Here is a 459,439-nt window from a genome sequence, read left to right as displayed (position 1 = left end):
ATCTGAGAAATTTTACAAATGCACCCAAAAAATTAGACCGAGCGTCGCTGACCATGTAGTCGTCTATTGGGGTCATTCTCTAGTTAAAGCTTGTCAAAAACGTGAAACTACTATGGCTCGTAATTATTCTAGAGTCGGTATTCGAGACCAAATCGTTCCAAAATGCCTTGTTTTGGATCAAACTTGGGTTATCGATTTTCGACAAGCGTCTTGGTCGGAAAATGGGCGGAATGGAAATGCCTTGCCATGAGAAGTCCAAAGGTGGTGTCGGTTTCCTCCAACAGTGGTCAAATTGTCCGGATCAGATGACTTTCTTCGCGATGGCCACAGACTTTTGAACATGATTTCGACAGTTACGGTGGGACGAAACTCATTGTGGTTGGTCGGGTTTAGTTCATGGTGGCTTAGACTTCAATTTGATGGTAGTGGTTATTGGATTGGTGCTCGTACGACAGCGACACCATGGTTGGCGGTGGGTAAATCATGAGGAAGAAGAAAGAGATGGTGAGGGGGGTGGGGTGTGAGGAGCTAAGGTCTTAAAAAAGACAAAGTCAAAGTAAAATCAACAAATCGGCGTATACTTAGCAAAATTTAGATGTGACTAAAGCTCCCCCTAATACAAAAGGCCCCGCGTAAATATCACCAAGCCCAATCCACAGCAGATCAAGACTAATAATAATTCAAGAAGAAAGATTATGGGCTTATAGACGCCATAGGTATGGGCTAAATTTGTATGGGCTTAATGGCATATGGGCCACTACCGGTCCATGTAAGAAAAAGCTGGTGAGCCCTCAGCCCATAATATAGGGAAACAAAGAAGCTTATACGTTGGCTGTGTTCCCGCGCAATGCGAGCTTTACTCTTCGTAGACATGGAGGACAACGTAGCAGGTCCCGTGAAATCCCTAGCGGGTTTTCTGATTCGTCGTTACCCGTCTCAGCTCCGATCCATCACTCTCGCCTCTAATTCGAACATTCATCACCCTCTCTATGTCGAGTATTCTCCAATTCTTTGATTTATTTTTTCCCCCAATTTTACTTCTCTGTTGGCAGTAATCACTCTCTCTTTCTCTTTTGCCCTAGTTTTGCAGAGCTCATGGACGACGATCCTCCTCTTGCGAACCTTGTCTTCTCCCAGCCCTCTGAGTACCTTCGCCATTTCGACGATGCTGCACTCTGGGCCCATGTAATGCTTTTTTTTTTTCCCTTCACTCAATTTATATCTCTCTGTACGCATTACGTTCTTGCTCGTGTGTTGCCTTAATTTCTGTTAAATGCTCCTTGAACTGATTCAATTTTGGGGGCATATGTAGAAAATTGTATTGAGGGATGTCAATAATAGGGAAAAGGGGACGGAGAAGGAATTCATTCATGTCCGTATCAATATCAGTGGTTCTCCACTTGAATGCTCTGGTTCGATTCTTTTTTTTTCGTCCTTAATTCTTTTTCTTTTCGCTGTACTTGGCGACTTAGTATTTCTTTACAATCATTTATTGGTTTATGTGATTGTGCGTGGTGTAGAGACATTTCCAAGTATTGGGCGTGTGAGAGTGAGGCACCGAGGGATTCTTCTGACCATCAAAGGGACTGTAATTCGGTCAGGAGCAATAAAGATGTATGAAGGAGAGAGAACTTACCAATGCCACAAATGCTCGCACATGTGAGAGTTCTCCTTCCCTTTCTTTTATTTATTTATTTATTTTTGGCCTTTTAGTTATCCACAAAAAATTTATATCTGCTCTAATTTGTATCAGCATAAGTTTTGTCAAACTCTGAACTAAATCACATGAGGTTTATGAAATGGGATTTTCTGAGATTGGGTTAAGCTTAATTTTTAACTTTGGCATTTTCCAAGTTGATTCTAGTGGAGTTCCGGCATTCCAATCCTTGCCTTGTAGAAAATGAGGCCTGGTGGTTGAATGCCAACGTGATCCACTTCCGGTTCACCTTTTTGTAAAACTGAACATTTCCGGTATGCACTTTTGAGCTCCTTGATACGAGTCCATATATAAATATGTCCATTTATAGTTTTTCTTTGATGTTTACAATTAGCCGTTGCTATAAGTTATTTATGTGCTTTCATATGCAACAGGTACTGCATTCGGATTTAAGATTAGTTTATTTTGATTGGGGTGGGGGACTTATGCAAATGATATTGTCAGCTAAATTGAAATTGCTTCTGTGTAGGTTCCCAATTTATCCTGAGTTGGAAAGCAGAAATTCTGTAACGTTACCATCAATTTGCCCTTCCCAGGTTATTGTTGTACTCTATCCCAAAAAATTTTCTTTTAAGATTTTCCTGAAGGGTTTTGAGGTAGGTCTTTGAAAGACTTCGGGAACAACCTCAAAACCCTTCTGGGTCAGAGAGTTGGTTGTATGTATAATTTGTTTGAAGCATTCTTTAAATTATATTCCAAGCTGTTTAAAATCATCTGAATTTGCAGGTCACTTATTTCACAATAGTATTCTCAATTCTAGTTGCATTAATTAAAAAAAAATTTGGGTTAAAATATGATGTTAAACCTTATTTGTGACTTATTTTCTTTTGTTTATGATTTTAAAGATGCATTTTCCTATTTGTTTTAATTTATGTTTTGGAGTGAGGAACTAGTTGGCTCTTGAGTATATGTAGTGTTGTATAGATATCTTCTGTTGTGGCATATTTGGAGCTCTAACTATTTATTGGATCACTAAATCTTTTTTTTCCAATGACAGAGGCTTAAACCTTGTGGAGGCACAAAATTCACATATGTAGAAAACACAATAATATGCCATGATTATCAGGAGATCAAAATTCAAGAAAGCACACAGGTGTTAGGTGTTGGGGTGATCCCACGTTCAATTCCAGTCATTCTGATGGATGATCTTGTCGACATTGTTAAGGCTGGAGGTGTTTCATTATTCTCTTTATTTGCTTGCAGACAAAATATTCTTGTTGCCTTATGGGAAACTTCAGAGTGAACTTGGACTTTGTTCTGTATTTATTGTTTGCTAACATGATACAAAGAATGTTTGGTAAATAAATTGATATTTTTCTTCTGACATCTCTTTTATTTACATGGATTTGATTAGCTATTTAATTATGTCTCTGTGATCTGGCCTGGTCTTAGCAAACAATATAAGGGCATCATGTTTTATCAAAAAATCTTTGGTAAAACAATACTCCTATTGTAGCTGCAAAACTGGTGAACTTTAAATGAATGTGCTGCCTCTGGCTACCGATACTGCTGGATTTTTGGAGATCTGATTAAGCAGTTTCTCCCCATATAAAAATAAAAGATTGTTTCTGCAGTTTGAATGCGACAAAATATACTTCTTTGTCTAATGGTTGCAAAAGAAGTTACAGGCAAAAGATGCATGGAGAACTCAGATCTGCTCCTGAAAAATCTTCAACCTAAAAGATATCGTGTTTGTATTTTTGCCTACTTCATAGGCGTATTAGTATTTGTAGCACAAGAGAATCTAGAGGAGTAAACATTGTTAGCTTTTTACAAAGTTAATGTCTTCGGATGATCCGTATTGGAATTTAAGTTTCTCATTTTACAATTATACTTGTGGATAAAGTTTCTTTCCATGACTATAATTGCGCGTAACATACTTGAGCATTCTTTTTTGAACACATGATACTTTTCTGCCCATACTTATAATTGCTTGTGGCCTAAGTCCATATTATTTATTTTATATGCTTTAAGGGTAATTTCTTGTTGGTGCAGATGATGTCATTGTCTCTGGAATATTAACTGCAAGGTGGTCTCCTGATTTAAAAGATGTTCGCTGCAACCTTGATCCGATATTAATTGCTAATCATGTGAGGTAAATGGAAACTTCCTTTTTAATGGTTCTTAATAGAAGGAACTCATGTTGGGCGCATTCAAGATACTTTTTTGTTAAATGTCCTCATGGAAGAAGAAAGAAGTATTGCCCAGTTTGATTTTCTTAGAATTTTCAGGAGGACCAATGAGCTGAAATCAGATATTGATATCCCGGATGAGATTATTATGAAATTCAAGCAGTTCTGGTCAAACTTCAGAGACACCCCATTGAAAGGTCTGGAAACTTATCAGTTACACTTGCTTATTTCTATGATATTGTATAGCATGTGAAGTCATTCTTGTCAAACATGTAGTTGAAGTAAGTTCAGAGTATAGTATATATTCTTATTATTCAATGGATAGTTTAATTTTGCCCTTTTGCATTGACCCAGGCAGAAACTCCATTCTACGGGGTATTTGCCCTCAAGTCTTTGGACTCTTCACTGTGAAGCTTGCAGGTATCTCGTATTTAATATCCAACCTCAATATTTTCTCAAGAAAAAGATTATGTGAACATTCTAAGAATACGTATAAAGTTATTATTTTTTCTCTTTCTATCTTATCTTAGTTTTTGCATCCATCATCAGTTTGTAATTAATCCCATTTACTTTTCTTCCAAAAATTTAGTTGCATTAACACTGATTGGGGGTGTCAAACACGTTGATGTTTCTGGGACAAAGGTTCGGGGAGAGTCTCATTTGCTTCTGATTGGTGATCCAGGTATATTATATTCTATTTTTTTATGATTAGGAAGACTTATTACTTAACCTTAAGCCCACTTGAAGCACAATTTAAGTTTTTCATGCTGCAGTTGTGTTTGCTCGATTCTTGAGGCCCTGATGCCACTTTGTTATACCATAATGCTTAAGAAATGTTAAAAATTAGCAATGAAGGGATTGTAACTCTTTGCTGTTACATTTATGGGTTCATGAATTTCTTTTAATTTTTATGCATGCAATTCAATACAGCGGCACACTAGTTAGAGTATGCATTTTTATAGTCGCTTAGAACTGGTCTAAATATTTTCTTACATTTCATCTCTTTTTTCATTTGATTATTCCCCAAACAGGCTAAATCTTGGTCCCCTCCCTTCCCTTCTCATCCATTTCAATTGAAAATAATCTTGTTTAGTTCCCAATTTTCTGTTTTGATTTTTACTATATTGGGAGTGGATGTTGCATGCATATGTGTGTTTATGAGTGTGTATGTGTTCAACTCAATAGAGTCTGGTTTTGATAGTTTCATAGACAGCTGGTTTCGTTGCCTTAAAATTTGGTGTACTTCCCATTGTAACCATGTTCTTGCAGCTATAAGGCTAGCCATTGTGTATATCTGGTGTGCACCTGCTTGGTGCCTTTATAAAAAATTTCTATTGAAAAAAGTCCGTATGTGTGTGTGTGTTTTTTATGCGTGCTTCTGTGTATGCATTAGAAGAGTCAAGAGAAAGGTGAAGAGTGGGTATGGAATAATTGCTGACAAAGAAACTGAAGAGAGAGGATGGGGAGATATGAGATAACTGATGTCTTTTGACTAATAATTACTTTTGAGGTAATGGAGGACATTTTTTTCCTTGCACAGCAGAAACACATGAATGGCCCTGTAGTAAGTGACAAAAAGAAATATCGCACATATTATATGCGTATGTATAGTCAATGGGTGTGTGCATGGACACGTGTAAAGAAACACACATGGAGACTTCACAGGTACATGTATATATGCAAACGTACATATGATAACATCTATCAAGTATCAATATGTTGCATACATCTAAAAAAATTTCAAGCTATTCAGCAATGAGGATAAGTGTGACATGAGGATAAAACAATGAACCAAACTTTACAGGTACAGGAAAATCTCAATTCTTAAAATTTGCTGCAAAACTTAGCAACAGATCTGTTATCACTACGGGGCTTGGGAGCACTAGTGCTGGATTGACTGTCACTGCCGTCAAAGATGGAGGTACTTCTTCTGTATTATTTTTGAAGGGTGGACTTTCTTTTTCCTAGTTTCCTCTTTTCTATATTTACATAAGACATCACTGTAACAGGTAGCATTATCTTCTCATTTTTTTATCAAGAAAAAACACGCATTTGTATTATGAAGGTTCTTGCTAAGTGTTCTTTCTTCATTCCAAAATCATTTTTCGTTATTATATTTTTATAATTGGTGTAAACTAATGTTAACTATCAAAGCTCATTCGTGAAAGAATCTAGGTAACACAAGAGGGGGGGTGAATTGTTTTACCGTTAAAAATATGTCAAATTTGAGTTTAAACTTACTGATTTCAGATTACTTTAAATCTTATAGAAACTTGATATTAGTGAATATAAGCTTGAGGTCTAGGTTAGTTCAAGTAGGAATCAAGTACTAGAATTAAATACAACAAACACACACACAAATAAACAAGTAAAGAGTAGGGTAAGAGAGTGCAAACAGATTTATAGTGGTTCGGCTACGTATAGTCCTACATCCACTCCTCAAGGCTCCTCCTTGAGAGTTTGAATCCACTATGATTTGCTTGTTGAAGAGCCAAGCCTCTCTCTTTACACCAGCTGTTGTTTAAAGTGCCAACTTCACTTTACAATGGCTGTTTTGGCTTACCAAGTGCCAGCCTCACTTTCTTGTGATTTTGTAAGCTAACCACCAGCACTTAGACTCTTAATTGTGTGTACAAAGTGACTCTATAATGATCAAGGAGTGTACGATGAAGCTTGAGTATTTTCTGAGTAAGAATGAAGGCTTGAATGCTTGTAAAACTCTCAGAGAATTGGAATCAAGTTCTGTGTAGTTCTATGGAGTATATAGAAGCATTTATATGCACTAGAATTCCTAAACATGACCGTTGCATGGAGCTAGACCTTTTTGACTTTTAAGGCTTTGTGATCTTGAAAGATTTCAGCTCCCATTTGCAGCTATATTTCACTTCTTGTCTTCTCCATTTATTTCTTCATCTCTTCAATAATTCCAACTTCTTTTACAGCCAACTTTGACTTCTTATCTCTTTCACCTACTTCATTGCTTTTCTTTTCAACAATTGCAGCCATCTTTAACTTTTTGCAGTAACTTGAACATGTGATGTTTGTAGGTGCTAGGAAAGTCTTCATAATTTAATTTTCAGCATGCTTTGCTAGCTGCCATTTCAAATCAGTTGCTAATCTTTCTTTTCTGCACTCATTCATTGAATTTCAGCAAGCTTTGACTTTATAGGATGACAGCTTGTGATATGCTAACTTGTGTAAGAGTAGCAAAGGCCAAAACAACAAGACAATTCATAGTGAAATCTGGAACCTGAAACTTAGTGACTTGTAAGCTTGATTAAAAGCTTCATGTGTTGATCTTTGTTAGCCTTGCAAATTAAAGCATTAAAGGATAGAAACAAGTTCAGAATATAATTAAGAATGCATAGCAAACATGGAACACATATTTTGATCAACATATAGAATGCACACTTCATCATTAAAACTCATATCATAACATTCTCCCCCTTTTTGATGATGCCAAAATATGTATGACTTAAATCAGATTTAAGTCTTGATGTTTGTCAATGTTTCTCCCCCTTTTTGGAATAATCAAAAAGAATAATATTGAATGCTCCCCCTGAAATGATGCATGGTAGAAACTAAGATGTTTGAGTTAATCCTAGTTCATGTCTTAAGAATTTAAATCTCTCAGAATTCAAGGGCTTTGTAAAAATGTCAGCAAGTTGGTGAGTAGTGTCAATGTATTCTATGCTAACATTACCCTTTATGACATGGTCCCTAATAAAATGGTGCCTAACATCTATGTGTTTGGCTTTGGAATGATGCACAGGGTTGTTTGATAGATTGATTGAACTTGTGTTATCACACATAATTGGGATTTTTGAATATGTGAGTCCAAAATCACTTAGTTGTTGTCTTATCCATAATAGTTGACTACAACAGCCCGCTAAAGCTACATATTCTGCCTCTGTGGTTGATAGAGCCACACTATATTGCTTTTTAGAATACCAGGAAACTAACATTCTTCCTAGAAATTGACATGTGCCAGAGGTACTTTTCCTATCAATTATGCTGCCTGCATAATCAGCATCAGAGAAACCAAACAAATCAAAGTTTGATTCTCTAGAATACCATAGTCCTAAAGTAGGGGTACCATTTAAGTATCTAAAAATTCTTTTGACAGCTTTTAGATGTGATTCCTTAGGATTTGATTGAAATCTAGCACACAAACATACACTAAACATGATATCTGGTCTACTAGCAGTTAAATATAGCAAAGATCCAATCATGGATCTATAGAGTTTTGAATTTACCTCATTGCCTTCTGAGTCTATGTCAAGTTTAGTAGTAGTTGCCATAGGAGTTGGAGAAGGTTTAGATTTGTCCATTCCAAATTTGATCTGAAGATCCTTTATGTATTTGGTTTGATTGATGTGTGTTCCCTTAGGCGTTTGTTTCACTTGTAAGCCAAGAAAATAGGTAAGTTCACCCATCATGCTCATCTCAAACTCCCCCTGCATTCTTGCAGCAAATTCCTTGCACATACACTCATTAGTAGCTCCAAAAATCACATCATCAACATATATTTGTACTAGTAGTATATCTTGATCTTTAATCTTAATAAACAAAGTGTTATCAATTTTCCCACGGCTAAAACCACATTGAATTAAGAAGCTGGACAGCTTCTCATACCAGGCTCTAGGAGCTTGTTTTAATCCATAAAGAGCTTTATTTAATTTGAAAACATAATCTGGATGTTTCAAGTCTTCAAACCCTGGTGGTTGTTTAACATACACTTCTTCATTAATTTTTCCATTCAAGAAAGCACTTTTAACATCCATTTGAAATAATTTTATTCCTTTGTAACATGCAAATGCAATTAATAGTCTTATGGCTTCCATTCTAGCTACGGGTGCATAAGTTTCACCAAAATCAATGCCTTCTTGTTGATTATAACCTTGTGCAACTAACCTGGCTTTATTCCTTGTAACTACACCACTTTCATCCATTTTATTTCTATAAATCCATCTAGTACCTATGATTGATTTATTTTCTGGTTTTGGAACTAGTTCCCATACATTACATTTTTGAAATTGATCTAATTCTTCCTGCATGGCAATAACCCAATCATTGTCATCTATAGCTTCACTTATATTCCTAGGTTCAATCTTAGAAATGAGTGCAACAAAATTGAAAACATTAAGAGATGATAATCTGGAATTTCTGGTCTGAATTCCTTCATGTACATCACCAATTATTTCTTTTGGTGAATGATATGTTGTGTACCTTGGTTTCTTTGGATCCACTACTATGGTTGGTATTGAAGTTGTGCTTTCGTGAGTTTCATACTCATTTTTCTCTTCTTGTTTCTTTGTTCCAAAAATGTCAACTTCCTCTTCAGAGTCATCTTCCTTCTCTGGAGAAATTGTACCAGCTTTTTCCTTGTTTGTTAATTCTGCAATTTCTGTTACTATATCCACATTTTTCTCACAAGAAGGTGTTAGAGTAGATAATTCATCAAATTTAACATGTATTGCTTCTTCAACACATTTAGTTCTTTTATTAAACACCCTATAGGCTTTACTAACCAGTGAGTAGCCTAGAAAGATACCTAAATCAGATTTGGAATCAAATTTGTCTAGATTATCCTTGGTATTTAGAATAAAACATTTACATCCAAAAACTTTAAAATAATCAACTCTAGGAGGTCTTCCATTCCACAACTCATAAGGGGTTTTCTTAAGAATAGGTCTTATTGTTAACCTATTTGAGACATAACAAGCTGTATTTATTGCTTCAGCCCAAAAATACTTAGGTGAATTGTTTTCAAGCATCATAGTTCTTCCAATTTCTTGTAAAGTTCTATTTTTCCTTTCCACCACACCATTTTGCTGTGGTGTTCTAGAAACTGAAAAATTATGTGAAATACCTTGTTCATCACAATATTTTACAAATTCATTGTTCTCAAACTCACCTCCATGGTCACTTCTTATTCTAGATATGCAACAACTCTTTTCATTTTGCAATTTCTTTACTAGTTTTGAAAATTCAGTTAAGGCCTCATTTTTATGTGCTAAAAATAGAACCCATGTAAATCTTGTATAGTCATCAACTAGAACAAAAGCATAAGATTTTCCACCAAGACTTTTTACTCTACTAGGACCAAAAAGGTCCAAATGCAATAGTTGTAATGGCCTTGAAGTAGAAACTACATCTTTAGGTTTAAAAGAGCTTTTCACTTGCTTGCCTCTTGTGCAAGTATCACAGACACCATTATTGACAAAATTCAGATTTGGAACTCCTTTAACTAGCCCTCTTTTAGTCAATTTAGCTAAGGTGCTCATACCTATATGTCCAAGTCTTCTATGCCAATTTTCAATTACTAATTCAGATGCAACTAAGCATTTTACAGAACTTGCATGTAACATTTCCAAGTCAATTTTATAAACGTTACCTTTTCTGAAACCAGTTAAAGCTGTGACATTTTCAGCACTTGTTATAAGACATTTTTTCTTAGAAAAACACACATTAAGATCTCTATCTGTTAATTGACTAATACTTAATAGATTGTAAGATAAACCATCTACCAAGAGCACATTTTCAATGCAAAAAGAAGAGAGATTACCTATAGACCCTATACCTAGGATCTTACCCTTTGCATTGTCTCCAAAAGTTACATATCCTCCATCTTCTTTCTTTGTGAAGGACGAAAACAATTTTGGATTTCCAGTCATATGTCTAGAACACCCGCTGTCCAGAAACCATTCACAAGCTTTAAGGCTTGATTTTAGACAAACCTGCAGAAAATTTGTGTTTATTTAGGTACCCACACTTTGTGGGGTCCTTGGTGGTTAGTATCAACAACATATGTTCCTTTAGGAACCCAAATTTGGACAATTTTTTTATTTGTAGTTCTTGACCTGAATCTGGAATTTTTAATTATTGAGCTGGTAGAGGCATTAAAATCAAATTTGCTTCTTTCTAATAATGTTTCCTTCAATTTAGTAGGATTGTATCCTATCCCTGTTTTATCTAGATATGGTTTTTGCATAGATAGGATGTTATCAAGCTTGTCTGAACTAGCATAAAATTTTTTAAAAGACTCTTCTAAGCATTTGTTCTTTTCTTTTAGACATCTAAGTTCTTCTAGCAAATCTGAATTATCAGGCATAGTAATGTCCTTAAAATTTTTCAGCTCCTCTAGTTCTATGTTTAAGTTGTTAAGCTTGCTTTGTAATTTACTTATTTCTTCTAGACATGCTTTCTCTTTATCTTTCAAGCTAGTATTTTCCTTTTTCAAGTTCTTGTTTACAAAGATAAGTTTTTCATTTTGATTGCACATTTCCTGGAAAGATTTAAATAATTCATCAATAGAAATATCTTCATAATCAGAGTCCAAATCAGATTCACTAACCTCTGCAGAAGAATGAGCTTCTTCCTTAGCAACTAGGCAAAAGTTTGCCCTGATATCTTCATTATCAGATTGGTCCGACTCTGAAGAATCTAGATCCCAAGTAGATTTAAGTGCTTTCTTATCTTCTTTCTTCTTATCTATGTAGTGTGCTCTTTTCCTCCTTGGACATTCATTTTTAACATGTCCTGTTTTGCCACAATTAAAGCAAACAACTTCATCAATTGTTTTACCTTTTTCATTTCTTTTGCTTCTGTTAGGAAACTTCTTCCTGTACTTCATAAATTTTTTGAAATTTTTAACCAGCAAAGCTGTATCAACATCACTATCATCTTCACTATCTTCATGGGAACTATGTACAGCAAGTGCAGTAGTTCTTTTCTTGCTGTCCTCTTCTTCCTCTACTTCTCTATCCTTCAATTTTAGCTCATGAGTCATTAGAGAACCAATGAGTTCCTCAAGAGGTAATGTCTTCAAGTTCTTTGATTCTTGAATTGCTGTCACCTTGGCATCCCACTTTTTAGGTAGAGATCTTAGGATCTTTTGAACTTGATCTGCATCTGAAAACACTTTACCAAGAGCAGTTAAATCATTTACTAAACCAGTAAGCCTTCCATACATATCAGATATTGACTCATGAGGTTCCATTTTGAATAACTCATACTTATGAACAAGAATATTTATTTTAGAGTCTTTAACTTGACTTGTCCCTTCATGCTTAACTTCTAATTTCTTCCATATATCTCTAGCTGTTACACATGTAGAAATATGATTATATTCTTGTCTACTTAGTCCACAGTGTAATATGTTTTTAGCTTTTGCATTATAGGACACTAACTTCTTGTCATTTTCACTCCATTCACTTCTAGGTTTATCAATCTTTGATTCTTCTTCACCTTTCTTGATCTGTTTTGTTGGTTTATATGGTCCATTTGCTACAATTTCCCATAACTCAATGTCATTTGATTGTAGAAAAATCTCCATTCTATTTTTCCAAAAAGCATAGTCTTTTCCTTTAAAGAATGGTGGTTTATTAATTGACATTCCAAACTCTTCAGCCATCTAATTCTCTAGAATGTTAGTTCTTATGAGAATTTAAAACCTTGCTTCGATACCAATTGAAAGAATCTAGGTAACACAAGAGGGGGGGTGAATTGTTTTACCGTTAAAAATATGTCAAATTTGAGTTTAAACTTACTGATTTCAGATTACTTTAAATCTTATAGAAACTTGATATTAGTGAATATAAGCTTGAGGTCTAGGTTAGTTCAAGTAGGAATCAAGTACTAGAATTAAATACAACAAACACACACACAAATAAACAAGTAAAGAGTAGGGTAAGAGAGTGCAAACAGATTTATAGTGGTTCGGCTACGTATAGTCCTACATCCACTCCTCAAGGCTCCTCCTTGAGAGTTTGAATCCACTATGATTTGCTTGTTGAAGAGCCAAGCCTCTCTCTTTACACCAGCTGTTGTTTAAAGTGCCAACTTCACTTTACAATGGCTGTTTTGGCTTACCAAGTGCCAGCCTCACTTTCTTGTGATTTTGTAAGCTAACCACCAGCACTTAGACTCTTAATTGTGTGTACAAAGTGACTCTATAATGATCAAGGAGTGTACGATGAAGCTTGAGTATTTTCTGAGTAAGAATGAAGGCTTGAATGCTTGTAAAACTCTCAGAGAATTGGAATCAAGTTCTGTGTAGTTCTATGGAGTATATAGAAGCATTTATATGCACTAGAATTCCTAAACATGACCGTTGCATGGAGCTAGACCTTTTTGACTTTTAAGGCTTTGTGATCTTGAAAGATTTCAGCTCCCATTTGCAGCTATATTTCACTTCTTGTCTTCTCCATTTATTTCTTCATCTCTTCAATAATTCCAACTTCTTTTACAGCCAACTTTGACTTCTTATCTCTTTCACCTACTTCATTGCTTTTCTTTTCAACAATTGCAGCCATCTTTAACTTTTTGCAGTAACTTGAACATGTGATGTTTGTAGGTGCTAGGAAAGTCTTCATAATTTAATTTTCAGCATGCTTTGCTAGCTGCCATTTCAAATCAGTTGCTAATCTTTCTTTTCTGCACTCATTCATTGAATTTCAGCAAGCTTTGACTTTATAGGATGACAGCTTGTGATATGCTAACTTGTGTAAGAGTAGCAAAGGCCAAAACAACAAGACAATTCATAGTGAAATCTGGAACCTGAAACTTAGTGACTTGTAAGCTTGATTAAAAGCTTCATGTGTTGATCTTTGTTAGCCTTGCAAATTAAAGCATTAAAGGATAGAAACAAGTTCAGAATATAATTAAGAATGCATAGCAAACATGGAACACATATTTTGATCAACATATAGAATGCACACTTCATCATTAAAACTCATATCATAACAATTCGAAGTCACATGCTACATAGCCATAATCATCATCATCATTTTGGGGTCGGATACTTGAAGCCATAAGAACAATCAGTTGCAGATATTCCTTCACTTTTGTTTTCCGTCTAAAGCTACTCTCTCCACTAATCCTTCAATGTCATGTCCTTTTTTCATCACTTCAATTCATGTAATTTTTCGCATCCTTCTGCTTTTAATATCTCCTTCTTTCGTTTCTGACTTGTCACACCAAAGTACCTTCATCTGTGCCATAAACTTCTCCAAACCTTCCTAGATGATTTTCTATCTTATTTTTGATGGAAGCCCCTCGGCTTAAATTGAATATTCTTATTTCTTATCTTATCCTTCCTTGTGTTGCCAAATATGCATCATAACTTTCTCATTTCTGGTACATCAATATTTAGAATAAAGGAAAGCAAAAAAGGGACCCTTAGAAATGGTATGCATGCAACTTCAAATAGGGGAAGGGGGAGAGAGAGAGAGAGAGAGAGAGAACTGCAGGTGCCTTTTTTTTAAGTTTTTGTATATTATGGATTTATGGTGTTTGTCCTAGTTTGTAACAAATTAACTTGGAATCCATTTGAAGTGTTGCATTGTTAGAGAAGTCTTTGGGCTAGCTGGACTCTTTTCTTAGAAGTTTTTTCATGTGTCATCTTCATAATTCTTGGCAGAAAGCATGCCAGAAGAAAGTTATTGGACTGAAGGTGTTTAGTTCAGTTTTCAAATATATTTTGTGAAAAATATGAAAAATATCTATAAGTTCCACTTAGTTTATTTGGATACCTCTGCCCTTCACCTAATATCTTGTTTCATACTTGAGGACCTTCACCTAGACATTTATTATCTCTTGTTGAGCTCTTATTCTTTGTGAAATACTCAACGTCAAATATGGATTGCTAGGGGAATGGATGTTGGAAGCTGGGGCACTTGTACTTGCAGATGGAGGGCTTTGTTGCATCGATGAATTTGATAGGTATTTTTTTTTTTGATAAGGTGATAGGTAATTATATATACTGTATGAACCTTTTCTGCACAAGCTTCCGTAATCAAACTGCCTTTACTGTGCTATAATTTGACCTTATGTTGGTTAAGAGCAATCATGGTCATCATCATGGTGGAGAAGAAGGGTATGTTGGGGCTAGCATTACCGTTGTCACCATCAACATTGATTTCCTATGTGATTGAATTAGTACTATATTAGTAAACCACGGAAACCCTTGAAATCCTGTATCTGGCTTCAGAACAATCATTGTCTTCATCATCAACATCCTAAAAATGAAAAAATAATCTCAATTACATTTCGAAACTTTTCTGAGTATTTTTTAATGTACATCAACAAAATCTCAAGAATTGTTTTGAGTATTGGCTAGACAAGTAGTTTGCCCTTATGGTGTCTTGGCTGGCTTTTAACTCCCCAAGGCAGATGAGTAGGTCAGATTGTTTGCAATGCCGTTTTCAATCTGTGAAAATTAAACCAGTGAACTCAAGGAAGTTTTGAGGTTTTATTGTACATGGATTTTGGTATCAAACTAAACTTTTTGTTTGATAGCATGAGGGAGCATGACAGGGCCACCATACATGAAGCAATGGAGCAACAGACCATAAGTGTCGCTAAGGTAATTCCTTTTTGTCCCTAGAGATGATAAGATTACATGAATATTCATTTTTAAAGCGTCTTTCTGCAATTCTGCCTTGAGTTTGCACTAAAAGCTGAAAGTTTCATTCAAAATGTTCGTAGGGAAAAATGGTTCCCTTAAAATGTATGAAACAATCAATTATGAGCAGTCTTTAGTGTTATTTTCACAGTGCGAATGCACATCATACTGTTACTCTGTGGCTGAATTAAGAGTCTTATCTTAGTAAACTTATTAACTATGGTGAGGTTCACATTATATAGTAATTGTCCACGATTCAGAGCGCATTTGCACATGCTCTTAAAAATGTTAAATCTAGCTGAATTAAGATTGCTTTTTGGTAAATACATTATCTATGGGTAGGGTAACAATTTAATGATTGCCCACAATTCATAACAAACTTGGCTCACTGAGTATTTAGCTCCCTGAGATTAACTGTGGTAAATTACACAATTAAAGAATTTGATTTATGAAATTTTTCCTTACAGATGGGTATTAATCTATGAGATTACAGAGTGATTGGATGGTACATCTGTTTTAGAACTCGAAATTGAAGTTGATGAAAAAGAGATGAGAAAAAGGGAAAGTAGAAAAATAATTAAAAAATTGAGATTATTAGGTAATTCAAGTATCCTTGGCGTTAAGAGCATGTTCAACCCTATTACTTATTTTTGGGTACACCCCTATTTTAAGTTAAAAGCAATTTTAGGTTACCAGTTTTCTAACACCCTTCCAACCAAATACCGGTTGGAAGGTAAAAAAAATGAAAAAGGGTTACCTAAAATAAATTTTTACTTGTTTTAGGTAACCCATTGGACATGCTCTTATGCAATGTAAAGCATTGAGAAAGAAAGGAGAGTGATATGTTGTTGAGAGAGAAAAGTGACAAACAAAGCGAGAGACTTCGCCCCACTCTCACATTCATTACGATTAGTTCTTGGTCAATTAATGACAATGCTAATCCCAGCCTTAAACTAAACTGCATATGTCTGAACAATATTCATGCTTGTTTAGAGTTTTTTTAAGTTGACTTTTGGATACGCAATGGACTGGCTCTCATTATAATTATCAGGCACTGCTTTGGGATGGACTTGGCGTACTAGCTTTCAGCTCACTGATTTAGCTTTCCAATGCATATCTTTCATATCTACATCACTTATCTCTTTAGGTGTTGGGCCTGCTGTTGTTGGCGGGCATCAACCAGAGATTTAGCTAATGCATTTACCTAGCTTTTGGTATCCTGCATCCTGATTCACAGAAGTTCACCGAGCTGGTGACTGTATTATACTGCATGGATGTCTCATTGTGGTTATTCTACTTCATGCCTTGGTATTTTCATTTACTTTGATAAAGATTCTTAATAAGTCCAGTTATTTAATTATTTTTCTTCCTTGACTTCTATTGTATCATACTGTTTAAGGTTCTTCAGGTGTGGATTATTACTCAACTGATTTTACTTCTTTGCTATTATTTTTTCAGGCTGGTCTTGTGACTACTCTTAGCACTAGGACAATTGTCTTTGGCGCAACAAACCCTAAAGGGCATTATGACCCTGAGCAGTGTATCACTTCCATTTATCATATATAAATTTGATTTAACAATCCAAAACATCATCATCTGATTTTGGGAATTATTATTCATCTCTACACTTGAATAATCTTCTCATGACGGCTCCTCATGTTGAAGGTAAACAAAATATTAATCATGCATGTTGTTCTTAAGTATTTATCATAGTCGAGATTTTGGTCTTTCCTAACAGCATTCAAGATACTGATTTGTGATCATGTGCACATGAATTTTTTTCATGCATACATATTAGTTGGATGGGTATCTGAACTGCATCATCATGATCTTCCTTAAACTTATTTAGCTCTCTCTGTCAACACAACACTCTCTGGTCCCTTATTGAGCAGATTTGATATAGTCCTTGTCCTTTTAGATACTAAGAATCCTGAATGGGATGCAGTTGTCTCATCTCACATTCTTTCTGAGGTAGGGTGCTCCTAAATTTATGTTGGGTATTTCTTTTTGAGTAAATAAGCATAACTAGGAATCCAAATCTTGATTTGAGAAATATAAAAAAATATGCAGAGAGAACAAGATAAAGGGGAACGTGATGAAGATCTACAACATGTCTGGCCACTTCCTATGCTTCGTAGGTACAACTATTTTTGGTCATTAAGAAATTATTTATTTTCCTGATAATTTCTCAATTTCTTATCGGATCTAATTGATTGTCATTTTACCTCGTCCAAAAAGTAGGGTAGATGGTGCATTTAAGATGAATTGGGTTTTTTTTTGATGACTCGATTTGCAAATAAATAGGTTTCAATCATAGATAGATCTTTTTGCATCTTGGAGTTTTAGGCAATTTTAATTATTGGTAAAATTTCTGGTGGCCCAGTAGAAAATATTGATTCGAAAAAGGTCACGTAAGAAATGCATGGCTATTTTAGCTTCCTAGAGCATCTTACAGGTACATACACTTTGTAAAAGGATTCTTCAGACCATTCCTGACAAAGGAAGCTGAAAAAGTTATTTCTAGCTACTATCAGCTCCAAAGAAGATCTGCAACTCAAAATGCAGGTTTTTACCACCAGTAAATCCCATTTGCTATGTTAGTGTTTTCATTTTGCTTTTGCTTTTAAATCTAACCGTTTTTAGAATGCAGCAAGAACCACCGTGCGCATGCTGGAAAGTTTGATACGCTTAGCGCAAGGTAGTTTACTGTCAGTGTTGATTATCATTCCAACATCAATTCCTGCATTATCTAATTTAGATGGTGGCTCTCTCATTGTTGCAGCACATGCAAGACTGATGTTCAGAAATGAGGTCACTCAATTAGATGCCATAATGGCAATTTTATGCATTGAATCATCAATGACAACCTCAGGCATTGTAGACAGTGTTGGAAATACCCTGCACTCCAATTTCATGGAAAATCCTGACTTGGAATGTATCCTTGCCGGTTACTTTTGCACATGCATTATTGTCCCCACATAAAACATTATCAAAAGTTTAGGCTCATGCACCTACAAAGTTATCCTGAAAGTATTTGCAAAATATGTTAAATCCTTGTACCTAAAGTAGGTCTAGATCCTGAAGGTAAAGCTTCCGTTAAAATTCTGAACCCACATGAGTGGTTAATTTGAAATGCATCAATGTTCATTTGCCAACTACAAAAGTATAGAAGTTTCTCGAGTTTGCATAAAACAAATTGGCACTTGAATGCTGATATATATTGGTTATTCATTTAAGGCAATAGCATCAGTATGCATAAACCATGTTGCTGTGAACTGATTTTATGAGATGAGTGACCTTTTGTTCTCTTGACTGAATGGCGGAAGATGCCAAGCAGGAAAAATTAATCCTTGAGAAGCTGAAATCAATTGACGAATTTGTTGACATTAACAGCGCATAAGGATTGGGCATATGACAATGTGTGAAAGGAGAATGCGTCTTTGATTGAGAATCTGACAACTATTTATAAACTGTAAGTAGAGTATTTTTCTTGTTGCTAATATGTGTAAAATGTTTCTTGACCTGGAATATTCTGCTGTGATGTCATTTATTACTATATAGTTTTTAATCTTGTGGGTGGTGTTATTTATAGAAAAAATGGTTATTAGCAAACAAATTATTTACATTGTTTGGTGGATCAACCTTGCATCTTTATCATTCATTTATATATGTGATACCACAAAAATTTTCTGTGCAATGCCACTAAGAAAAACACAGAAGAAGTTCTTTGCTTTTGTGTAATTATGTTGTTGTCATACTATCTATATAAAAGGGAACAACAGTCAAGGGATTGTATTTCCTGACATTGTTTAGTTTCATGACATTGTTTTGATAATATTGCATAATAACCTCATTTGGAATTCGATCAGACATTTTTTTCTCAATATATGTAATTAGACAATTCTTGAGCCATTCATCCCTATTTGATTTTGCTATCACTGCTTTACCATCTTCATAGTTGAAAATCTTTACGGTTATAGTTGTCATAGGTAAAGTCAATGTTAGTGTTATTAGTCTATACACAAACGGATACATCAAGTTATATGTTGTTGAAATAATTTTGTAGACTTGTTGCAACCATTATCTCTACAAGACCAACAATCCTATGAATCCCTATAAATATTGTTGGGATTTAGTATGGAGCCTATTTTGTGCGTGGTGACTTGGCTTGATGACCCGATTCGAGAAGATTGTTGCGGATCTTAAAAGTAGATGTTCGGGAAGCTTACTTTGTGGAGTGGAGGTGAGGGCCAATAGGTCCGAATCGGAGCAACTTGTTCTTTTTGGGATCTGGGAGCTTGCCCTTGGGAAAAAAATTTCGGGGTCCTCAATGTAATTTTCGACTCAGTTGATTAAATAGGGTCAGGGTATATAAGTGTGATTGTAACCCTGCAGTTGTATTCTTTCCCTAAAATGGTGAAAAATTCTATGCAACTCCGAGGACGTAGGCACAATTGGCCGAACCTCATAAATCTTGGTGTCTTGTTTCGATTGCTTTAATTTTCGCTTATTCTCTGTTGTTGATACCGTTTTCAACAAATACATCGTTACTTCGCATATCAAAAAGCCACATGCCCATGCTAACAACTTACGAGTTTACTAGCAACTTAAACCAATACGTAATTAACTATCAATAGCTTGTTCCACCAAAACCTGAGTTGCTAAATAAAACATACCTGCAAAGATTAAACCCTAGTTTCTCAATTTCTCCGCCTGCAAACACTTTGTCCACAAGCTATGGGAAAGCCAACTAAAGAGTTATCATCATGTATAGCCTCTTTTGACTTACACTAAACTACAAGTCTACAACCCCCTTTGAATCATCAAACATCCCCCTGTTAACATTTTTGGGTCTTGGAGGAAACCCATGTTTATGGACTGTAACACATTGGATGGAAGCCAATTTTCCCAAAAAGCTATATAGCTCATGAGTTGGGTTGCATCCATTGTCAAGACACTTGAACCAAACATCAACTTGGCCAAAGTGGGATTGATCACATGCTAGGTATAACTGGAAAAACATTGTCAATGTTGCTGCATAACCCACCAAGCTAAGAGAGCAGGAGATACTCAATTGACTGACAAGTATACAAGACCTGCTTTCACATTATATATATGCTGCTTCATTCATCTTATATCTTTTTTTCACTAACATTTATCATGGAATTCTAGTTATTCTTACCTTCATTTTCTCTTCAAGGGAACCATCCATCCGGTCAGGTAGGAGACAGCAATGGCCAGAATAAAGCTGGTTATACCTCCAATTTTAAATGGCAACCCTGCAAGGATCTTTCCTTCGCTGGGAGGCTCATCAGTGTTGTCACTTTCAGGCTCTACAGGGGTCTGCATTGAACGACATGAAGCAAGATCTCCACCACAGAGACCATTGTTTTCCTCGAAGCTGGAGGTCGGAAAAGTCATGAATTGACCTCCTGTTGGGATTTCCCCATACAGTTGATTATATGCCACACTGAACTTAGATAGGAAACTGAGCTGCACCAAGGACTGAGGTATTTCTCCTGATAGTTTGTTGCGGGACAAATCCAAACTTTCCAAACTTGACATCCCTGATAAAGTTCCTGGAATGGGACCTGAAAGATGATTTCTTCCCAGATTCAAAGTATGAAGCCGCTTCAAATTGCCAAAACTCGGCCAAATTTGTCCGTTGAGCATGTTAATACTCAGGTCCAGAGATGGTGGTAAGCTCCAAACTCTTTTGTACTGCAAAGTAGAATCATCTTTGCGGAATTGAAAAAGTGGGATATCTTGGGGTAATGCTTCAAATGAGATATCCATGTCAACAAGGCTATATAGTTCAGTCAAGCTTTCTGGGATCTCTCCAGTTAACGAATTGTTCGATAAATCTAAGTAGAAGAGATTTTTGAACTTGCCTGTCCAAAAAGGGATTTGCCCCTCCAAATGGTTCCATGACAAATCCAATAACTGCAACTTGTTGCAACCTCTCAGCCACACAGGGATTGAACCTCTGAGTCCACAAAAAGGAATAATGAGCGCCTTGACGTTTCTAAACTGCAAGTTAACACTTTCAGGCATTTGTTCATTCTTAAAGTTCATGCTAAGAATCAATGTGGTTAAGTTGTTGCAATGTTGCAGGATTGCTAGGGCTGCTGAGATATTACTGAGTCCAGTTTCTGACAGTGAAAGAAAACTGAGATTTTCGAGATTCTTGAAGGAAAAGGGTAGCACACCATTGAGATTATTGCGCGCAAGGTTCAAAGTTGTCAATTTCTGGCAAGAAAAAAAACTTGAAGGGATTGGACCATGGAACTTATTACTGCCAAGATTAAGGAAGTTGAGATGGATCATGGCAGAACAATTGAGATTTATCGAACCATTTAGGGTGTTATTGCGCAAGTCAAGCCTGAAGAGTGATGCAGAGTTCACAAGTGAAGTAGGCAATAAGCCAGTGAAGTCATTTGAACCAGCTGAGAACTGCTCCAGCTTTCCAAGTCTTCCAAATACATCTGGAATATTTCCTGAAAACAAATTAAAGGAGATATCCAGTTCAACAAGGTTAGAGAGATTACCAACGCCATCATTGAGTGGACCAGAAAACCAGTTATTTTGGAGATGCAACACTTGAAGATTTTGCAGCTTGAAGAGACTGTCAGGAAAGCTTCCCGATAGGTTATTGTTGTCCAGATAAAGATGATGCAAATCACTGCAGTTCTGTATACTTGATCCAGTAAATTGGTTCTGCGAAAGGTCAAGAACTTGGAGTCCAGGTGAAGCTTTACAAAGTGTTGCATCGACAGAGCCAACAAAGTCATTCTTTGAAACGTTCAGATACCAAATGGAAGGCAAGTCACAACTTGATGGGATATGACCTCTAAAATAATTGGAACTCAAGTCGAGGACCTCCAAATTCGGAAGATGAAACAATTCAGTTGGCAGGGAACCATGGAGAAAATTGTGAGATAGATTTAAGATTCTTAGCTGGTTCAAGCTTGTTATGGACTCACAGATAGTTCCAGTGAGTCTTCTACTCCCTAGTTCTAACCCAACAACCCTTCTACTTGAAGTAGTGGTATTATCACAAATGACACCACTCCAAGAACAACAATCAGAACTTGACATGTTCCAACCACTGATCTCTGAATCCAAACAACTGGAGAAACCATTCAAGGCTCTCAGGTCACTTGAATTGCATGTCAAGCTATGAGATAAAAGGATTGATGATTGGAAACTGAGCATTAAAAGAGTGCAAGCAATGTAAAGGTCTGTGAAGTCCATGGTACTGCAAAAGCAAAAGTGCAAAGAAGAAGCAGTGAAGGGGGATGCGATCAAGCCATTTTCATTTAATTAGTTATTTCCTTTCCTGGTTAATTCATGCCCTTTTTTCTATTTCTTTTTTCAGGGGAAAAAAAAAATCAATCTCTTTGACTTGTCTTCATCTTACTAGGCCAGCTGACAAAATAAAATAATCCCTTTACCTTGGGGGAAAGATTTTTCAAAGTTGCTGACAACTAACATATGTTATGTTTGTCGTCTTCATGCATTTGACAAGTAGTTTAACATGGAGGTGTCCCTATTCTTTACCACATATTCTCTTCTGAATAGCATTCTCAAGGGTGGTCACCATCTTGCCATAAATTAGAATTTTCTTGGGACCTTAAGAAGTTGGAGAAAACCCATTCTTCCACAACCTGGTAGTTTAGCTGGGTTGGTATTGACTTGTTCCCCAAAAACTATATGCCTTAAATATGAAGACCATTTTAGCTGTGTCTGTTTTGACTTATCCTCCAGAAATTGTGCCTAAAATACTCCACCAATACTCAACTCCATGCACAGGAAAAAATTACACTTTAACAACTCAAATCAAGCAATCTATATATTTTAGTTTTGACCAATATAAAGGACAAACCAGCCATGCAATGATAAAGTTGTTCACTACAACCAGAAGAACACATGTTCAGATCCCATTCACGGCACAAATACACCAACTTAATAACACCCTGTATATATTTATATAGCAAGATGACACCCACTTATTTAGTGTTGAAGTCCTAGAATCTTGGGATTTAATAGCATCTTTCTCTTCTATTTATTTTAGGAGATAAAGCTGTTGACATTAAGATAATTTAGATATTTAAGTTTAAATTTAGATAATTATGAAATTCCTTCATTTAAGGAAGATCTTGTTTTAGTCCAGTAATTTGTGTTCACCCACTTGTTCATTTTTATCTTCTTTTTTTCTTGAAAATTTTCAAAAGATCAATAGTTTGTGTTCAAATGTCGTGATGAAAAGGTTAAAGTTCTATGATTGACCACAATGGCTGGATGAAAACTAACCTGAAATTGGGATTGAACGAGGTAAGCACCAAGCTTCCCCGAAGAAGAGTCACTGGGCTTACTCCCCGCTGACATCAACAATGACTTGATAATCGGCAAGAAAACCCCACCGGACCTTGCAGTGGTACTCGGCATTGCCGATGCAATCAGGGCCTCGCCATAAGACAACCAGAGAGGACTCTTCCCCAGCCACTTCACGAAACACATGGCAATTCTGACTCCAAGCCCTGTCTTCACAAAGCGACGAGGAAAAAGAAAGAAATGACAATCAACCAAATGACCTCGTTAATGAAGGCACTGAAAGCAGTCGAGAAGGTTAGCGTTCTGGTCACAATTGAAGTTTTTGGCGCCAAAAAAGCCCACACCCCTACTTCAGAGGGCTCAAGACGATCCCAGCAATCGTTGACAAGAAAACTGAGAGCAATTGCCATGCTTGCGGAGTACCTCGACGAGTTTGGGGACAAAGAATCAGACAATGAGCCCAATAAATTGCAATTGAGATGATGAAGGGAATAACTTCAGCTCCTTGAGGTGAAGGCGATGTTGGAGCGGTGATTTTTGGTGGTGGAGGAGAAGAGCAGGAGCCGCGGATTGGGAAGTTTTCTGGCGAGTGGAGAGAAGAGAAGGGGGCTGGGGATGACGCGCGAAGAGAATGAAAATTGGGCTGTGCTAGGATCTACGGGCTGTGTAGCCCAGGGAAATGCTGGGCTTGGACTCTAAGCAGAAGCCCATTTTATTAGTTGTTAATGGGCCATAATGCACACCCAAGCCCATAATTTGCATGGAGCAGCAATAGGATTAACTTGTGAGACCAAAATGATAAATATCCCACCAGTTCGTATCCCAGTTATTCCAACTGTTAAGATTGATGCACAGGGATCCAAATGAATTTTTAGGCTCCACAAGTCTCACATGATGCATATAAAAATCGTGTGCATACAATTCAACAATTGAGATAATTGAAATACCAATTGTTGGATCTCTATCATTATTGCTTGTGAAATGATAATTGTAAAACCAAACTTGTCAAATTAGTCCAAAGCTTTATGCTCTAAAACACACATAATTAAATGGATCTACCCATTATGAATAAATTAGTGTTAATCTCATCTACCTAAAGTTCAAATATTCTTTTGCCTAACCAAGATTATCTGGTATACATTACCACAGTGTTAAGTAAGAAAATAAAACAGTAGTGATTACTGATTCTCCACACAAAGTAATAAAGAAAACTTTTCCTTCTCAGCTTCAGGCAGACTTGACTAGTTTCACACTATTATTTCTTCTCAATAGAGATGCCCATGCTTTTTGGAGCATATTATGTCCATCACAATATTAAGTGGCCTAACATCTATGGACTCTAAAAAAAGCTTGTGATTCCTTTTGGTCCTTTTGAACATGAACTCAACTTTTCAAGCAAAAGGTATATGCGGGGGTGCAGGGCCTCAAACTTAGTAACGTTAAGACGTCATTAATCAATCAATGAGAGGTGACTCGGTTGACAATCGATTGGGTTAGGCATATGTGTGTCTAAGGTTTTCATTAAACTAAGACTCGGTTAAAGGAATCGAATTATTCAAAATTGGAGTACACATATCCAATTAATTGTTGATAACCCTAGTCTTGATCAAGAAAAAGGAGGGGTTATCAGAATACATTCTGGAATCAATTAACAAATTAAAAACCTCTCAAGTCACCTTCATTTAGTTCCTTGTACAATTATTCCTCTACAGCAGCTCTTATTTGAGTCTATCCTCTCCCACCATTTTTTTCACTCCACTTTTTTGACAATTTCTTCACACCAGAATGTTAAACTTTCATGGCAATCTTTATATATATAGAGACAGTGTAAAAGAGAGAGATCAAGTACTTAAAAGGCTGCTTTCATGGCTAACTCTTGGTGCTACCCTGATATATATCTTTGGCTTCAAAACCTCCCAATAATCACACAATGGAACTCAAATTCCATGTCAATATGCATATGTTCTTCATCCAATCCACCTCTCAATCTCTCTGTGAACAAAAACGTTCAGTCATCGTCCACCATCTCCTTCTCTATAGTAGCGGATTTCACTGTCCCCATCTTTCTTTGGTCCTCAAAACCAATCAAAATCGACACCAAATCATTGAAACTCCTCGAAAATTATTCGATTTCGAGTCTCTTAATCAATATCATTGAGGATGTACTAAGCTATAGCTCAAAAACATGCACTTCTCTCCCCAGAATCCCAAAACTGGATTCCATATCCAATTTTGGAGATGTCTTCAATCAAGCATTTCTTACACTCACATTCTTGATATGCACGTATGAAGCCCCTGAGAGTATTAGGGTAGCTTGTCTTAACAACATTAAGAATCAACTGACAAATTGTCAATTAAGAGGAGCATCAAAGTCGTTGATGAAGTATTTGGGGTCCAACATTGAAGAGAAATGGATGAGGTCTTTAAATCTTGCTATCACTAACTGGATTGTGGAGCTTAAAGCAACAAATCAAACACCCAGGTCTTCATCAGCTATGTTTTCTTATGCAGTTTCGAGGCTCGGGTTATGGAAAGTTCAGCTTTACTGTCCTGTAATGGCAATGGACATTGAGAGCTCAAGCAGTTCGGCCGATGATAGACTTCTTTTCTCTCTCAAATACCATCAACTTGAAGGTGTCATTCAGTTGAACCACAAAGTCACTGTTCATGAGACGTGGATTGATGTCATGGTGAAGATAGATAATATAAGGTATGATTCAATTGCATACTCACAATTATGCCTGATTTCTTCATGGATTTTGAATTGAACCCGATATGTTCCGAGTTCTCAACAGGTGTGATGTTATTGAACTGGTGAATAGAACTCTCATGGCAGAAAGAGGAGTTGGGGTTGAAGAAAAACACTTCCCATCAAGAATATCATTGCGGCTCACTCCAGTGCTTCAATCCAACATTTTCAGTGTCTCCGTAAGCAAATCTTCGGACAACCCGCGAAGAGAGGTTGGCACAGAGAAAAGCATTGAGGCATCTTTTGATCCTCCAAACACTTACATAGGATTCAATGTAAGCATATGCATAGATTCTTTGAACAACAAGGGAAAGACCGTTTTTAGTAATAATTTTACAATCCTATCACAGGTATCTGCAGGAGAGACCATGACAATGAGCTTGAAGCCATGGAAGTTTGAGGAGTCTGTGAATGGCTATAGTGGGATGCTGAATTGGTTTCTTCATGATAGTGTAGATGGAAGAGAGGTTTTCTCCACAAAACCTTCAAAGATGTCTCTGCGCAACCCTAAAGCTTGGTTCAAAGACAGGTACTCTAGTGCTTATAGGCCTTTTACCAGACAAGGTGGGGTGGTGTTTGCTGGTGATGAGTATGGAGAACGTGTGCATTGGAAGGTTGATAAGAGCGTTATAGGAATGAAAATGGAGTGGGAGATTAAAGGGTGGATCTGGTTAACGTATTTGCCAAATAAATACAGGACATTCTACAATGAGACTCGAAAGCTCGAATTCAAGGAAATCCTCTATCTCACAATCGCTTAAGTACTTTCAATGCATGTCACTCTCTTATGAGCTATCCTGCACAAGCTAAATGTACCGTTTAGATGACCCTACAAGGACTAACTTGATCAACCTCTTCATATCGATGAATCTACTCTGCGTGATGCCTCGCTTAATCATGGAGTGCTCTAATTCGGGGCATAGTTGTAGTGTATGCCTGTGCTACTCACTAATATAGTGAAAAGTTTATGTGTCTGATGAATATACTCGTCACATCGTCAGGATTAATACCATCTAGTTGCTTTCTTTTAAATATCTGGATTGCTTCCTTGCCATGCCTTCCATTACCTGAAATCAATAACTGTCCAAGAAAACACATTTCTGAGTGGCATTTCACAGAAAAGTTGTGTGGCCTCATCTATCTCCCCACACTCTTGAGATACATATCCACAATCAATCTGCCCTGATTGGATTTTAATAGTATATGCATGCATTTGCCTGGCTTAATCCACTAGAGAAAAATCAGCAAACGCGCCAGTCATGCTCGACAGGACAACCCATCTACTGCTATCCCTAAGCTACCTAGAAAAGTTCATGGCCTCTCCCAAGTGTTCTTCTTGAGAATAACCTAGTATCAAGACACTCCAGGATATCACGTTCTTTTGTTCAATCCAACCAACCAGCTTCAAAAAAGTTCCCACATTTTCACAAAAAGATCAATAGAACTCACCAGGCACCTCTATATGTTCTTGCATTTCCCAAAACAATAGTATGGCTTTCCCACCATAACCTGTTGCTGCATATCCCGCGGTGATCATGGTATTCCAACTTATAAGGTTTCTACTAGCTGTAATAGAACACATTCGATTCGGACATCCTCAAATATTCTTCCACATTTGAGTAGAATTCAATATTAGAAATGCCTACCGCAAGAGTCTTTTCAATTCCAGCTTGCACTCACAGTCCACAGATGCCATGAATCAGCATTTGACATCACAAAAAAAAAAAAGCATTACTCCGCATGCTTTAAGTTTAGCAGAGAGATTGAATTCGTTTGGTTTAACACAATGCAGCACCAAAACCCATACAAATGAGCCGCCCAAGAAACCGCATTTGTGTCAAGCATTCTATCAAACACTTCACATGCCATGTCCATCTTTCCAAATATACACAAGATCATTGCTTAAAATAAATCACGACCAAATCTCATTGTCACTAAAACTCCTCCCGGAACAATCGACACATTTTGTGAATCGACCACAATAACTTTGTACATTAGCAATGAAAATGACATCCTCTCCTCTCGAAAGACTTTCACTTTTCTCTGCTGTCTCTCATTTTTATCCTGTTTGGTGTTGACTGTTAAGATGGTAATTTCATGGGGTGGTACCGAAGAAATTTCTAAGGAATTTCTAAACTTGTTAGTTTTATGGGTTTTGGACGAATTTTTTGTGGAAATAACGTCACACATAGATTTATATCACAATATAACACCCGCTTGTACTTATTTCGTAAAATGAGATTTGACATCATTCTGAGTAGCATCATTCGTAATTGATTTTGACAATGATATTATCAGGAGTAACGTTGTTTCACAACGAAACAACAGTTTAATGATGTTATCTTTATTTTTTTGAAGACAACATCATTAGATTATTTATATATATAATGATCCCACTTCCAATAATGTCATTGTCAAAATTAAGTAGAAATGACGTTACTCGGAGTATCGTGAAATGACATTTTGTAAAATCATCGTACATGTTGTTGAAACATACATGAAACACCACTTGTAGAAAAGAAAAACTAAATCATCTTCAATTAGTATTTGTTGTGTGAATTTGTAGATGCAGTCAAAGTCAAAGAAAACTTGCGTCTTTTAATTAGTCATATATAATAATCATGTTCTTAATTCCCAGATTATTTGTTGTGCCCCACGCATTATCTTCACGTGCGGATCACGTGCTAGTTATGGTCCCCCATGCATATATGCCATGTTGTGTCAAAAGGAAATTGTTCAATTATAAATTATTTTTTATACTATAATATAATATATGTTCAACAACTATATAAAAAGTGAATTATTTTACAATAAAATATGAATTTTAAGTAACTGTTCCAAATAAAAGCTGTGAAAGATATGCAATAATAAGCTCATAAACTATATAATTTATTTTGGATGGCTAGTGTTGTTTTAATCTTGAGATCCACAACTACTATAAGATATTATATATTCTTAAAAATAAAGATCACCAGGGATTGCTTTAGTCGGGGACAAGTACTTGGACTTATTTTAAGGCATACAGTCTCTTGAAGATCACACTTGTAACAAATTTTAAATTCATTTTTTTTATAAACGATAACGATACTTTACAATTTTTTTTTTTGAATATTCAAGTTTGCCTTTAAATCATCAGACTTGTGTACAGAGAAGTTTTCCACCTGAACAAAATAAGTTGGATCAAAAGCTAGTACGTGGCTACAAAGATATTGTTCATAGTGAGAATCGAACTTAGCACTTCCCGAGTTTATATGGCTTGATCCCAGAAAAGATTTAAAATATGTTTTGAGTGGCAACCCTATTTTTTAGTTTAAGATTTTTAAAAAAAAATAATTAGCCTCATTTAATTAAAAAAAAATCTTTGACTTTATTGATAATGTCAATAATTATAACCAGTCAAAAATCAAAATTTGCTGGATCATTGTTGTAGATTTCAATGTTCATTTCAAGTTTTCAACTCTCAAAAATAGTTGCGTGCAAGTTATTAATATGTTTTATTAAAAGGATTTAATAATAGGTGTCATAGAAATAATGAAATTTAAAGTGATGAAATTTAAATTTCATTTCTGAAAAAAAAAACACATTTAATTTAGTTAAGTATTTGAAAAATCAATCTTGACACATGATTGAATGGGCGCAATCACAACCCCCTATACTTGGGGCTCACCCACTTGGTATTTTTTTTTAAGGAAAGTCATTATCCTATATGTGCATTGGATAAACACATGATTTCATGTAATAATTTATAAACAAGGAGTATTAGGAAATACATGATATTTCCATGCAAGGATATAATAGCTTGTGGGAACAAGGGGCTCCAATTTTTTACTACAATTGAAACTACAATGCTCTATAAAATTATGTTAAATTATGAATTAAAATATGTTTTTTTGAGTATTTCGATGTTCATAATGTTGGAATATAATATATTTTGAAAAAAAATATATAAATTATAATTCCTAAACTCTAAATACTAATTCCTAATTTCTAAGCTTTAATGTCATTTTGAAACAAAAAAAAAACAATGTTCTAACATGATTTTGGGAGAGAATTATAGTTACAATTACAATAAAAATTGGAGCCCCTTCCAACTCCGGATATGGTAGAATCCAACTCACAACCTTCTAACAGTTTATAAGAGGAAAAATTCTCTGCTAAACAATTAGGTGGAGTTGATTACTTCACCCACCTAGTTATAGTCCTCTTGCAAAGAGCCTAAATAAAATTATTTATAATATTTGGGTTTAATTATCGAAAACTCTATATATCCTTAACAATTTCTTCTATAACCAGTCATAACAGTATTACATTATCTAATTACATTGACTTTCGTTATTACATTGTCTAATTACATTAAATTTCATTATTACATTCGTTATTATATGTTATGACTGAATTTGTTAGAAATAAATAGCGCCTCCGTCTATTATTTTCCGAAACAATCGCATCACGGGCAGGCAGTTGCAAGATTAAAAATTGTACACAATCACGTGACCAAAGCATTCTTTTCCAACTTTGATTCTCTTGATCCGCGTAAGCGGGTCAAACCAATAGGAGATTTGGATACAATTCAGAATTCAGAGGGGTCCTCTGATGCCTTCAAGTTTCCATTTTTATTACATCGTCAATTCTCACGCCTTCCAGTGGCCTTCCTCAACTTCGCATGGCTGACAATAATAATATTATAAATATGCAAGAGAAAGACCATTCCGCTTCAGCATTCAAGAATTCAAATCAGATTTCTAAGCTTAACGGAAATGGCCGCCATCAATACCTCCTGTCCCTCAACAACAACAAGAGCAACAGCAGCAGCAGCAGCTCTCTCTTGCCGACGGTAATTTCATTTGCCCGAAGTAATAGATACATTGAGAATATTCATTTGGGTTTTGAATGTCATCGGGATTTCTTTGCAATTTTTTTGATCTGTAAATTTTCCTTCGAGTTTGACTTTCTGGGTGTCGATTATTTATGTTGATATATCGTCAAACAGCTCATCTGTATGGTTTATTCAAGTTAGATAGGGCGAGCCTTTGTGATTACTGTTGGTTCATGGTTGGTAGGATTTTGTTTGTGTATTGTAACAAGGGGGAGAGATGGGTTTTCCCTTCTAGTTTGGAACCAGCTTTGATTGTTTAAATATTCAGAATCTAAGACATGTAACCAGTGATATCCTTGTAATCCTGTGAATTATAAGCAATAAGCCAATAACCCACTTTTTTGAGATTAAGATGAATAAAACTGAGAGAGGCAGGGTTTGTTGGGGGGGGAGGGGAACTAAAGTTTTTATGCTATATATGTTTTTGGTGGCCATAAGTTTGAAAGCTCAGCTATTTGTGCATAGCTAAAAGTTGTGCGCTGACTGATATGAATTGTGGCTCATATTCTTCTTCTGCCTTTTCTCATCAATAAATTAGAGCTGGTTCATATGCTGAGAATTATTGGTTTGAACTTCAGATTTTCGGCCTTCTACTATTCCAAGGGTAGATGGGTTAGCTGATACTTTGTTTCTCTGGCATTATTAGGTAGAAAGATACTTCCTTTTTCTTTCACAAAAGTGAGAAGGTTTTCTTTTATTATCATGTTTTTTACATCTCAAAAATCACTTCAAATTTGTATTCTCTATACAATAGTAATTTTGACTTTTGGATTTTCATAGCCCGAATGTAGGTTTTAATTACTTGATTATCCTATTGATGTGTTGTTCGTAGGACATGTTTAGGAAATTTGCTTACTTGTGTTGCTATGTTCTGGTATTCTTATTACACTTCATTAATGATTTTCCCAGACAAGCTAACTAAACCAGCTACGACTTGCTTCTAAGTTTGAGTAACGTTCTAAGCTGGAATTTTCTACTTCTTCTGTTTTGGTTGTGTGAAGATATTGCTGAAATTTATCTTTATGCAGAGCCAAAAACTTGAACTTCCTGCATGGATTACGTGATGTAAATTCAATTTTTGGAAGTGGATATGCATCAAAGTCGAGCTTCATCCAGCTGGCTAGCAAATTACCATTTTGTGCAAAGGATTTTGGAAAAACTAAAGCAGTGTCGAAAACTGGGGATGACCTGCTGTCCTATTCGAATGAAAATGGCCATGCAGCAACAAGTGAACCTGGGGTACAGCTACAGCCTGATGCAACAGCAGCATTTGGATTACTCACAGCAGATACAGCTCCCACAAGTTTTCCCATTGTTAATGATGACTTGGATCATCCCACAAAAGGCTTTTCTTCTATCCCTGAGGCCATTGAAGACATTCGCCATGGAAAGGTTGTCTGTTTTCTGACGTTTTTCATGCTATTGTATATTGTGATATTGAAAGTCAATCTTTCTCTTCATGATTTTAGTTATTTCAACTTATGATTTCATTTATGTCACAGATGGTGATAGTAGTAGATGATGAGGACAGAGAAAATGAAGGAGATCTGATAATGGCAGCAGAACTTGCTACTCCAGAAGCCATGGCTTTTATTGTGAAGCATGGAACTGGGATTATTTGTGTGAGCATGAAATCGGAAGATCTGGAAAGATTGAAACTTCCCTTGATGGTAACCGAGAAGGAAAATGATGAGAGTCTCTCTACTGCGTTTACCATAACAGTGGTAGGTTCCTTTCGGTCTTGGAATACATATGCTCATGGGGCTTTTCTTCTATGTGCTCACTTCTATTATTTGAATGACATTTGTGTTCATAGAATCATTGCTGTTATCATCATCAAGTTTGTGTAGTGATTTGAAATTTCGTTACTTAGTTATTTTAATAAAAGTCATCGTTCGTAACTAATTTAATTTATAAATATAAAATTCTCGAAAATTGAGCCGAGAATTCAAATGCTAAATGTGTGAAGTATCTATTGAAAATGATAGTAAGCAATAAGCCTATATATGTATGTGTGTGTATGCACCCTAAGACACAAACATCTATATACGATTCAATTGCCTTTATTGCTACCATTTTGCTTTCATTATTCTATTATTGTATGTTTTATAATATTTTTTGTCTTGTATGTAAATTACCTTTGTAGGATGCAAAACATGGTACAACCACAGGGGTGTCTGCGCAAGACAGGGCAACAACAGTGTTGGGTCTTGCTTCACAAGATTCAAAAGCTGAGGATTTCAACCGTCCAGGGCATATTTTTCCATTGAGGTACAGGGAGGGTGGCGTTTTGAAAAGAGCTGGACATACAGAAGCTTCTGTTGATCTTGCCGTACTAGCTGGTTTAAAGCCTGTTGGGGTTCTGTGTGAAATTGTGGATGATGATGGCTCCATGGCTAGGTTACCAAAGCTTCGTGAATTTGCTCAAAGAGAGAACTTGAAGATTATATCAATTGCAGATTTGATCAGGTAAAACATGCCTTATTTTTAAAGAGATTAAGATTAGCATCATGGGCATCCAAATTTTCCTTCTGTATAGCATAGAGGAGAGATTTAGTTTTTTATTGAAGTTGTCTTTCCATGATTGATGTATTGATTTTTACTCCAACTGCCTTTGAAGTAAGCAGAATAATTTGTCAAGAATAAAAAATGTGGTCCCTGTGATTAAAATGCCAAAAGCTGAAGAACATGTAGGAGAATCGATTTATGTTGTCTTCCGATTAGATGTCTATGCATTGCATTTGGCTGATAAAACATAAATTTAATGGTGGTCCTATTGCAAATTAACTGGCAGGTATAGGAGGAAGACAGATAAATTAGTAGATTTTGCTGGTAATGCAAGGATACCTACAATGTGGGGCCCATTCACAGCGTACTGCTATCGATCAATCTTAGATGGGATTGAGCATATTGTAATGGTTAAGGTAAGCTGTGTTTGTTATTCGAATCTTTCTGTTTTTCTTTTTTCGTTTGTCCTACTACTGGAGTCTGGAAGTAATGCTTCATAAAATTCAATGGTAGACTGAATCTTTATATTTTCAGTAACGGGTTATCGTGTTAAACAGGGTGATGTTGGAGATGGGCAAGATATTCTTGTGAGGGTACATTCAGAGTGCCTTACAGGAGACATTTTTGGATCCAAAAGATGTGACTGTGGGAGCCAGCTTGCACTTGCAATGAAGAAAATTGAGGCTGCAGGAAGGGGTGTGGTGGTATATCTCCGTGGGCATGAAGGAAGAGGAATTGGTTTGGGCCATAAGCTCCGTGCTTATACCCTCCAGGATGCTGGGCGTGATACGGTAGAAGCAAATGAGGAGTTGGGATTGCCCGTAGATTCACGAGAATATGGCATTGGTGCTCAGGTACCTATCATATTGCAGAATCATTATTTTGGTTATTTGGAAAGTGCTATAAATGATATTATTTAGGTATACTTATATATGCATACGACGTACTTAATACTTCGTTAAAACCTCCAAGTCATTGAATGAATTGGAATGATTTTATATGTACGGCAACCAGTCATTGAAATAATGGAACGATTTATTGGGCATAGAGGGTTGTGAGCTAAAGGGTGTGCCATATAATGGAACAATTTATTGGGGATGGAGGGTTGAGCTGAAGGGCGTGCCATCAGGTTTCAGATTAAGGCACCATGATAACCATCCCGCTGATAGGCTACATATTAGTTGCAGTTTAGAGCTTTACCATACAATTCAAGAAACCTCACCGCATCTAATTTGCTGGGTTTTTTTTCATTGCAGATGCTAAGGGACTTGGGAGTTCGAACAATGAAGTTGATGACAAACAATCCTTCAAAATATATTGGGCTCAAGGGTTATGGTTTAGAAATTGTAAGCAGAGTCCCACTTGTGACTCCTATCACCAAGGAAAACCAGAGATACCTGGAGACAAAACGTGCTAAAATGGGGCATGTCTATGGATTAGAATTTGATGGTCGCTTCAGTAATCTCATCGGTCAAGCGAGTGTTAACACTCCATCAGGTGCTGTCTAACTGAACGCAAATGACATTCATTCGTTTGTTTTCTTACAATTAATTTGCGGGTAAGAACTGCAAATTCTGAAAATTCATCCTCCTTGTGGGTTGTCTTGTTTGTGGCCCTTGACGGCTGTTTACAAATTAGTGTATTATGCATCACTAATAACATTCTGAGAATAATAATAGCCTTTTACATTCCCTGTCCTTTTGTGATTGATAAAAAAAAGTCGATGGAAAAGGCTTTAGCTTCTTAGAAAGAAACTACTCCAGATTTGGGATTAATAATAATAACATTGTTAGTTTATGAACTAAGCTTGCATGGTTGTAAACAATCCTTACCAACAAGAGGTGATTCAGTTGACAATTGGTTGGGTTAAATATATGTGTACCTAACGTTCGATTCTAACGAGAAGCATATTTACGAGGAACATATTTCTTAGTGATATTTCAAAAAAACAAGAGTTGTAAACAATCCATCTGCGTTTCTTTTTCAATTATGAGAGGTCGAACTCTGTTAAAGCCAAGCTTGAAGTCCAATTCTGTAAAACCTGGACAAAGAACGTTCGATTCTAACGAGAAGCATATTTACGAGGAACATATTTCTTAGTGATATTTCAAAAAAACAAGAGTTGTAAACAATCCATCTGCGTTTCTTTTTCAATTATGAGAGGTCGAACTCTGTTAAAGCCAAGCTTGAAGTCCAATTCTGTAAAACCTGGACAAAGCAATCAATGGAACCAAAGAACAGCGAACTTTCCCGATTGCTAGCTTTGATATTGAACTGATCTTTCATTCTTCAATGTCGTATACAAATGCAAGAGATTTATTCGATCGAGACCGGGAAGAGAGTTTATACCTCCAACAGGCTCCCTATTTTAAATCACACAATCAAATGGGTATAGTCAAACTGTTGAGAGCATAATCTTTGCCTCAGCAAGTGCCCAATAATGATCTTTTTATTCCCAATATTCCGCAGTACAAAAATTACACCACGCTCCAAAACAAGAAACCATACAACACATTACCAGTCTGGTGTACAAATTTAACAAAAATTCGAAAGAGTTCTTCTTGCTTCAAGTAGCACGGATTTATTGCCTTGTCACTTCACTTTTGAAAATAGCTTCGGTGCAACCTAATAATACAGCGTAACTTTCAGCATACGATATTTTATAATTCCATATGAGGTCTCGAGGATTAATGTATAACACTTACGCATTTGTCGACACAAGACCAATAATCAAAATACTGTCCAGTGCAATGCTTGGTCCCGGACTCATCTCCTCGGATCCTCTTGATGCAGGCCTGAGACGAAATAAGAATTTTTAAATAAACTGAAAGTACTGGAAATGCTACTCAATGCATGAATTATACATAATACTTCAAACATTTCTTTTTATGACAACTTAATGATTTGAAAATATCCAAGTAGAACAATACATGGAGGGAGCTGCTAACTCCAAATCTTAAAGAACAAAGGAAATATGTATTTATTAAGTGCATGAAGCACATTGCTTTTCTAATAGAAGTGATAGTGAAGCCAAATCATGGTAACAGGTATAATGAAAGGTAATGCAGAACTCATGAATATATATATATATATATATACATATATATATATAGAGAAAGAAAGAGGGAGGGAGGGAGGGAGGGGGAAAGATGCAAGCCCTCATATAATTGCAAAATATAGAGAACAAATTTTGGCACCAGAACAACCACAATATATATTCAAAATAAAATCCAAAGCTAAGTGCCTCACTCTGCAGTGAAACTGTGAAAGGCTATGACTTAGCCACACTTATACCCATAATCCATCACTCTTCAGTCTAGAAAAATGGGAAATTGAAAATAAAAATATATAGGAAAGAAAAAATAAAGCTACTGCGACTCCCATCGACGACGTAGTTCCCATCCAGTGGTTGTTCAGAATTTCATGGTTTCAATAAAAGTGCTCTATAGGAGTTCACCTTGGACAAAATATAGGAATACAAAAGTTGGCCAAAGTCGATAAAAAAAGGACCACCAAGAGATTCTAAGGAAATGTCAATCGGGAGCCTAATGGTTCTGTTCCAAGGAAAGGGGTCTTTGCCAAGGTTACCACATGTCTCAGACTCTCGGTATAAATTTCTTCCTCATTATTACAGCTTTCTCGCGCCTTCTAGACAGTGCTATTACTGAAGGTTTCAATTCATTTGGGATGCAGGTAGGAGAGGGTTTCACATTTTGCAGATGATCTCCTTATCAAACGTAGAGGAGAATCAGGTTTTCTGAATTATATGAAGCCAGCAAGTAAACAGCTAATCCATGGGTCTTTGAACCTGAAACATTTTCTTATGGTGCAAAATACCTGTCGAACATTGATGAGACCCTTAAAAATGCAAATGCCTACTTCAATTGTTAAGTAATTAAGGCGTAGCAGGTTGAAATTCTTAAACATTTTCTTGGCTCTCTTGAAAACACGGTGAAGAACTAGAATACCACTACAATCTGGTAGGATGAAGATGTGAGAGGAAAGAAAACTGGAACAGAAGAGTGTTAAATGACAGAGCGTAACAATGTAGATGGAGTTTCATACAGGGTTAGTTCATCTTGCGCCGCTATATCTTATACCCAAAACTGCAAAGGAACCGACATATAAGTTGTGAGTCAGTTAGAGTGGTCACTATTAGAACATAATTTCTCTTTTCTATTATGAAAAATTAATGTAAAATATAAGAAATAAAATGCCAATAGTGAGTGGTCACCAATGGCACATAATCAGAAGCCAACATCTGCAATATTAATCAGACCCTGTCTTCTCTATCCATTCGTCTTTTCTCACTGTAGCACATGACAAGTGAATCCAAATGCAGCAAACAGGTAATTTGAAAAGTCAACAAGAAAATGCTTCAAAAGTCAAATTATTTATCCCAATGCAGCATGGCGGATAATCAAAATTGCCTCTTGACAAGAGAGGTTCAAAGATATTGTATTCTCAACAAGCTGTAGCATTGAATTATGACAAGAATAATGAATTCTCGCAGCAATAATATTAATACATGCTGTTTCAAAAGATAACTCAATAGTTAAACTAACTAGATTAATCAATGTTTTCAGTGGACAAACCGACAAACAATGAAACTGATCTCGATACATTGTCTCTGTATTATATGTGGTGTACCGTGCAGAAAGTATAGCAATGCTAATGTACAATAGAGATTTTAAAGAAAAATTCTATCTTACTTTCCCATATTTGTCAAGTCAAATTCAATAAATTCTACTACAAGTACAAACCTGATATTCAAGCAATGGTTTCACACACTTAGGCTTGCAGGCCTCTTCAAGATACTTCTTCGGATCAACAGGTTCCTCGTCTGCCCTAAATTCAGAAAGGGGAAGATTTATAATTAAAAAACCTCAAAGAAAGAGAAGCTCCAGATTTGTGAAAATAAAATACAATAATACATTACATCATGAAAAGCATTACTGATGTACCAAATAAAATTTTCATGATTCTATAATAATATTCATCAAATTTAAGAAGACGTGAATAGCTGATTAAAGAAAAGGAAGGAAAGAGGCACAATGAAGTAGTAGTTATCAAATATCTTAAGCCAATTATCCCAAAAGATTAAAGCTGATTGGATCAACTAGAAGAGTGCATATGGCGTCTTGAGTAATGAAAAAAAAATACTCTTGAAGCCAAAGGGTGGAATGTGTATAGGTCCGCATGACTCGGAACGAACTAGTGAAATGCGACGAAGAGTTGGGTTGTCAAGTGAAAACATGCACAAGAAGTCCATGCAGAAGGAATAATACGGTTTTGCACAATGCTTGGCAATACAATACAAACAATAGGATAAAAATAAAAGCATGAAATCTACGGTAGCGTACTGAAAAGAGACAAGGGAGGCAGTAAAAGACTTGTATAGAAGTGATAAACAAGAACATGAATATGTTCATGCTGGTACAGGAAGGATTCCAACAAAAAAATTTAATGGATTTATGTACCTGACCCAAAACTGCTTGGGAATAAGGCTTTGATAATGATGCTGGTGCTGATGATTTGTTCTCCCATATTTTCAACACTGTTAAATTTTTATTTCGATAATTGCTAAATGGTAGTGGTATTTTGCTTACTTCGCCAAGCATATAATTTTTTTTCCTCTTATTGTATGTGTTTCCTCTATATCTTTGTATGTTATGAATATTTGATACTTAAATTTCCCATGAGAAGATAAGTGTCCCATAGAAATTAAGGTTTAGAAGTTATCCTACAATTAGATACAAGTATGCAATTGATTTACTTCTCCATTTGTACATTTAGGTTTTTACATTTCTTGGGTTCTACCACAGTCTGGTTGTTAGCGGTGTATAGAATATGCAAACGAAGATGATTGGAAGCAGGCAGAGATTTACAAGAAACATATTTGTTAATGCACCAGAGTAAACTCTAAAATACGCCCTTATAATGAGAAAACAGACATGAAAACAAAGAAGTAAACAGATGCTCACATTGCACTCCCCGAGACGGGTCAAACAACAAAAGCGCGTAGCAGCTTGCAGGGTAAACCTGGGAAAATTCCATAAAAACAGCCATATCAAGTTTTCATCTCAAAATTCAGGTAAGATCCAAACTAAAAATAAAATAATATCCTCACTCCACTTCGACTGAAATCACAAATATCTAAAGCATAAAACCCTAATCAATTCCCATATTTTCGCTTTTAAGTCGACTCAAATCGAAATCAAAGCAATTGTTTCAAGAAAACTTAAAGGCTTGATGAGCGGCAACGATTGCTAGAGATCACCAAAAAAAGTTGTTCAAGAAACCGTGGACATGAGACGAATTGATACTTCTAAAGTATACACTACGATTGTGCAATTGGAGAGTGAGAGAAGTAGATCGGGATCACGTTACCTTGAAGAAGACTATCAAAGACCCGAAATTAAGGTTTCTGGTAGCTTCCTGTTCCTGCCAATAAAAAAGAAGAGGTCTGCCGATTTATGTGATGTTCCCTGAATATTATTTTCACCCGCAGGTGACCTATCTATGCTCACCCCCGTTATTCTAAGCTAATGGGTATGGGTATGGGTCCACGTCCGTTTGGTATATAATTTTGAAAATAATATCATATATGCAATAGTATATAGGATATCTGGAATACTCTAATAGTGTTTAGTTGTAGGTAGCATATACGTTGTTAGCATCGTTATGACAATTACGTGTAGAGTATTATATTTTTAACTTGTAACAGATTGAAATAAATAAGAAAAAATTTATTTATCATTAATAAAAATATTTAATTAATTTAATAAATTAAATTACGAACACGAACTAGTTGCATATTTCTGTAAAATGGGTCCCTGTAATTTCTATGCTTCTGTGGCTTGGTGGGTATCGGATACAGTGAGGGGTTGGGAGAAGGCGACAGACGGTAAGGAATACCAATGATGAATCGTCGTGGAAATGCGTTTAGAGGAAGATTGTTCAATGAACATCTGATTGCGCATATGATGAGCTGTCGGAGGAAGACTTGAGATCCAGCCAACCCTGCTGCCGTTGTCTTGATGTCGAAGAAGAGAGACGCGAAGGTAGATTAGCTGTATGAGACTTACCCTAGTATAAGGGTATTAGTGTCACTTCCACGTTTAAAAGCAAGGTTGTAATAGGTATGTGCAAAGAAATATCAAAAAATTGTCCAAAATTGAACCATTTGAGAGTGGTCTTAAAATGGTATCAGAATTGTCTGGGAATTCCCACCTTTATGCTACTAAGATGTAAACTTATAAAAGATGGATGTAAACTTATAGAATTAAAATAGGTAGTGTAAACTTAGTAGTTTATGTAGCATAAATAAAATTTTTCTTGCACTTAACCCTCATTGTTTATAAGCTTAAAATTGTTTGATTTCGGGATTTTTTTTCTAGTTTTCTAAGATTGTTTATTTTCCATTTCTCATGTTGGATATGAATTTGATATTTGGTGGAGAGGATTGAGATGCTGGAAGAGGATCTGAGGAGCCGATAGCTCAGGTACTCTCAATTTATCGAGTTTCATGATTGAACTTCTATATTTAATAAAATGCCATGAACAAAGTTATTGAACATCAGAGTTGGTTGATGCTTCATACATCATACTATAGCAACATTTAATATTTCTAGTAGATTTTAGGCAGAATTTGTACCATGGAGTTGTGTCAATGCAAACTAAGTGAGGTTTTTGTTTTTTTGATAAAAAGGAATGATTGACATTGAGTGATGAGAATTAATTTAAAAAAACAAAAATGTAAAGGACAAAAGAAAAAATTAAAATATATTGAAAAACTTTAAGACCCATAATGGGGATTTAATGTTTCATGAAAGTGGTTTGATGTTGTTTCAGCTTCACTAAGGTCATGTATTATTAATTATGAGAGACTTTTGATATTACTCAATTAATGAAATTCCTTTGTAGTATTTAGTTTGAAAACATTTTGTATGTTTTTGGCATTAATTATCATCATTTTGTGAGAATTTTTTTGTGTTTTTATCATTATTTTTGTGTGTTTTTATCATTTTATGTGTTTTTTATGTATTTTGTGTGTTTTTGTAGTATTTAATTGATGTATTGTGCATGTTTAGAGTTTGGTCAGGTTTAGTAGTCTGTTTGGATTGCAATATACACAACATGAGAGGTTTTTCTCACGCTACATTGTTCTAATGTGTAAGTAAATTCAGCCCATTTGGTATTGGAACATATAAGTGGTGACAGGAAAACATGATAGAATTCAGTGAGTTGTTGAAGGTCAAAGTGATTATAGGCATAAATCTACCAGTCATACATAACATTTTAAAAATATAAATTCAAAAATCTTATTCTAAAAATATAATTTCAAAAATATTACTTATGCTACATTGTATTTCTCGATATTGAATGCCACTTTATAGAGAATGTTGTACCAACCATACAATATTATCTCATAAACATGCTTTGGTGACCTATAACACTTTGTAGATACTAACGACACAAATAAAAATTGATAAACTCTTAACATACTTATTTCTTATGAATCAAATTTCTTACACCCTATTAGAAAATTTTTTTTCTTAGCAAACTAAAAAACATGTATTGTACATATTTTATCTTCATCTTCATCTCACAAACATCTCTATTTTCTACAATTAAAACTCTACTCTACTGCTCTTCATGTTAACAAAGTATTGAAAAATTCTTACACATCTCTATTTTCCTATCAAAATATGTGCAGCGCGAAGCGCGGGCATGCAACTAGTATATATATATATTTGAGACGGAGAAAATATAGTTGCCAAATTTCATATGACCCCACAGAGTCATCCAACAAGAAACCCAAACCCACGTACTCTTCTTTATCCGGCCCATTAAGAACCAATGCCCATACCAAGGCCCGCACGGACACTCAAAGCCTACTAAACTCGGACCCACCAATCACGTGACCTCCCACAGTGGCATGACACCGCATCTGACAGTGATGACAAACGTCATGTCTAATCTCAACTTTATTGTTTGCAGGACGTCATTACCAAACGGGCTCTCTCACATCACAGACACAATTACTGTGGAGGCGCCAAGCCATCCCTCGAATATTCTATCTATGGCAGCACATGTGATTCAATTCACACCTACACTCTTGGATTTGACAGGTAACGTATCTTCAGGTACGGTCTTTTAACCCTATGAGATCAGTTCATTTATGGTTGCTCATTTCGATCCTCCACTTCATTACCAACATGTGTCCAACCCCCATCATTTCACAACACATGCCCTAACACTCCCATCTTGTTTTTTGCCTACCAACCCTGACATATCGGCTACACTTGACTTTTGTACGCATACATCCTGGGTTTTATCAAAAAGGACACGGGTTGGTGACACAACTTTCGAGGGAAACCTCACTCTCATATAAATATCCTTGGAGAAGGGGAAGGGGGACCATTACAAGCTAGTGAGTAGTGACACACTTTTCCAACCTCTCACCAAATACCTTTCCTTCGCCGGTCTCCCATCTCCAGCCACTCTGGTCATCTCAGTCACTGACTTGATTGTCGGAGCCTCTACAATCGGCATCCCCCAATATGGTCTTAGAGATCTCACAATCGTTCTTGTTGTAAAGCTTGCAAGATTCAAAGGTGTAAACGAACCTCCACATAATCAGAATTGATTTTTCAATGATTGTAGAAATCGCTCCTACTGGAAATGGATTCGAACCTTGGTCACCAGAGTGATACACACCATCTTTTTCATTCCAACCAGTGGTTCGGGTGTGAAAAATTGTTATATTGAAATAGCATTGAACATCTAAATCTCTTGAAATATATATGGCTTCGTTAAAATGACGAACCATTGTCATGTAAAATTCATGATTGAATCATATGGACTTTTATTTTGGTGTCAGTTGTAATTGATAACTATACAGTCTTGCTGTACTCTTGGTGTTTCATGTCATGGGTGAAGTTATTGGGCTCTGATGATTTAATTGGTTTTTAATTCCATTAACTGCTTGATGCGTGACCAAGGCATTGTTTGTGAAAATTAATGCAGAATTTGGTTACTGATTTGGTATTGTATTTTAAAGAGAAGTAGATATTTATGAAAACACAAATGATGGTTGTTTGTATAAAGTGCAGATTTTAACCAAGGTTTTTGGGACCGTCAAACAAGATTTGACAGATGCACAAATAAACAGGTTGATAACCTATTCACTTGTAAAGCAGTTTGAGAATCCATAAAGAAGGGCATAAACCTGATTTAATATAATTTTTGGGCAATGAAAGATGTCTAATTTTCATTTTGATCACCCAATATTCAACTGTTTTAGAATGATCACTCAAAGTTATAATATTATGTTTTATTATAATCATTTTTTGTGACCCTATTAAAATATTTGAACATTATGAATAGTAAAATAATTTTGAGTGATTATTTTGAAACGTTTTAAAATTTTCAATTACTCATTTAGAACATTTCATCTTTCGGTAACCATGTGGTATGGGTGGTATAGAGAAATTGTCTTCTGCAGGTCATACACGCGCCTTTCCATTTACAACCACCATTGATACGTTGAGATTACCTCCTATGAGGGATTAACGCGTTGATTTTTCTTTCCCGCATTAGTGGTCCCACCATAGCTGCTTCATACACACGCCTTTCCATATTCCGACCGTTATGAGATGCATCATGGTGTACATCCAACGGTTAAATTTTCTTTAATAATTCAAATTCTTGGTTTCGTGTACGATCAAGATTAATTTACTACAACTGTACCTTAATGATTAAGTCAGGAAAAAGAACCGAGTCTAAGTGGGACGCGTTCTGGTCAATGATTCAAAGAAGATCCAACGGTGGAAAATAAGGAAGAAGATCAAAGAATCTGTAGGCTTTCACCATAAATAAGCACTCGGCACTCTCCATTCTCCAAAGCTTCTCATCTTCTCATACCGTCTTCTCTCTTGCTCTCTTCCCCTGTTTTTCCTGATAATTTTAGCTTCCATATTGTCTACAATGGCGAACTCAAGCGGCGTCGTTTTGTTCACGCTATTGGCTTTGTTGTTTGGCTCCACCATCGCACAGTCTCCAACAACATCTCCATCGCCTTCTCCCCAGGCTCCACGACCAGTCCTTGCCCCTGCTCCGACTCCTACTCCTACTACAACTTCTCCGTCGCCTTCTCCAGTGACGACACCACCAGCATCTGCGCCTGCTCCCTCGAGTACTCCACCAACATCTGCTCCATCTCCCACCACCGTGAACTCCCCACCTTCTTCTACTCCGGCCACACCTCCATCGATCTCCGAGACACCATCTGAAGCTCCTGCACCGGCTGAAAACGCTGCTGTATCGAACAGATTTGCAGTAGCTGGATCTGTAGCTTTCGGTGTCCTAGCTTCCGTTTTGGTCATGTAGAATTTGATTCTTGTTTTGTGTTCGAGCATTCTTTTGTTGATTTTCTGGGTTAATGAATATTTTTTATTTTTTCCACAAAATTTATTTATTGAATATATAGTTGGATCGATTTGATATTGGGTGCGTCATTTTCTCTGTTGATTTATATTATACTACTACATATCAATACTCACCAAATCAATCAAAATCAAAGAACCATCCGGGAATATTTTAGTTGGGGAAGGATGAATCCAGCCGAGGGGCCAAGATTCGACTCCTACACATTTACGTTTGTGATTTACCAAGTTAGATGGGATGGTTTAAATATCCAATCACACCAACAGCAGGGGTGGTGGCGCAGTTGGCTAGCGCGTAGGTCTCATAGCTTCTGAGTTATCCTGAGGTCGAGAGTTCGAGCCTCTCTCACCCCAATAATTTTGAATCCATCTTTTACTAATCAATAAAAAGAAGCTGTAAATATTCAAAATTTACTACATATAATCAAAAATAAGTGTGATTATCTATTGAAAATAGCTGGGGAAAAAGGGAGAGAAAAAGATACCTTGCCCCATTGTGTGGATCAAAGAGTGGTGACAAGAGAACAATTTCAATATTTATTGCTCTTTCTGGGCAATAGCGACATTCATTTTCATTCCCATATTACTACCATCCATCTAATTTCCTTCTCTAGCTCTTAGATTGCCTTGGTTTATATGACTTGGTAAACTCTTTCAGTGACCAAAAGTTACATTACCTCAGCGTTGAATAGGATTGTTGATCATCAATTTGACTGTTTGAAAAGACAAAGACAAAAATCTGCACTGGATGTGTATATTGAAACAATTTTCATCTTTGGATCTTACGTTAGAACATTTGGAGATCGAGTTATGGAATTAGACGTGATAAACTCTTTCAGTGACCAAAAATTACATTATCCTAATATTTGAGAGCATCCATCCTATTTGAAAATAATTGAATTGATTTGCCAAAAGTGTTGGAGAACAGAGGAAAAAAATGGAGAAAACTAAAAAAGTTTTGCAAACCATGATGAATTGAGAGCCAGTCAAGGAACAACAAAGCACAAGAAAGCCTTATTAACGTATCAAAATCACTTTGTCTGGAGCATCGGTCCCACCAACGACCATTCCGTCCTCGGACCGTTATCAGAACTTTTAGAACTCTCTCACAGATCGCTTCCACGCACAAATATCCCCATCCACGTGTACGTCCACGATTTCATTAACAACTGTACTCTATCTTCTAGGGTCCCACAATCCAGCTCCGAGAAACACTCGTACCGTGTCTCTCCCTCACCGCTAATCATGCCATCACGTTCTAAAATCTATTTCAAATCTCACCGTCCATTCCAATGGCTTGTAATCCAACGGTGCTTACATGTGTATATATACATAGAAGCCCCTCACGTACTTCACACGCAAAGATTAATTGACAAACAAACAAGTCCTCTTCGCTGTTTCTTCTTCACTTGCCTTTGTGATGGAGGAGAACAAGGTTGCTATGCTGGTCATGGTGGTGCTATTGCTGCTTGTCCAAACAATGGCACAATCTCCAACACAGTCTCCGGCCAAATCTCCGGTAGCTACTCCACCATCTTCAGCATCAGCACCTGCTCCTAAAAGCACAACAATGCCAACTGTGCCTGCGCCATCTCCAGTTAAAGTAAGCTCTCCGCCGTCTCCTCCTACTCCATCCGCTTCTTCTCCGGCTCCAGTACCGACTACTCCATCCGCCATTGCATTGCCGCCGTCTGAAGCTCCCGGACCAGCAATCAACGGTGCCCTTTCAAACCGATTCAGTACCTTCGCAGCTGGATCGCTTGCGGTTGGTGTCTTGATTGCCGGTTTTGCGCTCTAGTGTTGTTGATTTACAAATGTCATTGTCGATTTCATCACTAAACAGTCTAGAGTGACTTTGGTTTAACTTTATTTAAATTTCGTTTTGTTGTGTCTTGTTCATCTTTAGATTTTGTAATATTTGACCACTGTGGAACCATTGATTGCAGTTTGATCTTGATCTATCAGTCAATTTGTTTACATATTCTACACTAGTTTCTTTTCTTGCATGTTTTGAACCGATCCCTCACCTCTTCAACGCTTGTGAATATCCTTGCCAAGCATAGATTGTGTAGCACCTGGCTCGAGTGGATGGGCCACAACGCTCTGACTTGGTGGTGTTGGGCGAATTAATGAGTGACGAGGGGGTTCAGTGCTCTAAACCCCACATTACCCATGGAAAGAAATAATTAAGTGCATAATATAATAAATCAAATGTCCTAACTTAGGTCTTAGGAGAACAAATCCGTGCAAGTTAGTGTGGATTGGCCAAAGCGGGACAATATTCACTAGGCTCATGGAGGGCGGGCTGTTACAACAAATTGAATATGTAGATTTTATTGATTTATGTATAAATAAAATTCTTCTTCACGGTGACTTTCTCGGTCCAAGTTCTCTTCTTGATCAATTGAAATTGCAATTACCAGCAGAGGACTTGCCATCTTTTTGCACAGAAACTTTCTCAGCAAACTTGTTGATGAGAGGTTCAACTATATTCTCCAAGGCATCCAAGTCCCGCTCCACCGCGTCGACCTTGTGCATGAAATCTTCGGTGACATGAGCATCGTGTGCAGTTTTTTCCGAAATGCGTTCTAAAAACAAAGCAGCTTGTTTTAATCTTGCACTGTCAGGGAGGTTCTCTGCCACATCTCCTGATAACTTCTCTGCCGCAATCGCGACCTTTTCTACTACCTCTGCTACTTTTTCTACCTCTTCAACTACCATCTCAGTTTCTCCTACAAAATCATTCGAGTTCTTGCAATTGATCAACATGTTTAGCAGCACTGATAGATACAGATCTATAAATCTATTTATCTATATAGTATATAGTACCTTGTATTTGCCGGATTTTCTGCAATTTTTGACTCCAGAAAGGTAGCAAGAACGATAATAGAGAGCCGAAGATCATTTTCGCCCTGTATGTATTACGTATACAGAACAAGAAGGGTGAATTAAGAACAACTATAGCTTCCAAATCATGTATAATTTCTTCTTGAAGTGCATAATTAAATTCATACCACATAGCAGTGAGTGAGACAGCGGCTTAGTGAGGCAGTCAGCAAGCTGATCATGAGACGGAACATAGCGAACTTGAAGTGATTTAGACAGCACTTTGTCCCTGATGAAATGTACATCAATTTCGATATGTTTGGTGCGAGCATGATAGATAGGATTTGCAGCCAGAGCACCAGCACTGATATTGTCACACCAAATCACTGGAGTAGCTGGTAAGGGAAAGGAAAATTCCCGCAAGAGAGATTGAATCCATACAATCTCACAAGCCACATTAGCTAAAGACCGATACTCAGACTCAGTGCTCGACCGCGCAACAACGTGCTGTTTCTTGGACGACCATGAGACAAGTGTGTCACCAAGAAAGACACAGTGACCAGCTACAGATTTTCTATCTTCAGGACAGGATGCCCAATCAGCATCAGAGAACCCAGTTAAGGTCAACCTGTCACAAGGTTTAATATGTAGCCCTAAACTTCTGGTGCCTTTGAGATACCGTAGAATTCGTTTGACTCCCTGCCAGTGAGTAGTTGTCGGCTGCTGAAGAAATTGACTGAGTTTGTTTACTACAAAGGATATATCAGGTCTAGTGTGAGTTAAATACTGCAATGCTCCTAATGTACTGCGATATAGTGAGGGATTGCTCATAGGAGTGCCAGTTGAGGAGAGGAAGTGTTTACCAACAGCAGCTGGTGTAGGGCATGGTTTGGTGTTCTCAAGACCAGTTTTCTGCAGGAGATCATCAATATATCGAGTTTGTGTAAAGTACATGCCAGTGTCATTTCTTGCAACTTCAATGCCCAGAAAGTGGTGAAGAGAACCCATGTCTTTGAGTGCAAACTTAGTGTGAAGTTGCTGCACAAATTTCTGTAGAGCCGTTGAATTGTTTCCAGTGACAATTATGTCATCCACATATATCAAGACCATGATGACCAGAGTTTTCTTCTTGAAGAAAAAGAGAGATGTGTCACATTTGGAATTCTGAAACTCCCATTGTAGTAGGGTTCTCCGAAGTTTTTCATACCAAGCTCGTGGAGCCTGTTTAAGCCCGTATAAAGCTCTATGAAGTTTGCATACATGGTTGGGAGACCGAGCATCAATAAAACCTTCAGGTTGTTGCATGTACACTGTCTCCTGCAGAGTACCATTTAGAAACGCATTGTTGATGTCGAGCTGTCTGATGGCCCAATTCCTTGAAACTGCAATTGTAAGAACAATTCTAATGGTGGAGGCTTTGACTACAGGACTGAAAGTTTCTGTGTAATCCACCCCTGGAGTTTGATGAAAACCCTTGGCCACTAATCTTGCTTTGCACCGTTGGAAGCTACCATCGGGGTTGAGTTTCACCTTGTACACCCATTTGTTTCCGACAAGATTATAGGTAGATGAGAAAGGTACTAACTCCCAAGTTTTATTCCGTTGAAGAGCTCTGAACTCTTCAGTCATAGCTGTATTCCAAAGATCTGACTTTAGTGCCTCTGTTGTGGTCCGTGGCTCAACTGGGATATTGCTTGCAATGGTTGTAGTAAGCAGCTGATATTCAGCTGGAAACTTTCGTGGTTTGTGAATACCAGACCGTGCCCTGGTTTGTATCTGATGTACTGGAGGCTCCTCACTGGCAGTGGGGAGAGGTAGAGACTCACTAACAGTATTTTGTGAACTTTCTGCTAGACTGTCTTTCTCTGTTGGATCAGCTGTATCCGTAGGTGAAATACTCTCTGCTGTTGGAGGAGTAGTTGTGGAATTTTCTTCAAAAGATTGTGATGTTTTGGAACTAATAGGTGTGTGTGATGCTCCATGATCCACTTGCAGAGAAGTATCTACACCTACTTGCCACGGAGAGGAGAGTGAGTTTGAAGTTGGGGATTGAGGTGGAGGAGAGCAAGGAGACAGCCAGTGAGTAGTGGTGACAATATTTTCAGATGGAAGGGTTTTGGTGTTGAGAAAACCAGTTTGAAATGGGAATTCAGATTCATTGAAGACAACATGCCTGGAGATGTAGATTCTCCCTGTAGAGCTCATACATTTGAACCCCTTGTGAGAGTCACTATATCCCAGAAAAACACATTTAGTAGAATGATATTGAAACTTGTGGTTTTGGTAGGGTCTCAAACAGGGAAAACATGCACAACCAAAGATTTTGAAGGATTGGTACAGTGGAAGTTTACCTCCTATTTTCTCTATGGGTGTAAGATTTTTTAGGACAGGAGTGGGAAGCCGATTGATGAGAAAAATGGCAGTTTGAAAGGCATCCCACCAAAACTTGAGAGGCAGATGAGCTTGAGCTAAGAGAGTTAAACCAGTTTCAGTGATGTGTCTGTGTTTTCTCTCGGCTCTGCCATTTTGAGCTGAAGTGTGAGGACATGGGTGTCGAAATTCAATTCCATGTTGTTGGACAAAGGCAGCAAAACTCCGATATTCACCCCCCATGTCAGACTGGAGACATTTTATTTTTCTATCAAACTTATTTTCAACAAATGTTTTGAAAGTGAGAAAGATATTGTAGGCTTCTGACTTAAATTTCATGGGAAATATCCAAGTGAATCGACTGTAGTCATCAAGAAAGTGCATGTAATATTGGTATCCAGAGTTGGATTTGACGGGTGCAGGTCCCCATAGATCCGTATAGACAATATCAAGAATATGAGAAGCATGGGCATTGGAAGATTTGAATGGAAGTAAGTGAGACTTGCCATACTGGCAGGCATCACAAAAGGGTAAAGCAGAACTAGATTGAAAATTTTCATTGAGATTTTGCAGTACAAGAGACATGACTTTGATAGAGGGATGGCCTAATCTCCTATGCCAAACCTCTTTGGAAGACGCTACGTGGTTAGAGTGCGCAGACTCAACCTTTTTGGAATTGAAAAAGGCAGAAATACATGGAAATTTTCGAGAGTCAGTTGAAGGTGAGGAAAGGCTGATGGCTTTAGTCGAACATTGATTAAGAGATGATGGCAAGACAAGCTGGTAGAGACCATCTCTAAGCTTCCCATGGAGCAGCACCACTCCTGTTAGCTTGTCCTTAACAAAACAACCAAAAGAATCAAATTCAACAATTACATTATTATGAGTAGTAAGCTGTGAAACACTGAGGAGATTTTTTTTAATAGCAGGGACATGCAGTATATTGTGAAGATTTAAGTCTCTGTTGTGTCTAGTGGGTAATTGTGAGGAACCCGTGTGAGTGATTTGAAGTTTGTGACCATTACCAACAATAAGACTTTCGTTACCATGAAAGACATCCCTGTTAGAGATATTGCTGGAGTCTCCAGTCACATGATTGCTGGCTCCACTGTCAGCATACCAAGCAGGATCAGAAATTGTCTCTGGAGTGGCAACATATGCAGAAGGTTGCCCAGTTCTGTTTTGCTCTTGACGGGGTCTGTTTGGGTCAGGAGGAGTGCCCATGTAGGTGTTGTCAAATCTAAAATAGCAAAAAGGTGCGGTATGCCCAGGTTTGCTACAGACTTGGCAAACTGGTCTACCTCCTCCTGATCTTCCACCGCGGCCACCTCGTCCACCAAACCTTCCTACTGATCTGCCAGAACCTCTGCTATGGTGCTGGTTGTTGTTGTTACCTGGATTGAACGGTGAACGCGGACTACGGTGGTGGTTATTGTTCCTAGTGCTTGCAAAGTTAGCACTGGCTTGGCTGATATTCAGGTTCGACAATCCGCTGTTTAATTGTTCCAGTCGTCTTTCATAGCTAAGTAAGGTGGACTGCAGTTCGGTCCAGCTTACTTGAGCCCTTTCATTCAGTTGGCAGACGACCGGATTGTATTCCATCGAGTCCAAACCTGCAAGAACTTGTGAAACGAGATCATCATTATCCACGGGTTTACCAGCTAGAGCTAGGTTGTCAGCAAGTTTTCTCATTGCCTTCAGATAATCGCCCATTGACAGGCCTCCCTTCTGTAGTCGTTGAAATTCCTTTTTGAAGAACACAACATTAGACCGTGTTTGTATTGCAAATAGTGATTTCAGAGCGTCCCATAAATCCTTTGAGGTTTCATGACCCAAAACCTCTGAGGCAACATCAACATCCAGAGAGTTATAGATCCAGCCGAGTAGCATCTGGTCTTGGAATATCCAGTTCTCATGATCTGGGTTTGACCAGACTTCAGGCTCTGCTGAGCCCAGAACAGCGGTTTTAACATGTTCTTGTGGGCATGGCTTGGATCCCGTGATGAAACCTTCTAGTCTGTTTCCTTTGATGACAGGTAGAACCATGCTTTTCCACAACAAGTAGTTTTCGTGATTTAACTTCACTGAGCAGTACGAACCTAGTGGATTTCCTGACTGGTTCTTTGCCACACCTTGGCTGTAGTGTGACATGCTGCTTTCTGCCGTCTTCAAGACAGAGGAGATTGAACCCTTTTCTGGGTTGGTTCCGTGAGGTGGTGTCGTCTGTTTGTTGGCCGAGAGATCATCGGTAGTGACGTCTGTCATCGTGGCTCCGATACCAAGTGAGAGATTTAGAGAAAATTTATCCTTTTTTATTTCAATACCTTGACGGCAGAATAGACAATACTGAGTATATATACTAGAGTACAATGTAACCCTAAAAGTGGCACTTGTACAAAGACAATATTGTACATCAATAAACGACAGCGTATTATGTAACATCCTTAACAATAGCAAAATTAAATCTTGGAGGAGGAGGAGGAGGTGGTGGTGGTGGTGCAACATTATTGTTACTCTCGTCCTTCCTCACCCTGCAACAACCACCATAGGCCAAACCAGTGTCAGTTGATAATTCAATGAGTGATTAATAATCCATGAAAACGAGGGAAAGGATCGATACATCACAAATTGGTATCTGGTTCTCTCCATGTTTCTTTGTTAGCAGAGTTGATCAATTGCAACCCAGAATGATGAAATGAATAACCACGACGGGTCTTGGCCGCAGCGAAACCTTGACAATATCCGGGAGAAACATATGACCTGGTGCTAGAGCTGGACGACGACCTATAAAACTTCAAAAGCTCAACAAAACTTTGAAAACTATACGAACCCAAGGAACCTCTTGTAGACATATTTGATGAATTGAATTTTACTAATCTTGTTTTCTCAAGATTATCGATATCTATCAATATCTATGCTTGTATATATGTAAGATGAGCAGTATTTAATAAGCCAATCCTCAGACTTGCATTCACAAAGCATGTGTTAATTAGAGTGGCATTTGCTTGCAGGGTAAGCAGTTCGAAACTGCCAGAGAGAAGAAAAAATGAGACCAACACGGCAAGGGACAATAGAGTGTTTTTTGGGCATATTTGTTATTTTGGCACTTCACCCAAACCAAATATTGACCAGAAAGCATGTTTGTGGAGTTGTACTTTCTTGCAAGCTAACTCAACTCTTCCAGTTCTTTTAAGGCTACATAAAGAGAACTTAATGGGGCATTCGGTTGATGTTTTGAGGAGGAATTATTGTGAGATTAGTATATTATTTTGTTTGGTTGAGTTTTGGATGATGGAATCTCAAACTCATTCTATCTTCTATTATCCCTTGTGGAGAATAGCTATTCTCACAAAAATGGTGAGAATGACTATTCTCCATAAGGAAGAATGAGTTTTGATGTCCCGTAAGTATTTTTTTATGGGATGGGGAGGCTCGTATTCGAGACATTTATGAAATACCACACACATGAGTTATCTGGGTTGTCAAGAAAACTTAAGTTTGTAGTGACTTGTAGGAACTCTGTTTACTTTTGTTAAGAGTAATTAATATAAACCGGTCAACAGCAAGGAATAGAAACTACATGGCCACCACTAGTCGGCATAATCTCATCAAGTTTTCCTAAAATTTGGTAAAGCTAATTTATAAGGTGTTATAACTGATCATAAACTTGATGGGAGCAAGGAACCATAACCAGAACTCAATTCTGCTGTCATAAATTTTTCTGTCTTGTACTTTCGGGTAAGGTGTCTGCGCAGTTAACTAGAAATTTCTAACTGTAAAAAGTATTACTAACAGTCAATCGAGGAATCTAACCGTTGAGGGGTAGTTTTGGAATCTCAAACTATTTAACATATACTTTAGTTTGAGACAAGACAGTATTGCCCCTCATCATTCATCATTCTCAAATATTGTCAGTTTTCTCCACGTCCATAATCCATGGCTGCAACAACTCCATTATTGGCTCCCAAAGCTTCACAACCATGTCTTACTCAACCACCCAACAAAATTACAAGTATCAAAACCCTAGCTGAATCACCTGGTCTTACTACCATCCCTTCAAAATACATCTACTCTTGCAATTTTAGTGATCAAGTGGCTTCTGACCATGAATATACAATCCCTGTCATAGATTATTCTCTTCTCATTTCTGCTAATCCCAATCAACGGTCCCAAGTCATCTATGAACTGGGCAAGGCCTGTGAGGAGTGGGGGTTCTTCATGGTATGCAGAATTATTCTTAAAAAGAGAAAACTTGTCTTAATTGGGTGGTTTTCTTTTATCATTTTTTGTTGTTATTGAGCTTGATTAGTCAATAATGCCAGGTGATCAACCATGGAGTGCCAGAGAGCTTGGTGAAGAGGATGATTGATGTGGTTGGAGGGTTTTTCAACCTGACAGAGGGAGATAAACTGGAGTTCACTGATAAGGGTGTGTTTGATCCAATCAGGTGTGGCACCAGCTTTAATGCTTCCATGGACACAGTCTTGTCTTGGAAAGATTTTCTCAAGGTTTTTGTTCATCCTGAGTTTCACTCACCCAACAATCCCCCAGAGTTCAGGTATGGTTCCTTACTTTAATTTTCCCCTTTCCATTACAACCCTAGAATCATTTGTTTATTAAGCATTCTGACAGTGTTTCTCAAGGATATAAATTCAATTTCTTTTGATTTTCAAAAAATTATATTTGTTTTCTTAGTTTTAGATTAGATGTAAGTATCTGACTTGTAGGTATGAGCATTCCTATGAATGTTGTATTTAGTATGGTTATGAGATGAAATGTGCAGACTTTTACTTTAGTAGTGAAAGTTGAATCTATATCAACAAACTGAAAGGCTGAAGAGTTTCTCATAACTTTGCCATTGCAGAGGAATATCATCGGATTATGTGAAAAAAGTCCGAGGAATAGCAAGGGAGTTGCTCAGAGGGATATCAGAGAGCTTAGGGCTTGAAAAGAATTACATAGACGAGACCTTGAAATTGGAATCAGGTCTTCAAGTCATTGCAGCAAATTTCTATCCTCCTTGTCCACAACCTGCACTTGCAATGGGCATGGTCCCGCATTCTGACCACGGCCTCTTAACCCTCTTAATACAGAACGGAATTGACGGCCTTCAAGTGAAACACAAAGACAAGTGGTTCAATGTGAATGCCATTCCCAACTCTCTCCTTGTTAACACTGGCGATCATCTTGAGGTTCATTATATTAATTTTGCAGTATTACTTTTGTTACTTTATTGTTTTTCCTCCTGGATTGCTTTATTACCTTTCGTTTCCTGTGTTTCTGAGTTATATTTTATAGGTTTAGAGACGTAGAGTCGGTTAAAGCTATAAGTTTTTGTATAATAATTGAAACAATTGCTGCCAACCAAAAGCTGATATTTGTTTATCAATGAATGTAGTTAAAAACATATGTTGAGACTTGAGAGTTTGTTCCTTATAACCACTTCCCTTCTGAGTTTCTTGTGACTGCTAAATTGCTAAAGCACATTACCGCTTTTATCTCCTCGTTTGGATATTTAATTTTGGGATGTGCAACCTTAAGTATTTTGCTCATTGTTCATGCAAGATTCTGAGTAATGGGAAGTACAAGAGTGTTCTACATCGAGCAGTTGTGCACGATAAAACTACGAGGATATCTGTTGCCATGGCACATGGACCATGTCTTGATGCAGTTGTTACCCCAGCACCAAAGTTGCTAGCCGATGCAGAAAATCATCAGCCAGCGTACATTGGGATTAAATATAAGGATTACTTGCAACTGCAGCAGAGCAGCAATCTGGATGGGAAATCTAACTTGGATTGTCTACGAGTTTGATTAGGATATTGCAATGATGGCAGGTATAAGAGCATACCAAAGGACTGCTTCTGTACGCTGATCTTGCTGCATTGCAAATGCTAATGTAAGTCCATGTTATCTTAATAAGATCTTTGGACATGGTTTGCAAATTATTGTTTTGAGTTGTATGCATAATGGGTCTAAAGGTGCTAAACTCTCAAGTATGAATAGATATAATGATTAGCAGTATCGTACATACGTTAAGCTTTACTGGAAATGTGAACTTCTTTTTATTGTTTTTGGCACTTTGAATAAAGGGGAGGCGCGGTTTTCTTCTTTTTCCCCAATTGACTAGATTATGCGTAATGTACTTCAATGACTAGTTTGTAAATATATGCATAAATACTATATCAAGTTTTCCTGCTCCATGGATAGCTTAGTCCATTTATTAATGGAAACTTTTCAATTTCATTTATAAAATGAAAAAGAAAAATAAGCTTCCGACTGATGAGAAGAATGCCTAGTACATAAATAAGATATCTAGATATGAAACACTATCAGAGTAAAATGCCATTGATCTAATGTCAGAATTTTCTCAGAAGTCGTTGGTCGACTGGTATCTGTTTGTGGGGGGGGGGGGGGCAAATTTGTAGTCCAATGCAAAGTAGGAGGTTTTCCGCTCTAGAATTAAGCAAAACAATGGAGGAAATGTAGTTCTCTTACCGATTTTGGACCTCTCGATAATTTATTTAAGGTTTTTTTATATTCATTAACATGGTTTCCATTCCTTTTCTTCAATCCTTAACAGAAGATGTATGCTGCTGAATACTTGTGTAGTAGCGTAATATGACTTGTGTTGATGTTCTGGTGTTGTTTTTGACTGTGAACAGCATTGTTTGATTGCTCGCACCGTTTCACAGGGAACTTGTTTTCGGGATTTATTTTTTAAATTTTCAATGTGAAAAACATATTATTGCTGATAAGAAACGAGGAATCTTTAGTTTCTGAAGACAAATGGTTTCTAAGCTTTAACCCTTGTAAGAGAGGCTTCCCAATGCCTTTCCTTTCTCTTTTAGAATGAACTTATGTAATTTCCCAGTTGCAGTTCTTGGCAAATCCTGGAAAATGACAAGTCTTGGGAGCTATATATATAATGCGGCAAGCGATCCCAGCAGAAGTTGATTAATTCTTGAGCATCAACATAAAATCCCTCTTTCAACTTCACAAATGCACAAGGTGTTTATCCCCAATGATCATCTGGGCAGCCAACGATTGCAGCCACGAGAACTGCTGGGTGACCATACAGAACTGCTTCACTCCAACCGAATGCTTCACCGCAAGATCTTCACTTCGAAACCTGCCTCCCCGGAATGCTTGTTCTGTTGCTTTTATGTCTTTCAAGTATCCACTGATTACTGGGTTTCCCCTGAACATAATTTCCCCTAATGACTTATCATCAACAGTTACAGTTTGTATGGTTTCTGGATCTTTTACATCAACGTCTTTCAAACCAAGATGCTGCATCCCCTGTCTGGCTTTGAGCTTTCCTATCTCCTCTAAAGGAAGAGAATCCCATTCAGGTTTCCAAATACGACATGTTCATATAATTGAGATTTGAGTCACATTGTGCTCGGGATAGATTGTCGAAAATCCCCTTCGCAGTGACTTTTCTAAGGCAGTATCAAGTGACTGGTACTGCCATTGGAACTGCAAAATGTAGTTCATACATTGCTGGCTCATTGCAACCTGCTTGGCATGAATGAATGACTTGAGACATTAAAAACAAGCTTCCCCAGGAATCGAACTCGCGACTTCCCCAGGAGAAGAAGCAAGCTTGTTGAGACACCTTTGATGGGTTTTGACTCCAAGTATACTTGACAGAGCCTTTAACACCCGTCGTTCATATCTCTTGCACAGTTGCCCTAGGTCCGGTTTCCGCAACCCCAAAGCCTTGTTCTTTTCTTGCGAAAATCAGCAAGAGAAAATGAAAGAAAATCCTTCGACTATGTGGGTTCTTTCTCTCCCTCTAACCCTACATCCACCAATGGTAATCTCAATGCTCCAAGGTATTCTTCTAATTCGTTTCCTTAAATTTTATACTCCTGTTACATGAATTCATTTTTCCATTTTTTTTCTTTGATTGTTAATTTATGCAATGTAAATGGACGTAGATAGAGAGAAGGCAGCATCACAATCTTTGCTCTCTCGATCGCCCTGGCCGGCAACAATTCCATATGCTATTGTTCGGAATTTTTACTGGTCCCGTCCATGTGATAAAAAATCGTGCATCTATAAACCGTTAAATGCATCTATATACCGTTAAATACTTGGAGTTGACTTTGACCAATGTCACGTGTCAATTAAATACGTGAACAGATTTAGAATACCGACGGGACAGTAAACAATCCCCTATTGTTCCGGTGTTAGTGATGGAGTTAATTAAACTTTTCATCACTAAAACATGATCTTTGTTTCAACTCAGTTATCAAATTTCAGATTATTTCAACTTAATCACTTGAAGGTTCAGATTTGTTTCAACTTCATCACTCAGACAAATTTCACTAAATCTGATCGATCAAACTGCCTACATGACATGTTGATCGTTATAACCCATCAAATATGATGACGTGGCATAACAAATTGTTGACCAAGCTAAACATGACATTAGTCAAAAACCAAAAAAGCACCCAAATTTGCACAGACTTTTATGAACCCAAAAAAACCTAACTCTTTCTTCGAAAACCCAACACTTTCCTCTTTAAAGAATTCTTTCGCCAACCTAAAAAAACCTTACACTTTCTTCTTAAAACGGGGTTGGGTTAGGACGACCAAAGAAACCCTAATCCCCCTGTACAAGTGACATAGAATTGGGGGCAAATCAGTCTCAGTCTCACTTGACCTTTGTAGGAGCTGGCGTGGTGCTTTGGTTCTTTCTCCATTCCAACAATGTCCCTCCTTCTCACACCCTCTCGTACCTACCTCAAATCGACTCCGTGACCCGCCACATTGTGTCTGATCCCCGCCAAACCTCTGCATATGCTGGGCTTATTTGTTTTCGTTTTTCTTTCATTCCAAGTGACATTTGCCATTCCACACACATCATTGTTGGACCTAATGGTCAACTCGTCATGTAGGCAGTTTAACTGACCGAATTTGGTGAACTCTGCCCGAATGATAAAGTTGAAACAAATTTGAACTTCTGGTGAATGGTGACCGAGTTGGAACAATCCCAGTCATTGGTTATTTCCAGGCTTTAGGTACTGCTCCTTTCTTTAATTTTATACCTTAAAAGAGAAGCATAGTTGAATGATTCTACATCAACAAACTGAAAAGCTGAAGAGTTACGTTGCTTCTAACTCATTGCAGAGAAATTTCATTCGATTACGCGAAAAGAGTCCGAGAACTAGCAAGAGAGTTAGTGAGAGGGATATCAGAGAGCTTAGTGCTCGAAAAGAATTTGCAATCAGGTCTACAACTCATTGCAGCAAATTTTTATCCACCACCTTGTCCTCAACCTGAACTTGCAATGGGCTTGGTACCCTCATTCCCAACTCTTTTCTTGTTAACACTGGCGATCATCTTGAGGTGGAATTCACTTACTTCCTTTGCAGCTTGCAGTATTGATTTTGCCCAAGTTACTTTGTTTGTTTTTTTTTATCCTTCAGGATTGCTTCTTTTCTCTTTACTTTGATTTATGAATTTGGGATGTTCAACAACCAAGTATTTTGTTCATTGTTCTTGCAAGATCCTGAGTAACGGGAAGTACAAAAGTGTTCTACATCGAGCAGTTGTGAATGAGAAAGCTACAAGGATATCTGTTCCCACAGCCTATGGATCATGTCTTGATGCATTTGTTAGTCCAGCAGCAAAGTTGATGTACATAAGACATGATGTGTTTTATTGTTATATATATATTGTGTGTCTCTCTCTTCTCTGTGTTAATAAAGTATGACACCTCTTTACCTGTTCTCAGTTGCTCTATTGAAATTAAGGCTAGAATTAGTGGGTAAATGATAGAAAATGAAAATTTAGTGCCACTTTTGACATTTTTTTTTATATTTTTAATGTCATGTCAGCAATTTAATTGATGAATGTTCATGATCAACTCAACATTAAGATGAATGTTTATGATCAACTGATATGCCTTACCGAGCAGTCGAGAAGTTGGACCAATTTTGCACGTCATTACCCGTGTTTTTTTTTATTTTTTTTATTTTTTAAGAAAAAATCCATTTTATATTTTCATGTGATTTTCTGTTCTTTCTATTTTCCAAAAGTGGATAACTGAACATGTTTTTGGGATTGTTCTCTGTTTGTTGAAAAATAAAAACATGAAAACAGTTATACCAAATAGACCCTAAGAGTTTAATCTACTTGAGTAGTCGGGTTGGTGGTAAGCCGGCCATGATTATGGTAAAAACAAAATCGGAGAAAATCGAAAAACCGGCTGATTTTATTTTATTTTTAAAAATAATACATATGCAGTAAAAATCAACAAACTCACAATTGACCTTACAAACACAAATGGTTGTGACTATTATAAAAAATACTAGGTACACACTCATCGTTGTCCTTGATAGAGAAGCTAAGGTCATTATTTGTTCTGCCTGTTTGGCACAGCAGAAGTGGCAGTGGATCCGCTAACGGATCCGCTTCCGCCTTCCGCTGTGCAGCCAGCGGATCCGCTGGTGCAAAAGGAGCTTCTTTTGCGTTTCCGCTGTGCTGCAGCTTTTTGGCGTGGGTCCCATGCCAAAAAGCTACAGTTTTTTTTTTCTTTTTAATTTTTTATTATTTAATGATTTAAATATAAGTATATTTTAATAAAAAATATAAATTAATTAAAAATACAATAAATGTAACAAAATTTATTTGATTAAATAAAAAATAAAATAAACGTAAGTTTAATTAATTTGATTAATTAAAAAATACTTAAAATTAATTTTAAATATTTAATTTAATTTGATTAACTAAATTAATACTTAAAATTAATTTTAATAAGAATTATATTTATTAGATTAATTTTGATAAAAAAATAAAAATTAATATTATAGTACTTTATTTCAACAATTTTTCCGCTAGCGTCAGTTTTTAGTTCACCAAACACTTCACAGCATATTTCACAGCTTAAAGCTCAGCATATTTTTCACAGCATTTCCGTTAGCATTGAAAATCAAGATTTCCGCTGTGCCAAACGGAGTCGTTGTTTCCAAGGAAATCCATGCGAGCTTCTTGAGAACGATGAGGACACACGAATGACGTCGGGAGGATTCTGGAGATCAAGAATCGGATACCAGAGATAGGTTGCAATTCAGGTTTGGAGTGGGGTGTATTAATCTTAAACTTAGAAAAATAAATGGTCAAAGGTAAATTGATCAAAATTAGGGTGTAATTGATAAAAATTGAGTTTTTTTTTGGTTTTTTAGCATCCGTACATTTTTTTATTGAGTATTTGTCCCCCGTTTGTAATTTATTAAGGAACTAGCACCTTGCCGCTGTTACAAACAACAACACCTATTTGTCTTTAGTGGTGCCGTTGTTACAAACAACGGCTTCTATTTGTTTTTAGTGGTGTCGCTGTTACAAACCGCGACACCTTTTTGTTTTAATAAAAGCCGCTTCTTTAAACAACGACTTCAATTCAATTACGAAGGACTTGTTTTTATCAACGGCGACACACTAATGCCGCTATTGCAAACCGTGACACACATTTAAAATAAAATCGTGCAGCCAGTGACATTAGGACTTCATTTTAAACATAATCATTTAGCAGCCGAGCCGCACACCCACACTCCATCGTTGACTGCTAGTTCCAACCTCCCCACCGCTATCGTCGATCGCTACTCCACCTCCGGACGTCCATCTCCGCACTTCCAGCTCTACCTCGGTAATATGATGAAGTACGACAATTTTAAGTTGTATGCATGCTCTAGAGAGCTATGGTTTTCCTGCTTTTGCTTGTGCAATTTGGTTCTAAGTAGTACTAATGATCCCTACCCCTACCCTTTTAGCATGAACTCCATGGTTCATCTTATGATATTTGAAATTACTGTCAATTTTATGGCATGGTACGTCCCGTGAGAATCTTCAAGTGGTGGGCTTCCTTCGCGATGATGGTTTTGTGTTTGACGTCTTCTGATTTACTGCGGATTGAAAAGTGTAGAGTGTGGACCTCCATTTGAAAGGGCCTGTGCCCTCCCAATACACGCACAGCATGAAGCCATCAAAAACCACATAACAGTGGAGGTGGCGAAATTTTGTCCGATTCGAATGATTGAATTTGTCCAATCTGTTCACAATTGAGACATTGCTTGGGATTCCTTGATGCCTCCGTGGTGAACAGCGACATCATCTTGGATTCTCGAAAGCCGCTACTGCCAAAAGCGGCACCCTTATGCTGCTATTGGGATATGGGGTGTCGTTGTTCAGATCTCACTGAACAGCGACACCTGTCCTGTCCACTAAGCCTATGTTTGTAACAACGGCACCACTAAAAACAAATAGGTGTCGTTGTTAGCCGCTGTTTGTAACAGCGGTAAGGTGCTAGTTTCTTAATAAATTATAAAAGGGAGACAAATATCTAATAAAAAAATGTACGAATGTTAAAACCAAAAAAAACTCACAAAAATTGGGGTGTAAATAAAATTGACCGTTAAAAAAACACGAAAAGGTAAACAATATATCCATGTCTCTTCCGGGCGATAAAATCTGTTAATTGGATTGGATTGAGAAAGAAACATCTCTCCATATATGGAAATCAGTGACCTAACAAATATTTATATATAATGGGATATGCGTTGTTTTTTCTGCAACAACCAAATCAGTGACTCTCTGTTTGCCTTGTCTTGACTTTTGGCTGTCTGCATCGTCACATACTGTGCTCACACTTTTTTGAGGTAAGTTTTTTTTTTTTTTTTTTTAATCCAAGTGTTGTTTGGTTTTGCTAATGATGTGGGGGGTTATTTGATTTTATCTGGGTAAGGCTACATTCTGAGATTCTTGAATGACTATTTGTGTTTTTCATGAGGTAAGGAATCAATGGAACTGTGAGAAAAGGACAGGACGGTTTGGGTGGCGGCACTACCACCCCTTGACGATATGAACCGCACAAGTCTGAATATTTTTTTTTTCATCTTTTGGGTTTCTCTTATGGAGGACCATCCAATTTGCTGGGTGTAATCATGCCCTCTCCACTCTGAATTGGCTTTTTAGGTTATATAAATAGTTGCTTTTGTGGGTGTAATTATATGTTCGTATATCATCCTATTCTGGTTGGGTTGATGTTAGCCTTTCAGGTCTTCTTCAATTACGGTGAGCGGCTATCTTGGAAATCTCCGGGGATATATTCAATTCATGCCCTGAATGAGGTTAGTTTTGATAACAATTTAGTGTAATTAATAGTTTTGTATTGCGTAATTGATTATTACTATCATAGAATGCTTCCTACATTAGAGTGACAGACAATGTCATTTGAATATTTTCTCGAGTGGTTATTGATTGAGCCTAGAGTAAACCAGTCAATGTGATCAGTACGCCAATCCGGTTGCGTTGCAGGGAAAAAAAATTGAATTACTATGTTCTTTGTTTAGCAGTTCTTTTCAAGTGTCATTAGATATTTCAAGAACAAGTTTATGTAGTTTTCCTTTAGGCATTTTTTTTATAAGACTGGTAAGATTTCATCAGTTGTTAGAAGAATGCAAACTGCTCTTTGACATCTAGAGCAATGGATATGCTATCACTTCTTGACATTTAGTCGGAAAAGCGGAGAGAAAGACACCTTGATTTAGTTGACGCATTTTGCAGCAATAAAACAAAACACCTGGCAGCACCATAGCTTTATACCTTGTGAATAAATTGCTGACTGCAGAAGCGGTTGTAGAGCACCAGCAAGCCTTGTTTCAGTACTAGTCTCCTTGCCATTTCAGCATCTTTATCTTTGCAAACCTTGATAACCGGCAACAGGCAATTTAACTTCCAGGATTCTTGACACGCAGCCTGAATTATTATAGGCACCGTCCTTTAACAGTTCATTTCAAGGATATTTTCCTCATTTAGTTTTACAGAAGCACTGGAGACTAGATATTTTGTATTGGTGGAACCACAATTAGTCTAAGTGGTTGGTCTTGCATGATCAACATGAGGACGTAAATTCAAATCCCTCTTCCCCCAAAGAATTTGACTGTAGGAAAAAGAAGATATCTTGTATTATTCAAGGCGACAAAGTTCAATCTAAAGGGAGGTTAGAATCGGTTGATGCCACAATTCCACTTCTCCATTCAGTAAGACTCCTTTAACCATCAATCATCATTGATTTTTGCCACAAAACTAGACTTCAATCTCATAGCAGTATAATCCATAAGCAACTATCTTTTTTTTTTTGTTGGTTTGAAGTTAACATTTAAGTGCACATTATTTGATTACCTGGTGGATGGAGGAGATGCTCAAGAAAGGACGGTAATAAGATTTCTAGCGTTGAAGTTTTTCCTGTAGCTTTGGTGATGCCTTTTTAATTACATGACTAACTTATGTGTCCAATGTGTTTAATTCTGCAGAATTCGTGATATATTAGGACGCGTTAATGTTTCAATTTTTTTATTTACAGTTCTTCTGAGAGGGTAGACAATAGTTTCGCAAGGATGGAAACTGCTACCATTAACAACCAGGTACCATACGAAGAGCAGAAGATGAGCAAAACCCTGAAGAGATCCCTGCTCTTACTGAACTGCATATTATTGGGAATCGGCAATTGCTGTGCTCCACTGATGTCGCGGCTCTACTTCTTGAAAGGTGGTAAAGGAGTTTGGTTATCAAGCTTTCTGGAAACTGCTGGTTGGCCATTTATATTATTTCCTCTCTTTGTTTCCTACGTGTATCGCCGAAGCAAGGAAGGTCCAGGGACCAAGATATTTTATATACAACCCCGCTTGTTCCTGCCTTGTTCCATTCTTGGTATTCTCACCGGCTTGGATGATTATCTATATGCGTTTGGTGTTGCTCGCATTCCTGTCTCTACCTCAGCTCTTTTGATTTCTACGCAATTGGCCTTCACTGCTGGGTTTGCCTTTCTCTTGGTCAGGCAAAAATTTACTTCTTTTGGGATCAATGCGATTTTCTTGATGACACTTGGAGGAATAGTGCTAGCACTTCATACTAGTGGCGATCGCCCTAATAATGAGTCCAAAACACAGTATTTCATGGGGTTTTTTACGACACTTGGAGCTTCAGCTCTTTATGGATTTGTGCTACCAGCAATTGAGCTAACATATAAGAAAGCAAAGCAGACGATTACTTATACTTTAGTTATGGAGATGCAGTTGATTATGTCATTCTTCGCCACTGCATTCTGTGCTGTCGGGCTGCTTGCAAACCATGAATTCCCGGTCTGTTCCTCTCTCACTATATTACCGCACTACATGCATTCATGCACACAAATCCACATAGGCTGAGGTTGGAGACTTGGAGTTGCTTACTTTTACATAGTTGTGCACACGTCTTTCTGCAAAGCAGTGTGAAATCTATACGGGTAGAAATGAGCAACACCAAACTCAAATCTCAGGCTATATTCAAACACATTGTGTACAATTGCTTAGCATTCCAGTTTCCTTTGAATCTGTTAACCTAACGAGTCAAGTGATTGCACAGCATTGGACTTTTTTTTTTTCTGGTTTGTCCGGTTCACATGGATGATGATGAAAAAAACTCTGCTTTCTTGTTAATTGATGTAGAAAATTCCAAGGGAAGCAAAGGTGTTCCAGCTGGGGGAAGCAAGTTATTATGGGGTGATCATAGGCTGCGCGTTGTTATGGCAATGTTTCTTCATGGGTGCAGTTGGTGTCATTTCCTGTGCATCCTCGCTACTCTCTGGTGTTCTAATTGCTGCTTTGCTGCCTGTAACAGAGATTTTAGCTGTGTTGATATTCAGTGAAAAATTTCAGGTAGAAAAAGGGATTGCTCTTGCTTTATCTGTGTGGGGCTTCATTTCTTACTTCTACGGCGAGGTCGAAGAGAAGAAGAAGAAGAATCGTTCTCCAGAATGAACCGCTGGGAATACATTCATTCTGCATTAGCCTTATGGGGATAGACAGACAATTAAAAGAGTCGCTTCACCCCTTTCGTTGAGCTGTACTCATAATTGTTACGCAATAAGGTCATCAAAATTAAACTTGAAAGGATCAATCCATATTTTTTGAACGAATTAATTTATATAAAATATTCTTATACAATTTTTTTTATATCAAAAACATTTGTAATAATTCGTGAATAATTAATTAATTTATTTATATAATACCTATGACATATGGTATCTACTGTGCATAAAAAATATCCAAAAATAAATTTTATTGCCTCATTGGAAAATTAAATAAATTATATTTCTTCCGGGGTAGCATCAGGCTTATCATCAGACCCCAAAATCAGGGCAGTCCAACGCAGACAACAAAGAAGTTTCAGAGCTCGGCGAGCAGTCCTTGATCATGGCTTCGCGTTCTCTGTTCCTCACTCTCAGGCGGTAATTGAACTTTCACCCTTGATTGCTCTCCCTTTATACCCTCCGTTTTCCGTTTGGATAGCGAGAAAACTCAGGAAAAAAAAACCTGAAATGTAATTGAAAAAAGGAACTAACTTTGAACATGAACTTTCTCCATGTTCAGCTATCAGATAGTCTGGAATAGCTACTTTGTTCCTAAACTAATACTCTTTTGCATCCCAGGATATGCAGAATCAGCAACACCAGCGACACTAACAACATTCAGTATCTATCGGCCTTTGAGGGAGGGACTGTGCGTAGATGTCTTTCTACGGATGCAGGGAGGAGCGAAATCGAGGATGAGGAAGCAATTTTTATGGAGAAAGATGATTTGAGAAGCAGAATCTTCAGGTTGAGGCTACCTAAGCGAAGCGCCAGCAATGTGATCCAGAGATGGGTCAGCGAAGGGAAGCCAGTGACGATCTTCGAGCTCCGTCAGATATCCAAGGATCTCCGGAAGTCTCAGCGTTACAAGCACGCTCTCGAGGTTTGGTTTCAGTTGAACCCTCTTGTTCAATTTCTGTTTTGTGCCCGGAGAATTTCCGTTTTCTGTGTTTGGTTTTTCAGGCAATGGTGGAATGGAATACCTTGCTATGGCTCAAGCTTTGTAATTGTTCATCACACTTTGCTGATAGTCTGATTTATGCCTAAAAATAGATTAGGCCTAATGGTTCAAAAAGTACTTATATGGCTAAAGAATCACATATTCTTGATAAAAACCAGAACTTGAGTAAAAGAGAAGTTATTAGACATTAATTATTAGGGTAGATATTTGTGCCTTGGGAATCCCGCTGTCCATCTCTTGCTTTGCTTCGAAGAATTTCTCCTTTAAAATAGTATACTGGTAATTGGTTTCAAGGGTGAGGTCTAGGTGTCCAGCATCATGGTGGTGTTCTCTTTGAATGTGTCCCTTACCAAGCTAATGCTTCTTAAGGGGTTATTTAAATAAACCTGTTGTGTCAATCCAAACCACGTGGAGGAAGCTTTCCTTGCACATCAGTGGCTTACCTCAAGTGTCCTATACCGGTGAATTCAACACCAGGTTTTGATAATGAAGGCCAAGCGTATAATTGATAGCGTTTGTGTGGTATGTTGAATATTGGGGCACATGACGATGATCCTTACTGAAACCTGTTAGCATTTATAAATACATTTTTTCATGAGTTCCCCGGTTCTCATGTGGTTTGGTCTCAACCTGAGTGGCCTAATACTGGGAAGATGTCTTTGAAAAGACTCCTGGAATCTTGGCACTGATCTCATACCCTAGGATATGTGCATGTTGTCTGAGTGAGTATGAATAGAATACCGATATTTGGCTGTTTATCATCATGTATGCATTCATTTCTTCATTTGAATACTTCTTAGATGATTGAAAAAGTGCAAACCGTTATATCAGATTTCTGTGTAAAACTTGCCAAATTTTATGCATAGTTTCTTTTGCTCAGTGTTCAAAGTCTTTCTTAAATCTTCCTCAATTAATTTGTTCAATTCAATGTTCTAGATTTGGTTAGATTCAGTTTTGTAATTGGTACAAGCTTGCAGATATCAGAGTGGATGGTTTCTCATGAAGAATTCGAGGTGTCAGATTCAGATTATGCAGTCCGTATTGACTTGATGACGAAAGTTTTTGGTATTGATGCTGCTGAACGCTACTTTGAAGGTCTACCCCTCACAGCAAAAACCAGTGAAACCTACACAGCTCTTCTCCACTCGTATGCCAGGGCAAAACTGACAGAAAAGGCTGAGGAGCTTTATGAGAGAATTAAGGGTTTAGACATTTCCTTTAGTGCTCTTACATACAATGAGATGATGACTTTATATATGTCAATGGGGCAGGTGGAGAAGGTTCCTTCAGTTGTTGAAGAGCTGAAACGGCAGAAGGTTGCCCCAGATATGTTCACCTACAATCTATGGATAAGTTCATGTGCTGCAACTTTGAACATTGATGAAGTGAGAAGGATTCTAGATGAAATGAGTAATGACTCTGGTTCTGATGAAAGTTGGGCAAGATACATCAACCTAGCCAATATATATGTCACTGCAGGTCATCTTGTGAATGCAGAGTCCAACACTATGATTGGAGCTGGAGCTGAGAAAAGTATCACCCAAAGAGAATGGATATCATATGACTTCCTTATTATTTTGTACACAGGATTAGGAAACAAGGATAAGATTGATCAGATATGGCAGTCCTTGAGAATGACTAAACAGAAGATGACTAGCAGAAACTTCATTTGTATTCTTTCTTCATATTTGATTCTTGGTCATATGAAAGAAGTGGAAGATGTTATTGATCAATGGAATCAATCTACTACAACTGAGTTTGAGATATCAGCCTGTAATAGGCTTTTGGATGCTTTTAGAGCCATTGGGTTGACAGAAGAAGCCAACAACTTCCACATGATTCTGATTCAGAGGAACTACATCCCAGACAGTGAATTGAAGACAGACCATGCCATACTGTGACAAAGAAACTAGTGAGTGAGAACACTTAGACTGTGTTTGGGTGCCCTCCAGAGAAAATAATAACATTTGGAATTTTGCAGTTGCAGGGCTTGCAGCACTTGTTGGCTAATTTGAAACATCTAGCTAATCTGTTATGGTGTTATTGATGCTCTTCAACTTCGAAGGCTGCTTTCTTGAGACTTGAACTCCACCTTTTCTCAAGGTTTTGATTTCTTTATGTGATCTCAACTGAAATTGTTCGGCCACGCACTTCCTTAGTGGTCAAATGCTGATTTTACAGTTTTGAAAAAGATGAAGACAATGCCTAACTTAGATTCTATGGAAAGAAATAACTGCTTGTTTTTCTGCTTTATGGTATATTTTATTGATTCTGAGAGTGGTCAAGGAGACAAGGAATGCCTTTACGCCTCGTCTGCTTATGCTTAGCCTTAATAAATGGCTGGGGTTGTAATGGCTTTTACTTGCCAAACAGAAGTTGTGTTGTGGTTTCCCCAAGCAATGAATCTGCTGTCAACATTCAATTTTTTTTCCTCCCTATTCCTCCTATGTCGAGATGCGTGTATGATAGAGATTTCTATTAATCTTGCTTTTATTATGCTATAAGCATGAGCAGGGGTGCTTTCCCATTTTAAAATGCCAAGAATACTGAGATTTGAATTCTTATTTGACTTTGGATGCCTCTTTGCTTGAAGTTGAAGAAGCCTTTGAGTAGGATCCCAAAGCTCACTGTTTTGAAGTTTTAACTTGACACTTATTTCAGAAGTAACCTAGACTTTCATATTGTGTTCTCCTCTTATGGTGCATGTGACATATGCAGATAAAGCTCAAGTTTTTATTATTAACTTCTTTTGAGTTAGGCATAAACTATGATAAATCCAGACACAGGATTGACTCTGAACATACATATATGTATACAGAAACAGCTCAAGTATAGGGCCCTGAAATCCTGTAATACTTAAATTTTTTTTTCCTGAAATTTTTCTTGGGGTTGTGATTTGCGTGAAGATCTGATTTCCTCGTGATAATTCCTCACTTTCCATGTGAGAGAGGTGGTCAATTGGCTCATTATCATAGGCTCTGAGCCACCCTTCTCTGTTGATCATCACCAACCATGACCAAATCACCTCCAGAGAGAATTAGACCCGGTAGCCCCATTACTCATCAGAAATACATCAAGAAAACCACCATCTCCCTCTCCTCTTGCTTCTCTCCTAAACTCTCTATCCTCCTCTTAACCACCTGTGCAATCCTCTTCTTTCTCTACCAAATCCAATCTCTCCACTCTTCTTCTCCTGCCTTTCCACCTTCATGGTCTCTCATCCACACTCTCTCCAACTCCACCTGCTCACAGAACAGCCATCAAGACCCCCTCCTCCGATCAATGACAGAAAAGCTCCGAGAATCTGTCACATTCCTCCCGCTCAAAGACCTCCGTTACGCAGACAAAGCACATCAGGGTCACACATGGTTCATGAGCTCCATGTATGACACTCACATGGAAGGTGAGGTTCAATACCAGCAGTTCCCATCTGAAGACTCAAAAAGTCGGTTACTATGCCTCAAAGGGCGCGACAACCATGATGGTTCATGGAACTACTACGCGCTAGCCTGGCCTGATACCCTCCCTGTCAATGCTACTCTCATGAAGGGATTAACATTTGTGTCATACAATCACTACAACTATGAAAACATCTGGCATGGGTTATCTGCTATGGTTCCATTTGTTGCTTGGCACGCGAGAAACAACTGCGCTCTGCCTTCCAGGTGGGTTTTGTACCACTGGGGGGAGCTCCGGCACAGAATGGGGACATGGTTAAGGACCTTAATGGAGGCAACCTTCGATCGAACGCCATATATAGAGACATTTGAGGGTATTGAGGACAATGATGAGCCAGTTTGCTTTGAGAAGGCTGTGGTGATGAGACACAATGAAGGAGGGATGTCAAGGGATAGAAGAATTGAAGTCTATGATATTATGAGATGCAAAGCTAGGGTGTACTGCAATGTAAGCAAGGAGGAGGATCATGCTGAGAAGGGGAAGACAGTGATTGGGATGACACTGTTTATGAGGACAGGGCCGAGATCGTTCAAGAACGAGACGGCAGTGACTGAGATCTTTGGAAGAGAGTGTGCTAAGGTAGAGGGTTGCCGGTTGATGATGGCTTACTCCAACAATCTCACATTCTGCGATCAGGTTTGTCTGAAATATTGACCACATTGAGTTCAAGAATAATTTACACTAATTAGCTAATATATGGTGAATAATTAACATGTCATATGAAAAAATAAATTCTATGTAGGTGAAGATAATGAGCTTGACAGACATTCTAATATCCCCACATGGTGCACAACTCACAAATATGTTCCTGATGGACAAGAACAGCAGTGTCATGGAGTTCTTCCCTAAAGGATGGCTTAAACTGGCTGGTGTAGGCCAATACGTCTACCATTGGATCGCTAGCTGGTCCGGTATGATACATGAAGGGGCGTGGCGAGACCCGGATGGGGAAACCTGCCCCTACCCAGATTCTGATCCCCGGTGCATGTCAATATACAAAAGTGGCAGAATTGGATTCAATGAGACTTATTTTAGTGAATGGGCAAGAGATGTACTCAATGAGGTTAAAGCAAGAAAGCTGGAGGCTGCACCAGCTCAGCATAGTGCTTCTGCTGCTACCATTCCTAATATTGGTTGTGGTTGTAGCTAAATTATTACTCTTTTGAAACACTACTTTCAGCTTACTAAATACTTTTTTAACCTTAAATTTCTTCTTAATTTGCGCTATAAATGCGGCTTAAAACCATTGTCTACAGTTCTTTATTTAGAATAACAACTTATTTACAGCTGTTAATTTGTTATATATATGTGTATGTGGGTATATCTATATACACCAACTAATTTACTCATTCTTAGATTAGAAAGCAAAGAGGCTGGCCTGGTAACTGCTCATCTACGTCCTTTAGCGCGTCTATGCCTCACCAAAAGTTTTGGGTCGGCTACACCAGTCTATGAGAACATCACTGGGAATCTGATAAGAACCAGCCTTCCAACACATTATATCAAGGGCCCAACCCCCACCCACGCATGGGCTGGGCTGTTCCCAGAGGCCCAACAGGCCCCCAAGCCAAATACCCTGGGCCCAATCCCCTTTAGCAAACCCTTGGTACAATGTGAAGGCCACTTAGTCACCTATAAATTGCATCCTCATGCCCACATCTTCCGATGTGGTACTTATCAGAATCCAAAAGCCTCAGCGATAGTCTCGCTTAGACTCATGTTCATAAGTTTGACAAAGTTTTATGCTGGCTGCCAACCGACCGCAACCCTCCTCCTTTATTCGGGCTTGGGACCGGCTATAAAATAATGGAACGGGAAAATTTTTGTTGGTTAAGGAAAAATAACAATCACTTTTATAGAACAGAAGCTTTCATGTCAAAAAATAATGTCAAAATGAACAAAGAGTGGAACAAATTCTATCTACTAACTGAGATTCCCTAGCATCCAATTTCATCAGCTAAAGAAAACATAACCATTTGTTATTCTGAATCAAAAAGACAAAACTGATACTAAGTTGTGCTCATCTTTGTTTTTGCGAAATGTATACAAGTCCAGAGTTATCAAAAAAAGACAGTGCAAGGTGGCGCGACCAGAGCTCATACATTATCATATGGAAGACATCATATCTTTTTGAAGGTGAGTTCCACTGGAAGTGCCTTTGAACCTGACAACATAAGAAAAACAAAAAAGCAAGCTCAGCATAGACACAAACTTTGGCATGCTTGAAAAGTCCTTTTCCTTTTATTTCCGTAGCTAAAATGCTACAACATACTTATTCACCTTGAGTATGTTGTTACGCAGTTCACTGAATTTCGAATCCGATATGGCTTCAAGGATTTGCTTAACCTGATGAGCCTTATCCTTATTGATTATTACTGAAAATTTTGTCCAATCAAGGATGTCGTTGAAAGGCAATTCATAGCTGTCATACAAGATCACTGCAGAAAGGAAGCCTATAGGTGTCAGTAATGAGGAAGTTCAGCAATAGGAAGAACAGAACTCAATTATGGCGAAAATTAGAAATTGTTCCACTTAAGAGGAGCCCTCTTACCAGGAACACATCCGTATTGGATTGAGTCTGTTATGCAGATTCTGGTGAGATGAGATGAGCCATCACAAATGCAATACTGGGACATTTTGAATTTCTCTTGGTCAGCATGATTGTCCGTAGCACCTGCACTTTTGCGACAAGCCCAGAACGCGAGTGTTGTCGTGCAATATACGCAAGGTAAATGTTGTGTAGACCATATTCTAGCGATACGGATGCACTGTGCAGTAAGGGTACTCGTTAATTAGGTACAATGCAGACATTTTTTCCTGGCAAAAAAAAAAAAAAGAAAAAAGAATTGCATATACTAATTCAATCAAGAAGATGTGAAAAGTGTTTGATCAAATAGAGGTACCTGTGGTGTAAGTCATTACCACCCACTGGAGAAACATATGGCAGTCTTATCTGGGGGAGGGTTATATGGTGGTGCTTGCGGTGTATGTCATGTCCGGAATCATAACTTGCTGAACACAAGGCTGCTATTGAATCATTCAGTGGAACTCTTTCAGATAGTCTTGCCCCAGTGTCATGGCAAGTCACAAAAAAGTGATCGAGACCTTTAGTTCGATTCCAGTAAGGGTACTCGTTAATTAGGTACCAAACATAATTCTCACCATTAGCGTAAACTCCCTGCATACAAGGAGGACGAAAGTTAGAGATCAATCCATGCAGCATTATATCTCTGAAAAGGAGATTGATATTCATTTCTTTCATCTTGATATTTTTTTCAAATTGCTCCCTCTCTTAAGTCTCAAGTTTCGTAGTTTCAACCATTCTTGAGCAGAAAAATAAAGGAAGGAAACCTTGTTTTTCATCTTGGCATTTTGTCAAATATGAGGTCTTCATAACTCACGACCCCTAAATCTTCTTCTGTGGATATTTAATTTTTCACATGCTTCTACAATAACGGCGATTACACTGTAATTCTTACATCTGATACAGGAATTACTACAGAAATGTTTCAAGAAGCAACATCCCCAGTTGTATAAAAACACAATCCAAAGAAGAGTGGTAAGGATCAGATACATTAATTTCTTTAACTATCACAAAAAATCGCTTCTTGTAACAAAAGAAATCGTACCTTGCCAAGAATTTGGAACCAAGTAAGGGGAATGAAAAACATGTTGGCCTCGCTTTCATCACATGTAGCAAATCTGTCAGCGACTAAGAGACTGTAGTGGAAGAACAATTCACTGGAAAACATCCCGTGAATGTTCCTCTCATTATAATAAAAAATCTCTTCGTCTTTCTTTGGGTACACGAAGATCTTGAAATGCTCCTCCATTAGAGCGTAATTATGCAAGAAGACGTCTGGGTACAGGAAGACTTCGTCAAAAATTTCAGAATCTTGAACTGGGTTGATCAGCTTCTTTGATCAGAAAGAGAATTGGAATCAATTGATGAATGAATGAACATGAAAGAAAGTGAAATAGAGAAATAAAAAGTGAAGGCGCCTGATCATCAGTGGAGGCAATGCGAGGCGGACGAGAAGGGTAGAAGCGAATTGCAAACATAGGGATTAGAACAGCAACAGCGAGGATGATGAATTGCAGATGGAACCCCATTTTCTCGGGAAAATGAGTTTTGCAGAGGGGAGAAATACAGAGGAAGCGAGTCAAAGCAGGTCATCAGCGAGAGTGTGTGTGTTGCGGAGGGCCAAATGACGGTTTTTGTTAGTTATTTCTGGTAGTTGTGCCACGTCATCGTATATCGCAATATTACTCGGAAAGAAAGGGGAAAAAAAACCCTAAGGTGTATTAAAACGCAGTCGTTTTCATGCGTAGCTAAACATCTCGTCTCGTTCGACGCCCGCCTTATGCACAAATTTGAAAGTACCAGAACCTCTGCCACTGAGCTCTCCCTCCATGGTCGCATCGTGGCTTTGGTTCGCTCACTCGTTGCGATCTCTGCCTACACGACGGTGAGGACTCCGATTTCTTCTATTCTTGATGTTTGATTATGGAACTTCAGTTTTAGATAAACATCAGTATATTCCATTTATTCTGCTAGTCAATTTTGTAATTTCGAGCGTGTATTGTCTGGGTTTGAAATCAATTCTCGACTTCTCGTGGTTCTGGTTTATTTGTGTTTAAATGATTATTTGAAGTGGTACAAGTAATTTAAATGAAAATGAATGTTTCTTCTTTCTTGTGATAGTTGAAGAAAACTAGCTACAGTTTCTGGATTTATTGGTTTATGATATTTGGGGAAATTTTATTTTATTTTTCCAGATTTTTGTAGGAATTACGTTATATATCTATTCTTTGCATCATTAGGGTTTGTAGTGTATGTCCTGATGTTATCATTTAGGGTTTATTGATCATTTAGGCACTGTACATGTGCTCACAAAGTAGTAACACTCAGCATACATCAGAGAAACACCGACTAATCCCACTGTAGTCCAGGATTAAGTTCAAAATTTAACCACCACACACCCTTACTGGAATTGAACTCAAGCTGCTTATCACATTTCTTGACTTGCCGCACCAATGTTGGAAATTGATGTTTTCCACTGATTTCTCTTAAGTCGGAGAATGTCATCCAACAGATCGTTAAACTCTTCATATCATGCTAAGAGAAATTTCCTTGCATATTGAAAGTGCTTCAGAGAAGAACAAAACATGATAGGCAAGGCAGTCCATTAGATAAAACTAAAGGACATGTGGCATGTGAAGACAAATTCCATACACCTAAGTATGTCATCTGCAATGGGGTATTGGGGTATCTCAAGGATGGCAAACCAGTATAACAGTTGCTAAGAAAATTATTTTGCATATGTTTCAGGACTTCACTTGAGAATTCTTCGGAGAATGAGGCAGAGTAGGCAAGGGGGTTCATTATATGAAGCCAAATTCCATAGTCCTAAAGACTGAATCTGCAATTGAATATTTCACGTCAATAGAATATGTGTGACAGACTCTATCCATTATGTGTTCCTGGTAAGAGGATTTCTCGTATACTAGTTGAGGAGAGCCATTTCTGATTTTTTCTCCCCAGAAATTTAGTTCTGCTTTTCATATAATTGAATATTCTTATTACTGATTTACTTGCTGTATACATGCACATGCATCTGCTATTGTTCAATCAGTCTCTTGTAGGCTTCTAATAGAGCTCTTTGGTGATATGATCACAGAAATTTTATCTAATAACCAGAGAGGAGAATGATTGTCGGGTTAACTAAATTCTTGGAGACATAACTGATGAGAAATTCCTAGAAATGCATAACAACACAGTCAAGGTATGTTGTTCTTAAATTTTTATTTTATCAGTCAAAGAGTCCTTGTTCGGGTCAAATGCCTTTGTTCCTGCTTCACATACCATAATTGATGAGAAATTCCTAGAAAAATTAGTTAGTTTAGTACGATATATATTTACAGGCTGTATTAGTTATCTTCACTTGAAATTCACATACCATTATTACTGACTTGGATTATATCAAATTTATCTTTTTCTATAATTACATAATGAAATCATTTTTAACAAAGATTTATTGATTTTACTATATTTGCAGGCTGTATTACCATTTACCAGTATGACTTGAATTCTAAATTTATTATAAAATCCTATGATGATATATATGTATATTTTTCTTATCTATTACTTGGATCCTAATTAATGCATAGATCTTATCCACTAATATCTAATTAATCAACTACAGACTATAATCCCATTATTGTTTGGATTAGTAACTATATGTTTATAAATACCTATCTCCCCATGCCAGCATCAAAAATTATTTTGTAGGCTTGTTTTCTCTTTCGATCATAATTTTCCTGTTTTTCCCAAACCAACTTTTCTTTCTTTCTTTCTTGTTCTTGCTCTCGCAAGTCAATTAAGCATGGTTGATTACAGTGATTTTAGTGAAGTCATTCATGTTGGGTATCGATTCTGTCCAACACCACAAGAGTTGATCACTTGCCATCCCAAAGGTGATAAACAAAACGTCACAACCATACTCTCCCATAAAAGATTGTGATGTTTATTATGAAGAGCACATATGGAGGAAGGAGTGTGGAGAATATAATGGAGTTTTTCCTCGAAATACTCGTTATTACTTCACCAACTTGAAGTCCATGACATTGAATGGAAGACGCAAGAATAGGGAAACTCCTTGCAGTGTTTGGAAGTCAGAGAAAGATGCAAAGATTATAGCAAGTGAAAACAAACTACACATTGGGTCTGTTCGTAGCTTTTCGTACAAGCTAAAGAAGGAGAACGAGAACATGAAGGGGATCAAAGGGAGGAGCTGGAGTATGCAGGAGTATCGTCTTGATGGCGAACACATAAAAGTTGCAGCGAGCTCCACTCTTGTGTTGTGCGAAGTCAGGGAGATTAAAAGGACAAAGAAGAATAATGAGGCTGATGAAGAACATGATCAATAGTAGTCCTAGCTAGTAATAGTACTACTGTTAATTTGCTAATTTGCAACCGTTAATTTTTTATGTTCTGTAGATGACCTTAATTCAATTATTTGTTAAAATATATACTCAAATGATCTTAGCTCAGTTACCGACATAGGTTTTTGCCCTTCGGGGTGCTGTGTTGGTGTGTGTGTCTTATTGTTGCATGTGTGTGGTTTTCGAAAAAAATGATCTTAAATTAACTAATATTCCTCATTAACTCCATGAAATATCTGAAAGTACATATAGGATTATGAATACATAAAAGTATATTTTATTCTCACATGTATGAAAATAGAAGACAAATGAAAATAAAAAAACCCCAATACCTATATGGTCCCTAGAGACACAAGAACTAATAGAAACTGAAAATACATACATATATTATATATAGCGCACACATAAATTGTACCAACAAATGTCCAATTCAACAAACTGGCAATAGCAAAGAGCCACTCTAGTTGTTGCTGGGTGGCGGAGACAGGAATGGAATGGATGGAATAGTGGTTGGGATTGTTGGGATAGAGGGAATGCTTGGCAATGGAGGCAATGTTGTTGGCAATGAGGGTTGTGGCAAGTTTGGCATTGTGGGTTGTGGCAGATTTGGGATGCTAGGCAATGGTGGCAGTGTTGTAGGCAATGTCGGTTGTGGTAGATTTGGGATTGTTGGCAAATTTGGCAATGTGGGTTGTGGCAGGTTTGGGATGCTAGGCAATGGAGGCAGTGTTGTAGGCAAATTTGGGATTGTGGGTTGTGGCAGATTTGGCAGATTTGGAATCTGTAAAAGATGACGAGCAGCAAAGCCGACGTCCATGCCGGAGAAACTTAGAGCAACAAAGAAAGCCAACATGAAACAATTGCCAGCAGACATTGCTAATGAATTGATTAGCCAAGGAGTGTAAGTTGAGTTCTTCAATCTGGTATTGGGTGGATAAAATGAGGAGCCTCTACTTGGGTTTATATAGGAAAGTAATGCAGGTGTGAGAGTTGTGGTTGTGTGTTGGTTGAGAAAATGTGAAGGATTGAAGCCCTTCAGTTTGTATATATGTTGTTCGTTTACCTCCTTCTATCTGTATCTTGTTGAAAATGGGGATTGGTTGTCTTAGTTGGTCCAACAAGATTAATACATGATGTCAATAGTCCCTTGAGAATCCACAAGAAACCCACAATTTGAAGAAACTCCAAGCACCCCATGTGAGATTCTTCCTTCTCTTTTCTTCTTTTTTTTTAAATAGAAAGATAATATTATTAAACTGGGCAAAATCTAGGGTGTAATACCCCTACAATATCATCCCGTAAAAAGGAAATAGTTACAACAGAAGGATAAGAAAAGGAATGAACTCCCAGGCCAAGTCGAACCCAAGGTTGGCTAAACTATTCGCACAGAAATTAGCCTCACATGAATGGCCCAATCTTAACAAAAGAAGATTTTTCCTTTTATTGCACACTAAAACTCGCTCACTCACTGCTTCTCATGCTTTGTTGTTCTGCTGCTGCTGCTATTCATTCGTTCATTTTCTCTGCTACTTTTCCTAAGAAAATCCTCCCCCAGCTTCTCTGGGATTTCGAACTGAATCTGACCCTTCCAGATTCTCCAGGCAGATTAAGCTTATTATCAAGTGATATAAGTAAGCAAGTCAAAAGTGGTAGGGGGACCACTGGACCAAACAATATTTCACATGAAACAGCTGCATCATCAATGAACCAAGTCACAACATGTCTCCCTCCATTAGTTTGTGCGCTCTACAGTTCTACTGTTGCATTCATGAATGACACCTTTAACAGTCATGCTCTGTGAAACATATTACACTCTAATGGCAAGCAACAAGACCCCACAAAAGGTGAACCAAACATGTCAACCATTCCATAAATGTAATACAATCCCTACAAATTGCTGCGTTTGACAGTTTACACCTGTTAAACATATTGTTTTTTGGCTTGAATGCATTGCATTCGAACAAAAAGATATTTAACCCAACAGTACATTACGATATCACCATGCTGCGGTGAGTTCCAAGTTGAAACGGTAGGGAGGAACTGCTTCCACTCTTACGCTAGGGATGATAGGGATGATAAAACTCTGTCCGATCCATATTAAAAAAAGTTTGAACATAATTATAGTCAGAAATCTGAGTCCAAACAAAAATCTTTTGTCCGATTTAAAACAAGATCCGAGTCCAAACACATAAATCGAACAAGATTTACTTACCTGAACCCTAACCCGGATTAAATTATTGTCCGATTTACTTGTCCAGATTTAAACGAATATAGGTTTGGTTAATTAAGTACTTCTGAAATTCAATCCGAGTTGGGATCCGAACATGTAAATATTTCTTAAAAACGTAATGTTATCCGACCCGAAACCAAATTTTTGCCACCCCTACTCATCGCGAAGCAATTGACTGTATTTTCGACATCAAAACACAAGATTTTTTTTCTTCTTATTTTGCCCTCAATAAATTTTATTATTCTACATTTTATAAAAAAAAAATTCATCAAAAATTGATATTAATTAAAAATATTCAATTATTCCCTCACCTCGCCACTGTAATTTTAATGACGCACCAAACATTTTTTTTTATCAACGCAATGCACCTCACCACACTTTCGAAGCTCGTTTCATCTCCCCATAGGAGGTGGAAACACAACACACTCCCAAACATAACCATTAATATACATGTAAGGTATATTTTTGCCCCCACAATATCCTCACAATAACACAAATGACAAAAACAGAACGAAGAGGGAAAAAAGAAAAGAGATGCTAAAATTTTTTATATTATTAAAAGACTCGTACAAACGTTCAATAGGGATAGTAGTACCACACAACAGAAACAACAAAAAGAAAAGAGACCAATCACTACTTATTATCACACCACCATCATAATCACTCCTATCTTTTTCTTTTTGGTCTTGAATGCTCATAATTCATGTACTGCTACGGTAGAGAAAGACAAAACTTGCATAGAAGTAGTAGAAGTAGCACACCACTCCATAATCACAATACATACACACTTGCATGCACCTTCACTGAACGAGGGCTAGATTCACATGCCACAGCATACAGTACAAGTACCACAGATCCAATGGAAACATGGGTGTGAGAGCAAGCCAGCTTAGCTTATCTTACACTTGATTTGGATCAAATGGTGGACCCAAACACTCAATCATGTAAACACTGTACAGCCCCATAAACTTTCTCCACACTTTAGAGAGATTAATACCAGCATGATGTGAGTGAGGATAAAGTGACGACAAAGGCATAAAATCAACAAGTAGATAAAAAAGAGAGTTGAAGGTGGGACATGGTTACCTAACGCGCATGCACTAAATCCATGGATGTTCTCACCACTTCCAGTGGAAAGAGGGCCCTCATTTCCAGCACAGCTTAGCACTGACAAACCCTCCTCATGCCTTCAATTACTTTGTGACTTCATCAAATCTTTATGACCTTTAATCCCGCAAAAAGTAAAAAAGATGGATCATTTCTTGTCAACAAACAAAACCCATATTTCCCCTTCACTTCCTGCCCCCTCTTATGATGTGCAGCTCTTAAGGGCAAAAACAGAAAATTTATAAGCGAGCCTAAATGACAAAAGCCCCAGCTCAGTGCTTTCAAACTCATCAATTATACACGCAAAGAATTCTTGCTTTTCCTGCCACCTTTTCATTCTCCATTCCTACCCTTTAACCAACATACTACCATGCAAAGAGGGAGTGAAACTCAATCGTTCAAACCTAGGGTTTTGGCTTTAACCTTCAAGGACTTCAAATAATCTATTGCTTTGTCAAGTACCAAAGATGGGTCATTGCCCTTTGCTCCAGGAATTATGATCTCAAGAATTTCCATGGTTGCGCGAATTTTATCCTTTCTAGATGGTTTGTTCCCCAAAATGGAAACCATTTCTGCACCTTGAGTTTGGCCTATAGCATGGCAAGATTCCGCATCATTGTCATACACGTGAGACCCTTCATCTTTTACTGAACTAGCGGTATCCATTAGTGATGATCTCTTGTACCAACCATCAACCAGTTTCTGCCTTTTGTTTGAATCATCAGTGCTAGCAACTTCCTCTAGTATTTCCTCACCTCTACTTCGCTTCTCATATTTATCCCCAACTGTAGTAGGGGAGTGACCGGTACTTGCTACTTCATCTTCATCATCATAATTATCGGTATCATCTGAATAAAGCAATGCATTAATTTCTTCAGTGTCTTCATGCATCTCACTTCCTTCACTTTCATGATTCTCATAAGATGTTCCGTGTAAAACTGGATTCACTGGATGGACTTCATTCAACTGAACTGCCTCTGCTTCATACTGTGATTTATACCCAGAAGCAAGTTTTGCAGCTACTGTCATTCGATCATGGACAGGTGGGAAAACAGAGCTGTAAAACAACCTCGTACCACTTGCAGACTGATCAAAAACAAGAAATTGCTTCTGGGGGGATCCAGTGATACCATTTACAGCAGCCTTTTTGCCCTGATCAGAAGAAAACACTGATTGGTTTTCTTTGAGATAGATATTTGCAGAAGGCGAAGCCTGGAAGCTAGGAGGATAACAATGAAGCAAACTATGTGCTTCATTTGCTTGTTCTGTCCTCAGAGAAGAAAAAAGGGGAACTGCGGCCCCTGGTGATTCCTTGTTTGTAGAAAGCATACAAGCACCACGGTTTGTATTTGCACGAATGCATTCTTGTTGCCTGGATTCAAAAGGGGTGGTCATGAAGTTTAAATCAGGCAACCGCCAATCAGAATTTTGTGGGTAATGCCAAAATTTTTTGAACTTAACCATTCAACCACAAAAGCACCTGTACATGTGGGAAAATAAATAAATACTCCACAAAAAATGGAAATGAACTAACATCATATAAGCTAAAATGATCATTACATGTTATCCATACCAAATTTGATTGATTGTGCTTCGATCTGCTGGGCTCAACAACTTGCTGCTTGTTTCAGGAATAGAAATACAAATGGAAAAATCGGAATACCACTTCAATATTATAACGCGGATGAGGAATCAAACTACGTGACAGGTTTAAGCAGATGACGGAAGTATTCAGCCTGTAAAAAGTCACACAAATATCAATATGTATGAATTATGTCCATCATTGTTACAAATACCTGAGGACATTACGATCCAAGCACATACAAATTTTAAAATTAATCTTTATATTTGTGCAGAAATCAACGATTGAACAACATTAAAAAAAAAAAAAAGAATCTGTGAAATGGAATTTCACTAACCTGGCAATCCTGCAAAGGTTGATAGCATGCGATAACTCTAACTATAATTCTCGGTTTTCCAGCAATTCCATTCTCATATTTTAATGCCCGGAATCTTGTTTGGCCCGCTGCTTGGCACACCATAACTACTGTTGTCCCTTCAATACTAAATCTAAATACAGGTCAGAGACACAAAGAAAATACCAAGTGATGAAGCACAAGAAAAGAACCAAGCTTGATATAATGATAGGAAGAAGTGATTAGTATTGGATACAAGAGGATTGAAGAAAGATGAAATTTTTTCCCGGAGAAGAAAGATGGTACTAGGGTCTAGTAAATGGAGAGAAACTACTTTTTCCTGACACTAGCTAATCCTATATATACCACAATGAAGGATGGGAGAGTGAGTGGATCCCATGGGTAGCTAAGAGGAACAATAAGAAAAAAAAAAGGAAGATTAAGACTTGGAGAAAGACGAAATCTACAGGATAACCCTGCAATACATGTTCAGGTGCACAACTTCGCGAAATACATCAACTGATTTACTAAACCAGGGCATGTTGTTTCCTTCTCTGAGCTATTTTCGCTAGTGTTAACTGCAAGTATGAATGTCCTGCAAAATATACACGTAATAACATGTATTCAGCAAAATTGAATGATATGTGACCAGAATGAAAAGCAATTACGAGGGACTAGCCATCTGAAACAAAACAATTGAGAATCAAATAATAAGATCTTGAAAAGAACACATAGTATCCACTAGACAAAAAGACATGGGAAGGTAAATATCAAACTTAGACATAGTCCTAGTTTTCCCCAAGAACTTAACTACAATGCCAATAAACAGTTCAATAATGCATCACAGAGAATCTTTTTTTTTTTTAAATCTTTCTACGCTTTCTCAGCTACCATACAAATAATGAAAGAAGGATCACACGAAGAAGAGAACCCAAAAGCTGAAAGTACGATCGGAAAGACAAAATGAAATGAAGTTTCTATTTTTTCCTTCGAAGTCTCCATAGAAAAATACTACAAACAAAAGAAAACCATGGCAAAACAGAAAAATCTACAAAGAACCAGATGATAGAACATAATTGATCTTTTTTGCTCTCTATATCCAAGTTTCAACAATAAGAAGAAATTCAAGTTAAAATAAACGGAGCAAATCAAAATCCATGTCCGATTAAACCAAATTCCATCGATACCTTCCCTAAAATTTCACAGCAACAAAGAGAATGAAAGAAAAGAAAAGAAAACAACACCCCCAGCTAACAAGAAAATCATGTAGAAATTGAAGAACACTTACAGTGAATGATCAAACTCGTCCGTCTAGTTGATCCAAAACGAATATTTGAAACACAGAGAGAGTGTGTGGAGAGAGACAGTGATTATGCTGAGTGCTGCAGTTTAGGGCTTTGGAGATTAAATAGAGACTTTCATGACCATTTTGCCCTTTAGTAATTACTCAATGAACTGGGTTGAACACTAGATAATTTGGTCAATTACTAGCCAAACTGTTGGTAAAGTCTACCCGTGCCCGACAGCTACTGAATTACTGGACCCGAATTAAATGAGTGGGGGTAAACCCGATAAGCTCGTGGGTACGGGTATAAAAAGTTTAGAATTACTCTAACGGGTTCAGATACGGTTCTGTTTCTGTGTATCTGTCTGTCTCACTCTCATACAAGTTTATTATACCCGATGGGTATTGGAATACCCAATCCAAATGAATCGGGTTCAGATTAAATCTGATCAATTTTTTATACCCGATCAAGTTTACTCTTTGAACATCTGATATATGAATCTAAATTCGGACAGTCAAGCTGGCGTGTACAAAAATTTCTCACCTGATGACAAGTCAATACCCAGCATATGATGACAAAGATATTGCTTTCTAATGCATACGATTTAACCTAGAAAAATTTACTATTAACCTATCACCAAATCGTTAGCTAATTATGAAACTACAAATAAATGTGAAAAATGGCTACACATTTTTTCAAAGAAAAATGTATAATGACCAAAACAAGCCTCAAGAGCATGTGTCAATAACAATCATAACAATAATAATGATTTAATGAAAATATTGTTAATAAATAATCCCCTATTAGACATAACATGTCAGATTTACTCATTAACCAACCATTTATTTAGCACTCAATAAATAACCAAGTTTTGCAAGTTTTTTTTTCAGGACTTTTGGACTAAATTGTGGAAGATGAAGGTTCCCAACCTTGTTCACCGTGGAATTGAATTGAGGTTGATCCATCATTAGATATGTTTGGAAGGTATATTTGGGATACCCTTCTATATCATGAATTGGTGTGCTAGGATAGGAATAGGATATGAAGAGCCTCATAAATATTCCACTTGACTCTAATGTCTTTTCATCTACTAAATTACTGGTAAATGACTATAATGTTGTCTCAGGGTGACGAGTCCATCAACATGTCCGCCATGGGTACCAACAATAGTTGGCCAGTGGCAGCCCCCCCTTTTGGGCATCTAAAAGTCAATGTAGATGGCTCGTGGAAGCTAGGGAAGGATCAAAGACCATAATGGTCATGTCCTAGTTGCTAATATATATGATGATAGTATGTATGATGCGAGTATATTCTGTTGGTGGTCCAACAACCGGTGAAAGTTATGACTTTCAAGTTTGGAATCAGGTTAGTACACGACTTTGGTTTCAGGAACTTTATTCTGGAAGGAGATGCTCTAGAGATAGTCCAATCAATTAACAATAATAGAATCTCCCTATCCGTCCTCAGTTGTTGAGTTTGGAATGTCGAGTGCAATACACACCAAGAAATAACAATAAATTGGCTGACGCTTTAAGCTCTCTTAGTGTAAATTATAAGTTAGTCTATGTTCTTTTGGAGGAGGTTACATCCTCCAGTCGTTTTATGTAGTTGATTGAATGTAACCTTTTTAAGTCAATGGAGTTTTTTTAAAATAAAAAAAAAAAGTTAGGTAATGGTGAAAATAAAATAAATGTGAAACTACACAATTTTTTTTAGGGAAAAAAAATGTGTAATGACCAAAACAAAGGCTAAAAAGCATGTGTCAATAATCATAACAATAATAATGATTAAAACGGTAAGGAAAAAATATTGTTAATAAATAATCCCATATTAGACATAACATGTGAGATTTACTTATTATTAACCAACCACTTAGCACTCAATAACCAAGTTTTGCAAATTTTCATTGAACCAACCCCCTCTACAAAAAGAATATGAGCTCACAAGATTTTCAAGCTTCTAATTATAAGTAATCATAATCTTAATAATACCCTCAAACCCCCCGTGCAACAAAAGCCGCCCTTCAAGTATTTTAACAATAAGCATAATATGTATGTATAGCCATAATTTAAATAATTTTTAAAAAATTATTGAAAGCGTGGTGTGGTACAATGTTGATTATTTTTTTTAACCGACACACACATCATATGAGTTTCTTGGACCTAAACTCAGACCGTCAAGTCCGTGCGCACAGAAATTTCTCACATGATGACAGCGTAAATTGGGCCACAGGCCAACGCATGCCACAAGGGTGTTACTCCCAGTAGAAATCGAACTGAGGACCTCTCGATTCATACGATTTGATCCCAAAAAAATTTATCAACTAAGTTATCACAGTGTTTTAAAATACCGAATGAACCGGTCGGTTGACCGGAAACCAGAGGGGTCACCGGTACGATTTAATAAAATATCGGTAAAATATCAATTTGGTCAAATCCCTATTCAACCGGCCGGTTTTCGGTATAAATATCGGTTGTCGGTTTGAAAAAATTCAAAACTGAGAAATTTTTGATAAAAAAAATGAAAAAAAAAGAAGTATTTTTTTTAAAAAAAGAGTAAAAGTTGAAACTAATTGAGATTTAAATGGTTATGTTGAACTTGAACTTTTATAATTTATATAGTTATGTTGTACTTTTTTATAAGAATGTTTGTTAATTGAAAATTACATTTGGTAATATTATGTTTAATTTGAGATTGAGAGTGTTATTATTGTGGTTATTACTTTATTTGGATTGATTTTAATTTATAATATTTTTCTAATTTTTCTAGTAATTTTACAGATTTTTATAATTTATTATTAATTATCAAAAATTTTAATTAATCAATCAAACCGGTCGACCGGTAAACAGGTTTTCGGTGGCCGACCGACACGATCCGAAATCCGGTTTTTAAAACATTGAGTTATCACCCAAGTGATTCAATGTTGATTAATGTGGAGGGAACAATAATCATATGATCCAATTAAATAAATAAATGGCATCCATGATTAAGGTCCTGCCTTTGGGGGGCAAAACAAAATGCACAACATGAATCTAAATTATCTAATTGCCGGGATTAAAGGATTTCCCCCTGGATTTTCGGGTAATAAAATACAAATCAAATCGTTTCAACAAAGGTTTTTGAGTGGCATTGACTTTAAAAGCATTTGCATCATATCACTTGACAACTACTTGCATTTTCATTTTGCTTTACTTTTAACCAATATATAGAGGTTTAGTTGTTGCTTTCTTTCATCGTTTTTATTTATTTTTTTTTGTAAGTATTAATTAATGTTATGCACTTACTTTGGTAGTGTCAAGTGTGGTTTTAAGTGGCAATGAGCCATTGGTTGAGTGGCAATGACTTTGCATGTCCCTGACTGAGGTCATGGGTTCTAGTCTCACCTCCTCCGAATATTTACAAGGAATTGTGTGGGCTTAGTCTGCACCTGCGTGGGCTTGATTTGTGTCTCCTTTGTGGGGCCTGTTGACACTCATACTTTCATAGGCTTGATCTGGTGATGTGTCGTATATTGTAATTGTACTTGTATCAAAAAAAAAGTGTGGTTTTAAGTTGAAAGAGTTTAGTGGGATTAGTTAGGGATAACCCAATTGGGTGCACTGGTTGTGATGTTTGAAAGTGTTATTATTGGGGGGTAGTGCTAAGATAATTAGTGGCGTGAATCTTTTAGGCATAAAGCACCATAAGCAATTGACGGGAGTGGTATAAAATGCAAAAGTAAGCACCAACCTCGAGGGATTTAGTGTAGATAAGTTATAATTTAGGGATTTCTTGGTCAGGGCAACAGTTAAAGATTCACCAATGCGTGATGAATATTATCTCATTTAAAAAAAAAAATAACTTTTTTTAACTTAGAATATAGAATCCAATATAGCTTTTTTTAACTTAGAATATAGAATCCAATATAGCTTTCTAATACTCCAAAGTAGGAGTGACAACTCTGTTTTGTCCGAATGACCGAATATGTCCGATATTGACTAAATTAAGTTTAGACATAAGTTATATGTCTAAAATCTAGGTCTAAACAAAAAATTTTTGTGTTTTTAGAATCGAATCTAAACATATAAATCTTGTCTGATTTACTTGTCCAAACCCTGACCTGAATGAGATTATTGTTCGATTTATTTATCCAAATGTAAACCCATCAGAGCATGATCAATTAAATACGCCCAAAATCCAATCCATGTTAAGGTCCAGACATATAAATATTTCGTAAACACATGCTATTATCCGACTCGGAATCGATTTTTTGTCACCCGTACTCCAAAGCACCTTTATATCATTTATCCAATGCCTAAGGGCACTAGATAGCATTCCAATAACTTATAAGCAGATTGTTGTTGAAGACCAACTACAAAGATATATGTACATAACCAGGATGAACCAGTTTCCGAGTTGCTTGATAAAGAACAACAATCCTGCAACTTGCCCAATACTTGAAGAAAAATCTAAGCATCCGGGATTTCATGATCAAGAAGAAATAAATTTTGAACAAGTCATCAACAGTAACTATGATTTCAACCCAACCACAGAGTTCTCCAATTTCTTAGTAAACACAACTCCATCTAGTGAGAATTAACACCATCATTGTTATTGGGATAGCCCAACATAGTTGCAAGTTCGAACCATAAAACAATGGCGGCCGAAATTAGCTTCAACTTTAGTTCTAAATGGTCTTGTGTATAGTCCTCAAATACCCAAACAAGAACCAGAACCTCCAATACAACCTTTGCTATAAAGCCGAATGGTTTAGCAAGCGTGGGATACTTAATAAACATGCGGAGATCACATAAACAAGCACAATGCAGAGCTCCAAATTTAAGAATGATGTGCGCATATATACTAACTACCAACAACCTTTGCCGTGAACACAAGTCACGGCAAAATCAGGGTTGCAACGGAATATCATAAACATTTGGCTCTGCCGGGTGATAACCACTCAATAAACATGGGAAGATACATAAACAAAGCATGGCAAATACTTGCATTAACATAGCATATTTAAATATGTTTGCTAAAAGTCATAGTAAACATCAGCCATACTAACAGGATATACTTGTGTCAATGGCCACAGACTTATTCAGTACTCATATGCTCCTTTCAGACAATTGCTGCCTCCTCCCAGGCAGTTATTTTGCATTAAGGACCTCAATCTCAAACACGAGTTCTGAGTTGGGTTGTATTCCCCATGCTGGAAATCCACCAGGACCATAAGCATAATCTGGAGAGCACTGCAAATTCATCGAAAAGGATCACTTTATTTACAGGATCTAACTATTTTATGATTGCACAACATGCCAGAACGCAATTAAATCAGTATCCAGAAAGTATGTAGTATTCAGGAACATCCAGTTGATGGAATTCACAAAGGAATAACAGTTTTCACAACCAAACAGCTACTATTTATGCAAGTATACCAAATGCTTATAAGGGCGACAAGGATTCAGGATGCCAAACAAAAAGCAAAAGAAAGATAGATTACTAATTCAAGCAATTCTCAGGGTTAGGATAGGAAACCACCATTATAGTAAAACGAGAACCATCAAGCAGTTCAAGAAGCACTGCCAAGCAAAAGAAAGATAGATTACTAATTCGAGCAATTCTCAAGGTTAGGATAGGAAACCACCATTAGTAAAACAAGAACCATCAAGCAATTCAAGAAGCACTGTCAGTTGCTCAAAAAAATGTCACGTAAGTTCAAAAGCACCACCAGTTAAACAAATCGTAGATAGATAGATAGATAGATGATTGGAGGGGGGGGGGGGAGGGGGGGGGAGAGGGAGAGAGGAAAAAAGTTTTTACTAACTATTTAGGTTACCAAAAAGAAGTATAGACATCCTTTTAGTATTTCTCTAGACACATAGCTAATTATTGTGGTCTATGATTCACAATCTACTGAAAAATTTAACAAGTTTATAGTGATGTAAATGGAAATACCAACAAAAATTTAGACTATAGCTTATGACATCCAATGACAAAACCTAAACTGTGACAAATGAGGGTACAAGATTTGAAAAATGGGATCTGGTGTTCTGGCAAGCTTGTTATTAATCGTCCACCGACATATTCCGGTTACTCTACCCACTTCATTCGTTGACGCAAATTATACACTGAACCACATAATCAGCCTTTATCATTCCATGGGATGCAAAAAGATAATATACTTAAAATGGTTAAAGCAACATTGGAAATAATTTTGTGTGTGTTGGACGGGTTGGGGGAGGAGGGGAGTGTTGAACTGTACCCGTAGATGAGCAACTTCACCCACTTGCATGCCAAGTACACCTTCGTCCCATCCTACATAATATGTTGAACAGCTCATGTTAGTTATCCATATTGGTATACCCCGTGCTAGAACATAGCATGTGTGAAGATATGTCTAATGTCTCTGCACATCTGTTTGAGTAGGTGTAATTTTATGTTTGTATCTCAGTTTGCAGTTACTTGTTTGCACCTCTATGGTGCTTCAATAAAGTTTGTTATCATTTGAAAAGAAAAAAAGAGAGTAACAGTACAAGATAATTAAGCAGCAACGGCATCACATATACAGATCACAACAGATGTGAAAATCATCAACACAGTAATATCATACGATAAAAAAGTACTAAATTCACAATCTCCTAAGGATAATATATGACGTGCTTGAAAAAAATTAAGTCGGCATTCCCAGAACATAACCCTTGTGCATATAACAGATAATTACTCACACCATGCCAGAGCAAAAGGTAAAAGTAAATGCTAGTGTCAACATTAAGAGCCTATGGAGAGTTGTCTAAATATGTTCTAACAAGTCTAAGCTACAATTTTTTCTGTAGCAAGAACACAACCAGAGAGAAAAAAGTGATCTTATGTCTTCTAGCTTCTGATATTCTCATTCATCTCTTTCTAGGACAAGGATAAGAGTTTCAGTGATATTATCAAAAGAAGTCTCTGGAAGTCGTACTTCCAAGTATACTAGACAATTCTAAACAAATAAAATAAGCTTGGTCAATACTGACAGAATTATTGACCAAGTTTAAACACGTGCAGTACTTAACAAATAAACTACACAACATCATAACTATAAAAACACTATCATGAACATATTCAGCTAACCAGAAAGAGCATTACAAGTCTTCGGCATTCTCAACAGTTAGAATATTAGAATTACAACCATTAGCCAATAACATATAAATGAGATTCCTCTTCCGGTAACTATTGGCCACATCATATACTACAATAACCCGGCCCAGAATGATATTTGTTTAAAAAATGTAAATGTTTCTTCTTTTTATTTATAAATTTTTCTAAACAAAATTACTACAATGGTGAAAAATAGTAGAACTACAAATGCCATTATGTTACCTTTTATTACACGGCCCTTGCCTATCTCAAACGAAAAAGGCTGCTGCCCAGGATCCTTTGTGCTGAATAAAACAAACCAGAATGAGGAAAGAAAATCAATTTTAAGAAGGATAAACAAGATAGAATGCAAGCAACTAAACAAGTTAAAACATAATGTCAAACCCTCACCTCCAGAACTTCTGCGAAAGATCACCATTTTTCCCTGCAGAAAACAGACGTACATTTTAGGGAAAACACAAACATCCATATGCAACTCTTCTCCATATGTAGTGATGATGATGCTAGTGATAGTGATGATGATGGCAAAAAGTAAATGAGTCTCATACAGACATGCACAAGACACTGGCAATAGAGGCAAAAAAGTAAATGAGTCTCATGCACAAGACACTGGCAATAGAGGCAGGACCCGGGAAGGTATACGCAGCCAAACATAACGAGAGAGGAGGTTTGATTTGAATCCATAACCTCTAGGTTGCCGTAACCTACTTTAACACGAGGCCAAGGTTTCAGCCTTAACAGTAGCTAGCACAAAGCCGGCGCGATGCTGCAGGTGCAGTAGTTTATGTATTTTAACATAATTTGGTATAGTAATTAATAGTCATATGCATAATCTATTTTGACTATCTACAATAAATTTGAACAGAAAGGTTGTCACTGATTTCAGGAACTCACAGCATTTATCGTGAATTGGACATATTGGAAGTAATCGATTTAGTAATTCTCTTAGTGGTCTATGTAATAACATTTTTATTTGCATAAGGAATTTAGCAGATTTTTTTGGATGATAATCAAACGTATGAAACAATTGTTAACAGCCTCAACAATAGTTCCTAGAATCGGAGCAAAGAAATTGAGGAATCTCCAATAAACTTTTGTATGGAAGAAAATGATGCTTTCATTAATTATCCCACAAATCAGGATGAAACCTACACTGGGAAAGTTCCCTCATTTTGAAGGAAACACTGCTCCAATTATAATTTCTCTCAAATATTATGAGAATCAGATTAGAAATTTCTAAGGCTTGATCTATTGAAGGATCGAATTGCAGACAAAGATTCAGATCTGTCATAATTTGGCTTTCTCATCCAACATAAATTAGTGCACACCATGCCCTGCCTAACACCAGAAATAGAAATTCTACAGCCATTCCTCCACAATTCATCCATGTTCCTACTGATTTCGTAAACTTGACATCCAAAGGAACCAGTATTGTCATGTCAGGTCAGACAATCAAGATGACTATCTACAGTCCAGAGTAAACAAATGCAAATAAAATTTTGACAAACTGAATTGCGCTTCCACCAAACAGTTCAACCAAATAAAATCCAACAGGGAAGGTCGGTCAACACAATCAGATCAGTCGACAGAAAAATGATGAGAGGCAGAGAGAAGAAGCGACGAAAGTGCTAACCATAACCAGTGCAGTGCACGGTGACGGTCTGACCGACGGCTGGTTTAGGACCGGTTCCGGGACGAAGAAGTTGCTTCTGGATTCCCATGACTAACTGACTATTGTTCGGTGGTGTGCTTCTCTGCTCGGCAGCTTCACTTTAATTAGGGCTTTTTGATCCTTGTCATCGGCTCTCCCTAATTGCTACGCCATTTAAGTATTTAACTATCCATCTCGCGATATCTCGTTCGTGCTCGTTTCGTCACCTCTGGATATTTCTTGAAACTCCACCTATTCCAATTGATGAAAAATTAGGGATGCAAGTCGTCATGATAATGATGATTACAGGGCCCAATTAGTAATATAATGATAATTGTATTCAAATTACATGACATCTTTTCGTTTAATTTAACTTTTTCTAAAAAATATTTTTAAGGATAATGATTGAGATTAGAGGTCATCATTTGATCCGCGGGTCTAGACCCGACCCAACTCAAAATTATATCGGGCCTAAGCAACCCGACCCGATGCCTCAGGCGGACCTAGGCTCCATTTATGGGGCTCTGTCCGAAGCCCGACCCAAACACGACTAAGCACCAAACATTATATATATATATATATGTATATATGTATAATATATCTACATATATTATAAATATACATATATATATATATGTATATAATACATATATATGAACATATGCCGACAGCAGACGGTGCACCTTTCAACTTTCCTGCTCAAGAACACCTTTCAAACGTTAACAAAAGAAAGAGCTACAGGATGTATTAAGAATGCTTCACAAATTGGGAAGTTCGGGTCACAAATATCCTGAGAATACTCCCACTATTAATTTACAACTGAAACAGACAAAGCTTCAAGAAAATCAATGCAGAACGCTTCTAGGAAAATATTTCCATCACATCCTGTGTGTTTTGAGTCGAAAACATGAGTCATTCTCAAGTTGCAAATCAAAATTTCTGCTACTTAATTTACAGTAAAAAAAACCAATCCTCCACCCATCTCCAATTTTCAAACCGGATAAATTACGTCGGATGTCCATTAAACGAAATCTCCCATGCACAGAGCTTCAATTTTTTATGAAAAAAGTGCGCACAGAGACGCACACAGAGAGGTGAGGGCTAGAGTGGAATGCAAATCAATTTTTTTTTCCCTTTTCAAATCAATTTGCTAAGAGCATAGCTAAATAAAGCCATCAATACATTGTTACAACCTTGAAGCAAGGAAATGAAGAATTTGCTCCAGCAAATTTGGGCTTATGATTATTCCCGTGGTAATCCCTCCTTATCGATCCCTAATACTGGCTTCGGCTTCAAGCAAGCCCTCATGATGCTCTTCCAACAAGCCGTCACAGAGTTCCAAAAGCTGATCTGCAAGGGGAGGAATACCAGGGTTCCGCCCATCATTGTATTTATGGGCATTGTATGTTATTTGAGACACATCATGTCTAAAATCCCCCACGCTTTTGTATTCCATTCTTCTGACCTTTTCCTTTATCGTTGCCAAATCCATGGGGCGATCTATAATGTCCAGGTAATCGGGAGCCTCCTTCTTCGATACAGGTTTTAAGAATAAATACGATACATCCAACCTACCCTTCAGAGCTTCTACAATGAGCTCCAAGATGTTTGCCAAACCAACCTATTGAAAAACAAACACACACATTCAGTATAGCTGAAAGCCCTGTAGCTTTTATACATAGTTTCTGTATGTCATCTTCCTCTAAGATTCTGACATATCAGATCAATTTATGCGCACCAAATATGGCGCTATACAATGGCCTTTCCAGATTCAAGATAAATTTCCCAATATATGGTAAAAAAAGAGCAAACAATTCCCGTACACAAGGCTCCCGCAGTGGGCAGGGTTGAGGACAAACATGACGCACGCAAACCCTACCCCCACATAATATGTGGAGAGACTGTTTCTGGGAATTAAACTTGTGACCTCTATGTATCATAACATAAATTAGATTTACATCACAGGCCAATCTAATCCCAAGTTATAACCAGCTTGGCTTTCCAATCCTATAAAAAATGAAAAATGACCAAAATTCCATGCAATGCCTGAGTGGGATTGTCCACCAGGCATTCAAATGTAGCTGCTGCACAGCTAAAAGGAAACATGTCATATGCATGATTTAAACCAGTATCAAAGAATGGTCGGAACAAATGAGCAGAGTGCATACCTCTCCCCCTCTATGTCGCTTTGTTGGTGGGGCATATTCTACGCCATACCTTCCCGATGCACCAACAGGCCTCCTTTTTGTGCTCCGGTCTCTTTCTGACACCCTTCTATAATTTCTTCTTGCCCCATAGTCCTCCAAATACTCATCACTAATTTCGGGCCTTCTCTTTTTCTTTTTCTTAGCTTTCTGACGTTCTTCCTCCTCTCTCTCTTTTCTGATGGCTTCTTCGTATCTTTTCAATTCAAATAGCCCTTCTTGTTCATTTAGCATCCTCATTTCTTTCTCATAGAGCCGCCTTGCTCTCTCTTCATTCATTATCTCTGCATTTCTCCTCTTTTCTTCCTCTTCCCACAATCTTTTCTCCTCTCTAGCTTTTCTCTTTGCCAACTCATCAGTTAAATGGATGCTCTCCTGCTTTCCACGCTTATCGAAACTTGACAGTTCAACTATTCTTTTAGTTTTCCTGTACTCAAGACCAGAGCTCCCATCCTGGCCAACCTGGTCCAGATCAATAATCTCTTTTGGGCGTTTGATTATGATTTTCTTGTGAGGTTGTTCTCGGTCCTTTTCAGCAGGTGGACGAATTACAATAGTACGCTTATGCAATTCAGCCTGATCTCTATCGGTATTTATTGGTGGCTTTATAACAATTGAGGGCTTATGATATTCAACTTGGCCTTTATCTGTATCCACTGGAGGTCGTATCACAATAGAGGGCTTGTGCTGTTCAACTTTGTCCACTTCAGGTTTTAATTTGTTGGAAAGGATTAATTTATTAACCTTAGCAACTGATTTGCTCCCTGTTTCAACATCCGAACTGACTGGTCGATCGTAACCTTCTGCTCCTCCAGGGGCAACCGTATCAGAGAGCTTGTCCATGGATCCACATGTGAACTTCAAAGGGACAACTTTTGTCTTCACTCTTTTATTTTCACCGTCAGGAACTTCGGGCAGAGCAACTTTCGTTACACTTTTCGGTGTGATCTTTTTCTTCGGAACTTTCTGCTGGGACTTACTCGAGGGATCCAGAGAATTGGGTTTTGCAGAACTCTTTTCAAAGTCTGTAGCATCTAGTTGTGTTTCAGGATCTTCTCCATACCTGGGGCAGTTTTTGTTGGTCTTCATATGTCCAAGCTGGTTCATCAAAAGTTGAACAATCACAACTAATAGAAAAGTTAATGGAAGATCACAAAAATACAAAGTAGCTTGCAAGTTACATACCTGACCACAAGCTCCACAAAAAAAACTCTCCCTCGATGATTTCTTCTCCTTGAACATCTATTTTGTGAGGGCAATAAATCAAACTGGAAGAGTTTAGAGAAAGGAAAGAGTAATGAAAAAGCTTCAACCTTCCAAACTTTAAGAAGAATATAAAAGATACAGTCCAATAAGGCATGCAAAGCATATACACACTAAAGGCAAGTATAAAGTAAATTGCACCAATGAACTCAATATTTCCTATTTATTTTTGGTTGATAGTTAAGAGGATGGAACTCAATTTAAAATCCGACCATGCATCGTATAAGCAATGTGCCAAAAACTTTTTCATTGTCAAAATGCAATGTTTTTAAATGCAACTTTATCTGCAACTACAAAATGAGCACAAGCATGTAAAATGTTCCAAGTACCACTACATCAATGTTTTTAAAAAATTTTATTGCACGTCATGACCAATTCTTTCAAATATATAATCATTCTTGAAATAAGCTACTTTACTGCATGCCTAGCGAAGGACCAAAGGATTTATACAATAATTCTGAGAACTTCTATGGACACTGCAGTTTCAAGAAGATTTATGCCAAGGCACCTAACTAGGGCATACCAACAGATGCATGAAATTGGGAAAAGAAACAAAATACTTGTGATATTTCTATCGGATGTTATGTCTATGAAAATTTAGGAGTTCCAAATATCCCACAACCAATACAAGAAGACTAACGAAAATAATAGAAGCAAAGAATGAACGATAAAAGAGCTCACTTGCCTTACTCCCATCCCCCAAAATTTTGACTTTTGCTCTGATTTGGCCTGGTAGTGAAGCATCATTCTTCTTAATTGCTTTCACCTTTTCAAACATGTTTCTTTTGACAGAGAAATTTTCTGCCTGCAATAAAATTAAGCACAATTAATATGACCTAGACTCAGTTTTACAAGCAGTAAACAATTTCCAGTGATGCTAGTGGCAGCCCAATTTCAAGTTTGGAGGTGCGAGTTTAGTTTTTGTTATGATGAAGTTATCACATAACTCTGCATGCGCTTGCAGCCGGTCCCAAGCCAGGATAAAAGAGGAGAGGTGTGGTATGTGGCAGCTAGTGTGAAACTTTGTCAAATTGTCAAACCGATGAACATAAGTTAAAATGAGAAATTCGTTGGAGCGTTCCCTGCTCGCGACTGGTTGCATCGAAACCAAGGTGTAGTGATAGATGAGCAACGGCATGCAAAGGCGTCCCCCGCAAGAGATGCGCTGTATAGGTGCCCGGATGTGGTGAGACATAGGCAAGGGTTCCCCGCTATGGACGGGTGGGGGTAAAAAGAAGCTAGTCCATGATTATAGGATTAAGATAGACACTTGGAACATAAGGTCACTTACAGGCAGATTAGCTGAACTAGTTGACACCATGATAGACATATGGTTAACACAATGTATCTATAGGAGACTAAATGGCTGGGTAAAAATCTAGAGAGATTGAAAACACAGATCATAAAGTATGGTACACTGAAAATCTTGAATAGATAGAAATAGAAATAGTGTAGGTCGAGCAATAGTCTAATAGATAATGAACTAAAAGAAAATGTTGAAGATATAAAAGAAAAGGTGATAGGATCTTAATGGCTAAATTGGTGTTAGGGAAGGAGATAATTAATGTCATAAGTGCTTAACCCCCGCAGATAGGATTAGATGAAAATACCAAGAAATAATTTTGGGAGGACCTAGATGAAATTATTCAGAACATTCCAAGGAGGGAGAAAATATTTCAAGGAGGAGACATAAATGGACAAGTAGGAAAAGATAGTGAAAACTACGATAATATATATGGAGGATACGAGTTCGGGGATAGAAAAGAGACTGGAGAAACTATTTTAGAGTTTGTCCTATCATATGACTTGTGTCTAGTAAATACCTGATTGAAGAAGAGAGAATCATATTTAATTATCTTTAGAAGTGGACATAATCCTGGTAAGATAGATTTCATTATTATGTGAAAGATAGATAAAAGACTTTGTAAGGACTGTAACATGATTCTGGGAAGTGTATAACCACACAACATATAATGGTAGTGGTGGACAAATGCTTTAAGAAATGGCCTAGAAGAAGTAGAGTACCAAGAGAGGATAAAATTATGTTGTGCATGTGTTGGACCATCGGATTGTCCAACCCACACATGAGGGGGAGTTTTAGAATATGGTATACATGATGTGAAATGCTTATTGGGTTGAATGACAAAGTAACTAATGTTAACAAAGAGAAATCATGGTCAAAGTTATGTGTGATGCTACAATACATGAGAAATCATGGCCACCCTCAGCTCCCTGGATCTGCCAATGAGTGATTCTACAATACTATACGGTAGTAATCATGGTCAGTCCAAAACTCAGTAGGACATCTGGAGAGTATTATTTAGTTCATAACAATTACCTCTGAATCACTATTGATGTTCAGTTCTCCCGCAAAGGATCCATTAGGATGTGCAGTACTACTGATTTGCTTCGCCATTGGATTGTTTTTCTTGCTCCGCTGTGCAATGTCAAAACCACCACTGGGTTTTTTACCAGGTGCAGATCCTGCTTTGTCTCCTACAACTCGTTTTTTTTTCTTCTTCTTCTGATCAACATCGTCATCTGCAGGATAATCATGGTCAAATATTTATCACAAAATGCTGTCAGTCAACACCAGCCTGGCCAGACATGCTGTTAATAACAGAAGCTCATTAAATATTTATCACAAAATAGTCATTGTCAGATATCTATCACAAAATGCTTCAACTAAACGCCGTGGTCACCAGATATGCACAGAAGCTCTTAAATGTGTATCTTGCCTAATACAAAAGAAATGAAGCAAGCCAACAAAGATACGATAAAAGATATGCAAGCACGGGCCCACCAATTCACATACTTCATTCTTAAAAATCATTCAGAAGAAGACTCCCAGGAATTTATTATTAAACACATAAGATACCCACTAATTGCAAAGCAGTCTTAGTGACAGATTATTCCTTAGAATTTCCAAAGTTAAATGAATTAAGAAAATGAAATGATAATCTAATTCGGAACAACTACAATGTGCAGCAAGCAGCTTTTCATTTACTAACAGTGTAAAAAAATTAAAATATAAAATGGTACCATCCATGAGCAACCAAAACAACTCAGCTGCTTCAGCTGCTTCATCTTCAATTTCCTCTTCCACCTGAGCTTGGAATGGACGCCTTCTCATTTTCAGTCCCTTAACACCATCTAATTTTTCATGTTTGGATTCATTGTTACCCTCTTCCCCTTCTTCATATTCTTCTGCATCAAGTAAGTTTTCAAGGTCCCCAGCAAAGGAATCTAGATCACTATTGGCTTCAGATTCACTTTCATTATCATCACCATCGATGGCTGAAAGGGATTGAATTTGTCGGTCCCAAACCTCTTGACACTTTTCTCGAGTCTGTTGCTGCAGCTGAAGAAAGGACATCCTTTGCCCACGTGCGTACTTGCTAATAGTTGTTGGATCAACCCTGACCCCTGCCGCAGCTTGTTCACTTGAAAGTCTGCGTATCATAGCAATGCGATGCCACCTAGTCAGTTTCTCGATATGTTCATCAGGGACGTTGAATTTCAGAAGAACCTGAAAAGGCCACAAAATAGTATAAATATAGGAAAACTGTTCATTTAAACAAACAAATTAAAGGAAGGCAAATGTTCAAGCAGGACAAGGGCTGGCGAATCTTGTCTTATTTCACCTCACCATCAGTGACTAATACTTAAAACTGTCAAGATTGATACCATACTGCTTGGCTTTAATTCAAAATTTCTAAAAAGTAGGACCCGGAAGTTTCCCACCAAAGATCCCTGATAACATACTGCAAGGATTATAATCTTCTTAGAAAAAAGCATCCTCTTACTGAATGTAACAGGCAAGACACTCAAGGCACGTTTACCCTAAATAACACACGTGCCAGGTAGTTATATAAGTTGTAACTTGTAAATCAATAAGATGACTTTTTGCAATCAAGCTTCATGAAATTAAACACAAACGAGCGTCTATACAAAATCTTGTTCTCTCAGGGAAGACAAATAGTAATTTAATTGAAAATGAAACCTACCATACCTCTCGTGCAGCCTCCATGCTCAATCTACGGAGATCAGCATCTGTTCCGGTAACAGTGGAACCTCCTCGTCCAGCAGCTGCCTTTTTTTTCGTCATTGCATTTGACATTGGTGCCTTTGGAGCAGTACGAACATAGCTGAATCCTAGGCCCCGGCCAGAGGGGTCACCAACACCACTAATTTCAAGACGCTCAAGATTTTCTCTGTCCTGAAAAAAAAAAAATTAAAAATACAGCAAGAGCAAAATCAACATAGGGATCACAAAAAAAAATTTGGGGATTTACAAAATTGCTCCATTCATTTCCCAGTCAGATAAGTCCAAAAATACCATATAAGTTACTAAAGCAAAAAAATGCAGTTTCTGCTACAAGAACATTGACATACATAAACATCAAAAAATTGAGAAACAATGGCCATTCCAACACAAAAGAAAGACAATATGTACTAAAAAATCAGTAAAAAATGTTACCTGGTTTGTACAGGCGACGAAATTGCTGCTTAGACTCCATGGAGTAATCTGTAGTTCCCTCTCGATGTGTGATGCAGCAGCCAGAGCTATTGCTTCATCAGGAAGTTGACTCATTGCAGATGAAATACCAGCAGTATTTGTTAGCCTGGTAATTCCCAAATGTTTTAGCCGATACAAACCGGCTTGCATACTCTCGTAGGCACACACCTAAACCCATACAGGGTAGAAAAGTAGATAAAAAGGAAAATTACTTACAGATTCTGTAAAGTCAAATTAAATGCATTCAAATTTACACCATCCGACGCAGTTGCACTAAATTATAACATTAAGACCTCCTTGGCAATTGTAACCGGTTAAAGAAGCCGGTTTAACTTAGCAATTTAACATGAAACTTTTGTTTCAACATCGGTGTATTTTTACATAAATACACAAAGGATATACAAGTTATGGGAAGTACGAAAAAAGTACATCAATCTAACTTTGATTTTTAGTAATCTTGCAAAACATCTTTCTCTAAAATGGTCAACCAAGCATAGTAAAGCTGTGTAGCCAAAAGGAATTGTCAGTTATCTCCTGCCTCGTCTTCCACTCTAATGGGTTTGACTCAATATACAACAGAACTTATATCTAAAGTCATATGTTAAGATCAGTTACTTTGTCATTCAATCTAATAAGTTAACTCGTTGGTTTGGGGCATTTCACATCATTTAAATTATATTATAACACCATAGAGCAATCAGGGACAGCAATTAATTAGTACTCCAAAACTTAACATTGATAATGTAAAGATGAACTTGGCGAAAATTTTAGGTATCGCCAATCATTTGAAGTAAATATTAAATAACTCATTGAAGAAAGAAATAGAGACAATCAGAAGGATTGAATGCTTTTAGAAACAACTCGAACCATCTGTACTTTTATTAAATATTGGTCTTTCATATATTTTTATTTTCAATTACTTCTGGACAATGGAAACAAATATTTTCTGGAATTGATAAATGACATGGATAGCTATACGATAAGTGGGGAAAGCAACTTTGGTTGGAACATACAAGTTACAAATATCGAAGGAGAAACCCACCAAGTTATGGATTCATATATGGATTAAGACTACTACGATTGTGATGAAGATATCATTTTCAGATAATTTAGTCAATAGTTTTTTTTTTTTTGAAATAATGATGATATTATTAGATATATTTGGTGCTGGAGGAAGGATAATTCAAGTGATCTCTGATTACTTACATTTTCTGGTGACACCAACTTCTTCAGCTCCTCCTCTGACGGGATGTGGAAATCTCGCTTCTTCGACCAAAAAAACTTCCCATTTGTATCCCTCTTTTACATGTTGCACAAGCAAGTAACGTGATCAGGTTAACAAAGACTGAGCAGTACAGCTCATACATAAGATAGAGGAAGAACACAAAGTGCATTCTCAAAGCACTATGCTAATAGTTGAGGTTTCCCTAATAATTACTACAATAGCTACTCGTTGAAGTGAATCCAAGTGAGAGTATACCCGCAAAATGGCACATTCCTTCAGCTTCTTCCGCAAAATGGCATCGGACAAATTAGGAAATTGTACAGACAACTCATCGGTACGAATGCAAGGAAGCAAGCCACGCTTTTCAGCAGCACGAAATTCACGATAGACATAAACCAACAACCTGTTTGTCATGTATGTTTGAACACCCTTCGTTCCGGGAGACATAACCTCCATGAGGGGCTCCTGTGAAGAACAATTAATTATATCAAATTACTAGAAACTAACCAAGTTCTACTTCCAGTGTCGAGAATATGTTGATCATAGAAAAATTAATTCACGGAGTTGGACAGGAATACACAGGTGATAGATAAACTATGATGTGAAATAAATACATAGCATAGCATAAAACGGGGTGATGCAACTTGTTGCCACTAAAAGATTTGACAAAGTTCCACTCAATCACCCAAAGATCAAACTTTACAATCAACTCACTCAATGTTTTAAATCGTTTCAGTCTAGTCACTCGGTTAGAGTTCTCAATTATTCAAACAGTCAACTTGCTGAGGTTGCGTTAAAAAGTCAAATAATTATTTTTGTTATGGTGCTGTTGATACTGTATGTATCCATTGAAAGTCAAATGGTTACACTGAAGCACACAGGAAGCATACAAAGAAGCACCAGAAGGGGACAATACAATAAACGCAAGGAAAAAGAATAAACTAGCAAGTATATATCAATAAGACATCTCTTGAAGGAAAAAAGGGCAACCTTCGGGAGAGTGGCATCTAGAAGATTACAATTATAACAAACCTGTTGTCCAACTACTGCAATCCTATCGATCCGTCTTATTGAAAGCTTTCCCTTTGCCGATCGAACCAACAAAAAGTCAGTCGCAGGCACCTTGTGGGGGAAAATTGGTGCTTTATACATGTTTGTTTCAATAGATGATTGACTGCAACCAGCTTTTATATCTCCAAGAAATGGGGACTTGTCTGCAGGCTCTAATGACAAAATATTTCCCAGGCTGCTATTTCCATTGTGCAAGAAGGTGCCACTTTGATCACTTGGACCAGATTTTTGATAATAAGTACACAAATTCGCACCCATTCCAGCATTGCTCAACAGTAAAGGTCTTTCCTCACAATACCTGCAAAAATAGAGAACAGAAGAAATTCAGTTTTCGTAGAAACCAAAAAGAATAACAAAAGCTTAAGCTCCAGAGTCTAGGCCCAATTACTTGTATTATAAACCATTCAATCACTTCAATTTTTTGCAATGCGGGACTTTTGTGTGGGTATGTTCCAACATAAACAATCCTTGCATATACACAATTAGATGCAATGAATGACGCATAATCAAAGCTTATGCATCAAAAATTGGTTGCAAGATACAGTGGAACTACGAATCTGCAAAATTAGAGAACAGTAACAAGATCATTGGAACAATTTCTGAGAATTCCAGCTTAGTTGAGTATGTTTAACAGTGAATTCATGATTTGTTCTAAATGCTAAATATTTCTCTCCTTTCAAGTTCGGCACCTAACAGTAGGCTCCCCCCAGGTACTCTACTATTATGCCATTTCTAAATGTAACAACTACAAACACCAACTAGTGTTATGTGGTTAAACTCTCAGTTGGGATCGCTTTACATTCCTTGAATAAATTTTAATCCATGCTTGGTGTAAGAATGAAATCTATTTGGTTAGTAGTGTGGCCACTTTTAAATGTATTCTTTTCTTAAGCAAATGTTAAATTGTTGGATTGGATAAAGGCAAGGATGTGGCAAGAATTCACATCATTATGTATTGAAGAAGCAACTGCAAGATCACAGAACTAGATTAGAAAAATTGTGCAATAATGCAAAAGGTTCAGCCAAAAGCACGAGGAACACTTAATAGACCAAGAAATATGTAAATTAGCCAACATTTATTGGAGAAATCATGAAACAAATATAACGAAAGCAAGCAATGACACATCAAGTCATAAATGAAGAATATTACATAATGGTTGAAACCCTTTAAAAGGGAAAACAAAAAAGTCCAAACCAAAGGGGAAAAAACACAAATAACAACTATTAGCACAAAAAACGAGGAAAATAAATAACTTACTCCATCAGGAAGACGTGACCATCTTTTACAGAAAGGTCAGACTTCTTCTTAAATGCCCCCGGAGGACGCAAAGACTTATTTGAAGCTGGAGTCTTCTGTGCCCTTGGAAGCAAATGTATTCTTGTGCGCACAAGATGAAGCAAAGAGTTTGGTTGAACATTTTGACCAACAAGAGATTTATTGTCCTCAAGCTCTTTTCCTAAATAAAATGTTTTCACTGATTCTGATGGCTTGAAATCTAAAAAAAAAAAAAAGGAAGTTCAAAGTAAGTCATCGCTCTTTAGTCTTCACAAAAAGTTCAGAACTTCAGATTGTAAAGCAATACTAGATCAAATAAAGCATATGGGTTAAATTTGAGTAAAATGGAAATTACAAACCTAGCTTTTTTGAAGCCTTAGCTTTAACAGAAGACATTGTTTCCTCAGCATCCACATGAAGTTTGCTTCCTTTGCCTCCTAAGCTCTTTAGTATGATTTTCATAGGTCCCTGTGTTGGCAACTTGCCTTGTTCTTTGACAGCCACCTCCTTGTCATGAGGATACCATAAGGCTTTTGGCCGGTGAAAGTATGCCAAATCTTTACTGTAAAATATAGGACATACTCATCAAATGGTTTGAAAAGAGTAGAACACAAACTCAACTAGTAGTATCGATGCAACAAAAGCCAGAATGGATCACATGCAAATACAAAAATGTTCGATTATTGAAATGTGGGAAGGTGAGAACTAAAAACTTGCAGACTTTATCACTTCTGTTCTTTGGAAAGCAAAATCCAGTGCCTTTATACACTGTACACAGCGGTGACTCTGAACAGCAGTTTTTACAATTAAATAGTTCATAGCAAAAGAAAAATTATCACTAATGCAACCTAATAGCCTTCTCCAAAAAAGGTATTGATTTAATTCGCCAACAGTAACAACTGAGCTACTAAAATGAGTAATCTGGGCCCACCCAGATCTCAAAAGAGAGTACAGAACAAGGAGGGTCTCAACTTCCAGGAAACGCTTGACATCGAAAAGGGATACACAATTTTATACTGTGCTCAAGCTATTCTATGCCTCAGACAGACTCTTAACACTAATTATTCAGCCCAAAATCAAAGGAGAAGGGATTAGACAGCAATTTTTTTCCGGACACGAGATTGAAGGGAATTAAATGGGAGAGAGAAATTCAGGCTAAAGAAACAATTTGTAAAGGTTTTATTTGCAACAACATTTTTATGTTGGTCACACTCCCCATGTCCCAAAACCTCCTTCGGACTTCTAGTTTCAATGAAGTAATGAACATTAGTATGTTCTTCTTCTTCTGCTGCTTTCTTTTGTTTTCTTTTTCTGAGCAGCCTAGACATTCATTCATAACTATGTTCAACGGAATGAAAGAAACCCAAATCCTCCAAAGTTCAAACTAATGAATGAAACTTAAACCAAATTATTTTGCATCAGTTTGCCTGCTAAAAACTAAAGGAAACTGCATGTTAGAGGAGAAAAGACGAGCACAAACATAGTTAATTCCACAGCCAGCATTGATAAAAATGATCAACAACACTATTTAGTACTTCTACTAGTATGTCATCCTTACTTGCTCAACTTCAGTTTCATTGTCTGCAGCTTAATTGCCGGTGCTGAATGATAGACTTTGATACCATGAACAATCCGCTTGTTGGCATTAGACTGTAGCTGCTGTGGAATCTTCCTGTTTTTATAAAACCTGTCATTAGCAATATTGAACTGCCAGCCAGATGAGTATCCAAGACCCTGTAGCCCAGGAGATTTCGAACGGCTGGGTCTCATGGATTGAGCTAGGATCATTGCGCCTGCATGGAGCTGAAGATGTTTACTATCGTTGTTATCCAAAATTTCAAAAAGCATCTGCTCATCCTGAAGATCAAGAATTAATTTAGGCTTGACTTTAACTTCATGCGGCTCCCATATTATATCATTCACCCAAGATCCATCCATCATATCCGTGTTTTGCAATGTAAGTTTTCTAGAAAATCTTAAAGCATCATTGTGAAGCTCTTCAGCAGCAGCAGCCCTTTGGTCATTGACATCATCAAAATTACTTGAATCCAACCGAGATTCTAATCTCAAAAGCTGCGGATGGCATCCTCTTTCAGAGAGTGGAAGGTTTGTTACTACAGAAGAATTGTTGGAGCCAAAGGACTCCAGTAACAGAGGAGTAGTATGCAGACAAAGGCTACGATCTTCCTGATCAGCATCCATAGAGAGCTTAGCAAGAAAATTTTCTGCCCCAGTACTTCGTTCAGTTCCTCTAGAAAAATAACCTTCTGATTCTGCTCCAGGGATATCACAACTGCTTACACAATTTTCAGTTGACGAAGAGGAATCATCCCACACAATCCTATCTTCCCAATCCTCCTGATCAAGAGGATAGAATCTAGGGCATGACGGTGACTGCCATCCGCCATAAAATGTAAATGTTAAATCCTCTTTCATTGGCTCCGCACAGATATAAGAGTTCTTTCGTCGCTCATCACCTTGTACAGACTTTGGGGCCGCTCCTCGTAGAGCACCAAATTTAGCTTCTTCTGAGCCATCATCATTTTCTGTTGTATAGTGTTGAATTAGATGCGCCTGTTTTATCAAGGAAATTCCTTGACCAAAGGCCTTCAGACATGCCTCTTCATCCTCTTCAGCAATGTCCGAGATATCCATAGACTGATACTTCTCTGGGCAAGCAAGGATGAGAAAAGTAAAAAGTTGACACATGATCCACATAAATGAGGATTATTTAAACCAATTGGACAACACAAAAAGAAGGAGCCAAGGCAGGGGCAAAGAAGGTACCATCGAACTCCTACCCACATACCTCTATAGAAGAAATGCTTATGGTCACTTTTCTCCCCTTTCTTCAAAGGCTGATGAATACCAAATATTTCAGAGAATCGTAAAATCACCATCCCATCTTCTACACACAAAATAGGCAATGGCGTAGAACATTTTCCATCTAATGGTCCTTCTGAAGCATCATCTACTTCCTGCTTATTTTACATAACAATACATCAATAATGATCCAAACAGAAAACAGCTTTAAGCACAATGAAGTTTAAAGCTAGCAGCCAAGTTTAAGCCAAATTAAATCCAAAGGTAAATCATATTAAAATCACGATTTCAAAGATGCAACCCAAGGACACACTAAATGCCTAAATTTAATTTGTTTGCTCAAACAGAAAGTAAACATAACTTTTTCACCCAAACATCACATTATTAATTTGTGAGTTTCCAAGATGTCACACAAGTGACTGTAATTCATCATGTCATTTTCTTGGCAGAAACTGTTGTTACACAAACAGAGTAACTACTTAAATATGTAATGTCTTCTATCAAAACCAGAATCAGAAAACTCCCTTTATTATCCACCAATATGAATACTAGCATTTTTAAATCATTGAATACGCCACTTAGAAGTTTTTATAAAAAAAAATAAAAAGGAAATAAAAATGTGACAGCTTAAGCAAAAGAAAGAAACATAGAACTAGAACCATGAAGAAGGATTCAGAAGGACCTTATGAACATCTTCAAAATCTTCCAAAACGACTGCCATAACCTCATTATCAAGCAAGCCAAGATTTACATCATTATTGGGAAAGACTTCTCCTTTTGAAAGTACTTCAAGATGCTCACCCTGCTCATCTGATAGGCATTGCCAAATTGAATCAGACAAATACAGGAAAGCTAGATAAAATACCATGATAGTCTGATTACTCAGCTTTCAAGCACCATCTTCAAGGAGACCTTTTCCTAATCAAATTATCAAAATTACTTTGTTTATGTGCCTCAAGACTATGGTTTGTATACAGACATATCTTATACGAGTTTGACTTGTCTTAGAAAGTAAGAAAGAGACTTGAAACAGAAAGGATACTCGATAACAGCCCAGAGGGCGTACCCGCACTCAGCCAATACACAATCAAATATGATCTCACAATTTTTTTCTAAAATATTTTCTCCTTTTCCCTGTGGGCTAACGAGGGGTGATGGAGTCGGGCAATCAAGAGAGAAGGCAGTCAACCAGCTTATGTCTATGCAATATTCCTCTCTCTTAAGATTAGTTACTTTGTCATTCAATCCAATAAGTTAACTTGTTGGGTTGGGGCATTTCACATCACCTATATATTCCTCTGTTAAGATTATAAGTTAATTTGTTGGGTTGGGACGTTTCACATCACTTATACATATTCTAACACTCTCAAAATGTTAAATCAAACTTCAAAATGACATTCTAATCCATTAAGATTCTAGAATAATCATTCATGTCATTAACATGCTGCAATTTTAGCTTTATTTAAGTATTTTATGTTAAATAGGTCATGGATCTCCTTATAAGTCAATGGATTACTGGAAGCCTTGATTTGTACCCTTCATTCGATTCTTATTGCTCAGAAAGTCCATGCAATCAATTCTTTGTTCCACATTTCATCATAATCATAATTCTCATCAAATCAATTTTCCCCGTATTGCATTAGACTTTGAGACTCTGATAATAGAATTTTATGATATCTTTAACCATCACTTCTAATCCAATTGACAGCTCCCATCACATTCGCCTTTCCTTCAGCATAGATTAATGAAGTCTAGGGCAAATTTCAAGCAATCTTGCTACAAGTATATCTTGGTCTTTGAAATGGAGATTTTACATTTTCCAAATGTTATACGGAAAGGATTTTTAATGTCAGCAGTAAATTAGATTTAAAAAGGTGGTTTATGGTCGTAGAACAACAGGAAAAAAAATGTGGACAGTCGGCAACTTACAGGAATTTCCTCTGGCAGGAAAATTATATGTTTCCAGGGTGCTTTTAGATAAATTCTTTGGGAAAAAAAAACCAGCATGCAAGATGTTAAAGTTTAGAGGGGTATGGTAAAGTTTGCAATAAAAAGAGGGAAACAAAGGGCCTGTCTAAACCATTGCAGCTTTGCAGTTATTTTTTTCTCACGGAAAAAAAAACACACACACACACAAGAAAAAAACATGTTGGGGTGTAATCTCTTTCATTTCAAAAAATGGCAATTGTTTCAAAATATATTTTACTACTCACATAGAACCTCCACAAAAACATACATTTCTAGAGGTTAAATGCCTAAATATAAATTGAAACAAATCAACTTTTTCCCTAAACCCTAAATCAACTTGTTCCTTTTGCCATTGTAATTTCAAGAAAGCAAATGTGAAGCAGATTGATTCCCTTTTGCTTCCATCGAATCCTAAATAAGCAAATTCAAAGTCCATATGGTATTTAAATATAACAATTGGCTAAATATGGGCAAAGATTCATTGAAAGAGTAATTCAATTCTCTTCCCATAGTGCATGCAACTATGCAAGTAACAAATTACCGAAAAAACACATAATGCATAAGCTTCATATCCTTTCTTCCTCTATTCTTTACTTTTTATTTTTCCCTTTTCCCATTGGAGGACTAGAGGGTGGGAGGTAGGAAGAACGCATTATGTGAGTTGTGATTCAGCAAGTAAGCAGGTACAGAAAATTCTCAAAATTTATGATACTTAAAGCCAACAAAGAAATATATCAAAATTATATTTCATTGGTATAAACGTGGGATCAATGGCAACAATTAATGATCTTTAAACTACAATTATTAGACCCCATGTGGAACGACCAATTAAGGCAGAAAAATTCAAATCTAATTTATATGAAAGAATGTTGAGAGGGTTTTGGATACAACAAAACCATATCATTTTGGCAACAAATAGAATGGAGTTATGAAGAGTACATAATTAGAATTTGAGAGAGAAACAGAGAGAGAAGGGCAGGGATGATGAATATATCAGAATGGAAATTTCAGCAACAAATGAAAACATAAAATCAAGAATCCGAATTCAAATAGCAAACCTGATGAAGAGGTTGTTTGGACTTGAACCTTTTCATCCATAACTTCAGCATCCTTTTCAAATTCCTCATCGTCGTCATAATTTTCATCATCAAATACAGAAATTGTAGGCTTCAAAGTAGCTTGAGAAACTACAGAACCAAAATACTCCTTTTTCGGCAACAAAAAGTCTTCCTCACTTGCAGCCTGAATCTCTGGCCCATCGTATTCCTCCTCAATATCTTCATAATCAACCGCATTCTCAGCTTTCTCGTCATAATCTAGAAGAAGATAGCATTAAAAAAAATCAGAATATTTTACCAAAAAATAAGGAAATCCTGTTGGCATCCAATGTAACTGAAGTCCTAGAACCAATATGACAGACTACTACAGCAATGAAGAAAATTTTGTAAAAGAAAAATAGGAGCTCTGGTACACAAAAAGTATACAAGCAACAAAGACCAGGAAAGAGGGATATGGAAGCATCACATATATTACATGTCAAAAAAGCCTTCAAAGATTCAAAATTCAAAAGTATCAGTGAGATTCTTGCAAGACAAATAGTTTTGCCAGAAAGTTAAAGTTACCAGTATCATGACTTGTATGCCTAGTCATATTTGATTCTGTATTTCCAAAAATGTTCTATGCCTTTCCTTCTAAATGATCCAGAAGACAGTGTATTGCAGCCATCCAAGTTTTCCTTCTATGTTTGCCGGGAAACCAGCTTACCAACATAGAAGCAAGTTTCTCACATTCTGTGGCATCACCTGACAGACCCTTGGAAGAAGAGATCAGTCTGCAATAGAGCTGTTGCCAAAGAGCGATTGATTAAGAGATGGTGGACATCCTCTCCCTCATTCTTACACATAATTCACCACTCATATGAATCAGACCTCTTTTTATTATCAATATCGCCTCAAGAATAGCTTCCCCTGTCATAACCAGCTTGGGAAAGAAAAAATAAGCCACTCTAACAGGGATACTAGCCTCCCAAACAACCTCCAAAGGAAAATCCACTTCTTCTACATTGGCGAGAGCTGAATAAATGTCTTTAATATGAACAGATCGCCTTTTTTTTTTTTTTTAAAGTATGTAGACCAAAGAGGAGTCCAAACTTAAGGTACCGCATTACCAAATTGTCACTTTTATCATGCACTGCTCCGCTGATGCTTCTTTAACAACAGCAATAGCATCTAGACTTGTACATCTTTCCATTAAAGTTTTTATCTCTACTCCAATACCGTTCGAAGTTTTATCCTACTCTCATCACCTACTTTGCATTTTATGTACTTGGAGAATACATCTAAGCCTTTAAGAATTTCCTCCCAAACACCTATCCACGGGGAACATTAACATCATCCAACTGCCAAGTACTGGAGCAATATCTATATGTAGTCACAATCACCTTCTTTAACATCATTATTTCAGGTAGAAAATTACCAGTCACTTGGTCATCACTTATCTGTTTCCAGCATATTTTTTGGACAAGGTTACAAAACAGTCATTTTTGTCCTCTCCATTGTGCCATTATAACTGCCTCATATGTCTATCTAAGCTCTAAACTGCTAAGCACCGCATTTTGAATAAATACAAGGTATGGAACTGAGAGTGTGCTTCATGAGAGTGAGGTTCCCACACTTAGATAGCTTCTCTCTCCACCCAACTAACCCATCTTATCAAACCTTTCAATCTCTTGTCCCAAATAAAATGTTCTTGTACTCAGCCCCAGATTTTCACCCCAGAACAGCAACCAGATCAAGAGATTAACTTTTATCCTTGAATTCAAAAATGAAGAGGGTGCATCTTAAATGAGACAGTGGAAGTTCCTCCCAAAGAATTTGATGTTTTCGAAGCACAAATAAAAGATGAGTGGCAACTTTGCCAGTTCCTCCCTAGTTCCCACTTCCCAGTCACATGCTGGAAAGCTTTTCCAATCATCTAGCTCTCTTAGAAGGCAAGGAGTGTTGTCACACTAGCAACCTTCAAGAAACTCATTTGCCATGACGCTGCATCGATGATTTTCCTACCCTCGACAAAAGCCTACATTAAGGCTTTTCTTAAACTTCCCATGTTCACAAAGTTCTTCAATGATGCTCACATCCCTTTTTACTACTTCCCAGCAATATTTAGACGAAACCACAGTGAAACGATCTGGAGCTGGGGTTGTGTCCCCATCACAACCTCTTAAGGCTTTGAGCACCTCTTCTTAAAGTGCGTTTCAAGCATGTCAGTATCAACTGCTCCTATCCCCCTCCAATGTGACTTCTCACTTCTGGCATAAAGTTTTTTATAAAATTGCTGAATTCCTTCTTTGATATCCCCATCTTAATAAGGAGTGTCGCCATCAATGGTGATGCACCCTGTGTGAGTTATTATCCGGGGTGCTTTTGCCATCTTGTAGAAGAAATCTGTACTTTTATACCCTGCTTCAGCTATGAAACTCGAACCACTGGTCCATAAACACCTGAGAGACCCCAACAAAGCTGTCTTCCAAAAACTTCAATTGCAATAAAAATTGTCTAACACTATGCTGTCCTATCTAAACGAGTACGCCTCCAGAAGTGCCTTGTAACATCCACAGCAACCCAATTACAAAATCAGTTACCCCATAAACTCACAACCACTTTCTCCTTCAAAGCTACCATCTTAGTCTCTTGAAAATAGACAATGATAAGATTCCACTTCCTCAAACAATATTTAATTATTTCCCTTTCATCAGGGTCATTAAAACCCCTTACATTCCACGACATCAGCTACATTGAGAATAAAAATTCGAAGAAACAAAGATACGTCTTGAGAACATTGAAAACGAACAGCTAAAGTAAAACTACCACATACCACACAAAAAATGGATTTACAAAAGATGAAATGCAAAAAAAAAAAATATTGATCAGTTGAAAGAAACAAAAGTACTGACAGAAACATCAAAAACAACATGGCATAGTTTTCCCTAGTAGACAACATCACCTTGTTCAGCAGCATCCACTGATGTTTGTGGTGATTTCACAGACATCTGAAAGTTGGAAACAAAATCCATTAGATTAAAAGTAAAAGAAAATATCAGTAATCCCCTCAAATACAAAGACCATAAGAAAGTAGTATCAATGAAAACTAGAAATGAAACACATGTTATCGTACGTCTATTTCTGTCAGAGAATGACCCAACTTATCGGCCAGTGCAGCAAGATGCTCCTTTGCATCCTGAAACAACAACAAAAATAGGATTGACCAAGGCAAATTTTTGAATCGAGTTGACAGCATACAAACAAAAAATATATATCAAAAAACCATTGACTAAAAAGTCAAGAACATCAAGTTTGCCAAGAAAGTGCACATTTCACAACCCAAGAGACATTAAAAAAAATGAAGGTAACTGAAAAAATCAGTGCGAAGAACCAACCAATTCATTCTATAGCGCAGAAGAACAACCAATTCATTCTATAGCGCATGAACCTAAACATTAACTTCAGCTTTCTTGATACCCCCAAGCAGGGAATGCTCAGGGTCCTACTAAGCCTTCATGAAAAAAAAATCAGAAAGTAGCTTACAAAACAAATTTAACCATATCCAAACTGTGCGAAAGCAACACAAATACAAGATTTGCCAAGAATTTATTATCACAGAGATAAGTACGCTTACCAAACAAATTTAGCCATATCCAAACTGTACGAAAGTAACACATACAAGATTTGCCATGAATTTATCACTCAGAGATAAGTACATAAGAGAGTGCGAACAAAAAAAGAGCCTATACGTATTCAACCTGTGTATGTCACTATTGATCTTTCAAACAACGAACAATTATAAGAAGCAAAATCACCTCATCAAGATAGTCAGCATCAAGATCGCCAGAGTTATCCACATTTCCAAACATAAATCCCAGGAATTTGTTACCACCACCAGCCTCTTCATATTCCTCTTCATCATCTGAAATATCAAACAAAACACCAACGCCTCAGCACCAAAAGCAGATCACTGTAATCAGAACTATTAATAGCTAGTTATACCCCTTAGAATCCTCACAACTCCAAAAGGAAAAAAAAAATAATAATAATAATAAATGCAGTGGCACCAATTGAATAATAGTGAAAAGAACAAGCTCAAATCTCTATGACAACCAGAAAATACAAAAGAAGGTAGCCAACTTTACTCCACATGTATAACACCAGCAAATAATATCTTCTCCCCTCCTAGTCATATTCCCATATGGGCATTGGACAACAGCAAGAAAAATAAATGTAAGAATTTCTTAACTAAACCACCAGAATAGCACAAAACATGTATTCCAATGTTAAATAGCCAACTTACCTTCATCACGGCCATCCTGGGAACTGCTACCAAATTCATAGCCCATGTTGACTAGCAGCTCTGCACTGCAATTAAAACGAATATTAAACCCCACAAAATAGCCAATCAATAGAAAAACTAATAAGAAGCAAAGAAAATAATACTGCTAAGTAAAACAGAAATATCATTTTGTTTTTTAAAAAAACACAAATCAAGACTAAGCAAAGAAGCCACCCTAAACCACCAATCTACATTTTTTTTCTCCAGATAACTGCAGTGATTCCCACACCCACCCCCAACAAAGAACTGAAGCGTTCGAAATATTTTTAAATTTTCACTTAAGTAGAAACCGTACACCCCCAACATCTGTACCGAATCGTTCCAATACCATAAAATTCGAAAACCAGACTAAATTAGAAAAAAAAAATACAAATTTCACCCTAGAACGACAAACCAAAGAAAAATCTCCCAAGAAACTGGTCCTCAGATGTTTTTTTCCCACATGGGTAATTCTAAAATTTTTAAAATTTTGAAAACCCAATTGCTCAAGATTGAAGAGTACGAACCTGGATTGTTCAAACGATTCTGGGTTTCTTCATTCGAATTACGAATTGCTGAAATCGAGCTGCTTTGTGTGTGGGCTGGTTGGCAGAGGCGAAACAGAAATAGAGATAGGAAGGAAGAAAAAAGAAAGAAAGAAAGAGAAGGTTATTGCTTGAATTAGATTGGCGCGAGAGGATGATCTGCTCCTCTGATCAATCAAACTGTGGAGTTTCAGACTCGTCTGGTTCTTATTTATAGTAGAAGGAATCAACCGACCAATGTGGCAACACACGACTCCAGTTTATATAGACCGGCTATTGCAATTGCAAACCAAGAGGGGGATCACCTACCAATCACAAAGTCGCGAATAATATTAACGAAAATGACCAATAATTTTATTCCTCTCTTTTATGAGTTTATCCCTAATTTATTTTTTTAATATATATTCTATTTTTTTTAAAACACAGTATAAAATTCATTGTTTTAATTCTCAATCTATTCTTTTGAAATTACATTGAAAAAAACAATGGAATTGAGATCACCCGATAAAACTCATCGACAATAAATTTTGTTATAAAGAGTTTTATACGATGATTCCGAATATGTAATTTTTTTAAAAATCTAACATAAGTCGAAACATTTTAAATTTCGTCGCTACCACTATATGGATTATCTAACACTACTGTAATATTAATGGGCTTTTGTTCGTTTTTATTTTTCTTAAAATTTTGTTTATTTCTCTAAGAAAATTTGTGATCAGATCACCATAATTTTAACCTTTTTTTTTCCTGAAAACATGTTTTTGTAGTCTTTCCATTAAAATATTTCACGTCTTTTTATTTGGTGCCATATTAATTAATTAAATCTTATCGTCAAACTTATATACTTGAATCCATCTAAATTTTCAAATTTTAATAAACCTGAATTTTGTTTCATTAAATTTTTTAAAAATTTTGTATTTGTCTTGATGTACTGTTTTAAATATCAAAAGAAATTGATTACTAACATCTTTTACCAATTTAGAACTTTACTTATGGCAATTTGGTTATACTGAGGAGACGAGAGATGAACCAACCTCCCGAGTATATGGGGTCGGATTTAGAAAAATTTATATAATAGAAAAATATTCAAAAATATTTAGAGGTCATGCCACAAGGCTAGCAAATCGGCCAAGCACACAAAGCAAGGCCCGGCCTGGACAAGTCTAAACCAAGCTTGGGGACAATTATAGTGGAGTAAAATAATTTCTAAGAGCCAATGGGGAAAGTCATGTGTCGTGCAAATAATGAGTAGAACATGGGATCAATTGCATGATCCCACGTCCAAACTAGGGGTCGGCCTGGACCACACGACCAAGGTAGGAGGTCGACCGAAATAAGGGCTTAGACGGACTAGTCCAAATCCTGAGATCATGGAGAAAATCTCGCTATTAATTATTAAAGGAATAATAAATCTCTTGATTTAAGGAGAAATGACATGCTATAAATAGTAGATGGAAATTCCAGGTATGGGACTCTTTTCCATTTTATAAAAATATTCTCACTTGTTACGATATTCCAACTTGAGCGTCAGAACGTCCTTAGTCACCACCATAGTTGTCATACCTCCTAACCTTCTTGTTGTAGGTGATCAAGATTTAGAGAGAAACTTCTATTTTGGATTGAAGAATTGAAGCTCAGAGCCACCAAATTACATAAGGGACCAGAATCTTGTTCCACACATACCATGTACTCCTCAATTTCTAAGGCTAACTCACCTATCACTAAGCGGGGTAACGATGAGATAAGGCCTAAGGTGAATAAATAAGATAAGAAAAGGTGAGTGGGTGTGGATAACTAGGTAAACCCCATTTTATTTGGATCATAACTTTTAGTTTTAGATTTCATATGTTCCAATTAATGTGAACATTAATAAACGTAAAAGATAAGTGAGGTCAAAATGAAAATTTTGTGCGGTCAAAATTAAAATTAAAATTATATATATATTTATATATGAAAAAAAAAATTAGTGGGGTCGGTGAGAAAAAAAAAATTCTTTTTTGTTCCTTCCTTTCCTTCTTTACTGTCATGAGAGAACTATGACCTTTGGCCATGAACTTTTAGCTGTTCATCAAGATTTTGTATCAATACAATGCTGGCTATCAATCACCTTCATTCATTCTTTTGTCACCAAAGGGGAAAAAATAGTTGGTGAAGTTGGAAGTCCTCGTAGTATACTCATCTAAGAGCACTACCTCACTCCATGTAAGAGGGACTCCATTTAACTCACGATAACGATGGGTAAGCCCAGTAAGGCCTGTTGCTAGAGTGGGTTGGTGACCTGAGGTTTGAATTTGGCCTAACTGTCACAAAGTGGCATGCTGAGCTAGGGGTTCCCTCTAGGGGCAGAGATAGAAGGGTAGAGTGGGGTCAAGTAACCCCACTCAATTTTTTTAAAAAAATTAATATATGTAATACTGTGTCGTTTTGATTTTTTTTGAAGAAGAGAAATATAACCTAGTAACTCTATTAGACTATCTCTATCTCATCGAGTATAACCTAGTAACTCTATCAGACTATCTCTATCTCATCGAGTCTTCTCTAATTTCCCTCTCAAAGAAAAGTTGTCAGCACTATGCAATACGCACTTCGCACGCGGGCAGTCAGGCGACGGGCGCATCACGACGACACTGCTCAGTTACCTCAGTAGTCAGTATGCTCTTACACTTGATAGTTGACAACTATTCTCTTCTTCAATCTTGATTAACTCTATGTTCTGCAACAACACCGCTAGCACAGGCGCACTGTGCACAGCTTATTCGCTTTCGAATTTCAATCACGATTATCTTCAAAGGTTTGTCCTTTTTTGTTGAATACTTGAATTGTTGTTATAGAAAATTAGAAATATAGAATGCAATTTTTGTCCTACTGAGCCATACATATTGTGCGAGTTTACATATTGTGCGAGTGTACGACTTTTTACCAGGAAACATGCTTTTGATTTTTGTCCTATTTGAGCCATGCTTGAATTATTGATTCAGAAATATAGAATAATGTGAATTGTTAATGGGATTTAAATCAACCTAGAGAATAAAATAATGTGAATTGTTATAGAAATAAAATAATGTAATTGTTTATCATTATAGAAAGTGTGACCCTAGTGACAATGCATCTCAACTTCGCCACTGGTTCCTTCGCATATCAAAAAAAAAAGGACTTCATTTAATGTTGGACGTTTTGTTAGGTGAATTCTTAATGAAAAATTGTTATTCACTCATAAGAAGTTTTGGGATAAGTGAAAATCAGCCGCTTAAATAAAGACTCGAACAATGATGATCAAAAGTTTCAACCGATCGAAGCTTGGAATAAGTGAAAATGGGTTATTAACAAAAAATAAATACATACATAGCAACTCAAAGCTTTAAGCTATATGCTAATTCAAATCGTTTGTCGAATGAATCTGATGAGAATCTCACATCGAAAGATGATAGATTTGGAGTCTAGCTTATAAGGGAGGACAAACCTCCTATTATCAACCTGAGTTTTCAATAGAGAGTTATGTTCAAACTTGTGATGCTAGACTTGGGCCCCCATCTTGTGTGGCGAGGTATTCATCAGGATCGTAGTACACTAAAAATCTCATTGACCAACAAGTTAATGGGACCTGTTTTGCAACATGGAACCTAATGAAAATTTTTCCAATGACATTACATTCAGTCCTTTCATATTTTATACACATTTATTTTGAGCACCATCTTCTTAGGACTTCTTCCAATAGCAATTTCAAATCTAGACTACAAGGGTGTGGTCTGGTCTCTCGTCGGATAAGAAAGGCAATTTCAATCTACCACAATTTTGGTACAATTCCAATACAGGGTTTTTAGTGTATAACTATGGATTGAGTTCCTTAGTAAAAATAAAATAAAATTTCCTCTGCTTTTCCTTTCCAATTCACCATTTGAAGGTGTTTGGTAAAAGAGCCAAAAATCACAGTTTGATTTTTTTGGGCAAAAATCACAGTTTGAATTAGAAGAAGCGGATGGCATGTAGAACCAATTAGGACGAACTAAGAGTTGGACAACCAGAAAAAAGAAGTGAGTATCTACTTATCTAATGGACTTTCTCCAAATCATCCATCTGTATTTTATTGGTGAGAAGTTGAACTACCAACTCATCCTTTGAACTCCTGTTCTCCCCTTCCCACAACTATATTGCTCATGACATCTTAAACACAAGACACAACTTCTCGCAAACAAGATCCATTCTTTCTGAAATTAATAGTTCTGAACATCTGCTTCAACTATGGCCTTTCGTCGCTTCTCGTCCTTTATCTTTCCACTTGTTTGTCTCACTCTCTCAGTGATTAGCAGCAGCGGAGATGGAGCGCGCCAGCTCCTGGAGACAAAACTGCCTGAGATACCTCAACTCCCAAAGCCTGAAATACCTGAGCTTCCACCATTGCCTAAAGTTGAACTTCCACCATTACCTCATATTCCAACTCTGCCTGAATTTCCAAAGCCTGAAGTTCCAAAAATGCCTGAGCTACCTCCTTTTCCCCATCTGCCTGAAGTTCCAAAAATACCAGAGGTGCCTCCTTTTCCCCATCTGCCTGAAGTTCCAAAAATACCAGAGGTGCCTCCTTTTCCCCATCTGCCTGAGTTGCCTAAACCTACACTTCCTGAAATTCCACCTCTTCCCAAGGTACCCTCTCTTGACCATCCTTGAATCCTTCTTCAATGGAATTGAACTCTTGGATATGCAATACGTAGACCACGTCGTGTGAGATTCGTCTTGTGTCTATATATTGTCCAGCGAGTACTTAATATGTGATTCATGTTGTTGAGATTAATATTGTATCAGTGTTTCTGTTGGAGTGTGTATTTGTATCTTCAATTATGGTTATTGAAGTTACTATAGATATGCAAATGATTATTCGTCGATGGCATTGTTTTCATAATCAGAATAAAAAATATGCGATTAAAACTATTAGTCTGTGTGTGTCGTGAAAAGAGGCGCTAGACAAGTAAAGAGCTTATAAGAGTCTGAAAATCCCACATCGTTTAATGACAACAATACGAGGCCACAAACAAAGATAAAATAGACAGGGAGCATGTGAACTAAACCAAGCAGTCGTGCAGTGCACACAAAGCGAATTATTCTTTCGCCTTTTACTAAAGAATACCGTGTGTGCGCTGCGAACAACGACATACGTCACTTTTTGGAGGGTCCACTCGATATGTGTTGGATGGACCCTTAAATTCTAGTTCAATCTTTGACGTTGGTTTTATCGGCCAAATGATAATTAATCAATCCATATAGTCGGGTTGATAATATCATCCAATTTGACGTTGGTCTTATCGGTCAAATGATAATTAATCAATCCATATAGTCGGGTTGATAATATCATCCAATCTATGTAAATTGGTCCATATAGTTGGACCGATAATATAACCTAGATGTGTTGGATTATAGTTTTAAAATACCTTAAAGGTTGGCTAATAATTATTTGCCCACTGACTATTTAAAAGAAATTAATATAAAAATATAAATATTGAGTATTAACTATATTATTAGTAATTTAGTTAAGCTGTTACGTACTTAAATTTAATAACTTAATAGTAAATACTATTAAACTATTTTAGTGTTTTATATTATGTACTACAAACTAATTAATGGCTAAAATATACTTTTCGTCCCTTAATTATATGCGATGTTTCTTTTTTTTTTACCACAAACCAACTAATGGCTAAAAGCCCTTGATTATTAGTTCGAAGAGAGACGAAGAAAGCCCTAGAATATTAGTTGGAAGAGAGACGAAGAAAGGTCAGCATTGAGAGAATCGTGGCTGTTGGGAGAGGAGCATCTAACCCTAAGTTAAACACTGGTTGAGAGAGGATGAGTTGAAGTGATTAAGTGGGACTCATATTTTTACCAGATCAGCCTACCAACTAAGCATTGGGATAACTGGGACACATATAACTGGGATTCGTAGCTTTTTTGCTTCAAGATATTAGAACAATCTAAAAGGATCTCAACTCTGCAACTTAACTAGGTAATTCTTGCCAAAACAAATTTCTGGCAATGTGGGCTTAGGCAATTCAGGCAGTTTTGGCACTTCAAGCTTCGACAATTCAGGCACTTTAGGCACTTCAACCTTGGCAAATGGTGGCAGCTCAGGAATTTCAGGCTTAGGGAGCTCAGGTAACTTAGGCAATGGTTGCAGCTCAGGTAACTTGGGCAATATTTGTCATCAAGAGCTGGCGTGCTACGTTGTAAACATTGTCGCTGCTGATAAGTGACAAATAGAAATGGTATGATAGAGGAATTGAAGCGATGGTAGGTCTTGGTTGAAGCTTTGAGAACAGCTGAGTGTAATAAACTCATAATTGTGAAAGATTTATGCTTGTGCTTAAGTACTTTATCATGTTTAGGTTCAGTTTTATAGCAGTTGGAAGTGGAGCATAGATAAGTTTGAAGAGTGAGTTGGTCACAGGCTTCATGTTGGTAGTTCAACTTCCAACAAACAACTGATGAGTTGGTCAAAGACTTCATGTCAAAGAACGTTTGTTTTGGGCCAACTTTGTTCAATGCCTTAATCAAGCCACTTTAATGAGTTTGGGCCTCTAATCCCTATCAAGTTTTAAGTAAAGGTGGCAAAACTCTGTTTGGTTTGGATGACCGAATTTGTTCCATCAGGATTAAACCAAGTTCGAACATAAGTTATATGTCCAAAATCCGACTTCAAATACAAAATTTTTATCCGCTTTAAAATTGGATATAGGTCCAAACACAGAAACCTTGTCCAATTTCCTTGTCTGGATCATAACCCGAATTAGATTATTATTTGATTTACTCGTTCGGATTTAAATCAATTTGGATTTGGTTTATTTAAGTACTTCAATAATCCAATCTAGATTTATTAACCAATATAGATTAGAGTTTAGACATATAAATATTTCATAAACTATCCCACCTAAAATTGAGAATTTCCCCATCAAATTCCCACTCTTGTTGGAACATGTTGAAGAAGAGTAGACAAAATATTAAACTAGAATTTAAGGGTCCAACCCATATTGAGTGGACCCTCCAAAAAATGACGTATGCCAATTCCCACTCTTGTTGGAACATGAGTAGACAAAAGATGAAACTAGAATTTAAGGGTCCAAGACAAAAGATTAAACTAGAAAATGACGTATGCCAATTCCCACTCTTGTTGGAACACGAGTAGACAAAAGTGGACAAAAGATTAAACTAGAATTTAAGGGTCCAACCCATATTGAGTGTACCCTCCAAAAAATGACGTATACCGTTATTTGCGAAGCACACACGGTATTCTTTAGTAAAAGGCGAAAGAATAGTTCACTTTGTGTGCATCGCACGGCTGTGTGATTTTTTTATATTGCTCACTCATTTTTTTTTTATCTTCATTTGTGGCCCTCACATTGTTCTCATTTAGCGATGTGGGATTTCAGACTCTCTACACCTTACAAGCTCTTTACTTGTCTTTGTGACGCCTCTTTCAAATTTCAACACACACATACTAATCGTTTTAATGCGCATGTGTCTGATTCTGATTATCAAAACAATGCCCTATACGAAAAATCATTTGCATATGTAATACTGATACACATTTATATCTATCAAACTCAAGTACGTAACACCATCTTCTATATATATATATATATATATATAATAATTTCGATAACATCAATAACCATGAGTGAAATACAACGAGTACACACTCCAACAGAAACAGTACTGATACAATATCAAACTCCAACAGAAACAGTACTGATACAATATCAATCTCAACAACATGAATCACATATATATATATTATGTACTCCCTGGACAATATATAGACGCGAGACGAACAACAATGTCTACTGCATATCCAAGAATTCAATCCTATTGAAGAAGGATTCAAGGATGGTCAACAGAGGGTACCTTGGGAAGAGGTGGAATTTGAGGAAGTGTAGGTTTAGGCAACTCAGGCAGATGGGGAAAAGGAGGCACCTCTGGTATTTTTGGAACTTCAGGCAGATGGGGAAAAGGAGGCACCTCTGGTATTTTTGGAACTTCAGGCTTTGGAAATTCAGGCAGAGTTGGAATATGAGGTAATGGTGGAAGTTCAACTTTAGGCAGTGGTGGAAGCTCAGGTATTTCAAGCTTAGGGAGTTGAGGTATCTCAGGCAGTTTTGTCTCCAGGAGCTGGCGTGCTCCATCTCCGCTGCTGCTAATCACTGAGAGAGTGACACAAATAAGTGGAAAGATAAAGGACGAGAAGCAACGATAGGCCATAGTTGAAGCAGATTTTCGGAACTATTTCAGAAAGAATGGATCGTGTTTGCGAAGAAGTTGTGTCTTGTGTTTAAGATGTCATGAGCAATGGCCTTTTTATAGTTATGGGAAGTGGAGAACAGAAGCTTCAAGGATGAGGTTATGGTTCAACTTCTCACCAACAAAAATACAGATGAATGATTTGGAGAAAGTCATTAGATAAGTAGATACTCACTCCTTTTTTCTGGTTGTCCAACTCTTAGTTTGTCCTAATTGGTTCTACATGCCATCTGTTTCTTCTGATACATGTCAACAGATGTTGTCTTTAGTTTTCTTCAACATTTTAATGGTAATCCTTCAACAGAACCAGCATCTACTAGCAAAATAAGTTGACAAAACTCTTATCTACCATAAATATATTTTAATAGTAACTGAGAATTTCCCAATCTAACCTACCCACCGAACAACTGGACCAGCTCAATGGTAATCCTTCAATGCTTGAACAACAGAGAGGAGGAAGAGAAAAAATGGCAAGCGCATATGCATGAAGCATACAACTTATGAATGAAAATGAGAAAATCACCATGATTACACTTCAGGTGTTATTACTTTAAACAGCCAAGCAATGTTGAATTATTTCTCCCACAACATTAGCAAAACATTTCTCTGTAAAATGATACTCTCACAACAAGAAGGTTGGTTAGTCCCTGAAGTTGTGGATCTTCTAGGGCTGGTATTGTTATAATCTGGGATTTTTACATCGTAAGACAGATAGCAAGCACCTCCTCAAGAAATAACAGTAGCTTTCTTCACATCCCAAAGTGAAATTTTTACTGAAGAAAAGAAATATATTACAAGCAAACAATGGTACATTACAATCTGTGGCAACAACAACCTTAATCCTATGTATTTGGACTCCTTCTAACACAGATTCTTTATTATCCCCGAATTTTCAAGGAATAACTTTAGTTTCCCAGTGTTTTTATACAACAGTAAAGTACATACAGCTAGAAAATCGAGAGGAAAAAAAGTATAGATTGTACGAAGAGACACTGAAAATTTAGCTCCAAAATGATCTATTTCTGAATGCAAGCTGGCCGCTTTTCTCCTTCAGATTGCTTCCCTGATAATCTAGTGTCCATTTCTCAAACGTGCAGTCAACAAAGTCATAGTAGCCACCATGGATGGTCAGTTCTCCCTCATTCACCTTTTCCTCGATCCATGGGTAAGTGAGCAGGTTTGAAAGAGAAAAATTCACCGATTCCTACAAAAGAAAGGTTGTAGCGGGAATAATCAATCAGGATAAGAACCATACCATAAAAGCCTAATATGTGTTACATTTTCAGAGGATGTTCACTGTTTTGGCTGACCAAACCCAGTAAATTGATATCTGTAACAAATTGTCACAGGCACAAAAGACCAAACGTTCCATTTGTGACAGAAACCTAATGGAAAACAAGCAAGATGATTCAGGATGGCTACCCACTCTATCAAAGTTCCGTTGAGGCAATAAATTACACATTTCAGAAAGCATCATGACGTAAAAAGATATGCTGCCCTCACTTAGCCGTTATTCATGCACAAGCATTCACATATTGCTTCCAAATCTGATAGAACTTTATGTCGAAACTTTATCAATTCAAGCACCCCTTCTTTTAATGAGGGAATAAAAGAGAGAAAGAAAGGAAGGAAGCATTGGAATCTCCCTGACGATTACTTAAAACATCTTTCTCAAAGTTTTTTAAAATTTTCCCATCCGTGTCAATCTTAGCAGTTGATTCTCAATCTCATACAGCTCAAAAACACAATAGTGAATGTTTGAACATTTTTTTGTCGGATCATTTAGTCTTATAATTTCTACAATGAGATTAATCACCTTCTCGCAATGTTTGCACTGCTGATCAAAACCAAGTTTAGAAGCAGCAGCCTTTGTGCTTATCCTTGCATTCTTCCCTACACCAACCCAACTTCCAATGAAGCTACTGCAAAGAAATAAAACAGTTGAATGAGATTCTATTTGAACTCTCTTTCTTTCTTACTTTTTGATGATATATGATGATCATAGGAAAATAAAGAATGTTTTGCCATAACAGAACCTTGATTCTACATCATCATGCATGCTCATAAGGGCACGGATGCCTCCACAGCAACTGTGGCCAATAACTAAGATGTTTTCTACCTGCAAAAAGAATAAGTAAATCTCTTGAGACAAAGACACTATTAAGGGGGACCATCCAGATGAGAAACCGTGACTTACAAGTGACTTTGTTGTACATACACTGGGCCAAATGTTACCGGTCATTTTTCAATATGATTATTCATGATTGTCATATATTAATATACATATACATTTCCGAAAAGTTCAATATGAGAAAAATTTATCATCATCCCAATCAAGTAGAACATTACACTATAAAATTGGCTTCAAAGAGACACGGAAAGAAAAGCAATTGAGTTTTTAGACATAGAAAACTTACTTTAATAGAATTTACAGCAAATTCTAATGCGGCATTTGTTTCTGAGGGTCCTCCCTGCAAAAAAAAAAATGGTAAGAAGTGTGGCTTAAGCTACTCTGTGGATATGCCTAACCACAGAAAAGTACACATGAATCTATGACTAATTTGGGGAAAAGGATAATGTACCTCGTACGGGGGCACCAAATTTGCAACATTGCGGACCACAAATGCTTCTCCAGGCTGGAATCCCAAAATGTTTGAAGGACAAACCCTCGAGTCCGCACAAGCAATGACCAAAAACTGTTTTCAAATTATAAGATATCACTTCCCTTGGTTCAGAAACCATATAGAACTAGAAAAGGCCAAATATAAGGCAATCAAAACATTTCTAGCATATGCACAAGAAAAAGGAAAAAAATAGTAACAACTAAACTTGAAAAGAGCATTATTACCTTTGGCGCTTGACCCTTAGAGAGATTTTCAAAGTGCTTCAAGTTCCTCCTGTTTCGAAATTGAATGTCAAATTAAGGGAAAAAAAAAAAACAGATGTTCTTCAAAGCTAAACCACGCTAGGAAATAGTCAGTCACTGCTTACAAGTAATTATTCTTTTTGAAACTTAGAAATCGTTCTTTAATCTCGTCAAACAATAAGCTTTTGCTTTCAGTTTTTGCTACGTCATTCAGTTGGTCGCTCTGAAATTCCTTGGTCAGTTCTGGAGGTCCATTTGAAGCCCTCAATTTCAAATCCGGGTGGCCCCTGAAAAGAACGAAGTCAATTAAATAGTCCTGGCAATTTCCTAGTGCAATGAAAGGCATCTAATGAAACGAAAATGAAGGCACGCTTATCTCTTGGGGTCAATCCTGAAGGTGGAAAGGAATGGCAGACATTGTCTTAAAATGTACAACTTCCCCTAGAAATAAATCACCCAATGCTGAAAATTAGCAGATTACATCTCCGAGAAGTAAAACTAAACTCAGAATTCTTGGTAAACCGCTAAACCACTGCGATAATTTCATCAAGTTCATACACAGAGGAGAATTTTAAAGCAAAACAGAACGATTGTTGTTTGGTGTAAATAACTAATGAATATTATAATTATTGCAATTGCATTAACTCCAGGATCTGAATTACAATCCCCAAAAGAACACTTTGTTCTTTCTTCTTGTGCAGGAAGCTATAACCTTAAATTTCCAGTAAACTAACAAACGAAATCTTGGCAATCATCAGCTATGTAATCCTACACATTAAAGGGAAAATAAAAACGGAATTATAAACGCAAACACCCAACTCACTTAAAAGTAGACCACAATCTGAAACGGGTATGCTCAATTCTGCCTAGTCTCTCCTTAGAACAAAAGATCTGCAACAAAAAGGTAAAGAAAACATCATTAAATCAAGATTTGTTCCATTAACACGCACAAATTCAAAGAAAAATTACCGCCTGTGGTGTCAAAGAAGTTGTGGGAAGATCCGCGGAAGAAATGGTTGGTCGATTGAGGGAAGAGGAGAGCAAGGGGTCCTTCGAAACAGAAGCCGGTGCAAGAAACGCCATTCGCCAAAAGAAAGACTGGGGATCCGAAGGCTCTGAATCAAGAAACGAAGGCCGCCAGTCAGAAAGTATGTCAGAGAAATGAGAAGAGAAGGGGTGTTAAATAAGTGGGTGTGGTTGGATCCATCGGACAACACATGGCTGTCCTGTCTCCAAGAATGACGGAGAAACCCAGGTAAGGGCAAAGTGTCCCTTCATTTCAGTTGCCAACTAAGCAACCCAACTTTTGCCCCGCTACAGAGTCAAGACAGATAGAGAACAATAAAATCCCCCCATGACTGGCCCCACATAGATTGATAATCTCAAAGAACATGTTATTAGTTTATTACTTATTAGCTGAAAAATTAGCGGATGATAAAATCTGCTGGTAAAACAGTAAAACTAATTGAGTCGTACACATGAAATTTTATATGTGAAATATAAATGAGTTCACGAATTAATTTGAATCTTGTACGTCCAACTCAACAGTTGAGTAATAAACGAGATAAGCTGAGATAAACGGGATATTAATTGTTAAAATCTTTATCATTTTCCAATTAGACCTTTCTTGTACTTAAGTATCATTTAGTGAGACGGCTTAAAAAAAAAAGTTGTACGAGTCCAATGTATCCACAAGAACCGATAAACTCAAAACTCAAAACTCAAAACATCAAAGTTGGTATTTTTAACCGCCGCATGTCCAAGTCACTCGAAGGTCGAGCATGGAATTGTAAATTGAGGTAATTAATGAAAGTAAATCAAGAAATTGAGGGAAACATATATAATGAGGCCCGAGTCGCGTTACGAACTTAGGGTCTGATTGATGGGCTCGATTCTCATCTAATCAAGCCCAATAATAGGCCCACCCAACAAGCCCAGTAACAGAATTAAATGGAGACAGAAACAAAAGCAGCTTTATGTTATTACAGAACATATGAGTTGTCATAGTATCCAAATCACTTCCCATTTCTTTTCACATTTCAATTAAAGCAGAAGTTCATCCTATTAAAGCAGTACAAACTACAAACAATGAATATAGAGCACAGACTAGAAAGTCAAGCATAATAACAGGAAAAAAGAAACTGGAGCATCAATTACCTGTGTTTCATCTTACTAGTTACTATTTGTCTCCAACACAGCTTACCACTTTAAGGAGAATCAGAGGAGAGAACCTCACCTTGAGCCCTGATCAATGAGAATGAAGCCAATGCATGCTCACTGCTCACATTACATATAGATATAAGCTGGTGTCTGAATTCTCTTTTCCTTTTTTTATTAGGAAGAGCAGGGGCTAAGAAACAATCAAGAACACAGGCATTGCTAGGACCCCAAACCAATTGCATTAACAAAAAGCAAGTGCAAATTGTCCCAGATCAGATATTCCAACAGTTGGATAATGATTTGACGCAGTGCGTAATGGATATTGACGAATTAGCAACTATCAGTCAGACTGGATTCAGTCTACCACTATTTCCATACAGATCAGATCATAGGTTCAGTATGCAGGGTTCTGAATAGTAGCACAGAAGAACGTATGCATATACATGTACTATTTGTTAAATGAATGCTATCATATCCTATCTACAACATAGAAAACACATTCAGAGAAGGAAAGAAAAAATAATATTGAATTATCTCAATCATATCAGCAGCAGAAATGACAGCAATGATCCATAAATGTTTTGAGCCATAGGACCACAAGCCCATGAGCTGAAATGCTGAATGCATGAAGATTCAGGAGGATTTCATCTACTGCAAAACTGGACAAGCGAATCTTAATGGCATTGGTCTCAAGATTCAAAGACAATACAATAGTAGAAGAGATGGATGATCGATCCCAATAGCTTGGCTAGTGAAGATTAATGTCTCAAAGCAACTGACAATAAGAACTTTCCTGGTACCAAGAATGACTTCTTAAATTTAAAATCTCAAAGATCAAAATTCTGCTGAATTCGAACTGCGCGCAACTTAAGGGACAATATAGCACCCGGATTTGAATACAAACTGAGGATCATTTCACAAGTTCTCAAAAGGGGTCGAGCTGCAGCCAGTCAAAGGAAACATAACAGCAGGGTGATTGAAATTACGTTAGCTGACTCTTTCCACAGACTCTGGTGTAAGAGACATCAGACATGGGAAATATAGTCACAAAACACTCGTCATTCAAAATAAAAATGCCAACAAAATGCTCTTCACAACGAAGCATTTTATGCTCTAATGCTCATACGTGAACTTAAAATGAAAAGGTTGTCAAGAAGTACAATGACAGGTTAAATTGGATTGCAATAGGTATATTGCCCATAGAAGAGAAAAAGCAAGCCAAAAGAAAAATTCAACTATCGCACCTTGAATGCAAAGGATTAGGCTGCAACAGAAGTTAATAAGCAAATTCCAGCAACAAAAACCAGTTTATCCAATGTAAACCTTATTCTATATCATGTAGGGAAAAATTCAACCTAAATGTTATTTCTTTTGAATATATAAAATTGTATTAAAGGACACCAAGGGGGTGCACCCAAGCACAAGCAGAAAAACTAAACGATAATGGATAACAAGTCTATTATAGCATTGCGTCAAATAAACAAGATTCATCGTAAGCAATAATTACTAAGCCAAGTTGATAGAGGACAGATGGAAAGCCATGTAGATAGAGTATAGAACCATCTATCTTCACCGTGAAACAGCTTTCTTTCCCTTCGAAGGCCCCTCAAGTTTCTCTCTTTCCAAACAATCCAGCAGATGACAAGCACGGATAGTGGAGATAGATTTTCTGTCATTATTATTCAGGTGCTAACTCAGAGGGCAGAACCTAATAGCTCGTTTACTTATAGTTCTTAGTTCGCAAAAGGCTTTTCACATATGGTGGGGCAACCCGACATGGCGACATCATATCCAAACTTGTCACCAGTAATTTCCATTATGAAATAGTAAACGTTTTGACATGGCAGACATCCAAAACACAAATAATCAAAAAGGAAGGTGCAGAGTGTATTATGCTATCAAAAGCTTTATGAGTTTTTTTTCTTCAACAAATCAACAAGGCAGCAATTATCCCCTTGCACCACGGAAAAAAAATGTCCCACAAAAAGGAAAGAAGAATGTATGATATTCTAACCTTCTTTCATCCCTTACTCACATTCTCTTAAACTAATGAGAGTTAGAAAGGAATTATTCTCTGAGAAATGCCCCTGTTAGGCTGTTAAAATGTTGAGATTATGAGGATGAAAAAGTGCTCCTTTGCTGTTTGTCTCATGCAGAATCACAACCAATAATAGTAATTCTGTAAGAATGTGTTCTAAAACCTACAACTTCAACCTCAAACAAATGCTTTAGGAACACAAGTACATTATTTTTTTTTGGCACACACTTCAACCATCACCATTTTTAAAACCCACACTCTCCTCCAAGCCAAAAAGAGTTAACTTAACAGCTACTAAAAAAACATCTAAAAAGATACAACAAAAAGTCATTGGAGCCATAAACGAGATTTCATTGCAGATGAAGGCAGCTTTGTAACATACAGAAGCTCTACATGGTCAACACTGGAAGCATACAATGAACTACAGAAAAGCAAAATACAACAACAAGATGATGAAGAGGTCTTACTTCACTAACCAGCTCTAACCTTGTCATCGGCCACAACGTTGAGTATCGGCAAACTACTCAGGAACTCGTCAAGACCCTCAAAAAACCCACTACCAATATTATCCTCCTCGCCATTACCTGCCACATTTCCTTCCCTCACGACAGGCGCAGGATCCTCCACCTCATTACTGAACTCCACATTTAAATCCAACTTCCCCAGCTCCTTTGCCCCCTTCGCAGTCTGCTTCTTGCGACTCGACTCTCCCTCTACATTTCCTCTCTTTGCCCTACCACTCTGTACTCTCTTTGTGCTTCTATTACTGGCAGGACTTTTGGCAGTCGTGTTTTTGGATCTCTTTGTCAGTCTCTCATCCTCCCATTCATCGTCATCGTCATACTCTTCATCCTCACTAACGTCCGAAAGCTCTACATACACATCCTCATCGTCATAGGTAAACCTAGGCGCAGTTTTCTTTCCCTTTCTAGCATTTTTGCATCCCTGCGGTGATGGACAAGCAAACATTGGCGAAAAGGGTGACCAATTAGCGAACCCATTGGCGCCTTTAGCATTTCCTGAGAAACCTAAGGGGAAAACCGCCCAACAGCAGAAATGCGTTTGGTTCTCCGTCAGCAGCGGTGAAGGTATAGTCTCCGCGTGGAACGCTCTGCGGCAATTCTGACACCTAAGCGTACACTCCTCGTAAATTTTTGGGTACTCGTAGAGTATATAACAGTATCGGCAAGCTGTCCAGAATCTATCTCCCACATACTCATCCGACTGAATCGTCCGCCGAGTTGATTGACTCGGACGAGTCGACGCAGTCTCATTGCTGGCCGTGGCGGCGGTGGTGGTGGCGATACTTGCGGGGGTGGTAGTGGGGGTGGTAGTGACGGGGGTGATAGTGGGGGTGGTAGTGGCGTGGGTGATAGCGGGGGTGGTAGTGGCGTGGGTGATAGCGTGGGTGGAAGCGGGGGCGGTAGTGGCGGGGGTGATAGCGTGGGTGGTAGCGGGGGTGGTAGTGACGTGGGTGATAGCGGGGGAGGTAGTGGGGGTGGCCATGGTTAAACTCGGTTCTGGTTCTGTTACAACCCTACCATCCTTATTTCTCGGGCTTGTTCGTACTGGTTTCGGAGGCGTTTGTTTCTGCTGATTTTGACCTAACTCGCCCAACTGTAACTCGGTATCATAGAGCGACTTCCTATTCGGATTGGAGAGCACCAACCACGCATCTGAGACGAGCCTGAAAGCCTGGTCAACGAGAGGAAGGCGAGTTCTCTGAGGGTCGAGAAGGAGGGCGAGTTTACGATACTGAGTAGCGATGAGCTCCATATTCTGAGTCAAGGAGTCGAGTTGGAGAATTGCATACCAGTCTGGGTAGCGTCCGGCGCTGATTCGAGGAGCAGCGCAAAGAATAGTGTCGGCCACGGCAATGATCCGGTCGCATAGATCGAGTCTGGGATCGAATTCCCGGGCCCGAATAGCAAAGGACTTGGCGCTATGTAGATCGCCGGAAGCAAGTACCTTCTCGGCTGCGGCAAGCCAGCGTGCAGCCTCTCCGCTGCTGTCGTTGCCGGCGCTTCTATAAGGCTGCATGTCTGTCTCAGTCGGAGGCTGGCTCTCTCCCTCTCTGTGAAAAATTTCTTTATCGAGATAGGGAAAGAGGGCAGGGGAGTGGATAGTGACGTAGTTCAGATGGACGAAATAGGGCACGGCCTTTTGACGAAATAACATGACGTCGGGTTGATCTTGGCGGGGTAGTTCAGGTATTTCCTGATTTGGTATTCCCGGCCACCGCAGAGTCTCGAGTACTAGAACGACAGCAGATGCTTTCGGGTTTGGGTCACGTGGAGAGTCAGAGTACTTGTCTGGAGGATACTTTGGTCATTTTGAATCAAGCATGTGTAAATTATTAAATTTGTAGATTAGAAAACGAGGCAAACAGAGCGAGCAGTAATTTGAATGGGCCGCGGCTTGGGCTAGAGTAACAACATTTGTTTGGGAGTATAATGATTATTTATGGATCCCATGCGTATTGAAGTTGGGCCTAGGCCCTAGGCCTCGTAATATTTATCTCATACTCACCTCATACTTATTGAATTAGCAATCAAATGCCCCGTTAGTGTTACTGTTTAGTCATCTGTCCAACTCAAAAGTCTCTTCATTATTGGGCTATATTATGTTTGGTTGCACCATTCTAGTCGGAACCGAAACACATAATTCCCATTCCTAGCAAATTCCTGCATTTGGTACGAAACAAAACGACGGAACATAATGGTGAATTCCATTCGTCTCCGGAACTATAGGTTCATGTCTCTCCCTAAGGAACTGTGTATTCCGACCTGAATGGAAACTTGTTTGAAGAGTTCAATTACAATGTTATTCCTCTCCTCTCTCCATTTGCATCATGCGCCTCTCCTCTCTCCCATTTTTATTCATGTTCTCATTCTCGTTCTCATTCCCGGTTATGTTCCCACGACTAACCAAACATAGCGTTATTGAAAAGTTGTGAAACATGATGTCAAGTTTGCAGGCCAATGTACAGGGAACGAATGATTTCTTTATATGTTATGTTTGGTTGAACGTGGGAACAATTAACGGAAACATGAATGAAAACGTGAACATGAATGGGAACAAAATTTTCTTGTATTCCAATATTTGGTTAGCTAAAGAATTCCCCTAAGGAACATTTTTTTTCCCTTATATTGCAATTCAGTAGGAAATGATAATAATAAGAATAATTATTAAATCACTAAATTATGCCTCATATATATTGAAACTCGTCATGCATAGACTCTTATCAATTAACAATCCACTTATTATCACATTTGAACATAGATGCATATTTTTTTTATGCATCAAACATATTCACAAAAATCAAACAACAATAAAAATAAAAGCAATCATAATCTAAATGGTTGACAAAGCTTCCATAAAAATAACCATAAAACATGGTTAACAAAACAACCATTAATTTAAAAGTATCACTACGATGAAATACCACACACAATCACACACACATGTCCAAAAAAAAAAAGCTAAATATTCATAAGACGGCCCACATAAAGTCACAACATGAGCAACCACAATGGTGGTTTTTTGATGGAGCATGGATAATGCATGGGATTTTATGTTTTGTTGATGTGACTATATTGGAGAATGCATTTTGTTAATATGGATTTGCCAACAAAACATATTGGTACAATGGTGTAAATTTTCTGATTTGATTTTTATGGAATAGAGGCGAGACCCGATATTGTTTTTTTGTGTAAAAATGTGTATGTATATGTGTGAAGTGGGTCCCAATTGGAATAAAGTGGGCCAACAAGAAGGCGTTGGCATGTCCATTCTTGCAAAGTTGGCCCAATATTTTTGGGACATGAAATCATCACCATTGTAACCCACTTTTTTACTTGGCCTAATAAAAGAGTTTGGGCCATCAAAGAGCAACCATTGTGGTTGCTTAACAATGCGACTCCTAACAAATGGTTCTCTCTATTCTATTGACAAACTAAAGAACATTGACACCAACGTCTTATTGTCTCCCATCGTAATTCTTGCAGTGAAGCGTTCATGGGGTGATAACCCCTCCAAAGAACCTATCCCTTTTCTACACAAAACTCTTAGTCTTTGTGATAAGCTCTCTTACTAGTGTTTCCATTAAATCCATTCAACTCAGTATTGTTTCCTTGTGATTTAACTTTGGACTTTCGAATATATTACTTGACGACCGCCCCACACTTGTGGTTGTTTCTTTGTCACTTTTTGATGCAGGTCAAGTTCTTGGCGTAGTTATGCTCATGGTTGGCATGTTGGCGTAGTTATGCCCTTAGAGTAGGGTTATATATTGTCTCTTAGAACACTATTCACGAATCTGTTGGTCGCTACAACCCGTCCGGATGAGTAAGTTGGTTGTCTGGACGTCCTTCTTCATTCTGGATTCATTTGCATTGGTTAATCTTCATATGCCCGAACATGATTTGATGTTGTTTGGACAAGCGTATATGCTGGTCACCTGGCAATTGTGATAATTGTTTCAAAAATAACCACTTTGTTACTGTTTCCTACAAAACTAATGGGGAACGCTTATAAGAGTAAAATTATGCTCAAACATAAACAAAGACGTTGACTAAATACTAAAAGACACTACATTAGAACCTCAATTTTGAGGTTCAATAAACTAACAACCATTATAGAATTCTGAAATATAATAAGTCACAATTAAAAATATTTTCAAACATCCAAAATAACATACACATGGAATAGTTTTGAAATCTACGGACGATATTAGTTTTCAATTGGATGAAAAAAGGGTTGCACGGTATATCAGTAAGACTCACCGCAGTTAATTCTCTCCCTTCTCTCTTAGAAATCACAAAAGCAGAATACCCAAGAAAAACACGAAACGAGACACATACGACGCATACTCGCAGAGGCAGAGAGTTAGGATGGGAGAAGAGAAGGTGAAGAGCGAAGCATTGCAGATTATCGGAGCATTTCAAGTGCTTCCGAGATTGGTTGTCTTCGATCTCGATTATACTCTCTGGCCTTTCTACTGGTACTTCATCTTCCTCTTCTTTTCTATTGTTTATATACTCTATGCTTCGTTCATTACGCGTGTTTATGTATTTCGTTATATGTATACATTGATTCTAATTGGAGGAATAGAAAGTTTGTGCAATATAAGGTGGATTGGAGATTAGGGCAGCAAGAGCGATTCATGTAGAAAAGTAAATCCATTTCAATGGTCAATTCAATTGTATAATTAAATGTTACTGTAAATTTTTGTGGTCAAGTGAAATACTGAGGGTTGTGGTAGACATAATTGAATCCGGGTGGGTTTGGTAGATGGCTTTGTTTTTCATTGATTTCGATTTTGATTACTGAAGCTTCCTTGTTTAATTTTTTCTGGGTTTTTGTTTTACTTGACATTCATATATGCACATTGAATTCAATTCGCTGATTTAAAATGATATGTGAAAATTTTGAACCACAAGTTAATAGCTGCTGCAAGAGCTGCTCTCATGGTAAAAATAAAAGGGCCGTCCTTCAAGGCTCTTTTTTTTTTTCCCCTTTTTTATTTAATTTTTATTGTTGTAAGTTTAAGAGGTATCAATGAGGAGACTTGTGTGAAAATAGTTTCTATTTTATTTTTCATGTTCATATTTTGCATTTATTTGTATGTAGACTCATCAATGGTTCATTGCAGTAACCATTGACATTGTATCTCCTTCTTCTTGCTTCATTTTCAGTTCTAGAAAATATTAATACATTTTTGTTTTGTTGTACATGCTTGTACAATTTGTTAATTGTTATCAAATATCAAATCTTCATCTGATTTTCTTTCAGTGAGTGTCGCTCAAAATGTGAAATGCCCTCTCTATATCCTCATGCTAAAGGCATACTACACGCACTCAAGGATAAAGGGATTGATGTAGCCGTTGCTTCTAGATCACCAACTGCAGACATAGCAAAGGCATTTCTTGACAAACTGAATCTCACTTCTATGTTTGTGGTCCGGGTGAGTTAGCAAGTATCCTTTTGTTTATCTGCCTCTTTCCACATAGTTCAGTCATCAATGCACTGTTACTTTTAATATTTGATTTTTTTTTCTCACGATACCTTGATTCATTTGAAATAAGGAGTGCTCTGATTGTATAAGTTCATCGGGTTGATATTTAAAATAGCTGTATTTGTCTTGCTCATTTATTCTCCAAATAATTCTAAATCATAGTCATAGGCAATCAGCATAGACAACTTTTGTGTCAATATCGTCAAATTATCCCAACCCTTGATCCCATGAATTGTTCTTGAGATATCTGCATATTCAGGTGGCTGTTTCTTAGTTTCAATGGGACAGAATTATTTCCCTCCTGAGCAGCTGTCTCATTATTTTGAATCTTTGTCATCAGGAGATTTTCTCCAGTTGGACACACAAGACTGAACATTTCCAGAAAATTCACACAAGGACTGGGGTACCTTTCAACTCAATGCTCTTTTTTGATGATGAAGATAGGAACATCCAAGCAGTAAGATTCACATTTAACACTCTGTTAATCAAAGTTATCAGTTTTGAAATTCATTGAAGAAGTATTTCATTTCAAGTAAATTGTCTAGATTTTTTTTTTCTCGTAAATATTATGCGACAAATCTGCTGAAAATTGTAATTTTAACTTACAGGTTTCTAAGATGGGAGTAACAAGCATCTTTGTGGGTAATGGTGTCAATCTTGGAGCATTGAGAGAGGGCCTCACTAAATTCTCGCAAAACGTCAATACGTCTGAAAAGAACAAGCTGAGATGGCTAAAGTTCTCCCAAAATTCGAATTCGTCCAAGAACGAGGACAAGGAATGAGTCTCGAGTCAAAAACCTCATGCATGAAATTGATTTTAGTACGGTATTTTTTTGGAAAACTCAGATATGTTGTATTTTCATATTGTATCTTCTGTATTACAATACCTCACCGCTGGTAGAGGGAGCCAGATCTGGCAACCATGCCTAAAACATCGATGCAACGTTGAGAATTACCATGATCAATGGCATAAATTGGTTTCATTTTTGATCAATAGTAGCACGCTGGTCATTTTCCTTGCATATGATAACCAATACAAAAACCATGTTAAGAGCCTTGGGACGGCCCCTAATGAACCCTTGTGGTGTACCATCTTCTGGCTTGGCTGTTTAATGTATTAGCCATCCAGCTTCAACAAAGTTTTGTCGACCATTTTTAAAAGCATCTGAATGCATTTTCAAATAGTATGCGAGACAATTCTCCAGCGACTGTAATTTGCCTATTTGGCTATTTCAAGATGAAGGATTCAGAGTTTCCAGAGTAACAGGTGCTAGAAAGATGAATTTCTGTACAGTCAATTGTTACTCTTAAGCAACAATCATTCAAGTTCTGACGAAGTGTAAATGTCTCTCAGCAAGCAAGTGTTTCTTGTCAACATGCTTTATTGAAGTCATTTTGCCCTGTTTCGTTTTTGCTCAACTACTGGAAGGATCTTGATGGTGTCGACGCTAAGTGCCTCAAACTCTCTCTTGCATAAGCAATTGTTCAAGTTCTCCCCTTCGCCGCTCCAATTCCTGTTTTCACAATAAGTTCCAATAGCTAATAAAGGCGCATGGAAGAAGCCAAGAACTGAAAGCTATATGGAAATTGTTTTAGCAAGGGCAATTTATGAAAAATGATAAAATATGACAAGAACATAGAGACTAGGCATCTCCACGAAAGGTATGAAGCAAATCCGGGAAAAAAAGAAAAAAAGAAATTCATTCCAGAGCATGTATGGTTTTAATCGAGTGATCAATCAGCAAAAAACAATCTGAGGCGCATTCAAGACAGACAGCGTGCAAATGGAATTTAGTTATTCAAAAAACCAACTTTGTTTTTACCGCCCTTGATTTTTAGGCAGGTCAGAAGTGCTAATTTGCAAATGCTACACTCTCCATAAGACAGTGCAAAAAATATTGGTTATGTATCCATATTATGAGAAATAATAGACCATAGATTCATGCCATGTCCGAAGCTTAGTATGCAACAACAGATATAAATCAGCAAAAACCATGGAACAGTGGGAAGGAAATAAAAGTCACATTCAGACACACAGCAGCATCTATCACTTCAAGACTAGGACAATAGAGACCAACAGCTTACCTCCAGATCCTTGAATGCTTGCTCCCTTGTAGTTTCTTTCTGCTGGCGTTTACGTTTAAGAAAGCCAATGCAAAGGATTCCCTGAAAAGTCGACGATGCAATTAAAATGAAATTTGTTCATATGACAAAAGATGAAGACATGTTGAGTTTAGTCAACCCAACTAAATTTTAACACAGAGCAAGAAAATTAATACACATAAGAAAGCTCAACTGATAAAATCCGAACCTATAAAGCAAAAGAAACTTATGAATAATTATACTCCAGGCCAACACCTTTTTGAACTTCAGCCACAAAAATATCATTATGAACTCTGAGTCAAGTGTGTAACGTTTTGACTTAGCTGAGAAATTTTCATACAGACATCCACACGTAGTTTAATAGGGTGAGTCATGTTTCAGCCACAAAGTGGCTCCATTAAAACGTATTTGTCATAGGTCAGTCTCTGCACAATGTAAGGGAAAGGCTTATAAAGGTGACATACATGATGAGCCTTCCATGGACCATTTTGAATCCAGCAGAATCAAAGTGTATATGTAAAAGTGATGAGTCTCTGTACCGATATTCAGGCTGGTAACCCACATCATAAACCAAATTGACATAAAGGAAAATAAGTGGAGGTCACCATTTGTTTCAAAGAAAATCAAGCTTTTGGAAAATCCATATTTTCCTTGAGGGAAAAATAGTTAGTTTTTCAACATATGTTTTATGGAAATATGTAAAGGAAAGCTCCTTAAAACAAACACTGGAAAATTATGAATTTTCCTAAAACTTGATTTTCCTTGGAACAAACGAAGCATAACTTAAGGGCAAAGCGCATCAAGTTAGGACTTAGGAGCATACTGCTGGTTTTCAATACGGCAATACCTTACGAAATAATGTATTTTCACGCCTACAATCCTTCTTAACAAGAAAAAAGTATGAATTAAAATTAAAATGTTTGTCACTTAGTCCATGGGCAATTGACGCTTTTCCATCATCTTACCGAAATAATATAGACAACACCACAAGCAAGGAGCATATAGCTTGCTATATTTTGAAGAAGAACGAGATCCCTCTGCTTCGCAGAATAGTCAGGGAAGGCTCTTGTCATTACTGCAACACTGGAGGCAAAAAGGATCAATCTAAAATTTGAATGCAATTATACAGTCATTGCATACCTAAAGTAGGTTCCTCTAAAAGTTGTGACATGTTCATGCACTCACACAAACTCGGTGACTAACATCTAATGGAGATATCATTAACATTGCAATCATCCTTCTTGAGGTTTTTGAATTTCAGAGCTTAAAAGAAACAAGTTTCTATTTATCAACATCCCAAGTCAATGAAACGTTCTTCATTTTTTTCTAGTCAAGGGTCATAAAACTTTCTAATCTAATTTGGGACAAAGACAGCCTCATACGGTGGTAGAGTTATAGGAACACAATGAGAAAGTACTAAAACATACAAAATTTGCAGCATGCCCCTTCCAGCCCAGTACTCCAATACCTGTGAAATGTTGGTAGAAATTAAGACAAGAAATGAGAACAAGAATCTTAATAGCAATGATACTATCATGAGATGTGGAAATAACAGAAGCGCCAAAAAATCATTGTTAGAACCTCAAGTTAAATGAGATGAAGTAGAATATTTAGTAGGTGAATATGAAGATAAATGATATATATATATCATGAGTAACAATTTTCAATATAGCTATCCAAGGTGGCGATGGTTCCACTTGAAAATTGAAAATAAGAAAACCCTCTAATATGTTATGGACAAGCACAACTGTAGAGATGTTTATTTGACCCAAAAGGTTAAGAAAATCCAACAACCAGTCTACCAGACTTCTAGAAGAAAAGGATATCAAAAAGAGCATACATGGGAATAATAAGAAAGCAGATGGATTACAAAAAAATACTGGGCAATAATATAGATATAAAGAGGACTAAGAAGGAAAAAAAGAGCTGTTCCTTTGTGAAAAGTGGAAATTCTATGCAGGCACCGAGAAGGCACCTACCAGGAAGAAGATAGCAGGTAAAAAAAGACAACTACAGGGAAGAAAAAAAAAAAAAAGAAGAGAAAAGGAACAAGAACAACAAATATTGTCAGCTAAGCCCATGGACCCAAAGAATACTCCAAATAGCTTTTATCTAAGGATAAATTGTTGTTTGTTAGCTATTTTTCAGCAAGGTTAAATCACACAACACCTGTATATCCATATGTGAAAGAGCACAACTATGTAAATTTTACCATGGAAACACCGAATGAACTGAAATCAGCCACCTGAGAAATGTTACACGACAGTCTTCAAGCGATGCAAATTATTTTGTAATAGAAGTTGAATTAATTTTGTTTAAAAAACATATATTTTGAGCTGTTAAGTACTTTTCTACCTCTGTTCTCAGATTCTCAAACATGACAACATATTTTCACCACTAATTTTATTTGATCAATTTCGTAGGTAGCCACGAGAAGGTTTCGAAAAAAGCATTTTTCATTTCAACAAATAATTCCATACCCTGCAATTCTAAGTCTAGAAATTTGCACCGCTGCCTACTTTGAAATTCTAAGAGCTTCCTCGTTCCTTAACAATAAAAGGGTTAGAATCGCCTTATTCACTATACCTGACTGTTTAAGCTTCCAACTAAGAATATCCGCATCTTCTTTGAGCTAAAGTCAACACCTAACAGTCATATGTCAACAAATTCAAATCTGCTTCTTGCTCAGCTTGCATTCTATATTCTAAGCTTTAAATCTAAAATAACCAGAGTTGGAGACACCAAATTTAGAAGGCCATTATTATACTTACAGCTACGAATTACATTAATTCACCGTTCAGTCGCAAATCCACAACTATATTAATAACTTTTGTGTTCAAAAATCTAAAAACGATCAAGTAATGGAATATATAACTTAACTGCAAGTTGCTCTCATAAGAGAAGAAAACGAACCTTCCAAAACTTGACAATGAATCCCCACTCTGTCTCCGCGAGCACCACAAATAACGCAAGCACCACCGCATAACATCGAAATATCCCGTTGAATATCTAAAAAAACTCACCGTATCACATCAACACGAAGAACACGCTTATGCATACATGTCTAGGCATACAATCTTTGATTTGATAACCAAAAATACTGATATACATACATCAGATCCGTCTTTGAAGGAACGAATTGCAGATAGAACATTGACAGCAATGCAGAGGATGGCGGTGACGGAGGTAATGACGCTGAAGCACCTACAAACAACGAGGAATGGGTCGGGCACCGCTCGGATTCTGGTGCGAGATGAAGCTCTCTCCGTGACCTCCGCCGTTTCTCCGTTTCTCGACATCTTCGCGAATTTTCTATGCCTCCCTCGGAAATCAAGCATACGAAAACATATACTGAAGAGAGAGTATTTCGTTCATGTCGCCGGATATTCGAAAACCAGGAAGTTCGTTCTGTTTCTTAATTGAAAGCGGGATTCTTTCACCTGCTGTTCAAGGAACTCTAGTGGCTCACACGTGGCAGTCTTCCTTCACTCTTAGTGACACGTGCCAGTATTTGAATATTACAATAATGGTTGTCCAAATCCCGATTTTGATCGTATGATGGTACGATCTTAGGTAACCAAAACGATTTGAATCGATATAAAATCTCAAAATTGATAAGATCTATCGATCTTACCCGATCTTATCGATCTTACGATTTTACGATCTTATCGATCTTAACCTTAATATGGACTTATGAGTTATGATCTAGTACTAATGTACTTATATTTCTAATCCTAATTTTTGTTGAAAAATTGGTTCTAATATATTAAAATGATATAATCTTGCACAATTATTGTGCTTGCTTTTCATAATTCTCTAGAGGTCTTATAAAATCTTACAATTTCACGATCCGATTTTGCATTCCTTCCACTGATCTTATGTAAGATTCTGATTTTGACAATCTTGATTACAATGTTTAGGATTTAGTGTTTAATATTTAGGGTTTAATATTTTTTTCCGAAATTAACTATATCATAACATTAAGAATATCAAAATACTTAATCGTATATTTTAATTCATCATTTAACATACTTTTAGAAGATAATTGAAGCTTCCTTGTCCCCTATTTCGCGTGGTTGGAGCAGAAATGAAGAATAGACGATTGCTTAGAAACATTATTTGGAAAAGTGGAAAACAAGTCCGACCTCTTTATATCTCACTATAATGGATGATTGTGTGATAATCTGTCTCACCCATATTTCAATATATTGAAGGATATGAGAATGGGAGATCGCCTGGTTTGGGATTTGTGGATCTTGAGGTTTAGGGTTCTATTCTCACTAGGGGGTTAGCCCCTCTAACATGGTTTAGTGTGTGTGTGACATGTGGACCTTAAAAAAAATATATATATATATTGAGGGATATTTAATTACTGCTATCTCGTTCTTGGACGGTCGTCATTAATCATTCATTAGAAGGAATTTTTTTTTTAAATGTATTTTTTTTTGAGAATAATATATTTTTAAATATTTATTGGGATATTAAGTTTTACTTTATTTATTTTGTCCTTTCACCATGTGCCGTTGGTCCGAGTCTGGGAATTTCCGAATTTCTGAACCACTTGGAACTATCCTGGCTATCTCGTATCCTCTCATAGCAGCCACAACAACTCATCCAAATCTTTCACTCTTCCGTAATTTTCCTTCAATACGACAACAGTCTTATCTTTCTCTCTCGCTCTCCCCCTCGCTCTGGCTCTGTCATCCATGGCTTCTATGGCTACTCATCCCACGCACAATCTCACCTTTACCAACCCCAAACTCCCCGCAAAGAGGCCATTCTACACTTCTTCATGCTCGCCATTCCCGACTAATCCTCATTCATTCTCTAGGGTTCCCGATTCTACCATCTGTCGCTGCCAGAGCTCTGGCTCTAACTCTCCCTCCGATAATTCCTCTTCCAGTCAGTGGAGATGGGACGCCGCGCTCCAAGACGTATTCAGGACTGCAATCAGGCGCTTAGATTCTTTTATGAATTCGTCTATAAGAGATTCCGGAGGTTCTGATAGCGTTGCTCAGAGGCAGAGAGGTGAAGAGGACGAAGGTGAGGAAGAATGGAATTGGGATCGCTGGAAAAGGCACTTCGATGAAATTGTCGAGCAGGAGCGTCTCGTTTCAGTTTTGAAGGTAATCCTGAGATATGTTTGAAAATAGTAGACTTTTAGACGAAATCTTCACGATGTATCTGTATCTGTTGTGGGTGTCGAGGTTGCGTTTGTTTATCGAGCGGCTCTTTGTTTCTTGTAGAGAGCTAATATTTCTCGTTTCATCTCTAACGCTATCTTGAATTATTGAGTAGATTAGATGCACAAGGGGACAAGTTTGATTGAGTCAAATCTTCTTAATGTCATATTGAACAAGAAGCAGTAAAACGAATGAACTTTGTTGAAAAAGGAAATCTTTAATTTTGAAAACGAGTTGTACAAAATGGCATTCAAATAATCAATCTCTATTCTTAACCTATGCCTATGATCAAAATTTTAGTGTCAATGAATCCTTCATTTCTTTCAGCCTTGGATTCTAGAGTTCGTTGGTTAAATTATTTCTGTGATTTTGGTCATTAAGTCAATCGTTATGTTTCTCTTTTCTCAACAGTCGCAGCTAAGTCAGGCCATACATAAAGAGGATTATGAAGATGCTGGTAGGCTCAAAGTTGCTATCGCAGCTGCAGCTACAAATGACACTGTTGGCAGAGCGATATCATGTCTGAATGTATAATATTTGATTTGAAACTCATTTTTCTTTCATTATGTGTACTGTGCTGCCATTTGATTAACCCGTTTCTTTCATGTGCTTCAGAGAGCTGTTGCAGAGGAGCGATATGGTGATGCAGCTTTTTTGCGAGACTATGCTGGGGCTGGGTTGGTATGTATTTTAAATATTTTATCTTTTTTCAGATAATAAGATGCAGTTTTTCCCCCTTACTTTTCTGTTTGTGGATTTCTAAATATGATAGTTCACATGGTGGAGTAATGGTCCTTTTGCACTTGTTGATCACTGCTTTTTTACTTTACCAAGACACTATCATCCAGAGTTAGAGCTCAATTATTGCCCCTTTTCTATGTTTAGATTTTCTTTTATCTGTAGATTAACCTTGACCTATGGTATGTCTACTTTGCGTTTGTTTGTGACGGGACAATGGTGGTTAGATTATGCATCTTGTTTCTTGGGTTGCACTATTCTTTTGTTCTAGTTGTTTTCATTTTATGACTTTTGTTATGGTTGATTTTTATGTCATCCAAGAAGTTTAGTAGTTCCAGATCACAAATTCCACCAAACAATACCATGTCGTGAATTTTGTTTTGTTTCATTGTGTTAAATTATTTTCTTCTGGAATTTGGGTTATACATGTTTATGTCACTTGTTTGGGTGAAATATGGTCAAATGTGCTTTTATTCTTCTTAGTTGTCGGGTAAGTAAAGCAGTCTCCTCAGATGATCCATTTGAACTAATTCACTGACAAGATACAAATACTTCGATCTTGAAATCACCATTTCTTTTGGATCTGATTAAATACTTTTCCCCTATATACTGGCTTCAGGTGGGATGGTGGACTGGGATATCAGAAGATTTAGATGATCCACATGGGCTTATAATACGCATAACTGCAGAGCATGGAAGATATGTGGCTAGGAGTTATAGTCCTCGGTAATCACTTACTCGCTTAAAAATGTTTTACATGAACGTCAGCTATAGAGGGGCCACATATTGTTTGTTTGGTTTGAATATGTGATGTCCATTGGATGTCCTCTTTTCCCGCAACCAAAAAGCAAATAGAACTATTGTTTTCTTCCAGTTCCATTTTTGAATTTTCACTTTCTCTTGTTCTTTTTCCCCCCTTTGATAATTTGATAAAGGATTGCCTGTGGACTCTCTTGTTGATTTAGCAGAGGACGTGGGGGGAGTGGGGCTACTTGGACGTTTATTACTGCAGCAGATTGATAGCACTCCATTCCATTGCATTGCTGGGAATAAACTTTGTGTTCATTTTAGTTCTTTAATCGTTTTTGAATGACTATTTTATGTTCATCTTATTTGTTAATTATGCAGTAAAACGAACTTCAGATGTCATGAATAGTTGAGAGCATCACCCTAGGTTGAGAATGGAGGCCCTCTAAAAGATGATGGACACAAACAACTAGGATGGAAATTTTTTTTGGTATAAGTTATATAGTAAAAAGAACTTCAGATGTTATGAATTTCTGAGAGAATATCGAGAATGGATGCCTCATAAATAATGATGGACATGAGGAACTAGGATATAAATTTCTTTCATTCAAAATAACAAAAAAAAATCTATTGAAATTATGATCAGTTGTTTAAATTTGTGGGGAACATCAGTTGTTCAAATTTATGGGGAAAATATGTAATTGCTCTCTCAAACACCTTACTTTGTTTGCAATCAAAATTTTTTTTTTGAATGGAAAATTTTTTATTCAAGCACCAAGGGGGTGCTTCCCAAACAGATTACAAGGGGGATATATTCAGATTATCAAAAATACTCCCAGGGAAAGAAGAGCCCCAAAACCTTAAACACTCAAACCAGCTGCCTATGAATGAGTCTATAGAGGATTCCTGGTTGTTGAAAATTCTGCTATTCCTTTCCAGCCAAAGCATCCACATTATAGACATTGGTATCAATTGAATGAACTTTCTATGCTGTTTGTCCCTGCGTGTAGCCATCCAAGCCATCAATTCCTTGTCCATTGAAGCACTAGGCACCCAAGAAAGGCCCAACATCCTCAGAGCGTTGGTCCAAATTTTGGCAGACCATGGACAGTGCAATAGGAGATGGCTGATTGATTCCATATCTGCTTTACAGAGGCAGCATCGGGTCACCAGCATAAAACCTCTCCTTTGCAGATTGTCCAAAGTTAGAATTCTACCCCAGACGACCTCCCAGCAGAAAAGAACACATCTAAGGGGGGGGGGCCCTAGACTTCCATAGCCACAGGCAAGGAAAATGAGAGAATCCCAGATGCAGCTTATCTTTTAGAAGTTCCTTGTAAAAGGAACTCATAGAGAATTTGCAATCAAAGTGTTAGAAATTAGGCAAGTCTCGATGCAACTTAAAATATGCTACAATCTGTGGAACTACATCAAATCAGTTCTCACTTCTCACTGGAATTTGGTACCTTTTTTTTGTGTTATGCATCCTAAGTGAAAGACGTGCATTTGACTTTTAAATTAATCATAGGTAGATGTTGCAATTGGCATTCTACCATATATGTTTAGTGATATAGATGCATCTCTCTCTTGCCCGAATCTTAGCATTTCTAAGATACCACTGAAGCTTATTGCCCAGTGGCAATCCATTGTTTTCTTTCCGAGGAAATATGCCTTCGTTGGGCTGGGGACGGTTGTGGGCACGAACCAGGCCCATCCCTGAAATGGTTATACATTTTCTATTTCAAATTCAGGCACTGATAAATCCTTGATATATCATATTTGTCTTACAAGTTACAACCAGCTGGACCGATTAGGATAGAATATTCATCGTTACACCTCAAAGACAGACTCAGGTGGACTGTGGACATCTCAAGGCATCTCATTGGGGTGCCTAGTTGTATTGTTCTTTAATATGGTTGTGCATGATGCAAGATTTCTCAACATCTCTTAAGGTCTATCATTGACTGGCATTTTGTTTCCAGGCAGCTTGCTACAACTGCAGTGGGTGCACCCTTGTTCGAGATTTTTCTTACAACGAATAACAAAGGTGAATACAAGCAGCAGGTACCTTGATTTAACTGTCTCATGTCTGTTATACGGTTTGTAACATGAGTCGGGTATTTCTTCTTGTTCTAGTGCAGGCAGAGTATTCTGGTATGCACTAGATGTTGAGATTGATTCTGATATCAAACAGTATCTTCGAAGTAGACTTATAGTGTCAAGATAAGAGACTAGCTTTTCTTCATTATAATGCACTTTTTTACGGATGCTTCAGGGTGAGTGAAATGCTGAGAGATATTAAATTACAAGAGATGCCTTTGATAAGTTAAAGTGGTGCAGATATTAGGTGCCCCTTTTTATCAGCCACAGTGAGAGAGTACGTGTCTCGTTAAGTTTTGAAACTGAAATGTCATCTATTCCAGGAAATGTGATAAGTGATATCTCACTTTTTTGCAAGCAATTTTTCGCTGCATGTCAGATATGAAAGCATAATCAAACTTTTCTATGCTTTAGAACTTTAAGCCTGTTATGGGCTGTTTTCAATGAGATTTTATCATACAACTTTTCTTATATCTTATAATTTCTGAACATAAGTTGCAAATAAATTAAACAGTTTGAAACTTGATGCCAAGGCAATTGTCTCCCTGCTACGCTGCAAATGTGTCTTTAGCGCTTAAGAGGCATCTTTCTACATGTGCTTCTGTGTTGTCACTGTATGTCCTTGCTCTAACATAAACAATGTATATATTTATGTGCTAAGAGATGTATTCATATTTGGTTGTTTCGATCCATATCTGCTTCTGTTAATGCATTTTTTCTTTTAGCTTTAACACCTTGTATGGAATTATTGCATCCGTAAGTGATAGGACCTTATTGTAGTAGAAATGACTTGTATATCGTGATGAGATGGGACTCACTGGGTTTTTCTAGGCTGTTTACCTAAAACGAAGTGCCGCTGTCCAAAATTATTCACCAGTGTCCTCTAAAGCTCCTGGATCCTCCAGTCGATTGGATTCATCTTCCCTAACTGAAGATAAAAGTGATCTACTTGTTGTGAGCACTGAAGATGAGGATGATCCTGATTCTGATGGTGATTCTGATGCAGCTGAGGGACTGCCCGGTTTTCAGAATATTTTGCGAGATATGATTCCTGGTGTGAAGGTCAAGGTTTTGAACGTGACTGCACCTGGGAAGGTCGACAGAGATTTTATATCTAAGGTGATTGAGCAGATAGTGGAGGATGAAGATGAGGATAAGGATATGGAGATAGAAAGCGCCGATGAAGAAGAAGAGGAGGAAGAAGAAAATTTTCATGATGGCAAACTAGATAAAAACAAGGATGAGATGGATGTGAGCCGTGGAATTCTTAATAATGAAGGGCAGAATGAATTAGCAGTTAAAGTTGTTGTTAGCGATATCGCACAGAAACTTTCAGGTGTGGTGCCAGCTAAATCACTTCGAGTACCTGCTGAACTGAAGAAAAAGGGGCATTCATCATTTTGTTTCTCAATAGAAAAAGATGTCATCCAACAAGATTCTGAGACAAAGCGGTCAACTTCATTTCGTAGAAGAGCTGGACTTCATGGTCAACGTAGCATAGACAATGTTATGTTTGATCTGGCTAAATTTGCTGGCAGGGAGAAGATACCCTTGAAGGTTTGTTAAACATTTTTTTCAATGGCATATGTTTATTTATTCTTTTTGTGATAGGATAAGATCAACAATGGTTTAAAGATTCCATGAAGAATGATTAATTAGCAATCTATTCTCATTTACGTAGGTCCTTAAAGATGTTGGCCAGTTACTAAATCTCACACTAAGTCAGGCTCAAAATCGTCAACCACTGTCTGGGTCTACTACTTTTCATCGCATCGAGACACCTGCATCGCAAGACCCTTTAAACGGTGATTTTACATAGATCTGTTCATTGTTCAATTGTGATGAGATGCCATGCGTTTGGCTGTCTTAGTACTTTGCCTTATTAACCATCTTAGGCTTGTTTATCCCTTCATTCAGTACAGTAAAGCCATCTTAGAATGAAACAATTGAAAGTATTGCTATTTCATCAGGGCTCTATATTGGTGCACACGGACTTTACACAACTGAAGTTATTCATGTACAACGAAAGTTTGGCCAGTGGCAAGAGAATAGTTACACCGAGAAGCCTTCTAATATTGAATTTTATGAATATGTGGAAGCCATAAAATTAACCGGAGATCCTTATGTTCCTGCTGGCCAGGTGATGTTTTTTCTTTAATGGTATTCACTTTCACGTTTCTCTGAATAACATATACAACACCTTGGTTTTGTTAGTTTTGTGGTTTCATACATTTCAATATTGTATAAATTTTCATCTTTTGTCCTGATATGAATTCTTTGCATGAACCAAATTAAGTTAGGTACCTTTTCTTGCCAATCTGGCTAATGGTTTTTCAGTAATAGCTTGTTATCCCTTCTTTATAACCAGACTGATTGTTTTAAGGAAATCATCATATATTCCATTTGGGCTTTTACTGGATGCCATCATTTTCTAATTTTTGTTTTCTTCTAAAGCTAAACTTGGTCCATCATTCTTGTTGTACCTGAGCTATGTTTGACATGTTGGCACTTGCCTATCCATATCTGGTCTGCCTTCGCTAACCAAAAGTTGTTTATCTTTTAATTTGTAGGTGGCGTTTCGTGCTAAGGTTGGAAAAAGTTATCAACTTCCTCATAAAGGGATTATTCCTGAAGAATTTGGAGTGGTATGTTGTCGGCTTGTGATTTAGAGTTTTCTATAGGTTTGCTTGTTCTTTTTGTTTATTTGCATTTGCCCTCTGACGAAAAATCACAAAAAATGCGTGCCTTAAAATATTTTAACATGCCCATGATTCAGATTGCACGATATAAAGGACAAGGGAGGCTTGCCGAGCCAGGGTTCCACAATCCTAGATGGGTTGATGGTGAACTTGTGATTCTTGATGGAAAGGTTCTAGTTGTCCCTATTTATCTGCTTGACTTGTTTTTCCACATGACCTTACCATTTTACGAACATATACCTTACATTATAGCTTGTTCTTTTAGGATACTTGTTTTCCAACTCACTTTGATTAGTTTTTGTGCAGTACATTAAAGGAGGGCCTGTTATTGGATTTGTATATTGGGCCCCCGAATATCATTTCTTGGTGTTCTTCAATCGCCTGAGGCTTCAGCAATAGATTCTCGATGTATATAATCTTGGAATTTGTTCTTCTTTGTAGGGTATGTTCTTCCCTGTCTAGCGCTTATTAAACTGCTTTACTGATTGAGCATGAGTCTGGAATATAAATTTGTCTTAAAGTGATCCTATACCTTGTCATAGAGAACTGGAGTGTATCCTTTTCTTGTGTGTTTTGCTAAATTCGCCTGTTTTCCAACTTCCTCTTCTCTTTTTGGTTCTTCTGATGGGTGCAATTGAGAGACACCGTCCGTTCTTTGTTTCTTTTACAGTCTTTAGTTTGAACAGGGTATACCGTTCCATGACAATTCAAAGGCAATGATTTCCGATGAAAGCTTACATGCTTTTACTTTTCCAGTTCTGCTCCATGTCATTTCACATGAATAATATCTAATGAAAGTTTAGTTGTTCTGTTTTTTCTTCAGGTGCAGACTCTTGCCAAACCGCTGACTCTCACGTTGTATGTTATTGAAGGGCTCTAGAGTGATTGCGTTATATTTCTCATGTTCCCTCTGCTAAACACTATGCTTTGTAAGCATATTTAATCTTAGGATAAATATCCCTGAAACCCTTAAACTTATCAAAAAGGGCCAATCAGCCCTCAAACTTTTTTTCATGTCAAATCAGTCCTTAAGATATCAAGAATGGACCAAACAAGCCCTTTTTACTCCTTCCATTAAAACGGCGCTGACATGCCCGTTAAATGTATCTCATGTTTTTTTTTTTTTTTATAATTATTGAGGTGGCATACATGTGGCATCAATCAATGAAATGGTGACACATCTGAAAGAGGAGAATCATCTTCTCCGGTGACAACACTCCATCTCCGGCGACTTTTGGATCTACAAAATGGGTCGATCATTTGAATCTGCACCATTACTTTTTGGATCTGCCCAATGAAACCCTTTTGGGTTAATCATTAACTCATCTCCCAAACTCTCACACAAAAAAAATGTTCTTATTCACGATCTCCCAAATCATTTACCCAAGAACCGTCGCCATTTCTTTCTTGTTGCACAACTATACCACCAAAATCGATAGCAACAATTGGAAAAAACTCTCAATTTCAGTTAAAATAAATAAAGAAAAAAGGTGAAATATGCTTCTTGGTCATTTCAAACACGAGAGAGTGGAGAAGCAGAGATAAAGAAAGAGAGGGAGCAGCGTCGACCCAAGGCAGGGAGGATCCAAGGCCGGTCGTCTGAGTGCGATTTACCAAACACCATGCTTTGTAAGCATATTTAATCTTATTAAGCTTGGGATGTCCTCTCCATAAATATATGTGATAATCGTTGCTGCTTTACTTGTCAGTTTTGACTTAAGTTATAATGTGATCTATAATTTCACGACGAAGAGTTTCAGCTTTTATCGGTTTAGAGTAAACCCTAGTGTTGTCGATGAATGCGAAGCACCAACTCATAGATGGTCTTTGTAATTATTGTAGTTTTTACTTCAATAATTTGCAATGAAAAGGAGGAGGTATCTTTAGCAATTTTACTGCAGACATCACTGTTTTTATATGTTCCATTTTGTTTGAGTTTATTCTGCAATTTTGCTTTCTTGCTTGAAGTTCATGACGTAATCTTCAATTGAACCCATGTACCCTGAAATTAATCCAAAACCACAATCAAATGATTATATGAATCAAGTACAAAATATACACAAAAGGGCTCAAGAATTACAAAATTTCATGCATTAACACTGCAGAAACCATTGATAATTCTCAAGAACAAGACTTTTTATGTAGAGAAGAATGGGTTAATAAATATTCATACTGGATTGATTAAACCTGGGCTGTCTCCACCAGATGTTGTGTTTTGGGTTCTCGGCCCAAAAATAGAAGTCAGTCCACATTTCAGTTCTTTTATTTAGTTTTATGCCTCATCTTCGTTTCTTATTTCACAGGCCAGGCCGTAATCAAAACAGAGCTATCCTCTTTGTGATTTTGCGACCATTTTACTCAAAATCAGCTACAATGGTTCCACTTACTGCTATCTTGTAAGCGTCCTTTCGTTTCGCAGATTCTGTCGTCATACATATACCATGCTATCAACACCCACAATACCAACGCACCCAACTACTCCATTTTATCCTCTCAAACTCCTTCATTATTCCCAGCCAAAGTCCCAAGCTATCCAGCAAAGAAACCCAATTCTTGTTGGACGCGACTTTGGAAAGTCGAGAATGGCTTCCCTTGGTGGGTTCGGCGTAAAATCACAAATAGGTAGCAGTTCCTCAACTGTTGACGGTGTTACGCTTATAGAGTATATGGGTAAGCGAGGAATAGGCTTGGGGGATGATCTGGTAGTGCTGTTAGAACATATACAGTATGCTTGTAAGAGAATTGCTGCTCTCGTGGCTTCTCCTTTCGGTTCCAGTCTTGGCAAACAGACTACTCTCGGTGGCGGTGGGGGAACCGGCAGGGATGCTCCGAAGCCACTCGATATCGTCTCAGTATGTTTGCTCCTAATTGAATTTCAATAAAATCGTCAGTCAGTATTAAGTTTCATTATTTGGTTTTTATGCTTGTTAAGATTGACTAATATTGTGTTAGAAATGCCGGAGGGCATATATCATAGCTTCAATTGAAATGCATAGAAGCTTGAAAATTAAATGTCTTAGTTTTTCATGAGGCTGAATTTGGGGGAAAAGCATAAAACTATAAAAGAATGAAAACCACCACCACCACTACTCTTAAGCATTGGACCTTGCGATTTAGTTGCCTATAAAATAACAAAGGTTATTGTCAGACATTAGTATTTCCTGCTTTGAGAATGGGCTTATGATGATTATGGAAATTGAAACCCTATATATTCTTTATTTGCTTTATTGTGGTGGGAGAGGGCATAGAACTGTAAACATTGTTTTTCTTTCTTGACAACTGCCTTCTTATAACAGTTAAAATACGGAGTTGGATGAATGCATATTTTGTTTCATGTGAGGCCAGCAAACAGAATAAACCATCAGTGCATTACGTATTATCTCTTTTTCTACTTGGGTCAGAGCTCGGTTTTGACCCTTGCAAATGATGGTAGATACATACTTGAATTGAGTCTTTTTTGATATCTTGTTCAAATGAGTTTATGAATTGATATCATATGGTAATGTTGCTCCTTATCTTTCCTTGCTGATCTTGTATGCTGCTTCATATGTTTCTTCTTGTCTTTTATCCTAATATTTCATTAGAGAGAATTTGTGCAACTTCTACCATGTAAGAAATATGACTAAAATTGTCCTGATGTGCAGAATGAGATCATCCTCTCATCACTTCGGAATTCGGGAAAAGTTGCTAGCATGGCTTCGGAAGAGGACGATGCTCCAGTTTGGATAAGTGATGATGGCCCATTTGTGGTGGTTTTGGATCCCCTCGATGGTTCTAGAAATATTGATGCCTCCATTCCCACAGGAACTATATTTGGGGTTTATAGCCGGCTTGTGGAGCTGGATCATCTTCCGCGAGAGGAGAAGGCTGCACTTAATTCATTGCAGACTGGAACTAGTCTTGTTGCTGCTGGATATGTGCTCTATTCATCAGCCACAATTCTCTGTATCAGCTTTGGTTCTGGGACTCATGCTTTTACATTGGATCGTTCAACCGGAGATTTCATTTTGTCTCATCCAAGCATTGAAATCCCTCCTCGGGGTAACATACTTGCATTTTGATACTTCAGCATAATATATGTGAGTGATTAATCAAGTTATAAAGTAGACTCATGTAAAGGCATTTTAAATTGGTAAATATTTGGAAGTTACTAATGCCTACTTTATAAAAAGGGAATCCTTATTTAATTTACAACTTAACAGAAATCTCATAAAACAAAAGAAATAGAAAGGAAACAAAAAAAGGGAAGAAACAAGACTAACTTTTGTGCAACTTAACAAAAAGGGAATCCTTATTTAATGTACAACTCAACAACTATTGAATGCTTCTTCCCCATGGTCATATTTTAGTCACCCTTCATTGCTTGTAGGACTTGGATTGTACGTATCTTGACTTCCGTTCTTGTGCTTATGTAGGATTCAAACTGGTAACTCTGTGTTCTTTGTTTTGGTCACCATGATACTGTTTAAAGTCCCTTTATGATTAAAGATTATTGTACAAAAGCTTTTAGATACAATTTGTAATAGATTTTTACTATCGCAGGGCAAATCTACTCCGTAAATGATGCACGATACTTTGATTGGCCTGAGGGGTTAAGGCGATACATTGACACAGTGAGACAAGGGAAAGGCAGATACCCAAAGAAGTACTCGGCCAGGTATATATGCTCTCTTGTAGCTGATTTCCACCGGACCCTGTTGTACGGTGGAGTAGCAATGAATCCAAGGGACCATCTTCGCCTAGTTTACGAGGCAAATCCTCTAAGTTTTCTGGTGGAGCAGGCTGGTGGCAAAGGCTCTGATGGTAAATGTAGAATTCTTTCAATTCAACCAGATAAGCTTCATCAAAGGCTTCCTTTATTTCTAGGGAGCTCAGAGGATATAGAAGAGTTGGAAAGTTACGGAGATGTTCAGCAGAAAGTGAATCCTGGGTATGAAGTTTGATGCTAGAGTGATTCCCGTCTAATGTTGTGATTTGAATCCACATTTGTCGGTTTTCTGCCGGCTGGATATGTCCATTGACAACTTGAAGTTAGATGACAAGGCTATATGTATTTATTTATAGGTTCTAAAACCCTTTTAGTCCAGCAAGACCCTTCTCATTCTCATATCAGTCGTGGTTTCAGAAATAGGATAAAAAGTGAGTGAAAGACTGGAAGGTTGATATGAGATGTCTTTTGTACTTGAATCTATTTGTTTTATCATGAATAGAATGTGATTCCTGTGTACACTCAATGTGTACGTAGTTCCTATCGCAGAAATAAAATTATTCGAAGGACGTTTACAAGGCAAGGGTTTTATCTATGCGATAAAATTTGGCAGATTTAACAAATTGATAAGCAGTATGTGATCTGAAAAGATGATTTGCTGGATCCTGAAAACTTGTTACGGGAGCTGATTTGGTGAAGACAAGAAGGGATCCTGCTTTCTGGACCTGCTGCTGACTTCTTGTACTTGCACACCAATTGGCCTTTTGATTATCTCAGAAATGCTCAGATTTATGACTACCATCTTGTCTTCTTTAACTGGAAAAGATGGCAATGAGCCTTTGTCTTTCATAGCTGGCTGAAAGAGTGGTTCCAGTCAAAGCTGCCTACTGTCCAGGTACCCCCCTGCCCTTTCATGAAGTAATCTCAATTCTCATGCACTGATAAAAATTGTAGCTAGTGACAGCATTCAAACATTTTTGTGTTCTCTAATTGCTTGCGATTAAAAGCTTTGAAGTTGCTTTCGATTAAAAGCTTTGAAGTTGCTTTCGATTAAAAGCTTTATAGTGTTTGTTTATAGAGAAATATAGAATCCAACGTTTCTAAATTACAATGCTTATCGTATATGCACTAGTGCAGTCGACATTCCAACGTGTCTGAATTCAAGTCTTCGTTATCATATCAGAGGAGTCACTCAATTTCCCATCGACGAAAAGAGGGAATGATGATGCGGAAAATTGTGATGAGAGAAAGTAGAGAGGAAAATTGTGCAAGATTGTAAGGGTCTTTTTTTTATTGATATTTAATGCATTAAATAATTCAGGATAGCATTGTAAGGGTCATTTCATTTTCTTTTCTCTTTTTAATTCGTATTTAACCCATAGATTTGAAAGAACTGTTTCGAATTGCAAGATTGTAAAGAACTGCTTCGAATTGTAAGATTGTAAGAGATCATTTTCCTTTTCTTTTAAATTGATATTTAATGCATTGAATAATGGATCCTTTTTTTTTTAATTTGATAATAATACATGTGTCAAACTCCTATAAAACTTATTTGATGACATGACAACAATAGAAGTATTTTGATAGTCTTCTGTCTCTTGCTTTTGTCGTTTAGATTAACATCACATGAATTTTAAGTCATTTTTCCGTAAGGCAAACCTCAAGTTAGCATTCTTGTGTTCTCTAACTACACACAATCCATTTAGTGAAGAGGTCCGATTTGGCGCAACATATTATCAAAACCTTTGGACTAATAACAAGTCTTGACGCACATGCATTTTCATCATCCACAGCCCTAATACTCCTGATCCCAACAACTGAATTTTTGATATTTAGTGTCCTGTGCATAAGACACCAAACACTTATATAAAAAAATATATATATGTATATATATAGCTTATAAAAAAATACATATATATAATGTATCGGTCATTGATCGAGCTTCGAACTTGGCCCGAATTTAGTCCATGGGGTCGGGTTTCAGACCGAACCCAATCCAACAACTAAGGTTCAGACCCGCCAATAAATATTTTTGGATTGCTAAGCCCGACGTTCTTTAGGACTTGGGCCGAGCTTTGACCCGTAGGCTCAGGTCGGGCCTCGACCGTGGGGGCATGGTGACCCCTAGCCACCTATATCCTTCTCGGAGAAAAAGAAAAAAGAAAAAAAAAAAAACAAAAAACCTATACATGTAGAGAGAGGAAGTCAAGATTACAAACGAAACAGAGTCTGAGTTTTATGTGACATGGGAAGCACCTATCTCTCTCCTCCAGCGAAGCGAGCGATGCCTGACCCCAATTCCTATAGCGTCTCCGACGGATCCTCAACCTTTAACAAGCGGACAAAGCCGGCATCGCGGTCGCTTATGGTGCCCCAGGGCCACGTCTTGCTGCGTCTGCTCTCCCACGCCTCGCGCGTCGGTGGTGTGATTGGGAAGTCAGGGAATGTAATTAAGCAGTTACAGCAGACTACGGGAGCCAAGATCCGCATCGAGGAGGCCCCGCAGGAGTGCCCTGACCGAGTTATCTCCATTGTTGCGGACAGTACATTATCCACTAAATTGACTCTTAACAGCGTTGACGAGATTATTGACTATAGTAATGGTAGTGGAGAGGATGGGGTGGTGGAGGTGGAGGTGGAAGTTTCTAGCGCGCAGGAGGCCTTGGTGAGGGTATTCGATAGAATACTGGAGGTAGCTGCGGAGACTGATGGGGCAGGGATGAGCATGGGGATTGTGTCGTGCAGGTTGTTGGCTGAGGCTTGCCAGGTGGGTTCGGTCATAGGGAAGGGAGGGAAGGTTGTAGAGAAAATAAGGAAGGATTGCGGCTGCAAGATTAGGGTTTTTACAGACAATATGCCAACTTGTGCTGGGCCAGCTGACGAGGTGATCGAGGTGAGGCTTTATGTTCCTTGAGCAAGTTTAATACTTTAATTTAACTCTATGACTATAACTGATCCTAGGGTGGTGAGGATTTTAGGTTTTTGAATCTTTTTGGTCCTTAAGTGGTGAGCTCTAGGATTCTCTGTTTCTTACACTACTTGTATAGCTGCATTGGTATTGTGGAGCAATTTGCAGGTTGTGTTCTTATTTCTTAAATTAGTTGGATTTTTCGTAAAAAACACTTCTTGTCTGCCTTGTAGTATACATTGAGGATTAAGTGCATGTTCTGTAGTATACATTTGGTTTGAGGACGGTTTACGTGGTTGAATAGGTTCTTATCCCAACGTAAACTGCAGAAAACACGGCCACCTGTGGAGCTTATTGGAGAGAATAGTTTTATGTATATTTTATCGTTTGAGTTTTTTCTTTTTATGGTGTCTAGGGATGGTAAATCTTTAGGTGAATTAGAAATCATACTTGTGGAGTAAAGACTTTCGTCGTTGAAACTTACTAGTTACATACTTACATTTAAGACCAGGATAAGTGCTCATATACTAGTCGCACAAGGATACCGCAGTGGGCGGGGTTGAGGACATGTAAGATGTACGCAGACCTTACCTTCAAATATATATTTTATTTTATTATTTCGGGAAATGCAATGTTCTTGGAATGGATTGTTTTTGTTTAGATGTTTAGTTTGTCTTATCTATAGAGTTTGTAGAGTTTGAAAAGTATTTAGTTTTGTTTTCTGGCATGAATTGTTCTCACAATATGCAGTTATGCTAAGTATTTAGGTTTTCAAAAGATACAACCGCTTGTTATGTGCTACTTCAAGCTTCTTATGTTTACCTCTTAGGCACACTAGAGTTGGGAACTTTTTATTCGGATGATTTCTAGTGCAGATTGTTTTTTGTAGTGGATATGCTGCCTGTGCTTTGTATGTCTCTGTCATGTGCATTGTGCTGGTACTTTTTACTGGTAGTATTTTTTGCAAAGAAGCACGAACCATCATGTACTGATTTTTCCTTATAATAATAGTATATCTTGCAAAGAAGCACAAAGCATCATGTACTGATTTGTTCTGATATCATGTTGTATATGTTGTGGTGATGACATAGGACAGCAATATAAATTTTCGTATTTTATGCTTCTCGAGAGTTTAATCTGGTATGTTAAAGGCAGCTGCTCAGCACAGGTTTATAGATTTAGGGTTGCTATTGTTTTGAAGTTCAATATTTTTCTTGGGCTATGAACATTAAGTAGTGAATACTAAAAAAATAGAAAATTGGAGTTTTTTGGCTATTAGGCTTTAATTAGGTTTCGGTGTTAGCCTGCTTTTGAAAACAAGATGTTGGGATTTGAATGAGCAGAAATCAGTTCTGGAATTACTCATGGGTTCCATGGCATCACCTAAGGAGTGATTGGAGCATACCAATCGAATGGAGTCTTTACTGGAAAATTCTCTTGAGCGCGGAATTGGCCGTTTTAAATGAACAAGTGGTTGTTAATAAAATGTGGGATTCCCTTCTCTTTTTATTTTTCTGTTTACTTGAGCAGGATGAAATGAACTTTTATGTCCGATTTTGAAAGGGAGGATATGCTACAGGATCTTATCCTGTATTTCTGACAGTGTCTCACTTGTTTTTATTTCCAATGATTTTGATGCATTTCGAAATCAAGAAATTTCTACTGGAGCAGGACTGGTCTTGGTATGAATTCTTCCTGAAAGTGCCATCAAATTCTTGCGAAAAGCCATCCTCTTCATAAATTTTGATTATTTGGCGGTCAAGGAACATAATAATAATTTTTGAAGGAAAAAAAACTAGCTTGCAAGCGTTGAAATACACATGGTTGTACTCGTTATGGACTTTTGAGGTTTATTGGAGTCCAGTTGGTTGTGAAATCAGTTGAAGACGAATTGAATTCATCGACAGCTATGTTCTTGAACAAGGCAAGGAAGTCTTATTTATATGGTCCTTTGGTCAATTGCTTCTTCTTGATAGTCTGGCAAGAAAGAAACAGCAGTGTTTCTTGAAGCACTGAGACTCTCATGGGAATGATTTACATAGTTGGCCTAACAGTATATGATTTTGCTTCTATTGTGATAGCGAATCCAGTGTGTGTACCTTATTAGAATCATTTGATACGACTTCAAATTTGTGAGTTGTATATTGTTTCTTGTTTTCCTCTTTATCTTCCTCTTGGGTGGCACCCCCTTGGGTGCTTTGTGAGGAAATTCTTTTTCATTCAGAAAACAAAAACTCTTAGCTTTTGCTTGAGTGCACAGAACTACAATGTTGCAACTGTACGCTCTTTATGCTTAAATCTTAAATCTATGGAATTTCGTTTTAGCAAGATAGTACACATTCAACATTATATGGCTAAATCAAAAGTAAAAGAAAACTTCCTGTGCCCTTGTGTATCAGAATTGCTTAATATCCTGATCAGCATAGTCAAGTAGACAAGACGGTTATAGTGTTTCACTTCCCAATTTTTATGCTGATGTGAATCAGTATTTTGTTTTCATGTTGGGACATGGACAGATTGTTCCACCTTGTCCACAGCAAGTGTTTTTGAGGTGGAAAACTTACTTTCCACAACTGCACTTATGGTTATTCTTCTGTGGATTGTAGGGTTTCAGACAATAATATATGGTGAATTTATCTATTCATGCTTCCATTTGGGGGTGGGGGAAGGGGATGGGATTTTTAGAGTTCAACCGTGAAGTATTCAAGTATAGTGAATAAAGATGAATTCGTAGAGGAGGTAGTTTAACATTATTTTAATTAAAATACATCAGGAGGAGATGCTAGTATAGTTAACTTTATTTCCCTTATGATGATACTTTGCGTTATTTGACTTTTAGGGGAAAAAATTACCTTTGATCTTTATAAAAGTAGTTTAGTATTGTGCAGATTGAAGGGGATGTTCTTGCTGTAAAGAGAGGTCTTGTTGCTGTCTCTAGCCGTCTTCAGGATTGCCAACCAGCTGACAAGAAAAAAGTAACTGGTAGCAAACCTCTAGAAACAGTTCTACGAGAGACTTTACCTGATCTGCATCCGGATCGTCTTTCAAACAGGAATTCAATGCTGCCTACAATGCCGAGCAGCACAATTAGTTATGCTTCTAGAGCACATTCGTTGGCAGTAGAATCTGATAGGATCACCACCCTGGAGACGAAAGCACAACAGAAGGAAGTGACATTTAAAATTCTTTGCTCCAATGATAGGGTTGGGGGTATTATTGGAAAGGGGGGCACCATTATCAAAGCTCTACAGAGTGAGACTGGTGCTTCTATTAGTATTGGACCTACCATGGCTAACTGCGATGAACGATTAATCACTGTTACAGCTAACGAGGTTTGTTACTTTAATCTTTCCATACCATTTTGTGTGTTTCCATCAGGATGTCTCTCATATTAATTTCTCTTAGATTGGCTTCATTCTATGTAGAATCCAGAATTACGCTACTCGTCGGCACAAAGGGCTGTTGTACTCATATTCTCTACGTCTATGGAAGCTGGGTCTGACAAGATGCAGGATTCAAGCTCGAGTAAGGGTTCACCTATTAATGCACGAGTAGTTGTTCCATCAAGTCTAGTTGGTTGTTTGTTAGGCAAAGGTGGCACCATAATTTCAGAGATGCGGAAGGTTACTGGAGCGGGCATCAAAATATTGGGGCACGGCCAAGTCCCAAAGTGCGCAGCAGATGGTGATCAAGTAGTACAGGTGCGATTTTTTTGTAATCTTTCTTTCTTTGGTAAATGTTATTAAGTGCAAGGATACCAATTTAACTTTCACTTTCTTTTCTGTGGATGGGATAGCTATTGGGGGCTGCGAATTATGAGATATATACTCAATTTTTGGAGCAGCTGTTTTGATGTTAATAAGAGCCTGACTAAAATTCTGTGGCAGAGTACTGAAGTCAAAAAGGGAATAAGCTGTGTACATCTTTAATTTTCAAAACGTGTACACAGTTTAACACTTTTACTTTATTTTTTCAAAAACTAGAAAATGCTCTATTGCTTTTCTGTTTTAGCATGAGTAAATTTCCAGAACCCTCTAGTGCTTATGCTGCATAATAAACTTGCCATTTCTGTTTGTGTAGCTATAATAAACTTCCCATTTCTGTTTGTGTAGCTAATTATATCTATAAAATAACATGTGTATGTGAATGACATTACATCCAGCTTTATGCAACTTAAACCATGTGTTTACACGCATTGTAAGTTATACACATAGTTTAAGTTGTTCTTTCCTCATGTCTTTGACTAAATGCACTTTCATGGTTGAAGAACGCTAAGAAATTTTTTTTCGAATTTTCATTTTAAGCTAACAATTGAATTCTTTATCTCAGAAGCTCTAGACAGATTATGTATCTTCATATTTGAAAGATTTAAAAGGGCTTTCAATGACGAGGAAACTTGCCTGGGTGTTGTTATGGAAGTTTCCACTGTTACATAACGAAGAGTTCGAAGTACTGGTTTTCAAACTCTTCGTTATGTAACAGTGGAAACTTGCTGGAAATTATACTTATGTGTTGCTCGTTTTGGGTCACACCTCATTGGTGCCCCCATAATAAAATTTCTTTTAACAATAAAAAATTGTTCATGTGGAGAAACAGACTTTTGTACGGCTCCCTACTTTCCATATACTCTTTGATCAAATTGCTCTACCAGATGGTATTTCAAAGAATAATATGAGTGGGTTTAACCTCAAAATTTCATAAGATTATGCCATTAGCACAAGGACATTGAGACATCCCTTCCACCAAGAGATGATGTGGTTTTAACCTCAAAATATTGTCCATATACCCATATCTACGTCTGATTTTCATACATCAGCAGATGTCTGCATGGCATACAGGAGAACATTTTTCAATTTGGTAAAGGGTGTTTCAAAAATCATAGTTTTATACTAATATGACATTTGGGAGCTGGTACGACCCAATGATTATATCATGTAACTACCAAATTGGACATAATGATATATGAACAGAAGCACAGTTTAGATTTATGCGATAGCATTTGTGGTATTTGTTTTTGGTACTTTGACATGCATACAGTGCAGATTTTTATGATGCTTTGTTCTGGGCACTGTATCATGTGACATGTGATGGGAATTTTTTTTGATCCAGATGGGATTTATTGATTTACTTTATTCTTTTAGTAAAGGCCCAAATTGGGAGGGGAGGGGGATCGTTTCTCTTCGGCTGAGCTGGAGATCATCCCCATCCTGATGGGATTTATTTATTTATTTATTTACTTAGATGTTTGACAGATTTCAGGAGAATTTCTGAAGGTGAGGGATGCACTATATCAAGTCACTGGCAGACTGCGAGATAACCTTTTCTCCAGCACTCTGTCTGTAGCCGGAACAAGGAGCAGTTCGTCTGTATTGTCTGAGACCAGTCCCTATGGAAGATTGGGGGATCATTCCCCTGTTGGATTACACTCATTAGTTGGAGCTTCTTATAGTGTTAGTCAACATGCTAGTCTGTCAAGGAGTTTAGATTCTCCCCCTCCTGGGTTGCACAGATCAGCCGGTGTTTCACATTATCATAGCCTACATACTCCTCTACAACGGAGTGTTGACAACTTTTCCCATAGTTCAGATTGCCCTCCTTCACAAAGGTTATGGCCGTCACAGGTAAACATCTCTTGCTCCTGTACATGGTGCATGCACATCCATGAAGAGCACTCTAATGTGCGTCATTATATATATGGGCATACATGTGCACAATTGTGGGAGCATTATTAGGCTGCTTTATCCAATTCATACTATGGGTTGATTGCAGAAAATAGGTGGAGTAAATGCAAGGGGAATGACGGATGTTGGCAGAGGATTGACGTCTTTCAAAGGTGGCTTAGCACTTGGCAGGTTGGTTACACTTTAATGTGTGATATAATAAAAATGGACTCTTTTGAATATGGCCCTATTAAAAAGTGCTTTACTAACCCTAATCAAAATGGAGTCACATCATAGATTCATAGAACATTTTTCTGTGCAATTTGCAATACCTGATCATCAAACTCTGGCATGAGCCACCATTTCCTGTGCGGGACCTGTCTATTGGTGAGCACCAAAGATTTCCATATCTAACTTGGTCATATGGAACTGGTTACTAAGCCTTAGTAACTTACACAAGGAGTCGGCCAGCCCTTGTATTTGGGATGTGATTTTCATTCCATTGCTCTCTTGGCACCATTCAAAGCAGGTGGCGACTTGTATTCTGTTGGTGATTTTCATTCGTTCGTTCTTTTGCAGAGGAAGCAAATCTGCTATTGTGACAAATACAACTGTGGAAATTATTGTTCCTAATGATGTTATTGGCGCCGTTTATGGGGAGAATGGAACCAACCTGGCTCGTCTAAGAGAGGTATGCAAAGGATTTTTTAATGGATTTCAGTGCAAATTTTTGGAATCACTCGACTACCTTTGGTTTTCTGTATATCGTATACGGCTTATGCTTTTGGTGTTCCTTCAATCAGATTTCAGGTGCCAAGGTTATAGTTCATGAACCTCGTTTAGGATCAACTGACAGGATAATTGTCATATCCGGGACACCTAATCAAACGCAGGCTGCTCAGAGTCTACTCCAAGCATTTATCCTCACTGGATCATCATAACAAAAAATCTCTCAGCGCCACATTTTCCCTGCTGGTGCTTGTTTTGGTTGCATTTTTAACCTTTAATCGTGTACACTAGTCCGGGCCTTCGATTCCACCCGCTGTTTTTGTTCGTGAATATATGTAATTGTCAATATTCATCAGCACTCTCGTATTCCAGAGGAGCCGGGTTCGCTTTGCTTTTAGTTTTGTTTTTCTTCTATCTGCTAGTGGCAAAGTTGCTGAACTCGGAACCCTGTCTAGTATCATGCTCAATCCTTGGCATTTGGAAGTCAAAATATGAAGTTACTCGGAGCTAGCAAATTGGCTCATTTGATGTAGTTCGGAGATTATTCTATCAAATGAATCTTAAAATTGAGAAGAGTTGTGGTTTCATTCTCCCACTTTTTCTTAAAAAAACCCGCTTTAATCTTTATACTTTTGTTTGTATCTTCACATTACCTAAGAAAATCTAAAGAATAGCGTAAAATTTTTGGTGACAAGTACTGAATTGTGGCATAATTTATGTGCTCAAGAGGCCTAAGCATCATGGTTTTGTGACAACTTTTTTCCCCTGCCAAGTCCTAACTACTACACCATGTAGTCTATTGGGGTCTTTGGGCACATAAGCCAAACAACAAACAGCTTATTTCATGTTTTTCAGAGCTTATAAGTTGGTATTTAACTTTAGAAAAATAAGCGCTACCAAATAGGGCCAATGTATGTTTTTTGTCCCCCCTTAGAAAAAGTTAGGAGGTAGATGCAAATTGAAAGCAAAGAAGGTCTCTTCAATACAACAAGGTGGACAGTGCTACTTGATTAATGGCAAAATGCAGGTAGCAAGCAGGAGCACAATCTTTTAACTCTTAGCAACCGAGTCTGTTGTCGCTGCAGCTGATGATGATGGGGGTGTTGGCTTAAGAATAATTTCAACATTATCGTGGACTCCTTGAAGCAGTAGCTCACCATCATAACTAACCAACTTGCGCTTCTTCGCAGCTCTTAATGTCCCAACCAGTGCTTCAAAAATGTTTGCACATCTGTCGTCATTGAACAACACCCCAAATGTCACCTTCAAAGCAGAAGTGAGACACTCTGATTAGCAAATCCTTGCTTGGACATAAAATGACTTAAGTAGTCCATTCAAGAAATACAGGATTTCATTACATCCTCTGTTTTACCTGATCCATAAAATGTTTAATAATTATCCAATTAGTGTATTGGAGTTGAGAAGAACCATAAATATCTCATGACTAAGCGGAAACCATGGACAGCCTCTTGATCAGCTGCAACACCCAACCACCCAAGCAAGAAGAAGCCATTTCCACACAGAAGAGTCTTGTATGTCGAGTACCTTCAACACCATTGACTTCTCTTCATCTAACTTATTTATTTTATACAGGCTATTTTTCTCACTAGTCTGAAAACATACACAGGTTGTACTCGGATAAACGAAAGAAGAGAAAAGGAAGACTCAAGGACTGGAATAGCTAGCTACTCAGTAGTTAATCTACTTATGGAAGGATGAAATAAACTTTCCAATTTGATATCAGGGTGGGAATGGAACTTTAGGAACCCCTAGAGGCACCAAGTCTGTGACTTTAGACAGGAATTTCTAAATTCATACCAGCTAAGGGTACCCTTCTCTGCTAATGTGATTGCCTAATTAAGGTTGATATCCAAGCACCAACCAACATTGAAAGCTTAAAAACCCCAAATCAAGTCCAATCATATGATCCTTGAGGACAAAACATGTTAACGATGATCAAGCTCAATCCGCCTGCCAGAAATTGAAGTTTTATCGGGATTCGACTTTGTTGATTAAGGCTAAAGATCTGATTTTTTTTTTCAGCAGTATTTTCGATTACAAAGCGAAGATCGTCTAAGATCCGCAAATGACATGCTCTAAAAATGGAAATTCAGACCTACCTACCAGAAATTGAAGTTTTACCTGGATTTTATTTTGATGATTAACCTTAAAGATCTGATTTCTTTCAGCAATCTATTCGATAACAAAGCGAATATCATCTCAGATCCGCAAATGACATGCTCGAATAATGGAAATTCAGATCTGAGCAAAACCTATCCAATCTAAACCTACCAATGCTGCAATGCAAACATAGATAAGAGAAACGAAGAGAAAAGAGGCGAACCTTGTAAGAACCATCGGGTTGGACCTTGCCAAGTCTTTTGATTTCTTCTTGGAGCCGCTGGACCTCTTCCTCAACGTTCATGGCTTCTCAGTCACTCTTTTTTCCAAACCTCAAAGCAAGCAGGCTATTTTATCCAATATTTCGTGGGCCCTACAAGCATAGAGTAATTAATGTTTTACCAAATAATTATAATAATAATGTATTACAAAAAAAAAAACCTATTATATTAATTTCAGTTGGTTGTTCCATGTATTTTCAAAACCAGTCCAAACAAGTCTGAAGTCTTTCTTTTTTTGCATACATATATTTGGACTATCTGCACACACATTTTTTTTTTTAAATATTTATATTTATCAAATAATTCTTATAAGAAATTACTTTAAAACCTATTTAATTTTTATACTTATATGCTTTTCTTAATACAATTAAATTGAATTAAACTTTGTTCTTGTAAAAATGTTAGGAATCCTAGTAAAGGATCTCAATTATCCCGATAGTGAATCTTGTCTATTAATTGATGTAAGTGTAGGAGCCCATAAAACTTGATGATTAAATGAGAGAGTGACACAACCTTTATTGGAATAATTTGGATCTCTATCATTTCTGTTGTTCTTGCAACGCTGATCACCTCCTCCGCCGGTACTTATTCATCGCATGCACCAGCAAAACCAGAATTGTCTTCTTCATTGTACATTAAACGCGGTTTCTTCACAACTTCACGAGTTTTCTCTCCTCTTTTTTTTTTTTTTTTTTTTTTTTTTATCTTACCATTTTCCTGAATACCAAACACTGCGCTGAGTGCTCGGAGCATCAAGTCATAAACTGGACGCGCAGTCGATGCTCGAAGTGAAATTTTGTTCAGGAAAAATTGAACTTGATCTCGAAACTCTAAAGGCTTGAACCAAGTCTCCTATCACTCTAGAGCACGCACCAGCCACTCCTACCATTTTTAGTATACAAAAATAGAGCATGAGATAGATGAAGTCGGGTTTGTGTACAATTCAAAGAAGATTTCTGTATACCAATCAAAGAAAGATTGAAAAATGGAACAAAGAAAGAAGCAGAAGAAATCATTCATCGTATCTTTTAATATTTTATGTACCGCTAATGTTCCAAAGCATTATCGTCTATAAACAGATTTTACCTGCTCATTATATGGGTGGGGAAGAAGGTTTTAATGATTCGGGGGTGGGTTTGTTGAGATGATCAAAGATTTGTGGATGGGGAAGAGGGTAATTTTAGAAATTAAATGTTGGAAAACTTTAGGCATACCCCTATATGTTTACTAAACATACCCTGATTTACATTGACTTTGCATTGATTTTGAGATTTTTTAAGTTTTGGCTCATAACACCCCCACCACAACCTCCTCAAAAAACAGAGTGCATAAGAGGTCACCATTGTTCATTGTCACTTGACAAGTGGAGGAGCCCATCACGGAGCCACCGATTCCTAAATGACAACGTGTCTGTGGTAGAGGATCTACGGGACCAAAGCTTGGCTCGAGCGTGCGAGGACTCGGGAAGCCGAGCTCAGCCACCGCCTTGACGAGATGAAGTGTACTCAATACGTGAGCCGCATCTTCTCCTTGTCGTTCTAGGTTTTTTGTTAGTTCAACTTTACTTCTAACTATTAAAAGGCACTCAATGGGTATTGAATCTGTGTTGGGCACTGAAGTTGGTGTTCAATTTCACTTTGGAGTTACCTATTGAAGTTTGTGTTGGGCACTGAAGTCTGTGTTCAATTTCACATTGGAGTTACCGACTGAAGTCTATGTTGGGCACTGAATCTCAATCATATTGATAAATAATGCTCGTACTAATCTATTTATTGGAATTGTTTTCCTTGAGAACTAAGAGGGTAAATGCATTTTTTTTGTTCCGAAATTGTTGTTTTAGTATTTTGACTGCTTAGAGTGAAGCACTACTATTGAAATTTACATTTGAGCTATAGATTTTGAGAAATCATTGCAAGGATATCGTCACTTGTTGAGTGTTTTGTTGGTTTGGAAAAAGCTTCGATGATAATGTTTAGCAATGTCATATTGCCATGTGCTATGTGTATGATGTAGAACTTAGGAGTTATTTTGCATTGTACTCAACACTAAAATGGTGAGACAGAGGTTTACTTTCACTTACTCATAGAACAAATCTTGCTAGTTCATGATGCATGAGGTGTTTGATATTAAATAAATGGTTATTGAATGGGCAAGGATAAATGGTTATTGATGTATTTTGTTGTGGAAATCCTAGTTCTATAACTCATATCCCCCTCTATCCCCTATTTTTTTGCTTTGTGTTATGTCTTGGGATGCATTTGTAAAACGTATCATATATTTATGTATTTTTGATGTATTTATAAAAATTTAAAATTTTTAGAGATACATTTAACAAGGGGTGTGACTAAAGTTTTCCTTAAATGTTATGTGACTCATAAGGTTAATTTGAAAAAGAAATAAAGTTGAGTTGGGCCATAAACTACAGCCCAGCCCGTTAGGAACTTTTGGGCCGGGCCTAGCACGGATTGTTGACCTTGTTCAACGGGCTGTCTCAGCTGTTCCTAGCCAAAGGGCCCGGGCCCGTATTACACCTCTAGTGCAGTTTGTTTAGTGAATTGATATTACCCTCGTGAGTGTTGAGTCTAGCATCGATATTCACCACAACATTAGGTATAAGTGGTAGAACCAATGTCACTAAGTGGTCTATTTTTTCACATTAGTATCATTAGTCAAAAAATTGTTCAAATATGTAATCACAGTGGCTTCTTTTTATTCCATTCTATCCAAATGACAATATTCGTAGTAGCATCAATGAAAAAAAAAATCATTAATGACACTACTAATTTTTTTTAAATGATCTAAATTCAACACTCCATTTCAAAATAGCAAACGTTAAACTTATAATAGTTTAGAAATTTACAAATCTTAACAGAGGGATTAAAAGCCGAAGACGTCGAATCAACAACGAGCAAAACCGAGATATATTCGAATAATCCTGTCTTAGGATAAACCTAGAAAAACTAAATAAAAACACAAAATAAAAACAACACGCATGGATTGGATAAACTATTGATATTTAGTAATAGGGTTAAGTGTTATTATAGACTTATAGTAAAAAATTGTCATCAAGTAACAAAATGCATATTTAAATTTAAATTGGGGAAAAAAAAAACTCGAATTTGGACACCCAGAATATTTTTGACGATTATTAATCTAAGAAACACAAAATCATTTTGTAAAGAGGCTGAGGTACAGAGGCAGAACGAAATCTTGACATTTCCGATACAGATAAAGAAAGAAGTTGTTGTTCGCCTGTGATGTTTTGAATGATAAATGGAGATGCTCAAGGCGCAGCCACTGAAAGAGTGGTCGTACAGAGAGCCGGTGCCTATGTACGCGGGCGATTCCGACGAGGTCAGTGGAGGCAGCATTGAAGCCGCCATGGACACTGTGGAAGATTTTCAGGAAAGTTCGAGGAGGAGCCAAGGGAATGGGAGTCTGGTCCAGCCCACTCGGACCAGTGAGGTTACTCTCGCGTTCGAGGGCGAAGTCTATGTGTTTCCTGCTGTGACGCCCCAAAAGGTTAGGGTTTTGGTTTTTTATTAACTTTTCTGTGTTATCTTAGGCCTGCTTGTTTTGAATTTCTCAATTAAAGGTGCTATTATCATAGTTTATTTGTCATTTTCAATTTTTGACATGAAATTTTTGCAAATCAGCAACGAACATGGAGTTTTGAGTTAAGGTAGGTAATTGTTGTGCTCTGGGTTTATCTATCGGTAATGAAGGATGAGATGGGTTTCTGAAATAATGGTTGCCTAAGAGTGTAAGAGGATGTTTGATCAGAGTCTATTGAATTTTACAGTGGGAGATTTTTGTTGGATTGTAACTTGTAATTTATAAAAACCTAGCAATTGAAGAGATTATTTTCTTATCCTTGTGGTTTCATGATTTTTCTGATGGAAGTGTCTAAATGTTGAAATACAATGCAAGCTTTAATTGCTTGACATGCTTAGTGTGCTGTGAGATGGTTTTGTTTTCTTGATTGAGTCCTTTTTACAGTGGAACACCCACCCATTCCAGCCTGAGTTTTTTTTACATGTTTTACGCTTTTTTTAGTTCCTGTACAGTTTGCGTTCAATTACTTATTTTTTTGAATGGGAGTTCAATTAATAATTATCTATAGACTTTGATTCAATGGCCTGTTTTACCCTCTATTTAGTTAGTCCTGTACTGTTTGACAATTAAGTATTTTATGAATGAGAGTTCAATTAATTATTATCATTAGCCTTCGATTGAATGGCTCTTTGACTCAAAAGGCTGGTCTCCCATATTCTCAATTTTTTTTTCCTCGTACAATCTGACCTAGAACCTGGCACAATTGAGTTACTGGTTCTGTGACATGTATATGCGAAGCTTTCAGTCTATGTGAAACAAAGAAATAGAAAGAAACTGTTTTATCCTCGTTTTTGTTCATTGCAATATTGCATTTGCAATGCCATATTGGCCATTGGTTGGCTGTGGACAGTTTCCCTTTCAACATTTTTAATTTGGAACTTTGCTAGAAAGCTTTGCTTACTTATAAGAACTAAGAAAGAATTGTTTCATAAATGTTTGAGTTTGGGGCTGATGAGGTCAAGAAATGGAAATCGGATATTTAGGGCTCTGAATTGAAGATCATCCATGGTGGGGAGATTTAAAGAACGCACTCTTTCAAGCACTGAAGAGCACTGAAGACAACGAAAGAAACATACTTGTGATTAAGAATAATTGCTTCAAAAACTAGTTTGCAGTACACAATTTACAGTAGAGAAGAAAACCTTAGTGGTTTGATTCTTTGAAACTGAATTGTTGCAATTCCACTTGTGCAAAATTCATTTGCAAGACAAATTGTACGAAGTCTGATAACATCATTCCCACCTTTGGGTTGGCATGTTGCCTACAGAGTATATACAATAGTTTCAAAACTAATCCCTATTGGAGTAGCTACTTAGTGCCTACTATGCTACCGCAAGCTGGGCTTTTATAACGGAATATTGATGTAAAAATCCAATATGATTTTCTTTCAATAGGCTCTTATTTTGTGCACTTTAGCCATGTTCTGGTAAAGACGATTGTGATACTTTTTATTTGCTCAATTTAAAAAAAAGGTAAACAACACCCGTACGCAAGGCTCGCTCAATGGGCGGGGTTGGGGACAAACAAGATGTACGTATACTTTATCCCCACATAATATGTTGAGAGATTGTTTCCAAGAATTGAACCTTGGACCTCCAGGTTACACCCTTGCAACTCTACCACTGGGCCACATGTTCTCATGTTTTCATGTATGTGGGAGTCTTGTGCACTGGTGTTGTTTCATTTGCTTGATGTCTTCTATCAATCGTGTTGTAGTTGTACGTCTCTTCGATATGATGCACTAACGCAGAGTTTGTATTAGTATCTTTATACTAAGGAATTGTTAACTGTAAGTTTCTATTAGGTTTTGCTGTAAACAAAATTTGCCAGATTGTTTTGCTTTTTTAAAAAATTTCATTCAAAAGTAATGTATGGCCTTGTTTCCTTTTCTATTACATGACTTGATGACAAACCCATACTATGCAATGTGACTTTTTCTTTCCGATTGTCTGGGTTTACATTTCTGCCTTCCAATGTTAGTATCTTGTTTGCTTCCTTCCCTCCTTAACTTGCATATAAAAAGGTTTTAAGTGCATTGAAATCTATATTTCTGCTACGTGTCATCCTCGGAATCCCACTGGATGGAACATTTATTGGATTTTGCATCCAAATTTTCTGGAATATACATATAACAGGTGCAAGCAGTGCTGTTACTGCTGGGAGGGCCTGATATACCTGTTAAAGAGCCTAGTTCTGAGTTTCTGCTACAACAAAGAGACATGGTATATCATTGCATCATTGCCATTGTTGTCTTTAGAATTTGTTTTTGTTGGTTGCTTTTTAAATCATTTACTATTATGACCCAGGGTATAGCTGGTATCTCGGAAGAATCAAAACTTTCACGAAGAGTTGCTTCCCTGGTTAGGTTCCGTGAAAAGCGAAAAGAAAGATGTTTTGAAAAGAAAATTCGATACACTTGTCGGAGAGAAGTTGCTCAAAGGTAAGGTGTAAAATCTGTGGGTATTTCGTTCAGAGGATGAAAATATAAACTCTTTTCCTAATGGCATGATTTTAATCTAATAAATAGATATGACTTTCTCGATTTTTTTTTCAATATTCTGCAATGTTTGGTGTCACTTAATTGCAATGATGTAGTGCCGACAATGATGAAGTTATATTAGAGCTTTTGCAGAACCCTTAATTCCATGTTTCTAACTTCCTTTTCGTTTTGATTCCCTATGAGTCTCTCTCAAGCACGTTCCGGGTAAATCATAGAGAAGAATTAACTGAGAGGGGTTATTTGCGGTTTACTTATTCAAGCAATGAACTCTTCTATTTCTCTCTATTTCTTTCTTCCCCTCTCGTAAGCGCATGTGCTTGCTCACTCAATATCTCACATAAAGACATATGGAGTGTTAACTTAATAATATTTATGCCTATCTGATAGTTCCCTTGATCTGATTGTTTCATGGATGCCTCATGCCTGGATATCCAATGACCTGTATATGTGCACGTCTTGTTTGTGGATGTGTGTATTTCTAGAACTCATATTTTAATGGTGGCTAATGTTGATCGTAGAGGCTTTTGTTCTAAAATTTTGATATTAAATTCAATATTCTTCTATTTCATGACAGGATGCAGCGGAAAAATGGACAGTTCGCATCATTGAAGGAGCCTTATGACGTGGAGTCTGCAAACTTTGAACAAAGCAATGGCACTAACCCTGAATCAGCGTGAGTTTTAAACTCATTATTTACTTGTTTTGATGGTTAAAAGTCTTGAACTCATTATTCGTTAGTTTTGTAATTTTGTTTTTATTTGCTCTTTGTCAGCATGCGAAGTTGTCAGCATTGTGGGATCAGTGAGAAAGCCACTCCAGCTATGCGTCGGGGGCCAGCTGGTCCAAGGTCGCTCTGCAATGCTTGTGGCCTAATGTGGGCGAACAAAGTAAGTATGTTCTCGGCCAAGTGCTGGATTTTTTGGTATTCTTCAGTGTATCTTGTTGGATCATAGTCTTCTTTGGTGCATAGTTGGCTTAATTTGGGGGGAAAGGGGTAATTTGCATTATATGTGATGCTGATGTTCCTTGTCAGCACTGATCTAGGCATGAAATATATATTGGTTGTTTTTGAAAGGAGACTATGTATGTTGTTAAGATTTTCTTTGAGTTAACATTACTTCCAAGCCTCATTCTAGGTTGTTTGTCTTTGGCATTCCTTTCTATTGAAAATATTAAGCTGTATATGGACATGGTTAAGGCATTTGTGTTGAAAATGGATTGGCCACACCCTAATGATCTTTGGGGATCTGATATATCCACTACCATGTTTCTCCTCCAAGCATTTACATGCAAAAGCCAGCTTACCTAGTGCTTGCTTCTACTAGTGTTTACTCACAGAAGCCCTCATTGAGAATGAAGACGTAGTAGAATGACCCCAGTAGCTATCAATGACAATCCATATCTGGCCACCGGTTGTTTGTCAGGATATATTTTTTTCTTCTATCACATGCATCACGTGGCATTCAAATTCATAGAGGCAATTTGCCCACTTCAACAATGTCTTCATTTTTTTCCCAGAAGAAACCTACCATATTTCCAGTATCAGGATATTTCTGAAATTGGTGGTGGTTTATTTTATTTTCTACTCCTTTGTATATCATTTTTGTGCCATGTTAGCACTATCTCTTAGTTCTGATATCTTTTTGGCTATCAAGTTGAACATCTTCTACTTGCGGGACTAAAATCAACCCCTATTTGTATGTAGTTTGAATTTTTTTTCCCTGTCTATTTATGTTTTTGTTTATATCGGGGTGCTCATATAGTTGTGTACCTGTATTTGTCAATGTCTATCTGCATAAACAAATGCTGACAATTATACTTATCTTTTCGTGTAACTCACTGTATTCCATGATGTTTGATTTCAAGGGAACTTTGAGAGATCTTACAAAAGGTGGGAGAAATGCTTCTTTTGATCAAAATGAGCCGGTATGTGCATTCAGTAGAACATACTCTTTAACTAACTAAAGCATTTCAATCTGAAATTGAACAAGTGCCCTTAGCTGCTAATTGTTGTGATTCTAGTCTGAGTCAATTTTAATTGTTGAATGTTAATGTGGACTAATTGTATGCTAAATTGTGTCCACATGCAGCATTTTTATGAAATCAGTTTCATCAGTTTGAAATAATAATATTTTGTATTTATTTCATAGTGACATAATTCATCAAATTTTCAGGTAACTCCAGCTGATATTAAGCCTTCAACCATGGAGACAGAAAATATATATGCCAACCATGATGGGCAGGTATGATTTATTAAGATAGTGAAGATTCATTATAAAGATTCACATACAAAAAAAAAAGCAATTTTGTTGGCTGAAATTTGATCACTGCATTCATCTCCTTGCTGTTGATATCTTATGACCTGCTAATGCTATATGCAAGTGCTGCCTTATGAAACATTTGTGTCTACTGTAATGCACTCGATCATTATTGTGAATTTTTCTTTTGTGGAATGATTTGTTGGACTCTTCATTAGGGAAGTCCAGAAGACATGAAGCCTGAACCTTTGGGTTCTGGGATTCCTGGAAGCCAAAATGAACAGGTATATGGAAATCTGGAACTGGGAGAGTCTAATTTCTTGTTTCAATGTATCTTTTTGTCTTTTTTTTTTCAATATGAAAACTTCATCACTTTGACTGTGGATCTTTTTTTTTTTTTTTTTAGTGGAAAAGCCAATTTTATTACAATGCACCAAGAAGGTGCCAAAAGAACACTATTGCTGTATCATGTCACACAGTTTCTCTTAAGTTACTATTGTTCTCCACCACAACTTGATGCAAAAATATAGCTTAAGCCTTGCATTTTCAAATTAGAGAAAGAAGATTCCCTCCTTCAAAAGCCCTATTATTTCTTTCCAGCCATATTGTCCAGTAGGTAGCTGGAGAAACAAATCAAGCTATTCCGAGGCTATGTAATTATTTGCTAGTGTGTGGGTCTTGCAACTTGAACATAATTATTATTGGGAATCTAGAAACCATTAACTATCTTTGCTGTCTGAAACTTGAGAGAATGGGCTGAAGTAGAACTATATTCAATTTGTGAGTGGGTGGAAGTGGTAAGTGTAAAAGCATTCATTCCTTTTGGAGCCATTTTGCCATCTTTAAGAATTGCTAAAAAAGTTTTGGCAAACCCTTGGCTTATTGGTAAAGTTGCTTCATTGCAACCTCGTAGTCATGAGATCAATTTCTAGGAACAACCTCTCTACTACGGTTGAGTGAGACTGCATACATATTGTCCTTCCCTAACCCCACCTCCATGGCGGGAGTTACCTTTTCTAAATGCCATTTGCATTTTGGCACAGTTGGATACTTGGATTGGTATCTGGATCTTTGCAGTGGGGGCCTTGTTATTATATGAGATAAAGATTACAAAGTGTAACAGGATTCTTGTATGTTTTTTTTTTTTCCAAATGCACACTAACATGATTCTTGTATGTTAAGTACTTAATTTGTAACATGCCAATATGCCATTATGTATCTAAAATCTATATCCTTCATGGAGCTTGAAACCTGAATTGGTTATCTTTGAAGGAATTAATAACAGCACAAAATTTATGTTGTTAATATTTGAAATGATAACAGGAAATTAGCAATTGTTCGTATGAGTAGAAAGTGAAAAGAATTAAGAATGCTGGATGGATTCTCTATGATGAAGCCTTGAGTGCTCTAGTTATACACCTTTACATGAACCTCACTCGTGCATTGATTACAGTTTAGCATTTGATGTGCTTTTCCTATACTTATAGATTTTTGCTTTTGTCGGTTGTTGAGATTTAGAACAATTAGGCTATTCTTTCTTTTACTTAATTTATATATCTAGTATGTATCGTAATTGGCTAAGAATAATGTGTAAAACTGTCATGCTGTTACATTTTTAGTTGATCACATGTGTGTGTGTTTGTATTCTTTATTTAATTTTGCAATTTCTTTAAACTACGGTAGCTCCACGGGGGCTGTAATCAATTGCAAGTCCTGCTAGAAGAAGCATCAAGTCGAGGGCAAAGTTTTTATTCCTTCCCATGCTTTACGTTCTCAGATTGTCTCATCTCATGTGCAGGACTTATTAGACATTGATGATGCTATCACTGATCCACTTTCCATCCAAGTAGAAAATTCATCAGTCAATCTTGATGATGAGGTATATTGACTGCTCCATTGTGTGTGCATTTACTTGGTTATTTCTCATTATAACAAAACAGAAGCAACTGGCAGGAGTAGAATGATCTGATCTGTGATTGGTTAGGTGATATTTAGTACAGACCATTGTGATGAATTTTTGTGGTAGAATAAAAAAAAAATTTCTGATAAAAAAAATTATGGTTACAAATGCTATTGGTTTTATCAGATTTTACAGGAAACTCTGGATGAGCTTGCCAATGCTTCAGGTTCAGGATTTGAGATCCCCGTGCATTTTGATGAGCATGTAGTGGATTTTTGACGGCTTTGGTATGAGGGGAGAGCATGCGCTTCAGCTGGTTTTAAAAGCTGTTATCTTTAGATTCCCCTGCAAAGAAGTTCCTGAATCCTGAAGACAAATATTCAGGCCAGCGTCGATGACTCCAACGTTGGGCAAGATTTGTCTGGTGACCTGATATCATGTCATCATCCAGTTGTGAAGTAAAAGATGAATTTACTAACATTAGATATCAAGAGATGCTTCATGTTTTTAGTCACAGAATATACTTGTGCCTGCATGGATATTGCCTTCTACCTAGTTCAGTTTATAGAATGTGTATAATCTCATCACCCTTTATTTAAGCAATGTGTTAGCTTCTGTTTGCACTGGAAAGTAAGAGTGGATAAAAAGGTTTAGTGCTTGGTATTTATAGACAATGGTTGCTAGATATCTCTACATTTTTGTGAGTATATATATATATACTCCATAGTCCCTACCATAGACACACCTAGATTTGACAAAGGATTGTGCATAAGTTTGAGCATATCTGAAAGAGCTACAGTGGATTTGGCAATTTCATGTACGTAGACCTGATTTCTACTGGGAATGTGATGCAAGAAATTAAAGGGACATATCTAGTGGATTTTTTTTTGTTGCATGATTGATAACATGAACGGTAAAAGAAAGCAAAGAAAAAAAGAAGTCCAACACAAAATTTTATGTGGTTCGGCAATTTTGCGTACATTCATGGGAGGGAGAGTTTTTCTTTATTATTTTTGCTAAGTTTGATTAGGGTTACATCAAATTTTGTTTCTCTAGTCTTCTTCCGTAATCCATGACAACATTCCTCAACCAACACTCTTGAAACATCTTTAAACAGGTCTTTGTGTGAAATTTTGATTGGAATCATCCATCTCTCTTCTTCTTCGTGATTGGAATCATCCATTTATTTTCTTCTTTTTGACTAGAATCATCGATCGATCTCTTAACTTCAACGTGTGTGTTGTCTTGCAATCTTCATCAGCTGATCAAAGGTGCTGGTTGTACAGCAAGAAATCTTGAGAGGACCATCAACCTTTGGATCAAAGTAGCCTCCAATGCCATCGTCATGATCTTGCATGAGCAGCTCTCGAAACACCGGGAACGACAAGTACTTGACTGGAACCTCATACCTCTTGGCCTCCTCCCCCACGTAGACAGCCACGCAGCCTTTTCGAGCTCTTCTTCGAACCTTGTCAGATGAAGAACCAGTAGTCTTGGAGAAGAAACGCATGATCCACCTTCTTGAATAATGCATGATTCTTCAATTGCTTCAACAGAGAGTAAACTCAAAATCTTCGAGCAGTTGTGAAATAAGGAAACAGTACGTGAGAGAGAGTGAATAGATTTAATGGACTGAAAAAGCAAGCCATGAGAGATGAATTTAAAGGGTAGGTTTTTCATTAATCATAATCCTAATAGGATATGAAAATCCAATATTGTTGGAGATCGACTTCATGTGTAACAGATTAATAATCCTGGTTTGCTTATGATTGTCTAGACTAATTATAGTACACAACTAACCCACCTATAACACTAGTCATTAGCCACAAGTCTGGATTACTCTGCATGCAATTTTGCATCTTTCACATGCATGGTCTCCTGTGCTTCTTTTTGTTTGATTAATTAATGGAAGAAACTAAAACTATATATATATATATATTAATCTTATGTATATAAATACCAAGGAAAAACCCTCTGTGCCATCTTCTAGGTTATCTCACATGTATCGTAAGGACAAGCAAATCACAAATGTAATGAAAAACAACAAACAGAAAAGTCATAACTAATATATAGATTAACATTCTCCAATCTCCATAATGGGGTTTATATGGAAAACGTCTTTACCTGGAACAAATCCACAGTAGCTTGAGTCTGCTATGCAGGTACTGATTTGGGTTCCACCGTGACAGATGCAATACTTAGACCTAAAGTTCTATCAGTTTTTTTCAAACATAAGAATTCATGGGTCCTCCCCATAAACAAAAGTATTGTTCTGCCATAAAAGAAATTGATTCTTAAATAAAGCAACAGAGATAACCACAGTTTACCTTTATATTGGAGAGTTTAGAAGCTACAAGAATTAAAGACAAGTCAGATGAACATTCAGATAGGTTTTACAGGTAGTAAAATTATGCAGAACGCATATTAAGGCGACAAGAAGTTGCCAAGCTTCCCTGCAATACTGTCCGGAGGATGAATTTTGGCTAACAGAAGAACACAAGAGAGCTTATAAAGACGCAACAAACAAGTTCTGTAAGTGAATTCCTGATCCAGATAACCCATATAAAGATTACAAGCCAATCATATGCATCGAGCATTGTTCAATAGAATGATTCCTACAAGAAAAATATTCAAAACCTAGCTATTCAAAGGTATGCAATATAGAGCAGATACTCTTACCTGTTCTGTGAGTCATGATTCCTACAATCTTCACAATGATATGGTACAACGTGAGGTATCTTAATCTAATAAGATAAGTCACATCTCGATCTTACCAGTTAAAAAGAATTACATATCTTGGGATCAGATTCATGGACACAGACAGACCTGATTTCTACTGGGCATGTATTGCAAGAAATTAAAGAGACATATCTCGGGAGTTATTGGTTGCATGCATGATTGATCACATGAACAGTAAAAAGAAAGCAAAGAAAAAAAAAGAATCCAACGCGAGATTTTACGTGGTTCGGCAATTTGCCTACATCCACGGGAGGGAGAGAGTCTTTATTATTTTCACTGCTAATCTCAAGCGATTAGGTTTACAACAAATTTTCTTTTCTTTAGTCTTGTTCCGTAATCCATGAAAATATTCTTCAATCAACAGTCTTCAAACATCTTTAAACAGAGGCCGCGCTGTTCATATGCCTTGACAAGCATCAATCTTTGTGTAATATTTTGATTGGAATCATCCATCTCTTTTCTTCCTTTTTGATTGGAATAATCCATCTCTTTTCTTCTTTATGACTGGAATCATCCATCTCTTTTCATCTCTTTTCTTCCTTTTAACTGGAATCATCGATCTCTTTTCTTTTCTTTTCTTTTGATTGGAATCATCCATCTGTTTTCTTCTTTTTGGTTGGAATCGTCGGCCTCTTAACTTGAACGTGTGTTTTGTGCAGAAATCTTCAACAGTTGATCGAAGGTGGTGGTTGTGCAGCATGAAATCTTGAGGGGACCATCATTCTTGGAATCGAAGTAGCCGCCATCGTCATGTTCTTGAATCAGCAGCTCTCGAAACACAGGGAACGACAAGTACTTGACTGGAACCTCGTACCGCTTGGCCTCTTCTCCCACATAGATAGCCACGCAGCCTTTTCTTGATCTTCTAACCTTGTCAGACGAAGAACCAGTACTCTTCTTGAAGAAACGCATGATGAGCTTTGTTGAATGCATGATTGCTTCAGTTGCAGAGCAGATGAAAATCTTCGAGCAGTAGAGAGTAGCGAAATAAGGAAACAGTACGTGAGACAGAGTGAATAGTAATTGACAAAACAAGCCAGGAGAAATCAATTTATAGGGTAGGTTTTAGATTAATCCTAATCCTAGTCTTAATCCTAATCTCAATCCTATTAGGGATATGAAAAATTAATAATGTTGGAGACTGCGTAACAAATGAATAAGCCTAGTGTGATTATGATGAATAAGCCTAATGTGCTTATGATTTTATTTTATATATGCTAATTATGAAAGTCCATGAGCTTGTAAGGCTCAACGGTCGGATAAATATAACTCTCCATCCCTCAATTATACACGTGGTTTCATTTTCGTCTTTAAACTATTTTTCCTCCTAATTTCGTCCGTCAACTATTAATATCTCGTTCTTCCCTCAAAATGTTTCGGCGTCGGAAAAATCTTATGTGACATATCACTTTGTATAACTTTTACATAGTGCAGTCCCACGTTAGACATACACAAAATTTTGCATCCCTCATCTACACACATAGTTTCATTTTCGTCCCATATCTATTCACATGGTTTCATTTTTGTCATTTTCTATTTTTTTTTCTCAATTCCGTCCCTCAATGGGTTTCTTCCCACCCTCCAACACCTCCCCCCCCCCCCCCCACACACACATTTTCTGCAACAAAAGTTGGTTCATAAAAAATTGTTTCAATAGCTAAAAAATGTCAAAATATTTTTCCGTACTCCTCTAATCACAATTCCTTTCGGGACTTGTAATAAGCCCACGTAGACATTGAGTAATTTAAGGTATTTTGATGTATTATGTTTCATGGTTAGTGTGTACGAAATATATATTACACATGAGGTTGTCCAAATACAAGTTTAAATGACTGAGTAGCAACTCTATATAGGTTCAAATTAGTTCGCTAGTGAAATATACAGTGTATACAATCATAATTAAAACTCCTCTAGGATACATCATATGACTTATTCCAACCTACACTAGGATGGTTAGCCTAAAAATCCATAAAAAAAACACCCACCGTAAGAGAGGAGAGCCAATCGCAATGTCATGAAGGGTGTAGTGGTGGGATCTAGGATTTTTCTAGTTTATTTTACGATTTTTTTTTAATGAGCCAACACCAATGTAGTCGAGCTCTACATTTTCTTAGAAAACTAATGAAAACAGCATAACCCTATGCAGTCTACCATGAGTCTTGAGGTGATTTCAGTCTGGATTTGAACATATTTTTTTGTATCCCTTGAATAATGTTTCATGTTATTTCAAGTCTATTTGCTTGTCAGAAGATTATGGATATGCAACCACTCCCTTTCATGCACTGAACCTGTCGTGTTTATATGCTTGAGAGGGTAATGCCCTGTTTACATAATAACAAAAATGGATCAAAAAGAGACAATTGTAGTTATAAATAAACTAAAAAGATAGATGATATGAGCAGCAGAAGACTGTTCTTTACCCCAAATGGCCAAATTAAGACCAGATTGAAGTGAAAATACATGTTGGTAATCAAGGAGTCGATAGATACGGTAGGACTGCAACCCAATTTCCTCAAGGAATGGGCAACTGTAAGTCTCACAAATCCACAGGCTGACGATTTAAATCCTAATAGGGTGAGAACAGGAAGTGCAGAAAGAACCACAGCAAAATACCAAAATGAACGCATATTCTAGCTAGTTCTTAGCAAAACAAACTGTGACAAATTGGACTCGAAGTGGCTAAAGGAAAGAGTAAACTGGTTTCAGCAACAGATTCAAAACCAATAAAACTAAACTAAAAGCGACTGTTGTTCCATTGTAATAGCATTCCAATTTAGGTAATTCTTCAACGCGCCAAAAAGTACCAACTAAACAATATAGGAGACAATCAAATAAGGTAATCTAGGATGCAAAGATCAAACTGCATTCATATAGACTTCACGACACTATAAAGAGGATGCAAGTACATCCACACCTAATTACACCAGAAGAGAAGCTCCAAAAAAGGTTCTCCAAGGCAAATATCCTTTCGGATCACAATATTATACATTTTCCTGCCTCAAACTTCATGCAACTACCATAGCAAAAATGTGGCAACAGCAACATGAATCACATTCAACATAAATTCCAGCCAAACCCTTAGAGCAATATATTAGGCACAGGCCACAGGGTGTAAATTAATAGTACTGTTTAGTCCACTACAATCTCTATATAAAAACTAGCGGTAGAACCTGTTCATCACCGTCTCAAAAAAGCTCAGATAGTTCACCACTCAAAGAAGACCCTAAGAAAAGCAATGTGTAAAAGTATTTAAGAATTTCAGACACGCCAATATACGAAACTGCAAATCATCTCAAGGATATGCGAAAGGATGCAAATCTATGACTGGTGTTTGACCGAAGCACTTGAAAAAGTATGTAACTCAACAACACAAACATCCAATTTCATACCAGTATAACCAGTACTTGCTCATGAAACCTGGATTTGAAGGAGAATCATCAGTCAAAATGTCGGGGTCAAATGACAATTCCACATCATATGAGTTCAGTCCCAGATATTATACAAATGAAGAAAATGGAACTTCAAATCCAACCAAACAAAATTCAAGGCAACTCAAATTTTCAAATAACTTGCAATGCTGAGCAGATAATACTTATCACCAAGTTCAAGCTTACTAAGACATAAATATGAAACATCCATATTTAACAAGGAGCTGAAAGTACCCAATACCTTGAATCCCAAATTAGCCAAATTTACAACATATAATGATAAATCACACTCAAATGATACCTGATTTTAATATACATTTTAACCTCTAGCCTTGAGTTCTGCAAGCCTCCTTGACAAGTCGTCCTCATCGACCTTCTCCTGCGCCTTGGTTGGCACGGCATGTGCAGCCGGTTGTGGCAGCCCTACAGACACCTCCAATCCATAGTCATCTGCTACCTGCTGCATCAAGCTATTGACCTCACCTTCAGGGGTGGACAGAGAGGTAGAACCAGCCATCGAACTCTCCATAAATTCCGCCTGCACCTCCATGTTGACAAACTGCTTCTCAAACTGATCCATAGTCTCAGACATCTTCTGCAAATTACCCGAGGTAAGGGAGGACTCGAGCGACTTGACGATGTTGGTCATGGACTTGTTGATGGTGGTCATCTTGGCCTGGGTATCGAGCCTTGCGACAACAGCATCGAGACGTGAGGAGAGGCGGAGGTAATTCATCTGCTCCGTGCGTTTACGGATGGCGTTCTCGGCGTAGATTCTGGCACCGTCCATGTTGCCCTTCTCAATCGCCTTCTTCACCTTCAATTTCTCAGCCTTCTCCTCTTTCTCGCACTTCCTCGCCTGCCTCTGCAGCGATTTGGATGTGAATTTGAGATCCATGATCTGGTTCAGAAGCTTCTCCGTGTTTCCCATTACCGATCTTCTCGAAAATCTTAAATCTAGGGTTTCAGATCGAGAGAACAAAAAGAGGGAAGAACCTAAAGCTAAAGGCTTTGTGTTTGAAGACGATGCAATATGATCGCTGACTCCTGAAATAATTCTTGTGCGTTAAGATGTGTGGGCCGTGTTGGCCCAATTCTCGAAAGAGCCCAAAGTCGGCTTTTTTTTTTTAATACATAGATGGAGAGATTCAAACTCGAGATGATATCACACACATAAATGTCACACGAGCCTACTTGTGGTTCTCAAGTCCACATTTAGTTAGCTTTGTTTCTCTTCTTTTATTATTGGGTCAACCCATCTCCTTTTTGGGTTGGGTAATTGGGTTTGTCAGGACATATTTTCCACAATAATAGGCTTGATCCAGCACCATGAGATGACGGGGTCTTTCGACAGCCACAAATGGGCCCAAACACAATCAAGCCCAATTTAAGAGCAAAAACCATGGTGTGGTTTTGTTGGGCTAACAGAATATATTGGGGGATGTGTTTTGTTGATATGGTTGAATATTTTACTGATGTGGTTAAGCTAATAAAATGTATTGGTACAATGGTGTAAATTTACTGACTTGATTTTTGATGTAATAGAGATGAGCCTTCGTATTGATTTTTGTGTAGTTGTGAGTGTGAGTTGAAGTGGACCCCAAATGAAACCAACAAGTAGACAATCCAAATACCATGCCCTCTTGCTTGGGTCATTAGAAAAGAGACAACAAAATATCATCGTTGTAGGTCAAATGTAATCCATGTCCTAACAAATTTATGAATTTTATCATTCATGGCTCAATAAAAACTCACCATTGTGAGTGCTCTTACCTTCCATTAATGATTCTAAACTATAAACTAAAAGTTTGAATATACCAAGTAGTGTAACAAATGACAACATATACAAGTGGTGTTTTTTTATACATTTGATAGGGGAGGATAATCGAACCCTAGACATTAGGTTTTAATGTTTCAGGGATGTTGAATCCGGCCAATTTGTGCCTTGTGAAGAATCTGAATATTCCGCATGATTTTGTACTACCAAAATTCAGTTTGTTTGATGGCACTGGAGTTCCATTGGATCATCTAACGATGTATTGTCGACGTATGCAGCCATATGCAAGCAATGAGAAAGTGTTGATGCATTATTTCCAAGATAGTCTGATTGGGGCAGCTCAAAGGTGGTTCAATACCCTTAATCCCTCATCAGTAGCTTCGTGGGAGGATTTGGCTGAAGTGTTTATGAAGCAATATAAGCACAATGAAGAGAAGATCCCTACCATTTATGATCTGCAGAATACAACAATGAAGAGTGGGGAAAGCTTCAGGGAGTTTGCTCATCGATGGAGGGATTTGGCAGCCTAAACCCTAAACCCTAAGCACATCTACCGGGGAGACTCCTTTCTCTTTGGTGTATGGTATGGAAGCAGTTTTGCCTATCGAAGTGGAGATTCCATCCCTTCGAGTAGTTCTGGAGGCAGGTTTGGAAGAATCAGAATGGACTCGAACGAGATATGAGCAGTTGAATTTGATAGAAGAACGAAGATTAAGAGCAATTTGCAAAGGGCAATTGTATCAAAGAAGATTGATGAAAGCACATAATAAGAAAGTTCGGCCTCGCAGCTTCAGGGGGGGAGAGTTAGTGTTGAAGATGATTTTGCCACCTCAAAAGGATCACCGAGGGAAGTGGACACCGAATTATGAGGGACCATATGTGGTGAAAAAAGCTTTTGAAGGAGGAGCATTAATATTGACAAGAATGGATGGAGAAGAATTGCCTAATCCGGTGAATGCAGACGCCATCAAAAAGTATTACCCCTAGCAAAAAAAAAAAAAAAAAAAAAAAAAAAAAAAACTAGCTAGATTGAAAACCCGAAAGGGCGATCTAGGCAAAAATTAGAGTAAAAAGCTCGCTAGATTGAAAACCCGAAAGGGCGGTCTAGGCAAAAATTAGAGCAATAAAAATCCCGCTGGAGTGAAAATCCCCCGTGGGCGCTTCAGGCAAAAATTAGGGAAAAAAGAAAAGTCTCTACTATAGTGAAAACCCTTCATGGGAGCTTCAAATAATATTGAGATCAGAAGGGTGTGGTGAAAGCAACTAAGGGGAATGAGGCAGAGGCCTTTCGAGGATTTGAGATGAATATAAGGAAATACAATGAATGACAGATGGCGAGGCTGTACACAGGTGAATTGGCTATGTTCAGGGGTATGCATGATGAGGCTGCGAAGGAGACGAGTGATATGGAAGTAGTCAGATTCAATAATTGCAAAATGGGGGCACACAAAACTGGGGCAGTTTTGTGCGGAATCGGAATTATTTCATTCATATCTTGCAAAGATTTCTGCTATTTCCTTTGTTTCTAACCTTCTGGAATCATATACGTACCTCGTCAGTTTCTCTTGTTATCTATCCATTTTAATAAAATGCTCTGAGGTCATTCATTTCTGAGTTCCTAATTCATTGATTGTTTTCATCAAAATTTTGATTGCTTGCGCAAAATTCTCATATAGTACAAGCATCGCCATGCTATTGAATTTATTTGAAATTGAGTAAAGCAATAAAAGAATTATGACAAGTGCATTAGGATATTGTTCTTCACAGGGACTTGAAAGATTTTGGTGTTCTTGGCTATGACGGAGCTAAAGGAAATTAAATGACGCTAAAAGGCATGGGGGAGTCGGAGAGATTGTGGTGTTCTTAACTCTAGGAGGGCTAAAAGAAATTAAATGGCGTTAAAAGGCATTAGTGGAGGCCAGAGAGATTTTGTTTAGCATTAAAGATACGTCGGATTTGATGGAAATAAGATGTAAACAGTAAATCGATGGGAAGATCAGACAAAAGAGAATGAAAGATACAAGAATAAGGGTAACATGGCAGATTGAAGATAGGATGGAATCAAAAGATGCAGTCTTCTCATGAGGGATAATGGCAGGATGATAGGGGTGATGGTGCTGACGACAATTAACCGAAGTCGAATTTTCAAAATGAAAAAATAAAATACAATTTCTCTTCATACATTCATACACTCATGGATATTTTCTTGCATAAAGTTCACACAAACATTTGGCCAAGCCGGGAATGGCCTCGTGATCCCGTGCCCTTTATTTTTCTGCACCAACATTTGGCCAAGCCGGGAATGGCCTCGTGATCCCGTGCCCTTTATTCTAGGTGTGAGAATGCATTATCATCTAAACTGGAGGTCGTTCCAAACAACATAACATGTGTAGGCCCAGGCAGTAAGCAATAATAAAAGCATCAAAGGAATCATGTACTCCCCTTCCATAAAGTTTTATACAGAACCAATCAGCCCAAGTTATTCAGACAAAAGGATCCTCTTACATCATTTAACATCATTTCCACGCTAGAAGTTAAGACCACAGTTGATACTACTTAATAATGATCAAATATGATGATCACTACTCCACATTTACAGCCTCATCAACTCAATTATGTTACTCCCATAATATTAAAACACCATGGAAACCAATAACAGATTGCTCAATGACCGAACCTGTAGAAACTTAAAATGTTCTTAACCATCTTAACATTCCTGTTTCCAAAGATTCTCACCTTTGCATTTCAGGAATGTCCGCCACCTGCAACTTATTAAGCTCTGAAATCCGGGACAAGTGCTGCTTCCCTTTGAAGTGAGAATGCATATTTTTCATGCAACTGCATTCTATATTGCAGATAAAGCACCATAATTCAGGTGATCTAGTCGAAACACCATCAAGCTTCACATTATTTGGCTTCATTTGCATCTTATGCTTTGTACTGCTAGCTACATTCTTCTCTGGTTTGACTTTGGGCACGCTAGATTTTTTTTCCACCGGTGCAGGAGGAACCTTCATTTTCGAGTTCTGGTTCTTTAACTTCTCAAATGCAGCCTTGTGTCGCCTCCCTTGAAGGTGTAAATTAAGGGTATGTTCACTCTTGGTTGTCACCTGACATACTGCACAAGTCCACTCCTTTTGAACGTTTTCTGGATCCGGACCATCCGGTACCTCAACCCCCATTGATGTTGCAAATGGCACTTCTTTGATTTCCACTGATGCATGTGTACTGATGTTGTCTGCTTCAGCAGATTTAACCTTTGTTTGAAAAGCCTGCAAAAACAGTTATTTTAGAACATTAATATCATCTTCCAATCTACATGCAAATTGTCAACAAAATATGCATGCATGAAAGCTCGTAGCCCAAAAAGAAAGGGGTGAAAATTCCCAAATCATGCAGTTCATAGACCGTGGAACAAGTTATAGATTTATGAGAAAAGAAGGGCCAGCTGTAACTAATGCCAAGAAAACATTTTAACTGTTGAAACACAATAGATATATATAATCTATGTTATGTCAATGAAGAATGGAAAAAATATGGACCCAAGGCAAGCTAACTAAGCTCTCTTATGTCCTTTCAGGCTTTGACCCAATTAATAACATGCTATATTATATCGAATACAAATATAGGATACTGCACTAGATACACACATTTGCCATTTCGACAGGGCAGGAAGGGGTTTTATTATAGAGTTTAGATTATAATTGGTTCAGATGGGTAGATTATCTAGTGTAGGTTCTCTATATGTCAAGAAAAAGACAGAAATCCTATTAAGGGAAAAATGGAAAATTGCAGGAAAAAAAATCTGTCCCAAACTTGCACATAACTATTTTACTACCATTGCATATCAATCCCATCCATCTCACAATATTCTTTTTTCACTAAAACTATTTTTTGGCAAAAAGTTTATATTTCTTCACAATTTTATGTGAGCGACCATAAAAATATGAGTCAAATTTACCGGGTTGGCTACATCAGCTTTTTTATCTTCTGTTGCTTCTAGAGATTTAATATCTTTCTGCAGAACAACTTCTTTGAACTTTGACTGCATTAAGAAAAATGTGCAAGGATCAGTTCATCAATTATGTAGATAATACTGCTCATTTTTTTTTCATTTCGTTGAACATGCCAATATCTAACTGGCCATAAAAATGAGTCAAATTTACCGGCTTGGCTACATCAACTTTTTTATCTTCTGTTGCTTCTACAGATTTAACATCTTTCTGCGTAACATCTTCTTTGAACTTTGACTGCATTAAGAAAAATGTGCAAGGATCAGTTCATCAATTATAGTAGATAAGACTGCTCATTTTTTTTTTTTTCATTTCATTGAACATGCCATATCTAACTGGCCGTAAAAATATGAGTCAAATTTACCGGCTTGGCTACATCAGCTTTTTTATGTTCTGTTGCTTCTACAGATTTAATATCTTTCTGCGTAACATCTTCTTTGAACTTTGACTGCATTAAGAAAAATGTGAAAGGATCAATTCATCAATTATAGTATATAATACTGCTCATTTTTTCATTTCATTGAACATGCCATATCTAGCTGGCCTTCAGTATTAAATTATGATGACATCACATTTCCCAAAATCACATTAAACAAGAAGAAAATAAAAAAGAAAACTGTTATCCTGTGGCGGCGGTGATAATCAAAACTATCTTTATGATGTTTCAACCTTGCAAACATATTCTAACTTACAAACCTAACTAAAGAGAAAATGGTTCTAAATATCTGCATTTCATGACGCCAAACCGTAGCTGCTCAACTTCTTTGCATTACAATTTTTGTAATGCAATAAGGCAAACAACTCTCTGCACAAGATTTCTACAGTGGGCAAAGTCGAGAACAGGAACGATGTACGCAAACCTTACCCCACATGATATATGAAGAGACAGTTTACAGGAATTGAACATGTAACCTCTAGGTTACATACCTGCAACTAAATGAAGAAATATTATCAACCTCAGCACAATAGTAAAGTTGTTTCATTGCAACCTCGGTATTGCTTTGAAATCACGGAAAAAAATCTCTCACAATGCAGTAAAAGTATGTGTACATCAACCCTCCCCGGATACTTTTGAGGTCCAAAACATAGAATCCCATAGCTAGTCACTAAATTGAGTTATTGTTTCAGCCAATTCACTTTTGGTAATAAAAAAATCTGAATGCCAAAATGCATGAGAAAAGCTGATATGCTTGCTTGATAAGTACATTTGCATGTGTATATTGACATTTATTACTTCCTTATCCTAAGGTGTTGAAGTCCTATTACCAAAAGGAAACATACCTTGCTAGCAATAAGGTTCTCTAGGGCGTCAGGTCCGTTTTCTTTTACAAATTTCTCCATCTCATCTATAAACTTGTCTCTCCTTTCGGAGAAATCCTTTCTTTCAAAAGAGATTTCCTTCAGCTTCTTCAACTGCTTGATGACAGTCTGCATCTCCATAGAGAGGCATGGACGAACAACGTGCATATAGACATAATAAGAACCATCAAAGTGAGGTATCACCAGCCAGCAGACAATCATTAGCTTAATGTAAAGCCATAATGGTATCCTGACAGATACAAACAACAAAAATAAGAGCCAAAAAGGACAAAGAAATAAAAAGATGAATCACATGATAGCTCTTTGTTTCTCCATAAAAGTACCCAACCAACTTAGATCAGATCAATTCTGAAACTTCTTTTTGGAATCATCCTAAAGGTATAGGAAGGGAAAACAAATCACGTTTTTCGTTACTATGCACCCCCTTCGAAGGAACGTACAGGGTTTCATGAAACCCAAAATGATTTAAGATGTCTAGATGCATCTTGAATCCCCCTGGACACTTAAGGGTAGATATAAAGCATAATGTTTAAGTATCTATTGATCGTTAAGCAGAAAAAATCCAAGTGGTAGCACAGCTTGTTTTAGAATGGAAATCATTAGTTCATAACTTCAATGAAATTGGATTGCAGTACAATCAACATAAGATGCATTAGAAACCAATAAAGAGCAAAACATACCAAAGCTACTAACAGAGTAATTAAGATGCAGAGAAGCAAAATTACCATTCAAGTAGCTTGACAAAAGCATGCTCAAAAATGGATAACAAAGAAAACATAATCCAATAGGTGACCAACTTCCTCGTCTCCAAGTCTGATTTGGTCTCAATAGCCATAATGGAAGCACGCCTGTTATATTTTGGCAAGCATTGCAATTATCACAATCCCAAATTACTCCAATTATTTTAAGAGCGATGTTGAATGACTTATCTATGGAGAAAGAATGACTTACAAGGGATATCCCAAAGCGAGAAGAGGCCTGCAGAGCGGTAGCAGGGAAAATAAAATTAAACCCACAAAAATTGGGAGAAAAAACCATTAAAATAGAGTGAAACTGCTAAAATTACCATGCAAGAAGATCAAAGCATCTTATGGCCAAGTTGAAGATACCCACAAAGCCCATACTGAATTAACCAACTCTAATGTGTGCTCTTGATCATAATCAACTCATCTGGTCTTTTTTTAAGTAGGAAGAAGCCGCATAGAAAGAAAGAATAAGGTGAAGCGACAAATAATAAGTAAAGAAACTCGAAAGCAACTTCCTTTGGGAAGGTAAAGGTGAAGCAGTGTTTTTATTCCATTCCTCGAATTTGACGCGAAAATACCATGACGCCCTTTACTCCTCTTTAAATTTGCACAATCTACCAATCATGTTCGAAACTTCTACTATAAGTTGTCTTAAATTATATTTTGGTCCCTAAATGGTTACAAATTACAATAATCAGTAATTTTAATTTTGTCTCATAACTTATTATTCATTTCATAATGTTTATAAAAGTTCAATTTCTTTTTTGAATCTATTAATTAATTAAATAAAAAACAACAAGAGAAAAAAAATCAAAAGCTTCGATAAACCAATGTTTTAAATATCGATACTGAATTATACCAGTTAGGCGACTGATAGGCGATCTAACCGGTCGAGCAGTAATAAGATAATATATATATAGAAATTTTCTTATGCGAGCGTAAAATGCGGACCACTTTTTATGGATATACTTTACGAACCACATGTTCCAAATCAACCGTGAAAAAGTGATTCGCATTTTATATCACGTAGAAGAATTCATATATATATATTTATATTTATATATTACAGAGGTTATGGGTAACAAAAAATCATCTTGCTTGCCGCTTTATTATTCTTCACTTGAGTTCAAATCTCACTAATAGTATTTTTAACATATTTTTCTAACTCATACAACACACATCAAAAAATTAAAAGAATTTTACAACCATGACTATTATAATTACAATCTAAGGTCCGTAATCATTATTAAAAAAAATCAACTTGACTACTTTTGGACAAAAATAATTAAATTTTGTTGATCGGAATTTTGATCAACACGATTCAATTGGGTACGATACCTTGTTTTAATCGATTGAAACAGTATCTGTCTGTTTGGCAAAGCGGATCCGCTTACGACACCGTTGTGTGGATCCGCTCTGCCAAACGACAAAGAGTGTGTAGCGTATCCGCTATCAAAATGACAGCGGATCCGCTAGCATCAAATAAGCTCCACATAGGAGCTTGTTTGACGCCAACGCTAACAATTTTGACATTTTTTTTTTATTGTGGGCCCCATTGTATTATGATTCTTTTACTTTTTACATAAAATAATAGTGGGTCCCAAAGTTTTAATAATATATATTTAATGCATTATTTAGTTTTAAAAACAATTTTCATGCTTAGAAAACAATTTTCATGCTTAAAAATTTCTCATATAAGATATAATTTTAAATGTAATGATAAAAAAATTTAAATAATTTCTACTAAACTTATTTATTTTATTAATTAACATTTTCATTTTTGATATAAAAAATTTCTAATATACTAAAATTAATTTTAATAATAAATTATATTTATTAGATTAATTTTAATTAAAAAATGATTAAAAATTTATTATTAGATTTAAGATAATATTTTTAGTCAACAGTTTTTCCGCTAGCGGCAGTTTTTAGTTCACCAAACACCTCACAACATATTTTATAGTTTTAAGCTCAGTATTTTTTCTATAGCATTTCCGCTAGCATTGAAAATCAAAGTATTATATGTCGGTTGGTATTTAAAACACTGTTTTTAACATAAATTAATTAAATATAAGAATTAATTAATTTAGACTTTTATTCAAAAGGAATTAGGCAAAAAAATTAGAAAAATATAACATTTGGTCCCCCTCAACTATACCCCTAGTTTTACTTTCATTCGGAAACGTTTTTACTCTTAACTTCATCCTTAAACTATTAAAAGATTATATTTCGTCCATCAAGTGAGAAAGTAGCCAGAAAAATCCAACATGACATATATTTAGCATATCAAAGTAATCATAGTTGGTAAACTTTGACAAATGTGAACGATATTATCTCTAAACTATTAGGGTCCGTTTGGTAGATCGTATAGGATAGTATAATATTACTATCCAATGTATAATTTAATCATTGGATAAGTTGATGTATAATTTAATCCTATCCAGTGTTTGGAAAAAATCTGATATTAGCCATGTATAGTATAATTATTATACAATACGATGTTTGGTTTGTTGTTAGACAAAATGATAGTATAAGATTTATGATAATTTGTCTAGATTACCCCCAATTAAAACAATAATTTTTTATTAAGAGATTTTGCCAAACATCCATGAAATGCTTTCAGTATACACTAACTTGGAAAAAAAAAAGATCATAACAAGCTCAAGAAAATTTATTTGCAAATGCTTTAAGTACGGCTCAATTTCTCATGAAAACATCTTGACTATGGTAGCTCTCCCCCAACGTTGGTATGTATAGTTTTAGGGTTTACTTTTTCTCTCTTCCTATATAAAGTGAGGGTGAAGGTCTTTTTTGTCTTTTGACATGTTATCTCTTATACTAAGCGCTCCGTATAAAATAAAAACGAGTTGGAGGCGTTTTAATATTATACGGTCTGCATCGTATAAGAGCCACTTTTGCATAAAATTATACTATCCAGAGATTTTTAAAAAACATCCAAACACCCGATAACTTCATTAAAGGATAATTTTATACTATACGGAGTCTTATCCGACGTACCAAACGGAGCCTTAATGTCTTGCATTTTTAGTGCTTAACTTGTGCAACAAAATCGTTTAGGGTTTTAAAAAGTTAGGTATTTGGGGATTTTGTGAGATGATAGGCGTAAAATTTAAACCAAGTGAGATGACATATGTAAAAATTAAGTCAACTAGATGCAAAAAAAGTTTAAGGCCAAAAATGAAATCAAATGTATGTATAGTTGAGGGACCAAATCTATATGTTTGCCAAATTAATCATGTACACAAAGTTTCATACAAAACCAATCATGCCAAGTTATACAGACAAAAGGATTCTCTTACATCATTTAACATCATCTAGCCTAGAAGTTGGCAATTGAAATATTGAGCATCATTAAAAGTCATGTGCAAGTCACATGACTTCTTAATACCAGTGAGATACAACAACTAAAGCCCAAAAAAAACAACAATAACAAGAATAAGGGAAGGCTTGGACTAAACCAACAGGGCTCTCTTCTTGGATGCTCCTGCATCAACCTCCCCATGCGAGAAAGAACTGGACTCTGGTGAAAAGATTCTGGCAACTTCAACATGTATCTTCGGGTCCAAACGCTCAAGTTCTTTTTCCGCAATCCACGTGCTTTCAGTGGCTGGTTTTCCTGACCACTTCACTAGGAAGCTCCTGTACTGCTTGCCCCTTCGTGACGTAACTTCCTTGACACCTAAAACTTCTTCAATGACATCCGGCTTGAGCTTTGGGAGATGCTCAATTTGTTCTGCTGCTTCGTTATTATCGGTCATGGCATCAAATGAATACAAGTCAGCAACGTTGAAAATTGGGCTGATCATCTGTAAGTTCTCTGGGAGGTCAATCAAGTAAGCATTTGAGCTAATCTTTCGTAGCACTTTGCAAGGTCCAAACTTGCTAGCCTTCAGCTTGTGGTAGGTGCCTTTAGGAAACTGCTCTCGTCTTAAATACACAAGTACCTGGTCACCTTCATCAAACTCTTTGACTCTCCGATGTTTATTTGCTGCAGTAGCATAGGCTTCTTCATTGCTGGACTTTAGAGCTGCCAACTGCAACAAATGCCAAGACAACATTTTAACTGTTTGAAAAAAATAGACATATAATCTATGTTATGTCGATGAAGAAGGTTAGCTTGCTAACTAAGCTTTCTTATGTCCTTTGACCTAATTACATGGTATATTTATATCAAATACAAATATAGCATACTGCATTAGATTTACACATTCACCATTTCAACAGGGCAGGAAGTGGTTTTAATAGAGAGTTTAGATTATAATTGGTTCTGATGGGTAGATAAGATTATCTAGTGCAAGTTCTCTATATGTCAAGAAAAGACAGAAATTATTACAGGAAGTTGCAGTAAAGAAAATCTGCCCCAAACTTGCACATAACTATTTTACTATCAGTGGTTCAGTGCATATCTATCCCATCCATCTCACAAAATTCTTTTTCCGAAAAAACCATTTTTGGCGAGAAGTTCATATTTCTTCACAATTTGATGTGAACGACCATAAACATATGAGTCAAACTTACCGGCTTGGCTACATCAGGTTTTTTATCTTCTGTTTCTTCTACAGATTTAATATCTTTCTGCGTAACTTCTTCTTTGAACTTCGACTGCATTAAGAAAAAGGTGCAAGGATCAGTACATCAATTATAGTAGATAATACTGCTCATTTTTCTCGTTTCACTGAACATGCCATATCTAACCTCCCTTCAGTATTAAATTATGATAACATCACATTTCCCATAATCACATTAATCACATTAAACAGGAAGTGAAAAAAAAAATTATTGTTACCCTGTGGTGGCGGCGGCAGTGATAATCAATACTATCTGTACGATGTTTCAACCTTGGCAACAAATTCTAACTTATAAACCTAACTAAAGAGAAATTGATTCTTAATATCTCAATTTCATGACAGAACCGTAACTGCTCAACTTCTTCGCAGTGCAATTTTTGTAATGCAATAAGGCAAACAACTCTCATGCACAATACTCCTGCAATAGGTGGGATCGGAGACAATCAGGATGTACGCAGACCTCACTTCCACATAATATATGGACAATTTTTTTCAGGAATTGAATGTGTGACCTCTACGTTGCATCTTGCGACTAAATGGAGAAATATTATCAACCTTGGCACAGTAGTAAAATTGTTTCATTGCAACCCAGGTATTGGTTTGAAATCACAGAAATAGTCTCTAACAATGCAGCAAAAGGTTGTGTAAATCACGGAAATAGTCTTTCATAGAATCCCATAGCTAGTCACTAAATTGAGTTATTGTTTTATCCAATTCACTTTTGGTAATAAAGAAAATCTGAATGACGAAGTGCATGAGAAAAGCTGATATATGCTGCTTGATAAGTAAATCTGCTTGATAAGTAAGCTGATTCTTCCTTATCCTATTAGCAAAAGGAAACACACCTTGCTAGCAATAAGGTTCTCTAGGGCCTCTGGTCCGTTTTCTTTTACAAATTTCTCCATCTCATCTATAAAATTGTCTCTCTTTAAGGAGAAATCCTTCCTTTCAAAAGAGATTTCCTTCAGCTTCTTCAACTGCTTGATGACGGTCTTCATCTTCATAGAGAGGCATGGACGAACAACGTGGATATAGACGTAATAAGAACCGTCAAAGTGAGGTATCACCAACCAGCAGACAATAATTAGCTTAATGTAAAGCCATAATGGTATCCTGACAGAAACAAACAACAAAAATAAGAGCCAAAAAGGACAAAGAAATAAAAAGACGAATCACATATATAGCTCTTTGTTTCTCAATAAAAGTACCCAATTAACTTGGATCAGATCTTCAATTTCTTTTGGAATCATCCTAAAGGCATAGGAAAGGAAAACAAAATCATCAAGTAAATTAACTTTGCATTTCACATTACTATGCATCCCCTTCGACGGGACTCGCAATATTTCATGAAACCCAAAAAGATTTATGATGTCTATATGCATCTTGAATCCCCCTGGACATGTAAGGGTAGATATAAAGCACAATGTTTAAGCATATATTGATAGTTAAGCGGAAAAAACCAAAACCAAGTGGTAGCACAGTTTGCAGCCAAAAAATGGACAGAAAGGTTTTAGAATGGAAATCAATAGTTCATAACTTCAATGAAATTGGATTGCAGTGTAATTGAACATAAGATGCATTAGAAACCATTCAACCAATAGAGAGCAAAACATACCAAAGCTACTAACAGAGTAATTAAGATGCAGAGAAGTAAAATTACCATTCAAGCAGCTTGACAAAAGCATGCTCAAAAATGGATAACGAAGAAAACATAATCCAATAGGTGACCAACTTCCTCGTCTCCAAGTCTGATTTGGTCTCAATAGCCATAATGGAAGCACGCCTGTTATATTTTGGCAAGCATTGCAATTATGACAATCCCAAATTACTCCAATTATTTTAAGAGAGATGTTGATTATCTTATCTATGGAGAAAGAATGACTTACAAGGGATATCCCAAAGCGAGAAGAGGCCTGCAGAGCGGTAGCAGGAAAATAAAATTAAACCCACAAAAAATTGAGAGAAAAAACCATTAAAAAAGAGTGAAATTGCTAAAATTACCATGCAAGAAGATCAAAGCATCTTATAGCCAAGTTGATGATACCCACAAAGTCCATACTGAACCAATTCTAATGTGTGCTCTTGATCAGAATCGACTGATCTGGTCTTTGTCTTTTTTAAGTAAGAAGAAGACATGCATAGAACTCAACTACCTTTAGGAAGGTAAAGGTGTAAAGCAGTATTTTTTGTTAAGATTGTCAATTGATTGGATTAGATATATTTAAAGTGTGTTTGGTTTACCTGTTTTCTAAGGGTTTTCTGTTTTTATTTTCTGAAAAATAGAAAATATTTCAGAAAATGTGTTTGTTTAGTCATTTTAGAAAATATAGAAATAGAAAATAACTAGAAAATAGAAAACATAAAAAAGATGTTTTCTAAAAGTAGAAAAGACGCTCACTTTAAAAAGGACGGGATTCTCCGTCATCGTATCTCATCTTCCGTCGTCCGTATCTCGTCTTCATTCGCACTCAAAAGTTGACGTTAGAGATCCACAAGCGAATCAACCTATGATGAATAAGCATTTTGATGAGAGGGACCCACGTGCATCTGTAATACTCCCAGTCGCATGTGAGGTTTTACATTAGATGTCCTATTAATTACTTTTTTAGAGTATAAGTAGGTTAATTGTTAAGGACTCTATTTTTTTTAGTGTTTGAAAATCCACACCTCTATTCATATTAATTATATTGTCCGTTTCATATCAATTATATTATCCACTTTGGATTGTTTAATTCTCGTTGATTCATCAAACTCGCACGGCATTATTTCTCCCTAGCTAGCAAGTGGGTCAAGGCCCAACTCACTAACTAAGGAAAATGCCTAGTTGATATGTTAGGAGTGAGTTTGTCTTATAAAGAAACAAATGTTCCACGTCTTTCCCGACGTGGGACTTCTAACATTTAGTCATGCTTAAAGTCATGTAGAAAATCTACGTTTACGGGAAATACGTATACACTAATATTTTATGTAGACTCATAAATTATTAACAAAATAATGCACATTTTATGTCGTATAGTGGGGTTGCGGCCCGGGATTTGGATCTAACCCAAAGGTCACAAAGTAGCCATTGTGTTGAGAATTTCTTAGTTTATAAAAAAAACAATGCTTATATAATATGTGTCAAAGTGAGAAAAAAATCATCTTTGTTTTTTATTTTAGTTAGTTAAAAAATAATATGATTAATAGAAAATGAAAACAGAAAACAATTTTATTTATTTCAAACCAAACATGTTTTATAGAAATAGAAAACAGAAACAGAAAATAGAAATGAAAAACAGAAATGGAAAATAAAAAACAGAAAATAGAAAACAAACCAAATGCATCCTTAAAGTTTCGATTCCAATCCTAAATATATTTCTAAGTGAAATTACCAAAAAAACAAATAGTAGTGATATTACCAAAAAAGAAATTGTGCTTTTTCCATTCCTCTTAAATTTACATTATCTAATCTACCAATCAAGTTCGAAACTTAAATCATAAATTTTGTCTTAAATTAATTTTTAGCCAATATTATATTTTGGTCCCTAAAATGTCATAATAATTTTACTTTTATTTATTCTCATTTCAAAATGTTTATAAAACTTGGAAATGTTCGTATTTATCAACGAGAAGTGGCTCGATTCGTAATCGATTGGGTTAGATATATGTGTGCTCAAGATTTGATTCCAATGAAAAACAAATTTCTAGAATATTTAAAAAAAATAAAATGTTTGCATTTAATTTAGACTTTTATACAAAAGGATTTAGCCAAAAAAATTAGTTTAGTGTTTTCTCTTTCCTGCATGAAACGTCATCGTTTTAGGTATCAAAGCGGCAAAGCCTCTGCTACTTTTTTATATCCCAATCATCCTTCTCTCTCCCACCGAAACCCGAAACCTGAATACACCATCTCCAGAATGTAGAACTGCCCGGACGAAATTGCTTCCGACCACATCCATCTTCAAACGTTCAATTTGCCAAAATGTTCTTTTTAACCTCGAAAGTCCCTTCCAAGCTCTTTCCTGGAAGATTTATCACCATTTATCGCTCTCTGTGCAGCGCCACAGCCACAGCCACCGCGTCCGAGGACGGAACCCAGAAACTGGAACGCATTGCGGACGAGTTCATGGGCCTTACAAAGCTAGAGAGATACGATTACTCCATCCTCTTCCGCCACAAAATGGAACAACCGATTCGGGCCCGCAGTCTCCAGACCCATCTCGGCCGGCACCCTGCAACCGGAGATGAACATAAATTCCAATTCAAATAGTGTATTTTGATTTCTGGGCCATTAATAAATTCCAATTCAATGACTTTCTCTCAATATTTTTCGGTTTGGTTTTGTATTTTGAAATTAGAGTCACAATTAGTAGCTATTATTGCAAAGATTGCAACGGTACAAAATGCATTGATGGTATTACTTTAGGGCTCCTTGGTGACACAAATTCATAGTCTTTGAAATCAATTTTCTTAGCTTGCTCTTCTCGTTGGATTTTCTTCTGTCAAAAATGGCCCAACTTGGTGTTGGTGGTGCTGGTGTTAATGGAGGAGGTGGTGATGCTGCTGGTGGAGGAGGTGTTGGTGGTAGAGGAGGTAGTGGTGGTGGTGGTGGAGGTGCTAATAACAACAAGCCAGAGCAATTGCAACCACACCCAGTGAAGGAGCAGTTGCCCGGGGTCCAATATTGCATCAATAGTCCTCCTCCATGGCGTTCGTACTCTGAATCTATTAGCACCTTTGCTTTCTTTTTGACATTTTTTTTTCTTCTGTTTCTGTTTTCTTCTGACACACTCCTTCCCATTTGATAATTAACATGGTGCATTTTATAGTTTAAATTGTGTTAATCCCTCTTGGGATGATACCTTATGTTCAATCTATTTCATGTTTGATTATGTTCTTCCTTGTTTCCAATCTATTCCTGTTTGTTTAACTCTTATGTGGATGAGAATACTGAGGGTTCATGATCTCTTATGTTATTATGCAGCGGAAGCTATTGTGCTGGGGTTCCAACATTATATTTTGACTCTTGGTATTACTGTTTTGATTCCGAGCATTATAGTTCCTCAGATGGGTGGTGGTGACGTAAGAAGCACAAAAGTTTTGATGTCTTCGAATGTTTTAATACGTGTATATGGCAATTGAAAACACTTGATTCTTATCTAATGTTACAGGCGGAGAAGGTTAGGGTTATCCAAACCTTGCTCTTCGTTTCAGGTTTAAGTACACTCTTTCAGACTCTATTTGGGTCCCGACTTCCTACTGTGGCCGTGGGCTCGTATGCATACATTGTACCTACCACTTCAATTCTCCTAGCCAGTAGATATACTTCATATGTAAATCCCCATGAGGTGAATTTCCTTTCCTGGCATGTTTTAATTTATGTTCTTTACGCTCTCTTTTTTTGTTCTCCTTTTCTAAATTAAGCATTGTGGGTATTTGTCAGAGGTTTGTCCAGACAATGAGAGGGATACAAGGTGCTCTAATCATTACTGCATGCTTTCAAATGGTTATGGGTTTTCTTGGCTTATGGAGAGCTGTCGTGAGGTGAGTAATATGGAGCTTTACATTTCTTGATGAAATGATACTAATTTACTTGCCATAGTACTTACTGCATGATACTTTTGTGATTAATGGTTTATTCTTTTTGTTCTTTAGGTTTCTTAGCCCTCTCTCAATTGTTCCTTACGTAACTTTTACTGGACTGGGGCTCTATTATCTTGGATTTCCCTTGGTAAGATGTTCCAATATTACTAAATTTCCATCTTCTGGCTTACAATATTGCAATACTGTGTTTCTTTTTATCTAACAATTTAAAAGCACAGCTTGTTATGTTATAATCTAGACAAAGTTTATTTTCTATGAATGAAATAGCAGACAGAATAACCATTTTCTCCCTTACTTTAGATCTGAAAAGGTTGAATTATTCCCATCACACCAAATGCTTTTCCCTACTCTAGAATGTACTTTACCAACTGCAGCTAGCTCACACCTCCTGAAACAAGTGCTTACGCAGGCAACAGGCTTGCGTGCTGTATAAAATGTAATTATTTAAAAAAGTTAACTGAACAAAGTCGTAAAATCGAGCTACTGTCCAGATTTTGAAAGCATGTGGATATCGCTTCTGTTACTTAATTTTAGGCATGGTGCCTATGTTAACTTCTGGCAATGTCATCAATTTCCTATGCTTTTTATTCTGCTTGAGCCTGAAGCTTAACTACAACATATTATGTACTTTTTTTAAGATGGTTTGAACTAATTTATTCCTGCTCCTTCTCTCCCTACAGCTTGCCAAATGTGTTGAAATTGGACTTCCACAAATTGTAACAATTGTTTTCATTGCACAGGCAAGTAGCATGCTTGTATCTCTCTTTTTTTTTACATATTCACCTCTCTTGTTCCTACAAGTTTTCTTTACCTTCTTTAATGCACTGTTCTCTTTATTCTTACGTTTTATTTTGTCTTTTTTTTTTCTCTTGCAGTATCTCCCTAATTATATAAAATGGAAGAGGCCATTTTTTGATCGATTTGCATTGCTGCTCTCAGTTGGAATTGTATGGTTTTTTGCTCAACTTCTAACAGCAAATGGTATGTATAACCACAGACACTCAATCACCCAGATCAGCTGCCGCTCTGATAGGTCTGGACTTATCACTTCAGCTCCTTGGTGAGACTCCATACTCTTAAGTTACCGGGCAATCAGCCTTGAATTTTGTTTCTGGCACCATTGAAGTATGCTCCTGTCACAACTTCATATAGCCTGCTTAGCTAATGTTTTCAGTAAGTAATACCGTACTGCTCCCACTGGTTATAACCTTTCAGCGAAAATGGGTGAGTTAATGAGATTAACAGGGCTTTAGACAAAATAGTATTGGGTTCAAATGATTGAGATTCCAATGCAAAGTGAACTGGGACTCCCTTCCCAAACCTACCACGTGAAAGAAGAGAAAAACAGAACAACGCTTTGTCTTCTCTAGTTCTCTCTAGAAGATTAAAAGACTTCTTATTGGTCCTTGTCTAAGCAAACATAGATCTTAAAAGGACGAAATTGAAAGTTTCTACACATTTCACTGCAACTCGTGTTTAATTGGACGCTAAGATGTCAATTTAAGAGTTCCTCTGTTCCTCTCTATATGCAAATGAATTATGAATATATTCTGGTCTTATTAATTGGTAATTTAGACTGCATTGGATCTTGTCCTCTCATGGTCTCATTTCATGCAGGATCTATATTCCTTATCCGTTTCAATGGGGCAACCCCACATTTAATGCTGGAGAAGCTTTTGCTATGATGGCTGCCTCGTTTGTTTCTCTTTTTGAGGTAACTCCTTAGCAGCCAACTGCATGTGTCTCTTAGTTTTAGCCAATGATATCTTTGTGAGAAAACTCTTATTCTAGCGTAATAGGCTTTGTACTTGCTTATTTCTTTCAGAAGTCCGAGAATGAAAAGCCCTTCGAACATCTTAGCTGCTGTGACTACACATGACTGAATAATAGCAGTGTTTTTAACCTGAAATTGTTAATATACGGTCCTGTTATATGCAGCGAAATAAGACTTTTTATGCCTTGAAACTTAGCCAAGAAATCTACACTGAAAGTCATAAACGCAGAATCCTGGTCATTAGGTGCTAAGTCGTTTGATTCTGATACTCTTGTCCTCATAATTTGCAGTCTACGGGTACATTTTTTGCAACATCTAGATACGGGAGTGCTACACCTGTACCACCTTCTGTGGTTAGTCGAGGTGCTGGCTGGCTGGTAAGTTGATTTTCTATGATGGTTTCTGAAAAGATTACAATTCTTTTCACTTTTCAAGATTCTCCATCGCCATTTCTTAAATTTTTTAATTTCAGGGTGTTGGAGTTCTTCTCAATGGCATGTTTGGTTCTGTGACCGGTCTCACAGCATCAGTGTAAAGAATTATGCTGTAGAAAGATTTCAAATTTACATTTCAGTTTTATTTAACTAGTCATTTTTCCTAAATGGATTAAGCAACTAGTCTATCCTCATTCTCATTTACGCATCAAAGGATCTTTCTTTCGGGTTTCATTATCATTGGTAGCTTATATATAATTATGGTTGATGATGGTTCAGTTAGAATGTTCACAAAGAATCCTACCTCTATGGAGGAATTTCTATATATAATAACTTATGCCCACAATCATAGTCCTGATGATCTATCATAAGTGTTGCTCCATGATTAAAAATGCATGGAACAATTGACATCCTAATTCAATCCAGTATTTTGAATTTTCCTTAATACTACCGGGTACCTACTGTTAAAGTTTGCTTCCTTTACAGGGAAAATGCTGGTCTATTAGCACTGACAAAAGTTGGAAGCCGAAGAGTGATCCAAATATCAGCTGGATTTATGATTTTCTTCTCTATATTCGGTATGCCCCAGCTTAGTTTACACTGCTAAGGTTTCATTTTTCATTATTTTCTCTTTCAACACAATTTATTGTTGAAGCTGGTCACAGATTCATAGTTCACACTTTTACCACATAGTGAAGAACTGTTACCATGTCAAGCTAACTTCTTCGGTGGCTGTACTTGAATGAAGTTGCAAGTAGCTTTCATTTTATGCAAACTGCCAACTTCCGAGCAAAAACGTTCTATTGTATAGCACAATAGCTGCACAAAATTTATATTGTAGAAATTCTCTCGTGTGTTTCTCATGACGATTAAATGATGTCCTTAATCAGGAAAATTTGGAGCATTCTTCGCTTCTATACCTCTGCCAATCATCGCAGCTATATACTGTATGTTGTGTGGCTATGTCTGTAAGTAAATCTTTTTCATCTATCTTCTGGTCAAATCTCTTACTATAAAAGGGCTTCCCCACTTTTTCAAGAATATATGACTAGATATATATATATACAGATAACATATTATGATTCTTAATACAGATATATGCAAGAAGACCTTTATATTTAGTGTCACTTGGCTCACATACCCGTATGCGAAACAACTAGATATATATATAGATAGCATATTGCGATTCTTAACACTACTCAACTATGACATGAAATGCAGCTTCTGCAGGTCTTGGATTTCTCCAATTCTGCAACCTGAACAGCTTCAGAACAAAATTTATCTTGGGCTTCTCTTTCTTTATTGGCTTTTCAGTACCGCAATACTTCAGAGAGTACTATCAACTACGTTCCAAATGTGACCTTGCTCGTGCCAGTTCTGGATGGGTGAGCATCTTGAGCACGAAAAGTTTTCATCTAATGCACGTCTTAACATTGCTAACCATTCCTTTCATCTCATTATGCAGTTCAACGACTTAGTGATTGTAATATTCTCATCCCACACAACAGTGGCAGCTCTTGTCGCTTTGTTCTTGGATCGCACACTTTCCTGTGAAACCGAGGAGTCGAGAAAAGATAGCGGGTTGAAGTGGTGGGAGAAGTTTAGCTTGTACAATTCAGATGTTAGAAATGATGAATTCTATGCACTCCCATGCATGCTCAACAAGTTATTCCCGGCTCTCTAAAGAGTATTGGTTTGGTACTATCTTCTCTTTCAGCCCTTTCTTCTTTTTATGTAGAAAGACAACAAACCAGAATTGCAGCTATTCTTCCGTCTTCTAAGCCTTGTTCTGCATTTTTGTGGTAGACACAGTATAGAGAGCGTCTTTTGGTTTTCTCAATTCTCACTCTAGAAAGTGGTTCCGACTCAGGGGGGCATTTTGTCAAACACTTGAGGTGCCAGTCTTACGCAAGACTAGGACACTGCAGATATGAGCCCAGATAGCGGCATAACAATGACCATTGAATCTCAGGATGAAAACAAGACAAATCTAATAACTTTTCATCATCCAAGGGACAACAGTACATTAATATATTTGGGAAAACATACAACTCCATATCCTGAAAAGGATGACCCAACATTCCCCCCAGACTAAAGATCCAATGACACTAAAACTCAACTTTCAATTGAAACCAACAACAGAGCTCGACTTCAACACAAGCAGAAGAACTAAAGGACCCTCTACCCAAAGGAAGTCTCAAGAACTCGAAGATAATCTTCAAAAACTAAACTCAAAAAAACTAAATTAATCAAGACAGAGGTATATATGTAAGCTCTCAAGTAGAAACTAATTCTAACAGATTCTGAAAATCCCTAGCAGCACTTCCATTAGGTCCCCCAGCATCAGTGACTATCTGTTTCAGTACCTCAACTGTCTCTCTCATTTTCTTTCCTTGTTCATCGTTAAGAACCAATTCCAAATTCTTGATCAACCCCTTTTTTGTAATGACTCCACCTTCAACAGTGACACCAATCCCCCAAAAATCCTCAACCATTCTTCCAGTCATTTGATGATCTCCAAAAAATGGCCTGCAAATCATTGGCACACCACAGGCAATGCTTTCAAAAACAGAGTTGCAACCACCATGTGTCACAAACACACCTACTGATTCATGTGCCAGAACCTGTGTTTGGGGCGTCCATGGCACTATTTTTCCCATATTGCTTGTTCTCCCCACAAACCCAGTAGGTAAAGCCTCTTTCAAATTGTCCCTAAGAGACCAGAGAAATGGAACCCCACTTTCTTCTAGCGCCTCCGCCATTGCTACCAGCTCGGTTTGTGGCGTTGCCACCACAGTCCCGAAGCTAACATACGCTACTGATTTGGGTTTTTGCCCGTTTAACCATGATAAGCATCCCGTTGAATCGGACTCCGGCGGCGGCTGTGGCGACAATGGCAGTGAAATAGTGAGGAAACCCACATTAAAAACTTTCCTGAATTTTGATTTGTGATCGTCGTTGAGAGCTGCCGGGTTTAATTCTTCAAAGAAATTGATGACGATTGCAGTAGCTCTTGGAAGCACCTGACCCAATTCACTGAGTGTTTTAGCAAAAATAGATTTATCAAGATCAGGAGAAATTAATTCTCCTGGTAAATCCCCTATTTTCATAAAAGATAATCCTGGAATTTGATCGAGATTTTGGGATTCATTCACAACACCATTGTTGGCATACAGTTTACGAATTAAGTCTGTGTAAAAGTGAGCAGAGAGAGAGCAAGATAGAGGGCACCAAACAGGAATCCAAGGAATCCCCAAATCCCCTGCAATCTCCCCTGCAAACACAACAAACCCATCCATCAGAAAGCAAGTGATGTTAGTACCAGTCTCTGCCAATGCAATGTCAATGCCCTTTTTGAAACTCTCCGCCCCGGCCTTCAAGAAGAACTCCACCGCCTCCAGGGGGTGTCCTGACAGTACATGACCCGCAGGAACGCCATCATCGACACTGTAGGCTCTGAAGTTATGTGGGAGTTGGGAGGATTTGGAAGATGAAAACAGAGTCTCATTGGATTTTTCAGTGTTAAAGAATGAGAAGTGCACTTGAGGGGCTGCAGTTGCCAGTTTGAGGACAAGACTGAGGAGTGGCCTGGGATGGCTACCAAATGGGAATGCAAAGGCTGCAACATGTAGATGTGGTGAGCTTTGTTCAATGAGCGGCATGGCTAATAGGGAAAGATAAAAAAAAAATTAAAAAAAAAAAAAAAACAACACCAATCAAACCAGTGTACGTAGGAGATGATTCAGCGCATTGCAAACTTTGTAGTAAGTGATCTGTGGCTTATGAAAAGAATTACAGAACCTGGGTATTTGAATGTCTCACTCTACCTACAAGATTCATCACTGTGTGGGGATTGTGCACCCAACTTTCCTTGTTTCGTGTCTTTTAATACACCTGTCAGAGAAGTGTAGTAGAGATCCACTTTCACAGCCAAAATATATGGGTTGACAGAATTCATATGGAGTTGTCAAACGTGGCCGTGTACAGAGCCAATTAGCCTACCTACCAAGAGTCCGGGGGCCCTCCTGTAGACAACCTACTGCAGGGCCTACAGTAGCGCTAATATAGGTTTAAATAAAATTTATTAAATTATCAAAAAAATAATAAATACAAAATATTTAGCGTATAGATTAACATCATGTGGTTTTTTTAGGGAAAAAAACTAAATTCATTTATAAATAATAACAAGTTAAATGATGTTTAATTCAACGGTAGAAAATATAGCCTTCTTGCGAGCCCTAAAATAGATTGGCTACGACAGAGACCCCATTTGATCTACCAATTTGTCAAGATTAGGGGATGACCGGTGCACTTTTGGAAAGATGAGTCGAGGTGCTACCTAGCTTGTGTCGTGGTGCTTCTTTAAGACTATTAACCGGAGCCAAAATTAGTCCAAAAAGGGCATGGACTCTAAATAAAGTCCATCTTCCATTAGGAAAGGAATCTCGATGGAATTTACCCTAAAAGAGTAAGAGAGACCTACTCCTACTACAATTAAAACTCTTCAGCTCGGAGCTCAAGCGCAGGGTAAAAACTCACTTTGAAACCTAGACTTAGATTTAGAGTAGATCTCCGAACACCGAGCAATACTCCTTAGCAAAGTTTCGAATTGACTTGAGTATCAAAGAGATTCCCCCGAAGACACCCTCGAACAGTACTATAGATTATGTTTGTTCTCTGTGCAGGGAGGAATGAACAATAGTAGTCACGTTAATGTTTTGATTTAAACTACAATAGCCCTTGGCCAGCATATATGTACAGGTGAATATCTAACAATACAATAATGGGATGTGTGCCCAACGGGTATGTGTTGGGGATACATACAAAACGGTCATACTTCAACAATATGAACTCTAACCCGGAATGTACTATAGAAATTCCTCCATCAAAAAACAGTCGTAGACTCCGTGGACGTACATAGGCATATTGTCAAACCATGTAAATTATGTGTTCTTTTTCTCTCTGTTTCGATTGTTATGTGTGATTGTTCTATTATCTATGTATGTTTGAGAGGGATATGTTTTGCAACGGTTAGTACTAGTCTCTGCCACTGCAATGCCAATGCCCTTTTTGAAACTATCCGGCCCGGCCTTCAAGAAGAACTCTGTCACCTCCAATGGGTGTCCTGACATGCAGGAACGCCATCATTGACACTGTAGGCTCTGAAGTTATGTTGGAGTTGTGAGGATTTGGAAGATGAAAACATAGAGTCATTGGATTTTGCAGTGTTGAAGAATGAGAAGTGCACTTGAGGGGCTGCGTTTGATAGTTTGAGGACAAGACTGAGGAGTGGCTTGGGATGGCTACCAAATGGGAATGCAAAGACTACAACATGTGGAATTGTGGATGTTGTGAGCTTTATTTGATTGGCATCGCTCGTGGGAAAAATTGGTGGAAAACGAAGTTGCTGATAGACTAGATTGCCCTTCCTCGAGGAAGCGACGGGCCTCAAGTATAAACTCTGAAAAATTGATTTTATTTAGGGTTTTTAGGGTTTCAATCAATTGAAACTCCTTATATAGTATAAATAGACTATATATTGCAAACCCTAAATAGAGTTAGACAAAGTTAAAATATTTTATTCTTTGTGGAAATCCTTCGGCATTTTTCGGGGAAAGAGTGTAAGAGAGTTGTTTGTTGTTCTAAGTGAGATTTGGGTAGTTCTTGGAATAGAGAGTTTTTCTCATTGGAATTATGTATAATCTTCATTCATATTCGTGAAACTTTCGGTGTATTCGCACGAAAAGTAAGTAGTTTGTCGAATCTCGTTAAACTTATGTCTTCTATGTGATTGTCATTATTCTTTATTTTGTTTTCGTATTATTTGTTACGTTAAATTGAGCCGGTATTATTCACAACATGATTAATAGGGAAAGATAACAATCAATATATCAAACCAGTGTATGCAGGAGATTGTTCACTGGATTGCAAACTACCAGCTCTGTGGCGATTATGCACCCAACTTTCCTTGTCACGTGTGTATAAGTCACCTACCAAAGAACAATTATGGTTGACAGGATTCATAAGTAGTTGTCAAACGTGGCCCTGTAAAGAGCCCAATCAGCCTATCTACCAATCTACCAATCGGTCCACCGGTTAAGAGTCTTGCATGTTCAAGTTGTTGACCATTGATCACTGAGAATTGATCTAACGATCTATTTTTAAGGATTATTGTCGTCTCTCTAACTGTACCGGGATTACTGTTTTGGTGAACTTTTGAGAAAGAGAAAAGTAAAGCGGCAAAAGGCCGACATCTTTAAGGTTTGCTTGTATTGATGTTTTAAAGAGTTAAGTGATGAAGATTAAAGAGACAGAAGTAACTCCATCTTATTTGGATTGTAAGAGGGAGAGTTAAATGGAGTTTATAAGTCGGGAAACTTTCTCCCTTACTTAATTCTCAAACTCTACATTTTGTAACTCTTCAATTTTGAGGGTGTGTGAGGAGAGATAAAATTTTGTTTGTAATTTCCAAAATGACAATACTAGAAACCCCCAAATCTATGTGGCATTAAAATGCCATTGATTAAAAAGCACACATATAGGGCACATTTCACATCCAATACTCCGCACATTTCACATCCAATACTCCACATTAAAATGGGGGTCACTTTTTTAGAGTTTCAAGCATTATCATTTTCAAAATCATGCATAAATTTTTTTCATTCATTTCAGCTCAACTTCTTATCTAAGTAAGGGTGAGTCAAGATAATTACCCTCCCATGACCCCCCTCACTTTAACTCTCCCTCCATTAACTATACTATACTCTTCATTTTACAATCCAAGCATAGCCTTAGAGAGACTAGAGGTATTTGTATTGGTTTGTTAAAAGACATAACGAGCTTGAGCTCGAGCTAATGGAGTTTCAAAGAAGAAATAAGATTGCAATGGAAACTATTATAACCATCACTGTTGTATCCGATCTCCAGCAAAAACCCTAAACCCGGCAGAAGAAGTGAAGCAATAGTAAGGCACAGAAATTAAAAATGGGTTGTTGCTAGTTCCATTAGGGAGGAAGTGACAGTTAGGGTTCCGAATTCTTCTACCAACTGCTCTCATTTGATGAACTTGAATCGGATTTTCCGAATTTTAGTATTTGTGGAGGTGAAATTAATGGTTTCCGTGTAGAGTTTTTGTTTGTGGAAGAGATGGGAGCTTCCGGTGATGGTGTCTGGATTCAGTAGATTGTCACCCAAACGAGGTCGTTTCAAAGAAAAGGGAGTTGGGGAAGAAAATAAGAAAGAATGTCCAGCCCAAATTAAACTCGACACTATTGGGCTTAGACTCACCTTTTGTGATAGGAACAGTATATTAATATCAGTTTCTATTTATGAGTACAACAATTCATCCAATATCAATGGCAGATGCTCTTTCTATCACTTTATTTACAGAAATGCTTGAGACGCCCAAAGAGTGACTTTAAATAAATATGGAGCGTTAGATGTTAAGTGGGTCTTATAAGTATTTTTTCAATCAATGATTATTTTAATATCATATAAATTTAGAGGTTTTTTGGAGTCCGCTTTTTGGGTATGTTTAGCTCATGGACTCTTCAGGTCCAAATTATTGAAATATAATGTGATCAAGAGCACAATAATGTCTCACTCGGGGGGAAAAAATGGTGAAAAAGCTTTAAATTTCCAAATTACTTGGTGAAATTCATCAATCATTTTTTTTTTTGTTGTTGAAAAAGCAATTCCATCAATCATTTACGAAACATAAAAGAAGAGATTTTTGGCACAATTAATCTATATATGTGTAAGGCTTGCGAAATTGAATACGTATATGTAATCTTGCGTTCTGTGTTTCTATAGCGTGAGCGCCGGCACCACCAAGTTATTAAAATGGTCATTCCTCCATCTCATATCACCTATGTATATAATTATAAGGTGTTTTATACATACTACAATCCTTTTTTTACGTCATGCTAGTAAAAGGCCCAAAGAGATCAATATTGTGTTAAAATGCGTGCACGCCTAACACTCTATCGACACAATCCTTTGTCTCGGCCCTACCACAAGACTACCGTTTGATGTATTACCTATATATCGTATTCTTTCACTTACATGTTATTGACATACAACCTACTGTTCTCTTCTTATTTCTCTCGATTTCTCTGTTACTTTTAACTATCTGCAGACTGCAATCAACGTCAAGCTTCTTATAAAAAAAACAACATATATATATATATTTGTGATAGTGATTTTGGGTCTGCATCAGTTTGACCAAAATTTTCTCTTAACCTGTTCACCAACTATATATATAGCTAAACTTATATATACCAACTACATGTGACCATGTATACTTGAGCAGGAGAATCTGTTCTGTGTTTACACATATATATAGATGAAGAACACAATAGGTCCCCTGAATCATACGTGCTACTATATGTGTAACTTTATTATGTGTCAGTATAATTTACTCCACAAAATGATAAAAAGTGCATTAATAATAAGTACAAAAAACACACGTGGTTTTTATGCTATAAATTGGTGTTACACAGGTTGTCGGCAGTAAAAACCAACAATATTGATTATTGATGCATGTCAGCATAAGGCTTGCTAGATATCACGTAAGCTTCTGTTGCTTTTTTCTTTTTTTACATTATTTTTGCTTTATAATGGAAGTCACATTCATGTAATCCTGCCACTCTTTCATGCCATTTTCATATATAATAATGTATCTTTAGAGTTGAGCTATCCAGAGATAATATATCTAAAAAATACATATAATAGAATGACAATGCTCCGTTAAATGTGTGATCACACTAGAAAATATATGATAAGAAATGAAATTATTAGATTTTAGATAAAAGTAGCATATATTGAAGATAAATTAAGAGAAAATCATTTAGAATGGTATGTACATGTTCAACGTAGAGATAGATGTGCGGCGGTGAGGAGAATTGAGAGAATTTGTGTAGGAGAGAGTAGGAGGCAATGAGATAGACCTAAAAAGACATGGCTTGAAGTAATAAGAAATGATATGAATTTAATACGAGTGAATGAATATATGATCCATGATAAAAATGAATGGAGAAAATGAATACATGTAATGGATTCTCAGTGATTTTCTCATAGACTCATGTAGTCGACTCTAAAATATTGGATAAATGATCGGTTGATGAAGATGATAGGGTTTAATTAGGACCTTGAAAACATATATAATATCTTTAATTGGAGCAGCCCTCGTGTGGTCGAGCTGGATTGTAATATATGTGATTGAGCCAACAATTTCACAATAAACCATTAATTAATTCCAAGCTTAATTGAAAATCAACGCTCATGATAATAATTCAGATTTAACTTGGGTTTTGGAGTTCGGACTTCTGGTCTTCCTGAATATATTTCTTCAAAAAATAAAAAAAATTTAAAAAATCATTTTTAATGAATGTGGTAAGATGTCACGTGATCACGTGACGTTAATGAATGTGGTAGGATGTCCGGTAAAACAAAAGTGCTACACATCCCCGTTTTTTATCATCCCAAAAACATCTCAACAGTATGTGTTGCTCATTCATAGGGTCTGATAACATTATAGGAAGTGTCCCATTAAAAATCATATACTCCCTCCGTTCTATTTTAATTGTCCCCTTCAATTTTATACACAGTTTAAGAAAGTGCATTACTCCCCTTCAATTTGACATTTATACCCTCATTTATTGAGTTGGTTGTTGAACTCTTCTAGCTTTTCAATTTAAGGATAAATAAGGGTAAGATGGGAAAAATGGATGAAATTAGTTTTAATTAATTAAAATGGATAATTCATTTTGGGACATCTCAAAAAGAAATAGAGGACAATTAAAATGAGACTGAGGGAGTACAATCAATGAGTGTCACATACTGCTCGAATACTCTTGAGATAATAAATACTGGTAGAGTAGGGAGAGAAACGAGTGTTAAAATATCTTCAAACTAAACAGTCATTCCAAAGATATTTTACTTCTTGTTTGTTTCATTCAATTACTATAACGCCCTTGCTCCCCATAATGTGTAATAAAGGTTTTGACAATCGGATTGATCAGAAAAATTTTCGATTCATGATTTCGAAGCGGGTCAACATAATAAATTATTATATATTTATTTAATATAAATAATAATTAAAATTTTCATATTTTATAATACTCACAATAATGTCGAAATAAAGCAATAATATGTCTGCACTGGAAAATTCACAATCATTAAGACGTTTTTAAGTCTTCACATAACAAAAAATATAGTCTGTCAAATGATAAAACAAATAAAAAATAATTATATGTGTAATAAAGTATATATCTAAACATATATATATCTACATTATAATATGTAAGATAACTTTTATAAAATGACATATATTCAATTAACGTATTACTTTGATCAAACAAAGTCTCGTAGCTTAGTTAGTTACACCGTATTTCTTATGTATGAGAAGTCATGAGCTTAAACCCTACTAATAGCTAATTTTAAAAATATTTTAATAACTTAGCCAATTGAACCTAACTGGCTCAAATCGGTCGGTTTTGGTCGGTTCACTTGAAAAACTTAAACCGGTGAACTTCTTGTATCTGATAAATGAACATGATCGGATTAGTGATCGATCATCAGACGAACCGGTCCGGTTATCAAAACCATGAATCTAACCACATAAGAATTTATCCTTCGAAGACCTTTTTTTTTTCTAAGGGCTTTATGGATCACACCATACATACTTGCTCGTTTCCATTTTTTCGTGATGAGATATATCTCATCATCGGCTACTTTAAATCTTGAAATTAAAGTGAATACATTTAAATTGATTATTTGAACACCTTTTTGGACTTTTTTAAATTCCTAATATGATGAAAATTAGCCTGATCTTTAATTTGTTATTTCTTTCCCAATTTGTGACTCATCAAATAAATTAAATAAACATTAAAATCATTTGTGATTTTCTTCATTATGTAACAAATCAGTAATCTTAAAAACCTGTTGAAAAGATTGATTATGGTTGCCAAATAAGACGAAAACAATGTATTAATTACTGTAATCCAGCCGTAAAACCAGAACAGGGGCAAATTAGGAAAGGCAGAAAGTCCAGTGCTGTAATTAACTAACAAAAACGTGACCTCTTCTTTAGCCGTCCAATTTATAAACACAATTTCTGACCCTTGCAATTGCATAAGCAGCACCAGCGCCCCCAAATCACATTCTCTGTTTGGCTTTTTTTTTTTCCTCTTCAGTCTTACTTTCTCTCTCTAAAACATTCGCAACAATTTTTAGAGGAGAAAGGAACTCACATCTGTGCAACTCACATGCTCAAAGACTGTTATTGTCAAGGGGAAATAAAATGGCCACCGGTAAGAGATTCGCGGTGCTGTTGTGCGCGGACGACTCAGACTACGTGAAGAAGATGTACGGAGGCTACTTTGGCGTGTTTTGGAAAATGCTGGCGGAGGAAGGAGAGAGATGGGACGTGTTTAGAGTGGCCTCCGGCGAGTTCCCCAGCGACGAAGAGGTAGAGGCCTTCGACGGGTTTGTGATCACCGGAAGCTGCAACGACGCGCACGGAAATGATGTTTGGATCTGCAGGCTCTTGGCGCTGCTGAAGCGATTGGATTTCATGAAGAAGAAGGTTCTCGGGATCTGCTTTGGTCATCAGGTACATTTCCATTCAATTCAAGTGTTAAATTTGATCTGTCTTCCATCTTCATGTTCGATCATATACAGCACAGAAACGTAGAGAAAAGATTTTGGGGAAAGGTTTTGCAGTTTTAATGTTTATACCCGATCTGGAAAATGAGTTGTGACTTGTGTTTAGACCAGAATGACCCTTAGAGCATTCACAATGGAATGGTTTTAAAGTATTTGAGATCATACTTTTTTCTATAAATGGGGTGCTAGATGCTCACAATTGGGGTATTTCAAGTATTTGAAATGTTACTTTTTTTTTGATAAGTTAAGCACTACATACACATAATAGGTGAAAAATGACACTTTAAAACATCTACAAAATTTCAACAAAATTTCTCCATGCTACATCTTTGGAGTACCACGTAATTGATGAATAGTGAAGAGAGAATGATGAAAAAGAAGAGAGATGTGATGAAAAGGAATAGAGAGAAAAGGGATAAAATGAGTATAGAGTGTTGAAATGTATGAAGTATTGATGAATAGTGCATGTTGTGGGATTCACTCATCCAATTAACATGTGCCACCTAAGAGAGAGGAGAAGAGAGAGAAATTTATTTGGAGTGCTAGATTGTATTTTCCCATTGTAGATGCTCTCAGTTGATGTCTGAGAAGAGAAGACTATTATGGACATTTCCATAATGGGTGAGCTGTATGAGAAACCGTGTTTGAATTTGTGATGTGATGTAAAACAAACTGTTACCATCCATACGTCTTATGAATTAATAATCACGGAATGTCGCTGGGCGGATTTTTTCGCCAAAAATGACCGCTACCTTATAACTCTTAGCAGCGTTCCCAGTCATTTGCTTTCGAATTTACAATATTGGTTAGATAGCGGCCATGAAACATGACATGCTATGGTGAATCGTTAACCATTTCATTTAAAGCTGATTTTGATAATACAACTACCTATGCTTGTATGGAAGAATCATAATGTAATGCGGTGGTTGTGAAAGCAACCTATGCTTGTACATTAGTAGCCAACAAATCCTATCTTAATTGGGCACCAAAAACAGGCAGGTCCACTTGTGCAATACGTATTCCAAGCCAAACAAAAAGGGGGGTTCATGCTGCAAATGCGTGACCACAAAAGATTGTGATAGTCTGTACACGACAGATCAAGCTGTTGTTGTCACCAGCCCACATCACATTATAAATGTGTTTAGGGGTTACATTTACTTGCAATCCTTTAATTATTGATTTGTGTTTTTAATTAAATAAATGATGGGATTATGTTTTATGTTGATGATTAAATCAGATATTAGGGCGTGCATTGGGAGGAAAGGTCGGGCGTAATGTTTCAGGATGGGACATTGGAGTGACGACCGTTCATTTGTCTTCATCGTCGAAGATCTTCTCGTCGCTTAAAGTGCCCGCGCTGGTTACTGTGATCGAGTGTCATCGAGATGAGGTTTGTAAATCTGTAAAATGAGATCGGAAACATCGAATCTATTTTCGAGTTTTAGGAAAGAATAATAATCATGTGTGTTTGGTCTTATTGTTAATACGATAGATCTGGGAACTGCCTCAGAAAGCGGAGGTGATCGGATGGTCAGATAAGACCGGGGTTGAGATGTTTATGTATGGGGACCACTTTATGGGGATTCAAGGGCACCCCGAGTACACAACAGACATTCTGCTCCACCTGATCGACCGACTTCTCAAACGCAACGACATCATGGTATAAATAAATATATACATGAATTCTCATATGCAGGTGTAAAATGCGGATCACTTTTTAAGGATATGGATAAGCGAAATGACAAGTAAGGCCCACTATTTTGGGGAACACATGTTCCAAACGATAAAAAATGGTCCACGTTTTACACCCGCCTAGGAGAATTTCTGTAAATACATATATGTGTTGAATAATTATATCATATTTACTTATAAAGTTATTAATACGTGATTTAAGAAGACTTTTTTATGTATTATATTATTAAACAGGAGTCGTTTGCTGAGGAAGCGAAGAAGAATGTGGAGGCACAAGAGCCGAACAGGGAGGCATGGAAGAAACTGTGTGTGAGTTTTCTGAAGGGGAGATTATGATGATGAAAAATTAACACGAGAAGAAGAATAAAATGAAGTTATACATGAATGAGATGAGAGGAAGACTTTAATTAGTTAAGGGGGTTATGGAGCATGCAATTTAAGGGTTAATTAAATTGAGTTAGGCCGGTTTATAGCTAGGCACCTAAACAGGTTTGCCAAAAGTCATGTAGCTCAATCAATTATTATGTCTAATGAAAATCATGACAAGTCATGTGATGTGCGGTGGCTAATTATCAAAATCAATTTGTTTCATAGACAATAGTTTAGAGGGCTAATATGGTCAAATCATGAAGGAGATCATGAGTTTTGTATCCACAATATATCAACTTGATTTCTTATGGAGAATTAAAGCAAGCATTCAAATGGCGATCCTTGCCTTGGAATCATCAATGCATGAACAAAAATTAGGGTTAGGGGGGCCTGCAATCTAGGTGGGTGCAATTCCTGAAAGGTTTTAAATCTCAACCCTTGGTTCTTGAGGTGGACACGTGTAGGACTAAATTCTCTTCAAATTTGATGACCTCTCCCTTCCCTCTCTCTCAACACTCTCACTTCATCCTCATGGAAACACTTACATCCATCATCACTTGAAGGGTCATTCAATAAAATGATCATTGGGGAGAGGCAACAGTTATGAATTTGGATCTGAACGACTTTCACACAATTTCTTTCTCAAAAACCATAGCCTCCCTTTGTTCCTAAGTGAGCAACAATGCCCCTGGAATATTAAAATCATGAAATTGACTCCGATGATGATTGGGACACCCACATCCATGTCTTCGTCAGCAACCGTAACTCGATCCATTGCAACCAAGTTGACGCCAACCTGACCTACTTGACTAATTCAAAATAAAGTTGCCAAATAAAGGGGAGAGAGAGAGTGGTGCAAATTTAATCGTGTGTGGTTTATGTGTTTGATGAAATGGATGGCTTAGATTAAAAATATTTCAGACATTGGAGGGGTAAGGGATAGCAGGCCCCCCATCCCCAAAAATTATGTGACCAGCCAGCCATTAATAATATTTTTGTAGCTTTGTGTTTTGACATTGGAAAATCAAATCAATTTTGCAAATGTATAAATGTGAGTTCCAAGTCACGAACAACCGCGCGTCAAGTTCCGAGGTTCGTCGTCGAGGACTGGACAATCACCTTGGACTGATTTATCAGAAGAGATGAGATTAGATGATGGGACATCTCTATATATACATGGTTTTGCACTCCTGATCATTGTGCTCCTCAAATAATCACGAGCACAGATTTAACACCACTTTACATCCAGAGTGTGTGGAAACCCTATGTGTATACATTTTGGAATTTGTTGCTATGTCTATCTTCATAGCCATAGCCATAGTCAGGGATGGAGTCAGGGATTGATAGTGAGGTGGGCTGATGCATTTTAGTTTGTTTAGAAAATTTTTGCAGGGGTTCAGGGGCAGCGCCCCAGAAATTTTGTTTTAAGGCTATTTTATAATAATACAATTTATTAAAATGATATTATGAATGAAAATTCATCTCAATGTTTGGTATGATAAAGTAACCCAATAGTTTGACATAAGTACATATTAAAATTGATGAAAATTAATTAAAGACCATATAAGATATAACTAGAACACCTAAGTATTGTTATGTATTATTGTTTGATATAAATAATAATAGAATGCAAATGACTATTGTTATGTATCATTCATTACTATTAGGTAATAAAACATCATAGTCTAAAGATACAAACATATATATGTGTGTGTGTGTGTGTGTGTGTGTGTATATATGTATAGACAGTAATGTATGGCCTAGTTTGGTAAAGCTTTTTGTAAATAGCAGATATACTAACAGAAATGGTGGTAACAGAAATGTTGGACAATTTTAGTAGCAGATATACTGTTTGAATGTTGGATAGGTGTTTGGTTGAACTTTTACTGTTAACATTTGGGTTGTGTAGCATATTACGACAAATTACGTGCAGGGGTATTTTGTATATTAGTTGTATATGTTGTATTCAAACATACAAATTAATTTATAAAATTAATATAATGAATTTAATTAAATTCAAGATAATAATAAATTATTAATAAATAAATAAATTATTAATTTAAATAAATTGAATTTATTTATTTAATGGAGTAGATGTTCCGACGCAGCTTCCCCTTTCAATACGAGCAAGACGGTGATAGAGGTGAGAAACTCGAGTCTCGGAACTTTAGGGCAAATCAGGATATATTTGGCATATCAGTAATTGATCGGGGATAAAATAGGAAAAAGTTGGTTAAAATTTATGAAATTGTATAAAGGCCTAGCATTTTATAACTAGTAGAAATGCTCCAAAAAAACCTATTGGAATCTGAGCCATGAAATTGTTGTTTGGATGACATGCAGCATTTATACTAACAAGCCAAAAATTGTCATCCAAACTGGGCCTATATATTGTATATATATGTTGTAGAATATATATATATATATATATATATATATTTTTTTTGATTATCGTGGGTGTCCTGGCTAGCTTTACGCGCACCTCGACTAATCCTATGGGCCCTGAAGTTAACGACCATGTAAGCCTCCAGTGACCCTTTGGGGGCTCGAACCTTGGACCTGTCAGTGTAACTGTCCAGATCTTACCAGCTGAGCTACCCCTCAGGGTGGTTGGGGGACTACAGCCTAGTGTAGTCCCCCTCCCTCCGCCCCTGGCCATAGCCATTAATATCCATGAAGAATATAAAAAATAAAAATCCATAAAGACGACAATAGATTCATTTCTTAGGAACGTAACATATGAATGAAACAGACAATATAGCATCACTATAGAACAAAAAAATAATAATAATTACGGAGTAGACAACAACATGTGTCAATATATAGGATAAGTATCCCTATTTGCTATGACAACCCTGAAAAGACATGCCACTTTGCATCCTGCTGGGACTTTGACCATTATTTTATTATGGTATGTAAATGCAGAAAACAGATAAATATTTCCACGAGCTTTGTCTTCCACAATTGAGACAAATAAATTGGAATCCATGTGAGAATGAATGAATGTACGAAATAACAAGTCAAACCGTTTCTTTTTTCCCCTCAACGTGATTCAGCAATAACAATAATGTGTTTGTTTAATCGCAAAAGCAAGATGTTGACATGGCCCAAAAATATCCATAAAGTCGCATTGCATTACTACTCCACCATAGCTAACAAAAGAATAGCGGGAGTGTCAACTATTACTTCCTCACAAGTAGGACAGTTACCGTCACTTGACATGAACTCCAGTCAGTCACTGAAAGCATGGGCTTTAAGGGTCACTAGCCCATAACAAAGCTGTAGCCGCCAACAGAAGCCAGAAAAATGCAGTAACTACTGAGTAACCTCAATCACTCTATGCATCCAATTGACGACTACATTTAACTTGCACAAAGCAAAATAAGAGTCTCAATTCTCCTATACGTACCATGTTCTGATGCACTAACCCAGCTTCCTAAACCCATGCATCCCCAATTCCGCATTCATTCTTATTAGCACACATGGGACTTATCCTAGCAATTTCCACTAAAATGGAACCAAAATATACCCAATTATGCCCACCACGAAATGAAGGAACTCAAAACTTCCAACTTAAAATCAGCAGCTATGACATGACACTCCACCGCTAAGCTTAGGGCTGTTACTGGTATGGTAAATTATTCATTGGTATACCATTACCGACGAATTGGTTACCGAAAATAGCAGAAGATTGGTATACCGTTACCAATTGTTCGGTACGGTAAATTTACCGATGATTTCGGTAACGGTAACGGTAAACAAAGTTCAAAACCGGTAAATTTCCCGATTACCGACATATATATTAAATATATATTAATATTATTTTTAGTTTTAGTTTTATTTAATTATGACCATTAGATTGATCTAATTTAATCTAGACCATTGATTATTTTTAGGGTTATCATTTATATATCACTCGTAGCAATTTCATTAACTTTAAAGCAGTGTTTGTTACATAACAAAATGCTTTGTTGGTATTGATTACATGTTTTTCTTCTCCCTTTCCATTATGATCTTTTATCCTTATTTATCTTGTTTTTTCTAGCTTTCCTGCTATGGAGTTTAAAACACTTCGGATACTAAAAATATTAGAAATTAATGAAATGAAAGATTTTCCGTTATAGATTGTTGGAATAATGTTATGTGAATTCTCCTTTCTTTTTTTCTCCGATTGATAGGTATTTTCTCTTATTCACATGTACCACAATGATCCTTCTCATTAATCTATCATTTTTATTATTGGTATTGTAGGCAAGATGAAAGTGTTGTAGTCTCATACAATGACTATTAAGCACAATGCTACTTGATGCATTTTTTTTCTTCTCATTTTTAAATAGGTTTTAAGAATTGGTAAATTTACCAATTACCGACTTACCATTACCGATCGATCGGTATACCGACCATCGGTATACCGACTCTTCCGGTAACGGTAATGGTAACATTTTTTGAATTACCGAAAGAATTGGTATGGTAACGGTATTCCGTGTTTGGTAACGGTAACCGTACCAATAACAACCCTAGCTAAGCTTGCCCCCTTCCAAGTTGTCGAAAGAGGAGAGAGGCCATAAAAGTAAAATCATATCAAAATGAGCTATCACTGTCCAATAAGCAAAGCATCAACAGAAACAGTGCAGTATTAACGATAACATTAAATTAAAGATCCCAAGATTCACCAATTATGTAGAATAAAGTACTACAAACTCCATGTTTAGGAGAACCCAATAATGAGTTTATTAATATAAGCCCTTAAAGCATAAATGACAGACTCATCATCTTCATATTGCATAAATCCCACACAATTGAAACAACAATAAAAGCTTATGATCCATCCAATGCAAGGTGAATGAGGCAATAGCACTTAGGCACTCATCATAGAGCCTGAGTTCCTCCTGCATTCAGATAACATATCCATGTAGAATTGGCACTTGCTGATATCGCTTCCAGAGCTGTTTATGCACTGCAAGAAAAGAGGAATTAAGAATGTGTAACTAAAAGTGCCATTTCCAATGAACAACGAACAGTAGAATACAAATGCAAAATTAGAACACATCCATAGAAGTCAAAATAAAGTGAGATTCAGAGATATGCATGGCAACAAATTATGCTACGCGATTAATTGTTAAATGATGACAAATGATAGCTGATCTAATTTTAAGAGCAGGCCAGCTCAAAAACACACCCAAAGGTTTGTTTCAAGTGAATTAAGAGTGTTCTTACGATACACTAACTCCCAATAACTGAGAACCAAGATGATATGACAACACCAATCAATTACCTAACTATTATGGGTTGAACTAAAGATTATACATATAACACAAAGACTAGTATGGCACATCAAAATAACAAAGGTTTTCTTTCGGTGCTTGTTTGTATGTTGCTAGTCTTGCCCAAAGTTTGGAAGACATATCAAATCACTATATCAAGGTAACAACTAACTGCCAAAAATGAGCTTACATCTTGGAATGCCTTGTAGTGATTATTGCATCCATCAGATCCACCAAGACTATTTGTCGTGGGCACTGGAGCAGCAGCAGCCTCAGATGCCACCGTTTCATGCTGAATAGTGCGAGGGCCCATCACTGCGTCTACAGCCCTGTGGGCCATTGCACTTCCAGTACCAAAAGCCAAGCCTACAAAAAATTAAGATTGGCAAAAGAGATTTCAGGCACAGATTTGATTGGGGGAAAAAATCCCGATGAGCACGTAAACATAAATTTAAGTCCATATAGAAAAAGCCATTTTCCTCACTTACCCTGAGCAATGGTTGAACCAATGCCTCCGAGCATAGATCCACCACTGCCACCCTGAGCATGTGCAGGGGGAGGAGCCTGGTTAACTGATTCAAAACACACACAAAATACATATTACCAATAGCAATCAACGAATACTAACAACAATCTAGTCTAAAAATTATCCAATCTGTTCAGAAAAAATACTTGTGCAAGGTTAGCTAATTTATATATATATAAACAGTACCAGTCTGTGGAGGGTTACGAGCTGGGGCCGATCGAGGAGCCGGACGAGAGGCAGACCTTCCTGTAAAATAGGTTGATTATAGAATCTTAGCAGTGAATCTTCTACCATGGACAGGATAAAACAATGAAACCAAATAACTATATTGGAACTTGTGTGTACATGTTAAAACCCCACCATGCTGACTGAACATTATTTACAAAGAAACAATTAACATATTTAAAAGTTCCAAAAAAGGGGGGTGTGCACTCCAACAAGGATTACACATTTCACCAAAGGCTATGGACAAGTGAATGTACAAAGAAACCAATATAAATTTCAACTTTCATTCCTCCTTATCTAACAAAAGAATAAGGCACCGGATATCTCAAAAGCAAAAAAAAAAATCTCATAGTTAGAAAAAGAGAGTTGGACGCAAGGAGACAGAGAATTAGTGGCAATGAGAAACTTAATAGAACATTTAAACATGATAATATAGAGGAGCCTGGTTAACAAGATTGGATAAACTCTAATGAAGGGAAAGGGGCATACAGTCTAATAGCATTTCCATGACCTCAAATCTATAAATCCACACAGAAATGACATCATACCAGATATCAGACATTGAACCTAATGAAAATCTTTGCAATTGTATGTCTTTAGCCTATAATGTGCAAAATGAAAACTTCAACAGATCCACCAAAAGGATTAATTTGGTGCTCCTACGCTCAGTTGTCAGGTGGGTTAAGGATACAACAAATAAATAATAAATTTGGGTCTTGAAACAAACGTCCCTAACTCACATCCCATATGTACCAAATTAAGGTATCTAATCAGTCATTCGGTAATACCAATAAAACAATCAAAATCATTGCCAACACAATAACATGAGCACTGAATTTTCTACGGATCTAACTTAAAACTAAATCTCCATATAACAGTACACATAGGTGGAATCTACATACAGATCCCCAAACAGGTTAAACCCATAATCCAAATAAAAAAAAAAACATTAATCGAGCTGATATTAAACCCAATATAATCAAATTTTCAGATAATAAAACATCAAAGATTCAAAATCGAAGTCAAAGAGGCGACAAACGAGGCAAAAACCCTAAAAAAAATAGATTTCAAATCTCTGAGCACACATATAGCATAGGAAAGCATGAACATATATATATCTGTGTAGGTAAACGAACCTCCGGAGCTGCGACGAGCCATTTTGTTTGCTGATAAAGGCGGCGGCGACGACGGCTTGGGAGACGAAGAGAGAATTCTAGATCCAAGGCTCAACAGAGATGGTTGTCCAACAAACCCTGGAACTGTTAAATTTATATTGGGGATAAGGTCCGTAATCTGCTACGGTCGAAGTGCACTGTTTAAGCTGCATTCTCCACGTGGCGTAAAGAGATTGATCTGTTGATACGATTCCAAGGCTTCTTCTAACCGATAATATAACGCGTATCGTGTGAACTTATCAAGAATAATAAAAAATGGATATTCTTAAACCGTGTCAATTTCAATTAACGGAGAAAATAATGGTATTTTTATTTTTTGGATATTCCCACCAAAAATTCTTTTAATTTTTCTGGTGTTTTCTGTGGGGCCGTGGATCTGTATTCCCCAATTTGGCATGGAAGATTCTTGTCTTCAGAAAAGTCAAAACAATTAAACCACTTCTACCTACAAAAAAATCATTAACAGTGGTAGAAAAAACTAAATTTTTTGAGATCTAGACTACATATGCACATATAATTAGGAATGACAAAACTCTGTTGGATGCCCAAATTTGTTCGATCCGGATTAAATCAAGTTTGAACATAAGTTATATGTCTCAAATCTTGATCCAAACGCAAATTTTTTGTCCAGTTTAAAACCGGGTCATTATCCAAACACATAAGTTTACTTGTCCGGACCCTAATCCGGATTAGATTATTGTCCGATTTACTTATCTGGATTTAAATCAATTATGGTTTGGTCAATTAAGTATATCGGAAATATAATCTGAGTTAAGGTATGGACATGTAAAGATTTTCGTAAACAAGTGATGTTGTCCGACTCGGAACCGATTTTTTGTCACCCCTAATTTTAAGATCCTAAACACTAAAATGTTAAAATTTGAGAGTTGATTAAACAATCTTAAACCCTAAAACTCTAATCATAAATCTCAGAACACTAAAAACTAAACTTTTAAACCCTAAATCAACTTTAGTTTCAATCATTTGGTCAGATCTAGGGACTTAAAGGTAGAGATGCTTATATAAATCCCAATAAAAATGTTCCGGAGAATTATTGCATATGCATATACATATGAGAATACATATTTGTGCCTATTATTAGTGCAGAATTAGTGCTTGGCGAAGTGAAAGGGAAGTCAACCTAAAATATCATATAATCCATCTTATTATTATTCAATCAAATCTTACATGATCTCTGCATTAATATTATAATTCCATTATAAATCACAATTACGACATATTTTAATTTTCTCGAAATTTTAGGAACTCAGTTTTCTTTCTATATTTTTTTCTTCATATTTTCTTTTTTTTTTTTAAGAAAATTTTCATTAAACAATAGAAGAACTATACCAATCCCTACTAACGAGGGAAACAACATCCAACGAACACCCATTTAACCAAACGGACCTCCCACTAATATGCATAGTTCTTCTTGCAAGAGTATGAGCCACAACATTACTAGTCCGGTGAACATGTTTACAACGAATAACCCCAAGCCGTCCCATAAGAGATTTTCGCTTCTGTTCATTCTAGAATCTAAATAATCATCTTTGACCAAAGCATGAACCACATTAATAGAATCTAACTCAAGAACAAACTCCCGGAGTACATATATAAGTAACTTGTATTTTATATATAATGATATTTTTTGTGTGTAAGGTTATATATAATGCAATTGATCTCATGTGCTATAAACAATGAGGATTAATTTAACTAATTGTTGTCTTTTGGAACCAAAATTAACAGGAAGAAAACACAAAATGGAACATAAACAAATGAGTGCAATGAATCTTTATTAATAGATTAGTACTCAAATGGGGTTCTTTTGTTGTTAGCATCAATATTAATAGACCAATATAATACTTAATGTAGTGGTATTGTTCTTGATCACCACTACAAGCATCTTGGCTGAACAAAACCAGAAGTGACTCCACCAGCATTAACACAAAAAGCTTGAGGAGGTTTGTTCTGGAAACTAAGCTTCACATCTTCCATTCTAATACCACTACATGGGTTCATCTTACTACAATCCAACTTCACTGCCACCTCTGTTGCCGACGATCCCTTGATGTCTTGGTATCTCACATCACTTATTCTAACTCCAGAAGCCTGCAGTGTCAATCCCAATGATGTTACATATCATATTTCATTTCATTTGAGAACAATAATCAAGTTTTATATACATATATATGATAGATTTACCTGTCCAGGACAATTTTTGTTGCCGGGGCAGTAATTTTGATCAATGACAACTGGGTTTTGGACATTATTCATAGTACAATGTTGGAACAAAATTTTCCTAGCAAATCCATTACTGGATCTTCCCCAAGACTTGATTCTCACTCCATTTTGCGTACCGATGAATTGAACTTTCGTAACTGTCACATTCTCTACCCCTGCCTCTTCATAGCCTTTCCCCAAGCTTCCGATGCTATATATGTCAATACATTAACGCACATTAGTATTTTAGCGCATATATATATATATGTTGTTATGTATGTTTTGTACCATATAAGATGATCAAATTATTTACCTGATCCCATGACCGGGGCCGCAAACTACATTCTCTATCCAAAGGCTACTGGTGCCAGGGCCGATGGAGATACAATCATCGCCGGTGGAAATCATGGTGTTCAAAATTGTGATGCCAGTGGATCCCTGGACGTGAATGCCGTCAGTGTTGGGACTAATTCCAGAGGCAGACACCTTCACTCCTTGTAGGTTCACATTGTTGCAATAATTAATAACAATGTTGAACATTTGGCTGTTTAAGGATGTTAGTGCCCTAATCACAATGTTGTCTGAATTTGTGAACTCCAGCGACTACACATATATCCAACAATACCAAAAAAAAAAATTAGGGATGTAATTAAATGAAACCCACAAGTATAAAAGATCAAATGACTATATATATGTTTATAGATGTATATATATATATATATATATACCGTAGCACCACCGGGGCAGCTCTTGCCAGCGGCCTTGCAAGCCCACAAGGATGTGCCTTGGGCGTCGAGAGTGCCGCCGGAGACGGTGACACCATTGACATGCCAAAACATGATCCAATTGGGAGCAGTATTGTAAGAGGGAGCAACCAGTGTGCCATCAATTCTGAAAAAGATGGCATTGTTCTTGCAAGGACCCTTGAACAACACATTGCCAAGGAAAAACCTTCCTTGAGGAACATAAATGGTGGTTGGGCTCGTGGAGGCACATGCCAGAGCCCATGCACTGCTCAAGGCCTTGCTCGAGTCAGTATTGCCATCTGGTCTGGCTCCATAGCTCATCACATTGAGCTGTGATGCAAATGCTATCAATGGAAGAGAGAATGCCAAGGGAAGTAGCAGAAATGACAATCTCTCTTCCATAGTAATTTGTATCAAGAAGAGATTTGAGAGTCGTTTTTTTGTGGATTGGAAATCCTTTTGAAGATGTATTTATAGGATCAATTTGACTGTTAATTGAAAGAATAAATTGGCCTTTAAGCCGATCAATCATGAATTCCTTGATTTCATGGAGTTTCCATGCATAAATAAAGTCAAATGTAAATTTTGCTAATTAAATGATTAATATGGAAGGCGCCATATATATATATGTCAACCCAGATAATTATACAATGTGTACATATATATATGGATTGGGTAGCCGCCAATTCACTTATAATTAATTCCTTTTGTGTACAATGTATGTGTGAATTCTCGATTTCAATTGGCATGCCATGATCTTTTTAAGCACAGAAAAGGAATTGAAACACAATTAATTAGAGCCTAATGCAAGAAAATTTGCAATTAAAATGGTCAACGTGCATGGTTTGGGGCATGAAAAGTGGAGCGCATAAAGAAAAAGAAATAATGGGCACTAATTTTTTGGATAGGGATGTCAAAAATACTCGTACCTGATGGGTACTCGCATGACCCGTCCCAAATTGGACGGGTACGTCCCATTAGTTAATGGGTCGGGGATTGGGACAAGTATTTTTATGGGGAAAATAATGGGTATGGAGACGGGTTTGTCAAAATCCAACCCGCTTTCCCCTTACTCTTGTACCTAGGAAATGAGACTTATTCTTTTTACTGCGAATTTAGAAGCTGTTTTCTTTCACTCATATAACTATCCGATTTGGATCATCCACTTTCATTTTAATGAGAAATATAAATTAAAAAAAAAAAGTCCCCGCTTCAAACCCGCCCCATTGACATCCTATGTCTGAATTTGAGTGCAAAAAATCATGTTGTTTTTCTTTATCCGAATCTTTGAATTTTTTAATCATATGTATATATATATATATATAAGTAAATTCATATTTTAACTTTTCTTATTAGGGTACATTTGTTTTTCAATGTGAACAAGGGAGGAGAAATAAAATTTGAATAAACATATATAGATTTTGTATATTGTTTAGCCATGAATCTGAGATCTCTTTCCAAAAAAAAAAAAAAAAAAGAGAATAGAAGGGACGATTGATTTTTGTTGATTTTGATACCATTTTAGAATTTTGAAACACAGTTAATTAGACCCTAATGCAAGAAAAATTGCAATTAAAAAGGTCAACGTGCATGATTTGGGGCATGAAAAGTGGAGTGTATAAAGATGAAAGAAATCGTGGGCACAAATTCCTCTGAATAAGGATGTCAAAAATACTCGTATCTGATGGGTACCTGCATGATCCATTGACCCGTCTCAAACTGGATGGGTACGTCTCGTTAGTTAACGGGTCGGGGATCGGGACAAATATTTTTATGGGGAAAATACTGGACACAGGATGGGTTTGTTGAAATCCAACCCGCTCCATACCCGTACATGTTATTAGTTTATATTTTTATTTATAATACTCAAAGTTTACTTATTAGCTTGATTTAGGTATATTAGTTTGATATTTACATACATACATACATACACATATATATATATAGATATATAAAATAGTTTTACTCATATTTATGTCTTGTATTTGTACACTTACTAGAGTTTACACAATTACAATTGGCGAGCTTTTTACAAATATTGGAGTTCTTAACATTACAGTTGGCGGTAGGGATTCTCCGCACCGACGGGTACAGGGATGGGGTGAAGATTCAAATACCTGATGAGTATTTTAGCAGGGACGGTTAAGGGTTTGTCTAACGGGTACGGGGACGGGTTAAGAAGTTCTCGCTCCAAACCCTTAGTCATATACATATATGCATAAGTAAAGTCATATTTCAACTTTTCTTATTAGGGTATATTTGTGTGTTTTTCAATGTGAATAAGGGAGGGGAATAAATTTTGAATAAACATATATAATTTTTGTATATTCACGACCACTTGATTAGCCATGAATCTGGGGTCTCTAGACCTCTTTCCAAAAAAAAGAAAAAAATAGGAGGAGAATAGAAAGGATGATTGATTTTTGTTGATTAATATGGAAGGCACCATATATATATATATATCAACCCAGATAATTATACAATGTGTACATATATATATGGATTGGGTAGCCCGCCAATTCACTTATAATTAATTCCTTTTGTGTACAATATATGTGTGAATTCTCGATTTCAATTGGCATGCCGTGATCGTTTTAAGCACAGAAAAGGAATTGAAACACAATTAATTAGAGCCTAATGCAAGAAAATTTGCAATTAAAAAGGTTAACGTGCATGGTTTGGGGCATGAAAAGTGGAGTGCATAGAATAAATCATGGGCACTAATTTTTTGAATAGGGATGTCAAAAATACTCATACCCGATGGGTATTCGCATGACCCGCCTCAAACTGGACGGGTACGTTCCATTAGTTAATGGGTTGGGGTCGGGGACTAGGACAAGTATTTTTATGGGGAAAATAATGGGTACAGGGACGGGTTTGTCGAAATCCAACCCACTCCGTACCCGTATATATTATTACTTATATATAGATACATTTTTATTTATAATGCACAAAGTTTACTTATTAGCTTGATTTAGATATATTACTTTGATGTATATATATATATATATATATATATATATATATATATATATTAGTTTAAATCATGTATTTATTATGTTTTGTTTTTAATTTATTCATTTGTACACTTACTCTTTTTTCTTAATCCCCCATTATCATTATGTTAATTCATGTCTAGTAATACATGCCAACGATAGTAAAATGTCCCGTTGATCATTTGAACCCGGCTTCATAAAAAAATCATTTGACAATAATTGTAAATAAACTTTCAATTAATTCTTACCTCTATTATATAATATTTTGATTTTTAGTGATTTTTTTTTTCATATTCTTGAAGACATAATTATTAAATAACGAAAAAAAATCCGACAGTGTTGCCCTCAGATAGACTTTTCCCACCCTAAATATTTTTGAATATTTTTTTTATCAAATATTTGTTATAAAAATGACCTCCATATGCTCAAGAGGGTCGGGCTGTCCCTGTAGGGAGTAGACCCATGATCAGAATTGTGGAGGGTGAATAAGCGATGGGGTCCAGGAGCAACATCTCCGATTTTTTTTTGGGTTATTTATGTCACTTGTTAAAAAATTGAATCCAAATGAAATATTACATCATAAAAAAAAACACAAAAAAAGTTAAACGCTAAAAATTAAGTCCTAAATCCTAAATTTTTTGGTAATTTCATAAATCCTACACCCTAAACTCTAATATGTTATTTTTAAAAAAATTCATAATTTAACATGATTTTTGGGAGAGAATTAAAACCGGAATTAGAGCGAGTAATTGGAAGTTTATGAATGAACCTGAAAAAATATATTATTAATTCACTCTACCTTGCCCCACAAGCTAGCTTTCCGAGTTTTCCAATGTAGCAAAACCCCCCAATGACTTGTCGGCCAAACCACGGACTCGGAGGAGGTATATAAGTATATTCAAAAGTAAAAAAGAAATAAACAATAATGACCTAATTTTTACCATTTATTTTGAAATTAAAAATCGCAGCTAATCACCTTCCCCAAACACCAAAGGTGCGTAGTTTAGGTTCCTAACACCTGCAGCGTACGCCAGTGTTTCCCTTCTTAACCTATATACCGAAACTCAAACCCCACACCCCACCTCCAATCACACATTCAAGATCTCTCAACTTCCACATACTCACATTCAAATTGCACATTCTCTCTCTAGAAACTCCAATAACATAGGGTCCTTCCCCCCAAGCGATCCCTCCATGGCAGAGGAACCAGTAGGTTCGACTACATCATCACAGTCGGCATCGCCGGCGGCTTCTATAGGGGCGTCGGTCATCCCGATAGTGAACAAGCTGCAAGACATATTTGCTCAGCTTGGGAGCCAGTCGACTGTCGAATTGCCGCAGGTGGCGGTGGTTGGGAGCCAGAGCAGTGGCAAGTCCAGCGTGCTGGAGGCGCTTGTCGGGAGGGACTTCTTGCCGCGAGGTTCCGATATCTGTACGCGCCGACCGCTTGTGTTGCAGCTGCTGCAAACCAAGAGGAAGTCTGACGGCGGCGCCGACGAGGAGTGGGGGGAGTTCCTACACTTGCCTGGCAAGCGGTTCTACGATTTCTCGGAGATCCGGAGGGAGATTCAGGTATGAGATGCTGTTTATTTATGTGGTTGTTTGGTCTTGGAGAAAGTCTTAAAGAATGAGGAGGCGTTTTTAATCCAATGAGATTGTGGCTAGATTCTGTTGCAGCGCCGTAAGAAAGAACTACAAATGCATGTTACAATGTATGCGAGACTGAGATGGTTTTGCGGGCGGGTGCCAGTGAAGCTGAATAAATTAAAAGCTTAACACATTGGCAAACCATTTTTATTACCAGAGAAGAAAGCCATTTTGATTTGATAGCAAATTAACACAGTTTTGTTATGTGATTTCGTTTGGGCGACTTCATATTATTATGCGGGGGTGCGTCAAGGAAACAATGTAAACAGTGTGTATGTTTTGTTGATTGAGTTGAAGAGATCTCAATGCAGTAGTTGGCTGATAATAAAATCATGCTGTCTCACATCACAGCAAGCAGGAAGGGCACGAAGAAAAATAATTTTTGAAGTACATTGGGCGACATATAGTGGAGAAAGTAAGTAGAGTAGATAGATTTCAGAAAATATGGAGGAAAAGTTGATTACCTGTTCACTCAAATTATGTGTCCAAGAGAAAACATGTCATGTGTCTGTATAATATTTTTCCTCTGTAAGGACGTCAATATGGGATGCCCTATGAATTAGTAAAATAAATCAATATCTATGTGCTTGTGGATGTTGTACAGTCACTTCACACTATATAGATAAGGAATAATTGTTAAAAACTTAAAACACCAAATAAAATAACAGCTGAAGGGAAATAGCAAATCCTGTTAGAAGCCCTATCATGCTAGACAATATATCTTCACTAGTTGCTGAAAGTATCATGTAGAAAAGCTGCATGTGACATTATGAGATGTGGGGTGGTTAGCTAATCTGAGTGACATTGGAAATGGATTTGTCATGCTTTTTCTGTGAAAATTCATAAGTGCATAGCTAGGAGGTCTCGAGTGAGATGGAATTGACTAGAATTGCAAGAACGGAATGGGATGGAGTTTTGTAGATACAACTCATGCTGTCACTTGCTATACATGCCATATGAGCTGCTGAAGCAAGATACACTGTGTCATGCGTTGTCAACTATATTTTTCTCTTTTATTTTACTAAAGTTTTTTTCAAACCAAAGTTCGGAAGCTGTTTTAGTTTCTCCGAGGTCTGGAATTACACAGTGTTATCACTTATTCTCTTTCACACCAGCATGTATAACATCGCGTGTTTATATAACTTTGAAGTAGCTATTAATATCATGAGCACCCATCTACAATTTTCTCAATTATTCCAGGCTGAGACGGATAGGGAAGTGGGGGGTAACAAAGGTGTTTCAGACAAACAGATCCGTTTGAAAATTTTTTCTCCAAATGTACTTGATATCACACTTGTGGATCTTCCTGGCATAACAAAAGTTCCTGTGGGTGACCAGCCCTTCGACATTGAAGCACGAATTAGAACAATGATCATGTCATATATCAAACAGCCAACTTGTCTGATTTTAGCTGTTACACCAGCAAATTCAGATTTAGCAAACTCAGATGCACTTCAGATTGCTGGAAATGCCGATCCTGATGGCAAGTTCATATATATATTTTTGGTAGCTCTTAGACTATTAACTACATCCTAATTCTTATGACTCTAGCAATTTGCTTTTCCTTATGCAGGTAATCGAACCATCGGTGTTATTACAAAGGTCACATATGAACTTAAAAATATTGTTATTCACTTATTCTGCTATATGATATTTACTGTTTCAGTTATCGATAAGTTTTGCTTACCTCTCCATGGCTTCAGTTGGATATTATGGACCGAGGAACTGATGCCCGTCATCTGTTGCTTGGAAAAGTGATTCCCCTTCGACTTGGTTTCATAGGTGTTGTGAATCGTAGTCAGGAGGTAATGCTAGCCATGCTAATTTTTTTTTCTTGTAATGAAAATGCTTGTTTCCTGAGACACCTTTAAGGCACCACATTCAATAGAAGTTTCTCATGTGAACAAGTTATTATGGGTTCTTCTATCCTTTCTTCCTGGGAGATTTCTCACCGTGTCTAAGGTTCTTGTTGTATATGATTATGGCAAAGTATGCTTGATCCTTTTGAGCCATTGGTCAATTTGATTTTGAACTTGGAGACTGTTTATCCTGGTTTGAGATGACATTCATAACTTTGTGGACTGTTTTCATTGTTTCTAATAGAAGCTAGACTGCTTGGCTGAACGGGCATCATTTTAAATTTGCTATTTTATTGAGGTTGAATGGGACGGATCTGTAGGCTGTGCGGAAGTGTGTGCTACATTTAATTTGAGTATTAGCACGTGTAATAATACTTTTTTTGGTGGAGATCTAATTTGTTTTTATTATGTAACATTATATTTTAGACTTTTGATAATTTTTAGTTTTTTTTATGGTAAATTACTTTTAGAAGAATGTTAGTCTCTTCAACCATACGAAGATGCTTATACTAGATTAATTTCAAGTAGATGTCTACCTACTGTACTGGTTAAGATTTTGACATTTCAAAACTGTTCTTTAAACAGGATATCATGCTCAACCGCAGTATAAAAGACGCACTCATGGCTGAGGAGAAGTTCTTCCGGAATCGTCCTGTAGGATTGCAGCATCCTTAACCATTTCAAATAACCCTATATGGATTTTTTTGCCAATTATTCTATATTTTTACTGGCAAACATGTGGCCCAGTGATAGAGTTGCGGGGGGTGCAACCTAGTGGTTACAAGTTCAATTCTTGGAAACAACCTCTCCACGTATTATGTGGGGTAAGGTTTGCGCACACACATCCTGCCTGTCCCCAACTCCGCCCATTGCGGGAGCCTTGTGCACGGGAGTTGTTTAAAAAAATTATTTCATAATTGTGTTTCTTACGATGAACAGGTATATAATGGTATGGCTGATCGCTGTGGTGTCCCGCAACTGGCAAAGAAGTTGAACCAAGTAAGAAATCTAAAATTTATATACAATATTTTTTGACTTTCTTCTGTTCAACAATTGCTATTGCCTTCAATGATGTGGATCAATAGTTCAATACCCCCTTTCTAGTGTTTGCTACTATCTTATTTTTACTTGGGCATCTTACTCTCTTTTGAATTGCCTTTTAGATCGTTGTGGTTGGTCTTGGCTTTAAAATTCAGTTTGAACTCGTGAATATAAGATTTTCTTTGATCTGTGATCCTATGGCTGTGCCTTATGATGTCATTTTCATCTTCAGATACTGGTACAGCATATCAAGGCAATACTTCCAGGGCTGAAATCACGCATAAGTTCTACTCTGGTTTCTGTTGCAAAGGAACATGCAAGCTATGGCGACATCACAGAGTCTAAGGCACGTAATAAATGTTTCAAATTTCAACTGTGGCCCTACAACTTAGATGAAGGCTCTCTTTCTCCCCATCCTTGTAGAAAGACACGTTTATTTGTTTTATGTTATGCAAATTTTTTAATGTTAGCAGATTGTTTTCAGTTACTTTTATGTGTATGTTACATTTATGTTTGTTTTAGTTATTTTCCCCCTTTTCTTGCAATCAAATAGGCTGGTCAGGGGGCTCTTCTTCTCAACATTCTTTCGAAGTACTCCGAAGGTAAATTTAGTTCTGCGTACTCTAAGTTTTTGTCTGCGTCTACATTGCACCTCTTCTTTGTGAATTTTGGATATCTTGTAACAGCTAATTGATTCAGTTGTGATTTTTTTTGTTGGAAACAGCATTCTCCTCAATGGTGGAGGGGAAAAATGCAGAGATGTCCACTACTGAGCTGTCAGGTGGAGCACGAATACACTATATTTTCCAAAATATTTTTGTGAAGAGTTTAGAGGTATGTTTTTTTGGTTACCTATAAAGTGTCCTTGAGCATTTGCTACTTATTTGAAATTCTTTTCTGTGCTATGTGTTGGGGGTGCATGATACAAGCTTTCACTTTCAATCTTTTTGAAATAAAAATTAATTGTAAATATTTGGCCCAATGGGTGAGCATTCTTGTATTTTCCTGCAATTTTCTGATGAATATGTTTAATTTTTAATTTGGGGTTTTTTTCTGTGTAAAGTGAGAAAAATAGCTTGTCTTATAAAGAGAGATTGAAACTTGAATAATCTTTTCTTCAGCAGTCAAATGGAGTTATTGATTGGTGGATACCGGCTGCAATGTCCATGATATACAGTTTTATGTGGAAACAAGGAAGTGATGTGTATTTCTGTGCTTCTAAATTCTTGAGCTTTTAAATAGTAGCATAGATAAGATAGGATACTCAGGCAAGAATGGATATGGATACTTTTAGTTAAAAAGTCCTGCTGTTTGTTTTTTTTTCCCCTCCATGGGTTCTTGGAATCGAAAATGATACTTGAATGAGAGAAAATAATGCATCGTAGGAAAAGATGCATCGTACGAGAAGTGGGCTTCTTTTTTCGAATAAAATAATGCTGTTTTGTTATTTAAAAATAGAAAGTGAAATGGTAACAAAGCCAAAACCAAATATGAGATGGAGTGGGATCCTGTTGTGTTTTGTCAACTATTTTCTGTATAAACTCAATGAGGGTGCTAATTTCAGTTGTATCAACCAGTTGACTGTGATCTCTCATGCAGGAGGTTGATCCGTGTGAGGGTTTGACTGACGATGACATTCGAACTGCCATACAGAATGCAACGGGTCCTAAATCTGCACTATTTGTGCCAGAAGTAGGTGTTATCTAGTATTTATCATCAACTTCATCGATCAATCATTGTTGTCATCAAAGCTGCACCTCCACCTTACAAATTTTGTGACACGTGAAGCATTAAAATGTGGAAGAACCAGTTTTTTTACGTGTTTAGTTATTTCAAAGATATCATTTTCCGTTACCATTTATGTTGTCATTGGCATCCGTTACCATTTATGTTGTCATTGGCACTCATGTCAATATTATTTTAAGCTACGTTGGTAATATTTGTACTTACAGAATCCAAGTAGCTTTTTATGTCGCCCTTCTGCAACTACGTGCAGACCCCATCCAAAAGGGAAAAATGTAAACGTGAATAGAATATCATGTATTTAGTCTTTTATTTTTCCTTATGCTAGGTGCCATTTGAAGTTCTTGTCCGGAGGCAGATATCTCGTTTATTAGATCCAAGCCTTCAGTGTGCGAGGTTTATATATGATGAATTGATAAAGGTAGAATTATACTTCCATCTTTGCTATATGGTGTTGCCGTATCATCATTTGAACATCTGACATTTCAATTTCAATTGTTCTCTCTTCAGATTAGCCACCGATGTCTGGTGAATGAACTGCAGCGATTTCCTGTTCTGCGAAAGCGTATGGACGAAGTTATTGGTAACTTTTTGAGAGAGGGTCTTGAACCCTCAGAGACAATGATTGGCCACATCATTGAAATGGAGGTATGAAAGCAACTGGATAATACAATTGCTAATGAACACATGATAAGTATCAACAGATACTAGACCGAAAAATGAGGAAAATGTCGTGTAATTGATCTTGATAGTGTAAAAACTGGAATTACAATGAATGAAAATGGAAAAACAGCAACATTCCTCGCTTTCGAGAAGCATAAGACCTCCAATACTTTCCTTACCCAAAAGTCTCCTCTCTCTTTCTTCCTAACTCCCTCTTAAGCTACAACTATAGAAACTATTCGATGACATGATACACTAATAGAAAAGCAACAAATTTTTCCCTCCTATTCAGCCATCTATCCCTCCTTGTTGCCTAGGACCTCTCCTCTTATACATCTCAGTAATAGGTCTACCAGTGCTCCATCACTGTTTAGTTAGTAAAGAGCCAAGTTTCTTTTTTGATTAAGGGGGGCCCTAAAAAGTGCCAACTTAATCTCGTAACTGTTATTGGATGAAGCTGCATGAGCTACTCACCTCTACCTTTGCATGTTTATGTATACATCTATACACACACACACACACACACACATATATGTACGTATATATACCTATGATCACAGTGTCACCATTACATTACACACACACACACATGTATGTAGCTAGGTATGTCTTTGCAACATTGATTTGTCCTAAGATTTCTGTTTGCTTAACTAATATCTTTGTAGTGTCAAGGCTTGAATTCTTATCATTGTGTATTCATATTTCATAACATAACAGAACTCTCAATAACAAGTCTTTATTCATTGAACTATCCATGATTCCATGCATTGTTTACATTCGCATTTTCCCTTCTCTATTTCCGCTGTTCTGTTGCTTCAGGGTGGATTCGTCTTTTTGTATCCAAACTTAGTAGATATATATTACTGAAAGTAGTATTGATAAACTTATCCACGTCTTATCAATGCCTAGCTCATGATTGAACTATATATATATTGTTGAAAAGTGGGATTAACCATGCTTGCATATTGGGAGGAACTCCCTGGCTATTTTTTTGGCGCTGTTCATTCTACATGACATCATTATGTGATGTGCGTAACAACGATGTTGATCCAAATTTATGACCCTGTGGCCACTGATTACTTATTCCAGTAAACTCATTCATAGCTCTTTAACTATTTTGGGATTCGCCTAATGTAACAACTCCATTTTCCAGATGGACTACATAAACACTTCTCATCCAAATTTTATTGGCGGGAGCAAGGCTGTAGATAGCGCATTGCAACAAATAAAGTCTTCCAGGGTTGCTCTTCCAGGATCCAGGCAAAAGGTAAATGTTCATTATGGCATGTCTGTTGTTCTATGTTGGCTGTGTATGTGTCAAGTCAGTTTACTTATTCTCTTTCCTTTGGTCTGTTAAAAAAAATTGTTTCCTTTGTTATGTCACTTCTTTTGTTAATTAGGATGGCATGGAGACTGAAAAGGTGCCAGCCTCTGAGAGAAGTCTGAAATCTCGGGCTATTCTTGCAAGACCTGCAAATGGAATTGTTCCTGATCAGGTTAGAGAATTTTATGTCTGTGCTGCACAACCAAGTGTGTGAAAACTACTCATATGCTGTTGTCATTTATTGTACAGTGCTGGGAAAATAAGCTAAAAATTATGAACTGTCGATAACTGGAAGGTTGACTTGATTTGCCTTCTTTTTGAATGGTTTACAGGGAGTACGACCCGTGGGTGATGAAAAATCTGTACCAGCTGGTAATATGTTATTTGGATGAATTACTTTTGAAATCTATCTTTATTTAATATCTAGTATACACACAATAATGTGTGTGTGGCACATGCATGCACTCAAAAAATGCGTTGGGTATACTTTTTTCCTTAACCATTTGATGTGTTGATTATTATCACTTACCAAAAAAAAAGTGTTGATTATTATCTTTCTTATGAAGTGTCAAAATTACATGAGATAAATTAAACTTTTGAACAAATGAATAAAATAGGAGCCCCAGGTGGTTCAAGCTGGGGAATTTCGTCGATTTTCGGCGGGAATGATAACCGTGCCTCTGCTAAAGAGATTCCAACAACCAAGTCATATACCGAACCTGTTCACAGCCTAGAGGAAGCTTTCTCCATGATCCATTTACGAGAAGTACGTTCATGAGGCTCTCTTTCTGATACATTGCTGATTATACTGATGTAACATTCTTTCTCCTAAAAGTGTGTTTTTTTACCTTTATCTTAGCCCCCAACCATATTGAGGCCCTCGGAAAACCGTTCAGAGCAGGAGTCTATTGAAATTACTGTCACAAAACTGTTGTTGAGATCGTACTATGACATTGTTCTAAAGAACATTGAAGATTCCGTACCAAAAGCAATTATGCACTTCCTGGTAATATTTCGATTCTATGTACTTACTTTTCATCTGCCCATAATTTGTTTTCCGTAACAAATCACTGGCAGGGATGCATCTTTAGAGATCACAGGTTGAAATCCTGAAACAGCCTCTCCACATATTATGTGGGAGTAATGTCTACCTACATCCTGCATGTCCCGGACCTCGCCCACTGTGAGAGCCTTGTGCACGAGAATTGTTTACCATTAGTGGCAGCAGTAATTCTGAAATGAGATGCTGCTGTATTTAAGACATGCTGTATTATAAATATTTGAAAAGGACATACTGAATTATAACACCAGAAGTGTAGCTTTGTTATAGGCTGTCTTAAAATTGTATGACGTTAATCAGGATGCGGATTAATCTGGAGAGGCGGCCCCAGTGAAACATGTTGTGGGTGACACAAGGGATTTGGAAATTTGAATCTAAACCAGTTTGTGAAGCCTTGAACAGATTCTCTGCAATCTGTTGATTTACATCCTCTCTCTTTGATGTAGTGGAAGCAATGCATTTTGTGTTGAACAGGGGTTTCTAATCGTAGACAATTGTAGGCTTTTTTGCTTTAGTTTATGTATGTGGCACACTGTAGTTAACCTTTGTATTTAAAATAAAAATGGCAAAATTTACCGATTTAGAATTAGGGAATAGTCTTATAATCACTGTACTTGTGCCTATAATCGTGCAAATTAGTGCCAACAGTAATTCTCTAATTTACGAAGTATACACATAAAGTTATTCCACAGTTTTTGACTGTGGGTATAGTTATTAAAATATTTGCGCTTGCCATATCACTTTATTTAGCGGCAATATTATTATTTTAAATTGACCTGATCTTTTGGCTTTTTGACCATTGATTTTTGTATACTAGGTAAACCACACAAAACGTGAGCTTCACAACGTTTTCATTAAAAAGCTTTACAGGTAATGACTTACTATTTGATTTTGTATCATTGGTGCCACTGCATCTTTTGTCTTCATCTGTGTTAAGATTGATTGTCCTCTGCGTCTTGTGTCCAAACAGAGAGAATCTGTTCGAAGAGATGTTACAGGAACCTGAGGAGGTAGCGACGAAAAGAAAGCGCACACGAGAAATGCTCCGAGTTCTTCAACAGGCATTCCGGGTATGTGTTTTTTTTGCAGTATTTTGATAGTCAACTTACGCTCTGGGAATTTAGATTGTTGGTTTAAGTGTTATTAATTCTTATAAGAGCGTAGTGCTCTGCATCAAACTTACCAGTGGAAAGAAAGATTCCTTGAGTGCTGTTTCACTGCTGCATGCATTCTTGCTTGTGCATGTGTGATGAGTGTAGTTTGTGTGACCTGTATACACCTAAAGTTCTGCTAAAGGTTCCTCACTGAATGAGCCTCCTTACGATTTGAAAATTTTGATTGCATTGTTTCATTCACATCACATGCATGGTGGAGTTGGTGGAGACGTGGAGTTGCTGTTATTTTCTTTGGAGGACAAATGGTTAACACGAGCTGTTCGTGAAATAAATGTGGGTTTTTAGTTAATGCAAGTAGTCTTAGAGTTAGCTTTGACTAGATCCCTCCAAATGTTGCGTGCCACAGTAAATATATTTGGCAGTTCTATCCTTCTGTATTGTTGACTACATATACAATGTTGTTGCTTGCAAATACTACAATTTTTGATTTGCATCTTCCAAACCATTCCCCATTCCCTTTGGGGATCTTGGTCCTCTGCTTCCTGATATTTTGGCAAAATAAAAGGTATCTATTTCCTATAGTTAATAGAAGCTTTATTCTCCTGATAGAAATTAATAGTGAGTGGCTGCGGGGGAAGAAAGATCAAATTTGGGTTTGAATGCATCCTTCACCCACACATTGATTTGATTTGTTATTTATATTGGCATTTCCTTGTTCAGTCCTTTAAGGGTGAATGGCTTGTCTAACTCTTTTTTTATTATTTACGATAGACATTGGATGAATTGCCATTGGAAACGGAAACAGTTGAGAGAGGATACAGTGTGGGTGCCGATACGACAGGTTTGCCCAAGATTCACGGTTTGCCGACTTCATCAATGTATTCTACTAGCAGTGGCATGAATGATTATTCCTACACTCCGTCCCCCAAAACCCAGAAATCTCGGAAGGCTTCTCACTCTGGTGAGCTGCAGTCACATTATGCAGATGCCAACGGAAGTGGGCATTCTTACATGACTGGTCTCTATCCACCAGTTGATTTGTGAGCCCACCTTTCGACTCTCTGAATTGGTCACCGTCATTTCATTCATTTGAACGTGCTTCTGCGTATTTATCAAGATCATTGAAATCTAGACTATCTAGTCCTCCGAGTTGGCTAGGTGGCAAAATTAGTTTTCTTAGAGCTACATATGTTCGCACTAAAATCTTTTTTTTGTATGTTTCTCGTAGGCAATATAGGTTTATAATTGCGTTGTTTTATGAGTCTCCAGAAAGAATAACAGGGAGCAAATGATCTCCTTTCTTGTCAGCAGTTCATATCTATGCATATTTTTTGGATGAGTTCCTTTCTGAGGGGACTCATCACAGGTGTTATAGCCAATATTGTGGCTAATATAAATGGTCAATGTTTTTCTTGACAATTAAACTTACATGTTTAACCTCAAGCGAGCTAGCCAAGCCATCTGGGACCTTGCTTCCACTCCTTGGTTATGTCTGTACAGAGGCTGGACCCGTAATTCGCAAGGCTGTAATTGATTTTCTTTGGGTTCTGCTATGTCTGAATAAACTCATGTTTGTTTTCTTCTAATTTGTTGCCTTGAAGAGTTATTATTTGATTGCCTTGTCTGTATGATATTATAAATGGGGATATTTGAAGAGGAGATTGAAAAAAAAAGAAGAAGAAATTTATGTAATTAATTTTTGTGGTAATAAAATGTGATTTTTTGTTTGCATGTTTTTCTTCAGTATGTGCCATATCCTCTCAGAAAAAGCTGATCTTAAGCCGTTGTTTGGCACAGAGTATGGTTGATAGAGTATACGGTAGAATTCCTAGATGAGAGTTGTACAGCAGATATTCCGGTTTAGGCACTTGGGAAGATAAATTGAATCAATTCATCTGCACAAAATAGCTTTAGCAATTTGGGTCATCAATCAATCTCCTGCTCTTTTTGGCCTGCGTAAATTATACATACCGTAGACAACATAACTAGAGAAATCAAAGGAAAACTAATATAACAGCCACTTCATATTCACCAATTCTGTATCCATATAACCAATCACAAAGATAGAATCAGCCCTACACCTAATATGATATAGACCATGCGATGATAGAGAATATGATAGGGTTGGAAGAAAGTCTAAGAACTTTCTTTTTCTTAATTCATTGGCCGCCTTGAATAAATTACAACATATTTTTATATAAATAAAATTAATATTAATAATTAAACAATTTATAATATTATCTTAATAAAAGAAAAAGGAAAGAAGAAAAAAACTCTAAAATAAATTTCAATTTGAAGTCTTTTTTAGGAGGAGCTTATAAGTTAGCTTATCTATAGTGTAGTGTGTTTGGTAGAGCTAAATCTTAATACAGTTTGCAGAGAAAATGACAAAAAAGAGGCATAAATCCCCAAATAGTGATTTCATTGCATTGCAGGAGACTAAAATCCTTTGACAGGATTACTAGAACATCACATTTGATTCACCATGATTGAATTTATTGTATCTAATTAGTCTCCTAATAAGATTCATCTTCAATGGTGGAACTGAGAAAGCTTGTAGCTGCATCAACTTCTTCAAACTTATCAATCTCTTTACCCATCAAATGGCGTTTCATTTCCTGCCTACACAACTTCAAATGATCTGCCAATTCTTTCCTCTCGGACTCAAGTTGCATTACAATCCAATGCAATGATTGAATCAGCTCTTGATCGTATTCACGCTTCTCTGCCAGTATACGGTGCTGATTGGCTTCAATCTCTAGATTACTCCTCACTTTGGAGCCGCAGAATCATGGCCATTGCCTCCCTTGCTGCTGATGAAGCTGCCATTCTTTCCTTCTCAAGCTCCCCACAAGCAGAATTGGCTCTCTCCCTTTCTTTCTTCACCATTTCTCTCAGTGTCATTACATCAAACACTTCATCTTCTCCACAACACTCCTTTTCTTCATCACTATCACCACCACCTAATCTATCCTGTTCAACTGATTCTGAACTACCCAAAAACTTAATCTTTGTGTCACATACTTCATCAGAATCAATTTTTGAACAAATCCCATTTTTCAGATCAACATGTTTCTCCAAAAAATCATAGAAAAATAGCAATAACATTGAACACAAACCCAAAATTAAACTGATAAAAGCCCTGGAGAAGAAACACCCAAACCCCAAAAACCCACCTCCAAAATCCACATTTTGAGTCAAAAACTCAAACAATGAAGCACAATCCATCCACATTTGTCCAAAGCAAGGCCACATGAGCAAACTAAGAACAGCGCATATGACAATCAACAGATTAAAAGGACCCAGAATCTGCATGTGGATCAGATATAGGCTTTCTCACCCCTAAATCATGAGATGGGAAATTAACACATGCAATCCAATGAAATTTGAAGGGGAGGGAAGGGTAGATGTTTACAACAGCTAGCTAGGTTACCATATAAGAGATCACAGTAGAGATTGGATTGAGTTCTATAGGAAGGGAGAGAGTGTGAATTGGGTAAAAAAGAAAAATGTAGACGGGATTGCTTTTGTCTTGTCTACAAAGAAGGATAATACCAGCAAATATGTATGTGTATGTGCTTGTGACATTGACACTGTGGACTGTGGTGTCTCTTTCGTGTGGTATTTATTGGGAAAAGCGGCGAAGGAATCGAGGGGTTAGGGGTGTGAAGCGGTTATCCAAATATTGGAAATTATATTATTTTGTAATAATTAATTAATTAAGTATCATGATTTTGCTTATTATTTTTGTAGATTCATGTACGTATTGATTATATTAATAGCAATAATATATCATCTCCCTCCACAATGATATATTTTTTAAAAAATAAAAAAATATTTTTATGTCAGTTTTATGTGTGTAGAATTTTAAGTCACGCTCGAGTTCATGTTAAGAGAACATATCTAATTCAATGGAATTAGATTGGAATAATTTTTTTAAGGAATTATCATCTTTTTAACATTTAGTTTTTTTCTTTTTTTTTTTTAAAAAGGTCAGAGACCAAATGTATTAGAAGAGATTGAACTAATCATTATTTTAATTGGCAAATTTAATATGCACTTTTTCTTGGCACAATTGCAATTAAATTCAATGCCATATAAAGCAGGAGAAAAAGTGGAATCCTTTTCAGGCTTAGATCCTTAACTATATACCATAAACAAAACAAGTTTCTGGTACTTCTGGGGTCAAATACGATTACATTTTATGAGTTTTGTAGTGAATAAAAATTGATCATCACATTGGCCGAACATTTCTTAATATTGTTAGGGATTGTTCGGTTGACTGCTCCTCTGTGATACAGCTGTTTTTATCCTGAAAACAAAGGTTGTCAGTGAACTTGATAGTCGTTGATCGACTGTGGGCATACCGACGCTCAAGTTAGCCTCCAAGATAATCACCAGCCAAAGTAATTACAAATTAGAGCTTAAAAAGTATTTTGAGGCTTATGGTGGAAGAGTTTCATTGCTTGCCTATGATTTCATATGTGTAATGACTTAAGCGGCTGTTCTAAGACCATTCTACTCTACCGTATCTGCAACCAAGTTTTTCAACAACTTTCTCTCAAGTAATCTATTTTTCAAACCCGACCGCGGATGACCTCTTAGGTCAAAAGGACCGCAGCCTTCAGTTGTATTGCCTATGATTAACTATTTCTTTCGTGGACTTGGTTTATTTGACTGCTTGTTTGAGGGTTTCTTACGTATGGGTTGCAATTTTCTACCAATTGTATCCTCTCTTATCAATGAAACTAAAGTTGCCATAAAAGAAAATTTTTTTTTGTTGATTTATCATTTGACAAGTACACATCTATTTCAATATGATCTATTAATTCGAAAAATAAGATCTAGTTACTCAAAAAAATAGATCAATTTAGTGTTTACGCAAAAATATAATCAAACACTTAAAAAGTTTATCCTAATATTTTTGTTGTATTTTAAGAAAATTTTCATTAAGAGTATGTTTGGATTGAGAGATTTGGGGAAGGGAAGATAATAAAAATGAGGTGTGGATTATTGGCTCATATTGATAGCTGTCCGGATAGCAATCATGACAGAGAGCAATCCGTCCGAATGAATGTCGGGATTTTGCACTTTCGGGACAGAATTGTTTAAATAGAACTTTTAGGGTGTTATTTTAGTTTGAGGGCTGGCATGACCGTCTCTTAAGAGAAAGAGCACTTCCAAAGAGTAAACGCTTGAGAGAGTGGCTCTTGGGGTTCCCTTTGCCTTGCGGGAAGTGGATTTTTTGTCTTCGTGGTATTCTCCATTAATTTTCTTGTAGAAAGAGCTTGTAGGAACAAGATAGCATCTAGAGCGGGTTTGTTCTACATGTATTGGGTATTCTCTCGATTTGTAACTTCTCCATATAGTGAAATTGATTCTCTGCTGTTCGTGAATGTAAGCCTTTGTGTGCCGAACCACGTATATCATTTGTTTTGTCTCTTGACCACTTTGATTTGCTTGGACATTGTTTATTGATTTGGTGCTAGTAGATGTTTGTGTGTATCGGTGATTTTAGCACAATAACTGGTTAAATCTTATGAAAGTCGAAAGAAAAAGCAAGCCGCCAAGCTTTATTTACTGATAAATTGAAGTCAACAAATTGAAGTGTAGCCCACGCAAAACAACAAATTGAATTCAACTAAACAGTTTTTTAATCTCATATCTATCAACATCTAATAAAAAAGAAAGTCTCACATGCATGCATGGCATCCAAGTTTTCAGGCACATATTTGTAGCTCCTCGTCCTCCTCCATAAGTCATAAGTTCCTTTCACTTTTTGCAGTAACATGGCTAAACAGGTGAACAGAAAGACGATAGAGTCGCGATTAACTTCCATCAAAGAATCTGATCCTTCAAAGTCATGGCCAGATTTTCCAGTGCAGCTTATGATGTTCATCAGAAGGAACCCAGCTCTAATGCAACACATTGGTTTTGGAGGTGTGACCAAGTCATGGAGAGTACTCTCATCATCTAAGCAATGCAATTCAAAGGCAACATTACCACCACAGCTTGATTTATCACCTGCTGAATCAAAACATAAAGACCAGCCGGAGATCTTCAAAATACCATTTACTGAAATGTGGGTTGGATATTGGAGTTGCACTCGAACAAGACCAGTAAATTACTGGCATTACTGGAAACACTATGTGGGTTGCTCTCAAGAGACAATGATCTGTAAAGACGCGTCGGGTTTGAAGTACTATGTTTGGGATCCAATAGTTAATAAGCCTGTTTGGCATCTGCCTGATTGGGATCCAAATGTTCCTTTTAAACGTGCAGTTTTGTCGTCGTCGTTGAGAGATCCTTGTTCGAAGAATCCTGTCGTCATGGTCACAACTGGCATCAGCCATCCAGCTTTTATGATGTACCGGCTAGCCAAGATGGAACATCAATGGAAGAAACTAGACTGCACTATGGTTGAACCTCATTGTTCACGGCGACATCACATGAAATTTGCTAATGCCATTGGCTTCAAAGGAAAGTTCTACGCCTTGAGTTTGCAAGGAACGGTTGCAGTTACAGAAGTCATTGACTCAGAACCTAGAATAACAGCATTAGGTGCCAAGAGGGCCGTTCCTTTTGGGACTTCAAGGCATTTCAGAGAATACTTACTAGAGTCGAACGGGGAGATCCTCTTAGTTTTCATGATCTCTGCACAATCAGTTAATGTTATAGATAGTGTGGAGATTTATAAGCTTGATTTGCATAAACTCTCATGGATTAGAGTCGAAAGTGTCGGCGAAAGGACAGTTTTTGTTGGAGCTAATTGTTGTGTTTCAGTTAAGGCAAGTCAAGTGGGTTGCAAGAGAAACTGTGTGTATTTTAGTCTTCACACATGCGGTGGTTGGAGGTTCTTTGACATGGATGGAGGCAGCATCTCAGAGGCCTGTTATGCAGACTCCAAGTGTTTCACAAATGCTCTGTTTTGGGCAGAGTCAGAAACAGAGGAATTATAGTGGGATGGCCCAAATGTTGAACACTAATTGTGTTTCAAATTTTTTTTTAGTTCCAGCTATCCCAAATACTGAAATGAACGCACATAATTCATATGAAATCGCATGCGCTCATCTCTAGGATCCATAAGACTGATGCAAAATTTGATTCAGTCCAACATTGTAATTAAAGTTACCTGAAGTCTAATTTCACCTTCTTTTAAGAAGATTCTAGGAAAGACACAGAAGATAATAGCAAGAGGGCTTATCAAAAAAAAAAAGATAATAGCAAGAGGAGCCGACGAGTCAAAGCAAATGTCAAACTATTGTGCACATAATTAAATTGGTAATAAAAAGACCAAGACTTTTCTAATTAGAAGTCTAATAACACATCTAATTAGAAAAGTCTTGGTCTATTGCATTACTTTGGACCTATTTGTTAGTCACAGCAATTAAACTAAATCACATTGCTTAATTTGTCCATTCTGCTTGTCTAAAGTGGTTGTCTCTAGCACAATTTGTTCTTACAGATGGCGTATCCTTAACAATTGCTAATACAATAATCTTGTCAATTCTTCATAGGTAAGGTATTCAGTCTTTGAACAGGTAAAACAGAGACTGCCTCAAATTTCTGCCTTAAATTTTAGACACTTGAAAATCTCCAATCCAGCTCCTGAAACAACATATCTTTACCATGGTAGTCTGCAACTCTACAACTTCATGTTTCCAACCCTCTCATCTCTCTATGATTTTCATTGTCTTCATATTGGTGATCCCATTTGTTAGCTCATTATCCTTCAACTTCACCAGCTTTGATACCAACGATAAGAACATAACCTATGAGAGAAGTGCCAGCCCTTCCAATAACGCCATTCAAATGACCTTAAACCTGAATGGCCAGCCTACGACTGCCAGACTTGGTCGTGCGACGTATTCTGAGCCGATGCACCTTTGGGACAAGGCCTCAGGAAACCTTACAGACTTCACCACTCATTTCTCCTTTGTCATTGATTCGGAGTTCAGGACTTTTTATGGAGATGGGATTGCTTTCTTTCTTGCGCCTCAAGGTTCACGAATTCCAGATAATGCCACCAGAGGTGGTACTCTGGCTCTTACAAATGATGGTGACGAATTGAACTTCACAAGAAATTCGTTTGTCGCGGTGGAGTTTGATGTATTTTCAAACTTTTTCGATCCTCCAGGCGAACATGTAGGTATTGACATTAATTCATTGCAATCTGCAAGTAATGTGACTTGGTATTGTAATATTACAGGAGGGAAAACGAATGATGCTTGGATCACTTATAATTCCAGTACAAAAAATTTGAGTGTTGTTTTCACTGATTTTGGGAACAATATTACGTTGAGACAGCAGCTTTTCCATGTAGTTGATCTGAGGGATTACCTTCCAGAATGGGTTACTTTTGGCTTCTCTGCTGCCACCGGAAATGCTTCGGCCATACATACCGTTTACTCTTGGGAATTCAGCTCAACCTTACAAATCAATGCTACATCTCCTCCAAGCCCTGATCCTCAATGTTGTCGACCAAGAAAAAACAAAACATGGCTTGGAGTGGGATTAGGTGTTGGTGGGAGTCTGTTACTAGTTGGTTTAGTTTTTGTCTGGTTTGCTGCTACTCATAGGCAGAGAGATGCTGATGAAGAACAGGATGATCATGTCCTCCATGATTTCATCAATGATGAACATGATAGCGAAAGAGGACCGAAGAAGTTTTCTTACAATGAATTGGCACATGCTACGAATAATTTCAATGGGGAAGCAAAATTAGGAGAGGGAGGTTTTGGAGGGGTTTACAAAGGATTTTTGGGGGATCTGAATTCATATGTTGCTGTCAAAAGGATTTCAAGTGGGTCTAAGCAGGGAGTTAAAGAGTTTGCAGCAGAAGTAAATATCATAAGCAGATTGAGGCACAGGAACTTGGTAAAACTCATTGGTTGGTGTCATGAAAGAAAAGAATTGCTGCTTGTTTATGAGTACATGCCAAAAGGAAGCTTATATTCTCATCTTTTCGAGCACAATAGCTTGCTGACATGGAAGGTGAGATATAAAATCGCGCAAGGATTGGCCTCAGGGCTACTCTACTTACACGAAGAATTGGAACAGTGCGTCGTCCATCGAGACATAAAGACCAGCAACATAATGTTGGATTCAAATTTCAATGCTAAACTTGGGGATTTTGGTTTGGCAAGGCTTGTGGACCATGAAAAAGGATCACAAACCACAATTTTGGCAGGAACTATGGGCTACATGGCTCCTGAATGTGCAACAACGGGCAAGGCTAGCCGGGAAACAGATGTCTACAGCTTTGGAATTGTTGCTCTTGAAATCAGTTGTGGAAGAAAACCCATCAACCACAAGGCTGTTCAAGCTGAAACACATTTAGTGAGTTGGGTTTGGGAGCTTTATGGATGTGGAAAGTTACTTGAAGCTGCTGATCCAAAACTGTCAGGAGAGTTTGATGAGCAACAAATGCAAAGATTGATGATTGTTGGACTAGGTTGTGCTCATCCTGATGAAAATTTACGACTGTCGATTAGGCAAGCGATTAATGTTCTTAATTTTGAATCTCCATTGCCAGTTCTTCCATCAAAGATGCCGGTACCAACCTACTTCGCTCCACCAATGAATGCAGCTTCAGTTTTATTGCCATATTCTGCTACGTATTCTGAAGGTGGTACTGGTGGGTACCAATCTTCTAGTGTTGTCTACAACACTGGTTCCTCACAGGGCACCTCGTCTAGCGATCAAACTTCTTCGACTGTCTCACTTCTGCACATCAGCTGAGCATCCAAATCCACAAATGGCTATCATTGACTATTGATTGATTTTCTTTCCTTTTTTTTTTTTTTTGCATGTGAATTTGATTTGTTTGTCAATAAACATAAAGCTCAAAAATCCATGTTAAAATAATTCAAAGAGAAATGCTCAAATAAAAACAGCTTGTAAAATCTCTACAGTCAATATTCAAGCTTTCCAAACCATTTTCGAACCAAAGCAATACTTCCTAGCGCCCCTAGCCCTTTCCAAGAGTGTATGCAATACTTGTCATTCACCTGAAATCCAAGTCCAGGAATTCCTCAATTAAATTTTTTATGCAGGAAACTCATATAAAGAACCATACATGCTTTGGAGCCATTTAACTAGCAGACTTCCAAATTTCAGAAACGACGTGAAACAAATAAAGGAAAACAACCGAAACCCCAAGTTCCTCCATAACCCAACACTTAAATTTTGGGCACAAGTACTTAATTGAACTTAAATATGGCAAATTAAGAGCATTTGTTAACACGTTTTACCTTCTGTGTTGACTGTCGAGTAAAATCTGGAGGAGAATGACGATTCGAATCGAGTGGTTTTATAGTGAGATGGGTTAAGTCATATAAGCGATTTACTTCCAGAGCTTAAGTTCGATTATCAAAGAGGGAAGGAAAACACAGGAGGCGGTGATCCCTTTTCTCAATCTTTTTTTTTTTTCCCTAAAGTAAATCTAAGTAAATCTCTTATTAGTTCAATTAGGAATTTGCCATCCCTAAAGTAGTGTTTTTTTTTTTGGTATGGCAAACAGAGAGACGATGAACCACAACTAGAAATCACACCATGCCAGACCAAAGCAATGATCCAGGGGATCGCATCCACTACACAATCAATATTGTGACTCTGATAGTCGGTGACTAGGAATGCTATCTGAAAATCTCAAGGTAACGGTCCATTTGGCGAAGGCATCCCCAAACATTTTGATGTCTGCTACTCTTTGAAATAGACCAACTCTTAAGCTCGTCTAACTGATTGCTAGTACCCTCTATTAGATTTTCAATAACCCAATGGGAGATCAAGTCAGGCTAAGCAACCGCATTAACAACAATCAAAGCATCCCCTTTGAATTGCACCTTCTACAGCCTGAGATCTAAACGTCATTGAACATCCAACCTCAAAGTCATAGCCTCCCCAACAACGGGATCTACCTGGACAGCGCATGAAACTGAAGCAAAAATAATATCCCCATCTGAAGATCGAGCAATGGCAACTGAAGCAGTAAGGTTTGCGATCCATAGCTGTATCAAAATTTACCTTGATCCAATGCAAAGGAGGAGGGACCCAAGTTGGATGAAGAATATTTTGAACATATCGAGAAATCCTCCAAGCTTGACAATGCTGATTATAAACCTGTTGAATTTGAGCCAACACCAAGTTAATCTATGAAGCACGAACACGGACACGGATACAAGTGTCGGATATGACACTGCACGGATATGCCGACACGACAATTCTCAAAATTCTAAGGATACGACACATTAAGGACACGGTAAATAAATATATTTTTAAATTTAATTCATATAAATATCCAACTATAAATCGTTAAATCAAAATACTCTAATATCATAATAATCATAAGATCCAAAAATAATTATTAATTTCATGCATCTAAATCTTCAATTGGATTTTCTTCGATATTCTCCATCATTCGATCATCAAAAATTGACCATTTAAAAAGGTTAGGAGTAGTCATTGTCTATTTTTAATAGGGTTAGTAATGTTCAACTTTAAAGTTGAATATTTTTGTTTTGAAGTGTCGGACACGTCTGCACCACATGTTCGAAAATAATTTTTAAATATTAAATAAAAAAGGAATTGCATGACACGGTGACAAGTGACCGATAAGTGTCGTGCAAAAGCAAGTGTCCGTGCTTCCCAGAGGTTAATTGATCGCACTGGAGTCCCATGAAGAACATCATTTATATACCTCCAAGTTTGGTCAAAAGTCACCAATGCCAACAATTGAAAAGCTTGACAATCCTCTATAGAAATACCAATCAGATGAGGATTCATCAACACCTTGACCCAATAATTCCTATTAAGTTCTTTTTCTTGTTTAATTTAATTTAATTAACACAGATATTTTTTAAAATTAAAACAAAAGGAAAAGTCTGGGTGTTCAAACACACCACCCTACCACATAGGGTGTCAAAATTATATGGATGACCTAATTTGTCCGATCTGAATTATCAAGTTTGGACATAAGTTTTATGTCTAAATCTCGGTTTAAACACAAAAAATTTATCTAGTTTAAAACTTTATCCGAGTCCAAACTGATGTAGGACAAGTTTAGTAGATTTCTGGAGAATTAGTTTAATTACTTCTTCTTTTTTTGTTAGAATTCTATTTCTAATTTTATTATTAGTATTTTTTGTTAATTTCATATATATTAGGTTTTATAGTTTTAGTATTTATAGGGCGGTAAGCCATTAAGCTAAGTAATCTTTCGAATCTTTGAAATACAATAAATCTATGACATTTTTGAGTTCTCTCAACTTTTTTGGTGGATTCCAAGTTATGTTGGCTAATTCACTTGCCAATCGATTCATTTTTTCGCACCGAGTCAGTTGGTATCAGATCTAGGATTTCGTCTCTCAAGATGGCTAACAACGAATGCGAAAGAAAACCTATAGTCGTTGGACAATGGGTGAATGATTTTTTAGAGGCGATAGAGGAGATTAAAGGTATGCTTAATCAACTCAAAGTCAATCCGAATCAACCAATCAATGGGTATAGCGTTCATGATGTTGCACAAAACCAATTTGTTGATCCATATGTTTTGAAGCAAGAAAGGTACAAATGATATTCTCTACTTGAAAGGGCTCGAAATCATAGATTATTTGAATTGGTTGTTTGATTCAAAAAATATTTTTATTATATGAAAATCTTTGATGAGAAGAAGGTCAAACTTATATCAAATAAACTTAGTGAATATGTAGCATATTGGTGGAACGATATACAATTTGATTGAAAAACGGCAACACAAGGATAAAATTCAATCTTGGCCTAGAAAGAAAAAGATGCTTACGATTGAATTTTTTCTTTATTGTTGGCAAGATATTTTGTGTGAATTAGATCGGCAAATGGATTTATATGTTCAAAGTCCTTGTTTTGAATATCGTAATTTGTTACCAATAAATTACTTAAAATTTGATGAAGGTGGGATATTGTATGAAGAAAATTCAGAAAATTCTCAATTAGCCGAAGGAATTGAAAATAATTAAATCTCACAAGAGCCCAAGGAGCATACATGTTTTAGTGATTTTATAGAGAAAGAGTTGGAAAATTGTTCAAAGAACGGATCGCAAGTTGAGATTGTGGAGAGTAAAAAAGAATTCACAAGTCAAGTTCTAGTTTTAGAATAAGTTAGAGAAGAATTTATAAACCATAACAACGAAATAATTGTGATTGAGGGTGCAAATTCTATTGAAGATCATATGATTTTCTCCTTCTTGGATCACATTAATTTGTGTTGAGGTACCATGGTTTGTAGGCAGTGGCATGTTGCTAGTGCTCTTGGAGATGTTTGAATTTTGATAATCGCAACATATCTATGAAATAATTTGAGGACATTTGTTTATGTTACCCAAATGCCACTGAAGTGAATATGTTTGGTACTCCTGCAAATCAAATTCTTGCTATGCAACCAGTTGCTTCATTCAGAAATCTTTAGGCTTTCACTTTGAGAAGAGGACAACTTGGGGAGACTTTACAATTTATGGAGAGATATTTTGAGAGCATGTCAAATTGTTCTCTATCTTAATCCAAATATCTATCTCTTTGGAGTGGGAGACTTGAATTTCAACCAATGGGTTTGAAGAATTCAAATGATCAATTATCTTGAAATATTATGGTGAACATATGTAACGACCCGTCTCGGAGGGGGTTTATGAAAATACCAAATTTGTCCAAGTGTAAACTATCTATACAAATCCTCCAAAAAGCATTTAATACAATCCCAAAATGAATATTTATAAATCTATTAAGACATAATTAATAAGTCGTTATAATTTGTACAAGCGAAAGTCTTTATAATATCAACCCTACACTATCCCATAACCTCAATTGTATCCATGGGAAAACCGCTCACCTGCAATGAAAGAAGAAAATAGAGGTTGAGCTAAATAGCTCAGTGGGGGTATAATACCCGATAAGGACCCGAATATCCATGGGGCGGATACCCCGAGAGAGAGCAAGTCACAACGATAAGAGAAAGACTAGAATTAATTTACAGGTACAATAATCACTTGAAATGATGCAAAGAAGGCAAGTACAATATGAACATGATCATGCCACAATCACAACCCATTATGCATATATATAAGCATGCAAATATTTATGTCAAACACACATCAAACCCGTGGGGCATAACACCACAAAACATCCACAACCTATCGACAGCACATAGCAGTCCGGATTCCTCATCGGAGTGACGGATCGAGTTTAACACAAGAGGGGGGGTGAATTGTGTCCCCAAATTCCAATTGGAATCCCTTTTTAAATTTAAACAAATTAATGACAATTAACACATAGCACACAAATTTGGACTCTAATGATTATCCTAATCAATATTCAATCCAATGCAAGATGTGATACAATATAGTGAATGACCAAATATCAAATAATCAAGATTTGCACAAAACAGATTTTCAAACAACACACTGCACACAGATTTTTCAACTCAGATTTTACCTATCAAATGATGTCGAAATGCAACGAAATTTTATATGCAATGTCACAACACCTTAATAAACACTATATCAAAATTTCAGATCAAAATTCAAAGTTTAAGGCAGTCTGCTAATCTCGGACAAATTAGGGTTTTGAAAATCCTGTAGTTTGAAGCAAGTAGTAAATATAAACAAGTAAACAAAGAAATCAACACAGCGATTTATAGTAGTTCGGAGACCCTTCTCCTACGTCTACTACCTAGATTCACCAACCTAGGATTTTCCCAACTCCACTAAGGTGCGGTTTTAAGAGACCCACAAAACTCCTTACACCAAGGGTTTCTAAGAACTCCCTCAAACTTCAATGTTTACAATTTCCCCTAACATAGGGAATTTCTCAATGGGATTTTCAGCCAAGGTTCTCACAGGTTACCTCAAAGGTATTTGGTGTGGAACTCTCAAGATTACAGCAACACTCTCAAAGATAGGATTTTAAGAACAAGAGAGGTTTAGATTGTAAGTAAACAAAGCCCAAAGGATATAGGAACTTCCCTTTTGCAAAAGCAAGAGTAGTGAGAAGTCCTTGATTGTAGAGGCTTGTATTGGAGAAGATTGTTGTAGCAAATAGCAAGAAAGCTTGATGATTGATGAACTTGATAGCAAGAGGTTTCTCTCAAGGATAATTTTCAATTTGCTTCTCCAAGTTGTATGAAAGGGAAGATCCTCTTTTAAAGGCAATTCTCTCCTATGCTTGCAGCCATTGGATCAAACTTCAAGAGTTGATCTCTACCATCCATTGCAGCTCCTAATCTTGGTCATTGATGATTTGAGCAAACAAATCTCCACCATAGAGCATATAGACGTTGGAAGCTTGAGAGAAGTCAAGTTGTACCTTTCTTCCATAAATGTTGTCACAAACACAACCATTTGATCAATGTATGTCTTCAAATCTTGACCATTCAAACTCTCTTTAATTCTCAACCATGGATGTAGATTGTACTATGCCATCTTGTCCCTTCATTTTGAATCAAAGACTTCAAAAGTGATCTCTTAGTCAAGGATCTTGTTTGATTGCACCAACCTAACTTTCTTGGTAGCACATGTCTTGAGTGAAAATGTCAAGGATCTTGTTTGATTGCACCAATCCTAACTTTCTTGGTAGCACATGTCTTGAGTGAAAATGTCAAGAATCTTGTTTGATTGCACCAATCCTAACTTTCTTGGTAGCACATGTCTTGAGTGAAAATGTCAAGGATCTTGTTTGATTGCACCAACCTAACTTTCTTGGTAGCACATGTCTTGAGTGAAAATGTCAAACAAGAATATATCACTAATGATAGAGAGGACAAGGTTTGTCCCACATGTTTGAAAAGAGTTGTATCTCCATGAAGACCACAACCAATAGCCTCAATGTTGGATTCATTCAACTTGATTAAATGCCTTAGTGGAAAGTTGGCAAATATAGGATTTTTCATAGTTTCCTAGAGCTCCAAGCTCATTCTTAGAAACAGGACTTCGACCACTCTTGAACATACTGAATTCTGAGCCATATGAGACCACAATGATGATTAACCTACAAGGAAATAGGAGGTAGAACTCCCCAATTGCATGTAAGCTCAAAGAGCTTCATATAGAGCGTATAGGTTAATTACATTAGAAAAACAACCCAGAAAATTCATATTACTGTATGATAAATCATTTTATATGTATTAGAATGTCCACGTAAAATTTCATAACAATCGGAAATCGTTTGGTCACTCAACCAAGCAATTAGATCACTAATAGTGAAACCGATAAATTCTAAGTGTAAATTCAAAGTCATTTTGAAAACTCAGTGTAAATGACCTTTTCTCTTGAACTTTACTACATCAAATATGTTCATAGTGATGAAACTAAGATGCACACGAAATTTCATTTAAATCGGAGTTCATTTGGTTCACCACGTTCACAAAGAACATATATGCACAAAATTAGGTAAACCTAGTTTTGGCGGAATTTAAGCATATAACCAAATATATATGTGATGCACTTAATTTCTCATGATTATAGTCCTAGAACATATATTAAACCTTCATGTGCATGTGGTTCAAGTTTCAAGTCATTTGGACCTAAGTTGGTTAAGATATGATAATTGGAAAATTGATGCTCTAACTTAGTCCATGTATGTTTGTTTTCAAAACTTAATTTCCAGTACTATCTCAAAAATATATAGTCATTTAAATTCAATTCATATAAATCAAATATTGCTTTAATGTTTCATTATCATTTATAAATGATTTAATATCATCAACATTAGACATATAGGACCATAGGTCCAACACGGAGGCCATGGTGCTCACATAATAGAAAAGGGATAAATCCCAGATAATGATCACGTCTCCTGATGGTGTGTCGCGAGTACAACCATCGCACAAAACCAATCAACCACAATAAAGTATCACATCCACCAATACAATTCACAATTACAATCCAATCCATCCAAACACACAATCAACCATATTTCATGATGCATGCATATGACAATTCAATGAATAGAAATCAAGTAACAATCCAATGAAGCGGGTATTTAACGCATAAGGACACATAATACAGAACAAAACTCACAACATCACAATCAAGCTCTAGATGAATCCAGACAGAGACAATCGAATGTCAATAATTCCCAATGCAAATGGCATTAAGGAATTAACGAAGAAACAAATAACGAGGGGAGTAATGTCCCACAATTTATAATAAAATGAAGACCGGGTATAAGAGGCCAAATAGATCAGAATCCCTATCTCGATAGTGATGAACAACCACCAAGTGTGTACTGCGTCGACTCAGTCTCCTTGATCACCTTGCCAATCTTTCTCCGCCATGGACTACTGCCGATGCTAATGCGGCCCTCACTTCTGAATTATCCACACTTGGAAATACATGTTCATGCAGTCTTTACACATAGGTTGTGACAAAGCATACTTCCTTCCCTTTAAGAGATACTCGTATTGGTACTAATAATGCCACTGGACTATTCTGTGTCATATAAAAATTGCAAAACTCATTTTCTTCTTAATCTCTACTGCCTCCTCCACTACCCACTACGTTTCTCATACAAAAAACACTAAGTGCCATTGAGAACATCAATAAATTGACCAAGTCAAGGCCAACATATATAGACCATAAAAATCTCAATAAAAGTTCCCATATAACTCATTAGTCTACCCACAAGACAGAAATAACCAAGTGAGCACCAAGAGGAGGTGGAAGGTTTTTATTTAAGTTCCATTGTATCCCTACCGAAAATGTGGGGTTTTATATTCTACCCTCCTTAACAAAAATTTCGTCCTCGAAATTTAGACTATGCTCGCATAATCAAATTACATCGGAAAATTTCTCCCTGTATTTCTGACAAATACTAAACACTTTGTCATTTCTCAATCTTCTAACTCGAACAATCCGTCTATGAGGTATTACCAAAAATGATTGTCTTTTCATCGCATTCCAATATGGTCCGAAACTTGAATAACTAGTTCATCCCAATGATGACGTCGAAATATCACTATTAGATCAATTTAAAATTCATGATCATTGAAGCGAATCACACCACACCACACCACACCACACGGCAAGCATTCCGTGTGGAGATTTTCATGGAAGACTTTGCATACCGTGTGCATTGCATGTGCAGGCTGGCAAGCATTCAAGTCTTTGCATACCGTATGGGTGGGGCTCATGGATCATTATTCTCTTACTTCTTTGCATAAATTAATGGGAGCCCCACAACTTTAATAATATATATTAAATACATTATTTAGTTTTATAAATAATTTTTTGAGAAACAGTAAATATTTTGTCAATAAATTTAATATTTATAATTAATATTATAAAAATAAATTTAATATTTATAAAAAAAAGAAAATACACATTAATAAGCTTAATATTTTACTTCTAATATTCATCCACTTTTAATTATATTAATATTTTTTTTATTAATTTGTGAGATTTTAGATACAAATAATATTAACATTAATATTGTTATTGTAATGTGGGCCTGCCCACAGTATTAAACATATATATTTAATAAAGTAATTAATTTATGGAATAAATACACCTTAAATATTAAATTAAATTTAATATTTGTAAAGATTTAAGTGCAAAATTAATCAAGTCATTCGTTAAATAAGAAAATGATTAAAAATTTATTATTAAATTCAAAATAATACTTTTAGTCAATAGTTTTTCCACTAGCGTCAGCTTTTAATTCACCAAACACCTCTCAACATATTTCACAACTTTAAGCTCAGTTTTTTTTCTATAACATTTCCGTTAGCATTGAAAATCAAACTTTCCGCTCTACCAAACGGAGTCTTACTATCCCCCAATTTTACCTATTTATTGCTTAATTACCAATTGTATGCAAAACGAAAATATTAATAATTTCAGTATTTTTTGATTGCAGCAACGTCAAATGCTGAAATGAACGTGAACATTACTCACATGATATCCACAAGTCTGGTGCAAAATTTGATTCAGTCCAACTATATTGCCTGTTTGGTTACAGTTTTCAAAACTGTTTTCTGTTTTTGAAAATTCAAATGGGATTGAAAATTCGTTTGGTTGGGTGTTTTTAGAAACTGTTTTGTAAAATTGAAAATTGTTTTTGGTTTTTAAAAACTAAAAAACCAAAACTGTTATTTGAAGTTTTGTAAAATTCTTTTCTGTTTTCTCTTTCATCTTTCCTCTTTCTCCGTGCAAAATCCTCTATCAAATGAATTTTGTTTTCATCATTATTTCTTAAAATTGTTTTCAAAATCTAATCTTAAAATCAGTTTTTGAAAACCAAAAACCAAAACCATTTCCAAACACACCAAATTGTAACTAAAGTTACTTGAAGTCTATTTTTACTTTCTATTAAGAAGATTCTAGGAAAGAAACAGTAGATAATAGCAAGAGGAAACGACAAGAGTCAGAGCAAATATCAACTCATGTAGACATAATTAAGTTGGCAATGCATAGACCAAGACTTTTGCAATTAGAAGTCTAATAACAGAAGCCAAGTCATGCTAATTCTGAACTTACATATCCTGAAGCGAAGTCCCCAATCTAGCTTCTGCACCAACATATCCTAACCATGGTAGTCTGCAACTTTACAACTTCATGTTTCCTACTCTCTCATCTCTCTATGATTTTCATTGTCTTGGCACTTGTGATCCCATTTGCTAGCTCATTATCCTTCAACTTCACCAGCTTTGATACCAACGATAAGAATATAACCTATGAGAGAAGTGCCAGCCCTTCAAATAATGCCATTCAAATGACCTTAAACCTGAACGGCGAGGCTACGACTGAGAGACATGGTCGTGCGACGTATTATGAGCCGATGCACCTTTGGGACAAGGCCTCAGGAAACCTTGCAGACTTCACCACTCATTTCTCCTTTGTCATTGATTCGCAGTTCAGGACTTTATATGGAGATGGGATTGCTTTCTTTCTTGCACCTCCAGGTTCACGAATTCCAGATAATGCCACCAGAGGTGGTACTCTGGCTCTTACAAATGATGGTGACGAATTGAACTTCACAAGAAATTCGTTTGTCGCGGTGGAGTTTGATGCATTTTCAAACTTTTTCGATCCTCCAGGCGAACATGTAGGTATTGACATTAATTCATTGAAATCTGTAAGTAATGTGACTTGGTATTGTAATATTACAGGAGGGAAAATGAATGATGCTTGGATCACTTATAATTCCAGTACAAAAAATCTGAGTGTTGTTTTCACTGGTTTTCGGAAAAATACTAAATTCAAACAGCAGCTTTACCATGTAGTCGATCTGAGTGATTACCTTCCAGAATGGGTTACTTTTGGTTTCTCTGCTGCCACCGGAGCTGCTACGGCCATACATACCGTTAACTCTTGGGAATTCAGCTCAACCTTACAAATCGATACTAGTCCTCCGACCTCAGCTCATCCGACCTCTGCTCCTCCGACACCTAGTCCTCAGACCTCAGCTCCTCCGACCTCTGCCCCTCCGACACCTAGTCCTCAATGTTGTCGACGAAGAAAAAACAAAACATGGCTTGGAGTGGGACTAGGCGTTGGTGGGAGTCTGTTAGTAGTCGGTTTAGTTTTTGTCTGGTTTGCTGCTACTCCTAGGCAGAGAAATGCTGACGAAGATCAGGATGATCATGTCCTCCATGATTTCATCAAAGATGAACATGATAGCGGAAGAGGACCGAAGAAGTTTTCTTACGATGAATTGGCACATGCTACGAATAATTTCAATGAGGAAGCAAAATTAGGAGAGGGGGGTTTTGGAGGGGTTTACAAAGGATTTTTGGGAGATCTGAATTCATACGTTGCTGTCAAAAGGATTTCAAGTGGGTCTAAGCAGGGAGTTAAAGAGTTTGCAGCAGAAGTAAATATCATAAGCAGATTAAGGCACAGAAACTTGGTAAAACTTATTGGTTGGTGTCATGAAAGAAAAGAATTGCTGCTTGTTTATGAGTACATGCCAAAAGGAAGCTTATATTCTCATCTTTTCCAGGAGAATAGCTCGTTGACATGGAAGGTGAGATATAAAATCGCGCGAGGATTGGCCTTAGGGTTGCTGTACTTACACGAAGAACTGGATCAGTGCGTCGTCCATCGAGACATAAAGTCCAGCAACATAATGTTGGATTCAAATTTCAATGCTAAACTTGGGGATTTTGGTTTGGCAAGGCTTGTGGACCATGAAAAAGGATCACAAACCACAATTTTGGCAGGGACTATGGGCTACATGGCTCCTGAATGTGCAACAACAGGCAAGGCTAGCCGGGAAACAGATGTCTACAGCTTTGGAATTGTTGCTCTTGAAATCAGTTGTGGAAGAAAACCTATCAACCGCATGGCTGTTGAAGCTGAAACACATTTAGTGAGTTGGGTTTGGGAGCTTTATGGATGTGGAAAGTTACTTGAAGCAGCTGATCGAACACTGTCTGGAGAGTTTGATGAGCAACAAATGCAAAGATTGATGATTGTTGGACTAGGTTGTGCTCATCCTGATGAAAATTTGCGATTGTCGATTAGGCAAGCGATTAATGTTCTTAATTTTGAAGGTCCATTGCCAGTTCTTCCATCAAAGATGCCGGTACCAACCTACCTCGCTCCACCAGTGAATGCAGCTTCGGTTTTATTGCCATATGCTGCTACTTATTCTGAAGGTGGTGGGTACCAATCTTCTAGTGTTGGCTACAACACTGGTTCCTCACAGGGCACCTCGTCTATCGAACTAGCTTCTTCGACTGTCTCACTTCTGCATACCCGCTGAGTATCCAAATTCACAAATGTTCTGGTTCAAATAGTTTTACTCATTGATTTTTCTTTCCTTTTTTTCCATTTGAATTTTATTGTTTGTCAATAAAACATAAAGCTATATGTGTGAATAAAATTCAGGGTTTCTACCTACTTGGCTTCCTTCATCTGGTCGCATATGCAAGATCTGTTAGTTGTCTTGTTTGTGATGAAACATTCAGGAGCCATGTAAAACAAGGTTCCTGCCAATGCTGTAGTTTTTCTGAGCCTTTTTCATGGTCTGCTAATCCAGATAACCCAAAGCAAAATCTCCAAGCTAGACTTTATATATACCAGAACAATCTGATTTGCGCAACACAAGTGATCCAAGTTCACGTGTAAGGGGCAAAAGTAGTCGCAGCAAAGATAGACAACAATTTCTTTATTTTTTTACACTATTTTGCTCTAAAAGGAAAGAGCGCTATTGGGCCTGGGCCTCTATGTTGTATTCTTATCTGACAAGATTGAGTGAGAAAATTTCAAACCGGTATTACTTGTGAAACTTTTGGACACTTAATAAGTCCAGTCCAAAAAAATTTATCCCTCTAAACCCTAAACTTTTACCCTTATCTTCTTCCTCTCACAACAACTATACTTCTCTTCTCTTGCACTCTCATTCTCTCTCCTTACTGTGCCTGTTGGTATCCAACCTAAACTGAAGCTCTCACATCACCAGGAATATACTCTGACCTTCCACCACCCCTAATGGCCGTTCATTTGGCCAGAAAACGATCAAAAATCCGCGACCATCGTCAGACAAAAGCCTCAGATCCGGTCGATTCCGATGACGGTTCACTACACCACCACTACCTTTGGACTCCCCTTACTGAGACACATAATGCCCAACTAGATACTGCCAAAAACAAACACCGGATATGGCCGTTTCAAAATAGTAACATTGATCGGCCAATGTTATTGTTTGGAAAAAAAACTTCATATCCGACCTAATTTGGTGGCTGTTCACACTACCACCATCACCGTTGGACTCTCCTTTTTGAAGCACACAATGCCTAGTTATATACGGTCTAAAACGACCACCAGATATGTCTATTTTAAAATAGTAACATTGATCGGCTAATGTTACTGTTTTAACCCAACCATATGCGATCCAAAACAATCACCAGATATGTCCATTTTAAAACAGTAACATTTTTTGGCTAATATTACTGTTTTAAAACAATAACATTGGCGTCGAATGTTACTGTTTTAAAAAAATTCTGATATGGTCGATTCCAATGGCGATGCGCCACACCACCACCGTTGGACTCCCTTCATAGAGACGTACAATGCCCAACCATATTTAGACCGAAACGACCTCCAAAAAAATAGATGAGAGAGAGAAATATGTAGTAATAAGGGAGAGATGTAGTAGGAAAGAGAAAGATGCAGTCATGAAAGAGAGATGACGAAGAGAGAGAAGATGTAGTGAGATGAGAGAGTAACAACAAAGAAACTATATGAGATATAAACCTCTTTTAAAAAAGGACAAAAAAGGAATTAGGTAAAATTTATATGATTTAAATAATTATAAAAAAATAGACTTATGAGCAATAAAGTTTTTGGAAGTGGACCTAGATGTCCAATAATTTTGAAAGTGATATTAATATGTCATTTTTCATTTTTTTTGAAAGGATAGGATTGTGCTCTTAGCGTATCTCAAACACATTATTTTTACGAAAAATGTCATTTTAATATCCACTTGACAAATGTTGGACACATAGGTCAAAAAAAATTATCTTTTCCATATAAGTACTTTTTTTTTCCACATAAATACATCTTTTAAAAATTAATAATTACATAATCTCACATTTATCATTCTTCTTCAATAGACATGAATCTAAAAAATACTTAAAATCTAAGACACATACTCTCCATCTCCACCATTGCCACGTTTGCCTCCATGTCCACCACTGTCACTTTCCGCCTCCATCTCTGCCATCACCACCGTCGCTTCTCCACCACCATCGCACCTCCACAATCATCTTCTTTATTTTCTTATTCATCTTCTTATTTTTATTAGTCTTCGTCTTCATCTTGTTAGATCTGAGATGTAATATGAGATTTGAGATCGTAATTTGAGTTTATATATGAGATCATACAGATCTGAGATCGTATGTTACTGTTTCAATGTTAGAAAAATATTTACCTACATTATCATATTAATGTACTGACGTTGTGATGTTGAACCATGTACTGTAGATCGAATATTTTTTTTTAAGGTCATTTGCTTCAGCAATAAATATGATAATGGTTTTGTTTATTATGTTACTGTTTAAAACAATAACATGAACATGTTTGAATGATTTTGCAGAACTTGACAGATTAGTTATTTTAGATCCAGCACTCATAAACTCAAGAAAATTCTGAACGAAAATCATGTACTCAACATCTACATCTAAATGAAAGCAAGAAAGAATAGAAACAATAAATCTAAAGCTTTTTAAGCTTTAAATTGCGAAAAAATTGATCTAAATTGTCCATGTATTTTTTATTAAACGTAAATGTCCTGAAGTACACTAATGAGTACCGGCTTGACATTGTATCTTATTTTTATCCAGTGCACCTTTTGTATCTCGAACACATCTTCTTTATTAGTCCATTGGACTTACATCGTGGAGCCATCGAGAATCTCCAAAAACCAAGAACCATTGGAAATTTGCGGCCCATTCGGCAATTCGTGGGTCATAGCTTCTTTTGTAGTAGTTCGTTTTGAGTCAAATCTACCGAATAACCGCTTAGCGAGCATCTTCGTACATGGTGAATAACCAAATTCTAATTGAAATGAAATCCGATAAATAAATCAATGCAAGTTAGGAGGAATCAATGAAAAGACATCAATTCCAATCCCAAATTTTCGAATTGAGAAAGATCAACAACTCTCAATATTTCTTAGATTCATGGACTCAATTCAATTTAGTGGGATCGTTTATTCGAACTCTCAATATTTCTTAGATTCATGGACTTAATTCAATTTAGTGGGATCGTTTATTCTCGTAAGCATGTATATGAACACTAGTGAAAAGGGCATGCTCATACTTTTACAATCTTAAGATGCAACCACGCACCATGGATCATAGTTTTTAAACCCAGACCGGTCCACCGGTCGGATTGTGAAACCCGTGAACAGAAAGCCTCCGTGGTTTTTTACTGAAAAAAGACAGTTTGTGCATTAACCCCTGTTAAATTGTGGGTTAACCCGGAAAAGCCGGCAACCTGTGACCCGGCGAGTTAAAAGAAAATCCGCATGTGTTATAAAATGATTTAAAAACAAAGAATATTTTATTTTTGTTAATGAATTGTGAGGTCAAATATGTAATTTACCTTCAATGGACGCAAAATATTTTATTTTTGTTAATGAATTTGGATTTTGTGTTTGGTTTATGAATTGTTTATTTGATTTGCTTATTGTTATAGAATTTGGTAAATTTTTACAGGAAAATTAAGAATGAATTGTATAGCTATACTCATCTAACTTGCTATATAGTATACAGTTACATAGTATATAACTATTAAAGTGTAAATATTTATTATTTTATTATTTATTAAAAATCATCGGTTTAACCTCTATCGTAATGGTTGAATCTCGAAACCCTTGACCCTTCAGCTTTGACGATTCGATGGACGAGTCGGGTTTAAAAACTATGCCATGGATTACAAAGGCGGCAAGAATATCCACTCATAGTTACTTAATAGTACTAATGGAATCTCTTTCGACTAGATTTACAAATTAGAATGTTGTCATGTGTAAAGTCACTAGCAAACATGTTAATGTATATACTTAATTTAAGTTCCTAACCAACCATCAACAACGTGTTTTTCTAAAAGAAAACATATCATAGTAATTCTGTAGTTAAGCGTGCTTCTGTTAGAGCATTATTGGATGGGTGACCTTTTAGGAATGCAAAGTTGTGTAGGCCCGATCTATCTTTAAGAAACTGAACAATCCAAAGCAAATAATATTGTTGATTTGTATGAGCTGAATTAAAAATTATAATAAAACAAACAGAGATTAAAAATGCTTACATTACATGGTATAATATCCTCGTACAAAACGAAGATAATTAAAAAAAAAAAAGACTCATTTAATTCTTAATTCCAACTGTGAATGTGAAGAAAGAAGCCTAGACGTGTGTGAACGCAACTTATTTAATTAAGTTTAGTATTAGGTGGCAGAGCTGTGTATAATAGTAGTGAGAAGTCAGGACTGCATGTGGTGAATGATGACAATTAACGGTGGTAACAACTAACAGAGAATCTTTCTATCCAGACTTTTTCTCAACTGAAACTGCCAATATATATATATATATATATAGAAATTATCCTATGCGCACTTAAAGTACGTATTTAAAATGCGCATTACTTTCTAAGGGTATAAATGAGTGAAATGACAAATGGAGTTCATTATTTTGGATCGCACATGTTCCAAATGAATGGTGAAAACATAAGTATGCATTTTAAATGCGTATAGGAGATATATATATATACAAGAATTATCATATACGGACACTCGCAAGTTATATTAACTTACGTACCTCAATCTCACAATTGATTTGGAACATGTGAGACTCAAAGCAATGGCCTCCACTTGTCATTTCACTCATTTATACCCTCAAAAAGTATACGTAAATTGATATAACTTACGGGTGTCCACATAAGAGAATTCATGTACGTAGCCAATCAAGATCCATGGATTCGGTCATTCATCGATAATTCAAACCCATCACTCCTTGCTTTATGGGTGGATTGTCCCTCCGGCTAGTCTTTTAGGCCATTTTTCGGACTTTGTTTTTCAAGTATATATTTTGATGGGTTGTGTTATGGGATACTTACGAAGAGTCTTGGGAGTTTTCCAAACGTGTTGTTGTGGGTTAAGCAAATCGGGTTGAATTCAAATAGGTCACTAAAAGATATATAAGAACATTTGCAATTAGGATATACAAAGAAAAAGTTTCAAATTGGGTCATTGAATTTTTTAATTTTAGTAATTCGGTCACTCTGGTCTAATTTCAGTAAATTTCATACTGAAAATTATTGACTCGGCAACAACGCTAACCTTTAAAGTCACAAATCAGAAGCCCCTTGATCTTTCACTCTCTCGATTGTCTGGTTTGAGATTTTTTATCCTCGCTTTAATATGATGCAGGTAGCTTTCATTCTTTCTCACTATCACATTCTCCGATCATTAACTGTTCCGAGATGAAGATGATTTCGACGAAGACTTCGATTTTTTTAAAAAAAATTATCATATTTTTTAGTTATTTTGATTGTTTTTATATTCCAAGTGATATTTTTATTTTTATTTTTATTTTATATTCTATTTATGTCACTTAATGACATGTCAGCAATTTCAAGCATGAAATTGACAAAAATTCGACTGGAGTGACCCAATTGTTGAAATTGAGAACATTCAGTTACCCAATTTGAAACTTTTTTTCTTTCTATAACTCAATTGCAAAATGCCTCTATCTTTAAGTGTCCTATTTAAACTTATTCGATTGAAGTATATATTTTGATGGATCATGTTGTGGAATGCTTATGAAGAATTTTGGGAGCTACATAAAAGTGTTGTGGTGGATTTAACTAACACCTTAAAACTTAGAAATCAAATCTTTTTTGAAAGTTGTGGATTTGATTTCTATCTGAGCACATCGATGGAACTATCAAATATTTGTCTGTGGTTTATGAACTATTACAAGAGCACAAGGTTGGAAAATTTTATCTACACACCACATAAATACTATCTTTACGCCACTTTTTAATTTTTTAAAGTTTTACATAAATATCTTTGTATACAGACATATTAACCCTTAAACTAAAAATTTAAAATAACTAATTTTTACATGTTTAATTAGAGACTAGTAGACTACTAAGTTTACACAAAAATTCTTCAAAGGAAAATAAAAAAACAACAATAGGATGTCTTTTTTTTTTGAAGAAAAACAACACATGTTGTCGTTTTTCTGAAAGAAAAACAACAATCATTTTTATGGAACGACCTTATTGATTTCTAGAGAGAAAATCGAACCTGGTTTGTTGATTTTCGTTTCAACAGTTTTTAACACAAAATCAACACATGGAGTACAATTATACACAGCCACTAACGCTATGTAACAATTATTTTACCGATCTTGTTTGATTTGAGAGATTTTCAGAAGTAATATACATATTAGAGATTTACAAAATAAGGGTATTTCCTCTACTCGATCTCCGACTGTTTGACCTTGATATTGAGCGTCTTCTTGGTCAAAATTTGCAAGTCGACGCTTCTTGGTCGGAAATGAACTTCGAATCTAGTGTGGAGAATTGGTAGCGGCAATTGTCTGGACAGTGGTTAAATCAATAAGAGAGTGTGAAGATGAATTTAGGGTTAAAGAGACAATGCGTGTGTAAACTTAATAATATAATTTCTAATATTTTACATATCAAGGGTAAATTAGTCTTTTCACTATAATTTTGAATGTTTTTAGTGTAAACTTATCATATTCAAAAAATGATGTAAAAATAGTATTTTTATGGTGTGTTTTTAGGCCATTTGCTTTTTGCCTAAGCTGTTACAATAACATTTTAATATTACATCCGCCGCCACTAAACAATTTAAAGCTGACCTCAGCCAAACTAGCTCATAATTTATTGATTAATAAAGTGGCTTTTTAAAAAATATCTTGTGTCTTGTGATAGTGCCTAAAAAGTCACCACCTCGTACCAACTTTAATTTGTGCCAACTACTTCACTACATGTGGCGTAGTAGAGAACCTAACACTATATCGGATTCAGAATTCGGATTCATCGGAACACAATTAAGCATCATCATCAGGGTCAAGGAGGTAGTGTCTTCGAAAATTTTTTTAGAGCTTTTACTCACTCATCCAATTGTGCAATTTCGTGGAATCCTTATTTTGATGAGAGGGAATTAGATTGCTCTGCTAATGTTGCAAAGTTAGGAGGATACTACCAAATTAAGAGGATAAAGCATCAAGTCTCGATGCCTCTACTAATTCATCAATAGCAATATATCAGAAAGAGAACTAATAAATCATCATAAAAATAATTAAACAAATACCTTTTAATCATAAATTATCAAAAGTTTGGGAGGGAAAGAAGGCGAGCACAAGGAAATGCCCATAGGCTTCTGAGTGTTGGCTGTTGTATATTTTGGGCCATTAATTTTGTGTGGAGCTACTGGACCTGATAAAATTTCTAATTGGGGGCTTGAAAAAAATTTCACGGCGGCGTAATGTATTTTGCCTAAAACATCTATCTATTACTTCTATTCTAAACTTGGAAGGATTGGGGTGATTTGGTGACGAGTACCCCGTCTTTTCTTTACCCGTGCGAATGGCTTAAGCAAATGGCCAGAGTTGTGCACCGACTGGTAGAGTGAAACGACGTCGTTTCCTTGATGTTTCTTTTGTTTTTTTCGTCGTGCAACACACTCGCGCGTCAACAACTATTCTTTGCTCATCTGCGTCAGCCCCAAGATGTTTTTGATTCATTTTGTATGGTGGGAGGAACGACTTTTTCCCTCTGCGAAGGTTAGCTTATTCTACCTTTTCCTTGTCTGTGTCTCATCGTTTTGCTCGGGTTGGATCCAAATTAGTTAATTCATCGTGCTGCTGTGAGTTTTGCCAGATCCGATTCATAGTTCTTCAGAACAGCCAAGACAAGACTCGTCTGCCGAAGTAATACAACTGTATTTTCTAGGGTTGCCTCTCATCTGACGTCGTTTACAGAGTCCCACTACCGACAAAAGAAGGCTCACGATAGAGACAAAGCTTTCGTGTGCGCATCTCCTTTCCTTCACGGGTTGATGGCGTCGTTTGGACGAAAGATTCAGGTGCATGCATATGCTTTTCTTTATGGGTTATTGGCGGCTTCTACACGATTTGTCTTGCAACCTTTTCATCTTCCTTCTCTTCGTGCTCACTCTCAACTGGATTAACAAATTCTTTCCTCTTCTCTCTCGCATCGTTCTCAACTGCAATGAACGAAAAAAGGTGAGATAAACGTAGGCAGAGTCAAAGGAGTTCTCGGCCGTGTCCTTCCCCCTCTCTCTGTTGAAGTTCTTACTCAATTTTTCTTTGGTTGCAGATCTGATTCATCTGCAGTTTATCGTTGGTGTCACTAATTTTCAGATCCAGAGTTTGGCAAAGACGATGAAGCCAGATAATGAACGCTTGGTGAGTTTTATGCTTTTGATTAGACCAATTTCCTTCCTCACGGGTCTTTTACAGTTTTGAGTGTGATTACCTGTCTGGAAGAAAGTGGGGAGGATTTTCTCTGTTTTCCATCTTTGTAACTTGATGGAGATGGTGTTGGTATTACTCTGTAATAAAAGTAATGAAACGATGGGCTTTCACTGCTGATAGGATTTTATAAAGTATATGTTGTTAATTGGCTTGGTGTTAGCTCTCCATTTTTCTCTCTCTCTTTCACCCTTTATGTTACTTTAAGCCTTGATGTAGTTGAACTTTATCATGTTTGCCTTCTCTGTCACTTTGAGGTTCTGAATCTTGGTTCTTTTATCTCTTCAAGTTCATTTGTTTTGTTGCAAGGATGAAGAGACTTTGCTGCTAAATATCTGGCCATCAAAAGTTTCTTAGTTGAAAAAAAGGTCAAGAAATTCCTGAACATATCTTGCCAAACATTGTGGCATCAATTTAATTGTCTCATGTTCTGCTGGGGACTTCACTCTTCTTATTGGAGATTGCTACAAGAATAATCACTTGGTAGGTTCAAAATGATGTATGTCTTTCGTAGTCTGTCATGTATTTGTTGTAATGCTTAAGAGAAAAATTACCAAATTGGTAAGGAATGATGTTTTATGGTTGCAGATATTGAAGGCTATATTAGATGGCAGTCATAGGCTTCCTTCCCCTAATGGTGTCCTGATTAACAGTGGCGGCAACGGTGCATTTTTCACTTTTGAACAAGGTATGTGCCTTGCCTGCTACTTTCGTTTTGTAATTAACAATTACACAACATGATGCAGATTAATAGCAACAAGACTTCAATTTCAAGTAAATTGGAAGACATGACCACCAAAGATGTTGGCGCGAGCTTCGATTTGCTATGGTGAGTTGGCGTGGGAACCTATAATATAACTTTCTATTGCTATTGATTCTTATGACTGTGAAATCAATTTCCTATATATATATATATACTCTTCTTTGCTATTGATTCTTGCATATAATTGAAAGAAAAGGCAGCATAGGAGACACAACAGGCTCGGTGAGAGCCTCCTTGAAGACCAAAATTGGAGATAACGAGTGAGATTGGGGACTTTTAGCGAATGATGCGAACTTATGTTTGTAGTTATTCACTCCTGCTCCTTTCACTGATTGCAGATCTGAGGCAGAGGTTTTTTTTTCATTTTATATGTCCACAAGGACTCGTTGGTGATAGACGGGTTATGATAAGACCTTGCGAGTTTTGTCAATTGAGTCTTGCCTTCATTGCCTGTTATGATTCTGATTACGTGAATTAGGGACTCTTTAGATGATTAACCATTTTAGATGTATAGATCATGATACATAAGTTGTTAGTTTGAGGTAAAGATAGATCATGATAATACAAAGGCATTCACTCATGTAATACTCTATTCAATGTTAATAAGAAAAGTTCGTTTCCGCTTCAAATTGTCGTCTTTGTAGTTTGATAATCTTTCTCATATATCATTTCGTATGTTACATAGCTTGGTGAATTTAGCTTGGTCTTTTGCGACTAAACAGTCGGACCGAGTTGCATGAATTTCCTTGCAACAACTCTGTAAGTTATTGGGTACTTTGTGGGCATTCTAGGTATTGGGAATGTCTGAGCTTCTCAAGCATTTATCAAAACCATTGCTGCTTCCTTCTTTCTGCTCAAGCATCACATCCTCTTATAACTGTTAATATATGTTAGAGTGAACTTAATGCTCCAGTATTATCCAAGTAAACTTGGATTGATGTGGTAAGACTTTGCAGTTTTTTGCACCTAGGATAAGAACTCCAAAACACATCCAACAATGACAAATAGTAAAACCATCCCACGAAAGATCAAAGATAAAAATTACCTGCCTCAAAAGGGAGAGTCCACCACATCTCAGCAATGTTAACACACAATAACTCAACCAAAAACACATCTTAACTCTAACCCATAACACAGTTCCACAACCACAAAAACAAGGCCGCGGCAATGCGCGGATACTACTTAGTATAATATATTTTAATAATTTTCATGGGGGCCCGCCCCCAATGAAATACTCTCCATCCACCTTTGCCCTAACACACATATATACGTGGAATGGGACCATCACAAAACTCTAACCTCTTCTGAAGAAAATATTTTGTGGTTGCTGCACCACATGATCACCATGACGCGATGCACATGCTCCACTAAATATTCGACTCATGTCGAATTAAATCCCAGTCAGCAAAATGTCTCTTTCTTGAGAAACATAGCTTCTTGTGCCGGAGAGAATGACACCATTCTCCTTTCCAGGTCTCGTCGATGCGTATTGGGAATCTCAATGATCTGATCCTCTCCTCATCGCTAGGGATCAATTCATGTATGTTGATCCAAGCATCGATATGTTGCCTTATGGACTTGATGATGCTCGAAGACTTCTCGATCACGCCCCATGCCTTCATGTTGTGGCAAAAAATTTGGTAGCCCGAAGTCATGATGATGGGAGAGTATGGGGTTTTGACTGCTGAACACATCAGTGATTATTAAAGAGTTTTGGGGAAACTATTTTCATTGATTCACCAAGGCAACAAGTAATACAATATATAGACTATGATCTGAACATGTCAGTACATAGCACAAGATAGCAGACTGTAAAAACATAGAAAGTAAAATATGTCCGTTGAGAGTAACGGAACTATTTTAAACATGCAGATCAACTGATGGGCCTAGTGTTTGATATTGATTGTGGGCTTCGTTTGACTGGGCCTTGTAGTATCCTCTTTACCCTCCCGCAAGGTTGGTGGCCCAGCAAGGATACCAAGCTTGGAGCGCAGACGGTGAAATGGAATTTTGAGAAGAGACTTGGTGAGCAAATCGGCCAACTGATTAGAGGTATGAATTTGGTGAACTTGAACGATGCCGGTGTTGACAAGATAGCGAACAAAATGGAGATCCACAGCAATATGTTTCATTCGGGAATGTAAGACAGGATTGAGACTGAGATGAGTGGCCCCTTGGTTGTCGCAATATATGATGGGGGAATGAGTGACATGCCAGTTCAGATCATGCAAAAGGTGTTTGATCCAGACAACTTCAGAGGCGGTAGAGGCTAGGGCCCGGTATTCAGCTTCAGTAGAAGATCGGGCCACCGCACGTTGTTTCTGAGATCGCCAAAAAATGGCGTTGGGACCAAGGAAGACAACATAGGCTGAAGTTGAGGAGCGATCGTCAGGATGGCCGGCCCAATCAGAGTCAGTGTAAGCATGAAGGCGAAGATTAGATGTTTGAGTGATGAAGATGCCATTGGTGTAGGTACCCTTAAGGTAACGAAGAACCCGCTTGAGTAGAGAAAAATGGATATCAGTAGGCTTATTCATGAATTGAGCTAGGCGATTCACAGCAAAACAAAGGTCAAGTCGTGTTAAACTCAGATACTGGAGACTACCAACAATTTTGCGGTATGGTGTAGGATCAGCCAGGGGTTCACCATCAAATTTAGAAGTGGTGAAATGAGCAGGCAGCGGAGTATTGATGATCTTAGCACCATCCATATATGTACGTTCCAAGAGATCCCGGACATACTTTTGTTGAGAGAGGAAAAGGCCAGCTTTGGTGTGAGTTACTTCTACACCAAGAAAGTACGATAGGTCGCCAAGCTCTTTGAGTGAAAACTGTGAAGCGAGAGCAGTGGTGACCCTGTGAAGTAAAGCATTGTTAGAGCTAGTGAGAATTAAATCATCGACATAGACGAGGTATTATCCTTAAGAGTAAAAAGAGAAGTGTCCGCAAGAGAGTTTTTAAAACCCATGGTCAAGAGACTGTTGCGGAGGGCGGTGTACCAAGCCCGTGGAGCCTGTTTGAGGCCGTAAAGGGATTTTTGCAACTTGCAGATGAACTTGGGATGTTGGGAGTCTTGAAACCCTTTCGGTTGGCGCATGAAGACTGTCTCTGTCAAGTTACCATGCAAAAATGCATTATTAATGTTCAGATGTTTAATGGACCACCGGTGAGCCACAGCAATAGAAAAAACAGTTCGAATAGTGGCAGGTTTAATAACCGGGCTGAAGGTGTTCGTGTAATCAATACCAGGGCGTTGTGCATATCCTTGAGCAACGAGTCGGGCTTTGTAACATGCAACAGTACCATCAGGATGATGTTTAACCCAAAAAATCCACTTGGATCCAATGGGATGGATATGAGGGGCAGGGGGAACTAAGGTCCAGGTTTTGTGTTTCATAAGAGCATCATATTCACACTGCATGGCAGCTTTCCAGTGGGGAAGTTGAAGAGCTTGAGCAACAGAAGTAGGTTCAAGCGATGGTGGAAGAGAGTGTAAAGTAGTAAGATGCAAGGATTTTGGCTTAAAAATATTATTCATGGATCGTGTTGTCATTTTGTGGGATCGAGGAGGAGCAGGAGGTTCAGCTGGTGGTGCATCAATAGGTGTAGGTAGGACAGACGAGTCAGGAAAATAGGGAGATGATGGTGATGTGGGAGAGGTGGGCCTTGGAGATGATGGTGATGTTGGAGAACTGGGCATTGTAGGGAGCTCTATAGGTGGTGGGGTAGGGGTAGGAAGTGTGACGGGTAGGTGAACAAGAGGAGCAATAGGGGGGATTAAAAAGTTAGCACGTGGGGTAGGAGTTGAAGTAGGTTGCGGTGGGTCAGGAAAGCCTGGAAAAAGATTTTCATCAAAAGTAACATGACGGGACAAGTACAGACGCTGGGTTTGAGGGTCATAGCACTTATAAGAACTCTGGGAGTTAGAATAGCCAAGGAAAAGACATGGTTTAGAACGGGGCTCAAGTTTATTGCTTGTGTAGGGTCTCAGCCAAGGAAAGCAGCGGCATCCAAAAATCCGAAGTTTGTGATAGTTAGGTAACTTTTGAAACAACATTTGAAAAGGAGTAACAGCGGAAGTAGGGGAGATAGGCATTCTGTTGATAAGGTATGTAGCAGCTTGAAAGGCAAATGACCAGAAGGTGAAGGGTAGATGAGCAAAATGGAGTAAGGTGCGAGCAGTCTCGGTGAGATGTCGGTGTTTTCGTTCAGCCAAGGCAACATGTTGGGGGGTGTGGGGAGGGGATGGAAACCAGCTAATGCCTTGTTGAGCAAAGTAAGGTTTGAGTTTGACAAACTCCCCTCCATTGTCAGAGTAGAAGCTACGAATAGATGTTTGAAATTGTTTTTCGACTAGTTTTTGAAACTGAATAAAGACAGATTGTACATCAGACTTTTGATATAGGGGAAACAACCATGTGTATCGGGTATAATGGTCCACAAAAATGACATAGTATTTGTACCCATCAATGGAGGATGTGGGAGCGGGACCCCACACATCACTGTATATAACATGTAGAGGACAAGAGCTGGTAACAGAGGAATGATTAAAAGGTTGCTTGTGGCTTTTATTAAGTTGACATGAAATACATAGTGGAGAAGAGTCAGAGCCTCGAGTACATGGTAGCTTAAGAGAATGCAAAATAGTAGTGAGGAGTTTGGAGGAGGGGTGACCAAGCCGGTAATGCCACCCATTGACAGTAGTAGGACTTCTAGGAAGATGAGTTGAGGCAGTGAGGCAAGACATGGTCGGTTGGTCCAAGTGATATAAACCATCAACGCAGCGGCCCATTGCTAAGATGCGACCCGTGCCCTGATCCTTGATAACACAGTGGAATGGAAAAAACTCAATATATACATTATTATGTTTAGTAATATTGGCATGAACAGATAAGAGATTTTTATCAATGAAAGGAACACAAAGAGTGTTATTAACTGAGAGTGGTCGTGTGCGTGTGTTTAGTGTAGTGGTACCAATGTGTGTGATAGGCAAACCTGAGCCATCCCCAATGCGGACTTCCTCCGTTCCATCATATTCCGAGTGGATAGATAAATTGGAGAGATCGTGGGTCATGTTATTGCTAGCCCCGGAGTCAAGAAGCCATGATTGAGTATGTGAGGCACCGAGGGTGAGGCTGCAGTAGAGGCTGCATAATTAACAGAGGGTGCGGCACTAGTGGAGACATCACCAATAAGTGGTAAAACAGTGTCATCGATTGAAGCTACAATCGCATGATAGATAAATTGATCTTGGCTGACCCATGTCTGAAAGAGCTGGGCACCAGTGTCATCTGAGGTTGAGGTAGTTGGTTTAGCAGGGCAAGGTTTACTGCCATCAACATACCCAACTAGGCCATAAGCCCGTAGAAGAGAGAGCATATGAAGTCGTCAGGACGTGAAGTTCTTAGCTGTAAGCTTAAGGGCAATAGGAGAAATGGCATGGACAGTGATGGTAGATGAAGAACCAGAAACAGGTATAGTTACAAGATGAGTGGAGGAAGTGTGAGAAGCCATGAAGGGAGATGGAGACAAGGATAACTCGGTGGAGTCTTCAAGCTCCGATACCATAAAGAGTTTTGGGGAAACTATTTTCATTGATTCACCAAGGCAACAAGTAATACAATATATAGACTATGATCTGAACATGTCAGTACATAGCACAAGATAGCAGACTGTAAAAACATAGAAAGTAAAATATGTCTGTTGAGAGTAACGAAACTATTTTAAACATGCAGATCAACTGATGGGCCTAGTGTTTGATATTGATTGTGGGCTTCGTTTGACTGGGCCTTGTAGTATCCTCTTTAATTATTAGTCGCTAGGCCCGCATGGTGGTAGTTTAACCTGGGTTTGGTCCTCCCCATATCGGCATCATACTCCTAGTCATAGTAATAGTTCCATTTAGATCTAGATCTCTCCATCAAATTCAAAATCTTCCCTAGGTCTAGGGTTTTTGAAATTCCTTGGTTTTTAATTGTCGATGTGCGTTCTATTCATTTCTGGTTCCATTTACTATTGTTTATCAGGAAAGTAAAAGACGGTGCAACTCTCAAAGTTGAAAGCCCTAAAGAGAGAAGAAGTAATCTCATTTTGCTGATTGAAATTAAAGTTGCCACATGTCGATTATTTAATGGAACATGTGCACCACGTCAGAGTGATGATGTAGTGTGAAGCAACCATTACTTGGTGATGTTTACAATGTGCAGTTCCAAAAAAAAAACCTTAGAATATATCATTTCCAAATTTCAGTTATTTGTCTCTTCAAAATAAAAATAAAAATTGAAATCATGGACACTAATTGGTTATGCTTACAATGTGTAGTTCATGTATAGCTCACAACTTTATTCTTAATTAACTCGATGGAGCAGTGTGATGTATTGTCAATATCTCTAACTACCTTTTAAGATATAATGTAAAAACAACATCTATGACAAAACTCAATTCATTAATAAGAATAAATGCTTGCACGTTTTCTCTTAAAAATGATGAATTAGTAAAGCACTTTGTTAAATCAACATTCGGCATAGTTAAAAAAATCAATATAGATTATTAAAAAAAAACTGTACTTTATTGTCCTGACATGTTAATAAATACAAGTGGTTTTTATTTTTCAATTTTATTTATTTATATTTTTTTTGAAATGGAACCTTAGGTTGTAGTATATTCGTTTTTTTTTTTATAAATGGAGAGGGGGATTCGAACCCTAATAATCAAGATGATACACATTATCTTTTCCACTCCAATAAGTGACTCAGGTGGTTTAAGCATATATCCTCACAGCAATTAGCACAATTTTCAACTTTGTAAATTAATTAATTGTATGAACGATCAAGCTGAGCTTGATTGTGCTGGCCATGTTTGTATAATATAATGTTGGCTATATATTGTCCATACATTAATATCCTGACATATGCTAATAAATACAAGTGGGTTTTCCCAAAGAAAAAAAATATGCAAGTGGGTTTTGTATTTTTCAATTTTATTTATTTATATTTTTTTTGAAATGGAACCTTAGGTTGTAGTATATGTGTTTTTTTTTTTTTTAAACGGAGAGGGGATTCGAAAATAACACAAAGTGACACAATTGTGTGTGTAGGTCCACCCCTATTAGTATTTCATATTTCAAAAAGGTAAACATGTGACTCAATAGTAAAGTTATACGATTCAATTCTTGGAAACATATATTTCATAAGGCTTGTATGATACAACCATATATCCAAAGCAAATGACTTCAAACACATAAATCCATGAGTCCAAACTTGGGCTGTATTATTTCAAAAAGGCAAGCATATTTAAAAAAGGCAAACATGTGACCACGATTAATTAATTATAAACACTATGTTTCCTCTTCTTTTTTTTTCTATACTTCTTTAATTATATAAAGAATTAACACTCAATGATTATTGATCAGAAATATATATATATGGGTAGTTTATACATAATTCATGGGCGGTGGTTATATATGCAGGAGATTGAACATATATATATATATATATATATGATGTAGGTCAAATGGACTTAAAATGAACATATGATATATTCTTGATGTCTGTTTTAGCTAGGACCTTCTACACATATTTCGGGTATACATTTTTTTTTCCGTAACCAAAAACGACATCATACAAAAATTTATCCTTTGAATGTCATATATGGACCTAAACTAGAGCCCTCAAACCCACACGCACAAAAATTTACCATCTAACGACAGGGTAAGTTGTGGCCAAGTCCAACGGGTGGTCACAAGAGTTTTGCTCTCAGTGGGAATCGAACTTAAGAAGTTCTAAGTCTATAGGATTTAGCCTCCGAGAGATTTTCTCACGACGACTACTAGACTGTCACTCAAATGATTTTTTTTTTCGGCATATAACTCGCTTTCAAAGTAGATTCTAATTTTGCAAGCTTTGCTTCAAACAATATGGTTTTTGACAAACCCTAATTTGTCCAAAAGGACAAAAGCCACTTTTACCTAATATTTTGACTACCTGAGCAGAACCCAAGTCGGTCAAACATGACTACCTGAGCTTTTTTTTTTCCTACGGATTGCCATATGCATGCTGCTTTCAAAATTCTCAGATATATCAAGGGGTCCATAAATCAAGGACCCCTTTGCCCTAAGACTAACAATTTGCAGGTTCAAGCTTCTGTGATTTTGATTGGCCATCATGCATAGACACCCGGAGATCAGTTACAGGGTATTGTGTGAAGCTGGGTGATTCCTTAATTTCTTGGAAATCAAAGAAGCAGATTACAATTTCAAGATCATCAGCAGAAGCTGAGTACCGGGCTATTGCAACAACAACATGTGAACTTACATGGCTTTCTAATCTATTTGACGAGTTACAAATTCCTATTCACAAACCTATGTCGATTTACTGTGATAGCCAAGCTGCCATTCATATTTCAAATAATCTGGTTTTTCATGAAAGGACCAAGCATATAGAGCTTGACCTTCATTTCACCAGAGATAAGGTTCAGGATGGTTTGATTAGATTAACATACCTTTGAACAGACGAACAGCCAGGGACATTTTCACCAAAGTAGTTCCAGCCCATCGCCTGAAGCTTCTGACTTCCAGGTTGACCATGCTCGCTTCTGACAGGGGCGGCCTTGGGCCTGGGCGAGCTGGGCCCTCGCCCAGGGCCCCCAAAAAAAAATTTTAGTTAGAATAATACCAACCTATTTTAAAAAACCCATAAGTACCACTTACTTATAAAGCCCATAAAAAAGCAAGTAAGAGTCAAAACAATCTAATAAAAGTGAGGGCCTGAAGGCCCAAGCCAAAGCCCAAAGGAAGAAAAGTTTTAGCCCATGAATAACAGCCTCTTCTCCAATTCTCCCCATCCATCATATTCCAGTATCTCATCATTCTCTGTCTCAGTGTCTCACGGTCTATCGGTCTCACCTCTCACGACTCTCCCCCATTCTCTAATCGAGCGATTAACTAATTCTCTATTTCTCTTCTTGTGTTTGTTGACTGGCGAGACTCGAGAGAAAGCTTTAGGGCCGACTAGGTTGCAGCCTTGCAGGTAATGTTTTCAATTTTCTAAGGTTTGTTTTGTTTATCAATTTATCTTCATGAATCATGATTTCTTTTTCCCAATTTTCATAATAGTTAATCTTTTGCAAATTATTATTAAAATCTAAATATTATATAATAGTTGCCTACTTGGTGTCTTAGTGTTGCCGTGTTGGTGTTATTTGGAATTGGTGATTTGGTGTATTACTGTATTTGCCATGTAACTGTGCAAGTGCTTGGTGAGTGGTGGTGCCGTGCTTGGTGACTCAGAACTTTGCTCATTCTGCTCTCAGCGACTCTATCACTCAGCCTCAGATCTTATCAGGACTCAACCACTCAGGTGTATTCTATTCTGATTTCAGTTTTGATAATCTCTTTGTGTGGTGTATTTGCTACTCCTGTCCTGCTTCCTGCCATTTGTTTGTTGTATTTTTCTTATATTGTTGTTGAGATTTTTTATCATAATGGTGCCTAGAAAATACAAGTCAGGTTATGAAAAAAGAAAACCGAAAAAAAAGAAAAAAGAAGAAGAATTAGTTCGATCTTTAGTAGGATCTCTTGATAAATTTTTGCCTAGTAAACAAAGAGGTGGCTCAACATCTAATGTTGAAGAAGAAACAAATCCACCGATGATGAGTGATATAGTTGAAAATGAGCAAGATAAAGAAGAAGAAACAATAGGTAATAAGGAAGAAGAAATTAGAATAAGTGATCAAGATAATGAAGAAGAAATTTTACCAATAGATGATAATGAAATTGGACCATTAAACATTTATGATCCAGGAAATTGGGATAAAGTTAGTCAAAATTTTAGGGACCTACTAGTAGAAAAAGGTCCAATTAGAATTCTTGATGTTGATTTTTGTATTGATGATCTTGGTAGGCATTTTTCATCTATTCATTATGAACGAGTGTTATTGAATGGAGAGAAACAAGATAGGAAATGGCTTGTATATTCCGTAGTTAAGGACAAAGTATATTGCTTTTGTTATAAGTTATTCAAGCAAGACCAAAACACTTCCCGGTTGACAACGGATGGTTTTAATGATTGGAAACATCTTAGTGAATGACTTAGAGTTCATTAAACTAGTAGTGAACACCTAGTTTGCATGACCAAATGGATGGAATTGCAAGTGAGGTTGAATAAACTTGAAACAATTGATAAAAGTGTGCAAGAACAAAAAGATAGGGAGAAGGAGCATTGGAAACAAATGTTAATACGAATAATAGCCCTTGTAAAAACTCTTGCAAGAAAAAATTTAGCATTCCGTGGTCATAGGGAGAAGCTTTATGAAGGTAGAAATGTAAACTTTTTAGGTTTTATTGAGATGATTGGAGAGTTTGATCCAATCATGCAAGAACATATTCAATGAGTTAAAAATAAATCAATTCACTATCATTATCTTCGTCCAAAAATACAAAATGAGTTGATCCTACTCTTAGCCAATGAAATTAAAAGTGCAATTATAGGAAGAGTAAAGAAGGCAAAATATTTTTCTGTTATACTTGATTGTACTCCTGATATAAGTCATGAAGAACAAATGTCCCTAATATTACGATATGTGGATATTTCTATCAAACCAATAAAAGTTGAGGAATTTTTTATTCAATTTTTAAAGGTAGATGATACATCGGGGCTAGGGCTTTTTAATGTACTCAAAGATATTTTAAATACTCTTGATCTTAATGTTGGCGACATAAGAGGACAAGGATATGATAATGGATCAAATATGAAAGGAAAACACAAAGGTGTTCAAAATAGGTTGCTTATGGAGAATCTTAGAGCATTTTACACACCTTGTGGTTATCATAGTCTTAATCTTGTACTTTGTGATATGGGCAACTCTTGTGAAAGAGCTATATCGTTCTTTGGAGTTGTTCAACGCATATATTCATTGTTTGCATCATTTACAAAACGGTGGAATGTTTTGATGTCTTATGTTAAAAATCTCACTCTTAAGCCATTTTCACAAACACGTTGGGAAAGTCGTGTTGAGAGTGTTAAAGCAATACGATACCAAACTTTACAAGTTAGAGATGCTTTAATTGACTTGGCTAATACTAGTGAAGACCAAAAGACAAAGAGTGAAGCCCAATCCTTAGCAACAAATGAAATTGATAGTTTTTAGTTTTTAGTTAGTTTGATAATATGGCATAATTTATTATTTGCTGTAAATAGTGTTAGTAAAACCCTTCAAGCTGAAGATATGGATATTAAGATTGCCATAGAAAAGCTAAGTGGACATATTTTATTTTTTGTACAATATAGAGAGAGTGGATTTGTGGATGCCATGATTGAAGCTAAAGAAGTAGCTAGTTCAATGGAAATTGAACCTATTTTTAAAACAAAACGAATAATTCGAAAAAAGAGACAATTTGATGAAATTAATAATGAAGATTTAATACGTTCAGTTGAGGAATCCTTTAGAGTTGATTACTTTCGATACATAGTGGATAAATCTATTTCTTCTTTTAGAAGTAGGTTTGAACAACTTCAATTATATGGATAGACTATTGGGTTTTTGTTTGATTTGAAGAAGTTACAATCCATTGATAATGAAAGTTTAATATCATATTGCACTAAACTTGAGAATTTTTTGAAGTGTGACACTTTTTATGATATTGATGGAAGAGATTTAGCTTTAGAATTAAAAGTTTTGTGTAACATTTTACCTAAAAAAATAAAAAAGCCTATTGAAATACTAAATCATTTGCAAACAATGGATGGTGGATTTCCAAATGCATGGATTGCATATATAATATTGTTAACTATTCCAGTAACAGTAGCCTTCGCAGAGAGAAGTTTTTCAAAGTTAAAGTTAATAAAATCATATCTTCGGTCCACAATGTCGCAAGAAAGGTTAAATGGGTTAGCTATGTTGTCTACTGAAAATGATTTGGCAAAAAAAGTTGATTATACTAAAGTTATTCATGATTTTGCATCTCAAAATGCTAGAAGAGTCATATTTAAGTAATATTTTTTTAAGAGCTAGACTTTGAAGAACTATATGATAATAACGGGAAAAAAAATTAAGGGGCCCCTTTTTTAGAGTTTGCTCAGGGCCCCCGTAAACTCAGATACACCACTGGCTTCTGAAGACACAATTCCTGAAGACTCAATCTCTAGCGAGCACGCTCAACTTGGGGGGGGGGGGGGTAATGGAGATGATTTCTAAAGATTTTATGTTTGGCTTACTCAAGTGAGTGTCTGTCATTGTATATATATATATATAAGTGTGTATATCATATAAGATTACATAAAGACCCTTTGTACACATTGACGCTAATACGCCCCCTCAATCTGAACGTAAGGACACTACGGACAGATTGTCTCGAAGCATAGTAAACTGTGGTGCAGAAAGACCTTTAGTAAAGACATCTGTCAATTGCTCCCGAGAAGGAACAAAGCGAACAACAATGTCTTTACGTAAGACACGTTCCCGAACAAAGTGATAATCAACCCCAATATGTTTAGTACGCTCATGAAAGATAGGATTGGCAGTCAAGTAAGTAGCACTGACATTATCACAAAGCACCCTGACAGGATAAGACAAAAAAATTTTGAGATCTCGAAGCAATTGGCGTAGCCAAACTGTTTCAGCAACAGCATAGGCAACAGCCCGGTACTCACTCTCAGTGGAGGAGCGAGACATAGTGGGTTGCTTCTTAGCACGCCAAGATATGAGATTAGGACCCAGAAAAATAGCATAACCCGAGGTAGATCGACGACTATCAGGACAACCAGCCCAGTCAGCATCAGTATATGCTAGGTTCTGATAGAAGGTCACCATCAAGCAGAGATAACATGGTCTTGCTAATCATGGGCGTCTTAATGGAATTAGCTGTGGCCAAAGAGAACCGATGCAATAAATTCGTCAGGTATTTCTCCTGACTGAGATGTATTAATTGAAGAGGCGCAGTAGTTTTATGAGAATTTAAAGAAAAAGGCAATCTATGAGATTTGCCCAAATTACAAGCGACACAACTCAAACGAGAAGACAAGACTCCTAATTGTGGACATAATTTGCGAAGACACTGGAGAACTTCTGAATGAGGATGACCCAGTCTACTATGCCAAAGACCAGCAGAAGTTGTAGAAGTATGCAATGCAGAGAGGAATGGCCGAACAGAGGAGGCAGGAATGGGATAAAGATCATCATTACTGGTGCATCGAAGGAGTGTGGTTCCCGTGCTCCTGTCCTTAATACAAAACACAGAACCATCAAATGTGGTGAAACAATTATTGTCATGACAGAGTCGTTTAATGGAGAGTAAATTTGCAGAGAGATGGGGAACATGAAACACATTACGAAGAGTTAATGGTTTGATAGGTGTGTGAAGAATAGCAGTACCAACCTTATTAATATCAAGCAGTTGGCCATTCCCTACCAATACTTTATTGTTGCCAGAATAAGAAGAAATACAGGATAAGTTACCTTCATGTGGTGTCATGTGAGCAGAGGCCCCTGAATCAGGATTCCAGGCAGAATCAGCGGTGTCAGAAACAGACATAGCTGCAAAGGATCTTGGTAAATCTGTTGGAGTATAAGCAGTGTTATATCTATGATAACATTGATCAGCACTGTGTCCAGGTATATAGCAAATTTGACATGAAGTGGCCGGAGGAGTTGAGCCAAGAATACCCGAGGCCGGAGAGGGGGAATTGGAACGACCAACAACAGGACCAGTAGAAGAACCAACGGGACGGGGACGGGGACGTGTATGGAAGTAGTGTGCCGAGGAAAAACTTTGACCAGAATAAGAACCTCCACGCCCAGTACCAAAGTACCGGCTTCCTCCCCTACCTCTTCGCCCCCTTTCTCTACGACCACCCCCACGACTCCTATAAGTGGAAATAGGAGCAACAGAGGTTGATGGTGGGATAGCAGCTGCAGTTAAAGCTTTATGTTCATTAGGAGACGAAACAAGAGAGTCCATACGTAGACGACGATCATCATATGCAACAAGCCGGCACCGAAAATTCTCATACGTAATAGGAGTCTCCAAATTAGCAACCATGGTTACAAAATCTTTATAATCAGAATCAAGACCAGCCAAAGCTTGGGCAATTAAATCCATCTCAGTGATAGAAATATTTAGATCACGTAACTGATCCGCCAAAGACTTGAGATCGCGACAGTAAACATCAGGCAATAAGGAATCTTTACGAAACAAGTGAAAACGCTGACGTAACTCCAGTTGTCGGGCCATGGAGACATCACGATATCGTTGTTGTAAAGTTTGCCAAAGAACAATAGCAGTGTCGATAGTGTGAACATCCGTAAGAACTGGACGTGCCAAAGTAGCATGAATCCAGTTACGCACAGTCTGATCAGTGCGAAGCCATATAGAATAAAGAGGATTGCGGACTTGTTGATTAAGAGAATTTGAGATGGTGGACGGTGGTTGAATAATAGTCCCATCAATATAGCCAAGAAGATCGTATTGTAAAAGAAGTCCACGAATTTGTGTACGCCATAAGGCATAATCGTCAGCATATTCAAGTTTCGTGGTAACTATATTGGTGACATTGAGAGAGGAAGGTTGAGGAATGGAAGAAGAGAACAAGAGATCTGGGGATTGATATTGGGGAAAAATAGAGGTGGGCAAAGTGGAAGTTGGAAAAGAATAAAGAGAAGAAGTGATATACGGGTATGAAGAAAGGGGTGATGTAGACAAGAAAGGAGGTTGTTGGGTGTTAATCATGGAGGTTGTTGGGTGTTCATGACCAAGAGAGATAGAAGACAAGATGGGTATAGAAGCAGATGAGAAAGGAGGAGGGGCGGAAGCAAGTGGTGGTGGATTGAGGTCAGCTGGGGGAACTGACATAGGGAAAGATCCGGCAGTGAAAGATTCGACACCGATCGACTTAGATGATTCCATGAAAAATGAAGAAAAGAATCTCAAGTTCCGATACCATAAAGATTTTATGTTTGGCTTACTCAAGTGAGTGTCTGTCATTGTATATATATATATAAGTGTGTATATCATATAAGATTACATAAAGACCCTTTGTACACATGCTAATAATTTCTTCTCCGTTATGTTTGCAGATTGTGTTGAAGAAGTCTCGTGTATGCCCCAAGTCTTCATCTTGCAGACAACGGGTCTTGCTCACCTGGGCTTGCTTATTGGGCCTTTTATTTGATTTGTCTTCATGGGCTGTATTATTAATTCAAGTTTGAAATCCTTCCTGTACCATGTCACATGATTTGACCGTTGGTTCTGCTTTCTCTGTGTATTTTATATTGGGCTTGTAGCCGTTTGATGAATGACAAGCCATTTATCTCTCATGTCTTTACTGTTCATCTTCTTCCTCTCAACCTCAACCTCTATCTTCTGAAGTTTTCTATCTACAAGTTTACAATTACAAAAACTATCATCAATTAAATTTAGTGGGATCTTTTATTCTCGACCAGAGATTTACAAATTAGAATGTTGTCATGTGTAAAGTGACTAGCAAACAAACAGAGATTAAAAATCTTACATTACATGGTATAATATATACATATATCCTCGTACAAAACGAATTAGATTATTAAAAATACTCATTTAATTATTAATTCCAACAGTGAATGTGAATTAAGAAGCCTGGACGTGTGTGAACGCAACTTATTTAATTAAGTTTAGGATTAATTAGTTGGCAGAGCTGAGTATATAATATAATAGTAGTGAGAAGTCAGGACTACATGTGATGAGTGATGACAATCAACGACGGTACAACTAACATACAATCTTTTTATCCAGGCTTTTTAATTTCCCAACTGAACTGCCAATATATTACCAAAAATGTCAACTTCTAGAAACCATTTTTGAACCTTGAATGGTTGGGCTGAATTTTCTTCAACGATGTCAGAATTCAATTTAATGAAATTTGATTGGTTGAAGCGAAATAACCTTTTGAATCGAATGAGTGGCTTTCAGCCATTGGCCCCAAATTCTAGTTTTGGAAATTTCATCGTTTAGGGTCTCTAATAGGTTATTTTCTGTTTGTAGAGGTATTTTCATAATTTACTTTTTATATCACATTAGAGTTGTAACCGGTCTAGTAATCATTATCTTATCTTTTTATGAAATATATCACAACCCAACCCTGGAGATGTTACTCTCAATTTCATATGGATTTCAATGTTATTCGTTTTAGGTGGATTTCAATATTGTTCGTTTTAAAATGAAACATTGATTTGATTAAACATTGATTTGATTCTTTGTTGTTCGATCTACTGCGTCAATATATAATGATGATATATGTATATCAAGTCATGAAACATTAATATGGTGAGCCAAGTGTAATAATAGTGAGTTTTTTTTTTCTTTTTTTATTTAATAATGATGAGTTGGGTTCCAACTCAAAAGACTGATCGACTGATGGGAGAAATGTCAACTCTTATGGTTATGAATTAATTGGAATTAAAGGGTCATGTATGGTCTCATGAGAAGGACGAAGAATATATAAATATGAAAATTCTCTTATGCGAACATCCGTAAATTAATAATTTGAGCATTTTATTTTTTAAGTGTTTTCAAAAGTGAAATGATAAGTGAAGCCCACTATTTTGGGTTCCACATGTTTCAAATCAATGGTGAGATTGAGGTGCGCAAGTTATTATAACTTGTGAGTGTCCGCATAAGAGAATTCTCATATGTATATATATATATTTGTTTATAAATTCATGACTGGACCCCACTTAACACCTAGCTCAATAATTTCTTGCACTTGGTCAATGATCGCGTATGATTTGTAATCCTAGGACTAGGTCATTGAATCCTTATTCTGAAGAGAAACATAATTATTGCAGGCTTGCAGCTCTGTTGGATAATAGCAGCTGTGTAGTGTGTTCACGTGGGTCTTAGCCAATCAAGATCCATCAAATATCTTAAAACAATATTTGATGGGATGAATGGTTATATATGCACTTACTTTTGTAGGCAGAATGTAGGGTGTTGTGTGATAATGTCCTACATCCCGTATAGCGGGTATTCATAGATAATATGTATGGCTTGTTTCCCATTACGTACGAGCTACATTAAAGGCATGCATGCACCTTCGGTTCTGCTTTCTTTTTCATGGATTCGGTCATTTATCGAGAATTCAAACCCATCACGCCATGTTTCGGAGTTTGGTTTTCAAGGATTTTCAAGTATGTATTTTGATGGGTTGTGTTATGGGATACTTACTAAGAGTCTTGGGAGTTTTCCAAACTTGTTTTTGTGGGTTAGAAAATCGGATTAAGTTCAAATAGGTCATTGAAAGATATATAAGGATATTTGTAATTAGGTCATATAAAGAAAAATGTTTTAAATTGAGTTACTGAATTTTTTTAATTTTAGGAATTCGGTCACTCTAGTCAAATTTCAATCAATTTCATACTGGAAATTACTGACTCGACAGCAGCGCTAGTATTTAAAGTCACAAATTGAAAGCCCATTGATCTTCTAGTCTCTCGATTGTCTGGTTTGAGGTTTTTTTATCCTGACTTTAATATGATGCAGGTAGCTTTCGTTCTTTATCATTGTCACACTCTCCGATCATTTGCTGTTCTGAGATGAAGATTGGTTCGAGGATGAAGATGAAGACATTGATTTTTTTTAAAAGTTTCTCATCTTTTCATTTTTTAGTTATTTTTATTGTTGTTATATTTCACGTGATATTTTTATTTTTAATTTATATTGTATTTGTGTCACTTAATGACAGGTCAACAATTTCAGGCATGAAATTGACAGAAATTCGACTAGATTGATCCAATTGTTGAAATTGAGAACATTCAATGACCCAATTTGAAATGTTTTTCTTTATGTGACCTAGTTGCAAAATGCCTCTATCTTTGAGTGACTTATATAAACTTAGAATAGTGATTGAGACCCCTAAAAGATCTTTATTTAATATGGAGTGTTAGATGTGAAGTGTATCATATATGTGTGTTTTTAATCGATAACTAATGTCACATAGATTTGAGGTTCATATTTTGAGGATTTCGATCTATCATTCTCCATATAAACTTACAATTCATGAAAGAGTGTGCACCGCTTTAGATTTCGATTAGCTCACATATATATAATTTTAGGCCATTTGCTTCTTGCAACCAAGCTTTTACAATAAAATATTTTAAAAATTACATCCGCCACCACTAAAAAATGTTATTGATTAATAAAGGGCCTTTTTTTCTTTATATATATATATATATATATATAGTGCCTAAAAAGTCACCACCTCGTACCTACTTTAATTTGTACTAACTACTTCTGTACATGTGGTTTAGTGGAGAATCTAACACTGTGTCGGATCAGAATTCAAATATATCAGAAATAGAACTAATAAATCATCATAAAAATAATTAAACAAATACCTTTTAAATTTTTAATCATGAATTATCGAAAGTTTGGGAGGGAAAGAAGACGAGCACAAGGACATAGAGGCGGATCAATTAGGGAAGATTGAAGAGTTACTGCTATAACCCAAGTTAAAGCCCAAGCGACCCATAGGCTGCTTCTGAGTGTTGGCTGTTGTCTATTTTGGGCCATTAATTTTGTGTGGAGTTACTGGACCTGATAAAATTTTTAATTGGGGACTTGAAAAAAATTTCACGGGGGGCCTAATGTATTTTGCCTAAAACAAATAATATATTTTAATAATTTTCATGAGAAACATAGCTTCTTGTGCGGAGAGAATGACATCATTCTCCTATTCGGGTCCCGTCGATGCGTATTGGGAATCTCAATGATCCGATCCGATCCTCATCACCAGGGATCAATTCATGTATGTTGATCCAAGCGCCGGTATGTTGCCTTATGGACTTGATGATTCTCCAAGACTTCTCTATCACGCCCCATGCCTTCATGTTGTGGCAAAAAATTCGGTAGCTCGAAGTCATGGTCCTACCCATATCGGCAGCATACTCCTAGGCATAGTAACAGTTCCATTTAGATCTAGATCTCTCCATCAAATTCAAAATCTTCCCTAGGTCTAGGGTTTTTTAAATTCCTTTGTTTTTAAATGTCGATGTGCGTTCTATTCATTTCTGGTTTCATTTACTATTGTTTATCGGGAAAGTAAAAGACAGTGCAACTCTCAAAGTTGCACTGCCCTAAATAGAGAAGAAGTAATCTCATTTTGTTCACTGAAATTAAAGTTGCCACATGTCGATTATTTAATGGAACATGCGCACCACGTCAGAGTGATGACGTGGTGTGAATCAACCACTACTTGATGATGCTTACAATGTGCAGTTCCAAAAAAAAAAACCTTAGAATATACCCTTTGCAAATTTCAGTCATTTGTCTCTTCAAAATAAAAATAAAAATTGAAATCATGGACACTAATTGGTGATGCTTACAATGTGCAGTTCATGTCTAGCTCACAACTTTATTTTTAATTAACTCTATGGAGCAGTATGATGTATTGTCAATATCTCTAACTACCTTTTAAGATACAATGTAAAAAACAATATCTATGACAAAACTCAAATAATTAATAAGAATAAATGCTTGCACGTTTTCTCTTAAAAATGATTAATTACTACAGCACTTTGTTAAATCCACATTCGGCATAGTTAAAAAAATCAATATAGATTATTAAAAAAAAAACTGTACTATATTGTCTTGACATGTTAATAAATACAAGTGGGTTTTTTACTTTTCAATTTTATTTATTTATATTTTTTTTTTGAAATGGAACCTTAGGTTGTACTATATATGGTTTTTTTTTTATAAACGAAGAGGGAGATTCGAACCCTAATCACCAAGAAGATACACATTATCTTTACCATTCCAATAAATGACTCAGGTGGTTTAAGCATATATCCTAACAGTAATTAGCATAATTTTCAACTTTGTAAATTCCACTAATTAATTAATTATATGATCGATCAAGCTAAGCTTGATTGTGCTGGCCATGTTTCTATAATATAATGTTAGCTATATATTGTCCATACATTAATATCGTACAAAACAAAAGTTTCAGTTAGTCGATAGCAGCACATTCCCTTATTACACTCTATAATAAGTTAGAAAATCTTTCTTTATCTCATCGCCTTAATGTTGTCATAAACTAAATAAATAAAAAGAAAATAATAGATACAAGAGTGGCTTCATGTTTATTTATTTAGCTATGTACATAAATATCATCCCGCCTCATTGACATCCCTATTTGAACAAAAAAAAAATACATGGGTAAGACATAAAATAAGCCAATAATTGTAGTTTAGAACATCTTTATCCAATCGATCAACTAGCTGGAAGCACAGCTAATTTTGCGAACGGCTTTTTGTTTTCTCATTATAAATAAAATCGTCTTAATGCACACACCCTAATAATCATAAATAATTCAATCAACTTTTTTTTAATTTTTTAAATAAATAAATACAAAAATGTCAGCCGAAGAGAAATTAATTAAAGCCACCCCAAGCAGCGGACACAGCTGTCTCCTTTCGTTTTTTTATAAATATCTTCATTTTTTATTTTATTTTATTTTTGTAGAAATATCTTTATTTTTTATTTTATTTTATTTTTGTAGGGAAAAATTGATCAGTGCCATTGGTTTCGGTGACTGCACGTGTTGGTGATCTATACGACAGTCAGTTCATGACTTCCACTATTGCCTGACGAATCAAAACCTCCTAGGATATTCATTTCACCCATTCTCGCGCGTTTAATCTCTCCACACTCGCTTTCTGCGCTTAACACTTTTTTGTCAAAATCTGTCACTGTGACTTTAACTGCTCCTCTGATTCTCCAGCAGTAGAGGAGAGCCGCTTAGTTTGATTCGCCATCACAGCTGTCAACCCTCTCACAGCGAGTAGACATATATTTACATACTCGAGACCGTGTAGCTTAAGACAAAATTAGGGAAACTAAAAACCATTAGTTGTTTCACACACAGACACAGCCACACTTATGTGTTCTTAAAAGAGAGGTTTTGCTGATCTTCAAAGAAACCACTCTCTTTTAAGATTTCCATATAAAGCACTCACATAGCTTCTCTCTCAAAAAGCTGCTTCTAAGCTTCAAAAAATCAAGTAAGCTCTCTAGTTTTGATTTCCTTTTCTTATAAAAAAAGAAATTACTCTTAAATATTCCCTAATATTTAAGTTTGCTTCTTTTATAAAGAAATATACTTTGCTAGTTTCGATCTCTTTAGCTCAAATTCTTCTTCTTCCTTTTTTTTTTTTTTTTTCTCTTTCATTTCTCGACTAATTTTTTATGATTCTTCTCCGATTTGATTTTTTTTTCTATTCATCACTGTGTGAGACTTGTGCATTGGATTCGGCTTTTCATTTTCTTAAAAAATCTTTTGATGATGGCTGGGAAGTATTCAAATGCCAAAAAGAGTTAGGTATATCAGAGTAAATATGTTGGAGATGATTCGTATAACTTCGCATCTGTTATGGCATAGCCGTTTTATGGCGGATATTGGTGTGCAACCCCCCCTTTTCTTCTATATTTTTAGAGAAATGAAATTTTTAGTATATGATCTATTTGAACTGCCATTGAAATGAGAATGATGCATAATTTATTTTTTTCTTATTGGAGGTGTAGTGGTCGATTTACCTCATGGCTAGATAGATAAATGCTTTTTTTTAAAGGATTTATACATATTATTACTTGAGTTAATGTCTATAATTAAATTATGGTTTCCAATTATTGATCATGAGTTGATTTGCTGATCTTGGTTATAGAGAAGGTGAGCTGCAAAACTAAGATGGGGAGAGGGAAGATTGTGATTAGGAGGATCGATAATTCGATGAGCAGGCAAGTGACCTTTTCCAAGAGAAGAAATGGGTTGCTGAAGAAGGCCAGGGAGCTATCGATTCTTTGCGATGCAGAAGTTGGAGTCATCATCTTCTCCAGCACTGGCAAGCTCTATGAATATGCAAGCACTAGGTGATCAGTCACTCTTCTCTCTCTCTCTTGTTAATATTTTATTTCTTAAAATTAGCTTTGTAATTTAATTTGTTCTACATGTAGAGATTGTAAATGCGTAAGTTATATGTGTTTCTTGTTTCCTTCACTCAGCTTGTTAATTATTAATTGTGTATATATAGATCAGTATATGCATTAATGTTGTAGTTAACGTATAATTATAATTAATCCTTCAAGTGTCTGGCTTTTTATTTAGGTGAAGATTTTGTCGTGTATTCACTCCTTAATTTGCATGCATGGTATATATATATAATCATAATAGCTGTAGACACACACAAATATACAGGCTAGTTGTACATTAATTCTCATTACCTTCTTGTTTCTTTGGAATTTCCGTACAAAATGAAATAAAACAAAACAAATTAACATTCGGTCACAACAATGCTACGGATCCCAGTAATAACCATCCCATGAAAGTGTGTGACATGCATTCATTGGGGTGTAGTGACATCATTGCAAGAGGCCCATTGAAAACTATATCCAATGAATGCATGCCACACACAGCTGAGATGCTTTTGGAATAGTTATTACTGGGATTTTTATCATCTTTGTTTGGTCATGTATGTGATTCAAGAATTTTTTTTGTATTGTGTTGATGAGATGCATTTAAAGTGCAAGATTAATGGACTCTCTCTATTTTGATTACAAGAGGAGGACATTTTAGCTTAGTTTTCCCTCTTGTATAGGGGTAAGATATGTGTACACGGTACATCCTACTAGTCCTCTATCCCTATCATATATTATGTGGGGGTAAGTTATGCCTACATCTTACATGTCTCAGATCCTGCCCACATATTATGTGTAGACAGTGGAGTCTTATGCATGAGAATTGTTTAACTTTATTAGTTGTATCTCTCCTCCTTTGTTACTATATTATTTGTAATTCTATTGTTGGCTTGTGTTATGCTTTCTCAGTTCTTCTCATTTCGAAGTGTGGTTGTCTTTTCTCTTTTTTTTCCCCTTCTTTTGTTGTATGAGCACTCTCTAATAAGAAAACCAATAAAATTTTATTGAAATATATAAATTATAAATAACCATATTGTAGATAACTAATATTTAGTAAAGATTCTCAGCCATAGATGGTAAGTAAGTTCCAAAACATGTTCTAGTTTAGGGCTTATACAACATTCTAGCATATGAGACATCTGTATTTAGGGCGTTGTGGGAGAATTACATATAGGTACATATAGGTCGATGTATCCAATTTGTAGATTATTGTAGAAGGTGAATAAGCTAAATATGTGTCTTTGGAGAGATATGAGGGGGAGTATATGTAGCTGGCTAACATACACTTATTGAATTCATTGAAACTTAAAAAAAAAAAAAACCTTAAGGGATAAACAGTTATTTGGTTATGCTATTTTGGGGTTTGCTCTATTCTTTCGATCTCGGAAACATCTAAAATGATGCGGATGAAGATCACTAATGCGAGGGTGAATTTTGTCCTATTTCGATTAAGATCGACAACAAGGAGGATTTGATCAATGTAAAGTAATTTTAGTTTTTATTATTGTTATTTTCTTATTATAAATTTTAGGAAAAAATAATGATTTAAGAATGTGCTTGGATTGAGGGATTTGGGGGAAGGGAAGAGATTGGAAATGGAGTTTCCTTCAAATTCCCTTGTTTGGATAATTTATAAAAAATTAAAGGAAGGGATTTGAGAGGATTTGGGAGGAAGATTTCATTAAATTTTTGTCAAAATTCTTCCTCTCCAAAATGGAGTCATTTGGAGGGAATGGATGACTAATTAACTTATTGATAAGTTAAAAACCTATTTTACCCTTATTTATAATACTTAAACATGAAAAAAGTAAGGATAAATTAATAAATTAAACAAATTTTCTTTCTTTTCTTTTTTATCTATCCAAACATGAGAAAGAGAAATGTATTCTCCCTTCCATTCTCTTCCCTTCTCTTCCTTTCCTTTCTCTTCTCTTCCCTTCCCGCCAAATCCCTCAATCCAAACACTAGTGTGTTTGGATTGAGGGATTTGGCGGGAAGGGAAGAGAAGGAAGAGGAGGGGAGGGGAGGAGAGAGAAGGGAATTAATAATAATTTTCTCTCTCACATGTTTGGATCAGTGTTTTAAAATATCGGTTGAACCGAAAACCGGAGGGGTCACCGGTACTATTTAATAAAATATCGGTTTGATCAAATACCGGTTCAACCGGCTTTCCGGTATAAATACCAGTTGTCCGGTTTAAAAAAATTCAAAATTAAGAACTTTTTTGATATAAAAAATAACAAAATATGTAAACAAATACGTTAAAAAAAAAACTAAGAGTAAAAGTTGAAGCCAATTGAGATATAAATGGTTATGTTGGACTTTTATAATTTATATGATTTTGTTGGACTTTCTTATAAGAATGTTTGATAATTTGATATTGAATTTGGTAATATTGTGTTTAATTTGGATTGAGAGTGTTATTATTGTGTTTTTTTACTTTATTTAAATGGATTTAATTTATAGTATTTTTTCTAACTTTTCTAGTATTTTTCTAATAATTTATTATGAATTATCAAAATTTAAATTAATTAAATCAAACCGGCCGACCGGTTAAACCGTTTATAAGTGGTCTACCTGCACGATTCGAAATCTGATTTTTAAAACATTGGTTTGGATAGATAAAAAAAAAGGAAGGAAAGAAAACTAGTTTAATTTACTAATTTATCCTTCTTTCTTATATTAAGAGTGTTATGTACAAGGGTAAAATAGACTTTTAACATATAAACAACTTAATAAGTCACCCCTTCCCTCCAAATGACTTCATTTTGGGGAGAAAGAATTTTGACAAAAATTTAATAAAATCTTCCCTCCAATTTCTTTCAAATCCTTCCAAATCCCTCCGCTAAATTTCTTCTAAATTATCCAAACAAGATAATTGGAAGGAAACTCTCTTTCTCTTCTCTTCCATTCCCTCCAAATCCTTCAATCCAAACACACTCTTAGGGTTATCAAGGTTGTGTGAATAGCTAATTAGCTAGTAAAGATATTGTAGATATATGAATTATAAATAAACATATTGTAGATAACTAATTAGCTAGCAAAAATTCTCAGCCATAGATGGCAAGTTCGTTCCAAAACATGTTCTAGTTTAGGGCTTATACAACGTTGTAGCACATGAGACATCTGTATTTAGGGCATTGTGGGAGAATTACATATAGGTACATATAGGTCGATTGATGTATCCAATTTGTAGATAACTGTAGAAGGTGAATAAGCTAAATATGTGTCTTTGGAGAGATATGAGGGGGGAGTCTATGTAGGTGGCTAACATACACTTATTGAATTCATCAAAACTTAAAAAAAAAACTTAAGGGATAAACAATTATTTGGTTTTACTATTTTGGGGTTTGCTCTATTCTTTCAATCTCGGAAACATCAAAAATGATGCGGATGAAGATCACTAATGCGACTATGCGAGAGTGAATTTTGTCCTATTTAGATTGAGATCGACAACAAGGAAGATTTGATCAATGTAAAGTAATTTTAGTTTTTATTGTTGTTATTTTCTTATTATAAATTTTAGGGGTCAAGTATTTTTTTTATTAGGAAAGTAATGATTTAATTAGGGTTATCAAGGTTGTGTGAGTAGCTTTGACGATGAAAATAAAAATCGAAGAGCTTTATCTTTTTCCTATTTTGTTCAATTCTTGATAGACTGAAAGTTAGTAGATATATGTTTTCTTGGTATTCTTAGGAATCAACGAGTTAGCTTCTAAAATGATAATTGACTTAGGATGTTTTTTATTGGAATCCATGTTGGATCGATCTTCGATCTGGCAACATGTCACAGGTTTATTATGCGTTGATCCATGGACTACGAGAATTAGTTTGATTGGTAGCTAGCTTGTATGTGTTGGGGAGATCTGACCGAGAAGTGTATCGATGGAGTGTGTTGGGAGTTATAACTAGGTGAGTGGAGTCCATGCAACTGGAACAATAGTTAAAGGAGAACTATATGCAGAGTTCGTTTGGTAAACAATTTTGGGAGTAACATATATGGTAGCATATATTGTAGTAGATTATATGGTTTCTGAAAAGTTGGTAGTGTTTGGTTATAATTATGATGGTAGCATAAAGCTGTTGAAATTGTAGTGACAAATTACTTACAGGGGTATTATGTATTTAAGTTGTAAGATATGTAAATAAATATTGAAGTAAATAATAAATAATTTACTAAATTAATAAATAATTTAAACCAATATAAATAATTATAATTATCAGTTTCATATATTTTGTACATATAAATATAAGTATTTACATTTATATATAATTAAATACATGCATATTATTTTACATATATTAAATAGTGGAGCCCTACATTTGAGTGGGTAATATGGTCATGGCAACAAAAAGGTAAGGTTATTATGGGAAAGAAAAGTCGAATTGTGCTAAAATGGTCCAATTGACCACAATTTCAAGAAGATTATAAAATTGTCCCTGAAATACTACCACCTAAATGGTTGTTTGGCAAGCAGATAGCCTAAATGCTACCAAAAAATGCTTGCCAAACACACCCGCAGTTAGCCGGTTGATTTTGGGTTTCGTTAGAGAGAGGAACAATAGATAGTTAAGGTTGGTATATAAACCGATGGTTTATAAGGTTTTTGATGAGGCTCCATTACTCTATTTTTCATGACAAAAGTCTATGGCATGCATGAGTCTCAAACCATCCACATATTTAATAACTAATTCAACTCCCGATTCATTGACATCATTACCAGGAAGAAGAAGATTTTGCAGATTGAGATTCTTTTTGTTATGATAATATATTGAGATTAGAGGTACACCCGAAGACATTTTTTTAGTTAAAAAGACGAAGCATATCGTGGGTATTTTGACCCATGCAAGGAAATATAGTCGAAATTGCGGGGCAAGGAAATATCGTCGAAATTTTGGGAAGTGGGAGTTGAACTTATGATATCCCAGCATTTATGAGGAGTTACACAGTCAACTTTTCCGTCTCAGTCAACTTCGCCGTCTCAATCTGAGCTTATTTGTTGTCGAAGACTCTGGTTGAGCTCAAATCTTATTTTGGTCCAATGACGTCTAACGAGGGCTTTATATATGACATTGTGAACTATGAGAAACCGACACTCTCTCTTTTGCCCCATTTCCCCACACACACACAAAGTACTGCCATTTGTGTTGCAGCAGTACACTAAATCTATTTCTACGAATTTACAACATTGTTTTTGCTATATATGTTAAAAGTTTGAGTGAAGAGATTGTATATAGAGTCCTCACCTCTACTTTCATTCAGCACGAAATCTGTTATTGAACGGTTCAACAAGATGAAAGAGCAGAACCAGCAGCTATTGAATCCTTCCTCAGAAATTAAGGTAAACCATATATTTTGTCTTTCTGAAGCTTTTAATTTACTAAGAGTGCTGGTTTCTGCTGATATCCAAATGAGGAATATTTACCTTACGATTTCAAAATGTATGATTTTCTCTGGTTCAAGATACATTGAAGAAAACACATTTTAATATTTTCAACATTTTAATGGCTTCTCATTATGTTTATACATGTTGTTCTTGCTAGTTTTGGAAAAGGGAGGTAGCAACCTTGAGGCAACAACTACGACACTTGCAAGAATGCCATAGGTAACCCCCCCATTCAAGGAATTATATATAGTTTTGAACCATGCCATTAGCTGTTCATGCCAAACATTGTTGCCACTTTGATTCATGCAGGCAACTGATGGGAGAAGAACTTTCTGGGTTGAGTGTTAAAGATCTGCAGAACTTGGAAAACCAACTCGAAATGAGTTTGAAGGGTATCCGCATGAAAAAGGTTAACCACCACTGTAACTTGTACCCTACATACTGATCAAGATTAATACCTCCATCATATTACTGTTATATCATTGTTAATGCATTTATTCTTCTGTCCAGGACCAAATTTTAGCCGATGAAATTAAACAACTAACCCAGAAGGTATTTTAGATTTCACTTCAAGTTTCTCATGAAGTCATTTTCTGAAAAATTGCATATAACTGACCTTCATTGCAGGGAATTCTCATTCATCAAGAGAATCATGAACTTCTCAAGCAGGTAGACCTCATCCGTCATGAAAACAAGGAACTGCAAAAGAAGGTAAAATTCCCATTAACCTCCCCTAGCTAGCACCCTTTGTCAAGAAAACAAAGGTCTAGGCAATAACTCAACTAATTCCCACAACATATATAGCTTGTGGAGGATTTTGTTGTTTAATTACAGAAGTTATGATGGGTCTCATGCAGGTTAATGGGGCAAGGGATGTGAATGAAGAGACAAGAAGTTCACGACCAGCACTCATCTTTAGCTATGATCTTCGTACTACACCCATCGATCTCCAACTAAGCCCCCCACAACCTCACAACAATGATACATCATCAGCAAAATCAATAAACTTAGGGTAAATTTTGTTTTCTCATTATCATTAATTATTGTTGAAAAGCTAGCTACAAGCACAAAGCTAATTCACTTTGATATCAACCTGGGAATCTTTTCAAAATTTGCAAACAGATTACAACTTCAATAGCAGACGCAAGGCAGGATGGATGTCAACAGTGACCACAGCAACTTGCCACACAGTCGGAAACAAACCAAGTTTCTACAGAACAACTCTTATTTCAGCTATTACATAGAATATATGATATTATAAAACAAGCTCTAAGCTTTCTCTGTAAATTTATGCAATAAAGGTAAAGCTTTTTATTCAAAATGAAACAAATACTTAAAAATTTGTCATGATCAATGTAATTGGAACTATTTGTAGGGATTGTGGTATTTATATTTGTTTAATGAAAATTCATATTAATTATGAACTTATTTTCAAGTTCTAGCAAGTAACATAAGATCTTCAACTCTATGAAGAGCAGCAACAACAACTCCTTTTTCGCCCAAAAAAAAAGAAGGAAAAGAGAAAGATGAAAGAAAAGCATTTAAAACAATATCTGAAATTTTGAGTAGCTTGATTAAAAATGCCTTAAGAATGCGACATCAAGCCCAAGCATGCAGGCTTTGAATAATGGTTACTAGTTAGAAACAAAACTACCAAATGCAAAAGAATATTTAAAGAAAACCACAAGCTACGGCAAGATTCCATAATGATAATATAATAGAATTTCCTCACTCATATATTGATTATAATTGGAGGAGTGAGAAAGTTACTTGGGAAACCTTATTTAGGTTTAGTCAACTAATTAGAGTTTGTTTAATAATTCTTATTTAAGTCACTTAACTAGAACTTGTGTTCTAATTTAGTTTAGGATGATGTCTTTAAATATTAAGTTTATGTAGATCTTTTGTTTTAAGTATAGGAAGGGGATGAAGAAACTCGAACTCGAAACCTTTATGAAATACCACATACATGAGTGTCATATGAGTTATTCGTGGTTCGCTTATGTAGCTCTTTTATTATATACTGAAAAATTAGAATGCTATTTTGGAGGTTTTGCCTAGACTTTATCCTAATTGTAATTGGCTCTCACGGCAATATTTGTTTTGATTTGCTTGAATTAGGATAAAATCATTATGAATATTCTATACTAGATTTATAGAGCTATTTGGGATTTTTTTTTTTTTGCTCCAATCAATTTGGACTAGCTAGTGTAAATTCGTTATCTGCTTTTTACATTATAGATTGTAATATGGTTCAATTTTGTTAATTCTAACAATCAAATCTATCTTTTATTTTATTCGTTGGTGCTTTCAATTGAATTCTATTAGTTGTATCGTGTGGGATACTTAACATAATGTACAATCCTACAAAATCTGTAGGTTTTTGTAGGTCAAGACAGATAATGAAATGACATGGATACATATAAATGGAACACAAAGTTGGCATGAGTTTTGTAATTAACTTACAAAAACAAAATCTGTTCAAAAGGTTTGATTATTTGAATCCAATAATGAAAAAATGGGCTAAATTCATAGTAGCATTGATCCAATTCAAAATCGGCATACTATTTACTAATCATATAAATTATATATAAAGGACAAAACAAAAGCAAACCCATGAAAAGAATCCAAGAAAAACTAATTAAATCTTTTGATCATAATTGAATATATCCAAATGAGCCATCAGTATTAGCAATGTCTAATGCAAGCTCATTTAGGCCTTGCATAATGGTCTCTTTGTCCCCTTCAGTAAGATTCCTCTATATAGAATTGGCTAGCTATTAGTCCAGTGCCAAGTGGATAACCCACATTACTTGGATATCTCAAGTGATTTGGGTTTATAAGAAACATATTCCTATCCATCAAAGAGGTCTTTTCCTTAACCTAAGGAATAACAAAACCATACAGGCTCAGATATATCCACGAGAATCGATAAATCTAAAGTGGATAATATCTTTAATGTGAATAATAGGGTGGGATTTTCAAAATTGCATCAAATGGGTTCAAATCATAGTTCAAGGAAAAAATGATAACTCTCAAAATAACCCCTCTACTTTGCAAAACAGATCAATTGAGTCCATTTACTTTTTTCGAATCATTCGAGCATTTGTACTTTGAAGGAAGGGCTAAAGTGGCACCCCATGGTAATTTTCGTTATAAGCTGAAGTGACAGTTAGATAAGTGACCTAGATTTTTCAGATAAATTCCTATTTGATGACTAGGAGGGCATGTGTCTTTGGCCAATGAGATGACAACATGTGTCCAAATTTTGTCATGCCATTGAAAATACCTTTCTTACATTTTTTTGGAATCATTTGAAACTTCTTATTTTTGGGTCAATCAAGCCCATGTACTTTAAGTAATGGATTATTTAAACACTTGTACTTTCAATAAATGGGTAAAATTAGCCCCTCAAATGACCTACAATTCAAAAGGAACTAATGGAAAACCAAATTTACAATATGAACGAACAAATAATATTCATCCACAATTACTTGTATCCAGAACATAAACATCAACATCAACAATAAAATGACTCAAAAAGGTCCAGAATCAACAAATACATAACATGGTCCAGCAAATCCAACATAAATTGATTTTAACCCATAGAGCACAATAAACACTACCCAAAAACATTAGCTTTGCCCAACAAATGGTCCTACGTGAGAGTCATTCTTCTTCATATTTGTCACTCTCCTGCAGTAGAGACATGTCCCTCCATCCCCTCCTGTAATTTCTAACTTTCTTCTCAACTATCACTTCCTCATCGTCTTCATAAAAGTTATCTTCAGGTTCAATGCTATACCCACTATCTAAGCTACTAGAGGAATACTAAAATAACAAAATTATGTAAATGTGGAAAAAACAAAACAAGGGCAACCCAAAAATGGCCAAGTATAAAAACTATAAAACTCACCTCCTCCTATGCTAGCTTTGCTGTAGTCTTCTTTGGAGTTATTTTGAAACACTACAGAAGATCAAACCATTAGTGGATGAGATTGAAACCCCTAATAACCCGCAATGTCGTAACCCCAAGTAAGAAACCCTAATTTTATTTCAGATTTAGGACCCCAAAATTATAACCTAAACTCTACAACCAAATATGTACCTTAATCTAGACAAAGGATTGAAATCGAACCCAGACATAGCAATCCTCAACCGTGACGAGCATCTCTCAAATGGTGCAGCTTTGTGGTCGCGGCGAGCTTCTATCAAATGGAGTATGCTTGCTTTTCTTCAAAATGTAGGGTTTGTATGTCATTTATGTTAAGTTGGTCATGTCATTTAACACCTCATTATTTAATTTCTTCAAAAAAAAGCCACTTAGGAAAAATATAGTCATTCTTCAAAGTACGAAAGCTTGAATGATCTTGAAAAAAAAAAAGGTCAAACAATCCATTTCGCAAAGTGAATGAGATATTTTGGAACTTATCCAAAAAAAAAAAAGAATAATCCTACTTAACTCCCAACACCTCTGAAGATGATGATACAAGTAATTTACTTTGATAAGGAAACTAAATAAGATGTAAGTAACAATAATTAATAACTTTTTTCAAAATTCTATATCAAATTAAAATTCTATATCCACCTCTAAAGATGATCATGATATTGATAAAAGGCCTAAAGGTTATCCACCGCCACCAGCAGCAATCTTTTGTGGATGATATTTGTAAAAATCTAAAACATATTATTCGCTTAAGGGACCAGATTTAACTCTCAACCTCCAAATCCAACCCAATATTCTCTCTTTTGGAGCTAACACGTGATTTAAGCGCTACCATCTAAAGAAGCCCATCTCCCCTGTTCTTGACATTGCTCGGTGTCCTTTCATCATCAAACCATCCCAAACAAAAAGGAATCATTTTGCGTTTTCTGCGGCGGATTTGAAATCACCAACTGTTGTTTTACAGAGAGAGAAATTTGAGTTGTTCGACGTGACAACAACGTGATGGGTAGTGGTACTGCGGCAATGGATTATTATTAATTTATTATATGATATATTATTGAATTTTTTTTGTTCAGTAGAGACATTGCCTTCTTTAGATGAGAAGTTTCTCCGAAACTGCACACGGGTTCGTTCTTCAAAGTCATTGTTTTCTCCGACATGTTGTAATTCAAAATTTTCTTACATTGAATAATGTAAATTGTTCGACTTTTATTTGGATGATTGGATACGGTCTCGTTCAAGCAAGCTTTGGAAGGACTACTGGGTCTTCTGTAAATGGTTACTTGTTGGCGGATTTTCCATTTGTTTTGCCAATTCTGATCTGGGTCATCTTGTCCAGGGAAGGACTTGCAAATTTGAAGACTTTCGATGAGGTGAGGTATTCTGTGGGGTATATCTTCTCGCTTTGGCTATTTATGTGTTAATGTCTTTCATTTTGGAGTATATTTGATGAGATTTATTAGGATTGAACTAGATTTTGATAGTTGAAATTTGTATGATTTCTTCAGGGATTGATGGATGGTCAGTTTGGAATTCCTTTGCCTTCTAGCAAATTTGGGAAATAATTTAATTTGGATGTGGATCCAAAATGTTGTGTTGTCTGAGATGCATTTCAGTCCAAGTTAACATCTTTGCATTACTAATATTGAACTGCGGTGGATAGGGTTTCATGGAAATCTTCGGCAATACTACTCGAGGCATAGTTTAATTTTGGAGTATATTTTTATTGAGGGATTGAGCCAGCTTTTGATAGTTGAAATTTGGATGATTTCTTCAGCGATTGGTAGATGGTCAATTTGGAATAACTGTGTGCTTTCTAGCAAGTTTGGAAAATAATTCTGATTTGTACTGATCCAGAATTGTGCATTGTTTGAGAGACATTTAGGTCCAATTTAATATCTTTTGCATTACTAATATTGAACTGGGGCGAATAGAGTTTTCACAGTAGTATTCCGCAACCTGCTTGGAGCATGGTTTAATTGTCTGAAGGTTCTAAAGATTGGACATTGGGGCCTTTTGATTGAATTATTCATTGTTTATATTTTCGTTTGGCAAGCATATTGCATAGAATCATGAACCTGGCTCAGGTAGACCATATGATTGATGGAGAAGATGAGGAATTGGGCCGAGAAACCGCCGCGCACACACCTCTCTTTCCGGGTATGGTGAGACAGGAAGCTTATATTTTTGATGGGCATGGGAAATACTATAATAAAGATTGGGATCTTGCTGAAGGTGCAGGCATTGGGTTTTGTTGGTATCATGCAGAACTTCCAAGAACTAATCAGAAACTCTCACAATTTGCAGAATATCTCATTGATGTTCTTTGCCCACCTCTGAGACTCCAGGACATTCTCTCTCTTGTGAGCAATGGACCTTTTTGCTCATATGTTGATGGCGCACTTGTATTTAGAGTTAATTCACCAGGTTCTCCGACAAGTAAATTTACATTTAAATTAGCTGCTAGAGTTACTGAGAATTCAGTGATTACTGTGTCTTTGGGTCGTGTTCCGAGATTAGGTTTCTCATCTTTAGCTCAATCTACTATTTTAACTGATATTCCTAGTGTGGCGAGGCCGTATGGTAGAGGTGAGCAGAAAGAAGGAAGTGGGTTTGTGATAAGGGAGCATGAACTTGAGTTCCTACTGACAATGAACCACTCTGAAGAAGCCGATAATCCAGTCCCAAAATCTATTTCAAATCTTGTTGTTCACATTATAGACACACACGTGGATCACCTGCAAGATGTTGTTACCAAGCTTGAGATAGAATTGGACTCTTTGGAGCTTGACTTGGACAAAGGTAAATTTCCATTTAATGCAAGTTATTTTCCTCTGTAGCCTTGCATAGTCAATGATTGTGCTCCATTAGCAAATTTTTAATTACCTTTGATGGCATAGAGAGATATTAAGGTAACTACTGGATATTCATGATTATTTTCAGTAAACTTTGCTTTGTATTTTTGGAAATTCAAAGATGGTAGCCATACTGATTCTCCTGGAAATATTGTCTTAGAATGCCTTTTTACTGCTTGTTTAACTTAGAACTTTTTGTGTCTTTACGGAATCCTTACCTTAAACTACCTCCGTGAGTTGATTTGAGGAATTTTACTCTTAAACCCAAATAGTCTATTATGCCAATTAGAAGGTAGACTTGAAAAGAAATAACCCAACGATAATGATGTACTTTTCTGCTTCATATATGCCTACCTCAAGTACATCATGCCAAACTAGAGGTCACATGTTCAGTTCAATTCCTAGAAAGAGCATTCCTAGAAAGAGCCTGTCACATATTAATATATTATGTGGGGGTAAGATTTGCATGTCCCTGTTCCCTCCCACGACGGGAATCTTGTGCACGGGAGTTGTTCACCTATATGATATGCTTGTCACAAGTAAAAAGACGAGCGTGCAGCATCACATCAACTGCTTGTGTGGAATCCCTTTTAGTATAGTTGGCACTTTTGAAAACCTTTTCTCATTTGATAGTGTTCAAATGATTTTATCCATTATTTCTGCCAATTAAATTGCTGGCTTCATATACAACGGTTAACAGCATAGATGTTGCAAACTGCTCAGTATTTCGAACCTCTACTTGTAATTGTCAATATCATATGATAAGGAGCACATCAGTTGTGAAATTCTTTATTACAGGGGCACTTTTCATTGGTCCTCAATTTATACCAATCCCTGACACTCTAAAATTGTAGTTTATATTACTGAGGAAAACCCTGATTCAGTGTCTGCCCTCAAATTAAAACTAGATATCTTTCAAATTATAATGTTTTGATTATTTTAGTTACATGGGCAGCTCTCCTCTTGACTAATGCCATTACCTATCAACTCTTCCAAAATTCTCTAGGTTTTGTGGTTAAATGCTTTATGGATGTAATAAATTAGTGGTAATCATAATTCATGGGTGAATCGCAAACACATGGTGTATGACACAAGTCTAGTTTTTCCAGAAAAATCAGGTTTCTGTATCCTATGATTAATTAATGAAGGCAATATTTGTAACCTGTGGTTTTGAGTAGCATTTCTGCTGTACATGAACTGAGAGACTGAGGTTAAGTAATAGAACTTGAGACAGGAGAAGAAATTTTGGGAAGGGGGAGAAATTTAAGAGAAGGAGAAGAGAGAGACAACTACAGTAAGTGAACGTGGGTTTTTTTTGGGGCACATCAGCCGCACAAGGGGCAATAAATCCCTAATCCAACCCCTCCCCATGGGAATTGAACCCAAGACAGTGACTCAGTGAGGTCCCAGGCGGGATAGTCCACCACTGGACTAATTACCAATTCTCGCTAGTAAGTGAATGTAGTTAATTTCAATATTCACCAATTTTATTCCAGTGGTTTTCAACATTTGGTTTATATGGCCAACCAAGAGAACCCCAAACTAAAATTATTAAAGAAACACACAAAAAAAGAATAAATATAAAGTACTAATTAAGTGAAATCTCATAAGTTAAAATGAGTCCAAATTCATGATTTTACATTTAAAAGAGTGTGCTAAAAGACTTCTTTGAGGTTCCCCCATCAACTTCATGGTTGAGCCCTTTTTGCATTTTCTTATATGATGAATGTTGTTACTGGTTAAAACATTTGGTAACAATTGTCAGGATGTCTGGAGAATCCAAGTAACCTGAAAACAATTGATGAGACTCCTGTGTTGCCTTGTTCTCAGTTCTAAGAACTTGAAAACCTGTTGATTGATCTAGGAATGTTTATCAAAGCATCTTGTGAACCAAGAATAAGGTTTTGGGGTGTCCATGAAATGGTTGTTTTTTTATGATTTCCTGAAGCTCTGAACTATATTCAAGGATCTCCTTCAAAGTTCAAACTCTAGAGCTAGCCATTCTTTCTCCTTTGCAGCTGAACTTGTTCACTTGACTGCTCGAGCTTAAGTATATTTGTCATCAATAGTGGTACTCAAATGTCCTGTCCTTAAGGAATATGTGCTGGCAAACATAAGGAAGATATTTTCAGCATTTAAACCGCTGATTTTCAGCATTGTAAGTTTCATTTTTCTTCATGTAGAAAAAAATTTTATACTAAAAACCTTCACAGGTTGCCTAAAAGTTTATCTTGTAAGTTAATTCGTACAAAATATTTCACAATTCTGCTAATTTTATGGTTAATACATCAATATTTATGTTTATTGCCTCAAGATAGCTCAGTAAGGACCATCATTTTCTTATCTATGAGATCTTTCTGTTAGAAGAGGAAAAGAGTTGGAGATAATCATTAGTACTTTCTGAAACTTCGTTGTTTTCTTTCCCACTTTTCTTGTGTATCTTGTTTTTCTGCTAGTTAGTGTCGTTCTCCTTTTTGGATTTGCTTGGTATGTTCTCAGTTTTTTGAAGAAAACTATGACATTGTTTTTTCTGGTTTAGGTGGTTTTGCTTTGAAGAAACAAATGCTAGATGAAAGAAGATTCCCCAAGATGCATCTTAATTTGCAGCGTCTCCTGCAGGTGATTTCTATTTTGTCATTTGGTTTTCCAATGTATGAAGGGAGGAAGTGTAAAGAGTAAACTTGGTTGCTTAGTTAAGCATGTGTATAAATGATGATTTGACATTATTATATTTTGAGAAAATTAAACCATTTGCATATAAGAGAAACAATGCGAGAAGGCCTTTCACATGTTCTATGTTTTTGGGATCTTCAGCTCTTTGTTTTACTGTGCACTCCATGAGTTGGAAGGTAGGGTGGGAGGTTAAGCCTGTTAAAATTTCACCATTAAGATTGTAGAAGTATTCTTCATTATTTGTTTTTTATTCTCTGCGCCGTGTTAAGAAATGTGACTGGGAAGACTTTGTGAACCATGTTGAATTTTGGCCTTTTGGATGACATGCCACAAACCTTCAATCCTGATACAGGTGATTGCACACGGAGAGCAAGTATTTCCTAGAGTTAAAGAAAAATGTTCTTCGAAACATTGGTTTTCCAATGAAGACATTAACTCCCTAGAAGAGTTAATTGGACTTTTGAGGAGGCTAAAGGAGAGTGTAGGATTCATCGCAAATCGTGTCACAGCAATTCAGGCTGGTCTAGACAGCTGGCAATCGGAGCAAATAAACAAGAAACTATATTATCTTTCATTCCTATCACTAATATTTCTTCCTTTGTCTATCATTACTGGAGGTAAGTGGTAACTTTTAATTTACTTTAATTGAGTTGTAGAAATATATATTTTTGTGCATTTTTTTTATGTGATTTTCTGTTTTGGGGTGCTTGGCACAGTGTTCGGAATGAATGTGGGAGGAGTTCCATGGACAGGGCAAGATAACACCGAGCTAAAAGATGGTTTCCGCAATGTAATGTATCTCTGTGCAGCAATGCTGCTCCTTTTGCTTCTGGGTTTCACCTTCCCAACAATTTATACCCGAGCATCTGCTTGGCGAAGGAGGAGGGCATTGAAAAGAAGCTGGTCTCTCAATAGGAAATCATTCCTCAAGAGAACTTTTCCTGTTTCACAAAGAGAGGGTTACCTTCGGCTTTGAGAGAGAGCCAATGCAGCACATATCCCTTTTGACCGCCTACATTGTTTCCATCTGAGGAAATGTATCTTTGACCCTCCCTGTATTTCCTCTCCTTGATAGATGTGTTTCCTCTTGTCATGTCCACATAAATCTTCTCCTCGCATTCCTTTTCGATTCCTTTCGTGCAGGTATACCATTGCCAATATTTTTATCCACCTGCCATTGTTGTGCCTGTCTTTGAAGCTTGTTTCCCGGCTCATAAACTTTGTCGGTCTCCACCATTCCTCTTAGTTCGCTGTGAATGAACTTTGTTGCCCCAAACATTGTGGGCACTTAATCCCTTTTTCCCCTCCTTCCACCATCCACACACAAGTATGCAATTAGCATTTCTGTCTCATCTTCTTTTCCCTGTATTTCTACATTTTTCCCATTCTAGCAATCGCAATGGTGGATTGACTGGTTTAGGTTTGTAAAGTTAAAGCGACATGGAAAAATTTGTTTGAGAACGAGGATGATAAACATCATTCTTACCACTCTAAGTAGTTACTCGGGGGTGGGTGTTGGTGCAAATGATATGTATTCTCTATTGTATAGTTGATTCGATTTTATTCTTTACTTCACTTGTATTCCTTTGATTATAGCCAGCCATGTAAGTCAGTAGGTGAGACCAGAATAAAATAGCAAGTTATGTATGTATCTATGTATGATATAAAATTTGAGTTTTACCATGTTAAAGCCTGTAGGAGTAGTACTGAATTAGTTCATTTCCATAAAAGAAAACAAAGAAAATTTTATAATTTTTGGATGTTTGTTTAAAAGAGTTTTCTTCTACATATTTTCATTAAACGTATATCGAAAATTAAGTTCTATGTGGTTTGTTTTACCTTTTTTGTTTCCCGTATTTTCTATTTTGTAGAGAATTTTTTTCTTTTTCTGTTTTAAGTTGTTTTCAAAAGTAATTTTATGTTTTTTCGTATTTTAAAAATATAAAAATATACAATCAAACGTATTTTCGGGATTATTTTTTATTTTCCAAAAAATAAATAGAAAAAAAAAACATAACTAACAAATACTATTGTCCAACAAGAAAATTATGCTCTTTTTTTTTTCTTCAAAAAGTTGATTTTCCTCAAAAAAAAAAAACAAATAAACGAAACAAACAGGAAAGATATAAACCTTGTTTTTGGCAAGATAGTGCATTTCCGTAAAACAAAAGTTGAGTTATATTCTCCCAACAATATTTCCTATTATCTCAATATCAAAATGATTTTCTGATAAATATTTGTCTCCTAAAATATGTTCTAAGGAACCACCCTTAAGAATAATTCTCAAAAAACTATTTTTAGAAACACAACCAAATAGGCCCTTAATTAGGCCTCACCAGTTGGTCCACGGGTCTAGGCCCTGCCCAAATCCGACCTGGGCCCGAACTAGAATTTACATAGGGTTTGAGCAACCCGACCCTATACACGGACAGGCTTAAGATCGATTTCTAAGGTCCGACCCGAAATTCAACTGACTGGGCCAAATTCGGACTGGCCCGAGGCCCGGCCCGACAAAAGCCCTCACTCTTCTTCCTCAGAAGTCAGACAGTACAATTAGACCTCTCATCTTTTGCAGGTGATGGTTGCTTCATCAACAACTAACAATAACATTCAACAAATCAACCTTACCTACTGCCTACAAATACCCCTTACCCGGCCATTCTCATTCTTCACAAATCACAAAGACACAGTAACACAAATCGATCTCACCAGTCACAAATCAATCTGGTATTCTTGCTCTGTTTCTCACTACTTCCATATAATCAGATCCACTCATCCACAGATCCACTGCTTCGGTAAGTTCTGTACTTCGGTGCACCGTGCACGCAAGGTGTCTTCAGTCTTGCCATCTGCCGCCATCGTCGACCTCTAGAAACTCCCAGTCTCCCACCGTACCCAGGTATCTCGCCGCCATTTTCTAGCTTTTCCGTTTCGTCAAATAATCGAAGAAAGACCGAAAGAGTTGCTTCGGTTCCAGGTTTGTTTCTACAGAGTTCTACTGTTCTACACTTCTACTTGTGTATTTGGAAATTGGAAGCAACAATTGTCCCACACACACAAAGACATGTGTGAGTCGTGTCACGTGTGAGTGTGTGAGAATTGCAATTTGTATAACATTACAATTTGTATTATATGTCTAACATTGCAAATTTTCAATTTCTATATATGATTATCATTTATAATTATATTTATATTATATGTCTAACATGACCTAATTTTTTTTTTGCCATGTGAAAGTGAATTGTAATTTGTACAAGCACTATTGGTATTGGTGAGGATGATTTTCTTGGGATAATTTATTATTTATAATTTCTTGCACATTTATTTTGCATTAGTATGGACCCTAGTGATAATATTGATAACCCTACGGTCCTACCACTATTGACAACTAGTAGAACTTGTAAAACCCAAAAGCCGCTGATGTGTCAAATATATACATACATTTGTGCATCCTTTACACATCAGTTCATTGCATTTTGAGTTGATTAAGAGTTAATATTGCCTAAGAAAGCTATATTTGCATATTGTAGGTGTCAAGGCAAGAAAGGGAGGAAAAGAGTGCAAAATGAAGACTTGGAGCCCAGGACTAATTTCCGATCGATCGGCCATATTCCCGATCGATCGGACCTGCCAAAACACCTAAAAATATCATCGAGACAGATTGTATTTCCGATCGATCGGACTATTCCCGATCGATCGGAGTACTATTCACAGCACTGCGTAGTTTCGCGGAAAAGACCCGAATTCACGTGTTTCTAAGCCAAAACGACCCCAACTTGTTTTGGAAACGACATAAGAGTTTGGAGAAGTATAAAAGGGCATAAGATAGGGTTTTGGAGGGGAGCTTGGAGGCTGGGGAGCTGGATTTCGTGCTACCTCCATTGGAGAGCTTGGAGGCTACCTTGGAGCTTGGAGAAGAAGAGGATCTACAAGGGGGTTTCCTCTCTCCTTTTCTATCCTAGTTTCTATGGTTGATTTCCTTTGTTTAATGATGTATTTTGCTTCCATGAGTGGCTAGATTTCCTACTAGGGTCTTAATGTAATCAAACCTTGAAGATTCAATAAACTTGATTTCCTTATTTCTTGATTTCTCTTTCTCTCTTGATTGTCTATGGGTGTGATTAATGCTTTTGAGTGTTTGGCCATCATTCAATTGATTTGCTGCCTAGATTGAGACCGGAAGGAGATATCTAGGGTAAAAACCAATCGCTAATCATTTTCTCCAATTTACATAATTGTAGCTTGTTTGACATTGATTTATTTTGCCAACACATCCCTAGTGGAAACGATAATTTACTCATCTTTATATTACTTGTGCGATTTGTGCGCTTGCAATTAAATCCATATCAGCCGCCTAATGGTGCATGTACTTTTTTTGATAGAATTGTAATTACAAATCCAAATAATGTTAAAGAAGTGAAATCAAAATGTAAAACATGTGGTAAGCTCTTAAGTGGTGCATCGAATGGAGGTATTAATTAGGGTTGTGCACAGTCCGGTTAACCGGACCGTGGAGGCCAAACCATCACCAATCCGGAAATTACGGATTTGTATTTTCTGAATCCAAAACCATCAAAACCCGTTACTACGGTTAACCGACTAACCGGTTCGGTTTCGGTCCGGTTATGGTTTTTCGTAAAATATATATTTTGTAAGCAAATCTTAAAGGATTGATAAAAATGTTTCAAAAAAAATCTCAAGGAATGATATATATTATATTAATATTTCATAGTTAATCACTTAATCTAATGGTACATAACATTAGTAATCATATATTATATCTCAATGGTCCATATTTAAAGACATTATAGTATTAAATATTATATATTATATATACCGGTCCGGTCCGGTTAACCGGTGGTTACAAAAATTCCAAACCATATCCGGACCGACTTAACTCGGTTGGTTTCGGTTTTTGAAACCGTTTGACCAATCTCGGTCAACTAACCGATCCAAACCGGACCGACCGGTCCGGTTACCGGTTTTGGTCCGGTTTTCGGTTTCATTTGCACATCCCTAGTATTAATAATTTGAAACGACATTCTGATAAATATGGACAAAATAGTATGTAGATATAAGAACACAAATGTAATTAAATATAGATCAAATTGGAAATGTAGTTAATTTTCAATATGATGAATCATGTGCGGGTGAAGAAATTATAAATTATATGCTTAGGGTCAAGCAATCATTTACCTTTGTTAAAAAAACGTGATTTTACTATTATGATTCAAATCCTCAATATCATGGTTTTGTTGTTACAACTGTGAAAAGGAAAACTATAAATAAATTTCAAAATAGATTATTTGAATTGAATAATTTTTTTTATTAATTTTGAAGGAAAAATTTGTCTTACATCTTATATAGGGACTTATGTCCAAAAAATGAATTATTTATCATTGACACATTATATTGATACTGCATGGAATTTGAATAAAAAAATTATTAGTTTTAAATTGTTAGGGTCCCTTCATACTAGATACTCAATAACGAATTTAATTATACAAGAACTTGAAAACTTAGGCATTAAGTCAAAAAATATTTTCAATTACACTAAATAGTAGTAATAAATGAAGTCGCTCAAATGAGACGTTATCTTACACTACTTTTAGGTGAAAAATTATTTCATGTTCGTTGTTGTGCTCATATTTCTGATTTGATAGTCCAAGATGATTTACGCATTTTACAGAGGTCCATTGAAGTAATTAAAGATATTGTATTATACATTAACTCAACTGTATCTAGATACGAAATGTATAAAAATTGTTCCTAAAATTACACATGAAAAGGAGAAACATTCCTCTAGATGTATCTCATCGATGGAACTCAACATTTGCAGTCTTAAGAGTGGCAACAAAATATAGGAGAGTTGTAGATTTATTTTGCACAGAAATTAAAGAAAACACCCTAAAAAAATCTCTAATAATTTCAGCAATTGTCCATTCATATTCACTAGGTGCTTGTAAATCAGAATTACTATATTTTTCTTTCATTTATGCGCAAAATAAATCTACGACTCTCTTATATTTTGTTGACACTTTTAAGAGTAAATATGTTGAGTTCCATCGATGAGGTACATCTAGCGGAATGTTTCTCCTTTTTCATGTGTAATTTTACACGACAATTTTTATACATTTTGTATTTAGATAAAGATGAATTAATGCATAATATACAATGTCTCTAATTGTTTTAATAGAACCAGATAAAATGTGTAAACCATCTTAGACTATTAAATTACAAATATGAACACAAAAACGAACATAAAATAAGTTTGCACCTAAAGGTAGCGTAAGATCATTTCAAAGTTCTTTGAGCGGCTTCGTTATTACTAGCATTATCGAATGTAATTGAAAATATTTTTTGATTAACACCTAAATTCTCAAATTCTTGAGCAATTACAGTAGCTATCGAATAACCGATATGAAGAGAGTCTTAACACTTTAAAACTCATAATTTTTTTATTCAAATTTCATTCATTATCAATATAATGAGTTGTCTATTATAAATAACTTTTTTTAGAGAAGTCCATATATCACATGCAAGACAAATTTTTCCATCAAAATTTTGAAAAAATATTTTCAATTCAGGAAATTGATCTTGAAATCCATCTATGGATGTCTTTTTCGCAGTTGTAACAAAAAAATCATTATATTGAGGATTAATGCCTCTTTGAATCATATCAATAAAATCATGTCTTTCAACAAAAGTAAATAGTTGTTCGACTCTAACCATATAATATATAGCCATGTCATGAGCATGTGTTTCATCATATTGAAAATTAACAATATTTTCAGTTTGATCTACATTTAATTGTATTTGTGTTATTATGTCTACATTACTATTTTGTCTACATTTTACGAAATGACATTTCAAATGACTAGTACCTCCACCCAATCCACCACTTAGGATCTTACCACATATTTTACATTTTGCTTTTACTTCTCTAACATTATTTGCATTTGTGACTATCAGTTTATCAAAAGCTAATTATACGTACTACTAAACGTCTTTTTGAGTAGTAGAAGTGCCTTCATTTGGATTTTGATTAGAGGGAGATCATATGGATTCTCTCACAATAACATCCTCCTCATCAATAATGATAGGAACCGTAGGGTTATCAAAAAATTATCCCCAGGGTCCATACTAATGTAAATTAAATGTTCAAGAAATTATAAATAAAAAATTACTCGAATAACTCAATTCTCAATGATGAGTAGCCAAGGCCGAAATGCCAAATTCCAATTAACTTTCACCTAGCAAAAAAAAAGAGGTAATGTTAGACATATAAATATAATTATAAATCATAAATTCATAATGGTATATAACTTAATAACTATATACGGTAATAAGTATGTTGGTAATTTACCAATAAGTATATCTATATGTTGGGCTTCGGCTCCATAAATGGAGTTTAGTCCGCCCAAGGCATAGGGTTGGGTTGTCCAAGTCCAATGTAATTTTCAGCCTGGACCGGACTCGGGTTCGCGGGACAAATGGTGACGCATTGATGCCTATAGTTATTAATTAACATGAAGCATATGAAAAGTGAAAACACAGCTATGAAAAGGCCCAAAATTTATTGGGCTTTGCTTTCTTGATCAATGAGATGAAATTATATTTATTGTGATTTGCCCATGAAATTATATTTATAATATATTACAATTAAGTGTAAAATATGTGGTAGGCCAATGAGATGACGACACCAAACCTCGTTTTGCATTTATGATTTCAAAAATAGATTTAAAACTTTGGTAGTTATTATTTTGAGGCTTGAGAGGAAAATTAATCAAAATTTGGCCTCCAAGCACCAAAACGATTGACGCACAATGTGCCATCCGACCATTTCCTTAGCCACAATTTAAAAAAAAAAAAAAAATTTTTAAGAGATTTCGATAATATAAAGTTACGGTTGACTTGGAGCAATGTCAAAACTCTTCCAATTGGATAGGAGAAAAACCAATAATTTACAAATTCAAATTTCATGATGAAGAGTAATTCATTTTTTTCGTCAAATATTAATAATCACCATTACCTAAGATTTTGAAGAAATAATTGTAGTTATGAGAAAATTATGTGTTTTTTCTTTTGACGAGGAGGGGGATTCGAACCCTGATCACTAGAGAGATACGTATCATGTTTACCACTTTAATTTGTGGTTCGGGTGTAAAATTATGTGATTTTAATTTCACGTAAATATTTGATTAGTTTAATCCACTTAACATCCATTTTCCCTTACTTTTGTTATCAAGATTTGCAAATTCTACCATTCCAATGTCTTAATCAATGTTAAAACTTGAAGTTTTGAAGCAAATGAGCCATTAATTGAAGGACAATCCCCTTGCATGTAAGAAATTATTTACCCATTAGATCGTGGGTTTGAATCCTGTCCCTCTCCAAATCCCTATTTCAAAAAAAAAAATACAAATTGAAGGTTTGAATACTCGCACTCTAAAAATAACTAATATTAATATTATTCATTACAAAAAGTTTCATGACAAGTTTGAAATTCTTAATATTTAGTATTCTAATACAAGTTTTTTTAATGCCTAAGAATTCTTGGTTTATTTTTCTAATATGTTGAAAAGTTTAATTTCACATATAAAATTAAATCAAATAGATAGTGTGCATTTGGTCTAAGTAAGAAAAAAGATATATATTATATTTTTTAATCAGGTTGTTAAATTTATTTTAGTTTTTAAAAAAAGTCTATTGAGACTTGAGTTGCGGTTTTATTTTTATTTTTAAAAAATGAAAGAAAAAAAATTCGAAGACGCAGCAATCTAGAACCTTCTAGGCTTCCACATTTCTCCTTTCCTAAAATTATCACCAGCCCCCATTCGTTTTCTACAAAACCCTAAACCCTCGAGCACCTCTGTTATACATACAACATACATATATCCCTATATTCACTGTTTCTCTCCCTGTGCGATATTGATCGGTGCAGTAATGGCCACAGCTGTCTTGCTCCGCTCGATTCGACGACGCGACGTAGCTTCTGCCCCTCTTGCTGTTTATAAATCTGTACGTTTATCCCTGTTTACAAATCTTGTTGTTGTCGATGATATGCTATCTATCTGCGCGTTTCATGGATCTGTGTTTCTGTGCTTGATTTTAAAATCTGTTTTACGAGTTTAGGAACGAAGCATGGGAAATTATGCGAGTCAGTGAAAGAATATTTTGTACTAGATTTTTGTCCACCTAACTATAAATTGAGGTCATTTGATTCTTGTTTGCGTTGCTATCGTTACGGCTGCTTAAGCTATGGAAAGTTTGAGAATTTGGTTGTTCGATTATTGGGTTGCTGAAAAATGGTTTCTTTGATGTTTTAATTTGTTATTGGATTGCTAAAAAATGTGGGGATTAAATTACTCTCTGATGGATCCAGTTAGATGTGATGCGGTAGATGAATTCATTTGTTATTTGGTGTACGATTATTTTTATTTGTTCTTACATATATGCTTTGTAATGTTAATTCGGTTATATCATAGGGAATATTATACCTGTATTGTATGTGATTGATAATATCTATTGTCACATCTTTTAATTGGGACTCATAAGTGATGTTATAATTTTCTGTACAAGTGAGCTTGAATGAAAGATCTTTAGACCAGTGTTGGAAATGTTATTGAAAATTTCATGCAGGTTTTGATTTTTCTTTTGGGTGATTATGTGTCTATTGGTAAGTTCTTCGGGAATATGTGTGCAGATTGGATTGGTATTTAATTGTATGGAATATGTTTTTTGTTGTGATATTTCCGAGTTCTCAATTTCATCTTCCTCCTTGAACTCCGACCTGCCATTTTTTAGTGTATTTTTCACTTAAGTTGATTTCCATTTTCACGTGACATTTGTTGAACATTTTTTTATCTACTCTTGACCAGTTGGCTGGAAATGTCAAGCCTTCGTGGGCACCTTCTCATCTAGGATGCAATTGGGCAAGTTTGTCGAGAGCCTTTAGGTAATTTGGTTATCTTTAACCAATTTCTTTGAATACCATCATATTTTGTATTTTAGTTTTTCCTTTCAATGAATTTCTTACCAAAAAAAGTAACCAATTTCTTGATTTTCTCGGCCTTCTAATTCTTGTTTTCTTTTGTTTTGTATAGTGCAAAACCTCCCGGTAATGAGGTTATTGGTATTGACTTGGGTACAACCAATTCATGTGTTTCTGTGATGGAGGGGAAGGTAAAATTGGTCGATTTTCTTGAACCTATGGACTTCTGTTCGCTGTTCTTTTATTTATCTCATGGTTTTTGATGTCACCTACAGAATCCCAAAGTTATTGAGAATTCAGAAGGATCTCGAACAACTCCTTCGGTTGTTGCCTTCAATCAGAAAGGGGAGTTGCTTGTGGGCACTCCAGCCAAACGTCAGGCTATTACTAATCCAACAAACACGCTATTTGGGACCAAGCGTCTGATTGGTAGAAAGTTTGATGATCCCCAGACTCAAAAAGAAATGAAGATGGTCCCTTACAAAATTGTGAAGGCACCAAATGGAGATGCTTGGGTTGAGGCCAACGGTCAGCAGTACTCCCCAAGCCAAATTGGGGCTTTTGTTTTGACGAAGATGAAAGAAACTGCGGAGTCTTACCTGGGAAAGTCAATATCAAATGCAGTGGTCACTGTTCCAGCTTATTTCAATGATGCGCAGAGACAAGCTACCAAAGATGCAGGGAGAATTGCTGGCCTTGATGTTCAGAGAATCATCAATGAGCCTACTGCTGCTGCACTTTCTTATGGTATGAACAACAAGGAGGGGCTCATAGCAGTTTTTGACCTTGGTGGTGGAACCTTTGATGTTTCAATACTGGAAATCTCTAATGGTGTTTTTGAGGTATGATTATTATTATATTAGTGTGTTCTCTTTTGGAGCTTAATCTATACAATAATTGCTGCAATTCTTCTCAGGTGAAAGCAACTAATGGTGATACATTCCTGGGAGGAGAAGATTTTGACAATGCTTTGTTGGAATTTTTAGTGAATGATTACAAGAGGACAGAAGGAATTGATCTTTCAAAGGACAGGCTTGCATTGCAAAGGCTTCGTGAAGCTGCTGAGAAGGCCAAGATAGAACTCTCATCAACATCACAGACCGAAATTAACCTTCCTTTTATCACAGCTGATGCATCTGGGGCGAAACATTTGAACATTACTCTGACCAGATCAAAGTTTGAAACTTTGGTGAATCACTTGATTGATAGGACCAGGGACCCATGCAAGAACTGTTTAAAGGATGCTGGAATATCTACCAAAGATGTTGATGAGGTTCTTCTTGTTGGTGGGATGACCCGTGTTCCCAAAGTACAAGAAGTGGTTTTAGAAATCTTTGGAAAAAGCCCAAGCAAAGGAGTGAACCCTGATGAGGCAGTCGCTATGGGAGCTGCACTTCAGGGTGGTATTCTTCGAGGGGATGTTAAAGAGTTGCTTCTTTTGGATGTTACTCCTTTGTCTCTCGGTATTGAGACCTTGGGTGGTATCTTTACCCGGCTGATTCCGCGAAATACAACCATTCCCACAAAGAAGGGTCAGGTGAGCCCAGAAACACAATTATATATTGTGTTCAATTATAGCTCCCATTCATCCCCGGTCCCCCATCCCCCAAAACAAAAAAGGGGTCTCGTTTGGAGAATCATGGTTTCTATACTTGTTTTTGGTAGTTGCTTGAAACATTATCTGACTTGTCAATCAATCTGTATCTTTTATGATCTGTTAGAAGTATTGGGCATTGTGCCCGTGGGGCTCTTGAGAACAGTTTCAAACTGATTTCTGCACTATTATGGTAGGTGATGAGTTTGAGTGTGATATGACATGCTGTATGGCTGATTTTTTTTTCATTACTTGAATGCCAACAAACAGGTGTTCTCGACTGCAGCTGACAACCAGACCCAGGTTGGCATCAAGGTACTTCAGGGTGAGCGTGAGATGGCTTCTGACAATAAGATGCTCGGCGAGTTTGAACTTGTTGGAATTCCACCAGCACCTAGAGGCATGCCCCAGATTGAGGTTACATTTGACATTGATGCCAATGGGATTGTCACAGTATCTGCTAAGGATAAGGCTACATCAAAGGAACAACAGATCACAATCCGCTCATCAGGTGGTCTCTCGGAGGACGAGATTCAGAAGATGGTGAGGGAAGCAGAGTTGCATTCTCAGAAGGATCAAGAGAGAAAAGCTTTGATTGACCTTAGGAACAGCGCGGACACAACTATTTACAGTATAGAGAAGACCTTGGGTGAGCACAGAGACAGGATTCCTGGTGAAATTGCAAGACAGGTTGAGGATGCAATTGTGGATTTGAGGAGCGCAATGGGTGAGGACAGCGTTGAGAAAATCCAAGCGAAGCTAGATGCTGCAAATGCGGCTGCCTCAGAGATCGGAAAGCACATTTATAAGGGGGGTTCTGGTGGTGATTCTGCTTCTTCTGGAGATTCAGCTTCTGGAGGTTCTCAAGGGGGAGGAGACCAAGCTCCCGAGGCAGAATACGAAGAGGTGAAGAAGTGAGGTGTTTTAAGATGCGTATTTATTTATTTTGGGCTGGTTTTAGACCACATTATTAGAGATGCATCTCTCATTATTCGTTTGCATTTAGGTTGTGAGGTATTTTTAGTGGGTTTTGTACCCAAATGATGGAGGTTGAATGTATTAGAATTATGATGTTTTGATTGTTTCCAACCCATGAATGCCGTTGGAATCCTTCTCAGCTAAATCAATAACAAGAAATTTTCTATACTGATTGCTTTTTGAAAATATGCTATAACGAAATTTGAAGAAGAAAAAGCTCTATGGAAAAAAAGATGCCATCCGGTTCTTGTTGAAGCTTGAATTGGTCATTTTTGAAAAGGCATATTAGTAGAGAGTCGTATACATTTGTATTTTTGATCGATTGATGTTTTTCCGGATGGTTTGTGTAGCTGTTTTTAGTTAATTGTTACCATGGACTTCTTAATTTCTGTTCGTTTAAAAAAAAAAGATGAGATTCACTACTTTAGGTCTCACGTGTTATAAATTTCTAAATTTGATATCCTTTTGCGGACAAATATTCTATAGCGAATTACTTGACTCGTTGACTGCTTTAGATAACCCAAAATTGGGGAAATACACAGAACAACAAACCTTAACAAAGCTAACATTTACAAACAAGAAAATCAATAGAGATCGATCACTTCACTTAACTTTACCATTGTAATAACCAAGACTGAATTCCATCATAATCCATCGCCCATGTTGGTCTGAACCAGGATTCTCGTACCGATATCTCTTCCCAACTCTCACCTCACTTTTTTTGGGTGCATCCTCACCTTGCCAAACACCAAACATCAATAGAGCCAACACTTCTCAAAAATCTCTCGCCATTCAAAGATTGTTTCTTTAACTTGGAAATTAAGTATAGAAACCCCTATCTATTATCTTTAATATTGCGGAGGTCCTCTATACTTGTCCCAAACATCCCATGGCTCTTCACCGTACAAATCACATTCCTTCCCATGGCTCTTCACCGAATAACAGTGTATGGAAGAGGATTGCCGTGAACTTTCTTGTATAGATAATCACTGACTAACTCTCTTTTTCTGATGGAGAAATCATTGTTGTTTGGTTGGTTTCTTTGTTTCGTGACAAACAGTCCGTCCTTAAAAATTCATGCCGGAGTTCCGAAATTTTCGACTGTCTTTAAATTTATACCGACTGCTGAGGATGAGGGATGCTGGTGGGACATTCAAGGGTTGAGCTGGGCATTTCTAGCTCATCATGACAAGCACTTGGTAAGATCTTTTTTTCCTTCCCTGTTTTAAACCTTACGCCATATTATCATAGCTAGCTGCCAACCTCCAATCTCACAAGTCGCACATTCCAGCAAAAAAGTGCACAGTTACTCTCCCACAGATGGAACATGCCAACAAAACAGGGGGGGGATTGAATTGCAAAAGAATGTAGACAACCCAGAGTTGAAATTCATGTATTAGTGTTGTAATGTGTACAAAAAAAGTATTTCCAGCCTTCTAATTTTCCCTCTACCTACTTAATCAACTCTGTTCACTACTTTTCCCTACTTCTCTCAAAGTCTAAAACCTACTGGGACTTCTCTTCCCATTGTTTCCCAAGCCTTCCTCTACCTCAAATGCAAAATACCAACAAAACACTTCCATCCACAAAGCCATCAATCAACTCCTCCAAAGCCAGTTCACAACGAGGATACACAAACACTTCCCTGTACAAAAGTGGGTATCATTCCTATTAAGCCCAGATACAGAAATAGGTAATCCAAAAAATACCAGAGAAGAAAACCAAGTATCACAGTTTATGTACCTCATCCATATCACCCAAACTTCAAAGCGTCCCTTCTACCACGTTCATCATTCTTCACAATCTTAAATGTCAAGATTGTGCATCATCAGAATCGCTCCCTGATGAGCTCCCTGAATCTGAATCTGCAATGCAACCTCAAGCAATCAAAAAACTTTTCTCCTACATAATTTCAGTGCCATCAACCCACCAGATCCCTATACATAGATTTGGGTTATACCACTTGATGAGGATGAATCACTGCTTGAACTGCTGGAGCTGCTTGAATCACTGATGGCATGGCCATTGTCTTTCTCAATCTCAACTGGTGGGAAGCTGCTCATTGGCATCTCATCACCAATGTCGACATCTTCATCCCCTGCCGCATCCCCTTTCTTTGGCTTCTTAGCCTCCGATGCAACTTCAATCCTCTCATTTGCAGGTACCTTCTATGAAAGATTATGCATCAGCAATCATCATCACTCGAGGGAAAAATTAATCAAATGCAGAGCAAAGGCAATGTGGTACTAAGCATGGAATTTACCTTGTTGACTTCATTGGCAGGTACATTGATACCCATGAGAGCTTGCCGTTTGATCTTGCTAACCATCTTCTTATAGTTGGTCACAAACCGATCAAGCTCCCAAAGAGTCTCCGTGTCCACAGCCTCTATGTCGAGCTCAATCTCATCACCGTCCTGCCTCAAATGCCCATTCCTCTTTGTTATAATCTGCACAACCTGTTCCATCTTCTCTGGCGGCAAACTCTGCAACCCAAGCCCCAGCCTGTGTTTTTCCTCCATGCTCATTTCCCTCTTGTTTGGGTCCTTTGCCTTTGGCTTCGGCTGCTTCACCGGCTTCACAGGTGGAGCCCGCATCGGGGATGGAGTCCTCACAGGCATCTGCATAGTCGATTGTGCATTCGGATTTGGGTCTGAGTCGCTCGGTGGGTTCCTCGTTTGTAGCTCAGAAGAAGGTTTTTGAGCAACATAGTCGTCTCGATCTTTTCTAACTACTCTCTCTGGCTCACTTCGATTCCAAGAAGATGACTGAAAATCTTCTTCGTAATCACGCTCTTGCCGCTTCTCGTCTCCCAATTTCATATTCAATGGACGAAACAACTCCTCAAATCTCCCAAGGAGCTGATCGGCAATGACATACACATCGTGGCTCCTAGGGTTGTATGTCATCGCATTGTTGAAGGTCAATCTCACGTCGGCGGCAAAATCTAAAGGGGATTCGTACAAGTTCTTACCCAGCTTTAACTTCACGGTTCCTAGATCCATCGGGTTCTTGATAATGTCATGGTAATCATGAAGACCCAGACCCACCACATCCACCGGCTTGTTAAATATGTAGCCGTGCTTGGTCTTCATCAACTTTGACAAGATTTGGCCACAACCCTTCATCAACGGAGCAATCTCGACATTTGAAGTCGATTTTTTAAAATCATTTCCCAAGGTAGACGGCAAGGGACGCTTTTTGCCGGAAAAATTTTTGCTTGCAGATTTTTTGGGGGGTAAAACGTTTGAGCTGGATCTGATGTGGAAATCGTTGGCTTCGATGCGGTTTTTCAGCTGCCGAATCTGCTCCAGCTCCAAGAGCAGGCGGCTTTTGAGCTCGGTGAGTTCTTTCTTCGAATACGAGGCTACGTTGAAAGTGACGCACCCACCAGAATTGAAATCGCTCGGCCTCCGATTGATGGAAGAAGCGTCATCAGATGCAACGGATTGAGTAACCGCAGGTGATTCATCAATGTCAACCACAGGTGCAGCGTGGAATTGTCTTTTCTTAGAGGATTTACGGTTAGGGTTAGGGAAAGGGATTTTTCCCATGAATTTAGCGCCACCTCTCGTGTGCGTCCAATCAGCTTCGTTCCGATTGGCTAAGACAGCAGAAGCCATGAGAGAAGGCGCTCGGGACAGCCGGACCAGGTCCCGGCAGAGTTCCGGCAACGATTCTCCAATGCAGGTGAACCGGAAACCATGAATCAGACAAGAAGTTCCCACCACGCGCCACTAAAACATCTCCACGCGCCGCCAAAATAAAGAGGCGTTGAATCGTAATCGCAAAATCGAAGCGTAATTGAAATGTTAGGGTTTGAGAGACTACCCTATTCTGAGCGAGGAAGAGACGAAGGCTAGGGTGGCTTCTTAAAGGCTATGAGATCTGCCCGTGAAAAGTACGGGTAAGATGGGAACCGTTCGTTGAGTTATCTCACTGAATCGAACAATGGAAACCGCTTTGGTGCTGCCCAAGAAAGTGACGAGATGATCTGGCATTGACGGTTTAGATCTAAATGTTTTGGCACGTGGCTGCTTCGGAATCGTTACACGGGATTCTGATCTTTAGGTTTGGTTGGGTGGTTCGGAGATTTGGGTTTGGTGTGAATTTGGCTCGAATTTAAGGGTAATTTGAAACTTTCGGTATGCTGGTGGCGAGATGACGTGGCGAAAGCCAAACTAGGTAATCCGACGTCAGCGGGAAGCTAACCGCACACGGAGAGCGAATTGGCCAAAACGTGTGAGGTGTACGTGTCAATTGTTAAGGGGCAATATCGTCAATCTGTAGAAATGATTGGAGTCTTGAATCCAGCTTTCGGGCTGCGAAATTACATATATAACCCCCCATAATTAACCTTGATTAGATCATGAATATCATCTGATATTATTTACATCCCTTTTCTTTACTATGGTTCTTTCCTTTCCTTCGCTTGGGGATTTCTTGATTTATGTGATTTCTCAAGGAAATAAATACATCAATCAAACATGCCAAAAATTATCATTTGGTGTTCTCCAAACAATGTGGGACTTAAAAATCTAATAGTTTTTGCAACTCAATCATTCTAACTATACAAAAATTCCTAAATTTTTGTATAGTTAGAATGATTGAGTTGCAAAAACTATTAGATTTTTAAGTCCCACATTGTTTGGAGAACACCAAATGATGTGACTTATAAGAAAAGCCTAAATTTTTCTTAATTAACAAAAGCCTTTTTTGGACTCGTTAAGTGAGATGATCTAAAGACATACGAGCTAGATGTGTCTATAGTAATCGATAAATCTAAAGCGGACAATATTTGTTGATTTTAATAGGTTGGGATTCCTTATAAAAACTGTCAAGTTGTTTGGGTATTTAGATAGCCAATCATTCTCAAACATTTGAGTGATTAAAAATATTCTATTACCTCAAGATTAATGACATTTTGAGTGATAAATCACATTTAAGTATAATATAATTAAACTTTAACATGTGTTTAACTAATGGAGTTTAAACGAGTGAGTTACATTTATCCGAACACATTGACATCGAACAAATTGACATTAGAAACACCGCTCCGATGTGCAAACTTTGAGATTTGATTTGAGCTCTAAAATGTTTGAATTTCTAATTGTTTATTAGACACAATTCTATGGGTCTTATAATCTTCTTTCGATCGCCATAAAAATTGTCTCAATCAGAGCTCAAATAAGTGAGTTATGGCTGTTTGAACACATTGATATCAAAAACACAACTCTGATGCTAAAACTTCCAATCTCGATTTGACCTTGAAAATATTCGAATGTCCAAAAATATAATAGGCACAATTCTGTGTGTTTTTTAGTCTTCTTTCGAATGCCATAAAAATTATCTCAATGGGAGTTCAAATGAGTGAGTTACAACACCTATCACACATTTAAGCCCTTAAAGATTGACATCCATACAATGGGTGTTTATAGAACAAGATCAATTTTTAAAGTTTCTTGTCGCATATATTATTTTTAGAAAAAATTAAGATAAATCCTTCATTGAAAAGTTTTGTTTCAATAATGACACTCTTAAAAGTTTTATTTCATAAAATCCATATAGTTTGAACTAATATTTCAAGAAGGACACAATATCAAAATGTATGATTTTATTGTCTAAAATACCCTAATCTTCATCATCAAATATGGCACTGCACATGATTCATCTTGGACCTCTACTGGAAGCTTCGTCTCCGCCCCTCGTGACTTATTCGAGAGTTCTATGACATTTTTTAGTGATTTTTCATCCGGATTTTTGTTGTGCTCGAACTAGATCTACTCATACTCACCATGAGATTTGTAGATCTTGTTGTTTTCATTCGATATGTCATCACATCATTATTTTTGGCAGTTTCTGTGATGATTTTTCGTGGTTTTTTGGTTTTGATGTGAGATCTGCAGACTGCAGGTGATATGATATCTGTTTCGATTAATTTGATATCTGTGTCATAATGTCATCTATCTTGCTAAATATTATTTGTTTTGTTAAAATGTTATTTGTTCTTATTGAAATGTTATGTGTTTGAAGTTTTAAAATGACCAAAACCAATAACATATCAAAAGAATACTGAGAGATATAAAACATATATAATATTGACCAAATGATTATGGTGTTTCGTTTGCTTACATGATGCCATAAGATATTTATTCCTTCTGGACAAAGTAGCCGCCATCCTTGCCTTGTCGTAGTCCTCGGAATTTTCCCATATCATTGGTAAGCCAAAATGTCTCAAGTTAAACGATAACAGCATGCTACACTGGCTTTCTGAATAAAAATTATGCATTTTAGCCAAATCAGCTAGAACAACTATATAGTGTCGTTGTGTGGGCCTATTTTTTACTGTTTCTTCAATCATAAAGAATGAACAAGAGCCTCTGATGGTGCCATAGATTGTCTCATTTGGTCATCTGGAGGAGTTAACTGTTGGGTTTTTAATCCCATTGGTGTATGACAGTTTGAGTGGTCAGACTAAATGAACTGTGGTATTCTTGGTTTAACTGTTTTCCATGGAGGGATGTATCCTGGTGTGGATCACTTGAACGAAACCCTCTTTCAGTGGCGTACTTGAGTTTACAGGGGCCCCGGGCTAGTTCTAGAAAAGGGGCCCGTGTTTTATTTTTTAATTTTTTATTTATTTTAAAATTAAAAAATTTTCTTTTATTAGTTTTTTAGTTGAAATATGTGGAGAATTGTTAGTTTTTAATTGATTTTTTGTGTTTATATTAATATAAAATCAATATTTTTTTCAAAATTTTGAGGCTCTGGGGATTTGGGGGCCCAGGGCGACCACCCGTGTTGCCCCACCCCAGGGCCGCCTTTGGGCCTCTTTATTGTAGTTCAATTCACTCTCTACAATCCCTTTCAAGCTCTTCAATGTTGTTTCTTGCAAGTAGTAAAAAACCAAATACGAGAAGCAACTTAATGTCTTTCTTGAGTTGCTAAAAAAACTGTATATGTCACAGTGCATTGTCAATGTCAATTTGATAGAATTGTATAAGAATCTTTATCCAAAGTAGAAACTTAGTTCTGCAGCTATTTTCAAATGGAGCCATAAATGTGACAGTATGTGAATACTTCTTCGCTTGAACAAATGACCTATTTCTAGCCTCTGATGTTAGTTAAGACTCCATTTGGCAAACTCATTTGGGATTTCACTGTAATTGTTCAAATTTCTATCATCCCTACCATCCTGGAATCTCCATGTCTATAGTGTTATATGTAGAAAATGACAATACACACACAGACATTCATCTGCATAGTACAACCTCACAGAGCGCTCTTCACTACCATTAAAGGTCTGGGAAGCACGGACAGTTGCATTGATAGCCAATGCAAGTGTCCGACACTTGCTTTTGCATGACACTTGCCCGACACGTGTCACCGTGTCATGCAATTCCTTTCTTATTTAATATTTAAAAATTATTTTCGGACACGCAGTGCAGGCGTGTCCGACACTTCAAAATAAAAATATTCAATTTTAAATGATCAACTTTAAAATTGATCATTCCGAACCCTGTTAAAAATGGACAATGACCACTCCTAACCCTTTTAAATGGTCAATTTTTGATGATCGAATGATGGAGAATATCGAAGAGAATCCAATTGAAGATTTATATGCATGAAATTAATAATTATTTTTGGATCTTATGATTATTATAATGTTATAGTATTTTGATTTAATGATTTATAGTTGGATATTTATACGAATTAAATTTAAAAATAGATTTATTTGCCGTGTCCTTAACGTGTCGTATCCTTAGAATTTTGAGAATTGCCGTGTCGATGTATCCGTACAGGAGTAGATAAGAAAGGTTGACCCAACAAACACTTAAGGTATTGTTCCACATTGGGCCAAATGCTCATATGAGTTTTGTCCCTAAAAGGGCCCTCAATTGTTATGAGGTTGGGCACCTCTTATTAAGTGAATGGAACTCCCACATCTAACCGACGTGGGATTCCTAATAGTATCACATTTGCACAATTTATATCTGATATTAGCTTTGTTTATAGCAAAGCAGTACCAATTACTTTTTGTGGAGCATATTAGTTGTCTTGAACATCACTCAACTTCTTTATCACAACAAAGACATTCCAAACCTCAACTGCATAACAATCTCTCCGACCGGAAATTTCATTCCATTCGCCTCTAAACCTTGATTACATTAAGTCTAGTATACATCTCTGTATCACAAGCTAACATTTATACATAAAAACATTTACGGATTCAGTAAAACATCAGTTCATACGACGAATAGGAGAGTCGGATCGCAGCACCAGTCAAAGAGACAACAACAGCATAAAGCTGCTAGGCTGAAAATTGCACAAGCAATTAGCTAGATTTTGTATAGCACAGCTTAGGCAATGAACAAATTACAATGCTCTATATATATATATTGGAATTTATAGACAGCACTTACCATCCTTCGAGAAAACTCGTCTCCGGCGGTGGGGGAGCTGGGGCTGCATAATACTGGGGAGGTGCCATCACTGGAGGAGGCCCTTGATAAGTGCCTGCATATGTCAAAATTAAAGGCCTGCAGTAAGAAAAGCATATCTAAATCCTATCTCAACTTTTACTTAGGCTTAATCCCACTAATAATATTCACAAGTCTGATTGATACAAATGACAGGTCCTCTTATGAACAGACAAACCCTGTAAGAAACTAATAGTATCACTCTACATGTTCATATCAGAAGATGAAGAATAAGAAGAGAAGTACCTGGATAACCATATTTGGGTTCATACATGTTTTCCTAAAACAAACCAGAACAAATTACCCGAGAGGCAGATATGATTGGTCTGAAGATTTGATTTGTGGGTTTTGGAATGTGAAGCTCATACATATATACAGGGAAAACTTGGAAAGTAAGTAGCAGAAGCATATATTGTGTGAGGAGAAATAAAGAGAACTCCAGAAACAAGTTTTCACATTTAAGTATAAAGGTTTGGGAACAGAATCTATCTTTATCCCTTTTGTCTGTGACAAGATATATATATATATATATATATATATATACTAGCGAAAAAACCACACCTCCGAATAGAAGCCTGAGAAGCACCATGACGATGAACGAACCCTAATCGCTTGCTATGGGAGGTGGCAAAGAGGGTAGATCCCTGCGATGAGAGACAAAAATGGAAAACGACTGAAAACAAAAGCCAAATTGATAAGAAAACCAAATCATGACCTCAAAGAGAAATGGAAATATAACGAAACGAATTGTAAAATCATCACCTGAAAGCTCAGAGTTATGTCTCGGGTTTTTTGTTGGAAGATTGGCCGAGAAGCGATAGCCAAAAAAGACAGAGATGGGGAAGGAGAGGAGATTGCACCTGAAATCTACGAAACGACCCAGATACATGAATCTAAGATGAGGATAGATCTTTGTCCAAAGAAGCTTCACGAGAAGCTTTGCAAAAAGGCAGATGCATGAATCTAAGATGGAGGATAGATTTTTGTCTTATTCATTCGCTGGCACAGCTGTACGAACCAAGGGAGATCAATAATCCAACGGTCAGGATGAAATGAGAGTGATAGTAATCCAATGATCCATATGAAGATACATACATCCACACGCGAGAGTACAGAATTGAAACGCCTACTCGCCACAAAATCACGCCTAGGCTTACAATTTTAGAGATAGTAATAGATATATATATATACACGATTCTAAAATCAATTAGTTGGTTTTATTCTCCTAGAACAAATCGGTGGGAACTAGAAAGCAGTAGCAGTACTCTTGTCTAGATGCCAAGTCAAAACAGCTGTTTCAGATTTGGAGGCTTATGTGACTTGTGTCTACAACTATATTTTATTCACATTATCAAGCCCTTTTGAGTTGGCTTGGTTTTATGCTCACATGCTCTCATTCTGACATACATACATTAGGTGGTGATGATGATTCTCAACAACTTGAGTGATAGTCTAGTTGGTGAATTTCTCTGAGATTTACTCGTATAAATTTGTGAGTTTCTGAGTTCTCCCATTATTGAGAAATATCTTTGTGACCATGCGTTGGACTTTGATCCAACTTATTCTGTTGTCAGGTAAAAAAAGTTTTATGCACACGAACCTAATCATTCGAATTTAGGCCCATATCATATGTTTATAAGACAAACTTGTATTGTGCTCGTTTTAAAAAAAAAGTGGTGATGATTCTGGGATTTATGTTCTCGTGTCTGCAAGTTATTCCATTTCGACACACTGTTTCATTTCCTTGCACTCTTATTGGCTTTTTCCTGTACAGTTGGGTTTTGTGTTGTCGCATATAAAATGTCGTTTTTTTTCCCTCATGAAAAGGTAATCATCAATCCATTCACATCATCAGGGCCTTCTTCAGTGATATGTCTCTCTCAGCTTCATTTCTGATCACATTATCAACCTATTTAATTTTTTTCTTTTCTTCATTTTATGCTCTAAAAAATATCATATATTTACATATTTTTTTCCTGTGCAAGAATGACGATTACTGAGTCCTACAAAAAACCATGTTAACATGGACTTACCTGAGCTTAATTTTAGTGGAGGTCAGGAAACTCTTAAGAGCTTAATTTTAGTGTCAGACTTGCTTAATGGTGCTCAAATTACATTGCTCTACTAACCAATATATGTTTGAACAGGTTCAATGCTTTATATTTGTTCTGATTTCTTTTAGGATTTTTTGGATTGCCCTTTGGAAACTCAAAATTTTTGATGGTAGGAACTTGCATTAACATTGTTCGTTGAATTTTTGATGGTTGGATATTGCATTAACATTCTTTCTTCCTCCTCTTTCTCAACTAGGTTAATGGTGTTCTTTGTACTCTTGGCTGTTGCTTATAATTAAAAAAAAATGAGGAAAATGTTACATCATAAAATTTTAATTTATGTCCTATATCGTCTGTTTATTGGAGATATCATGGTTTCTGTTTTGAGAGGTCTTTAGTAGGTGCAGCGACTGGTCCGGTCCTCCGTGATACTTTTGTAATAATGGTAGATCCTGAGATTCCCCCTTATGGTCATGGTTTCTGCATCCCTGAAGTTCGGGATTTATGTGGGGATTCCGGATGAGTAATTAAGTAAATAGGTGTATGAGGTTTTCTATATGTTACTGTAATGAAGTAAATAGGTGTTTGAGGTTTTCTGTATATTACTGTATTATAAAATCATTGAGATTAGGCACAGGGGATCACAGGAAATGTCCAGACAATGACTTTGGATAGAATTAGTTTCTATGTTTTTAACAAGGGTTGAAAAGTTACTTTACGGAAGATAATTTGGATATCAACTCTATGCTTCTTGCTTGCTTTCTTCTTTGGCTTACCAGCAAATATTTGTAGGGGCTTTTGTTCTTCCTTTTTTAAAAAAAAAAAGCACACAACATTTTCTTTTTCTCTTTTCTTAGAATGAATCATGTCGAGAACAAAGCGTTTATATTATTCTTGCAATATTTGTGTGTTGATATTGTTGATATGTAGATAATGAGATCGTAAAAACAAGAAATCTAAGAAATTAAAAGTTCGCTAATACGAAGAGATGACAAAACTTTTGATCTAAAACTGGAAAAAGAAATATGAAATACTACTACCAGTTGAAGGCATTATAAAATACCATTCAAAAACGATATAGGGCCCAAGTTTTGTTCAACATTCTTCAAGATTTTTTCCTTCAGTTTAATGGCTCGTTCTTTTTTTTTCCGACTACTTGGCATTCTCAATATCTTGATATGGTATCCTATAAAAAGTTAAATTATAGAAGTTTCCAATACTATAACAAAACTGGTCAATAGATGGAATGAAATGTTAAATTCCATTGATATTAAACAATGGAACCTATCACTTCCATTGAAAAAATCAATGGAACCTAAAATCAATGGAATTGTACGTTCCATTGATTTTTCCAATGGAATCTGTCAACTCCATTGAAAAATTCAATGAAACCTATCAATTCCATTGAAAAATTCAATAGAATTGTAAATTCCATTGTTTCTAAACAATGTAACCTATCAATTCCATTGATTCAACAATTTGAACCTATGAAATCCAGAGAACTATTTCAATGGAACCTATGAAAATCCATTGAGCTATTTCAATGGAACCTACGAAATCCAGAGAACTATTTCAATGGAACCTACGAATAATATGTATCAGAATCGTGATTTTTTGGATGAAATCCTCTGGTTCGATTTTTGTGATGATGTTGCGAAGTGAAACTGTTCCCGTGAAAACGTAACCAATACGCAAAACATAGGAAACTAAACCGTATCGCACTTTTTTCCAGTTTTTTTTTTCAATTTTACACAGTCAACAACTGAGTCATTATGCCACATGTAATTGAGTTCTTTTGGGCTACCAAAACTTGGCCCATAAATCACCACCGAATACTATTTATACAAATGGAATTTATCAATTATGTTAGTTAACCAATGTGTGAGCAGAGCAGTCAATTCAACCCACAATCAACTCTTCCCATAAATAGCCGACAATGATACCTGGAAAATTATCTAACCAAAACAGTGTGACAAGTCGCCTCTTCTGGAAAAAGAAATGCTCAAATGCTGATGGTTTTCCTGGAAAATAAAATTAATAATAGAGATGAGAAAATGACACACACTCACACACTACTGGTGATGCTTGAATTCAAGGCTAATGTATGGTGTGGGTGCTTGATCACTGAGAAAAATGTACACCTGTCTGTGTAAAATTCCAGCGGCCCTTTTTTCTTGGGACTTAATCATTGGATCTGTCGTTGATGATTTGACGAGTGTAACAGATTACTAACCACCACACTTGTCAATCATGCAATCACAAATGTGGATGTGAGAAGAAATTTAACTAACCAACTACACTGTCTACATATATATGCACCACCGACAGTAAGAATCAGAATAATAGTAGTGTGTCCGTCAATATATTCTGAGGGTTGGATTACACTCTAGTGATTAATTGGAGTGGGAAGTGTAGTGATCAAAATTCGTAATTGTCCCTATAATAAGGAAGATGTATATCACCCTAACGATTAAGGTTCGAATCCCTCTCCTCTATTTCCAAAAAAAAAAAAAGTTGGATTCACAAATTTTTAGACCAGCTGTTTTGCATGTATCATTGGGGCAAATTTATTGTTTCTAAGATTGTGGTTCAACAGCTTATGAAATGTATCCATCTTAGGGTGGCACGAGTGCTTAGTACTAAGCATCCTGTACTTTTTGCTAATTTGTTGGCTATTGAATATATATGGTCTCTCGACCTTTTTCAAAAAAAAAAAGTAAGACATGATCAAAAAGAATCAAAGAGAAAGAGATATACAAAAAATACTTTACTTTGTCCCGTATTTTTGTGAAATCTTTTGTTATGTCCTCGTTGTCCACAGAGGCACACACACGCTACACTTGTGTGTTTTGTCCAGCATTTTAAAACCTTATTATCAATTCTATATATGTTAATATGAGATATCCCTTATAACAAAAAATTCACATTCATACCCATAAACATATACACAATAACAAAGCATTAAAATCTCAAAAAATCTTACACTACAAACAATCAGCCACAACAATACAAATACCATCTATCGTATAGAATAAAAGAAAAAATTATAATAAACTCTCTCTCACCTCTTGTTGATCTCACATGTGTGTGTTCGCACTCCACCTTCACGGATCGACAGTCGACAGGGTGTGGTGGCTATTTCATCGATCGGAGTTGCTACAACAAGTCACTGGTGGTGGCTATCTCACCGGTCGGAGGCGTGACTGATTTTTGTGTGTGGTACGGGTGAGGAAGAGATACGGGAGAGAAGAGGGGTCTCTATGTGTGGCTGGTGTTGTTTGAGTGTTGTTGGTATAATAAGATATTAACTAGTCACGCCGTTACTAACGGCGTGACTAGGGTTTTTTTTTTTTTTTTTTTTTTAAGGTCATGACAACAAGTGAGTTCTATAAATCCAATACTCACGCCAATTACGTTGACGTAACTAATTTTTATACACTATTCACTTCACCGACGATGACGTGATCGTTTAAAAATTATAAAGAAAACGATAGTAGCGTGTAGTGCTATTTTGGGAAAAACTTTCACTCGGATGTTATATTGGGACATATTATGAGAGACAATGTTATATTGGCAAAAAACTCTAAAGAAATGATTCGTCACGTTTACATAGAACTTACGTCAGCGGATTACATGGTCAAACGCCAATTGTACAGTGAGTTGACTTATTCAAAATATTTACCAAAACCAATAAATTGAATTAATTATCAATTATGTTAGTTAACCAAGGTGTGAGCAGTCAATTCAACCCACAAACAACTCTTCCCATTAATAGCCGACAATGATACCTGGAAAAATGGAAAATTATCTAACCAAAATAGTGTGACAAGTCGCCTCTTCTGGAATAAGAAATGCTCAAATGCTGATGATTTTCCTGGAAAATAAATTAATAATAGAGATGAGAAAATGACACACACTCACACTGCTCGGGATGCCTGAATTGAAGGCTAATGTATGGTGTGGGTGTTTGATCACTGAGAAAATGTACACCTGTCTGTGTAAAGTTCCAGCGGCCCTTTCTTTTTGGACTTAATTATTGGATCTGTCGTTGATGATTTGACGAGTGTAACAGATTACTAACCACCCACACTTGTCAATCATGCAATCACAAATGTGGATGTGAGAAGAAATTTAACCAACCAACTACACTGTCTACATAAATGTGCACCGCCGACAGTAATAATCAGAATAATAGTAGTGTATCCGTCCATATATAAGCTCCGTTTGTTAGAGCGGAAAGTTTGATTTTCAATATTAGCGAAAATATTGTAGAAAAAAAACTGAGCTTAAAACTGTGAAATATGTTGTGGGATGTTTGGTGAATTAAAAATTGACGCTAGCGAAAAAATTGTTGACTAAAAGTATTATCTTAAATTTAATAATAAATTTTTAATCATTTTCTTATTAAATGAATGATTTGATTAATTTTGCACTTAAATCTTTACAAATATTGAATTTAATTTAAGATTTAAGGTGTATTTATTCCACAAATTAATAACTTTATTAAATATATATGTTTAATCCTGTGGGCGGGTTCACATTACAATAACATTACAATAACAATGTTAATATTCTTTTTATTTTAAATGTCACAAATTAATAAAAAATATTAATATAATTAATAGTGGATCAATGTTAGAAGTAAAATATTAAGTTTATTAATGTCTATTATCTTTTTTTATAAATATTAAATTAATTTTTATAATATTAATTATAAATATTAAATTTATTGACAAAATATTTACTGTTTCTCAAAAAATTATTTATAAAATTAAATAATGTATTAAATACATATTATTAAAGTTGTGGGCTCACATTATATTATATAAAAGTCAAAAGAATAATTATAACATGGGGCCCACATATAAAAATTTTAAAAAAATAAGAAGGTAGCATCCCTGCCTCCGCTGTGAAAGAAGCTCCCTATGGGAGCTCTTTCTGGCCAATGGATCCGTTGACGAATTTCAGTTGTTTGGCAGGGTGGCTCCTCTTGTGGAGCAGCCCTACCAAACATGCAGATAATAACGGTTGGATTACACCCGAGTCTATTAATTGGAGTGGGAAGTGTAAAATTCGTAATTGTCCCTATAGTAAGGATCACGTGTATCACCCTAACGATCAACGTTCAAATCTCTCTCCTCCGTCTCAAAAAAAAAAAAAAAGATTGGATTCACAAACTAAACTCCCCTAACTCTAATGTCCAACTGGGATGCTACGATAGATGTAGGTAGGGGTGGAAGTTCGGTTTAACGGTTCGGTTTGGAACCGGAAACCACGAAACCGAATATTTTCGGTTTGTTGTTTTTATAAACCGGACCAAACCGTTTAATATGTACAAACCGTTTTAAACCGAACCGAAAATTTCGGTTTGGTTTTCGGTTTTACCGGTTTAAACCGGATAATTATTTGTATATATGAATTTCTTATCTCTGAACCTGTAAACCTACATTATGTATTTGTTTCAATTGCAAACTGTGGAAACTAGAAATCAACATGTTCAAATGCAAATTGGTAAATCACAATTCTCAAACATACATTCTTGAAGTTCCACTAATCCTTCACTCATTGAGTCCTTGGCAATTAAAAACATTAATTTGTATATATTGTTTTATTTATATAAAACTATAAAAATATTATTAAACATAAATTACTATTCGGTTTTCGGTTTGAAACCGAATTATAATTGTTGAGACCGGACCGTAAACCGAAAACCAAATAACCTGCATTTTCTAACCCGAAACCGGACCATAAACCGAAAAACCGGACCAAATGATTTTTTTTGGTTTGGTTTACGGTTTGAATTACGGTTTGGTTTGGTTTTTTACACCCCTAGATGTAGGTGGAAATTGTACAAGTTTTGGTGTTATTTATAAGTATGAAAGTTTGTAGCACAATGATAAGGAAGTCGACACTAAATCCAGGATCGAGGGGCGGTCCGGTACCTAAGGTACCGGACTATTGTCCTGTACGTAATCTGAGCCGTTAGATTATAATAATAAAATCAAACGGCTGTCTGACTTCCCCTCTCTCTTTTGTATATCTCTTTGATTAGTTTTCAACATCTATGTGTTTGATTTTGGAGAGACTACAACCAGAAGATAGAAACCTAAAAATACTCAAAATCAAAAGCTTCAGTGATCTATGTGTTTGATTTTCGAGAGAGAGAGAGTACAACCATAAGAGAGAAACTGAGAAACCTAAAAATACTCAGGATGAGTGTTGTGTTTGATTTGGAGAGAGTGTGTACAAACAGGTGGTCTTAGGGGGAATCGTCAGATATAGAGAGAAACATCTGACGGTTCACAAAGTGAATAGGTTAACTAGTTCCCCCTCAATCCGTGATGATATTCATATCTATGATCATAAATACATAAGACCTAACAACCTCCCAAGTGGGCCTCACTATCATTTATTTGATATTTGGAGAGACATGAGAAACTCTTTATCACTACTACTTTTTATTTTTATTTTATAAACTTCATTTTATAGTAACAAATTTTACGCCTAGCATCACCTTAATAGTATAATAATTTATAAATACTAAAAGAGGAATTATGGAATTGGAGAACAAATATCGAACTAACATTGGAAAACACCAACATATATCCGAATAAAACTAATTTTTTTTTTTAAAAATACATTATTTTGGATGAGCTTTTGTCTTATGCTTAAACGTAAACCAAATTTGGTGGTTGCTTTCAACTACTTACCTTTCATTCGTCAATTCAAATAAGGAAGAAGTCAAAGTCGCTCAACAAAGCGTCTTCATCTTCTTTTATTCAACGATGAAAACCTCGATGTATCGGAGACTTTGATTCCGATCCTCCATTATTTCTTCACTTTCTTCCACACTGTATACAGGTGTAAGATTTAGCCAGAATTGATTTACTCGGTGAACAAAGGAAGGTTGAGAGCAAATTACCATGTCCGGTGTTTGATTAAGTGTCTGTTCGTGTTTATGTTCTCTCTTGAACTTTTCTGTTTCTCTTCTGTGATTCGTATGCAGTTTGAATTCGAATTTGTGTGGAAAGAATGGGGAAGAAGCGTGTAATGTTGCCGGCCAACAGCATTGACTTGTCCGCCGTCAAATACGAGCCTGAAGTGATTCAAGGTCCACTTCTTTACACTCTTGAACATATGAACATGTTTGTGTTTTTGAATTTTGCATTTATTTATGATGAGTAGTTAGTGTTAGGACTAATAGGATAACTCATCACAATAGATTTGCACAGGGGTCGGCACTGACCTTGTTCCTATTTATTATAGTGATAGATGAACTCACATGACATATCCAATGCGACGTACCTTGTTGTATGTTGTTTCTGGATGATACAATTATAGTGGATGAGATAATATTAAGAGTCAACTCAAAGCTCGAGATATGGATGCAAGTTTTAGAGTTTAAATGATTTGAATGCAGTATGCAAAATATATGAAATTTAGGTTTACTAATAACAAACAAGAGAACGAGCAAACAATTGAATTAGATGGGAGAGATATAACAAAAAGTAAGGTTTTAAAATATCTTGGGCTTGATTTTTCAAAATGACGGAGACATTAGTGGATGTAGTTAATAGGATTAAAAATGGGTGGATGAGTGCATCCAGGGTTTTCTGCGACCAAAGGGTTCCTTTAAGGTTGAAGGGAAAACTCTATAAGTCAGCTATACGATCCCGGTGATGTATGGCTCTAAGTGAGTGTTGGACTATTAAGAGAACATAGCTAAAAAAATGCATGTAGCAAAAATGCGAATGTTTCGTTGGATGTGTGGCCTCACGAATGAAGATTAGATAAAAAAAAGAGATTATTAGATCTAAGATGAGAGTAGCTTCAATTGGAGATAAGTTGCGAGAAAATTGTTTAAGATGGTATAGACATATACAATGTAGACTTGTAGAGATAGCAGGGCGGCAGTGAGAAGAATCAAGAAAATTTGTATAAGAGAGAGTAGGAAGTAGAGAAGAAGATCTAAAAGGACATGACTTGAAGTAGTAAGAAAGGATATGGATTCAATAGAAGTTGGTGAAAGTATGATCTTAGATAGAAATGAATGTCGGAAATGAATACATGTGTTGGATTCCCGTTGTTTTTCTCATGAATTATGCAACTGACCCCAAATTTTTGGGATAAAGGCTTGATGATGAAGAATTTATTTACTAGATTGACAATGTGAGAGTTTTTGCGAGGAGGGACGATGTTGATGGTTGCTTTTGACTTGTTCGTGGAAATTGCAGCTCCTCATTTGACAGGATTTCTGTTCAAGTTATTCATTAAGATAATCGAAGCGCCTTTCATTGGTTCTTTGATCATATCTCATTTGAAGAAGCAGAATAAGATGGTTGAGGTATGTTTTTTCTGCAAATTCTGTTGTTTCAATTCACTTTCCAGTTTTCTGCTTTTTGTTTGATGGTGGTAATTTTAAGAGACTGAATGGATATATGTGCACTGTAATTTAATAGACCTTGCAGTATACCGAGATACCAGAGGGACCTATGTTTAAACCTGAATTCCCTCCTCAAGGTTTGTTCTTATGTCTATGGCTTTCTTTTGTTTCTTTGGATTCATGAGTTGACTCTTCAGCTTATCATTCGGGCAACGATGACTAATGGCTATTTTTCAACTCATTGTTTTGCCATGCCATCAATGATAAAAAGCTTATGATAGCTTTATGAAAGAAGCCATTTTCAAACATTTAGAGGGGCTTTTTTTTTGTTTACATCCTTGTAATTTTATAGACATTGAAGTGATGGATAGTTTTGAGAATTTAAATGGTTACCATTTTCGAAAATGTTGCTTGAGTTTCCATTACTTTGTCATGGTCTTTCATTCAAAAAGCTGACGATGAGCAAAATGTGAATATAGAGCCAGAACATGGTGTTATTGCTGTTGACGAAGATGGGAAACCTGAAGACAGAGTCGAGTCAGCCTTGAAGTGCCTACCTCATTATGATCCTGCCAGCTGTTTGGAGGGGGATTTGGCTTCAACATTCAAGTACTGGAAGATTCGTGATTATGCATATGCTTATCGTTCTAGGATTGTAACACCATCTGCGGTAGTGATTAACCACTAGGAGTCCTTTTTGTTTGTATAAATCACAAGGGATGAGTCTCACTTTTAGCTTATAGGTTGTTGAGCGCATCATCTCAGTGGTCGAGGAGTATAACAATAAAAGTCCCCCTTGTCCGTTATTGATTTCCTTCAATGCTGAGGAAGTAAGGAAGCAAGCTGCAGCTTCTACACGGAGGTTTGAGGAAGGTAATTCTGAATAAGATGAGATGTATGTATGGATTAATTGCAGTTAAGTCCATTTTTATCTTGAGAGACCTTTTGGCGTTGGTTATGTAGGAAATCCAATTTCCATCTTGGATGGAATCTTTATGGCAATCAAAGATGATATAGATTGCTATCCTCATCCATCAAAGGGTAACAAAACTTTACCTTTTCTATTAATAAAGCTTCATTTAAATTTTCTTTCGCAGTAGTGGTAAGACGAGCTTATCATATAATAATGACAGGTGCAACAATATGGATGCATGAGGTTCGCTCTGTGAAAAAAGATGCAGTCTGTGTTTCTAGATTGCGCAGCTGTGGTGTGATTCTCATAGGGAAGGCAAATATGCATGAATTGGGCATGGGTACCACTGGAAACAATTCAAATTACGGGTCAGTTAGTATCTTAAAATCATTTATGTTCTCAAGTAGGTTTAAATTTGTGGGCATGAAGAATCTATATAATAGCTATGAACATTGTAGTTGACATTTAAACTTTGATGTATGTAATGGACATTATTGTTAACATTTAGATGTTCCGTAAGATTCTTCAAGAATATTAGTCTTTCTTTTTTTGTGAACCTTACCTTGATCAGATGATTAGTGTGATCCTAAGAAAATCCAGTTCATGTCCTAATGACTATATAACTTTTTACATTGATGCGTAGAACAACAAGAAACCCGCATGCACACGAAAGGTATACAGGGGGTTCTTCTTCTGGCCCTGCGGCAATTGTAGCTTCTGGATTATGCTCTGCTGCCTTGGGAACAGATGGAGGAGGTTCTTTAAATTTCTATGCTACTGTAAGTCTTGATTGGTGCGTATTATATGCTAATACTTTGTGCTATTTAATGGCAACACAGGTTCTGTTCGTATCCCTTCTTCTCTTTGTGGTGTTGTGGGCCTGAAAACAACACATGGACGGACGAGTATGGAAGGGTAATTATTTAATCGTAGGTTCCATATTGACAATTTCTGGTAGATATTCTGTTCTTCTTATGTTAAGCATTCTTGTAACATCTTGATAATTAACAATATAATTTTCAGGGTAGGTCAGGTTTTTGAAAAATCAACCTGTTGCATTTATTGAAGGTGTTATCCTGTGAATTTGTGAGGGAAATGTATTCTCCTTATAGTTGCACTTTGTTAAGTTCGGTATTGATCACAGGTTCTCTTTAAATCATGTGGTAGCCATGACAGATACTGTATGACGGGTTGACGGGTTGTTCTGTAGAATATGACAACCAATTATTTGATGATTTTGTTACTGCAAGTATTGTTATTATAAGTCAATGGAAAAAGGGGAAAAGTTCATCTCCAGAACTCTTCTGATTGTTTTTAAGGGTTGAGCTATCCCTTAGGCTATAATACATGCAATTTTCAATTACTGACATGTGTGATTGTCAAGTTCCATCCTCTACATGATAAATACGTATGATCTAGCATTCTCCATTGGCCTTACTATTTTTATTGTGATAACAATTTCACCTCTGCAGGTCCTTGTGTGGTTCTGGTACTGTAGAAATTATTGGGCCAATTGCATCATCAGTGGAGGATGCCATGCTTGTGTAAGCACCTCTTGCTGTTGAACTGGTTTTGTTCTTTTTTTGAAATAAATTTTCAGTCTCTATTGAACTTTAGAAGTTTAATTTGAACCCTTAGGCAATAGGAAATTTGACATTTTGTTTCTGGTGGAAGTATAACTTCATGAATAGTTTTCCTTTCTTTGTCCACGTCTTTCAAATTTAGAAATGATAAGATATTGACTGAAAAAAAAAATGAAATGATAAGATGATGACCTTAGATTTAATTGAAAGTGGTTTTACTTCTAATCTCCATTGATAGGCAATTGATGTGTAACCAGTGGCAGGTTAACTTCTTCTGTAGTTTTTCTCCTTTTCCATACATTTTTCAAAGTGAGAAATAATTGATTGATAACTTTGTCAATTCTTCATTACTGAGCTGCGTTTGTGACCAACAAGGCAACAACACACCCTTCCCCCATGGAAAAAGGTGGAAATATCATCTGAATGTTTATGCAGCGTCATTTTTTTATTGCAAATTCTACCGTTACATTCTAAGTTCCAAATGCTATTTCCAAAGTTTCTAATGTAAATCCCTTGTTATCTTGAAATGGAAACTGCTTGTTGACATGTGGTTCATTTATGTGATTGAATCCAGAAAACCTCACTTTTAGCAGCCTTAACCATTTGAGAGTATTGCTAAGTTCTTAATTTTGGATGTTGGTCAACAGTGGATGCTTGAGATTGCAGAACTGAATTTGATATTACTTTTGATTGTTGCGATGCAACTGAAATTTGATGGTTCTTGTTGATTGTTGTGATGCAACTGAATTTGATGATTCTTGTTGATTGTTGTGATGGTTTATCAGGTATGCTGCAATACTGGGTTCATCTCCTGCTGATAGAATTGCTTTGAGACCTGTAAGAACTACATCTTATCAGTTGCCAAACATTGCACAGAGTATTTTCACTGATTAACAATTCACAGAGTTGATGAAGTTTATTTATGGAAGAAAAGACAGAAAAAGAAATAGAAGCTTGCGCACCGGTGTTATAAATGAACTATTGAGATGTGGCTGAATTTAATTACATGCCTCATTGACTACAAATCAGTTTGTTCAGAAGTTAATTTATTTAGCTATAGAGTACATGGTGATTTGTCCACATCATATTATATCATGCATGATTTGACTCATGCAAATCTTCATCAATTTTTTTTGACTAATCTTTAGTTCAATTTTGCTGCAGTTTAAGTATTAGCCCTAGGATAATTACTAACACCATTTTTGGTGTGGAACCACTTTATAGATCTGAGCATATAATTTCGATTTTAGTAGATTTTTCTCCTCTTATACATTTACATATTTTTAGCAATTCGAGGAGGTAGAAATTCTAACTGGTTAGCTGTGAATATCTAGTAGGCATCTCTTTCCCTGCAATAGATCATCTCTCTGATAATTTTAATGCTTGTCTTGTAGTCTCCCCCGTGTTTGCCAATTTTGCCATCACCTGACACTGCAGATGGTTTGGGATCACTGCGGCTCGGAAAATATACAGCGGTGATCATTCTCTGTCTTTTACTTAAAGTGGACTGTATTCAACACTTAGGGAATTAAATAATAGTTTCATGTAACTGATTATTTCCCTGCAGTGGTTTAATGATGTTCACTCACCTGAAATCTCTGATAAGTGTGAGGATGCCCTTAACCTTTTGTCAAAAACCCATGGGTGTGAGGTAAGTCCATCAGTAGAATAAAGCCATAAAGTGCTTGGTTATTGTTCAAGAATTTATTCTACTGATATGATTTGAAAGAACTACATCAACCTTACTCATTCAATACATATAACCTGCAATTTTCTCTTAATGTGGTTAAAGGTGGTAGAAATTGTTATACCCGAGCTGCATGAGATGCGCACTGCTCATCTTGTATCGATTGGATCTGAAACACAATGTTCATTAAACCCTGACTGCGAGGATGGGTATATGATCTTTCTTTACCCATTGAAAGGCAAACTTATAGATTGATATTTTTATTGAAGATGTTTTTCTCTCTGTTACTCTTGTAGAAAAAGAGTGAGATTAACTCATGATACACGTACAAGTCTTGCCCTCTTTCAATCCTTCACTGGATCGGACTATGTTGCTGCCCAGCGTCTTAGGTGAGAGAGTATTCATGAAATTCATAAATTTCTTTTTTGGTCTTCCTGAATGTTAGTTTAAAACAAAAATACTGATTCATTAATTGCGATTCATGCATACTATAGTTGGGTGTTGGACAAGAATTGAAGTAGTTTTGTGTGTGGTTATTCTTCAATGGAGCTAAGTGAATTTATAGTTTGCGGAACAGGTTTACAAGGTGTAGGGAGAACACATGGCTTCTTTTCCATCTGGCTAGCTAAACACAACAGCTAACATGGTAATAATAACTCTAATTAGAAACAGCATTGGAATTGTAGGGTAGTAATAGTCATAGGATTTCCTGCCCGTGGTGGGACAATTATGAATATTTCAACAGACCCAAGGACACGTACAACTTATTTTATGAAAGATATAATACTCTCTCTGGTTACAATCCCATGGCCCGGTGGTAATTTTGTCCCATAACCACTAATAGGTCATGGATTCAAATCCCACAAACAGCCTCCTTGTTAATCCAGTGGTAAGGCTAGGTGCATTTTGCCGTTCCTCAATTCTGTGTCCGCCGTGCGAGCCTTATGCAAAGGAGTTGATTTGTTTACCTTTACCTTAAACTTTATGTTACTCTTACTTCTAGAATAGATTTTAGGAAAACTAGTTTGCAATAAACAATGGTGTGCTTTCTTTCTCAAACCTACATAACTTTTTTTCTGTTATTTTCTTCCCTGTGCTAGCAATTTTTTAAAGAGAACAAGGAATTTGTTAAACTGGCACCTAGGGGGTGGCAAGTTGGCAACCGAGTAGAGGACAAAGTTTTATCTACCAGAGATCATATCTAGTGCATCAAAAAACTGACATTCATCTAAAAAGTGGATGTTGTGCATTAATAACATGAACTAGAGTTTCCACACCCTCGAAGACTTTTTGCCTGTGTTGGCTCAATTCTGAATATCACACGGAGCGTTGAACGCACACAATTCACTCTATTAAGTTTTACAATACTCTTCTACTTTAAAACTATCCGGGATACTTTTTACCATTTTCTTTCATTTGACTTATTCCAGGCGAAGAATAATGTACCATCACATGGAGATTTTCAAGAAGGTTGACATCATAGTGACCCCGACTACTGGGTATGTAAACAACTGTTAGCAGATATGCAGTTTTTTTAATGATTTCCCCATGATCTGCTGTAACTTCAGTTCATGTCTGAATTAGCCATATTATCTGAAATGTAATTGAGTATATCATAATTAATGTCTACATATTTTAGTAGAAAATTTAAACTGTATCAGTAGAATTGGATCTTAAAGGATTGGATTGACATATTTGATTACTCTTTACTTAGATTTTTTTACAGATTGATTTATGGAGGACTTTTATCTATTTCACTTCTGATTTTCTGTTTTTAATTTTTTTTAGTGTATTATTTCTTCTAATCCTTAATTGTTGGAAACAGAAATTAGTGGCTGTTACCTACAATCTGTTAGTTCATATTCCATTGATTGTTATCCCAATGCATTGCAGCATGACGGCACCTGTTATACCTCCCAGTGCTCTTAAATTTGGGGAGACAGACATGAAAGTTACAGGTGTGTAGCTCTTTTATTAAATTAATTACTGTAGTTGCTTATTGTCCTTGTAAGTTCTTGATCATTCAATTAAGATATTGTAGTTCTACAAAGGATTGCCAATATGTGTTAACAATTTGGAATGCAGATGAGTCATAGAAATTATGTAATTAATATGAACCTTAAGCGCTTATGATGTGACTAACATTAGTGAGTGACTAATTATAAGTGCTGAATTGAAAATATTCTCTAGTAGGACAGGAGCAGGTAGGTGTTTGAGTAGTCTTCCTCACAACTCGTTCAAATAAGCAGTACCCCATGCGTAATGCATTCCTGAGATTCCTTATTTCTCTTTTTCTTTTGTCTTTTTTGAATATGCAAGCTTAGCACATAAGCAGTGACCAACTGAGATAACTTTTGAATTTATTTTTGAAACCTTATGATGAATTCGATAATCAGATTATTTTTTGACTTGAAAATTTCCAACAAATGCATGTAGTAGAAATGTAAATACTTCGTTGGATATGTGGCCACATGAGGGAGGATAGGATTAGAAATGAGATTATTAAATCTAAGGTAGGAGTAGCACCAATTGAAACTGAATGACATGTTTCTGATCAACAGTAGCAGTGCTATTCTTACTTTAGACGTATGAATATAGAATTTCCACAAGGTAACATGAAAAGGATTTCATCAGTGATATTCTGGGCATGGATCAAATACTCAGTAACCTTATGTTCTGTCATGAAGAAGTTGGCATCAACTTGTGGTTCTCTAATCAGATTATTTTCTGTCATGAAGAAGTTGGCATCAACTTGTGGTTCTCTAATCAGATTATTTTCTGTCATGAAGAAGTTGGCATCAACTTGTGGTGTTATAAAGTGTGATTGTTAGGAACATGAATGTATTTCAAAAAAACTATGAGTTAACCTCCTGGCTCCTACATGATTTTTCCTTGGGATAACCTCCTGCTTGATGTTTTCCTTAGTTTACAACAGAAGTCTTGCCACCCCTGTATGTTTGGTATTGCGTCTTTTGTCATCTAACTAAGTATTGATGCACGAGGCTCTTTGTTTCAGGTTATCTGATGCGATTTATCATTGCAGCAAATCTTCTTGGTCTCCCTGCCATTTCTGTTCCTGTGAGTAATTTATAGCTTTCAACAGAATGCATGGTATGAAATATTCCATAGGAGTAAGTGTTGTTAAAAAGGAGGAAAAAAAGGAAAAAGAAATCAAGGCCACCTTTATTTTCTATTCTGGATGCAAAAAAATTAAGCAAAGGGGTTCGTTCCTTCAGAAGAAGCATCATAAGATGTTACTTGTTAGGGTCGTTTTTCTTAATTTAGTCAATTACTTTACTTAGGAAGTGCTAGAGGAACAAGGACATTTGAAGTAGGATGAATCCTCTGAAGCAGAGTTAGAATTTTTTGAACAAAGTAAAAAAAATGAAGTCAGATTTTGTTGCAAATGATCAACACAGGACCTTTGATTTTACTTTCTGCTATGGAAACTTCATGAGTTCATTCCTTGTATTTCTTTAGGACTACCTGTGTGATAGAGATCAAAGGTAAATACTCAATTACTTTGATACTTTTTAGATGACAAAATGCTGCAGAAGTTATTAATGTTTGCAACTCCTGCATAACCAAAGCCAGAAAGGGCATCTTACTTTTATATTCAATTTTAGAGCATCTCTTTGCTCCTGCATTTCCATATACGTGAGAATGTCCTTCATTAGATGTTCTAAATTTCTGACAAAAAACTCCACCATGAAACAAGCGACTTCGCTGTGTTTTACGACATTTTTATTGTGTTCGCTAAATTAGTTGATATCAGTTTCACATTTGGGGTTTGGCTAACGAATTCAACCGGCAGATTGGATATGATAAACAAGGGCTACCAATAGGACTGCAATTACTTGGTCGTCCATGGGCTGAAGCTACCATTTTGCGTTTGGCTTCTGCAGTAGAGGTACAAACTCCTCTTCTTCAAAAGGGCAAAATGCTATGAACTCTATATTAACACCAATAGTTTCTAATTTTAATGCTTTCAGGATCTCTGTGGAAAGCCTAAGAAGAAGCCTGCATCATTTTATGATGTTTTGAAGATGAACTGAAAATGCTGCTTCTGCCCTCAGGCCTCAGGCCACTCTGCATGGTTGGGCATTATAGCCATTTCACCTAAATTTGTCGCCAAATCAATGTTTTTATTTGAAACTCAAAGTTCAGGAAGGCAACCAATTCTGAAAGATTCTCCATTTGTCATAATAAGAAGAACAAATCTCTCTGATCTCCCACTTGAAATTTCTCATTGCTCTTGCCCCATTTTAATTCACTCCACGAAACTGCAGAAATTTTCCTATTCATAAACATGCATTTGTCATAAGGAGGCAAATAATGACATTATTGTGCTCAAGTGTTGAAACAGAACCCACCCGTATGCCATTAAACAAGGCATTATAAATGATCAGATCACAAGGTGTATCAACAGCATAATCCATCGACAAGTCGGTAAAACATCCTAATGTTTTGGAACATGGTAATGAAAATAGAGTATATGATATTACAATAACATGAACTGGGAAAAAGCTGGGGAGGGGTAGGATTTCCATACTTAACCAGTTCAAGAGATTTTAGCTATGCCTGTTTCTGCGGCTTGATGCAATACTTTGTGCCCATGTATTTCAGTTTGTATAAGAAAATATTGTCAGAAATTGAACCTAGAAAGTTTCTCCTACATGGCACTTTTGAGCGAGGACAGAAGACGATTTACCAATGCCATCAGATGTTCCATTCTTTTCACCACTTATGCTGCTGGATTTTTCTTAGATCCTTCTTCAAGCTTTTCATCTGCAGCATCACTAGGTAGATCCAGCCCGTAAGGTATCTTCCCAGGAAAATTAGTAGTTGAAGGATCTGATCCTGCCATACTAATGAAAGCAAGAAAATCAGATAGAAATCCCAGAGGAAGAATAAAAAAAAAAAAGGAAAAAAGAAGGGAAATCTACTCTAAAAGAGAGAATAAAAAATGAGGAAATCCACTTCCATTACGAACTTACTTTCTATCGATAATGATCATAGAACGAAGCTCGCAATTGGCAAACCTGCAAAAGCATAACAGTAATGTGAAGAGAATGTCAGGCAAGAAATCAAGTCACTTGTGGAAAAAGTGCTAGAGAAATGAAAAGTAAACAGATGAGGATAAGAGCGGGCTAGCGTTAATCATATGGTGAAGCATTATTTTGGACATATGATGAGAAAACTAGCTATGGAATAATCACAAACAGCCTACAATGTCTAATGGAGACATCTCGTCTAAATTATATTGTTGGGCAACATACGTATATTATATATTCTGCACACTCATTTGTAAAACAGAGTTTATTGATTCGTCAACCATGCACGATCAAGTGAATCAACAATTCATGCTTAAAATCTCTCAGTCAATATTGTAGAGCTAAAACAATACACATCACTGAAAATTACCGTTTACTGATTTCTCTCTTCACAAAAGGGTGACAGTCATTGCCAAATGCACTCAATGTATGGCACAAAAATCCACTATGGGTAACTATGGCTATCTCCTTCTCTTTGCGTGTCCACAACCTGAAAAGGGACTTGTAAAGGCTCAAAGGGCAAAACATACTAAACCAACCCAAAACCGTTTAAATGCACAAATTCACAGCTTATGTGAAACTAATAGCAGACATTGGAAAAAAAATGGTTCAAAGGAACAATTGTGTTAGTAAAAGAAATTGGTAATAAGCCTTTTCCAGTATCACCTCCTTCTTTGTTAATATATCACAAGTATTACACTCATGTGATTGAATAATAAGAAACTGGAAGATCCGATAATTAAACTTACACTGTTTTCCAGTCCAATGCTCCCATGAGTACACAGGCCCCACAACTTTTGGGAGTTGATCAATCCCCAAGACTTAGTTCAATAGGTAACAATATAACGATTAACAAAAATTATCTCTTTTTTTTTTGAATGGAGAGAAATTTTATTAAGGACCAAGAAGGTTAGTATGCGATTAACCCCAGGCCACACAATAAAAAGCCAAGTCTGCTCTTGAGAAAACTATCTTGATAGTGTTGCAACAATGAGATCTTTGATGATAGGTTTAGTACTCCAGAAACTCTTCCCATGAAAAGTTTCATCGTACATTACATTTTCAGCACAATAATGACTGCAGAATTCAATGAGAACAATACATATTCAGAGCCTAACCAGAAGTGCACAAGTACTTCACCAGTTCATGAAATTCAATCCCCGGGCAGCAAGCTCTGCCTTAGTCTCTCTAACATTGGGCTTCCACAATATATCTTCATCACTTTCAATCTGAGAAGAAACTCAACAGTTATTTGATGTAGCCCCTTGAATATAACTAGAATTTGGCCAGATTTGTCACAGCCATCAAAATATTATAGGCATATAAAGTGGAATTATAACCAAGAGTTGTATTTAGGTATATTTGAATTATTAAAGTACTTGCCAGTGAAAAGTCGATTGCAGGAAACAGGAATTGATATTCACTGACGTTTCTCCTCCTATCACAAGGATGGACTCCCTGCAACCAATATCATATTTTTTGTTTTGAGTAACAAAAGCAGAGCATAATTTAGAAAGGCACCAAGGGGTGCCACCCAAGTACATGAAGAAGAACGAAGCACAAGAGATAAGAATGGCAAACATTAGTATTTTGTTCATATTACAAACGCCAATGAGCTAGCAGCCTAGAGAATGAATTATTTGTCCTTTAAAAATTGTACAGGGTTTTCAATGCCATCAAAGGCCCAAGTGTTCATCCGCTCCAAGTGCTCCAGAGGATGCTAAGAGGGATGGCCGAAACAAGTTGTTCGTTAGCTGGGATCCTTTGGCGGTAGCTCCACACAGTCAACTCATCCTCAATCCTGTTACATCTGACCAAAGACATACCAATAGGTTGCAAGTAAGCTGACCAATGATTGTTGACAAACAACAATGGAGGAATATGATTCACACTTTCCTCATCTTATTTACTTAGAAAACATTTGTTCACTAAGGTCATTCCTCTCTTCTGGAGACTATCCATGGTAAGAATGTATTCCCAGCTTGCTTCCCAAGTTTTAAAAAACCTTTGTAGGTGCATTAGTTTTGTAATTTAATCTACCGCGTTGAAGTTTGTCAAATCCGTTGGTCTCATAAATTGAGCAAACTCCTCCAACTCCCTGTTCATGGATTTTCTGACCTCCCTGTTCATGGATTTCCTGACCATTTCATTATTGAACACATAAAAGCACTCTCGTAGACTGGCATTTTGATTAAAGACCTCTCGGATGGTATCTCCTGGTCCCTTATCTTCACTAGGGAAGCTCAAGATTGGGAGTTGGACTTATTTGTGTCCTTTTGGAAGATTATCTATGATAACCTGCCCAGTAGTACTCAAGAGGATGATATAATGTGCTGGTCACTCTCTTCTGACTCCATCTTTTCAGTCAAATCTCTCTATTTACATCTTCTACTGGCTAATAGAAGGGTGGAGTCTCCTAGTTTGAAGTGGGATCGAATATGGCGCACTCCCTGCCCTCCCAAAATCTCCTTCTTCTTTTGGGAGGCGTTATGGGGGAAGATTCTCACCATTGACAATCTCCGGAAAAGAGGTTTCTCGTTACCTAATCGTTGTGTGCTCTGTAAGTCTAACGAGGAATCTGTTTCTCATCTACTGTTACACTGCTCCTGGTCAGCACAAGTCTGGGGCACTCTTTGGCATTTGATGGGGGTGTATTGGGTTCCTTGCGGCAACCTGGTCTTAGAGATTGAGGCTTGGCACTTTCTCGCATCCAACAAGGCTAAGCACGATTTTTTGTTCTCAATTCTTCAAATTACTTGTTGGTTAATCTGGAAAGAGCGCAATTCTAGGATATTTCAGGACAAAGAGTGCTCGATTGGGGTTTTTTTGGATGGCTGGCTCTCTGAACTCAAGCTTTGTCTGAGTGGTTCTTGTTCTAATATTTTTGTGAACCTTAATCCTTGATCTGTTTGCTTTGTGGGTTGCACCCCCTTGGTGCTGTTAATAAAATTTTTTCTTTCAAAAAAAAAAAAAAAAAAAAACAGAGAGTATGTTTTTGGATACTTGTACTTAAGGTTGTTGGAGCCATGCCGAATATGAAATATCCCTCCAAAAATAGATTTTCTCCCCCTACCTACAGAGAGGGTCATATCTATATTCCAATCCTCCTACATTTGTCTTATCCCTTTTCAAAACCTCAACTCCAAAAGCTTCCATTCAAATTCAGAATACCCATCCCCTCACTTCGGTATCCTGTATTTTAGAATAATGCAGCTCCTAGGCTGTCCTCTTCTTTCATGAATCTCCATAACCACTGGCCTGATGAGGCTCTATTGCAAAAAGGGATATAATACCAAGGCCACCCATCTGTTTAGGCTGTTTCACGGTCTCCCAATTCACCAAGTGAACTTATGGCAATCAATTTGACTTCCTCAATGATCATAATTTGAAAACTATAAAATCCTGAATGTGTGCTATACATCTTTCCATTTCCAACAACTAATAATTAGAAGAAAAAAATCAAGTGGAACTGTGAAGTCCCTACACGAGGATGGATCACAAATTTATGACAGCCGGACGATGAAAAGACTAAATAAATCAAACCAACATAATGGGAATTATTGTAAAAACAAGACAATTCTTGACTGTTTCTGACTTAAGAGGAAACAATTTTCCATCAGTTGCTTTCTGCTAGATTGGTGCTTGATACTTACATGTCAATATTCAATACAATGGATACTGTAGAATTAAAACAAGAAAAACCTGTTTCAGTCTATTGTGGGATGCAGTTGGGTTATATGTGGAGCATACTAGGTACACAAGCATCAAAATATCATTTGTCTATTTATGGAAGGAAGTGACTTGTTAAGTGAAAGTATACTTAAAAGTCAAATCATTGTGTAAAGGAGGGTGCGCATAATGAACTCATGACATAAGTTCTTCTAGAGTTAATTCATTGTTTTATAAACAGGCCAGTTGTTTATTTTGTTTTCACTCCTAAGCAAAGTACATTGAACCTCACAATAAAATTTTTTAAAAAAGGCTCTATTATCAAAGTTTTCTTACTAACGTTAAATTTCTGAATGCTCATTTGATATGGATATGTTTACACCACTTTTTCCTTGAGATGTACTAATGACGAATGTTCTTAATATTTACTTCACCATTTTATAAAGCTGAACAGGATGTTGCTTTGATTTCATGCCCAAACATTTTTTCCACCAATAATTAATTAAAACTTTACTATCAAAATTTCTTACAGGAAACTTTCTTCTGATGAAAGACATGATGAAATGCAATAGAAACACAGTATGAAAGACATACCAAGTGTTCACGGCAAAGTTCTACAGCAATGAATGGTGGGCAATTTAAACTTGAAATCGCATTTCGGCCACTATTTGCAGCATTTGCCGCCATCAGCGGTATTATATCCATCTCATCCACATAGCCTTCGCCACCAAACACTCCAACAGCTGTTTGCAATGTCCTACAAGAATACTATCATTAACTCAACAAAACAATGTACAACTTTTAAAGTAGGCCTTATCAATGATCAACGAATGCATATGAAACATATTGATCTTTTAAATGCTATACTTAAATGACATCAAGAAATTTTAAATGCCACACTTTGGGCTCAATATCTTTCATCAGTTAACATTAAAAGCGGGTTTAAATTTTTTTTGTAACTTCTATCAAATTCCAGCAGGAACAAAACATTCCCATCAGGAAGAAAGAAAAAGAGCTTCCTTATCAGGAGGGAAAGGGAAGGTTGATAATCTCCAAAAAGGCATGTTAGAAGAAGAACTTCAAGTTTCAAACGACAGTGTACCAAACTTGAAGAGGAGAAAAGCGCACGTCAATACCTTAGCAAAGGGGAAGCAATGACCAAATCAATCCTCTTGGAAAGCCCACATGCATGGACATGTTTTCGTAAATTATCAACCTAGAATAATAGCACAAGTAACAGAGTAATATCTCAATAAGGATTCTCACTGGGGCAATTTTTTAGAACATTTTGAGAGAGATTTTCCCATCACATCACTTGCCTCTTACCTGCTGCCAGCCTAGTGGAGTAATCTGTGCATCAAAATACTCTGGAGACAAATATGCCTTGTAATTCTTCTCTCCATCAACATTGTGGATCCCTTGAGCATGCCTTACCTGGATGTATGGATTCATGAGATTACAATGCCTTCACTTGCATGCAAAACCCGAGAAAAAAAGCGACATGGGACATGCTTTAGACCAACTATATGCTAGCTTCAAGCCCATGAAGTATGTAGCATATGTATAGCAAAATGAATAGGCCACAAACCAGGTGAAGAGTTTTGCAGCGGTGCAATGGGAATAAAGTTGGACCTGCACCACTATCCATATCTGCAACTAAAAGTATGTAAATAAGATTACCTTTCTATCATGGAACAAATGGAAAAAGAAAAAAAAAACTGACAAAAATCCAGTGTCAGTTTACATAAAACAAGGCAACATTTGGCCAAAAGAATGATTTCATTGAAAACTGAGTTCAACAAGAATCAACCTTTGAGCAACTACAGAAGTAGCATCAACTATCCCACAATTAATCAAAAGAGGATAAGGTTACATCAGTTGATAAAAGTCACAAGAGCAGACAATCAGACTACTGAGAGGATAAGTCGGTTCTTACCAGAGAGAGCGGAGAGACGAAGAGGAGTGGTTGCTGAGAGGAGAGGGAGCTCCTGCTCCTCCTCAATCGATGTTAGAGAAACGCTCTGGAGTCAGGAGTGAAGGACCTTCTTACAGGAGTTTTGCATTGAATGACGGAGATACCCTCTCGAGGTTGATGTGACGGGGTTCATTCTTAGAGGGTCTTTTCGCCATTACAGAGTCAAGTTCAATGGACCTTGATTACCGGGGCGGAACCTTAAAGATAAAGAGACATTATTATTTCATGCTAATAAAATCCTCCTTTATTAAATTTATATTCTGGACAGTCTGTAGTTTTCAGTCAAAGTTACTATTTTCTATAGAAATTATATTCATATACAGAACAGTTGAGATATTTGATTAGATATATGTCCTTCCTTTCACCAACCACACCAACGAAAGGTAACTCGGTTGACAATTCATTGGGTTAAATATATGTGTGTTCGATGTTCAATTCCAATAAAAACATATTACTCAACGGTATTTCAAAAAAAGAATATATATGTCCCCATATTTCATCTAGAAAAAAGAATCACAAGTGAATGGAGATAATCTGAGACATGAGTTGGAAACTAAGACCATCATCCTTGAAACAAGTTTTGACCATTATCTGGAAACAAGATCCCCATATCAGTTGCAATCCTTCTGCTGCACAGGATAGACGAATTTGTAAATATTCACTGATCAATCAAGGCCTGATACCACTTCATTAACACCGCAAAAGGTACTTATATGTTCATCCTCCAGAAAAGCATCCAGAAAAGAAATTCATAACCATCATCCCAGCATCTTACATGATTGAATCCAATGCCTCAGACAGCCAATTTCTCCTCATTCAATTCAGGAACAGCAACATCTTCCCTCATTACACCATCGTAATGATCGCCTACCTGTGCCCCAGCTTGTGCAAACAGTTCCACCACTGCAGGTAACATTCCGTAATACTTCTTCAAATCATTCACCAGCGGTAAGACACTCTGCAGATCTCTAACATGCCACACATACGTAGGAGGAACCAAATCATCAATTGTTGCCTCCTGCCATGCGTGCTGCCCATCCCTCATCTGGTGTTTATAAGCTTGGCAATTCCTTACTCGGTGACCCTTAGGCCCCACTTGGACCTCTGGGCAGTACCCACATGTTTGGACAGCATACTTGTGCATAAGTTTGGAGGCTCCTGATCGCATTCTCTCCCATGCTTCCATGCCTTTAACGGCAACACCTACAAAGAAGAGGGTAAGGCAGGATAAAAATATTAAATAATCTTCCTCAAGCTTACAACCTGAAACTTAAGAATGAAGAGATCACATTAACATTCAATATGGAAGAAACGGATGAAAGAAGTCCATAGAAGATGAACCTTGCAAGTCCACCGAATTCAAGTCTGCATAACTAATGGCTTCACCTGGCTTCTTTTTCTTCTCCCAAAATCCACCTGGATTTATGTCTTTCCCTGGTGCATCTCCTTTAGGGAACCTCCGTTCAAAATCTATGATTCTACCAGCCATACTGTAAGCAGGGATGGACCTTCTCCTAGTTGGGTATTCAGGGATGTCAAAGCCAGCTTGGACACACAGTTCCACTAAAGCAGGAATCCTATCCACCTGAAGCCGCTCATTATGAGTGACAGCTCTCCCTAGTCTGTCATATAAATGAAAAGACTCCACTAGAGGCAAAACATGTTCCGCATCCCCACTTTTCCAGCTGTGCTCTTTGCTTGCTCGGCTACCAGCAATATTGCATGTTTTGATCTTATGTGGTGGATGACCAATGTGAACTTCTCCACAAACACTGCAAAATGAGTCAAAAATTAGGCAAAGAAACTTAATTCACCCACCCCATTACGTTAATTAATATTATTCTGGTAAAAAGTTGGCCTTCTCACTTCAAGTGATGGTGTAGATGCAATATGTGGTTCCTAAACCAGGACTCTAAAGATTTATGTCATATTTCTAAAATGATAATGTATATCTGAATCATTTAATGTCCATCAAGAGAAGAATCTGCTGAAAACCATGGCATTTACATCTAGAAAAACCAGAACATCTTAGAGAAAAAATACAGGTAGGATGAGTGATTCTAGATTGAGCCAAAAAAATCATGAAAATCCAATGTGAATATGAAATTATAGATCATATAGTGCTGAAAGCCATGCCCCACTAACACCGATCGGACACTGCTCCAAGTTACTATTATATTTTGATTGAAAAACAAAAGCTGTATGAATGAAAGATATAGAAAGCTGTATCTTTACCTGCATGAATATATGGGTATGCACTTCCCAACCCTTGAAATGCAAGTTATTAATTCAGCTCTAGCAGAATAAACTTCATGTGCAACTGGTATTAAATCATTGACCAATAAACCATTTTCAGGAGGCTGCAGAACTTTTTCACGAGGCATCTGCTTCTCTTTCTTTCTCAATCTAGCTATGCGCTTAAGTTCATTAATATGTGTAACCCATGGCTTCCGCTCAGAGTTCTTAAGCTTCCTAGGAAGCTCTGTGTAAATCGAGCCAGCAGAATAAGAGGCACTAAAGTTCTTTAAATGATTAATGCCAATAAGGGAAGCAGAATACTTTAGCCCAATTGTCTCAATCAAGTTTGTGAACTTTCGAACTCCCCAGGATGACATTGCTGCCCTCATGAATTTCTTCCTGTACTTAAATAAATTATTAGATAAGGTAAAGTACATAACATACAAAATACATGTTCAACGTAAGAAGGTAATCTAACTATACAAAAATTTGCGCAATGAATACAAGTAGCCTGATTCATTTCAAAATAAAAAAATTCATTTTTTTCTTTTTATTATTTTCAAAAGTTTCAAAAGTTCTCCTAGAGTATATTCATTTGGGTGAACATTCAATTTCTTTAGATCAAACATCAGATCCAGGATGCAAAACCCAGAGGCCTCGATTATTTTAGAAAAAAAATCCTACAACTGAATATATATTACTTCTAAGAGAAAACAGATCAATGGACCTCGATAGTCCAGAGAAATTCATATTAAAAAAAAGTGCATCATGAACAGCTTTGATTTGGGAAAAAACTCAAACCTATTCATATGGTTCACACTGAGACAAGGGTTTTACTAACATATGGTGTTGCCAATTCACAACAGTAGGGGAGCAAAAACTTGAATGGAAGTCCGAATCTTGCAGGAAACAATTACTTAGAATAATAATTCTCAAAACTATGACATTCACATGATTTATTCAATTTCTAGAATGTCCACTCATTAAACATAAACAGGCAGGCATATGCTGTCAGCATTTACAAAATAGTTCTCACCCACAATTTTTACCAGAAGTTGTACTATGTCAGTGGAGCATTTTAACAAACAGTTTTCAAGCAAAACAAACGCACGACATAGATTGGCCAATAAACATAACGGAATCCGAGACTCCATGACATTAGAAAGTTTCAGAATTTTATTTCAACAGCGTTACAACTGAGCATCCATCATTGAAGTAAGCAAAAGAACAAGAAATTGAAGAGTGAATGATATAAAGAACCGCCTTACCTTCAATAATTCAAACGGTTAGGACTTTCCTTCGCCTTGATATTCATAAGTTACGACATAGAAAGGCAGATAACGAACCAGTTCTTGAAGATAGAGAGACTGTGTGAGACGGAGCCAAGAGAAGAGAGCGTCGTCTCTCTCTCCCTAGAAAAACTAATATAAGCGGCAGAGAATTACAAAAACCAATTACCTTTGTTTTTTTTTGTTTTTTCTAATTTTTCATTGACTGCTCTTTCACAGGACTACCAAACGCGGTCTTAGCTTGATAACAAAATTGACAGGCGGAGCCAAACTGGAATGCGAACCTGCGAAGCAAACCTCCCTCTGTCTCCACCATTGATGATGATCCAGAATGCCTCTTAAATCTCCCTGCTCACTCTTCCCTTACCTTATCATCCTCTCCCTCATCTTCCTCTACCAGTATTCCTCTCTTCTTCCTGTACACACACCCTCTTCTTCATCACAATCCACCAAATCTTCCTCTTCACGATCCTGCAATCTCTTCAATGGCCACTGGGTCCTTGACCCAAATAGCCCCAAACCCTTCTACGATGAGACCTGCCCGTTTCACAGGAATGCCTGGAATTGCCTCAGGAATAAGAGAGACAACATGGGTCTCATCAATTCTTGGAGATGGGTGCCCCTAGACTGCCATCTCCCCCGGATAGACCCGTCCCAGTTTTTAGGTCTCATGAGGAACAGGAATATTGGGTTCGTTGGGGATTCATTGAACGAGAACTTCTTGGTGTCATTTTTATGTATCCTCAGAGTGGCTGATTTGGGTGCCAAGAAGTGGAAGAAGAAGGGGGCTTGGAGAGGAGCATATTTCCCCAAATTCAATGTCACAGTGGGGTATCACCGGGCAGTATTGCTCGCTAAGTACAAGTAAGATTGTCTGTTAATTACATTATACTTTTCAATTTTAATTTCCATGTGTTTGGTCTTTCATATTTTGAAGATACAGTGCGAAGCTTATTATTGCTAATCAATCCTAGGTGCAACTATAACCACAACAAAGGTTACTGGCCACCATTACCATTGAGCCAAGTAGAAATTCTGGCTACAAACAAGTTTTTAGGTTTACGGTTATGTGAATGTGAAATGCTTATGGTTAGATTTTGATCCTTTTTCATAAGGAGATGAACTTCTTCTGGTAGTTATTGTACAGATTTACTTGCATGTTAAATGCATCTGGCTGAGGGTTGCTTGTGCAATATGATATTGGGTGATTTTTTTTTTCCTTTAACCTCCAGAGATGTGGCCAAGTGGTAGAGTTGCACCTCACAGGTGCAACCTAGAGGTCACATGTTCAATTCCTAGAAAGTCTCTCCGCATATTATGGGGGTAAGGTTTCTATACTATTCATATTGTATGTCCCTGACCCTACCCAACGCGGGAGCCTTGTGCACAAAGTTGTTTAACTTTATTCTTCGGAGCATGCAACGCGTATTGAGGGTTTTGAACATTAATGGGATTTGAATCTTTAAAAAAAATCATTAGAAGAAAAAAAGATAAATTCGATACCATTGTAACTGAAACATGGAACTGGCATAGGTTGACTGGAATATGGGAAATGCATGTTGAATAACTGTAATATGATTGGCAACATGTAATAGAATGTTTCCAGTGGTAGCATGTCGAGTATGTTACAATGTTCTTAAAGCTACTGCTGTATTTGTCTTCATTAGGTTTGTTATCTCTGTTTGTTCCAATGTGAATGCCATAAAACTTTTGCACTCCCAGTTTTGTGTCAAATATATACTGGTGCTCAGTAATGTTTGTGAGAACCTTATTGTAGTGCTAGTGTAACCCGGGAATGAGTCAATAGGAGTATCATATCGTACTGAATTATAGTCTCATCAGAGTCATCTTCACATGGTGTACAACTTTCCTGTTACCTTTTCCACATTTATGTTGAATGAATCTCTTGCTACCATTTTGGAGAAAGTTGTTCTTGGCTTTTCATGAAAAAAAAAAATTGCCCAAAAAAAGGGGGGAATCTTGCTGGGCTCAATGCAATTTATAATGTTCTCATTTTTAGTTTAAAACTACATGGACTCCTGTCTCACAAGGCAGCTAATGCACCTAAAACACTCTGTAGTTTCTGGGGCATATGCCTGAATAGTATGTTCGCACAAGCTGCAGTTAGAAGCTCGGTGACACCCTCATCTGTATTTTGGCAGGATGTTTATCAAGAAGTGCAAAATGAATCAGGATTTTCTATATCTATATTTAAATGTTCTAAAAGCTTATTTGTTCTATAATTGTACTGCATGGATCACATGGAGCTATCAATATCATATTCATTAAAATGGATCTTGTGAAATCTTTGTGATGGTTATCACTTTTGTTTGATGATGTTTTAGTGGGTGTTTATCTTTTTAAAGTGATGTTCTGGTTTGCATATGTTCGCTCTCCAATAAGATGACTGAAGAATGTTGTGAATGTTTGTGGTGTCATTTGAAGTGTTGAATACATGTTTATAGTTGAATTTTCCAATAAGATGGCCCAGTATGTGACTGCTTTCTAATAAGATGACCCAATAATGTTGTGAATGTTTGTGGTGTCATTTAAAGTATTGAATACGTGTTCATAGTTGAATTTCTCTAAATTCTACCATCAAGTATGATAAAATCTGTCATCTTCTGTTTATCTAGTTTAGTTGAACTGTTCTTTGTTTTTAAATTTTTGCTTGTGAGGTTTGAAATAGACCCTTTGGTAAATGTAAATGTAACCAACTTCTTTGCACAAGGCTCCTTCAACAGTCAAGGAATCAGGGAAGGGCAGATGTACACAGCCTCTGGCTGTAAAGTATTTTTCTTTTTCAAAAAAATAATTTTCTGTTTGTATTAAAAGTTTTTTCATTATTAATATGCTAATAACTGATCATATAAAGGTGGCAGCCAACACAGCCTGCAGTTGCTGTTGAAGATGGATTGAGAGGAGTATATCGGGTAGATGTTGACGTTCCTGCTGATGATTGGGTGAACATCACCAACTTCTATGATGTCCTTGTTTTTAATACTGGTCATTGGTAATTTGCTATTCCGTTTACTTGTTTTAATATATATCTTGACCTCCATCTGAAATTTTCTTCTCCTTCCCCATATCTCTTTTAAGTGTGTCACTCTGGATTTGTGAAAAGTTTGCAATAAGACATTATGTTGTTCTTTTGGTATCTAACACCCATATCCCAAAGGGTCACGAATAATTCAAGTTTTTAGAAATATTGGCACTCAGACAAAGGCACTTTCATTTTTTATTTGTTTTGTTGTGCTTGACATCAATATCCATGGCTTATCAGCGCTAAAATCATTATGCTGCTTTCATAGATGCTTATCAAAACTCTCATTGTTGTTGAACGTCATTATTTGAATGTTGTGTCCTTGTTTCTAAAAAGTGCACCCTTCTTAGGTTAACTTATTGTACTTTGTCTCTACGGTAAGCTTGAAGTGTAAATGTTGGGTCCAGAACTAATGGTGCTCACTCATTTCTTACACTTGATTATGTTGCAATGTGTGGACTAAATGATTGTTGCCTGAAAGTACTGACATGTCTATTATTGTTTCTTCAATAATATATGATTTCAATCACTCCAATGGTTTGAGCTCATATAGTCAGTAGCTAAACTGTGCACTTATTTGAAGGCAAATATCTGAGTCATTTGGTTGATCTTAGTTTAATGGATGAATCATATTTTTGCCTATAGAAATTTTCGTAGATGATAATCTTGGGATGAAAAGAGAATTAGTGGGAATTACTGCAAGATCACTTGGGATAACATTTAAATTTGTTATGATCAGTTATTAAACGAAGATATAAAATTTCCATCTTGCTAGATGCTATGTGAGATATGATAAGTGGTATTGATGCATTATTTGCCTTTTGTTGCCTCTTTTATACATTTCAAGTTGTAAAATAAAGCATCTTAAAGTTATACGCTAATTTCATTGATATGAAGCAAAATGGTATCTGATCAGGTGGGGTTATGATAAATTCCCACAAGAGAAACCTCTTGTTTTTTATCGGGGTGGAAAACCAATACTTCCTCCGCTTGGGATGTTGGATGGACTCAAAGTTGTTCTTGAAAATATGGTATCCTACATACAGAGAGAAGTACCTGGCGAGGCACTCAAGTTTTGGCGTTTGCAATCACCAAGGCATTTTTATGGTGGGGACTGGAATCAGAATGGCAGTTGCTTGTTCAATGAGCCCCTTGAAGACTTCAAGGTATGCTTATATGAAGACTACCTACTCTCTCTGCCAATTTACCAGGTTTAGATGGTTATTGGTCCCCATAATTCCAAGTACTTTTCTTTCGAATTTATTGTCATAATGACGTGCAATGCAACATTAGTACATTACACAAAAGCTTCTTATTTGCATTATTAATTTGGATTGATATTATTAATTTGGCTTGATAAACCTTATATGTTTCATTTCTTATTTCCTTTTCAACCTGGGATACATGCATATATATTTACCATATGTATTCTTGGACATTTTGATACTGAAACTTGGACAGCTTGACTTGTGGTTTGAGCCCAGGAACAATGGAGTGAATAAAGAAGCAAGACAACTGAATCATCTTGTAGAAGAGACGTTGCAAGGTACAGATATCCGTGTGCTTGATCTAACTCATCTGAGTGAATTCAGAGCAGATGCACATCCAGCAATTTGGTTGGGGAAAAAGGATGCTGTTGCAGTATGGGGTCAGGACTGCATGCATTGGTGCTTACCGGGTGTACCTGACACATGGGTTGACATCTTGACAGAACTGCTTCGTACTAGCTTGGTGACAATGTGATGAAGAAATTTACTGAATATGCTGTAAAGGATGAAAACTTCATTTGATGTCGATGAATCTCAGAAACTTAGCATATGGGTTTCTTGCATGCGTGGAATAGACCAAAGTGTGAGAAACTGGATATCAGAGTCCAAGGAAGTGCTGCAAGTATTCCTGGACATGTTCATCAAAGCAGGACGGTAATTTTGAATCATGTTGCTCTAATTGTAATTTCCATTGCAAGGATTTCCTCTTGAGAAATTAGGTAGAGTATTGTAACAACAAATTACATCTCACATGATTCTTTTGTTTTTGATTGTAAAAAATATTTTTGATTGTTATATTATTATTTTTGGGCTGGGGGATTGAGGCTGACAGAGTGGCATGTGGTGGTGATGGTGGTTAGAAAGGATGCTCAACATATATATATATATATATATATATGTATGTATATATATATATATGTCATATTTATTAAGTTTCCTCAACATAGACCGTTTTGTAATGGACACAGCATTATGCATTTCACAAACAGACCAAAAAGCCAAATCCAGTGCACGAATAAGAGCATTAGTATGCAGAGCTTGCATTGGAGATGGCTACAGAGGTGGTAAAGATGAACACCCATTTGGCGCAAAGAGAGGAGGCCATGAAGAAGAGCAGATAGCTTCTGATCTCTGAGTTGTACCAGTATCTGGACCCGAAAGAAGATGAAGTGATGAAGAGATGGAAGAGAGTGACTGAAGAAGAGAAGTGGGTTTTTGGATTCAGATGCCTTGTGCAAGGTACAACTGCGCTCATTAGCTCCTTTGCAAAGGACTTAGCGGACTGCTTGCTTATCCTGGTCGAAGCCCAGCCCATTGGGTACATTTCTTCTTTCGGGCTTTTGGCCCATGCCCAGTTCTTAGTGGTTTCTATGGGATCACCCAATCATAACATAATGAAATGATACAAGAAGGAATTATGTGGTGGCCTGTGTTATGATACAAAAATGGTTAAATCAATCAAATTACCTCCTTAGAAAAGAAGCAAGGCGTTAATTTGTAATCAAATGATACAATGACAAGACCACAAACGATTACATTTCCCCTTGGTTAGGCTTCAACTCATATGGGTATACAATACAATCATGACACTTTTTTTTTATTTATAGAAGTAAGATAAAAAGGTAAACAACATCTGTGTATAGTACTGTCGTATTGGTGGGTCTGGAGATAGGTTGAATTTACGCAGATCTTACCCCAAATAATATATGGAGAAACTGTTTTCACTAATTGAACTTGTGACATCTAAGTTGCTTCCTTTAACTCTACCAAACTCATAAGATAAAAGGGCAAACTTAGTTAAGACTTGAGATTTTAAAGTAAGTTATTCCTCTACTAACTAATACATTGGTCATTAATTATTTTTTTTTGACAAAGGTTAGAAACCGCAACAATTCATTCCAAAAAACAAAAGTTACACCTAGCTTTACGTTAGCAACCCTGGAAATTACAAATCCAAGTCTAGGAAAATAGACACCTGGATCCAAGAACAACAAAAACAAAACAACACTGGAATTTATCTAGACAACATCGGGATAAACTCAAATAATTATTTTCTTTTTTCTATATATAAATATAAATGGCTATTATCTTAAATCATTTTTCTCTTAAAATATTATCACTAATCTTAAGTATTAGGTTTGCATATGAAATGGGTGGATATTCAGTGAATGAAAAGATTTATAAAAAGTGTAACAAATTTCAAAAAAATCAGAATTTTTTTTTCAAGAAAGCCCTAGAGAACCTATTAACATACACTTATTTATTCACAATATAATACCATCAATTAATGATTAGAGCATTCGGACAATTTACTTTGTAATTATAGTGGATATTTCACCATAATTATCCCTATCTTATGGAGTTTACATACACTCAAAACATATTAACTAAACTTTCCATTTCAGAATCAAAGTTGAGTTCCTAATGTGAATGCCAAAAGTATATGAATTCAAAATTTATATACCCTAAATGGTCATACTTGAGAATATTTTTTTGGTATGATTGTAGTGGAAAGACCAGTTTGTGTAAAAATGCTTCACCAAATATTGCACAAGAGATATCCTTCCTTCAATGCAATATGTAAACATCATCAATGTATATATGATTCCCAATAAATCCAACATCTCTTCCAATCTCTTGATCATCAACAATTAATCAATGAATCAAACTCAAGAAATCAAAACACAAATATATGAACATTAATCACAAAAGAGATACCCTTCCTTTAATGCAATATATGTAAACCTCCATATATTTATATGATTCGATCTCTTCCAATCTCTTATCACCATCAAATCATCCAAAATCACAAAGATTAGCCATGGAAAACCCCCCTTCCGAGTCCTCTAGCATCTTACACAATCATCAAACTGGTGACCCAAAAAAGAAGAAGATCATTCTTGAGGATGATTACCCGATTATATTATCAGCCAAGTCGTCGAGTCAAGCCAACCCTCCTCCTCCTCCTCCAGGTTTGAATCTTTCTTTTCTTAATCAAAAGTTCGGTAACAATTATAATCTTGGTGGATCGGAGGTTGAACTTAGGCTATTCAACGCAGGAGGATCATCTTCTAGGGCAATGAAAGAAGCATCTGATGAGAGCGCCCACAACAAGAGATCATCATCAGAACGTAGGGTTTTCTCATGTAGTTTCTGTAAGAAAGAGTTCTCTACTTCTCAAGCTCTTGGCGGGCATCAAAATGCACATAAACAAGAACGAGTGATGACAAAACATCGTCGAGAGCTTGGATTAATGGATGGTGTTCATCATCAATATCCATTCTCATTTTACAATCAGTATTATTCTAGCAGTACTCTACCTCATCATGCTTCTCTTTATGGATTATATGGTAATAAATCTTCACTTGGGGTGAGAATGGACTCCATGATTCAGAAGCAATCTATTCAATGGTCTCCTTACGGATACCGGTTTGGTCCTAGTGAGAGATCAAGCCAGGGATTATGTGATAACCTTGATAGGTTCAAGATCCAGCAGGGTTTAAACCCTAATTTGACAAGTGGGTTAGGAAACCCTAGCTCTTGTAGCCTTGGAGGCACAAGTAGTAGTGGACTTGGAAGAATTGGAGATGTCAAACCATTAGAAGCATCAAGCTCCTCCACCAATATTAATAATAGGCCAAGCAATGATCACTCAAAGGAGGAGAAAGAAGTACTTGATTTAACTCTTAAGCTCTAGGTTCTTAATGTTTTAATTTGTATGTGATTGTTCTCTATGGTGGCTTCATATTCTTAATTTGTATTTTGATATTGCTGAAAAGAAATTAATTCACAGCACTTTTTCTTGATTCTTGATTTTCAACACATTTAATGTACCTATCAGAAATTTAATATTATTGATGCTAAGCTTTAATTTCTCTCTCTTGTGAATTGTGATTACTCCATTTATCTCTTTGTTATTATTACCATTCACATTCCCGTGCATTGCAACCTCAAGCAAATTACCTTCATGAATCACTACTACACAATTGAAACAGTTCCAACACATAAAATCCTACAATAATGATTAAGAGTTTCTTTGATTTTCAATATATATATATATATAATTAGGAATTCTTTTATACAAACTTAAAGTGGGGATTTTTTTTAAATAATATATTTCATTAATCAAATGGGATTACAGTCATAGGTAAGTAGATCATGAATGGAAAGGGAATCGACTTCAGCATAATTGAAACTGATTCGGCCAAGTGCCCTAAAGACTAATTATGAATAATTATTGTTTAACTTACTTTATTTTCTATGACAACGTATATTATTCAGGGCCGACCCTCGCCATTTCACTGCCCAAAACAACATGGTATAGTGGTGCCCTATTGAAAAACAAAATCACAAAGTGAGACGGTATTCACACAATTTTATATCAATGAGCTTATAATAAAATTTAAATACAAAAGATAAATATAAAATTTGGTATTGGTGTTTTATATGTAGCACAATCCAATTCACATGAGAATTGAGTTGGGTAGTGTTGATTTTGGGTATACTAAATTTTTTTAATAATTGGATGTCCTAGTGCCCAAAACCCTAGTTTTGACTGCTCTGAGCTAGAGCCACCCTTATATTATTCATCTTATAACTATTCATTTTCCTTGTAAATTAGTGAACACATTACAGTTTGACTCAAATTATGCTTATATATCTTCTTATACAGTAGTCTCACTCACCTGCATGCAGTTTACCTTGACCCAATTAGAAAAAAGTCAAAGTCAAACTAAGACCTCCTCAAATTTGAGCCAATAGTTTTGAATTCTTCTTGAACCTCCCATAGTCCTGAATGCATTTGATCATCAAACAAAACCAGGAGAGCAATGAAGGCCCACAGATTATCTGTCCGTGTGTTTAATAACTTTGATATATAACAAACACAAGAGTCCTGATCAGATAAGTGTTGGGTTGTCAATGGCTCCTGCTGCTGCAATTAATGTTGATATTGTCGCCTCACCAGTACTCCAAATCAAGTCCATCTTCTCTCCCCAATTCTTCACCAGTACCTGCAATATCTCTCTTTGGGATTGAGTTGTCAAATTATTTGAAATGGGTTTTGCAGGAGAATCAATATTTCTGCAAAGGGAGATCTGACAGCAAACAGTGTCTTCCATTGCTTATCCTTCTTCATCCTCTGACCCTGAATTCATATTGGAAAACAAGTTTGAAGAGGCCCTTGAACTCAGCTGCTGGTAGGGGAGACATTTCTGTTTTAAAATGAGTAGGTGAAGGTTATTTGTTAGGACTTTTTTTTTTCTTTTTTCATTCTCTTTATAATCTTCTCCAATGTTTTATTTGTATAGTTTCCCCCCCCCCCCTTCCCCTTTTAGGAGCAATTACTTGTCTATAGTTTTTATGTGCATGAACTGTGTTCCATCCACCAGATTGTTTTGCATGGTGACCATTTTTTTTTCAATTTTTGCTTCATTATAACTTATGAATTTATTCTTTTTGATATTTAGTTAATTCATCGAACCTTTTTTTTCCTCTTTTAACATGTTTGGAATCTTGTTTACGCGTCTCCAAATTCGATTATTCGAATATCTAGATACAATTGACAATAAAACTAAAATTAGAATCATTGACAAAAATAAACTAGTTTAATTCCAAGTCCCATAGGTGTTTCCATTTAATGTAATTTACGAGATGGGTTCTTATACAACCTAACTTGTGCGAATGTCACCGTGCATTATATTTCAACATTGGACCTTGGCTCAAGTCTCAATTGGTCCATAAGGATTGTGGGGATCTTCTTTGTGCCCAGGGATTTACAAGTTAGTTGTCCGGTTGACAGCTAGATGGGTTTTACATTGCCAAAAAAAAGACATCCAGTGAATAAGAGGAGAGGGAGAAAAGAAGTTAGGATATACTTTTAATTGGACTTGTAGTGTAGTGTAGATTTTGGGCTGGATTAATGAGTTGGGTAATAAAAAAAATTTAAAAAAATTTGGTGCCCTGGGCCAGTTTGGTGTCCAAAGCCCTTGCGTTGGTGGCTTTGCCCAAGGGCCAGTTCTGATTATTAGTATGATGTAATGTTTGATCATGAGATTCAAACAATTTCTACACTTTCTAAATTGTGTCGGGAATTAACTACATCAAGAAAGTCACAAAATTATTATCTGACTGAGAGATTGATTCATCTAGTGTTAACCCTTCATGTTTTCACAATGACTACAAAACGAGTTTTTTAAAGCTATAAAACATGTTAAAACATTACTTTACAACAAAATGGATGATGAATTTCTTACTGATTGCATGGTTCTTTATATTGAACAATAACTTGTTGAAAACGTCAATTTAAATTCAATAAGTGAGACAATCCAAAGAGGAACAAAGCCGTGCGGGATCGATGTATCCACAATAAACCGATAAACCCAAAGTGGATAGGGCTAGGATTTATAGTTAGAAACAGCCCAATGTACAACCTTCCATATAAAAAAGAGAAAAACCACCATTCAAAAAACATGTTACATCCCGGTTCCAGCCCTTGGAAGCCCGGCTGCCTTGATACATAAAACCTTAATGACGCATATCCTTGATAATAACATACAACCTCTAGGTCGTAGGGCTCCTTGTTACAAGTACTGAGTGTGCAACATCGTGTCAAGGCAATATAAGTAGTGGGTCTTGTGTCACTGCATTGCACAGGCTGGCAATTATAGATCAATAATTTTGGAATCTTTCCAGACTCCAGCTACCTTTCATAAACAGCAAAAGAACCCGAAGCCAATACAATTTTAGTCAGCAATTTTAAAAACCTAACCAAATCTGATTTTATTCCAGTACTGGGAAAGAAAATAGTTTCCCAACAAATGATGCTATCCAATTGTTAAAATTGTAACGCCAGCACATACCAATTACACCAACCCTCATTTGTTGTCGTCTTTTTTTTTAAGTAGCGAAAATGATATCATCTAAGTTTACTTTTTGAAAATCTAACATGATAAATTGAACCAAAACTTAGTGCGTGACCATATTGCAGCTAGTTAAATCACCTAAAATATCGGTTACCTTATTTGTTGAGAACATATTCCACGTCTAAGTGTCTACCGAGTGATATGTGTACAAGTCTCCCTACAAACTACCAACTAAGCATTTTTCTTTGGACTTATTTACTATTAAGTGAAGAGGTTTAAGGAGAAACAAAGTTTTGCTATCCATGTATACACGGAAATTGAGAAACTCAGGACCGAAAATATTTATTGTGATTTTAACTTCCTTGGACTCTCCACCTTGATGATACTTCACGTCATCTTGACTGGTTTCACCAGCAAACCTGGAATATAAATGAATGAAATGTCAAAGACAAGTTGGTGATTCACGTCTTAAAAGTCTACAAAAAGACAAAAATTATGGTATCCGTTTGTCAACAAAAGCGACTCACCAATGGTATTAGTATATTCCTTTGCAGTGTCATAATTAACAAATCTCTGTGTGATTTTTCAGACGTGATATTAGTCTTGGTGAGCACTATAAAGGTTTGGAGAAAGCAAAGTTTTCTGCTTTACTGGACATCTAAACACAAAAAAGGGTGCATTTGGTTTATTGAAGGATAGGGCTTCAAACTAGTACTGTTTCTATCACAACTTTTGGCACTTTCTGCTCTGTGGGTTCTGCTTCTCTTGAACATTTGTCTCTTCAAGTGTGTTGTTTTCATATTTACTGCTTCTGGGTTTCTTAGTTTTTCCTGCCTTTGGTGTGGATGTTTTTTTGGGAGTGTGAGAGTTGAGAAATTCTAAACCAATTGACTCATTCCAGTGTGGCCTATCTTGCTGCAGGTCCTCCAAGGAGCCCTTGGTCAAGAAGTAGCTTTTTGATGGAGATTTCAGCCGTCAGAGTGTTGCCTGAACTGGTAATTCTACACTTCAAGTCAATTTGGGCCTCCTGTTTTTACATGAGTCATGTGATTATGTTGTTCTTGGTTGTAAGAATCATACCCTTTTGGGGCCATAGATTGAAATCCAATCTGCAACATTAAGCATATATATTCATTGTTCGTTTCTTTGGATGAATTTCTGTTTCAGAAATTTTGGACTTGTATTAGGGATTTTTGTATTAAAAAAGTGCTTATTAAACAGGGATTGGAGGACCCCAGCTTCTTCAATCAATGGCATATGAACTCTGTTGATGAGTTCAGCATATTACCACTAGCAGCTGCATTTGGGGATAACTTGCACCACTCTTTCTCACACCAAACCTTCGATATCAAAACTGTTATGGAAGCCTCTCATGGAGACACTGAGAGGCCTGTGAAACTACTAAAGCCAAATGGATGGAACTCTTGCAAAACTGGGATTGTTCATAACCCACAAACTGCTTCTTCTCCCAATGTTTTCTCCTTTGTCAATCCGAACCACACAGAGAAACCGAGAATCGTGAAGCCGAAGGAGGAGACAGTGGGTACTAAGAGCATCAACAAGGAGAGAATGGTGATGTCTCATGGCTCCTTTGGGAACCAAAGTCAAGCTCATAAGGCCAGCCAGGGAACTAAAAGGATTGACACGAGCGTGAGGCTTTCTCCCGCTCAAGATCACATCATAGCAGAGCGAAAAAGGCGAGAGAAACTAAGCCAGCGGTTCATCGCTTTGTCAGCCATAGTTCCTGGACTCAAAAAGGTATCAAACATTTTCTTGGTATCGTGTTTAAAGTAGAATGATAGATGATTTTCAATATCAATCTTGTAATTATAACGCAAAATACTGTTATCAGATGGATAAGGCCTCTGTTCTTGGAGATGCTATAAAGTATTTGAAACAACTGCAAGAGAGGGTCAAGATACTTGAGGAACAGACTAGGAAGAAAACTATGGAATCAGTGGTGTATGTGAAGAGATCCCAGATTTTTGATGAGGATGAAAACTCTTCTTCAGGTGCAAACTTACCAAGTGGACCCTTGGATGAACCACTTCTGGAAATCGAAGCAAGATTTTGCGACAAAAATGTGTTAATTAGAATTCACTGTGAGAAAATAAAAGGAATTCTGGAGAAAACAGTGGCTGAAATTGAGAAACTCTGCCTAACTGTTGTCAATAGCAGTGTCATGTCATTTGGGACTTCTGCTCTTGATATTACAATCATTTCTCAGGTAACTTCCAACTTTTTAATTGTTATTGTCATCTAAACAATGCTATTGTCGCGTAGAAATGAAAAATGTGATCACAAGTTTCGCCAATGTTTTCAGATGGACGCGGAATTCAGCATGTCAGTGAAGGATCTCGTGAAGAGTCTCCGAACAGCATTCGAGTTGTTTAGGCAATAAAGAAGTATCAACAATCTCTGCTTAAAGTTTGTGGACTTTGTGCAGCTGCTAGAAGCTATGGAAAGATAGAAATAATCGTAGTAATACGTTCAATCAGTTCAAACGTCTGTTTTACCAAAGTTATTGTGCACAAGGCCTGTAATGCTCCAGCACCAGAGATTACTACTACCACCACCCTTTCAGCTTGTTTGCTGTGAAGTCCATTTTGCAGGAAGGGTTTTTTGGGTCCGCCAGTTTTTGCATGGTTACTTGTTTTCCATGTTGAATACCCTCCTGCTCCAAAAGAGTGACCTTATACAGCTTGTTTCGGCCAATAATTTTTGGGTCTGTAGGGCAAACGGGGCTTTGTTGTTGTACTTTGTTTGGTTAGTAGTGTTTTAGAGGCAATTAGGAGACTCTCCTTGCCTCTTTTTTCCTTCAGTTTCATCTGGTTTGTAAAAGGTTTGTTGAAGTTAATGCAATAATTTTATCTCCAAAACTTTCCATCTGTTTTCTTCCATGAGACATGCAAAAACAGGTTCTCCAAATTGTTGTATGCATGTTAGAATGATAGAAATGAGGAACCAGCTCCACAAACAGGAATCAAGAATTAACTGTGATGCGAAGGAGAGATACCCGAAACACTAGACAAGGAAGCTTGGTTGGGATGGTAACTTGGCTGTGGTGAGTCCTTGCGGATACGGGAGGTCGCGTTCAAGTCTCACGCTCAGGAATTTCGATGTTATTTCTTGCTAGAACAGCTCGATCTAAAAATAGAATACAAGAATTATCTTCGTGAACGGAATACAGAAAACACTTCTTGAGTAACTGATAATAAAAATTTCAGAACCAATTTCAAGAACAGTTGGACTAATTTGAGGTTTCTGTCAAAGTGACACATACTGTCCAAGATATTATTAGAAAATGGTCTCAATTTTCTCCACAAGGAGTTGGTCAAATAACTATCTCTATCATCAAAGACAAGGTTTTTTTTTTTTTTTTTGCACTTATATTAATGTTTCCTTTCATTTTCAATGTTGCTGTACAAATCTCTCTAAGATACTCCAAATAATTTTTTTTTAGTAATGTAATGATTTCAAAGTATTCTATGTATTAAATTGATCATAGTTAGTACTAGAGAGTTAAGAGTATGATTGGGGAATATATATAAATTAAAAAAAAGATTTTTTCTATTATATATTAAAATAATTAACATTTTTTTTATTTAATCAAGAAAATACTTAACAATTCAATGCCATATGTGTTATATTTTATGAGATGAACCAATAAAATTAAGGATTTGTTTTTTCTTGTCATAGTGTTCCCATCAAAGAGAATGACTTTGATGGCATTATTGACTTTTTGTCTTCTCTGTTATGGATAACCAAGTCAAATTATTTTTTGCCATAGATTCTTGGGATTTTTTTTTCAAAGAATAAATTTATTAATCAAAACGGGATTACAATCAAAGCTAAGTAGAGCATGAATGGATGGAGAAACCAACTCCAACATGACTGAAACTGGTTCGACCGAGCGCCCCACAGAGATCAGGATATCAGTCATTCTATTACACATGTAAGGGGTATGAAGAATATGATGGATGGTAGAGTATAGCACAGATCATCAGATGTCCTAAAGAATAAAATCATGGGATTTGAGGGATCAATTCTTCTGGTTCAGAGTCATCACAATATCCAAATCTCCAATCATGGCATGAGTGCAATTTGAATAAGAGTTGCTGTTTTGGAATTCAATCTAATAAGTCTACAAAAGTTTGAGAACAGGTTAAACGAGAAACTTGTACTTAGTGGTAGTCACTCATTAGGATTTTCGAATAAGTTGAAGGTTCGAATCCTATCACACGCTAAAATAATTAATAATTAACATCAACATTTGTTCACAAGAAAGTCTACAAATGTTCTCCAATCACATTTTGTGATTAATATGAAAGCTCTTATTGGTTGCTTTGGTCTAATTTTGTAAAAAAAAAAAAAAACAAATAAATAAATTGGAGAAGACTTCATGATCAACCTACTACTTGATATATTAATGAATTTTTAAGATTCTTAAATGGTGAATGATTAGCATAGCAAAGAATATAAATGTTGATTAATTATGTCACTTTCTACATATAATTGGTTAAATTAACAATTGAGTATGAGCTTCTCCTTCTGGTATCTCTCTCTCTCTAATGGTGTTCATTTTATAAAATTAAATCCCACCCTAACTTGTAGCTTTAACAGAATACATGTCTTATATAATAATCAACAAGTGACCATAAAAATTGGATCAACTAATATATAATTATATATTTATATAACCCAATGTGTAGCTTTCTTAATTTTTATCTTCATACACCTTGTTTTGATGACATAAGACGCTCCTCTCATCACAAACACAAAATACTAAAGAGTGCAAGGTAATTGTGCTTCACATATTTTTCATGAAAAAAAGGAGAAAATGTTGGAAATAAAATAACAAAATTGTATATTTATTTTGTTGTCTTATCTTTGACTTATATATCTTTTTTGTGTGTATGTGTTTCTTTTTTATAATTTTAGTTATATATATTATTTTGTGGCATCTTATCTTTCAATTTCACAAAGGCAATTGCTAAATAAACAAGCTTTTTTTGCTAAAAGCAATTGCAATGGTCACTATTTGTTGGGCTAATAAAAATCAATACAAGGTCTCATCTCTATTACATAAAAAGTCCATCCAAACACGTCTCTCAATACAACTACATCAACAAAACACAAATTCCTATACATTTTTTCTTCCTATCTAACATGGAGGCCAACAAATTCTCATACCCTCCACGTTATCCACAATAAAACTACACCAAAACACAATCTTCCAATACAGTCACATCAGTAAAACACATATCTCAATACAACCATATCAGTAAAACACAAAACTCAATACAATCACATCAATAAAACACAAAACTTTATATATATTTATTGGTCGAGACAAAATAACATCATTACAATTGCTCTAAATACACACCAATATATGTGTGTGTATGATATGAAATTGGTTTGTCCACCCACTTCTATCCGACAGACTGACAAATGAAAAGACAAAAGCTGCATCAATTCATTTTTTGTTTTTTCTTCTTTTAAAAGTAAGTGATATATCTAATAGTTTTTAATGGATTTTAATTTTTTAACATTTTAATGGACTCTAATATGTGATACTTTATTTTATGATTAATTGAATAATATTTCAAAAAAAAATTAACTCATTTAAATTATGGGTTTTGTTTTTTAGTCATGCAATAATTTAATTTAAATTAAAATATTTTAAAAACTTAATTAATATTGGGGTTGTCCAAAAAAGAGTGTCAAATCGTAAGATCATTTCATGTAAAAAAAAAAAAGAAAACAAAAACTTATAGGCAAGTCATCTCAATACTCGTTATTGTATATATTCCAAGTAACAAACCCAATAATGAGTAGCCTATCCAGAAATTATAAATGATCGAACCCCAATGATCAATGTTTATTTGAAATAGTTCTGATTAATTTTGCTGCCTGATGATGGTTGGGGGGGGGGGGGAGTGGTATTTATAAAGGCATTGTCAAGAGTGGCAGGGACCTGTTGTAATAAAATTACAGCAGGTCCCGCTGTAATGTTATTTTGGGACAGCAACAAATTTTGTTTTAATTTTTAAAAATTATAAATATATAATATTTATCGTTACGAATCTAACGGTATATTTTTTACTCAAAACAAAAATCAAATTCAACATTAAAAAGACATAACAATTCTAGACAGTCGGATATAAACTCAAAATATTCGATGTGTTTGATCGAGATGAATTTGATTTTTGTTTCGAACAAAAGATATATCGTTGGATTCGTTATGATAAATACTACATATTTATAATTTTTAAAAATTAAAACAAAATTTTTTGTTACCCCAAAATAACAATACAGTGGGACCTGCTGTAATAAAAATTACAGCAGGTCCCCAGCACCCCATTGTCAAGGCTTTATTTTTGGAATGGTTGTTATAGCTGTTTTTTTTTCTTGTCCTATTTTAGGCTTCTTTTTTTCAAATTCTTTTTATTTGGGTTTATTGTTTTAACGAGTCTTATGACATAAATGATGGAATTGTGGTTATTATAAAATATTTCACATATGCTTTTGTCATGAAGACATTGAATATGGTGCCTGGCGTTGAGTCTGAGCCAAACTGATCAACCCACATCTTTCAAAGATTATTCAAAAACATTGCACATACTTTTGATTTTTCAATTGACAGTTTGAAAACATATGTGACGGTGATGAATTTTAAAAATTTAGGATGTTGATGGCTTGAGGCATTGCGGCTTCTTCTTCTTTTCAATAAATACCAGAAGCTCTCTATGAGTTTGACTAGTATCTGCAAATTCTTATAAATACAAAATGATATAGGTTTAGTGTCACCCATAGCATGATTTCACATAGATAGATGTTCAAGTAGTGAGAAATGGATGTGTGCATTTAGTTTAGTTAAAAACTGTGTGCATTTAATGCACCCTTTGACAAAGCTAGTAGCGGACCAACCAACACTACCGATATAAATTAGATAATGACTATTTGCACCCCATACAAAAAGTCTCATGGTAGGTGATACGGATAGGTAATTGTTAAGTACACATGAGTGTATGTTAAATACACACAAATATGTTGCAATATTTGGTAGTGAAGAACATGTATTTGGTGTTCACAACTCACTAAACTTTTTTGAATTAGATAGAGCAGCACCAGTTCTGTATTGGATGACAATGTTAAACATGAGTCTCTTGATTGCTTCGAGGTACAATGTCATACTACACGTTCTTAATTCTGCACAGAGCTTCACATATTTACCACTGTGATCAACTTCTCCACCGCAGTATCAACATGTTGCTATCGCTATCAGACACGTTAATAATAATCACTACGTCCAGGTTTTCTTAGTTGGGGGTTACCTAATGCCTACCATTATGCCTCAGTGGAATTACTTTAGGTATGAGTGCGTAGCTGCATGAGTTTTACCGTATGTGGAACAACTTGATGCATACATGCAGCATACTCGTTCTAGGTTTCCTCCTAAAACCATTGTGATAGAAGATTAGTAATGTAACAAATAATATTGTGCTTAAATAGAGTATTTATTAATATACTTTGATGTGAGTGCTTAAATACATAAAAAATAAAGAATTTTTTAGGGTTAAAAAATGGCTTGAATTAGTGTACCAAAAAAATATAAACACCTAATAGTATTTGACTGATCGAAAAAATTTAAAAATACAAAACAAAGCACAAAAAAAAGAGAAAAAAAGGTATAGAGTCAAAATGTTGACCAAGGAAAAGGATAGTAAAGACGTCGACGAGGGGTAAAAGTGACAAAATATTATACAAAGTTGTGTATATATATACATAATGTAATGATTATATTTTAAAAAAAGAGAGAATAAAAAGGTGTAGTAATAGCATTAGTGAAGAGTGACAAGACAGGTCAAACGTCTAATCGAGAGTCTTGAAATCAGTGGATGTGTGCATTTAATAAAAACTGTATGCATTTAATGCACCATTTGACAAAACCCACATCCTACAAAACAAAAATTGAGGCTAACTATTGATTTTGACTTGTTTTTAGAGGAATCACATCTTCACAAAATTCTCTTTTTGGAGCCCAACTTTTGAAGCAAAAAGTGTATAGTAATGGGGGGATTGGGGACAGCCAAGCAATCTAGAAGATAGGACACCTAAAACCTTAACACCCACACACTTTCACCCAACTTTGATGCAACAATGGTTGTGATTGACACCCCTAAAAGTTGGTCATTATTTTTTGCAATACAGCTAAGAGTGAGAAAGTAATGTAGATGCCAAGAATACTGATTCAATAATCTAATGGATGGTTGAAGGTGCAGTGTGTCTTTGTATGTCTATCAAAAATGACATTTAATAGTTTATTTTTGATAGGATAGGAAATGGGTTTCAATCATGGGCTCATATGAATAAAGGTTGGCCCAAGAGTTGATATTGCATTGTAGCCAGAATTCTTCATTTGCCATGTTATTTGAGTAAATATTGTGGCCTTGGTGGATAACATGGAACCTAATTGTTCACAGCATTTTCATTTTTCTAAGTAATGTTCTTTTAACCATGTTAGGGAAAATTATAGTGAAATGATAAAATATGAGAGATTGATCCTTCCAATGATAGCTCAAAAAAAAAGTTTAAAAATAAGGATAAAAGTTATAAATTTACCAAAATGTCTTTTGCATTGTAAAAGACGCTTCCTTCTTCCTTCGCTTGCGACAGTTCCTCCGCCGATCTCTTTCGTCGCTCTCATTCTTCGTCAAATCCTACGCCGCCATAACCAACGATAGTTCCTTATCTCTTCTATTGATTGAAGTCTTCTAAATCATTCTTCAATAGATATACACGTGCAGAAGAGACAGATCTTCAAGCAGAGCTTTTAATCTAGAGAGATAAATACGGAATAAAAATGAAAAGGCCGTACTTCGATTGTCATCACTTATATATTTTAATCTAGATGTGGTGGAGTTTGGTCCCCATATGTCAATAGGCACAAGTTCAAAACTATAGTTTGTAGAAGATTCACCCACACCAAAAGGTTTTCTATTCATTTTTCCCATTGAACATTCCTTACATTTTTCCAAAATATTACTAAAATTGCTTTCCATAAGTCTAGATACATTTTTAGAAGGATGCCCAAGCCTCCTATGCCATATTTTGGGACTAATTACAGAATTAACAAAAGGTTGATTCTTCAATTCTTCTCTCTCTTCTTGATGAATCTGATATAGATCTTTACGTTCCATCCCCAAGCTAATCTTCCTCATAGTTATCATGTCCTGTATGGCACATTGTCCCTTTGTAAATATAATTGAACAATTTCCTTGTCTAGTCAATTTACTCACTGAGATTAGATTAAAAGTGAAACTAGGCACATACAGGACAATTTTAAGGATTATTCAGTCAACCAATTTAACTGTCCCTATATGAAATATCGTATGTTTGTCACCATTAGGTAGAGTAACATATGAATCATGCACATTTTGACATGATGCAAGTAGAGATGAATGGAAAATTACATGACCTGTGGCTCCACTATCTATGAGCCATTTATGCAAATGTTTTGTACTTTTATTTAAAGAATTGCCTGTCACTGAGGCCACTGAAGCAATATTTCCCAGCTGGAATTGCTTCTAAGATGTGTTATCATCTTGATGTCCCTTGTTTTGAAGTAAAGCCAGTATTTGTTGATATTGAGCATTGGTTATCCCTTCTCCAGCATGCTTAGTAGTGTTTCCACTTACTTGGCTCACTTCATATGATTTGTTGTTGAAATTTCCTTGCCTTTGTTTCTTGAAAGGCTGCTTTGGATACCCATGGATCCTAAAGCATTTATCTATTGTGTGGTTGGTTAGTTTGCAATGAGTATAGAATAAATTCTCTTCACTGCCTTGCTGAAACTTTGTAGTAGTGTCACTTTCTCTTTTCCCTGAATTGTTCTTGCAATATGGCTTGGATGAATTGTTAGAATTGTAGCTTCCTTTGTTGTTCACTACCATTACCACTACCTCCTGAGTAGTATTAGTTGTGTTTTCTCCTATTTTATGCTTTCTTTCCTCTTGATTCACAATGTTGTAAGCTTTGTTCAAGTCTAGAAAAGGCTCTTGAATAAGAATTTGACTACTTACTACACTGAAGCAATCATTTAGTCCCATTAAGAACTGCATTACCTTCTCCTTTTGTTTCTTTATTCTGACTTGTTCCAAACCCCCACATGTGCATGTTGGCAGCTGATCATATTCTTCCAATTCATCCTAAAGCCCTTTCATCTTTGCATAGTAGTATGTTATTGTATCTGTATCTTGTTTCATATTAGATATTTCTCTGATGATTTCAAAAACTATTGTCTCATTCAACACAGAGTATCTTCCTTTCAAATTCACCCACAATTCCCTGGTCGTCTTCCAATTTGATATGCTTTTAAGTATTCCAGCAGAGATTGAATTTGTAATCCATGTCTTTATCATCCCATTTGCTTGTTCCTTGCCTCCAACGCATTAGTAAAATGAACACTCCACATATGGTAGTTGTTGTTAGTTAACTCCAATGAAATGAGTTTTGCAATAGATAAATCACTAAGAACTAGATTATATGGGTTTAAAAAAGTGTTTTGAGTGCTTTGATTTTGATGCAGGTTGTGCAAGGAAGTAGTAGGGAATGGTGATGGTTGTGAGTAAATGGGAAGTGGAAGGGTGGGATTTGGTAACAAAGGTGGTTGATTCATGTTTAGATGTACCTGATGTCCTCTAAATCCAGAAGATAACTGATTTGATGCAGCTGAGGTCATTTGGCCTATTTGAGAAACCCCTGTAGGACCAAGTGGGTTTGCTGCTGCATTTGCTATTCTTGATGATAGCATTTCTACACTTCTCATCAATGCTTTTACTTCACTCATTGTTGTTGGTGCTTGCAGACTTGAAGTATAAGGCAAAGTACCAAACATTGAGGAAGTGTTTACTGGTGGTGTTGCACCAGTTGAAAGAGGCAATGTATGAACATTCCTCATGAAGTTAGTTGCTTCTCCCACAACTTTAGACACTCTTGGCATGCTTGCATTTCCCACACCAGGAGGACAATCATTCTTCGATACTATGATGATTTTAAAGAAGATTGAAGATTAGAGAAATATAGAATAGGTTGAGAAGAGAAGAGAAGAAGATGAGAGAAGGAAAGCTTGTATTCAAATATTGTTCATCCGAATTCAAGTGAGTACTACAGCGGCTGAGATTGCCTTACATAAGAGATTGAGTTTTGAACTCAACGGCTACTGACACAAGAACTGTAGCCTGAAAAGAAAGGAGTGGGACAGTGTCCTTGAGAACACTGGATCATAAGCTTCAACATAAAAGCCCAATTGAAACAAAGAAGTAAAAGAGCCCATGTTAATACATGACAAGGGCCCAAAACAGGTAGGCTGAGACATAAATAATATAAGCCCAACTCTGAGCCCATACATGTCAGGTCAAAGACAAAGATCGATGAAACCAAAGAGACTTCATCTTCTTCGATCAACAACCTCAAAAACACCATGCGAAACACCAGAGTCGCTAGTATCTTAACAAAACCAAGGAGGGATTGCAGTTCTCAAAGGGTTTAGGGGCTGAAGCTTCTGCAGCTCTTTTGGCGTTGCAATTCTCAAAGAGTCTGGGCTATCACTCTGTTCATTTGGAGGGAGATGCTCTAACTATAATCCAAGCCATTAATTCCCAAAGTCTTAATGACAACCTTTCGGATTGGGGGTATGATTGTTATGGAAATTCTCATTTTGTTGAGGAGCTTCTCTTCCTAGATGTTTACTCATGTTCGTCGCGAACTTAACGAGGCAGCGCACTGTTTAGCGTAGAATGGTTTATGGGTTACGTCTCTTCATTCTTGGATAGGTGATTTCCCCCTGAGATGGAGGCAATTGTGGACAAGGATCGTCAGTCTAGTCTTGGTGGTGGCCACTTGCAAGTGGTCTTGTATTGGTTTCTTCTAATACAATTGGGTTCTAACCCTTCTTTAAAAAAAAAAAAAAAGATTGGTGGAAAGTGGAAACGCCTACTCCTTGCACGCATACCACGTCATCGCACAGAAACACTAATTCAATCCAACGAACCACAACCAATTACAACACGCCAACACATCAGTTGTCTTATTTTATTGGATGAAACCGTCCACGTCAGCATCCGCGGAATCTCGACCACAAAGCTAGAAAAACCAGAATCCTCCTGTGATTCTATTTACAGCCCCATCTCCGAATCCTTTTAAAGGATCCAAAAATCTTCTTATAATCGAAGCCGTCTAGGCTGTTCTCTGTTGATCGGGCGTGAATTTGGTTCTCTTGCGAGGCTGCAATGGCTTCCAAATCGTCGCTGTATTTGATTGTCCCGGTTTTTGTTCTATTTGCAACTTTGCAGCCATGTTTTGCGTTGATATCATCGCCGGAAATCAATCCTCCGTACCCGAAAGCCATTTCTGTGAGTTTCTCTCTCACCTTATGCACAAGGAACCATCTGCTGAATGGTGCGTGGTTTTAATTTTTGAATTTTCATTTTCATTAACGTTTGGGTTGAATTTCAGGATTTGAAGGAAGCGATTGTGAAGGGACTAGGGTTTCAAGCCGATGATTTGAAGATATCGGGGTTTGATATTCGTGACGCTCTCGTGGGCCACTCGGTGTCATATGAATTCGATGTGGAAATAAACAACAAGGTGCTTCCGTTCAAGCTGTTGGAGGATGTGAACCGGTGGGAGTACGTGGATTTGCCTATGTTTAAGGTGGTGGAGGATGGATCATCGGCGCTTGTGGAAAAGAGGAACTCGGATAAAGCTTTGCCTGTTTTGGCTCCCTTCCAGCTGGCGGGTCCAATGGAGCTTTGGATCCAGGATGCAAAGGATATGCGTCTCTCTTTGCCGGTATAGATTTTCAACCTTGTTTATGATATTTGCTGTTGTTTGTTCATAGTGTTTTTTATGAGCCTTGCAGAATTTCTGATTGTGTTGGGTTGATTTTGTAATGTAGAACTGAATCGCTGCATAATTGTTGGAATGCGATCCTCAGTAGTTGAAAGTCTTAGGACATATTGGATAATGATGAAATTTTACAAGAAAATTCATATCTCCTAAGAAATTCTATAGGAATTATAGACTTATTAGTGTTAATTCCCAAATATAAATGCATTCGAAGATTACTATACCCTTGCTTAAAAAAATTCAGAAGGAACCCTTTTTATATCTTAAGCAAGCGCTCAGGCCTTCAACCAACTTGTCATTCTGTTGAGGATTCAGCGCCGGGTATTTTTTTAAATTTTCTTTGGTGCATTGCTGCCATTTAAGTGCTGCTTTTGAGTTTCCATTAGGACATGAAAAAAGAAAGGTTCTTTCCTACTGATGCATATGCCTTATGTGGTTGTATTTTAAGTATCTGGTATTTAGTATATATTTTTTTTTATTTCACTATGTAAAAGTTGGTGTATTTGTGCGTTCTAATGATTTTAATGCAACACCTTGGGCCTGACAATGAGACAATCCATGGATGGCTTTCCACTGTTGGTTCTGTGGTATTTTAGGTTCTATAGTTAACATGCAATGCGCAAGCATGTGTGCATCTTCTGAGTAACACATCTGATTCATTCTATTGATTTTCCTTTGTGAACACTTCATTTTAGCTTGTGACAACGAACTCTTATGTTTATACTACGCAAGTTTCCTTTTTATTCGTGTAGTAATTTGACGTTTATTGCTCACTATTTGCAGCATGATGTGGATGCTGGTGTGTTGAAAAAAGTAGTACTTGCTGATGGTGCTATTGTAACTGTGAAGGGTGCCCGATCAGTTAGCCTGCGCCACCCTGTTGATCTTCCCCTCCCCCTCAACCGAACTAGCCACGAATATGCTTCTGGTCTTCTAGCCCTAGCTGAACAACTTCGCCATGCTTCCCGCATAGATGGGGCTCCAGTCCTTTCCCTTCGCATTGTTGGCCCAACTTCTCTTTCAACGTCTTCCTCATCATCACCATCTTCTGTTAATAAGCTTAAACTGAAGCGCCTTGCCCCTGGCCTTGTGGAACTATCATCATCATCAAAGGCCAGAACTATGGATGCCATCTCAACCATTGATCTACATGGAGAGACACTTTTAACTCCAAATCAGTTCACTGCAATGTGGCCTCTCACCTCCATCAATGGCTCAAGCTCAAACTTAATTGGATTGGAAGCATTGCTCTCATCTGTATTAGGTCCTAAGGCCCATGAGAAAGGTTCCTTTCGGTTATTGAAGGCAGATGTCTCGGCGCAGACCTTTGTGAAGATTGGTTTTGGCGTTGAAAAGAAGTTGAGAGAAGGGGATATTGACCTTGAAGGTTTCCCAGAATGGAGGACAAAGCCTGAGACAGTGCGGATGCATTTTGAGGTGTTGGCTAAAGTCGATGGCGAGAAGGTTGTGCCAGAGCGAGTGATGCAGATTAACCCCGTGGTTGTGGAGGATACGGTAGCTCCAAATGTACTCTCGGGGAACATATCCATGTCAAATACTCCTATTATTTACCCTCCTCCAAACCCCTTCACCTTGTAAATTTCCAGAGGGGTCTAATTTTGTCCTATTTAGTTCCAGAAAATGTAAAAATGAAACTACTATTTCTTTTTCTTTTTTTCCTTTTTGCAAATATATACGATGAGCTATGGAAGAGTTCAAAAGAACTGTTTAGATTTGTGCAATAAAAGACAGAAAGCTATCTTTATGTACCTATCATGGTGTACCAATGTCTGAATTATTTCCTGGCAAAGGAAAATTCCTTTCTGAATGCTCGCTGCTAACTCTTTCTTTGCCTTTTCCGATCCAGCCCAACCACAACATCTGCATCAGTAGGGATGTACAAAAGCACACCCACAACATCTGCATCTCCTCTTAAACCGTGGAGACATGCATCAGCGAATTTGACAGCTGCATAAACCTATTAAACTTGCAGGAGCGTCCTTTATTTTTTTTTCTTTCAGTGCTACTATTAAAAGCATTTGCTTTGTGATTACGACTGTAGATTCCAATAGAAAATGAGTGTGAAATTGTGTAACAATTGACAGTGTTGCAGATCCAGCCCCTGCTTTTGCCTGCAACAGCTTGAGGTAAGAGTTATGTTGCTTTTTTTTAGCTACTTCCATTTAATTTGACTAATTTTTTGCATAGTTTTTTCTTGAAAAAAATAAGCAGAAATAAGTAGAAACAAACAATGCTAAAATCAGCCTTCATATGAGTTAGTTAATTAACAAAATGCAATGAAATTGCTGGTGTATGAATTATAGATGTGAATGTATGCAATATCGTAATGCCCTGTTGATGAAGAAGTCTGTATTAATTTCTTGAAACTTGTCCAAAGGTTCAGTGTCATTTTTTCACTATATTAGCTGGTACTAACAACGCGTTTCACCTTGTGTTTAAACACCAGTTCAGGGGCTAGGAGTGATTGTTTTGGATATCAATGATAACTTGATATGTTTTTGGTAATGTAGATTACTTGCCTTGTGAAAACCCCCCAAGTTTAGGGTGAGTGAACTTGTTCCCCTCGCTGTTATTTGACCTGGAATTTGCAGAAGCATTTGAAGTTTGGGAACATAAACTAAATAGACTTGTTTTATCTTAGATAAGTAGATGGAGTGAATTTGGAGTTTGGAAATGCTTTGAGCCAATGTTCAGTGCAAGATTAGAGCTCTTAACTTAATAGAGTTACCATCCAGGCCCAACATCTCAACAATGTTCAAAGTCCAGTATCTATCATAAAGCCCATTTGTAATCAAAATTAAGTAAAGCCCATTAGTGGTTAAGATTTATCTTTTGAGTTGTCTTCAACGGCTACTGTAAAAGATACTGTAAGTGTCAGACGAATCTCTGTACTAATGTTTATAGCCGTTGCTACTGCAGTGTATATATCTGTCTCTGTAATTCTTCATTAATCAATGAAAATCAATTCTTTAAATCCTCTTATGGTATCGGAGCAGAAGGAAGACTCCGACGAGTTTAACTTCGACTCCACCATGTCTACACTACCTACTGGTTCTTTACCTTCTGATTCTCCACTCATTACAACAACAACCATTGCTATTCCGAAATCTGGTTCCACCATTACAGTTCATGCTATATCTCCTATATCCTTAAAGCTTACTGCTTCCAATTTTACTTCATGGCGCCTGCATATGTCTTCTTTATTTCGTGCATACAAACTAATGGGTTATGTTGATGGTACATACCCATGTCCAAAACTCTCTGATGAATCCTCATCTACCACCATTGATGATACTCTGTTTCAAACCTGGCAGAGCCAGGATGACTTTATTCTGCATGCTATAGTAGCATCAATAGATGCTACAGTTCTCCCTTTGATAGGTGAGGTTCACACTAGCAAAGCTGCTTGGGATAAAATACATATGCTCTATGCTAATAGTTCTCGATCCCGTGTGATTCAACTCAAGTCTCAACTTTCCCGCTGTCAAAAGGGTGGAAAGAATATGACTGATTATTTGCAAGAGGTTAAATGCCTTGCAGATGAATTAACTTTGATTGATCATCCAATATCCTCGGATGATCTTACTCTTTATATCCTTGATGGATTAGGCCAGGAGTACACTGGTATTGTTGGGTCAATTAGAACCCGGGAAAAATCTTTCAGCTATGAGGAACTTAAGGATGTTCTTATTGCTCAAGAAGGCTTCATTAGTCGTATTCAGGCTACTTCTGACTTATCTCTTGCCTCTGCCAATTTTCATCATAGGCAACAAGGTTCTAGTAACCATCACTCTTCTCATGGCAGAGGTTCTTCCCAGTCATGGACCAATTACAAAAATCAGAATCATTGGTCTGGCTCACGACCATCCTCTCATGGTGGTAGAGGTCGTAGTCGTGGTCGTGGACCTCCAAAGGTGGTATGTCAGTTATGTGATAAACCTGGACATTCTGCTAACACTTGCAGGAAGTTCAAAATCTACTCCAACAACTCTGCCTCAGCCAACTTTGCCTCAACTGCACCAACTAACTTCTCACAACAACCATGGCTCTTGGATTCTGGTGCCAGCCATAACATGGCTCAAGATTTTACTAATCTTCAATATCATACAGAGTATGATGGAACGGATGAGGTGAAGCTAGGTGATGGTTCAGGTTTGGCTATTTCCCATATTGGTAAAACACATCTGCACACTAACACTCGTTCTCTTGCAGTTAATAATATCTTATGTGCGCCACTTCTTCAAAAGAATTTGTTATCAGTGCATGAATGAACTAAGCATAACAATGTATCCATTGAATTTTTTCCTTTCTCTTGTGTCATTAAGGATCAACCCTCTGGACAGATCATGGCACAAGGTCGATGCAATGATGGACTTTATCTTTTTGAGCCCAAGCAACTTTCCTGTTTTGCTACCACTACTGCAACTCCAGGTCTTCGTACCACTCTAGATGGCTGGCATTGTCGCTTAGGCCACCCTTCAACACGTTTGTTTACTCAAGTTCTTAAATTGGCTCAGCTGCCTTGTACTCAAACTTTGTCTCCTTTATCTATGCAGTGTACTTCTTGCAAGCTTAATAAATCTCACAAGTTACCTTTTGGCTCATCTAGTGTTCAAAGTACATCACCTTTACATGTTGTCTATAGTGATGTATGGGGCCCTGCTCCAGAAATGTCTATCGATGGTTTTCGATATTATGTGATCTTTGTAGACCACTTCACTCATTACACCTGGTTGTTTCCTCTTCACCAAAAATCAGATGTCTTCTCCACATTCTTGCAATTTAAAAGACTTGTTGAAAAACAGTTTCAATTTTCTATTCGCACTCTCTATACTGATAATGGTGGTGAATACCAAAGTCTCAAATCTTATCTACTTCAAGAGGGAATTAGCTGGATGCAATCCCCCCCTCACACTCCTCAACATGTTGCTCTGGCTGAAAGAAAACATAGACATCTTACAGAAACAGCTCGTACGCTTCTTCATACAGCCAATCTTCCTCCTACATTCTGCAGTTTTGCATTTCAAACAGCTACCTATCTTATTAATAGATTACCTATCCAAACCCATAAAACAACTACTCCTTACCAACTTCTATTTAATCAACCCGTAAATTACTTGAAATTGCGTGTCTTTGGTTGTCAATGTTTTCCATGGCTTCGTCCCTATACTCACAACAAGCTTGAACCTCGCTCCAAAGAATGTCTTTTTGTTGGATATTCAACATCTCAAAGCTCTTATAAGTGTTTCGACCCTCTTACTCATCGTATCTATCTATCCAGGCATGTTGAATTCAATGAAACTACTTTTCCTTCCTATATTGTCTCTTCCCAACCTTCTTTGTCTTCGGTCCGTACCTTACCTACTCTGTCCTCTCACTCTTCACCGGTCTCTACAATTGTACTTTCTTCAATCCAACCTGCTCCTTGTTTACCAGCTCATGTGCCCTCTACTAGTATACCTGCTCCTCTCTCCTCTCCTACCATCCCTTTGTCTGAACCCATGGACCCACCTACCTTCCCTCTACCCACTTCACCTGTAGTTGAAACCTCCAACTCCCTACCTATCACCACCTCGTTTCGGGAACATAAAATGACTACACGTTCTATGAACAATGTCTTCAAACCCAAGAAACTCAATCTCACCACACTTCATCCTCTCCCTGCTACTTCTGAACCTCGTTCTGTCTCTGCCGCCCTAGCTGATCCCGTATGGAAACAAGCCATGGATCAGGAATATCAAGCTCTTATCAAGCATCACACTTGGCAACTTGTTCCACCTGTTGTTGGTTGTCGTCCAATTGGTTCGAAATGGGTCTTCCGTGTTAAGTATAAACCCGATGGTTCTGTTGACCGTTACAAAGCCCGCCTAGTGGCGCAAGGCTTTGCCCAAAGACCTGGGTTAGACTATAACAATACTTTTAGTCCTGTTATTCGACCCACTACTATTCGTATTGTGCTTCATATTGCAGTATCCTCAGGTTGGGATTTGAAGCATCTTGACATCAACAATGCGTTCTTAAATGGACAGCTTCAAGAAACTGTCTATATGAAGCAGGCTCGTGGCTTTGAAGATCCAACTTGTCCTCATCATCTCTGCAAATTGACGAAATCCATCTATGGACTTAAACAAGCCCCCAGGGCTTGGTACTTGGCCCTACGCACTAGCATGCTCAAACTTGGTTTTCTAAACTCTTATGCTGATCCTTCGTTGTTCATTCTTAGAGAGCATTCACACATAATGTATATTCTTGTTTATGTGGATGATTTAATATTAACTAGTTCTAATCCTCTTCTCTTACGCAGGATTACCACTGCACTAGCCACTACGTTTTCTCTAAAGGATCTAGGCGACTTATCTTATTTTTTGGGTGTCGAAGTTACATCCACTTCCACTGGTCTCTTCCTTTCCCAGCAAAAGTATATCAGGGATATATTGGATCGCGTAAATATGGCTGGAGCCAAATCTGTTCACACTCCTTTACCAAGTTCATTCTCAATTCGCCTCTGTGATGGCATACCCATGGCTGAACCCACTCTTTATCGTCAAGTTATAGGCAGTCTTCAGTACTTGAATCTCACTCGTCCAGATATCTCGTTTGCTGTTAATCGACTGGCACAATTTATGAGTAAACCAACAGAAAAGCATTGGTCTCTGTTGAAACGTCTATTACGATACCTAAAGGGCACTTATAACTTTGGTATTACAATCTCCAAAACTCACAATTTTGCTCTCCAAGCTTACTCTGATTCCGATTGGGCAGGCCATCCAGAGGATCGTTCATCCACCTCAGCCTACATTATTTTTCTTGGCTCTAGTCCTATTTCATGGCGATCGCATAAACAACGTGCTATTGCCCGCTCATCAACTGAAGCTGAATATCGTGCTTTAGCTTCCACTGCTTCTGAACTTGCTTGGATCAAGCACTTGTTTCGTGACCTTCAACAGTCTCTTCCTCGCAAACCTACCATATACTGTGATAATCAAGGTGCCGTAGCTCTCAGTTTAAACCCAGTCCATCACTCTCGTATGAAGCACATCGCTGTGGATCTTTATTTTGTGCGTTCTCTTGTCAATAACGGCACTCTTCTGGTTCACAAGGTCTCCACCACTGATCAATTAGCTGATCTTCTTACTAAATCTCTATCGCGACCTCGTTTTATTACTTTGCGTGACAAGATTGGCGTGTCTTCATCAGACCCTTCATCTTGAGGGAGAGTAATAGAGTTACCATCCAGGCCCAACATCTCAACAATGTTCAAAGTCCAGTATCTATCATAAAGCCCATTTGTAATCAAAATTAAGTAAAGCCCATTAGTGGTTAAGATTTATCTTTTGAGTTGTCTTCAACGGCTACTGTAAAAGATACTGTAAGTGTCAGACGAATCTCTGTACTAATGTTTATAGCCGTTGCTACTGCAGTGTATATATCTGTCTCTGTAATTCTTCATTAATCAATGAAAATCAATTCTTTAAATCCTCTTATAACTATCGTTTTTATTGCCTTTTTCTGCTACACAAATGGCATGTGTGTTCTTGTACATATATTTAAACGTATGAAACATACAAACAAAAGGGTTGGACGAATTTCGTGAAAGCTAAGCAAGTAACTGTAATTAAATGAAACATTTGAACAAGACCTTACAAGCACGCGGCTGGATAGTTATGAGCCAACTCTCCTTGAGCAACCATCTGGTACATGGATGCTATGAAAGTTTGGCTCCTTTGGAATGGTTGTAGGTCTTTTTCCCAGAGGCGATGTCCTGGAAATAGCAACAGTAGATACTGTGGTTGCTTCGCAAACGCCATTGTCACCTGCATTTTCTGCTTCCTCGGAACTTCTAGTTCTCAAGGAGGTTTCGCCTACTGCACAAAGTTTGCCAGGTTTCACAAGTGATCCCTTGTGTTGCTTACTTGGTGCAGCCCTGCAACATCGGGCTACCTCTAAGGATCGCGCATTCATCATTGATCAATGTCAGAGTATGTATATGAAAGAGCGGCAATACTAACCTCTGAGGCCGCATGAGTTTTAATTTGCTTGTTTTCGGTTGGTCATTCAATTTTTGAACTGCTTTATCAGGGCTATATCTCGAATCTACAGGGTTGGTTTGCGCTGGTGTATGAAACCAGAATGTCTCTGGGTAGAAGTTAGCCTGCAGGAAGCGCCACTATTTGGCTGCACAGTTTTTGTTCAAGTAAGTTTAATCATTGTCAAGCCATAATAAAATTATTAACATTTAGGACATAATTAGTCACTTACAGAAAGACCTTTCTGTTGTATCCTCTTGAATTCTTTTCCACTACAATCTTGTGTTTCATTACCGTATGCACTTTGGTCAAGGAAATATTTATCATTTTTCTGCAATGATAATAATAGGAATTAAAATATCAATCAAGAGCTCCATTGGCCTTGGGATGAAAGACCAAAGCCTTTGAGACCACTCTATTCTTTGGCACTGCAATAGCTGTGGGCTTCGGGTTCCTAACACTTCGGAAAGTATCCGGATCTCGATGCTTCTTATTGCGTGGAGTAGTGAGAGCCTTTTCTGCTACAGAAGATTGTTTGGCCTTAGGATTTGGAGTGGCACTGTGCTTAGGAAGAGCCTTGCCTCTCACTTTGGGTTCAGTCATCTTCTTAGAAATTGAAGAAATCAGGGCCAATCGTGACACTCTAGACCTTGAAGATTTAGCAGAAACTGAACGCGGGCACCTAAAATTTGTGCAATATAATACCCGAAGTAGATAGCTTTAGTACAAGCCAAATATAAACACCTAACAAAATAAAGAACAAATAATGTTTAGTCACTGAAAGCTCTAAACATACATATACCTTGGATCCTTCTTGCAGAGTGCTTTCCGGAACCGAACATTTGGACTCCTTGCTGCCATAACCTGTAGGTTTAAGCAAGTCAAAAATTGATCTGTCACCTATGCAAATTTATAGAGAAAATAGAAATTAAAAATCACTAACCCTAAGAACAAAGTTCTTATAGTTGGCTTCAGAATCCATTTCTTCTTCATGCTTCTGGTCACATCCTAAGCCACACATCAAACACATTATGAAGGAAATGCTGAATTTAGAGTGTAACAAAGCAATGAAACTATATAAGAAGTATTCAGATGTATGGGTTGTGATATGAAGCCGAGCACAGCTGCAGAAAGAAGGGCAGAGTACAGCTGCAGAAGGAATAGCAGAAAGAAGAGAGAGTTCTCTCTTGTTATCTTATTCCTTATTTACCATACTTCAATATATATACAGAATTACACTTATTACTGTAATTACCAAAGTACCCTTTTATACTTCTCATAACACTCCCCCTCAAGTTGGAGCATAGATGTTAATCATGCCCAACTTGTTACATATAAAATTAACCCGAGCACCAGCTAGAGCTTTGGTATGAATATCGGCCAGCTGATCATTGGTTCGTACAGACTTTAAAACAACTTTCTTCATTTGTACCTTCTCACGCACAAAGTAACAATCTACTTCAATATGTTTTGTCCTCTCGTGAAACACTGGATTTGAAGCAATATGAATCGCAGCTTGGTTATCACACCATAAGTTAGACCCAGCATGCTGTCCATAGCCTAACTCCTTCATTAGTTGTCTCACATAACATATTTCAGCTACCGTGTGAGCCATAGCCCTATACTCTGATTCGGCACTAGATCGAGGTACTCGTGGACTAGACATAAACCGACTCACCACACTAACTGAGAAAGCTATATCAGGACGAGTCACTCCAAGGTAATTCAATCGACCCACAAGACGTCGATATTGTTCAGGATCATCAAACATTTCACCCTCATCAGAATGAAGTTTCATTCCAACCATCATAGGAGAATCACATGGCTTCGCATCAACCATCCCGGTATCCTGTAGTAAATTTAAGACATACTTCCTCTGGGACAAAAATATCCCACGCCTACATCTGGCTACCTCCACACCTAGAAAATACCGAAGAGGACCTAGGTCCTTAGTTTGAAAGTGACGTTGAAGAAATGTCTTCACTGCAGATATACCAAAAATATCCCACGCCTACATCTGGCTACCTCCACACCTAGAAAATACCGAAGAGGACCTAGGTCCTTAGTTTGAAAGTGACGTTGAAGAAATGTCTTCACTGCAGATATACCATCTGTATTGCTCCCCGTAATCACAATATCATCCACATACACTACCAATAAAATACTCCCTGCACTAGATTGTTGATAAAATACTGAATGATCTTTGGCAGACCGTCTCATACCAAACTTTTGTACTACTTCAGTAAACCGACCAAACCAAGCCCGGGGAGATTGCTTCAAACCATATAACGCTTTCTTCAATTTGCACACCAACCCCGACTCCCCCTGAGCAACAAACCCATGGGGTTGCTCCAAATAAACCTCTTCATGGAGATTGCCATGAAGAAACGCATTCTTCACATCTAATTGATGTAAAGGCCAATCATAAGTGGCAGCAAGGGAGATAAGAAGACGAACAGAAGTAAACTTGGCCACTGGAGAAAAGGTGTCAGTATAGTCAACGCCATAGGTCTGGGCATACCCTTTGGCCACAAGCCTCGCCGTGTACACTATCAAAACTAATCCAGATGGTTCTATTGCTCGCCTTAAGGCGAGCAATAGAACCATCTGGATTAGTTTTGATAGTGTACACCCATTTGCTACCAATAGACCTCTTGCTAGGAGGTAGAGGCACGAGATCCCAGGTCTGATTCTGTTCCAAAGCAGACATTTCATCCTTCATAGCAGTGAGCCACCCAGGATCAGAAAGAGCCTCAGACACAGACCGAGGAATGGTAATAGAGTCAATAGCCAGAGCAAATGTCCGAAGGGATTGGGAGATCCCTGCATAAGATATACTAGCAGATAAAGGATAAGTGGCACACTGACGTTTCCCTTTGCGAAGAGCAATAGGTAGATCAACATTGGACTGAACCGCGGGTGCAGGAGCAGAATCAGGATCAGGATCAGGATCAGGATCAGTCGGTAGAGCAGAGGATGGAGAGGGGACCACTTCCGGAGGACTCGAAGAAGGACAACGAAACACCGAGCGAGGGCCACGGGTATAGGTTTGCAACACTGGAGGTCTAGGACTTGGCGGAGGACCAGGAGAAGGTGAAGACGGAGCAGGTACGCTGACAAGATCATAAACAAGACATTCATCAAGATCTGGTGAGACTGATGATGAGGAGGAAGAAGAAGAATGGGAGGAAAAGGAAACCGACTCATCGAAAATGACATCAGAGGAAACAAGATATCTACCCAAGTCAGGAGAGAAACACCTATAACCCTTTTGTGTCCGAGAATAGCCCAAAAACATACACCGCAAAGATTTAGGATCCAATTTCGTAAGATGAGGACGAATATCCCGAACATAACAAACACAACCAAATACTCGAACAGGGAGAGGATGAGGCACTTCGTGAGGAAATAAGATTTGATAGGGAATTTTGCCATGAAGAACAGATGATGGCATCCTATTAATTAAATAGGCTGCAGTGAGTACAACATCACCCCAGAACTGTTTGGGAACTTTCATGTGGAACATAAGGGCACGGGCAACTTCCATAAGGTGGCGATTTTTACGCTCAGCAACCCCATTTTGTTGAGGGGTATCAGGACACGAAGATTGATGAATAATACCCTTATTTGACAAGAAAGTGGACATAGCTGTGGACACATATTCTTTCGCATTGTCACTCCGAAGAGTACAGATACATAAAGAAAACTGAGTATTAATTTCAGCATAGAAGGAACAAAAAATAGAAAATAGATCGGAAAGCTTTTTCATTAAATATACCCAAGTAGCACGAGAATAGTCATCCACAAAAATAACAAAATAGTGAAATCCAGATTTCGACATAACAGGACATGGACCCCAGATATCGGAATGAACCAAGTCAAAAGGAGCACAAGCTCGTTTAACACTCCTAGACACATAAGACCTGCGATGATGTTTCGTAAATTGACAAGACTCACAAAACAGCTGCTTTAAAGAGGATAAAGATGGGCACATAAGCTTTAAACTAGGAAGAGCAGGATGACCAAGACGACTGTGAAGCTCCATAGGAGAAGAAGGACTTGACACGAACAAGGAAGAAGGTCTAACATCCAAGACGTACAATCCCCCGGAAGTAAGAGAACCTCTACCAATCATCTGCTTCGTAGACCGGTCCTGAAAAACATAATGATCATCGAAAAATGTTACTGAACATTTAAGTGCCTTCGTAAGAGCACTCACAAATAGTAAATTGAATGGGAATGAAGGTAAAGTCAAAACAGAATCCAATTGCAAACTAGATGTAGGAGATGCACTGCCAACTCCTTTGACTTCCACAAACATGCCATTAGCAACACGCACCGCAGGATACGACGATGTAGAGGAATATGAAGTAAGGATACCTGTGTTCCCAGTCATGTGATCGGAAGCGCCAGAATCAATCACCCAAGTATGAGGAGAAACTGACATGAATGCCGAAGCATTCGTAGTAGCAGACGTAGTAGCGGGAACAGAAGTAGATATCTGACTCATGAGACGAGAATATTCAGCCGCAGACAAACTCACCCGTCCCTCACTTGGGGACTCAGAATTAATACTCAAATCTTGGATGCCCATATCCATTCCAGAAACTACATTTGCAGAGCGAACCTGTGGTGGTTTGCCATGCAACTTCCAGCACCTGTCACGAGTGTGACCCACTCCCCCACAATGATAACATGTAAATTTACCATCTGAACCCCGACCACTACGACCACCACGACCCCCACGGCCACCACGACCCCCACGGCTACCACCAGCATCATAAGAAGCATGACCAACTAATCCAGACCTCTCAGAGAGATCGGGGTTGAAAGAGGTAGGCCTAACCGAACGGTTAGCCCGCGAAAAAGCTTCTGTAAGGGAGGTCTCGCCACTAGCAAGAATCTGGGAACGTGCAGAATCATACTCAGACCTCATCCCACTAAGGAAGGCAATGATAGCCAACTTCTCTCGTTGTTGTCTCCTCTTTTCCAGATCTAAATCTAAAGACATCAAAGTATTAAACTCTTCATAAATGCTCTTGAAAGAAGCAAAATACTCACTAAGATTCGAGTCCTTTTGTTCAGGCCGAAAGAAAGATAATGCTACATCATAGAGTCGATTCATATCATTTTTTTCCCGAATACAAAACTCCCAGATATTCCCATATTTCCTTCATAGTATCACAGTGTGTCACCAATTCAGAGACCTTCCGGTCCATGGAATTCAATAGTTGACCATACAGGCGTGCATCATCACGCATCCACACCTTATAGTCAGTAGCATGATTAGTAGAATCAGGTGTTGTACCAGTAAGATGGTCTTCCTTATCCATTCCCCGAATGGTAACTTGGATAATTTTCCGCCAGTGTTGATAATTAGGACCAACCAGTTTCTGGTCAGTCAACTTGGTAGAAGCCGCAACCACCTCAGTAGATCCCATTTTGTGTTCTGCCTCACTCATAATGAAGTCTCAGTTGCTACACTTCCACTACCAAACAAAACTGAAATACAGATCAACACAAAGACCCACTTCACAGAGATGGGCAAACCATTCCAACACACACCAATAGCCCCATTCACAGCGGGAAGAAGAAGACCAAGATGTGGATTTCCAGCAAGTTTTCGAACTCACATCCCCACAACGGCATGTCTACCAGCCATCACGCGTGAACAGTGCGCGCCGCGTGAACAGTGCGCGCCTTTGCGATGAGGTCGATGACCTTCCGCCGGGACTCGCTGACCTCCGACGAAGATCTTTGTAAGATGAGGTTTGCTGATCCGACCGCTGGATCAACGTAGATCGAGGAAATGAACAACCAGATCAGATTTTGATGAAGTGGACAACCAGCGCAGATGTCTACCAGGAAAGCTCCGATACCATGTAACAAAGCAATGAAACTATATAAGAAGTATTCAGATGTATGGGTTGTGATATGAAGCCGAGCACAGCTGCAGAAAGAAGGGCAGAGTACAGCTGCAGAAGGAATAGCAGAAAGAAGAGAGAGTTCTCTCTTGTTATCTTATTCCTTATTTACCATACTTCAATATATATACAGAATTACACTTATTACTGTAATTACCAAAGTACCCTTTTATACTTCTCATAACATAGAGAAACTGTCAACTTTCTTAAGTTGTCAACCAAAACTACACAGCAGGAATTTCATACTTCATAGATCCAATTTAGAGGTGATAATCACCAAAGTAGCTAACTTTGAAACCTGAACTGTCTATGGAATTCTCAAGCTAAGCTAATTAAAGGCCAAATTCTCAAACCACTGAAACTGAATTCCTGAAAAATCATAACAAATTATGGCATAAATTTTCAGAAACCCATTTGTCATTTTGGCTTTTCAATCGTCAAATGGAATACATCTATATATATATATATATATATATATATATATATATATATATAGATGTTCTTTGTTATAAGGGAACGCACCGACACGGAGTCAGAACCAGTAACGGCCGTCAATTGGGAACTACAATCCAGAAAACCGGCTTACCAGGTGAGGGTGCCTTTGATCCTTATAAACTAGAGTTGGTGGCTCTATTTTTTCGATGTGGGATACTCATCAAACCACCCCCCTTGGACAGCCGACGTCCACGGCAGCTCCGCTCGCCCTTCAGACGACAACCCTTTCCCGGACAGCATGGTGCTTTGGATCCTTATAAACTAAAGTTGGTAGCTCTATTTTTTCGATGTGAGATACTCATCAAAAGGGCAAAACACTCCTCAATTCGAAAGATTGAATTTATCCGAGTTAGAATCCATATATGTAAATATTTTATAAACATGTTGTTCAATCCGGAACCAACTTGGAATTGATTTTTTTGCAACCCCTACTTTTTTACACCCGAAAGATGGACAATCAAAATGGGACGGATAGAGTATTATATTCTAGATAAAAAAGAAATTGTACAGTACTCTACTCATGTATGGAACTTCAACTACTCATATATTTTATTTCTCTACAGCCGCACAGTTAACAGTTTGATAAATTACTAACTTCTAAAATGGTTTATAAGAGAGAAGGATTTTTGTTTCCATAGAGAAATACTTTCCAAATATAAGCAAGAAAAATTTAATCATGCATATAATTCTCCATGGTTATGTCAGCTTTCAGATTTCAGAGAAAGAGTGGACTGTCTTGAACCCGTGATTGTCAGGAAGAAGAAAGTTTCCCAGACGGATGGAAATAATCACCTCCAAACCTGAACATCCATTAGAAACACATTTCAATTAAAGGATGTGCAAATGGAGAGTAAACGGATCCTTCAATGGAATGTGCACAACAGGAGGAGAAAAATAACAACAACTTGGGAAGCATGGATTTTTCTCCAAATGAAAATTCATTCAAGCTCTATGGAATGTGGACAACAGGAAGGAGAAAAAAAAAAAAAACAACAACGATGATGTTGGAAGCATGGATTTTTCCAAATGAAAATGGTGAAATTGAAGAATGGTTGATAGCTAGAAGGCAAAATAAGCACCAATTTGTGCCACAAGCCTACAAGGATCTACATATTTCTTAAGCGGAATTATTAATTAGAAGCAAAGATCAGCTCAGTACCTGCCGCTTTTGCTGCTACAGCTTCTTGTAAGACATCAGTCACAAATAAAATCTCAGATGGTTTATCAACTCCAAGGGACTCAGAAATCTCAATGTATCTGCGTGCGTCTTTTTTATTTCTGTAGAAAACATAAATGAAACATGAGTGTTATTTCTCCACTAAAAGTCTAAAATGGCACTGCCAAAGCTAGAAAAAGCATTGAACAGAAGGAAGCATCAAGTGAAGTTAAAAAAAAAAACCATACCCAACCATGGCGTCGAAAAATCCAGACAAGTATTTTCGTAGATCCCCATAATTTGTGTTTCCAAATATTAGCCTTTGGGTTAACCTGCTACTGCTAGAATATATGTACACCTGTCACAAGATACAAGCCTTAACTAATTAACATCATTTAAAATGCATTCGAAAAAGGGGGAAAAATACTGCAGCAAGAAATCATACAGTTATCAAGGACCATTACACTCTTTGGAATGCAACTCACAAGCGCAACTACTAGAAAGAATTAATGGCTAGAAATGACTACTACCTAATGCAGCATATTAGCCACTCTAAATACTCCAAGGATACTATTTCACAAAGAAGAAGAGGAATGGGGAGAGGAGGAAAGAGCCTCAAGAGGATCTGATGTACAAAAAAAAAATAGACCGATGGTAAACCAACAAAAATTTTGCCATCAGAGATTGGAAACAAAAAACCATACTAGTTACCTCTCGGTAGATTCTAGAATAAATTAAGCAGGCATAACAGTCAACTTTCCCAGCCAACTTTCCCATCCCTAATTTTAGTTCCCTCAATTAATGTGCCAGCATATATCCTGTTGAAGAAATAAGTATCTGGCTAGAACATATTTCCATCAAAGTATATCCAGCACTCATATTCTAGTGAATTGTATGGAAGAGAGAAAGCAGCAAAGGACTTTGGTCATCTTAATCGAAAGAAAGAGAGAATAGTCACACTTGGATAAATAATAATAGAAAGAAACATGGCGACAAGTAGGAAATAAGAAATATGAACGAATAGCAGAGGTGGATATAACCTTCTTGCCGAACGCATGCCATTTCTCCAGAGCTTTTGGTACATCATCAAAAACTACAACTTTCAATTCATTATTTTCAAATCCAGTTTGCCATATATGACCCTGCAGAGATGCATATTAGCAAAGACATGAAGATAAGATCCACACAAAAACATATTCTTTTTCCGAGTGCTCACTAGCAATTGTTTTAAGGAAGTAATCTTCCGGTCAGCATTTATCATTTCTTCCACATTAGCGATCATAGCTCCAATCACCTCCTCTTTCCATACATGATCTGGAGGGATTGGTACAGCACCATTAACACCTTTTTCTAGGTCACCCTGAACCTGCAAATAGAATGTTGTTCATATTCATAATCCAGTTCAGCTGAATTATAGAAGTCCATCCTGCCTTCTTATTAGTCGTTACATGAAATTAATAAACTAAACCTTTAAACAGGAGAAAAATCAACTTTTTATTTATGCATTAGTGCACCATAGTTCGACTATTGCAACTTTACTAATATCATTGGGTTTGAACAGGAATACATAAATACATTTTGAAAGCAGGCTTGGTTTAGGAATTATTGGGTTGATTGGCAAAATAACTAATCTTAACATAGTATCAAAACAGGAGGTCTTGGGTTCAAACCTCAGCTTCTGCAATTTAAACCTCCATTTGTTGTTGCCCAAAGTGTGGGCCTTTGTGTGTATTTGTTGCTGCCCCAAGTGAGGGTCTTGTGTGGGCATAGCCCTAGTGTTGGGCCTCGTTCGTTATGCAACAATGGAGCAACATTAACAGCATGAATTTGGTACTTATATGACTCATTATGCAACTTTTGTGTGCATCAGATGTTCCAGGCAGTTACAATTTGTAAAATAGAAGCAGCATTATGAATTAAATCTGCGTAAATAGACTTATATGAAATGCCGCCAGTAAAAACTCAAACAAAACCCCTATATTAAAGTCATTAACTGGAGAAAAAATGAGTATTCAATAGGAACCATTTTCATATAGAATAGCATGTGAAGGCATATTCTTACTTGAGAACGCAACAACTTAATGTCATCCTGAGTTGCTGTAGTGTCATATGCTGTGGACAAATGCCTCCCAACAGTGTGCAGGACATATGGAAAGAGAACGTCAGCAACAAAGGATTTGGGAGTAGTTATTCCTTCAATGTCAAGAACAATGCAACGCTGCAACCATATAACCAGAAGGATGAAAATGTATTCATGATAGTGATAGGATTGTCCCACATCGAAAGATGTGGGAGCTAAGGTATTGTTTATAGGGGGAGGTATGGGCCTCCCTTAGTACCCAAGGTTTTCTAGTATGGGCTGGGAGGTATTGGGTACAGCCGGCCCATATGGGTGGGTGTCGGTTGGGCCTTGGGTGCTGAGCGTGTATGGGCGCGACTTTATCAATGGTATTGGAGCCAGGTTCCTGTTGTGCCTTCAACTTGGGGCCACGCCTGTGGAGTGGCCGGCCATGGTGCTCGACCAACGGGGGTGCTCCTGCCGGAGTGGTCGGCCATGGTGCACGACCAACGTGGGCGTTGGTCTTGAAGGGGAGGGTATTGATAGGATTGTCCTACATCGAAAGATGTGGGAGCTAAGGTGTTGTTTATAGGGGGAGGTATGGGCCTCCCTTAGTACCCAAGGTTTTCTAGTATGGGCTGGGAGGCCTTGGGTACAGCCGGCCCATATGGATGGGTGTCGGTTGGGCCTTGGGTGCCGAGCGTGTATGGGCGCGACTCTATCACGGCCATGGTGCTCGACCAACGGGGGTGCGCCTGCCGGGTGGGAGCTAAGGTGTTGTTTATAGGGGGGAGGTATGGGCCTCCCTTAGTACCCAAGGTTTTCTAGTATGGGCTGGGAGGCCTTGGGTACAGCCGGCCCATATGGATGGGTGTCGGTTGGGCCTTGGGTGCTGAGCGTGTATGGGCGCGACTCTATCACGGCCATGGTGCTCGACCAACGGGGGTGCGCCTGCCAGAGTGGTCAGCCATGGTGCACGACCAACGTGGGCGTTGGTCTTGAAGGGGAGGGTATTGATAGGATTGTCCCACATCGAAAGATGTGGGAGCTAAGGTGTTGTTTATAGGGGGAGGTATGGGCCTCACTTAGTACCCAAGGTTTTCTAGTATGGGCTGGGAGGCCTTGGGTACAGCCGGCCCATATGGGTGGGTGTCGGTTGGGCCTTGGGTGCTGAGCGTGTATGGACGCGACTCTATCAGATAGTTACAGCATAACAAGTCGAAAATCTTCAAACTCGTTAAAGACATTTTATTCGGCCAAGCACAAAAATTATATGGTATCAAAGCTAGAGAAAAAAAACATCTAAAAAGAGTCCAGAATCCTTAAATACCAGTGGAAGAGAGTAATATGGAAAACATACTGGCAATGGCTCAACTTCATAATTTGAGTCCTTGGTTCCTGCCTTAGCTGATGCATTTGTGAGTCCACTACGTCCTACAAATCCGTTGATATGCTGAATGAGGTTGTGGCTCGGAGTAGACCAGTCAAGGTCAAGTTGATGCATTTGATACCACTCTATTCTTTGGCACTGCAATAGCTGTGGGCTTCGGGTTCCTAACACTTCGGAAAGTATCCGGATCTCGATGCTTCTTATTGCGTGGAGTAGTGAGAGCCTTTTCTGCTACAGAAGATTTTTTGGCCTTAGGATTTGGAGTGGCACTGTGCTTAGAAAGAGCCTTGCCTCTCACTTTCATATAGAATAGCATGTGAAGGCAGATTCTTACTTGAGAACGCAACAACTTAATGTCATCCTGAGTTGCTGTAGTGTCATATGCTGTGGACAAATGCTCCCAACATTGTGCAGGACATATGGAAAGAGAACGTCAGCAACAAAGGATTTGGGAGTAGTTATTCCTTCAATGTCAAGAACAATGCAACGCTGCAACCATATAACCAGAAGGATGAAAATGTATTCATGATAGTGATAGGATTGTCCCACATCAAAAGATGTGGGAGCTAAGGTGTTGTTTATAGGGGGAGGTATGGGCCTCCCTTAGTACCCAATAGGAACCATTTTCATATAGAATAGCATGTGAAGGATGAAAATGTATTCATGAAAATGAGTATTCAATAGGAACCATTTTCATATAGAATAGCATGTAAAGACAGATTCTTACTTGAGAACGCGACAACTTAATGTCATCCTGAGTTGCTGTAGTGTCATATGTTGTGGACAAATGCCTCCCAACATTGTGCAGGGCATACGGAAAGAGAACGTCAGCAACAAAGGATTTGGGAGTAGTTATTCCTTCATTGTCAAGAACAATGCAACGCTGCAACCATATAACCAGAAGGATGAAAATGTATTCATGATAGTTACAGTATAACAAGTCGAAAATCTTCAAACTCATTAAAGACATTTTATTCGGCCAAGCACAAAAATCATATGGTATCAAAGCTAGAGAAAAAAAACATCTAAAAAGAGTCCAGAATCCTTAAATACCAGTGGAAGAGAGTAATATGGAAAACATACTGGCAATAGCTCAACTTCATAATTTGAGTCCTTGGTTCCTGCCTTAGCTGATGCATTTGTGAGTCCACTACGTCCTACAAATCCGTTGATATGCTGAATGGGACTGTGGCTTGGAGTAGACCAGTCAAGGTCAAGTTGTTGCAGTTTAATAGCAGCATCAAATAGATAGTGATAACATTCAGCCTAAGAGAAAGATGTCACCAATTGACGACAAAAAATAAGATTGAGCCTAAAACATACTTAAAGAGTATAGACTTCTTATTCTTCTTTATTTTTTTATGGAGCATGGACCATGGAGTATAGACTTCACAATAGAGAGTTAAATGTTGTGGTATTGGTTTTAGGAGAAAATATTAATTTACACAAGTAAAAATACTCTAGGTGCACATGCATATGAATTTAGTGTAATGTGGTATATACCCATAAAAATACATTTGAGTTATCTCTCTAAAATATACAACCTAGAAATTTAACATTTTTGTTATTTGACAAAACAAAAAGCAGAAGTGAATATAGGGCCAAACAGAATAGAGTTGCATCAGAAAACAAATCACGTCGCATGCATTACATTTTGAGCCCTTGAAACTTCATTTTGTGATACATAAAATGGTAAGAAAGGTAAACAACTCCCGTGCACAAGGCTTTCGGGGCAGGGTCGGGGATAGGCAAAATGCACATAGACCTTAACCCACATAATATGTGGAGAGACTATTTCCAAGAATTGAATATGTGATCTCTATGTTGCACCCAGCAACTCTACGACTAGACCGACACACCTGTTAACAACTCCCGTGCACAAGGCTTCCGCAGTGGGCGGGTTCGACGATAGGCAGGATGTACTCAGACCTTACCCTTACATAATATGTATATATTGACTACCAATAGGTACATTAGAAGCCAATACACAGGTAATCACAAAACTCAGCACCAAATGGCCGTAAGTGACTGATTTTTTTTTGATAAATGAGTATTCATCAGGCACAGACAGTGGAAATCCATCAATCATGGAAACAAACCATGACAGATCAACTTGAGATGTTGGAGCCACAAACTCAGATGGCTAGAATTGACGAATAAAGAGAAACATAAAAACTTAAATAGAAGAGAGAAAAGAGATGAGGCTATGAAAAATTAGTATGAATGACCTTAGTCCCAGAATCTAGAAGCAATAGTAAATAATTATAATAAATCCACCATGCAAACGTTCAATGCTCTATATTTTTCCATGTGTAATACAGACCTGAGTTTTAGCACTGATCCAAGAGTCTCCCCAAACATAGACTCCATGGTTGCGGACAAGAACGGCTGTTGTTTTAGGGTAGGCTTCTATCTGAAGACAATGGCAAGCACTTTTTTTCAGCCGAACAGTATTCTTCTTAAGAGCATAAAATGAAAAAAAAAAGAACTGAATATATTATGTCAAAACCTTCAGAACCGTGATTAATTTATACAATTATTGTCAGAAGCGTTGGACTTGGACATGCTACTTATCAATACAGAAATGTACTTGAGCACAAACACCCTGCATGCAATTCATACACACACAAATGCATGTGTATATATACATAATACATGTGTATATGCATTCACTAGAGAAAGTACCCAAGTCACAATAATGTACTAGTGATAATACCCAATCACATGAATGGAACTAACCACGCAAAAGGGCAGATGAATACAAATATTTCTTTTTCCCAACATATATGATGCAAACACTGTTCAGATCCATGTTATAGGTTTTATCATAGAATCAATGAATTGCTCACGGCAAGACACTACAAGAATGACCATGCAAATTCTTGACCTAACTATACAAAAGAGCATACCGCTTTAGCAAAAGAATCTGTGAGCTCATTTTCATAGGCTGTATTCTCTATAATTGGGACCACAAGTTCATCATAGTAGCCGTGCCCTTGGATTCCCTTTATCATCTCCATATGAGTAATCTGTATGCATACATAAAATCACAAAAGACGATTGGATGAAGAAGCCAAAAACAGTAGCTGAAGGAAACAACTCAATAAGCTACAGAGTGCGACCATTTATGAGGGCATGACGCACCTAACAATTCCATGGAACTATTAGACAGTAATTTACTGTCACGATGCATATGTATTGCAATGTAGTAATGCAGCATATGAGGTAATCTAGTGGAGAAAACAGGTCATTTCCAAAACAAACAGGGGCAGAATCGTGGAATCACTAAAATATTGCTAATATTAGTTATACTTTTATGCAATATCAAGAATCTATTTTCGATTTTCATTTGTTTCAAACTGCTTTATCAGCAGTTTCTTTTTCCCTTTTCAACAAAAACTTCGAGTACATATCATTTTGAAATGTCTTCCAACATTGAAGCACAAACTGCTTCTCGATTTGCATTCTAAATTGTATGATAGTTTTCTAGCATTTTAACTTACACTGCTTTGCAAATCAACAAGAAACACAGGCACAAACGTATTGCAAACATAAGCTTTCAAGCTTTCACGAGGGCAAACAGAATATTCTTATTTGAATGATCCTATGGGGGAAGTCAAATTATATTTATTGCTCTGATTACATAAACAGGGGATTTACACAGTACACACAAGTGTACTCATGCATGCACATGGTAAATGTATAACATGAGAGAGGAGTTCCTTCTTCCATTTTTTTTTGTCTTGTTCTTCTTTTGCTTCAAACCTCCAAAAACATCGGAGAACCTTGGATTTATACCAGAATTAAGACCTCTGCATCTTCACTTTTTTTCTTATGCCTCATAAGAGAGTGTATTTAGAACACTCCCATTAAATCGATACTCTATAGATATGGACGAGAAAGTCTCTCAAATTGACAGCTTACTGCAACAACAAAGAGTTAATTAGATGGCTTTGCTGCAGAAGAAAGAATGAAAAAATCACAAAAGTACAAAGTATTAGAAGTCAATAACTTATAGATGCTAAAAGATAAACATACCCGAAATTCTTTTGACAATGGATTGAGCATTGTTACAATACAAGATTCCATGCCATGACTGTGAATCACAGCTCCGGCATTCTGCATGTCATATGCCTTGATTAGAACATAAGGATTAATGGTAAGAGATACTCAAAAGTATAAAAGGGGGAGCACAAGGATTCAATCACAGCTGAACAAGACAGTCAAGCGGAAGAAAGAAAACTTCTCTCTTTTAAATTCTGAAAAGAAGAAAAACTATGTCAGTTCTCTACGGCAGCTTTTATTAAAAAAAACGAGGGGGGAACCCTAAATCTTAATCTATCCCTGATAAACGCATATGTTGAGCACTCAGATCCAATGTATTTGATAGTCTAGAGCCGGCCTCACACAAAATCCCAGGATAGCTAGAGAAAGTTTTTGGCTCAGCAACATTGAAACACATAGATAACAAATATTGATTTCAGAACAAAGATTCAGAGAAAAACACTTGCCTCCTAATAATATAATACAATTTTTATCGTATTAAAATACATAACTTAGTAAGGCCAAGCTTTTTAAATCGCAAGAGCTTGCCCTACAAAACTTCTTATTTTCAAATTTCAGGCAATAACTTAATAAATATAATGTAACTGATAGAACGTAAGTGTGTCATGTTCAAAGCGCTCATCAAGAGATATGAAATTGAGATTGGCACAACTCAGATTAACATGTCTAGTTTTCATCCTTTCATTCATCTCCTTGGTAACCAATGATGATTGTGGCAACAACCAGTGGTTTGAATTATCATGCTTATCAACAGAAAAAGAGCTATGGATGAACCCAAAAAAAAAGAGCCAAAAAAGGAAGTTATTGCAAGGCACCAAAGGGGGTGCCATCCCGACAACACGAGTAGAAAAAAAAATAGACAAAACTAAGATACATGAAGGTATTCTATAATATTGCAAACTCGACTATCGTGATGAACATAGAACAACAATCTCAAAGAGTAATGTATAGATGCACCAAGCAGGATAATACCAGAAGCTCCCTCCTATCCAGACATCATGAGGACAGTAATTCCATTTACCCTAGTCTTGGAATCCTCTTACCATCATCATATTGTCAGCAAGTAACACGCCAGATAAAATCAATAGCAAAGGGTTTGATCATGATAAGATTCAGAGTAGCATGGCATTTAAAGTAGAACCTTCTTCAAACTTTTATGATATAAAACAGAAAACACAGCAGCCCAAATACCTTTTAGTGATCAAGCAGAGACAAATTATACCTTCAGGAAAAGAGATGCACAATCGGAACACTTGGGAAGCTTGTAGGGATAAGGCTTAGGAGATGGAGATGACAAGATAAACCCATTTGCAGATAATAGATACAGGTCCTCTGGTTCCATTCTCTCCTTTTGCACACCTAAAACCCAAGATCAAACCATGGAGAACAATTGAGGTAAATACAAGGTCTAAGAAATCAAATGACACAAAAATTACTACAACAAGAATAAAAGGATTCAAAAACACCAGAACACACATTGAAAGGTGGCCTAACAAAACCTTATATCAAACAACAGGCACCCATTCATGACTGAGCTTGAATAATAAACAGTAACTCCAGAATTTCTCCGAATGGAGTAAGATGCAAGACACCTTCTAAGCATTCAGCCTTTCTCAAACCATACTCTTCAATCATTTTTTTTGAGCTTGAAAAGCATATGCCCACTAACCAATAAAAGATCAAAATAAAATAAAATAAAATATAACAAGCAAACCAATTCATTGATTCAGCTTAGAACACAAACAGACATAAAGAGGAAACTTTGAGCTTGCAATAAAAGCAAAAAAAGAAAACAGAGCGCGTGACGAAAGACTCTTAATGTGGATACTAGAAAAACCTCGAAAATCATAGTTAAATACCCATTATAGCTTGAGCACCAACATCACAGTCCAAAAATCAAAGAACATAGGTATGCATACAGTCATACAGAGGGCACATAAATTAAGCTTAGATAGAAAAATTAGAAGATACCAAGAACGGCAGACCCAGAAATTCCCTGGATAAACTGCCCGACAGAAGGAATGCATGGATTATTAAGCATTGAGAAGATACCACCAAAGATAAATATCACACAATAATAAATAAAAAAAAGGGAGCTTGAACTCAAACAATACCTAACACAGAAAAAACTCACAAGAACGATCACACTCAATTTAAGCCCACCAACAACACATACATCACAAATGAACAAGGAATAGAAATATATACCAGAAGGGGACATGACGATAAGCTGTTGATTTCTCGGGACAGAGTCATCGTGGACCTTAATGGTGATGTTCCCACCTGTTCCACCAACCCATCCAAGGTTGTAGAACTGGCGGCACAGCTCCGATATAAGAGTCCTAGTGTCCTTCACTGCTTTGCTCTCCAAATACGCCAACGACGTTACCTTCATTCCACCGTTCACCGCCACTGCTGGTGCTGCCGCAGCCGCCATGGCAAGAATCTTATAGTCCAAGCTTCAAGTTCAGTGGATCTTTTATGGCGATAGAGAGTAGAGAGAGTGCTTTGTGTGTTCTATTGTTCATCCTCTAATAGAGTAGCATTTTTGTACACCCTTTCACCAAGAATGGCAACGGCCATTACTACAATTATCAGTGCAATTTTGATTGGTTTCGGAAATATGGGTAAAGGGAAGGGAATCGTCATTCCTTTTTTCCGCTTCTCCATGCTGCAACCTTTTGGATTTGCCATCCTCATCTCACTCAAACTATTGACTTTTTTATTATTACATTTACACCCCTTTTATAAACATTGTTTTAAATTTTTATATTATAAAATATGATTCAAATAATTTTTTAAATGTGTCATAAAAAATAAATATAATAATTTAATAATATTTTATTTTATTTTATTTGACAAATTATCATTACCCGTTTATGATATATAATTTCCTTTTAGAAGGGGATGCTCTCATTATAGTTTCTTATTTACAAGCCAAAAACTCAGTTTTGGCTCCTTATGGTTTATGTGTGGATTCAGCCCTCAACCTTTTACAAAATCTTGAGTGTGATGTGCTGTATACTCCGAGGATTAACAACCAATTTGCGGATTCGTTGGCGCGACAAGGAATGATTTCCTGTAATTCGATTATGCTTGTAGGGCAAGTTCCTATTAATTTCTTGTAATGGATTTCCTGTGTCTGATGCTTTAAGCTAATGAAAATTTATTTCCCCTCAAAAAAAAATATGCAAGACTTCTCTACGGCTAACATGCAAGTCTTCTTGATGGCAGGCTAGTATACAAGTCTTCTTGATGGCAGTGTGGTAGGTTTGGAACTTTAGAAATAGAGAGATACACAACTCAAGGGCAGACAATGGGTGATTTGTTTGAGTGGACTCCAGACTTCCTTGAGGACTTCAACAAGTGTCGGATGAAATGGGCAAGTGCCAAACGCACCTTCTCTCTTTCAATGACTATGTACCAACCACCAAGCAACATATACAATTTCAGTAAATAGTTTAGAATTCCCTGTGACTAATTCTCCTTTTGCTGGTCCTAATTACAAGAAGATGTGCCTGGAATATAATTTGATTTGGTGACCTCATCCACATTGATGTATCTAGTCACGTTATTGACATCGAAGAAGACTAATGACTATGCAAAATTCAGAATAATCAAGTCAAGCTCGAATACTGATCTACTAATTAAGTTTCAAGACATACTAAAATTCGAGAAGTGAAGACGACAATTAAAACATCTCAAATTCACAGATTATGACAGCCACAGATGCATACAAATTTGATCTGTGATTTATATAGAAGAAAATATGTTATCTACGCCCCATCTTGCTGGACAAAAGGGTTAGCAATCTCGTCCGTACCATCAGTTGGTGAAACAAGCATCACAGCAGTTCCCCTACACACCTACATTGTAATTTGACCATGTTATTTTTCATTTTTTGAGAAACCAAAACAGAAATTTGTTAATAGGGAATTCCAACCTAAGAGAATTACATGTAAACTGGCATTAAGTTTTAAACAAGAAATGGGAAATAGGGGAGACAGAGAGAGAATACATGAGGAAAAAAAATCCACATAAATAAGAAAGAAAAAAAAAATAAAAGCGAAGGCCCTACACAAAATATTTTTTCTTTCTTCCACAAAACTGCCCAAGCACAACTTCCGGATACAAAGAAAAAAAAAATCTTTGATAACTACAGCTAAAACTTTAAAATTACTGAAATGTCACAACCAGAGTGCTATCAGATGAAGCATTTGAGCAAAATTAAGAAGCTAAAAGATATAATCAATGTCAGGAAAAAAAAAAACAGAAATAAACACCATTGCATGACTGATGACTCTGATGGTGATGGATTTTGAAAAGGCATTAGTACTGAGTATCCCCTGCGTTGCAGAGAAGCGAAGGTTGCAAAAAAGCAGCTTTACCACTGCTCTAAGGGTAGCACTTCTCCAAAGAGAGTAATAAAACTAAGCTCAACAAAAGGGTGTGAAAGTTCTTGCCCTTATGTCAAAACCATAACTGAACATTGCCAGAACAAGAATCCAGTCTCTGTGAACATAGCATCTTATATTTCCGCCTGATTACTGTGATTTGTAGTAGTTACTAGTTAGTTGTTAAAAACCATCCAGAGAAAAATGTTGGATCCAGTCCCCAGACTATAAGATTTGTCCCTACTACAGTATCTCATTAGACCAAAATTATTTTTGCAGGATGGTTAGGAATGTGTCAAAAGTAACGAAAAAATTGCTCCGAGATCATTGAATCAAAGTGTACTCTGCAGATCAAAACCACAGTACTGGTGGTAATGTATGGTTACCCATTCTTTCAAAATAAAGCTACAAATGGAAGATGGCGAAAAGTGAGAAAACATACTATTAAACCAAGACGTCTAGTCTGATCCGTAGTCTTCAATGGATCATCTGGATCTGCAATTAAAAGAACAAGACATTTAAAAAACAAAAAAACAATTCTTCTATCAGCTTCACCAGATTTACAATCAATTTCTAAATAGTACGTCAGCTGCAGGAAATAAAAAGCAACCAAGTTATACATTCATGCCCCTGTTTTTAAGAGCCCATAAATAGAACCATTTACATACATAATGAAATTAATATACAAAATGAAGTTCTATTAGAAGTTTGCATCAAACTATTTACTTACTAATAGAAAATTGTGTATCCAGTACAATCTTCTTATAACTTTAAGATGAAAAGGGGTAGTTCCATGTGTCGGTCACAACATTGCATTACCCCAACCACCCAGCAAAACAAAAACAAAAAAAAACCAATAATAACCATAGTTGTCAAAAGCTAAAAGCGCACTGAAGCGCAAAAGGTCTCATATCATTTCAAAGCGCACTTAAGGCGCTCACTCGAATGAGGCAAAGCGCGAAAGAAAGAAAATCCATATGAATTAAATAGCTTTCTTAAAAATTACAACATGCAATTATGAGATGCATGCAATGATGCAGATATAATAAAATAAAAGGCTAAATGCTAATAAAAGCTCAAAACAGCCAGGGATGCCAAGAAAATGGCTATTTAGTAGATACCGGAGTGGAAATGACTATTTTAAGAAATGCTAATAAAAGGTTGTTCAGATTGTCCTTTAAAGAAGACGGCACCCCAGTTTTCCTCTTCAGCAGCTCCCCATAATTCTCAGAAGACGGATCGTGTTTAGCAAGAGAGACAGAGTTGGTGAGGCACCAGCACTGCTGAAGTCTTTTTTCCTTTTTAGGGTTGTAGGCCAATTTTTTTCATGGGTTACACGTGTTTTGGAAGGGCCTTGATGTTTTAAGTGAGGCCCATTCTTATTTGTAAAATTTAAGACCCAATTACACACACAAAAATACAGAATATTACTGATACTAGAAAAGCACTGGCTTTTGTGCTTCACTCAAAGCGCTTGCTTAAGTGTGGCTTCAGTGAAGGTGTTGCGCTTCAAGGCTGGAGAAGCCCTAGTAGTGCTTCAGCGAGGGCATTTGATAATTATGATAATAACCAATGAATAGAAACCTCTCTTGCTCGAATTTCTCAGCACCCGCGCTTTGAGCTTATCAATCTTCAATAAAATTCTTCCAAACGAGTGATTTCTTATATCCTTATCTAGCAAAATCAGATACCGCTCTTCCTTAAATTTTCCTTATTTTGATTATTAACACCGATCTCTAAGAAATCTCTCACTTGCAAATTGCAATAGTCAGTTAAGCTAAATATGCAACCCACAAACACCTACACTGTACCTGTAGACTAAATGCTCCAATAAGATGTGTAGTTCAATAATCTAGCAACATGGGAATGATTCAAAAAAATGTGGTATGTCTACAGTAAGAATTCATGATTGAAGGAAAGAATCACGGGAGTTCTGATAAATACTATATTCATACTAATTCACCCAGCCTGAGGAGTTCTCAAGTAATCATATGCACAACTTTAAGAACCAGGATTTTGATCAAAGAATTAGATCAACATTTTCCACAGGTATTAGCCTATTAGGTAAGATATGACCGAAAGAACTACCTCAATCTCATCCCACCCATTTAACCCATGTGCGAAAGGTCAAGGGCACTGGTTACACATCGCTCAACAATTCAAGGGGGAACAAATCAATAAAACCATAACCACCTTGACATAATCCAATAAACATAGGGCGCCAAAAAAAATCACAAATTTTTTTGGACAGTAACAAACCAAACATAATAATTGCAAAGTTATCTTAATACTTGCCACATAAACTTTGCATACATGTATGAAATTGCACTCACATAAACTCAAAAAAGAACATAACAAGTCATCAAAATTACCTCTTAGAAATTCTACAGCTTCGTCGAGGACAAGGTTCAGTAATTGATCATATCCCTTCAGAGTCCCTGTGACTGTAATTCAACAAAAAATGGGTAAATAAAGGAAACCATCACCAGATTAAGAACTTTTTTCCCCTCTGAAAAAGTAATAACCCAATTGAACACTTCAACAGCATCAAGGTTAAAGAGTTGTCCTTTGATTAGAAGCGGCATAATCACTTCAAATAAGATTTCACAATGAAAATTTTTATAAATTGTTAACACGGCCAAGATGCATCAGTACGCTAAATGTAAGTTATCTGCCACTCAGCTACAGTTGCACTCATTAGCATCATATTGGATTTCAACACAAAGCCCTAAATCATGATAGAATTCTGAACAAACTATATGCTGTGATGGTTATAAATACCGATCCCTAACAACAGCATATGACAAAATAATAGTTACTTGAAATGGCTATCAAAGTATAGTCAACACACTCAACTCCTTTTTTTTGTCAATTCTTAAGTACCCCAGTCAATTCAGCAGAATTCAAGGCAAAAAAATCTGAGAGACGTTGGCTTTTTTACAAGGTTATGATCAAAACTAGTGTAAACATCTAAAAAAGAAGGCAACGAAGTTTTAGTGACCTTGTCTACCACCAGTGAGCTTGACTTGAACACCCTTGTCAACGAACTTTGCCAAATCCAAAACAGTTTCTTTCCTGCCCGACTGCACAACGAATCACTCCAATAAGAACGAAAAAGTGAAACATATAAAGAAAGAGCGAACGAGAGAAGAGAAAATTACCATCTTAACTGAGACCAAGATGAGCGGAACAAAAACCTAGTTACAAAAATAAAAGGAAACTGAGGAAATAAGAAAGATTAAACAAAACCCTAGAATACAAAATCATGAATTAGGAAATGATTTAGAGACCTTACCCTCGAACAGTAACAGGAGAACGCGAAGAAGAAAGATGCCCTAGATTCTCCCTCTCTCCTTTTCCCGCTTTTGATGGCGAAGGAGAGTGTTTGGACTTTGGACCGGACTCCGGAGTCTTTAAGGGCACAGCAGTGTTTGTGCATCCGCGAAAATACTAATTTTCCTCAAAAAGAAAAGAATACTACAAATATACCCCTAAAATTTTGACCACTTACAAAACACCCCCTAAACTATTAAAATAAGTTAAGAGGTCCATAAATTTTGAAAATAAAACACAAAAAAAATATTTGCACTTAATTAGGCCCATATCAAATGTTAAAAAGTAAAATTTTAGGGAAGACTGTACCACTTATGAAATTTTTGGATACTTAAGCTCAGTCCAAAAAATTTTATTCATCTAAGATACCACTAATATGCTAATTAATTTCTTACCCTTATCTTCTTCCTCCCACAATAACTACACTTCTCTTCTCTTTCTCTCTCCCCTCTCTCTTTACTATCACTACACCACTACTACCATTGGACTCCCTTCATTGAAACGCACAATGTGAAGCCAGATACGACCTAAAACGGTACAAAAATGACATGTAGCACATTTATTTGGTAGCCCAGGGGAACCCAACAAGTTTATTCCATTGATTTAATCAATGGAATAATTTTATTTATACTTTTTTATCCCATGATCCATTGTCCAAAATTTATTATTTTATTATAGATTCTATTGTTTTTTAAATCACAGTTTAGAATTCATTGTTTTAATTCTGAATTCATTTGTTGTTGAAATTTCATTTAAAAAAACAATGGAATTAAGAAATTCCATTGAAAAAAACAATGGAATTTTTTTACAATGGAATTAAAATTTACCCAATAAAACTCATCGACAATGGATCTTGTTAGAAAAAGTTTTATGCGTTAATTCTGAATATGTAATTTTTTAAAAAATTTAACAAGTATTTTGAGAGTTAAAACGTTTTAAAATTTCATTTGAGATACTTAGGCCTCCATGGACTACCACTATATGGACTACCTAGCACTACTGAAACGGTCACTAGATATGTCTGTTTAAAATAGTAACATTGGTCAACCAATGTTACTGTTTCAAAACAATAACATTGGTCGGCTAATGTTACAATTTGAAAAAACTTCATATCCGACCGATTCTGACGACTGTTCATCATACCACCATCATCGTTGGACTCTCCTCATTGAAGCACAGAATGTCTTGTCATATATGGGCCAAAACGACCACCGAATATGTCTGTTTTAAAACAGTAACATTGGTATGTTAATGTTACTGTTTTGAAAAAAATCCAAATAATATTGGGCCGATTCTGGTGGAAGTTCACCACACCACAACCACCATTGGACTCCCCTCACAAAAACGCATAATGTCCAACCATATCTAGACCCAAACGACCACCAAAAAAAGAGATGAGAGAGAAAAATATAGTAATGAAAGAGAGATATAGCAGGAGAGAGAAAGATACAGTGATAAGATAGATGCACTAGAGAGAGAAAGTTGTACTGAGATGAGAAAGAGATATAGCATAGAGAGTAAGTAACAAGAGAGAAACCATATTAGATCTAAACCCATTTGAAAAAAGAGCAAAAAATGAACTAGAGAAAATTTAAATGATTTAAATAATTATAAAAAATAAAAAAAGACTTATGAGGGATAAAGTTTTTTGGAGTGGACCTAGATGTCCAAAAATTTTGAAAATGATATTAATTTTTCATTTTCCAAAAATGTTATGGTGCATTCTCGATTACAAACAAATGTCAATAGATTGTTGATCGAGTCAAAAAATTTTAAATACTAAGTACACTAGGTTTCTCACAAATTAATCTTAAGACCCTCAATCAAAAATAAATGAGGTCCTCAATCCACTAATTTCCACCTAACCCACTAACTAACTTTGACCCAACCCAACAATCATAAATCTTAGGCCATAATTTTATCTTGTCATTTGTCAAGCCCACCTGCCAAGCCCAAGCCCCTCAAATCCCCTCAATCTCTCAACCCATCTCTCTCCCTCTCCCATAGGTGATTTCGAGTATTCGACAGACGACGATGTCACTATATCAACCCCTTTCCTTCATTCCTTGATTTCGAGTCTTCAAGGACCATTTTCCCTTTTCACAAAAAGGCGGTTTTGTTGTAGTGATGAATCTTTCAAACATATAATCACGTTGCTATAAACTTTTAAGAGAATTATTCATGTTTAGTTATACTCTACTTCCATGGAGTCAACAGTCTATTGGCATTTTTTTAATCGAGAATGACATCATAAAAGTTTGTTTATGGAGTCAACCAACAAAAGTGGTGTGGGGGCCGTCCCGGGAATTTTATTTTTTTTTGGGTTCTTTAAATAAAGAAACAACAAAAAATTTGAGGAAATAGTCAATAGTAGACTGATATAGTGATATCAAATATTCATGCATGTAGAGGAAGGAAAGATTAGAAGGAATCAAGGTCCCAAAAGGCCATAAAATCGTTCCAAAAGTTTTTTTGGGATGAGATTTTATCGTCCCAAAGTGGTCCTTTTTGCCTCGTCCTTAAAAGTAAGTTGTGATGAAACAAACTTCGTCCCAAAAAAAAACCTTTTTGAGACATAATTTTATTCGTCCCAACATGTTTTTTTTTGTGACAAATTCTTGTTTGTCCCAAATTTTTAATTGTCTCAAATGGTTATTGTGACATCAATTGTCGTCCTAAAAACATGGCTTTTGCAACAATTATAATCGTCACAAAATTCTTTTATCTTGTCACAAAATCGAATTTGAGAGGACAACAGACGTTGTCCTTAATACTACGTCCTTAAAGGTTATTTTTGACAAAACTGATTCTTGTCACAAATAACTTTTGAGACATTTATTCATTCGTCCCAAATAAAGTAATTATCGTCCCGAAAGTTTTAAGTATTTGGGACAAAAAAAAGAAATTGTCCCTAAATATAAATTGTCTCAAATAATTATTATGACAACCATTATTGTCACACATACTGTGTGTTCGCAACAATTATGATCGTCCCAAAAGTTTTCATTGTCGTCGCGAAAAAACATTTCGAACACTTATTTATACATCCCAAATATTAAATTTGTCGTCCCTAATTAAAATTTATTTGGGACACTTAAATAAAATTATCTTAAAAGAACTAGTATGGAATAGTATTCGTGTCAACAACTCTCGAACCAAAACTACTTTGCAATAACTAAGATCGTCCCAAAAGACATCGCCTTCATCCAAAAACCGTCCTTAATGATCATTTGAGACGAGCAAAATTTGGCCCAAAAATATATTGACAAACTATATATATTGAAATGGTCCAACCTAAGATAGAGACAAAGTGATATTGTTTAATTACAATGAGTGGAATTAAAGTTGAAACAGTAAAATAGAATGGATTAAAATGTCAAACGACTTATTCTTCAAATGCAGTGACAGAACTAGTTCTCCAAATGCAAGGCCAAGCTGGACCATTCAAATAGTCAATTTCCTGTGAAAAAAATCATAAGTTGGACATTCAATCATATCACACACCAAGATCATATTTCAAAATAGAAAAATGAAGAAAATATAAATACCATTGTTAGTGAGAGATGGATGTGAAGAACCACCATCAGTAGAAGGATGGGAGGAATGTGCACCAAGTTCAAGTCGCGCCAAATGTTCTTGAATCCGAATATCTACTCGTCGGTTAACTGTTTCCTCCATTTCAGCCATCATTTCCTCCCGTACCTCAAAACGCAACTGCTGCCTCATTTCATCCATTTCAGCCTGAGTGTGCAACCGTTTACACCCAATAGTAAATGGTGGTGGCATCCCATATCCTAGACCACGAGAACATCACTGGCCATAAGCTTTGAGGTTTACGACTTTAGTGTTTAGAGTTTAAGATTTTAGGATCCGTTTGAAACGACATATAATCCTTTGTATAACATACACCAGTTACTGAACTGATCGCAGATAAATAGAACGTGATTAGGGTTTGAGATTATTATTTAAGTAGTTTGAAACCTCCTATAAGAGTAGGAAGCTATTGATCATTACTGCATGAACTGAACTCGAAATTATATGCTCACCAGAATGCTATCAGTCCAATACTATGCAAATGCACTTCATCTCTCAAGACTTTGGTCTCCATTAATGATTTCATATGAAAAGTTTTGGAAGACATTGCTTGTACTGGCGAATTCATGGTATTTCACAAAGATTATGTGATATTCTGAAACAATTTTTAACAATCATATCAATGGATTGATTCCATGTGTTCTAAAGTTGATAAATTTAGTAGTTCTTGACTAATTAACAACATGCAAGGCAGGGCAACTCTGTTTTTAAAGCCAGAGCAACTCTGTTCTGTTTAGGTTCTCCATAAGCCCACGAAAACTCTTCTGTTTATCCATTAACCCACTACTGCCCGTCTGATTTTCTAGTGGACAATGAAAACTTGGGTGTTTTTCCATTACTCCACACTTGCTTGATGGTTTTTCCTCTACATCAACAAATCTCAGATGTTTCTTCATTGTTTTGTGCTTAATTGATGGCTTTTCTGGCATGCCATTAAACTTGGGAATTTTTCCAAACTAGGTGCCCGTAAAATGCTATGTTTCTCCATGTGTTTACACAAATCTTCACTCATTAATCAAATAAACAATCTCAGAGCAATCACTTTTGTACCATAAATTATTTACATTTGACCCAAAAACCGCACTGAGGAATACAAAATTTGGAAAGAAATTATTGGCTCGTATTTGGGATTCAATTGCTCCACAATCAAGAAAATATTTCCCTAGTGACAGCTGCACAACTCTGCTATAAATAGACTTTTTCTACATGAGAACAGTGCATCAAGGAGTCCAACAATCAAGAACATAATTAAATTTCTTGTTATTCGAACTTTGGCATCAACGAAGGCAGAGAAACCTGGAGTATGAACTCAATTTCTTGTTTCCCTTATTACTAACTGCCTGCATTCCATTACCATTAACAGTTCTATACAAATTAAGTTCAAAAACTATAAAGAACAGACAAACCACAATATACCAGATTTAAACCTAAATCTCATCTTCATCTTCTATGTCACTATCAATGTCATCAACCAAAATTGCATCTTCATCTTCTACATCACTATCCCTGTCAAAGTCACCGACCGAGAGATCTTCATCTGCGCTACTTCCAAGCAAACTCTCATCATCATCCAACATATTATCTTGTTCGATAGTGGGATCTACGCAGTCTGGTCCCATGTCTTCTCTTTCAAGATACTCCATATCTATATGTCTGTTCACATCTACCTCATTTAATTGATAAGCATCAACCTCATTATTTGAGTAGATGTCGTCACCATCTATATCAGAATCCTCCTCCACAACTGCCTCAAGAACATCATACAAATTTCTAGGCTGTACCTTTTGAACCACACGCCAAGAACCACCCAATTTGATGTCCTTCACATAAAAGACCTGGCTAGCTTGAGATGCAAATACAAAAGAGTCATCCAAACACCATGTGCGAGCCACATTTACGCTCGTGAAGCGCCCATCATTACGAATTCCCAATTTCTTATTTCCAACATCCCATCAATCACACTTGAAAAGATATACTTGACGACCTCCACAGTAGCTCATAGAGATCACATCAACTAAGACACCATAATAATCAATATCTTCATCTCCATAAAAATCTTTAACAACCACTCCACTGTTTTGGGTCTTACGATTTTCCTCGAGCTTTTTGGTATGAAACCTAATTCCACTGACAATCGTTCCACAGTACCGCACCACATTAGAATCTGGTCCACACGCTAATGTGAACAATTCATCTGTAACTTCTTCTGAAGTTTCACTGTGCAACTTTTTCATCTGTAAATAACATAGACTAGGTAAAAATATAATATTTGAATAAGTCATCATGTTATATAGTTAATTCCCATGTAAAGTTAAGGTTGACACTTACATAACTTTCAAACCATTTAGGAAATCGGTCTCGATGCAAGGTCTCCATGGCATTTACATTTTTTCCCTGTAATTCAGCCATGTGACTCCTATAAGAATTTAAGGTTTGATGATAATTGAAGTGTCAAATTGATTATAAAATAATAAAATAAATATCCATTAGGAAACTATACTTACTCTTTGTATTTTTCCACTTCCGTGCAATTATTGAGCACATACCAATGAGCCTTTGCCAAATCTGCAAGTGACCAATTCTCATAAATTTTTGTTCCTATTGGACGAACCTTCTGTGCAAAAACAGATAGTTGTCCACCTCTCAAAAACAGATAGTTGTCCACCTCTCTTTCTTGTTACATCTTCTTGATCTCATTCACAATTTCTCTCCCCTCGGTTGAATCTCGTCTCAATGTTGTGGAGATACATTGAACAAAAGGTAAGGCATTCATTATTGATATAAGCCTCCGCAATAGAACCTTCCGGCCGAGCCTTGTTTCTAACATAGCACTTGAGAGTGTGTAAATATCTGTTTATGATGAAAACGTACAAAAAATTACATGAGAAAAACATTCTTATAAGTTTACAATCATAAGCATTAATCAAAGTATATGTATAATTGCATAATTCAATTACATTACGAACCTTTCAACCGGATACATCCACCTATAATTCACCGGTCCACCAATTTTTGCCTCGCTCGGCAAGTGAATCGCTAAGTGAACCATGATATCAAAGAATGCAGGTGGCATAATACTTTCTAACTTGCAAAGTATGAAGGCAATATCCCTTTCTAGGCGTTCTAAGACCTCAAGTTTCAAGGTTTTAGAACACAAATCCCTAAAAAAAAACACAATTGAATGATTATGGTTGCCACATCATCATCTAAGTACCCACGCATCCCAATAGAAAGTATCCTCTATAAGAAAACATGACAATCATGACTTTTCAACCCTGATATTTTACCATCTCTAGTACTTATGCAGCGAGAAACATTTGAAGCATAACCATCAGGAAACTTCACAGATTTGATAAAGTCACAAAAGTCCTTACACTTCTCTTTAGGCAAAGTGAAGCACGCTTGAGGCATTAATTGCCTCCCATTTTTATTTTCTTGTAAGTGAAGTTCCTTGCGGATACCCATAAGCTTTAAATCTTTTCGAGCCTTGACGGTATCCTTTGTTTTCCCCTCAATGTTCATCAAAGTCCCTAAAACACTATCACATATGTTCTTCTCAATGTGCATGACATCCAAATTATGTCGTAATAACAAAGTCCTCCAATAAGGCAACTCAAAAAAAGTACTTTTCTTCAACCAATTCAACTCTTCATCTGTACGCTTCCTCTTCTTATTCTGTGACTTCCCAAAAGTTACCTTACCTATATGGCTCAATTGTTCTAGCACTTCATCCCCAGATAATCCTATAGGTTTAGGCCTATGCTCTTGCTTACCATTGAACATTCTCGTCTTCTTCCGCAAAGGATGATCGAGAGGGAGAAAACGACGGTGATCCATATAAGCAGTCTTGAATCCATGCTTCAATCGTAAATGACAAGTATCTTTATTGCACGTAGGGCATGCCAACTTCCCTTTTGTGCTCCACCCAGATAAATTTGCATAGGCCGAAAAATCATTTATAGTCCATAAAATAGCAGCATGCAGCCTAAAATACTGCTCTTTCACGGCATCATATGTGTCCACACCATTTTCCCACAACTCTTTCATCTCATCTATTAATGGGCGTAGATAAACATCTATATCATTGCCAGGTGAATTTGGCCTCGGAATAAGTAGCGACAACATAAAAAATTGCTCCTTCATGCATTTCCACGGTGGTAAATTGTACGACATTAACACCACTGGCCAAATACTATATTTCGTACTCATGTTACCGAAAGGGTTGAAACCGTCACTTGCTAGACCAAAGCGAACATTCCGAGGATCTTGAGCAAACCATTCATGGTCTTTGTCAAATTTCTTCCAAGCCTCGGAATCCGCAGGATGTCGTAAGATTGTATCCTCAACAACACGCTTCTCCTTATGGCAACTCATGAGCGAAGTCGTCTTCTTTGACAAAAAGAGTTGTTGTAATCTCTTCTTAAGCGGAAAGTAAAATAAGACCTTTTTGGCCACTTTTTTTTTCTTCTTATCTTCTTGAAACCTCCATCTAGATTCTCCACATACCGGACAATTTTCTTTATCGGCGTGCTCCTTCCAGAACAATACACAATCGTTCATACATGCATGTATACGGACATATCTAAGTCCCAAGTCCCGAATGATGCTTTTTGCCTCGTAATAGTTAGTTGGCAATGCCTCCCCTTCAGGCAATGCCTCTTTGAATAAGTCAAGAACCAAGTTAAATGATTCGTTGCTCCAACTACAAATATTCTTAATATGGAGCAACTTCACAAGAAAAGATAAATTCGAGAACTTGTGACAATTCGGATACAAAGGACGTTGTGCATCTATTAAAGTCCTTGCAAATTTATCATTTTCTTGACCTACATCCCTTTGAGGTTCATCACTGCAAGGCGGTTCTCCCATTGACTTATCCATGAATGCTCCCCTTTGACAATCCCGAATCATTGTAACCATCTCATCGTTGTCATCAGCATCACCACCACCATCATCACCACCTTCATCATCCACGCTTAGGTGAGTTAATTCCTCCTCTCCGTGATATACCCATCTAGTATACCCGCGATCCATTCCCTTCATAAATAAATGTTCTCTCACATTAGGCACAGGGTGAAATTCTGTGTTCATACACTAACGACAAGGACATCGAATTCTATTGAGACTGTCTGCCTTTGCACTTGCAAAACTAATAAAATCATCCACACCGGCTTCATACTCGGGGCAAAATCTATAAGGGAGATTTGTCCAACTCTTATCCATCAATGATGTATTCCCTATCAAAGAATGGAATGAACACGAACACGAGTCAAACAATACCAAAATATATAATTGACATTAGCTATTAGGTAAAAATTAACAAATAGAGAATAAAACATAAATATGCAACTACACATCCTAACTAAGATGAATCGTGAATTATATTAAGACTTGTCCTGGTGGCAAGTACCGATCCCGCTATCGCACTATCTAGATATCATTGGTTCAAACCACCTACTACCACTACTTGCCTACCAAAAATACAAACTCATATTGCATTTCAAGTATATTTCTTGCAAGATAAGCAGTCACTGTTGCTTAGCTGACAAGGATTTTTCTTTGTTCAGCATCAGGAACAATAAAAAGAATTGTGTAGATGATGCACGGGTCTAGAAAGTTCACAAGTGTCACCAAATGATTTTGTAAAGGCATGGAATCTTAACCCAATTTGTGATGGAAAAGTGACAATGCCTTTCTAAAATGCATATTTTTTCTTTTATCACCTAAGAAAAGTGAAAGGAAATAAACAAAGACTTCAATATTCCTAACTTGGCAGACCATTGTTACACATTGCTTCACCCAAAAATTTTAGCCTGCTAAAACCAGGCGGGAGCACTCTGTCCTACATATAGCATACCCATGGATAACCATAAATTCTTAAGCTTCACGTACAGGTAATTCGCATGGGATAAGTCTTCAAAATGATTCATAAAAAAGAAGTCACTTTCCTAGATAGATCCACTAACATCAACTTCATATAATAAACTAGCAAGCAGCAAGTTGATCGAACCCAATTCTCTATACCAATTATATCTTTCATCCGTGAAGGAAACTAAAGAAGAAAGCAAGAATTTTTCTTATTTATAGCTATAAGAATAGCATCAATGGTATGGTTTTGCTGCATTACTTACACAAGATGAAGCCTCAAAACTATCAGGTTTGTAAACATAACGCGTAGGATTTCAAAAAGATTTTGTCTCACTTTCTAACAAAGGATGTTGATGTTTTATAGAGATAGATGAAGTTGTATATGCTTTTCAAAGTCATGCAAACAAATACTCACTGCAGACTACAAGATCATGGAGTTTCTTAGGGTTAGATGGATTAGAAGATGAATACATGTATGATTCGAACCAACACTAAACCAGGACAGAAAAGGGGTTTTGGAATTTAACTTTCAACGCCCTAGCAAATCAAAAATTGAGAGCCTATGACACCACACCCAGAACACCACCAGCAAAATCACTTTCTAATTAAAAAATAGATTGAATCGTAAACTCGGCTTCGCTCCTCGCTTTTGTTCAATTATAAAAAAATAACCACTTTGATGGAGATTTGTAGCATTAGTAAAGGATAAACCCATATACATACATAAATATATATATATATACACTAAAATACTATCTTCAAATGATTACTAAGTCTCGGTATTCGTACCGCCTTAATCAATCCCAAGTGGAGGAGGTCAGACATTGATGAATAACCAGTTGTTTTTTTTCTCCATAAATATGATTCTTCGCGCTAAGGAAAAGCTTTATAGCCTATTTAGGCCCTTTCTTTCCGATCCCTAAGTGTGCGAATTGGAATTGACATCTGAGGACCTTTCAGGGGCTGTCTTTGGCATAGCATCTCCTATCCTATTGAAAGGAGTCACTAAGCAAGTGCGGTTCCTGGGTCGGTAACAAAGAAAGAAAGCCAACTAGAAGCACAGCCGGGCGGGAGTAGAGACAGCGGGGGAGAGAAAAGAAGTTGCAGAGGCAGGAGGAAATACTCGACTTACAGACTCGGGCTTTGAAATTCTTAACATAGATCAAGATTGGCAATCCAAACACCCAATTCGAACCAGCAGAGCCCCGAGTTCAAACATCATACAACCTCTATCAAAATGGATATCTACATGATGAACTTGAAGAGAAGAGCAACTTTACCTTACCGGCGATGATCAAAGAGCTGCGAATTCACTTGATGAGGCGGAATAAGATTAACGGAGAAAAGGGAGAGGAGCCGTGAGAGAAAGAGACGTTCCCATAGGAGAGGAGATACAAAGCGTGTGTTTATTATTTGAGACTGAATTTTTAATTTTTGTCCCAAAAATTACAGATTATTTGGGACAACACTTTTATTTTATCCTAAAAACTATGATTATTTGGAATGAAATTTTCAAGTTTTTCCAAAAACTTTTTTGCGGGACGAATTTTAAATTCGTCCTGAAAGTACCAATTATTTGAGATGAAGTTTTCCTTTTGTCTAAAAAAATAATGATTGTTTGGGATCAAGTTTAAATTGTCACAAAAATTATTGATTATTTGAGACGGTACAAAAAATTTTGTCATAAATAGTGAGTTTTTTGGGATGGAATTGTAGTCACGTCCCAAAAAAGTAATTATTTGGGACGGGTTCCAATTTTGTCTCAAATAATAATATAATTGTCACAAAAAATATCCTTTTGGGACAACTTTTGGGATGAATTTTTTATTGTCTCAAATATATTTTTTTTGAGATAAAAAATATATTTGTCACAAAAACGCAACTATTTGGGACAATTTGTTTTTGTCATAAAAACCTGGAATTGTTGTAGTGATCCCAATCAACTCTGGTGCCTTTGTCAAAGTAATTGGAGAGATTGGGTAGCCAAACCATAAATTTACCCGATCTAAATATTGGGGATTTACATGTGTAATGTCTCATCATAATATCTCCTCATTAAAAAAAAATAGACAGAGGGGTTTTGAACTTTTGACTAGCAAATTGTGCTTTGACTAATGCTCTAACCCATTGCAACTAAGTTAAGTTATTCTCTATTTGTTCTTTTCATACTTTGTTCGATGACACTAGATTCTGTTATTGGTCTGCTACGTTTTGGTGGCTTTTTACAGTCCAAATACTTTTCAACACCCCCTACTTGGCATCCCAAGTCAAATATTGTTAAATTTGGAAGCCATTTTTGACTCTCCAATATTGTTCATTATAATTTTAGTCACCAATATTGACTACACATGGATAGTTGAATTCAACATGTAACTACCTAACAAAAATGCAAATTTATCATCAAAATGTCACAAATAAACATTTTAATGGTCACTGACCAAACCCATAACTATGATATATTTATATATATATATATATATATATAGATGCTATGTTAAGTCATAGTTCATCCCCACAACACAGCTCTTTATGGTAATTGAAACACTTGGAAGCTCAAGGTTTTGAGAGAGAGAGAGAGAGAGTTGATATATATCATATCTTCCATTGTATATCGGCTTCCTAGTGATCTATGAAGATGGATTACCAGTATATAATGGAGGGAATCATGGCTTTTGTCTTGGGGTTTGTTCTGTTTTACTTTTCTAGAACAAAGAAGAAGGCCATATCTTCAGTTTCATTTGATATTGGCAAAGAGAAAATGTTGATCAAGGAAGCTGAAAATGGAATATGCAACTCGGAGAATGGAGGAGGCGCGGATATAGTCATCGTTGGCGCTGGCGTTGCTGGTTCAGCTCTTGCTTATACTCTTGCCAAGGTTACATCAATTCCCTCTATTTTATTGAAGATGTGAAGAGAGCATTGTTGAATGAAGTGTGTGTATATATATATATATATGCTTTTGTACACTTGGTTTACAGTGTTGATTGCATTGCAGGAAGGACGCCGCGTTCATGTGATCGAGAGAGACTTGAATGAGCCTGACAGAATTGTTGGTGAGCTGCTACAACCTGGCGGATATCTCAAGTTACTGGAACTGGGTCTTGAAGGTAATTAGCATTCGCCTCGATATCTTTACGAACAATATGTTTTGATGGATTTAGCTTCACCATGAAATATTACTCCAAGGACTGAAATCCTTTGACGTGCGTTTAAAACTTGTAATAACAATCAGCAGAATTGTTTCCGACTCTAAGGGAATAAGTGTTTCTGGCTGCAGATTGTGTGAGTGAGATTGATGCTCAGCATGTGTTCGGATATGCTTTGTACAAGGATGGGAAGAGTAGTAAGCTATCATATCCCCTGCAAAGTTTCAGTTCAGATGTGGCTGGAAGAAGCTTTCACAATGGCCGTTTCATTCAACGGATGCGAGAAAAGGCTGCTTCTTTGCCAAAGTAATCATAGAGCCAGCTTTTCTCTGTTGCATAATCATATGATCTGCATAATGTTTTTCAATCTCTTAGGCTAATTCACTTTTCTAATATATTGAAACAGTGTGAGATTAGAACAAGGCACAGTGACATCTCTGATTGAAGAGAAAGGAACTATTAAAGGAGTGCAATACAAAACCAAGACTGGACAGTCTCTGACAGCACAAGCTCCACTTACCATTGTATGTGATGGCGGTTTCTCAAACTTGCGACGCTCTCTCTGCGAACCTAAGGTATATCTTTACCCTAAACTGAATGATCTAGTGGATGGAACAATTTGTTTAGTATATATTACTGGTGTAAGAAGTTGTCTTGAAAGTTCTTGGCTATTTCAAATGCAGGTCGATGTCCCTTCTTGTTTTGTCGGTTTGATCTTGGAGAACTGTAATCTTCCATATGCTAATCATGGACATGTAATTCTCGCGAACCCTGCACCCATCTTGTTCTACCCTATAAGCAGCACTGAAGTTCGCTGTTTGGTCGATGTACCTGGCCAGAAAGTACCTTCAGTTTCTAATGGCGAAATGGCGCATTATCTGAAATCTGTTATTGCTCCCCAGGTAATTAGCCCATAATTCCTTGAATCAATCAATCCATTTTACATTTTTATGTCCAATGCGGAGGCATGAACGACTAAATTCCAATATTGTTTCTTACATATGTCAGGTTCCACCTGAAGTTCATGGTGCATTTGTGTCTGCAATTGAGAAAGGAAACATAAGATCAATGACAAATAGGAGCATGCCTGCCTCTCCTTGTCCAACTCCAGGTGCACTTCTCTTGGGAGATTCATTCAATATGCGTCATCCCCTAACAGGAGGTGGTATGACTGTGGCGCTTTCAGATGTTGTCGTACTTAGGGATCTCCTCAGACCTCTACATGACTTCAAAGATGCAGCTACACTCTGCAAGTATCTCGAATCCTTTTACACGCTACGTAAGGTAAGCTGATCAATGTGTAAACACATACAACAAAGTAGTTACAGTTAATTAGTTCCACACATTGTTTTTGATTAACTGAATATATAATATGATTTGTACTTTGCAGCCTGTTGCATCAACAATAAACACACTAGCAGGTGCTTTGTACAAGGTCTTCAGTGCATCACCTGATCCAGCAAGAAACGAAATGCGACAAGCTTGTTTCGACTACTTGAGCCTAGGAGGTGTTTTCTCTGATGGACCAATATCTCTACTTTCTGGTCTAAGCCCGCGTCCGCTGAGCCTAGTCCTCCATTTCTTTGCTGTGGCAATCTATGGAGTCGGGCGCTTGCTCCTCCCATTCCCTTCACCAAAACGCTTGTGGATCGGTGCTAGATTGATCTCGGTACATATCTTCCCTCAAAAAATTTCATAATTTCCTATCAAAATACGCCTTTAAAATCTCCAATAACTGGAATGTGCATTTTTTGGTGTGTTTTTTTTTTCCAGGGTGCATCAGGGATCATTTTTCCTATAATAAAAGCCGAAGGAGTTCGACAAATGTTCTTCCCTGCAACAGTTCCTGCATATTACAGAGCTCCCGCGCGCTGCTAATTGAAAATAAGGAACAAGAAAATTCAGCAGAAGGAGCTGTGTTGCATTTATGTATACATCTAAGTACACCATTTCATTGTACTACTGATCATATAATTGATTCTTTTGTTCAGATTGCTTTAAAAAAGAGCAGAAAATGTACACTGTATATCAGTTTATCAGATATAGAAAGATACTTCAATTTTGAAAAATAGATTTCTCCTCTTGAAGTTGTAATACTTCCCTTAATAGACAATTTATACACCATTGATTTTAGAATGTTTCTTAGTAGATGAGAGTCTCTCTTTCATAGCTTTTTTTTTCTTTTTCAAATAGGGATTTGGAGAGCGGGTAGGATTCGAACCCACGACCTAATGGGTGGGTGATCCTTTACATGTAATATGATTGTCGTTCAACCAACGGCTCACTTGCTCTCTTTCATAGCATTTACCAATTCCTTTGAACATATAAAATTTGTCACATGATTAATCTTAGTCGTATGAAGTTATCAGTCGTCTGCTGCATAATTTACTATCATTTTTTTTTTGTAATTCCCACCAGCTTCCTTTACATCAGTCAACATTGACTACTATTAGTTAACTCATCTTGCAAGTATTTCAACTTTCAGCTACTCATTGGATTTTGGTTTTATCTTTATTTCATTTTCTAGTGATTAGACTCGTGCGTTGCTCGATGAAAAGCTACATAACAAAAGGTTCCGATACATTGTGATTTGTGAAACATCACCTCATAGAATAGGAATTTTTTGAATTCTCCACGATTGGAGTTTACGGTTAATATAAGTGTGAGAAATCAAAAGACAATGTAATAGTTTGAGATTACGTGCAATATTCTCTTGTTTTGTTTCTAAAGTTATAATGAGTTTGAAACTGGGTATATGATATAGGGTTGAAATAAACAAAATAAAAGGTTGGAGTTACGTACCATTTATACCAGCTAGTAGAAATCATTTTGCAACATTGTCCGATTTCGACTACGAAATTTGACTTGTTAAAGCGAAACGGAGTTCTGAATTGAACCAGGTGCCACCCTCATCGTTTCGGGTCTCAAACGGGTGATTTTCTGTTTTTAAGGATATTTTATAATTTTACATTTTACATTTTAGCTCATAGTAGGATTGTAGTCGGCCCTAGTGGTTATCATCTATCATTTTATTAGATATATCAAAACGCTAGAGAGCTTTTCTCTCAAATTTCTAATGGATTCCAGTGTGTTTGTTTTCGATCAAACGTTGGTTTGACTTTTTCATTGTTCTACCTGTGTTAGTATAAGCTAAATATATTGACTAAGTACATTTGATCCACTCAAGTCCCTCCCATTCTCAATAGTCAAATGATCCAAAACAGCTATAAACATAAGTTATTCTCTAGTTTGTCCTTCTATGCATGTTCAACAAAAATTCACACATTATAATACATAAAAAAAATGCATGTTCATGTTCAATGAGAGAAATTCTGATATTTTTATTTGTTCTGTTGTATTCTTTGGTCCATCACCCCCTGATTCCAATCCACAGTTTTCAAAACTTTGAAAATATTTTCAATCTTCCTCACATAATTTTATTTTGACTACAATTTAAGCTTGTGGAAAACAATCTATTATACGATAATGGTTAGTTAAAAATGCACAAAAAAAAGCCAAAACTGCTTTCATCTTTTGAGCTACCTAACACCTAGCTGTATATGTATATATATATATATATAAACGCCTCCTCATGGTTGAACCACACAACAAGCCTCTCACGTTTTAGCGATTAATTTAGAGGGAGAGTTTGTTGTATATCATCTCTTTCAGTATATATATTTATAGATGGATTATAAGTACATAATGGAAGGAATTATGGCTTTTGTTTTGGGGTTTGTTCTGTTTTACTTTTCTAGAGGAAAGAAGAAGGCCACATCATCAGCTTCGATCGATGTTGATAAGGAGAAAATGTTCATCAAGGCATCTGAAAATGGAATATGGAGCTCAGAGAGTGGTGGAGGTACCGATATCATTATTGTTGGTGCTGGTGTTGCTGGTTCTGCTCTTGCTTATACTCTTGGCAAGGTTACATTTTTTTTTCCCTCCTATTGATGACTGGAGCATGCAGTCTTCATTAAGTGTGTTGTGTATATATATATATATATATGCACGCCTTTAGTCTACTTGTTTACGTTGCTGATTGTTTGCAGGAAGGGTGGCGCGTTCAAGTGATTGAGAGAGACTTGAATGAGCCTGACAGAATTGTTGGTGAGCTGCTACAACCAGGCGGATATCTCAAGTTAATTGAGTTGGGTCTTGAAGGTAGTTAGCATTCTCCATATGTTTTAGCAGAAACATAGAATCACTTGTCATTGTTTCTATCAAGATGTCAATATTTGATTCTCAGAAGGTATAATGTATGTTTGTGGGTGCAGATTGTCTGAATGAAATTGATGCTCAGCGTGTGTTCGGATACGCACTCTACAAGGATGGGAAGAGTGCTAAACTTTCATATCCCCTACAAAGTTTCAGTTCAGATGTAGCAGGAAGAAGCTTTCACAATGGCCGTTTCGTTCAACGAATGAGGGAAAAGGCTGCTTCTTTGCCCAAGTAATCCTTGTTTCTCTTTAAATCTAAAGAACCACATGTACTGTTAATTCATAATATTAACTTTCAAGCTTTATTTTGCAGTGTAAGGCTAGAGCAAGGTTCAGTAACATCTCTGATTGAAGAGAAAGGGACTATTAAAGGAGTTCAATACAAATCCAAGGCTGGTCAAGAGCTGACTGCACATGCTCCCCTTACCATAGTCTGTGATGGGTGTTTCTCGAATTTGCGACGCACTCTCTGCCATCCCAAGGTCTGACATGACTTGAAACTTAGATGATTAAGAAGTTCACGACGTGGGAAACTTTTTCTTATGAAATAATCATTGTGTTAAAAGTTCTTTACTGTTTCAATGCAGGTTGATATACCTTCTTGTTTTGTTGGTTTGGTCTTGGAGAACTGTCAGCTTCCATATGCAAATCATGGCCATATAATTCTCGCGGATCCGTCTCCCATCTTGTTTTACCCTATAAGCAGCACTGAGATCCGCTGCTTGGTTGATGTACCTGGCCAGAAAGTACCTTCAGTTTCCAATGGCGAAATGGCTCATTATCTCAAAACTGTAGTAGCTCACCAGGTAAAACATAAACAAAGAGATCATCTTCAGCAGCAATCAATCTTTGATGCTTATGTCTTAATTGATAAGAGTGATTTGTCCATGTCAGGTTCCAGCAGAAGTTCATGAAGCGTTTATATCTGCAATCGAGAAAGGAAACGTAAGAACGATGACAAATAGGAGCATGCCTGCCTCTCCCCATCCAACTCCCGGTGCACTTCTGATGGGAGATGCATTCAACATGCGCCATCCTCTAACCGGAGGTGGTATGACCGTCGCGCTCTCTGATGTCCGTGTTCTAAGAGATCTTCTAAGACCTCTAGATGATTTAAAAGATGCAGCTGCACTCTCCAAGTATCTTGAGTCCTTTTACACACTGCGTAAGGTATGCCAATGACCATTAGCTGGTGATGAATTGCCAAATAGTACTTTACATTGTTTCAGATCATTATATGTATGTCATGATTTGTGCTTGCAGCCTATGGCGTCGACGATAAACACACTAGCAGGTGCTTTGTACAAGGTCTTTAGTGCATCACCTGATCCTGCAAGAAAAGAAATGCGACAAGCATGTTTCGACTACTTGAGCCTAGGAGGTGTTTTCTCCAACGGACCAATATCTCTGCTTTCTGGCTTAAACCCGCGTCCATTGATCTTAGTACTACATTTCTTTGCTGTGGCAATCTATGGTGTTGGACAACTATTGCTTCCATTTCCTTCTGCAAATCGAGTCTGGATGGCTGCCAGACTGATTTCGGTATGTATAATCATAGTCTAGCCTTTCAAATATCATTCGCTTGTAATCAATTTAGATAGAAAATACTGATTGTCGACTAAATTGTTTGAATGTTAAAAGAGTTTGAAATTTCATTGCAGGGTGCAGCAGGGATCATCTTTCCGATAATAAAAGCAGAAGGAGTTAGACAAATGTTGTTTCCTGTAACAGTTCCAGCATATTACAGAGCACCCCCTGTACATAAACAAGTCTGAAGAATTGGAGGCTGAGGAGTAGAGCATGGCAGATTAGGTGATTAAGTTTTTTGACTACATGATTGCTTGCATCATCAGCAAACCGCGATGCCGGTCTATATCAGTTCCTTTGCTTGGATTCTTATATAAGAAAATAAAGGGTTGTATAGATAAAATCTGAGCATCTCCAATCAAGCAGAAAATTCTGCAACTGATAAATATTTTCAATAGAATAAAAAGTCCATCAAGAGATGATTATTGTAATTTCAACCCTGTTCCATTGCTCTACAAATTTAGAAAACAATGGCAGAGGCAGCTGCATGGATCTTTAGTTTAGAAAGGGAAGCCATTAGCATCCCAGATCTCACTTGTATAGCTCCCTGAATCTTCTACAGGCTTCTACTACATTGGCTCGGTGCCCGAAAGCACTAATCCTGACAAAACCTTCACCACCAGGACCAAAACCACTCCCGGGGGTAGTAACTACATGGGTCTTCTCAAGAATCTCGCTGAACACGTCCCATGAGCTTCTTCCAGGGAAGTGAACCCACACATATGGTGCATTCTTTCCGCCATACACCTTAAAACCAAGTGAACTAAAAGTCTCCATAATTATTTCAGTATTTTCTTTGTAATATCCAATCACCTCACCCATAGCCTGCAAGGGATCGAATTCACAGATTTATTAGTTCCAAAACTCCATCAATATATTCCAAGGAGGACATCAGAATATTAGGAAATAAGTAACTCTACAAGCTAACTGATCACAAGTATTCCATATTTTTGTAGCTTTTGGACTAAGCTACTGATAAGAGAATGGCAATGAACTAACCTTGATACCGTCTTGTGAAAGGCAAGCCAGACCACCAGCTTGTGAAATATTAGATGCCCCATTAAAGCAAGTGCAAACAATACGGTTGAAGTCCTTGGCAACTGAAGATCCATCTGAGAAACGAAGCTCTTTTGAAATAACAGTCCAACCTAGACGAACTCCAGTAAACCCGGCCAATTTGCTAAACGATGAGGTCTCAATTGCAACCTGCAATGATTGTAGGTAGTATAGGTACATTAACATAACACATGTCAACTAGGAAAAAAATCACAACCCAACCAGTGGTGTGCATGGTACAAACAGGTGTTAGTGTTAAGTTGTTAACCAGTGTAAAAAGAAAGTTATTGGCACCAGTTATCTCAAGAAATTTACTAGATTCAAATCCTAATTCGAATCTGTATATGTTTGCATTATTTTATTTTTCTTTCAAAAGAGAATTGTCATATAAAATATCAAGAAAACAACAGTGAAACTTCACAAAGGTTAAAAACACTACATGTCCAGGAGATTTGTCTTATAAAAAAAATTAATGAGAAGGCAATATAAAGTAAGAAAGTTTAATTACAAGCCAGAATTACCTCTTTGGCTCCAGGAATTTCAAAGATCGACCTTGGATTGTCATCAGACATATACATTGCATATGCAGAATCATAGACTATGATTGACCCATTGTCTTTAGCAAACTTTACTAGCTGTGTCAGTTGCTCTCTTGTTGCAGAAGCACCAGTAGGATTATTTGGGGAACAGAAGACTATGATATCTGTTCGCGAAACTTTGGATAAATCAGGAAAGAATCCATTATCTGGTGTACAGCTCATGTATTCAATTCTTGCAAATTTCTCAACATCTTTCTGAAACTGTCCAGTCTGCCCCATAATGACACTGGAATCTACATAAGCCTATAAAAGAAAAGTTCAGCAGTAAGATTGTAACCACCAAAGACAATCAAGATCAAGCTATTAGCTTCTCAAACGTAAGCATTCATCAAAAAGGAACATGGAAGAAGTATCTAACAGACTACCTAAATGAAGGAAACATGTGTCCAAACATGGAAGGCAAATTACAAGACAGAATTATAAATTAACTTTCATTCTCAAATACCTAAGTCAGATCATTGATACAATCAAATGCAAATGCACATTTTGTGAAGAACTCTACTTGAAAAAACAGCGAAAGGAGACCATGGAATGAGTGTTACTTGGGTTACAAATTAATTAAGAGGTCCACCTTTTTCCTTATTCAAACTGTATGTTAAGGCATAGTAGCCTACAAAAGCATTCTAAATAGAAAACTCTATGAAACAAAATACAAGTATTCATTCAAAAAAAAAAAAGAAACAAAATACAAGTATTAGAGTCGATCACACGACATATCTAATTGAATACAAGAGTATTACATGAAAAGAGGAGAGACTAATGGAGAGAGGGAAAATACAATTTATTTTCAGTTTACAGATATATAATTACCGGGTATGAAGGATCTTGGACTGCCATTGTAACACTAGATCCAAAAACAATCTGCCAAACAGATAAACCAAAATGAACTCCGTCAATTTCAAAGTGATAAGTGGCTCATTATAAATTGAAGCACTATTCATCATTCATTAACTAAATGGCATTCATTTAGGGCAATGCAAATCACCTGAGCATGAATACATATAACCGAGGAAAAAGAACATCACTTGAGACAAATGGGAGTCTAAACAAATAAAACAAACCTGAAGACGGGATATGTCACACTTCGCACCATCTGAGACAAATATATCACCTTCCTCTATGCCAAGGTCTTTATAAAATGTGGAAGCAATTGCAGTTCTCAACGGCTAGCAGATTTAGAGGAAATTGTTAGTCTTCAACTATCACAAATTCTATCATGAAGGTATGCAGAACACGCCATAAAATCTCAATTGCAGTTCTCAATGTCTTTATAGAGGTGAAAACTTGCAATCACGACTCTATTTCCTCAACACATTGTTTTTGACAAGAAAATATTTGACAAGAAAGAGCAGATGCATTGGCAGGCAAACTATATAAATGGAACTTTAATCAAATATCCCAATGAAAAAAGTCAGTTGGAAATCAGGATTACCACATACTTTTTCACCCTGTTCAGCACCATAACCACTGTAACCCTCATAAGTTGACAAGGCTTGTGATTTCTGCCAAGATAAATCGATTTGCATTATCAGTCACCAACAGGAAAATCACAAGAATTCAAACATATTAAGCCACAAAATAATAGTGTCCATCAAAAGCACAGTGAAATCATTATATTTTGCACTGCGGAATTAATAATGTCCCTCCGCGACACCCCCCTCCCTCCAACCTCAACCCTCTCTCGCGGGACTTCAACCTATACTAGTACACATTCGTTTTGACTCCAGATGTCATAAATTATAACCCGTACCTTTAATTTTTTTTTTTGAATGACCCATACCTTTAATTCATGAGTTGTACACAAACAAAAGAGCCCAAAAGAGCGAGACAAGTTTCACAAAAGCACGGCTGCTTTATTAGCAAAGTGAACTCAGTACCTTTTGCATTGCATTAGTAATGAGTTCTGGAATGGGCTCGGTAGTGTCACCAATACCAAGGCTTATGATTTGAGCTTCAGGGTACTTCTGCAAGTGCGCAACCTTTCTTCGAGCAACCTACTTTCACCAAAAAGAAAATGAAAAAGACCATAAAAAAAAGAAAGTGATTTCTTCTATTATATACCACAAAAGTATTAACTTGCCAGTTTTAAGAGGTAAATATAGACAGTCGAGAGAAATCCAGAAGAATTTTGGGCTTTTAAATTTTTTTTGTGATAGATGCTTCCTCATAAACGAATTACCATTTTCTCTATCATCGTATTGGTTTAAGAAATTTGAAAATTTTCCATTTTTCAACTTTTATCAGTAGAAGTGCAAGCAAATTTTGGTTTAAGAGGTAAATATAAACAATCGAGAGAAATCCAGAAGAATTTTGGGCTTTTAAATTTTTTTCATGATAGAAGCTTCCTCATAAACAAATTACCATTTTCTCTATCATCGTATTGGTCTAAGAAATTTGAAAATTTTCCATTTTTCTCCTTTTATCAGTAGAAGTGCAAGCAATTTATCGTATGCAGTTTCTCTCCTTAATCAGTTTATATAAAATGGTTTAAATTACTTGAAAAAGTTCATTTTGCTTTTGTGTGCATAGAGTTACCTCAAGATATATTCCAGAAGAAAAATAAAAAAAATAATTAAATTTACTTCACACAAGTATTTAAGAGTCAGATTTAAACTATGTAGTCTCATAGTTCCAATACGATGTGGCAGGTTTAAAACAAATGTAGCCTGAGGAAAATATGTGCTGTAATTGTCATTTCAGAAGAAAAAAAATTTAAAAAGCATATTACAACTATTAACAACACCAACAAATCTAAAAATATTATATACAGAGTGCTTACAGACCTCTGGAAACAGGTAACCAGCTTGAAGTTTGGCAATGTTTGCATTGCGAGATACATTTGTCTTGTAAGCTTCACAAGATACAGTAAATATCTCAGGCGTTTTCAAATGTAAAATATCTACAAAGAAAAATGCACGATAAATCCTCCCTACCATATTGTGAAGTTTCATCTTGTTTCCTTGTACCATTTTCACAATTTTCTGTTTCTTTGTGCACAAACATGACTTTGTGATATAAGTATGGTTCTCATTCGGTTAAATAAAGGAAAGGCCAGTACGTTGAAGGTTTCACCAGTGAAAAATTTACGAAAACAACCACTACTGTCTTACAAAAAATATACTGAAACCCAATCACACACAAACTGTGTGATAAAACAGTTTTTTTCTAATTCCATCATTGTGGTATCAAATAGCGTCAATAGTCCCAAGGTTGCCAAAAATATTTTCTTCATTAGCATTTGACCCACAAAAGATGGAGAATGTCAAACTACATCGCTGTGCTTATTCCATCGGAATCTCCCACAAAGTGAAATACAGACAATAGTTTGAAACATCAAAATGACAAGCAATTAAGTATAAAATCCGTACCGATAATCTCTTCTTGTGGTACAGCAACACATTTACATGTAGCAATGCTTTTCCCAGGAAGAGAAATTCTCTGGGGTCTGAAATAAAATCCCAATTTCACATTAGTAAATAACCACAATTCACCACGAAACAAGACACCCAAACAAATAAGAAGCTGAAGCCTACAAAACAAACAAGCTTGCAACTTTCGCTTGCTTCCAAAGAAAAATAGGAAAATACAACACCTTTCGAAGACCAAACAATCACAAAAGCACAAAATAAAAAATAAAAACCATACCTTACATGAAAATTGGAGTTGGCAAAGAAAGCAGAGGAAGACGAGTAAATCGAAGGAGTAGTGAGATGCTGTGAAACAGACATTTTGAACAGCGTCAGCAAAAACAAGTGTGCAAGCAGAGATGGAGGCGATAGGACTTGACTGACTGACTGAATGCTGTCGGAAGCTGAAGCGCAAATAGGGAATTTGTAAACCTACAAACTGCACAAAACCCTAGCGTCAACCAAGTCCAAGTTAGGATAACAACGGATTGGGTAGTTTTTCAATTAAGGAATATCAAAAAACCGTTTCCATTTACACTATTGTATACCAAAATGGTTTACAAAATTATTTGAATTTTTAATACCAAAATCGTTCCATAAACCGTTTATCACCGGATATCCATTTTTCACCAAATATTCGTTTACTATTTAACTTTTCATATGTCGGATAATCATTTCTAAATCTACAAATTCAAACTCTAACCCGCCCTGAACTCAAACGTAAAACCCGAATCATACATTAAAAACATAATAAAATAAATAATTAATAATTAATTATGATTTTATTTGATATTAAGTATGATTTATCTTGTAATGTTATATCATTTGAATAATTCAAATTAGTGTAATTTATAATTTTATTAGTATGATTAATAAATGTATATGCTTTAATATGTTTTATCATGTAATAATTTAGTATCTTTTTTTTTTTGGGAAAGTGATAATTTAGTATCTTAATAGTATACCTTTATAGATTATTTATAATATTATTATTACAATTAACTTTTTATTAAGCGACTCAGGTACTCTAAATCCAGCATCAAAAACCAAACCCGAACCTAAATCTTGACGGGTTTGAAAATCAAAATCAAAACCATAACCATTTCCAAGCCCTTTATGAATGGTTTTTGGGTTTTAAACAGATCGGGTATCTTACGAATAATGTTTGGGTTGGTTTTTTTTTTTTTTTTTTTCATCTCTAACCAAGTTAAATGGATCTTCATCAAAATTTGATTCCCAAAAGTTCTCTAAATTTATGTGGCATTAAAATAATCATTGATTAAAAATATATATATAGGACTCACTTCACATCCAACCCTCCACATTAAATGGGATCTTTTTAAGGGTCACTTTTTGAGATTTCAAGCATTATCTCAAAAAAACCACTCGTTGTTAAACGGATGGTACCATTCAAGCTCTGCCGCGTCAGTTTATCGAAACCCTTGCTGACGTGGCAGTAAATTATACTAATTTCGGCGAAAATGTATCGAAATTAATTGGGCTGGGCCTTAGCTATGGGCCCAGTGATGTCGCGACCCAGAGAGAATCCAAATTGGGTTCTTACTTTTTATGCTCTTTCGTTTCTTCTTCAATCTTCCCTGCCCAAGAAGGTCGTCTCTCCCTGTCTTGTTTTTTTTGGTAGATAAACATCTCGCTTCTCGTTAATTGGCGTTTGATCTCTGTCCGATCGATTCTCTTCCAGCGCCGGCGGCTGGTTTTTTCTCAAATTTGTTTTGGTTTCAATCAGGTATTTCTTTTTTGCTTTTGCCGTCAAAAAGTGTGTTCCTGATATTTCTGAGGCGGTTGATTTCTGGTTCAGTGTTGTAGTGATTGGATTTAGATGGGTTTTGGATTATTTGGGGAGGAGGGGAGCTGTTATTGTTAGTATTTTGCGCTTATTACCAGCTTTAGGTTCTTATATAGAATTTCACTGTCCTTTAAATTCTTTCACTGGATTATGGACTGAACTTATGAAGACAGAAAATTGAGCTGAAAATAGGATAGCTTAGTTATAAGCAACACAATTTTTGAGTATGGTACTTTTACTGCCTTTATGACATCTTTTATAGAATTTCTTCGTAGTTTAAATCATGTCACTTGACTTTGAATTTGGCTGGAAGATAAAAACTTCAACAGAAAAAAAGAAAAAGAAAAAGAATGTGTAGGTTTTTTTAGATTCCCTTGCATTATAAATGCCTTCCTTCAATGCTTTTGTTAATTTGTTTGGCTTTTGGTAGAGAAATTGAAAAGAAACTACATGTTTTGTAGGTGTCAGCAAAAGCAGTGGGCTTGACAAATTAAGATTTTATTAGGCTTAGAGTTCTGCAGTGGACAATTTCTGGGATGTTAGAAATTGTTCATATTGGGATTTTCACTTTGATTATTGAGTGATTGGTCTTAGATATTATAATTTTCTTCTTCTTCTTTCTTTTCTCTTTGGACGTTGATCTCTCTAAGATTTAAAAACTGCACTTGAATTCAAAAAGGATGTATAAATAAACACCACTCAGTAATTTTCTTAGCCTATGCGAGATTCCCTCATCTTTTCAGTCCAATACTATTGCTTCACGCTATGTCTGAGCTATAGTTTTTGCTCTTCCAGCCTCCAGGGTTAAATGGATCTTGACACAGAGAATAAAATAGCTGCAATTCTTTTGCGAGAAGCTGCAGAAATGCGTCGAGAAGCAGAAAAGGAAGGTGTATTGGCTTATCTCCGACAGCCTAATGTAAGGACCAAGCCAAATTCACGATTTCTCACGGCAACTGTTCTTGGGGTGCAACAAGGTTAGCTTTTTTATCACTTTATTATACTTTGATTGTCTTCTGTTTGACATGATCATTTGATGTCCTATAGAAAGGGAGAAACAAACTCATTTTTTTTAGAGTTTATATGCAGTGAAAATACTGATTTGAGAATAATTTTTATCAGCCCACTTTTCTCTTTTACTGGTGACTTGAGGTATGTGTATGCATAAGGGGTGGCTTTAAGGTTATGGCTTAGATACATTAAAATGTGCTGAAATCTGAAATTATATGAGCAAACTCTTTTTAAGCAACAGATAGCCAAGGGTGGTGAAACTCTTTGATTGGCTTGAGAGTTTGGGCTGTTTTTTTGTTATTTTATTTTTCCATTTTTCTGGCTAATGCTGATATGTTAGAACTTTGGCCTCTGTGCATTGTGAATCCAGTTTCTAGACTGCCACAGTGCTGCCTTGACTTTCCATGCATGACTAGATGATCTTTTTCTGTTTGTCAGAGTTGATTTGGAGCCACTGTGTCTCTAATAGGGTCCTTCTGTGAGCACATGTAAACTTGTAAACTAAAGGAAATTTTAGGTGTCTGTAGAAGACTTTATTTGATTTATCTTTTTGGAAAAAAATTTCCAACTAATGCTATGAATGTATTGGTGGCTCATTTCTGCTTGATTTTGGCTTCTATTTACAGCAAATCGAGCTGTGGAAATGAATGAGATGTGGCGTGTCAGGCAGAAAGAGCGTGAGTTAAATGATAAGCTTAAAGGGAAACCAAGAAATGAGAGCCGCAATGACAGGAACCAAAAGGATATTGGTAACTATCCCAGAAGTGAAAGTAAGAGGCATGCTATAGCTGATGAGAATGCGAGTGCTTCATGTTCATCGAGTCGTGAAGTAGTTGAGTACTGCCATTCGAGGGACGATGATGGTCTTAGGGACAAGGAGATTGAGGAATTTTTACACTCAAGGTAATTAAATACTATGTGTGTGTGCGCGTGAGCACTCACGTTTGCCTGTTGCTTGTGTTCATCTGTGGCTGGTTCGCTAGATTCTAGATGGAAATTTTCTTCCCTTCTCCCTTAACTTTCCTGCTTGTTTCCTATTGAATCCAAATTATCCAATAATTTTTAAATCTTTATTTCTACCCTATGGTCTATAAGTCCATTGAGGGTTTTAGAAATTGAACTCTGGAATCTTGAGTTGCACAGTGATTAAAAAAAAAAAAACTCTCTAGAAGAATATATTCTTGGTATTTGACTAACTTCGATTTATAAGACTTTATAATTTTTATTTCTCATTTGAGACAAATGACAAAAAAAGAGAGTAAATTATCTACTAATGCTGCTGATTATCTTCAAAAATAGCAGATAATTGGGTGCATGGAAGTATAAAATGATTTTCAAGTGCTTTAGTTTGATGTTGAAGTTACTCGAATGTATGGAGTGCTTTTGCTAATTAAATAAGGAGGCATATAAACATATATTCTAAGGCATCTGTGTGTGAGGGTGCTCATAATTTAAGTGAGAACGGAAATTTTTGATGGCCTGACACCCATACTTTGTTTATGGCAGGGTTAAGCGTGGCCGGGGTGCTATAGGTTCCAGGATGGACGAAACTGGTCCTTACCCTCCGCCTTGTTCGGACTCCAAGGACGATTTGTCAACAAGCTCTTATTTGAGGGAACACCGTGTTATATACGGTCCAGATAAGCCATCTTCACTGAAGTCTTATGGATCATCGGATGATGAGCTTGAAAAGAAGAGGAAGAAGGCAAAAAGGGACCAGCTCTCTAGCAACTCAAACGAGAAGTACTATACAAGGCACAAATCTAAACACAAGACGAGGGAAAAGAAAAAGAAGAGGAAGGAAAAGAAGGGGCACCGCAAGTGAAGTCCCTTACGGGCACTTGTTCTCCCTCAGGTGTATCTGATAACTGTGCTAGATGAAATCTGCATGACGATTCTTCTTGTAAAGGGATTGTTTTATTCATTTCTCAGAGCTCTTTTACATGAACAAATCTTGGGAAATAACTATGGCCTTAGTTTATTTCTATGGTGAAATTATTATTCTTTGATTCTCCATTCTCCTGAAATCGCCCTTAGATATATAATTAAGGCCATAATGATCTGCTTGAACTTTCGATCCCTGCATAGTTTCCACTTGGTGATGGCTGTTGAGATGGGAGCTCCCTATCTTAAGCATATTCTTTGTGCTGGTTGAAGGATCACAAATTCAGCTTCAGTGCTGGGGGCAAGTCGATAGAAAAGCAGATGCATAATGTCATCAAAAAAGTGCTAATAAAAACTGACAGGCTGGGGATGGAAAAGCTATAGCAAATAGATTGAGTGGGAACATTTTGGTTATGCATCTTATTTGATTCGGATAAACAAGCAAAAACTACTTGCCATGCATGATAGCCAAGCAATTTGGATGTAGCCCATCAGCTTCTGCTCAACACTTGAAAGTTGATTATGACAAGTGCGTGGTGATTCTCATTTTTGTATAAATCTGTCGGCACGAAAGTAAACTTGAAGGTGGTTATTATGAGTGGATCTGATAAGGTAAATTTAAAGTAGGTTACTCTGAGTGGATCTATCTTATCATATCTTATCTGTTTCATGATTGATTATTTAGGCGCATGGATTGGATTATTTTTGTTATGTACACACGGTCTAAAGAGGGAAAGTATTAACACCACAATAATTAGTTCATACACTCCTTTACATCATCTGTGGACTCATTTTTTTCTTTACTTTTTAACAATTTCTTGAGAAACCAACTCTCTTATTTTATTCTTCTTTGTATTTTCACTTGATTTCTTTTTTCTCTGGCTCAAGCCCCTAGATCATACAAGATTTTTGTTTCATTATTCACGAATTTCAATGACAAATTTTAATGTTTCATTATTACATATTTCAATTATATAAAAAGTCCAAAAAATAAAATTACTTCAATATCAAATTTTTTTTTGTCTGGCAAACAAAGGATTACAGTTGACTAAGATGAATCCCAAAATTATAATCAGAAGGATCAAGACCATTATACAACCAAATATGAAGTTCTCGGAACATGTGACTGGGAATGCCACCAGACAAAGCTTACAATTTCAATTACATAAAAAAGTCCAAAACATAAAATTATTTTCATATCAATTATTTTGTTTGAGTACAAACATATTGGTATTACAATCCTTAAATAAGGAGCTACTGAAAATTTAGAGAAAGAGAGAAAAAGAGAGAGACCAAGTAATGAGAATGGAAATGATCATTACAATGAATATGTTTGATTGCATCGATAATAAAAATAGTAATGATGGATTATAACATTTGATATGAATATTTGTGAGAATGGAATGAAAATAAAATGGTTATTGACCTTTATACCTTTATAACAGTTAAAAGAACATGATATTTTGTTATTTGAGGGTAAAAAGGAAATTTTGTTAAATGTTAGACTATTACCTCATGCAAGGGAACGTACATTCCTTATGGTAATTACAACACTTTTTGTAATGACTATTACGATTACAATGGCCAACTTCATTGCCAAACATTTACGTTATAATATACCATTATAATAGTCATTCTCATTCCTTAATCAAAAGGGCAAACCAAGCCTAACCTTAATTATTCCTGATTGCCCTCGAACCGCGCATCGTCTCCACAGATTATGATTTACGCCGGCTCTTCAATTCCAAAGGCGGCAAAAGCAGTCAACGCCCTTATGTGGAAGTGGGGTAACAGTGAAAAAGTTGCAATTGTTCATGGAGAAAGCAAGACATGGAACTAATTAAATGCTTTGCTTTGATAATGCCCCTAGGACATTAGGATACAATGCCAAACTCAGATCTTCTTTTCATCATGCAAATCCTATTGCTAATTACAATCATCGACCATTTGCGGGGACTCAGCCCAGTTTCTTGCTCTTCAAGGCTGCGCAGGTGGCCGCACAAATACGATGAGCAGCCAACTCATAACTGAATTCACAGAGTACTTACACTATCACACTCATTTCCCATACCCACATTCTGCAATGAAACAGTACATGATTTCTTGCTATGGTGTATCTGATAATCCCACACTAATTCGTAATAAGGCTATGGATAAACCAAATTTGGCATGTTCATTTCTTGCCCCAACTTTTCGTAATACAGCTGCATTCTGCCACTCTGTAAGGCAGCGTCAATGCGTCATGAATCCTCCAAATGATGATCAGTCTCATCAAAGATCTCCTCCTATGATAGAGAAAAACCGAGATGAAAACACAAGGTCATCAGAGAGAAACAGTAAAAGACTACAGTATCATCATGGATTGGCTGAAGATCGTACCTGTAAGAGCTCTTCAATGACATCTTCCATAGTTATTATGCCGATAGCTTCTTCTTCTTCAGGGAGTTGTGGAAGTGGATTGCCATCTATATGCAAGATGTCGGAATCAATGTCTTTTGTCCATTTCCTGCTTCTAGATCGTCCATATGAATTGTTGGCACTGTTGGGAAAGCTCTTCCACTTTTGAAGTGATCTCTTGCTCTTTAAGACCTTTTCTTGCAAAGGCTTTTCACCATCAATGTCAATTTTGACATCTTTCTCTGCATCTATTTTAATGAGATAGGGAGTTTGTCAAATAGATTTTCCATAAATACGAAGTTTTGGAAAAATCTCCAGGCAAAAGTAGAGAAGTGAGAAACAAGTATGATGAATCTAGAATGAGTTTAAAAATATTGGAAGCACATAATCGTGGGAATCAATGCTTACTGTCAGCAGCATTGCTGTATGAAAGCTGCTCAGCCTTTTTGCACTGTCTAACAACAACTGCCATATGGCTGTGACCTTTCTGAAACTCATTTAATATGTCATACAATGGCAAAGTTTCTTGAACCCTATAAAACAGATGCATCCAATATCAGTTTAGGACTAAAAAGATCCACATTGAATAATTCCTGCAATAATTTTAAATGTACTGAACAAACAAAATCCCATAACAAATTAAAAAATTTCTTAGTTTATACAAGGTACCTGGGGATTCTCCGTATGGTAACATTCTTCACAGGTGTTTCATCTTCGGGGTGAACGGTCAACAGATTCTTGACCTAACAAAATTCAACCATTAAATGTTTAGAAATCATTGACTATTTGCTCCATGCATTTTACCCTAGGAAGCACTGCCACGGACAATGATGTTTCACAGTCTATTGGCTCTGTTCTTGCTCTTTTCCATGGATGGCTCCTTAATCCACAAAAATTCTAGTTACCACTGTGTGTGTGTATTTGGGATTGGGGGGACACCCAGGGAATGATATAACAATTAACAATTTACCAGAACTAGTCCAATTATGTTTGTAGGTTGCTCATAATACACCGGAATCCTGCTGTGCCCTTTTTCCAGAATCAAGTTCATTAACTCCCTGTACACAGCAAGCACAAACAGAGCATCATCATCATAATCATCAGTCATTAACCCAAACAATGTTGGTGTCAGCCAACTTCTTAAGACTAAAACCTGAACCTGGTACGAGCCCCCTCTCACGCTAATAATAGTAAAAGAATGACATAATTTTTTATTTTTTTGTTTCAGGTTGGCTTCATTCTTTAAAGCATCGCACCTGTCGAGCTTGGCATTAATATCAATTGCAAAAGTTTCAGATATATGAGTCATGGCATCTTCAGCAGTTTTCTCCGAGAGCTCAAGAGCCCCAGCAATAATAGTCGTCTCGTCATGTGTCAGTTCTCCGCCTTTTCCAGCCTAAACAAAATTCATTCATAGGGTCATCAGACTCCAGAGTGAAAAAAAAGGTTCATGCAATCGATACTGGCCAAGGCAGTAGCCGACAAGTTACAAGCCCAATTAATACAGAAAATATCAGAAGCAGCATATTGACATACGACAAGTGATTAATCATTAATCATTAATCATTAAGCAATTAAATAAAAAAAGGAAAAAAGACTACCAACCAGAAAAAAGAAAAAAAAGTGAAATTTCAGACACGTAAATTTGTGTGATTGAGAAACTTGAAATGGTTGCTAAACTGTAAATTAGCATTACCTCATTACCGTGCAAATTAACAAGCGTCTTCAATTCAGCTCTACGAAAGAGTGCTACATGGCCATGCCCCAAAAGCAAGTCCAGGAGCTGCATAAAAGATAAAAAATGGAATGATATAAATCTTTGTTTTCCAGTAACAGTGTCAATCGATGAGAGAACTTAAAACTACATATATCACCCTTGCCTATACGAAAGGAACAAAAAGGCTCATCCTAAACAAGAATGCAAAAAATATAGAAACTAATTTGTGTAAATGAATGAAATAAATTTCAGGCGATCATGTGGCTCAGTGGTAGAGTTGCAGGGGTGCAACTAGAGGTCACATTTTCAATTCTTGGAAATAGCATCTCCACATAAGGTAAGATTTGCATACATCCCCTGCCCTCGACCCCGCCCACTGCTAGAGCCTTGTGCACGAGAGTTGTTTACCTTTCCTTTTTAATGAAATAAATTGCTCCATTTCACACCAAGAGGAGAAACTTAGAGAGTACCCGAACTGACATATCTCACCTTGCTTATGGGAAAGGCAATTGGAAAGCAGATCCAAACGAGGACGCGTACAAAAGGAGCTACAGTAGCACCAATTGCTAGACCATATCGAGAACAAACAGACTGTGGTATAATCTGCATTTAGAGGTAAATTGCAGTCAATGTAAATTCATTAAGAATATTTCAATTATGATCAGATGCTAACATGTGCACAACTGAATGCACATTATCATGTTACGCATGAATAGGATACAACAAAAACAAGAAGTGAAGCTTGTTCCAAAAGACTCAAGACAGAGGAAAAACACTTCCACCAGTGCTACACATGCAGTAAACTCAGGCAGTCAGGCTCCATTTGTTTCAAGGAAAATCATGCTTTAGGAAAAGGTGATGATTTTCCGTACATCAGTAGAGGGAAAATAGATAGTTTTCTTAACGCTAACTTGCACTCGTTAAAGTGAGTTAAGCCATTGTTTTCCCCACTATTTATCTTAAAGTTTTCCTTAAACAAATATGTTTTCCTTCAAACAAACAATGGAAATCATGATTTTTCCTTAAGCATGATGTTTTTGAAACAAAGAGATAGTTATAAGAATTCAGACCCACCATCAAGTAGGTGTTTCCAGATAAAGCTGCTAAGTGAATAAAACTAATCAAGAATATGCCAAGTAGCATGTATGAAACAGAGAGGCTACTTTTTTGGATTTCAAATATGACTGTCCGAAGAATCTAATTTACTTTCATTATGCATGAAAACTTAATGTAGAAATGAATTCCCGACCTCACCAAATAGAAGAATCAGTGTCACCGAAATCAGAATAGCACCCCAAGCAGTAACCAGACTATCAAGAAAAATGGGAAGTGCCTGGAAAGAGAATAGACATTTTAACTAATTCATTGTAGTACATGCAACCAAATAGCACATTTCAATACATTTATTATGTGTACCTCCATCGCGCCAGCATTGCACATAAGTAGCGTGCAAAGCAATAAATGCTGGTTTTGAACTACTGGCAATATCTTCACTGTCATTATAAACACAGAAAATTAGTCAATTCAAATTGAAACAATGCAATCAAATTTCTTCTAAAGAAATAGTACTCAGATGCCCATTTAAAAAATAAAAAGTACTAGGATGCAGCTGGTATTGTGAAGTTAAGATACCCTCAAAAGGTAGAAGTTTCCAGATACAGATTTGCCATCTAAAATCACCAAAATACAATCAGGTTTAACATCACCACCACATTTGATTTCCCTCAATGTCTCAGTGTTTTTTGAAAAGCACACTTCTCTTCACCGAAAATCCCTTATTGATTCTCAAAGGTCATTATACACTCTTTGTTTTCAACTCCGTTAAAGAATTCCCCCCTTTTTAGCTACTTGTCATGGTAAAATGTATTTTAACCCACAAACAGCAATATATTCAAGTTTCTGTCTCTCATAAAGACAATCAGTCATAGCTTGTTATGTAGTCAGAGAGTTAACAGATCATGTTTCCTCCTCCGAATGATGAAAATGATCCCCACTCTCATGTATGCCAATAGATCTTTTGAAAACACGAGAACACACAAGATGCTTCCATCACCTAAAAGTTAAGCATTAAATATTGTTCCATAAACTAGTTCAAGCCTCATGTCACTAGATATGACAACTAATAGCCTTCACATTGAAAATAATAACTGGAGACTCTGACTGATATGATCACTGTCTCTACCAGAACATTCACTCTAAGTCTCAAATAAAGCAAAGACAAAGAATAGAGCACAGTTCTTACACAATGTGAATTCAGTTACACATCAGAAACCTCCAGTTTTTTCCTTACTATACGTTATAACATACAAAAGAAATTGAGCATCAGAAAGAATAGCCCCATCTCTAGCCTTGAACGAGTCTACATACTAAAAAGTTATAGCGTGCAGATTTTTAGCTAGAATCACAATAATGCCACAAATATCACTTAATTTAATATCAATCGATGAACGGATAGTATTATACAAATTAATAAATTTATTAGTATTTGCAGCTTATTCGTTATATGAATACGTCCACATTCATGTCGGAACTTGCTGGAATGATTTCATACAAAAACTTATTCTCTAGTCACATACTTTTTTCAAGCAAGGTAAAAACAACAAGGAATTTCCATACTTCTGTACATAAAACTATCTAAAAATTCATATTTCAAATTCTTTGAATTCAACTACATGATTAGGGTATGACTGCGGACAGCACTACAGGAAGACTAGTGGTGCGTTGCAGACCAAATGGAGTACATCTCTTAACCTCTATGAAAGACATAAACTTAGCCAACAACACAGTCACAATGCAGATCAAGACACTATCGAAGACAAGACAATATTGCTTAAAAACAAAGGGAAATTATGTACATTTATGGCACATGTGATGCTTTTACAAAAGCATTTGATGAAAAAAAGCTATTTCCAACCATCCAACACTAACCCAGCTATTTCTATGCAGGTGATGCAAAAAGGAAATTTGTAACACGAGCAGATTATTTTTCGTTTTTTCTTCTTAACTTGTTCGAGTGCCAAAGTGACAAAAGGCACACATCATCTCAGGCCATCAAGTAACTGTATTAGGCACCGTTCGTTACAAAGTTGATAAAAAGCTTGCAAATCACGTTGGGGCCCACATAACAATGATTACCACAAAATTCTTCGAGTTTTCTTTCGATTTCTTGAGTTTTCCAGGTAACCAAACAAGAGCAACATAGACAATTCGTAACAGAGGAAAGGGAAAAGAAAGAAATTACATGCGTGTTTGCGATCCGCTGGACTTCCTGATTTGGCAAGAACCTCAAGATCAACGAGAGACATGGACATGAGCCCCAAAGTGAGCCCGGACATCAAACCAGCGAACAACACGAGAAATGTAATCACCAGTATGTGAATAAAAAAATCCCATCCGCAGCAGCTGTACTCCACGGCCATTTCAAATCAACCGAATTCTCCGTCAAAATTACTCCTCTGAAAACACGGCGAAACACAAAAAACGAACACCACAAAGAAACCTCAGCTTCTGTCAGAGAAACGACAACCAATGCTCAAAAACCTCCATTGTAAACCTTCAACAAGCCTGAATTACTGAAATAAAAAAACAGCCTGGTACAGCTAGCTAGATAGCGAAGGTATACACACACGCCATATATATATATAGAGAGAGAGAGTATTCGCGTTTAGAGAGAGAGAGAGGATGAGCCGGTGTAGAGCTTGGGGGAGGAAATAGAGAGGGTGGGGCTGTTTCTTTTTCTGGCGGTGTATGGGGGTGACATGTGGTGTGCGAGAGTTGTGTAGATATATTCGACTTCCGTCAGCCTCTCTGTGTATCATACGACGTGTCCTACTCCAACCTTTATCATCTTTCGTGATCATCATCAGATATGTGGGTCCAACAAGATCACACTCCATTTTAAGTGTTGTATCAGTGACTCCCATTACGCGTTAAGTTTGAGATTAATTGAGCATTAATGTTTTCTTCGGACAAAATCAGTCCCTCCACTTTAAAAAATGATTCAAAGAAGCTCTCATACTTGTCTAAATTAAATTTATGTACAAATTAGTTGGATTAATCATTTTCATTCCTTGCTTGAATTATGATTTTAGGATCAATGAAACCTTTAAACTATTCATGATGGTTCAATTAAGCTCCCTTGCATTCCTCTCCCTCCACACTAAATTCACCATTGAAGAAACCCGATTTGACTTTGGGATCAAAACAACTAGAGATCTCGAAAAACGATAGCTCCAAAATCATATGAAATTTGGGGAATCTCACTCTCTGATGTTGGTAAACCATAAATCGAAAGCCGCAAAATCAGGGTGGAAAAACTCTACCCGACACCGGATTAAATTAAGTTTGGATATAAGTGATATGCTTGAAATCCAGGTCCAAACACAAATTTTTTGTCCGATTTAAAACTGAGTCTTGGTCCAAATATAGAAATCTTGTCTCCTTTACTTGTCCAGATCCTAAATCGGATTAAATTATAGTCTAATTTACTTGTCCGAATTTAAACAAGTCCGGGTTTAATCAATTAAGTATGTCTAAAATCCAATCCGAATAAGGGTCCAGACATGTAAATATTTACTAAAGAAATGATGTGTCCGACCCGAAATCGACCTGTAATCGATTTGTGTCACCCTACCCAAAACCAGATATCTCAAAAAAAAATTCAGACTAAAAGGAAAAGACAGGGAGAGATAAAAACGAAACCTAAACAGCAAATGTGGGATAGAGAAGGATGATGATGATGGGTGGTTGGGACATAGAAGGATTGATGATGGTGGTGGGAGGTGGTGGAGATTGAAAAGAGGGAGAGAGAGAGTTTTTTATTTTTAATTTAACTGTTTTATTTTTTAGAATCAATGTCATATTTTACACATATTTTCTAGTTTTGTGCCAAACAAAGCCATATCATATATTACCAACCACGTCAGCAATTTTTGACAAAAAATACACAGAAAGGCTAATGACGTCCATTATACGTTTAAAGTATTAAGGCTTCTTTGGCCCAAAAAAACATAGGGACTCAATCTCAATGTACCATTTTTAGTAAGTATTTTTATATAAAAAAAGCATCCCTCAATTGTAACAATGCTCTAACAAAATTTTGTTAAAGTAATTAGTTAATTTAGTTTCCAAAACAATAATATGATTATACGAATCAGGACCATTCCTGGTTCCATCCCTTCGTAACCATCAATTTTAATTTTGATTTTGGTGTTTATATATTAATAGGAGCACGATAGCGGTGGGATCCCATCCATCGTATAGCATTCTATTCAAGAAGAAAAACACAAAACAAATTGTCATTAATCTCAAAATGCAATGTTTTTAAAACCGAGCCGGACATCAATCCAGACAAGGGATTGAGTCACTGGTTCATTGGTTCAATCAGTGGATCATCGATTGAATCGCATGTTCAATTAAAAAATAAAAAATATATATTATAATTAAACTTAATGCAAAAAAATAAAAATAAGTACCAAAATAATGAAATATGATCATCCAAAAAAATGTATATTTATTGACATTTGACAATGTAATAATAATATATTATATGGACATATTGATTATATTGATATATTTTAATAAGTGATAAGTGATAATTAATATACATATATTAATATTATCATATTATATGTAAAAAAAATGAAATACATGTAATGAAATTACAAAGAATCAAATGTTTTAGTCATTTAACCCTAAAAAATAACCTTTCCAGTTCTTATAAAACCAATCGGGTAACCGGGTTTCCAATCTGACCGCCCAATTTTATTATTTCACCAGGTCACATGCTCGAAAGGTAATGTTGACAAAACCATGTCGGCTTGGTGGCAAGGTCACCGATTTTCCTGTCCGATCGATTGACCGACAGACATGGTCCGTTTTTTAAAACAATGCTCAAAGGCATTGCTGTGAGTTCGTGAAAAGTTTGAATGGATGTTTTCTTTCATCGTCATCATTGCCTTTATCCAAAAAATTTGGAGTCGGTTACATGAGTTTATGAAAACATCAATGGGACTCCACCACATGTTAGAGAACGCCCCAACGATATTCTTATTTAGACTCATGTTCATATGTTTGACAAAGTTTTATACTAATTGCCGACCTACCACAACCCTCCTCCTATATTCGGGCCTGAGACCAACTGCAGCTTACAAGTGCAGGCGGAGTTAATAGATGTCTTCCTTGGGGGAAAAAAACATATAGAGACTAGAGTAATTGTGGCCTTATCAGTTCTGACTACTGACTCATATGCCTGCAGATCAGAAAGGCATAGATTGATAATTATACGAACAACATGGAAGGGGCTCTTTGATCATATGTGGACACATACCTTGATCTTAGATCAAACCATTGAAGCCATCCATCAGTATTGTGATTTTCAAAGAAAAGCATCTTCAGATGAATGCATTCAATAAGGGAAAAAAAATTTCTTCCTCCTAGCAACCAATACCACCAATCAGCAAAATTTAACCCTAGGATCCTGAACACTACAGAGGCAAATGAAAATACATACAAATTACATAACATGAAGCTTCTGCAGGTACTCACCAATTGGTTTAAGTAGCAATCATCTCTTGGTTTTGAGATATAATCTGACGAATATGACTCGGTATATATTCTCACGCAAGATTGAGCAGCAAAATGATCAAGAACTTGACTGATAGCCCATCAAAGAGGGTACTAAATTCACATTCTCAAACCACATATTATATAATGTATAATTGAGGGACGAAAAATTATATTTAACCAATTTTCAAATATTTAATGTTTTCGAAAACGGAAAACGCTTCCAAAAAACTAAAATAACTCTGTTAAAACACAAACTGATTTCTAGTATATTTATTAAATGATACATTTCCGGTACAAGGAGTCGCTTGATTCGTGTACACAATAATGAGGATTCAAATGTATTTTAGAGTGTGTTTGGATTGAGAGATATAGAAGAAAATGAAGATAACAGAAATGAGTTTCTTCCCAATCCTATTGTTTGGATAGTTCAGAAGAAATAAAGCAAGGGATTTGGAGAGAATTTAGGGAAGTTTTAATTAAATTTTTGTCAAAAATACTTCCTTCCAAAATGAAATCATTTGAAGGGAATGGATGACTCAATTAAACTTATTTTACCTTTTTACATAATATTTAACATAAAAGTAAAGATAAAATAGTAAATTAAACTAATTTCATTTTTATTTCTCTTCTTTCGTGATTGTTATCCAAAGGAACAAACAGCAGACATAACAAATACTTTCCCTTCCTTTTTTTTTTTATTTGTCCAAACATGATATAGAGAAAATTATTCTACCTTCCGTCAGTAGACCATCCGTAACATCACTGACAATTTCCATTAATGTAGAGATTATCATCTCAAATGGCCCAAAATCTGCCCATTTTCCCTTCACAATTGGAAGAATATTTGAACAATCTTACATCACTGGAATATTTTGCATTTTTGGTTTGTAGTCTTTGCATTATGTGACACTTAGTTGCACTGTCATTACTACCACATTATCTATACATTGATAAGGATTATAGTGTTTAGTCAGCAGAGTTAATAACTTCCCTTGTTACTCTTTTATTTTCAAAATTTAACAATAATGGATTTTTTCCTTTTTCAAAATTTTGGATAAAGATGTTACATATAGAAAACAAATCATACTTTCAGACATTGTTTCTATGTGTGGATATGTCTGTATCATGTCTAGTATGCACTCCTATATATAGAGTCTGTGGTTTGCGTCTTATCTTGTGTTCCTTCTTCGTTTCAACAGTGCAGACTGCTGGGCTTTCATTTCATTAGTTTCTTCAACAAAGATCGAAAATGCCTGCAGTCGGAGTGATTTCCAGTTCCGGCAACAACAAGGAGTATCCCGGAAAGCTGACTCCTTTTGTGCTTGTAACATGTGTTGTTGCAGGCATGGGTGGTCTCATTTTCGGATATGATATTGGAATTTCTGGTAAATATTGATCTTTTAAATTTAACTATCAGTTCTCTTGTTTTCTGTTTGTAAACTACTGATTGTGAGTCGATTTATGGGATCTTCTAGGCGGGGTTACGTCCATGGGATCGTTTCTGAAGAAGTTCTTCCCTTCTGTATACATGAAACAGCAAGCGAGATCTGGTACGAATCAGTATTGTCAGTATGATAGCGAGACACTGACTTTGTTCACATCATCGCTCTACTTGGCTGCCCTTATATCATCGCTTGTAGCGTCAATTATTACGCGTAAATTTGGACGCAAATTGTCGATGCTATTTGGTGGTATGCTCTTCTTTGTTGGTGCTCTTATTAATGGCCTTGCTAAGGCAGTTTGGATGCTGATTCTTGGTCGGATTTTACTCGGTTTTGGTATTGGTTTTGCTAATCAGGTAAGTCTACATCCTCTGTTGGTTCTTGCCTCTTGTTTTTTTCCTTTTTTTGGACCACCATTACTGAGTAATTTGGGACGAGAAAGTATTAAAGTAAGTAATTTGGGTTGTATTTCTTTGATTTACTTGTGAATGCAGTCAGTGCCTCTCTACCTCTCTGAGATGGCTCCATACAAATACAGAGGAGCACTCAACATTGGCTTTCAGTTATCAATCACAATTGGTATTCTGGTAGCCAATGTGTTGAACTATTTCTTCGCCATGATCAAGGGCGGTTGGGGATGGCGCTTGAGCTTAGGTGGTGCAATGGTGCCTGCAATTATTATCACCATTGGATCATTAGTCCTCCCTGACACTCCAAACTCCGTCATAGAACGTGGCAAGCACGCTGAGGCCAAAGAGAAACTCAAGAGAATTCGTGGCATCCACGACGTTGATGAGGAGTTCAATGACCTTATAGCTGCAAGTGTTGCATCAAACCAAGTGGAGAACCCTTGGGGAAACTTGTTGCAGAGGAAGTACAGACCGCACCTTACAATAGCGATATTGATTCCGTTCTTCCAACAACTCACTGGCATCAATGTGATTATGTTCTATGCACCAGTCTTGTTCAAGACTATTGGGTTTAAAGATGATGCTTCACTTATGTCTGCTGTGATCACTGGTTTGGTTAATGTGGTTGCAACTATTGTCTCGATCTATGGCGTCGATAAGTGGGGTAGGAGGTTCCTTTTCTTAGAGGGTGGAACTCAGATGCTGATATGCCAGGTATTGGTTACAGTACTTCCATCTTTATAGTTTTAACTGTCAAAGCAACTTAGTTTTCTCTGATAATCTGCTATGTAATTGAATTTTTTTGTAGGCAGTTGTCGCTGCTTGTATCGGCGCGAAATTTGGTGTGGATGGGAACCCAGGAGAGTTGCCAAAATGGTATGCAATAGTAGTGGTGCTATTCATCTGCATCTATGTAGCAGGATTTGCCTGGTCTTGGGGTCCGTTGGGTTGGTTGGTGCCAAGTGAGATTTTCCCACTCGAAATCCGATCTGCTGCTCAGAGCATCAATGTCTCTGTCAACATGCTTTTCACATTCATCATCGCGCAAATTTTCTTAACAATGCTCTGCCATTTGAAGTTTGGTTTGTTCATCTTCTTTGCTTTCTTTGTGATGGTGATGTCAATCTTTATCTACTTGTTCCTGCCTGAAACCAAGGGTATCCCAATTGAAGAAATGAGTATGGTATGGAAGAAACATTGGTATTGGTCGCGTTTTGTGGACTGCGACGACAAGGATTACGCCGATGGAGGCCTTGAGATGGGGAAGGGAAACTAGAGGTCCAAGAGTTTGAAGAATTGAAGCTTCAGGCATTAGTTCATCTACTTGAACTTTTAGTTTCAAAAAATTTTAGTCTACAAAATGCACGAAGTGTTCAAGTCTCAGTTTTTTCAGTCTTTGTGGGGAATGTGAGGTGATATTATAATTTTCAAGATGTTCTATCTTTTAATGCTACTTCATAGGAGATGTCTTCATACTTGCTGTATGATGAAATGAAGTATGTAATTAAGCAAACACAATGTCTTTATTTCAAAAAAAAAAAACAAACAAACATAATGTCTTAATATGTTATGTATAATTTATGTAAACAAGAACAAAAAATTCATGATTCAGTAACTTCAAAATATTATAAAACTCAGTTTCTCATAATTTCAAAAGCAATCACGTTTTCTAGTTTTCATTATGCCATAATAGACTTTTAAAATGCCAAACCAATCACATTTTCTGCGGTCTTAAAATAAAATCTCAAAATAGAAAACAAAAGGGATAACTAACGAAATACCCCATGTAATTTCAAAAAAGGGTTAATTGAACCCTCTACTTCTTTTGGGTCAAACAAAATTTTCAACTTTAAACAATGATTCATGGTAGCCGTTTAACTTCTCTACCGTTAAAAAAATCTGATATGGACGTGATTATCTGACATGACTTTGTTTTACATAAAAATGTAAAAAATATGTGTGAATTGTGACATGTTTTTTAAAATAAAACGCAATTAAAACAAAAAGAAAAAAAGAAATAGATGAAAAAGCATCATACATTCTTGGCGGATTCAATATCTGACTTCGGTTGCTAGCCCGATTTCCTCTCAAACCTTCCCGATAACCCCTTCTACGCCAACCCAATCTTCGTTCTGAGTCCAACTCTTGTTCTGATTCCGTTCTTGGGTATATTGAGCATTTTTACTTCTGGGGATCGGAAGATAGAGAGCCAAGATTCGATCTTGACGAATCTCTCAAATTGGCCACCGCTGCCAAGATTAGGGTTTAAAATTGGATTTCGAAATAATTTTTACGAATTAGGGGTTCGACTGGGGGTTTTTGTTTGGGATTTCGAATCAGGATTTCATTTGATATTGGGTTTTCAATTGGGGGGGTTTCGAAACTGTTTGGTTTTGGTTTTGATTTCAAGTTCTAATATGATGTTGAGATGCATGCATATGGCGACAGCAAAAACACTGGAAATTCTGAACTATTTTCTTTCACAGTTCCCGCATCACAATTTGACTATGGAGCTGCAACTTGGCCCAGCCTATTTGTGGACAAGATTGGGAGCTACTGGAATGTGCCTTTCACAATAGCAGTTGATTTGGCTTCAGTTGGTTCTGATTCTAATGGAACAAGTTATCATTTTTGTGTGCACCATAATCCGGGAATGCGGAAGCAGTTCTTTGAAGGTGAAAACAAGTGTACAGTTTCTGCTCCTGCAACTCTCCTTCCTGGCTTCTCCCTCAATTTTGATTTCAAGTTCTTGTTGAATGTGGTGGATATGTAAATGAATAATGCCAATAATCATAGATGAATTCATAAAAAGTGTCATCATTTCATTGACCAACGCCACGTGTCTACCACGTGGAATATGAGTGACAAAAATAAAAATTACATATCATTAACAAATGACCACCTTATCGTTGTTATGACGGAAAAGTGGTCTAATGACTACTTTAGAACATTGTTTAGAGTACAGGAGTTTGTTTGACGCAAACAAAGTAGAGGAGCTTAGTTGATCATTTTTTGAAAGTACAAGGGTTATTTCATTATCTATCCCAAAACAAATTTACGAACTAAACACCACCTAAGAGTCTATTTGGATTGAAAGAATGGAAGGAAATGGGAGGAGGGAAGGGAATGGAAGGAAGGAAGGGAAGAGAACTGAAGGTACAATACTTTCTACTAAGGGGTGCGTTTGGATTGATTTTCAATACTAACGAAAAAATAGTGAAAAAAAATCTGAGTTTAAACTGTGTAATATGTTGTTTGATGTTTGGCGAACTTAAAGTTGACGTTGGTGGAAAAATTATTGAATTAAAGTAGTATAATATTAAATTTTATGATTTTTATATTAAAATTTGTTACTAAATTTACTATTCAATTTACTCTAATAAATATAATTTTTATAAGGATAAATTATTTATTTTTATATCAAAAGATAAATGTTTATATTCAAATATTAATAAAATGATTTATTAAATATACATTATTAACACTGTGGGGCCCACATTATATACCTAAAAAAAATATTAATAAAAGTATTTATTGTAAGACCCACGTTAAAAAATGATTTATACAAAAAGATTATAATATTACAATTCAATGGGCCTCACATTTAAAAAAAAAAAACTGCAAAACGTTCGAAAGAAGTTGGAGCAGATCCGCTGGCGGAAAGCCAGTGGATCCGGTAGCGTGTTTAACACACGGTAGTTGTCTTTTCGTGCATTTTTAAGGTCCAGGCCGTTGTCACAGTATTCGCCATCTGAAGTTGCTTCTCGCAAAAGAATGTGTAAACTTTTTTTTTTTTTAATTTTGAACAATATTTTTATATGCCTCACTAGGAAAGAAGAAACCATATTATATGTTTCTGATTTTGCTTAAAATTTAGCTGTGTAATGCAGCTAGGTGTACACTTTGTACATTGCATAAGATTGATTCAATTTTATTTTGGCAGTTAAGAGCATATTCAATATTTTTGTGGCCATGCATTGTGCTTTGACCCAACTTATGATGTTGTCAATTTGAAAATTTCTATGTGCATGAGTATGAAGGCTCGAGTTTTTATCCATATTGTATTTCAAGAGCAAATTATTATTTACACATAATTAAGGAAACATGGTTAGATCATACAAAACTTTATATAGGTATGCGTAATTTTGTTTCATTTCTAGTTTAATACATACTTCTGCAAGATTTTATTATTACGTGTTAAAATCAAAGAGATTAACTCAGTCCAAACAAAAGTCACTTCGGATCCTCAGTATTCATAGCCAACTAATCCGAAATCCCCTTTTCCATCTTTGTATTCTCACTAAAATCACCCGCGTCCTTCTCTTTCGAGTTTGAAGAGGAGGAGCCGATGCTCTCTTCCACCGACTCCTCCTCTTCCCTAACAATTTTCTTTTCCTTTTCTTTTGTTTGTTTGAATAAGATGGGTAGATGGTGAGACTCTTCTATGGATTTTTGTTTGGGAGATAGCTTGGTTTCAAGAACGACGTATGATCGGAGATCCATTAGCACATTCTAACTTTCAAGCTTCAAATTCAAGTATCGATAAGCATGGATCTGGATTATCCATATCTGATTGGAGTATTGCTCAAAATATCAGATATGCTTTGCCCGAGTAGTTTTTGTTTATGTTTGTTTATTTATTTGAGCATAATTTGGCGAGTTCAAGTTATTTTTTGTATTTTGTTTAGTCTATTTGGGATATATCGGCGTAGTTTGTAATCCGGTGTTTTACCGGTGTAGTCTTGTTTTTGTTCGAAGTTTTCAAATGTTGTCGATCTTTATAATAGTTCGAGTGTCTATGATCCTCAAATTAAGTATATGAATATAATTCAATGTGTGACCTTAAAAAAAAAAAGGTCACTTTGTATTAAATATTTTAAGCTAGAAGGCCCATAACTATGATATTGACTTGGAATGAGAGGCTGGTATACGTCGTAATCGATCACCGTACCCTACCTAGTGGACAAAGTTGATCCATTTAGAATGAATTACTACATCTGATTTATTAGTGCTCCATTGGGTCAATTATTAATATGCTTTAAAAAATATATTAGTTAATGCTTAATTAATATTTGGATCCACTATAATTAACATAAGTAAAAGGTTCAAGGAGAACTACTAGTAGCTCAGATGTCGCTCATGTATGTGGTATTTCATAGACATCTCGCGTTCGAGCCTATTAAATATATACCACATCGAAAGATGTGTGTATATGATATCCATTTATAAGGGCAAGGCCCCCACTCTGCAACAAGGTCTTTTCCTAGGCTTAAGTGGGTTGCGCTTAGCCCACTTGCTTGGATCTAAAGAGAAATAAAGTCATGCGGGTCAGATGCATCCACGAGAATTGGACAACAACCCCAAGCAGACAATATTACGAACCAGAGACATAAACACTTTTCGACCCCTTACAAAAATACTCAGCCACAATTCACAAATACTTTGCCATCGCCGGTCTTCCATCTCCAATCACTACTAACTTGATCGTCGGATCCTCTACGAGCGACGCCCCCCGTCCAGTCTGAGAGCTTTCACGGTTGCTCTTGTTGTATTGTTGACAGGATTCGAAGGTACAGACGAGCCTTCACGTATTAAAAGTTTACTATTCAATGATCGTAGATTTTGCCCCTACATATACCTATTGGGGGATGAGAATAAAACAGCATGAATCAATTCCATATAGTCTAAAGTGATGGCCTAAAGAGAAGATCTTGACTAAGAGAATTAATATTGACCAAGAGAAGTCATCATGCGGTGGGTCTTGAGGACTGTCCAATT

At 36.8% G+C, this 459,439-nt stretch overlaps 61 protein-coding genes, 2 long non-coding RNA genes and 3 other non-coding genes across 110 annotated transcripts; 34 read left to right on the top strand and 32 right to left on the bottom strand.

The window, feature by feature from the left end:
• The first annotated feature begins 842 nt into the window (after positions 1 to 842).
• Positions 843 to 19,795, top strand: LOC119983865 (probable DNA helicase MCM9). Of its 2 annotated transcripts, none has more exons than XM_038827598.1 (21): positions 843 to 991; positions 1,091 to 1,185; positions 1,313 to 1,412; positions 1,521 to 1,659; positions 2,187 to 2,253; positions 2,715 to 2,889; positions 3,713 to 3,812; positions 3,949 to 4,046; positions 4,204 to 4,269; positions 4,439 to 4,531; positions 5,654 to 5,770; positions 14,502 to 14,574; positions 15,151 to 15,217; positions 16,715 to 16,796; positions 17,106 to 17,227; positions 17,327 to 17,394; positions 17,712 to 17,821; positions 17,907 to 17,954; positions 18,039 to 18,191; positions 18,583 to 18,728; positions 19,323 to 19,795. In XM_038827598.1, the coding sequence occupies exons 2-20, from the start codon at positions 1,096 to 1,098 to the stop codon at positions 18,654 to 18,656; spliced, it is 1,842 nt and encodes a 613-aa protein (XP_038683526.1). In that variant the 5' UTR covers positions 843 to 991; positions 1,091 to 1,095; the 3' UTR covers positions 18,657 to 18,728; positions 19,323 to 19,795. The 2 variants fall into 2 exon arrangements, with proteins under 2 accessions (XP_038683526.1, XP_038683525.1); XM_038827597.1 differs by having other exon boundaries at positions 843 to 996; positions 1,083 to 1,185.
• A 427-nt stretch (positions 19,796 to 20,222) lies between these two features.
• LOC119983864 (phytosulfokine receptor 1-like) lies at positions 20,223 to 24,167 on the bottom strand. Of its 2 annotated transcripts, none has more exons than XM_038827595.1 (2): positions 23,570 to 24,167; positions 20,223 to 23,032 (listed from the first exon to the last, which is right to left on the bottom strand). In XM_038827595.1, the coding sequence occupies exon 2, from the start codon at positions 22,508 to 22,510 to the stop codon at positions 20,441 to 20,443; it is 2,070 nt and encodes a 689-aa protein (XP_038683523.1). In that variant the 5' UTR covers positions 22,511 to 23,032; positions 23,570 to 24,167; the 3' UTR covers positions 20,223 to 20,440. The 2 variants fall into 2 exon arrangements, with proteins under 2 accessions (XP_038683523.1, XP_038683524.1); XM_038827596.1 differs by having other exon boundaries at positions 20,223 to 22,514.
• Positions 24,168 to 25,292: 1,125 nt separating this feature from the next.
• On the top strand, positions 25,293 to 28,061 carry LOC119983942. Of its 2 annotated transcripts, none has more exons than XM_038827677.1 (3): positions 25,293 to 26,300; positions 26,413 to 26,614; positions 26,690 to 28,061. In XM_038827677.1, exons 1-3 carry the CDS (start codon positions 25,456 to 25,458, stop codon positions 27,098 to 27,100), a joined length of 1,458 nt encoding a protein of 485 aa, XP_038683605.1. In that variant the 5' UTR covers positions 25,293 to 25,455; the 3' UTR covers positions 27,101 to 28,061. The 2 variants fall into 2 exon arrangements, with proteins under 2 accessions (XP_038683605.1, XP_038683604.1); XM_038827676.1 differs by having other exon boundaries at positions 25,370 to 26,300; positions 26,386 to 26,614.
• Positions 28,062 to 30,931: 2,870 nt separating this feature from the next.
• On the top strand, positions 30,932 to 35,524 carry LOC119984607 (bifunctional riboflavin biosynthesis protein RIBA 1, chloroplastic-like). The gene is made up of 7 exons (XM_038828638.1): positions 30,932 to 31,173; positions 32,244 to 32,607; positions 32,718 to 32,939; positions 33,362 to 33,684; positions 34,010 to 34,139; positions 34,281 to 34,577; positions 34,980 to 35,524. Exons 1-7 carry the CDS (start codon positions 31,097 to 31,099, stop codon positions 35,229 to 35,231), a joined length of 1,665 nt encoding a protein of 554 aa, XP_038684566.1. The 5' UTR covers positions 30,932 to 31,096; the 3' UTR covers positions 35,232 to 35,524.
• Positions 35,525 to 36,110: 586 nt separating this feature from the next.
• Positions 36,111 to 40,232, bottom strand: LOC119983663 (cytochrome b-c1 complex subunit 6-like). The gene is made up of 5 exons (XM_038827358.1): positions 40,114 to 40,232; positions 39,708 to 39,765; positions 38,487 to 38,571; positions 36,429 to 36,518; positions 36,111 to 36,348 (listed from the first exon to the last, which is right to left on the bottom strand). Coding segments are annotated over exons 2-5 (210 nt in total). The 5' UTR covers positions 39,710 to 39,765; positions 40,114 to 40,232; the 3' UTR covers positions 36,111 to 36,315.
• Positions 40,233 to 45,442: 5,210 nt separating this feature from the next.
• On the top strand, positions 45,443 to 45,527 carry TRNAM-CAU. The gene is given in 2 exon segments: positions 45,443 to 45,480; positions 45,492 to 45,527. It is a non-coding gene; the product is annotated as a tRNA-Met (tRNA).
• A 999-nt stretch (positions 45,528 to 46,526) lies between these two features.
• On the top strand, positions 46,527 to 47,152 carry LOC119983740 (classical arabinogalactan protein 3-like). Its single transcript, XM_038827465.1, has one exon. The coding sequence runs from the start codon at positions 46,594 to 46,596 to the stop codon at positions 46,969 to 46,971; it is 378 nt and encodes a 125-aa protein (XP_038683393.1). The 5' UTR covers positions 46,527 to 46,593; the 3' UTR covers positions 46,972 to 47,152.
• Positions 47,153 to 47,343: 191 nt separating this feature from the next.
• Positions 47,344 to 53,290, bottom strand: LOC119983739. The gene is made up of 5 exons (XM_038827464.1): positions 52,995 to 53,290; positions 52,819 to 52,900; positions 51,189 to 51,190; positions 48,003 to 48,085; positions 47,344 to 47,905 (listed from the first exon to the last, which is right to left on the bottom strand). Exons 1-5 carry the CDS (start codon positions 53,219 to 53,221, stop codon positions 47,574 to 47,576), a joined length of 726 nt encoding a protein of 241 aa, XP_038683392.1. The 5' UTR covers positions 53,222 to 53,290; the 3' UTR covers positions 47,344 to 47,573.
• A 973-nt stretch (positions 53,291 to 54,263) lies between these two features.
• LOC119983346 (protein DMR6-LIKE OXYGENASE 2-like) lies at positions 54,264 to 57,615 on the top strand. 3 transcript variants are annotated; one of them, XR_005464611.1, is made up of 5 exons: positions 54,264 to 54,590; positions 54,692 to 54,927; positions 55,234 to 55,561; positions 55,935 to 56,268; positions 57,250 to 57,615. XR_005464611.1 is itself a non-coding variant. In XM_038827022.1 (4 exons), exons 1-4 carry the CDS (start codon positions 54,306 to 54,308, stop codon positions 56,181 to 56,183), a joined length of 1,098 nt encoding a protein of 365 aa, XP_038682950.1. In that variant the 5' UTR covers positions 54,264 to 54,305; the 3' UTR covers positions 56,184 to 56,447. The 3 variants fall into 3 exon arrangements, 1 of the variants encoding a protein (XP_038682950.1); XR_005464612.1 differs by having other exon boundaries at positions 57,244 to 57,615; XM_038827022.1 differs by lacking the exon at positions 57,250 to 57,615 and having other exon boundaries at positions 55,935 to 56,447.
• A 5,377-nt stretch (positions 57,616 to 62,992) lies between these two features.
• On the top strand, positions 62,993 to 66,240 carry LOC119984627 (purine permease 3-like). 4 transcript variants are annotated; one of them, XM_038828669.1, is made up of 4 exons: positions 62,993 to 63,037; positions 63,437 to 63,508; positions 64,744 to 65,521; positions 65,867 to 66,240. In XM_038828669.1, exons 2-4 carry the CDS (start codon positions 63,504 to 63,506, stop codon positions 66,176 to 66,178), a joined length of 1,095 nt encoding a protein of 364 aa, XP_038684597.1. In that variant the 5' UTR covers positions 62,993 to 63,037; positions 63,437 to 63,503; the 3' UTR covers positions 66,179 to 66,240. The 4 variants fall into 4 exon arrangements, with proteins under 4 accessions (XP_038684597.1, XP_038684596.1, XP_038684594.1 ...); XM_038828668.1 differs by having other exon boundaries at positions 63,010 to 63,037; positions 63,429 to 63,508; XM_038828667.1 differs by lacking the exon at positions 62,993 to 63,037 and adding an exon at positions 63,271 to 63,353.
• Positions 66,241 to 66,510: 270 nt separating this feature from the next.
• Positions 66,511 to 69,669, top strand: LOC119983539 (pentatricopeptide repeat-containing protein At5g09450, mitochondrial). The gene is made up of 3 exons (XM_038827200.1): positions 66,511 to 66,648; positions 66,850 to 67,153; positions 68,209 to 69,669. The coding sequence occupies exons 1-3, from the start codon at positions 66,614 to 66,616 to the stop codon at positions 69,130 to 69,132; spliced, it is 1,263 nt and encodes a 420-aa protein (XP_038683128.1). The 5' UTR covers positions 66,511 to 66,613; the 3' UTR covers positions 69,133 to 69,669.
• Positions 69,670 to 70,066: 397 nt separating this feature from the next.
• On the top strand, positions 70,067 to 71,925 carry LOC119984872. Its single transcript, XM_038829011.1, has 2 exons — positions 70,067 to 71,326; positions 71,433 to 71,925. The coding sequence occupies exons 1-2, from the start codon at positions 70,244 to 70,246 to the stop codon at positions 71,838 to 71,840; spliced, it is 1,491 nt and encodes a 496-aa protein (XP_038684939.1). The 5' UTR covers positions 70,067 to 70,243; the 3' UTR covers positions 71,841 to 71,925.
• A 643-nt stretch (positions 71,926 to 72,568) lies between these two features.
• On the bottom strand, positions 72,569 to 74,574 carry LOC119984882 (probable glycosyltransferase At3g42180). The gene is made up of 4 exons (XM_038829026.1): positions 73,594 to 74,574; positions 73,242 to 73,507; positions 72,971 to 73,128; positions 72,569 to 72,854 (listed from the first exon to the last, which is right to left on the bottom strand). The coding sequence occupies exons 2-4, from the start codon at positions 73,324 to 73,326 to the stop codon at positions 72,711 to 72,713; spliced, it is 387 nt and encodes a 128-aa protein (XP_038684954.1). The 5' UTR covers positions 73,327 to 73,507; positions 73,594 to 74,574; the 3' UTR covers positions 72,569 to 72,710.
• LOC119983453 (probable glycosyltransferase At5g03795) lies at positions 73,442 to 74,803 on the bottom strand. The gene is made up of 4 exons (XM_038827129.1): positions 74,693 to 74,803; positions 74,320 to 74,607; positions 73,620 to 73,868; positions 73,442 to 73,507 (listed from the first exon to the last, which is right to left on the bottom strand). The coding sequence occupies exons 1-4, from the start codon at positions 74,801 to 74,803 to the stop codon at positions 73,442 to 73,444; spliced, it is 714 nt and encodes a 237-aa protein (XP_038683057.1).
• A 3,227-nt stretch (positions 74,804 to 78,030) lies between these two features.
• Positions 78,031 to 78,573, bottom strand: LOC119984867 (protein PELPK1-like). The gene has a single exon (XM_038829006.1). It carries the CDS (start codon positions 78,507 to 78,509, stop codon positions 78,096 to 78,098), a length of 414 nt encoding a protein of 137 aa, XP_038684934.1. The 5' UTR covers positions 78,510 to 78,573; the 3' UTR covers positions 78,031 to 78,095.
• A 1,827-nt stretch (positions 78,574 to 80,400) lies between these two features.
• LOC119984352 (transcription factor bHLH143) lies at positions 80,401 to 82,708 on the bottom strand. Its single transcript, XM_038828258.1, has 2 exons — positions 82,546 to 82,708; positions 80,401 to 82,452 (listed from the first exon to the last, which is right to left on the bottom strand). The coding sequence occupies exon 2, from the start codon at positions 82,434 to 82,436 to the stop codon at positions 81,363 to 81,365; it is 1,074 nt and encodes a 357-aa protein (XP_038684186.1). The 5' UTR covers positions 82,437 to 82,452; positions 82,546 to 82,708; the 3' UTR covers positions 80,401 to 81,362.
• Positions 82,709 to 88,985: 6,277 nt separating this feature from the next.
• Positions 88,986 to 93,093, bottom strand: LOC119983613 (peptidyl-prolyl cis-trans isomerase FKBP12-like). The gene is made up of 5 exons (XM_038827298.1): positions 92,930 to 93,093; positions 91,687 to 91,720; positions 91,519 to 91,580; positions 90,419 to 90,471; positions 88,986 to 89,405 (listed from the first exon to the last, which is right to left on the bottom strand). The coding sequence occupies exons 1-5, from the start codon at positions 93,015 to 93,017 to the stop codon at positions 89,304 to 89,306; spliced, it is 339 nt and encodes a 112-aa protein (XP_038683226.1). The 5' UTR covers positions 93,018 to 93,093; the 3' UTR covers positions 88,986 to 89,303.
• A 573-nt stretch (positions 93,094 to 93,666) lies between these two features.
• Positions 93,667 to 115,466, bottom strand: LOC119983892 (transcription initiation factor TFIID subunit 1-like). 2 transcript variants are annotated; one of them, XM_038827630.1, is made up of 22 exons: positions 115,185 to 115,466; positions 114,640 to 114,704; positions 114,152 to 114,258; positions 113,470 to 113,532; positions 113,299 to 113,344; positions 110,355 to 110,612; positions 108,011 to 108,138; positions 107,315 to 107,483; positions 106,064 to 107,174; positions 104,865 to 105,067; positions 104,488 to 104,725; positions 103,191 to 103,527; positions 102,414 to 102,623; positions 102,140 to 102,232; positions 100,895 to 101,101; positions 100,427 to 100,633; positions 99,457 to 99,943; positions 98,753 to 98,955; positions 97,100 to 97,219; positions 96,337 to 96,393; positions 95,116 to 96,249; positions 93,667 to 94,568 (listed from the first exon to the last, which is right to left on the bottom strand). In XM_038827630.1, the coding sequence occupies exons 2-22, from the start codon at positions 114,683 to 114,685 to the stop codon at positions 94,212 to 94,214; spliced, it is 5,781 nt and encodes a 1,926-aa protein (XP_038683558.1). In that variant the 5' UTR covers positions 114,686 to 114,704; positions 115,185 to 115,466; the 3' UTR covers positions 93,667 to 94,211. The 2 variants fall into 2 exon arrangements, with proteins under 2 accessions (XP_038683558.1, XP_038683559.1); XM_038827631.1 differs by having other exon boundaries at positions 114,640 to 114,699.
• A 3,914-nt stretch (positions 115,467 to 119,380) lies between these two features.
• LOC119984781 (protein PELPK1-like) lies at positions 119,381 to 120,079 on the top strand. The gene is made up of 2 exons (XM_038828892.1): positions 119,381 to 119,672; positions 119,763 to 120,079. The coding sequence occupies exons 1-2, from the start codon at positions 119,442 to 119,444 to the stop codon at positions 119,862 to 119,864; spliced, it is 333 nt and encodes a 110-aa protein (XP_038684820.1). The 5' UTR covers positions 119,381 to 119,441; the 3' UTR covers positions 119,865 to 120,079.
• A 188-nt stretch (positions 120,080 to 120,267) lies between these two features.
• On the top strand, positions 120,268 to 120,386 carry LOC119984920. Its single transcript, XR_005465017.1, has one exon. It is a non-coding gene; the product is annotated as a U5 spliceosomal RNA (small nuclear RNA).
• Positions 120,387 to 122,406: 2,020 nt separating this feature from the next.
• Positions 122,407 to 122,522, bottom strand: LOC119984919. Its single transcript, XR_005465016.1, has one exon. It is a non-coding gene; the product is annotated as a U5 spliceosomal RNA (small nuclear RNA).
• A 292-nt stretch (positions 122,523 to 122,814) lies between these two features.
• Positions 122,815 to 123,520, bottom strand: LOC119984726 (protein PELPK1-like). 2 transcript variants are annotated; one of them, XM_038828810.1, is made up of 2 exons: positions 123,201 to 123,520; positions 122,815 to 123,155 (listed from the first exon to the last, which is right to left on the bottom strand). In XM_038828810.1, the coding sequence occupies exons 1-2, from the start codon at positions 123,438 to 123,440 to the stop codon at positions 123,063 to 123,065; spliced, it is 333 nt and encodes a 110-aa protein (XP_038684738.1). In that variant the 5' UTR covers positions 123,441 to 123,520; the 3' UTR covers positions 122,815 to 123,062. The 2 variants fall into 2 exon arrangements, with proteins under 2 accessions (XP_038684738.1, XP_038684737.1); XM_038828809.1 differs by having other exon boundaries at positions 122,815 to 123,520.
• Positions 123,521 to 124,223: 703 nt separating this feature from the next.
• LOC119983763 (beta carbonic anhydrase 5, chloroplastic) lies at positions 124,224 to 127,669 on the bottom strand. 3 transcript variants are annotated; one of them, XM_038827489.1, is made up of 9 exons: positions 127,315 to 127,669; positions 127,169 to 127,236; positions 126,471 to 126,632; positions 126,328 to 126,376; positions 126,062 to 126,175; positions 125,897 to 125,950; positions 125,516 to 125,598; positions 125,296 to 125,401; positions 124,224 to 124,683 (listed from the first exon to the last, which is right to left on the bottom strand). In XM_038827489.1, exons 1-9 carry the CDS (start codon positions 127,426 to 127,428, stop codon positions 124,480 to 124,482), a joined length of 954 nt encoding a protein of 317 aa, XP_038683417.1. In that variant the 5' UTR covers positions 127,429 to 127,669; the 3' UTR covers positions 124,224 to 124,479. The 3 variants fall into 3 exon arrangements, with proteins under 3 accessions (XP_038683417.1, XP_038683418.1, XP_038683419.1); XM_038827490.1 differs by having other exon boundaries at positions 124,424 to 124,683; positions 126,471 to 126,786; positions 127,315 to 127,389; XM_038827491.1 differs by lacking the exon at positions 127,315 to 127,669 and having other exon boundaries at positions 124,424 to 124,683; positions 126,471 to 126,828; positions 127,169 to 127,217.
• Positions 127,670 to 130,869: 3,200 nt separating this feature from the next.
• LOC119984191 lies at positions 130,870 to 132,865 on the bottom strand. The gene is made up of 2 exons (XM_038828021.1): positions 131,966 to 132,865; positions 130,870 to 131,887 (listed from the first exon to the last, which is right to left on the bottom strand). The coding sequence occupies exons 1-2, from the start codon at positions 132,719 to 132,721 to the stop codon at positions 131,015 to 131,017; spliced, it is 1,629 nt and encodes a 542-aa protein (XP_038683949.1). The 5' UTR covers positions 132,722 to 132,865; the 3' UTR covers positions 130,870 to 131,014.
• Positions 132,866 to 135,384: 2,519 nt separating this feature from the next.
• LOC119984193 (magnesium-dependent phosphatase 1-like) lies at positions 135,385 to 137,546 on the top strand. The gene is made up of 4 exons (XM_038828023.1): positions 135,385 to 135,545; positions 136,337 to 136,508; positions 136,900 to 137,016; positions 137,168 to 137,546. The coding sequence occupies exons 1-4, from the start codon at positions 135,436 to 135,438 to the stop codon at positions 137,339 to 137,341; spliced, it is 573 nt and encodes a 190-aa protein (XP_038683951.1). The 5' UTR covers positions 135,385 to 135,435; the 3' UTR covers positions 137,342 to 137,546.
• Positions 137,547 to 137,746: 200 nt separating this feature from the next.
• On the bottom strand, positions 137,747 to 142,085 carry LOC119984192. The gene is made up of 6 exons (XM_038828022.1): positions 141,776 to 142,085; positions 141,576 to 141,671; positions 140,090 to 140,130; positions 139,628 to 139,745; positions 138,645 to 138,725; positions 137,747 to 138,073 (listed from the first exon to the last, which is right to left on the bottom strand). The coding sequence occupies exons 1-6, from the start codon at positions 141,998 to 142,000 to the stop codon at positions 138,017 to 138,019; spliced, it is 618 nt and encodes a 205-aa protein (XP_038683950.1). The 5' UTR covers positions 142,001 to 142,085; the 3' UTR covers positions 137,747 to 138,016.
• Positions 142,086 to 143,200: 1,115 nt separating this feature from the next.
• Positions 143,201 to 151,109, top strand: LOC119984051 (protein EXECUTER 1, chloroplastic). Of its 2 annotated transcripts, XM_038827810.1 has the most exons (12): positions 143,201 to 143,788; positions 144,257 to 144,373; positions 144,461 to 144,526; positions 145,203 to 145,309; positions 147,313 to 147,394; positions 148,262 to 148,987; positions 149,112 to 149,235; positions 149,401 to 149,570; positions 150,001 to 150,075; positions 150,207 to 150,299; positions 150,436 to 150,571; positions 150,953 to 151,109. In XM_038827810.1, the coding sequence occupies exons 1-11, from the start codon at positions 143,369 to 143,371 to the stop codon at positions 150,526 to 150,528; spliced, it is 2,073 nt and encodes a 690-aa protein (XP_038683738.1). In that variant the 5' UTR covers positions 143,201 to 143,368; the 3' UTR covers positions 150,529 to 150,571; positions 150,953 to 151,109. The 2 variants fall into 2 exon arrangements, with proteins under 2 accessions (XP_038683738.1, XP_038683737.1); XM_038827809.1 differs by lacking the exon at positions 150,953 to 151,109 and having other exon boundaries at positions 150,436 to 150,882.
• Positions 151,110 to 152,434: 1,325 nt separating this feature from the next.
• On the top strand, positions 152,435 to 155,376 carry LOC119984053 (fructose-1,6-bisphosphatase, chloroplastic). Its single transcript, XM_038827811.1, has 3 exons — positions 152,435 to 152,981; positions 153,774 to 154,170; positions 154,672 to 155,376. Exons 1-3 carry the CDS (start codon positions 152,571 to 152,573, stop codon positions 155,070 to 155,072), a joined length of 1,209 nt encoding a protein of 402 aa, XP_038683739.1. The 5' UTR covers positions 152,435 to 152,570; the 3' UTR covers positions 155,073 to 155,376.
• A 1,658-nt stretch (positions 155,377 to 157,034) lies between these two features.
• LOC119984155 (KH domain-containing protein HEN4) lies at positions 157,035 to 164,709 on the top strand. Its single transcript, XM_038827977.1, has 7 exons — positions 157,035 to 157,730; positions 160,634 to 161,077; positions 161,171 to 161,446; positions 162,998 to 163,366; positions 163,515 to 163,597; positions 163,985 to 164,096; positions 164,209 to 164,709. The coding sequence occupies exons 1-7, from the start codon at positions 157,083 to 157,085 to the stop codon at positions 164,344 to 164,346; spliced, it is 2,070 nt and encodes a 689-aa protein (XP_038683905.1). The 5' UTR covers positions 157,035 to 157,082; the 3' UTR covers positions 164,347 to 164,709.
• A 249-nt stretch (positions 164,710 to 164,958) lies between these two features.
• Positions 164,959 to 166,615, bottom strand: LOC119984156 (costars family protein). Its single transcript, XM_038827978.1, has 2 exons — positions 166,479 to 166,615; positions 164,959 to 165,397 (listed from the first exon to the last, which is right to left on the bottom strand). Exons 1-2 carry the CDS (start codon positions 166,557 to 166,559, stop codon positions 165,185 to 165,187), a joined length of 294 nt encoding a protein of 97 aa, XP_038683906.1. The 5' UTR covers positions 166,560 to 166,615; the 3' UTR covers positions 164,959 to 165,184.
• Positions 166,616 to 169,671: 3,056 nt separating this feature from the next.
• LOC119984769 (GATA transcription factor 19-like) lies at positions 169,672 to 177,494 on the top strand. 2 transcript variants are annotated; one of them, XM_038828869.1, is made up of 10 exons: positions 169,674 to 170,058; positions 172,287 to 172,373; positions 172,458 to 172,591; positions 173,226 to 173,324; positions 173,424 to 173,538; positions 174,518 to 174,577; positions 174,826 to 174,894; positions 175,128 to 175,193; positions 176,708 to 176,788; positions 176,996 to 177,494. In XM_038828869.1, exons 1-10 carry the CDS (start codon positions 169,810 to 169,812, stop codon positions 177,086 to 177,088), a joined length of 1,053 nt encoding a protein of 350 aa, XP_038684797.1. In that variant the 5' UTR covers positions 169,674 to 169,809; the 3' UTR covers positions 177,089 to 177,494. The 2 variants fall into 2 exon arrangements, with proteins under 2 accessions (XP_038684798.1, XP_038684797.1); XM_038828870.1 differs by lacking the exon at positions 175,128 to 175,193 and having other exon boundaries at positions 169,672 to 170,058.
• A 5,580-nt stretch (positions 177,495 to 183,074) lies between these two features.
• LOC119984619 (ESCRT-related protein CHMP1B-like) lies at positions 183,075 to 184,008 on the bottom strand. Its single transcript, XM_038828650.1, has one exon. It carries the CDS (start codon positions 183,905 to 183,907, stop codon positions 183,296 to 183,298), a length of 612 nt encoding a protein of 203 aa, XP_038684578.1. The 5' UTR covers positions 183,908 to 184,008; the 3' UTR covers positions 183,075 to 183,295.
• Positions 184,009 to 187,158: 3,150 nt separating this feature from the next.
• LOC119984861 (HVA22-like protein h) lies at positions 187,159 to 191,393 on the bottom strand. 3 transcript variants are annotated; one of them, XM_038828997.1, is made up of 8 exons: positions 191,153 to 191,392; positions 191,038 to 191,064; positions 190,812 to 190,934; positions 190,048 to 190,315; positions 189,131 to 189,214; positions 188,920 to 189,003; positions 188,715 to 188,798; positions 187,159 to 188,025 (listed from the first exon to the last, which is right to left on the bottom strand). In XM_038828997.1, exons 1-8 carry the CDS (start codon positions 191,206 to 191,208, stop codon positions 187,486 to 187,488), a joined length of 1,266 nt encoding a protein of 421 aa, XP_038684925.1. In that variant the 5' UTR covers positions 191,209 to 191,392; the 3' UTR covers positions 187,159 to 187,485. The 3 variants fall into 3 exon arrangements, with proteins under 3 accessions (XP_038684925.1, XP_038684926.1, XP_038684928.1); XM_038828998.1 differs by lacking the exon at positions 188,715 to 188,798 and having other exon boundaries at positions 191,153 to 191,393; XM_038829000.1 differs by lacking the exon at positions 188,920 to 189,003 and having other exon boundaries at positions 191,153 to 191,393.
• A 2,654-nt stretch (positions 191,394 to 194,047) lies between these two features.
• On the bottom strand, positions 194,048 to 197,610 carry LOC119983681 (receptor expression-enhancing protein 3-like). Its single transcript, XM_038827374.1, has 6 exons — positions 197,423 to 197,610; positions 197,308 to 197,334; positions 197,082 to 197,204; positions 196,267 to 196,534; positions 195,372 to 195,455; positions 194,048 to 194,887 (listed from the first exon to the last, which is right to left on the bottom strand). Exons 1-6 carry the CDS (start codon positions 197,476 to 197,478, stop codon positions 194,306 to 194,308), a joined length of 1,140 nt encoding a protein of 379 aa, XP_038683302.1. The 5' UTR covers positions 197,479 to 197,610; the 3' UTR covers positions 194,048 to 194,305.
• Positions 197,611 to 199,253: 1,643 nt separating this feature from the next.
• On the top strand, positions 199,254 to 205,006 carry LOC119984241 (putative nucleobase-ascorbate transporter 10). Of its 2 annotated transcripts, XM_038828093.1 has the most exons (14): positions 199,255 to 200,110; positions 200,385 to 200,482; positions 200,572 to 200,748; positions 200,844 to 200,944; positions 201,056 to 201,131; positions 201,685 to 201,744; positions 201,880 to 202,064; positions 202,622 to 202,718; positions 203,069 to 203,155; positions 203,251 to 203,309; positions 203,699 to 203,790; positions 204,103 to 204,180; positions 204,434 to 204,597; positions 204,678 to 205,006. In XM_038828093.1, exons 1-14 carry the CDS (start codon positions 199,909 to 199,911, stop codon positions 204,894 to 204,896), a joined length of 1,695 nt encoding a protein of 564 aa, XP_038684021.1. In that variant the 5' UTR covers positions 199,255 to 199,908; the 3' UTR covers positions 204,897 to 205,006. The 2 variants fall into 2 exon arrangements, with proteins under 2 accessions (XP_038684022.1, XP_038684021.1); XM_038828094.1 differs by lacking the exon at positions 203,251 to 203,309 and having other exon boundaries at positions 199,254 to 200,110; positions 204,678 to 204,819.
• A 180-nt stretch (positions 205,007 to 205,186) lies between these two features.
• Positions 205,187 to 207,140, bottom strand: LOC119984242 (anthocyanidin 3-O-glucosyltransferase 7-like). Its single transcript, XM_038828096.1, has one exon. The coding sequence runs from the start codon at positions 206,872 to 206,874 to the stop codon at positions 205,489 to 205,491; it is 1,386 nt and encodes a 461-aa protein (XP_038684024.1). The 5' UTR covers positions 206,875 to 207,140; the 3' UTR covers positions 205,187 to 205,488.
• A 7,206-nt stretch (positions 207,141 to 214,346) lies between these two features.
• Positions 214,347 to 217,153, top strand: LOC119984548 (gamma-glutamyl peptidase 5-like). Its single transcript, XM_038828550.1, has 4 exons — positions 214,347 to 214,826; positions 216,117 to 216,269; positions 216,372 to 216,539; positions 216,806 to 217,153. Exons 1-4 carry the CDS (start codon positions 214,515 to 214,517, stop codon positions 216,905 to 216,907), a joined length of 735 nt encoding a protein of 244 aa, XP_038684478.1. The 5' UTR covers positions 214,347 to 214,514; the 3' UTR covers positions 216,908 to 217,153.
• Positions 217,154 to 221,556: 4,403 nt separating this feature from the next.
• Positions 221,557 to 224,241, bottom strand: LOC119983576 (hemiasterlin resistant protein 1-like). Its single transcript, XM_038827250.1, has 5 exons — positions 224,092 to 224,241; positions 222,917 to 222,976; positions 222,693 to 222,776; positions 222,395 to 222,570; positions 221,557 to 221,897 (listed from the first exon to the last, which is right to left on the bottom strand). The coding sequence occupies exons 1-5, from the start codon at positions 224,111 to 224,113 to the stop codon at positions 221,799 to 221,801; spliced, it is 441 nt and encodes a 146-aa protein (XP_038683178.1). The 5' UTR covers positions 224,114 to 224,241; the 3' UTR covers positions 221,557 to 221,798.
• A 1,782-nt stretch (positions 224,242 to 226,023) lies between these two features.
• Positions 226,024 to 227,498, bottom strand: LOC119983451 (polygalacturonase-like). The gene is made up of 4 exons (XM_038827128.1): positions 227,079 to 227,498; positions 226,664 to 226,953; positions 226,333 to 226,561; positions 226,024 to 226,239 (listed from the first exon to the last, which is right to left on the bottom strand). The coding sequence occupies exons 1-4, from the start codon at positions 227,496 to 227,498 to the stop codon at positions 226,024 to 226,026; spliced, it is 1,155 nt and encodes a 384-aa protein (XP_038683056.1).
• Positions 227,499 to 231,286: 3,788 nt separating this feature from the next.
• LOC119984223 (dynamin-related protein 3A-like) lies at positions 231,287 to 242,022 on the top strand. The gene is made up of 20 exons (XM_038828070.1): positions 231,287 to 231,664; positions 232,940 to 233,222; positions 233,313 to 233,341; positions 233,443 to 233,544; positions 234,184 to 234,252; positions 234,538 to 234,597; positions 234,872 to 234,985; positions 235,193 to 235,241; positions 235,364 to 235,473; positions 236,239 to 236,331; positions 236,711 to 236,803; positions 236,893 to 237,030; positions 238,199 to 238,312; positions 238,446 to 238,541; positions 238,702 to 238,741; positions 238,987 to 239,135; positions 239,229 to 239,375; positions 240,247 to 240,299; positions 240,400 to 240,499; positions 241,316 to 242,022. The coding sequence occupies exons 1-20, from the start codon at positions 231,287 to 231,289 to the stop codon at positions 241,586 to 241,588; spliced, it is 2,490 nt and encodes an 829-aa protein (XP_038683998.1). The 3' UTR covers positions 241,589 to 242,022.
• A 1,038-nt stretch (positions 242,023 to 243,060) lies between these two features.
• On the bottom strand, positions 243,061 to 243,772 carry LOC119983450 (protein FLOURY 1-like). The gene is made up of 2 exons (XM_038827127.1): positions 243,319 to 243,772; positions 243,061 to 243,269 (listed from the first exon to the last, which is right to left on the bottom strand). The coding sequence occupies exons 1-2, from the start codon at positions 243,770 to 243,772 to the stop codon at positions 243,061 to 243,063; spliced, it is 663 nt and encodes a 220-aa protein (XP_038683055.1).
• Positions 243,773 to 247,930: 4,158 nt separating this feature from the next.
• LOC119983449 (L-type lectin-domain containing receptor kinase IX.1-like) lies at positions 247,931 to 250,285 on the top strand. Its single transcript, XM_038827126.1, has one exon. The coding sequence runs from the start codon at positions 248,174 to 248,176 to the stop codon at positions 250,283 to 250,285; it is 2,112 nt and encodes a 703-aa protein (XP_038683054.1). The 5' UTR covers positions 247,931 to 248,173.
• Positions 250,286 to 260,021: 9,736 nt separating this feature from the next.
• LOC119983964 (L-type lectin-domain containing receptor kinase IX.1-like) lies at positions 260,022 to 262,411 on the top strand. Its single transcript, XM_038827707.1, has one exon. The coding sequence runs from the start codon at positions 260,099 to 260,101 to the stop codon at positions 262,274 to 262,276; it is 2,178 nt and encodes a 725-aa protein (XP_038683635.1). The 5' UTR covers positions 260,022 to 260,098; the 3' UTR covers positions 262,277 to 262,411.
• Positions 262,412 to 269,723: 7,312 nt separating this feature from the next.
• On the top strand, positions 269,724 to 271,934 carry LOC119983910. Of its 11 annotated transcripts, none has more exons than XR_005464781.1 (4): positions 269,724 to 269,831; positions 269,929 to 270,476; positions 270,832 to 271,025; positions 271,131 to 271,490. It is a non-coding gene; the product is annotated as an uncharacterized LOC119983910 (long non-coding RNA). The 11 variants fall into 11 exon arrangements; XR_005464791.1 differs by lacking the exon at positions 269,724 to 269,831 and having other exon boundaries at positions 269,838 to 270,133; positions 270,388 to 270,476; positions 270,852 to 271,025; positions 271,131 to 271,486; XR_005464786.1 differs by lacking the exon at positions 269,724 to 269,831 and having other exon boundaries at positions 269,838 to 270,293; positions 270,388 to 270,476; positions 270,852 to 271,025; positions 271,131 to 271,486.
• A 20,289-nt stretch (positions 271,935 to 292,223) lies between these two features.
• LOC119984760 (MADS-box transcription factor 23-like) lies at positions 292,224 to 300,041 on the top strand. The gene is made up of 9 exons (XM_038828860.1): positions 292,224 to 292,335; positions 292,996 to 293,200; positions 298,509 to 298,587; positions 298,790 to 298,851; positions 298,942 to 299,041; positions 299,143 to 299,184; positions 299,260 to 299,343; positions 299,490 to 299,644; positions 299,755 to 300,041. Exons 2-9 carry the CDS (start codon positions 293,019 to 293,021, stop codon positions 299,768 to 299,770), a joined length of 720 nt encoding a protein of 239 aa, XP_038684788.1. The 5' UTR covers positions 292,224 to 292,335; positions 292,996 to 293,018; the 3' UTR covers positions 299,771 to 300,041.
• Positions 300,042 to 303,271: 3,230 nt separating this feature from the next.
• On the top strand, positions 303,272 to 309,753 carry LOC119984676. Its single transcript, XM_038828744.1, has 5 exons — positions 303,272 to 303,951; positions 304,087 to 305,380; positions 307,973 to 308,052; positions 308,459 to 308,723; positions 308,823 to 309,753. The coding sequence occupies exons 2-5, from the start codon at positions 304,651 to 304,653 to the stop codon at positions 309,080 to 309,082; spliced, it is 1,335 nt and encodes a 444-aa protein (XP_038684672.1). The 5' UTR covers positions 303,272 to 303,951; positions 304,087 to 304,650; the 3' UTR covers positions 309,083 to 309,753.
• Positions 309,754 to 316,918: 7,165 nt separating this feature from the next.
• LOC119984247 (heat shock 70 kDa protein, mitochondrial) lies at positions 316,919 to 320,840 on the top strand. Its single transcript, XM_038828110.1, has 6 exons — positions 316,919 to 317,127; positions 317,988 to 318,064; positions 318,213 to 318,291; positions 318,376 to 318,942; positions 319,017 to 319,637; positions 319,965 to 320,840. Exons 1-6 carry the CDS (start codon positions 317,053 to 317,055, stop codon positions 320,610 to 320,612), a joined length of 2,067 nt encoding a protein of 688 aa, XP_038684038.1. The 5' UTR covers positions 316,919 to 317,052; the 3' UTR covers positions 320,613 to 320,840.
• Positions 320,841 to 321,113: 273 nt separating this feature from the next.
• LOC119984196 (transcription factor GTE7-like) lies at positions 321,114 to 324,525 on the bottom strand. Of its 3 annotated transcripts, none has more exons than XM_038828028.1 (4): positions 322,936 to 324,525; positions 322,633 to 322,840; positions 322,416 to 322,537; positions 321,114 to 322,340 (listed from the first exon to the last, which is right to left on the bottom strand). In XM_038828028.1, the coding sequence occupies exons 1-3, from the start codon at positions 324,292 to 324,294 to the stop codon at positions 322,485 to 322,487; spliced, it is 1,620 nt and encodes a 539-aa protein (XP_038683956.1). In that variant the 5' UTR covers positions 324,295 to 324,525; the 3' UTR covers positions 321,114 to 322,340; positions 322,416 to 322,484. The 3 variants fall into 3 exon arrangements, with proteins under 3 accessions (XP_038683956.1, XP_038683955.1, XP_038683957.1); XM_038828027.1 differs by having other exon boundaries at positions 321,114 to 322,317; XM_038828029.1 differs by having other exon boundaries at positions 321,114 to 322,317; positions 322,633 to 322,837.
• A 4,255-nt stretch (positions 324,526 to 328,780) lies between these two features.
• LOC119984761 lies at positions 328,781 to 330,094 on the bottom strand. Of its 2 annotated transcripts, XR_005464976.1 has the most exons (4): positions 329,914 to 330,094; positions 329,713 to 329,795; positions 329,095 to 329,188; positions 328,781 to 328,987 (listed from the first exon to the last, which is right to left on the bottom strand). It is a non-coding gene; the product is annotated as an uncharacterized LOC119984761 (long non-coding RNA). The 2 variants fall into 2 exon arrangements; XR_005464977.1 differs by lacking the exons at positions 329,713 to 329,795; positions 329,914 to 330,094 and adding an exon at positions 329,398 to 329,617.
• Positions 330,095 to 337,905: 7,811 nt separating this feature from the next.
• On the top strand, positions 337,906 to 348,001 carry LOC119984490 (fatty acid amide hydrolase). The gene is made up of 21 exons (XM_038828475.1): positions 337,906 to 338,111; positions 338,212 to 338,316; positions 339,440 to 339,549; positions 339,665 to 339,725; positions 340,068 to 340,258; positions 340,332 to 340,461; positions 340,552 to 340,629; positions 340,722 to 340,869; positions 341,145 to 341,257; positions 341,341 to 341,416; positions 341,974 to 342,045; positions 342,870 to 342,921; positions 343,479 to 343,559; positions 343,652 to 343,735; positions 343,877 to 343,980; positions 344,068 to 344,160; positions 345,202 to 345,270; positions 345,665 to 345,729; positions 346,788 to 346,849; positions 347,586 to 347,681; positions 347,764 to 348,001. The coding sequence occupies exons 2-21, from the start codon at positions 338,238 to 338,240 to the stop codon at positions 347,824 to 347,826; spliced, it is 1,827 nt and encodes a 608-aa protein (XP_038684403.1). The 5' UTR covers positions 337,906 to 338,111; positions 338,212 to 338,237; the 3' UTR covers positions 347,827 to 348,001.
• Positions 348,002 to 348,147: 146 nt separating this feature from the next.
• On the bottom strand, positions 348,148 to 354,582 carry LOC119984494 (phosphoglycerate mutase-like protein 1). 2 transcript variants are annotated; one of them, XM_038828480.1, is made up of 10 exons: positions 354,431 to 354,582; positions 354,083 to 354,150; positions 353,821 to 353,928; positions 353,631 to 353,710; positions 353,089 to 353,251; positions 350,209 to 350,283; positions 349,966 to 350,054; positions 349,196 to 349,315; positions 348,769 to 348,813; positions 348,148 to 348,639 (listed from the first exon to the last, which is right to left on the bottom strand). In XM_038828480.1, the coding sequence occupies exons 2-10, from the start codon at positions 354,140 to 354,142 to the stop codon at positions 348,516 to 348,518; spliced, it is 864 nt and encodes a 287-aa protein (XP_038684408.1). In that variant the 5' UTR covers positions 354,143 to 354,150; positions 354,431 to 354,582; the 3' UTR covers positions 348,148 to 348,515. The 2 variants fall into 2 exon arrangements, with proteins under 2 accessions (XP_038684408.1, XP_038684409.1); XM_038828481.1 differs by having other exon boundaries at positions 354,083 to 354,144; positions 354,431 to 354,576.
• Positions 354,583 to 354,868: 286 nt separating this feature from the next.
• On the bottom strand, positions 354,869 to 358,125 carry LOC119984491 (APO protein 3, mitochondrial-like). Of its 2 annotated transcripts, none has more exons than XM_038828477.1 (4): positions 357,976 to 358,125; positions 356,705 to 357,106; positions 355,856 to 356,241; positions 354,869 to 355,672 (listed from the first exon to the last, which is right to left on the bottom strand). In XM_038828477.1, the coding sequence occupies exons 2-4, from the start codon at positions 357,094 to 357,096 to the stop codon at positions 355,263 to 355,265; spliced, it is 1,188 nt and encodes a 395-aa protein (XP_038684405.1). In that variant the 5' UTR covers positions 357,097 to 357,106; positions 357,976 to 358,125; the 3' UTR covers positions 354,869 to 355,262. The 2 variants fall into 2 exon arrangements, with proteins under 2 accessions (XP_038684405.1, XP_038684404.1); XM_038828476.1 differs by having other exon boundaries at positions 355,811 to 356,241; positions 357,976 to 358,122.
• A 55-nt stretch (positions 358,126 to 358,180) lies between these two features.
• On the top strand, positions 358,181 to 363,136 carry LOC119984493 (protein trichome birefringence-like 12). Of its 2 annotated transcripts, none has more exons than XM_038828478.1 (4): positions 358,181 to 358,860; positions 360,872 to 361,009; positions 361,956 to 362,205; positions 362,501 to 363,136. In XM_038828478.1, the coding sequence occupies exons 1-4, from the start codon at positions 358,328 to 358,330 to the stop codon at positions 362,780 to 362,782; spliced, it is 1,203 nt and encodes a 400-aa protein (XP_038684406.1). In that variant the 5' UTR covers positions 358,181 to 358,327; the 3' UTR covers positions 362,783 to 363,136. The 2 variants fall into 2 exon arrangements, with proteins under 2 accessions (XP_038684406.1, XP_038684407.1); XM_038828479.1 differs by having other exon boundaries at positions 362,524 to 362,678.
• A 1,992-nt stretch (positions 363,137 to 365,128) lies between these two features.
• LOC119983448 (zinc finger protein 3-like) lies at positions 365,129 to 366,004 on the top strand. The gene has a single exon (XM_038827125.1). The coding sequence runs from the start codon at positions 365,129 to 365,131 to the stop codon at positions 366,002 to 366,004; it is 876 nt and encodes a 291-aa protein (XP_038683053.1).
• Positions 366,005 to 369,758: 3,754 nt separating this feature from the next.
• On the top strand, positions 369,759 to 372,049 carry LOC119983722 (transcription factor bHLH18-like). Of its 3 annotated transcripts, none has more exons than XM_038827430.1 (5): positions 369,759 to 369,919; positions 370,092 to 370,165; positions 370,392 to 370,928; positions 371,023 to 371,397; positions 371,494 to 372,049. In XM_038827430.1, the coding sequence occupies exons 2-5, from the start codon at positions 370,130 to 370,132 to the stop codon at positions 371,569 to 371,571; spliced, it is 1,026 nt and encodes a 341-aa protein (XP_038683358.1). In that variant the 5' UTR covers positions 369,759 to 369,919; positions 370,092 to 370,129; the 3' UTR covers positions 371,572 to 372,049. The 3 variants fall into 3 exon arrangements, with proteins under 3 accessions (XP_038683358.1, XP_038683359.1, XP_038683360.1); XM_038827431.1 differs by having other exon boundaries at positions 369,759 to 369,955; XM_038827432.1 differs by having other exon boundaries at positions 369,782 to 369,864.
• Positions 372,050 to 381,274: 9,225 nt separating this feature from the next.
• Positions 381,275 to 383,856, top strand: LOC119983367. The gene is made up of 3 exons (XM_038827049.1): positions 381,275 to 381,589; positions 381,693 to 382,028; positions 382,869 to 383,856. The coding sequence occupies exons 1-3, from the start codon at positions 381,467 to 381,469 to the stop codon at positions 383,682 to 383,684; spliced, it is 1,275 nt and encodes a 424-aa protein (XP_038682977.1). The 5' UTR covers positions 381,275 to 381,466; the 3' UTR covers positions 383,685 to 383,856.
• Positions 383,857 to 393,894: 10,038 nt separating this feature from the next.
• On the bottom strand, positions 393,895 to 395,300 carry LOC119983750. The gene is made up of 2 exons (XM_038827478.1): positions 394,514 to 395,300; positions 393,895 to 394,286 (listed from the first exon to the last, which is right to left on the bottom strand). The coding sequence occupies exons 1-2, from the start codon at positions 395,256 to 395,258 to the stop codon at positions 394,258 to 394,260; spliced, it is 774 nt and encodes a 257-aa protein (XP_038683406.1). The 5' UTR covers positions 395,259 to 395,300; the 3' UTR covers positions 393,895 to 394,257.
• Positions 395,301 to 397,157: 1,857 nt separating this feature from the next.
• Positions 397,158 to 407,908, bottom strand: LOC119983749 (probable bifunctional methylthioribulose-1-phosphate dehydratase/enolase-phosphatase E1). Its single transcript, XM_038827477.1, has 12 exons — positions 407,431 to 407,908; positions 406,445 to 406,581; positions 405,196 to 405,291; positions 404,067 to 404,186; positions 403,481 to 403,570; positions 402,241 to 402,423; positions 401,885 to 402,040; positions 398,925 to 399,074; positions 398,749 to 398,850; positions 397,957 to 398,066; positions 397,712 to 397,830; positions 397,158 to 397,352 (listed from the first exon to the last, which is right to left on the bottom strand). The coding sequence occupies exons 1-12, from the start codon at positions 407,657 to 407,659 to the stop codon at positions 397,261 to 397,263; spliced, it is 1,584 nt and encodes a 527-aa protein (XP_038683405.1). The 5' UTR covers positions 407,660 to 407,908; the 3' UTR covers positions 397,158 to 397,260.
• A 911-nt stretch (positions 407,909 to 408,819) lies between these two features.
• On the bottom strand, positions 408,820 to 413,070 carry LOC119983806 (sm-like protein LSM7). 3 transcript variants are annotated; one of them, XM_038827531.1, is made up of 6 exons: positions 412,912 to 413,070; positions 412,778 to 412,813; positions 412,618 to 412,699; positions 411,989 to 412,060; positions 410,059 to 410,111; positions 408,820 to 409,088 (listed from the first exon to the last, which is right to left on the bottom strand). In XM_038827531.1, the coding sequence occupies exons 1-6, from the start codon at positions 413,053 to 413,055 to the stop codon at positions 408,999 to 409,001; spliced, it is 477 nt and encodes a 158-aa protein (XP_038683459.1). In that variant the 5' UTR covers positions 413,056 to 413,070; the 3' UTR covers positions 408,820 to 408,998. The 3 variants fall into 3 exon arrangements, with proteins under 3 accessions (XP_038683459.1, XP_038683460.1, XP_038683461.1); XM_038827532.1 differs by having other exon boundaries at positions 412,907 to 413,030; XM_038827533.1 differs by having other exon boundaries at positions 412,778 to 412,836; positions 412,912 to 413,007.
• Positions 413,071 to 416,194: 3,124 nt separating this feature from the next.
• On the bottom strand, positions 416,195 to 423,891 carry LOC119984621. 7 transcript variants are annotated; one of them, XM_038828653.1, is made up of 6 exons: positions 423,692 to 423,891; positions 419,510 to 421,780; positions 419,048 to 419,393; positions 418,872 to 418,937; positions 416,498 to 418,777; positions 416,195 to 416,409 (listed from the first exon to the last, which is right to left on the bottom strand). In XM_038828653.1, the coding sequence occupies exon 2, from the start codon at positions 421,632 to 421,634 to the stop codon at positions 419,784 to 419,786; it is 1,851 nt and encodes a 616-aa protein (XP_038684581.1). In that variant the 5' UTR covers positions 421,635 to 421,780; positions 423,692 to 423,891; the 3' UTR covers positions 416,195 to 416,409; positions 416,498 to 418,777; positions 418,872 to 418,937; positions 419,048 to 419,393; positions 419,510 to 419,783. The 7 variants fall into 7 exon arrangements, with proteins under 7 accessions (XP_038684581.1, XP_038684584.1, XP_038684586.1 ...); XM_038828656.1 differs by having other exon boundaries at positions 416,531 to 418,777; XM_038828658.1 differs by lacking the exon at positions 416,195 to 416,409 and having other exon boundaries at positions 416,497 to 418,793; positions 419,048 to 419,108; positions 419,184 to 419,393.
• A 1,030-nt stretch (positions 423,892 to 424,921) lies between these two features.
• On the top strand, positions 424,922 to 427,693 carry LOC119983769 (squalene monooxygenase SE1-like). Its single transcript, XM_038827496.1, has 8 exons — positions 424,922 to 425,286; positions 425,407 to 425,518; positions 425,689 to 425,863; positions 425,964 to 426,132; positions 426,241 to 426,459; positions 426,566 to 426,841; positions 426,948 to 427,226; positions 427,331 to 427,693. Exons 1-8 carry the CDS (start codon positions 425,041 to 425,043, stop codon positions 427,433 to 427,435), a joined length of 1,581 nt encoding a protein of 526 aa, XP_038683424.1. The 5' UTR covers positions 424,922 to 425,040; the 3' UTR covers positions 427,436 to 427,693.
• Positions 427,694 to 429,142: 1,449 nt separating this feature from the next.
• LOC119983278 (squalene monooxygenase SE1-like) lies at positions 429,143 to 431,801 on the top strand. The gene is made up of 8 exons (XM_038826936.1): positions 429,143 to 429,484; positions 429,610 to 429,721; positions 429,835 to 430,009; positions 430,091 to 430,259; positions 430,365 to 430,583; positions 430,672 to 430,947; positions 431,041 to 431,319; positions 431,439 to 431,801. Exons 1-8 carry the CDS (start codon positions 429,245 to 429,247, stop codon positions 431,550 to 431,552), a joined length of 1,584 nt encoding a protein of 527 aa, XP_038682864.1. The 5' UTR covers positions 429,143 to 429,244; the 3' UTR covers positions 431,553 to 431,801.
• Positions 431,718 to 436,929, bottom strand: LOC119983279 (LL-diaminopimelate aminotransferase, chloroplastic). The gene is made up of 10 exons (XM_038826937.1): positions 436,665 to 436,929; positions 436,388 to 436,464; positions 435,803 to 435,870; positions 434,897 to 435,013; positions 434,459 to 434,521; positions 434,081 to 434,185; positions 433,830 to 433,880; positions 432,942 to 433,262; positions 432,364 to 432,570; positions 431,718 to 432,189 (listed from the first exon to the last, which is right to left on the bottom strand). The coding sequence occupies exons 1-10, from the start codon at positions 436,745 to 436,747 to the stop codon at positions 431,896 to 431,898; spliced, it is 1,386 nt and encodes a 461-aa protein (XP_038682865.1). The 5' UTR covers positions 436,748 to 436,929; the 3' UTR covers positions 431,718 to 431,895.
• Positions 436,930 to 438,006: 1,077 nt separating this feature from the next.
• LOC119983281 lies at positions 438,007 to 441,260 on the top strand. Of its 2 annotated transcripts, none has more exons than XM_038826941.1 (4): positions 438,007 to 438,462; positions 439,029 to 439,210; positions 439,871 to 440,147; positions 440,751 to 441,260. In XM_038826941.1, exons 2-4 carry the CDS (start codon positions 439,042 to 439,044, stop codon positions 441,067 to 441,069), a joined length of 765 nt encoding a protein of 254 aa, XP_038682869.1. In that variant the 5' UTR covers positions 438,007 to 438,462; positions 439,029 to 439,041; the 3' UTR covers positions 441,070 to 441,260. The 2 variants fall into 2 exon arrangements, with proteins under 2 accessions (XP_038682869.1, XP_038682868.1); XM_038826940.1 differs by having other exon boundaries at positions 438,008 to 438,173.
• Positions 441,261 to 442,959: 1,699 nt separating this feature from the next.
• Positions 442,960 to 449,013, bottom strand: LOC119983280 (DUF21 domain-containing protein At2g14520-like). Its single transcript, XM_038826938.1, has 11 exons — positions 448,484 to 449,013; positions 446,659 to 446,735; positions 446,492 to 446,575; positions 445,732 to 445,845; positions 445,222 to 445,308; positions 444,782 to 444,921; positions 444,496 to 444,583; positions 444,195 to 444,268; positions 443,934 to 444,058; positions 443,508 to 443,773; positions 442,960 to 443,413 (listed from the first exon to the last, which is right to left on the bottom strand). The coding sequence occupies exons 1-11, from the start codon at positions 448,659 to 448,661 to the stop codon at positions 443,369 to 443,371; spliced, it is 1,278 nt and encodes a 425-aa protein (XP_038682866.1). The 5' UTR covers positions 448,662 to 449,013; the 3' UTR covers positions 442,960 to 443,368.
• Positions 449,014 to 453,001: 3,988 nt separating this feature from the next.
• Positions 453,002 to 455,124, top strand: LOC119983998 (sugar carrier protein C-like). The gene is made up of 4 exons (XM_038827739.1): positions 453,002 to 453,194; positions 453,285 to 453,607; positions 453,746 to 454,375; positions 454,470 to 455,124. The coding sequence occupies exons 1-4, from the start codon at positions 453,059 to 453,061 to the stop codon at positions 454,935 to 454,937; spliced, it is 1,557 nt and encodes a 518-aa protein (XP_038683667.1). The 5' UTR covers positions 453,002 to 453,058; the 3' UTR covers positions 454,938 to 455,124.
• Positions 455,125 to 459,439: the final 4,315 nt, after the last annotated feature.

The sequence above is a fragment of the Tripterygium wilfordii genome, chromosome 18 (genome assembly GCF_013401445.1).
Source record: "Tripterygium wilfordii isolate XIE 37 chromosome 18, ASM1340144v1, whole genome shotgun sequence".
In the NCBI taxonomy this organism is placed as follows: domain Eukaryota; kingdom Viridiplantae; phylum Streptophyta; class Magnoliopsida; order Celastrales; family Celastraceae; genus Tripterygium; species Tripterygium wilfordii.
The sequence above is the reverse complement of the archived record's forward strand: the minus strand, read 5'-3'. Positions and strand labels throughout refer to the sequence as shown.

Bases quoted from the DNA above. Each gene is read 5' to 3' on its own strand.
- LOC119983865 (XM_038827597.1), top strand. From the start codon at position 848: ATGCGAGCTTTACTCTTCGTAGACATGGAGGACAACGTAGCAGGTCCC. The intron at 1,660-2,186 runs GTGAGAGTTCTC...GCTTCTGTGTAG, and splicing joins TGCCACAAATGCTCGCACAT to GTTCCCAATTTATCCTGAGT. The intron at 4,532-5,653 runs GTATATTATATT...CAAACTTTACAG, and splicing joins GCTTCTGATTGGTGATCCAG to GTACAGGAAAATCTCAATTC.
- LOC119983864 (XM_038827595.1), bottom strand. From the start codon at position 22,510: ATGGACTTCACAGACCTTTACATTGCTTGCACTCTTTTAATGCTCAGT.
- LOC119983942 (XM_038827676.1), top strand. From the start codon at position 25,456: ATGGCTAACTCTTGGTGCTACCCTGATATATATCTTTGGCTTCAAAAC. The intron at 26,301-26,385 runs GTATGATTCAAT...AGTTCTCAACAG, and splicing joins GTGAAGATAGATAATATAAG to GTGTGATGTTATTGAACTGG. The intron at 26,615-26,689 runs GTAAGCATATGC...ATCCTATCACAG, and splicing joins ACACTTACATAGGATTCAAT to GTATCTGCAGGAGAGACCAT.
- LOC119984607 (XM_038828638.1), top strand. From the start codon at position 31,097: ATGGCCGCCATCAATACCTCCTGTCCCTCAACAACAACAAGAGCAACA. The intron at 32,940-33,361 runs GTAGGTTCCTTT...TTACCTTTGTAG, and splicing joins CTGCGTTTACCATAACAGTG to GATGCAAAACATGGTACAAC. The intron at 34,578-34,979 runs GTACCTATCATA...TTTTCATTGCAG, and splicing joins AATATGGCATTGGTGCTCAG to ATGCTAAGGGACTTGGGAGT.
- LOC119983663 (XM_038827358.1), bottom strand. The intron at 36,519-38,486 runs GTTTGTACTTGT...ATTTCGTCTCAG, and splicing joins AACCATTGCTTGAATATCAG to GCCTGCATCAAGAGGATCCG. The intron at 36,349-36,428 runs GTAAGTGTTATA...CTGTATTATTAG, and splicing joins GGTCTTGTGTCGACAAATGC to GTTGCACCGAAGCTATTTTC.
- LOC119983740 (XM_038827465.1), top strand. From the start codon at position 46,594: ATGGAGGAGAACAAGGTTGCTATGCTGGTCATGGTGGTGCTATTGCTG.
- LOC119983739 (XM_038827464.1), bottom strand. From the start codon at position 53,221: ATGTCTACAAGAGGTTCCTTGGGTTCGTATAGTTTTCAAAGTTTTGTT. The intron at 52,901-52,994 runs GTGATGTATCGA...TGGTTGTTGCAG, and splicing joins AGAGAACCAGATACCAATTT to GGTGAGGAAGGACGAGAGTA. The intron at 47,906-48,002 runs GTACTATATACT...ATGATTTTGTAG, and splicing joins GAAAATCCGGCAAATACAAG to GAGAAACTGAGATGGTAGTT.
- LOC119983346 (XM_038827022.1), top strand. From the start codon at position 54,306: ATGGCTGCAACAACTCCATTATTGGCTCCCAAAGCTTCACAACCATGT. The intron at 54,591-54,691 runs GTATGCAGAATT...CAATAATGCCAG, and splicing joins AGGAGTGGGGGTTCTTCATG to GTGATCAACCATGGAGTGCC. The intron at 54,928-55,233 runs GTATGGTTCCTT...TTGCCATTGCAG, and splicing joins AACAATCCCCCAGAGTTCAG to AGGAATATCATCGGATTATG.
- LOC119984627 (XM_038828669.1), top strand. The intron at 65,522-65,866 runs GTCTGTTCCTCT...TAATTGATGTAG, and splicing joins TTGCAAACCATGAATTCCCG to AAAATTCCAAGGGAAGCAAA.
- LOC119983539 (XM_038827200.1), top strand. From the start codon at position 66,614: ATGGCTTCGCGTTCTCTGTTCCTCACTCTCAGGCG. The intron at 66,649-66,849 runs GTAATTGAACTT...TTTGCATCCCAG, and splicing joins CTGTTCCTCACTCTCAGGCG to GATATGCAGAATCAGCAACA. The intron at 67,154-68,208 runs GTTTGGTTTCAG...ACAAGCTTGCAG, and splicing joins GTTACAAGCACGCTCTCGAG to ATATCAGAGTGGATGGTTTC.
- LOC119984872 (XM_038829011.1), top strand. From the start codon at position 70,244: ATGACCAAATCACCTCCAGAGAGAATTAGACCCGGTAGCCCCATTACT. The intron at 71,327-71,432 runs GTTTGTCTGAAA...AATTCTATGTAG, and splicing joins ATCTCACATTCTGCGATCAG to GTGAAGATAATGAGCTTGAC.
- LOC119984882 (XM_038829026.1), bottom strand. From the start codon at position 73,326: ATGTCCCAGTATTGCATTTGTGATGGCTCATCTCATCTCACCAGAATC. The intron at 73,129-73,241 runs GTAAGAGGGCTC...TCCTTTCTGCAG, and splicing joins CCAATACGGATGTGTTCCTG to TGATCTTGTATGACAGCTAT. The intron at 72,855-72,970 runs GTGAATAAGTAT...TTATGTTGTCAG, and splicing joins TGCGTAACAACATACTCAAG to GTTCAAAGGCACTTCCAGTG.
- LOC119983453 (XM_038827129.1), bottom strand. From the start codon at position 74,803: ATGGGGTTCCATCTGCAATTCATCATCCTCGCTGTTGCTGTTCTAATC. The intron at 74,608-74,692 runs GCGCCTTCACTT...TTCTGATCAAAG, and splicing joins TTGCCTCCACTGATGATCAG to AAGCTGATCAACCCAGTTCA. The intron at 73,869-74,319 runs GTACGATTTCTT...CCTTGTATGCAG, and splicing joins GGTTCCAAATTCTTGGCAAG to GGAGTTTACGCTAATGGTGA.
- LOC119984867 (XM_038829006.1), bottom strand. From the start codon at position 78,509: ATGTCTGCTGGCAATTGTTTCATGTTGGCTTTCTTTGTTGCTCTAAGT.
- LOC119984352 (XM_038828258.1), bottom strand. From the start codon at position 82,436: ATGGTTAAGTTCAAAAAATTTTGGCATTACCCACAAAATTCTGATTGG.
- LOC119983613 (XM_038827298.1), bottom strand. From the start codon at position 93,017: ATGGGAATCCAGAAGCAACTTCTTCGTCCCGGAACCGGTCCTAAACCA. The intron at 91,721-92,929 runs GTTAGCACTTTC...TGTTTTCTGCAG, and splicing joins CGTGCACTGCACTGGTTATG to GGAAAAATGGTGATCTTTCG. The intron at 91,581-91,686 runs GTGAGGGTTTGA...TGTTTTATTCAG, and splicing joins CTTTCGCAGAAGTTCTGGAG to CACAAAGGATCCTGGGCAGC.
- LOC119983892 (XM_038827630.1), bottom strand. From the start codon at position 114,685: ATGGGCTATGAATTTGGTAGCAGTTCCCAGGATGGCCGTGATGAAG. The intron at 113,345-113,469 runs GTACGATAACAT...TCCAACTTTCAG, and splicing joins ATTCTCTGACAGAAATAGAC to ATGTCTGTGAAATCACCACA. The intron at 107,175-107,314 runs GTATGTGGGTAG...TTGCTTGCCCAG, and splicing joins TAAGCATTTCTTCTATAGAG to AGAAGTATCAGTCTATGGAT.
- LOC119984781 (XM_038828892.1), top strand. From the start codon at position 119,442: ATGGCCTTTCGTCGCTTCTCGTCCTTTATCTTTCCACTTGTTTGTCTC. The intron at 119,673-119,762 runs ATGCCTGAGCTA...GAAGTTCCAAAA, and splicing joins CAAAGCCTGAAGTTCCAAAA to ATACCAGAGGTGCCTCCTTT.
- LOC119984726 (XM_038828809.1), bottom strand. From the start codon at position 123,440: ATGGCCTATCGTTGCTTCTCGTCCTTTATCTTTCCACTTATTTGTGTC.
- LOC119983763 (XM_038827489.1), bottom strand. From the start codon at position 127,428: ATGGCGTTTCTTGCACCGGCTTCTGTTTCGAAGGACCCCTTGCTCTCC. The intron at 125,951-126,061 runs GTACATTATCCT...TTTTTTTTGCAG, and splicing joins ATTTGGTGCCCCCGTACGAG to GGAGGACCCTCAGAAACAAA. The intron at 125,599-125,896 runs GTAAGTTTTCTA...TTCTTTTTGCAG, and splicing joins TTGCTGTAAATTCTATTAAA to GTAGAAAACATCTTAGTTAT.
- LOC119984191 (XM_038828021.1), bottom strand. From the start codon at position 132,721: ATGTTATTTCGTCAAAAGGCCGTGCCCTATTTCGTCCATCTGAACTAC. The intron at 131,888-131,965 runs GCCCCCGCTTCC...ACCCCCACTATC, and splicing joins CTATCACCCCCGCCACTACC to ACCCCCGTCACTACCACCCC.
- LOC119984193 (XM_038828023.1), top strand. From the start codon at position 135,436: ATGGGAGAAGAGAAGGTGAAGAGCGAAGCATTGCAGATTATCGGAGCA. The intron at 135,546-136,336 runs GTACTTCATCTT...ATTTTCTTTCAG, and splicing joins ACTCTCTGGCCTTTCTACTG to TGAGTGTCGCTCAAAATGTG. The intron at 137,017-137,167 runs GTAAGATTCACA...TTTAACTTACAG, and splicing joins AAGATAGGAACATCCAAGCA to GTTTCTAAGATGGGAGTAAC.
- LOC119984192 (XM_038828022.1), bottom strand. From the start codon at position 142,000: ATGCTTGATTTCCGAGGGAGGCATAGAAAATTCGCGAAGATGTCGAGA. The intron at 140,131-141,575 runs GTTCGTTTTCTT...AACATTTCACAG, and splicing joins TCATTGTCAAGTTTTGGAAG to GTATTGGAGTACTGGGCTGG. The intron at 139,746-140,089 runs GTATGTTTTAGT...TTTTGCCTCCAG, and splicing joins AGGGGCATGCTGCAAATTTT to TGTTGCAGTAATGACAAGAG.
- LOC119984051 (XM_038827810.1), top strand. From the start codon at position 143,369: ATGGCTTCTATGGCTACTCATCCCACGCACAATCTCACCTTTACCAAC. The intron at 144,527-145,202 runs GTATGTATTTTA...TACTGGCTTCAG, and splicing joins ACTATGCTGGGGCTGGGTTG to GTGGGATGGTGGACTGGGAT. The intron at 150,076-150,206 runs GTATGTTGTCGG...CCCATGATTCAG, and splicing joins TTCCTGAAGAATTTGGAGTG to ATTGCACGATATAAAGGACA.
- LOC119984053 (XM_038827811.1), top strand. From the start codon at position 152,571: ATGCTATCAACACCCACAATACCAACGCACCCAACTACTCCATTTTAT. The intron at 152,982-153,773 runs GTATGTTTGCTC...CCTGATGTGCAG, and splicing joins AGCCACTCGATATCGTCTCA to AATGAGATCATCCTCTCATC. The intron at 154,171-154,671 runs GTAACATACTTG...TTACTATCGCAG, and splicing joins CATTGAAATCCCTCCTCGGG to GGCAAATCTACTCCGTAAAT.
- LOC119984155 (XM_038827977.1), top strand. From the start codon at position 157,083: ATGGGAAGCACCTATCTCTCTCCTCCAGCGAAGCGAGCGATGCCTGAC. The intron at 157,731-160,633 runs GTGAGGCTTTAT...AGTATTGTGCAG, and splicing joins CAGCTGACGAGGTGATCGAG to ATTGAAGGGGATGTTCTTGC. The intron at 163,598-163,984 runs GTTGGTTACACT...GTTCTTTTGCAG, and splicing joins GGTGGCTTAGCACTTGGCAG to AGGAAGCAAATCTGCTATTG.
- LOC119984156 (XM_038827978.1), bottom strand. From the start codon at position 166,559: ATGAACGTTGAGGAAGAGGTCCAGCGGCTCCAAGAAGAAATCAAAAGA. The intron at 165,398-166,478 runs GTTCGCCTCTTT...TCTGCTTTGAAG, and splicing joins AACCCGATGGTTCTTACAAG to GTGACATTTGGGGTGTTGTT.
- LOC119984769 (XM_038828869.1), top strand. From the start codon at position 169,810: ATGGAGATGCTCAAGGCGCAGCCACTGAAAGAGTGGTCGTACAGAGAG. The intron at 170,059-172,286 runs GTTAGGGTTTTG...TACATATAACAG, and splicing joins CTGCTGTGACGCCCCAAAAG to GTGCAAGCAGTGCTGTTACT. The intron at 176,789-176,995 runs GTATATTGACTG...TGGTTTTATCAG, and splicing joins CAGTCAATCTTGATGATGAG to ATTTTACAGGAAACTCTGGA.
- LOC119984619 (XM_038828650.1), bottom strand. From the start codon at position 183,907: ATGGGAAACACGGAGAAGCTTCTGAACCAGATCATGGATCTCAAATTC.
- LOC119984861 (XM_038828997.1), bottom strand. From the start codon at position 191,208: ATGGGCTTTGTGGGTATCTTCAACTTGGCCATAAGATGCTTTGATCTT. The intron at 191,065-191,152 runs GTAATTTTAGCA...ACCGCTCTGCAG, and splicing joins TGCTTTGATCTTCTTGCATG to GCCTCTTCTCGCTTTGGGAT. The intron at 188,026-188,714 runs GTAAATTTGACT...CTGTTTTTGCAG, and splicing joins AAGCTGATGTAGCCAACCCG to GCTTTTCAAACAAAGGTTAA.
- LOC119983681 (XM_038827374.1), bottom strand. From the start codon at position 197,478: ATGGACTTTGTGGGTATCATCAACTTGGCTATAAGATGCTTTGATCTT. The intron at 197,205-197,307 runs GTAAGTCATTCT...AAAATATAACAG, and splicing joins CTCGCTTTGGGATATCCCTT to GCGTGCTTCCATTATGGCTA. The intron at 196,535-197,081 runs GTAATTTTACTT...TGTTTCTGTCAG, and splicing joins TTTGTCAAGCTGCTTGAATG to GATACCATTATGGCTTTACA.
- LOC119984241 (XM_038828093.1), top strand. From the start codon at position 199,909: ATGGCCCAACTTGGTGTTGGTGGTGCTGGTGTTAATGGAGGAGGTGGT. The intron at 202,065-202,621 runs GTGAGACTCCAT...CATTTCATGCAG, and splicing joins CTTATCACTTCAGCTCCTTG to GATCTATATTCCTTATCCGT. The intron at 203,156-203,250 runs GTAAGTTGATTT...TTTTAATTTCAG, and splicing joins GTCGAGGTGCTGGCTGGCTG to GGTGTTGGAGTTCTTCTCAA.
- LOC119984242 (XM_038828096.1), bottom strand. From the start codon at position 206,874: ATGCCGCTCATTGAACAAAGCTCACCACATCTACATGTTGCAGCCTTT.
- LOC119984548 (XM_038828550.1), top strand. From the start codon at position 214,515: ATGGCCACCGGTAAGAGATTCGCGGTGCTGTTGTGCGCGGACGACTCA. The intron at 214,827-216,116 runs GTACATTTCCAT...TGATTAAATCAG, and splicing joins GGATCTGCTTTGGTCATCAG to ATATTAGGGCGTGCATTGGG. The intron at 216,270-216,371 runs GTTTGTAAATCT...TTAATACGATAG, and splicing joins TCGAGTGTCATCGAGATGAG to ATCTGGGAACTGCCTCAGAA.
- LOC119983576 (XM_038827250.1), bottom strand. From the start codon at position 224,113: ATGGCTCGTCGCAGCTCCGGAG. The intron at 222,777-222,916 runs GTACTGTTTATA...GTTTTGAATCAG, and splicing joins TCGTAACCCTCCACAGACTG to TTAACCAGGCTCCTCCCCCT. The intron at 222,571-222,692 runs GTAAGTGAGGAA...AATTTTTTGTAG, and splicing joins TGGTTCAACCATTGCTCAGG to GCTTGGCTTTTGGTACTGGA.
- LOC119983451 (XM_038827128.1), bottom strand. From the start codon at position 227,498: ATGGAAGAGAGATTGTCATTTCTGCTACTTCCCTTGGCATTCTCTCTT. The intron at 226,954-227,078 runs GTATATATATAT...ATATATGTGTAG, and splicing joins GCTGCCCCGGTGGTGCTACG to TCGCTGGAGTTCACAAATTC. The intron at 226,562-226,663 runs GTAAATAATTTG...TGACATATATAG, and splicing joins GGCCCCGGTCATGGGATCAG to CATCGGAAGCTTGGGGAAAG.
- LOC119984223 (XM_038828070.1), top strand. From the start codon at position 231,287: ATGGCAGAGGAACCAGTAGGTTCGACTACATCATCACAGTCGGCATCG. The intron at 238,742-238,986 runs GTAATATGTTAT...TGAATAAAATAG, and splicing joins TGAAAAATCTGTACCAGCTG to GAGCCCCAGGTGGTTCAAGC. The intron at 240,300-240,399 runs GTAATGACTTAC...GTGTCCAAACAG, and splicing joins TTCATTAAAAAGCTTTACAG to AGAGAATCTGTTCGAAGAGA.
- LOC119983450 (XM_038827127.1), bottom strand. From the start codon at position 243,772: ATGGATTGTGCTTCATTGTTTGAGTTTTTGACTCAAAATGTGGATTTT. The intron at 243,270-243,318 runs GTGAGGAGTAAT...GTATACTGGCAG, and splicing joins CATGATTCTGCGGCTCCAAA to AGAAGCGTGAATACGATCAA.
- LOC119983449 (XM_038827126.1), top strand. From the start codon at position 248,174: ATGGTAGTCTGCAACTCTACAACTTCATGTTTCCAACCCTCTCATCTC.
- LOC119983964 (XM_038827707.1), top strand. From the start codon at position 260,099: ATGGTAGTCTGCAACTTTACAACTTCATGTTTCCTACTCTCTCATCTC.
- LOC119984760 (XM_038828860.1), top strand. From the start codon at position 293,019: ATGGGGAGAGGGAAGATTGTGATTAGGAGGATCGATAATTCGATGAGC. The intron at 298,588-298,789 runs GTAAACCATATA...TGTTCTTGCTAG, and splicing joins ATCCTTCCTCAGAAATTAAG to TTTTGGAAAAGGGAGGTAGC. The intron at 299,042-299,142 runs GTTAACCACCAC...TCTTCTGTCCAG, and splicing joins AGGGTATCCGCATGAAAAAG to GACCAAATTTTAGCCGATGA.
- LOC119984676 (XM_038828744.1), top strand. From the start codon at position 304,651: ATGAACCTGGCTCAGGTAGACCATATGATTGATGGAGAAGATGAGGAA. The intron at 305,381-307,972 runs GTAAATTTCCAT...TTTCTGGTTTAG, and splicing joins GGAGCTTGACTTGGACAAAG to GTGGTTTTGCTTTGAAGAAA. The intron at 308,724-308,822 runs GTAAGTGGTAAC...TGCTTGGCACAG, and splicing joins TTTGTCTATCATTACTGGAG to TGTTCGGAATGAATGTGGGA.
- LOC119984247 (XM_038828110.1), top strand. From the start codon at position 317,053: ATGGCCACAGCTGTCTTGCTCCGCTCGATTCGACGACGCGACGTAGCT. The intron at 318,943-319,016 runs GTATGATTATTA...AATTCTTCTCAG, and splicing joins TCTCTAATGGTGTTTTTGAG to GTGAAAGCAACTAATGGTGA. The intron at 319,638-319,964 runs GTGAGCCCAGAA...GCCAACAAACAG, and splicing joins TTCCCACAAAGAAGGGTCAG to GTGTTCTCGACTGCAGCTGA.
- LOC119984196 (XM_038828028.1), bottom strand. From the start codon at position 324,294: ATGGCTTCTGCTGTCTTAGCCAATCGGAACGAAGCTGATTGGACGCAC. The intron at 322,841-322,935 runs GTAAATTCCATG...AATCTTTCATAG, and splicing joins CTGCCAATGAAGTCAACAAG to AAGGTACCTGCAAATGAGAG. The intron at 322,538-322,632 runs GTATAACCCAAA...GTTGCATTGCAG, and splicing joins TGATTCATCCTCATCAAGTG to ATTCAGATTCAGGGAGCTCA.
- LOC119984490 (XM_038828475.1), top strand. From the start codon at position 338,238: ATGGGGAAGAAGCGTGTAATGTTGCCGGCCAACAGCATTGACTTGTCC. The intron at 340,462-340,551 runs GTAATTCTGAAT...TTGGTTATGTAG, and splicing joins TACACGGAGGTTTGAGGAAG to GAAATCCAATTTCCATCTTG. The intron at 341,258-341,340 runs GTTCTTTAAATT...ATGGCAACACAG, and splicing joins CTTGGGAACAGATGGAGGAG to GTTCTGTTCGTATCCCTTCT.
- LOC119984494 (XM_038828480.1), bottom strand. From the start codon at position 354,142: ATGGATAGTGGTGCAGGTCCAACTTTATTCCCATTGCACCGCTGCAAA. The intron at 353,252-353,630 runs GTATTGACGTGC...GTATTCTTGTAG, and splicing joins ATTGCTTCCCCTTTGCTAAG to GACATTGCAAACAGCTGTTG. The intron at 348,814-349,195 runs GTAATTTTCAGT...ATGCTTTTGCAG, and splicing joins AAGAGAGAAATCAGTAAACG to GTTTGCCAATTGCGAGCTTC.
- LOC119984491 (XM_038828476.1), bottom strand. From the start codon at position 357,096: ATGAGGGCAGCAATGTCATCCTGGGGAGTTCGAAAGTTCACAAACTTG. The intron at 356,242-356,704 runs GTAAAGATACAG...CTCATTTTGCAG, and splicing joins ATACCCATATATTCATGCAG to TGTTTGTGGAGAAGTTCACA. The intron at 355,673-355,810 runs GTTCATCTTCTA...TCTTCTTTGTAG, and splicing joins GAATTCGGTGGACTTGCAAG to GTGTTGCCGTTAAAGGCATG.
- LOC119984493 (XM_038828478.1), top strand. From the start codon at position 358,328: ATGCCTCTTAAATCTCCCTGCTCACTCTTCCCTTACCTTATCATCCTC. The intron at 361,010-361,955 runs GTAATTTGCTAT...GTATCTGATCAG, and splicing joins GTTTTTAATACTGGTCATTG to GTGGGGTTATGATAAATTCC. The intron at 362,206-362,500 runs GTATGCTTATAT...AAACTTGGACAG, and splicing joins AGCCCCTTGAAGACTTCAAG to CTTGACTTGTGGTTTGAGCC.
- LOC119983448 (XM_038827125.1), top strand. From the start codon at position 365,129: ATGGAAAACCCCCCTTCCGAGTCCTCTAGCATCTTACACAATCATCAA.
- LOC119983722 (XM_038827430.1), top strand. From the start codon at position 370,130: ATGGAGATTTCAGCCGTCAGAGTGTTGCCTGAACTG. The intron at 370,929-371,022 runs GTATCAAACATT...TACTGTTATCAG, and splicing joins TAGTTCCTGGACTCAAAAAG to ATGGATAAGGCCTCTGTTCT. The intron at 371,398-371,493 runs GTAACTTCCAAC...CAATGTTTTCAG, and splicing joins ATATTACAATCATTTCTCAG to ATGGACGCGGAATTCAGCAT.
- LOC119983367 (XM_038827049.1), top strand. From the start codon at position 381,467: ATGGCTTCCAAATCGTCGCTGTATTTGATTGTCCCGGTTTTTGTTCTA. The intron at 381,590-381,692 runs GTGAGTTTCTCT...GTTGAATTTCAG, and splicing joins CGTACCCGAAAGCCATTTCT to GATTTGAAGGAAGCGATTGT. The intron at 382,029-382,868 runs GTATAGATTTTC...CACTATTTGCAG, and splicing joins ATATGCGTCTCTCTTTGCCG to CATGATGTGGATGCTGGTGT.
- LOC119983750 (XM_038827478.1), bottom strand. From the start codon at position 395,258: ATGAATCGACTCTATGATGTAGCATTATCTTTCTTTCGGCCTGAACAA. The intron at 394,287-394,513 runs GTATCCTTACTT...TATGTTTTTCAG, and splicing joins TCACATGACTGGGAACACAG to GACCGGTCTACGAAGCAGAT.
- LOC119983749 (XM_038827477.1), bottom strand. From the start codon at position 407,659: ATGGCGGCTGCGGCAGCACCAGCAGTGGCGGTGAACGGTGGAATGAAG. The intron at 404,187-405,195 runs GTATGTTTATCT...GTATGCATACAG, and splicing joins CATTGTCAAAAGAATTTCGG to ATTACTCATATGGAGATGAT. The intron at 402,424-403,480 runs GTCTGTATTACA...TCTTTCTCTTAG, and splicing joins GGATCAGTGCTAAAACTCAG to GCTGAATGTTATCACTATCT.
- LOC119983806 (XM_038827531.1), bottom strand. From the start codon at position 413,055: ATGCACAAACACTGCTGTGCCCTTAAAGACTCCGGAGTCCGGTCCAAA. The intron at 412,814-412,911 runs GTAAGGTCTCTA...TTTTGTAACTAG, and splicing joins TCTCCTGTTACTGTTCGAGG to GTTTTTGTTCCGCTCATCTT. The intron at 410,112-411,988 runs GTAATTTTGATG...TTTTAATTGCAG, and splicing joins AGCTGTAGAATTTCTAAGAG to ATCCAGATGATCCATTGAAG.
- LOC119984621 (XM_038828653.1), bottom strand. From the start codon at position 421,634: ATGAACACAGAATTTCACCCTGTGCCTAATGTGAGAGAACATTTATTT.
- LOC119983769 (XM_038827496.1), top strand. From the start codon at position 425,041: ATGAAGATGGATTACCAGTATATAATGGAGGGAATCATGGCTTTTGTC. The intron at 425,519-425,688 runs GTAATTAGCATT...TTCTGGCTGCAG, and splicing joins ACTGGAACTGGGTCTTGAAG to ATTGTGTGAGTGAGATTGAT. The intron at 426,842-426,947 runs GTAAGCTGATCA...TGTACTTTGCAG, and splicing joins CCTTTTACACGCTACGTAAG to CCTGTTGCATCAACAATAAA.
- LOC119983278 (XM_038826936.1), top strand. From the start codon at position 429,245: ATGGATTATAAGTACATAATGGAAGGAATTATGGCTTTTGTTTTGGGG. The intron at 429,485-429,609 runs GTTACATTTTTT...GATTGTTTGCAG, and splicing joins TTGCTTATACTCTTGGCAAG to GAAGGGTGGCGCGTTCAAGT. The intron at 431,320-431,438 runs GTATGTATAATC...ATTTCATTGCAG, and splicing joins TGGCTGCCAGACTGATTTCG to GGTGCAGCAGGGATCATCTT.
- LOC119983279 (XM_038826937.1), bottom strand. From the start codon at position 436,747: ATGTCTGTTTCACAGCATCTCACTACTCCTTCGATTTACTCGTCTTCC. The intron at 434,186-434,458 runs GTATGTGGTAAT...TAAATCTGCTAG, and splicing joins GTGCTGAACAGGGTGAAAAA to CCGTTGAGAACTGCAATTGC. The intron at 433,881-434,080 runs GTTTGTTTTATT...TCTGTTTGGCAG, and splicing joins GTGACATATCCCGTCTTCAG to ATTGTTTTTGGATCTAGTGT.
- LOC119983281 (XM_038826941.1), top strand. From the start codon at position 439,042: ATGGATCTTGACACAGAGAATAAAATAGCTGCAATTCTTTTGCGAGAA. The intron at 439,211-439,870 runs GTTAGCTTTTTT...TTCTATTTACAG, and splicing joins TGTTCTTGGGGTGCAACAAG to CAAATCGAGCTGTGGAAATG. The intron at 440,148-440,750 runs GTAATTAAATAC...TGTTTATGGCAG, and splicing joins GAGGAATTTTTACACTCAAG to GGTTAAGCGTGGCCGGGGTG.
- LOC119983280 (XM_038826938.1), bottom strand. From the start codon at position 448,661: ATGGCCGTGGAGTACAGCTGCTGCGGATGGGATTTTTTTATTCACATA. The intron at 446,736-448,483 runs GTAATTTCTTTC...TTATAATGACAG, and splicing joins AGCGGATCGCAAACACGCAT to TGAAGATATTGCCAGTAGTT. The intron at 444,584-444,781 runs GTGCGATGCTTT...TGCTGTGTACAG, and splicing joins ATTAATGCCAAGCTCGACAG to GGAGTTAATGAACTTGATTC.
- LOC119983998 (XM_038827739.1), top strand. From the start codon at position 453,059: ATGCCTGCAGTCGGAGTGATTTCCAGTTCCGGCAACAACAAGGAGTAT. The intron at 453,195-453,284 runs GTAAATATTGAT...GGGATCTTCTAG, and splicing joins ATATGATATTGGAATTTCTG to GCGGGGTTACGTCCATGGGA. The intron at 453,608-453,745 runs GTAAGTCTACAT...TTGTGAATGCAG, and splicing joins GTATTGGTTTTGCTAATCAG to TCAGTGCCTCTCTACCTCTC.